We start from the raw sequence: 540,312 nt of genomic DNA, 5'->3' as shown, positions 1-540,312 counted from the left end.
GATCTCCAGGAAAAGCATAGGCACATTAAAATTTAAGAAGTATTGTGTTAGAGCTTGTGAAAATGCAGGCTCTGATTCTATTGGTCTGGGGTGGCCAGAGATTCTGCATCTCCCAGGTGATGCCTATGTTGCTGGTTATTGGACCTAACAAGGCTCTAGATTGTTCTATAAAGTCAGGGATTCTCACATAAAGGGAAGCAACCCTTTAATAGCCAACACTTCAGTTGAGAGTCGTGCACAAGGCCTTTCAGGAATGGGTCGCAGAAAAGACTGAGGAATTCTGGGGACAAGAGAAACACAGGGCAGCAAAGAGAAAGAGGTCTTAAGAAAAAAAGAGGGGGTAGGAGGTGCTAAAAGAAAACGAAATTGCCTTTGTAGAATGTGGCCCGAGCAGGTCTGGGCATCAATTTATCCTTTCACTTACCAAGTGCTGGCTACATGTTAGGCACTGTGATATGTTCTTTACGTTCATCGGCTCAGTTAATCCACAAAACAACCCCATGAGTTTCGTACAGAGGAATAAACTGAGGAACACAAGTCACTTACCCAAGTCACTCAGCTAATAAGGGGTGGAGCCGGGATTTAGAACTCAGGCAGCCTGACTCACTAGCACTAATTCCACCTCAAATTTGGCCTCTGCCCTCAGGAAGCTTATAGTCCCATGAGGAATATGGGCGAGGACTGATAATGGCCCACACTTGAATGATGCCCGTCACGTGCCATATTCCAAGCACCTTACATACAGCTGCTGTTTTAGCTCTTGTAGTGGTTCTACAAGACGGGGGCAGGACGCTGCTGCATGGGCCTGGCTGTGTGTGGAAGTGCATAGGACAGGTCTCTCTGTTCCTGTTGGTTTATGTATGGAGGTACTCATATCGCCCAGTGTTCCATGTCTTAAGCAGGAAAGCTTCAGTCCAGAAACAGCCTCTGCAAAGGGGCCTCCAGAACCGGGTCCAAGCCCCACTTTGCATCCTCAGCTTCCCACCCCCTCACCACTTCCCAACACCACCTCCAGGATGGCCTCCCTGCTGAAGAGCAGGGGCACTGCTCTCTTCTGCCCACCTTGGCTCCTATAGCCAGACCCAAGTTCATGCAACAGAAGGCCCTGTCTGCCTCAGGCAGGCCTGGAAGACCAGGCTGTTGCCCCTCCAGACAGGCCAGGCGCTGGATGAGGGCCCTGCTGAGCTGGCTAGTCACTACTGCTGCTGCTGCTGCGGGCCCTGACCCACCAGAGGCAGCAGCTCTGACCTGCACCTCCTCCCCTGCCATTTCTAGCACATGCCCTCCCCACCTCCCTCCCCCACATACCAGAAATCACTACCTTGGCACGGGGGATTCAGAAGGTTGCCTAACAGATGAAAACTGACCTAACATCTTTGCAAACCTATTTGACAATACATTTCAAGAGCCAAAATATGTTTATATCCCTTGATCCGGTAATCCTCCTCCTGATGGATTATTTATATAAATTCCCAAAAGCAGAGGGGGCAGGGAAGTTCATACACAAAGATCTTCTGTGCAGGATTAATGATTTATTCAGTAAATATTTACTGAGTTCCTTCTATATGCCAGGCATAGTTCTAGATGGTGTAATCAAGATAAACAAGGTCCCTGCTCTCCTAGGGATTATGGGCAGAAAGACGATAAATATCTACATAAATGATAAAAATAATCTATTTACTAAATTATCTGCAGGGAATTAAAATAAAGGTCTGCAACTGAGAATAACTGGGTGACTGCTCTTGATGGGGTGGTCAGGGAAGGTCTCTCAGATGTCACTAAATAACATGACATTTAAGCCGAGATGCTCAGGCAAGAAGGGGCAGCCATACCAAGGCCCAGAGGAGAGCATTCCAGAGGGGAGGCCAGTGGTTCAGGAAACTGCAAGCAGGCTGATGCGGCTAGATCAAAGAAAGCAAGTGATGGAAAATGAGGTCGGGGGAGTGGGAGGGGCCAGATTAATAGGGTTTTGTAAGCATGGATGAAATGTCTAGATTTGATTCAGTAGGGAGTACTAAGCAAGGCAGGTGAGACCACATTATAGATAAGAAAGGGGCAGGGAGACCAGTTGGGAGCTATTGCAGCTGTCTTGGCAAGAAGTAATTGTAGCTTGAACTAGAATGGTAGAAATGGAGACGAAGAGACATGAATGGATTCAGGATATTTTTGGAGGTAGGGCTGAAAGGCCTTGCTGAAGGAATTGGGATGGGGGTGATGAAGACAAAGGACTCAAGGTTTACTCATGGATTCTTGGCTCGAGCTGCAGGTGCCATTTATACGGCTGGGGAAAGCAGGAGAAGTTGCAAGTTTAGGAAAATAAGAAAAGAAGATGTTATGGTTTGAACTGTGTTCCCCCTAAAAGGTATGTTGAAATCCTACCCCCCAGCGTCTCAGAATGTGCCCTTCTTTGGAAATAGGGTGGTTGCAGGTGTAATTAGTCAAGGTAGGATGAAGTCATACTGGAGTAGGGTGGGTCCTTACTCTAATGTGACTGGTGTCCTTATAAGAAGAGGGACATTTAGACGCAGAGACAGAGGCACACAGAGTGAAGAACACAGCCACATGAGGGAAGCCAGCCACGTGAAGAATTTGATTCACACAGGAACTAGCAGTAAAGGCACATGGATATTGAGTCCCTCGACCTGTGCATGTGAGGCTCCTTCAAATCCCCGCAAGGTAGGGACCTGAAGCCTGAAGCACAGCTGAACATTCGGGGGATGGTTAAGTGGCTTTAGCTGAGGGGAGCACAGGTACTTAATTACTTCGGAAGAAGTGATCGAAGCAAATAGCACAAATTAGAAAAATATGATGGAAGACAACAACCCATTTTACAATAGCAAATATAATCAATACACTGAGTAAATAAGACTTGAAGTGTATGATCATAAATCAACTTTACTTTGTCTCCCACCCCCCTCTAAAAATTTTTTCAGAGGAAAAGGAGAGAAGCCCTTTTTCTGACCTTTGATGAAAACTCAAGCTTCCTATGACTTTTCTGATCATCTGATCATTCTCAGGACATAAAAACTCCTGTGACCACTTCAGTCACCAAACAAATTTTATTTTATAAATCGGCCCCATACAAAAGCAAAATCCAGGGACTTCCCTGGCAGTCCAATGGTTAAGGCTCTTCGCTCCAACTACAGGGGGCACGGGGTTCCATCCCTGATTGGGGTAAAATCCCACATGCCGCACAGCACGGCCCAAGAAAAAAAGCAAAATCCAAACTTGATTTAAAGTTCAATCTTTTTTCCCAACCAGGGCTTGCTGCAGGTGGAACCCCTATAGCTGGAAATGGGGGCATGGACAGCTGCTTTTCCTTCCCCAGACTGCCCTCCCCAGTTTGCTAACTGTGGCCTCTGACCTCTCCAGGGCTAAGCGGTTGGTAGTGAGGAGACAATAAAGGGGAGCAGGAGAACTCTTACTCAACAGCACTGTCGTAAGATGGCTTTAAAGCTTACTTCTGTGTGGGCACATCTATGGAATTTTCAGACACTGCTCCCAAGCTCTGAGGACCTCTCACCCTTACACAAGCATCACATTACCTTGTATCCCATTGGTAACCCCTTCTGCAGCCCTAGGAATCCAGCGGTACCTTCAGTTTGTCCCCCTGTTGGACAGACCGAAGAGGCCTTCACATCAGTTCTTCCAGTGTGTGGCCCACTTCTCGTCCACGGGAACAGCATCCTTTGCACAAACCAGCTTTGGGAGTTCAGGCTGATCTGAGCAGTGCTATCTCTTCCTTGTCTTATTTGTCTAAGATGACACCCATCTCTCAATCTTTCGGTTTCTCTGGTGGCTGTCAGATGAAAGTCTACTATGTCTCCCCATCTCGAACCACCGTAGGCACGAATTATGCTCTCTAAGTAGACTCCATGAAGTTCTTTTCTCTTGGTTTGAGAAGGGGGAAGCACAGCAGCTCTCTCCAACACATTCAATCTTTATTCAACCCTAATCTCCTAATGACAGAGCAGAGGGTCTCGGGATCTTTCTATAGCACGCTACTGCCAGGTGGTATAAAGGGTGCGCACGCACACACACACACACACACACACACACACACATGCATGTGTGCCCATATAGGGGGATCAATGATGAATCCAATGCTGTTTCTCAAGGGTCTCAATCTGTTAGGGAGACTAACACCTGCATCCATCAGCACAAGGCAGGATGGTTCCTTTTGGGCACAGTGGAGAATGCTCCACGGAGAAGGCAAGTTCTGAGCTGGGTCTTGAAGAATGACTAAGATTTGGACAAGCTGAAATGAAGTCTTTTCAGAGAGAGGTAATAATGAGAGCAAATGCCCAGCATGGGAACAGAGGGAGCTGTGTACAGAGACCCCTGGGTGGCTTATTTCAATGAGACGTGTAGAAGATAAGGCTAAGCCAGACCAAAGATGAACAACACCAGGGGTTTGGATTTTTTCCTGCAGGAAGTGAGAAGTTTTGAAGGTTTGGAAAGGGTAGAAGGATGGAGGGCTGGGGAGGGCAGTGACTAATTCTTGGTGAAATGTGTTCTTCATTTCCTTGAGTCATTAACCAGGGCCCCATTAAGAAGAAAAACAAAACAAAGACCTTCCAGGACCTGCTTTCTTTTCCAGGAAAACCCTTGCCCTTTGGAACCTCTCACAACTTCAGCTTATAAAGACATCCAATCCTGTTTTTACTGTTAGCTAAGGGGCCTTGGCACAGCTGCCAGGACCCTCCTCCAAGCTATGGGACCCTCAGCTTCAAGCCTGATGGGGCTGTTCGTCCCATCTCCCCATGGTCCCCTGGACGGGGCTGCCCTCTGGAAGAGGCTGAGGAGAGGGGCTTCCCTTTCTAAGCAGGAGGGCTATGGAAACCTTGCCTTTATGAGCCCAGCCACAAAGGCTCCGCCCTGGGCCCACTGGAGCCAAATGGGAAAAATCCAGGAGGTAGCAAAGCCAAGAAAACAGCAGGTTTGGATTCAATCCCAGCTCTCCCCTTCTTTTCTGATCTTGAGACCTCACTCAGCTTCTATGTCTTAATCTGTAAAATGGAAATAAAGTCATCTACCTCACAAGGTTGCTGTGAAGATTAAATGAGAGTTTGTGATCATAGCTAGCACATAGCGGATGCTCAATAAATATTCTCCCTCCTTCTTCCCCCAGCATCTCTCTATGTCTCAGTTTCTTTGCCTAGTAAATGTGGTGGGGATTCAAGGATAAAGTTGAATCTGACGAAGTTTCCAAACCTCTGCCATCTGTCCCACAAGAGGTCCCGGGGAGAACAGAGGGCCTTTCTCTGCCATGTCTGAGCTCTGGGAGCTATTTCTTCTTTTATTATTTTCAACAATCAAAAAAAAAAAAATCACACACAAAAAATCACAAAACCACTTAGTAGTAGTGCACATTGGCACACACTTGGAATGAGCCCACACCCCCCAACCTCTCCCCAGTACCACCGCCTGACTCAGTTTCCCCATCTGTAAAGCAGTTGTGTCCCTTCCCCCTCTGCAACTGCCCACTAGGTCGGGAGGACGGTGCCCAGCAGAGGGCGCTCTGAGTGTGACCTCCTGGCCACCGCCCTGGGGAAAGGCACCCGGCCAAGGAAAATTCTAGTGAAAAAAACGAAGAAAGGATTCCAGGTTTATGAGTCCCAGACTTTGAAAAACAAAACTGCTGAGTTGTCTCCTGAGTTAGGGAAAAAGAACACCACAGCCGCCTCAAGATTTCCAGGAAACAATTTGTGAAGGCTTTGGGCAAGGCTGGCAAGGGGAGCTGGGGAGGCCTGGCTTGGGATGCTGTGGGAGGTGGGAGATGGGGGTGGGCGTGTGCCTGTGGGAGCTTGAGAGTTGGGATGTTCCTGGGCGGTTCTTGGCGTGGAGTTACGTGACTGTGTGGGTTTACATCTGTATGTGTGTTTGTGTGTCTGTGGGCAATCCCACAGGTATTTATTGAGCACCTTCTATATTCTTTTAGGTGATGGGGATGCAACAGCAAATGAAACACAGCCCCTGAACTCAGGGAACTGAGTTTACCGAGAGATGCAGAGTAGCAGACATTTCAGTTCAGAGTGCAGGCATGCCGGAGGTGAGTGGAGGGCAAATGCTGGCTTTGTGGCCAGGCAGCCTGGGATGTGAGTCCAGCCACCCACCAGCTACATGACCCTGGAGATCCCTGATACTCAGTCTCCTTAGCTGGAAAGTGAAAATATTAAAAGGACATCCTAGGAGATAGCAAGCGTGTGTAAATATTTGATGACTGGTCTCTATCAGGTGCACACAAGGTCTAACCCTGGATAAGCATATATGGTGTATGTAGTCCCAGTGAGCTACGTGCAGGGCATTAGCTCACCTGCTTAGGTCATGTATGTGACATGCCAGGCTCTACCAGAGGTTGTAAATCGTGGCCCTCAGACACAGTTTGTGGGGGTGCTCATTTGGTTAGGGTTTGTTTTTTGGAGCGTTCTAAAAATCAAGACACTGCACATAAAAATCCAGATTTCCAGGTTCTCTTGAAACCTTGGAAGATGTGGCCATCCTGCAAGTATTTGCATGTGTGTGCCTGTATGCCACGGTCTCTGCTTCCCAGAGATGTGTCCTTTCCAGGAGCACCCTCCCTCCTGGCCAGCTTCCAGGCCTATCCTTGGAGGGACTCCAAGGTGGCTTGGGAGAGCTCATGTGCAAACACATTCTCTGTGAACAGAGAAGCAGGACCAGGCAGGGACTGATGCCAGAGCCCTGGCCTCCCCAGGCAGCTCTGGTTTCAGCAATCAGAGGGGATGGAGACCACTGTGGGCCCTCCCCAAGGCTCTCTGGCTGTGTAGCTGGATGCTGGTTACAGAAGATAGCAACCAAGGATGGCAGCCAGACAGACTAACTTTTCTTGTGTATTTGATTTTGCATTTTAAAAATACCTGCATCCTAGCTCCAAAATGATTAAGGCAATGATCTCCCAGAAAAAGAAAATTTTTCTAGATGTCTATACTATGGTTCTTCTAAAAATGAGCAAATAGCCTCATGGTAGAAGCTAAAAATATAACTGTTAAACACATTTTGGGAACCCACAGATGTGAAAGGTAGGATGGATGTTTTCCTAATATTCCTGGATCCTCTTAAGATGGCAAATAAGTCTCTCTTAATAGATACTTACTAGTGTCCGAGATGTACGCTGGGTACGAGGGGACTACAAAGATGAATACACCCTGCTCCCTGGCTCTCAGGAAACTCAGTCTTGTGGAGAGATGTCCAAGAAGAAATGAATGCAGGAACAAGAAAGGACAGGGGTATTATTGAGACATTTGGGGTCAAAAGACACCAGAACATAGAAGCAGCTGCCTCTGGACCTCTGATTTACAGTGCAAGCTCTTTCCCCAATCTGAGTCCCCGTTTCCCCTTTTTAGACAAGAAGCTCAGAAGAGATGAACAAACATCAATCCCATGTTCACAACCCCAGCCCCCAGCTTGGGTATTCTTTGAGGGAACACAGGCTGCAGCCCTTTGGTTCTTAGCCTCTTACTCCCTGCCCCACATACTTGCTCCCAAGTCTTGGCTTGTGCTGGGAATTCATCTGGCTTGAGCGCTGAAAAAAATCCATCAGAGGAGGTTTTTCTCATTGCTTTTTCTTGAAAAACAAAAGTCTGGAGTCCAAAAAGACCAGGCATCTAGTGGAAGCTTCCAGCATCCATTATAGGGGTTCCTGGTCCAGGTGAGGAGAGCAGCCCCTCAACAGGTAGGAGAGTTGTACCCCTTCCCCAGCACCAGGGTTTGAATGGTTAAAGAATTTGCCCTGAAGGATTGTTCTGAGGTCATTCCCCCACTTTGCAGATGGGAAAAAGGAGGCCCAAGGATGGGATGGACTTTCCCCACAGTCCTGAAGTCAATGTCAGAGGCAGATCTCTTGATTCCTGAGTAAGGGCTCTGTTCACTCACTGATTTTTCTCTCTCAGGCTGAGTCCTCAGGACAGAGGGAGAGGAGGACCCCCAGGATACATTGCTCCTCAGGCAGATATCAACTGCTTTGGGGCTAGAACATCAAGATATTCTTGATCTGATCCAGCAAAGAGCCCGGGAAACCCAACCTCACAAATGTAAGTGTGAAGGAAGAGCAATAATTCTGTAACCCAGTAAAAGGCATTGGAGGTCCAGGCACCCACCTTCAGAAGAGTCTTTAGGGCTTCCCTGGTGGCACAGTGGCTGAGAGTCCGCCTGCCGATGCAGGGGACACGGGTTCGTGCCCTGGTCCGGGAAGATCCCACTTGCCGCGGAGCGGCTGGGCCTGTGAGCCATGGCCGCTGAGCCTGCGCGTCCAGAGCCTGTGCTCCGCAACGGGAGAGGCCACAACAGTGAGAGGCCCGCGTACCGCAAAAAAAATTAAATAAATAAATAAGAAGAGTCTTTATTGCCAGAGTCCATGAAAGAAGGAATTTGACACGTAGCAAAAGCAAACTTTTAGAACAAGGCACACAAGTGGCCAGAGATGGCAAAGAGAAGCAGCAGGTTGACCAGCATTGACCCAAAGTTGTCTGCCTTCCTCATTATTGGCCTCTTAAGAGCTTGTCTTTATCAAAGGGTCCATCTGCCAAGCTCTTTACCTGGACCACTTTACCATCCCCGTAAGTGTCATTGGTACCTCCATCACAAAGTGGAATCCCCATGGCACTTTCAAAGTGGCCAGCCCCACAAATAATTGGAAAACCCCTAGGGACAGGTCTGGAGCCTACAATTCAAAAAACTTCTGAGGTGCTTTGTTTCTTTCCTTAAAATCTGGAAATCTACTGAGATAGGGAAAATCACCAGACATAGAAACTCCCTTCAAAAAAGAACCCCAGATTTCTTTTCAAATTTTTGTTAGAATGCTACTTCTAACTTCACAACACCCTGAAAAGGGCCAGGCCAAAGGTACTTAATAAACATTTTGTGATGATGGTGAAATCATCATTAATGATTATTACCTTAAGTAAAAATGATTATGGATAGTGTCTTGAGTATTAGTCATTCACTGAACAAATGTTTATTGACAGCATCCTCTGTGCTAAGTCAGGGGAAAGAACAATGAAGAAATCAGACACAGCTTTACTTTAACACCTTTAATTAACTTAATTTCTCATATTCATATAATTCACATAGTCTAGTGGGGCAGAAAACTAGTTGTAAACAGGCACATTTTAGAAATTGCCAGTTATAATAAGTATAGTAAGAACCAGATGGAGATTAACAGAAGGAAACTTGGGACATTTTAAATCATCACACCGAAGCGGAGAAGGTGTTCTATAGGCTACAGTTTTTACAAGATCATTTGGTATACTTCTTTGTTTTATTGCTGGTATCAGCTGTGTGTGTTACCATGGGGAGGTATTGAATTTGGGTTGAGGAACCCAGGACAATTCGGTCTTCTAATCTACTAGGTGACTGATAACATGTAATCATATGTTTAATTAAATTTCCTGGTTCAGGAACCAGAAGTTGACAGAGGAGGTTTAGATGATGCTAGCAGGAAAGCTGTTCACTAATTGTTTTCACTAAACACAAGCTGTGAGTATGACAGGGACAAAGCCTGCAGCTGACAATGAAAAGAAGGACTATAGAGGCAAAACGAGGAATGTTTGGTATTTATGAGTAGAGGAGGTAGTAGCCCATTATGGGCTCCACGTTTTAAGGGTTGCTGACAAACAGAAGCAGCCCAAATGGCTGGCATTAGCTGACTGGATATGCTCAGCTGGTGCGTTCATATCTAGGAGGCAGCTGTCATGAGAACAGGAGCTCGGTCTGCCTCATTTACTGCTATAATCTGGGGCCTGGCTTTTGGAAAGGAGAAAAACAGTTTTCTCATCTCTTCTTGATGATCTTAATAAATGGAGGAAGGCATGTGATGTGCTCCGATTAGAGCAGTGTCACTGTGACTGATATTAAAGTGTAGCCACTATTACTGTCACTGTTATTTTTACCATGACCACTGACCTCAATCCTCTAGATGCTTAGGCTCCAATCTGGTCCTGCCCCCTCACCACCTGGAAGGCTAATGACCCAGGCCAATGTAATCTTTCCCTCCTCCAATGCCCATCTGGACTATAACACATGGAAAGTCACAGTTATTGAAGAAAAGGTTGAACGGCTGGGACACTAGAGGCAAGCCAGCCCAGGAGAGAATCCCAGTTTCCACCTCTGGGACCTGGGAGCATCTCATTAGAGCCATGATTTTTTTAACCGTGTCCCTAGAGCCTAGAGGCCCGGACAGGGAGGAGAGAAGCCCAGCGCACAGGCTCCCAGCTGCCTGCTCCGCTTAACAGAAAATCCTTGCTTCTAGCGGGTTTGTACGTTTGGGCTCTATGTGAAAAAGCATTTGAAGACACAGTCCCACAGCTAATACAAATTTTGAAAAAACCCAATGCATTCTATGATCTTTAAGGTCATTTTCCACTAAAAAACAAACAAACAAAAACAAAAAAACTATGGACTATTATTTCTTGAATTATTGCTTAAGCATTCATCTATTTATCTACCGCCCCCAAATACTTTAGTGGCAGGGAGAAAAAAAAGAGCACAAGTATCCTGACTCCTAGTCCAGTGCTCATTCCAAAATAGAAATATGTCCTCCAAAATATCACTATGGATTTCAGATGGGGGCAGAGAAGGAAGACACAATTCCGTTCATTCCAGTACTGAACTGTCAGCACCTTGTCAGTTTTCACCATTTTTCTCTTCTGCATCTCAGAAGGGATGAAAAATCTCTCCTCTAGGAAACAGGGCAGGCCAGGAGGTGCTCAGACACTTACGGGCCTTGTCACACGTGCTCTACCATCTTCAATGCAGAATGGCTCACCAAACTTTAATTTTCCATAGTCCTCCTAGCCACTCAGTCCTTAGTTCCTTGCAGGAGTCACAAGCTCAAAAGGCTACAAGGCTAGCAGGCAACTTCAATGTCAAGAGCCTGACAGCTGAAGGATTGGGGCAAAACTGGAGAATGGAAAGCTTTTGGTGCTTTGTAGAACAAGCAGAGCAGATTATGGATGTGAGTGGGACTGCTGAGGCTCAAACATTCCCTACTTCCCTGTGTGTGCTTTCTTGTTCCCCAATCATGGCCCCAGGTTCATACCACCAGATCTTAGGCCTTAGCCAGATGGACTATTTTTCTTCTTAAACTTATTTTTGGGGAAAAAAATTTTTTTTTTTACTGGGTAGAGATGAGTGGTCTCCAAAGGGTTTCGATTCCCTTCTGAGTCAGGTTAAGCCTCACTGGGCTCTGCTTTCGATTTCTGCAGGCTTGCCACTTGCTGAGGTGCTCAGAGGTCCCCTGGTGATGCCCCCTCTATTTCAAGACCCCCCAAAAATAAGTCGAGTGACTACAGATAAGTTTTTGGTACTTTCCAAAATTAAACTATTTCCCTTGGTAAATTTCCACCAAATGAGCTCATTAATCTGAAAACAGGATGTGGCACATGAAGACAGTAAAGTCAGGTTGCCTGCTCACTTACACTGGCCCGGGGCAGGGAGGAAGGGGGCGGGTGGGAGAGAGGTGGGAGCAGAGAAGGGCTTTTAGAGGTCCCACTGCACTGAGAATCAATGAATTTTTAAATCAGAGACTCAAAGCTCTAAATCCTTTTCTCTTAGAATTGAACGTGACCACAGAAGCCACCTCTGGTCAGCGTCCCACAGATTGCCTGTCTTGGAGGCCCCTGAGCCCCTCTGCTTGTCTGCAGGCAGGCGCCTCCCCTCCAGGTAGGACCGAGGACCTCCTTTCTCCAGGAGGATTCTATCCTGCAGCATCAGCTCCTCAGGCAGAAGCTGGGAGTTCTGCCCCAGGTGAGTGAGAGGCTTAAATACATCCCAGGTTAAAAACAAACAAAACCAAAGGAGTAAAACACAGTTCCCAACTCCAGTTGGTGTCAAGACAAAAAATGGGACCCTAATACATAGAGAATGTAATGGGTGCCTCTGAGCCACAGAAAGGAAACAAAACCAACAAAGTAGGCAGGCTCACTCCTTCCTCAGCTAACAGTCCTGCAGATGTTAGGTCTTGATGGAGAAGGAGCCTTTATCAAATTCGCAAAAATAAAGGTTGTTTGTACCTTTTAGACAAAAATTCTACCCCAACACTAGGTACCATAACTATTTTGATTGATATACACAAAATTCATAGGGAATAAGTGGCTGTGTGTGTGTTTAGACAAAACCAGAAACGGTTCCTGAAAACACCCAGTTCTGTGGAAGCCCCGTGCCTTCAGAACCGCTCTGTACATCTCTTCGCTGATTGCTCCAACCCAATAAGCTTGGACGAGCCTGACACTGTGCTAGGACCTTGCAGGAATCTAAGAGGGCTAAGACTTGGGTTTTGCTGCTGCTCGCCCCACCCCACGCGGGATTGCAGGCAGGCAGGGGACAGGATGGGGGATCAAGTCCCAGGTCCGTGTTCGTTTAGTCTGCGAACACTTTGAGTCCCACACACGTGCCAGGAACTCGCGCGGGGAGAAGGCGAACGGAAGGTGAGTCTTCAGTGGAAAAACAGAGCCTGCGACGCCGTGGATGCCGCCCAGGGGCGAGTTTCCCCATCCGGGCAGCGTTCGCCCCGCCCCCGAGACCGCCTCGGAAAGGCGGCTCCGGCTGCAGGAACCGGCCCCGGGCCTGCCCTCCCCGGTTTCCGCCGCCTGGGCCGAGCCCTCGCGCCACCGGAAGCTCCCGCCGGGCCGCTGGGAAGCGGCGGCGGCGCCAAGGTTGGTTGCACTGCACCCCGCCCCCACCCACCCCGGGACTGCGGGGGCTCCCGGCCGCCGCCCCAGCGCTCCCCGCCCGGGACAGCCCGGCTCCAGCTCTCTGGGGCGGGGGCGGGGGCTCCCCAAGTGCAGGCCCCCTCCCCGCGCGCCTCCGGGACCTGGAATCCTGGCTGCAGAGCCCTGCCCCGGACTTGCTGCCCCCGCCCTTCCTGCGGGCGCCCGGGGCAGCCCTGCGGGGGCTCATCCTTGAATAGTCGCGGGCGCCGCTCTGCTCCCATCGGTGCGCACGCATCCGGAGATGTGGCGGTGGCGAGACGGCCGTCACCAGCCCGCGCGGGGCGCACGAACGGGGCTGGGGGACACGGACAGGTCATCCGGCATCACTGAGCCGGGCGGGGGGTGGTTGTGCTCCGGCTGCGGGACGCGGTGGGATCGCAAAGCTGGGAGCCCAACCTCATCCTGGGGCGGCCCACCGGAACTCCCAGGGAAAGTGGGGTCTGGTCCAGCTGCGCCCCGTAGGACAAGTGGAAGGCTGGGGAGACGCGGGTGTACAGTGCAGAGACTCCGCGTCTTCGGGGCCCGCGGGGGGGGGTGCGCAGAGATGGGACTGATGGCGGTTCAGAGTGGAAGAGAAGGGGGTCAAGGAGACATAAGGAGGAGCAGCCACAGAAGTGGGGCCGGGGGGAGCACGGAAGGGGTACAGGAAGCCACAGCAAGGAAGGGAACTGGAAAGGAGGGGCCAAGAGGCGTGTCAGGTGCTGGCCACAGGGCTGGTTGGATAGAAACTGGGACAAGCCCCGGACGTTTGGCACCCTCGACCTTGAGAACCTTGGGGAGATGGTTCCATGGAGATTGGAGTGAGGAAGCGGAGCGTCCGTGTAGACAGTATTTTCTAGGAGTTATGTTAAAGTGAGAAGGTGTAGATGTTGGAGAGGAATGTGGAATGAGGGTAGAGGGCGTTTTAAAGCACCATGTGTGGTTAGAACACAGGCTCAGGGCTCCCGAGTCCCCACTCACTATCGGGGAGTCCTCGGGCATGTCACTGAACCTCTTGGTGCCTCAGTTCCCTTTTCCGTAAAACGGGGATGAAGATGACAATACCTGCCTCATAGGGTTCACGTGAAGATTAGATGAGATGGTGCCTGTAAAAGCACTTAACACGGCACTAAAAGCACCTGTTACTTTTCACTTGTAATTATTAGAGCAGCTTGCGATATTTTGCTGCTGATAGGAAGGAGCTGGGAGGCATTGAAGACAGAGGGGAGAGAAAAGGGAGCAGAGAGAAAGGGACCGAAGAACTTGGATGGAGAGAGAAATCTTGGGTTCCTGTGCCAAACCAAGGGAAGGAGGGAGCAGGTGGGGACGCAGGGAAGTTTGCAGGTTTGGGGTATATGGTTAAGTGAGTGGCTTTCTGATAGTCTTTCTCCGCCCAGGTGAGGGTGGAGGTCCTGATTTCCACTGCAGCAGTAGGGTAGGGTGCCATGCCCTCTTTGCCAGTGACCCCAGGCAGACTCAGCATCGCTCCCGGGAAGGTGGACAGTTGAATTTACTAGGGTCAGAGGACAACGTCTGACCTGCCTTGCCCACTTGTGAGGTTCATCTAAAGTTGATGGATGTGAAAACACTATACAAGCATAACTTACCATTTTAATCTTTCTTCATGACCTTGAGGAGCTGGAAGGGCTGTGGCCATCATCAATATCAAAGTTTTTCGGGCACTTCACTTGGGCCGTGCACCATGCCATGCTTTCACCCATGATCTCATTTAGTTATTACAAGTCAGGTGAAGTAGGTATTAATATTAACCCCATTTTGCAGATGCAGAAACTGAGGTGCAGAGAAGTTACTGACCTTGTCCCAGGACCCACAGCTAGTAAGTGATGGACTCGGGGTCCCAACTCAGATCTGTCAGACCTCGAAGCCTGTGATTTGAAACTACTATGAAAGTTTGCAAAACCCCTAGTAGCAGCCCAGCAGAATAGAAAGATGTGGAGGGATCATCTTTTCCATTTGGTAGGTGAGGAAACAAAGGCTAGAAGCTCTGACCTCCATCCTGGGCTCTGTAGGCTCCACCAAGCTGCCTTGTTTTTGCCTCTCTTGAATGGGAGGAAGAACACAGAGCTTAGAGTCCCACAGACCTGGTGGTCATCGTGCTGTACCACCAGGTGCTGTGTGACTTTGGACCAGGCATCTTGCTCCTCTGTGCCTCCACGTGCCTGCGGAATTCCTAACAGGTTGCTCTAAGGAATAGGAAGGAAAATGTTGCCTGGGGCATGGTAGATGTGCCAGGAGCCATGCTTCCCACACAGCAATGGATCTGCGTCCCACTTGGCTGCGGAGACCAACTCCTCGTGACCTTGTATTTATCTAGACCTTTGTTCTTCTCAGGGCCAGGAAGTGGTGGCGCCTGATCCGAGTCTGTGGCCACCTATGACTTCCTGAGTGGGGCCGTGGAGGTAGGGCCCTGAGCAGTCCATGGTCCTGAGGCCTCGGACTTCAGAGGGGAGGCCAGGTGTCACACATACTGATGAAGAACGCCACGGGCAGGGCTGGGCCATCAGAAGCCTTCCTGCTGGCCTTGGCCATGGGGTCCCAGAATTTTAGACCCCAGAGAAGTCTTGGAGATAATCCTGTTGCAATTCCTTTTTTTTTTTTTTTTTTAAACAGATGGGGTAACCGAGACCCGCTGTGCAAAAGTGACTTTTACCTAAGATACTCTGGACAGGGCAGAGCTAATATGCACAGAACTTGCATTTTTGGACCTGACTCCAGAACCCTGGGGATTTCCACTGGGGCAGTGAACACCCACACCGAGTATCCTAGGCTGCTCGGAGGTTCCAGGGAACATAGACAAGTCACCGACAGGGGCTCTCTCTGCTCCTGTCCCCTGGGGAGGAAGTGGAGGAAGCCAGTGGCAGCCTGAGGTCCTCCGACTGGGGAAACTCTAACTGTGGTTCCTGAAAGTCCGTGACACGGTTCTTTTTTCTCTCTGACTTGCTTTCCCCTCCCTCTTGCTCAAAAGAATGACTGGACACTCCTAGAGCCTGCAGTCGCCATCCAGGGGATTTTTTTCACCACAAAGGGTAATTCCTGTCTCATCCCTGCTGTGACTCAGCTGTGACGTTGAACCGCACAAGCCAGCGAGAAGATAAAATCATCAGACTCCCGCACATCAGAGAGGGTGGCCCGGCCAGCACTCACCTCTTCTCCCAGCACAGACTCCACGGAGCTGGTCCCCTCCCCAGAGGAGCTTGAACAGGGGCCCCCCACCAGCCAGCCTGGGACCCTGAGATGGCCTCTGGCTCGGCCAGCAGCCGCCACCCCGCCCCCGATGAGAACGAGTTCCCCTTTGGGTGCCCCCCCACCGTCTGCCAGGACCCACCAGAGCCCAGGCCCCTCTGCTGCTCCGTCTGTCTCTCTGAGAACGTGAGGTGAGGGGTCGGAGGAGAAGAGGCGGGTGGGAAGGAGGTGCCAGGGAGGGACCCCTCACGGGAGGCGGGGGTGAGAGGAGCTGTGGTTTTGGGCAGGTGACTTCACCTCTCTGGCCTCAGCTTCCACACCTGTTCCTCAAGGGTCCCGGACACTGCCCCGTCTGACTGTTGGTGGGAGGAGAAGTAGCCACAGAAGGACGTCAGCTCCCTTAGCAGAAGGCCATCCGGGGTCTGGGGGAGAGCCTCTGGGTCCAGCTGGGCTACTTACTGTGTGGCCTGTGCAAATTGTTTGATGTCTCAGCCTCCTTGTCTGTAAAATGCCTGTAAAGTGATTTTCTACCTCCCAGGATTGTTACAAGGCCCAGTCAATAACATTCCAAAAAATCCTTGTAATAATGAATATTAACTCCCTGGTAAATGACAGACTGCTGTACAAATATATCTTTTTCCACAATATCACCCATCACCTCAGACTGTTTGCTGGGAATGCTTTTAAAGGGGACTAGATATTTTTTGTATTCATATATTATACATTTATGGATGTATATATAAAAAAAAAGTATATATTTGCATATAAATATATACAATGCACACATTTTGCATGTGTATAAAATATACATATATAATTTACATTGTATATTATATATTAAAATATGTGTATATTTATATGTAAAATATAAATAACTCAGGTGACATCAATATGATCGCCAGTATCCCACCTTAAGCAACTATTATGTACCAACTGTGTGCCAAGCACTCTTGTGTCTTCAGAAGCTCCTTGGAAAGGTGGGTACTATTATTACCCTATTTTACAAATGAGGACAGTGAGGCCTAATGGACAGATGAGGTCAGTTTGCCGCAGGTCAGTTTCCTGGCAGATGTGTTCTTAAACTGCCGTGCACCCCCAGCATGACCTTTGTTTGGGACTTTACAGTTTAAGAAGGTGGGAAACTTCTCAGGCAAGCTTGAGGAGTTCCAATGCTTTCACAAAGGAGGAGGCCGAGAGAAGGCGGAGAGAGGTGGTGGTGAGAAGGGCAGGTGGGGGGAGGAGCAAAGCTCGACTGGTTTCACCATCCTGGCTTCATCTCAGGCTTTTGCAATGGGTCTCTTGGCTTCCTTCGCTGTCCTTCCAAAACCCGGCAGAGGCGGGAGAGGGATCCAGGCCTGAGGCCTGAAGAGCTCTGCCCAGCTCTGCGCCTGCCTCCCTCGACCTTGGTGGATCCATACGTCCTCTGAGGCCTCATTCTCCTTCCTGTAAAATGGGCCTGACCCGTGGCTCTCACTGAGGACCGGATCGCTTGGGAACTTTGTTAAAGCACATAGGACCATGTGTCACCCCATTCAGAGTCCGGCACCCCCTCCTGGTTAAGAACCTCAGGCTAGGTGTTCTCGGAGGCCCCTTCTTATTCTGAGAGGCCATGGTCATCTGTAATTACTAAAAATAAGAGACCAAAATAAAATAGAGGAAGCTGAGAAGAACTAATATAGCTGCACATCCACAATCCTTTATCTGAACCCGTGGGGTCAGATGTAGTTTGGAATGGAGAAGTTTTTCAGATTTTAGAAAAGCAAGTCAGTGCATTACTGTGTAATTCTTCCAGCGGGAATTGGGGATGCACCTTATAATCAAGCAATGAATATTTCTGCAAACATAAATATTCACACTAAGTGGGATAAGTAGGGGCTTGAATAGCCTCTAGTCACTTCAGATCAGGTTTGGCTGCCAGAGAAGCTCACTGCAAACTACAGGAAAACATTGGTTTGGGAATGGTGGGCCTGGGATGGTGGAGCTGCAGGCTCATTGGTGTCAGCTGCCACACTGGGCAAGGGCTAGGCATTTGGAGCTCTGGGGACGGTGGTTGATGCCATGGAGTCGTGAATGCCTCACTCAGTGGCATTTGTTCATGTGTCCCCAGGAATGGTGAGGATCGGATCTGTCCCAAATGCAAAGGGGACGACACACCATCTGAGAGGCCAGGAAGCCTTCTGTCTCAGGAGCAGGTAAGTTGGCACTGCCAGGAAAGACTGTCTGTCAGTTGTCTCCGTTGGCAGGGGAAGAGGCCAAGTAGGTATCTGCCCACCTAGTCCCTGCCAGGTGGCTCCTTCCTTGTCTGAGTCTAGACTGAATTCATTTTGTCAGCAGTGAGGAGACTGACATTTGCGGTGGGGAAGCAACTTGCCCCAAGCCCCCTGGCCGACCCGTGACAGACTCAGGGTGAGGACAGCATCTAGACAGGGGTCAACACACCACAGCCTGCGGGCCCAACTCAGGCTGCCGCCTGTTTGTACGGCTTACGAGCAAAGAATGGTTTTTACACTTAAAAGGTTTCTAAAAATTGAAAGGAGAATGAGATTTTGTGACACATGAAAATTATAAGGAATTCAAACTTCCAGGTCCCTACATAAAGTTATATTGGTTCACAGCCACAACTCACTCATGTATATATGCCTTGCGTGTGGCTGCTTTTTTATTTTTAATATTTATTTACGTATTTATTTGTTTGTGCCGGGTCTTAGTTGCAGCAGGCAGGCTCCTGAGTTGTGGCATGCGAACTCTTAGTTGCGGCATGCATGTGGGATCTAGTTCCCTGACCAGGGATTGAACCTGGGCCCGCTGCATTGGGAGCGTGGAGTTTTACCCACTGTGCTACCAGGGAAGTCCCTGTAGCTGCTTATGTCCTGAAACAGCAGAGGTGAATAGTTGCAACAGAGGCCTCACAGCCCAAAATATTCACTCTCTGGCTCTTGACAGAAAAAGTTTGCCAACTCTTGACCTAGACAGTTCTTTCTGGCCCTGTTTGCCCTCAGACAGGGACAGGCCATCCTCATCTCACTTCTCCGGCTCTGCCAAACCGTGCTTCCAGGAATAAGATGCAACTTTGGTAGTGTGAGGGGCCAAAGAGATACCCTCAGGCATCAGTTTAGAACCCCAGCCCTTCTGAGCTGGAGAAGGACCCTCGCAGGTAATCTGTCCAGCCCAGAGGTTCCCACCTGTTGACCAGCACTGGTCCATTCCCACCAGTTCATGACAAAAATGATTGAAAAAAAAAAATAAGGAAATTGTTATGAGTTTTTCTTATAAAAGTAAATTCTTTCCATTTATAGAGTCAACCTTTACTCTGAGATGATGCCCTTCCTATTCATGTCTTTGTATAAAGGAAATGATTGTGATAGGTGATAGAATTCGGGGGTAAAGCCTTTATTTAGTAAAATTTTAAAATGGCAATCTTTATGTTCATCTCCTAATTTAAAAAGCAAACAAACTGGTATTGGTCTGTGAATCCAAAGCTTTAAGAATCCCTGCTGTAAATCTAACCCCCTCTTACACATGGGCCCCGACACCCACAGGGGCGTCTCATTGCAAAGCTCCCTCATGACCAGGGCCTCGCCAACTTGGCCACCAGCACTGTCCACACTGTGAGGCACCGGCTCCTTTCAACCAAAGCTCCACCCTTGCCCGAACCATGGCCCAGGGGTCAGGAGACTGGTGTCTGAGGATGGCTTTATAATTCAGTGCATGGCTGAGATGACTCCCCTGTCTCCACCTGTAAAGTGAAGATGCTAGGTTGACTGTGCAGGGTCTTTCCAGCATCTGCAATGTCCCATTGCCAGTCAGTGGCTGGCAGGACGGCTCTCCCTCCCGCTGTGGAACCAGAGGCAGGCAGTTCTCCACGCCTCCTTATCCCTTCTCCGCTCTGGCCCCTCGCCTGCGGAGAGTTGGAGGAATTTCCTGCCCCACCAGAGCTGGTTTTGAGGGCTTTCCTGTCTTCCTGTCAGCAACCCTCTCCCCCCGCAGGTCCTCAAGGGAATAATAGTAAGGATCCAGTGCATTTCCCCAGAACTTTATACTCTACAATGTGGTTAAGAGCTAATAGGATTAACACCCATGGAATAACTTTCCAAGCCTCCCTATTTAAGATCTTTGTACTCCACCCTCGAAAGAGAGGACATGGGCTAGATGCTTTCTAAGGCACTTGCCTGCCCGAAGGCATCAGGGCTGCTGTTCTGACGTGTTTTATTCTTGCCTCTTAACAAAATGAATACAGATTCATTGTACAAATCTTAGATAACATAAAGATGAGATATTTTAATCTCTCTCAACCCAGTAGTCTTAATTTTTTCATCTTTGTTAATGTGAAATCAGATGAAAGTAGAAGCGTTCTGATTAAAGGGGAGCCTGGAGCCCCGTCCTTTCGGTTACCCCACTTCCTTCTCCTGTCCCAGCCCCTCAGAGACACTGGGGATTCCTAGGGCCCTGCAGAGCACAGTTTGAAACTTGCTGCCTTAAACCAAATGAAGTGACTCTAATGATGGAATTACAGGCACTGAAACAGGCTACAGAGTGGGAGGAGGGTACACCCCCAGTGGAAAGCTGGGGGGTGGGGTGAGCCAGTGGTCTGACACCTGCACAAAGCCACAAGTGGAAAGACCAGGGACTCCTTCAGCTTCTGACCCGGTGGGAGCTTTGGGGGGACTTTTGACCAAAGGAAAACAGCTGATTATAAATCAACACTTCGCATACGTGGCGATTCTGCAGTTTGTGCATCTGGGGAAACCTGGGAAGTGAAGGTGGGGTGGACAGGCCGGGCCGGAGACCAGCTGAGCTGAGCCCCGAGGTGCCCATTCTTGCAACACTTTCCATGCCATCTGCTTATCAGTTTGTCCTCCTCCTCTGACTTCACTAGATTAATGTCTCTCTAAGAAGTGCTGGAAGCCCGAGACCGATTAGCTCATGTAAGAAGCAGATGTTAAAGGATAACTGTTGACCTGGTTAGAGACTTGGTTCTTGCCTGGAATGACCTTCCTACAGAAGTGACAATGAAGTAGGGGACGATCCGGTGGCTGGGAAATAGCAGTCAATTCTGTCTGCCTGAGACCCTGTGAATGGGATTGTTTCTCTCACTCGCTTTCCTCTGAGGTCACTCAGGAAGGTCAAAAGCAAGCTGCTGCCAGGGGCTTACAAGAGTGCCTTAAACTATTTTAGAATCAGAAAACAATAGGAGGTCAAGCTGTCTAGTCCAATTTCCGTTCTGTACTGGATTCCTGCCAAGTGGCTTTGTGTCCTTCCAGTGACGGGGAGCTCATTACTGCATGAAACCACCACTTCCACCATGGGGAACTAATTGTTGTACCATTTTCCTCTTTGTTTGTACTGAGCTGAAGTCTGTCTCCCTTGGGGCCACAAAAAGTAAGTCAGTCAGCCTTCTGTCCCCTGAGGCCGTCCTGAGTCTGTGGAAGGACGCTGACCACGTCCATCTTGAGTCTGTCCTCAGCCTCTGTGCATATCTGTGTCCTTTGAAATGCAATGCGTGGAGATGAACCCCCTTACACTTCTGAGCTTGACAATTGCATCTGTAACCTTATCGATCCCATGACATCCTGTGTCATGGGCAGTGGTGATACCCCTATTTCACCAGTGGGTAATATATCGAGGTTCAGTGAAGAGGTGTGCCTGCACTAGTCATACAGCAAAGGGGGGGCAGAGCCAGGCTCCCACTCCTGCCCCTTAGGCTGCTGACATCTTCTCTCTGCTGCCTCCAGATGGTGGATCACCCCCAAATGTTTTACACAGGTTTAAATACACAGTCCACCTTAAGTGCTGGAATCCACCAAATGCTGTGGAAACAGGAATGGGCAAGACTACTTTCAACTAGGGGAATCAGGCAGGACTTCCTGGAGGAGGTGGCAGTTGAGCCAAGCAGAGATTGCCAGAAAGGAAACTGGCTCAGGTACAGAGGCGGGCAGGAACTGGCGAGCAGACCGAGTCCACCCTGTCACTGTCGAGTGCCTCTCCCTCAGCACTAGCTGAGACCCAAGCAAAAACAGCCCCTCCTGGCATCCAAGACCTTGGCCAGCCTCAGTGCCCAGCACAGCAGCGTGGGAAGTGCCTGGCACATTGCAGACCCTCCGCTCTGTGCAGTAGCTTCACGGAGGCAGCTCTCATGCTCCCGGCACCCTCTTGACACTCACATTCTCGGAGACCCCTAGGTCCCCAAGTGGGGACCCTTTGATCGAGCTCTCTGCTGACCCCGTCACAAAGGGCCTGGGTAAGCAGGGAAGCTGGGAACACCACACACCCCCAGACTTCTCGGCCGTGGACAGGAGGACAAGTGTTCCCTCAGGGCTGGGATTTTGCTTTCTCTGTTTCCTCCTCAGAGGAAATTCCACTGCGAATTTTATTTTTAGCAGTTTGCAGGCAATGAGACCGCTCACACAGGGGCCTCCTGTGGCACCAGACAGGCACAGGCTTGGCTCAGGACAGATGCCCCGTTCCTCCTCTGCGACCCCAGCCCCTTCCCTCTCCAGTCCCCTCGGTCCCTGGACTTCAGATGAGGCTACCCTTTAGTCAAGGTGAGGACTCCTGGTGGGGAGGAAGGACCCTGGACGTAGATTCCAGGCCCCTGGCCTCCGCCACAGCCTTGCCCCAAACTTGCATCCTGCAAGTCACCGGCCATCTCAGCTTCAGCTTCCTCACCTACACGAGAGGCAGAACCTCCAGTGGGAAAATAGGGTTTTACAGAATTAGTTATTAAGAGTTTGAGATGTGAGGATTAAATGAGACGCGTGAATGTGACAGCCATTAGCAAAAGGAAAAAGATGTCCCAAGGGCAGTGCTTAATCCACAGGAATAATTTTGCTAATAATAGTACTTCTACTAATCATGGGTAACCTTTACTGAGCACCGCGTCAGGCAGAATGATGCTCCCCAAAGATGTCCACGTGTTAATCCCCGGAACCTGTGAATATGTTACCTCACATGGCTCTATTAGTCTGCTCGGGCTGCCGTAACTAAGTACCACAGACTGGGTGGTGTGAACAACAGAAATCTGTTTTCTCACAGTTCTGGAGGCAAGAAGGTCTAGACAGAGTTGGTTTCTTCTGAGGCCTCTCTCCTTGGCTTGTGGATACCCTCTTCCCCCAGCATCTTCCCATCATCTTCCCTCTGGATGTCTGTGTCCTAATTTTCTCTTCTTATAAGGACACCAGTCATACTGGAGTAGGGCTCACCCTAATGACCTCCTTTTAACTTAATTACCTCTTTTAAAGACTCTGTCTCCAAATACAGTCATGTTCATGGGAGCTAGGACTTCCCTATATGAATTCAGGGTGGGGAGACACTACTCAGCCCATAACAATGGCAAAAGGGACTTTGCAGATGTGATTAAATTAAGGATCTTGTGATGGGGAGATGACCCTGGCTTATTTGGTGAGCCTGTTGTTATCACAAGGGCCCCCAAAAGAGGGAGACAAGAGAATCAGAATCAGAGCGAGATTGGAAGATGCTCTGCTGCTAGCTTTTAATATGGAGGGAGGGACCCTGAGCCAAGGAGTGCGGGTGGCTTTCAGAAGCTGGAAAAACAAGAAAACATGCTCACCTTGGACCTCCAGAAGGGGCACAATCCTGCTCACTTTTAGGACTTCTGGTCTCCAGGTCTGTAAGATAATATTGGGCTGGCCAAAAAGTTCGTTCGGGTTTTCCCATGACATGAAAAACCAGAACGAACTTTTTGGCCAACCCAAAAACTGTGGGTTGGCTTTTTGTTGTTGTTTGTTTATTTATTTGGTTGCGCCAGGTCTTAGATGCGGCTCACGGGTTCCTTAGTTGTGGCTCGCTGGCTCCTTAGTTGCAGCACGTGGGTGGGCTCCTTTGTTGCGGCATGCATGTGGGATCTAGTTCCCTGGCCAGGGATCGAACCCAGGCTCCCCGCATTGGGAGCGCGGAGTCTTAACCCCTGTGCCACCAGGGAAGTCTCAGTGGGGGTTGTTTTAAGCCAATAAGTTTGTGGTATTTTGTTACAGCACAATAGGTCACTCATGTCAGAATTTACATATATTATGGCATTTAATCCTCACCATAACTCTATAAGGGGGAGTTCTGTTATTATACTCATTTTGCAGACTAGGAAACTGAGACATGGAGAGGTTAATAACTCTCCCAGGGCCACATAGATAGTGTGTGAAGTGACAGAGATGCGCTTTGCACCCTGACAGGCTGGCTCCAGAGCCCACCCCCTTAACCCTGGAAAGCACCCCAAGGAAGGAGAGACTGAGTGACTGATGGTGGGACTCTGGGCAGCCTGGCTGGCCACCAGCGGCCTCTCAAGTTACCCCCTGCCCCTCCTCTGCCAGACATGAGAGGCTGGTCCCAGCCCACTCCCATTGTACATGGTAATAAGGATGCCCGCTCCACCCATGTAGCACTTGCCAGCCTGCATGGGCTTTCATTGCACAGACACACCACAGGGCTCAGATGCCAAAGGAACATGTGCCTCTCCACCTGTGGGTGATTCTGGACTCCCACCGTTAGTTCTATCACTTTCACCTTTTTACCTCCCTCTGACTCTCCAAGCATATACCCTTAGAACGGCAGAGGATTCGAATCATGGGCTCATAGGGAGTTTCAGGGCCTGAGAGATGACCCCTCGTGCATTTGCCAGCTTCCTCCCTGGCCTCAGGCCCTCCATCCTTCCCTCATGTCAGGAACTACCTTCTGGGAGAGGCTGCATCACAGGGCACTTTCCAAGGCCATTGCAGTCTCCCTGACAAGGCTACACACCCCTCCCCAGTAAAACATCTGTTTTCTATTCTTTGTTGGGAGCAACTTGTGCTTGAAGCCCGGGGCAATGGGGCAAAGTGGGGGGTGGCCTTTTGCTGGGCTGTGCTCTGTGTCCCAAACCAACTGTACTCATTAAGCCCATAGCTCTCACTTATTTTACTATTAGAGAATAACTAGTGTGGCTTTGTATTTGCTCAGCCCAAAAGACCTCTGTCCTCCCCTCCTTTCATCCAAATCTCCCTTCACATCACCCCATGAGGTTATTCTTAAAAACAACAACAAAGCTCTTGGAAAATCAAGATATTATTTACATGTAATAAAATTCACTCATTTTAAGTGCACAGACTGATGAATGCCGGGAAATGTATACAATCGTGTGACCTGCAGTCAGGAGGGTGAATGTTTCTGCACCAGAAAAAGCTTCCTTGTGCCCTTGTTTAGTCAGTCTCCCCCAGCTGCAGCCCAGGAAGCCACTGGTCTATTTTCTGTCACTATAGTTTTGCCTTTTCTAGAATCTTGTAAGAATAGAATCCCAGTATGTAGTCTTTGGTGTTGGACTCTCTTCATTTAGCGTGTTTTGAGGTCCCTGCATGTTATCGCACATATTAGTAATTTAGTCCATCTGACTGCTGGGTAGTGTCTTGGAGTACGGATATACCGCACTTTGTTCATCCATCCACCAGTTGATGGATACTTGGATTGCTGGCAGCGTGGGCCTCTTATGAGTAAAGCTGCCGTGAACATTTACATACACCCGGACATATTTTCACTTTCTCTTGGGTAAATTCCTAGGAGTGGAATGTGTGGGTTGTCTGATAACTTGATAAGCACGGTCTTATGTATGTATGATTTAACTTTATGAGATACTTCCATAGATTTTCCCAAAGCGATTGTACCATTTTGCATTCCCACCAGCAACCTATGAGTGTTTCAGTTCCTCCACGTTCTCACCAAAGCTCGATATTCTCGTTCTTTGTAAATTTTAGCCATTTAGTGAGTGGACAGTGGCATTTCGTTACAATTTGCATTTCTCTGATGACTGGTGATGTTGAACATCTTTACATAGGCTTGTCATTTGTGTATCTTATTTTGTGAAGTATCTGTTCAGTATTTTACCCATTTTGTATTAGGTTGTTTGTCTTATTGAATTGTAAGAGTTCTTTATGTATTCTGGATATAAGCCCTTTCCAGGTCTATGTTTAGGAAAAAGTGTTCTCCCAGTCTCTCCTGGGCTTACTCTTTTTTTTTTTTTTTTTTTTTTTGTGGTACGCGGGCCTCTCACCGCTGTGGCCTCTCCCGTCGCAGAGCACAGGCTCCGGACGCGCAGGCTCAGCACCCATGGCTCACGGGCCCAGCCGCTCCGCAGCACGCGGGATCTCCCGGACCGGGGCACGAACCTGCGTCCCCTGCATTGGCAGGCGGACTCCCAACCACTGCGCCACCAGGGAAGCCCTGGACTTACTCTTGATAAGAGATAGAGACATGGGGTAGGAAGATCCCTGGAGCTGTGCTGCTTCCTAGCTGTTCCTCCTTGAGTAAATCCCTGGCCCTCTGTGAGCTTCAGTTTCTTCATCAATCAGATGGGAACAAAAAACCTACCCTGCTATCCCCAAGTGTTGTTAGGGGCCCTAGGAAGAATTATGACTATGAAAGCATTTTGTGAACTCCTCAGACTTACACACAGGTTGACAGTATTGTCAAGTTGCTTGTTAGAGGCCCTCACAGAGCCCCCAGGCCCGGGGGGGGCAACCAAAAAGCAAATGACGATTACAGGGCTGAGTGGAATATGGCCCAGCAGGAGAGGTGGCAGCGCTTCCCAGGACCACAGCAGGGGCCCTTCTCTTGTTCTGAAGGAGGGTTACAGGATGGCTGAAGCAGAAGGAACAGCATGTGCAAAGTTTTGTGGCCCAGCCCAGCTTATGCCTGGTGGATGCTGGTGGTTTGCAGAGAGCCCCAGTGCCACTGGGAGCCCCATAACATCCAGTGACATGGTTCTTATTTCCAGGATCACTCCGAGGTGGCTGAGGCTGGAGTTGGGTGTCCCTTTGCAGGTGTTGGCTGCGCCTTCAAGGTAAGCATCTGTGTGTAAGAGAGGAGATCTGTATACTACAGTCTCAGACCTTCCCATCAGCCCCTCCGGGATGTTCCCACAACATCAAGCTACGCCTCTGGATGTACCTTACATGACTTTCCCAAGCAACAAATTCACTAGTAAACCATCTTTGTACTCAGGGGAGTTCTTAATGTCTCACCTGGGCATTGTAGCATCACAAAAATGACCACCGCCCGCACCCCCAAAAACCCCTCTGCCTCTCTCCATGGTCCTGAATCATCACTGTGCTGAAGGACATGGCAGAATTGTTGCTCTGGAGGCTGGGATGGACACAGCTCATCATGGGTATGTCTCATGCCAGGGTCCTTCTCCGAATCCCTCTTGCTGTACACTTCCCTTGGCCGGGTGAATGGATATGACTTCCCTTGGCAACCTTTGGTGGCAGGACTCTCCACTGCTCCCTGGTCCTCCCTCCCCCTCTGTTTTCACTGATCAGCCCCACTCTCTTGGCAGGGGGGCCCAAAGTTCATGCAGGAGCATGAGGTCACCTCCCAGGCTACCCACCTGAACCTGCTGTTAGGGTTCATGAAACAGTGGAAGACCCAGCTGGGCTCTGGCCTGGGGTCTGGACCCATGGCCCTGGAGCGGAATCTGTCAGACCTGCAGCTGCAGGGGGCTGTGGAGGCAGCTGGGGACCTAGAGGTGGACTGCTACCGGGCCCCCTGCTCCGAGAGCCAGGAGGAGCTGGCCCTGCAGCACTTCATGAAGGAGAAGCTCCTGACTGAGCTGGAGGGGAAGCTGTGCGTGTTTGAGAACATTGTCGCCGTCCTCAACAAGGAGGTGGAGGCCTCCCACCTGGCCCTGGCCGCCTCCATCCACCAGAGCCGGCTGGGCCGTGAGCACATCCTGAGCTTGGAACGGAGGGTGAGCATGGGAGGCACGTTTACCCTCAAGGCAGCTCAGGGCCCCCCCCGACCGCCCCGCCACCCCATCTTGTCTCCAGAGCAGAGGACCAGCCTTCCTGCTAAGCATTCTCCCTGTGCAGACCAGTCACTCCTCCTTCAAAAATATCTCTCCTGCATCCCACAGCCTTCTAGGAAGAGGACTGAGTCAGAAGTTATAGTCAAGGTCAAACTCCCCCGTCCAGTGCTTCCTTTCCTTTGCTTAAACTTCTGCAATAGACTATTCCCACCCCAAGCATCTCATTCCACAGCTGGACATTTTGCACCGCTAGAAAGTTCTCCCTCATACTTAACTAAAATCAGCCTCCTGTGTCTTCCCTGCCCCTCGGGGCCCCCAAAACATCTGACTTCTAGCCCCCATGGAAGCCCTTCAGAGATGAGCAATCAGTAATAATATCCTGAGTGTTTCCTTTTTTAGGCTAAACACCCCCAGTGCCTTCACCACTTCATCAGAGCACATCGTTTCATGCTGTCCTCATAGGTGCTGGCTCAGCCTCTAAAGGATTCCACACACTCAGAGTGGTGGTGTCAAACCACCAGATAATCCACTTACCTGACAGTTCTTGGTTGCACCAGACTGTCCCCTCCTTTGTTCCAGAGCTTGTACTTCTCTTAATATAACCAGTCACAATGTTAATGTTGCTTTTTGGGGGGGCAGCAACATTACTTCACCATCTCATGTTGAGTTAGGCCTGGATTTTCGTTCCAGGTCCACCATTAACTTGCTGTATAGATCTGGGCAAATCACAGGACTGCAGCTTTCCCATCCGTAAAATTAGGGCTTCAGTTTTCTTTAAGGACACTCACTTCCATTCCTGACTTCCCTACCTGAGTACACCCAAGAAAAAATTTGTATTCTTTCAAATGTCAGTGGAGGAACCTACCAGAAGAGCCAGGCACTGGGTTTGGGTGGTGAAGTAAAGGATTTATTTATGTAACTCTTGCCCCAGTTGGAAGGTGATGGCCTCCCCGAGGGCAGTGACTGTGTCTTCAGTTCATTAACGAATTTCCTGGCTCTACTCTTACGTGCCAGGCACTGTGCAAGGCACGGACACAGATAAAATGAGCATGGGCCCAGCCGTTGATAGGGGAGACCATCTATCCTGTTGGAAAGGCAGAAAAATGTATCTCAGATGGTTGTAAAGCCTCTATAAGATCGAAGATGAAAGAGAGAAACCAGCTGAGCTAGGGCAGTGGTTAAGTGTTTTGCAGAGGAAGAACCCTGTGAGCCAGGTTCCTGACGGACGAACAGGAGTTGGCCAGTGGACAAGGAAGGGAAAGGAATCCCAGGCAGGAGGGACGGCATGTACAAAGGCAGATGCACGTGGCTGAGGGAGGCAAGGAAAGCAAATTCGGGGGCAGCTCTGTCTCTATATCCCACTGTCCCCATCCCACCGCCAAGCTGGATTCTGGTGCCCCTGGCTGAATGGGCTTCCCCGCCCCAGGTGATGGAGCTGCAGCAGACCTTGGCCCAGAAAGACCAGGCCCTGGTCAAGCTGGAGCAGAGCTTCCGCCTCATGGAAGAGGCCTCCTACGACGGCACGTTCCTATGGAAGGTCACCAGTGTCACCAGGCGGTGCCATGAGTCAGCCTGCGGCAGGACCGTCAGCCTCTTCTCCCCAGGTAAGGCCTCCCTGGGGGCACAGACAGCAGCTGGGGGAGGCGGGCGGGGGGGGGGGCGGGTTCCGCTCTGACAGGTGGGCTGCGTCCAGTTAGGCCAGTGTCCATTCGGGCCCCCGGCCCTACCAGGCCCGCGGAGGTAGTAGGCCCCTCCCCGCTCAGCCGTGTGGATCAGGGGCTGTTTGCACCAGGCATACCTCCCTGGACGTCCGTCATGGTCTGCAAGTAGGAATAAAATGATCTACGTTGTGTGGATATCGGTTGTGAAAGAGAGTGCGCTGTGAACCAAAGTTTGTGTAGATGCGAGGGACGCCCAGGGTGACTTTCACAGGTAAATACCATGGGGCCCCGCCCTCAGAGACCCCGTGGTCTGAAATAAGACAAGTGGAGAACTCTCTGTGTACCACTGTGGGGAGCACGTGATTGAGTATCGTGTACAGTGGGGCAGTTCTTAGTCGTTTCTGGGGCCCCTGGGCCTGGCACGATGTCTTGCATGAAGTAGGCAGTTACTCGGTTGTTGTTTCTCCTAATTAACTGATAGCTGTCAGTGTAACAATGTGTGTATTTGTGCTCAGACCTGTGTGCTTTTCCCCTGGCCTCACTCGCGCGCCTCTAAGTAAACGGGTGGGTCGTTAAGGAGGATCTCTGCCCATGGCAGTTTTAACCACCACTCATATCTGCTCCAGCCTCGTGCCTTTCCTGGCCATCTGCTCCTCCGACACACCCAAGGTCAACAGTGCTGGGATTCAGAGGGGCATGGGAGCTTGCCCCACACCATAGAGCAGGCTGGGTCCCAAAGCCAGCCCCCTTTCCTCAGGAACAGGGACAACCCCTTCAGGGGGTGGCCTCGCCTCCTACACATAAGCTTTTTTGTCCTGGCTTCTTTCCAGAGAGGGAAAAAGCAAGCAGTGTCTCTGGCTTCCTGTTCTACCAAAACACAAGGGGCACAGATGAGTCAGACTGTCAGCCTGTCCCTCCTCCACTCCTTCCCGCATACCCTCCACACCCTGTCCCCGCTCAGCCCCTCCCAGAAGGGCCCTCATGGTGACGGCTACTGGAACCCACACTCAGATGGCTCTTTCAGCTGCCCAGGGAGAGAGCCCACAGGCCCCTGTGCCTGATCACCAGGGGATGATTCACCCCGGGGGCCTTTGCCAGCGGTGGCCGGCAGCACTGTGATTCACCGCACTCTCTCCCAGCCTCCAGGAGACCCCCACCGCTTGGCCTAGGGCAGCGGAAAGAAGTCCGTGTTGGGAGGTAGGAGGCCTGGCCCCTAATTCTGTCTCTGCCCCCAGTACACTGTGACACTGTGGCCAGCCACTTCCCCTTGCTGGGCTTGGGTTCCCGACTACAAAATGCAGGTTGGTTAAATCAGAAGTGTGATCCCAGGGCCAGCAGCATCTCTATCCCCTGTTAGAAATGCCAGTTCTCAGTCCTCACCCCAGCACTACTGAGTCAGAAGCTCCAGGGGCAATCTGATTCTGATGGCCTTTGACAGCCACCAGGCCAGATGATCTCCAAGATTTGATGCTCTATAACGGAGAAGAATGCTGAGCTCCATCCCCAGATTTCATTTTTATGGTTTTTTTTTTTTTGGCTGCATTGGGTCTTCGTTGCGGTGTGCGGGCCTCTCATTGCGGTGGCTTCTCTTGTTGCGGAACATGGGCTCTAGGCACACAGGCTTCAGTAGTTGTGGTGCGCGGGCTCAGTTGTTGTGGCTTGCGGGCTTTAGAGCACAGGCTCAGTAGTTGTGGCGCACGGGCTTAGTTGCTCTGCGGCATGTGGAGTCTTCCCGGACCAGGGCTCAAACCCGTGTCCCCTGCATTGGCAGGCAGATTCTTAACCACCGTGCCACCAGGGGAGTCCCGATTTTGTAGTTTTGAGCCATGACCTGGGCATGCCTGACTGTCAGTCCCAGTTTCCTCACCTGCAAGGCCTAGCACTCTCCAGCTGCCTCGGCGCTGACTCTGGCTTCCTCACTTCAGCTTTCTACACTGCCAAGTACGGATACAAGCTGTGCCTGCGGCTCTACCTGAATGGGGACGGGACGGGGAAGAGGACCCACCTGTCCCTCTTCATCGTGATCATGAGAGGGGAGTATGATGCTCTGTTGCCGTGGCCTTTCCGGAACAAGGTATGGGCCTGGGGGACAGTGGGGGTGGGATGGAGGAAACCTGGGTCCTGATCCTGATTTAGCCATGAACTTGCCTGTGTGACCTCGGCAGATCCTTTGCCCTCCGTGCTGTCAGTTTTCCCTCATAAAACAAGAGCCTGAGTTCACATCTAGTAGCCAAGGCTCTTCGCTGCATTCTGGGTCTAGGAGCTAAAATGTTTGGACCAGCGACCCTGGAAGACATGTAGAGATGAAGTTCACGTGGTGGGTGAATAAGGAAAACTTCTTGGAGGAGGTCCTGTGGGGCTGGCCTGAACTGACAGCATTCTCAGGAAAAGGGGAGGAGGCGGCAGATCCTCTGCACACCTTGTAGAATGGCCCAAGTCCCAAGCGCTGACAACACCCGATGTTGGCGGGGATGTGGTGCCACGGGAGCTCTGCCTTGCTGCTGGTGGGACTGTAAAATGGCGCAGCCACCGTGGAAGATAGTTTGGCGGTTTCTTACACAATTAAACATACTCTTATCATGTGACCCAGAAATCACACTCCTGGATGTTTACCCAAATGCGTTGAAAACTTACATCCACACAAAACCCCTGCAGACAGATACTTACAGCAACTTTATTCATAATCGCCAAAACTTGGAAGCAGCCAAGATGTCCTTCAGTAGGTGAACGGATAAATGAGCTCTGGTAAATCTAGACAGTGGAATATTATTCAGTGCTGTAAAGAAATAAGCTACCAAGCCATGAAAAGATACGGAGGAAGCTTAAAGGCATATTACTGAGTGAAAGAAGCCCATCTGAAAAAGCTAGATACTGTATGATTCCAATTATATGACATTCTGGAAAAGGCAAAATTGTGGAGATAGTAAAAAGATCAGTGGTTGCCAGGATTTCATGGAGGGGAGGAGAGATGAATGGGTGGAACGCAGAGGATTTTTAGGGCAGTGTAAATACTCTGAATGATATTATAATGATAAGATTCACGTCCTTATACATTTGTCCAAACCCATAGAATGTACAACGCTAAGAATGAACCTTAAACTAGGGACTTTGGGTGAATATGATGCGTCAACATAGGTTCATCACCTGTAGCAAATGTACCGCTTTGGTGGGGATGTTGACAGTGTAGGAGGTCGTGTGGGGATATGTACTCGGAAATCTCTGTGTTTTCCATTCAATTTTGCTGTGCACCTAAAATTGCTCTGAAAAATAAAGTTTGTTAAAAATGCTTAAAAGGGCCGCCGGAGGTGGGAGTGTGGCAGGGATTCCCCGCAGGTGGACGGCGGCAGCAAGGGAGTGGGGGAGGGAAGGGGAGGGTGTGGACTCCACACCTCAGCTGGGTGGAGGAAGATAAGGGTGAGCAGGTGGGGTGGAAGCGGTAGTGCCGCAGTGGTCTGGCTATGAGTCAGTAGGTCAGTGGTTCCCATATGTGCTGGGGGGATTTTCAAAATACTAATGACTGGGTCTCACTCCCGTAGATGGTGAGGCGTGAGCATCGGGAGTTTTCAAACCTTCCCAGGGAATTCTAAAGTGCAGCCAAGTTTGAGAACTGACTGCTGCAGTGGGCGATGGGCATTTCAGTGACGTGTGCCAGGGAGGAAGCTGTGTGTCACTTTGAGATCGTTGGCTTCTCGGAGGCACACAGGGCCCCTGTACAGACCAGAAGCTGGGTTCGTGTTTCAGGGTGTTGATTGCCGTCTGCTCAGTGGAAGGCCTGTCTGCTCTCGCCTGGGAGGGTCCAGCTGTGTTTGAAGGATCAGACAGACACCTCAGTGCAGGAAGGGACATCTTGGGTTATGGAGTCCAGCCTCCTTGTCCGGGCTTAGTCCCCCCTTTAGCCCCCAACCGCCAACCACAACTGGCAGTGGCATCTGAATTCCCCCTTCCTGTTAGAACACCTGAGCTCTAATCATGGGACACCCCTGAAGCCTGCTCATGGCACCAGGTGCTTCCGTTTCTGGGCTCTTCCTGTACGCCATGTGTGGTCCTTACGTGTTTCTTTGACTCCTGATCAGTGTGAGCTCAGGGTTAGAGGGGCTGCACGGGTGACAGGCACAGACCCCGTCCCTGATCTCCCACTGGCCCCTGCCCCGCAGGTCACTTTCATGCTGCTCGACCAGAACAACCGTGAGCACGCCATCGACGCCTTCCGGCCCGACCTGAACTCAGCATCCTTCCAGCGGCCCCAGAGCGAAACCAATGTGGCCAGCGGCTGCCCACTCTTCTTCCCCCTCAACAAGCTGCAGTCTCCCAAGCATGCCTACGTGAAGGACGACACCATGTTCCTCAAGTGCATCGTGGAGACAGACGCTTAGGGCAGGAGGGGCCGAGCAAGCCGCACCCGGGTCCTGAGGGAGCACCCGCTCGGGTGGGGGTTCAGCAAGATGACTGAGGTCCTGCCTTTGGCGCCCAAGATCCCAAGGCACAATGATGGGCCGGGGCTGGCATGACGTGAGCCGAGCGGACAGATTGACCGTGGCTAGCTATCAGTTTAGCGTGGCGGGACCTTGGACTGGGCCCACAAAGGCACAGGGTCCCAAAGGAGGTGGTGCAGGACTGATCCCCCTGCACTGACCGTGCAGCACTGGAGCCCCAAGAGCCACCCGGCCCTGAATGTTGAGATGGACTCCGGCCGAGATGGGGAGGGTGTGGGGACCAGGCTGGGGCGTGGATGGGGAGCTGGAGGTGTGGAACCTCAGCAAAGAAGCTCCAGGGATGGGAAGACCTCTGCAGGCCGCCACAGAGAGTGAGCTTGCTCTCGTCCTGCTTGGAATCAGAACCAGGACCAGGGGGTGGAAGTGACAGGGTGCCAGTGCGAATTCAATCTGTCCCAGCCTGGACCGAGTTCCCCAGCACTGGAGGTGAACAAGCAAAACCAGGGGGCTACGCTGCGGGGAGGGCATCAGATGCGGGGAGGGGTGGTTTTGAAGACCTTCATGGTTCCTTCCAGCCCAGAGTCTCTGACTCTAGGCCTCCTGGGCCAGACGAGGCCTAGTGCCGCAGGGGGTCTGGAAACATTCAGGAGCCCGATGCCCTCCAGTTTCCTGACTCACCTTCAGTACCGCCAGGTGGGCTGAGCTGACCCGCACGGCACCTGCCACACTGGGCCGGGCAGCCTGCTTGCCCTCCATGCGGAGCCACGCAGAGGCCCTGCGTCCTGCGCGTCCCCCAGCTGAGCGCCCCTCCACCTTCTCCAGGTGAAACCAGGTCCCTAGCTCCCAGAGGCAGCTGGAAGGAGCGTGGAGAAGGAGAGGGGCACAGACTCTCCACGCTGCCTGCCTGGGGGCCCCACTCTTGGCCATTTCCAGAATCCCGTGTCGCCCGTTGAACGAAGGCAACCACATCTCTAGTTGATGGATCAGGACTGCTGAGCCGCCCACAGATGTTGACCTTTTATATGTATAAAACCAAAGAAAGAATTTTTTTTTAAATCTCTTTTGCACTTTTCATAAAGGGTATGGTTGTGGGAGCTGGTGGTGACTTGTGAGCTCTGGGTGGCGCCGCCAGTTTTGCAGGTGGCATCCAAGGCTGGTGTGCTGGCCTCTCTGCCTCAGTCTTCTGTCTGTAATGGGGGAACCGCCCCGGTCTGCCTCCCTCGCTGAGTTCTGTGACCTCAAAGGAGATGCTACACAGGAGAGGCTAGAGAGAGAAAGGCCCGGACACCACTGCCCACCTGGCCTGGCTGCGGCCCATGCTTGTCTTCTCACCTTGGAGGTCCCTACACAACCAGTTCCTGTAGGGACCCTCGCCCATCTTTCCAGAGCCCTGAGGCTGCATGTTGCCGCTCAGAGATGCAGGGCAGGTCCCCCGCTCTGCCTCTCCCCACCAGGCTTCCCTGCAGCTTACTCTTCCTCTGTTTGCCGAGGCTGTGATGGGCTTCATGCCTCACACCCTCAGGGTTCTCATCTGTGAAATGGGTCAGCAGCCCTGCCTGGCCTCTCTAGCCCAGCGTTTGTGAGGATGATGCTCACATAAGAGGTAACGGAGCAGCACGGCCCAGTGGGATCAGTATATCAGAAAACCCAGACCCACCCCTAGTCCAGACCTGGTATCCCATCATGCCTCAGCCTCTTCATTTACAAACACGGGGAAGCATCCTGCCTGGCCCTGCCCAGCTCACAAAGTTTTCACGAGGCCCAAATATGATACCCGAGCCCTAGTGCTTTGTAGTGTAATGGCATCTTGCCACATGTGATAGGCTACAAACATGTCAGGGCTTCTTTTTCTCGTCCCCGCTGCTGACTTGCTTCCTTGATGTGTGTAGAAACAAAGGTCTGGCCCAGCAAGTGATGGGGACATCTGTCTCAAAGCTGGTATCCTGGCCAAAAAAAAAAAATCATCCCTACTCACTAAGGTAACAAGCGATTTGTGGGACAAGCACTACTAGGGACAAATATCACTCTGTCCCTTTCATCGCTTATATCTGATGGGAAAAGACACATACTCTCTTCAGACACTGTGAGCTGCAGCCATTCTTTCGGTAAAGCTTTATTGAGACCTACTGTGCTGGCCCCTAGGGTGTGGGGAACGGTAAGATGTGCACCCTACCCTCAAGAAACTCTTAGTGCAGTGGGTGAAACAGGTATAAGTAGTTCATTGAAACTGATACATAAGAGAGGCTCAGAGACAGCACAGGAACTCAGATCCGTTGGTTGAAGCACGGAGGGCTTCCTGGAAGAGGTGGCCTGTAAACTCACCCTTAAAATATTTTTGAGATGCAGAGAATAGGGGTGTGAGGGACAGTAAAGACCCAGAGTTGGGATGCAGTCTTGCCCTCAGGTAAGGTCTGGGAGGCGGAACCGCGGAGGGGAAGGCAGGAAGGCAGGATGGGCTGGAGCACAGAAGGCATCTAAGGTGGTCCCAACTGCCCGAAAGTAGCAGCACTGGGTAGGAGGTTCCCAAATCAACCTGCGTGTGACCTTTCAGGCTGTTAACAGCAGGATGAGATGATGATTTGAAACTGTTACTAATTTACCTTCCACCAAAGCCCTATGTTAAGTGCACCAAACACCTGATGTCTTACCTCTTACACACGATTCAAGAGGAGGGGAGGCAAGATGCAGGCAAAACTGCTGTTTCATTGGATCCTCACAAAACCCTTGTGAGGCAAGCATGGTGTAATCCCCTTTTAGAGACTGGGAAACTGAGGCCAGAGAGGCCAGGTGCCCTGCCTAATGTCAGGTGGGAGAAAGGGAGGCAGTGGAATTAGAAGCCAGGTCTTTGCTTCTAGTTACTTTCCTTCTTTTAGGTTGACGAGGAATCTTCAGTTCCTTTTGTGTCTTCAGCCAAGATGAAGTCACATCTTCATGGGAAGCCCTGAGAGGCAACGGGTCCCTCTGCTCCCAGCCAGAGGGCCTGCCCGTGGGAACCACAACGTCACCCCGATGGTGCCCAGGAGGGGCGCATGAGCACAGTCAGCAAAGGGAACGTTTGCTGTCACCTGGCGGCTCACAGGCCTCCTTGGGGGTGTCCACAGGTGATCCTCGGACCACCCTGAGCCATATGGATGACTATTTATGCCTTTAATTGTTCATTTCTGATTGTAAGAGACACATACTCATGGTAGAAAAACTGGAAAACTACAAATGTAGTATACAAAAGGAAGTAAAAATCAGTCATGAGCCCAGTGTCCAGAGAGTACTACTAGAAACATTTTAATAAATTTTCTCTGTCTTTTTGAAACAGTAGATACAAACACAGACACACACACACACACACACACACGGACTTTTAAAAATGCATTTAAATCACACTAATTACAGCCTTATGCTCTCCTTTGTTCACTTAACACCTCCTTATCCCATTCTTCCGTTAGCCCCTGTTCATAGGCGAAGCCACGGAAACTAAGACGAGGGAGATAATGTGTTCAAGCCCAATCTGAATCAGTGGTGGAATCAGGATTCACACTTTCGATGTGATTCACACTCAGATGGAGAAACTGAGGCACCAAGAGGATCAGCCTGTCTGAGGTCACGAGACTGCAGGGCTCCTGGACCCTTCTCTGCCTTTCATCTGGTGTCTGGGCAGGGCTCCCGGGGATCTCAGGAGAGGATTTGCTCTGTGGGTCTGAAAGAGACCGTGGGTCCAGAAGCCAGTGGGCGGGACACTGTGCCCACCTGCGCCTGGGAGAGTGAAGCTTCCTGTGCTTTCAAGCAGCTGAACCCCAGTGGAGCAGACAGGACCCACTTCCCCTTACTGATCCCTGCTCCCCTACTGAGCTCCAGAGCAGAGACTTGCTAAGCCTCAGTTTCCACTTCTGCATGAAGGTGAAAATCCTAGCCTCACAGTGTTGCTATGAGGATGCCAAGGTTGTGGAAACCACTAGTTTTGGACACTGTGGGGTCCCAGTCTAATAATAACAGAAACAAGGATCCCAAACAGTCGTGGAGTGCCGAGCCTACCGGTAGACACTGAGCTGAGGGCTCACAGGCATCATTGCATGAAACTTGCATAAAAACCCCAAGAGGAGGTGTGATGATTATCACCCGTATTTTATAGAGGAGGAAACCCAGGCTCTGAGGGGTAAAAATCACCCACCCGAGGTCACACAAGTGCCGGGAGCCAGGACTTGGACCTAGATCAGTCTATGCCAGATTCAAACCCTTAGCCCATGACGTGATCAGCATAATGTGGAAATGGTACAGAAAAAGGTGAGATCGGTTTTGGGTCTGCGCAGACTGCAGGTTCATTTTTAAACAAGCATAACAATGATGAGAACGACAGCTTACTGAGCACCTACTTTACTTGCATTACCTGCAAGTACCACCCTTAATATTGATAACTGACCTAGGAGGAAGGCACTGTTGTCCTCACTTTATCGATGAAGAAACAAGCTCAGAGAGGCCAGGCAACTTCCCCAAGGTTACACAGCTAGCAGGCAGGTCTCTGCCTCCACAGTGAGAGGTTTTACCCATGGTGGTGTCCTCTCCAGTGCTTTGGGGAGCAGGAGAGGGTCAGATGGATGTGATGTCCCTTCTGGACCAGCCACCAGCCCTTCTTCTCCAGGGGAGATGGGCCTGCCTGGAGCACTCCACCTGGCGGGACCTCTTGGGTAGGATTGACACAGGCCACGGGGAAGGGGAAGGACGAAATCAGGGGAGCTGCTGGGGGGCCACTGAGCCTTTGCCAGGAGCTGGATCTCATTTGCTGCCTTGGCATCTGGGACTTGCGTTCGTTTAAGCAAAGCACATTCATGTGGCACAGAGTTTGGGGACCATTCCAGAGAGGCTGGGATATTACAGTCATCTGACTGATGACATTTCTTCCTTTTCAGGTCCTTTCCTCAACTCCCACCTGTCTCAAGGCATTTCCTCCGTAGAAAATCCGGGGTGTATGGTGCGAATGTCATCATAGCTGTCCCAGCCAATCCTGGTAAGGCAGGGAGGTGAAGGTCACCCAGCAGGTCAGTGGCTCGGCTATGGTGGCCTGTGATTCCTCTCTGGTGGGAGGAGGTCAGCTGAGCCATCGTCCCTCCCCGCCTGTTGCTCTCACCCTCCTGCCGCCCTCAGGGCAGTTGGATCCATTCTTCCAGCAGTAGGACCCCTGTTCTCTTTGTACAGATGAAAAGCAGGAGCTCAGAGAAGAGCAACTCCCTCGGGGCAGCCAGGTGCCTAGAGGCAGAGCCTCCTAGGACCTGGGTCTGCTGCCACACACCCCTGCCCTTGGGCTGTACCCACTAACTTGTCGATTTCAATATTGAAGGTTCTCTCTATGGAAACAACTGATTTCTATCCCCGCTCCCTCTCACAAGCACAGCTCCATCTGGGAAGAACTCCCAGGGCCGGCAATGGAGTGGAATCCACCTGGGACACGGGTGTTGGGGACTGGGGGGGGTGGGAGAAAAGCTCCTCTCTGCTGCTACTGTGCCCGCTGGGGAGCTGCCTGCCCCTCGGATGTCTCCTGGGGGCGGGGTGGGGGTATGAGTGCACTCCCAACCCCCTAGACCGTTGAGTGTCCAGTGTTCAGCCTGCCAGGGACTCTGTATTCTTGCTGTGGGACCTTGGGCCAGTCACCTGCCATCTCTGAGCTCACATTCCCAGGACTTCCCTGGTGGTTCAGTGGTTAAGACTCCGCACTCCCAATGCAGGGGGCATGGGTTCGATCCCTGGTCAGGGAAGATCCCACATGCTGCATGGTGCGGCAAAACAACAACAAAAAAACACACAAAGGCAAATCTGAGCTCACGTTCCCATCTGCATAGTGGACAGGTGGGTGGGGACAGATACAGTGCTGACCATGTGGGATTCTGGGCGCAAAGAGTCAGACCGAAGGAGGCCCTCTTCCCCACGGCACGTGAGCAGCATGCCCTGGTCAGGGCATGCAGATCACTTCAGACTGTCTCCCCGCAGCCTCTCACTTGCATTTGGTCAAGAGCAGGTGTTGGAGTCCAATAGCCCAGTTCAAGTCCCAGCTCTGTCACTTAGTAGCTGTGTGTCCTTGGGCAAGTTCTTTAACTTCTCTGTGCCTCCATTTCCCCAAGTGTAAAAAGGTGATGATAAATTCCTACCTTGTAGGGGTGTGTGGGAATGAAGCAAGCCAGCACATGGCAGGAACTTAGACGGAGCCCCTAGTGTGAGCGGCATGTAGTATTCCTGCTACAATTATTATCAAGGTCTTAACCCTCAAGCTCCAGCCCACTGAGGAGCCATGAGTCAAGGCCATACAGCTCTCTTCCCACTAGCCCTGGCTCTGTCTCCTGATCACTGATCCACCAGAGGCCAGCTCCTTACCCTTGTGGGGCCTCAGTGACGTCACGTAGAAAATGACACTTGGACTTCACTCTGGGTCGCGAGACACAGCACAGAGCTGACACTTAGGAGACAATCACGAACAGATCTTCCACAGGCTGGGTGCTGTGCACCTCTGAGGGTGTTTCTGCAAAGCCCAGCATCATCAGGACTTGAGGGGGAGGGAATGTGCACCCCTTCCTCCCTCTGGCATGGAACCTGCCTAAACCGTGTGTTGGGTTGTTAAGATCCAGAGAGTTCCTTTTTTCATTGCAGTCAGGTGTTTTCAGAGCCTCACCACTCACTGATGCCGGCACCAGTTCCTTCCGGCCCAGAGGCCTCTTTGCGGCTCCTCAGGACAGCCCTGCCCTCTGCCCAAGGTCCGGGGTGGAGCTGGAAGTCTGGCAGGGGGGTAGAGCCTGACACAGATGGAGGCCACCCTGCGTTCCTGCTCTACTCCTGCCTCCCGCCCTGGCTTCCGCCAGCCCGCCGGCCCTGCCCACCGGTGCAGGTGAGAGTTTGAATCAGGAATAGTTTGTCTTTGGGCTTCTGTGAAGACAGTGAAGGGATCCCCAGAATCTTAGGTCTCAGGGGGCTGTGAGCATCTCTGGTCTAACCCCTGTCACCCACTGTGCAGATGGGCACAGGGAGGCCAAGGAACGTGCCCAGGTTTGCACAGCCAGCCAGCAGGGGACCCAGGCTCCTCCACCCAGGCCTGGAAGAGCGCTTACCTGGCCCCTGCCCTGACCAGAACACAGTCCCCACAGGAGGAGCAGAGCTTAGGGAGGGCCAAGCCCGGAGGAGGTCACTTTTCAGGAAAGGGCTAAGGGCCCCTTGTCAACCAGGGGAAGGCCTGCCTCCTGAGGCTCCGAGACTTAGTTCTAGAAGTGGGAAAGGGGAAAGATGGAAAGACAGGATTGACACCCTCCGAGGTGCCCAGAGCACTGCAGGCCAGGGAGGTAGAGGGGGCAGCCAGCCTTCACCCTGGAGGGAGACCATAAACACCTGTGCCCAGGTGTCATCCTGACCTTCTTTTACACAACCCTCTAGCTCTTCACAGAGCACATTCACACCTAGGAGGTCCTTTGATCTTCACAACAGCCCTGATAATATGCCATCACTATTTGCATTTTATAAGTGAGGAAACTCAGACGGATGGGCAGTGTGATGTGGCAGGGAACAGTTTTCCCACTGGATCCCCTCCCTGGCTCAGCTACCAACTCACTGGGGACCTCTGGCAAGCCTCTTCTCCACTCTGGGCCTCAGTTTTCCCATCTGTAAAATGGGGCAGCTGAGAACTCAATGGCCTCTGAGAACCCTCCTGGTATTCAATTCTCTTACCACAGGGCAGCAGCCCCTCCAACCTGCCAATTGAACTGCCCCCCATTTTACAGTTAAATAAGCATGGATGTGCCTCCTAGCTTGTTGCATTTTCCCAAGCTTGGGTTACTGTCAACCTCACTTTACATGCAAGGTAAATATGGACAACCAGGGACGTGAATTGACTTGCCTGAGATCCCACAGGGGCTTAGTGACTGAGCAGGAGGGTGAAGGTAGAAGCTCTAACTAGATTTTTCCCCTTACTTCCCTAGAGCAATACTGTCCAGTTCAGCAGCCACTGACACGCGGGGCTGTAAAGTGTGTGTGGCCAGCTGAATAACGCTCTCCAAAGATGCCTACACCCTAATCCTCGGATCTGTGAGTATGCTACTCTACATGGCAAGAGGGACTTTGCAGATGCGATTAAGGATCTTCAGATGGGGAGGTTATCCTGGATTATTTGGGCAGGCCCAATATCATCATAAGGGTCCTATAAGAGGGAGTCGAGGGTAAGAGTCAGAGAAGGCAAAGTGACAAGTAAAGCAGAGGGAGAGAAGATGTGACAACAGAAGCAGTTTGGGATATGCACTTTGAAGATGGAGGAAGGGATGGATGGATGGATGGGTGGGTGGGTGGGTGGATGGATGGATGGCTGGATGGCTGGATGGATGGATGGAAGGAGGGCTGGAGAAGACAAGGAACGAATTCTCCCCTGGAGTCTCCAGGACGAACACAACCCTGCCAACATCTTGATTTTAGCACCCTGAGACTCACTTCCAACTTTCTAACCTCGAGAACTGTAAGATAATAAATCCATGCTGTTTCAAAGCACTAAGTGTTAATGTGTTACAGCAGCGGTCGAAAACTAATATGGCACTTGATGTGACCACTCCAAATTGAGAAGAACCATGAGTCCTAAAATACGTAACATATTTTAAAAAAATAAGTTTATTTTTTAATTTATTTTTGGCTGCATTGGGTCTTCGTTGCTGTGTGTGGGCTTTCTCTAGTTGCAGAGCACGGGGGGTCTACTCTTTTGTTGTGGTGCACAGGCTTCTCATTGCGGTGGCTTCTCTTGTTGCGTAGCATGGGCTCTAGGCGCACGGGCTTCAGTAGCTGTGGCACATGGGCTCAGTAGTTGTGGCTCGCGGGCTCTAGAGTGCAGGCTCAGTAGTTGTGGCGCACGGGCTTAGTTGCTCCACGGCATGTGGGATCTTCCCGGACCAGGGCTCGAACTCATGTCCCCTGCATTGGCAGGCGGATTCTTAACCACTGCGCCATCAGGGAAGTCCTACATACCATATTTTGAAGACTTAGTATGAAAAAGAGAATTTCATTGATTTCCTTAATATTTTTATATTGATGACATGTTGAAATGATCAACATTTCATTATTTTAGATTAAATAAAATTTATTAAAAGTAATTTCCCCTGATCTTTTTTTAATGTTTATATTAGGAAATTGACAATTACATGTGTAGCTCACATTATATGTCTACTGAACATCCCTAGAGGACTTTTCTCATCGCCCTGATGAAGGAGTAGTGTCCACCCCTCTGTCGTAGCTGGGGATGGGGCCTTGCACTGAGTAATGGAATCACACACCCCCAACACACACACACACACACACACACACACACACACACACACACTGCAGGTGAGGGGCCTTGGTGGTGGGCGAGTGTCCTGGCCCCCCCTCGCCACTCCCATCTGCCTGGGCTGAGCCCTGCCTCCGGGCCAACCCATGTCCCTGCTAGATGTGACTTCTATTTTTAGCAGCTGTACTCGCTGGCTCCGCATAGCTAGCTCCGAGGCTTGCTGGGTGGGGGCCAGCCCCAGGCCTGCCCTCTCCCTGCCAACAGCGGTCTCAGGAGGAGCTGACACCCTGGTGATGGGGCCTCTCAGGGCGCATAAGTCAGCCTTGCAACATCCCTGGCAAGGAAATACTATCATAATCTGTACGTTTTCTGTGACGAGGCCGAGGCTCAGAGGTCTCTCCAAGCGAGGAGGGGGCAGAGCTGAGTCTGAGTCTTCTTCCCCAAGGCCTGACCTGCTCAGGGACTCGAGGAAGTCACCAATTCTTGGGTGGCATTTCTCTGGAGCGTTTTGTACCTTGGAAAGTATTCTAAGCCAGAGAAAAGGAGAGAATCCATTTGGAAGGAGGGAGGGAGGTGGATGAAACTTCCAGGTGTGCAGCTGACATCTCCTGTTGCAGTGGGTCCCAGTAATGAAAGCACCCACACGTATGGAAAGGCAACACAACACGAAAACCAGGATTGCCCTGTGGTTAGAACTCAGGGGCCGGCCTCTAGAACACCCGGGTTTTGATGCTGCCTGTCTGCTGGAGCCCTCAGCCTCGGTCTCCTCCACTGCACAATCGGCGTAGGAGGGGTTGGAGGACAAAATGAGGTCATGAACATAAGTGCCCAGCCCCGAGCCAGGCACTGGGGAGCCCACCTCAGTAAATAATCGTTATTGTTAGTATTCACCAAGGGCTTACTGTGTCCTCTCAGCAAAACATCCCAACAATGCATGAGGTTACTGTTGTCATCATCCCCATTTAACAGATGAAGAAACTGAGGCTGAGGGAGGTGAGGTCACTTTTCAAGGTCACACATCTGGTGAGAGGCAGAGCTAGGAATTTTTTGGTAACAGCTTTAGGGAGGTATAATTAGGATATAACGCACATACCATACAATTCACCCATTTAAAGTGCACAATTCAATGGCATTTATATATATATTTCTCATTCTTTGGTAGAACCCTAACTGATACAGTTGCAGTCTAGAAGACTTGTTTTTAGTTTTAAATACTATTCTATTTTCCAAATATAAATTTGTTAGGGAATTCCCTGGTGGTCCAGTGGTTAGGACTCTGTGCTTCCACTGCAGGGGGCCCGGGTCCACTCCCTCATGCCGCCATTGCAGCCAATAAATAAATAAATAAAAATAAAATAAAATAAATATAAATTTGTTTTTAAATGAACAAAATACATAATCATTTAAAATAATATAAAGGTAGGGTGCATTTTATGATAAGTAAATTATATTTCAATAAGCCATTAAAATAATAATATTAAACTGATAACTGCTCATTATTGTTATTTTTTTTTGCGGTACGCGGGCCTCTCACTGTTGTGGCCTCTCCCGTTGCGGAGCACAGGCTCCGGACACACAGGCTCAGCGGCCATGACCCACGGGCCTAGCTGCTCTGTGGCATGTGGGATCTTCCCGGACCGGGGCAAGAACCCGTGTCCCCTGCATCGGCAGGCAGACTCTCAACCACCGCGCCACCAGGGAAGCCCTGGAGTTTTATTTCTTATTGTTTAAAATGTCCCCATTCAAATAAGGTCTGTAGTTTCTTTTTTATTTTTTACTTATTTTATTTATTTTGGCTGCCTCGGGTCTTAGTTGTGGCATGTGGGATCTTAGCTCCCCCACCAGGGGAACCCGTGTCCCCTGCATTGGAAGGCGAATTCTTAACCACTGGACCACCAGGGAAGTCCCAGTTCTGTAGTTTCTTTTTTTTTTTTTTTAACATCTTTATTGGAGTATATAATTGCTTTGCATCGTTGTGTTAGTCGCTGCTGTGTAACAAAGTGAATCAGCTGTACGTATACATATATCCCCATATCCCCTCCCTCTTGCGTCTCCCTCCCACCCTCCCTATCCCACCCCTCTAGGTGGTCACAAAGCACTGAGCTGATCTCCCTGTGCTATGCGGCTGCTTCCCACTAGCTATCTATTTTATACTTGGTAGTGTATATATGTCAGTGCCACTCTCTCACTTCGTCTCAGCTTACCCTTCCCCCTCCCTGTGTCCTCAAGTCCGTTCTCTACGTCTGCATCTTTATTCCTGTCCTGCCCCTAGGTTCTTCAGAACCTTTTTTTTTTTTTATTCTCTATATATGTGTTAGCATACGGTATTTGTTTTTCTCTTTCTGACTTCATTCTGTATGACAGACTCTAGGTCCATCCACCTCACTACAAATAACTCAATTTCATTTCTTTTTATGGCTGAGTAATATTCCATTACATATATGTGCCAGGTCTGTAGTTTCTTAATAGTGTCATACCAGCTTCAATTCCTTGGTTTTGAAAATGCACTATGGTTATGTAAGAGGCCATGATTAGGGAAAACTATGTGATGGGGTACACAAGAATTCTGTACTATTTTTGTAACTTTATGTGAGTCAAATTATTTCCAAATACAATGTTAAAAAAGTTTTTTTTTAAGTTTAAAAGTATTTATTTAGATTTTCTTCTAAGTTTTATGGACTCATATTTTAACTCTTTCTCCATCAGAAATCTATTTGATATAAAGTGAGAGATGAGACTGACTTAATTCTTTTCCAGATGGCTGGCCAATTGTCTTAGCCTTGAGGTTGAATCAATCTTCCTTTACCTGGTGATTTGGTCACCACCTTTATTACACACTGAAGCCTGTAAATGATAAGGACTGTTTCCAGGCTATTTTTCTTCTTCTGATCCATTACCATTTCTTATGTCCTTACCATGCTGTTTTTGATTACTAAAGTTTCAGAGTATGTTTTAATATGTGACATGACAGGTGTTGGTTTCCTTCACACATCAAATTAACCCTTTTTTTGTAATTACTTGTATTTTTCAACATTTTTTGACTTTTTATTCTTGCAGATGGAACAAACATGATAAAAAATATTTCAGAGATTTTTATGGGAGTCTCATTAAACTTGCAAATTACCTTGATAAAAGTTGACATCTTTACAACATCCAGTTTTCCTATCCAAGACCACAGTAGGAATGAAGCTTCATTTATTTATCTTTTTCTGTTTCTCAGTAAAGATGTGTGGCTGTCTTCTTATCAGTCTTTCACATTTCTTGTTAAGGTTAGTTATTGATATGTTATGACCGAAAATTTTTAAACTTATGCTTTCTAATTGGTTATGTTAGTATGTAGGGTGGTACAGATATATAGGATGGTGACTGCCTTTTATATCCAGTCACCTTGCTGAATTCTCTTATTTATTCTGGTAGCTTTTTCAGTTAATTTTACTGGTTTTCAAGATGGACAAACAAATCCTGTTTAAATCAGCATAATTTTGACTCCTTTACAAATAGCAGCAACACGCTGGAGCCACAAGGATCATTTGATGGATAAACATGAGCAAGTTACTTATCATCTATGAACTTCAATTCCCTTATAAGGAAAAAAATGGAAACAATGCTAATACATAAAATAACTATCTATCTTGCTGAGGTGCTATGAGTATTCAGTAAAATAAGATATTTAATATAATCTCCAATTTCAGAATCCTTAAGAAGTGGTAGTCTTTTTCCTAAGTCACCTCCTTGCTTCACATTACGGCAATGGCTAAAACTTTCAGATCAATGTTGAATAATAGTATTGGGTTCTATTCTTTTTTTTTTGCGGTATGCAGGCCTCTCACTGTCATGGCCTCTCCCGTTGTGGAGCACAGGCTCCGGACGCGCAGGCTCAGCGGACATGGCTCACAGGCCCAGCCGCTCCGCGGCATGTGGGATCCTCCCAGACTGGGGCACGAACCCGTGTCCCCTGCATCGGCAGGCGGACTCTCAACCACTGCGCCACCAGGGAAGCCCTGGGTTCTATTCTTTATTGAGTTCCTAATTTTGATTGGAGGACTTCCACGGTTTTACCCAAAGAGCCTATTAATCAAGCCATCATGCCTCTAGAGCCATTTCTTAAACACAACATGAAAATCACAGACTCCTCTTTAAGGCAATTGTTCTCCCTTAAATCTGAAAGCTCAGAACTTCTGACAAGTTTGTTATTTATACATCAATAAAACTGGGGGGAAAATTTTTAAGGTTGCTGGAGGTTTCTGTGCCTTGTTTGCTTAACGGGTCAGTTCCTTACTTTACGAGTCTGAGGAACTCTGGGATCTGAGTGAGGACAAACCCCAGGAAGTCAGGGTAGATTAAAGCTTCAGCAGGACTTCCCTCCCTCTGGAGCTTGGACAGAAAGGGCACTGGACCTGGAATCCTTTAACCTGCTTTCAGATCCTTACCCTTGCTGGCTGTGAGACCTTGGGCAAGTCACATCCCCATCTCTGAGCCCAGCTGCCCTCATGGGCAAAGCTGGGTGACACAGTTCCCAACTGGTGGGGTTATGAGGGGCAGCTGGATGACACATGTGAGGTCCAGACACCCAGAAGATTCCCAGGAACGTTAACTGAAGCTGAGTGCTCTGGGGGATTGTGTGCTGGGCTTATTTAAGAGGAAGAATCCCTAAAGCCTTCTACCAATAAGTTGTTTATTAGGTGTTCACTCATCAAATCCTCCCAACATCTATGTTCCTGGCGCCGGGCTAGTCTTGGCAATCAGTGTTCAACATCCCAGCACAGGGCAGAGGGGAGACAGACAGTAAATGAGCCCAAATAAATGTGCCTTCCTGCAGGGAGGGGCTGGCAAGGGCCTAATGGGAGAACAGCTGATTGCCAGAGTCCGTCCCCCTCCCTTGGTCCCCTGGGTCGGGCCAGGCCGCCAGCACCTGCAGCCATATGGAATGCATTGAGCAGCTCCAGCATTCCAAACACACGGTTCTGCTCTCCCAGGCGCCTTTTCCTGAACCATGCCACGCCTTCTGCAGGCAGCCAGGGCCTCAGTGCCTGATACGAGGGCCTCCCCGAGGCTGCCTTCCACCTGTGCAATGTCAAGGTCAGCGGGGGGGTGGCGGGTGTCCCCGATGCTCTGTAGCTGCTCCTCCACGGCCCTGGCAGGGACTGGTAGGTGGCCTGGAGAGAAGAGACCAAGTGGCCCCAGGGGCTGCTGGAATCACAGCATCTGGTTGCTTTGTTGTAGAAAAGTAGTAGAAACATTTAAAATAAAAATTCTACTGTATAGCACAGGGAACTATATTCAATATGCTGTGATAAACCATAATGGAAAAGAATATGAAAAATTATATATATATATATGTATTAACTGAGCACTTTGCTGCACAGCAGTAATTAACACAACATTGTAAATCAGCTATACTTCAATTTCTTAAAAAAGAAATAATGAAATAAAATAATAAAATAAAATTAAAAATCCTCAACTGGGCATGCAGGTCCCCCACAAATCTTTCTAATCAGGTTTCCCGTAACTTTGTCTTACTTCCCCTCCTTGACAGCGTCAGGAGTCTTGGGGTACATGATTGATTCTGGGCCTATCACAGAGCAGTGTCTGGTCATACTTGACCCTCAGTGGTTGGTTTGATGAATGACTGGGTGAGGGATGGCTGAGCACCAACCATGTGCGGGCATAAGTCCCACACTAATCTCACTTCCCTGACAGAAGGCCCCTGCCTTAAGCATGGTCCCTGTTTACAGAGGAGGTGACTGAGGCTCAGAACTGGAATCCAGGCTTCGCCCTTCCCTCCACTCCAGAGGTCTGCAAACTGCCACTCAGCTGAACCAGGCTGAGGGCTTGTTGAAACAGAGTGCTAGGGGAGTTTCCTGGCAGCCAAGTGATTAGGAGTCTGAGCTTCCACTGCCAGGGACCCAGGTTTGATCTCTGGTCAGGGAACTAAGATCCCACAAGCTGCGTGGCATGGCCAAAAAAATTAATTAATTAAAAAAAAATAACAGTGCTGGGTCCACCCCCAGATTTTTATTTTATTTTATTTTTATTTTTTGCGGTACGCGGGCCTCTCACTGCTGTGGCCTCTCCCGTTGCGGAGGCTCCGGACGTGCAGGCTCAGCGGCCATGGCTCACAGGCCCAGCCGCTCCGCGGCATGTGGGATCCTCCCGGACCGGGGCATGAACCCGCGTCCCCTGCGTCGGCAGGTGGACTCTCAACCACTGCGCCACCAGGGAAGCCCCACCCCCAGATTTTTAAATTCAGTGGTTCTGGGGTGGAGCCAGAGAATTTGCATTTGTCACATGTTCCCAGTTAATGCTGATGCTCTTGGTCCAGGACCACACTTTGGGAAGCTCTGCCTACACTATGGTGCCCCCTCTGAATAAATTTTCAGCACTTAGGGAGACGTGGCATTCACCGTGGGCCACTTCCATGGCAAGGATGTATGATGAGCCGCCTTCCCTATACCGATAGCAGAGGGTTCCATTCCTGACTGTTCCACCTGCAGGGGAATGCCCCGCTCCCCCATACTACGTTCAGTCGTCTGAGTGCTCCTCCTGGACACCACAGGGCATGGACTTCCTAAAGTGGGGTGCGTCCATTGAGCAAAGAGGGCAAGTGATTGTCGATGATGAATTTGCTTCCTTAAGTGACCATCAGGAGAGGGGACAGTCAGAGCTAAAGAAGGAGCTGGAAGGCTTGGAGAAAACTGACAGCGGCTTCCAAGAAAGGGATATACAGGATGGCTGGAGAGTTGAGTAATGTGGAAGGCAGGACAGGAGCTGAGCGTGCTGGGAAGAGAGTGATGGGGCAGCTGCAGACTTGGAGAGGAAGCTACCTGCATCACCGCTGAAACCAGGGGTGCCCGGGGCCTGGTAAGCAGAGAGCTGGGACAGAGAGCTGAGGAAATCAGGGGGTTCTCGGAATGCATTTCCATTTTATTCTGCCAGTGTTTACATGTGGCTTCTTTTTCAGCGTCTAGCCAACCTGAGCAGAGCAAGAGTACCCTTACCCATGCGGCACACCTTATAAATTAGGCTATTAAATGATGACATCGCCACACAAGGGGGTTTTCATAATTAATAATCACAGCTGCCATTTATTGTGTCTATTATGCACCAGGACCTTTACATACAAAACCTCGTTCAGTCCTCCCAACAACCTCCAGAAAGTGGGTTCTGAGATTATCCCCATTTTTCAGATGAGGAAACTGAGGCTAAGGGAGCTTAAATAACTTGGCCAAGGTCCTAGTCTCTAGGAAATGACAGGGCTACTGTCTCACCATCTCTAAACCGTCACTTTCCTCTCTATCACCCTGCCCTTCATTTCCTGAACACCTGCTCCCTGCACGGCCCTGGGAGGGACCACAGATGAATCATTCAAGAAGTCACTGATTCAACAAGCTTTCTTTTTTTTCTTGTTGAGCACTTACTCTTTTGTATGGGCTTCTTTATTTATAGCATGCCTTATTCCAGAAAGCACTTAACATAACTTCTTGATGTACAAGAGAATAAAAATTTTAGAGGCGTGGTCACGTGACGGTTGCCAAATGGAAAACGGAAGCTGGAAAGGTCAGAGGAACCCGGGAATAAGACAGGCAGACAAAAGGCAGAGCTCGTGGTCCTCTGGGTTACAGGAGACAAGCCCCAAATTGTCCTCTGAGCTTTCTAGCGGCCAAAATCTAATCCCACGAGGTTCAGGGTCCATAAGATACCAACGAATCAGCGGCTGCAGGAAAACGTGACTCTCCTGGGCCCTAAGACCAGAGAGGCCTTTTCCTAGGGAGTTGGCGTGAGGAGAACATGGTGGAACGAAGGGAGCAATGTCCCCAAAAGGAGTACAGGCTGCACGTGCAGCACAGGCCCCGGGGGCTGTTTCCTGTGCTCCCCTCCATGCTGGCCCAAGTCCCAAAGCGGAAGGCAGCTCAGGGGAGAGAACACAGTGCAGGACAGGCCTGCCGGTCTCCATTCTCTGGTTTAATCCCCACGCAGCGTTTATAGGAAACATTTAGAACAAACTGGCAGGCTGCTAGCTACACGCAGTCCTCAGGTAAGCTCTGTTTGGATTCATTGCCAACTTTAAACTGTTAGGAAATTTCACCTAAAAAGCCAGATTTTGACGGTCTGTTTTAAAAAAAAAAAGCGGGGGGCTTCCCTGGTGGCGCAGTGGTGGAGAGTCCACCTGCCGAGGCAGGGGACATGGGTTTGTGCCCCAGTCCGGGAGGATCCCACATGCCGCGGAGCGGCTGGGCCCGTGAGCCACGGCCGCTGAGCCTGCGCGTCCGGAGCCTGTGCTCCGCAACGGGAGAGGCCACAGCAGTGAGAGGCCCGCGTACCGCAAAAAAAAAAAAAAAATGGATTTGACTACCTGGGACCCACATTCCCTAAGGATGAGAATTGGCTTGAGCTGAGTAGTTTTCCGATGATCCCTCCATGGTTCCCTGAGGCCCTTTTTGTTTTCAACTTCCCTACCCGGCTTTGCAAGTTGTCAGGGGCTTGCATCCCTGGTTTGGGATATTTTGAGTTGTGTCACATTGGTGTGCGTCAGCAGCAGTCAGTAACTGTTTACAGTGCGGGGTCCCGGGCTGGGCTCCTTGGGTCTGGGGTGGGGCTCAGTCTTTCTAACAGGCATTGAGGTGCAGGCGTCTCTCCTGACGGGCTGGATGGCTGGCTGGGGCCCAGGAGTGATTGTATAGCTGCTCAGCACCACCGATCCAGGGAAATGGATGAATAGTGATCCTTTGAACACAGCTTTTGGCAATTACAGTGGGGCTCTGAGTTCAAGATCACGCTCCCTGACAGATGCCCAGAGTGTAGCTCCGCTGAGTCTCTGGGGGAGTCCTGAGTCAGGTGCTGTCAATCACAGTGGTGCTTGCCCTTGGCTGCACGTTAGAACCACCTGGAGAACTTTTCAACCCATCCTCAGGCCCAGGCCACCTCCCAGACCAATTAAATCTGAATCTCTGTGGAGAACACAGGCGTCAGCATTTTAAAGCTCCCCAGGTTATGCCAGAGGACTGCCAGGTGTGAGGCGCAGGGCTTAAAAAGGACCATGTTCTCTGGGCGAGGTCTGGTATCAGCTGGAGAGGTACTGAGATGAGGAAGGCTTCCGGGAGAGCGGAGAGGATGGAGGTAAGTGGACTGTCAGGGTAAGTGTGATGAGTACTCTGGGAACCCAAATGGAGACCCCTAAGCCAGCCTGAGGGACTCAAACTCTCCACCACCCCATCCTCTGGAGGAGAGGCCTGGGCTGAATTTTGGGAATAAATACCATCCAGCCACATAAAGAAGGAGAAGGAGAATCCCAGCCAAAGCAAGGGTACAGTCCAAGACTCTGAGGCCCAAACAGAGAGGGGGAAGAGATAGAGCGGAAGGTTGTCTGGTGCAGCTGAGTCAAGGGTAGGGGGAAGGAATATGAGAAGAGGCCACAGAGGCAGGAAGGGGCCAAATCACAAAAGGCCTTGCATGCCAAGCTAGGGAGATGGAATTTTGCCCTGAGGCTCAGAGGAACTTCTGGAGGGTTTTAAGTCCAAGAGTCATATGGATGAACAAATCCATAATGGGCTTGGGTTATCAAGGAGGGCTTCCTGGAGGAGGTCGGACTTGAGCTGAGGGAGGGGGGAGGATTTGGAAAGCTGGCCGGGAGAGAGAGGTGTGGGTATTCTGATCAGCTTGCTACTGTTAAAGCTCTTCAAAACCCTTCCCCACGCCCTTTGAAACCATTTGAATCACAAGCTGCCCCTGTTTAGAGTTGTGTTTGTCGGTTATTTGAAAGTTGTGGTTTCTCTTTAGCAGATTCTGGGCCCCATCCTTTGACTAGGAACCAGGAAGGAATAAAGAACGCATCCTCTTGCCCAGAGAGCTAATTATTGAAATACTGTGGGCCTCACCAGGGTTTATGGCGTCACTGATCTCTGTCATCCAACAGCTCCTAAATTCTAACTGGTCAAAGTTTTCAGTACATTTTTATGGGCTGCCCCAAAGCCAGCTGGAAGCTTTTTTTCCATAAACTTTCCCTGAGACAAGTAGCCAGGTTTCACATATTAAAATGAAAACGTCAAAAGGGTTGTTTTAAAAAAAAAAAAGAAAGAAAAGAAAAAGATGCAGCTCAGCTCACAAAACTCACATCAGAGTCCAACAGCACCTGCCTGGGTTTTTCTGCAAAGGCTGATGGTCAAGTTAGAAAGGATGATGATAATCCCATGATCACTTTATCCTTTCACTCAACAAACACTTCCTGGGCATTTACTGGGTACCAGGCTTGAGCTGGGCACCAAGCTGAGAAGATGCCTTAGGCATGATTGCCCCATCCCCACTGCCCCCAAGGGCTCAAAATACTTTAGAGTTTACAAAGTGTTTTCACGTGTAATTTTGGGAGCTGTAGGTAATGTTATTATCCCCATTTTTCAGAGGAGGAAATTGAGGCTCGTAGAGGTTAGGTAACTTGCCCAGAGTCACAATAGTAATAACGGGTAGAATTCAACCTTGGGTCATCCATGTTCAGAACCCACGTTCTGTCCACTCCACCCTGCTCCTTTTTAAGCAACACCATCTAACCGTTATTGGCTTAAGTTGAACAATAGCTCCAAGAGGTTTAGCTGCAACTTATAATCTGTCTAGTATCTGCCCTCATCTTAGAACCTGATTTCTCTTTTGAGGTAATTCCCCCATTGTGAGGAAGGGAAACTAGCACCCACCTCCCATGGCACCATCACCATGTAAGCCTAGTGAAACCCAGTGCTTCCCCAGCAGCTCCTGCCCAGACAGTGGATAGGCACATGTGAAATACAACCTCCGCCAATCAGATACTCCCTCCTGGGACTGACTCTTGAGTGAGTGGTGAGAGGACCCTTGGAGGTCAAAATCAGTCTCAGCAGAGGGCCCCAGATCAGACTGCCTGCAGCATTCCCTTGGCTGGGGTTCCTGTGGCTCCCATGGCTGCGCCCTTGGTCCAGACCTCTCAGCCCTTCAAGCTGCTACCAAGCTTGCTCTTCTATGGGATTCCATTCTCATCTGGGTCCTTCTGGCCTTTTAAGGGTTATGAGTGTAGAGATGGAGGCTGAGGTAAAACCCATGGGTGTGGACTGCTGAAGGAGCAATGGGCTGGAGTACACGGACAGAGGGGCAGGAGGGAGGGGAATAAGGGGACCCGAATATGTGCCAGGAGATGGTCTGGGAAGGGTCTGATCAGTGATCTGTTCTCAAGGCTCTGAAAGAGGGATCCTCAGTCAGGATCCTCCAGAAAAACAGAACCGATGGAGATAGATAGGTACCTAGGTACATAGATACATACATTGATAGATACAAAGATACATAGATACAAAGATAGGTAGATTGATTGATAGATACAGAGAGGATAGATACAGACATAGACACATAGATGGACACATAGATAGATACATAGATGGTAGATAGCTATAAAATAAATATGTATATACAGTTTTTAAAAGAAATACCTTTATTTTAAGAAACTGGCTCACGGGATGGGGGGGACTGCCAAGTCCAGGGCAGGCTCACAGGCTCAAACGCAGGCCCGAGTTGACACTGTGCTCTTGACACAGCTTTTCTTCTCTGGGAAACATCAGTGTTCGCTCTTCAGGCCTCCAAGTGATTGGATGAGGCCCTCCCACACGCTACCAGGGTCATCTTCACTGCCTGTAGATGTTAGTCACAACTACAAAATCCCTTCACAGCCCCACCTAGATCCACATTTGATTAAATAACTGGGTGCTAAAATTAACCCTCATGGAAGGGTCATCCCAGGTTGGTACCTCCTGGGATTGTCAGAGGGGGGTGACTACGGACAGGATGGACCAGAGATTGGAGTGAGAAACACTCAACTTGGCACTGGGTCATCTCCTGACTGCAGACGAGGACATGGTCCTTGGTCTCACCAAGGGTTCATTGCCAAAGCCAGGTTGGCTGTGAAGGGCTTGCGAACAGATTACTCATGGTTTGAGCCTGTGCTCTCTCTGCTCCCGCTGCGACCTGCACATACAAGACCCCTCGCTGCGGAGTCCCGTCCCTGCCTCTCCCTTTCCCGGTGGCCACCCCCAGCCCCTGACCTCTTTATGTCCAACTGCCGCAGCATCTCTCTTTCGGCTGAATGTTCATACAAACTGTGCCTACTGCTCCCACCAACCTAAGTCCCAGGGCCTCTTTCCTGGAAGCCTACCACTCCGGATTCCCTCTCCCTTTCTCTAACCACCCCCACCTCAGCCACCACGCACACCCTGGGCCTGTCGAAGCCTCCCAGGTGGGACCCAGAGCCCAGTGGTCTGAACCGCATCTGAAGTGAACAGCTCTTGGCTCACGGGCTCCTACCCAGGGTGTCTCACAAATTGGGCTCCCTCCACGCAGCTCTGGCCCAGATGTTTCCTGTCCATGGCAGGAGATGTGCGGGATCTTGAACTGTAATCTTGGAAGGGGCAGCTGTAAGACACAGATCCAAGTGGTCCCAGCTAAACCTCTCAAAGCCATTGCCCCAGTTTAGGCCCAAAGGTTAGGGAGCAGAGCAGACCACAGAGAGAGAGCAGCCTTGGGAGTTTCTTCTGAGAGCAGCAAAAGCGCGAAGATTCTCTTCAAATCGCTAGAGACTCACGGCCTCTCCAAGCTGATTGTCACCTAGACATTCCCCCACCCAGGCAAGGACTCCCTCAGAAATTCAGGAGGATGTCATATATCACAGAACACTGAACAAGAGGGGTTTTAAAATAAATTTTGGCTGTAGGAAAACCCAAGAGGATTGCTGGAGATCTGACAAAAGCAACAGGGTGTAAATCTCTCAGCAGGCAGGCAGAAACCTTGATCAAACTGTGGCTCATTTGCTGATTTACCACTTGAAACAAACAGGGAGAAACAGACAGGTACCAGTTTGCCTAACTGAACATGAGCAGTTGGGTAACATGATGTGGAAGGTCCTCTCCAGTGGTGACTACCTGACCCTGAGACTTGTGTCTAATACCTTGCAGCTGTATGACCTTGGGTACCTCACTCAACCTCCTTAACCTCAGTTTCATCTTCTGCAAAATGGGGCATTCGTAATCCTAACCTTGTTCGTCCTGTAGCGTTGCTGTGGGGATGCAATGGGAGATGTGAAAATACCCTGTGTAAACTCCAAAGAGCCATTCATATATGAAGTATTAGTGCAAGATGACATACCATTGTATGATGTATCTACGGTGTCTTAATTGCATAAGAAGCTACAAGACCAAATAGCATTCACAGGGGCAGAAGGGCATGGTGGTCAAAGGCTCTGGACCCAGCCTGCCTGGGTTTGTGGCTCAGCTCTCCCACCTTTACCAGTTTCCTCATGAGTAAACTGGGTTAAGAATAGCACCTGTGAAACCCAGGGCAGTGCCTGGCACGTGGTGTGCCCTCTAGCAACACTTATGATTATCATGATTATCTTCCTATCGTGAAGCAAGGAGGAAGGGTGGAGCAGTGGGATGGCCACTGGTTTGTTTTGTTTTAACATCTTTATTGGAGTATAATTGCTTTACAATGGTGTGTTAGTTTCTGCTGGATAACAAAGTGAATCAGCTATACATACACATACATCCCCATATCTCCTCTCTCTTGTGTCTCCCTGCCACCCTCTATATCCCACTCCTCTAGGTGGACACAAAGCACTGAGCTGATCTCCCTGTGCTTTGCTGGCCAGAACTAACTGGGTTCAACCCTCCATTCTACTAGCTGAATCATACAAATGATCATGTGATATCCACTGTCTTCTTTTTTGCTCTCCTCTGATTATTTCTTGAGCAGTTAATAGTTTGTCTCCTTCATGAAATGCCCAGCAAGGGGTTGGCTCCTGGGGACCAGTTCTTGTCTGTTTCCTATCTGCTCAGCTTGGGGCTGGGCGCTCAGCCACCAAGTTGACAGACTCACGGGTTGCTTGATTCTAGAAAAGATGCCTTGTAAATACTGGAATTCACTAATAAAATTCTCCTCTGTATTTTAATATGGAGATAATTTGAAAGATATCTTTACTCTTCCCCAGAAGTATCTGTTGTACAATGGCATAGATTAACAAAAGACACATTGCCCTTGCTTTGAGCTAGAATTCTATTTACTTATTCAATTTACTTATCTATTTATCTAATTCTATCTTTTATAATCACATTATTTGTATCATACCAATCAAAATCTCTGATTGAATATAATATATGGACCTAATTCATAAAAAAGAAAACAAAATAACTCTCACATAATAAATGCGATGTTTGGTGGATCAAATCTCTTTTAGGGCGGTGCCGCGGCATGTGGAATCTTAGTTCCACGACCAGGGATAGAACTCGTGCCCCCTGCAGTGGAAGCCTGGAGTCTTAACCACTGGACAGCCAGGGAAGTCCCTCAAATCTTTATATAAGATTCTTTGTGCAGCAAGATTGGGAACTACTCATTTGTTTAAACGTTATGCTTTGACCAGTGAGTAAATCTGAAGCCCAGACCGGAGAAGTGATTTATTCAAGGTTACCCAGTGAGGGAGAAACAAAGCTCAGATTAAGTTCATAAAATCAAATACTTTTGCAGTCAGAGGCACTTTAGAGATCATGGGTATTTACTCAGAAACAACCACTCCTTGTCTTGAGCCATTTCTTTTTTTTCCTGTTTTTAATATACGTGAAAAAATTTTTAATAGTAATTACAGTAATAAAAATTGAAACACAATGAGAAATACAAAGTTTGTATTGGCAAAAAAATAAACTTTCTGACAATCCTGAGTGTTGGTTGATCCCATCTCTTAACAGACTATCACAGTGACCTGTTGATGTGTCTGTCCGCCAACCCTACTGCCGGATATGGGCTTCTTGATGCCAACGACTGGGATTTATTTATCTTTATGGCACATCTCCCTCTGCCTTGACCCTTATTCCTAGGGGTACCTGCCCACAGCACATTGCCCTAACCGCCTGCTGAATGTTGCAAGTGTGAATAAAGCCGTACTTTATTTTTAACAGATGGGGAGAGCAAATCAGAGAAGAGAAGGGACCCACCCCTGGTTCCATAGCAAGCTTGCGGGGAGGGTCAACAGGATCTCCTACATCCCAATGGAGGCGCTCCTGGGCTCCCAAAGAGGACAGACACTTGATGTCTCTCCTTTCCCCACAAAAGCCACAGGTAAAGGTGTTTATGGCTTAGCAGCCAACAAAGGCCACAAGCACTTCAATAGGCCACAGTCTGACCCTGTCAACTATTTCTTTTTTTTTTTTTTAATTTTTAAATGGTGTTAAAAGTCATCCTTTCTACTATAATTTGAAAGCTCTCAGCACCTCCATGCTGAGGCCATAATAAACTGACCCCCAAATTCAGGCAACAAAACACAGGCCTGCCTACCGGCCATCTGCTTTCATGGATGAAATCTTAATTATTTCCAAATACTTATTGTCAGTGATTTCCAAAACCTTTATTGTAATCATAATTATTCAAATTTGTGAAAAGTGTTTTCTTCTTTGTAGAGCACTTTCATATATACTAACTGGTCTAGGACTCAAACAAATATGTCCTCTAGAATTAAGGTACTGTTGCACGTTTGAAATAGGTGAATTTTTTAATGTGAATTACCTATACCTCAATAAAGCTGACTTAAAAAGTAAGACAGTGCAAACCACAAGTGACTTTTATTTTCTTCCTTGTGCTTTTCTATATTTTCCATGGTGTCCTTAATTGAAAGTAAAAATAGAAGAGGGCCGCAGATGGAAGAAGAGGGATTCTTGCAAGGTGGGAGACCTTCTCTCGACATTCCTTGGCCTTTGCTGGTCTCCCCTGAGACACAGCTGAGAGTAAGAGTGCTTCCCCCTACTTTGTGTGGCCTTGGGGAAGTCACTCCACCTCTCCAAGCTTTTGTTCTTTCCCCTGTGAACAGATCTGATGCCTGCCATGCCTGGTTCACCATGCTGTGACAAGTCTCAGGGAACAGACATGTTAGGACACTGTGAGGTCTGATGGCCCTGCATATGTGACAGGTTAGTGCTGTGACTAAACCTCCTCTGCTGTAATCTCCCAGCCCCCGCCCCCATCTTTAAAATTACCAAATATTTCAAACGTACAGAGAATAGAGAAAAAGTTTTGGACTTGAGAAGGAGAAGGATCATTGCGAAGAATTACAGACAAGACACCCAGCTTTGCCAAATCTTGACACCTTGCCATATATGCTTCAGATTTTTTTTTCTGAAAAATAGGACATTACAGATAAAATTAAATCCCCTGTGTTCCTCTTTCTGACCTCATTCCCATCCCTCCCTTCCCAGAGGTAACTACTATTCTAAATTTAGTGTCTTTGATTTCTTAGGCATGTTTTAACACTTTCACTATCTGACTGTATCCCTAAAACTACATATATACCATAGTTTTGAATTAAAAAAAAAAAACTTTTGATATCACACTATTCTACCACTTGATGTTCCCTTTTTCTTTTTTTTTTCTGGACTGTATCTATGTTGAGGCTACAGCCTCGTTTTATTTTCCCTCCCAGTATATTATTCCATTGCACAGATAGATCACAATTTATCTATCTGCACTGCTGTTGATGGACAATTAATCAATTCCTCATTTTTCATAATTATGTGCTGAGTGAGTGAAGTCACTGAATTGTAGGCATGAGCATCTTCAACTTTATTAGATGTTGCTAAACCTCTTCTTCAGAGAAGTTGTACCAATTTACACCTCCATCAAGACTGTACAAGGGTTCCAAGGGTGCCACCTCTTCACCCCCTCCACCCTTCTCCCAACACTGATAGAATGCTTACTCCTTGCCAGTCCGGAGGATGTGAAATGGCGTCTCACAGCTCTTTTCATTTGCATCTCTCCCATGACCCGTGAGGTTGAACATCTCTTTACATTTTTGGCCACCTAGGTTTCCTCTTTTGTGAATTGCCTGTTGATGGTCTTAACCCATTTTTTAAAAAAATGATTGTTTGTCTTTCTCTGGTTTGTCCATGCTTTCAACCTACTTCTGCCAGATCGCAAAGCAAACTCAGATCATGGCCCTTCTCAGTTCTAAACTCCCCGAGGCTCTCTAGGATACACATAACTTACAACCTTGCTCAGTGGTCCTGATTTGCCGTGGGCTGAAAACCAAGCTCAGCCCAGGACACTCAGCTCCACCTTCTCCTCCAGCCTTACTGTCGGCACCCTGAACTCCGGTCCAGCGGACACAACTCACTCCGTCCCAGGCCTACTGCACACACCATGCCCTAGGCCTGGAATGCCTCCCTCCTATCTCCACATTTCCTCTGAATGCCACCTTTTCTATGACAGTTCTCAATTCAAAGCTGGATTTGCCTCTAAACGGTCAGGTGAAACTATACCTTTCTAGTGGCATTTATCATTTCTCCTTTTGTAGTATTTTAACCACTCCTCATCTTGCCCATCACTTTTTCATTGACAAAAACACCCGCCCTTGCATTATGCTATTTTGTCCTCATCTCTGCAATGGCCCTGTGAATTGGGGTAGTACCACTACCCTCTTTGAACAGGTAGGGAACGTGGCCTACAGGGGGAATAGTTCACCCAACATCTTACTCTGGCTCAGAGGCAGAGGTGGACTTGAAGCCAGGACTCCTCCAATTCCATGTCCAGCTCGCTGCACCACGCCCCTCATATTTATATATGCATGTTGTTGCTGCTTGAGCCAACACCTGACTCCCCCATGAGACTGTGGGCCCCATAGCTCCCAGTTCTAGTCCTACCCAGGGGGGCACTCAATGAATATATAATTTCTTGACAAAGTACGATAATCACTTACTGCATACCCACTGGCTGCCGGGGGCTTTGCATACATTCACCTAACCTTCCTCTTCCTATGAGGAGACTGGGGTTTAAGAGTTGAAGTGCTATGCTCAGGGTCCCACGGCCGGTAATCAGTGCAGTTGGCCTATGAGACCCAGAGGTAAGTGCTTCCAACTGTAATCTCTGCCCTGTGCATCCTAAAGGTAGACCCAGCCAGCCAGAGAGATCACACCCCAAGGCCCAGAGGCAGGGGGCCAAGGGTGGGTAACTTGACCGTCAACAGGAGGGACTGGGGGCTGGGGGAGTATGGTCCACCCGCTACACCCATGATGTCCACACTCCACAGCCTCACGGGTGTCTGTGCAGTGTGATGGTAGCAGGTGAGAAGAGGGCTGAGGGATAAGGAGAGGGGTTGGCAAGTATTCTCCAGCCCCCAACCCCCAAAGAGTAAGTCTGGATGGGGACATTGCTGCCCATTCTCCCCAGGGCAAGGACTGGATATGACTGGAGCCACGCCCCTTTCCTCAATCTGCTGTTCCTATGACTCTGTATGCTGTCTTTCACTGTGTGCCACTTATTTAAATGTTGTGTTTGTGTGTGTGGTATGTATTTGCAACTGTATCTTTGTGTTGTGTTTCGGTGCATTACGTTTGTGTGCAATTTGCTGTCGGTGTACTCTTTCTCTTGTGCGCCTGTGTTACTGTGTTGTGGCTCTATGCCTGTTTGTCTACTTTATGTGTATGTTTTGTTGTGTGTCCATGCTGTGTACACGGTGTGTCTCTCCTATGTATCTATGTCCATACTCTGTAATCGCCTCTTTATTGTGTGTCGTGTCGTGTGTATCATGTGTTGTGAATTTGTGTTTGTGCCGTGCGCATTGTGGATCTGTTTCTGTGTGTGCTCTCTACACCGCAAGTGCAGGATGTTTGTTCTGTTGTGCGAATCCCGCTTGGGTTGTTCTAGGTCTGTGTCTACGCAGGGAGTCCGTGTGTATCCGCACCTCCCCGCTGTGTGTCTGTGCCAGCTGACGTCTGTGCTCTGCGCGCAGAGTTGTGTTTCCTCAACAAGTGTGTGCCGGCTCGGAGGGCCGCGCGCGCCTCCTCGTGTGCCCGCGTTGTGCCTGCGCCTCCGCCGGGCGGTCGTGCCGGGGCGCAGGCTCCGCGTCCGTCTGCGCTCGCGCCGCTTGTCTGCGTCCGGCGCGCGGTGGCAGCGGAGGATGCGCGCCCGCGGGGGCGGGGGCGGGGGCGGAGGCGGAGGCCGGGGCGCGGCGCGGGGGCGGCCCGGGGGCGGGAGTGGGCGAGCCGGCGGGCGGGCGGTGCTGCGGGGCCCCGCGGCCGCGGGCTCCAATGGCGAGGCCGGCGCGGCCCCCGCTAATTACATAAGCGAGACGTCAATAATTCGCGGGAAAACGCGAAAAAGATGGCGCCCCGCGCCCGGGGGGCCCCTTCCTGAGCGCCCCGGCCCCTCCCTCCTCCTCCGCCCCCCCTCCTCCCCGCGGCGCCCCCGCCCCGCCCCGCCCCCGCCGAGACCCCGACCCCGGCCCCACGGGCGGACACTCGGCCGGGCAGCCGCGGGCCGAGCGCAGCCACCTCCGCCGCCGATGCGCCTGGTGGCCAGACTCCAAGTGGGACCGGCGGACACGCAGCCTCGCGGTAAGTTCAGCGCTGCGGGCTGACGGCCCGGGCCGGGGGACTCCCCGCCACACTCGCCTTTCCCTGCAATCATCCCTCTTTTGGAAATTTCCTGAACTTTGGCGGGTCAGACGCCTCCGGGGGCGTTGGAGTCCTGGGAAGCCGCACGCCTTGGGGGTGGAGAGGGGTGAACGGTGTCCGCGGGGTGGCGGGAGCCCCGCCCGGGTCCCCGAGCCTTTGGGGGGCGTGTGTGACAGGTCGCTAGTCCTGTGCCTAAAATCTTTATTTTTCCTGTTGTGTGTGTCGGGGGGTGGGTGGCTTGGAGACCGACGGGGGCGTTTGGGATTTTGCTCACGTCCTAAGTCAGGCTGCGGCAGGATTGGGATGGGGGAGGCTTGGCGTCGGAGCGACTAAAGAGAGGAGCGCTTGAACCCGAAGGGGGTACTTCTGCAAGCTTTTTCCCCTCCCAAACACCCTTTTTAAAAAGCCAACGGCCGCCCTGGGAGAGGCCCCTGCGCATGAATCATCCTCGCTTCCTGCCCCCGCCCGGCCCCGCGATCCGGGTGCCGCGGATTTGAACTGGACGCCGACGGGAACCCGCAAACAGGCATTTCTTTGCAGATGGGTTTGAATCAGCCAATCACAGCCCGCGGGGCCCCGCTCCGGGAGGATGGAGGCGCGGTTGGGGGGGCCGCCACCCGAGGGCCCCCGCCCCGCCAGGGGGGGTGCGGCGACCGGGCCTGCTCCCAACGGCGCGGCGGGGGAGGAAGTGTCAGTTTGTGAACCTGCCGCGGGCCCGGGCCCCAGGCCCGGCGGGCAGGGACCTTGCAGCGCCCGGGAGCCAGGTGGCAGGGAGAAGGCAGAGATTTGGACTGCACACCCTGCCCGGTGCCTGCGCGCTCTGCCCTGGAGAAAAGAGAGGAATGGGGGGGGAGGGGCGGGGGCGGGAGAGGGGGAGGCAAGAGGGGACGTGGCCGCGCCACCATCTGGAGAGTGAAGACCCCAGCAAGGCCCTGCCTGCCCCAGGGCCCTTGACATGCACACACATGTATTCCATTTCATATGCTCACTGACATAAGGCTGTAGACATCAAACACAGTCTCACAGGGGCACACACACACTTACAGGGAAAAACACAGGACTCTCTCCCTGTCTACAGGTAATCATAACACCAGGTGCCCAGCGCCTTGGCAGAGAAGGAGGGCACCAGAGTAGCGGGTGCAGGGAACAGAGGGATGCTGTGTTTTTGGCTTAGTGGAGAGTCTGTGGAGGGGCCTGGAGCCAGGTGAGCCCAGATTGAGGAGGAGGGGGCCGTGGGGGGCGCTTTGAATGCCATTGAAGGTACTGGGGAGCCACAGAAGGTTTCTGGGAGAATAAGAAGATGGGAATTGAGGGCCCTGGGGAAGAGTCTGGTGGGGAGGCAGGAAACGGAGTGGCCTGTTCAGCACTGGGCGCTGGTGGTTCCATTCCGAATCCCAGGTGCCAGCATAGGTGAGTGAGCACGAGGCTCAGGAAACAGCTCTTGAATGAATGAATGGCCCAGGCAAGGTGAGGCCTGAACTCAGACCAGGACAGGGGGATGGAAAAGAGGAGTAGGGTTGCCAGAAGTCGCTGTGCTTGGCTGCTGTGGCAGCTCATCGGTTGGAGAAGTCTAAGATGCTTGGGGGTCTGGGGACCATAGTAGTACCATTAGCAGGAAGCAGCGAAAGCAATGGGAGCAGCACATTTGTAGGACGGTGAAAGACAGATGTGGAGAGGTTGGCATGGCAATGACTTCACTGCTTGGAGCCGGTTTGCATCTGAGTAAAAGCATAAGTGAGTTTAAATGTCCCAGAATTGGTGTCCATTAAATCATCCCATAATTGAGAACAGAAAAGGAGATTGCAGAAGACACAGATGGCCAAGTCTATACCAGTTCACAAGCCACCCAGGAGTTTCCCTCTCCAGGTGAGTTTTCTCTGGCCAGCTCTCAGGGTAGGGGTCAGGGGTCTGAGAACTTCCCGCTGCTCCCCTGGAGAAGGTCCTCCACTCAGAGAACACAGAGTATGTTTGCTTTAGGGATAAAACCTCTGGCTGTGAAGCCAGGGAGTGAGGTTCAGGCCCCACTGAGCAGGGAGATTTTGCTCCGTGGTTGGTTGAGAGAGCCTTTCTATTTAGAAGGCTGCATGGTATGGGTGGGGAGAGAGCAGGACTTAGAATCAGCTCGCCCGATTATGGACCATGACTCTGCCTCTGACCCCATAGCCACTTCCCCTTGCCAAACCTCAGTTTCCTGACTGGTAAAATGGGAATAATAATGCCTCCCTCACAGCGTTGTCAGCAGGATCCAGTGAGATGATAAAAGCATCTGGCACATAGCACGGGTTACATAAATGGTTGTTTCTTTCCTTCCTTCCCCTTCTCCTGAAGTAAGGAGTAAAAACCCCCTTTCTCTTTCTCTTCCAGTGTCAGTGGAAGCTGATGGAGAATCGAGGTCTGGACCCAGGGACTCGGGACTCCTATGGTGCCACCAGCCACCTCCCCAACAAGGGGGCCCTGGCAAAAGCCAAGAACAACTTCAAAGACCTGATGTCCAAGCTGACAGAGGGCCAGTATGTGCTGTGCCGGTGGACAGATGGACTGTATTATCTCGGGAAGATCAAGAGGGTAAACCTTTCCTTCCTGGCCCCAGTTCCCAGGCTCAGCATCTCTCTGCTCATCCTCTGGTCTTGGCCTCAGACCAGTGATGGAGGCTGGGAGACTGCTGGGAAATTCCCGCCTTGTTCTTATGCTCCAAACTGAAAGTGGAAGGAGGCGGAGCCTGCAAAAGCAGGTGCCATCCTTAGGGCCAACATCTTTAGAAAAGTGCTCTATGAGCCTACAAAACAAAATAAAATCAGGTTGGAGAGGATCACAAACGATCACCTGGCCTGTTCTGTCCTTGGCGTTCCCGCCAAGTTGCCGTCCCCCAGTCCCTGACTGCACAACTCCAGTGAGTGGGTGTGCAGTACCTCCGGAACTGCCATCCTCCTTCCCCTTCTAGCCTGGCTCTCCTTTCTGCAGCACAAGGAGAGGTCTAAAGCCTCTGACCTGTGGGAACAGAAATGGGAGAGGAAGACCGTGTTCAAGTGGCTTTTCCCCAGCTACTGTCTCACACTGCCCCTCCCTCTCCCTGCCCCAGGTCAGCAGTTCTAAGCAGAGCTGCCTTGTAACTTTTGAAGATAACTCCAAATACTGGGTCTTGTGGAAGGACATACAGCATGGTGAGTATTCCTGTGATTTCAGGCACCACCACCCCCACCCCCCCACAGCCCAATCCCCGATCCTCTCTCCGCCTCTCCCTCCATTTTTTCCTTCTCTCCTTCTGTCTCTAACTTCTGGCACCTGGCCTTGTCCTTGGAGCCCCAGGCGCACCTGAGATGCTGATCGGATTACCAGCTGTACATTTATGTGGAAACACACTTGTGACATCTGTCATCCCCTTGAGTACTCCTACCTCATGAGGGAGGCAGGCAGATGGAGAAAGTGGCCCAGGAAGGTGCTGGGAGAGCAGGGTTGGGTCCCAGGTCTGTGTTTGCTTCCTTGCTGCCCAAAGCTCTGGGTCACTCTGGGGCTAGGGAACAGGGAAGGGCCCAGGCAATCAGAATTGTCACCTTTCGATATAAGCACAGTGTCCCCTATCAGCATGGTAAGAAAACGAGGGAGGCAGCTTTCTTCATGGGGGAAAGACCAAACAAGCAGATATGAACCAGGCAAGGTGATGATGGACTTACCGGGATGGAGCTAGACCAGTTTTCAGAGTTGAAAGGTAGCTGGGTTGGGTACCATCCCTGCCCTCAGAGAGCTGATACTGTCTTACAGAGATGACAGATTGGGGGCATTCTTGCCACCTTTCTTCCTTGCCATGTACATGACAGACATCACTAATCAATCACAACACTTGTATATTTTCAACATGGAGCTCCAAGCAGCCACTACCAGTCAGAGTTACCGTGAGAGAAGAGACTTTTTTTTTTTGCCATTTATGCTCTAACAGGAGAACCGACATGGCGGTATGTGGGGAAGAGGCAGGTTTTAGGGTCCAGTATTCCTCGGACCAAGATATTCTAGCTCTGCCACTTACTGCTGCGTATCTTTGGGTGAGTGACATAACCTCTGTGAGCCTGTTTCTTCATCTGAGGAAAAGGAGACTGAACGTACTGGCCTCACAGTGTGGTCAAATGCTTAGCCCAGTGCTGCTGAGTTACAGGGAGGCTGTTTCTGAAGAATTTGTTACCGTAAGAGATGATTTCAAGAGCCTGCCAAGCAGAGGCCACAGAACCCAGCCAGTTAGTCGAGCTTCCAAACTGCCTTTTTCTCCAAGACGTTGTGGCTAATACAGGCTGATGCTTCTCCAAGCCCCTCTCACCCTAAAGGTATTATTTAAAAATCCAAAGCAACGAGGGTCTCCTCTCCTGGGCTACCTTCTTTTTCAAAGCAGAAGGAGCCGGCTGGTGAGGAAAGACAGTCCAAACCATGGATCGAAGTAGCACACCATGAATAGAAGGCCCACTGTGTGCCAGGCACCAAGGAGGTGCTGCAGTGCTCACCGTGTGGCTCCCCAGCCAGATCACTGCTCATCACAGGTAGGACAGCAGCCCTCTGGGGTCGCCCAAGATTAGAGCGTAAGGCTGAGCACACTATAGTTACTGATCTGTCACTTCATTAAGCCAGTGAAGACTTACTGTGACCCACAGTGGGTCCCGCCTTCCTGGGAGCATATTCAGGGATAAGAGGCAAGACATCATTTACTCAACAAACATGTCTTGAACACGTGTTATGTGCCACACCCCATAAGAGGTCCTGGGGACACAGAGATGAACAGATACCTTTTCTGCCCTTACAGAACTTTCCGTCTGCTAGGGAAAATGAGACAGAAACACACATCAAAATGTATCTTACTTTATTCACTCAAACCCTTCAGTCATAAATACATATTTCTTCTTCAGCAATGCCAAATTGCAAAGGAAAAGAAAAGAGAGATGGAGAGGGAAACTGTAGATTAAAAGCAATTGATCAAACTTAAAATTGTTATGACTTTTTGGAGACAATTGAATATGTGAACACTAACTGAATTTGTTGATATTAAGAATTTAATTTTTAGGTGCAATAAAGGTGCTGTAGTTATTTTTTTTTTAGAGTCCTGAATTTTCAGCGATATGTACTGAAATATTTAATACAGGAGGGGGGAAGTGAGTGGGAATATAGTCAAAACAAGATTGGCTGTGAGTTCATGATTGTTGATAAGAACGTGGCGTTTCATTATAACATTCTGTTATTCCATAATAAAATTTTTTAAAAAATTATTTAACATAAAAAACTTTAACAAATCAAGTTAAATTAAGCAGGAGAGGCAGCATGACACGGTGAAAAGGACAAATAATGTGATGTCAGATAGCTGCGGGTTTGAATCCCCCCCCTCCTACTTACCAGCTGAGCATGGGACTTAACCTCTCCGAGCCTCAATTTCCCCATCTTTAGAATGGGCTAATGGTAATAGGCAGCTCAGACTGGTTGGGGAGATTCAGTGAGTTGGCCTATGGGGCCCGGCACTCAGTAGAGGCTCAGGACCTGGAATGTAATTTTAAAACTGCTGTTTCCTGTGAGCCCGACCTGACCCTAGAGGGCCCCTTTCTTTCAGCTGGTGTTCCAGGAGAGGAACCCAAGTGTAACATCTGCCTGGGGAAGACATCAGGACCACTGAATGAGATCCTCATCTGTGGGAAGTGTGGCCTGGGTGAGTGTGATGAGCAGGGCATGGAGAAGGCCCAGACCTGTGGGTCCCCATTCCCCGCTGGCTCGGGACCTGCGTCGCCTCAGACCATTGGGGCCTTAGCTGGCTTCCTGTTTCTTTTGGAGCTCCAGAGTGACAAGGGGCCAGTCTCTGGGAATGAGGGCCCAGGGAGGTGATCCTTGGGGAAAGCTGGGGCTTCTGGAAAGTGAGAGAAGTTATGCACTTTGGAGCCCCCGTGGGTGGAGAGGATGGGTAGGAGAGATGGGGCACAGAGGCTGAAGCCAGACCTTTGGTGCTTCCCACCCTGGGCCAATGCTGGCTCTTAGTGGCCTGCTTGGACACCAGCCTGGCTGCCTGGTGAGCATGACCAGCCAGTCCCCTGGCAGCTGGCAGGCACACAGCTCCTAGGACTTGCCGCAGCCCTCCCCAGCCTGCCGCCTCTGGGCTGACTGGCCTCGGGCGACTGCTTCCTCGTGGGCACTCACCCCCTCTCCTTTGCCATAGGTTACCACCAGCAGTGCCACATCCCCATAGCGGGCAGTGCCGACCGGCCCCTGCTCACACCTTGGTTCTGCCGACGCTGCATCTTTGCGCTGGCTGTGCGGGTGAGCCCTCCATCCTTCCCACCCTGCTTCTCCCCATCCTCCAGTCTGGAAGCCCAGAGGCCCCCTGGGCTTGGGCCTCACTCCTGGTCACAGAGCCTGGCTTTGGAGGCAGACAGCGACTGCCACTTAACCAGCTGTATGTCCTTGTGCAGTTCCTTAGCCTCCCTGAGCCTGTTTCCTTGGCTGTTAAACGCATACAGGTTTGGGGACTTCCCTGGTGGTCCAGTGGTTAAGACTCCACGCTTCCAATGCAGGGGGTGCGGGTTCGATCCCTGGTGGGGGAATTAAGATGCCACATGCTGTGCGGCCAAAAAAAAAGTACTCTTTAAATGGATACAGGTTTGGTGTCAAGAGTAGGAGGCCCCCAACAAATAGTGAGAAATCACTATTAAGAGAGAAAATCCATATAAGCGCCCACTCTCAATATGTGTTGGTTATTATTGTTACTTTTACTGTTGTGCTTATTACTATTATTGAAAATGCAGCTCCTTGGGGATAGAGAGAGGATGGATCTGGGATTGATGAGAAGAGGCTTTGTGCGTTTCTGACTACATTGGAATATCTTGTTCCACCTGGTCGGCATTAGCCTTGATAGGGAGCCACGTGTGGCCCAACCGGGACCCCCGCGGGTAACTCGGGCCCTCATCTTCCCGCAGAAAGGCGGCGCGCTGAAGAAGGGCGCCATCGCCAGGACCCTGCAGGCTGTGAAGATGGTGCTGTCCTACCAGCCCGAGGAACTGGAGTGGGACTCGCCCCACCGCACCAACCAGCAGCAATGCTACTGCTACTGCGGCGGGCCGGGAGAGTAAGGCCGCGGGGGCGGGGCGGGGCCTCCCCGAGGGGCGGGGCGCGGGGCGGGGCCCCAGGGAAGCGGGGTAGGCGCGGCTGGCTGGGGGAGCCAGACCCCCATGGAAGAGCCCGTATCCTCCCTCAGGCCTCGGGGATGACACCTGAGCGCGCGCGGGGCTCGAGAGCACAGGGCTAGCGCTCTCCGCAGCGGGGTGCAGGGGAGTGGCGGTTGTTTTCTTGGGGCACCGTGGAAAAGAAGGCAGTATTGAAGAGTGGTTACCAGACTGGCCCCCAGTGTCCAACCAGCCCCTTAGAGCTATGCTACCCCTGAGCCTCAGTTCTCATCATAGTTTTCCCGTGACGTGGTGGTTGTGAGCGGTGGGTGAATTAGGTCATTCACGTAAAGGCTCACACAGTTCCTGGCTCTTGGTAAGCACTTGAACAATTGTGAGCTGTTACTGTTGGTGCATGGACGTTGAGATAAAGCTTTCCGTTGCCAGAGTCAATGAGACAGGCTGCTGATGAGATATGAAGGTCTTTTTCCCTGGAGGTGTGCAAGCAGGGGTTGGGGGGAATACCTTGGGGACGCTGTGGAGGGGGTTCTTACCCTGACTATATGTAGGATGGGAGTCTTTGATTCTTCCTTGTGGCCTGGGCCTCCATGCAGCCATGGCTGATTGAGCCTGTTCCCTTGGGCTGACTGCACCAACACTGTGGGAGGAACCACAGAAGTGAGAGATGGAACCTCTGCCCTCAGGAAACAGCCTACAGTTCACCCTGAAGTCCTGAGTCTCATCCCCAAGTTCTGCTGACAAGCACTAGGGGTCTGGAGGCTGTGCTTACGACCTAGCCGGGTGATTTGGGCAAATCACTTGAAGTACTTCATCTCTCAAGTGGGATTAATAACCTCGGCCCCATCATCCTTCCGTGGGTGTTGAGGCCTTTGGGATAACAGATGGAGAAATGCTTATAGAGACCTTTGCAGCATTGAGGTGGTGGTTCTCAGTGCTTACTGGGCAGAGTTGCTCGGGTGATTGTCAAAAGTGTGTCTCCCAGGGGCTATCCCAAAGATTGAGTAGGCCTGGAACGGGTCAAGGAATCTTCTGCATTTTAACCTGGACCCCAGGTGATTCTGATGCAGGTGGTCCAAGGACCACACCTGACAAGGTGTGAACAAAGCATTGACTGTTAATTAAGAAAGCACCTTTTTGGTTTTCATTCTTATTCAATGAGTAGTTGTTGAATGGTTGTGATAGGGTAAATACATTACCAGGTGAGGGGCTTATAGGAGCCTTTATTCTCCCATGAAGTCTCCAGGGCAAACCTTTCCCCATCAGTAGTGTTTGGGAAGCAGTGTGTGAGGCACAGACCGGAGATGGGGGCTCCAGTGTGGCACAAAGAGCGTGGGCTTTGAAGTCAGGAAGGCTAGGATTTGAGCCACCATCCACCACTTGCCTCCTGAGTGACCTTGAACAATCTGTTTAACCTCTGACTCACCTGTAAAGTGTGGTCAGCGGCCCGTGTTTGACCAGATGGTGAGATCGAATGATATAGCCTAAGCCCTGCTGCCAGGGCTTCCCCTGGTACAGCCCAGTGCTCAGTAACTGTGAGTTCTCTTCCCTTTCCCCCGCTGGAGGGCGAGTTTGTGTTGGGAAAGGTTGCTGAGGCTGATCCCTGGCTGGGAGTGTGGGCCTGGCTGGGAGTGTGGGCCTGGCTGACCCTGGCTCCTCTGGCTCTCCAGATGGTACCTGCGGATGCTGCAGTGTTACCGGTGCAGGCAGTGGTTCCACGAGGCCTGCACCCAGTGTCTCAATGAGCCCATGATGTTCGGAGACCGGTAGGTGCTAATCTGGTCTGGCTCAGCCTTGGGGGCGAGGTGGGGGGATGGGGGCAGCAGCTGCAGCAACTCCTTCAGGTTGCCTGCCAGGCCCTAGACCCCCAGTGGGGGGCTGGGACAGTGTGTCCCTGTCTACAGAGGCAGCTCAGGGTAAGGAGGCCTTCCCAGTAGCGGGACACTCTGGGCCACATCCCCAGTCGCAGCCCCACCTTCCCTAAGCCCCAGACGCTTCAAGTGTCTGGGGAAGGGGGAGAGACACAGGCCCTGCCCCAGCCCTGACCGGGGTTGTTGGAGGAGGCAATGGGGGAAATGGATGACTTGATCTGGTCTCTAACCAAGGGGGCTAAGCTAGTGGAAGGCTTATGTGTGTCAAACAGGATACTGTGTGTGTCTTGGTTGGTGTCTCACGTGGTTTGTGATTGCGTGTGTGTGTTTGTGTGTGTGTGTGTGTGTGTGTGTGTCAGGCAGAGGGGAAGAGGGTGGTCCCTGCAGCCCAGCCTAGTTCAGCTCACTCTGAACTCAGCCACCCTCGAGGGCAGTGATATTTGGGAAAGGGTTTGAGGTACAGGTTAGAAGGGGTAGGGGAGTAGTTCTTGGTCCCTGTTCTGCCCCATCTTTATCCCCTCCCCAGAGGGAGTGAAGACAATGCTGACTCTGGGAAAGCGGGGCGGGGGTGGGGTGGGGTGGGTGGTGAGGGCACTGGACCAGGGTCGGGTGTCAGAGCCCCTCCTACCACAGGCCCCCTTTTCACCCACCCACAGGTTCTACCTGTTTTTCTGCTCCGTGTGCAACCAGGGCCCAGAGTACATCGAGAGGTTGCCCCTGCGATGGTGAGAGGGTGGGGCTTGGCCCAGGCCCACTCCTGTCCCCTCCCAGTTTCTCCCTTCCCTCCTCCCTCCGGGAACAATTCCATTTCCAGCCACCAGGTCCCAGCCTTGCCCCTGCCCTTCAGCCTGGACCCAGGATGCTCCAGCCCTGGCTGCACAGGCTGCCAGCTCACTCTGGGCCTGCCTCCTTGCACCCTTGCCCAGGGTCGATGTGGTTCACCTGGCCCTCTACAACCTGGGGGTGCAGAGCAAGAAGAAGTACTTTGACTTTGAGGAGATTCTGGCCTTTGTCAACCACCACTGGGAGCTCCTGCAGCTTGGCAAGGTATGCAAGACCGTGGGACGTCAGAATGGCGAGAATCCGTTCCACAGTGGGGTTCCCTAAGTCCAGAGAGGTGAGATGTTTGCCCAGGGCCACACGGCGCCGCACTAGGATCTGGGTCTCTGAGCACAGTTCTTCAGGAACGCTGGCTGTCCGTGAGGGCTGCTGAGTGGGGACAAAGAACCAGAGCCTTTGAGCCGTTGCATCTCTGAGTCCAGGCGTCTGAGCCTGTTCCCTGCAAGGAGCTTCCTAACCCAGGCTTTGGTAGTGGGTGGGTTAGGGCTCACCAGCTCAGCTGTAGGGAGCTGGGGGTCGAGTCTGGCTGGAGGAGATCTCCCTACAGAGCTGTGTGACCCACTCCAGATTACCTGGCTAGGATGGAAAGTGAAGTGGGCCTGCCCTCTGCCGGTCGTACTCTGAATAGCAGAAGAGATCACCAGGGGTCTGGGAACTTGGATTCACGGAGTGAAGTCACAAACCAGAGACTTTCAGGATGTCAGAGGTGGAGAGCTGAGCCAGGGCTTCCCCAACCACTTCCACGGCAGGGCCATGCACCCTTTAATGACACCCTCTGAATCCTCTCCACCACATCCAGAGTGAGTCATCTCTGCTGACTGCCCCAAATCCTTTAGTGAAATAGGGCTTTTTTTTTTAAAGTAACTTTTATGCTCGGCAGAAGTTCTTCATATAGTAACATCTTCATTTACAGTGTTTGATAATTTACAAAAGGCATACATATTATAAAGCCCTAAAAGATAGGTAGAGCTGGGATTTTTAAATAATTTTTTCCTGATTTATTAAAAAAAAAATCATACATGCTCCTGGTAGAAAATTTTCAAAGTACCAAAAAGTATAAGAAAGTACACTTAAAAGAAAACCATCCATACTCCTGCATCTCACCACTCAGAAACATCCACTGCTAACACACATAGGTGCACAGAGTTCAATCCTCTCATTTACGTCTATTTTTCTTTTTATAGGGCTTAGATATACGGTATTTACAATTTTTTATTGAAGTATAGTTGATTTACAATATTATGTTAGTTTGAGGCATACAGCAGTGATTCAGTCATATGTGTGTGTGTGTGTGTGTATACATACACACACACATATTTTATCCAGATTATTTTCCATTATAGGTTATTACAAGGTATTGAATATAGTGCCCTGTGCTATACAGTAAATCCTTGTTGTTTATCTATTTTATGTATAGTAGTGTGTATCTGTTAATCCCATACTCCTCTAATTTATCCCTTCCCCCTCCTTTTCCTCTTTGGTAACCATAAGTTTGTGGGAATGTAAATTGGTGCAGCCACTATAGAAAACAGAATGTAAGTTCCTTAGAAAACTAAAAATAGAGCTACCATATGATCCAGTAAGCCCACTCCTGGGCATATATTCAGGAAAGATGAAAACTCTAATTCGAAAAGACACCTGCACCCCCAATGGTCATAGCACTATTTACAATAGCCAAGACATGGAAACAACCCAATTTCCCATCAATAGATGGTTGGTTTAAGAAGATGTGGTGTATATATACAATGGAGTATTACTCAGCCATAAAAAGAATGAAATATTACCATTTGCAGCAACATGAATGGACCTAGAGAATATTATACTAAGTGAAATAGGTCAGACAAATATTATGTCACTTGTATGTAGAATCTAAAAAATAATACAAATGAATCTGTATACAAAACAGACAGTATATACAATTTTAAGTCTTTTTTTTCAGTTTACATTATATCATAAATACTTTTCCATGTTATGAGTTTTTAATCAACATTTTTCATGGCTGCATGGTTTCCACCATAGTTTACTTGCTTGTTTCTTTCCTGTTGGGCATGTAGTTTCTTTCCCACCATTAGGAAAATGATGCGGTGAACTTTTTTGTACATAAAGCATTATTTGTGTGTCATGTCTGTATGACGGGTTCCACGGAGCAGCATTACTGGGCCAAGGGCATGGACATTTTTAAAGCTCTTGATACATTTAGGACAGGAGTTACGCTCCTCATTTACAGATGGGGACGTGAGCTCAGAGGTGAAAAGACTCGTCTGAGATCATGGAACAAGTCAGTGGTCCTCGCCTGGAGGACTCGGGGCATCAGGAGATTGAGGGGAGGGTGGGGACAGGGGCTGAGGTCTTCTCAGATGCCATGCGCCAGGTCTGACTGTCCTCTGCCCTGCTCCCCCGTAGCTCACCAGCACCCCCGTGACGGACCGAGGACCGCATCTCCTCAATGCTCTGAACAGTTACAAAAGCCGGTGCGTGCAGGGAAGGGAGGGAGTGCTGTGGGCCCCCCGACAGGTTGGATTTCAGTTAAAGCGTCTTCCTACCTCATAACCTTTGCACAAGCTATGCTCCCACCTGGGTCTCCCTCCATTTCTCTTTGACTATATGAATATTACCCGTCCTTCAAGATCAGGGAGCACCCACTTCATTTGGGATGCCTCCCCTGACCACTCCAGCAGCCAGACACATTTTGATACTGGACTCAGCTCCATAGGGGGCTGAAACCCCTGCTCTCTGAGGGCCCCCTGCTGTCTGAGGTCTCCCCTGCACTAGCCATCTATGGTTCTGGGCCAGGCACTGAAGCATGGATTCATCACCTGTCCCCAGCCCATGTCTGCCCATCCACACTGCTGAGTCCTTCTCAGAACACACGGCTGGCATGCCCCTCGCTACTACCACGGAGAATGCCCAAGCTCCTTAGCATGGCATTCAAGGCCTCTTATGATCAGACCCTGCCCATACCTTCTGCCACGGACTCTTTGCTTTATTTATTCTGGGCGTCAGCCATTCTGAACCCTTTGCTTTCCTACTCAGTGCTTTTGCTCACACTCTTTCTTCACCTAGGATGCTCTTTGATGCCTTTCATTCATTTGTTCCATCAATGACTATTTATTGAACTGCTCTGTGTCAGCCCTGTGTAGGTACTGAGGACACTGTGAATAAGACACGGTCCCTGCTTCTGTGAAACCTCCCCAGACATCTCTAGACAGAACTATCCACTCTCTCTTTCATCTTGTCACGGTTTGGGGCCCAGACACAGCCCTCTACTTGAGCACGTGGGGCCTCCTGACCTCTCTGTGGACGGTCTCCTGAGGGTAGGACTGTGGCTAAGTCACCTCTGCAGCCTCATGGCAGCTCAGCCAGTGATGAAAGGGTGAGGGAAGTGCCTGGCGGTGCTTTCAGTCTCCTTGGGGAGAGCAGAGAACAGAGTGGTGTGGAATGCAGTGTTTTGACCACAGGCTTCCACGGGGAGCTGGAGGAGGGCTTCCTGTAGGCAGAGGGCTTCCTGTAGGCAGAGGCCTTGGGGCTGGTTGAGGCAGAGAAGAAAAGGGAGGAGCAGCAAGAGCCACACACAAGACAAGGAAGCACGGGGACGAGCCGCCGGCTGCGTTCTCGGCCGCCACCTGGAGCCCCTGATCCCACAGGCTTCGAGGAATCAGTGTCTCCACGGGCCACTCTGGGTCCGGGGAGGCAGAGAGGGAGGTATTAACACTTGACTCTCCTCCCCAGGAGGATGGACGGACAGGCTCCAGAGCTTTCTCCTCTCCCTGCCCACCCCCAGGTTCCTCTGTGGCAAGGAGATCAAGAAGAAGAAGTGCATCTTCCGCCTGCGCATCCGCGTCCCGCCCAACCCCCCCGGGAAGCTGCTGCCCGACAAGGGCCTGGTGCCCACTGAGAACGGCGCCTCTGAGCTGCGTAAGAGAGGAAAGAGCAAGCCTGGGTCAGTGCCTGGGGCCCTTGGGCCGGGGCCGCAGCCGACCTCGGGTCCTCTGCTCCCGGCTCCAGCTGCAGCCCCCTCCGATGGGCTGTGTGGTGGCATCCAAGTGATCAAGGCAGGCCTCCAGCCAGTTAGTCCCAGCTGGAGGCACCCTGAACCGGCCAGTCAGTGGCTGAGCCGGGACCTGATACCACGTTCCCGCTCCTTCAGCCACAGCCCCTTGTGGCCTTGCTTGGAGGGAAAGCCAGATCACGGGACCCAGTCTTGCTGGCTTAGGGCTGAGGCAGAGGTCAAGGGGCAGTCAGTGTGTAAGGGGTCCCTAGCGCTCCCGGCTGAGCCCAGCCCCCTCTTCCTGGCATGGGGGGTGAGGGGCAGAGCACCTGGATGCCCGAGGCAGGAGAAGTACCTCCTCTCCTGCCTGCCCACTATACCCCGCCACCCTCGCACACCTGCTGCCCCAGAGGACACACCCCCCCCCCCCCCCCCCGCCTCCCCAGGTCTCCTTGTAAAGGAGAGCCTGTGCCCCCTCCCATGCTGTGACCCCACCCCTGCCCACCCACTCCTCCCTCGGGGCCACCCTCTGGGCCTTCAGGCTCTGACTGGGCCACCCTTTCCCTTTTCTGTCTCCACAGTTTGTTGCCTCATGATTTCCAGCAGCAGAAAAGGCGAGTTTATAGAAGAAAAAGATCAAAGTTTTTGCTGGAAGATGCTATCCCCAGTGTTAGTTTCTCGTTTTCTCACTCTCCACTTTCACACTCAGGGTCAGCACATACTAGGGATTCCTGTGCAGAAAACTAAGTCCCCCAGGCCCAGGGGACTCTCCCACGTCCCCGAAAGGATCCTTTTACAGCTGGTTAAACAAGGAAGGGCCAGGCACTGCGAGACTCCTCCTTCATCTCCCCAAGTTCTCCCAAGAACCCAGAGCGGGGCTGGGCAAAGGCAGGTAATATCCTTGCCTCCACTGTCCAGGTGGGGAAACTGAGGGCCCAGGAGGGCAGTGACCCTCCTGAGGTCACACCTCAGGCAGTGGCAGAGCCCAGCCCAGAACCAGGGCTCCAGAGCATTCTTGCCTTCTTCAGTAGCCCTGCATCCTCACTGAAGCCCTCGCTGTGGGCAGTAACATTAGCCATGTCTCCAATGGACCATTTATAAGGCACCTTCACAACTGTCATTCCATTCTGCCACGCTCCCTGACACCTCTTAAGAGTGAAGCTCAGAAGGGGTTATTACCCACCTTTTGCAGTTGAGGTAACTCAAGCCCAGAGATGGAACAGTCAGACAACCGGCCAGAGACAGAGCCAGGACTAGAACTGACATGACCTGGCTCCCTGGTCAGGACTGGAAAAAAGAGGAAGGGACAAGTCTGACCCTCAGAAGGCCAGCTGGCCCCGTGCAGCCTGTGCGGCCCTCAGCGGGGAGGAGGGTGCTGTGAAAGGTGGAAGTGATGCTTGCCGGCTGACCGCCCCTCCTTCCTGTGTCCACAGAGTGACTTTACCTCGGCCTGGAGCACCAACCACCACCTAGCCAGCATATTTGACTTCACGCTGGATGAGATACAGAGTTTAAAAAGGTAACAGTGAGGGACCCGGCAGAGAGGTCTGCTCTGGAGACTGGGATGGAACCAAGCAGGGAGACCACCATTCCTCTAGCTATGGAAGATGTGAAGCAGAGAGCCTTTGGAGGGAAGGGAAGCTCCCTTGGGGTCACTGAGTTAAAGGGTCCGCATTGCAGAAGGCTGCCTGAAAGGTCTGTCTGCATTAGGGCAGCCTAACACCCATGCTGTAAGCCTGCAGGGCTCCCAGGGACAGCTCCGCAGGGCAGCGCTCAAGGCCTGCCTAGCCCGGCCCTCCCTACCTCTCCCACTTCTCCTTGCCTCACGCCTGACACCAAAATTGCTGTGATCACCCCACATTCACGTTCCTCCAGGGAGCCTTCCCTAACCCTCCCCAGGCTGTGGCGGATGCTCCTTGTGTATTCCCACAGAGCCTCATGCTTGGTACACCCAAGGGGAGGGGCTGCATCCATCGTTTTATTTCCAGAACTATTAAAGGTCGTTTCGTGCTTTCCTGTGGGCATGGAGGAGAGAGCAAGGGCTTCAGTCAGTCAGGCCTGGGCTCCAGCCCCTACTTACCAATTGCCATCTGTGTAACGTTAGCAAAATTCTTTAACCTCTCTGAACCTCCTCACCTGTTCCTGCGTGGTTGTTATGAGACTCAAAATCCTGTACACAAAAGCACTCCCGGCCTGTTAAGGTGTTGCACGAGTGTCTGGGATCATGGTGATTATCATCTCTAATGACTGTCACAGTGCTTATGTCAATGCCAGGGGAGGGTGGTCAGGGAAGGCTTTTGTGACTCCTTGGACTCTGAAGGCTGGATGGGTAGGAAATGTTCAGGAGAGAGGAGGTGCCACTGCAGCTGTGGTGGCGGGAAGCTCAGTGGGAAGGTGGCTTCGGCTGGGACAAAGGATGCATGTGAGAGGGACCAGGAGACGACGGGGAGGTCCCAAGGGGCGCTGAGGATCAGCGGCTGGCTCACCCTCTCCTCCCTCTTAGCGCCAGCTCAGGCCAGACCTTCTTCTCTGACGTGGACTCCACTGATGCTGCCAGCACCTCTGGCTCCGCCTCCACCAGCCTTTCCTACGACTCCAGGTTAGCTTCCCAGCACGATGGATTCAAGTTCCATCACTCCCCCCAGAACCCCCAACCCCCTTTGGGATGTGTGGCTCACTCTCTGTACCTGAGTCTCAGGACCTGGCCGCCCTTAAGTGTGTGAGGGTCTGGGACCCTCCGGTTCTGAGTTAGGGGCATTCAGGCTGCTCCTCTTAGCCTGCTACAGGTTATGTGACACCTCTTGCTGGGCAGTTTCAGATCCAGGGTTCTTCCATTCTGGGGTTCTTGGCCTCTGCTTGCCATGATTTTGCAATGTCTGTGCCTCTGACTGCAGGGTCCCCTGACCCTGGTTCTTGGCTGTCTGAACCTGGTGTCTGTCTTGTGGGTCTTTAAGAGCCTGGGAGAGGGGAAATGGCATCCTGCAAAGTATAAGGACTAGGAGAGGGCACAGAAGTCCCTGGAGGCCTAGCTAAGGGTACAGCCTGCTTGGCAACAGCTGGTCCTCAGCAGCAAAGGGAGGGTGGTGCTGCAAAGCACACAGACAACTTTTTAACTGAGGCTCTTTTAACTGTATTTAGGATACTTGAGGCCCTTGCAAAAAGTAGAATTTGAAGTATCGATGTAATGCCCATTGAAGCGTGTCTTGTCTCCAAACATCTCTGTCTTTCTCTGCTGTTGCCTCTGTATTTTCTTTTCTCTCTTCGGTTCTCACTAGCTCTTTGGGTCTTGGTTTGTTCCTAAGTTATCTGTGACTGTGTACCTCTTCTTTTGTGTGTGTGTTTCTTTCCCCCGCTCTGCCTCTTTCTGCCCCTGTGGAGGGGAGAGGGGAGGAGAGGGGACACATGTCTGCCTCCCCATCCCTACCCCTGCGTGACGCCTCCGGCTACAGTGAGTCCAGGTGACCGACTAGGCAGAGTAAGCAGGGCCTCTGCACTGCACGGCTGCAGGAAGCACCAGCATGGTGCTCCTGGACTCAGGCCACACTGAGCTCCTCAGCATAAGAAACACGGTTTTAGAGCTGGACACGCCTAGGTTTGAATCCGGGCTCTGCCACTCCCCGGCTGGTGGTTTCTCCTCTGGAGCCTCCTCAGGGCTGTTGTAGGGATCCAGGGGGATCATCGGTGCCCAGGGCCTGGTGCCCGGAGTGCTCAGGGACAGGGACTTGGTGGGATAATCCCGTTTCATTCCCGTCGTCGTCCTCCTCCCCTTCCGATACAGACGGACAGTGGGCAGCCGCAAGAGGAAGCTGGCAGCCAAAGCGTACATGCCACTGCGGGCAAAGCGACGGGCGGCCGAGCTGGGTGGACGCTGCCCCTCCGACAGCAGCGCAGAGGGGGCCTCAGGCCCTGAGCGGCCCGACGAGGGCATCGACAGCCACACGTTCGAGAGCATCAGTGAAGATGACTCGTCCTTGTCCCACCTCAAGTCATCCATCACCAACTATTTTGGCGCAGCCGGGCGGTTAGCCTGTGGGGAGAAGTACCAAGTGCTGGCTCGGAGGGTCACGCCTGAGGGCAAGGTTCAGTACCTGGTGGAGTGGGAAGGGACTACCCCTTACTGACCAGCCCCTAAAGGATGCCAGCAGTCCTGGAAACCAAAGGAGAGACAGCGGAAGCCACAGGCTCCCCAGTTCTCTCCAGGCTGGGGTGGGGGAGGGAAGCAAGACGGAGCTGCAAGTGCCTGGCCAGAGCCCTGCCTGCCCGCCTGCCTGCCAGGGCTGTGCCTCCGCTGTGCCTGTTCTGCTCTCCGGCCCCCTCAGGCTCACCACCTCTTTGCCTGTGTCTCTGAGGTCCCGCTGGCTACTTCTCAGTGTCTCCACACACTCCCTCAAAACTGTTTACCTGTTCCTCTGAATTAGTGTCCTGCTGGCTCTGTGGGCTGTTCCTGAGGCCCGAGTCTTTGTCCCCAGTGCGTCCCTTTACCTTTCCTTCCCCTTTTGGGTGTGTGTGTTTACACACCCAACCCTCCACTGGACATCCTTACACCTGACCCATCCCAGGGACCACATCATGAGAACAAAAACCTTTGAGAAAGACTGGGTGAAGGTGGGTAAGAGGATGCCTTGAGGAGCCTTTCCCTCTCACTTTCCTGCCTCTCCTTCTGCCCTTGGGAAGAGGTGGTGAGGGTGGGAGAGAGAATGCCTCTGGAAAGCCTGTGTGGCAGAGGCCCTGGGACCCTCAGGATCTGAGGCGTGAGGAGACTCGGCCTCTGCTTCCGAAGGCACCAGCACCAGAGCCCAGTTATTAAGGCCGAGTGCAGGCTGCAGGCGTCAGCTTGAGACCCGTGTTCCCTTCCCTGGCCATATCCCTCTCTGTTACCATGGAGCTGGGCCTGGCCTCGCAAACCTGAGGCTGGAGGAAAGGAAGCTGTGTCCTGCTACACCTCAGACTGTCTCCTCTGCCTCCCACCCCCAGACTCACCCCCCCACACAGAAGCTTCCATCTGCATGTGTGCTTTCATCTCCAGGCACACACACGGGCCCCGGCCTCCAGGTGTACACACACACAGACACACACACACACAGCCACACATTCCTTAGGGTGCCAGCGTGGCTCCTGCCCTTGGCTTTTCCTTGGGCCTCTTCTGGGGGCCACGTGCTGCAACTCAATGTGAACATCCAGCACCTGCCCGTGAACCAGCTGCGACCCTAGAGGGAGGCACGGGGGAATCATACCCTCTTCCTTATCCCCTGCCCCGTTCTGAAATTGACAATCACTTTTGGGGCAGGTTGGGATTTTTTTAAAGGGCCTGAGTCATTAAGTCCCCTCAAAGGGAAGCCTTTGTCAGTGGGAATATACATAGAGTTCTTAGAACCAACATTAAAACTCAGACCCACCTGGAGGGAGACCAAAAATGGGAGGGGGAGGAGACCCCTCATTTTTGCTGCTTCCAGAGGTATTAGAAACTGACTCACTTGATTGGAAAGAAGTGCCTTGACTGGGGTGAGGGGTGTTACCTGAGGGGGTCCATCCTTGCCAACTGCTGTTGTGGCCTCCAGCTCGGCTGGGTTTTGGAGGCTGCCGGCTGCAAGGTGAAGGGGGGTGAACAATGAGCTGAGAGCAGCAGGCCTGGAGCTGGTTTTTCCATTAGGCTGACCCCTCCCCATCTGTGGGCATTCAGGGGGGTCCCTGAGAGAGTTCAGATGCCCCTTGCCTCAAACCTCAGCCCCAACAGTGCCTTTCAACTGGGACCTCACCTCCTGTACACAGCCCACCCACTTCCTTCTGCTTCCCAGCATGGTCCAGGCAGGAACAAGCTGGTTGGGCCCAGTTCTCTCCCTTCTCAGCTCCACAGCTGCTGCCACTGAAGCCCGCAACTGGGGCCAGGTGGAAGGGGAGCTGAGAAGGCAGCCCCCAACCGCCTGAAGTATGGGGCCAGGCCTAACCGGGTGCCTCCTGCCTGGCTCCAGAGAACACAGCAGCCTCCCAGGCCTGCCTTCCAGGCTTCTGAGAAAGTGCAGGATGAACACAGCCTGTCAGTGTACCTGCACCTCCTCTACTCAAGCTCCAGAGGCTCTGGCCTTGAAGAGGAGGACAGGGCGGGGGAGACAGTGTCTTCCTCACCTGGAGGTCAGTGTAAGGCCTGGCAAGGTCACACTGACTCCACACCCCAGCATTTCATTCACACCTGAAAATAGCTGCATTACTGCCAACTGACCTTATCATAACCCTGTGCACCTTCGAAAAGATTTATGGTTTTGAATTGCTGCTTTTAATAACATTTGTTATATTAAAATTATAATTAATGTGTCTGATTTACAACTTAAAGGCTCACTTTGAAAAACTGCCTGTCATTCCCCTAGTGAAATATCAGCTGTTGGGTACCAGGAGGAATTAGCTCTGGTTTCCCGGAAGGTGAAGAGGAATGGTGAGACGCCATCCTCTCTCTGGCCACCGTGCCACTCCTACCACCACCACATTCTCTCAGCAATATTCTCACCTTTGCCACCGGAAGGATGTGGAACCTTTTTTCTGTGAGTACCTGACCCATGGGGGCAAAAAACATTTGCTGAGGGCCACAGAGAAGTGAAAGCTGGGGACTGAGTTTAGAATGCGACCCTATGAAGATGCTTAAGTACAGGCACTGTAAAACTTCGTTCAGAGTTTGCAAGCACACAGTTGTAGAAATCTGAAGTGCATGCCTGGCCTGGCTCTGCTGGTTGGAACCTGCACCACTTTGTCCGGTTCCTCTGCTCCAGTTCCTCACCCTTCACATGCCTGGGAGAATCCCTGCTGTATTCAGCACCGCAGATACTGAGGGAGCGCTCTCACATGTAAATGGGACGGATTACCACCTTAAGTAAACTTCTCTACATCGGGGGCAGTTTGGAGAGAGAAAAAGAGGCAGCATGAAGGGATAGGAAAAAGCTACAGGGAACTGAAGGCTATGAGTTCAACTGAACTCTGTTTTCAGAGGTTAGTGTAGCATGTTAAACCCCAAGTGTTAATGTCTGCCCTTAAAAATCTTCTTTAACTACGGCTCCCGCTTTTTCCTACCACTCTTTCTGCTGCAACTTTATAACTGCCCTTGGAACAAAACCACAGTTGGAGCTAGGGCGGGGTAGAGGATGGGATTATTCTCTGGGCTGAAGTCAGTGTAATGGAATAAAAAGTGAATGGCACCAAGCATCCAGAGATCTGGGCTCTAGTCCAAGTTCTACAGTGAATAGCCCTATATACCCTCCTGAGGTGAGTGGTCTCCCCAAGCTGGAGAGTCCCTGCTGTTCCTGTGTGGTCTACGTTAGTGTTTACAAATTTACAACACATATCTATCTACGTTTAGAATTTAGGAGCAAGAAATTAGAATTCTCAAAAATTTCCCAAATCATAGCTTATTCTTAAAATACTGCGAACATTCTTCATACTTTCCCCGTTATTACAGATATCTAAAAAAAAAAAAATTAACAAATAGGAATAGTAAGCTTAGTAGAATTTAGAGAAAACTACAGCCTCTAGGGAATACTTAAACACTGGAAAACACCAGGGAACATCATTGGATAGTATTCAAATAACGTAACATTCAAATATCCTAACAAGGTTAAGAGTATATAGAATCATGTGTCAAAATTGCCAAATTAAGAATTTATTTTGCTTCCAAAGCTTATTTCTTGGAACACTGCTCATAGGATTTGTATAAAGTACACTACATGTATAAACTTATCTTATTTGCAAGAATAACTCACAGTTTGCGGCAGACAGGGCTAGACACACGCTCTTATGACGTGCCAACAATCACAGGCAAGACTGACTCGGTGGAAACCATCTCTCTTCTACATGCTCCTGTCCTGGTTCTCTTAGTCTTCAACTCTATGTTAGCATTTCTTGCTCTAGTTTTTTATTTGATGAAGCTGGATTCCCTCAAACCAGCAACGTCTCTATGCTTTTAAGCTTTAGTGTTCACAGATAAAACTTTAATACTTTTTCACATTTCCTCAACTGACTCTCCTCTCCCAGGGATTCTGGGATCAAAAAACGTAAGTTTCCTGAGAAATGCTGGGAAGGAATTCCCGCGTGGAAACCCTGATGAAGGTCCTAGCCCCAGCTCCCACAGCATCATCTGGGAGGACAATGTGGTATAGTGGCCAAACCATGTAAGCTGGAGTCACACAGACCCTAACCATTAAACTCCTCTAAATCCGTTCCCTCATCTGTAGAACTGAAGATATTATCACCAACATCCAGATCTGTGGGGAGAAGTAATGCAATATATCAACACCAACTACCACACATGTTTTCGGAGCGAATAACTCTTCCTTTAGAGTTGGCTACAGCAGGTTCTCTGGATCTTTGGCCTACAAAGGGATACATCCAACCTCTTTGAAAGAGGCAGTAAGAGCATCAGATTTAGAATCAGAGACTTGGGTTAGGAGCCTAGTTCTGCCATTTACTTTAAGTGTCTCCTGCTCTCTGACCTCAGGTTTCAACTGCAAAATGAGGATAACATTGACTTGTAAGGATAAAATAATGTTAAGAACCTAGGGCAGTACCTGGCAGAGACAGCTGGTGTCTTGTCCCTGTCTTCTCCTATTTCCTGTAGTCAGCTGTGACACTGTCACAAAGGAAACAGTTTTCAATGCACAGTCAGCACAGAAAATGAACTAATGAAGGCCAGAGATAGAAAGAAAAACCTCCTTTGGAATTAGTCCCACCTAAAAAAAGTTGAAGAAAAAAAGTTGGATTTTTGCCAACTCCATAAATTAGGAAGTAATTGTGGACCATAGAGAAAGCTTTAGCTATTCAAATCCTTGAAACATCAATTCAGGAAATTATCTGCCAAACCCAGTGCAAGAGACCAAATGGATTCAAACATATCCCTCACCTCGAGCAGCTCAAAGTCTAGAAACAGGAGACTGACTGTGACACACAAGGGTAACAGGACATCAAGGCAGGAGAGATTCCTTCCAATCAGGGATGCCAGGCCTTGCCAAGAAGACTTCTTAAGCACTCATGCAGAAGGGTGATCAGGCAGAGGGGATGGCCTGAACACAGGAGTAACAGCACAGCATACTGGAGCACCCACATGCCAGAGTAGGTGAGGATGGAAAATTGAGTTGAGACAAGGCTCCGAAGGGCCTTGAAATCCAGACCAAGAAATTGACTTTATCGTGAAAGCAATACGGACAGTCCATTTGGGGTCCCCAGTACATTTTCGGTAGGGTTTAATTTACACAAGATTTTCACATGCACCAGAAACATCTGTCATTAAAAAAAAAGGACATCACCATTAACATTTTCTTTCTCCTCCTGAGGCAGCCCACCAAACTCCCCACTATCACAAACAGGATCCTCTGGACCTTTGGAAGGGGCTCAGCCTGAAGTCGCTACGAGGTCTTCATGGAAGGGTCCTTGCAGATCCTCCCTCATTTTATATCTGGAGGAACTAAGGTCCAAGAAGCACAGAAGGTGTCAGAACCAGAGCCTGGCAACACCCTTCCCACACACCCTTCCCTCTTGAGAAGGAAGACCTAGGATACCACAGATGTCTGTGGACTCCCACCCAAACTGCCCATGGTGTCCCCAGAGCGGAGTCACCTTGTGACAGAGCCATGGAAGCAGCCTAGATCAGGTCTCTCTTCTCACCCCACAGGGATCTTCCCCGTGGAGAAGACACCTGTGGAACAGGTTTAGGAAAGCACCAGACAGAGTGAGCAGCCTTGGCTATCCCGTCTGTAACTCAACATTGCCACCCACTTTCTGGACCTCACTACAGTTCAGTTTCCTTTCCTATAAAATGGAGACTGGCTTAGGCCACTGGTTTACAAACTTTTAACAACAGAAACTTAGCTTAATACATAAAAATAATAAAAGCACAGTTGCACTGGTTGAAGTATGAGTAGCCCCCAGGATACCTTCTGTGAACCCCTGGAGTTCTGTGGAGCAAGTCTGAAAAACACTTGTCTAGCAGTCCCCCTGGGTTCTTCCTCCTTCAGGATGCTCAGTTTCAATGCTCAAGTGGAGAGGTTAGTATGGTGGGCTCAGAACCCATGTCTCCACTGAGCAGGGCACCAGAACCTTCTGATGTCTGCCCCTTCAGGCTAGGAAAGAGTCAAGACCTACTCCCAATCCGTGAGGCTATGTCTAAGCCCTAATACTCCCTAGTCCTACGTGCACTCAGGAAGCCCACTCCCAGTCCCACTTCCTCAGGACTCAGGAATAACAAACACCATCTTTAGCTAGAAGAAATAAAATTCTGCTTGTCCCTGAAATTCCACCATTAGCAATTCATGCTTTTGGATAAAGCACTTCCAGTTCCCCTAGAAGGTGGCATTCACCCCACACACTTGTCAACAGGTCCATTCCTCATGAGAGGCAGGAGAGTAATAACATACTAGGCACTCAATATAGGCTCAGTGAACGTAGATGACAAACCTCACCCTCACCGCTGCCTCCCCTTGGTCCCCATACACAATCACCCTCGCCCTCCCACCCCCAGCCACCTTTACGCATGATGCACTCAGAGACAAGATCCACGGGGTTCTTGCTTGGCCTGACTGGCCCAGCGTCCTCTTCCAGCCTCAGAAGCCTTGGACCTTCACCCTCCACAAGTTACTTAACTCCTCTGTGCAGACAAAAGCATGGAATCCAGAGATGCGAGGGGGCAGAGAGAAGCCTCCCTTCCCCCAGAGAACAGCTGATGAAGGTTAGAGTCAGCCAGCAGGAGGCACAAGAAGCCCCCACTCATTCCTCCTCCATGGCCTCCTCCAGCCACTTTAAATAGTGCACATCTCCTTGGTCCATGGGAAGACTGAAGACCTCTGGGATTTCAAAAGGATGCACCAACCTTTGGAAAGAAAGCAGAGCTCTGTGAGTGACCAGGATTAGTCAGCCTACGCAATAAAACCCAACTGGGCAGCCTCACTTGAGGCCCTCTGCAATATGCCTGCAGCCCACTGCTCCAGCCCCACAGCCCACCACTCCTACGCCTGTTACCCATCTGTCACCAAGTGATGAGTTAGGCCAGATGGCTTTAGAGTCTCACAGACATGGGTTAAAATTCTAAGCCTGCCACTTACTAGCTACGTAAGCACGGACAAATCACTTAATCTCCCTAAAGGCCCTGCAAAAGAGGGGATAAAAATAGTACCTATGTGACTGGATTGCTGAGGATTACGAGACAAGGTATATAAGGCACATACCTGGTACGCTGGCGCTGTATGCATTCAGTAAATGTTAGCTACTGTTTTTATTACTATCCTTCACTCATCACTGTGCCTTCCGCAAACAACTCCCCCTTCCCCTGTACCTCTGAATTCTCTTCTCCACCTAGAAAGTTCTCCCTGTTCCTGCTGATAAATCAAAGCCTCTCTGTTCCTCAAGGCTCAACTCAACCACTGACCTTTCCCCAGGGATCTTCCTTGACCATCCAAACCCACAGCAATCTCTCCCTTTTCCCCATTTCTTTCACCTAGTCCTCACCTAGTCCTGGCACAAAATGCCAGTTCTCTTCACTTTCCAAACGGAAAAAACATAAGGCCCTGGGCCCTGGTCCCATCATTACACACAGGAGTAATGACCCTCTGCTGCTTTTTTGCTGAATTAGGCGCTGTAAAGTTCTCACGAGATAGAACGTTTACTAAATCACAACATGTGTATGTATAGGTGCTTAAACATTAGCAGTAAGCTGGGTAATTTTATCTAATGCCTGAGAAAAATGAATTTTCTTATTTCATGGATACCTAGACCAGTGTATGTGTTTTTATAAGCAGACACACAGAATTCAGTGTATGTATGTCTGAATAGCATTCAGCATAAGACTTTTTTTTTTTTTTTTTTTTTTTGCGGTACGCAGGCCTCTCACTGTTGTGGCCTCTCCCGTTGCGGAGCACAGGCTCCAGACGCGCAGGCTCAGCAGCCACGGCTCACGGGCCCAGCCGTTCCGCGGCACATGGGATCCTCCCGGGGCACGAACCCATATCCCCTGCATCGGCAGGCGGACTCTCAACCACTGTGCCACCAGGGAAGCCCCCAGTATAAGGCATTTTAATAACACTTTAGGAGTAAGAGCTGTCACTGATACAGCAATTCATGCGTATACTTGACATAAATTCTTTCCAATATGCATAACAACCCAAGGTACTAGTATAGTCCCCATTTTATAGATGGGGCAACTGAGGCACAGAAAGTAATTTGCATGCACTTATGCTACAACCAGCAAGTGGAGGAGGCAGGATTTGACGCTGGAGGTCAAGCTCTGGGGTTCACTGTCTTAACCCTGAAGCTGTCTTTCACCAGTCAGGCTGTAATTTCTCAACAGCACTGGTTCTACCAAAGATGCCCTATTTCCACACCTGCGCTAAGGCAGTAACATGAGGGCCTTCTCTACCAATAGATCTGAGACCCAGTATAGCCATATAACCATAGAATCCTGCCTGGTTCCCTAAGATGTGAAAGGAAAGGGTTTTATCATCCAGACAGGTGACTTGCATCCTGGCTGCAAGGAGAGTCAACCTGGGTGCTTTGAAGAATACCATATTTGATCCCCATTCCAGATGAATTAGGTCAGAATCTGAGGTGGAGCCCAAATTGGTAATTTGAGAAAGTCTCCATGTGATTATAATATGTAGCCAACATCAAAAATCACTGGTTTAGGGGCTTCCCTGATGGCACAGTGGTTGAGAGTCCGCCTGCTGATGAAGTGGACATGGGTTCGTGCCCTGGTCCGGGAAGATCCCACATGCCGTGCAGCGGCTGGGCCCGTGAGCCATGGCCGCTGAGCCTGCGTGTCCGGAGCCTGTGCTCCGCAATGGGAGAGGCCACAACAGTGAGAGGCCCGCGTACCGCAAAAAAAAAAAAAATCACTGGTTTAGACCAGAGAATCTCAAGCTTTTACTGTGCATAGGAATCACCTGGGGATCTTGTTAAACTGTAGTTTGATTCAGTAGGTTTGGGGTGAGTGTGAGATTCTGCATTTATGGCAAGCTTCCAGGTGATGCCAATTATTACAAAACTACACTCTGAATGATAAATAAGGATTTATACCAGTGGTTCTCAAGTGGAGTCCACTGACCCCTGGGGAACTCCAAGCCTCTTTCAGGAGGTCCATGAGGCCAAAATTATTTTCATAATAATACTGTTATTATCTTTTCATTTATGTTGACATTTGCACTGATGGTACAAAAGCAATGATGGGTAAAACTGGTGGCACCTTAGCATGCATCAAGACAACGGCACCAAACTGTACTAGCTATCACCGTATTCTTCACCACCACGATACTTGCATTTTAAAAAAGCCAAATTCACTTAAGAACATTCTTGATAATGTGGTAAAAATTACTATTTTTATTAAAGTTTGACCCTTGAGTGTGCCTTTTTAATATTCTGTGTGACAGAATGGGAAGCATACATAAAGCACTTCTGCTATATACCTAAGTTCAATGTTGTCTTAAACTTGTCTGACTGAGACACAAGCTAAACTAGACTTTTCCCAAAGAATACCATTTTTACTTTCAAGCCTGAGTAACCATCATTTGTCAGTTTTACAAATTAAGGTTACTCAGGTTTGAGTATTAGGTAGACATTTTCTCAAATATGAACAAAGTGGGCCCATCAATCAAACGAAGACAATTTATATCATTTAATGACAATTTAAAAATTCATGTTTTGGGGGTTGGGGAGGGAAGGACTGGGAGTCTGGGATTAGCAGATGCAAACTATTATATACAGGATGGGTAAACAAGGTCCTACTGAATAGCACAGGAAACTATATTCCCTATCCTTTGATAAACCATAATGGAAAAGAATATGAAAAAGAATATATATATATATATATATATATATATAAAAATGAGTCACTTTGCTATACAGCAGAAATTAAACACAATATTGTAAATTTAAAAAGTCATGTTTTTAAGCAAAAATGAGAAGTTTGGAAAACCTGAATTTATCATCATGAGCTTAAAAGTGTCCCAATATTTAAAGGTGCTTTTGACAAGATCCAGCTCTCTTATTAAGCCAGATTTTGCAAAAATGTAAAATGATGCCATTCTCACTTTTTTGTGTTTTGGAAAATATGGTTACTTTCCATAAAAATACATTACTAGCATACCTTGTTTTATTGCACTACGCTTTATTACAGATACTGTGTTTTTTTAGAAATTGAAGGTTTGTGGCGACCCTGCATCAAGCAAGTCTATTGATGCTACCTTTGCTCACTTTGTGTCTCTGTCTCACGTTTTGCTAATTCTTGCAAAATTTCAAACTTTTTCATGATTATTATATTTGTTATGGTGATGTCATCAGTGATTTTTGATGTTACTATAATTGTTTTTTGTTTTGTATTTTTAAATTAAGGTATGTACATTGTTTTTTTTAGACATAACGCTATAACACACTTAATACGCTGCAGTATAGGTTAAACATAACTTTTATATACACTGGGAAACCAAAAAAAAAAATCATATGTTTTACTTTATTGCGGTGGTCTGGAACCAAAGCTGTCTGAGGTATGCCTGTATTTATGTTAATATGTAATTGTTCTATTACTGTTAATTTAAATGAACTAAAAATACATATTTTTAAAATTTCTCAGCTTTAATTTCTAATACAGGAAACTTTGATATAACCCACATAAACAAAGGTCTTTTGGGTCCTTAATAATTTTTAAAAGTGTAAAGGGATCCTGAGACCAAAATTTTGAGAACCGCTGGTTTAAAACTCACTCACTTTACAGATGGAGAGCCTGAGGGACAGGGCCATACCCAGGGTCACATGGGAGGCTGGTGACTAAGCTCTAGGTATCCTACTTCTCAAGCTCATTTCACTTAGTTCCCAGCATGTCCCGGATGGGAAGAGATTGCACTATTACCTGATGTAGCTGGATAGCATACGGACCTTGGAAGTCTTTGTCTTTATTAACTGTAAAAGAAAAAAAAAAAATCACTGCTTCAGGAGCTCAGCCCCAGCTCTGCAGCTGCTCATTCATCTGGCTGTTTAGGAGACAGCATTCCTCCGGGTCCCCAGGCCCTGTTAGTAGCTTACGAATGAACCTAGGGCATCTTATGTGGGGCAAGAACCTCAGTTAATTGATCTTTGCTAATTTTTAATTGGAACTGTGCTCTCACTCTTTCCCTATCGAGGCCGCATCCCCCTATCCTCACTCACCAGCAGGATTTCAGTGGCTTCTTCTATTTCTCCATTCCAATAGTATCTGGAGAAGAGAATAACAACAAAAAAAATTATCATGCTTACAAGATGAGTTCAGTGAAATAAGCCTGGCCCAATTAGGTGACTTACTAAGGTGGAAACTTTAAAATCTTTCCAAGCCCATATAAAAAAGCCTAGAGTTGGCCAAGGCCCTACAGGTCATCTAGTCTAAACATTCTAATGCACGCTTCTAGCACCTGCCTTAACTTTCCTGGCGGTGAGGGGCTCACCATCTCCTGAAAGGTTTTCACATGAGATGGTTTTTCTTATGGTGTGCCAACATTTGCCACCCAATTGTTTTCCCCAACTTCCACATGAAGAACCACCTCAGGACAGCCCTACAGAAACTCCTATATGTTCTCTCCTCTAAACTGGGCATCTCCAGCTTTTTCAATGCTCATCCCATACTCTTGGCTTCCAGGTACCTCCCCATCCTTCGGACTAGTGCTATCTGTATCACTGACTCTCAAAGCTGAGTGCCCACCAATGGGTAAATGAAGAAGCACAGGAAGATTCAGGGAAGAAGTAAGCCTTATAAAATATGGAAACAGGTCCAAAAGTTAAAAACAAAGTCAGTGACAATGTTTAGAAAAGAGTACGAGAACAGCATCATGGGAAGGGAAAGAAATTCGGCCTGAGAATGCCTATGCTAACCCAGGGCAAATCTAAGATGACTTAGGCCACTGGCCTCATCTCACAGAGCTGTGGTAAAAGGATGAATTACAAGGAAGGATGAACACATGAGGGGAAACAGTAGGCTAAAATTCTGTTCTAGCTCCAAAGCAGTAGCTCCCAGACTGGCTTTATGTGAATCACTTACATAACCTCTTAAAAATTCAGATTCAAGGCCCATCCTCAGGGAGACTGATTGAGTAGATCCAGGAGGGAGCTCAGGAATCTAAAGCATAGCCAAATTTGGGAACTATAGCTATAGGTGATGTGAGCCACTGAGGGAATGACACTGCTGGGCAGGGGAAAGCTTTCATTATATAGCACTTTTCTGTTCTGACCTTTAGAGTAGAGTTATTTCTCTCCCTCCCTCCCTCCCTCCCTCTCTCTTGCTCATCAGGGGAGGAAGGAGATGAGAAACAGGCTGATAAGAGAGATTAAGGCACAAGACAAATCCTGCACAGCCAGTACTGGGATACTGACATATTTTGATGAGGGAAATGGTGCAGACCAGGCTTAAGTAAAGGAGCTGATGAAATGAAAGGCAGACAATACAGAGAAACAGCCTGTCGCATATGCTAAACTCTCAAAGTTTTCCAGAGAATCCAAAAGTAATGGAAATTATAATCTTTGATATCCCTAGTTGGCTTACTCAGGGATGGAATGCCCAGTTTGACTTCTTTGCTAAAAGCAAGCTAATTGATTTAAACAAAGAATGTGCAGACAAGATTCACTGTTCCTAAACTATAGATTTTTTTCTCCCTTCTCTAAACACAGCCTGTTTTTGCTTTTGTTGAATGACATAAACCCACTGGTTGATTTCCTCTGAATAGAAATTGACAGTGAACTATTGATTAATTAAATGCCTTTGAGTTGTTCTTTGACAATTCCCCATTAGTTTAGTGCTCTTTCCACCAGGCAGGACCTGACCTAGCACTCCCACACCCTTCCACTGGCTACAGCAAAACTCACAGTGAGTATGCCTTAGGCAGGATGTTCACAGAGGCAGTCAGCTTCTTATCCAGTATAGCCCTAAAGCAAAGAGAGAGTGACAGTTACTGGGGCAAGTGTCCAGCAGTTCCTGGGAACTACTCAGGAAACCTAATTCTAAATAGATAACCATTTAGAGTGCCCCTCCCAACTCAAACCAACAAGTTTCATAACTACTGTGCACAGAACCTCTGAAGACAGAGTTGTTTATAAGTCCTTCCCTGGGTGGGGAGAGAAGTAGGGAAGCAGCTATGGGAAGGCAGTTTTAAAGGACAGGCCTAGTCTGCTTGGGGAATGGGAATTTATTAGCAATGGACGGAGAACAAAAAGACCTGGATTCCAATCCAGCCCTGCAGTAGGATGGCTGTGTGACCTTATGCAAGCTCTTTCTTTCATTCCAGAAATAAGTATTTGAGCACCTATCCAAGACAGGCACAACCCCCTCACTCAACCTGACTCCTGCTGTACAATCAGAGGATTGGTTCAGTCGGTGGTTTCCAACTCTTTTCACCACCAAAAACTCCTTTTATTATGTCACCTTCTTCTCCTTTTCTCTCTTGGATATGTACAAGGCTGACAGGGTGTCTGACTCCTGCTGTACAGAGGACTGGTTCAGTCGGTGGTTTCCAACTCTTTTCACCACCAAAAAACCTTTTATTATGTCACTTTCTTCTCCTTTTCTCTCTCGGATATGTACTAGGCTGACAGGGTTTCTGGTCTGTAGATATCATGTGACCACATGGAACTGATATAACTCCAAGGGAAAGCAAAAAAAGGCATCCTATCCTATGTCTGTCTTTGGCAAATACAGGCTCTTTTCACGTTTTATTTTTGTGAAGGTTCCTACCACAACCCTAAGAGCACAATTATCATCACCTTTGCAGACCTCTAAAAACTTTCTTTGACAGACCACAGGTTGGAATTCCTGCTCTGATAGTCTGATTCCTGTGCAGAGCCCTGGTGAACACAATAAAAAGTGCCTGAACTAGTACAAGTGTCATAGAAACAAAAGCACCACCAAGTCATCGATGCAAAGAAGTGTCCCCAAGTATCAAACCTCAAGCCCTCGGAATCAGGCAGGCCCTGACAACCCCCTCTCAGGTCTCAGTCAGCCAAGGGGGCCTGGTCTCAGTTCTCTGAAGTGTGTGGCCCCTGCCAGATAACCCTAATCTGAGCCCTGCTTACTGATCTCTCCTTCTCTTGACTGCTGCCAAGAGAACTGACCTACTTTCTCTTCCCCTGAGTTCCAGGCTGAACAGTGCTCTATTTAAGGCTCCACTTTAATGTGGTATTACCACCACCCTCATTCCCTTGGAAAGTTCCAGGTGCTAAATAAATCTGACTGTAAGGAGAGGCACACGGCACAAATTTGTTTAAGCAACGTCTGCAAGTCTCACTCAATCAAATGATCTGCTGAGAAATTACACTTCACTGGTTCTGAAGGTGGCACGCAAACAGAGGGAGTGAGTTAAACCTCTAGAAAAAAATAATCCATTGCCTCACGGGCCTCCAATCTCTTTGGCAGTGTCAACTCCTGAGTAATCACAGCAACCTGTCCTTGGGTAAAAGACTGTAAAGTTATGGAGGGCTGTGTTATTCAAAAAGCTCCTGGGGCCAAACAAACAAATAAAAAACAAACACACACACTAAAGCCCAGCAGTGAGTCACAGACGGAAAGCTCAAGCCCTCATGCTCATGTGAGTAAAGCAGAAGACAGAGCTTCTGGGGTCTCTAGAAACTGCAAAGTTCACAGACTAGAGGCTCACAGACCAGATACATGGTTTGGCTCTCACGGCATTTAAAAAAAAAATCTTGATTTTGCTACCAATATTTACTATCAGGGTATTTCACATTAAAAAAAATACACATTACCTAGCTTCTCACCAAAAAATGAATCTTATAACATTTTGGACCTGTAGTCCTACAAGGTCAGATTTAGCTAGAGCTGAGCAGGGGCTACTCCCTCTAGGCATGACATACGCTTCTCGGGTCAGTTTCCACTGTTCTCCCTCTCAACACCTGGGACGAGTAAGGGTTGCTAACTACAGACATTCTTCAGCGCGACACCCCAGCCCACTTCACTCATTTAAGTTGCCTGCTTGCTTGTGATATCTTTGTCTGTGACCCTGGCCTAATCCAATTCCCTCTCCCTACGTATGAAATCAAAGCCCAGAGAAGGAAGACTTGTCTAAGGTCATATGTGGTGTTGGCAGCAAAAAGGAAACTAGAATCCAGGTCTCCTGGTTCAACATTCAGGTTTTCACCCTAGCCCCAATAAGAGATTTTTCCAGTTTAGAATGTATCTGTCAATGAAGAGCTCTAAGAACACGGCCAGGAACCAGAATGGAACTGAACCAGAACTGAGAGGCAGCAGACTGAACGCTAAAGAGCACTAAAGAAGAAAGAGCACTAAACTGGAGCTGAAAGACCTGGTCCCAGCACTAGTTCCGCAGGCAGAGCTGGGGTTCCTGCCGGCTAACATTTGTGGGGCCCTCCCCACCATGTACCCACTTACTCTCCTTCTACAAACCCTGGAAGCGAACCTATTTGCCTCTCTTCTACCCAAATCATTAACGAAAAATACTGAACATAACAGCTGAGGGGAGAGCTCCACTGCCACATCACTCAGGACTCCAATCTAGACTTCCAGCTCAGCTGGTGGGCTGCACACACACTGCAACCTCCCTTTTACACCCCACACCAGAAACAACAAAACATTTCTTCACCGTGCCAGAGCACGGTAAGAACGCTTTATGTACTAGCAACTAGGAGGAGGCCCTAAAGAAAAAAGGCAGCCCTGAGACATGCATGGGAGCATGTAGGGGGACTTCCTAACTTCAGAGCCTTTGAATCTTTTAAACATTGGCAGTGATCTGGTTTTCTTGGCCTCCAGCAACCTGGAGAATTTTGAAGAATATAAAATTATAATTTTTTCACTAACATAGCCATAGTTTGAATCATATAAGTTGACCATCCTAAAAATTCTTCTTGAGGTGATAAATTATTCTTAGAAACTGATTTTAACTGTTGAATCCTAGATTGTAAAAGTATTTCAAGAACCTTCTTAGTAAGTTTTGCCTACATCTGCTATGTAAATATGTATGCCTATTACTTTATTTCCTTTATTCCTTATTACATTTATACTGTTCCTTTGTAAATAAATGTGCCTTTTTGAACTTGGGGCAGGAGGTGGGGGAGAGAAAATGAAAGCAACAGTTTGAAATCTAGATGTAATGGGAACCAGAGCAGGCAAGAACTTGGAGGCAACCATCAAGGTAAATAGTTGGAATGCCACAGCAGGAGCAGGTAGACCCCCTAAATCTCCCATGGCCCAGGCAACAGTAATGGGATGTTTGATACAGGCAGAGCAGTGAGCATGGGAATTTTGGACAAAAGGCAAAACACTGTCCTAGTGGCCGGTGACAGCCAAGGACAAAAGGGAGAGTACATGCCCAGAAGACCAGTTACTTGGGTACCCCAGCCAGTAGAATGTCCACATGCCCCACACGCACATTGCAGAGTACCACCTAAGGTCAATTCCTCCATTTGTTTCTACACTTCCCCATAAGCATAGCTAAGAAGATGAGAGAGGCTACAATTAAGAATTACAAAGTATTTGAGGAAAGTCAACACCATGAGAGACTAAAATTCAACAACAAAAAAGAATTTACATGAGAAGGATAATTGAAACCAAGATTTAAAAATAAGTACAATTATGTATACTTGAAAATTGCTAAGAGAGTAGATCTTAGAGTTCTTATCACACAAAAAAGTAACTGAGATGATGGATGTTTAACTAACCTTATTGTTGTAATCATTTTGTAATATATACACATATAAAATCATCATGTTGTATACCTTAAACTTACACAATGTTATATGTCAATTATATCTCAATAAAGCTGGAAGAAAATTAAGCATAAAATAAGTGTAATTACTATCCACAGAAAGATAAAGCAAGATCATTGCATTTATAAAACAAGATCAGACAATTACAAAACAAGAGCAGTTGGTTATTAAAAACAATCTGAAATCTTGAAAAGGAAAACTATAAAATTCAGTCTAAAGAAAACTATAAAGTTCAGTCACAGAAAACAAATTCAACATCTATAAGGAGTTCCAGGAAAGCGTGATGCAGATAGAGAGAGTAGAGAGGCTATATTTAACAAAGTAATACTTGAACATTAAGACAAAGAGAAATTCCTAAAAACTAGGAGAAAAACCAGAGAGAAAAAGCATTACCTATGAAGCAATGAGACCCCATTCCTGACCTCTCATCAGCAACCTTGGATGCAAAGACAGTAGAGACCCCTCTTCAAGTTGATACTGATCCATTTACCTGAATTGGCCTTTCAACTACTGTATTTAGAATCCAGGCCTTAGAATCCTTCTCCTCCTGATACCCAACACCTCACAGATGTCAGCTGAAGTTGTTCCCTGACAGGACCCAGAATGGCTAGTCCAGGGGTCCAGAGAGTTCAGCACAGATCCTGGGTATACCGGAAGCACAGGAGGGATTTCAATTCCTAGCTGCTAAATACAATACTAGGTCATATTTCTGGAGTAATCACATGTTCTTTTAGACAAGAGCTGTTCTCCAAACGTAATGTAAATAAGGAAAAAATAGACATTCTGGTTAGGGGCAGGAAAGATGGAATCAAATGCAAAGTTAACCTGGGACCATCAGTTTGGAGGCTATATGCCCCCAAAGACCGAATTCAACACATAAAACACTATAACTTAAGCTATCATCAAACCTCAAGAATGCTGAGTTGTAGAGCAAGAAGAAAGGGAGCCAGGAGCCAAATCCATTACCCCTCAGCCCCACTAACCCGCTTCAAAGCTGCAGCTATAAAGGAGTGAAGGGCAGGGGAGCTTCCCTAGCAGTCCAGTGGTTAGGACTCGGCGCTTTTACTGCCGTGGCCCTGGGTTCTATCCCTGTTCAGGGAACTAAGATACCGCAAGCCTCAAGGCGCGGCCAAAAAAAGAAAAATAAATTTAAAAAAAAGAGAAGTGAAGGGTGGAAATTCAGATACAACAAACATTTTTTGAGCATCTACTACATTTGAGTTACTGGAATAAGGACTGTACATATATCATATAATCCTCTCAACAACCCTGTGAGGTAGGTGGCATTATCCTATTCTATAATTCAGAAAACTAATGCTTAGAGAAGGGAAGCAACTTGCCCGAGGTCACACAGCAAGCGGCAGAGCCAAGATTCAAATTGTTCTGATTACAAGTCCAGTGCTCTTTCCACCACAGCACAGCTGCTTTTAGAAATCTGCCATATACTTGGAATTGGTCTCCTCCTCCTCTTGTCATGGTGGGCACCTCTGGGACTGAGCAAAGACTATCTCCAAAAAGAGAGCTGGGTCAGGAATTAGGACTCTTAAATTCTCAACTTGCAGAGTTCCACTGTTCTCTTATCTTAACACCTTGAGCAAGCCAGCTATCTCTCTGGGTCTCATATCACTTTTACGCCCCCATGCACCACTCAGCATTTTCAGGCCCAGCCGCAGGATCCATCCAAGTGTCATTCAGCCACGCTTCTCATATCACCCCAAGCAGACAGCTGTGTAGTTCATCACTGGACAGATGGGGTTGTCAAAAGCAAGAGAAGTACCCCAAAGTGGCCCCTCTGGAGCATCCTGGTAGCTCCCGAGCCTCCTGGGGCAGCACCTAAGCCCCTTCACCATACCTGGCAATATCTCTGGCAATCTGCTCGTTGGGACAGTTGACAAAAACGATGGAGTAAGTGCCGGAGACATAGCTGCCAGTGACAACTGAAAGGAGCTGCTGGCTAAGGGTCCTGAGCATGGGGTATGTCAGGAAAGAAGCAGTCAGGATCTACACGGTGGGAAAAGAGAAGCACAGATCAGCAGTGACATGGCCAACTCACTATTTGCCAGCTCAAGCAGACTGGAACCAAAGCTGAGCACCATAGTTTCATCCCTATTTCCCATCCACAAAATAATTCCTGGGATCTGTATTGAGTTTTAGTGCTTAAAGTTTTCATGTCTAGATTATTTGCCTCTGCATTTTACAAATGGTAAAAAAAAAGAAAAAAAAATAGAGGCTCAAAAATCAAGAAACTTGCTCAAAATCACACAGCTTTGGGAATTCCCAGGTGGTTCAGTGGTTAGGACTCAGCGCTTTCACTGCCGGGTTCAATCCCTGGTAGGGGAACTAAGATCCCACAAGCCATGCAGTGTGGCCAAAAAAAAAAAAAATCACACAGCTTTTAACTGAAGCCAAGATTAGGAGTCGAGTCTGGATAACTTGAAATCCATTCCTACTGTACAAAACTGCTACTGGAGGTAACGCCAAATGGCATACACTGAACTGCTATCATCCTATGGAGATTATTATGAATGACAAGTTCTTACACCTGTCGATGTTTTAGGGAGTTAATTTCACCTTCGTTCAATTGTGTATGTGCCAGGTGCTACAGGGAGTCTAGTGGAAAAGGAAGGCTGATTCTAAAGCAATGTGACCTGTACTACTGTGACAGACAACTGGAGGGTCCAGGAGGAAGGCTCTACCTGTTGGAGACAGGAAAAGGCTTTGAAAAGAAGGTACTATCTAAGTTGGAACTGAAATAATAAGCAGAATTACAAAAGAGGGAGATATGATAATATGTACAAACTCAAGAGGTATGTAGGGACAGATAAACTATCTAGTCTGCATGGGTCTTAGTCTGTGGGTAAGAGATTGGGAGGAGAATGAGACTGGCTAGAACTATAAGGGGTCAGGCTAAGGAATATAGGGTTCATACTCAAGTGATAAGGTGCTTTTGCAGGTTTTAAAGTAGAAGAGTAATAATATGATCAAGCTGAAGGAGGATGGGGAGTGACCAGAAGGCAGTCTATTCAAAAGGCCATTACAATGTTCCAGGAAAAAGATATTAAGATCTTGAGCTAAGAAAATGGCAGTGACACCGTGAGAGGAAAAGACAGGCAAGATATACTTTTTCTTGCTTTTTTAATGACAAACTTTTAAAATAAGAGGAAATGAAAAGAACTGGACGACATCTTCTATTCCAGGGTTCTTTGCTGGGGGAATACAAAGGAGTCATTAATAGGGATAGAGGCAACTTGCAAGGAGTCCCACTGTGACTCAGGCAAGACTGAACAAGAGCGTGCTTCTCCTGCCTCCCAGCCCGGGGCTCACATCTCGCTCAAATAAACCTCTGTCCTCCCACTCCTACGTTATTGCCCGGCCCTGCCTGGCTCCTACTTCTTGGCAGGGCCTGAGTAGTGTTTTTATGTCTTTAGCTTCAGTTTGACTAGACGCCTGTCTGGGGTGGGTTTCTCATTCCCTCCCACTACCTCCACCAACACCTCCAATCCAACACAGTAGTCCTCTGAACTAAACCAGTGACCACACAAGAAAAAAAGAACCAGGCTTTTCAATGAAGCTTTTGGTGACAACTCAATTAGATTATATAGGGAAAAAATAAAGGCACTAAAGAGCAGGATTTAAATCCTAGCGCCAGTACTGATGCCTGTGGTCTTCAACAAGTTACTTCCTTTGCCTTCTATAAATGTTATCTAGAAACTGGAGATTATGACATCTGTGCTGCCTGCTTCAGAGCTGCCATGGGTTCAAACAAGATAGGAAAAACAATATATAATCACTAATCCAATAAAGGAAGGGACTGTGGTTTGCTCATCACTGTGTCCCCAGGACAGTTCACGGCACACAGCAGGTTCTCAAGAAATAACTTCTAGACTGGTGAATTAGTACACCAGCAAGACGTTGATATTGAGACAAAATAGCTTTGTGAAGTAAGTAGGGCTTTTGGGTCACCCACAGAGCTTTTGGCAGAGAATCGGACAAACTAAAAAACTGTAAGGGGTCAACGACATGACTCTAAGGTGGCTTCCTGTACAGACTCTAAACAAAAGGAGTAATGGTCTGTCCCTCAACCAAAAAAACCATTCCTAAGGAAGATCTAGGGCATTTCGGCCAGCAGTTATCAGTGTAACACTGAGCTAATAGGATTAACTATAAACTCACCTAAAATGCATTGAAACTCTTGTATGAACTCATAGTCAAAAAATACTAAGAGGGGGCTTCCCTGGTGGCGCAATGGTTGAGAGTCCACCTGCCGATGCAGGGGACACGGGTTCGTGCCCTGGTCCGGGAAGATCCCACATGCCGCGGAGCGCCTGGGCCCGTGAGCCATGGCCGCTGAGCCTGCGCGTCCGGAGCCTGTGCTCCGCAACGGGAGAGGCCACAACAGTGAGAGGCCCACATACCGCAAAAAACAACAAAACAAAACAAAACAAAACAAAATACTAAGAGGTACTTTGGGCCCTCAGGTATTATCTAAGATAACCCTTCATTTAACAGATAATGTTACCGAGGCAGAACATACAGAAATTCTGTGACAGAAGCAAGACTTAAATCCAAGACTCCTGCCTCCTTTTCTGGGCTCTCTGAACTGCAAGGAGCACGACTAGGAATTGATACAGTGGGCTTATTTCAGCTTCACTTAATCCAGCGCCTCGCAACTTGGGGCAATTTTTCCCCCAGGGGACATCTGGCAACATCTAGGGACAATTTCGATTGTCATGACTGGGGAGGAGATGCCACTGGCATCTAGTGGGTAGAGGTCAGGACTGCTGCTAAACATCCTTCTATTGTACCATCAATCACACTGAAATACAGACAGTTTACATATGTCTCCCTCATTGGACGTGAGCTCTTTGGCCTCATACATTTCTGTATCCCCAGCATCTTATAACCCCCTGACAAGGAGTATGGGCTTGAGAAATGTTTGTGGACCATATCAACAAAGAATCAGAAGCATGTAAAGGTTGGTTTAGAACCAAAAGTGGACTACAGTATATTAGAAAGTGATATTATATGAATGCAAAATACACACATCACCATATTCCCTAATAGAAACATTATAACGGGAAAAGATTTACTGTAAGTTTATAGCATTTTCATATTTATGTCTTTACTATATACCTTTTCTAATTTTACATTCGTTTAAAATATTTTATGTACCCTTTCAATTATTTCATTCTTTTTTCGTCCTGCAGTATTTGCCTAGCCTTTAAGAGATCATGGTTGACTTTACTATCTGTGTTAAGGCAGAAGGGGCCTCAGAAACCACCCAGTGGTTCTAAATTTGTAATCCATCTAGTTTTAAGGAATCTGTGAATACTCTGAAATTGACATTGTGTTTATACACTTTCCTTGGGTGCAAATCCAGACTTGCACTCACACACATAGACACACACACACAAAATCAAGAAATGTCCCCAAAATGTTGAGCCACCGATTTGTGCCAGTTAATTAAGGGCCAGAGAGGGGAAGAAATCACCAAAAAGTGAGCAGCAGAGCTGGGCTAGACCCCTAGGCTTGTGACCCTCCCACACAGCTCTCCCTTCCACCACCCCCGCACCCCACCCCACTCAGCCCCCACCCACTGCGACCACCAGCACCACTGTAGGGACTCTGTAGCCACTGCCAACCTTAACATTTTAACATACTTCAGAGATGAGAAAACAAAGCCCCCAGAAAAATGAGATGGTAACTGCACTGGAAAGGGGGAAAGAACCTATCATGTGACCCTTACATGAGAACTCACCAGCAGACACCCCTCACCACCCCAAGGACCCTGGCAGTGAAACACAGCCCAGTCACTCCTCCTCACAAGGCAGGGCATAAAGAGGTGCTGGTAATCTTCACATTCACACCACAATCTCCAAGACACAGGGTGATGCCTCCAAGGATTTTACCGTCCACCCACTACCTGCCCACCCCCAGCTCAAAACCCCAGGAAGAGTAAAAGAGAAATGCATGTTCTTCCCTCAATCCCCAGGTTGGAGGTTTAGAGGTGAGAGGGTTCATAGCATTGTAGTGTGGAACACTCACCAAAAGGCATAAAAGGACAGAGGGCCGCGGGTAGCCTGGCCAAGGGCACCGTAAGCCCAGTCTGTCCATGGCGTCGCTGGTAATTTAGCAGCACAGCCTATTGGAACTGTGGCCTGAGGCCGAGTTGCTGGCTGACGGGCGGGCACGAAGGGCCTGAACTGCCCTCTCCCCTTACCACCTGCTGCCTGCCCCACTGCCCAGCCAGGTCCCAGCCAGGCTGGCCGGAAGGAGATAGTGGAGGGGGCGGGGAAAGAGGGAGTAATTTTTCACTGGGCAACTCTCCTTCTGGAAACATACAACCCAAGCACCATATGCAAACCTCCAACCCCTGCAAAAGTAAAAATACTAATTTTCCCTTCCCATTCTAACATACACATACAAAAAAACCCATAAAATCCCCAGAGATGTACAGATTAAAAGACCTAAGTTTCTTAGATATATAAAATCGTCAGCCCAAACACAAATACACATACACAAAACTCTTCCACTTTGCAGGGGTCCCCAACGTCTGGGATCTAATGCCTGATGATCTGAGGTGGAGCTGATGTAATAATAATAGAAATAAAGTGCACGATAAATGGAATGCGCTTTAATCATCCCGAAACCATTACCCCCCCACCCCCGCCCCAGTCCCTGGAAAAACTGTCTTCCACGAAAACGGTCCCTGGTGCCAAAAAAGTTGGGGACCGCTGTAGAGGACCATCCCACCAAATAAACCCAAATAAATGAAGCACACACGTGGCTGCCTTCCCTTCCCTGTCCCCCACACATCACTCTCTCCTCCTAGGACCTCCCTTCTAATCCTCTCTGGCTTAGAGCACACACTCTGGCTCCTCATTGCTCTCCCTGTGAACTCATTTGTCTTTCCAGGCCAGCTGCTCTGTGCAGTCTTTCCCAAGGTTAATCCCCACAGTCCTCTCTTTCCCCTAAGGCACTTTGTCCACACTTCCGTCGCAGCATTTAACATCAACTATTAAACAAATCTTTAAAAGCAGCACGCTAAGGACTGACTGTTGCCCTTTGGAGATGCAGAGTCCACTGTTGTCAGGGTTTCCAATTTTTTAATCCAGCTTTTTAATGTGAAATATCTTAATTTTTAAATGACAACACTTCAGGGGAAGAAATTGAATACACAAGGCCATAAGTAAATTTTAAGCCAAGGAAACTATTCTATAGTTTGACTGTGGTAGTGGTTACACAAACAGTAAAAAAATTCAACAAACTATACACTTAAATTGGTGAATTGTGTTGTATGTAAATAGTACCTTAAACGAAGGAGGGGGGGAATGCTGAAAACCAATTCAAAATTGTTTTAAACTGGGCAGACGAAACAAAACACACCTGTTAGCTAAATTGGCCTGCAGGCTGCCAGTTCACAGCCTCTGTGTTTATTTTAATTACCTGTTTACCTGTCTGTCTCATTCCTTGGGACTATAAATTCTTAAAGGCCTGATACACTTCCTGGCAAAGTGTCTAACAAAGTCAGCTGTAGCCCTAGTCCTATCATTTACATCAATAGCTATGTGGACTCAGGCAAATAACTTAACCTCTCTGAGTTTTTTTGGGTTTTTTTGGTAAAGGAAGGGCTAATACCTCCTTCATAGGTTTAAAGTGAGGATTAACAGAGAAGATTAATATAAGAGTGCTTTATAAAATGTAAGACCATGTTAGTGTTTCACGAGCAAGTAGTCTCATGTCAACTACCAAACAAGGTTAACTCAGAAAAATCTCCATTTGTGATTGAAAAACTTAGCGTGTGTGAAAAAAACAGGGTTAGAGAAAATAAGGCTGAGTGATCCTAAAAAAAACCGCTTTATATTCAAAGTCCACTAAAACAAGGCTATGATCTTTTAAATCTATTACATTAATAAGAAAGGCCACTGTTAATGACCATTTTACCTTAGATCCTGAGATGATGTCCCAGAGTTTAGCACAGGATCCCACAGAGATTATGCTCAATAAATGTTTGTTGATTTGGTGATTATAAGGATGGTCATGATGAAGGCGATGCTGGGGCAGCAGGGGAAGGATGGCAAGAGATGAACTGTTATTTGGAAGAAACCGCTTCTGGATTCTCTTCTTACTTCAACTCAGGCACTTCTACTCTCTTCAGATTCAATTCCAAGGTTAGATTCCAAAAGTCCAATTCTGCATTTATGGCCTTGGCAGATTCTTCAGCTCTAGTAAGAGCCTCAGTGCCACTGCCTGAGATTATAAGCTCTTCTTCTGGAGGCTTCTTACCCTCTTTCTCTCCTCCTCCTTACTGGTTTCAGATATGGACTCAGAATCCTCTTCAGAGTCAGATTCTGTACCCATCTCTTTCACCCACACTACTTCCTCTTTATTGTTTGTGTCTTCCTTCTCTTTCTTCATCTCCTTTGCTTTATTTTGAAGGTTCTTTTGGGCCTCTTTACAGATATACAACAATTTACTGAAATTTTTAAAGGCCAAACTTCAATCCAGTAAAGATCAATTGCAGCTTCAATGAGGTCTGACACCTGGTGTAAGACAGAATTGTTTCCTTAAGTTCAACTTTATCTCTGGTTCCAGAGATTTGCCTTCTTCCTCATCTACAGATATAGACTCTCTCTGTTATTGCCAAAGCTTGAAACTTAAGTAGCTTATTAATTTCACTTTCATCAATATCGATGAATTTAAAGCCCATCCATTTTCAGACTCTGATTTTTTTCAACTTCTTCATTAGCTCTAGGGAAACATGCATAATCATTCACAACATCATCCCAAAGGTTCCACCAAGCTTTATTAAGAGAGGCTGGTTTTTATATCATCCATCACCTCTTTTATTACTACCAAAGCATCATTAAAGTTGTACTGTTGCCATGTTTCTTTCAAAGTGAGGCAAGGGTTTTTTTCAAAAAGTCGGCAAAGTAGTCAAACATATGCTTGGTGTATTACCTCCTGAATGCTTCAATTATACCCTGATCCAAGGGCTTAAGATAGCTACTGCCCTCCAGATGGAGAAACAATATCATCATTGGAATGAGCAAAGAATGGAGTCTGGGTGACTGAGACCTCTGTCCAAAAACAGTAACACTCTGAAGGCAAGATTTTTTTCTGTTAAATAACTCCAGGTTCAATGAATAAAACAATTACGAAGCCAATCCAAAATGAGGGCAGCTGTTAATGATACTGTTAGTGATCGCCGGAAACTAGGAAGGCGTTTTATATTTTTTTCCATAAAACAGGTGCTGCTTCATAAAGCAGCCACGGTTTTGTCACCTGCGGCACTGGCACAAAAATTGAAAGAAATCCAGTCCTTAGCTTCCTCTAAGCTTTCCGGAATTTTGTCTTTTTCCCCAAAAGTACGCGAAGGCAAGCACTTCCAAAACAGGCTCATCTGCTTGGCGGTGAAGACCTGCTGAGGTACAAAGCCACTAACTCTGATCAGTTACTAGAGTTGCTTGGAATACGTGGGTGCCGACTGGGTATTTAACGGTTCTTCCTCCCCTATCAACCTCGAATTCAGCAACCTATGGCGATTTCTAAACTTCTCCAACCATCCCTTGCTCGCATGAAACTTCTCTGGGTTGCCCTTGCCAGTGGTTTCCACCAGTTGCATGTAAACCCGTTTGGCCTGGCTGCAGATGGCCTTCAGCGTCAGAGGCTGCCCCCTCCTCCTTTGGTCTAATCCTAGACCCCAAAGATTAATTCGTCTCCATCTTCTTGATGTTTACGTCCTGAGGAATGCACAGCACCTAGGAGCAGACGGGCGAAACACTCTCCATGCTGGTCCTGACCGCCTCCTCGTTTTGCTTAAGGGTGCGCAAACCCTTCTTCCAGCTTCTCGAGAATTTTCATCTCGTCTTCCAGACACATGACCCTCCGCCTCCTCTTAATACGTGTCTGGCCCGGGAGCAGGATGCCCACCGCCTCCGCCCCGCCCCGGGCGGCCTAAGCCCCTGCCCAAGCCGCAGCGGCGTCCACCATAGCCGCTGCTGAGCCTGGTTTTAGAGCCAGGGTGCCGCCCCCAAGGCCGTTCAACCTTTGGCTGGTCCTCATTCTCACCACACCGCTTGCCAGGCATTTACCCAGCCTTCGCTCTCAGTGAGACAGAAGCAAACCAACCGGAGAGTCGGACGGCAGGACCAACTGAGCAGCGTCCAACATAACACCGCGATGCGTCCCCCTAATCACCAGCGACTCTAGTCAGCCCCGCTCTCGCGAGGCTTGGCAGCCCCCGAGCGCGCGCTGCCCGGCAGCTCCGCAACTCTATTGGTGCAGCCCGGGCCGTTTTGGCCCAGCCAAAACTCGGGGAAGGGAGTCTGCGCCGGGCAGATCTCGCGAGGCTTGGAAAAGCGCGCCGGGAGCCGGGAGCTGGGAGGGTTGACTGGCGAGCCCGGGCGGGAGGGGGCATCATGGCGGCTCAGGCGCTGTCGCTTCTGAGGGAGGTGTCTCGGCTGGAAGCGCCGCTGGAGGAGCTGCGCGCTCTGCAGTCGGTGCTGCAGTCGGTGCCTCTCAGCGAACTCCGCGAGCAAGCGGCGGAATTGCGCCTTGGCCCGCTTTTCTCCCTGCTCAACGAGAACCATCGGTGAGATGACCCGGCAGCTTGAGCGGGGGAGAGCGACACCCCCAAGTATGGAGACGGGGATGGGGGTGGTGGTGACGGGGGAGGCTTTTCCCAGTCACAGTGAAGGTTGAATATCAATGAAATTTCAGAGAGGGAAGGATCCCGGGCTGAGAGGCGAGAGACGGGATTCAAGCCCAGGCTCTGAGGTGGCCGTCGCCTAGCCTCACTGCCTTCATCCTTGGAATAGGAGGAGGAAAGCAACGTTGCCCACCTACGGGGAGGACTCCACAGCCACATATCCAAGTCCTTGACTTTTTCCCACCTCTTAAGAAGGGGTCCTATCCTGGCAATTTCGAAGGATCCATCGATATTTTAAATTCACATACCTTTGATCCAGTAATTCCCTGTTACAGAAATTTAACATGCAGGTATACTCACACACAAAATGTACTGCATATACAGGAATATTCATAACAGAAGGAGGCAGCAAACAAACAAACAAAACAAAACAAAAAAACTAGGAACCACCTGAATATCTATTAAAAGGGGATTCTTAAATTATGACACATGACTGTAGTACTATGCAGCTATTAGGAAAATTGAGGTAGATCTATATATGTGGACATAGAAAGATCTTTAATATATGTTGCTGAATGAAAGAAGAAAATTGTAGGAGTTTATAATCCCGTTATGCGTAATTTTTAAAAAGGATTACCACCCTCCCACACCCACTTGAACACAGGCCAGTGTAGCTTTTGGAATAGCTGAAAGATACATCAGTAACTATTAATATGGTAGTGGGACTTAGAATGGTAGGATGGCAACTTTTACTTTTCATTTTATGTATATCTGTGGTATTTGATTTAAAAACACTTTGTATTTGATCATCTGATAACTTAAAAGACTTTAAATGTTTGTGATCCAGAAATTTAAAAGTGGCCTTTCTTCTTGAAAAGATAATGAATCACTGAATCAACACTGGATGATTTCAGAGGGCTTTCTTGGCTCTGACCTTCTAAGAATCCTCCCTTTTTCATATGTGTTCTCCCTTCATTAATTCTGTTAATTAACATTATTCAGGTCTGCCTATGAAATCTCTATTTGTCCATTTTAATTCAGGCCTTCATTTTCTCCCTCTCGCTAGGTCTGTTGCATTAGTCTGACTTCTCATTACCTCCGAGTTTCCTTTTCTAGTGTGTCCTTCCCACGTTGCAACCACAGGGAACTTCTCAGGATATTTGGCTCACATCTTTGCCATGGTTTCGCATTGCCTCCAGTGTAAAATCATGACTTGTTAGTCTGGCACTTGGACCTTTACAATATATTTCCATCCTACTTTTCCAGCCTCATCTTTTTCCACTCTACACATATTTCATCTGCTCCAGCTACCAAGTGGCACTACTTTCCCTTGAGCATGACTTGGCACTTTCCTAACTTTGTTCATGCCAGTCCTTCTAACTGAAATGCCTTCCCCTCCAAATCTGTCCATCTTTTAAGGCCCAGGTGAAGTGCCACCCCCTCCAAAAAGTCTTTCTTGGTCACTCCAGTTGCAAGTGACTGGCCTTAGATCTCCTAAAGGACATTATCATTACTTCTCTTAATAATACTTGACACTATTGCCTTATGTTGTAATTCCATATGTGTTTCTGTCTAGTTGGTAAATTCTTTGAAGAATTCATCTCTGCATCCCTCTTGGGATGAAGCACATAATACAATATATGCCAAATAAAAGATTAAACTCATAAATTTTAGAGAGCCCACCTAGTCCAACCACTTCATATTATAGATGAAGAGACTTTCAGTGATCTATAAGTTAACACCAGAGGTGCACTAGGAACTGAAATGAAGGGGAGTTTGAAGAATAAGGTCTGTGGGGTCATGGTTTGCTGAATGAAGGAGCAGCTCTCTAGGAAACAATTTTAATGGAAATTTAAAGACAAGGTAATTCAGAACTTAGTACACTGTAGATACCAATTGCAATTTGTGGGAATAATTCTCTGGATAGTGGATTGGCAGTCTCTAGATATATTGATGTTTTCCTGCACTGTATATTGGTTCGAGATCTTTTCTGATAAATGTAAACCTAGAATCTTTTTTTTTTTAGTAAATTTATTTATTTATTTCTGGCTGCATTGGGTCTTCGTTACTGTGCACAGGCTTTCTCTCTAATTGCGGTGAGCGGGGACTACTCTTAGTTGCGGTGTGCGGGCTTCTAATTGCAGTGGCTTCTCTTGTTGCAGAGCACGGGCTCTAGGTGCGCGGGCTTCAGTAGTTGCGGCGTGTGGGCTCAGTAGTTGTGGCTCGTGTGCTTCAGTAGTTGTGGCTCGTGGGCTCTAGAACGCAGGCTCAGTAGTTGTGGTGCACGGGCTTAGTTACTCCGCGGCACATCGGATCTTCCCAGACCAGAGCTCGAACCCGTGTCCCCTGCATTGGCAGGCAGATTCTTAACTACTGCACCACCAGGGAAGCCCGGTACTAGGTAAATTTGAATAAACTAGTAGAAGTTGGTGTTTCAAAGGGAAGTCTGTGTGGAGAAGAGCCTCATTAAGCTAGGTGTCAGATATTAGGTTGTTGCTTCCTACCTGGTAGGACATGAATTGATGAGATCTGTGGTGTCTCTTTTAGGGAACAGACTACTTTGTGTGTATCCATCCTGGAGAGATTGCTGCAAGCTTTGGAGCCAGTTCACGTGGCCCGGAACCTCAGGGTTGACCTGCAGAGGGGACTGACTCACCCCAATGATTCTGTAAAAATCCTCACTCTGTCCCAGGTATGAAATTTTATTAGCACATAATAAGGGAATCAACATTTAGTGACCACCTGCCCTGGGCCAGGGTGTATGCTGGGAGCCAGAGACAGAGAGGTGAAGAAAACACGTGCTCTCTGTGTAGGGAGTATCTAGTCTATTCTAGTATGCGTAGCTAACTATAACTGGCAGCTACAAGCTAAAGTAAGAAGTTCCACTGAGTACCATCTGAGTCAGTTAGTCATCAAATACTGAGCTCCTTTTATCAGGCATTGTACCATATGCTGTTAGAGCTACCAAGATAAATAAAGCCTGTTTCTTTCCTCCAAGGAGCCCCTAGTCTAGAGAGAAAGATTGCCATGGTAAGTCTTATTATAGTGGCATGAGTGAAGTACTATTATAAAGGTCACTATACCAACAAATTAAGACAGTAACTCTTACCACCCTGGTAACCAGACATGCTAGTGTTTGGGTGAAGAGCTGCTGCCGAGGATTATCTTGAAGGGATAGAAGCTGAGCAGTTAGTTATCCACTAGATGTTCAACTACTGTTTTTTCTTTTTTTCTCTGAAGTATTTATTCAAGAAAAGGAGAAAGGATCGATTTATCCATTGACCATTTATGTGCAAAACTCTGTAGGAGGTGCTTTACCTATTTAGTTTCATTTAATCTTTATTACTGTCCTGCAGTTAAGTATTGTATTCCCATTTTACAGACAAGAAATTAGGCTCAAAAAAAGTTACTTAATTTGCTCAAGATCAAGAACTGAAAGTTCGTAGAACTAAGATTTTATTGTTTTCACTCACTGAGGTGTCTCAAGTCTTAACTCACCTGTTTTGTTTGGTTTTTTCTTTCTTTTCAAAGATGTGACTATACCATCTGTGTGTTTGGCTGTAATGAATTTGGGTCATTTGGAATTTTTTAATGACTCATAGCTGTAGTTAGTAACTCCTAAAATAACTGCACACTAAGGAAATTTGACCATCATGTGTTTCCATGTTGCCCTACCTTGGAAGAGTATTTCTGATTGTTTTTTTCCTTTCAGGTTGGAAGAATTGTTGAAAATTCTGATGCTGTTACTGAGATTCTAAATAATGCTGAATTATTAAAACAAATCGTTTATTGTATTGGTGGAGAGAATCTATCTGTAGCTAAAGCGGTGAGTCAGCTACAACCATTAGCCTAAACATGCAGAGACATTAATGTCCTAAAAGACAGAGAAAGGCCTTCTGGATTGAGAGGTGGAGGTTTAGAATGAATGATTTGCGTAATAGAATTTGCAGCCTCATATCGATGGTATGAAATAAATAAATGGCATCAAAATAAAACTAGTAAACCCCTTTTATTTTCTAGAATGCACATTTCTAAATTAACCATCATAGAGCTTACATTGGGTTGCTTGATAAGAAGCTTTTTCTATTTTCTGTTGGGAATACTATGTATTTTTTCCAATTATAAGTAATTATAGCTAAAATGTAGTGAATGCTCCTTGGGTAAGCTGCGTTCCATACACTAATTTTCACATAAATCTTATGAAGTAGAAAGTACAGTTTGGTATTTTTATGACTTAAGAGATACTTTCTTTCCTTATAAGGCCATTAAATCCCTGTCAAGAATATCACTGACCCAGGCTGGACTGGAGGCTTTATTTGAAAGTAATCTGCTGGATGATTTGAAAAGTGTAATGGAAACAAATGACATTGTTCGATACAGGGTGTATGAGGTAAGACTAAAAGCATCGTTTCTGGTGCCTATAATTCAGAATGCATCAAGGCTTACATCAGAAGGCGAGATGGCTCATTTAACATGTATTTATTGAGTTTATAGTCTATGTTAGGCCCTATATATACCAGGTGCTCGGGATGTAGGGATGAACTCCCAGCCTAGTGTGTGAGACAGTCATATAAAAAATATTTATACTGCAGTCTGAGTACTATAATAGGGGAGATCCCATTGAAATTAGACTGAAAAAATTAGTGTAGTAGTGGTAGTAAGAAGAAGCTTTGTACTGAGCAGTGTGCTAAATCCTCTCATATATATTCTCTTCAATTCTCACAGTAAACCTGATACTTCATTATCATTAATCTCGCTGTTGATGGAGTCATTGACCCAAGGCCATGCAATTAATAGATTGTATATTCAAAACAGAACCATTTACAGTCTGATTCCCTCTTCAGAACAATGTCTTACTTTGCATTGTTAATATTACACAATCTTGATTTTCCTTCTGCTTCTGTAGCTGTTTCTTCTTGGTCTCCTGGCTCCTTAGCCTCTATTGACCTTTAATTGTTGGAGTTTGTGAAGGCATGCTAGGCCCCTTATGCTCATGTTCAAACCAAACTTCTGATCTTCTCCATCCACCTCATGCCCCTAATAAAAACAGCAGCAACAAACTGGCCCCGTCTCCCAGCCCACGTGGCTGGCTGTTGGACCTCCAGCTTATTCTCTGTGAGGCCCTGTCCTCCCTGCCATGTATCCACTCAGTCATCACATTGTGTCAGTTTTACATAAACTCGTGCATTTCTCTGCTTTGCTATAGCCACCACCACCGTAGTCTAAGCTACCAGTATCTCTCACCTGGACTATTGTATTTGCATCCAAACTGTTCTGCTCCCATTTTTGTCACACCTAGTCTATCGCCACATGTAGTCAGAACGATCTTTTAAAAATCGAAATCTGATTCTGTCATTCCTCTGCTTAAAATACTCGGTGTCCTAGATCTCTCAGTAAGCCCTCAGAACATACTTGTTGAACGAGTAAGTGAATGGCCGACTGATAGAATGAATGAATGAATGATTTTTACAGTCTGTTCGTTATTGTTGATAGGGGCTTTTGTCCTGATTGATGGTTTCTTTTTTTTTTTTAATTAATTTATTTTTTAACATCTTTATTGGGGTATAATTGCTTTACAATGGTGTGTTAGTTTCTGCTTTATAACAAAGTGAATCAGTTATACAGATGGTTTCTTTTTTTAAAAGGGCAGATATACCCAGGTATATCTGGGTGAGTGTTTCTGTACCAGAGTAATTTCTTGTGTGTTCAATGAAGTTTTCTTGCTTGTGGAGACAAATAATGGATTTTTAAAAATTCAATTATATTAAGTATATAATTTATACTAGTATATAATAGTATGTAATATACTTCCTAGTCCTGCATTTAACTTAAAATGCCATCTAACAAGTTTGGGGCTATTTTGACCTTTCTGCTTTTTCTGTTTTCTTTCAGCTAATTGTGGAGATATCTTCTGTGTCACCAGAATCTTTAAACTACTGTACCACCAGTGGATTGGTAACGCAGCTCCTCCGAGAACTGACCGGTGAGGATGTGCTAGTCAGGTATGTTGATGGAGAGAGTTCTTAAAGCAAAATGTCCTTTCTTGGGGGGACAGGAGACAACCTCGGAACTTAGTGTGATCTCCCCTAGTGGAGCCTATGCTCAGGTTGCAATCTCATGACTGATTATGTCCTGAAGAAGGGGCTTTTTGAAAATTGCTCAACTTACATGGTGACAACATACTGGAACTTAGCATGACAATTCAGCTACTTTTGAATAACAGTGTTCCCTGTCCTTAGGCATGTGTGCTGTTTAAAAGTTGCCAATCACATGGTAACTGTCATTTTGTATTACTTAATGTGTTAACATGCACATTATATATATGTATGTATGTATATAAGTTTTTTCTTTTTTTTTGGCCATGCCGTGTGGTTTATGGGAACATAGTTCCCCAACCAGGGATTGAACCCAGGCCCTCGGCAGTGAAAGCGCCGACTCTTAACCACTAGACTGCCAGGGAATTCCCAACATGCACGTTTTTTGATGTTGTTAAATAATAGCACTACGGCATGATAGAAGAAACATGGACTTTTGAAAATGAGTGAGAATTGGGCTTACATCCATCTCTACTACTTAGTAGCTGTTTGACCTTAGACAAATTATTGTAACCTTTCTGCACCTGAGTTTCCTTATCTCCTAAATGGAACAATGACAATTCTGTAAAGAAGATAATATGAGGATTAAGTGAATTGACCATAGAGACCAATACAATGGCCGATATAGACTCTCAAAGAAATGTTAATTCCAGTCTCTTTACTTCCAGCCCCTATTCCTTAAGTCCCCTTGAGTATCTGCCAAGTGTTTCCTTGGATATTCCACAATTTACTAACACATCCCCACTGTTGAATACTTGGTTCAAGTATTTTGCTGTTATAAGAGCGCTATAGTTACCTTTGTGTACACAGGACTTTGTTTTTCTTATCTTAAATGATTTTCTGATTGTCCTGTGTTCTTTAAATGTGATTGAATTTGTTGAACTCACATGCATAAACCAGTCCTCAGTCATACTGTTTCAGAGCATTTGAGTTACATTGTTTCAAAGCCTTCCTAATAAGGAAATTATTTTGTTAAATTTCTTTAACTTAGTATCAGACTTTGTGACATAGGAAAAAACCTTGCAAATAGTCAGTTAAGATACCTTAGGATCAACTTATAAAAATACTTTTTTTAGTTAATTGAGGAAATTTGCTCATGGTTAGGCTTTAGATGATGCCAAAGAATTATTTTTTAAATATGTGGTAAAGGCATTATAATTTTGTGAGAAAATATTCATGTTTGACATTTCAAAATAAAACAAAGGTTGAAAAACTCTTTGAGGAGGTAGTTGTGTTATAATGAAAACAATAATGGGCCTCAAGTCAGAAGGTCATGATTTAAGTCTTAACTGCCTTGTTAAAACAATGTGATTCTGGACAAGTTACAATTTTCTCATCCTTGTGTCCTGATCTGAAAAGTAGAGCCAGGATCAGTCACCTTTCACACTTGGTGGGAAGAATTAAATAAAATAACCTATATGAAAACAGTTTATAAAGTATACTAGTCATATGCAAAATCTTGGCATTTCAGAGCCACCTGTATAGAAATGGTGACATCACTGGCATATACTCATCATGGACGACAGTACCTCGCTCAAGAAGGAGTAATTGACCAGATTTCTAATATAATTGTTGGGGCAGATTCAGACCCTTTCTCTAGCTTCTATTTGCCAGGTAAGAAATACTGACACTTGTGGAAATGACAGTGTATGTTTGGTTTCAGAGTTATCTCTGACAGGGGAGGCCAGGGATTGTTTTCTGTAGAGCTGATTCCCTTAAGATGATACCCATAGCCCCTTAATGAAGTGGAATCTATTGCTCTGGGAGCCATGCACTGTTGATTCTAATTTTCTGGAAATATTGCTGTTTAGAGCATTAGGCTGTTTCCCTTGAACCTTAGCCAAAAGAATCATAATAAAACTATTAGCAATGATACTTACAGTATATTTCACCGATTCATCAAATCTTGAGTTGGAATCTTTATCTAATACAGAATTATTCTAGCCATTCTGTTCTAGGACTTGGTTGATTAGTTTTTCTTCAGCACTTCCAGAAATTGGATATTAATTTTAGATAGCCTCGCTTATTTCGTCGATGAACATCTCTGTTTAAAAATTTCTTCCTGATAATGACCCCAAACTTGCCTTCCTATAACTTGTATCCGCTGGTCCTAGTTGTTTGTTCCTCCCTCTTGCATATGACAATGCTTCAGTATTCGGACCCAGCTCCATTGACACCCTGGGGTTTCTATTCCATCAGGACCACACATCACAGGTCCTTCAGTATCTCCTTATGGTCTGTCTGATTTCCAGGCAACACAGTACTGTAACCTTTCTCCTCTTTCTGGCCTGAAGTTTATTAACTGTCCCATGAAAACCTAGGGTCCACAATTTATGCTATCTTCTTTTTCTATTAAAATACATTCTTGTAAATATCTTTAGGATTTGTGAAGTTTTTTGGAAACCTGGCTATCATGGATAGTCCTCAGCAGATCTGTGAGCGTTATCCTGTCTTTGTGGAAAAAGTCTTTGAAATGACAGAAAGTCAAGACCCCACCATGATTGGTGTAGCAGTGGACACAATTGGAATTCTAGGATCCAATGTTGAAGGAAAACAAGTTTTACAGAAAACAGGTTGGTATGCCTTGTTTTGGCTTTCCTTAAGGATATCTCTTTTTTTAGCGGGGGAGGGGGGGACAAGAATTCATCATATAAGTTCATTTGCTTGTATGTTAACTGCGTAGTAGAAACTACTTTTACAGATGGCAGTCTTTTTACCATGACCTTGGACTAATCCCTAAAAAGTTTCATAATTATTACTGAATTTTTTTTTAAACTTGGCTGGACCAAGCACTCTTTCCCCTCTACATCTTTCTTAAATAGTATTCATAGTACAAAGGCCATAGTCTGGAGTCAGAAAGACCTGGATTCATGTTCCAGTTCTAACACTAACTTAGCTTTTTGAGCTTCACTTACTCACTTCACTACTCTAGGCCTCACTTTCCTCATATGTAACAAGTGTATAACAACTACTTCTCAGGGTTGTTGTGAATATTTACTGAAAAGACACATTTGTTTTATATTTGTATGTCAAGGAAGGAAAACAAAAATATGTTACAAGATTTTATGTTAAGAGTGATACTCTCATGGCACATTCATGAGTATCTTGCAAGTACTATGAATTCTACACACAAAAAAATGTACAGGGCTTCCCTGGTGGCGTAGTGGTTGAGAGTCCACCTGCCGATGCAGGGGACGCGGGTTCGAGCCCCGGTCCGGGAGGATCCCGCATGCCGCGGGGCAGCTGGGCCCGTGGGCCGTGGACGCTGGGCCTGCGCGTCTGGAGCCTGTGCTCCACGGCGGGAGAGGCCACAGCGGTGAGAGGCCCACATGCAGCAAAAAAGAAAAAAAAAAGAAAAAAGAAAAATGTACAGCACTGTTAAAACCCTTGTGAAATATATGTTGAAAATTATATATGCTGTTGTATATCACAGCTAGTATCCAGGTTATGTGTACTTTTCTAACTGCTTGTACCTATGACATATGATCCTTTTACAGTCTTGCAAAGAACATACTATTGTCATTCTCATTTTACAGATAAGGTAGGTGACACTCAGAGAAGTTAAGAAAATTTTCTAAGATCATTCAGACTGTGGGGCAGCTGCTACTCAAATCCAGGTCCTTTGATTCCAGAGTTCTACACTTTAACTTATATATGCTGTATTGCATATGAATGTGTTTTAGGCCTGTCACTTTGTTTCTGACTACATGTTTATTTTTATATTGGATTAGGTTGGTAACAGTCATAGTATATGAAAGCATACTTTTAAAAATCTAGTTGTTCACTTAACACCCATTAGGATGGCTATTATTTTTTTAAATAACAAGGGTTGACAGGATGTGAGAAATTGGAACCCTTGTGCATATCTGGTGGGAATGTAAAATGGTACAGCTGCTGTGGAAACATGGTGGTTCCTCAAAAAATTAAACATAGAATTACCATATGATCCAGCAATTCCGCTTCTAGGTGTATACCCAAAGGAATTGAAAGCAGGGGCTTAAATAGATGTTTGTACATCTGTGTTCATTAACAACATTATTCATAATAACCAAAAAGGGTAGAAACAACCCAAGTGTTCATTGATGAATGAATGGATTAAAAAAATGTGGTATATACATTCAAAGGCATATTATTCAGTCTTAAAAAGGAATGTAGGGCTTCCCTGGTGGCGCAGTGGTTGAGAGTCCGCCTGCCGATGCAGGGGACACGGGTTCGTGCCCTGGTCCGGGAAGATCCCACATGCCGCGGAGCGGCTGGGCCTGTGAGCCATGGCCGCTGCCCCTGCGCGTCCGGAGCCTGTGCTCCGCAACGGGAGAGGCCACAGCAGTGAGAGGCCCTCGTACTGCAAAAAAAAAAAAAAAAAAAAAAAAGGAATGTAATTCTGACACATGCTACATCATGGGGGAACCTTGAAGATATAGTGCAAAGTGAAATAAGCCAAACACAAAAAGACAAATATTGTATGATTCCATTTATACATGGTACCTAGAATAGTCAAATTCACAGAGACAGAAAATAGAATAGTGGTTACCAGGGGACGGTTGTGGGGGGAGGGGAAAGGAGAGTTGTTGATTAATGAGTACAGAGTTTCAGTTTGAGATGATGAAAAAGTTCTGGAGATGGATGGTGGTGATGGTTTCCCAACAGTGTGAATGTACTGAGCTGTATGGTTAAAATGATAAATTTTAGGTTATGTGTATTTTACCACAGTAAAAAATATCTTGTTATTCTTCAAAGGAACTCGCTTTGAACGCTTGCTGATGAGAATAGGATATCAAGCAAAGAATGCCTCAACAGAGCTCAAAACTAGGTGTTTGGATGCAATTTCATCTCTTTTTTATTTACCAGTAAGTAGATTGGGAAATTAATGAAGAACAGTGGTACATGTGGGGGAGAATATGTCTGTATAATACTAGTTAACTTACTATAAATGTTGACCAAATAAATGCCATCTCTCCCACTCTTAGTGAAAGAAGATAACCCTCATTATGTGACTAGTGACATTTTTAAAGTTAAAGTGGAATCGTAGAGTATTAGAACTGGATAGGACCCTAGAGATTGCTTAATCAACCCCATCAAAAAAGAAACAAGACAAAACTGGGAAGTCTGGGCTGAGTTGGGGAAGAATGCTCCAGACTTGGCAGAGCTCACACAGCTAGTTAATGACAGGGTATGATCAGAACCCAGGTTTCCTGACTTCCTAATGTCTTGAGGTTTTCCTTTTCTGTCTTGTAGGCTGAGCAGCAGACTGATGACCTCCTGAGGATGACAGAATCCTGGTTTTCTTCGTTATCTCGGGACCCGATGGAGCTCTTCCGTGGCATCAGTACTCAACCCTTCTTTGAACTACACTGTGCTGCCTTAAAAGTGTTCACGGTAGGCGTCCTCTTTTCCATGCCTGCTGGGGCTCTGCCGGTTCAACACATGTGTACTACAGTGAGCCAGTCTCTCCGCCATGCCCTGGGGATGCACAAGTGCATAGGAAGTTTCTGCCCTCTACTATTATTGTAGACTAATTAGGGAGACAAATATGTAAACAAATGGTTTCAGTAAAAGGTATTAGGTGCTGTGGCAAAATGTTCGAGGGTGCTGTGGGATCACAGAATTAATTCCGCATTCCTTATCTGCCATCAAGCAAGCCCTCACTACCTTAGCCCTGGTTTCCCTCAGCCTTATTTCCTGCCATTCGCTTCTGGCACTGGCAGCCCTAGTGATAGCAGACTGCTTGCTTCATATCTCTGGACCCTCGTGTACACTCTACATTCAACACTCTTCCCTGACTTTGCTTGTTAACCTCTTATTTATTCTTCAAGCACTAAGTTGGGTGTCTCTTCAGCAAGCTTTGCCCAAACCCACAAGGTTGAGTTAAGCAGTGCTGGCTTTCCTACTTTGCATTTATTCATTTATTCAGCAAATATTTGTCGAGTTTCTTTTCTTTGCTAGGTTCTGGGGATATAGTAGTGAACAAAAGATACAAAGACCTTCCTTTCATGTAGCTCATCGTCTATTAAAGGACCCAAGCAGTAAATATAATTATAAAGTTAATTGTATAATTATAGTTGTGGTAAGGATCATACCTCTGCATTCTGTTTATTACACTTTGTTGAAAATGTTTATTTATTGACCTATTCAACAGAGTTTATTGAAAATAAGAGCCATAGCTGATTTAACTCTGTAGCTTCAGCACTTGCTGTGGCTCCCTGGGCTCATAGAAATGTAGTCATCACTTTAGTAATCTTAATAATGGGATCTCGGGCAGCATGCTTGGCCTAGAGAGGGAGGGAACAAGGAGGGTGGGGGCGACAAGAGAGGGAAGGCTGGACTTCCCTGGTGGTGCAGTGGTTAAGAATCCGCCTGCCAGTGCAGGGGACACAGGTTCGAGCCCTGGTCCGAGAAGATCCCACATGCCACGGAGCAACTAAACCCATGCACCACAACTACTGAGCCTGTGCTCTAGAGCCCACGAGCCACAACTGCTGAGCCCGTGTGCTGCAACTACTGAAGCCCATGCGCCTAGAGCCCGTGCTCCGCAACAAGAGAAGCCACCACAGTGAGAAGCCTGCGCACCGCAACAAACAGTAGCCCCCGCTTGCTGCAAGTAGAGAAAGCCCGCGCGCAGCAACAAAGACCCAACGCAGCCAAAAATAAAGAAAATTTTTTTAAAAAGTGGGAAGGCTTCCCACAGGATGTGATACAGGATCTGCATCTTGAAGGGTACAGGATACCTGTCAACTTCAAGAATGTTGTTTTTAGACTGTTTCACCCTTGTCAGTAGTCACTGTGATGGTCATTTTGGCTCCTGCACTGGTATTCTCATGATTTGTTTTTTTCCCACTTTTCTACGTTATGCTCCACTTAGCCATAGTTGTAGAGATAATTTTTGATTTACTGGTTTGGGCAGCTGTTTTTATTTCAACCCACCCATCCTCAACTATTGTTAAGTAGGCTGATGTTTCTCAAACTGTAATGTCTTGTTAAAATGTAGATTCTCATTCATTGGTTCTGGAATAGAGCCCGAGATCCTGAATTTCTAACAAGTTCACAGGTGATGCTGAAGCTGATGGCCTGCAGAACACATTTTGAGAGGAAGACATAGGCTGTAAACTTGATTGTGCCTTGTTCTTCATTAAAATATAGTAGTGAGGTTTTTAAAAACATTTTTAATAAACGTTGCTTATTCATTATTTTTAAATTTGGAAAAGATTGAGACGTAGACTTTTTTTAAAGCACATAGAGTCATACCTGTTTGGTATGACTTTAAGGTGTTTCCTTTTAGTATTGGTATTAGTATTTATCTATTTATTGGTGTAATATTTCAAACATACAGTCATACCTTGCTACCTCTGCCCAATCCAATTCCCCTTCCTCCCTCTCTTAATGTAATCACTGTCATGAATTCAGGGTTTACAAGTGCACGCGTGATTTTGTACTTTTACTATCTATGCATATATGCTTAAATTACAGTATTTTAAATATTCTTAAACTTTGCAAATGGTATCGTGCTCTTCATATCATTCTGTAATTTCCTTTTTCTCCCTAATGTTATGTTTTTAAGATTTATCTATATTAAAAGAGGCAATTAGAAAGTCATTAGTATTTCATTGTATAGCCACAGTGTGTCAATCTCCAGTAAATGAAGATTTAGATAGCATCTATTACAAATGATGCTACAATGAACATTCTCGAAAATATCCTCTTATGCACATCTATGAGAGTTTCTTTAGGGTAGTCTTCTTCTCAAGTCTTTGTCTTGATTTTTCCACTGTTGTAATTATGCCATATGTATAATTTGGATCTACTTTTTTCATATAACAGATTTACCTATCCTTTATAAACTTTATTCTTAATGTTTATTTAATTTATTATTGCTATATACCGTAATTTACTAACTCATCTTCCCACTATTAAGGATTTATAGTGTACCTTTCACAGTGTGATGAGCATCTTTGTTTACAGATTTTTAAAATATTTTGATTATTTTCTTAAGTTAGAGTTTCAGGAGGGAATTTACTTGGGCAAAATGTAACATTTTTAAGGTTCATGTTGCCAAATTTCTTTCTAAGGTTTGTGCCATCCTATTAACAAACTTAACTTAAGGCTCAGAGGAATTGTGTTCTTTCCCCCTTCTATTTCAGGCCATTGCAAACCAACCCTGGGCTCAGAAACTTATGTTTAACAGTCCAGGTTTTGTAGAATATGTGATGGACCGGTCCGTAGAGCGTGACAGAGCTTCAAAGGATGCCAAATATGAACTGGTGAAAGCACTTGCCAATTCTAAGACAATTGCAGAAATCTTTGGGAACCCAAATTATTTGAGGCTCAGAACTTACCTGAGCGAAGGTCCATACTATGTGAAACCTATTTCCACAACAGCAGTGGAAGGAGCAGAGTGATTTCTTCTCGAGTCTAGACCATTTATTGACCAAAATTTCTCCTGAGGCATTTGACTCCATCTGTATTTTACAAAACAGACTTCCCTCCCACCAGAATTATCATGGAGTGTCTAATGTAATTTTATCACCAACATTTGTTCTGTTTCTACATTGAAATTCAATGTAAAGCCAGGAAAGCAGGTAAACTTGATCGTAATTGAACCAGATGTTTCTCAGATTCCTTTGGCTGCCTTAATCTTTGCAAGAAGATGGAAGTTTTGTTCTTCTCCCAGAAAATTTTCATGGACTTACTATCTTATTTTAAAATCCACTTTAACTAAAATGGAACCAAATTGTTTCTGACTTCTTTCTATCCCCCCACTCCCTTAGTTTTTTGGTCTTTTTTTCCCTTCTGATTCCACTTTCAAAGTCTTGGATATAAATATTCTTTGAAAAACAAGTAATATGCAATCTTAAAATTATGTTCCCTATACTAAGAATAAATACTTTTCATAAGGTCTCTTTTGCTTTTTTGTTACTATTATTCCTTTGAAAAATAGATAATAAATCTTTTAAAAATGTTTCTAGTGTTCCTCGATGCGTTTTTTTGCTGTTTATCAAGGCATCTTACTGTGTTGTGGTTTTGGGTGGGGAGGAGTGATAACATGCTAAACCAGAAAGGTCCCCAAACTGTTATTTTATTTATTGGTGGGTCATCGTTGTTGAGAGCTTTGCTTTTAATTTCTGAGATCCATCAGGTCCATATTGAGTTGATCAGAGAGAGGGAAACTGACTCCTAATAACTAGAGTCAGAATGGAGGGGTCACTATGCCTAAACCAGGATACCATCTTACTGATTAACAAAGGATGCACTTGCTTTTCATTGACAAAAAATGTTCCCACCTGTTTTCCAGTGCTCTGCTCTCTAAACAGCAAAGTGATCACCAATCCAGAGGTTTCTACATGAATATGTTATCAGAGTGTGATGGTTCAGAATGGAGAGATAGGTTTCTTTCAAGCCATGGTGGTGATGTTGATAAACCAGCCCTGCTCTGTTACAAAATGATTCTCAAGTGACTGGAATTTTCTTGTCCCCAGATTAGTCATCTCTGTTCCGCCATCTCTGGTATCCGTGAGTCCCCTTTTTCCATCTTTCTATATGGGCCATTTTCCTACTGCTAATACCACTAAATTTCTGTTGTTTTAAGCCACCTAGTTTGTTGTACTCTGTTAGGCATCTTTAGGAAACTAATAGAGTGTATACATAACATGAAATGTGTATTTGTTGCATCCCGTTTGTAAAATACTGCCTAATTAGGACTTGATGAAAATTGTTTCACAAAAAATTAGAGATCCAAGTCTTTACACTAGTGAGATTTAAGTTAATATATACTAGGTAGCTAAAACTTTTAAGTGTAATTCCACCACTCAGATTACTAAAATGTTTCATCTTACAGACAAGATGAACATTTTGTTACATTCCTTATTTAGTGTTTTCCTTTAATTCTGAGAATTCTCAAAAATCAGTCACAGCTGCTGTCACTGAGTCATGACAGTTCCATAGAATGTGATTTTTAGAAATCCATTAATTGTAAAGAGAAACAAGACTCTTGGTTATAATTAAATTTAATGTTCTCTCTTTTCTAGACAAAAGGTATTATTTTGAAAAGAATCATGCTACACCAGCTTAAATTTCTTAAAATGAGATCTCAATTCAATGTAGTACATCAGAGCACTAAGAACACTGCAACCTGCTGAGTACAATCAAACATTCAGAGAAACAACATAAAACACAAGGAAGGAGGGACACTTTCTGTAACAAGGTAGGAGGGAATTTTTAAAGAACACACTTTTAAGAAAAACAGAAATCCTAATCACCATAATACATGACATTATTTTTTATGTTACCCATGTGAAAAAGTTTAAAGCTGTCAAGGTATGTCAGAAGTTTGCAGGAAATGAGCCCATAGTAGGTTTCAAACAGCGTACATTCTTTCCCACTGTTAATTTCCTTCCATGCCAGGGGCATTTCAGCATCTGTAGTTTCTGAGGATGTGAAAATGAACTTAAAGCAACATCTGTTGTATCTGATGTGGCTTTTCCCAGAAAACCTTGAACTGTGTATGGGTATTAGGCCAATGGATTTAGCACAAATTCCTACAAACACATCAGCAGGCACCATAATGGGGACTTCTTTGAAAACTACGTACATCATCCGAGCCACATCTTGCGACATAACAAAGGCCTCACCACTGCAGTAATCTGGGTAGTACTCTTCTGGGTACTCACTGAAAGGGACAAATTCTTGGCTATTAGGGTCTCTGTTGGGTGTATCCTGATGGATAACTCTTCCTACATAGATATCTTCAAGGTGTTCTTTCAGATTGAGGAGGTAGTCTACCAAGCTTGGTAGATTGACAAACATCTCTTCATCAACCTTGAGAATGAACTGGGCGTTAGGGCAGAAAGTCACAGCCCACTGCGTCATGGTGATAATCTTCAGAGTTTGGTTCTCAGCACTGTCCAAGAAGATTCCTTCAATTATATCATTATTCTTTTGGGACTCTTTGTCTATCTCTTGCTGGGCAGTCACCAAAACAGGCATTCCCAAAGCAAACAGTGTGAGAATGGGATGCCCTCGGACACTGGTCATGTTACCCCAGGTTTTCCTGATGAGGTCCCGCCTTGTTCCATTTCCTGGGCTACTGAAGATAAGAGAGAGCAAAAATATGTTCTTCCCTTTACAAACCTCCGACTGGCTCAGGATATAGTATTTGGAAAGATTACTTCTTAGGGGCTCCATGTTCAATTTTCTTGCCTTATCCTTAATTTCAAGAACTTTCATATCTATATAAGGCAAAGCATGCAGAAAATATTCTTCCACAAAATCAGCCCCAAAAAGCAAGGCATGAAATAGAATAACATTAAACAGAATGAAACACCACTGGTGAGTCCGAAGTCTGCAGAATGTCACCTAAATAAAAGAACACACATTCAGGCTCCATCTCCATTTCTGTTTTTGTCCCCACTGAACACTATATGTACCTCTCACAACACTTAGCACTACACTGTTTTAAGTGTGTATTATTTAATTCTGTTATCTGTCTCTCCCACTATATCATGGCCCCCTGGACAGCAGGCATCATGAATAAAATGTTGGTTGTTTTCTTGCTTGGAGGAAAGCCTACTTACTATATACAAGGCACTGTGTTAGACACTGGGGAAGCAAAGAGAAATCAGACATAGACACATGGATATAAAGTAACAAGTGCCATTGTGCTAAAAGCCTACAGGAAAATATATGATATTCTTTCTGGAATTGAAGCGCTTGGATCAGTTTCTTCTCTAACTACAAAGGTCAAAGGCTGTTTTTCAATGGAGTGGTAGCTTTTGTTGGCCACTGAACAATGGCTACTATCAAACATTTACATTCTTCTAGTATGACTTTTCAATTTAACAATAAATTCTGACATTGTTTTGACAATGTCCCCTAATCCATCTGACGCATCTATCAATATGGGCAGATTTCTGCTATGTGTATAGCACCTCTTCAGAGATCTAGGACATACCTGTGCCAAGTTTACTCCACCTCATCAAAGGAGGTGGAAACTTTCCATCTGGAAGAGCATATACAATGTAGTATTGCAATATAACAGAGCCAGGGGACATTGGAGGAATTAAATCTCTATTCATTGGAGCTTCGATCAACAAAGACTCCCCTAATGACACTTACCTCTTCCTGAGCGCTTGCTGGGGGCAAGGCACTGTGCTAAGCACTTTACATGCCTGAACTCATTCAGCCCTGGTAATATCCCTTTCAGATATGTTATCTTCAAACTTAAGCTCAGCATACAGGCAGTATAGGAATTTGCCCAAGATCTCTCAGTGAATAAGAGGGTGAGGTAAGGCCATGATTTGAACTCAAATCTTTCAGATTTCAAAGCTCACTCTCAACCACTAGAGAATCCTGAGTTCCATCTTTTACTTTCCCGTGTCTATTGAATAGGAAAAACCAACAAAGCAAAACAAGCTCACAATTATAATCTGAACTCCTTTCCATTTTCTCAGTTCTGATGATTTACACACAGAAGAAACTTCAGCCTACTAAAAGCTTATTTTAATAGATATAAAATGCTTCAAAGATTATAAGAAACTTGCCTGCATGTTGTCTGTGAACGATTTCAGGGCTTTGGAAATTATTGAGTCCAGATGCCAAAGTATGCCCAAATGTATCTCAGGATCACTCAGTCTAACAGCAATTGAGGTACAGTACCTTGTGCCTGAGACTTTAAGGATAAGGTTTCTTGTCAATCAACCTGAGCTTTTGTCCCAGAATACCTGCTGGCTCCATAGGACAGCAAGTGCTGATCATGTTACAGCTAGAGTGAATCCAGAACAAAGACCAGAAAGCAAACCTCTTCAAATGCTTCCAACCTTATTTACCTCTTGAAAATGATCCTGGTGAAGTGCCTGGTGAAATGTGTGTGGGAATTGAAAGAACAGTTAGTTCGCCCATATCATCTCTCCATAGCATCATCACAGAAGGAGTGCATCTCAAGAAACTAAACAGTTGGAGTAGTTTCTGCTCCCTGGTACCTGCACGTGCAACAAATGTGTTAAATATCAAGGGATACTTGTCATCCCTAGTGGGTGCATTTTTTTTCTACCCAAAGAAACTTATGGTGTGGTTTGGTTTATGTCTCATCAAGAAGGATTTTGAATTCCTAGTATAGGCCATGGAAGAACATTCCTAAATAAATTATATGTCATCCATCTACCTTTCCCAGGCAACTTTATCTCAAAATGGAAAACGTGTACTCCATTTTAGCCTGAATCAGAGAAACTAAGCATTTGATGTTTGCAATTTTCCTATTGCGTGAATGTGTAGGAATTACTCCAAATACCATTTGAGCAGCAAGTTTATGAAAGAAAGAAAGCAGGAAGGAAGGAAGGAAGGAAAGAAAAAACATCCAGCATATTTATATGTTCCTGTCACATAAGCAGTTGTAATGAACATTCGGTTCCTACACCAGGCCATATTTCATGTTTTTCTTTTTGCGTGTTGATCTTCCTACCTGCCATTCATAGCAGTTTTTGTAGTTATTTGGCTAGGAATAATTCATTACATTTTAAAGTTGGCTATGTTTTCTCAACAATCATTGTGCAATCTTGGAGGTTTTTACAAAGTGGGAATATATATCCTAAAAAAAATTCAAATGAAAGGGAATTTTTACATATACTAAATTGAATGGTTACACAGGTGTTGGATTTAATTAAATACAAATTCAATTTTGCAATTTTCTTTTCATTTTTTAATGAGCCATAAATTTTGCTCCTGGATAGCCTCTGGGCTTAAACTTAGACAATTAGGTTTCTTTGTCCATAAGAGGTTGAAACAATGTTGTCTCTGGGGCAGCTCCATCTGGAATTTTCAGTTTCATTCATCAAACTCCTACCATCCTGGGGTTGAGACCATTTGCTGCAAATAGATAGGGGTGCCTGGTTTTCTTGATTACCTTAGCACTGCCTTTTCTTTCATAAAGGTTATCCAATCTGTGTACCCATGTCTTCCTAAATTTTCAAATCTGCTCTCTTGAGACCTTTCTGGACGCCATACTTAGTTTCCACCACACAGAATCAACTTTTTATTTCCCATGTTTCAAGTACCCTAGATGTGCTCTACCACTAACTGGACGTACGGGTGCCTTATTGTCTATATAAATGTTATGTCTATACGTTGTTTGACTTTGGACACCTCTCTTAAATTCTCCCTCTCTCCTCCGTAAAGTAAGCATAATAAAAAGTGCCGCACAGTCGGTGCAAGATCAGATTGGATGACGGACATAAACCTGCGGGACAAATCCGTGTGTGCAGCCTGGAAGTAAACTTTCGTGCATGTGCCACAGGTCTAAGCGGACCTACGCATGCTCCGCCTCCCTCTACGCTCCTCAGCTCTCCCACTTCCCCTTTAAGGCGGGGCCGGAAGTGCAGCCGCGTCCGCCGGGCGCCGCGGGTGGAGGGACGCGCGGAGATGACGTAGGCAGCACCGGAAGCCGCTCCCCTGTGAGGCTGCGGACCCGAGCGGCGGCCGCAGGTCCAGGTCTGTATATGAGGCGGGCCCGGGTCGGGGAGGGGGTTGCCTGGCGCCCGCGCCTCTGCTGACCCGCCGCGCCTCGGGCTGTTTGTCTTTCTCTTCCTGCAGGCGCCATGGCTGCGGAGCGGACCCGGCCGCTGCGAGGCTCTGGCGGCCCGAGCGCGCCTAGTCGGTGTGAGCCCGGCGCGAGGTCCCGGGCCCCGGGGCGCTCGCTCAGGTCAGTGCCGCGCGGAACACGGCTCCGGGAGCAGGGGACCCGGGAGCGACGAACGGGTTGAAGGGATCTGGAGTTGATTTTAGAGATGGGAGAATTGAGTCTCGCAGTGACTGCCTCCTAGTGCCTCAGTTTCCTTAGCTGCGAAATGAGTTAACAGTCATGTCCCAGGGCTGCCATGAGTTTGAAAGATGATGAAGTGTGGAGAGGTGGTTTATGAAGTATAAAGCGCTGTACTAATGTGAGGGACTGCGCCATAATTGTGGGTATGCCATGGAAACAGGTGTGTATGTGTAGTGCTGTTTGCAATAAAGATAACAAGGTTAATGCTGAATAATGATGGTAATCGGCATTTCTTGTAGGCTTACAGTGTGCGGGTACTGTGCTAAACGTTTTAAGTGCATTATCTTGTTTATTCCTCTTAAAAACCCTTGTAGGGTTACCTGTTCGTGGTTACCTTTTATAAGTGAGGAAACTGGGCTTGAGATCGGTGAAGCGATTTGCCCAGGGTCACCCAGCAACAAGTGGTGTTGCAGAGCCCTTATTTTAGAAACACTATTTGTATTCTTTCAAAGCTTTTAAAAATTCATCTTAAAACTGAAGGCGGATTTACATAGAACGGATATTCACACGGTTTTAAATTCATAAAGGGACCCTCATCCCTATTCCTCAGCCCTCCAGCATTCTCTGGAAGCAACCAGTGTTACTAGCTTCTTGAATATTCAGAATATAAGTATGTAAGTTCATTTAGATAAGTTCAGAGCCTCTGTACTCTTAAACTGCTGGCTATACTTAATAAGAAAAGAGAGGGAAGATGAAGCCAAGGGCAACAAGTGTCTTGCTTTCTCTCTTGATTAGGCCAGGTCCTGAGGGAGGAGAGGAAAATGCATTCATCATGTTTAATCGAGAATGTTGTATCTTTAGTAAGACCTGGGAGTATAGGTTTGGTTTGGTTTTGGTTTTGGAGGGTGGGGGCTGGGAAAGATGTTGCACCTGCTCCTTCCTGTGGGACCCTGGGACAGTCACTCCACCTTTGGGGCCATAAATTTCTTCATTTATTAGTTAAGGGCAATTCTGATACCTTCCATGAGGTTGTGAAAATCAAGTGAGGTAATATCTATGAGTAGTACTTTAGTCTGTCAAACCAGTACAAAGATGAGAGTTGCCTAAGGGAACATAGGGAGTTAATGGCAGAACCAGAGACCAAACCCAGGTCTCCCATCTCCCAGTTTAGGAATCTTTTCATCATCCACCTCTTTCAGAGGTTTGTGCTTGTTACTATTGAGGGCAGAAGGGCAAGTTTAATGTTTAGTCTTAAGTGAGGGGAAAAAAAGGATGAGACACCATGGAGTGTGGAGAGGGTGGAGAGAAAATGCACCTGGTGGGAAATCATAGCCTCAAGTCAGTAACTGCCCTTAATTATAAAATTAAATTCCCAGTAAGTTTGAGCACTTGAGTTTTTTGGTCTGTATATTTTAAGCCATCTTAAGATAAACTGTGGTAATGTCATAGGGTTGAAAGGGATGTTAGTGGAGCTTTCCTGCCAGGTATTCATAGTAATAAAACTTACAAGGGCTCTGTGCTAGGCATGTCCCTACTCTGGTCCTGATTCTCACAGCCCTCAAGGTGAGCTAGCTTCCATTTTACAGATGACAAAACGGAAGCTTAGAAGTTAGTTGAACATGTCCATGATCACAGAGGAAGTGGCTGAATCAGTAAAAGGTTTGACTGCTCCAAAGCATTTTCATTTACCTCATTCTGCCTCTGTATCCAGCTGTCCTTGACCATTCCCAGTAATGGGAAGCTCACCACTCCGGAGGCAGCTGTTCCATTATTGGAAAGCTCTGGTGTTTTAAAAGCTCCTCCTTCAGTTGAATTGAAATCCCACTTCCTGAAGTTTTCCCCGTGGGACCTTTGCTGCCAGTACATGATATTCCTAGAGGCTCTCTAAGAGTTCAGTTTAGACCTGTGACCTTAAGAAAGTTCTCTCCAGAGTCAGTTCAATTTTTTAGAGAAATAAAAGCTGATTTTTTTTTAATAGTGCATTCTGCAAAGTTAATGGGGCCTGCTTTATTTTAAAAAGATGCCTTTTTCATGACAGTGAAAGATGAAGAACTGGAAAAGAGTGTCCCGTAAAGGGTTCAGTAGCTTAAAGGGCAATTTCTAATGTAAGAGTGGGAAGAAAAATTCTTATTAGGAGTTAGGAGAGTGTTTAAATATCAGAAATGGCTGGGTTTTTAAAGGTGCTCGTTGGAAAACTTGTCCCATAATCTCTGTAGTGTCACGGGTACATTGATTTGGCATGCTGTATGATGTCTCTTAGTTATTTGGTAATGATATTGTTTTCACGGGTATTATAAATTTGCGTTGTGTCCATTTAAATGACAGTTCGTCTTACATAAATGTCAGCGTTTCTGTGATGGACCTGTGGCATACTGTGTGTGTGTGGCGGTGCAGGTGAGATAGAGGAAGCCCCCCTGCTTCTTCACTGTAAAAAATGATGCCTGGGCAGATGTTTTGGTGGTTTTTAATTGGCCAGTATTAACTAATTAGCTGTTGTGACATTTTGTGAATGTCCACAGAAACTTTTTTTTTTTGGTCTTGCTGTGAATGATTTTTTTAAAGTAAAACTTTTCCAGAAATTTTATAGATAAAAGGTTGTTAGGATACAGAAAAAGGAGGAGGCTTGTTATTTTGTTTTTTTTGTTTGTTTGTTTTGTTTTGTTTTTTGGCTGCGCCGAGTGGCTCGTGGGATCTTAGTTCCCTGACCAGGGATCGAACCCAGGCCTTAGGCAGTGAAAGCTCAGAGTCCTAACCACTGGACCGCCAGGGAAGTCCCAGGAGGCTTGTTATCTTGTGTTAAGTTGATAAAACTTTTGGTGAAATCATCGTTTTTTGGCAGCCAAGTAAATCCTTAAATTAATAAATCCTACCTAGCCCAAACCCTGAGGGTTAAAGTCCATTCACTGTTCAAAAATATTAGACAACAGATGATGTGATTGGAAGAGGTTTATTTGCTTTGACTGCTTTTTGTCTAATAACATTCCCACCAAATTTGATATTGGGAAATTAATGAAAATGATTTTTACATACCTTAACATTAACAAAGTTGGACGATAAGATCTGGATATTTGTGTAAACCTTGATCTAGGTGACATATATGGAAAGGAGTTTATTTTCCTCTTCTAACTTAATTTGGACATAAAGGTTTTTTTTTAATAAATTTATTTATTTTATTTATTTATTTTTGGCTGAATTAGGTCTTTGTTGCTTCGTGCAGGCTTTCTCTGGTTGCGGCGAGCGGGGGGCTTCTCTTCGTTGTGGTGCGAGGGCTTCTCATTGCGGTGGCTTTTCTTGTTGCAGAGCATGGGCTCTAGGCACACGGGCTTCAGTAGTTGTGGCTCACAGGCTCTGGAGCGCAGGCTCAGTAGTTGTGGCGTACAGGCTTAGTTGCTCCTGGCATGTGGGATCTTCCCGGACCAGGGCTTGAACCCTTGTCCCCTGCATTGGCAGGCGGATTCTTAACCACTGCGCCACCAGGGAAGCCCTTAATTTGGACATAAAGTTTTTAAATTAGTGTGATAATCTGATGGGAAACTGAGGGATCAGATTAGAAGGAAAGTTTTTATTCTTTTTTTTAATCATTGAAATGTTTCAACATATGAAAATAGAATAAAAAACCTCCATGTACCCATCACCCAGCACTAATATCTACCAACATGGCCTATCTTGGGAAAGATGGTTTTTACGTGATTTGCTTTATTTTTTGTTCTCTTCCTGTTAGTTTAGTCCCCGTTGTTAAGAATGTGTTGACACCTTGACATAGTATGTTTTGCTGGATACTTGTAAATTTTTTTTGTTGTATTTAGCCCTAAAGGGGAAGGTGGTATATAATCAGGCTTGGTGCTCCCAGATTCTATCACCAGGTTGCAGTTCTGGTGGTAGCTGGCTTCAGAGAGAGACACTTGGTGTGTTTAGAAGAGTACTGATCTTGAGAGCACTGGCTTTCAGTCTGCTGTGTTGGCTATAGGCAAATCACTTACCTTCTCTGACCTGCAGCTTCCTCATCGGCAAAGTGAAGATGATGGTCCCTTTCTTTGGGTGTTTTTTAAGCATCAGAGTTACTAATTTGTCTTATTTGTGCAGGCTTCCAGGACCCTCATGGCTCTCTGGGGGTACATGAGGTTAAGAGTTGTCACCAGCTCATATGAGGCTTATAAAAACAGACTATGTAAGGCCAGATAAGGCCTTTGGTAATTCACGTTATAACAGGCAGTGCCATAAAGGAAGTGGAAGAACCAGAATACATGAACCGTAAAACTTACAGCATCTGCTTATTTTTCTTCCCCAAACCTTTTTGCCTGAATATCTATTGCAAAAGCCAGTAGTCAGTTCTGTGATTCTAGTAACAGGTCACGTTGTACCTAGCATGATGGCCAATGTCTCAAATTACTGCTCCGGAGACTTGTTTTCTGGTTGTCACATCCTTGTGCTTATTTTTGTGATTTTAGTGCCCAAATGGAGTGTATTAAGGAAGTGGTATTATGATGGTTTTGATGGGGGTTCCATTGTATAGAATACACTGTTTCATAAGGAATGAATACTCTGTCAATCTTTTACTGTGGAGATGCATGTAGCATGTGCTAGACTCCAAAAGGAGCAAATCACTCACACACCAGCATAAATTTCATTGAGTTATGTTTTGAGGTCATGATTTGTTAAAGTATGATTTCACAAATGTATTTTCTTTTGTGTGCATGGAAAATTTTCAGATAAATACAGTGTATTAACTGTAAAGTTGTGATGTAACTAAGCATAATGTTGTAATGCCAAGTTTTTTACACTAATTTTTAATACTTCATTTGTTAGCAGTCTTGCTTGAACGGTCATTTTGAGCAGAACTAATACAATATTTTGATGTGCCACAGGTAAATTTTTCCATAACCTTATGGAGAGAAAGGACTTTGAGACATGGCTTGATAACATTTCTGTTACATTTCTTTCTCTGACGGACTTGCAGAAAAATGAAACTCTGGATCACCTGATTAGTCTGAGTGGGGCAGTCCAGCTCAGGCATCTCTCCAATAACCTGGAGACTCTCCTCAAGCGGGACTTCCTCAAACTCCTTCCCCTGGAGCTCAGTTTTTATTTGTTAAAATGGCTCGATCCTCAGACTTTACTCACATGCTGCCTCGTCTCTAAACAGTGGAATAAGGTGATAAGTGCCTGTACAGAGGTGTGGCAGACTGCCTGTAAAAATTTGGGCTGGCAGATAGATGATTCCGTTCAGGATGCTTTGCACTGGAAGAAGGTTTATTTGAAGGCTATTTTGAGAATGAAGCAACTGGAGGACCATGAAGCCTTTGAGACCTCATCATTAATTGGACACAGTGCCAGAGTGTATGCACTTTACTACAAAGATGGACTCCTCTGTACAGGTAAGAGAGCCTGGAACTCTTTTTTTTGCATTTCATAGAGTGTAGTCTTACAAATAGAACAAAATACTCCTCAGGCTTGAGAATGGCAATTGTTAATTATATAAGATATCTATAATGGCATTATCCCTCCATCCCTGACTGGTTTTTCTCCTCTTTATCCTTTTTCACTCTGAGAAGACAATTATTTTTATAAAATTTTATGAGAAGAAAGCTCCAGACATTTTTTTAAACGTGATGTGTGTCAGAAAGCTCTACTTGTTTCTGTGCTTTTCTTCCATGTACAGTCCTCCATGTTGGGTTTTTTTTTTTTCTATCAGCTATGATTTTAGGGGAAAAAACAGTAGAAAAGTTGCTGTCTAGTCCTAGCAAATAGGTCATTTTGGAAGAATTATGTAACCTCTCTGTGTTTGTTCCCTTGTCTGTAAAATATGGAAAAGGAGATATTTCTGTCTTGCTCTAAGATCCTGTGGTGAGAAGAATTAGAAGAGTTTGGGCATGGGAATGAAGACAGTTGGGTATTTTAAAACTAAGCAAGTAGTTAGGTAACTTTTTATAACAAATGTAATCATTAAAATTAGAATTATGTGTATCTTCCAATTATAATGTGCCCACATGTGTTTCTACATGTGATTATAATTAGTGCCTATGTTTTAGGCAATACATTTGGATAGGTGTTGTAAATAATTCTCAAGCAAAGTTTAGAATGGCTCTAGGCAGTTCTTAACCAATGATAGCAATGCCTATTCATTTCCATCATATATAATATATATAGTATAGGGATACTCCATGTTCTGGATGTTTAGAAATCATCCAGGATGATTTCTAATAAACACTTGAGTATTACCTAAATTACATAGTTGTCATTTTTAATAGTATATACTGTTCCTTTGTGTAAATATATCATAATTATTTAGCTATTTCCATATTATGCATATTCAGGTTGTTCCTATTTTTATGAATATTTTTGTTTGCATTATTTTTTCCCCTTGAATTATTTATTTGGGTCAGAAGCCTCAGAGTAGAATCACAAGATCCAGACGTATGAATAATTTTCTAGCTCCTCTTAAATGTCCTTTCCAGATATATTGGATTGATGCTATGCCCACAGCAAAGTCTAAAGTAACCTGCTTCTCCCTCAGAGTCCTACCAGACTCAGTTTTAATATTTTTAATAATTAAGAGAGGTATGATTTCTCAATATTGTTTTAAAATGGCATTTATTCATTGAGGATGTACATTTTCTCACGTGGTGACATTCTCTGAAATGCTAGACACTTTGTCAGTTTTATAAAATAAACATTAAATTTAAGGCATTTCATGGTTTTGTTTGTTTGCCATCCTGAAATTACTCCGTGCTTACATTATTTTCCCTGTCCTATAAAAAGCCAGATTACTGGAACAACATCATTTGTTCTTTTACACTTTGATGTACTTTTCCAGCTGTGGTGATGGCTTTTCAATATCCTTTTCGCGTCATGATCACCGGCAGGTAATTTTTTTTTAAAGATTAAGATGCCGTATTGCCTTTGAGCTTGGCATTTATTCACACTTGGGTCAATACTGGCAGTTGACTCATTTTCAGAACCAATTCCAGCTTTTTTTTTTTTTTTTAAATTTCTTGTTAAACTTCGCATTTAAAATGCCGTAAAACCTGTTACTTGGCACAGAAGTAAATGGAATACATTCACTGAATTCCTTAACTACCTGGACAGTTAATATCTGCAGATAACTGTGGACCCAACCCTGCATTTTAAGATTATTCTCCAGGTGGGTCTATATGCTGTGTTATTTTTAGTATGATTAAATTCACCAGGTTGGCATATGGAAAATTATGCTTTGTTTATTGAAAATGATCCAAAGCATTAGTTTAAAGCAGCATTCCTGGGACTGTTACTAGTGAGAAATATTTGTTAATAGAATTAAACATGTGTTTGTATCACTTTGTTACTTAAGAACTTGTATTTTCACTGTGGTTGAATTGGGAAATTCTGAATTTGGCAATAAATTTACAGTGACTCTCAGATTAGCCCTTAAGCAAGCAATAAAACAGTATTACCAAAAAGATCGATAATACTAAAAATTAACATGGTATGGATTGAATGAGGTGGTTATTCTGCTTATTTCTGAAATGGTAAGAAAGGAAACTATTGTGCTTTGTGCTGTTCAGTAGGTATTTATTTATAAAATGCCTACTGTGTGACAGACTGTGTGAGGGCATGCATAGCTGAATTAGAGCAGTTCTTTCTGCAGAGAACGTACACACTGAGATCAGGAAGATAACCTGATTAAGTAAAAGCCTCCGTGTGAACTGTGGCTAATAAGAAAACACTGAAGTGGATAGCTGCTGCTCCACTGTAGTAAATTATTGCCATGTGGGATTCAGGCTCAGAGTTGTCAGATCTGACTTTTCAAGAGAAGCCCCAAGTCTAAATTTTTGTGAAATACCCTTGTTTTTTAAAAAGTATTAATTTTTAAGTATTATTCAGAATTTTAAAATATTGTGGTTGGGTCATATTCAACCTATAAGTGGCTGTGTTGTAACCTCTGGCTTAACATTCGAATGGGAAAAACGAGAGCTATAAAAGAGGTATGATCAAATGATATATTTAACTAGGCTTACTGTGATGAACATTTCACAGTATATACAGATACCAAATCATTACATTACACACCTGGAATTAATGTTATATGTCAATTATATCTTAATTAAAAGAGAGACCAACCAAAAAAGTGATACTGTTGAATTATATGAGGGAATAAAATTATATAATTGTTCAGAAGAAGGAATGATTTCTTCCATTTGGGAAAGTAGAGCAGTGTTTATGTTGGGTCTTGAAGAATGTATAGATTTTTGGAGAGTTGAGATACACAGGGCTTTCCAATAGGAATTTTAGCATTCGAAAGGGCCAAGCATGAAGCATGGAGGATGAAAATAAAGAAAACCCATATTGGCTGAAATCTTAGAATATAATTAGGGAGAGACTCCTAGAGTATAATCTGAAGAAATAGGCTTGGGCTGTGTTTTCACAAGCCTGGAATGCCGGGAACATGTATTTGGACAGTTTTCTATAAACTATGAAAGATTTTTGAGCAGAAAAAGGGCCGAGTTCAGAGCTTTCCATTTCAGATAAACTATTGTTTCTTGTTTCTGTCAGACCCAGGTCCTCTTTTGATGACATATTTTACAGTATTCTCCTATCATGAAGTAAAAATCATGGAAGTAACTTATCTATAAGTACACATTTTAAAAATCAATATAATACCCAAACTTTGATCCAGAGGAGAAATAAGAGGACTGTGATTTAAAGTAATACATATTGAACACGTGCTCGAGCGTGGCTTAGAAGGTGGTAAAGTAATCAGATGTTTACACCTATGTGTACTGTTACTGTGAACATGACAGCTGTGAATGCAGAATGTTGTGTTTGTGTCACAGATATCATCTGTGACACCATCTTTTCAAATGGTGAAAGACGCTTAGCAGAGTTCCCAGGAAAGTACGTCGTTCCTCAATTTATCTGGTAGTTACACTCATAGAAAATTAGGTATACAGTTAAACTGCTAATACTCTTTGTAAAACAGATTTTAGGTTCAGTCAGATAACTAAGATTTTCACTTACAAATATCTGGCAGAACCTTACGGAATGTCATACAGAATACAGATTATTTTTGTGCTCTGCAAACATTGCAGGATGTCCAGCATTCCTGGACTCTGCCCAGTAGATGCCAGCAATGTCCTCTCATTGTGACAGTGAAGCCACCCTAGAAATTTCTGAAGTGTTCCCCCAGGAGATGATACTAATTCTGTTGATACCCTTTGACACAGACACATCTTGCGCTTGCAATTTAAATGACTAGTCTTGCAGTTTAGATGAGCTTAAATAGGTCTAGATATAGGATAGTAAGGGTAGAGATTTTTAAAAGTAGCAGTTGCAGAGAAGAGCAGCTATTGAAATAGAATTGACAGGATTTGGCAATGAATCGGGTATGTGGTAAGGAATAGGGAGATTTCAAAAATGGCTGAAGGCTTCTAGCTGCGTGTATAACTGGGAAGATAGTAGTAGTAGTAAAAGAATAGAAAATGAAGGGATAAATTCAAGAGGTTAGATGGAATTCAATTTGGGATGAACTGAATTCAGTTGGATGTCTAAGTGGAGATTCCCACAGTATCTGGAAATGCTGGGTGAGAGCTTTGGAGAGTGCTCAGGGCTAGAGAGAATGATTTAGGAGTTAGTCACATCACAGCTATGGCTGTAAGTGAAATTTTAAAAGGAGATGGAGAGAGAAGATAGAGCATAGGGGGATCCTTTGAGTGTGTACTCAGAGAAAGGGGAGAGGTAAAGAAACAAGGGTAATGAAGAGAGTTTCAAGAAGGAGAATGAAAGTTGCCTGACTTGAAGAGGCACTGGTAAATGTTTATTCAGTTGGTTAACAGAGTCAAATAACTCAGAGGGGTGGTTTGAGAGCTGAGATCTGATTCTACCAGTTAAATATTTAAACTTAACTTGATAAGATAGCTTACTCTGTTTGGGTTACGGCTCATTTTTCTGCTTACCTTTGTTACATTACCCATCTCTGTAATTTTTATATCAAAGATTGTTTTCTGAGTTGAGAGGGCTTTTTCCCCCTTTTATATAATGAAAAATAGTCTACATTTAGTCCCCTTTCACTTTCCTCTACACTGTATCATTTACAACCTCTTTACCCAACCTGATTGTTTTCTGATGTTTATTAGGGTGTAAAACTGAATGGCCTCATGTTTTCCTATATAAACTAGTTTAAATAATTAATGTAGATAACCTCCTTCCCTTTTTTTTTATCAGATTGTGGTAAAGTATATGATTTATCATTTTAACCATTTTAAGTGCATTGTTGTGCAGGCATCACCACCATCTATCTCCAGAACTTTTAGCATCTTCCCAAACTGAAACTGTACTCATTAATCAATGACACCCTATTCCCTCCTCTGCAGCCCCTGGCAACCACCATTCTACTTTCTGTCTCTGAATTTGACTACTCTAGGTACCTAGAGTACCTAGAGTAGAATCTTATAGTGTTTGTTCTTTTGTGACTGACTGAATTTCACTTAGCATAATGTCTCCATGGTTCCTCCATGTTGTCATGTATGTCAGAATTTCCTTCCTTCTTAAGGCTGAATAATAATCCTTTGTATGTATAGGCCACGTTTTCTTTATCCTCCCTCCTAGTTTATAACTGGTCTTCCTGCTTCCAGATTTGCTCCCCTTCAAACCATTTTCTTTGATGCAGCCATAGTGATCTTTCAGAAATGCAGATAAGTTCATAGTTAAACATCCTCCCGACCGAGTTCTCCAGCCTAACCTTGCCACTATTTCCCAGTCACACCGAACTGTTATCAGTGTCCATGTTTTAGCCAATACATTTTGACAAGCATTGTAAATAATTCCTAGGTAGCTTTTAGAATGGATTCAAGTAGTTCTTTATGAATCAACCCCAATGCCTATTCACGTATATTTATGTAATATATAGGGATATTTAATAGGTGCTTTAATAGTTATATTCCAGCGATTGGTAAACCACGAACTGCAGGGGCTGGATCCAGCAGAGTGGAGTAATTACCACAGAGACTCTAGGGCTCAAAAAGCCTGGTATATTTACTGTCTAGTCTTTTACAGAAATTTTGGCTGAGCTCTGGCATATACTGCTTTTTTCGGTTGGGGAGAGGGTGCGGATTACTTTATTCATCCTTTAGATTTCAGCTAGCTAATACCTGAAAGTTTGGGGTTTTTTTTAAGCCATGAAATTCCTTCTTCCAACAGTCCTACAGCACAGCCCGGCTTAACAGCAGAGTAGAGGATATAGCTGTGGAGCCAGTCGCTCCATCTCCTGAGGCATGTTCGTGGAACACCTCGATGTTGAGGTGCACGACTGTAAACTCAGTGGAGCTTCACCTGGGGCGCTTTCTCCTTTTATCCCCCCCTTGTATTTGCTATGGGCTTTTGTACTGCTCACCACTTACTGTACTGAATTATTATTGTTTGTTTAGCCTTTTTGTCTTCATAGGAAGACTAAGCACCATAAGAGCAAGAGCCCTGCTTGACACACAAGTTCTCTAAAAATGGGTTGAATGAATGAATGAATGAGACCCTGGCTGAACACTGGCAATAATTCAGAACCAAGCTCAGATAGGATCTGAAATGATTTCTTTTCCTGCTTTGCTTCCTAGAAATATAGTCACAAAATGCTGACTGGACCAAAAAGCTGAGAGGACCTTAAAGATTATCTAGACCTGTGCTGTCCAGTGTGGTAGCCACTCAACATGTATGGCTTTTGAGCGCTTGAGATACGGCTAGTTCAAACTGAGATGTGAAATAGGAAGTACTCACTGGATTTTGAAGACTTAGAATGTAAACTATTTCATTAATTTCTATATTGATTACATGTTAGATGATAATATTTTTGGCATACTGAGTTAAAAATATTAAATTATTTTCCCTGTTTTGTACTTTTTAAAATAAATTTATTTATTTTTGGCTGCGTTGGGTCTTCATTGCTGCGCGTGGGCTTTCACTAGTTGTGGGGAGCGGGGACTACTCTTCATTGCGGTGTGTGGGCTTCTCGTTCGGTGGCTTCTCTTGTTGGGAGCACGGGCTCTAGGCGGGCAGGCTTCAGTAGCTGTGGCACGTGGGCTCAGTAGTCGTGGCTTGCGGGCTCATAGAGCGCAGGCTCAGTAGTTGTGGCGCACAGGCTTAGCGACTCTGTGGCATGTGGGATCTTCCCGGACCAGGGCTCGAACCCATGTCCCCTGCATTGGCACGCGGATTCTTAACCACTGCGCCACTAGGGAAGTCCCCTTTTTTTTTGTACTTTTTAAAGTAGATACTAGAAAAATTTAAATTGTGTATGTGTTTTGCCTTATATTTCTATTGGACGGTATTGTTCTAGATCCTTGGTTCTCAATGCATTGCTAATACATTAGAATCACCTGGCAAGCTTTTACAGTAATTAGATCCTACCTCAGATGTTCTAAGTTAGAATCTTTGAAGATAGGGCCCTGCACGTGTGTTTTGATAAAGCTCCGCAGTAGATACTGATGCCTCATATGCCCACTGAAAACCACCAGCCAAATCTCGCCTTTCATTTTATAGAGAGGAAACTGAATCCTTAAATAGTAAAATAACAACAAATATAGTCTTCATTTCAGTATGCTCTCATAGGGTTTGCCCCAGTTGAAATTCATACTCTGCCGCTTTCATAACTGATAGCTATTTTTCCATTGTCTGAAACAGTGGCTCTTGATCAGCCCTTAAAGGTGGCATTGTGGCTAACTTTATTTAGTCATTTAAACTTTTAGAAGACTGATCAGTTGGTGCTTTTCCAAGATACCATGTCCTTATTACAGGGACTACATTTTTGTAGCTTCAGAATGGTTTTTTCTTTGTCAGTTCTTTTTTTTTTTTGGCTGCTCTGTGCAGCATGCGGTATCTTAGTTCCCTGATGAGGGATCGAACCTGTTCCCCCTGCAGTGGAAGCGCAGAGTCCTAACCACTGGACTGCCAGGGAATTCCCTCTTTGTCAGTTCTTATTCTTACTTTTATACAGGTAAATTGTGAGACATGTGTTCATCGTTAGGATTTTAAATGTGATTAAGACAAAGTCCTGAATTGTCACCATAATCAGTATAATATTTTCACCAGAGGCAGAAGTAAAACCTACCCTCTTTTCTGCAGAATCTTAAGAGGCCTTACAAGCTCTTTGTTGAGTTGTTGTGAACATCTGAGAATAATTTATGTCTAGTTTTCTTTGAAGTTCCTTCACATATTTCAAGATGGCTCAAGAAATTAGCAGTTAGCCTTTGCAGAAGTTAACCAGTGATTGGAGGCCTGTCTATGATTTACCTTAGAGTAGAGCATGTTCCAGCAGACGACTTTACTATTCACCATTCTTTATTTGTTCAGAATTGTTGGGTAATGGACAGGCATGCAAGTGTACACATCCAGTCATAGGTGGTACCCACCATTTTGAGCTTAAATCAGAGAGCTCATGATAGCCAAAAATTTGGGAAAATTTACAAGTGGAAGCACCAAGGGGTGCTTTAGTCTAACACCACGCTATAACCTGCAAAGTTAAGGGAAAAGGACTAAACCAAAAGGCTTGGATTCAGTCCCAGGGCTGTTAACAGTATTCTGGTGACCCAGAGCAAGTTGTGTTACTGTCTCCACGCTTTGGTTTTCCCAGCTATTCAGTGAGAGTGCTAGAGGAGGTGACTGTTAAGGTTCTCCTTTAAGAATACCATGGTTTGGGGAATTGATTTTCCTTCTTTAGTGTTTGTTTTCTTACTAACCTCCCTGTTTCTCTCTTGAAGGGTCAGATGATTTGTCTGCAAAACTATGGGATGTGAGCACAGGGCAGTGTGTTTATGGCATCCAGACCCACACTTGTGCAGCGGTGAAGTTTGATGAGCAGAAGCTTGTGACAGGCTCCTTTGACAACACTGTGGCCTGCTGGGAATGGAGTTCCGGAGCCAGGACCCAGCACTTCCGGGGGCACACGGGGGCGGGTGGGTTGCCTTTCTTCAAGGGTTTCAACAGCTACTTTACCCTCATTCCTTAAAGCCAGGAGCCAAGAATGTGATCCCTTTTTTGTTTTTGTTTTTAAATTTAACCTGTCTTTCCCCCAATTTCTTTCTCAGTCACTACAGTTAATCCCTTTATTCAAGTTACTCTTTTTTGGAATTTTCCCCCTAATTTTGCTTTTCCTTGGCCCATTTTTTAACTCTTATGTCCTTTATACCCTTATGCTAGGAGAGGCAGTTCTTCTTTTCCCCTATTTCATTTATATCCTATTGAACAGTCAGCCCCCTCTGTTTTGATCAGATTCCATACCTCCAAATTGAGTAAGTACTACACTTGTAAATTCAGTCCACTTTATTTGTAGAATTAGGACTGGAAATCATTTGGAGTGACTATACAGATTACATCAAATTGGAGCTTGGTTGACAATAATTTTACAGCAGCCTTAGTTTGTAAAAAAACTGGTCATTTGAACATACCCTTCAGATCTGAGCTTCTCCCTCTGCTTCACTGTATTTTGGAGCTCTGTGCAGAAATCATGTTGATGTAGTTCCCAGCCTCTTGTGCAGCTGCTCCCTTCTTCCTTTCTGCCCTTTACCCACTGCATTAGCCCCTGAGAATCATAGTCTATGCTCTTGAGACACTTATGAGCAGCCTTCCTGGACTCGCTAAACAGGTTGAGTTTCTCTGCTGTAGGTTTCCCAATACGTGTATTAACACTTATCATATCAATACAAGTAAGTATGATAACCTTGTTTCCCCACCAACCTGTAAGCTCCAGAAGGACAGGGATCCTGTGTGTCTTATTCACACTTAGGTCCTGAATTCCTTGCACCGTACCTGGTACTCAGTAATTCTTTAATGTAAACCTAGCTGTTTTATGGCAAAAAACCAAGTCCCCCCCCATTTTGTTTGTCATCCTGTACATTTTTCTTCAGTCTTCTCTGCTACCACTTGTTTGTTGTAGAAATTAATATTTTGAAGGTATATGATTTAACATGGAACTTATATATCAAACTGAGTGTAATATTCCACAGTGTCCAGGGTTGTACATTGACTTCCAGGTGATTTTATACCTGGTCAGCTTTGAGAGCCCTGTTCTAAAAAATTTCCTCTTTGCTGTTCCCTGGACATTGCTGTGGCTTTACTTAACTCCATGCCTTTGCTGTTCCCTCTACCTGCAGTATTCTCTTTCTTTTCTTGATAAATTCTACTCATCCTTCAGGGCCCATCTCCAATATCGCCTCTTCCCTGAAGTCCTCCCTGATACCCCTGGGCAGAGTTAGTCATTCTCCTTGGTGTTTCCCTAGCAAGAGGTAAACATTTATTTATTTTTTTTTTTGGACTTCCTCTTCCACCCCTCACTTAGTCTGAGTTCCTTAAAGAAAAGAGCAGTGTCTTCATCTTTGGGTCCCCAGTGTTCCTTTAGAGCTTGGCAGGCATTTAAAAACAAATATTTGAGTACTTGCTATACTCAGGCACTGTTTTAGGTGCTGGAGATAGAGCTCTAAAGAAAATCAGACAGTTTGAGAGAATGGCTCAGTCTGACCTTTAAGATCTTTGTTCTCTTTTTCTCATTACACTGGCTTTTCTTGAGTATGGTTATTGTTTTGCAGCTTATACTCTTGACGTTTTGTCTTACTGCAGTAAATAGTACAAATATGAGTTGGTCCACTTACGTTCTGTTTTTCTGGCATAGGCTAGATAAGTTACGTGTAGTATCAGGCAGGCAGTCCTGAGAAGAAATGCCATTATCTCCTACACTGGTTTACCTCTCACTCTGAACCTAGTACAAGTGTAAGAGATCGTACTATTCCAGGAGCTTTTCATCCTTAGAATTATAAGCTATGATAATAATAAGAATTTTGAAATGGATATATTTTTTAGCATAAAATTGCTAGTTGAGAAAGCATCATTCCTACAGTAGTTCTGGTTTAGAAATTATACAGTTGGGCAGCTAGGGAGAATAAATGTAATTGAACTCTACTATGAAAGACCCACTGGCAAAGGCGTATTTTAACTTTGTGTGTGTTGTATATACTAGTGTTTAGCGTCGACTACAACGATGAACTGGACATCTTGGTGAGTGGCTCTGCAGACTTCACTGTGAAAGTGTGGGCTTTATCTGCTGGGACGTGCCTGAACACACTCACCGGGCACACAGAATGGGTCACCAAGGTAGGAAGACTTACAGAAGAAATGTTGACATCAGTCTTGCTGAGGGTGGGGGAGCTGGGGGTGGGATGGAGGATGGTAGATGCTGCCTCATAAGTGGTAGATGAGTCATAAGATGGGATAGATACAACCACAAAGCATGATGGTGTATAACAGTGGCCAGCATGTAAAAGACACTCAGTAAATAGTTTAATGAATGAGTGACTTATGGACATGGAAATATGCCCACAATATATTAGGTGGGTAGAGGGAGCAAATAAAACAGGTTACTTACAAAAAACTGTGTAGAGTATGACGACAGTTTCTAAATGTGTTTTTGCGCTAAAATGTTGAAGATGATTATTTCTTGTGGAATTGAGTACTTTTTTCCCTTTTAGGATAAGCATATTTTTAAATCAGAAAAGTAATTTTCATTTTAAAAAAGAAAATGCTTGCGAGAAGTGGAAGAAAAATGTACAGGCTCTTTAAAAGAACATTGTGCTGGTTTCTAGCCACTTTTATTCAACATATAATTGGAAGTCCTAGACAGAGCAGAAAAAGAAAAAAGGGATCCATGTTGGAAAGGAAGAGGTAAAGCTGTCAGAATTTGCAGATGCATAGTATTTTGATGACTCCACCAGAAAACTGTTAGAACTTGTAAACTACATGTAAAGTTGCAAGATGTAAAATCTATACACAAAAATCTGTTGCCTTTCTGTACACTAATAATGAACTATCAGAAAGAGAAATAAAGAAAACAGTCCCATTTACAATTGCATCAAAAAGAATAAAATACCTGGGAATAAGTTTAACCAGTACGTAACAGAAAGACCTGTATATTGAAAACTGCAAGGCATTAATGAAGGGAATTGAAGTAGACACAAATAAATGGAAAGGTATTTCGTGCTCATGGATTGGAACAATCGGTATTGTTAAAACGTCCATACTACCCAAAGCAATCTGCATTCAGTGCAGTCCCTATCAAAATTCCAATGGCATTTTTCAAGGAAATAAGACAGATAATCCTAAAATTTGTATGGAACCACAAAAAACCTCAAAAAGCCAAAGCAATCTTGAAAAAGCACAAAGCTGAAGGCATCATGCTTTTAAACTATATGACAAAGATACAGTAGTTAAAACTATGGTATTGGCAGAACAGACACATAGATCAATGGAACAGGATAGATAGCCCAGAAATAAACCCACGTATATATGGTCAATTCATTTATGACAAAGGAGCCAAGAATATACAATGGGGAAAGGGCAGTGTCTTCAATAAATGGTGTTGGGAAAACTGAACAGCCACCTACAAAAGAATGAAACTCAACCACTCTCTTACACCATACATAAAAATTAACTCAGAATCGAATAAAGATTTGAACTTCTTAACACCTGAAATCATAAAACTTAAGACTAGAAGAAGAGATCGTAAGCATCTTGACATAGGTTTTGGCGATGATTTTTTGAATCTGACACCAAAAGCAACAAAAGCAAAAATAAATAAGTGGGACTACACCATACTAAAAAGCTGCACAGCAAAAGAAACTTAACAAAATTATGAGGTAACCTACTGAATGGGAGAAAATATTTGAAAATTATATATCAGATCGGGGCTAATATCCAAAATAGCTAAATAACTCATACAACTCAATAGCAAAAAACCAAACAATCTGATTAAAAAATGGGCAGAAGATCTGAGCATTTTTCCAAAGAAGACATATAGTTGATAAATGAAAACAACAACTAACAAGTAAATGAAAAGATGTTCAACATAATTAATCATCAGGGAAATGCAGATCAAAACCACAATGAGGGACTTCCGTGGTAGTCCAGTGGTTAAGACTCTGCGCTCCCAATGCAGGGGGTCCAGGTTCAATCCCTGGTCAGGGAACTAGATCCTGCATGCCGCAACTATAGAAAAAGATCCCGCATGCTGCAACAAAGATCCCACACGTGGCAATGAAGATCCCACATGCCACAACTAAGACCCAGCACAGGCAACTAACTAAATAAATATTAGGGGAAAAAAACCCACAATGAGATATCACGTCATACTAGTTAGAATGACTATTATCAAAAAGACAAGAAATAACAGGTGTTCGTGAGATTGTGTAGAAAAGGGAACCTTTGTTCACTTTTAGGGGAATGTAAATTGGTGCAGCCACTACGGAAAACAGTTTGGAAGTTCCTCAAAGGATGAAAAATAGAACTTCCACATGATCCAGCAATTCCACTTCTGGGTATTTATCCAAAGAAATTGAAGACACTAACTCAGAAAGATACATGCACCCCCATGTTCACTGCAGCATTATTTACAATAGCCAAGATATGGAAACAACCAAAGTGTCCATAGACGGGTGAAGGGGTATATGTATTGAAATATTATTTAGCCGTAAAAAAAGAATGAAATCTTGCCATATGTGACAAATGGATGGACCTCAGGGGCATTATGCTAAGTGAAGTAAGACAAAAAAGAGGCAAATACCATACGATCTCTCTTATAGGTGGACTCTACAGGGGAAAAAAGAGCCAAGCTCATAGATACAGAGAACAGATTGGTGGTTGCCAGAGGCCAGGGGTGGGATGTGGGGAGTGGGAGAAATGGGTGGACAGTGTTTTTTGGTTTTTTAGTTTAAATAAATTGCGAAGAAAGGGAAGGAGGAAGGAGGAGAAAATAATGCTCGCAAGAAGTGAACCAAAAATGTACAGGATCTTTAGAAGAAGTTGTGATGTCTTCTAGTTTTCAAAAAAATGATCGCTGTGAGAATCAAAAGCCGTGTAAACAGTGGAAATGCCATGCAGAAACACTTTTCTTGAGTTTATCATGCTATTCTGTGAGGGGCTAAGGATGCAGGAGTGAGCAAAACAGACCCAGGCTTGATGCGAATGTTAGTCTAGTAGGAGGAATAGTTATTAGTAATTTCACAAGTTCACAAATTGTGTTAAGTGCTATGGAGGAAAAGTGCAGGGTCTAATTCATTTTGATTCAGGTAAAGCTTTTAGAGAAGGGGCCAAATGTGAAGAATAAATGGGAGGTAACTGTGTAAATGGAGTGTTTCAGAGGGTGCCGTATGTGCACAGGCCCTGGGGTGGGAAAGAGCCTAGAACATTTGATAAGCTGATGCCCTGGAAGGCCAGCGGAGCTGTGCTGTAGTTGGGGGAGGTGTGGGAGAGGGGCCATCATGTACGCTTTACTAGACCTCATTAAGGATTCTGGATTATTGTAAGTATAGTAGAAAGCAAGTGATGAGTTCTGAGCAAGAGTCTGATGTGATTTTCATGTTTTAAGAAGATAACTGCTGGGCTTCCCTCGTGGCGCAGTGGTTGAGAATCTGCCTGCCAATGCAGGGGACACGGGTTCGAGCCCTGGTCTGGGAAGATCCCACATGCCGCGGAGCAACTAGGCCCATGAGCCACAACTACTGAGCCTGCACGTCTGGAGCCTGTGCTCCGCAAGAGGCCGCGATAGTGAGAGCCCCGCGCACTGCAATGAAGAGTGGCCCCTGCTTGCCGCAACTAGAGAAAGTCCTCGCACAGAAACGAAGACCCAACACAGCCAAAAATAAATAAATAAATAAATAAATTTAAAAGCAAGTTAAAAAAAAAAAAAGATAACTGCTGAGTGAAAAATGGGTTACAGTGGGGCACAAGTGGATGCAGGGTGGCCAGTTAGGCTTTTGCAGTAGTCTAAGCAAAAGAGACCCACGGCTTGGACTTGGGTGGCAATAAAGAAAGAGAAGGGCATACACGAAGGATGTGTCTTTAAGGTAAAGCCAACTGAACTTACTCATGGGGAACAAAGAAGAAGAAAGAATCTGATGACTAGTGGCTTTTAGACTGGGTGGGTGATTGTGTGAGAAGACCAGTAATACCACCGAACTGTACACTTAAAAATGGTTAAGATTCTACATTTTATGTTATGTGTATTTTACTGCAATAAAAACATTGGGGAAAAAAATTCTGTACTGGGTGCATCCAATTTTAAATAGAAAAGTTACATAATACAAGTTGGTGTTACGTTAAAAACAGTGGGCTTGGGGCCAGGACACTGACTGAGATGTCTTGGTAAGTTACTCTTCCCTTCAGGGCCTGCGTTTCGTCATCTGCTAGGTGTCCCTGTGAGCACTAAATGAGATGATGGGACAGAACCCAGCAAGGTGCCTGGCACTCAGTAGCAGGTCTGTCAGTTTCATTTGAATCTGCAACCCAGGCTTCTGAATGAGTGAGCCTGGCCTCCCCTCTCACTTTATGCTTATTTATTCCTAAAATAACCAGAAGCTAGTGTTTACAGATTATCCCACATGCTAATGGAATGTTAGCTTCTATTACATTATTATTTTCTTTGTTTTATTTCATTTTCACTACAATTATTTGAGATAATAGGTGCCCCATCCCCTATTTTAAAGATGAGGAAACTGAGAAATGAAGAGGTTAGATGGTCCTGCCCAAGGTTGCAGAGTCAACATATGACAGATTCTGGTCCCAAGTCGAGTGCCTTTCCCTGTATGATGCACATGCTTATGAAAACAGGTCCTTTGTATCTACTATGTGAATGGACTTTTTTCTTTCCTATCCCTCACATTTTTTATGAAGTCACGTTTTATAATTTTTAAAGTCAGTCCTAGTGTTTGCTTCCAGACTAAAGCTAAGAGTAAATGCTGCCAACATTAGACACTTTTAGGTCTTGCTAATAATCTAAAGAATCTGGTAATAGTAAAACTCTTAGTAAAGGTTAACTTGTGTTATAGTTAACATAGAGTTATAGATTACTCATATACCATATCATTTTGAGCTCTTTTTCCTATTTTAATAGGGGTAGGAGCAGTACTAAAAGGATCTTTCTGTAACATGGATATTTATTATTTCTAGGTGGTCTTGCAAAAGTGCAAAGTCAAGTCTCTCTTGCACAGCCCTGGAGACTACATCCTCTTAAGTGCAGACAAATATGAGATCAAGGTGAGGTTTTTTTCCCTCCATTACTTTGCCCTATGAAAGAGTGTGGCACGGGGGAATATTTCAAGGGAGGAAGGAATGTCTTTAAGCCCTCTTAAACCCACTGGAAAGAGAATTGTTCATTTTCCTGTGTTCTAGGCAGTTTCTAACTCTGATTTGTAAATGAAGGGGGAAAAAAATCCACAGAAATTTATCTTCGATGCGTTCTTACCTTTTCTTAAGACATATATCTCCTGCTCTCCTCAGTCCTTAGATCTAAAGTATGAAAACATAAACATTTACTTGTGTCATAATAATAGCAATTTGCAAAAAAGTTCACAGAGCACTCTTACATGTATTTTTATTGCATCTTTTAAACTGTTCCATATGGTAGGCACTAACCATCTTCACTGCAGGAACTAAGGTTCAAAGAGGTTAAATATTTTACCCAAGATTACGCAACACATATGTGCCAAATCAGAATTTGAACCCATGCTTCAGCTGTAAAACCTGTGGTCTCTCCAGTTTACTTCACTTTGTATTTGACGTCAGCAAACACAGGCCACGTTGTTTAAGGACAAGCTTTTCCATGGTGATGTGATCTCTCATCTTTCCTAATTTTCTCTTATCTGTAGATTTGGCCAATTGGGAGAGAAATTAACTGTAAGTGCTTAAAGACGTTGTCTGTCTCTGAGGATAGAAGTATCTGCCTGCAGCCAAGACTTCATTTTGATGGCAAATACATTGTCTGTAGTTCGGCACTGGGTCTCTACCAGTGGGACTTTGCCAGTTATGATATTCTCAGGTAATATTCCCTTGGACCTTTACCTTTAACAGTCTGTTGCAGTTTAATAATAAAGGCAAGGGCTTCCCTGGTAGCGCAGTGGTTGTGAGTCTGCCTGCCGATGCAGGGGACTCGGGTTCGTGCCCCGGTCCGGGAAGATCCCATATGCCACGAAGCGGCTGGACCTGTGAGCCATGGCCGCTGAGCCTGCGCGTCCGGAGCCTGTGCTCCGCAGCGGGAGAGGCCACAACAGTGAGAGGCCCTCGTACCGCAAAAAAAAAAAAAAAATAATAATAATAAAGGCAAGACTAAATATTTCCATAAACCAGTTAGTAACTTGCTTTGGGGAAATGTTTAGTCCATCAGTTGTGTGCTGAAAATCTCACACTTAAAAATGTTTTAAAGGCAGTAATTAGAGTTATATGTTAGAATGTAAAGGGTCTAGATTCTAAGTCTTCTTACTTTGAGTTACTTCCACTTTAAGAATTTCTGAATTTCCCTTCCAGCTTCTCTGGAAAATGAAGAGTTTGGATGAAAAGATCTTTCACATCTCCTCTAGTTCTAATATTTTAAGTTCTACTTCCTGGTCAGTTGAAATTCTGTGTTGAGGGATTGAGTGGCTTTCCGCTGACTAGCAGAAAGAGAAACTTGGAGAAAGTTACAACCTGCAAAGTTTCTCTCCAAAGAAAGAAATAGAGGTCCGTAGACAAATTATTTTGTGATTCACTGTATATCATAGACCCCTCTTGGAGACTGGTGGTATCTGTTAGCATATTGGAGGCTGATGGAAGCCAGTGACATACGGTGATTAAGAGAACCTACTTTGGTGATAAATAAACCTTGGTTTAAGACCTAGTTCTCTTTCTTATGAGCTGTGTGATTTTATGTAAGTTTCTTAACCTTTCTGTGTCTGAATTGTCTCACCTGTAAAGTAAAGGTTAAATGAAATGCCTGTAATGAGGACCTAGCAGACGACCTGACAGGTTTTTATTACTAATAGGTGTGAGAAGTCCTACATAAAGAAACCTGTTTTAATTTGTTTAACCTACTGTACTTCACATGTATTGTGCATAGAGCCCTTGTTTTGAGGAGCACATGTTAACAGCTCACAGAATTAGTGTTCCATAGCATGCTTCAGGAAGTGCTGGCCTGGGGACACAAACTGAACATTTTCTTCATTGTTTTTATGCATGACTGTTTGAGGTCAACTTGTATGGGATCTGATCCCACTAGCCCGCAGGACTTTGGTGGGCCCAGTCTCTCTGGTTGTAAAGTTACAACCTCATTTATGTCTTCCTGGAGTTAGACCTACATTTCTAACCAGTTAGATTTCCAAGCTGTCAGAATAATTTCTAGAAATGATTGATAACTACATTTTGACAAAAAAAGACTGGAAGAGATACCAGAAAACATTAGTCCAACCTCTTCATTTTATAGATGGGGAAACTGAAGCTGAGAGAGGATAAGGGCCTTGCCCAATATCCCACAGCTCACCCTAGTCCAGCATCCATCCATCCATCCATCTGTGGTTGGATCATCAGGCAGGCATATGCTTAAGGAACCAGCAAGCCAGAGAGAAGGAACTTTTGAAAGAACTTGATTCTTTGCAAAGTAAGAAATTGAAGTACATTTGGCCATGGGTTCCGCACCCACAGATTCAACCAACTGAGGATCAAAAATATATAAAAAAAAAAAGTCCAGAAAGTTCCAAAAAGCAAAACTTGAATTTGCCATGCATCAGCAACTATTTACATAGCATTTGCATTGTATTAGATGTAAGTAATCTAGAGATGGTTTGAAGTATACGAGAGGATGTGTGTAGGTTATATGCAGATACTGCACCATTTTATACAAAGGACTTGAGCGTCCATGCATTTTGTTATCCAAGGGGGTCCTGGAACCAGTTCCCCACAGATATGACCTTAGTCACCATGGGAAAATCAGATCTTTGATAGTTTAATATTGTTTTTGTTTTGAATTAAAATTTGGGAGAGAGGGGTGAAGAGGCAAGGTGGAATAGAGGTATTATAATGTGATTAATGCTTAGAGTTTGAGAGTCTCTAAAGGTTTAATTTGATCCTATATCCTCGTGCTTCGTACTCAGAATGGCATATAGAGTCCAGAGTCCCAGATGAAAGTTCTGTTAATTTTTGATGTTTCGATATACTAGCTGTAACCAATAAATCTGCAAGATTGTTTGCTGCTAGCAAGTACTAAGTTCAGATTTTTTTATTTTTTGAAAAGGGGCTATTTTATCTCTTGCTTTTTCCCCTCAAACATGAACATAACAGCCTCTTTTTGAAATCTTGTACAAATCCTGTGGCCTCAGTTGCCAGGACCAGGTTGCATTCTGTAAGCTTTGATGCTAATTGAAAAGAAAGCACAAATAGTAGCATGTTGCTCCATAAAGCTAAGTTATGGTGCAATCCCTTGAGCTAGGTTATCTCAGTACAGCAGGTGGGGTTTTGTAGGTTTAAGGGCCCAGAGTGCACAGCAGGGATGTCTGTTTACAGTTCTAAAGTAATCAAAGTAGACAGGCTGTGAGCCTGTCAGGACCTGTGTTCTGTCCTGCAGAACATTTGTGCTGGGGTCTTTGGAGTCAGCTCAACTTCCTCAGGCTTAAGTCCTGTCCCCTAGCCACTCTGTTTTCCAAGTTTCTGGTCATTTTCTGCTTGTGTTGATGATGTGGGACTTACTAGACTTTCCTGCTGCTTCCCCCAGTTTCCTTTGGCTCTCTCTTGTAGGAATTTGTATTTTCCCATGCTTACTGCACCACTTCTCTAGTCATTAGCAGATACTTACTTATTTAACCTGTATGTTAGGCACTGTGATGTACACTGGGAACCAGCAGAGATACTTACCAAACTTGTGGAAATGACTACCCAGGGAAGGCTGACTAAATTAAACAGCTGACTACATTCAGGTGTTTTCATGGTTGAGATAAGAGCAACATGGTTCAGGGTACTTTGAGACCCTGCCTAGTTTGAGGAGTAAAGGAAAGCTTCTTTGAGGAGGAGATTGGGGCCGAGCTCTAAAGGATGAGTAGACGCATTTCACTAAGCGCCAGGGGCGAGAGTGCAGCGAGGAGCATTGTAGACGCGAGGGCAGAGTCTGCTGAAAGGCCCTGAGACCCTAGAGCCTGGTGCCTTTGAGTGACTGAAAGAAGGCCAGAGTGGCAGATGTGTGTGCGGTAGAGAGCCATTGAAGGGTTTAAAAGTTTAAAATATGATAGGATTAGATTTTAGTGTGAGGTTGACTGATTGGAAGGGGCCAAGGGCAGACGTGGGGGCACCCATTGAAAACTCTTGGTAGCAGTGCAGGCAAAGGTGATGTCCTGGGTCAGAGTTGGGGCAGTTCAGGTAGTAGTGAATAAATTAAAGGAAAGTTTAGGAGGTAAAATCCATAGATCTTGGTGATTGGATTTGTGGTTTGAGATTTGCATGGTTGCCATGTTTCCTAGCTTGAGCAGCTGGGTGAATGAGCAAGCAAGGAAATGAAGAAGAGAAGCAGGTTAAGAAGGTTGTTTTGGACTGTTTGAGTGTGAGGAGCAGGTCTTACTCTGCACTGCTAAATCCCCTCCCTTCCTGATACCAGACTAAAATCTGCTCCTTTGTAACGGTCTTGCCCTTTGACCTTCGTTCTCTCTGCTAGAGCGCCTAATGCCTGGCCTCTCACGCATCCTTCACTATTGAAAGGCGATGATCGTGTATAGCTTCCCTGTCCCTGCCACTTTGCTTTCTCCCCGCCTCAAGCTCATATTCTTCAGCTGTTCCTTGCTTGTCCTGGTCACCAGGCCCTGTCCCTTCTGATTGACCTCTTGGACATACACTAGTTGGTAGTGTCCTCGTTAAGATGTAGCATAAACTGGAGTCTCACCTAGGCTCAAGTATATTGTCACAGCAGAATTTGTATATCCCTTGTCTTATAGCTCTTTTCCTAGTGCCTCCAAAGAGGAGAGCAACTTTTCGCCTTACTAAATGTGCAGATAAGAGAGACGGAGGGTTTTGTTTCGTTTTGTTTTTTTTCATTTGTGTTCCTGTTTGGCAAGGTCCCTCCCACTTTCTGCCTTTGTCGTCGATGTTTTAGGAACTGCCAACCTGAGAAGGTTAAGGCTGTCCTCCCAACTCTCACAGTTTTCTCTAACTTATTATCAATCTATTAATAAATATTTCTGAATTATTTGGGGGAACTTTATATATTCAGCCTCTGCTGTTCTTAGAGAGGAACCTGTGTTTGCTACGTGCCGAATAGAGAAGCACTGAGTCTGAGTCACTTGGTTTTTAGTCTTTGTTCTGGGCTGGGGCAGGTTCCCCTAGGCCAGTACCATCGGCCCTCCATATCCGTGTGCTCTGCATCCATGGATGTGGAGGGCCAGCTGTACTACGCCGTTTTATGTAAGGGACTGGAGCATCCTCGGATTTGGGTATCTGGGGGCGCCCAGGAACCAGTCCCCTTGGATAACAAGGGATGACTGTATAGTAGTTTTTACCTAGTGGTAAGAGTTGAGTGTTACCCTCTCGTTCTGACTGGTAACTAACTAGTTGTGAATCCTTAGCCAAATTATTTACCCTGGCTGTACTTCAGTTTTCACATCTTAGAAGTGAGAGTATTAAACGAGATAATCTGTAAGATCCTTTCCAGCTTAGATGGGCATTTTGTGCTTTTATAAATATTCATCTCCTTATATGCCTATGTTATATTCCCTTATCATTATGAAGGGCTCTTCTCCCCGGCCTTTTTTCTAAAGGAGGGTGAGCTCTTTGTCCTCATATTTTCCTTTTTATAAAAATGTTTTGTTTAACTCTAAGTTTGCTGCTTGAATTTTGCATTGGTTTTAAATTTCTCCAGAAAAGATGACAGTAGCGTAAACAGAAGCACAGGTGCCTTCTGGTTCATGTTTATTAACTCTCATCCTTGTAGGGTCATCAAGACTCCTGAGATAGCAAACTTGGCCTTGCTTGGCTTTGGAGATATCTTTGCCCTGCTGTTTGACAACCGCTACCTGTATATCATGGACTTGCGGACAGAGAGCCTGATTAGCCGCTGGCCTCTCCCAGAGTATAGGAAATCCAAGAGAGGCTCCAGCTTCCTAGCAGGCGAAGCGTCCTGGCTGAATGGACTGGATGGGCACAATGACACGGGCTTGGTCTTTGCCACCAGCATGCCTGACCACAGTATTCACCTGGTGTTGTGGAAGGAGCACGGCTGATGCCGCGAGCTGCGCCGCTGACTGACTTCGGGCGCCGGGGCTGTGGGTTTTGAGTGCAACCTCTGTGGCAGCCGACTGCATGAACCAAAGTTCTCACCTAATGGTATCATCACGCAGTGCACAATCATTTATCTCTGTTTGCCAGGGGACCAGGGCTCGGGGTCGGGGAGGGCTCATTTTGTTGACATACACCGCAGCATGCTGATGGGGTGCACCGTTGACTTCATTCGTACTTAGTTATGTTGGTCAGTATAAGAGGCTGCATTTGGGGTTCATCTTTCTTGAATATTGGTTTTAAGTAAAGATATTTAAATGGCTCATTAATCTGCTAATTGGTTGCCTATAAAAACACATTCAGTCTATTATTAAAGCTTTTTACCATTGCCTTTTTCTCTTTTGAAGTTGAAGCAAAGGTGCTATGATGTTGTTACAGCAACTTTTCTCACATGGGGCTTAGCTTTTCTAACAACCCGTGTTATAAAGACCACCAGGTTCTGTGACATTCATACTCTCCACCAAATACCAGTTCTAAAGAAAAGTTGTCTTCCAGTGCAAATCCAGCTCTATAAATTGATGGTTTGTAACACATTCTAAACCCTAGTTCTTGACAGAGTGAAGGTGGGCCATGTCTATGTGAGGAAGTTATGTAGCTTTTGTTTTAGGTGGAGCAAGCTGGTCCTTGGTCCCCCACAGCCTAGGTCACTGCACAGAGGTGACATGGTACAGTAGAAAGAGCACTGAGCTGGCAGATTGAAGACTGGCTCTGTTACCTAGGAACCCTGCACCCCAGGCATATACTTCTCTGGTCCCCATTTTCCCTGTCTGTATAGCTAGTTGTTAGGCTGTCACTTGGTTTCTAAGACTCCTTCTGGTCCTGTGTCTGCTGAGGTGTGCAAAAGTTGATATTTCAGTTTTGTCTGATTGCTGATTCATTGCTTCTTTAGGTTTGGAGATAATATATAAATGAAATCACTGATAGAAGGTTGTCACATATAAGGAAATCCAAACGTACAAAAAAGAATGGATAAGAGGGAATGTAGAAAATGTTACATGTTCCACTTTAAAAATGTAGGTGATTGGTGGAAGAAATGCTGAGAGCAGCTGTGGTCCTCTAGAGAGGCAGTGTGCCATATTAGAAGGAAAGATCCCTGACCCTGACTTTCGTCCTCCTCTGCCTCTAACTTGATGTGTAGCCTCAGGCAGGTTACCTTTCTGTTGGAAATGAAGGAATTGCCCTAGATTAAGGTTCGCAAAGCCAGCAAAGCCACACGCCCAGGGGAGCCACGCAGATAAACCTAAGTGAGTGCAGCATGCTGCGTAGGGTGGGGCTGCACTGGGGAAGCTTATCTGGGAGGGCAGTTATGGGGCCCTAAGTGTTAGGCAGAAACAGGTCCAGTGTTTGGCAGGCCTTCTGATTTTTCAGAAGGAGGTAGAACTCCAGAATTTTATTTGTAATTCCCTAATTTTAAAAATGTTGACAGCGACTTGAAGATCATTCAAGATGTAGTGGGCTAAACAAAGCATGTCTGCGGGCTGCCAGTTTGTATTCTCCACCCTCTCATTCCTGTAAATTAGATAATGCTGTGATTCGGCAGTGGAACTGTTTTAATGTAACTGTCACAAACATTAGGGAGAAAGTCAAGGGAGCAAGTAGTAGGAAGAATTCAGCTCTTCCCCGTTGTGTTACAGGGGAGTGAGGGGGTCATTTCATTCACAGACCGACAGGAAACTAGTTTGAAAATGAACTTAATGGGAACCTGAGTGAGAGCCTTTGCCTGGGAATATGAGGTATTCATTCATCTTCTTAACTCTGATACAAAGCACATCCGTTTTTCAGGTAGGAAAAGGGTTGCTGGCAGAGCTGAGAATGATTCAGAGTAGTTGGGGACACAGCTCTCCCAGAATCCTATCAGCCTAGAGCCTGACAGTGGACCTCTGAATGCTGCAAAGTTAGGGTTTCAGAGAATTTTGATGGTTGGTTTCAAGGATGGGTTTAGTTAATATCCATGTTGAGGCTCTGAGGGAATTACGTAAAAGAACAATTACCTTTCTCCATCCCCCAAATCCATTTCACATTGAGTTCTGTGTGTGAGCTCTGCTCAGTCCTTCAAGAAGTAGAACCAGATTAGAAGCTGGAATCTATTTTGCAGGAACCTCAGGAGGCTTTGGGCCATGATAAGGGTAAACAATTTAACTCCTTTTCATCCAGCCAGAACAAAAAAACTGAGATTACTAATCTAATGACCACCCCTATTCCCACCTCACCATCAGATATATCCAGTAGCTTCAAAGACTAAGCGATTATAACTATAGTCCTTTGTGGGAAAAATTTTTTGAAAGTGACAAACCTGAAACCTGTATGGCATGTCCCATTTAAGTTTTCAGAGGTGAATACCAAAGTTACCATCAAGGTAGTACAGCTGATTTTGACAGCAGTGCTTAGGGTCCTAACTTTGATCCTCCTCACAGAGGTCTTTGTTTCACCTGAGCATTTTATTTAATTGCTTTATGGATGCTAGCTTTATTCATAGTATTGTCAGCTTTTATACAAATGGAAAACTTAACTTATCCTTTAAAAAGAAACAAAGCAAGGTGGGGAGTCAGTGAGCACAGTGGGTAGGGGATAACTCAGTCTCCCTTCATGGAGTCAGGGGCCCCTCTGCCCTACACACTGACTTCTGCTTCCTTAGCTCAGAGGCAAGGGATTTGCCTTTGCCTCTTCTTTTGTGAATATTCTCATTTCTGAAAAGTTCTTAATCATAAGCAGATAGACTCCATCTTTCTTTATGAGTGTTGGATTTCTTGAGTGGCCCTGCTGTGGTAGAAGGTGGGCTTCTTTCCTCTCCGGTTTGTGTAGGGAACCATAACAACTTCAGGCTCCGGGGGAGGACGGGGTCCAGGAGAGCTGAGTGAGTGCGGTTTTAGCAGACTTTGTTCCCATTCCAAAGGAAGCTCGTTTCCTCCAGCCAGCCCCATTATTTGAAGTAATAAGTGTTGTCAAACCTGACCTGTTAGACCTATCAGAGAAGTAGGAAGAAAGACTTCCTCCAGGACAGGGGCTAGACTTTGAAGACGTTCCACAGGAAGTACACGTGTTTGAATAGCTTTTAAATGGAAGATGGGGAATATTGCTATTTTAAGCTGTGTACTTCATTTTTCATAGTTTAAAATTAATCTGTGCTGGCCACTAAAAATGCTCAGTAAAATGTGAATGAGGGTTATGTAATCATTCTAGTGTTTGCTCTCAGGAGAATGATTACTGCTCTGCATTTGTAAATCTTAGGGAGAAAAGAAATACTTCTGGAAACAGTATTACGTTAGACATGAAGAATTTGTTTCTGTTAGGTGAGGCGTTTCAACCAAACAGAAGTAGCTAAGGAGAGTAGAGCCTGGCTTTACACGTTGCTTTGGCCAAACCCAGCCAGCTCCTTGGAGCTGTGACTGTTGCCCTGGCTTCTTGGGAGCCTAGAGGTGAATCTTCCCATCACCCCTCTTCTAGTTCTCCGTGCCTCCTCCTTGTCTGGGCCTCTACTGGGCCTTGGTGTCTGAACCACTTGCCATCCTCTGTAGGGAAGTGTGTAGTCAGATTGTTGCCCTAGGATGCAGCCTGGGCCAGGGCACACTGTGCCCTTTGCCTTTCGGGCCATAGAGTTGTCAGTATAGGGGAGAGGCACCTTAGGTCTGTCCCCTTGACACAGCCTTCCTACCTGGTTATGCTGGTGCTTGCCAAGATACTTAAGACAACCAAGACACTCGAGAATTCTGCAGTCCCCAGATAGGATAGCCTTCTTGACAGAAATGCCTACCAGCCATCTTTGGCAGTGTTCTGATCCGTAGCTCCCTGTACTTACTCTAGGAAAGTGAATTTCTTTCAGGATAAATCCTCACGTGGATTACTGGATAGTCTTTGTATCACTCCCTTCAGCCTGATCAGGCTGAATGATCATGCTCAGTGCAAAAAGGTGTTTTGCTGTCAAGTTGTTTCAATGCGTTTCCGGTCTCCCCCAGAATGGTATAGTTGCTTAAAGCTAGTACTACAGTCTTGACCAGTGTAAACATACTTAATTATTGCAGCTTAAAGAATCCAGCTACTTCTACTCTTCATGAATATGCTCAAATAAAAATGTGTTTTTCTATATTTAAACCTGGCAAATTATGAATTCAGATGATAAAAGCTCACAATTGTTTGGTGTCCATATACGCACATTGTGAACATATTTCACTCATTTAGACTTAGTACTCTTGATGAGAATGCTCAGGTTGAAAAAGGCTGGCCTCACCAATCCAACGTCTGTGGCAACATGGAACGTACGTTTCACTTATTTGATGTATGTTGTGATCTAGGGGGAATGAAGTGAAGTTTATATTTGAACTGTGTGTGGGGTGGGTGGGCGGGGGAGAAGGGATTGCTTAAGCAAATAGTGGAGTGATTGTGGAACGAGATGTCTCTATAAGACGAGAAGTTATTTTTCTGCATCATAGAAGCATTCTTCTACCTGTGAGTGATTGTGCTAACTGTAAATCATTTATATCTACACATTAAAGCAGGTTCCCTTGATTAGGCAACATTTGGTTAGCCAAGCCCAAGTTATTGTTTGTACTTGAAACAAATAAAGCTGCATTTCCTTAAAAATTACATTCTGTAGTTAAGACTATTTTCTTGCTTTTTTCCCCCAACTAATTCCAAGGAAACTTTTCAAAAGCGAGTGTTTTAGAATGCATCTTTAGAAATGAACTGCCCCTCGAGTGATCTAAAGTGACTCTGTTCTTCTGCTGTTTCTGCATGTTCTAGAATGTAAGTCTAACAATGTAACAATTTCTGAATGAGATCCAAGAGGGAAAACAATAAATTTAAAAGTAAAATGCAAGGAAGGATTTTGGTGACCCTCATGAATAGATGCAGATGGAGGGAAAGTACATTTATGCAGGGTGGAGACCTTGGGATCAGCTTCCTCTCTTTTGCCCTCCTCTGTTGAGCACATCCCCAAGTTGGTTCATTCTTTCTTCTTAATTTAAACTTGTAGGACTCCTTGTCATCAAACATGGTCCTGTACTTTTGATCCCCAGCAGCACCATGACAGGGCAGATTGTCCTTCCTGTTTTACAGGTGAGAAGTTGAGGCTTGCGCGGAGCAACTAAGCCCGCGAGCCACAACTACTGAAGCCTGGGCACCTAGAGCCCACGCTCCATGACAAGAGAAGCCACCACAGTGAGAAGCCCACGCACCACAACTAGAGAAAGCCTGCGCGTAGCAACGAACACCCAGTGCAGCCAAAAATATAAATAAATAGGTAGATAAATTTATTTTTAAAATAAAAGGAGTTGAGGCTTGAAAGAGTGGCTCATTGCTTAGAGGAGTAGTAAGTAGCGAGGATGAGGCTGGGGCCCTGATGTTTAGCCTCTGCAGACCTGGATTTTTCCTGCCTTTCCTTGTTTCCCTTCCCATTTTCTCTACTTCAGTCTCTTCAATCCAGACCTGGCCCACTGCCATCTGCCTGCAGCACTCATGTGTACCTCTTGAGCCACCATGGACTCTGCTTCCAGGGCCTCTACCCAGCCACTCTTTTGAGCACGTATCTCTGTTCAACAACCTTAATGACTCCCTGTTATCAGCAGAGGGTGTCTGGCTCTATCAGTGTAATTGAGTCCCGGCTCATCTCTTCAAAGGACTCTTGCTCTTTTGTTTCCTGCCTTTGCACCTTGGGTCTTCCCACGTCCTCGAGGGGAAGCCCTCTGTGCTCTTTCCAACCTGTCTTTGGGCCAGCCTGTAGGATCCCATTAACCTCCCACCATCTTTAACTGGTGACCACCCCCCCGCACTGGGCCTGACTCAGTATTTTGTTCCAGGGTAGGTAGGTGTGCAATTCATTTGGCAATTCATCATGTAGTACCTTTTGCAGTTGGCAAACCATTAACTTTTACCCTTAAGCCATACATTTTTCAAAATTTAGGTGAATGCTTTGTCTCTCCAGTAACATTTTAAGATTGAGTTCTTACAAGATGCTCAATAAATTCTTGATATTTTAATAAATTCCATGAATTATCTTAGGGGCTACATGTTATGGAGGAAAAATAACTTTTGAGAATATCAGAGCCTTGAAGCAAAATGAAAGACCAATTACACACAGCTCTCCCTCTCTCAGACTTCCCTACTCTGCCGTATTTTTTTTTAAAGTACAGTTGATTTACAATGTTGTGTTAATTTCTGCTGTACAGCAAAGGGATTCAGTTATATATAAATTCTTTTACATATTCTTTTCCATTATGGTTTATCACAGGATATTGACTATAGTTCCCTGTGCTATACAGTAGGACCTTGTTGTTTATCCATTCTATATATAATAGTTTGCATCTACTAATCCCAGACTCCCAATCCATCCCTCCCCCACCCCACTACCCCTTGGCAGCCACAAGTCTGTTCTCTTTGTGAGTCTGTTTCGTAGGTAAGTTCATTTGTGTTGTATTTTAGATTCCACATACAAGTGATATCATATGGTATTTGTCTTTTTGAATTTTATTTTTTTATACACAGGCTCTTATTATCTATTTTATACATATTGGTGTATATATGTCAATCGGTACTTGTCTTTCTGTGTCTTCGTTTAGCATGATGGTCTCTAGGTCCATCCATGTTGCTGCAAATGGCATCATTTCGTTCTTTTTTTATGGCTGAGCAGCACAGTAAGTCCCTTGCACACGAACAAGTTCCACTCTGAGAGCGCGTTCTTAAGTCCCGTTTGTTCCCAAGTCCAACAGAGTTCGCCTAGGTACCCAACTAACACAATCGGGTATACAGTACTGCACTGTAATAGGTTTGTAATACTTTTCACACAAACAATACATAAAAAACAAATAGTTTTCATCTTAACAGGCCAGTCCCTTGAAAAGTACAGCAGGACCGTACAACAGCTGGCATCCAGGGGCTGGCATCGAGTGAACAGGCAAGGAGAGTTACTGACTGGAGGAGAGAGAGGGGGTGGGAGATGGTAGAGCTGAAGGATCGTCAGCAACAGGAGACGGAGGGCAAGCTGCAGTTCTGCTCATGCCTGACGCGCATGGCACAGGTTCTGGTTCCTTGCTGGATTCAATGCTATCTACCCTCTTGCTTCCAGACATCCTGGGCTTGAAATAAAGATACTGTACTCTATTCAGGACTGTACAGTAAAGTACACAAAAGCACGACCACTTGCAGAGGATGCACGCACATTCACATCTTTGAAAGTTTGCAACTTGAAGGTTTGTATGTAGGGGACTTACTGTATTCCATTGTATGTGTCTACCACATCTTCTTTATCCATCCATTCTTGGACATTTAGGTGGTCTCCATGTCTTGGCTATTGTGAATAGTACTGCTATGAACATAGGGGTGCATTGTTCTGCCGTGTTCTATAAACATCTAAAGTGTTCTGAGTACACTTGAACAATGTTTGACGATCACTCTGTGATTAGACAAGGGTAGTCCTTGCCAGTGGGATGTTCCTGTCCTTTGCATTTTTTTTTTTTTTTTTGCGGTACGCGGGCCTCTCACTGCTGTGGCCTCTCCCGTTGCGGAGCACAGGCTCCGGACGCTCAGGCTCAGCGGCCATGGCTCACGGGCCCAGCCGCTCCGCGGCACGCGGGATCCTCCCGGACCGGGGCACGAACCCGCGTCCCCTGCATCGGCAGGCGGACTCTCAACCACTGCGCCACCAGGGAAGCCCCTGTCCTTTGCATTTTAACCACATGTTCTGTTCTCTTTGTGGCAAAGATCATCTAACAATAACACAAATTTCTGGAGAAAATTACCCAGACTCCTTTATCATAACAATTTTTAATATTCTCTTCTAATCCTTATGCATATATATATATATAGATGTATGTAATTACAAATCATTGTTTTGTATTGTCAGAATTGTGCTCTGTCTTTGCAATTACCATAATACTTTGTAATATTCCTTTATTACATATAATTTGCTAAACCATTCCTGTTTTGGTGAATAATTAGGTAGTTTCTAGTTTTGCTTTTTAGGTAATGCTACAGAGAACTTCTTTGCGCATGATTTCCTTAGAACAAGTTCCCAGTAGATGACTTATTGGTAAAAGCAAAGGAAATTTTTTTCTTAACATTTTTTTGTTATAGACATGGAAGAGACCATAAAACACACACAGTTTATTGAGTAGTTATAGAGTGAACGCCTGTCTAACCACTGTGCAAATCAAGAAAGAACATTTCTGGGTCCCCAGAAACCTCCTCTGTTTCCGGGAAGGAACGCTTTATGGCTTTTGCTTCATATTTATCGTGTGGCTTTCCAAATGGGTTAAAGGGATTTATGTTGTCACCTTACTGGATTGAGTGTACATGTTTCAACACAACATCATCAGTGTTGAGTGGTTATTTGAAACAGCCAATTTAGTAGGTACAAAGAAGGTATCTCAAGGTTGCTTTAATTGTCATTTCTTTAACATGTGAAGACATATTTTTATTTCTTCTGAACTCTTCTTCTTTTACCCATTTATTTTTATTACATTTTCAAAAACTTGGGAAACATTGAGATGAATTATAGTCACAGATAAAATTTCACTAATCTAGGCATCACTTGAAAGTAAGAATTCAACCCAAGGCATGCATTGAAGTTTTCTTTCATTCCAGGATTCGTGTTAAGTAAAGGATTCGAGTTAAGTAAACCTATCAACAATCGCTGTTTACATCCCAGTAATTAACATGATATGTCATAAACTGCATTGCCTGTCAGAGTAGGTCTAGAACTTCAGAAGAGAGCCAGTCAACAGTACTGGATATACACAGCTGTCTTAATTTAAACCTTTCCTAATGAAGATATACCACAGGTGATTAATAATATTTAAAGGAAAATGTGGGCAATCATGAATCAAAAGGTTTTTCTCCAAAACTAATGTGTTGAAATTTAAATTGAGGAACTAATTCAGAAGACAACCAAGTACAGATTCCAAGCACATAGTCGTCCTAGTGTTTTATTTTTACTCATTAATGCAGAGGGTGCTGTCAGATGTGCTTTTATATTTCGGGCCTCTGTGAGTTCAGTGAGGTTTTGCAGGAGAGCAAACATTCCTGAGGTTGTTAGTTCAGCAGACTGAGCTTGTTGATCATTCAAGCTTTAAGGCCATAAAGCTTGATCCCTTTTTTTTTTTTTTTTTTTCTGGCTGTACCGCGGGGCTTGCAGAATCTTAGTTCCCTGACCAGGGGTAGAACCCAGGCCACAGCAGTGAAAGTGCTGAATCCTAATCAGTGGACCGACAGGGGAATTCCTGCTTGAACTCTTTGAGAGGGAATCAGAAAAACAAAAAACGCTTAGGAAGGCTATATGTCAGCATAAGCGGACAACACTAAGCACTGTTTTCTTAATTTCTTTTTTTCTACCCCACAAGACTATGTCTTGCGAACAGGAACTGTGTCTTACTCTTCTCTGTGCCCATATTGCCTAGAACTGGCTTAATATAAACTCGGAAGGAGGGGCTGGATGGATGTGTGGGTGAATGGGCTTTGGGTTGGTCTGCATTGATTCCTATAATCCAATGTTCCCGATGTGTGTGATATCCTTCCAACACATTCATATCACCTGGGAACTTGGTAGAAATGAAAATTATTGGGCCAGACCCCAGACCTAATGAATCAGAAACTCTGAGGCTGGAGTTAGGCAGGTGGTTCCTGCGCCCACAAAGGTTGAGAACCATGGCTCTTACCTAGCCTGTTCTGCCATCTAGTGGAATCCTTGGGAATAGCATCTGGCAATGAGTTGAGCAGAAGTCGGTTGCTGTAGAATGCATTAATTATACTAAGAACTTTCTTGCACTTAAAATTACAGCCACTCTGAATGTGTTCTAAAACTGGAGTTGGCTTCTACTTTATTTTCAGTTATAGCGCGTTTCATGTCAAGACATCAGTAGGCAGACTACATAAACTCTTCCCTATTGTCTTATAAATAAATACCTTTAATTTTGTATTAAAATTTCTCTTATCATACGCTGGAATAATACACAGCTGTCAAATAATGCTATGAAGAATAATTTGTAGGGGAAGTGCAAAAACTTAAGGTGAAAAAAACAGGATTAAAAATGGCATACAGGGCTTCCCTGGTGGCGCAGCGGTTGAGAGTCCGCCTGCCGATGCAGGGAACACGGGTTCGTGCCCTGGTCCGGGAAGATCCCACATGCTGCGGAGCGGCTGGGCCCGTGAGCCATGGCCGCTGAGCCTGCGCGTCCGGAGCCTGTGCTCCGCAATGGGAGAGGCCACAACAGTGAGAGGCCCGGGTACCGCAAAAAAAAAAATGGCATACACACCCTAAGAAAACCATAATTCAAAAAGAGTCATGTACCATTGCAGCGCTATTTACAATAGCCAGGACATGGAAGAAACCTAAGTGTCCATCGACAGATGAATGGATAAAGAAGATGTGGCACACATATACGATGGAATATTACTCAGCCATAAAAGGAAACGAAATTGAGTTATTTGTAGTGAGGTGGATGGACCTAGAGTCTGTCATACAGAGTGAAGTAGGAAAGAGAAAAACAAATACCGTATGCTAACACATATATATGGAATCTAAAAAAAAAATGGTTCTGACGAACCTAGGGGCAGGACAGGAATAAAGACGCAGATGTAGAGAATGGACTTGAGGACACAAGGTGGGGGAAGGGTAAGCTGGGACAAGGGAGAGAGTGGCATGGACATATATACACTACCAAATGTAGAATAGGTAGCTAGTGGGAAGCAGCCGCATAGCACAGGGAGATCAGCTCGGTGCTTTGTGACCACCTAGAGGGGTGGGATAGGGAGGGTGGGAGGGAGATGCAAGAGGGTGGGGATATGGGGATATATGTATATGTATAGCTGATTCACTTTGTTATACAGCAGAAACTAACACAACGATGCAAAGCAATTATACTCCAATAAAGATGTTTAAAAAATTAAGTTATTATAAAATTTTTTAAATGGCATACACCATGATTCAAATTAAATGATTTAAATGCGCACAGGAACAAAATGAAATATACCAGAAGGGTAATAATGGTTCTCTCTTGGGGATGAGATTATAGGTGAATATTTTCTGTATGCTTTTTTCTGGGGGGGGGTATTTTCTAAGTGTTTTATGATGAGCATAAATTATTTTTAAGAATAATTTAAAAAAATTTTCGTATGAGTATGTAATATAGCTGCAGGCATCATTTAGCTAAAATTCCTTCTATCAGGAAATGTTAGGTCCCTACTTTGTACCAGGCATTGTGCTAGGGCCTGGGGATACAGAGATAATTGTGTATGGCCCCTGCTTCTAGGGGCTCCAGGTTCTCTGGGATAGTATACACAAAATCCCAAGAGGTGTAATGAAGGAAGCTCAAAGAAGGGAGAAGTTCTTCTTGGGGTGATAACCAAGATTTCCCAGAGGAAGTAACCCTCCATCAAGTTCCCAAGCTAAGATGAGGAGTCTAGATGCAAACATCCTGTAAATAACAGCCTTTGTTAGAGGGCTCCAGGATACATGTGGTTGGCTGGAATGTATTGATCACAGGGGTCTTTACAATCAATGTAAGTACATATAGGACACTACCAGAATTTGAAGACAAAATTATTATAAACACCTGACACTCAACACAAAAGGAGCAGGTGGTTGGTGGTAGCGGCATAGTTCTTCAATCTTTTCGAATCCCCACATAAAAATAACAACTAAATAGCAAGACCAAAAAAACAGACAATACTTACAACAAAATTGGTAACAAGGTAACTCCATGAGCCCCAAAATACAAGCTAGAGGGGCAAACCAAAAACTGCCACAGGAACAGCATTTGTGTAAGAGGCGAAGGAAAAAAAGAAAGAAGGAACGGGACTAAGTATATCATGGACCTGAGAACAGAACCCAAAATGGGCAACGGCGATCACTGGAGAGTTGGGCAACCAGCCTGAAAATGTCAGCTGAAGCTGGGAGAGGGTTTGTCCTCCCCAACAGTGGGTGAGTGCAAGTGCCTATGGTTAGAACACCTGAAAGGATTGGAGCAGTGTAGCCCTTATAAGCTCATGAGGCTGACCTGCTGTCTTCTAGGCTAAAATCAGAATTGAGCAGGACTGAGATGAGAGAAGAGAAACAGAGAGAGACACAGAGAGAGAGAGAGGCTGTATTACTCATGGGGCGCGGGGGGCAAGCGGGGGTGGTCTTTGTAGCTGATAGAGGAACATGTAAGACACTACCAGAGTTTGAGGACAAGGAAAGATGAGATGGACCAGACCCAAGAAAGGATAAGGACAGAGGCAGGAAATCCCAGAAATTAAGCTGCTTTATTTTTACACTCCACACAAAAACAACAAGAGTGGGCTCTGTGAAGGTTGAAAATCTTTCCTGAATATAGCCTTATTCCAAAAAGTCAGGAAAAATAATTTTGCATAAAGATAAACAATAGGAAAGTATCAAGGCCAATTTCCACCCAAACTTATTAAAAGGATAAGAGGGAGCAGAATGATATCCCCATAGACAATGAAAGCACACCTCGGAGATGTCAGAAACAGTTCAAAGCAGTCAGGTATTTAAAAACAAATGAAAATACATTGAACAAGTGGCCTAAGACACGAAAGAACTGCATAAATCAGAATTAGAAAAACTCAAAAATGAAGAATTCAGAAAAGAATTAGAAATTATTTTAGAAGCGAAGACTAAACTAGAAGCAACATAAGAACTAAACACAACAGATGATGCCTTGTGAGCTACCGCCTACTCATCCTGGGGGTCAGTGGCACAGTCCTTCACAAGGCGGCCTTCCTGACTTCTAGGCTGGCCGAGCTCAGTGGGCCCTACTGGGCCAGAGCCCCTGATCTGAGTCGTTTGATGTCTGCCTTCCCCATTAGACTGTAAGTTCCTTGAGGGCCATGGGTGTGCTTTTCTGTTTCATGTCTGTGTCCCAAATGCCGGCCACAGTGCCTGGATCAGAGGCACTTGGTACTGCTGACTTTGTCCAGTGGTAGGATCTGTGGGTGGCTGTCCCAGGACCTAGGTTACTAGACTGTTCTGTACCTCAGGGCTGGTGACGCCAAACTTCCTGACATGCATGACATGTTCCAGCACAACAAAGAACTGCTCCATCCGGAATGCCAGGAGCGCCTCCCTCAAGAAATGCCATGAAATCCTTATAAAAGAAAAAACATCCTTTCAAAATTACAATCAGCATTCAAGTAGGCATCTCTTACTTGCTTACAGACATCTAACATCTTCAGCACCACAACATTTTGATAGACATGATTTTGAGAAGAGCTTTGATATAGCAAAGTCAAAGACTTTTTTTAGAGAAGTATTTAACGATCTAGGTCTCAAATACAAGGTTTTTCTTTTCTGCTTCCAATAACATTATTCTAAAGACAAAAAGAAAGAAAAATTGAAATACTGTACTTTTAATTAAATGTCCTTGGAAGAGAATGTCCTTCAAATATTTATAGAGAACCTGTTGAGACCTAGGATCATCTCTTTCCCATAGATTCAAAAGCTAATGGATGTTTCCGTCAGGTGACTGCTCAAATTGCTGACTTTCTCTGCTCTTCTAGGGAGTTTTCCACTCAATAGTAATTGTATTTGAGAAGTCCCACTAGAGTCTGGTTTAGCTGTATTAGATGACTTGGAGCATCTGGACCTGACTTTGGGCCTCCTGTCAAAGGTTAACTCAGGGTTCTCTCTCCTTTTAAGAGGAAATCTAGGAACTTTTTTTGTCAAGTATAATTTACTTAGCACAAAGCCCACATTTTAAATTACAGGCTTACTACTTTGCCCTATTGTTTCGTCCCTCAGGAGGGGCTTTCTGCAGTGGTAAAGGAAAGCCAGCATCTGGATCTAGGGGCACATCAAAGGAGGGACCACATCTCTCCAGGACAGTGTGTGCTAAAATTTGAACAACTTTCTTTGGCTTAACCAACATTTTCTTGGATTTCCATGACTTAAACCAGTCCTGCTCCTTATAAGTAGACTGCAGCACATTCACTCCCAAGGAGATGCTTCCATGAAGACCTGTAAAACTGGGATTTATGTTGAACAGTACTGGGGAAGACAAAGTTTTTAAACAGGAAAATCCCCCCATCCGGATGTAAATGCCTGAGCTCCCCGACCATAGCCTTCCACTCCCGGCACCTGATCTGTAGCACCATCTCTTCAATGTCAATGAGCAGTACAGATGGGCTCCTGTGCATATTTCCATACATGTGCTTGCTGAGGGCTGTCCTCTGGCTGTAGTAAGCAAAGTCACTTTTCTTCAAGAAGAAGTGCCAGGAAGGAGACATGTCAGGCCTTGAATTACCTCTCCTGACCCTACTGTGATGTAATATTGCAAGATGCTTCCCAGAAATTCACTGCAGCTGGTTTTGTAAATTATCAGGTTTGAAGAGCCAGAAGTTTGCACATCTCTATGCTTTGTATAAATTGTAGAATATTCTTATAATTTTCCCCCCCAAAGAGGTGAAATGCACAGTGAACTCTGCAGGATCCATGGGAACTGGGTTTCTGATTTCAAACCTTGGTATGTGGCTGTTTGTCATCTTGGCCCAGTGAATTGATACGTCCCTGAGCCAACAGGGAGGAATTCTCAGGAATCTCACATAGCACACAAGCTGTATAGAAAATAAAGCCGTTTGCTATCACTGTGGAACACCATTTCTGCTCTTATGACGGCAGGCAGGCAGCGCAACAAACAATACGGCTCTTGCACTTCTCCATGGTGATCGATTCCAATGACATGGATGAGATTTGGTTGAGAAGGATTAACAAAACCAGAGGCTATTATAAATGTCCTTTGATCTCTGAGAGGTGTGCTTTTATCTCTGGCAAGCTCCCCTCTGCAGCCACAGATTTCTTTTTTTAAACTTACTAATTTTATTTTATTAATTAACTTATTTTTGGCTGCGTTGGGTCTTTGTTGCTGCGCATGGGCTTTCTCTAGTTGCAGCGAGCGGGGGCTACTCTTCATTGCGGTGCGTGGGCTTCTCATTGCGGTGGCTTCTCTTGTTGCGGAGCACAGACTTTAGGCACGCGGGCTTCAGTAGTTGTGGCTCGCGGGCTCCAGTAGTTGTGGCACACGGGCTTCTCATTGCGCTGGCTTCTCCTGTTGCGGAGCACGGACTTTAGGCACGTGGGCTTCAGTAGTTGTGGCTCGCGGGCTCCGGTAGTTGTGGCACACGGGCTTAGTGGCTCCGCGGCATGTGGGATCTTCCCGGACCAGGGCTCACACCCGTGTTCCTTGCATTGGCAGGCGGATTCTTAACCACTGCACCACCAGGGAAGACCCTGCAGCCACAATTTTATTTTTCCTTGATTCTCTTTTGGCTTTATCATATAGAACTCTATGATGTACAGAATCAAAATGAATTATATGACTGGAAGCAAAATCTGTAGTAAAAAAACTAGAGGCATCCTGATTTCCTGGACACATATGAGAGAAAAAAGAGGAGACTAGGTCACCATAAATGTAGTTAAAATTCATTCCTCCCTCCAACAAACACTGGGGTAGCTTCTTCAGAATGAAGCAAGGCCAGTATTTTCTGGCAGTTGGCACTGATTGGCTAATGTTGATCATGGGAGTGGAACCTGAGATTAGAACAGAGCAGTCCTTCTCCTGAGGGTGACTTCCCCCAGGTGTAAACTGTGCTGCCTCCAATATGGGTGATGCCAGGGCAGAACCTTCAGGACAAAAGTCTTGGAGATGCCAGTCCCAGGAACAGACTCCAGAGAACCGGGATTCAGAGGGATGAAGACACAGTGATGCGCTGGATGGGGAATTGGCAGGCTTCCTTCATTTTCCTTTCACACAAACAAAATGTGTGAGCTGGGAAAGTCATGTCTGCTCTCTCAGCCTCAGTTTCCCTGCCAGTAAAAAGAGGAGACTTGGGCTAGGTGGCTATTCAGAGCCTGTCCAGATATAACATTCTATGAGCTCTATACTTTGGAGCTTTCAAACAATTTTTCACTCACCTCTGTATTCTGTGCCCAAAAGATTGCCTGAAAGCTAGAAGCTACTCAATAACTATTTCTGGAAAAAAGAAATGAACTAAACAATGTTTTCAAGACCTTCTGGTATTCAAATACCACCCTGGAGTTTTTATCATTTCTGCACACTTAATGTTTTTCTTTGAAACAATTGCTTTTTCTTGTATGAATTTATTTTAAAGGAAAGCTATTTATCACTTGCCATCAAGTCGTATTTCTAAGAATCCCTCGGTCAAATGTCCCTTTATACACTGAAAGCTTCCTGACACCCAGGATATATTTAAAATCTTTTCCTGTGTCTCAGGAAAAAGGTGGGCATAAATTGTGATTGTTCTCAAACTAAAATACATATGGACCTTTCTCAGAAAGATCCCTTTTACATCATTGCCACAAATGAACCATGTAGCGTTTGCAAAGTTTCTGTGAGAAAATTTAACCCCCAAATCGTGCCTTCTTACTGTTTAAAGTTGCTACTAAATATCAGAGAACGACCTGCCCATTTAATCTGCTGCAAATGAAATAAAGGAATCATGATTGGAACTCTGTTCCTGTCTCTGATGTTATAAATGGGGCCAGGACCCCTCCCCCCAATTTTGAAGCAGATTGACAAAACTGGCTTTCCCCTCCAAATTGATGAAAGGTTTAGATCTGCTCTAGTATGGAGAAAAAAACCAAAAGCCCTCTCCCAAGGGAGGGTTGAAACCAGTGAGATAATATCTGACTTTTGTAAAACACTTTTTTGGGTAGAGAATAAAAAGCAACAGAAGTCTTGGGACTTCCCTGGCGATCCAGTGGTTTAGCCTGGGCAGGGGTTTGAACCCTGTTCAGGGAACTAAAATCCCACATGCCACGGTGGTGCAGCCAAAAAAAAAAAAAGCCATAGAAAACTCTTCAACTGGTCTCTAGCTATCTTGGGGTCTGGATATTTCCACCCCATTCCTTATTTTAAAAGAAAAGGTCTAGCCTAGAGAAAGTTAAATGAGCTCTGATTTTGGCAAATGCCAAAGTTAGAAGCTACTAAAAAGAAATATAGTAGGAATCAAATAGGGCTATTCATCTCTTAACTTACAAATTTTAAATTCCAATGAATTACAAGTGATTACAAATCAATTGACAAAAATGCATACCTGAAAATCAGTTCCTTAAGAGAAGGAATTGTTTATGATCAGTTAATATTAAAGGAATGTTCAGTTCAATATTAGTTGTGTTTTTTTAAAGATGAAGATAAAGTCTTCATCAGTAATCCAATTCAAAATTTTAGTTTTGACGTTAACCAGATTGGAGAATCTCAACTCATGTATATATATTCAGCAAGGGCAAAAGATATTTAACCACAGTTTCAGACTTAACGACCAAGAATTAACTACTCACCAAAAATGATGTAAAAATGACTTCTTTTTTTTTCAATAAAGTTTTGTTCGAAGAAGCTCTCTCATGGGGCTTCTGTTTAAAAAGACGGCAAGTTCATCTTGCCTTTATTTTCTCCCCTTCTATAGACCCAACATGATAGTAAAGGATAAAAAACAGTATATAAACACACCAGGGGCGCTTCCCTGGTGGCGCAGTGGTTGAGAGTCCGCCTGCCGATTCAGGGGACACGGGTTCGTGCCCCGGTCCGGGAAGATCCCACATGCCGCGGAGCGGCGGGGCCCGTGAGCCATGGCCGCTGAGCCTGCGCGTCCGGAGCCTGTGCTCCGCAACGGGAGAGGCCACAACAGTGAGAGGCCCGCGTACCGCAAAAAAACACACAAGGGCAAAGGGAGCTGAGGAGAGCGCATCGATAAATGGGAGACTCCTGAAAATATTTTTGAAGTTAAAAGCAGTTGTGTATGGAGGAGTGATGACTAATTTAGCAGATGAGGACGCCGAAAGGACAGTTCATTCAACAGTGCTAAGTCCTCACGTAGGAGATAAATTCCTAAGAAAGGAATAGCTGTATAAACACACATTATTTAAAAATATGGAGTTAAGTATGTGGGGCGAGGAGGCAGTCAGCTCTGTGGCTCTGTAGAGCAGGACTCAGGGATGGGAGAGAATAGGGCAGAAACTGCCGGGTTTATTCCAAGTGTATTATTTCATTCTGAGTGTAAAACTGTTTTTCTTTTCAAGCTCTATTTAATTTTATTTTGAATATTTAAAATTTTTTTAACATTATGGAAGGTAGATTTGGATTTAGCATAGGGAAAACTGCTTAGAGCTATCCTTCAGGGTAACAAGAAAAAAGAGCCCCTGTGTCCCCAGAGACTTTCAGCACTGGCGTGTCAAAAATGTGGTCAGCGGAATTAATATTGAGCATCCAGTCTATGCCACACACTTCTACAGATGTCATCTAATGTTTTGTCCCCACTAACCTTTGAGAGCTGAGGCTTAGAGAGCTAAATTTGCCCGAGACCAAGGGGCTGGTAGCAAACATAGGTCTGTTGATCCACAAACCAGAGGTTTTCCCATCCGTCTCGTGGCTTCCCCATCACAGAGATTTACTCATGCCTTCCTGGGCATTTGTGTGCCTCAAGGTTTCCCTCCAGCACCTGGATGAGATCACAAGGTGGTGTGGTCCAGGTAAGAGGTAAAGGTGCCCCTGGGGGAACCAGGACTTTCTGGAACAGGATGCATTTGGGTGGAGCACTGTTGCAGATCATGGGGACAGCCCTGGCCCAAGTTTCTCTTTTCCCTGGATGCTGGATCTCTGGCCAGGCTGCCTTCCTGGGTTTCCCATTAGCTTCTCTCCAGTGGGGCAGGGGGGAGGCGTGAATGCCTCATATGACTAAATACTGTCAGATTATACCAGAATGGCTGCCCCCGTCTACTCTCCCACCATCAATGAATGAGGGTTTCCATATGCCCACACTCTTCAACACTTGTCATTAACGTACAATGTTGTGTTAGTTTCAAGTGTACAGCAAAGTGATTCAGTTATACATAGGGTTGGGGCAGGAGAGAATGAAAAGTTATTGCTTAATAGATACAGAGTTTCTGTTGAGGGTGATGAAAAATTTTGGAACTGGATAATGGTAATGGTTGCACAACACTGTAAATGTGATTAATGCCACTGAACTAAGATGGTTAAAATGTCAAATTTTATTTTATATACACTTTACCACAATAAGAAAAATTACCGGGCTTCCCTGGTGGTGCAGTGGTTAAGAATCCGCCTGCCAATGCAGGGGACACAGGTTCGAGCCCTGGTCCGGGAAGATCCCACATGCCGCGGAGCAACTACGCCTGTGTGCCACAACTACTGAGCCTGAGCTCTACAGCCCACGTGCCACAACTACTAAAGCCACATGCCTAGAGCCCGTGCTCTGCAACAAGAGAAGCCACTGCAGTGAGAAGCCCGCACACTGCAACGAAGAGTAGCCCCCGCTCACTGCAACTAGAGAAAGCCGGCGTGCAACAACGAAGACCCAAAGCAGCCAAAAATAAATAAATAAATAAAATAAATTAAAAAAAAAAAAGAAAAAGTACCAAAAAAGTAAGTTAGCATCATATGTAATTGCAAATCTGGCTTTAGAGCTCAGTAGTATAGGCGTTTAATTCTTTCATTAATTTTCTTTTAAAGAAATGCTGCAAAACCAGTGCTCTTGATATCATAGGGGAAGATATTATGTGAAAAATCACAGACACTGACAATCTTGACTTGAAAGTGATTTAGAAGAAGTAGACTCAATGGGCAAAAGTTTTAGGAGTACCTCGACCGATGTGTTTTACAGGTACACATACCAGATCCAGACAGACTTCTGTCTCCACAAAGGCCTCTTCTTATGTTTTGTTTTACAAGTTCCACCCTTCCATTTCACTTAAATAATTTCTGCAGAATGGATTTTGAGGGAGATAAAGAGATTAAGGCAGTGGTCCTAAACTTTAGAATGAATATGAGGGTATATAGAGATCTTATTAAGAACAGAAGATTCTGACAAACACTTTCAAAATAAATCTGACAACTGATTTAAAAAAAAAAAAGAGCAGAAGATTCCTGGGCCCCATCTCAGTAAATTCAGTAAGTCTGGTTAGGTCCAAATTTATTGAGTCCTGGGCTTTTATTTAGGCTTTGGGATGAGTGGTGCTACTAAAAGCTCTGGGTAGGCTACAGAACCCTAGGCTTAAGGGCAGAGAGACATGCATTGGAAAACAGCTCTGCCACTAATTATCTGTGCAATCTTGAGCAATTCTCTTTTTCTCTCTGGTTCTCAGTTCTCTCATCTGTAAAATGGGGTTAATGATAGCTGTTTCATAGGGTTGCTGTGAGATTAGAAATAGTGCCTATGTAACCATGCATAACAGTTAGGCCCTAACTCGATAAGTGGGGATTAATACTATTGGTGTAATATGACAGAGAGATCTCTGTGAAAATGTATAGTGTATAATAGACATTCGGCAACCATTAGCAGACTTTAAATACTGTAAGACAAGAAGAGCAAGAACCATATCTGTTCATCATTGATTATCAGGATCTAGTGTGTCAAAAACGTCATATAGCAGGTGCTCACAAATAGTTTTTTAATGAATGAATGAAGTTCTCATCTCCTGTCTCTGCCAATGTCAATGTTTGTTTTCCCAGTGTATATTTTCCCATTAGCACTGGTTGTATTGGAAGTTTGGGGAGTGTGTGCGTGTGTGTTTTAAGTTATTTTGAGTCCTCCATACACGTTTTGTTTTGTATTCGCCTCAACACGGACTAAGTTGTCAGAGGTGAAATTGTTTTTAGAAATTTGAGGGAGTTATTGCCGAGGAGCCATCCTGCTCTAATGTGTTAGGATTCTGTACGTCTGATTCAGCGTTTTAAATAACCCCTTTATTATAAACGTAACATACATTCATTGCAAAAAATTTGAAAAGTACTAAAAAGAAGAAATAAGGAAGTAAACATCATTGCTTATACCACTCACCCACAAGAACCGCTGTTAACATTTTGGTGAATATTCTTCAAGCCCTTTTTATAACTCTGGATAATTTTAAGTGAAAAAAAATTGGAATTAGATGATAAAAGAAATTTTCACAGTTTGAGGGATGGGGAAGTGATTCTGGCTTATACACGAGTTAACTTGAATTTTCTGCTAACTAAAACAGCCTGTTTGTACATTGTACATCTGCTTTAATTAGGGCACGTTGACCAGAAGTAAAGAATGTCCATGTTAAAAATCAAGATTAAATGCCTTCCTTCCTGGGACGCCAATGCCGGTCCTCCTTCGACAATAAGACTCCCTTCCCGGGCGCCAAGGCCATCCTGACTTGCTGTGCATGCGCTGATCTGCTTTATTTGAAACCTTGAAAGAAATATATCCCTGGCGTGTTTTTTTTTGTTTGTTTGTTTTAACATTTATTTGGATTCTCTGTAAAATTAGCAAGCTGATCCTAAAAATAATATGGAACCTCAAAGCACCCAGAGTAGCCAAAACAGTCTTGGAAAAAAAAAAAAAAAAAAACGAAAGTTGAAGCACTCAAAGTTTCCTATTTTAAAATTTACTACAAAGCAACCATAATCAAGACAATGTGGTATTGACAGAGGGATAGATGTACAGATCAATGGAACACAATAAAGGGTCCAGAAATAAACCTGTAAAAAAAACAAAAAAATTTTTATTTATTGGCTGCCTCGGGTCTTAGTTGTGGCACGTGGGTTCTTCGTTGTGACATGCGGGCTTCTCTCTAGTTGTGGCGTGTGGGCTCCAGAGCGCACAGGCTTAGTTGCCCTGCGGCATGTGGGATCTTAGTTCCCCAACCAGGGATTGAACCCGTGTCCCCTGCATTGGCAGGCGGATTCTTAACCACTGGAGCACCAGGGAAGTCCCCCTGATGTGTTTGATGTTCCTTGTTCTGACAAGACATAAAGCTGTGCTGAAAACCATGGTTCTCCAGAGCAGTTCCTCAGAGTAATCTGAGAGGCTGTCTTCTGTCTATAGTGCTCACTTTGGCTCAAATAAAACTCTTTTCTATTCCTATTGTAGATTGTTTATTGATTATTTTCATCAACACAGATCACATATGCTCTTTTGCAATGTGTTTCTCTCAGTTAATATATTATCATAATTTTCATATCATTAATGTTCTACAAAAGAATGATTCTTTTTTTTTTAGGTATCTCAAAGTTTCTTTTTTTAATTTTTTTTTTGTGGAAGCGTAGTTGATTTACCATGTTGTGTTAATTTCTGCTGTACAGCAAAGTGACTCACTAATACACATATATATATTCTTTACCTTTATGGTTTATCCCAGGATATTGACTATAGTTCCCTGTGCTATACAGTATGACCTTGTTTATCCGTTCTATATGTAATAGTTTGCATCTACTAACCCCAAACTCCCAGTCCACCCTCCCTCACTCCCCCTCCCTCTTGGTACCCACAAGTCTGTTCTCTACGTCTGTAGGTCTGTTTCTATCTTGTAGATAGGTTCATTTGTGCCATATTTTAGATTCCACATTTAAATGTTATCGTATGGTATTTATCTTTGTCTTTCTGACTTACCAAAATCATGATTCTAATGGCTGTGTGGTAGTCTATCGTACGGATGTATGGGTCATAATTCATTTAAACAATTTCCTGCTGTTGATTATTTATATTGGTTCAGTTTTTTAGCACTATAAATAAGGCTTTGGTGGCTAGCCTTTTATACAAATCTGTATACACATCTCTGAATTTTCCCCCTTAGGTTTGTAAAGCCTTTGTGATGTATCATCAAATTGCCCTCCAGAAAAGTTGCACAAATTTACATCCTCATTAGTAATATTTGAGAGTGGCTATTTCTCCATCGTTTCCCCATCGTTGGCTACTGTGTTTTAAAAAAATCTTTGCCAATATCACAGATGAAAAATAGTATATCATTTATTTTAATCATGTCGTTTTATTCTAGCAGAACGTAAATTGCATAGACACTGTTTTTACAACTTTGTAAAACGATATGTACATATCAAGTGTGGAAGGAACCATAGAGAAATGTCAACAGTTGTGTGAAGTGATATAATTCTTTGTTACACATTTTTTTAATTAAAAAAAAAAATCTCTTCTGCCGATCCGTAGTTGTTCTCCCAAATCCCTCCTCTCCCTCTTCTTGGGCAGAGTAGAGAGTCCATTTCTGAGCCTTGCAGCTGGATGTGGCCATGATTAAGTTCAGACTAGTAGGATATAAAAGGAAGTAATGGATGCATTTTCTGAGTCATCTCTAACTTAAGCTCCTTATTTTAGATGCTGGCTCCTTCCTCTTTCCCAGGAGTAGCAACCCATCTTTGATTAAGCAAATAATGACCCCCTAGGGGATGGCAGAGCAACAGGGAACCTCCTACCTGTCCATAGCAAAGTCACCTCACCAGCCCAGACTGGCCGACCTGTTTTTAGGAGAAATTAATTTCATCGCGTTTGGGCCACTCTATTTTAGTATTTCTTTGTTATAGCAGCTTAGCTGTGACCCTAACAAACACAACCTTAAACCTCTGCCAAAGATTTGGGAGATTTTGGAGGTCATTTCACAGTTCATGGAGCTGAGTAGAGGCTAGTAGCAGAGCATGGAGCTGATTGGAAGTCACTATGCACTTTACAGAATACCATAAAATATTGGTCTTTTCTATTCCTTCATATAAACTTTGATTTCACAAAAATTATATATTTAGTATATTTTAAGTTTAGAATGCTTAGAAATAACACCTGTAATCTGTTGCTATTTATTATAACTTACAACCTAAGACATAATAGATAATCAATATAATCTAAGTGTATTGATAGAACCCATCACAAAAAAAAAATCACAAAAATCACAACTACGAGCATACAGCCAACATCCTCCATTGGGGCTAAATTTTTCCCATTAATATTTTAAAGATTGTGTGTTCATCGCTGGTTTTGCTACATTGTATATTCTTTTTTTTAATTTATTTTATTCAAATATAGTTGATTTACAATGTTGTGTTAATTTCTGCCCAGTGATTCCGTTATACATATATGTACATTCTTCTCCATTCTGGTTTATCACAGCATACTGAATATAGTTCCCTCTGCTATACAGTAGGACCTTGTTGTTTATCCATTCTATATATAATCGTTTGCATCTGCTAATCCCAAACTCCCAATCCATCCCTCCCCCACCTCTCCTCCCCTTTGGCAACCACAAGTCTGTTCTGTAGCTGCATTGTGTAACTTTAATGGCAATGATTGTACTATACATGATTATGACAATAGAAAGCATACATTAAAAAAAAAGACATTCACATGAATACATTCACAACTGCTACAGTTGAATGTATTTGCAATCACTACTCTGGACAGTACAGTGCCAAGCAGGACTCTAAGAAGGCAGCCTTTGTCCCAGATGCTGAATGCTGGCAAGAGACTCCAGCATAGCACATGGGAAGTTCAGAGGGTACCCATCACAGCAGGTCACCCATTACCTCCACGAATGACTGGTTCCACAGCCCCAAGATGACCTTGATCCGTGATGCTCATCACAGTTACACAGCCAGCTATGACCCACCCTCTGCCAACATAAGGAGTTGGCATCTTAAATTTAGGGAAGGCACTGTGACTGCTGCCCCTCCACTGCTGAATGATCCTCTCAAGGCACCCTCAGCAGTGCAAGGTGGCAGTGATCCCCAGTCTGCTCCTTAGAGAGGAAGCCCAGCTTCTGTGTGTCATGGTGATGTGGCCGAGACGGGACACTTGAGGACAGAGGGCATGGGTGTGCTTCCCAGCCCCATGTCTTGCTATTGTGAGAACCAGCGTGGGCAAGGGATGCCATTTTGCATTCTGTTGTATTTTCTTTTAAATTTAAGATCATCATTAGCAATTCACTTGTTGCTCCATTGCCTTCATAATTCTCATTTTTACTGACTGTACATTATTTCATCAAATAATAGAATTTATCGAAAGAGCTCCTCATTGTGGACTCTTTAAGTAGTTCCATTTGTGTTACTGCAAAAATTGCTTCGATTAATATCTTTGTCAACATAACTTTTTGCTTCAGTTGAATAATTTCCTTAGGAAATGGGGTAAGTTTTGACTACGTGTTATGGAAGACCAGAAGGATGTTGTGGCAACATTTTTTGCATTAGCATTTTGCACCGGCCCCAGATGGGAAAGACCAGAACTATTCTTAAGTAGGAAGTGCTTAAATAAATTATGTTACATCCAATCAATAGAACACTATGCATTAAAAAGAATGGGGGGCTTCCCTGGTGGCGCAGTGGTTGAGAGTCCGCCTGCCGATGCAGGGGACATGGGTTCGTGCCCCGGTCCGGGAAGATCCCACATGCCGCGGAGCGGCTGGGCCCGTGAGCCATGCCGCTGGGCCTGCGCGTCCGGAGCCTGTGCTCCGCAACGGGAGAGGCCACAACAGTGAGAGGCCTGCGTACTGCAAAAAAAAAAAGAATGGGGATTACTCAGAATAGCCCAAAAGTAAAAACAATCCAAATGTCCATCAAATAATGAATAGATAGACAAAATGTGGTATAATACCCATACCGTGGGATCTCATTCAACCATAGAAAGGAACGAAGTTCTGATACATGCTACAGCATGGATGAACCGTGAAAACATTACGCTAAGTGAAGGAAGTCAGACGCAGAAGGCCTCAGATGATTCCATTTATATGAAATCTCCAGAACAGGCAAATCCATAGAGACAGAAAACAAGCTAAGTAGTCACTGGAGGTCGGTAGGAGGGAAGAATGGAGAATGATTGCTAATGGGTATGGGGTTTCTTTGGGGGATGATGAAATTGTTCTGGAATTATATAGTAGTAATGGTTCCATATCCTTGTGAATATACTAAAACCCCCTGAATTGTACACTTTAAACTAGTGAACTTGGGACTTCCCTGGTGGCGCAGTGGCCGATCCTCCTGCCGACGCAAGGGACACAGGTTCGATCCCTGGTCTGGGAAGATCCCACATGCCGTGGAGCAACTAAGCCCATGCGCCACAACTACTGAGCCCGCGTGCCACAACTACTGAAGCCCACGTGCCTAGAACCCGTGCTCCGCAACAGGAGAAGCCACCACAATGAGAAGCCAGTGCACCACAACAAAGAGTAGCCCCTGCTCGCTGCAACTAGAGAAAGCCCATGCGCAGCAACGAAGACCCAACACAGCCATAAATAAGTAAGTAAGTAAATAAATAAATAAAATAAAAAATAAGTGAACTTTATGGGATGTGAATTCTATCTCAGCTAAAAAAAGAATGAGGAAGATGTCTATTGACATGATCTCTTATTCATTGAAAAAAGCAAAGTTGCAGAGCAATATCTAAAGTATACCATTTTGGTGGAAGTCTTTTTTTCTATCTGTAGCGCTTGATATTGCGAGGCTTCCCCAGGACTATGTCGGTCCTGCCCCGATTCTGCGATAAGTTCAGCTGCCAGAGCAGCCCCTTGCTCTTGGAAGCAGGGTACCTGCTGTGTGCTGGGAGCTGAGATGGTGTGTAAGGACCTCTACGTACTGTGTCATTATTCCCATCGTTTCAGATAACACAACTGAGAGGGTAGAGAGACGAGGGGCTTGCCAGGGTTATACAGCAAGGAGAGCGGCTCCACCTGGAACGAACCCAAGCCTGTATAACTCCGGGGAAGGTGAGCCGGAGGCTTGGATGCCTGGAGGAAGCTCTGAGCTTCATTTATTCTCTGTAGACCCGCCGGCCAGGGGCGTGGAGGCTGCTTCCCTCAAGGTAGCACAGATTGTAAGAATGCTGGTCTATGAATTTACACTAAGTCAATGAGGGCCCTTTATTTGAGAACAGTAGAAAGGGGATTTCAGAGCTTCATCTTGCCTGAGGCAAGGCCCTTATCTCTTGATGGGAATATTCCAGTAGTTCCTGACTGGTCCTCTTAGCTGCCTGAACATTCCATGCTCCTTCACGAAGCTGCTCTTGCTGTTGTTCTAACTAGAAAACTCTTCCTGCCCACCAGCCACTCAACAGACTCCTACTTACTTGTCAAAACCCAGCTTATAAGTCTCTTCTGTTGTTGTCTCCTTAAAAACACCATTTATAGTTGCCCCTCCTAGAGCCTTTACAATAATGCTAGTAATATTAATACTAGTAATTATCATTCAGTGAGACCCCACTATGTGCTAGGCAGTTTTAAGTATTGATGTACTTTGTCCTTTTCATTCTTATGGGAATTATGCAATAAAAATATAATTATTTACATTTCTTTCAGAGGAAGAAACAACCTAAGTGAGGTTAGGAAATTTGCCTGAAGTCACACTACCAGGATGTGAGGAAAGGGTCTTTCTGACTCCAAAGTTCATACTTTTCCACTTTCCCCACATCCCCTCTCCTGCAACAATCACCTTGAATTGCAAATGCTACTTGTCACTGTCTCCGTCATTGCCTGTGAGCCCTAGAAGGCATTTGGTGACTCTGATTTCAGAACTGCGACCCTACTGCCCAGTACAGGGTCTGCTTCCAAGTGCCCAGTCCTAAAAGTGTAGTAGGAGTGAATTGTTCCATTTGCAGAAACCCGGCCTGGAAAGTAAAAGCAGTAAGTTTGTCCAATCTCTACAGATGGGACAGGCCCGCTATCTCCTCTGGAAAGGGGATAAAGGAGCAGGTCTTGCCTCCTTGAGGACTTGCAGATGTTTCCTGAGGCCATGAGAGCATTTCTGCTTCTTGCCAGTTCATGTGGCTGCTGGGAAAGCTGGTTCCATGGTCCTGCTGGTGGGAATGTCAACAGCCACCTCTAACCAGCCCTCTGGAAATTGCCCTGAAGTATGAAGGCCAGGAGAGGCCCCCAGAGGATGGAGGCCCCATCACCACTTTGGTGGATTCTTGCTGAAGCCCAGAAGGAGCTTTGTTGTCGAGAGAGCAGGACCTGGCAATGCAGACCTCCAGCTCTGTAGTCTGTTCTAGCTTTGAAAACCATCTCCACCACTTACTAAATCTCTGGCCTTGGGGCAAGTTTCTCAACTCTTCCAAAGCTCGATTACTTCATTTTTACCGGAGAGGAATTGCCTTCTTTTCAAAGTTATAGATAAAAAGAAATAATGCACTGAAAACCCTTACCACCAGGCCTAGCAAGTGTCCGCATATAACAGCTGTGACACTAATGATGAAAATAACAATAATAATAGTTGTTATTATTAAACTATCCTGGGTAGATTTTTGTTGTTTGCAGCTAAGAATCCTAACTGATACAGTTAAGGTTATTCCTTGAGGGAGCAAGGCAGTTTTCTAGGAGGACAGGCCGCTTGGGCCAGATGGGCAGTTTCCCCAGGTCCAGCACAAGTGTGACGGAGAAAGCGACCTCCCATCCTTTGGGTGTGAGCATGCGCTATTTCTTCTCTGTAACCCAACTCGCAGAGTAACCTGGGAAGGGGAGGCCTGGTCAAGACTCCATCCCCACTCTTCTGAATCTTGGGTAGCAAACGATCATTTTTCTGTCCCAACCACCTAATGCAGAATTGAGCAATTAGCAGTTATTAAAGTGATGTTTTACTCTTTGAAGAAAGGGAATAATAATTTTATATTGAATAACATTTAAAAGGAAAGCATTGGGCTTCCCTGGTGGCGCAGTTGTTGAGAGTCCGCCTGCCCATGCAGGGGACACGGGTTCGTGCCACGGTCCGGGAAGATCCCACATGCCGCGGAGTGGCTGGGCCCGTGAGCCATGGCTGCTGAGCCTGTGCGTCCGGAGCCTGTGCTCCGCAAGTTGGAAAGCATTTTCACAGGGATTATTTTATTTACCTTATCTAAGCACACAAGTACCCATGAAAAAGAAGATGGGCTTTATTTCAGTTTTATTTAAATCTTTCTTGAGCTCTTCAGGTTTTCATCTATAGACCTCCAGTCAGCTCTCTGTATCCGAGGATGGGAAACTTGTAGATTCTGAGAGCTAACTGTTTATTAAAGGACAAGTCTTAGAGATGGTAAAAAGTAAATTGGAATTGGTACTGGCTGTTTTTCTTCATCCTTGAAGAAAACCCTAGTCGTGGGGCCCAGTTCACACCGGGCAATGCCTCCCTGAATTCAGCCATTAACAAGAGGAAACTAGAACAGTAGACAGGTAGCCTTTCAAGGGCCTTTCAAGGGCACAGTGAGGAGGTTTTAAAAAAAAAGAAACAAAAGGAAGATAGACTTGTACAGTTTGGGTTTCTAATATTTTCGTTGGACATTCCTTCACATATATTTTTCCATGTCTCGACTAGATTTATCTTTATCATTTTTAAGCTTCTCATAGTATTCCTTCAAGTGAATGGGCCAGAGTTTGTTCATCTGCCTGTCATTTGGTGCCTGGGTAGTTCTAACTTTCTGCTATTATATATATACTATCAACCTTTATTAAAACAAGATTTTAAAAATTATTTATTTATTTATTTATTTATTTATTTTTGGCTGTGTTTGGTCTTTGCTGCGTGCAGGCTTTCTCTAGTTGCGGCGAGCGGGGGCTACTCTTCGTTGCGGTACGCAGGCTTCTCACTGTGGTGGCTTCTTTTGTTGTGGAGCACAGGCTCTAGGCGCACGGGATTCAGTAGTTGTGGCTCATGGGCTCTCTTAGAGCACAGGCTCAGTAGTTGTGGCGCACAGGCTTACTTGCTCCGCAGCATGTGGGATCTTCCCAGACCAGGGCTCGAACCTGTGTCCCCTGCATTAGCAGGCGGATTCTTAACCACTGCGCCACCAGGGAAGTCCAAAGCAAGATTTTAAATCAATCTTTGTAAGTACGCCCTTGGAATAAATTCCTGGAAGCAGATTAAGGAGGCAAAGGATAAGAATAGGGCTTCTTGGCCTTTCCTGAAGGTTAGATCATCCTGAAGGAAGATAAAACCAATGCGTGGAGATTGCCCACATGTTCTTTCCAGTCTGAAATGGGAAAAAAATGCAGAAGCAGTGCCAATGAGGTGACAGGACAATTTGCTGAGCCAGGCAGAATTTTCTGGAAGGGGCTGGATTTTTCTTTTCTGTGAGAACATCCTCAACTGATATCCCGGTCCTTAGACCCTCAGTCTATCCAGGGCTACTCCACCTCCTCAACTACCTCTGCTGGAATTGTACCTTGGCAGTTAGCACAGAGCTGGGCGCTCTCTACAATTTCCCGTGAATTCCCGAGAGAGTCAAATGCCTGTTTTGGGTGGGAATCAATGTTTTACCAGAACAAGGCAACATGGTGGAGGGAGCACAGCACCCACCCTGGAGTCAGGAGCCCAAGCTCCAGGCAGGGCCTTGCCATCAACCTGTTGACTCAGCAAGGACTCCCTCCCACCCCAACCTTGGAGTGCTGATGACTGAAATTACACAATTTCAGATGCATTCCTCTGGATCAGGACTTTGACTCTTGATAAAACACAGGAGAGGGCACAGTGCCATTTATACCCCAGGGTGAACGACTGTATCATCTCTGGCTCTGAGAACAAGGCTGATGGGGGAAGGAGGTGAAGAGTCCCAGTGAAGCCCCTGAAAGCAAGAGAAAGGGCCCCAGGAAGCAGGTGAAGCTCAGAGTCCAGCCTTTCACAAAATCTCTTAAAACCTAGGCTTCCTTCTCTACTGCCTCTGACCTGTGGGACTCCCCCAGGAATGCAGTGCCCCCAGGGGAGTTGCAGACAAGGCCCCTCAGTGTTGTTGGGCTTCAACAGAACCCGGGGATGGATGTTTCCTGTTGGATTTTAGACTAGAACCGCAGGTCCCAGTGGAGTTTTCCAGTGACCCCATCCCAGCCACATTGCATGTGAGCACCTGGCCTTCACAGTTATCCTCACAATGATGCTGCGATTCCTGCTCTGTGGAGGCTCTGCTACTCTGGCAGTAGACTTGGCACCATGATTTAATCTTTAGCCAAGCCCAGTGCAATACGCTGTGGCTCAGATCACGACCGCCTCTCAGATTTTATCTCCTCCCCCGCTTCCCATCATTCACGATGTTCTATCCTGGCTTTTCTCTTCCTCAGATACACTAAGCTTGTTCCTGCCCCGGAGACTTTGCCTGCCGCGTTCCCTCTTCTTAGATCATCCCGTGCTCACCATCTTGTCCTCATTCAACCTTCAGTTCAGTGGGCACCTTTCCCAAGAGGTCATGCTGCCCCTTGGGTCCTTTTACTATCCCATTATCAGCCTATGTCTTCTTCTTAGCACTGTCATTTCCTCAAAGTATTTTTTTCATTTATTTAGCCACATACTGTCTGACTCCATAACCAGAACATCAGCTCCACAAGGGCAGGGTCAAAGGCTATTCTGTTCTCTGCTGAGAGCTGGCAAATACAGGCGAATCCGTCCAAAAACCCCAGGCAGAGCTGCCCCCGCCCTTCTTCATTCGGTTTTCTCATTCTTCTCCTGAGTGGGATAAACCACGGGAGAGAGCCCTGGCTGGACGGCATGCAGATCAGGGTTCCTGCCTAACTTGGTAGTTTCACTTACGGGGTGACTTGGGCCACCTCCTCTACCCAAGCCTGAAGAAGCAGCAGACTGGACCCACTGGGCAGAAGCTCATAGAGACAGACTTGAGGTGGATGTAAATTGTACTTTTTTGAACAGAGCTGCGGGAGGCCGAAAGAACATGCTGCTGCTTACCTCGGCTAGCTTTACACCTGGTCCATCCCTCCACGGCCCATTCACAACCCTCTGTGTCCATGGGGCCTGCCTGCCAACCTGCAAGCTCGCTGAGCTCACAGGTACTTGGAACTGGCCTCAACACGGATGCTGGGGACTTAGCATTGCTGAGGGAACTAGATCGGATGATCTTTGTGAGCCATTTCATCTCCAATTTCAGGGCCTTGGCGAGAGGAGTTTATTTCTAATCCTCCGCCTGTGGCCTGCAGGGCCTTCAGGGAGTGACAGACTGGATTAAGATGCTAATTTTGTGCCAGGGTTAAAGTTCGGTGACCCACAGCGCCAGTGCACTGGTGAGTAACCACATCTGTCCCACCTGCTCTTTGCTTTGCACTGAAAAGCTGATCGACTGAATCAGGAATGCAGCACCTCGAAAAAATATGAGTTCCAGACTTGGTTCTGTTGCCAAGTTACTGTGTGAGTTTGACTAAGTTCTTTCCCTCTCTGAGCCTTGGTGTGTATTTCTGGAAAAATGAGAATATTTGTATTAGACCTAGATGCTTTCTAAGGGCCTCTCTTGGAATCCTAACATTCCAGGAGGCCACCCAGCAAACCTCAGACCTGTGGCCAGGGCTTGTGCCAGGCTCCAATTCTTCAGCAGGACATCTTTCTTATCGGACAGCCTGGCAAGGAACCAAGACCCCCGACGTCCATCACCAGAAGCTCAAGTCTTCTCCGAGTGTCTGTGTTTAGTCACAGCGTTGGCTGGGCAGATGACATTGGCATGCAAGCTTCTCAGTGGGCAGAGCCCGGCATGTCTATCAGGAGAGAGATGAGCTGAATCTGGTCCAGAGTCACCCTGGAGGCTGTCCCACCAATGCCCCTGACAGGGCTACTCATCCAAGGGGCAGGAGAGGGAATTTAAAAAAAAACTATTTTTAATTGATGTATAATTGATTTACAATGTTGTACTAATTTCTGCTATACAGCAAAGTGATTCAGTTATACATATATATATATATATATATATATATATATATATACATTCTTTTTAATATTATTTTCTGTTATGGTTTATCCCAGGAGATTAGATATAGTTCCCTGGGCTATACAGTAGGACCTTGTTGTTTATCCATTCTAAATGTAATAGTTTGCATCTGCTAACCCCAGTCCATCCCTCTCCTTCTCCCCCGCTACCCTTGGCAACCACAAGTCTGTTCTCTATGCCTGTGAGTTTGTTTCTGTTTTTTAGATAGGTTCATTTATATCCTTTTTTAAGATTCCTCTTATAAGTGATATCATATGGTATTTGTCTTTCCCTTTCTGACTCACTTCACTTAGTATGATAATCTCTAGTTGCATCCATGTTGCTGCAAATGACATTATTTTGTTTTTTTTTTTATGGCTGAGCAGCATTCCATTGTATATATGCACCACATCTTCTTTATCCATTCATCTGTCCATGGACATTTAGGTTGTCTCCATGTCTTGGCTATTGTGAATAGTGCTGCTATGGACATAGGGGTGCATGTATGTTTTTGAATTATAGTTTTGTCCAGGTATATGCCCAGGAGTGGGATAGCTAGATCATATGGTAGCTCTATTTTTAGTTTTCTGAGGAACCTTCATACTGTTTTCCATAGTGGCTGCACCAACTTACATTTCTACCACCAGTGTAGGAGGTTCCCTTTTCTCCACACCAGGAGAGGGACTTTGTGCCTCTGTCACTGACAGTGTAGGGACTCCTTGGGTGGCCTTTATCCCAAGACCTCCCTGGGTGTGGCAGCCTCCCTGTGTTCCTGCACCTGGAGTGGAAAGGGGATGTGAAAAGACTTTTCATCATGCCCTGTGTTGATTTCATGATGTTTTATAGTTTCATTCTGCTTTCCTGAAATTCATCTGAATTAATCTTAGGCACAACCACTTTGGAAGAACAGGAAAGCCTAGTACTGGGTTCCTGGGACCATTCTCTGTCCTGAGCCAGCTCTTTCTTTCACCCTGTAGGGTTCTTACAGGGAGAGTGAGAGGCTCAGAAAACCCAGTCGCTGAGTAAACATTTCCCAAGTATCTTCTCTGAGCTAACTCCAGGCTGGGAATTGGGGATTAAAAATGAACCATTACCTTTTTAATGCTTTGTGTAATACACATACCTATGCAAACACAGGGGTTAGATTCTCAGAGGAAAAGACTTTTTAAAAATTTATGTATTTATTTTTGGCTGTGTTCGGTCTTCGTTTCTGTGCAAGGGCTTTCTCTAGTTGCGGCGAGCGGGTGCCACTCTTCATCTCGGTGCACGGGGCCTCTCACTGTCACAGCCTCTCTTGTTGCGGAGCACAGCCTCCAGACACGCAGGCTCAGTAGTTGTGGCTCACGGGCCTAGTTGCTCCGCGGCATGTGGGATCCTCCCAGACCAGGGCTCGAACCCGTGTCCCCTGCATTGGCAGGCAGATTCTCAACCGCTGCGCCATCAGGGAAGCCCAAAACTTTTCATGGTACATAAATCTTTCAGATCACCACTAAAGGAACTGATACACTGGTTTTATGAGAATATAAAATAAATGAATACTACAAAATAAATGAATACTAAAATTTTACAAATGAATCAGACATAGTCCATGCTCTCAGGGAGTCTGGATAAATACTTTCACCCCACTGAGCCCCAGTCCTGCAAAATGGGGTTAATGTTCCCTGTCCAGTGTTGTTAGACTTCGCAACAATTTGAATTTCAGATAAACAATGAATAATATTTTAGTATAGGTATGCCCCGTACAATATTTGTGGTATGGTAAAAAAATTATTCATGGTTTATCTGAAATTCAAATTTGACTGGCGTCTTGTATTTTATCTTGCAACCCTACCCCTGTCCAAACTAGTTCAGGAATTTTATGAGGTACAAAAGGAATAATATGTGAATTAATAATGTATGAATGTGCTTTACAGTTTACAAAATTCTACGTCAGCAAGACAGCATTGGATTGCATCGCTTTGATGGAAAAGGTTCTCTTGCAGGCCTGTGAATCTGTTCTCACTATGGAGATCCCAAGACATGAAGAGAAAGATGCCATGCTGCATCCAGATGAATACTTTTTACTCCAGGGCAGTGGACCCAAACCAATCACACAGATGGAGCCTGGAGCAGCACAGGCAAAAAAGCCCCGAGGGTTTGGTTGGCAGAAGACTCCAAACAAGACCCCCTAGGATGTAAAAGCATCTTCTGGCTGCGTTCTCAGAAATATACTGTCTAAAATGCTGTCTGTGCTTCTCAGACCCACCCCTGGAAGATTAAAAAGGATAGGAATGGGCTGGATTTGGGCTGGGCAGGGTGTTGGAAACCAGCATCCTGGCGGGGACAGGAGGGATGAGAGGGGTTTAACTCAGAGATCTGTGGACTCAGGAAACATGTCATAGGCTTCTCATCTAGTGTGGGTCCTGCTTTCTGGAAGGTGCCACTCCCATCTGAGCTGTCATTTTTGCTTTGGTAAAGGGCTCCAAGCAGACATTCCTTTTTTGTCTAGTCAAGAAGCAGGGCACCAATTGCAACAGCAATTGTTCAAAATGTGAAGACTGGACAGGCCCTTGGAATCCCCACTCCTCCTTCCTTCTGTTTTCCAGATGGGGAAACTGAAGACCAGGCTGAAAAGTGACTCACTTGAAACCATGTAATAAGTCAGGGGCAGAACTGGGGCTGGAACCCACACCTACTGCTTCCCAACTCAGGGTAGGATTCACTTCAGCCCATCCTCTCCTAAGATCCCCTCTCTTTGGGCAGCCCCCCAAGCAGCCACAGTCCCCCAAGGCCAATAATCCAGAGACACTGCTGAGAAACCTTTGTCTCTCACACTGTTTAATCACAGTGGTGATCATCCGCTGGGGGACAGTACTTACTAGTTTGCAAAATACTTTCAGGTCATTTATCTCCCCTTCCATCCACTTCTACCTTCCTACGCCCTATACTTTCTGCACTTGTCAACCCCTTAACATGCAGTGCTCTCCCAGGGAGAGGCAGTTTTTGTGGTGGTGGAACCCTGACCTCTGGAGCCAAACTGCATGAGACTGAAGCCTGGTTTGAGATGGTGTAGCCTTGGGCAAGTGATAGAACAGGGGTTAAGTGTGCCTCAGTCTCCTCATTCATGATGTGGACATGATTATAATAGTATCTACCACACAGAGTTCTTATGTGACGATTAAATAAGTTAACTTACACCCATTTTTTATAAGGGTTTTTTTTTGTTTGTTTGTTTTTGGCTGTGTCACTTGGCTTGTGGGATCTTAGTTCCTTGACCAGGGATTGAACCCGGGCCCTTGGCAGTGAGAGTGCACAGTCCTAACAACTGGACCACCAGGGAATTCCCTTAACTTGCACTTACAACAGTTCCTAGCACATTGTTAGGGCTTTACAAATATCACCTACCATTACTATTATTGTTGTTTTTGTTGTTGCTATTTCAGAGCTCTGTTCCATGACCCCAGAGCCCTTCTCCTCCTCATTTCTCTTCTTCCTTCAAGACTCATCTCAAATTCCTCTCCCCTAGGAAGACCTCTCTTTTTTTTTTTTTTTTTGGGTACGCGGGCCTCTCACTGTCATGGCCTCTCCCGTTGCAGAGCACAGGCTCCAGACGCGCAGGCCCAGCGGCCATGGCTCACGGGCCCAGCCGCTCCGCGGCAAACGGGATCTTCCTGGACCGGTGCACAAACCCGTGTCCCCTGCATCGGCAGGCGGACTCTCAACCACTGCGCCACCAGGGAAGCCCGGAAGACCTCTTTGATCCTTTTCCCTTAGCAGAGTTAGATGTTCTCCAACATCTACTAAACTTATTTAAATGCATGCATTTGCCTATTTTCCGGTCTACCTCCCTGTGTAAGCTATGTTCTTCATCCCTGTCTTTGTCCACAACACCAAGCATAGGGTCACGCAGATCTGCGTGCTTCATTGATGATTGTGCAATGAGTGATCCTATTGATTTCCCCATCTAGAAATCATTCTTGTTTTCTTTCTTTCTCCCACGCCACACCCAACCCAATAGCAAGTCTTGACACCCCACATCTAAAATTGATCCTGAATCTTCTCTAGGCCCATGCAGGCCACCACCTTCTCGCACCTGGACCACTCAGCCTTCTCACTGTGCTCCCACCCTTGCCGTCCTCTGATCCACCTCCATCTCCTCCTGAAAATTCTCCCTGGACTTCAAACTGCTCTTAGAAGAAAATCCAACCTACTTACATGGCTACAAAGCTCTACATTTCCAGCTCCCATCTTATTTCATACCACTTAATACACTCTCCCTCAATATGCTTTGTGTGTTCTGGCCTCCTTTCAGACCCTTTCCCACCTCATGGCCTTGCACTTGCTGTTCCTTGTGGTTTTTGCAGAACCAGCTTCTTTTGATTTCGGATTGAATGCTACATCCTCAGAGATGCTTTCCTTGACCACCCTAAGGGAATGTTTCCCAGTTTCTCTGTGTCACAGCACCCTTTTATCTCCCTTGTAGTATTTATCATAAGCTGTAAATACCTTGCTTATTTACCTGTTTATATGTTAATTGGTTATCTCACTTGATATATTGTAAGCACCATGAATGCAAGGTACTCTCCCTTTTCTTGTGTTGTTCACTAGGGTATCTCTCGATCAGTGTTTAATACATTTCTGCTGAATGAATGAATGAATAAATGAATGAATGGATTAAATCCTCCTAGCAGCACAATGAATAGACCAGGCATTATATGCTCACTTTACAGATGTCAAAACTGAAGCTTAGAGAGATGGATTCTTGCCCTAGTCACATAGACTGGAAGTAGCGTAGCCAGGCCCTAGATTATGAACTCTTCCCGCTAGACTATTTCACCTTGAGGGGAGATAGACTCTGGGTTGGGAACCCAGCTTGGCTGATTCATAGACTAATTCTACAACATGGGACCCGATGGCAGAGATTCCAAAGTTCCTATCTCTAAAGAGGTGCCTGTATGTGGCTAAGGATTACAATCAGTTCCGAATTCCAGGCTGCATTGAGGCATCACACACACCTAATAAATACCCAATGATCACAAGAAAAGTGCAGTGACTGCTTGAGGAAGAAAATCAAACCCACAGGCCTGAGAGCTGGCCCGATCTCCCAGGGTCCTCTTCAGAGCTGTTCTAATTTAGGCCTGATGGAATGGGAAAGATGTTGTTTCTAGTTCCTTTAGTTTCATGTGGCCTAATTTGGCAGATTTTTGAGGTCTCAAATACTGCCTGAGATCGGACCTTGATTATTGTTATCATTTAAAATACTGCCTTGGCCATTGGTAAAGAGCTGACAGCAGGGTACCATTTCTTTGATTCCGGGAGGAAAGTTCCTGTTGAGGGAGCCTGGTGACATAAAAAGCCCTGGACCAGAAGCCAGAAGGGCAGTGATGTGGGTGGGAAGGGCCTGGATTTCCCAGCCAGCAGACACTCTGTCCCTCGCTGGCCCTCAGCTGCCACCTTTGTGAGGAAAGATTTGGGTCTGTTGGTGGCCTGAGAGGCAGAGGGTTTGGATCTGACCCCGGCTCTGTCACTAATGTGCAGCATGGAATCTGGTCAAGGCCCTTTCCTCTCTGGATCTTGGTTTATCACTGGTCCAAGGACAGGTTTGGAGGGGCTAATTCCCGAGTCCTCTTCCAGCTCTGATATTTGCTCTTTCTTTGGCTTTTTTCAGGAAACATTTGCTCCCCACTAGGACTGGGTTTCCTTATCTTCCAGCCCTCAGAAGTCAGCATGAAATCAACATGGCTACCTTAAAATAATTCAACAAAGAGCATCTTAGTCCCAAAAGCCTGGGTTTCTCAGGGACACCCGGGGAGCCAGGTGTGTACTCCTGCCACTCTCCTAGCCCTAGATACTAGGTATACATTCCACTGACAGGTACTCACTCCAGTGAAGGAGGCTCTTCAAGAGGGCCGAGGTCATGGGGAGTATGAATACTGGGCATTGACCCCCAAGTTCATTGTATTCTCCTGGCCTTGACCCACTATGTGAAAAGACAAGGTTTAGGAAAATCAGATATGTTCCAATGTCTCCTGAGTGTTTACTCTGGGGCAGGTTTTAGCTCAACATTTTGTATACATTGCTTTGTTTGACCTCGACCTGCGAGATAGATATTATGATCCTCATTCTTCAGAGGAGGACGTTGAAACACGGAGCTAAAGTGACTTGTCCAAAGTTATACAGCTAGAAAGACCAGGATTGAGCCAGGCACTCTTTTTTTTTTAGATTTTATTTATTTATTTATTTATTTATTTATGGCTGCATTGGGCCTTCCGTTGCTGTGTGTGGGATTTCTCTATTTGCAGCGAGTAGGGGCTCCTCTTTGTTGTGGTGCGAGGGCTTCTCATTGCGGTGGCTTCTCTTGTTGTGGAGCACAGGCCCTAGGCGTGCAGGTTTCAGTAGTTGTGGCATATGAACTTCAGTAGTTGTGGCATGTGGGCTTCAGTAGTTGTGGCTCGTGGGCTCTAGAGCACAGCCTCAGTAGTTGTGCTGCATGGGCTTAGTTGCTCCTCGAGCCAGGCACTCTTTACTGCTGCACTGTCTCTCCTAATAACAATAGCAATAAAAATTAAAGTTGAGGAAGTTCAGTAAGCAGTTGTGGAAATCACTCTGGACCTGAGGACTAAAAAAATGGCTATGAATCCTAGTTCTTCCATTTATTAGTTTGGTGACCTTGGGCAAGTCATTTGAATTCTTTAAGCAATAGTTTACTGACCTATAAAGTGGGGATAATCACTCCTACCTCACAGTATAAGATTAAAAGGGATAATGTGCATGAAGTGTTTTGCATGGATGTCTGGCATATAATAAGTGCTCAGTAAATGTTAGTCACTATTATTATTACACTACTACTACTACTACCAATACCACCACCACCTTCTCTCCAGAGTGGTTGCAAAGCTCAAACAAGACAATGATTGGGAAAGCTTTGTGTGTTCTGCACCTGTCAGTAATCCCCTGTATTATAATTATAGCAACCTAAGGGAAAGAGTTATCTGTGAAGCTCTGACCCCATTCCTCCTCTAGATGGTTCCAATTCCTTGCTCTGCAGCCAGTGCTGATGACGAGTGAGGGTTTGATTTGGTGCCCACTGTGAATGACGTCCTTCAGTGGATCTCCAAGAACTGCAGCAAATGCTTTTCTGAGCTTATTTTAGCATCAGAAGGACTTTGAAGCAGGATTTCAACATTTAGCTTCCTTGGGGAAGGCACTTTGCAGTTAATGTGAGTTTACAACTTAAAACTTTCTCTTCCTCATCATCTTGAGAAGAGATACCATGGAGGCAGATCCAGGATGTGGTTGGCAGACATATCCCCAGATCCAAATGAGTTCTATTGTGGGTTATTTCTGATTATTTAAGTAATATGTGCTTACTGAAAAAAAAAAAAAAAAAAAAAGAAAAATGTGAAAAAGTATGAAGGAGAAAAAAATGTAAATACCCATAATACAATCATTCAGAGACAGAGATTGTTAATGTTTTGGTATATTCCCTTTTATTCTTTTATTTTATGTATATATAAAATGTTATATTCATATTAATATATAGTTAATACTATATATAATTAATAATATATTCATATAATTAATAATATATTCATGTATCATTTATACTATGTAAAACAATATATGAATATAGTAATATATGAATATATATTTGCATATTATTTTACATAATTGAGATCATAGTACAAATAACCATGTAACCTATTTTTTAATAAAACTATTTTTTTATTGCAGTTTTTGGTTCACAGCAAAATTGAGAAGGTATAGAGATTTCCCATATATCCCCTGCCCCACACATGCATAACCTCCCTCACTATTAAGAGAGAGCGGTACACTTGTTAAACTTGATGAACCTACACTGACACATCATATTCACTCAGTCCATTATGGTTTACTCTTGCTGTTGTAAATTCTATGGGTTTGGAGAAATATATAACGACATGTATACATCATTATAATATCATTCAGAATAGTTTTGTTTGTCATAAAAATCCTCTGTGCCCCACTTATTCATCCCTCCTCGCCCCACCGCACCCTGGCAACCACTGAACTTTTAACTGTCTTCATAGTTTTGCCTTTTCCAGGATGTCATGTAGTTGGAGTCATACAGTATATAGACTTTTCTTTTCTTTCTTTTTTTTTTTTTTTGCAGTACGCGGGCCTCTCACTGTTGTGGCCTCTCCCGTTGCAGAGCACAGGCTCCGGACGCGCAGGCTCAGCAGCCATGGCTCACGGGCCCAGCCGCTCCGCGGCTTGTGGGATCTTCCCGGACCGGGGCATGAACCCATGTCCCCTGCATCGGCAGGCGGACTCTCAACCACTGCGCCAGCAGGGAAGCCCCTATATAGACTTTTCAAATCAGCTTCTTTCACTCTGTAATACTCATTTAAGTTTCCTCTATGTCCTTTCATGGCTTGATAGCTCATTTCTTTTTAGTGCCGAATAATATTCCATTGTCTGGATGCACCACAGTTTATCCATTCACCTACTGAAGGGCATCTTGGCTGCTTCCAAGTTTGGGCAGTTATGAATAAAGCTGCCGTAAACATCCTCGTACAGGTTTCGGTATGAACACAAGTGTTCAACTCCATTGGGTAAATACCAAAGAAAACAATTGCTGGATCGTATGTTTAGAGCATGTTCAGTTTTGTGAGAATCCGGCGAAGCGTCTTCCAAAGTGGCTGCACCATTTTGCATCCCGCCAGCAGTGAGCGAGAGTACCTCCCGCTCCACATCCTCTCCTGTATTTAGTGTCGTCAGGGTTTTGGATTTTGGCTATTCTCAGAGGTGTATGACCTATTTTTTCCACAATTTTATATTGCAAGCATTTCCTTCATGAATATCAGGGGGTTTTTTGTTTTTGTTTTTTTTAAATAAATTTATTTATTTATTTTTGGCTGTGTTGGGTCTTCGTTTCTGTGCGAGGGCTTTCTCTAGTGGCGAGCGGGGGCCCCTCTTCATCGCGGTACGCGGGCCTCTCACTGTCGCGGCCTCTCTTGTTGCGGAGCACAGGCTCCAGACGCGCAGGCTCAGTAGTTGTGGTTTTCACGGCCCCAGCCGCTCCGCGGCATGTGGGATCTTCCCAGACCAGGGCTACGAACCCGTGTCCCCTGCGTTGGCAGGCAGAGTCTCAACCACTGCGCCACCAGGGAAGCCCCCATGAATATCAGTTTTTATGGATGTATAGTGTTCCAACATAGGGAGGGCATAACAGCACAAAGTATTTAACCTCTCCTTACCGTTATCTGTTTATTTTTTTATGTTTTGGCCGAGCCACTTGGCTTGTGGGATCTTAGTTCCCAGATCAGGAAATGAACCCGGGCCCTCGACAGGGAGAGCGTGGAGTGCTAATCACTGGACCGCCAGGGAATTCCCTGTTATCTGTTTAGATTTTTCTAATTTTCATTATTATCCATAACACTCTGATGAACATTTTCATACATAAAGCTTTATTTACATCTAATTGTTTATTTCTCTTGAATGGATTCTTTAAAGTGGAAATAACGAGTCAAAGAGTACAAACACTTTTAAGGCTTCCTGGAAAGGTGGTATCATTTTACATTTTACATATCATTTACATTTTACATATCATTTACATTTTACATTCTCATCAGTTATGTGAGGCATTCCCTTGCCAGCAACAAGTATTACCAGTTTTAAAAAATTCTTGCCAAATCAATAGGTTAAAAAAATGGTAACTTATTGTCTCAGCTTGCAAATCTTTGATGACTTAAGTTGAATACACAGTGCTTTGTGTGGCTTAGCCGTTTGTATTTCTCTTTCTGTGACTCTGCTGAGCAGGCTTTGCTAATAGTGGCCCCAATAACTAAAGTTGTCTGCATCTGGCCACATCTTATAGGAGCCCAGGCTCTGGCAGGGTTAGAAATAGTCCATGACACAGACATAGAGAATGGACTTGAGGACGTGGGGAGGGGGAAGGGTAAGCTGGGACGAAGTGAGAGAGTGGCATGGACATATATACACTCCCAAATGTAAAATAGATAGCTAGTGGGAAGCAGCCACGTAGCACAGGGAGATCAGCTCGGTGCTTTGTGACCACCTAGAGGGGTGGGATAGGGAGGGTGGGAGGGAGACGCAAGAGGGAGGGGATATGGGGATATATGTATACGTACAGCTGATTCACTTTGTTATACAGCAGCGACTAACACACCATTGTAAAGCAATTATACTCCAATAAAGATGTTAAAAAAAAAAAAAAGAAATAGTCCATGTCGGCACTGCTGTTTCAATGAAACCAGAAAGGGGAAAGTTTCTGTGTTTTATTGAAATCTGGAGATGAAGTTATTTTGCTGATTATATTATTATGCCTTCTTTCCTTACTCTCAAAGCTTCTCTTTTCTTAAATGCTGCTCTAGCAGGAGGGTTAAATTTGGTGTATACCTGTTCTTTCTTTGTGTTCACTGAGCTCCTACTATGTGCAAGGCATAGTAGCTATGTAAATGGCCTGGATTTTGGAGCTGGGCAGATGTTGGGCAAGTCCCTTAACCTCTCAGAGGCTCCTTTTCTCCTCCTTTCAAGTACAGATGATAGTCCTACCTTTGGGGAATAAATGGGTCATGAATGCAAAACTCCTGGAACGGTGTCTGCCACATCATAAGGCCTTGTTTAGCTCAACATACAATTCACTTCTCTGTATTTGCCACTGTGCTAGGTGCCGAAGATACAAAGAGGAATCAGCCCTCTCTGCCCCCTGCTGCTCTGTGCCTCCTCACCACCCCTCATTAAGTCCAGAGGCCCCGGATGCCATGGATGGGTTGACAGCTCTCTTTAGAGCCCTGGGCCTTAGCTGCAATTCTGGAGCCACAGGAAAAGTACCAAATGACATTCTGTTACACAGAGAGTCATAGCTCTAATTTTTATTTTCTCTTTTCTTAAAATTATTTCATAAGCATTTTCCCTTTACAGCAGAGTTGTTAAGGGTGCCAGCTAGAGCCAGCCAGCCTCAGTTTGATTTCTGGCTCTATCATTTACTAAGTGACCTTGGGCAAGTTGCTTAACCTCCCTGTGGCCTAGTTTCCTTAGCTGTAAAATAGGGATAATAATAGTACCTACTTCCTGGGGTTGTTCTTAGGATTAAACAAAAGAATTAATGTATAGCTCTTAGTATAATGTCTAGCATGTAGTAAGAGCTCAATGGTCGATTATTAATATTCACTATAATGTCTTCATAGCCACCCTTACAATGACTTTATATGATTAAATTGAAGAGATTTAATAACAACTTTCTCTGATTTGGATATTTGGAGCATTTCCAATTTTTAAACACAAAAATAAAATATTATTCCTAAGAAACAAACAAAAGCATTATCTTGCACTTTAGAGATAAAGGCAGAACAGGAAATTTAAGGATTAAATGTTGAGTGGATCAACGTTAATACACTTAAATCACCTTTCCAAAAAATTCAACATTTTCTATACTTATTACAGGGTAATTAACTCATTTTAGAACCCATGGCGGGGGTGATCCCTGTCTGAGGCAGGGAGCTGGCCTGGATTACTTTGGCAAGGGCTTCTAGTCTTTTCTCTGTGATTCTTCAGGCAAAGAAGCTGCATCAGCTTTTCTCTCCTAGTGCCATTGAATCTCTGATATAGCACAGCTTAGGGCCAACCCAGCATTTTTCAGCTATCACTTGGGGTATCTGGTAGGGTGACTGTCAGGCCATGTCACCTGATGGGGAAGTTGTTTCTGGTTGTGGTCCTTAGGCCAACAAGACTCAAAGTTAGTACTGGTATAAATGAAATGAGCCTCCACAGATCGGACAACTTCTGTGTGCCAGGCTCTGTAAAAACATTCTCTTCAGGCCTCAGCTCAACTAAGTGAGACAGAATTCATTGGTCCCATTTTATAGATGAGGAAACTGAGGCTCAGAGCGGTGAAAGGTTTCTTTCAAGGTCGCACAGCTGGCAGAATCATGACCCAGATCTGTCTGACGCTAAAGATACAAGCTCTTCCCAGGACACCACAGGATCTCTTTTCAAGTTAATTCAATTTAACCAGCATGGGTCAATGCTCACACATATTACCCCTTGCTAAGCACTGAGAACAGAGAGAACAGCCTAATGGGAGAGACAGACACAGAAATCACAAGTTCTAGTATTCCCGCTGATGCAAGCCTGTGAGAAGTAATAAAATCACGTGGGCAGTTCTATTTATCCTGTTGTATGTATTTCTGAAAGCCATCCTTAATCCTTTTAGGAAGAGGCAGGGGAGAGATAGATTGATAGGTCAGGGCTATAATCAATGAACAAACAAACGGCAGTGGGAAAATGGGGAGGGGGAGATTAATTCCCACTCAGAGATCCAGAAGAGTCTCTTAGAGGATATGGTATTTGGGTTGGGGTTTGAAGGGCTAGAAAGATTCAGCAAAAGAATATGGGTAAGAGGCATGACCTATCCCCTCCCTTCCCCAAGAAGTAAAAACAGAATCTTGATTTGTGCTTCCTAAATATTGGTCTGAAACCAGAATTCTGAATTCTGAATGGTTCTGAAACCAGAACCCATACACAGCCCTCCCAGTTTGCCCCCTCCCCTTACATATATACATGGACCTACCAAGACACACTCATAGGTACTCACAAATGCAAAGACACACAGAAAATACACATAAAACACACATCAGCACACATGCAGATACTTAAAACATACAATACGCAAAAAAGATACTAGCTCCCATACTCATAAGCTCATACAAATACACATAATACTCATACACACAGACTCACAAACATGTTTATGTTTTCATTACACAAGCACAAAACTATCCTCTCCCCACCGACTCCTCATGCAGGTAAAGAAGTGCATTTTAAATTCACATATACACGGGTTCGCATGCAAATCTCATCGCCCCGTTCTTGTTGGAGGCCAGTGACTAATGGGAAGCCATACACAAAGCGAGCATCACGCAGGGGAGGCCAGGAATGGGTTGGCGGTGGGGCTGGGATTAAGCCCTGTCAGATGACAAACGCGCCCTGCCCGCCTGCCACTAGAAGCTGCTGAGCCGAGGCTGCAGCGCCTGAGCGAGCTCTGAATCCTGGGCGATGGTGCGAGGCTGCGCACCGGAATTCCAGCTTTACACAGGGTTGAGTGTCACCCAGGGTTAAGCTCTGCTATCAGACCCACCCCAAGAGGCAGGCGGCTTTGGGTACACGCAGGGCTGCGGCATGGGTCTTGTCTTAACACTACACTGAGAGTAGTAAGCATAAATGAGGGTTTACTGTGGGCCAGGCACTGCGTTAAGCCCTTTCAATTCATTACTTAATTCTCACATCAGCTCTGTAAGAGGGGGATGGGGCCGTTGGGGATGTTAGCTTTCTATCTACCCCTTTTTAGAGGTGAGAACACTGCGCTCAGGCCGCAAAACCACTCAGCAGGAAACTTGGAGCTGAGGTTCAACCCCATCCGATCCCACTCTCCCCGGCGTTTTAGGGTGAAGTGTGCATGTGAGCCTGTCTTCCCCACGCAGGAAGCTTGCACCTCCGGCTCCTGACGGGTCTCTTAGAACCTCCGTCCTGCCAGGCACAGCGCCTGGCCCACTGCAGGTGTCTGATGAGGGCGTGGGTCTTGGTTCGGTGAGGTCCTCAACAAGGACCTCAGTTTCCCCATCTCTGAAATGGGAATGCAGCGCAGACCTCGCAGGGCCGAGGCCAGGTGCTCTCGGGCAGCAGAGGGAATGCTGGGCTCCACATCCTCGCTGCAGCCGCCCTCACCCATCGCTGGGGTTCCAGCTCCGTCTCCACCCGAGCCCGGGAGCGCCGCCGGCGCCCCATTGTTCAAGAAGGCGGGGAAGCTCTCGATCCCCGCTCCGGGTCGCGCTCGCCGCCCAGTGGAGCAGGCGACTTGGCCCGGCTTCTGCCGCGTGGGGCGCGTCCTTTGTCTGCTCCGTGGCGCCCGGTGCCCGAGGCCCGCGCCCCACTCCTTGGGCAGACAAAGCCGTGGCTGCCGCTAGCCGGACCGGCTGGTGCTGCGCTCGCACCACCCTCTTCCCGCCTTAGCACCGCCCCCTCTCCTTGACGTTCTCTGATTGGCCCGCGGGGCCACAAAGAGGCCGGGAAGCGGGTGGGTCACGTGAGTTAGCGTGGCCTCCCATTGGTCGGGTCAGGCTGCCAATCGGTGAGGGCGGGCTGTCCTCGCACGGCCCGGTCTCTCCCTCCGCGCTGGGGCCCGCCCGCGGGGCCGGCCGCCTGTCAGAGGGAGGTGGCGATGGTGCGCCCGGTGGTGGTGGCGGCTGCGGCGGCTTCCCTGGTCCGAGTGCAGGGAGGAGAAGATGACTGACCGACCGACTGACTGAATGAATGAATGGCGAAGCCGAGCGCGCCATGAGGAGCCTGCCGAGCCTGGGCGGCCTCGCCCTGTTGTGCGCCGCCGCCGCCGCCGCCGCCGCCTCAGCAACCTCAGCGGGGAATGTCACCGGTGGCGGCGGGGCCACGGGGCAGGTGGACGCGTCGCCGGGCCCGGGGCTGGGGGGCGAGCCCAGTCACTCTTTCTCTAAGGCCATGGCTCCCACGGCCCAGGCCCCGAGGACCGGACCCCCGAACGCTACCGTCCACCGACCCCTGGCTGCGTCCTCTTCAGCCCAGCCCCTGGCTACCACCCCTTCTCGGGCCAGGGCCGAACCCCCTCCGACCACCTTTCGGGCGCCGCTCGGCCCCTCGCCGATCACACCTCCTGCGGTGGAACGTGCTGGGACCACCGCTCGGGCGACGACCAGACCCGCGCCCACCACCCTCTCGACGACCACTGGCCCAGCGGCGACCACCCCAGTAGCGACCACGGTGCCGGCGCCCACCACTCCCCCGATCCCGACTTCCATTCTCCCCGGCGGCGGCAGCAGCAGCAGCGTCCCGCCCACCCCACCTGCCACCGAGGCCCCCTCCCCGCCTCCCCCAGGTGAGTCTCAGCGCTTCCTCGCCCGCCGGACCCTCCCAGCGGCTGTCAGTGCCTTTCCCCAGCCCTGGCCTCTAGCGTTGGGCTCTTGGCTGGAATGGATCATTTCTTGCCCCAAAGGTTCCCCAGATTTCGACTCTCAAGGGGAGGTGCAAGCTCCAGCTAGCCTGCCCCCCAGCCCCCAATCTGGAATGTCTTTTGTCCCCCCCTTGGGCTGTGCGTCCTCGGGAGGGGGGCGGCTGCTGCGTGGAAAGGCATCGCACCTCCTTCCAAACAGGGCTCTCTGGCCTTTGTCAGACAGGCTGAATGGGCGCAAACTTTTGCGTTCGGTTCGCTCACCTTGCCTCTCCGCCTGGGTGATCTGGGGAAGTTTGAAAGCCAGCCCAGTACCTCCTGAAACCAACTGGTCAAAAACTGAGTCTAAGGGATTCCTCCTACAGCTCCACTTTCCTTGTTCATTTCTCCTTGTTTATATAAATATCAGATGTGCATGTGACAGGTGGAAAAGATATTGAGAGGATTTTGTTTACAAACAGTAGTACAGACCACTTGAGGCCAAAAAAAAGACATTGTAATCCATGTTTTCTCTGCAAATAAATAGATTCAGTAGGTCATTTGGGGCAGGTGTGTATCTAGGTTGAGCACATTTATAAATTAGGTTAAATTCCTTCCTTGCACCATTTTTTTTTTCCCTTCTTCAATTACAAGGTCAATATGTTTGGACAAATACACATTTTAAGCAGGAATGCTGGGGTTTTTCCCCCTTAAGGGGAATGTTCAGTTTTGCTGATGCTAATAAAAGCCAATTTCTGTCTGAGTCCCTGTAGAAAATATAGCTCTTCTTCCTGCTGATTGAAGTCTTCAAGCAAAGTTAGAGACAACTTCTGTTCTTTCCCCCTTGAGATCTAAAGTGGGCCTTGAACTAAACAAATAAAACCTACCTTGTCAAGATGTTAGTCAAGAGTTTCTGAATTCCTTTGCTTTGAGTTGGGGTTTGATTTGTCCAAACCATTTTGGCTAGCTGTATTTATATTAATGGATCTCTGACCTAATTCTTAGGCTCAGTGATTTACTGTGGAGTCAGGTATGGACTTTGGACTATAATTGAATTTGTAGAGAGTTTTCCCACATGATTATGAGCCTTAATACAGTCACATCTTGGATTGGAGCTTGGCATTGACATAAGAAGGAATGCAGATTATTCACCCATAAAAAGCCAAGTTTGTATTTCTTCCAGCTTCAAGGGCTGTGCTAACTAGCTGGATTTTGACTGTAGCCTTTTTTGGCCTCTTCCTATAGAGAGATGGATATATTACTGAGAGACGGGAAGCATAGAGGTTGAGAGTATGGACTCTGGAGTCCATTCTTAGGTTTGAATCGTAGTTCTGCCCTTTATTAGCTGTGTAAACTTGGGCAGGTCGCTTAACCTCTCTTCATCTGAGAAATGAAGATAATAATAGTACTTAGCTCATAGGATTGTTGTGAAAATTAAATAATTTAGTACATTTATAAAGCTTAGAACAACCGTTCCCCGTGCAGAGCAACACACTGTGGGTGGGTGTGTTAGCTATCCTTATGACTAGGTCTTCTTCTTTTTTTTTTTTTTTTTTTTTTGTGGGATAGAAAGCATTTGAGAAACCTAGTAGAGACTTGTGGTGATTTTTATTTGTTTTAGTAAAATATAGTAGAAGAGGATGAATTAGATTTTCCGAAGTTTGAAGCACACCGTAGTGTTTATGTAGGAAGATTGCTTATTTTGAATGGTTAGTATATAATGTCTGTGTAATTGATGTTATTTTACCTTAATAATTTTTGTACTGTTATTTTTAAATCACAAAGGTAACTTTTTCCTTTTTAAGTTACTTTTTCATTGTGATAAAATATACATAACATAAAATTTACCATTTTAACCATTTTTAAGTGTACAATTTAGTGGTATTAAGTACATTCAAGTTGTACAGCCATCACTACCATCCATCTTCAGGACTTTTTTATCTTCCCCAACTTAAACTCTGTATTCATTAAACAATAACTTCCCACCCCCATCGCCCTAATTCCTGGCAACAACCATTCTACTTCCTGTCTCAGTGAATTTGCCTACTCCAGGTTCCTCATACAGGGGGACTCATACAGCATTTGTCCGCAAACGTAACCTTTACTTGCGAAAAACAAAGAACCAGAAGTCTACAAAGGAAAGAGTGAAAGTCACTCCTTTACTGCCTCCCAGTTCCAGTCAGTTCCTAAAGGTCACTACTGTTAGCAGTTTGATCTTTTCTCAGACATTTTTCTAGGCATATATGAACATAAACACAGGGTTTTTAAAAATAGGTTTTAAAAACTCAAAATGAAATAATTATATATGTTACATATATTAATTATATATGGTTATAGCAAGTCGTAGAGTTTTGCGACTTGCTGTATCCAGTTAACTATGTATCATGGACTGTTTTTTTCATGTTAGTACCTAAGGTCTACCTTATTCTTTTCAGCAGTTGCATTTTTCATTGTAAGTATATACCATAACTTATTTAACCAATCCCTTGTTTATGGACACTTAGATTGCTTCTGGGCTTCACTTTAAAAAGCACAGGGAAGAATGTGTTCTTGTTCAGTCCATCACGTATATATTATATTCTCTAATACTTTGGCTGGAGTTTTGTAGACTCCAGATCAATTTCAGGAGAAGTAAAGCTGGATTGAGTAATATTTGCCATCTGAGCTGTTCAAGGCTTTTAGTAACTTCCATAGACTACCATATATCTATGTCTATGATGGTCTTTGAGCAACAGAAGTTTTAGAAGGATGTCCAATTTTTGTAGCTCTCCTGCGTTTTAAATTTTTCATAGCTTGTAGTTTTCTGTGAATTCACTGTGGATTGCCCATGTCTAGTTCTCAGAAGCTGAACTGCCTCTGTGGGCCTACTGATGGGCAATTTTAGCTTTACAGTAATGTAATCGAGTATGGCCTTTCTATCTGAGCATGGGTTTTAGTCTACTTCAAACAGTAAACGCATCTCTTTGACAGAAGGAAAACTTCTAACTGAATTTGAGAGACCTAGTTAGGTTGGTAAAGTTGGATTCTCTGGCATTTGGGAAGACGGGTACAGGGTGTTTTATTTTAATGTTCCTGTAAGGACTGAACACCATAGATAATATATTACGTGTTTAGATGGGTCTTCTAGCTGCTATTTGAATTAATAAGAATTTCTTTCAAGGAGGTCTAGCTCAGAGCTCTTGCCTGCCCCTCAATTAGGGCTGTCTTTTGTTTGTAGAGACACTGATCTGCAAACTGAAACTAATTGCCCAGCAAGCAAGCATTTTCCTCCCACAGACCTGGCAAAACATTTGACTGATTGGTTGGCTGGGTAGGACATTTTAAGAAGGGTGAAGGCAGAAGCTGTGATACTAGAGAATAATAGTTATCAACAGTAAGAGACCGAAGAGATGACAAATGTTTGATTTTTAAAATTATGGACCTTCAGGGCTAGATAAGACTTTAGAAGCCACTGTGTCCTAACGTGGCTCTACATTGCAAGAAACACTTCTGTGGACTTAGCTGAAATATTTCTCACTGTGGTTAACACCAGCTGATTCTGGCTCTGCCCTTTGGGGCCATACAGAACAAGTCAGCTCTCTCTGGGCCATGACAGTTCTTCAGGGATCTGCAGACAGTGATCATGTTCCCTCTGAGTCTGGACTAAATAACTTCAGCTCCCTCAACTGTTATGTGAAATGGTTTCACATTCCCTTACTATCCTGGTTACCCCTCTTCTGGACTTTTTCAGTTTTTCTGTGTCTCTCCTGGAGTGTTGAACACAGAGCTGAACGTATTGCTCCAGATGTGCTCTAACCAGCTCATAGCAGAGAGGGCGGTTACCTTGTTCTTTCTGGTTGCTGTACCACTGTTGATGTAGTTAGTTCCTAATCACAGTAGCTTTTTTAGCAGCCACATTATGTAGTTGACTCATTGAGTCCATTAAGATAGTTAAGTCTTCTTTTAAAAAAAAAAAACATGGAGTAGATGAGTCTTTCTTCATTCTGCACTTGGAAACTCTTGTTATTTTCTTAAGTGTAAACTGAGACATTTGCCAAGCATGTAAGATTTATTGTGTTAGATTCAACCCATCATTTTGGATCCCGAGTCTGTCAATGTACCCCACCCAGTTTATTCACATTCACCTACAGGGTGTTCCTATAGACAGAGTCTAAGGACAAGTTAGGGCAGTTTGTTCTTACCTCATAGGGGAGAGTACATTTATGGATGATAAAACAGTTTGGAAGGGAAGGAATAATGATTTAGATTAGTTCTCAAGGGTCTCTTCCAGCTGTAAAGTTCTGTGATGATTTGGTACACATGATTCAGGGCACATGAATGCCCCCGAAATGAGCCTCAATCATTTATTTGTGATCTAAGTTAAGAGAATAGGCTTTTTTTCAAGCAAGTCCTAGAATTTAGAGTTTGAAAGCTCTGACTACTATGGCATGTAAATAAAATATTGTGAATGGATTTTATTTGAAAGGAGCATTCTCGGAATTCAGGGCCCTCCTACCTGTACTGGGAAACATTTTCTTCATCCTAAAATTCTGTACAGCTAGGTTCAGGGTGTCATTTGCTTATGGTTATTTAAGAAGATACCATTCATTTTAAGGAAATAGAAATTGTTCAGGCTTCAAAGATAAGGTATGTTCATAATCTTTTATCAGAAACCTGTGGGGCTGGGTGTATTTCAGAATTTAGAATTTTTCAGATTTTAGGAAGTTAATAAATACACCCCAGTGTAGTCTAGGGCAGCATCCTGTAATCAAACACATGAAGATACTTGCAGTAAAATGCATGTATATTCACACTGAGTGGGTTTTTAAAAAAGCTATAAATAGCCTTGCATTTGTTCAGGTCAGGTTTTGCTGCCAAATGAATAACAGAAAAATTTTTGGTTTTTTGGATCTTCTGGTATTTACATCAGGTCTGAGGGACTGTGCACCACTGTAATAGTAATTGCAAACACATTTAGTACTTACTATGCTACAGGTACTGTTCTAAGTGCCTTACATATGTTACCTTACTTAATCCTCACAACAGTTAGGTATAATTGAGTTAGGTACTATTACTATCTTCATTTTATAGATAAGGAAACTGAGACTCAGGGAAGCCCAGCTATGGTGGAGCCTAGATTCAAGCCCAGCCTTTGTGGTTCCAGAATCCATATTATTGGCATTTAAAGAAATAGTTACATAGAGGATAAGAGAAGGAAACCATTTTGCTAAAAATATTTGCCCTTGGATACTAGTCTGAACATTTTTCACCTGTTCTTTGGCATTTACTCTCTTCATTCTCTTGTGTGCTATTTAGTCACCTCCTCAAAATTTCTGTTTTACAATGTTGTACAATTATAGCTCTAACTCTTCCTTTGATTAGGTTCTAATATGGTCTGTGATAGGGAGGATTGTCTGTAGTCTTTTTAGGGCTAGGCCCAGGGACTACTCAAATTCACTCTATCTTATTCCTGGCCTGAGTGCCTAGCTTTCTGCAGGAATTCCTTAGTCTGATTAGTTTCTGGAACAGCACAGTTAAACTCTAAAGCATTAGTTTCAAATCTACTGAATTATGTCCCCAGGAAGCCTTCTGGCTGGTTGAAAATTTACACATTGAAATAATCTAACTAGGTCTTTTTATCTTGATTTTTTATAAAGATCCATAAAATTAAAGTGAGCATTACTTTTCATCTCAGCATTGCTAAGCATGTATATATTAACTCCCAGACATCTTGGCACCCTTATAAAAAGAATAGAAGAAAAGTATCATGGTGCTGTTTTTACTGATGGGTAGATTATGGGTAGAGAGATTACTGCTCTAGGGCACTTAATAGATCAGAAGAGAATAGAAATATAAGATCTGTTTGGCTGAAAGACAGTGTTAGATGATATTTTTAGTTAAAAATAGCTTTAATTCATGCTTTTTGCCTTGATCTTTATTTTTGTTTGTTTTCTTTACATATAATATAAACATCTTTAATACTAATGTTGAGATTATGTTATAGGTATCTCTTCTTGGTCACTTAGTCTTTTTTTCAAGTATGCGTTTTGGTTTATCTGTTTTTCACTAGAAACAACTACCCTAACTGCACTGGTAACTTTGAAGGGAGATATTTTAAAAATTGTCATGAAAAAGATAAAGATTATGTCTGGATACATGTGTGTTTGAATCACAGTAAAGGTTTACTCAGCTCTTTTTAACTGTATCTATTTAAGTACATGTGATAAATGTGTGTCAGAATAATCCCTCTAGTAATGCCACTGTTCCACAGATAAGTATTACTGTCTGAAAAATCTTTCCCTATTACTTTTTCTTCATTAAAATAAAATCTTCTGTTCTCCTTGCTCATTTTTTTTCACTTTAAGCTCCTCTGTATGTTCTTCTTACTCCTGTCTCTTATTCTTGGACCCATCCATTCTTTCATGTTCTTTAAGGAACCAAATTATCCTCTCTACTTAACAATTTCCCATTTGTCCTCCTTCAATGCCTCCTCAAAGCCTAATTCTTCCAAGAGGTCTTTCCAGGGGAACAAAAGGTCCTTGAAGACGTTCTGGTAACAGGGTGCACAGGGTTGAACACTTTGCACTCAGAACAAAACCTGTCTTTCTTTGTGACTTTGACTTTGTCCCTATGAATTTGTTTTTAAAGTCTGTTTAATTTAGATTATTAAGCCCACTTGATAAGAAAATGTCATAGTTTATACAATATTCAGGATATGGTATTAATTCTTTCTTTTAGAAAAAAATGAAAGAAAAGATTTTCTTTTTGTTCTGGATCTTCTTTATTGACCAGCTTTTGTTTTTGTTTTTTGTTTTTTTTCCTTCTCCTGAGGAACAATACAGAAAAAAAAAACCTGCCATAACAGAAATTATCTGCCTCCAAAAAAAAAAAAATCCAGTACTTTGAATAAGTAGCAAATTTCTTTTTCTATTTATGAATAATATGAGCTGTTTTTGTTGGGTAGGTGTATTTGGGCTAAATAGCAATATAAAAGGTTTAATTTGGTTGAGAAGCAAATATTAGATCTTTTGAATGACAGAATTTCCCCTGTAGAAATCTAATTAAAGTCAATAGTGAACAGAGTGCTTCTAATAATTAACAAGTGTGCAGTGCTTTACAGTTTACAAGGTGCTCTTAGAATCTCCGAGACTTTGGCATCTATATTTTGTAGATTTCTGGGTATTATATGAGTCAGTAAAACCTCAGGTTCTGACCTCTGTTGGTACTTATGTTGGTGAATATAGACCAAAACTTTATAGGTTTTTGGTGGGTTTCACATTTGGTATTTTGTATTTCAAACTGTTGTCTTGGGGAACTAAGATCCCACAAGCCGCATGGTGTGGCCAAAAAAAAAAAAAAGAAATCAAACTGTTGTCTTTTCTTTTCCTTTTTATTTTATTTATTTATTTTTTTGTCTGCATTGGGTCTTCATTGCTGCGCATGGGCTTTCTCTAGTTGCCGCCAGCGGGGGCTACTCTTTGCTGTGCGCAGACTTCTCATTGCGGTGGCTTCTCATGTTGCGGAGCATGGGCTCTAGGCCCATGGGCTTCTGTAGTTGTGGCACGTGGGCTCAGTAGTTGTGGCTCACGGGTTCTAGAGGTCAGGCTTAGTAGTTGTGGCGCACGGGCTTAGTTGCTCCGTGGCATGTGGGATCTTCCCCAGCCAGGGATTGAATCTGTGTCCCCTGTGTTGGCAGGCGGATACTTAACCACTGTGCCACCAGGGAAGTCCCAAACTGTTGTCCTTTAAGTTTATTTTGTTGAATGTAAATCTTTGACTGGTTTAGCTGCCCATATTTACGGGATGGAAAAATAGCATTTTGGGAAGAGGATTGCTTACTTTATATTTTATTTCCTAAGTACTATATGGGGCTGAATGTTATGGAAAGAGCCCAGTAATAATTGAACGTAAATGGTGATGGAGGTAGCAACGCAAACTACAGAACTTGATTGGGAGAACTCATGTAAATTTCATTTCTTCAGATGGAAATATTATTTACTTCTCTTCTAGTGTAGGAATCTGTTTGGGATTATTTTAACATACTTGTTCTGTTGCCTCAAATCAGTGTGAGTATCAAAGGAACTTGGTACTTTCTCACCTCTCATTACCAATCTAATATTTAACGCTCTGGGAGGAAAGGTAATTAATGTTAACTGAGCACCTATTATATGCCTAATTACCTACCAGGATTTTTTTTTTTTTACTTACATCATGTTATTTAATTCTTAGACAAAGCAGTAGTTAAGTATTATTATCCTTACTTTATGGGTGGCAAATACTGAGGTTCAGAAAGAGAAAGCAGCTTGCTCAAGCTGTCAGGCTTACGAAGTCCATGAGGGCAGGGACTTCTGTTTGTTCTGTTCACAATTGTATCCCCAGCATCCAGCCCAAAATAGATTCTGAATAAAAATTTAAGGATTGAATGAGTGAAGAAGAAGGAGTGGTTTGTAGCTACACTAGATGTGTAGTGTATTCTTGAGGAAAATAATGTAATCTCATGGCCTTTTCCTTAGTTTAGAAATGAACTTTTCTCCTTTTCTCCATTACTCATAGGAATAGTATGAGAACCTACTTAGGTAAGTGGAGTTCTTTGAGATCTAGCAAATTACATTAATTATTCATTTTTTGTTACATAACTTTGTCCCTTCTATTTTTCTTAAAGGAAGAACAGCAATATACAGATGCACATCTGATGCCTTTTGTAGAAAAAGTAGCTAAAGTTGGAAAAGCAGAGCCCTTGTATGTAAGACATGGGACCCTAAGGTCTTTCACAGCTCTCTTACTGGTTCTGAAATCTTGGGCAAGTAATTTCATCTGTATAATGAAAGAGGCTAGATTTGTTGTTTCTAAACTGTATTATTTGGGAAGCCAGGGTTCCTTAGATGTGTTTGGGAGCCAGTATAGGGACTCAGGAGGCCAAGTGGGTCTACTTCTGGGCCCTCCACCCCCACCCTCACCTCACACCCCCGCATCACCGCCCACACTTTAATCAGCTCCACTCTCATCTGGTTTATATATTGGGTTTGTTTTTTTCAGTAGAGATATTTGAAATAGGAATTTTTCTACTCTAAAATTCTATGATAAAGAAATTATGGTAATCTCTGAACTATTATGCATCTATTAAAATGCTTACATTATGTTAAGTAGCAGTATACATAGAAGGAGAGAAATACACCAAAATATTAAGTGGCTAAAGCTAAGTGATGGGATTATGGGTCTTTTTAATTTCCTTCTCTGTGTTTCTTTGGATTTTCCAAGTTTTTTTTTCAATGAATGTATCCAATTTTAATTTTACAGTCATAAATATAAATGAATAACATAAAAAATGAATAAAAAGTTATGTTAAGCTTGATAAGCCTCCACTTACATGAGATCAACTCAGGTGATATTACCCCGGGCCACTTTCTAATTTCTGCGATTGACTCACCAGTTTTGATCTGCATCAGAGATATTTGCTTAGTCTCAGTGAGTTGTGGTTCTGAAGAAAGGAGATTGCTGAAGACAATACCCAAGAAAGGAAACTGTTCCTGACACCTGACAAATCAGGGTAGTGAAGACACATCTAAGATTTGGTACTTTTAGGGAAGGTTTAACTAAGATCTTAGCAGAGGCTGAAAACAGAGCTGATTCTTTATCCATTTCATTCTGTCTAGGGAATTTAAAGCATGAACTTAAAAGTTAATTAAAGTAGGTTTTTGAAATAGATCTTGTTTAAATTGTGCAGAATTTGAATTCATGACATTGTTCACAGGCTTTACCAATAGATGGTCTTTGGTTATCTCTTCCTTTAAAGATACAGAGCTCCCAAAAGTTTGGTTTCAGTCTATCCATATGTTTTTCAATTAGATCGGATGGGATTGCTTTTATACTGGTAATACAACAGCTGTTCTATATGATATCCTTGCCAGGGAGACAGCTAAGCTCTTAGGGAAGGGGAAGTATATTCAGTTGGAAAAAGGAATGTATTCTGCCTAGTCACAGGGAAAATGATAAGGGGTAGGAATGTTTTCAACCTGGCTGGAGAACGTTAAATAACCTTTATTTAGTAGATTTTACACTCTTTAAATAACTGATTTTGGAAACTTGTTTCAGTCTTGCATGCTTCCTAGAAACTGGCATATTACCAGGGATCTTATTAGATTTTTATTGTTTATTTTTTAAAATCTATAGTTTTTTAAAATATTTATTTTATTTATTATTATTATTTTTGGCTGCATTGGGTCTTCATTGCTGCACATGGGCCCCCTCTAGTTGCAGTGAGCAGGGGCTACTCTTCGTTGTGCTGCGCAGGCTTCTCATTGCAGTGGCTTCTCTTGTTGCAGAGCACGGGCTCTAGGCGCACGGGCTTCAGTAGTTGTGGCACGAGGGCTCAGTAGTTGTGGCTCGGGGCTCTAGAGAGCAGGCTCAGTAGTTGTGACGCACAGGGCCAGTTGCTCCATGGCATGTGGGATCTTCCCGGACCAGGGCTCGAACCCGTGTCCCCTGCATTGGCAGACGGGTTCCCAACCACTGTGCCACCAGGGAAGCCCAAAAATCTATAGTTTTTATTTGATGTATGTGAGCAAAAAGAAGAGGTTATGAGTAACACTGTTAATTGTAAGGAGAACATCATATTCTCTAGTTCCTTTTAATTTTTTATTTATTTTTTTTGCGGTACGCGGGCCTCTCACTGTTGTGGCCTCTCCCGTTGCGGAGCACAGGCTCCGGACGCGCAGGCTCAGCAGCCATGGCTCACGGGCCCAGCCGCTCCGCGGCATCTGGGATCTTCCCAGACCGGGGCACGAACCCGTGTCCCCTGCATCGTTAGGCGGACTCTCAAACACTGTGCCACCAGGGAAGCCCTAGGTCCTTTTAATTTTAGAAATGGTCTTTAAAAATGAAATTCATTTAAACATATTCTAGGGAAAGTTGTCTCCTCTGAAGGAAATTGCATGAACCGAGTAGCTTTTTTAGGTTCTCTTCAGCCCTATCTGCTGTTTATAGGGATGAAATGGCAGTTTGGGAAGGGTTAATGGTAATAATGAGGGAAAAGATGGAATGCTTCGTATTCCAACGTGTTTATCCTGTTTTATATCTGTATTGAGGCTTGATCAGAGGAAGGCATTGGGCTTTTTTTGCTGTAGATTTCTCTTTTGACTTTATATTCCTTATAACTCTACAGCGTGTTTTGGTTACCTGTTCTATATGAACTGCTTTAACAAGGTAGCCCCACCATCCCTTGATGTTGTGTGGGTGAGTGAATGGTTATAAAGTGTACCAAAACCACAAAGCAAGCTAGCTGTTGGGTATTTATTATTATACTGAATTGTTGGTGTATTGCCTACAAACCTATCCTGTTCAACTGGTTTTAGTTTTTAAGTTAGTTTGTTGCTTCAACTTGTCCACAAAGGCAGGGCTGAATGGTCCAGCTAATCAGTGGAATAGCAGTCAGAAGAAATAAATTCGTCTTTCTTTTCATTCACTTTGTAAGTTCCGGAGCACATTTTTTTTTAATGGCTCTGTGACTTAGTTTCTCTAACTATAAAATGAGACCTGTTACATGCACAGACACAGGGCAAGTCACATAATCTCCCTGGGCTACTATACTGTTGTCAGTAACATGAGTATAATAGTACCAACCTAACAGGGTTCTTGAGTGTTGACCTAGAATTCAAACCCAGCTCTGGCTGACTTAAAAGTCTGTGTTTTGCTTTTTTTTTCTTTTGACTAAACTGTGCTGCGTTGCCAAAGCAGATGGGAGTAGCAGAAAATGAAATGAAGCATTCAGTGGTTACAGAGCACATTTTGGGTTCCATTTTTGTTGCCTTCCCTAGCCTCCCAGAGCCTCCACCAGCAAGCCCATACATTGTCCTTCTCAGCGCTTGTTCTGAATTACACAGTTTTGACTCAGGTTTGATTTCAGTAGCTGCTGTGAAAATCAAAATTAAATCAAAGAGTGTTTCTCAGAGGTAGATATGGGTGTGGAGTGGAGGTAGGGAGAGGAGATAATGGTAGAAATTAGCTGAGGGTAAGCAGGTAGACTACATGTAAATGTAAAGCAGAACCGAACAGTAACTATGAGATTGTCTACTCAGCGCCAGAAGGATCGGGGCTAACAGAGACAATGTGATGCTTATTAGCATTTGGCAAGAAATACCACACACTGCAAAATGATAGTATTGATTGTTCTTGACTTGACAATAAAACCTTTCATCTTTAACTTAATATGGACTCTAGATGAAGATGCTTGTGCACAACAACACGTTGTAAAAAGTGGCAGGTGATATTTGATTATATAAGTCATAGAAGAATCTCAGACTTGCAGATGTGATTCATACTTCTGCCAGTCACCCGAGGAGGCATTCCCCCTCCCCATTTTATAAACTTCCCTTCTCACTGAAGGGCTAATTGTCTCTCAGATCAGACAAGGAGAAGCTATTATTTCAAGTATAGAACCAACCTCTTCTGATCCAGTTGCAAACATATTGACAGATGATATACACAATGTTGGAGGATTTGATTTAGAATCAAATAACTTCAGTTTGTATGGCATCAGGACTCAACAGTAACAATGTATAATATATTATTACATCCTGCAAGTGCACAAGTACTGTGGTCAAGTGGAACTATATAACTATAGCTGTGGAGAATACACATATAGCGCAAAACCTGGTCACATCAGTCTCCTAGTTAATAATTTAATACAATATTTATACTTTAAGATAATTCTCCTGTGTGTTCACCATGAGTGACCCCAGTGCGTAATGCTCAAGTTTCCCAATGTGATTTAAAACTTCTCTGTAACCTGCCTCTGTCCTCATTTCCTACCACCCCTCTCCTTGTGCTTTAAACTCCAACAGAATCAGATTGCTTGTATCTACCCCAAAATATCATGGTTATTACATCATCAATATTACTAATAAAACAATTATCTGTGGAGGTTTTACTCTGTGTGAGGTACTAAGAGCTTTAAATGAATTATCATCACCTTGTTTAATTCTCAAAAGAACCTATAATAAATATGTATTATTATCTCCATTTTACTAAGCAGGAGTTGAGGTTTGAGAGTTTAAATACATTGAATTAGGTCTCACAGCTAGTAAAATGTAGAACCTTGATTCAAATTTAGATCTCTGTAGCCTGAGAGGCTCCTCTCTTAATCACTAAGCTAACTGGCCTCTCGTATACTTTGCTTCTGCTCCTCCCTCAGCCTGGAATGCCCTTCTCTTCAGTTTTAATACAGGCCTTAAAGCAGAAATGAATGCTTGTTGATTTAATCAGAAATGGACTTTACTAAAAGATTGTTAAAGAGTTCACAGAATCTCCAGGGGAACCAAGTTCAGGACATGGAGCTAGAGATAAGGCCCAGTCATACACAGAGAGGTGCACTGAATATGCCACTGCCATCACCATTGAGCACTAGATGCTCTACTGCCACTTGTCATACTGCAGCCATCACCCCCTCTGCCACCAGAGAAGGGCCTCATGCTCATTCCTTAGGATCATTAGTTTCTAATTACAAGCCAGGTGAGGGTGCTTGTGCTTACTGGGGCCTCAGTCACTTGCTCATGCCCTGGATGTAGGGGAGGCAGGGAAAACAATAATCTGGCATTGTGAACCTTTGTGGTGGGATAGCAAGCCTTAAAAGATGGAGAATTTCCCAGAATACGAAGGAATTAGCAGGATGCCAAAAAGAATGACAGATGTCTAGTCTACCATATCCCTTTCTTTTACCTGAGAAACTTATTTGTCCTTGAGAAACATCATCCATGCAGCCTCCCATACTGTTTTACCTTATACATTCTAATATTACTGTACATATTTTTTGATTACTTGCTTTTTAAGGATTCTTGTTTTAAGTATTACTTGTTAATGTAACTGACTCCTCTATAACCTGTTCTCAAGTAGCTCATAGGCTATGTCTTATTGCGGTTTGTACTGTCTAACATCTACCTACCTAGGATAGTGTTCAGCATTCAGCACATAGTAAGTACTCAATAAAAAGCTGAACTGAATTGAGGCATAAATCCTCCCTGCCCACCACCACTAGAATGTAAGTTCCACAAGGGCAGGGATGTTTGTATTTGTCTCTCTTTCTGTTTTCTTTTTTTTAAACCACTGTCTCCCCAGCACCTAGATTAATTACTAACATGTACTGGAACCTCAGGAAGTGTTTATAGAATAAATGAATACTCCTAAATAGTACATTCTTTATTTCTGGGAATGATGCTGTCAGAAAAACCTTTGAATGTGAATGGCAGATTCAAAGCACTGTATTATAATTTACAACTAGACCACATACAGTATGAAGCCAGAAACTGCCTTGTTCATCTCTAGTTACCTCTTCCTCCTATCCAGTAGCATAACCAGAAAAGGGAAGTTAGGAATTCTTTCCCAGACCTACCACCATAGTCACTAGCCACAAAAATGGCCTAAAGTACAATACCTGCTTGACATGAAATCTTTTTTGTCTCCTTTTGTATAACCAACTATGTCTTGATAGATGCAGTCTATACCGGGAAGAAAAGGCTTTTAGGCAAACTGTCTTGTATGCTGTTTTAAAAAGTTTAATAACCCAGGGTGGTAGCATTTCATTTTGAGGAAATGAAGACCCATAATTGTGGAATGATTTACACATGGGTAGTGGAGTGGCAGAAATGTACTATATGTAGACCAGAGTTCTGTAGCTTTTAGAGGTTAGCTTTTTGGAGGGACACAAGCATAATTACGTCAAGCTGAAAAAGAACTTTTGTTCAAGCGAACTGAAGAATTATTGTTATGTGGAAACTATCAGCTCTGGAGCCAGGTTTGAATAATTTTTCTACAACTTACTTATTGTGTGACCTTGGGATGTGTCTCAATTTCCTCATCTGTAAAATGGGCATAATAATAGCATCTACCTCACAGGGTTATTACAAGGATTAAATGATAACATATGTGAAGTACTTAGAATGCCTGGCATAAGTAGGCCTTCTAAATATTAGCTGTTCTTTTCATTTTTATATTTTGAATACCTATTTACTTATTGGAATGCTACTGACAATCTTTGTAATTCTTCACTACCGCTAATCCTTTCCATTCTGAATTAGTAGTATCACCCCATTTTACAAAGAACCTGAGTTTGAGATGAGGTTAAGTTGTTTGCTCAGTAGTCACAGAGCTTGGAAATACTAGTTAGCTGGAATTCAAACCAAGATCTCTCCTTTTTGGAAGTGCTTTCTATCATGGCAAAATAGTATGCTAAAAGTAGATTGTGCCCTATTATATCCTTCTAACCCCTGTTAGTTTTTTTTGTTTTTTTGTTTGTTTGATTGTTTTTTTGGCCACACCACCTGGCATGCGGGATCTTAGTTCCCCAACCAGGGGTTAAACCTGTGCCCCCTGCAGTGGAAGCATGGAGTCCTAACCACTGGACCACCAGGGAAGTCCCCATAACTCCTGTTAGTTTTAATGCCTCTTTTTTCCCCTGCCACCTTCACTCTCTTTCCTGACTTGTAGTCATTGTTTTTCTGTCCATACGGTAGGTCTGTGTACTGCCCTCTTTGGTGTTCTTCTTGATTCTTTTTGTAGTAGAAAGTATGTATTTTATTTGAAAGACCAAAGCATATCCTCACATACTACTATGACTGTTCATTTTAATTTCACTTTCATTTTTTTGTTAGCTTAATTGATCTGTACAGTGGATTGTTGCCAGGAAAGAAGACGTAGTGTTATGAGTCAGATGAGTAATTTTATACATTAGCCAGGGTGGCGTTTAAGGACAAATAGAATACGCCCAACTGAGGGCCATTTCAGCTGGTGCAACAGGTGAAACACAAGATTGTCAGAAATAGAGACAGTAACAAATAATGATATTGAGTTGCTACAAAAGCTTTGCAGCCTAGTAAAGTACTTTTCTGTGCATTAATCATTGTTTAACTTGTGCATTAATTAATTAATTTTTTTAAAAAGCATACCCTTTTCCCTATTACTTAAATAAAAGTGAATGTAAAGTCTTAAGCTGAACCATCTAGTGAAACACAGGTGAAGGCCAGTTTTAGCATGGTGAGACCCGCCCACCCCCCAAAAAAAAACAAGTGAAAAAGGATCTGAAATCTTGTCTGATTAACAGTGAAAGGAAAGAAGGAAGGAAGGGAGGGAGGGGAAAGGAGGAAGAAAAGAGAGAGAGAAATTAGAAATGGACTCCAGACATTTGTTGCAAAAAAAAAAGTTTACTTAAACTTAGTTTGAGAGAATTCTTTTTCTTAGCATATGATCTTTCTTGTTAACAACAGTCGTTTTAACAATTTATCAGAAAGTAAGCATTTCTCTTTGCTATATTTCTTTTGGTTGATAATCTCATATAATAGATCACTCGTTTAGAAAATCAGTGATTAAGTAGTCTTCAGGGAATAAAGCCACAAGTGTCACAAGCTGTTACTTTGTACTTCCTTATTGCTTAACCAATCTGCAATGGTATCTTCCTCTTTCTTTTCTTTGCTTCCTTTCTTCCCTCCCTCCCTCCCTCTCTCTCTCTCCCCCTTTCTTTTTTTCCTCCCTCCCTCCCTCCCTCTCTCTCTCTCTCTCTTTTCTTCCTCCTTTCCCCTCCCTTCCTTCCTTCCTTCTTTCCTTTCACTGTTAATCAGACAAGATTTCAGATCCTTTTTCACTTGTTTTTTTTTGGGGGGTGGGCGGGTCTCGCCATGCTAAAACTGGCCTTCACCTGTGTTTCACTAGATGGCTCAGCTTAAGACTTTGCATCCACTTTTACTTCAGTAATAGGGAAAAGGGTATGCTTTTTAAAAAAATTAATTAATTTTTGGCTGAGTTGGGTCTTTGTTGCTGGGCACGGGCTTTCTCTAGTTGCCGTGAGCGGGGGCTACTCCTCGTTGCGGTGGCTTCTCTTGTTGAGGAGCACGGGCTTGGGGCACGCGGGCTTCAGTAGTTGTGGCTCGCAGGCTCTAGAGCACAGGCTCAGTAGTTGTGGCGCACGGGCTTAGTTGCTCCGCAGCATGTGGGATCTTCCCGGACCAGGGCTCGAACCAGTGTCCCCTGCATTGGCAGGCGGATTCTTAACCACTGCGCCACCAGGGAAGCCCAAAGGGTATGCTTTTGCCAATAAGTTTACATTGGGCTTTCTGTGTTAACAAAATAAGGTTCTTTTATTCATCGATCTGATCGTAGTTAATCACTTGCTATGCACCTACTGCTGGACTGGATAGATGCAAGAGAGACAAATGAGATGTGTTTTCTGTCCTTGAGAGCATAGTGGAGGATACAGAAAGTCAGAGTACAGATGGATAAGCTCCACCATAGTGGTATGCATGTACTACAGGAGCAAAGAGAGGACTCCTCACCCAGACTTTTGCCGGGGCGGGGGGTGAAAGATGATGTCCTTTCTGGAGGAAGTTTTCTCTGAGCTGAGTCTTAAGAAAAAATAGGAATTAGCCAAGCGGAGGAGGGGGAGGACACTCCAGGAAAAGGGACCTGCACATGAAAAGTATGGAGGTAAGAAAGCACATGCACGGCCTGTTCAGGGAACTGAAGTCCTGGGTGGCTCCAGTAGGAAAGGCGAGCATATGTGAGTGTGGAATGGGGAATGGTGAGAGTTGAGGCTGGAACAGCTGGCACTTGTCAAATCATGAAGTGCTTTATGTGTCATGCTCAGAAACTTATTCTAAAAGCAGCAAAGAGCTCTAAGCCCTGAAGTGATATGGTAAGTTTGAGTTTTAGATCAGTATGGGAACTGCAGGGCACTTTTAAAAGTGTTCCCCAGCAAAGATGATTAGAGGCCCCGCTAAATCTTTCCCATCATTAATTTTGGATTAAAGGGTTTAAATGCTAAGATAATGTAATAATACGAGGGGACATGGACTTGTTTTCTGTTCTCTCTTATTAAGCAAACATTTGAAACCTATTTTGCTTGTTGGTATAACACACAGACCTAGAGGACTGAAATTAGAGACTTGACAAATAAAGTCAGCAATTGGTGCTGGACCTCTTAATGGATCTGGTGTTAGACGGAACAAACCCAAGTACTTCCTGTGTGACAGGCACTGTGGAGCTGAGGATAAAATGGTGAATGACTTAGGTGTTTACAATCTGTTGGAGGGATAGACTTGTATACAAATGCTTTAGGATACTTATGTATTAGATTCCTTTACTTACATTTTCACTTTCTATCCTTATCTCAAACATTCAAAGTATGGATGTGGAAATCCAGGATAAGAGGGATTTTTTTCTAGCTTTATTAAGACATGATTAATGTATAACATTGTCTAAGTTTAAGGCCAGAATGTGATGATTCATTGCACATTTATATTGCAAAATGTTTACCCAGGATAAGGTGAGTTAACATATCCTTCACCTCACATAATTACCTTTTTGTTGTTATTATGGTGAGAATTTTAAAGCTCTACTAAGAGAGGTATTTATGTAATAATGAATGGTAGATAGCTACAATTCAATATTCCATCCACCCAGCTCCAGAGTGTTTCTTCCCCCCCATCATATATTTAGCTTCCTCTAAAGACAAGATAATGCATATATATTATTTCCAAGCCCGAAGTAGTTTTCTTCCCATATTTTCTTAACTCTTTCAAACACTACCCAAACCAGTTGAACCTCAAAAGATCCAGTCATTGGTGATTAAAAGTGCAGGCTCTAAGGTCATATTGTCTGGATTCAAATCCCAGTTCCATTCCTTACCTCTCTAAGTCTGTCAGCCAGCTTCAGAGAGTTGTGAGCACTGTTATGAGATAATGTTAAAACAGTGGGAGCATAAGGAAAGAATTACCTAAATGTTAGCTGTTAAAATTGTCTTTGGAATAGCAACTCATCTTTTTCCGAACATTCAGGAAATTTTGTTAAAATGCATTTAAATCAACCTACCTTATTCAAATTAATCGATGAAGAGCTTTTGCCTAGCATGCATGTTTGAGATCTGACCTCTGGTTCAGGGGATCAGTGAATGACCTTGGTATCACAAACACCTATGAAAATATGCCTGTGAAACTAGCATAAAGACACTCTAAGCTTTTCTTTATTATGGAAAATTTTGAAAATAAACAAAAGTTGAGAGAACAGTGTACTGACTTCTCTCATACCTATCACCCATCTGGACAACCATTCAGGCCAATCCTGCCTCATCCGTACCCCATCCATTTACCCCTCTCCTATTTTATTTTGAAATAAATCCTAGACATCATATCATTTTGTCTGTGAGTATTTCAGAATGTGTTTCTAAAATATGTCTTCTCCTATTTTTCTTAAATAGCCAGAATACTGTTATCATATCTAAATGAAAAAATGAACAATTTCTTAATATCATCAAAATGCTTTCTTTATGATGAGGGGGGAAATCTTTCCTTTTTTTTTGGCCATGCCACATGGCTTGTGGGATCTTAGTTCCCCAACCAGGGCTAGAACCAGTGCCCCCTGCAGTGGAAGCACCGAGTTCTAACCACTGGACCGTCAGGGAATTCCCTTTCTATTTTTTTTTTCTTTATTAACATTTAAAAATTAATTTTATTTATTTACTTTGGCTCCACTGGGTCTTAATTTCGGCATGCAGGATCTTCATTCCGGCATGCCGGACCTAGTTCCCTGACCAGGGATCGAACCCGGTGCCCCCTGCATTGGGAACACAGAATCTTACTCACTGTGCCACCAGGGAAGTCCCTCCCTTTTCCATTTTTCAAAGCTAAATCTAGAGACTTGATCGATCAGTTTGGGGGAGTAGTAATGAAAATTGATAGTCTTTTTGTTATCATTTCTGACATTGCTAAATACCTCATATAACCCAACTAAGGATGAAAACTAGCAATATGAGGACTCTTTGAATTGTTTGGGTAGAACTGGGTGCAGATTATTATCTAGTTTTTACGTGTGAGTAAACTGACTCAAAGAAATGGTTTGTCAATGGTCATATAACCTGCAAACAACTTGTGCTGAAATTTGTCATTTGAACCATGCTCATTCCATAAATATTTGAGTTCAAGAAACTTACTATTTATATTTCTTTTTAAATGTCTATGGCCCACATTATTTTTATAACAAGGACATTCTTCCCTTTGATCACCTAATTTCTTTTATCTTTTGTTGTCTTAGAATTTTAAAGTACTTTCTCTCGCCTCTGTCCTATCCTAATTTTTAGCTGGTGGAGTGACTTTAGGGCTAATACAGGGGAAATTTTGGTCTCCAGCAGTGGATCAGTTGCAACTCTGAAAACAACTCAAGCAAATGGTCTATTGATAGTAGAACATTTCATTATAAAACGTTCTTTTCAAATTCCAGGATATTGGTTGCTTGGTCACTGAAGAGTCTGTGCTACCATTCGCTAGCACCCTGGGTGTCTGAGCAGACCTGGTTAGGAATGTACTGCTCATTTTGAATGAGAAAAAAGGTTAGTGAAGCTGCCTCAAACATTGCAACATTCAAGTCAAATATTTTACATCTGCTGTATAGGTGATATAAAACATTAGTCTTTTAAGAGTATACCCTAACATAAAAATAACGTCCATTTTGAGTGGTGCCAATTTTGATTACAAAATACCCCAGTATACCAACCGTTTTTATTTCTGTTCTTTAATTTTTAAGCCCTTGGACCTCTTAATTTCCCCAAAGTTTTATATACTGTCGAGTCAACAATTAACAGAAATGATAGTGCTGCTGAAATATGTCTTTGATATTGGTTCAGTTATATATCTGGAATGTTTATTCCCCTGGGCTTTCCAGCTGAGGGAGCCCAGCATGAACTCCTACTTTGGAAAATATCTGAGTGGGCAGATTTGTTTGCCACATTGCCCTCATTGTCTGTCTTTGTTTATTCAGCTGAAAAGCTGTGCTTGTCTCTTATACAGTCAGGCGTGAATCTCAAGGTCTCAGAAGCTGTTAAAATAGGTGGAAAAATTGTTTTGGGAAGGGAAAGGATGAAAATTGTTATCAGATATTGACATGATGTGCAATGAACGCGCTCTCTTAGGGAAGAGCATAATGACTTTAAGGTTGTTATCAAGCACAACTCTGATAACATTTTCATAGCCCTGTTTTATTAGGGTCTTTGATTTAATGCAATTTTCCTGTCTTCTGGGTAAGAGGCATTGATAATTCATTGGCACATATGATTTGTTTTTGCAACAATAGAAAAGTAGGTTTTTAGGACGTGAGCATACCATCTGGGCCAGGTAACGATAAATTTTCTCTGATTATAATAGTGTGCATATGCTCTTGGCATTTACTTTTCTGGCTATCTTTGTCTCTCAACTGGATTATTTTATTTTAGCAGGCTGCTGAAAGGTCTCTTTGCCTTCATTCTTTCCCAATCCATTCTTTACATGCAGTCAGTTATATTTCTAAAATGAAGGTATAATCATGTTATGCTCTTTTGTATAAATCTCTTCCATGGCTACCCAGTTGCCCTTAAGAAAGCCCTTAACCTGTCACCACTCCTGCCTCCTATTCTATGTCAGAGCTATAATGAACTTTTCTCAGTTCTCTGTGCCCTGTTTTGCTTCCAGGTCATTACACAAACGTTGGTGTTTGGGATATTCTTCCTCTCTACTCTTAGCATGGCTAAACCTCCTCATTCTTTATGTCCCAGTCTAGATTTCTTCCTCTGGAAAGTCTTAATTAGGTGTTTCTCCCTGTGCAAACACGTACCATGTTTTCCCATAACATTGTGGCATATTTCCATTTTAGTACTTATCACACTATATTGCTACTTTGTTTTTCTCTTTATTAGACCTTAAGCTGTATAAGGGCAGGAACCTTTTCTTTTTTTCCACATTGTTATATCTTCAGCATCTAGAAATTATACTACTCATTTCTGGTACAAAACTAATATGTTGAATGATTGAATTAATAATCAAGTGCATTGCCAAGAATCTTTAACAACATCCGAGAAAAATTACGATTCTCTGTTTTCACATTCTTGATATTTTTCTTCTCATCTTCTAGTCATATTCATTCATTAACTTATTTATTCGTTTAATTATTCAACAGAACATTGCTTTGAACCTCTTCAGCCTCCATACCTTGCCGAGAAGCATGTGGAAAGTACATGTGTGTGCTTCTGTTGTCCATCCTATTGAAACTTGGACTCTTTAATACACACACATATAGTCCTTCCTCTCCCCGCCACAACCGCCATGTTTTGCTTCCTTGTATTGCTTTCCCTCGTTACTATTTAACTCTTCTAACATACTAGATATTTAACCTGTTTAAATTACTTATTGTATGTCTCCCCCTGCTTTGAGGTGAGGGCCATGAGGGCATGAATTTTGGTTTATTTTATTTACTGCTGCATCCACAAGACCTAATACAATGTTTGGCACATGGTGAACCAATATATATATATTTGCTGAATGAATGAATACATTCATACCCTTAAATGTGCGTCTCTTTCTTCTTTACTCTTTCGGTGCCCCTGATTCAGTCCTGCTTCCAGTGCTGTGCTGTTTATTTTTTCTGTCTTTCATTTTTTGGACTGTTACATTTAGTCCTATTTTGAGGCCATAATCTTGGCTACCCCAGGCAAATCCTGTTTATCCATTTTATAGCCTCAGGTGACCATTACTCAACTTAAGTCTGACTTCTGCATCTCCTAACCTGGTATCTGAAGCCCAAAGAGCCATGTATGTGTGTTTTGGGGAGGGGTGAGTATACATTCAGAGATAGATCAGATGTGAAACCTGTTCTTCTAGAACCTAAATATGACAAGTAGATAAATAACTATAGTACAAGGTTGAGTAGGATAATGTTAATAATGAGGAATATTAATCATTGGGGAGAAATGTATGTCTTATATATCATATTATATTCAATACAATATTTCATATTGTGTGAAATATATCAAGCTTCCAGAAAAGCGTAGAAAGTAATGTGGTAAGCATCCCCTGTACACCTACCTCTCAGCTTTGTAATATCTGAATTGTCTCCCACATTTGCTTCGGGTTTTTTTGTTTTGTTTTGAATGAAAATACTAGATATGACTAAAGCCTCCAGTGTTCCTCTTTTATCCAATTTTCTTCTTTCCCTACTTAGATGTAACCGCTATTCTGAATTTGGTTCTGTGTGTGCTCGTGCGTGTGTGCACACATGCATACACACACACGCACAATATAGGGTTGTTTTAATGTTTTAGACTTTGCATAATGGCATCTTCCCATGCTTTTTTTCACTCAACATTTTTTTTTTGAGATTTATCTTTGCTGGTTCATGTAACTCTAGATTGTCTAAGTTGCTGTGTAGTTTACCACTATATGAATATACCACAGTGTATCCATTTTATTATTGATAGCTATTTCAAATAATGCTTTTCTTTACTATTTTAAATAAAGCTGCAATGAACTTGCCCATGTCTCTTTCTTCACAAATAGGAGGCTTTCTCTGGGGCAGTGCATCGCAATTAATGTGCATAGGAATCACCTGGGTACCTTGTTAAAATGTAGATTCTGTCTCAGTTGGTCTGAGGTGGACCTGAGAATCTGCATTTCTTACAAGTTCCCAGGTGATGCAGATCCATGGACCACACTTTGAATTGCAAGGCAGTAGTAGGTTGTGGCACATCATTATCTTTCTAGATACTGCCACGCTGTTCTTTGACGATGTCGACAGGTTTATATTTCCAACAGGAGTGTTTGAGGGATTTGGTTGTCCCAGGAGTAGCCTCTTCTAGATAACTATTTAAATGTAATCTGCAGCCATTCTCTTCTTAAAATTAGAAAGATTTTTGGGTGGGAAAGCATGAAATAATAAAATTATTTCAGAGGATAGTTAGCTTAACTACAGTATTTCTTAGGAATTGATCTAAATTATATAGATATATAGATTTTAATTAAATAATTTTCTAAAACTTCACTTGTTTCTTTCCAAATACTCCATTTTCCATTGTCAACCCAGACAGGGCTCAGGCTATAAGATGAACTATCCCAGATGCTGAAAGGGAAGGAGAACTGTGCAGTCAGGCACTGTGCTACATTGTTACATTTAATCCCCACGTTTGTACAAGCTCTCAGCTAAGTATTACAGCCAGTGTTTGTAGTCTAACCTGTCTGGCTTCAAGGTTTACATGGGAAATTAGTTTACTGCTCTTAGTTTCAGTTACCTGTAAAAAGGGAGTAGATCAGATAATTAGATCCTTAACTCCCAGCACTGAAGATTTCCTAGCTTCTTTGATAAATTAAGAAATGCATACACACATATTGTATGATGATAGCTTCTACCCACCTGTTTTTTCTGTTATAATTAAAAAGCACACATAAAATGTACCACTGTAACCATCTTTAAGTGTACAGTTTCAGGAGTGTTAATTTACATTGTTGTGAAACAGATCTTCAGAACTTTTTCATTTTGCAAATTTGAAACTCTATACTCATTAAACAGAACTCTCCCTTTTCTCCTCATCCCTGGTAACTGCCATTCTACTCTGTTTCTCTGAATTTGACTCCTTTAGATACCTCTTATAAATGGAATTTTGTAGTATTTGTCTTTTTATGACTGATTTCATTTAACATAATGACTTTGTTTCATCCATGTTGTAGTATGTGACACGATTTCCCTGCTTTTTAAGGCTGCATAATAGATATATATATATTTTTTGTGGTACGCGGGCCTCTCACTGTTGTGGCCTCTCCCGTTGCGGAGCACAGGCTCCGGGCGCGCAGGCTCAGCGGCCATGGCTCACAGGGCCAGCCGTTCCGCGGCATGTGGGATCTTCCCGGACCGGGGCACGAACCTGTGTCCCCTGCATCGGCAGGTGGACTCTCAACCACTGCGCCACCAGGGAAGCCCCCTAGGCTGCAAAATATTTTATGGTATATATATCCCACATTTTGTTTATTCATTCACCTGTTGATGGACATTTGGGTTGCTTCCACATCTTGGCTATTATGAATAATGCTGATATGAACAGGGGTGTGCAGATATCTCTTCAAGACCCTTCTTTCACTTCTTTTGGATATATACCCAGAAGTGGAATTGCTGGATCATATGGTAATTCTATTTTAAAATTTTGGGGGAGCCCCTATACTGTTTTCCATAGTGGTTGCACCATTTTACAATTCTACCAACAGTGTGGTGACAACTTTTAATGGCACAGAAAGTAGTGAAAGGGATATATGAAATCAGAAGTGAAGTAGGAAGAATAGGTAAATTCTACTGGTGTGAAGGTAAATTTCACTTTGCCAGCATCTGTTTCCCTTAGATATTTTAGCTAACATTGCTTGCTTCTCCAAGACTATTATTAATACTTTAGGAGTGGAGGAGGAAGCCAAATTTTCTTTTTTTTTTGGCTTTTTATTGACCACTGAAAATTTCTGAGATTGTTAACTTCCAGTAGTGCTTTAGCAATGATTAAGGAAAGTTTGAAAGTTGTGTTTTGTATTGTTTGCAAACTTGAACAAGATCTTTGACATCTTGGTGCTCCCAAATTCTTGTTAAAAAAAAAAAAAGAAGAAGCCTCCCAATCCATGTTTTAGAACTGTGACTTCTGACCATTTCAGTGTTCTTTTGAGGATCCTGTGAGTGTATGCGTGTGTTTTCGGAAGGAGGGACAATTGGATTCCACTAATGGTATGTACAGGAAGAGCAGGAGTGAGCAGTGGAGTTGGAAGAGGAGTTTCTTCTCTCTTGTGCCCTTATTTTTGAATCTGAAGTGTTACCCAAATGCTTAGTCATGATGATAAGGCAAAGAACTTCACAGCTTGCAGGTGTAGAACAATGCTGATACTGTATAAGTGTTTGATAATAGTGAAGTGTGGCAGGGGAGTGGGAAGAATTTGTCAACATGTTTTGAGGAGTAAGAGGATTAGATAGGGAACACAAAGTAAGATAGCCCACATCCAGTTCCAAAAGAAAAAAGTACTTCTTTCAAGGGTCCTTTGGAATAACTCAAGGCTCAGCTATTTCACTTGGCTCTTAACTTCAAATCTTTTAAACTTTTAGCACTGCAGACAGCTGCAGACAGGTATATTTTCCACCTTGCAGTATTTATTTATTCTGAAAGCAAGCAGACTTAATTTCACTTTATGACATACAGACAGGTATCTGTATGTTTGCAGAAGCAATTTTTACTAGTGAGACTGCCTCAATTCAGATTTTCATGTTAGGCTGCTACAATATTTATCAGTAAATCTATCACCTCCAGTCTCTCCTCTCTAATCCTTCCTTCACACTGCTGCTAAGGATAATCTAATTCCAGCTGGGCTCCTTATGGCCATCTGACCTTGAGGAAATTATTTTTCTGTGCCTTCATTTCCTTATCTTATCCCCTGTATCACCTTATACCTACCTACCTTATTGATTCCTTGAAAGTTTTAAATGTCAGTGTTTGTAGAGTACATGAAACAGTGCCTGGTATGTAAAAAGTAAATAAGTAACAAATAATGAATAGTAGTAGAGAGTGTTACTATTGTCATTATTATTGTTGCTATTTTGTCTTTGTTGTTGTTTTTACTTCTGAAGCCCAACGCTGGCCACATCATTGCTCTGCTCAAGAATTTTTCATATTCCCTTTTGCTTATAGCAAACTTTTTGGGTACATCAGAATCACTTTGAAACTTGTAAAAAATGCATATTCCTGAGTCCCCTCTCCCCCAAATAGAAATAGAGGTTTCTATTCAGTAGGTCTAGGATGGGACCCAGGAGTCAGAATTTCAATGTGCTCCCCAGGGGATTTTGAAGCAGATGGTACTGTGACCTCATTTGGAGAATCATTCCATGTAGGATGAAGTGCAAACTCCTTAGTCTGGAGTTCAGGGCCCCAGTAAACCCTTTAGATACGTATTTTCTCCTATGTTCCTTCCTATTAGTCTGTTGAAACCATAGTAAGATTTTCTCTCTACTCACGCTTCCCTGTATATACCAGGTATTTTCCCAGGATGGTATGGCGTAATTTTGTGATCAAATATATATTTCTAGTAATCCATAAACCATCTATTTAATAACATGTTTAAAGATTGGCTGGGGATGAATGTTAAACTATAATATGGGACCAACCTTCCCTTTTTTGAAAATTAGGAAACAGTTCCTAGGTTACATCACTGGGTGCCTTAAGATAGTATTTTTAAATTGACCTTTCCTCTTGCTCTGTTTGCACTCCTTTTCTCTGAACTCATTTTTCAGGTATTATCATGAGCAAATAGTTCTAGCCTTTAAGTTGCTCAGCTTTGCTCTGTAAATAGAGAGCAAATCTAAGTCCCAACGTCAGAAGCAATCAGCAGTACTTGAAGTTCTTTTATTTTTCTTACCTTTTCTGTTCTGTTGCTAAAAATTAAGGTATTAATGAAATTATTTAGGGTAATTTGAGTGCATTCTGAGATTGCTGATCCCTTTTAGTTCTCAATTCTTGCAATTTTTAGTAACATCTAAGAATGCTGCTTTGTTAAAAAGATTACTTATAATAAAATTGTAGGATGGGGAGGAGAAGGCCCTATCATAGGTGTTTTCTTTGCCTTGTCTCTAATTTTTAAAACATTCTTATAAGTTAGGTATCATTATCCCAATTTTATGAAAAGAGGTCATGAAATTTAAGATCATAGAGCTTATAAACAGTGGTTTCTGTATTTGAACCCAGGTCCCTTCACCTCATAGACTGATCTTTTTCTACTATGGCCTGGAACCAGATTTCACATGTTAATTCACATTCTGTATTTGCTCCCCTCCCCGCTCCTTACCTCCCCTTAAACTCAAGGATACTGTAAAAATGCTGTAAATAAAAAAGCTCACAGAAATTCAAAGTTTGATAGAATAGTTATTCTTCCAAGCCATATGGGCAGTATTTGGTTAATTCTGTCAGTGCATTCTGAATTTGATGGTGGCCTGAAAGAATAAAATGCACTTTCAAAAAGTAAGCAATTGACTCTTATTAAATAGCAAAATTAGGTTGTTTTGTTTTAAAGGCTTGAAAAATGCAAAGAAATGGGAAAATGTTGGCACATAAAGAAAAAATTTTTGTTTAGGTTCAGGTAGCAATTTGGCAGTTTAGCATAGTCCATATCCGTAACCCTTGACTCCTAAATCATTACACTTCTTTTAGAGAGATACTGGAAATATTAATTAGCAGTATTCTTTCAGCTATGAGAATGCATTTAAATAAACAGATCCCAAATACTAAACCATGAGCATGCATGTTTAACCTTGAGCAATATATTAAGACTCTCCAGCCCAAAGCATATACAAGGTGTTGTGAGTCGCCAGTTGAGAATTATTTTTGTAGCTGGAGCAACTGTTTCCCCCTACCATACTGTCTGGCAGTCATTTGACTTGATGTTACTTTCTCACAAGGAAAACAGATTGAAAAAAAAAATTTGCTTTTAACAATACTAGGTGGAATTTCTTTCTTCTACTACTACTACTACTATTATTACTGCTACTACTCCTTCTCCTTCCTCTTCTTTTTCTTCTTCTTTCTTTCTACCCTTCCTCCTTTTTTCCTTTCCCTCCTTCCCTTCTTTCTTCTCTTTCTTATTTCCTTCCTTCCTTCCTCCCTCCTTCCCTCCCTCCTTCCTTCCTTCCTTCCTTCCTTCCTTCCTTCCTTCCCTCCCTCCCTCCCTCCCTCCCTCCCTCCCTCCCTCCCTCCCTCCCTCCCTCCTTCCTTCCTTCCTTCCTTCCTTCCTTCCTTCCTTCCTTCCTTCCTTCCTTCCTTCCCCCCTTCCCCTCTCCCCTTCTCTTCTCCCCTTCTTTACCAAGGAAGAAAGCTCTGTGGTGAAGTGGAATGAGGAAGGGCATTGGAGTAAGATGAACCTGGGTCTGAATGCTGTCTCAACCACTTACTGTAACTCTGTGGCCTTGGGCAAGTACTTACCTTCTTTAAGTTCTAGTTTTCCTATTTATAAACAACCTCTGCAAGGTTGTTGTGAAGGTAAATGTTCATACAAGTAAAATGTGTGACAAAGGCTGAGACATTGTAGGTAATAGTAAGTGGTAACTACTTTTATTATAATTAATAATAAAGCTAACCTAGGGATTAAGATAAGAAGTTATATGAAATGGCCTGCTCTATTTTACCAACAAACTATTGTGGTTGAGGAAACTCAGAATTGTATCTGTTTTTAGCCAAGCAAAATATAACTTTCAATGGAAGACCTCATTCCACGTAGCTTAAAAATAGAGGCCTTACTCAAAAGAATCAAGGGAAAAACCATTAGAAATAATAAGAGACTTCATCAAAATAACTATGTATTTTCCCCAAGAAATCCAAGTTAATAAGTTTTACTAACTAAAACTAATTAGAAGAGATAATGGAAAAAAAGATCACAGTTCTAACCACTACTGCTACCACTACCACTAATGATAAAAAGTTTAGGAATAATCTCACCAAGATATGTGTGAAACTCATATAGATATATTTTTAATTATGAAATTTCACTGAGAGATTTAAAAGAAGACTGAATAACTGGAGAGGCATGCCAGTGCTCATAGATGGGAAAACTGAATATCGTAAAGCTATCAGTTCTTAACACGTTAACTTTTAGAATAAGTAGAATTACTGGAAAACTTACAGTAGGATCTTTTTTGGAGGAAATGTGGCAAATAGAGTTCAGATGAAAACATAAGTACTATGAACCACTGAAAGAAAATGTAAAGAAGAATAGCAGTGAAACATATTATAAAGCTGTAGTTATTAAAACCTTTTTTTTTTTTTTTACTGGCACAAGAATAGATCAATTTCAAAATCAGAAACAGATTCTGATGTGAAAAATATATCAATATATGTTATAAAAAGGACCATAGTTTATTTAACAATTCACTGGTTGAAGGACATTTAGGTTGCTTCCAACTTTTAGTGATGATGAAGCAAACTGCCATAAACATTCACTTACACTGATGTGTGAACATAAGTTTCATTTCTCTTGGGTAGATCCCTATGAGTGGAATTGCTGGGTCATATGGGAGGTGTAAATTTAACCTTATAAGAAACTTGTTTTCCAAGTATTCCTCTCAGCAACGTATAAGAGTTCTAGTTACTCAGCATCTTTGTCAGCTCTTGGTATTGCCAGTTTTTTGAAATTTAGCCTATCTATTAGGTATTTAGTAGTATGTCATTATGGTTTTAATTTGCATTTTCCTAATGAAAGATGTTGAACATTTTTTCAAGTGCTTATTTGCCATACACACATCTTTGAAGGGTCTATTCCGACCTTTTCCCCATTTTTAAATTACATTGTTTCCTTATTGAGTTTTGAGAGTTCTTTGTATATTCTTGATACAAGTCCTTTGACAGAAATGTGATTTGCAAATATTCTTCCGGCCAGTGGCTGTGTTTTCATCCTCTCAGTAGTATTCCAAAGAACAAAAGTTTTAACTTTATTTTAATAAAGTCCAATTTATAAATTTTTCTCTTACGGGTTTTGCTTTTGGTGTGTATCTAAAAGTTCTTTGCCTGACCCAAGGTCAATCAGATTTTCTCTTATGTTTTCTTCTTGAGGTGTTATAGTTTTACATTTTACTTTTAGGGCTATGATCTATTTTGACTTAATTTTTTACAGGGTGTGAGGTTAACTCAAGGTTCAGTTTTCTGCATATGGATGTCCAGCTGTTCCAACCCCATTTATTGAAAAAAGCTATTTTTTTAAAAAATTTTATTTTATTTTTATTTTTGGGTGCGTTGGGTCTTCGTTGCTGTGTGTGGGCTTTCTCTGGTTGTGGTGAGTGGGGGCTACTCTTCGTTGTGGTGTGCGGGCTTCTCATTGCGGTGGCTTCTCTTGTTGTGGAGCACGGGCACTAGGTGCGTGGGCTTCAGTAGTTGTGACACGTGGGCTCAGTAGTTGTGGCTTGTGGGCTCTAGAGCACAGGCTCAGTAGTTGTGGCACACGGGCTTAGTTGCTCCACGGCATGTGGGATCTTCCCGGAACAGGGCTCGAACCCTTGTCCCCTGCATTGGCAGGCAGATTCTTAACCACTGCGCCACCAGGGAAGCCTGAAAAAAGCTATTTTTCTCCATTGAATTGCCTCTGTGCTTTGTCAAAAATTAGTTGATGATATTTGTGAAAGTCTATTCTTGGGCTCTCTATTCTATTCCGTTGATCTTTGTGTTTATTCTTTCACCGATAACACATTGTCTTGATTACTGCAGCTTTAGATTGTCTTGAAATCAGTTATTGAGACTCCTTCAACTTTATTTGTCTTCGGCTATTCAAGTTTCAACCAAAAAATCCTGCTGATATTTTGATCAGGGTTCATCAGCTCTGTAGATCTAATTGTTATGGTATGTCTCTCCATTTATGTAGGTCTTTCTGGTTTCTTTCATCAGTGTTTTGCAGTTTTTAGCATAAAAACCATACACATACTATTTTACTTTATATCTAAGTATTTCATATAGAGAGATGGCAAGAATTATCCATATTTTATAGACTGAGACACTGAAACGCAGAACAGTTAGACTTACTGAAGGTCACGGAGATAGTTAATTAGCAGCATATTTTGGTTTTCAGGTGTCCTGGGTCTCTCTAGTGTTTTGTTTTTTTAATTTAATTTTATTTACTTTTTTATACAGTAGGTTCTTATTAGTCATCCATTTTATACACATCATTGTATACATGTCAATCCCAATCGCCCAGTTCATCACCCCCCACCACCCCTGCCGCTTTCCCCCCTTGGTGTCCATATGTTTGTTCTCTACATCTGTGTCTCAATTTCTGCCCTGCAAACCGGTTCATCTGTACCATTTTTCTAGGTTCCACATATATGCGTTAATATACGATATTTGTTTTTCTCTTTCTGACTTACTTCACTCTGTATGACAGTCTCTAAATCCATCCACGTCTCTACAAATGACCCAATTTCGTTCCTTTTTATGGCTGAGTAATATTCCATTGTATATATGTACCACATCTTCTTTATGCATTCATCTGTCGATGGGCATTTAGGTTGCTTCCATGACCTTGCTATTGTAAATAGTGCTGCAATGAACATTGGGGTGCATGTGTCTTTTTGAATTAGGGTTATATACCCAGTAGTGGGATTGCTGGGTCTGTCTAGTGTTTTTACTACTCGTTTTCATAGGCAGAAGCTTCTTCTTTTTTTTTTTTTTAAACATCTTTATTAGAGTATAATTGCCTTACAATGGTGTGTCAGTTTCTGCTTTATAACAAAGTGAAAGCAGAAGCTTCTTATAGTGAAAAACGTGTACTTTGGTGTTATTTAGTTTGAGTTGCAGTTTGTTCTCCTGTGCTGGTTAGTTGTATGATTTGTTTCATCTCTCTAAGACTCAATTTCCTCCTTCAAAGAACCTTCCTCACACGATTGTGGTGAAGACTAAAGGAGGCCATATGTGTAAAGTTTCTAATGTGAAGTTTGATATACATACAGCACATGCTCAATAACTGGTAATATCATCTCTGTTACTATTTGTAGTAAAAGGTAGTTGTTACAGCCTTTCCCAGAACTTGCTGTCTTGTCTCATTAATTAGATGAATTGTCTTTGAATTGTGGAAAACTGGCAGTGAGCCAGGGACAAGCACTAACAACATGGTCCTTAAAGCATGAGACAAATTTTTCAACAAAACCTATGTCATGCTACACTTTTTTTTTTCATATGTCTACCGTAAAGTAGAAGAAATGTTTTGCAGTAGTGAATTGTGATTGGGAATTTTAATGGATATATTTTTATTTTAAAAGGTAAAGCTTTCTTTAAAAGTGGTGGCTTTAAAACTTTCCATATTTCTACAAAGCCTGGTTTAACTCAAAAACTCATCAACTTTAGTATTGTTTCCCAGCTTTGCAAAGATTTGTGACCTTACACTGGCATAACGTAAATGTGAAATATAATTTGAGTATCAGTGTTATGCTAGAGTAGGACCTTTTATAAAAATAAGAACTCTATGTTGATAATTCCTTTTCCCTAGAATGAGGCCTTTCTGAGATTCCTGTACTCTAAACCTACAAAGATGAAGTATGGGCCTAATAAAAACTACGTTTTGAAATAAATACCCCATACACTTAGGAAATCAGGTCTATAGTCAAGACAGTATAATTTGTTGTTTTTGTAATTTTCTGTTCTTTTGATGTGCAGGCAGAGGTTTGAATTAAGTATTCCTATTTCCAACAATTATTTTTCCTTTTCTTTTCAACTTGAAAATCAGGAGAGATGTTATTTTTGTAGATGCTATCCTAGGTTTGTGAAAAAGGATGAAGTTTTATGTTGAATAGATTCAAAGTTGTTTTCCTGGTCTTTGTTTAAATAGAGTAGTATTTTTAATGATCAATCTCAAAGGGAAATAAGCAATTGTATATGAAAAGGGGTTGGAAATCCTATACATCTTTATGTTTCATTTTTTCCCTCTTCTCCCTCATTCTACATAGGAGCAATTACAATCCAAGACTTTAGTTGAAGCCAAAGGAAAAAGGAAAATTCTACTTCTTTTAGTTAAATAGCATTTTAAATCCTAAAATGTTCCACAGCTCCTTATGCAGTAATCAGCGGAAGCGTTAATCAGTTCTCGCTGTCTTAATGGTAACATTAGCTTTGAAAAAGACTGAGTTATTAGTTGGGTCCCATATTGACTTTAGTGCCACAGTCCAGCTAAAATCGTTGCTTGTGGTACACCATGGCTTCCCTCTAGCAAAATTTAAGAACCTAGTCTAGTAAAACCTCATTGCTTTTTTTAAACTTTTTTTTAATTTTAAAATTTATATCCAATAAAATTTACTGATTTGGTTCGCAGTTTTATCAGTTTTGACAAATGCACAATCAAGATACAAAACAATTTCATTACTCCCTCAAAATTCCCTTGAGCTTGTAGTTAGCCCTTCCCCCTACCTGCCTCCCCACCCCAATTCCTGGAAAACCCCTGATCTTTTCTCTGCTCTTATAGTTTTGCCTTTTCCAGAATATCATGTAAATGGAATCATATAATATGTACCTTTTTGAGTCTGGCTTTCTTCATTTAGCATAACGCATTTGAGGTCCATCACACCCTTGTCAAAGCATCCATGTCAATGCTTCCTTCCTTTTCATTGCTGAGTAGTATTCCATTGTAAGAAAGTACCACAGCCTATCCAGTTCACTAGTTGAAGGACATTTGGGTTGTTTCCAGATTTGGGTTATTATGAATATAGCTCTATAAACATTTTAATACAAGTTTTTGTGTGAACATAGGTTTTCATTTTCCTTGATAAATACCTAGGAGTGGAATTGCTGAGTCATATGATGAAGGTATATTTAATTTATAAGAAACTATTTTCCAAAGTGTCTGTACTATTTTGCATTCACAGCAATAGTTTTTGAAAGTTTCAGTTCCTCTGCATCCTTCCCAGCAATCGATATTGTCATTTTTTTGTTTTGTTTATTTAACTTGAGCCATTCTAATAGGTGGGTATTCATTGCCTCTTACTGTGCAATTTGCTCTTTGACTTCCATTCAGTAGATGCTGTTATAATGGTTGCATTGTGTGTGTAGAGAATACTTTTAAACATTAGAATACAGTTAATAGAGAGAGAGAAAAGAAGGAAAAGGAGGAAGTAGAGGAATAAGAGGTTATTCTTTGGGAAGTTGGGAAGATGCGTTTTTTTCTTTGGCTTTAGGGTACAAAGCAGGAAGTGGTGACAATTGTACCAGTATGATGAGTGCCGCCATAACTCTTGTCATATGACCTCTGTTCATAATGCTCCCCAAATATTTTATATCCTGGAATCAGCTTATTCCCATCTAATGATAAGCCTGAGAAACTCAATTTCTCCATAATTATAAATGACCTCTAGATAGTGCCTTACAAAATAATTATGTTTTCCTGAAGGAGATACTAAAGTGTATTTATTTTTTACTTAAGTGTATATTTTCAGATAATTTTAAACTTACTAAACTTGAATTTTTAAAATTTTCATTATAAGATTAAATACTGAGTCTTAATATATTTTAAATCCTTTCTTCTAGTTTTTGCTGCTTTGAGATTGAACAGAAGATGCCATATTATAGTACAATTTACTATGTCTTCTGAATATGGGGAAAAATGAAAAGTTTTAGAATAGCCAAAAGCAGGTTTTCTTTCCTTCTTTTTTTTTGGTATTCTTAATAGATATATTTTTTGTATTCTTTCAATATCTGAAGATATTGAAAAGCAAGAGTGAAATGATTGTTGAAGGAATGGAGTCAGAGATTGAGTTTTGCAAAGGTATTTCCACAATTTTGCAAGAGGCTATAGATAGAATTTCAGGCTATACTCCTGAATCAGATTCCTGTGAGTGCTCTGTGTTAGTTGTATTTACAAGTATTTTTTTCAGTATCTATGCTTAAGTGCAATACTTGTTTCATAATCATTTTAGTTCAGCAACAGTGCTGATATCAATGAACATTTCTTTATGAGATTTGCATCATGAATTGACTGAGGACACAATTTTTTTCACTTTCTTATTCAGTCTTTTTCAAATCTTTCACTTCTTTTATAGTTCTTCTTTATCTGCAAAAGGCTAACACACTATTGTATCAAACTGCCTTAGTCTTCAGACATCATAGTTAATTACAGCACTCAGAAAGGACTTCAGAAACAGGCACAGAGAAACAAAGGACACATTAATTAGGCCATATTACTACAATTAATATTTTTCTAAAAACTCCCATCGAAGTAGCTGCAGTTACCAAAACATAATTAAAATTCTGTAGATGATATAATGGACTTCTTACTGAGCTAAGGACACGAGTTGGTTAAAAGTTGAATGCAGGGAGAAGCCTACCAGGTGTATGAAAAGCCCGGAAAATATCTTTAATATGTTCAAGGAGATAATCTCTTACCAGGACAGGTGTTTTTGCATAAAGAGGGGACTTACGGGACTTCTTAACAAAATTACTTTTTTTTTTCTTTAGGGCTAAAATTTTCATCTTTTGGCTTTGGTAAGGGATGTTTGAAAAGTGCAGTGTTTAATTAATTAATTAATTTTTAATAAATTTATTTATTTTATTTATTTATTTTTGGCGGCGTTGGGTCTTTGTTGCTGCGTGCGGGCTTTCTCTAGTTGCAGCGAGCAGGGGCTACTCTGTTGCATTGCGTGGGCTTCTCACTGCGGTGGCTTCTCTTATTGTGGAGCACAGGCTCTAGGCGCACAGGCTCCAGTAGTTGTGGCTCACGGGCTCTAGAGCATGGGCTCCGTAGTTGTGGTGCACGGTCTTAGTTGCTCCATGGCATGTGGGATCTTCCCAGACCAGGGCTCGAACCCGTGTCCCCTGCATTGAGGTGGATTCTTAACCACTGCACCACCAGGGAAGCCCTATATTTCTTTGTTTTTGTTTTTTTGCGGTACGCAGGCCTCTCACTGCTGTGGCCTCTCCCATCGCAGAGCACAGGCTCTGGACGCGCAGGCTCAGCGGCCATGGCTCACAGGCCCAGCCACTCCACGGCATGTGGGATCTTCCCGGACCGGGGCACGAACCCGTGTCCCCTGCGTCGGCAGGCGGACTCTCAACCACTGCGCCACTAGGGAAGCCCCCTATATTTCTATTTTTAAACAATTTGGCTCCAGATTTTAGTTTCTTATTCTTCTTCGGGGTTCAAGTCACCGTATTTCATTGTTCTTCAGAAGCCAAACAAAAAGAAATGTCTCCCTGCTAATATATATGTTACTCTTCTCTATTTTTCTGTAGAGTTTTCCTAAGAATTATAGTGCACTGAAAGGAAACACGCTACTCAAATGATGGCGAGTTTATTCCATATTTACTCATAGGCAACCAAATGAGCCTTTTGGCATTTCATTCAGACTTGTCTGTGATTAGCGTTTTGTGTCCTCTTCATCTTGTTTCACTTCCATTAACATACACACAAGTGCCTTACCATCAGTCATGTCACAGACTCCTTTGTGCCGCTCTGGTGTCTAAGATTCTACCTCATTAAAAAGTCAGCACTTCATATCTTGTCTTTGGCTATAGGTCCTTCCCGCTGCTTTTATCGATTGACATGTCTTTTCTTCTTTTTTCATATTGCCAGTCTCCTAGAAAATTGCATTGTTTCTGTATTAACTCCTATCTGGTTCCGTATGAATGTCAAGAACTGTGAAGGCTCTGAGAATTTACTTACAAGCTAATGAGTTATCCTGACACAATTTAATGCATGTTCATAGTCCTTTATATTTATTACTGTTGCTCATACTATTCATTTAATTTGGATCATTTCATTTGAGGTTAAACACTGGGATAGGGCCTCAGATTCTGAGCTCCAAACCAAAAAGATGCATATGTTCCCTGGCACTTGACTTGGTATGCTTTACTTCAGCTTCCTTCCCTTTGGTTAATCTGGGGAGGAATGTTAATGTGATAGTGTATTTTTGTCTTGCTATATCAGGTGATAGCACTTCATCCTGGCACTAGGGTGATCGTCTCTTCTCTTGCTGAAATATTTGCCATTCACCCCACTACCGTTAGGATGATTAGCACCAAGGGCATATGATCAATAAATGCTCTTTTTTTTCTCTCTGAAACCATGTCCTACACCCTTTTGCTTTCATCGTTGTATTTGTAGGCACCCATGTTGGTAATGTATGGAGCCCAGCATATGAAGGATACGCTGTTCTTCTCTACCTGACCCACAGCTTAAATTCCTGAATGTCAGGACGCTAATTCTATTTCACAGATATTGTCCAAAACTGACATGGTAATAAACCTAATCCCAGGCTTTCAGATCTCATCACAAAGCTGTGGCCTGTGAATCTGGCCATCTAAATTGTGTTTCTATTATTTTATTTGGAATCCCTTTCTTCCAGCTATTGTAGTAATTATTTCGGCACTCCAAACGGCTTCCAGTTTATGTGTTGGGCCTGAGTGTTATAGGTACTGTATTATGCCTGTTTACAGATGAGAGAAGGAAGGGACAAGGAGGTTAACTAACTCACCTAAGGTCATAAAGTTAGTAAGTGATGGAGCTGGATTTAAACCTGTAGCTGTCTGCTTCTATCGTCTGTGCTCATATCTGCTTCACTTTACTGCCTTAATCTTTAAATTACTGTTGTATGAGGGTTATGGGTGGTAGTTGTTGTTATGGGTTCAAACAAGTGGCAATAGAATTAGAGTTTATGGAGGAGTAAATTTCAGCTGATTCTTGAAATAAGGGACAGATTTAAATATGTGGAGAGGAGAGAACATTACAAGGAGCACAGAATGGGACTGAAAAGAGTATGTTCAGGGGATAATGAAAAGGCTGAATCAGTTCTATAGAAATAATAAATAACCAACAAACTTGGTTACTACTGAAGTTTTATCCATAAGACTTGATTGAAAAAAATACTTAGTTTTTTGGGCTTCCCTGGTGGTGCAGTGGTTGAGAGTCCACCTGCTGATGCAGGGGACAGGGGTTCGTGCCCTGGTCCGGGAAGATCCCACATGCCGCGGAGCGGCTGGGCCCGTGAGCCATGGTCGCTGAGCCTGCGCGTTCGGAGCCTGTGCTCCGCAACGGGAGAGGCCACAACAGTGGGAGGCCCGCATATTGCAAAAAAAAAAAAAAACACAAAAAAAACTTAGTTTTTATCTCAAAGTTCTTAACAGTTTTACTAAAAATGTTATTCATTGGGAACACTGATTCACATTTTAGATGGAAGCACATTAGTAAAGAAATAATAGAATAAAATTCTCGGTCTTTATTATAGAGTTTTTTAGTCCATTCATTTTTCTTGAGCTAATTCTGCCCACACCAGCACAATTTGCTTGGTTTAACTTGTGATGAAATTGGTCCAGCAGGAGGAATTGAATGTATGTTGGAATTCTGCCAGATTTTGGAAGAAAATGTTATTTTTAGCATTCTGGTCATTTTTGGTAGAGTGAAGGCCTTGCCATGAAGTTGTCATTGGCAGGTTTACAGACCACTAAACACGGCTTCCTTATTTACAAAAACCACACACACACACACAAACCAAGAAACTAGACATAATGTGAAAACATGTAACTCTGTCACAGAAATGTCATGCTTATGTAGCTTAGTAAAACTAAGAATCCTGATAGAGACGGGAAGCTTATTCCTTTCCTAAGTTTGGGGCTGAAGAAATCTGAACTCTCCTCTGGGTTTTGTAACTAATTCACCACTCAAGCTTAAAATATACATAAAATAAACAAATCACTTACATATTCATTCATTTGGTATATTTACAAATTAGAAGAGGTGTGAAGAGCAGAGAGATAAGCTGACACCAAAGGTTAGGAACTGAAGAAGTGTGGGCCAAGAGTTGGTCAAGTGAGAATATCTTTGTGGAATCCTTTGTTTGGACTTGTGTGCATAAGCTATTTGTGATGACATAAAGAATTTTGAAGGTTAATTTCGTTGTCTAGAATAGAGAAGCAAACTTCTTTATAGCTTTCTTTTTAAGACTCTGGATTTGCAGTTTATCCAGTATCTTTTTAAAAATCATCAAAAGTTATGTTAAAGATTTTTTTCAAGCTAAACTTTTATCTATATGTATAATGTCATTTTATATATTGATAGTTCCTTACTTATTCAGAAGTATAATTTGTCATAGATTTCTCTGAGCTTTTTTTTTTTTTTTTTGTGGTACGCGGGCCTCTCACTGTTGTGGCCTCTCGCGTTGCGGAGCACAGGCTCCGGACGCGCAGGCTCAGGGGCCATGGCTCACGGGCCCAGCCGCTCCGCGGCATGTGGGATCTTCCCGGATCAGGGCATGAACCCGTGTTCCCTGCATTGGCAGGCGCACTCTCAACCACTGCGCCACCAGGGAAGCCCTCTCTGAGCTTCTTAAACCGAGGTCCATAGCTACTTTGGAATGGGGGTTATTCCTAAAATATGTACAAGGTTTTATCTGCAATTGACTTTAACTACATGTTTCTGTATATGGTTAGAAAGTCCTATGTTGATACTTTGTCAAACTATGTGGAAAATACTTTCTTCTTAATAGAATGAGTATAAATAATAGCAAAAAACAAATCCTAATTGACCTTTAAATGTATCTGCATTAAAAAGCTGAAGCCACTAACACATATATATGGAATCTAAATTAAAAAAAAAATGGTTCTGATGAACCTAGGGGCAGGACAGGAATAAAGACGCAGATGTAGAGAATGGCCTTGACACGGGGGTGGGGGGGCGGGAAGCTGGGACGAAGTGAGAGAGTGGCGTGGACGTATATACACTACCAAGTGTAAGATAGCTAGTGGGAAGCAGCCGCGTAGCACAGGGAGATCAGCTTGGTGCTTTGTGACCACCTAGAGGGGTGGAATAGGGAGGGTGGGAGGAAGATGCAAGAGGGAGGGGATACAGGGATATATGTATACGTATAGCTGATTCACTTTGTCATATAGCAGCAACTAACACAACACTGTAAAGCAATTATACTACAATAAAGATGTAAAAAACAAAAAAAATCTAAAGCTGGGACTTCCCTGGTGGTCCAGTGGTAAAGAATCCACCTTACAATGCAGGAGACACGGGTTCGAGCCCTGGTCTAGGGAGATCCCACATGCCGTGGAGTACCTAAGCCCACATGCCACAACTACTGAGCTCGCATGCCACAATGAGAGAGCCCGCGTGCCACAAACTACAAAGCCCACGTGCTCTGGAGCCCACGAGCCACAACTAGAGAAGAGAAAAACCCACAGGCCACAACTAGAGAGAAGCCCGGGTGCTGACATGAGGAGCCTGGGCGCTGCAACAGAAGATCCCGCATGCTGCAACTAAGGCCTGATGCAGCCAAAAATAAATAAATAATAAAATAAATCTTTAAAAAAACCCACGGAAATGATTTTTTTTTTTCGGTACGCGGGCCTCTCACTGTTGCGGCCTCTCCCGTTGCAGAGCACAGGCTCCGGATGCGCAGGCCCAGTGGCCATGGCTCACGGGCCCAGCCGCTCCGCGGCATGTGGGATCTTCCCGGACTGGGGCAGGAACCCGTGTCCCCTGCATCGGCAGGTGGACTCTCAACCACTGCGCCACCAGGGAAGCCCCTTGGAAATGATTTTTCTTTTTAAAAAGTTAAAGCCAACTACTTCTAAATATTTTCATTCAAAAAACTGTTTGAAATATCTAAAGAAAATGTTTATTTTCTAAATCTTTTAATTTGGGAAAGAGATTCAAATTGTGATTGGTTTTAACCCACTGATCAGGATGCCCCTGTAAATGTTCTCACCTGGGATTTATTGTTTGTCATTTCCTCACCTTAAAGTTGCAATTCTCCGTTAATTTCTTCCTGGGAAGAACATAGTAGTTCATGATTCCAGCTGTAGCACAATCTTGTCTGACCTGTATAAGTTACCACAGTCAGCCGTCTGCACTTTTGCTGCTATACAGCGGGATTATTTATTATTTAACGTGTAGTCATTTCCAGCATGTGCTCTCAGTGCCATGTAGATAAGCATAGGCCCTGCCTTTGGAGATTTCTAATCCAGAAAAACTAGTAATATACAGACCCACCCATACATTGGAGTATAGGGTAAGAGGGCTAGAAGATAAAGAGTGCTGAAAAAGAAATTGAGAATGTTAGTTTTATAATTAGTTTATATACTTTACTGTATATAATTCCCAATTTAAATAAACTAAATAGGATAGAAAGTGAATTTGAACTAGACTTAATTTTATCCATCCTTACAAAGTTGTCATGAATATTTATTAAGAAAAATAAAATAGAGCTCATTTTATTAGGAAAGCATTAAACTTTAATTGATATCTCTTTCCCTCTTTTCTTTGCAGGATATGTATGTAACTGCTCTGTGGTCGGAAGCCTGGATGTGAATCGCTGCAACCAGACCACAGGGCAGTGCGAGTGTCAGCCAGGTTATCAGGGTCTTCGCTGTGAAACCTGCAAGGAGGGTTTGTACCTGAATCGTACTTCCAGGCTCTGTCTGCCATGTGACTGTAGTCCACGTGGAGCCCTCAGCATACTCTGCAACAGGTAAGCAGCAGAAGTTGAAGGTAAAATTAATTTTATTTTATCACACACACAAAAAGGCCTCTGCTCTCAAGGACCAGACTGGTTTAAATAAAGGGGCCATAGATTTACAAAATATTTCACATATTTTTTATCATTTTGTGAATTATATTTGATGTCAAGATTTAAAAGCTTCTAATTTACTGATTTAGTTCTTCAAAAGCACCTCAGTAACCAATTTTGCCTTGTAATAGTTTCTCTAAATTTCATGGAAAAAAAGTATTGAGAAAGCAGTCTGCTTCCTGGAAGCAATAACTTCCAGGCATTTCCAGTGAAAATGTCCTTGTTATGTTTATTAACATACTATTAGAGTTTCAGGAAACTTATTCTTTGGTTTATTTTTTCTCTTTTCAAAATTCTAAAGCTGTTTCTTTGCGCACGTAAGGCTTAAACTTGGTAATATCCTAATGTCTTTAATTAGTGTGAAAAAGACTGGTTTCACTCTATGTACCAGTATGTACATTTTGGGGGACCAAAACTAGATTAAGCAGAGATTGTCTGGAAATTACCTTTAAAATAGTAAATTATTTGTAGGTGACTTAATCTAGTAGAACAGTGCCCTGTAATCTAAGGATCTGCCTTCCACTCCACTGAAAGTAATTATCATTTGACCTTGTGTGAGGTACTTAGCTTTCTGTGGACCTCAAGTGAAAAAGCTGAAGAGGCAGTGTTATGTGATGAAAAGAACAGAGCTTTAGGATCAATCTAACCTGGGTATGGATCCAAGATCAGCTGCCACTTAGGAGCTTTGTGATTTCAGCAACTTATTTCACTTCTCTGCGCCTCAGTTTCTTCTCAAGGTTGTTGTGAAGGTTAAATGAGTAGAATCTATGTAAAATACCCAGCACACCTCACTCAATTAATTCTGGTTTCTTTCAATTTCAGAGGAATATTGTTGGCTTGATGAGGGAGTATTTTTAAATAATCTTTAGCTCCTTGGCAGAAAAGTTTCTTTATACTTAGCAGTAGATACTTTGGATGCTTTATAAATCATATAGTACAGGGACTTCCCTGATGGTCCAGTGGTGAAGTCTCCGTGCTTCCACTGCAGGGGGCCTGGGTTTGATCCCTGGTTGGGGAACTAGGATCCCACATGCAGCGCGGCGCAGCCCCCCCAAAAAATTGTATTGTACAATACTGTATCATATTGTACTTCTATTAAAAATATAGATGTGAACTTAAGAAGTTTATAATTTCGAATACAACAATAATCGATGTTTATGATGCTTGGTATTTTTAAATAGTTAACTGTCTAAATCCTCATAGCAACTCCTTTTATGTAGGTTATTAAATCACAAAGATAGTAAGTGGCAGAAAAGGAATTCCAAATTTGGTCTTCCAGTACTAAGTCCAGTATTCTTATCATCATGCCGTATAGCTTCTATAATGAGAAAACTGATAATCACTTTGTTACTTGAGTTTGAGAATATAACGGTTGCTTACCATTGCTCCCTTTACTCCCCTAAAACATGCCGACACAAGTTATATTCAGAAGGCCCACATTTCTTACCATTTTAAAAGATGAGATTTGTATAAGTTTGTTCATTCTGGTACCTAAAGGCATGTCCACTACTTTTTTTAAAATAATATTTATTTATTTGGCTGTGCTGAGTCTTAGTTGCGGCACTTGGGATATTTGTTGTGGCATGCGGGCTCTTCGTTGTGGTGTGTGGGCTCCTCCCTAGTTGCAGGGTGTGGGCTCCAGAGCACATGGGCTCTGTAGTTGCGGCATGCAGGCTCTCTAGTTGTGGCACGTGGGCTCAGTAGTTGTTCCATGGCATGTGGGATCTTAGTTCCCCGACCAGGGATCGAACCCGCGTCCCCTTCATTTGAAGGTGGATTCTTAACCACTGGACCACCAGGGAAGTCCCCTGTCCACTACTTCTTTTAAAATAAGATTCTGCAAACACATTTGCTTTGAGTACTTTTGGAAAGATAAAAAAGTGTTTACTTCTAGGTCAAACTACCTTATTAGAGGAGAAAGAAATGAGAAGAGTGAGAGAGAGTTTGAAAAGCTGGAGAAGAGGGAAAAAAGTAATACTAATGTTTATGTAGTATACTGCTGTTTTCATAGGTCTTTTACAAATTACTTTTTATTTATCTTTTCCCTGACAGTGAATGTCATCAAGTGACATAGGCTAAAACACCATTCTGAAAATAGGTAGTAACTATAAAGTAGTGGAAAAGTGCACTGGACATTCGAAAGTCTAGGGCAGGGGTCTGTAAACCAAATCCATGAACCAAATCCAGTCCACTGCCTGTTTTTGTAAATAAAGTTTCATTGGAGCACAGAAGCCTCATTTCTTGATTGTTTTGGCCCCAAGGATAGGCATATTAAAATTTTGAGATAAATCCATAATTCTTTTCTATGAGTTACTACAGAGTAATATTTAATTAAATTTAAAAAATAATATTATTTCAAAATGTCAGGCAATTTGTCAGAGCAAGCAATGCATCACAAAAGTCATTTAAAAACTTGTACTTAAAGAAAGTCATTAGAAGGAAGGCATGGGAGCTCAGAATCCAGCTCTAAGCACTGCATTTCTTTTTTTCTTTTTCTTTTCGACTTTTAATTTTATTTTATTAAAAAATGTTTTTAACATCTTTATTGGAGTATAATTGCTTTACAATGGTGTGTTAGTTTCTGCTTTATAACAAAGTGAATCAGCTATACATATACATATATCCCCATATCTCCTCCCTCTTGTGTCTCCCTCCCACCCGTCCTATCCCGTCCCTCTAGGTGGTCACAAAGCACCAAGCTGATCTCCCTGTGCTATGCGGCTGCTTCCCACTGCTATCTATTTTACATTTGGTAGTGTATATATGACCATGCCACTCTCTCACTTCATCCCAGCTTACCCTTCCGCTTCCCTGCGTCCTCAAGTCCATTCTCTGCATCAGTGTTATTCCTGTCCTGCCCCTAGGTTCTTCAGAACCTTTTTTTTTTTTTAGATTCCATATATATGTGTTAGCATACAGTATTTGTTTTTCTCTTTCTGACTTACTGTCACTCTGTATGACAGACTCTAAGTCCATCCATCTCACTACAAATAGCTCAATTTTGTTTCTTTTTATGGCTAATATTCCATTGTATATATGTGCCACATCTTCTTTAGCCATTCATCTGTCGATGGACACTTAGGTTGCTTCCATCTCCGGGCTATTGTAAATAGAGCTGCAGTGAACACTGTGATACATGACTCTTTTTGAATTACGGTTTTCTCAGGGTGTATGCCCAGTATTGCGATTGCTGGGTCGTATGCTAGTTCTATTTCTAGATTTTTAAGGAACCTCCACGCTGTTCTCCACAGTGGCTGTATCAATTTACATTCCTACCAACATGCAAAAAGGTCCCCTTTTCTCCACACCCTCTCCAGCATTTATTGTTTGTAGATTTTTTGATGATGGCCATTCTGACTGGTGTGAGGTGATACCTCATTGTAGCTTTGATTTGCATTTCTCTAATGGTTAGTGATGTTGAGCATTCTTTCATGTGTTTGTTGGCAATCTGTATATCTTCTTTGGAGAAATGTCTCTTTAGGTCTTCTGCCCATTTTTGGATTGGGTTGTTTGTTTTTTTGATATTGAGCTGCATGAGTTGCTTGTAAATTTTGGAGGTTAATCCTTTATCAGTTACTTCATTTGCAAATATTTTCTCCCATTCTGAGGGTTGTCTTTTTGTCTTGTTTATGGTTTCCTTTGCTGTGCAAAAGCTTTGAAGTTTCATTAGGTCCCATTTGTTTATTTTTATTTCCATTTCTCTAGGAGGTGGGTCAAAAAGGATCTTGCTGTGATTTATGTCATAGAGTGTTCTGCCTATGTTTTCCTCTAAGAGTTTTATAGTGTCTAGCCTTATATTTAGGTCTTTAATCCATTTTGAGTTTATTTTTGTGTATGGTGTTAGGGAGTGTTCTAATTTCATTCTTTTACATGTAGCTGTCCAGTTTTCCCAGCACCACTTACTGAAGAGGCTGTCTTTTCTCCACTGTGTATTCTTGCCTCCTTTATCAAAAATAAGGTGGCCATATGTGCATGGATTTATCTCTGGGCTTTCTATCCTGTTCCACTGATATATGTTTCTGTGTTTGTGCCAGTTCCATACTGTCTTGATTACTGTAGCTTTGAAGTATAGTCTGAGGTCTGGGAACCTGATTCCTCCAGCTCCGTTTTTCATTCTCAAGATTGCTTTGGCTATTCGGGGTCTTTTGTGTTTCCATACAAATTGTAAGCACTGCATTTCTTACTACAAGAAAGGAAGTTAAATTGACATGAGACTTGAGGAACAGAAATGGGAAGTTGCAGGACTATGTACTTTGGCAAGAACATATGGGTGAACTCTGAGGAAACACCTCTATGTTCTGCTCTGCTATAAATTATATGTGGGTAAGTTAAGGGAAAAAGGAAATTGTAGGCAAGTAGTGTGATATGTAGCAGAAAGGAGGTGGAATCTGAAATTAGTACTTTGATTCCATTCTTGATTTAGCCACTTACTAACTGTACAATCTTGATCCTCAGTGTTTTCTACTGTAAAATAGGATTCATAAATGTAGCATGAAGAATTTTTGTGAGAATTAAATTGTGTGTGTGTATACCCACTTACATTGTAACTGGCACTTAGATTCGGCTCAGTAACACCCCAGTAGTTGAGTCTGTTTTTATTTTATTTTATTTTATTTATTATAAATTTATTTATTTATTTTTATTTTTGGCTGCATTGGGTTTTTGTTGCTGCACATGGGCTTTCTCTCTAGTTGCAGCAAGCGGAGCTACTCTTCGTTGCAGTGCAAGGGCTTCTCATTGCGGTGGCTTCTCTTTGTTGTGGAGCACAGGCTCTAGGCGCATGGGCTTTGGTAGTTGTGGCATGCGGGCTCACTAGTTGTGCCTCGCGGTCTCTAGAGCTCAGGCTCCGTAGTTGTGGCACATAGGCTTAGTTACTCCGCGGCATGTGGGATCTTCCTAGACCAGAGCTTGAACCCGTGTCCCCTGCATTGGCAGGTGGCTTCTTAACCACTGCACCAACAGGGAAGTCCCCTGTTTTTTTTTTTTAAATGAGGAATAGAATTGGTGACTCACAAAAGAGGAGAATTAAGTCACCCAGTCTTGGGTATGAGTAGGGGTTGGGATGTCTGTTTCTGTTGGTAGGCTAAAGAAGAAATTGTTCACTGTAGAAGAAAAAAAAAGTTTAGCTTATTTTCTTCCATTTTAAAGAAACCCATATATGCTTTTTAAAATTGGACATTTCATACTTTAGAATAATAACAGCTAAAATGAATTGAATGCATGCTAGGCACTATCCTAAGGCCTTTGCAGGTAGTGATTAATTTAATCCTCACAGCAACCATATCAGGAAGGCACTATTATTATTATTCTCATTTGTACAGGAAAAGAGTTGCAAGTTAGGTAATTTGCCTAACTTATGATATAGTAGCCAGTAAATAAGAGTTGGAATTGAAACATATACAGTCTGGATCTATAGTATATATTTCTATCCATTATGTTGGTATAGCCCCTCTCGAAATCTCAGATATTGAGCAAAGTGAGTGAGTATTGTAAGAAACTTTGATGCTGTGGTGCCAACTACTTGATATTTTATAGGAATTTCTTCTGATTATATAGTTGGTGCTATATAAATAACTCTTCTTGGGAAAGAGTAATCCTAGTTTTAGCTTAGTAGACATTGAGAACATTAGAGGAAGTTTATAAATATATGCTAAATTTCTAAGTAGAGTAGTTTAGAGTAGGAAAAAAGCAGGAATAATTAGGAAAGGATTCCCAGAGGAGGTAGGAACTGAGTTGTGCCTTACAGGTTATGATTTGGGAAGAGAGATGAGAAGAGAAAAAACATGTGAATCCAAGAGAATTTCCTAAGTTTATGCCATGAGATGAGAAATATGATCTCCTAACACATATGCAAATTCTCTTCTGTCATGACCTTCTTGTTCTTTTTTTTTTTTTAAATGAAAGTAGAATTGTGGACTCAATTCTGTCCAGATTCTCTGATACATCTACTGTCATACATCTACTATGAATGAATAGCTGGCTTTTTAAAAATTTATTTGCCTGTTCTTTTTGTTTTGCCTGTTCTTTATGCCCATATATTTCAGTGGGAGTTTGCCCCAGTGAGGGTAGAATTTGGCTGCAGGAGCCAGATGTGGGTTGAGCAATGTCTTTGTGTGCAAACACAAGTTCCTTTATGTACTGACAGATGGCCACCCCTCACATCAACAGTGGTGTTCCAACCTGTTTAATTGGGAAGGATTTGGTCTACAATATCTGTCTTTTCACTTTTGCTTTTGGAATGCATTTCTAATATTTTCCTGGTTCACATTTGGACATATGTTGAATAAATGAATGGAGAAATCAGCATTTTATCTCAATAAAGCAGTATGCCTAGTGAGAGCCTGACTCTCTTAATATAACCTTAGAATGTCATCAGGGTTGACTTATATGTAGGCAGTAATATACTGATTTGAGATTTTTTAATGTATCCATAGTAGGTTAGTATACAAGGTGCATCATTTAAAACTGTCTCTGTGAGATAACAAAGTTCTGTCGTTGCGTAATATCCTTTCCCATAAAACCTGTGGTTGCTGCTGTATAATGTATGTTGAAATATTTACTACTTTGCATTTTTAATTATGGGAATATGCCCCAGGGCAGAGTGCAAAATTTTACTCATGAAATAAACTTAGGCTGAAATAAATGTCAAATAGAAAGATGACAAAATCGCCAAGACTTACATTCATATGGGGCTCTGAAAATCATCTGTTGTGTAATAATAAGGAGTAACAGTTGCTTGTGTAAACTCTTACTTATTACTTTGCCTGTAATTCTGGGACATCAAGAAAAAGTTATTTGATCACTAGAAACAATTAAAACTTGAGGAAACCTTTGTCATTTTATTCACTTATTTCATTTAACAGACATTGCATTTGCCAACTGTATGTCAAAAGATATTACTTCTGTGCTCAAGGAACTTGAAATGGAAAGATAGAAACACAAACATAATATGAGTATTTATAAAGTACACAGGAGATTCAGGAGGTCTTGAGAGAGGAAGTTGCATTTAAGTTGAAATCTGAAGGATGAGTAGAAGTTTGCATGAAAGAACAAGCCATGTTTTAGTAGACTACAAGTGGCTCACTATTTCTTGAAGGCAGGGAACACTTGACAGTGGTAGAGAGGAAAGGTTGAAAAGATGAGATTTTTGTCTATTTGCTTACTGTTGTATCTCTAATACCTAGAATAGTGCCTGGTACAAAGTAGACTCAGTAAATACTTGAATGAACAGAATGAGTGAATGGTTAAGAGTAAACAGGGCCAGACCATGAAGGGCCTGATATGCCATGTAAATTAGTTTGTCCATTGAAGAATACTGAGTAAGGAGTAACATCGGATTTGCTCGTTAGAACAATTACTCCATCAGAAGTCTGGTGGATAGAGAGAGTGAGCTCAGGCAGAGAGACCATGGAGAAGGCTATCGTGTAACTCTCCAAGCAAGAGAAATTAAAGGGCTGATCTAAGGCATTGACACTGGCATTGGCAATGGTGCTGGAGAGGAGGGAACCAGCGTAAGAGAGAAAATCTATAGAACTAGATGGTTGATTGTATTTATAGAGTAAGAGAGAGATAGATATGACTCCCATGTTTTTTGCTCTGGCTCTGGCACAGGCACATGAGTGAAGAGATGTTCTATTAACTAGATAAAGAATACAGGTGGATAAGCAAGTTGAAAGGAGATGATTATGATCTTAGGCTTCAACATGTTCATTTTCTATGGGACATTCAGATAGTGGTGTCTGGTAGACAGTTGCATATGCATTGTGTGCCAAACTCAAGAAATCTTATAAACTAGCTAGCATATTCTTAGGAAAGGAAGCTAGCATATTCTAAGGAAAACAAAGCAAAGCCTTATAGCTTTAATTTTACTTAAAAATAACTTTATTCTATACCCCCGTTATTATTCTTGCAATTATACCAATCTCTAGTTTAAATTACCTTTTTTTTGGTACACTTCAGTATTTTTTTCCTTGAAGGTAGAATTTTAAAAGGTAGCTGTCTTGGTCAGAAGCAGGTAACTGATCTCAGCCCTTATCCTATCGTGGTTCATTTGTTTCAGTAAATGTTTCTACAGTTCCAAATGGTTTATATCTTAGAAAATAAATCATGTAATGTTCATGGTAAAACAGATTAGAATAAAATTTGAATGTTAATAAATAGCCAGACAGGGGCTTATTTAGAAAAGGCACTGAGTGCATTGAGGTTTAAGTGTAAATAATGCATGTCTATTACAGTTTGGAAAGCTTTGTATGTTTTTCCGTGCACTCTGTGTTAAATCCTCCTTTCAATACAGAACATGATCTGCCCTCCTGGTCTTCTAATTATTAACTAGATATCATATGTAGTCGAATGAAAAAAACAAACAAAACACTTTTTCCTCCCAGCTATTGGTGACCTTTGTGAACATTAACGTAACATGTCACAGTGAATTGATGTAGTTGCTGTTGATCAAATGCGTAATTTTTCCTAAACCATATTGCAGAATCCTCTGCTTCTTTCATTTTATTAAGCCAGTTTTAGGTCAGTTTGGAATTTTTTAAAGAAATCTTTTAAAGTTAAAGTATTATTATTGATAATATTAAAAGATTATTTATTTTGCTTCTTCTGAGAAGCTCCCCCAAATCTGTAGTTATATATACGCTAATACTACAGATAATCAAGTTCATATAAATGTAGTATTTGGTACCAAGGTATTTATTCGTTTAACAAATTATGTGCAGGATACTTTAACAGACCTTGTGGGAAATAAATAGGACAATGTGAAGACCAAAGGAGCTTCTTGTCTAGTAAGGTCATTAAGAAATACATACATACATATATATATATATATATATATATATATATATATATATATATTTACAAGGTAAAAACTGAGCCACATCATAAAATAGAAAGATAAAATGTTAAGGGGATTAAACTGGGAGATATCACTTATAGCTGGAAAAATCAGAGATGATTTCATTGAGGAGATAGCTTTTGACCTCAGTTTGAAGGAAGGAAAGGATTTAGACATACAGAAGTGCAAAAGGTAGAAAAGAACATTACAGAATAGAAACAGCAAGATTAACATCTCAGAGATGTGCTTACACAGGATGTAAGGTGGAAGAGCAGTGGGGCAGAGGAGATAAATCTGGCAAGTCCTGCTGGGGTCAGGCCCCAGAGGGCCTTAAGGGCCAGACACAGGACTTGGATTTTATTCACAGAGCAATTTTAAGCAGGTAAAAGATCAGCACTGTGTTCTAGCAGTAGTAGATTGGGTGGATATAGGTAGGGGGAGATCAGAGGCAGAATGAAAACTGTGAGATTGGAGAGACTGCGGAGAGAAAGGAGAATGGTGATCTGCCCCATGATAGTGTTTCTGTGCATAATTCTCTAGAAAGTTTATGATTTTTGCATTAATACATGCACACAAATCTAAAGGTAGTTTGTGTTTCTAAGTTGAATTTAGGGAAGTGCTCAGTCCCAGGATTCCTTCTTAGGCCCATACCCTCACTGTATGCTTACCGTTCTTCCTTTGTTGCAGGCTGCAGGAATTGAATCTGCTTTCCTATGCTTCAGTAGTTGCTACCACCCACTGTATCCCATGGGATTTTTATTCCCTCATAAGCCTTGCTGCTAAGTGTCAAGCCATGTCCCCATACTCATGTTCTTTCTGTGTTGCTAAAAATAAATCCAGGGGCCCTTTACCTTTTAAGCATTTTAAAAACTATTCATCTTTATAGAGAGGCCTGTGGGGGTAGCAAACAATAGATATGGGGAAGTTGAAAGCTTATACACCTGGTGAACTTTCTGCGAACGGGCTTCAAGTATAGGCATACCTCTTTTATTTTACAATTAATTACTCTGACACTCATATGCCTCAGTAGCATAAATCCAGTGCCCTCTTTTTGCATCAATCCATTCCCCAACAATTAATTACTAATTTTCCAGTAGCTCTAGGAGTCAATCCCCCTCTAATGCTGAGTATCAGGGGAACATGATTCTGATCAGTTCACTGATCTTGTTGTTTCTTACCCTTATATTGAATTTTGGGGTTGAGGCCTGACCCTGAACAACCTGACAGATGATGCTTTTACTGGTCCAGAATCGTTGACAGCAACGCTTCTTTGAGGTAGGATGAACCCACTCCCTTGGTTCCAAGTTCCTTCAGTTATACTCTAAATTGGGACTCGGAAGTTACAGAGATTGTAACAACTGGCTCCTTTAGTTTATACGTGCAGCTACATCCCAGTGTATAAGCCAGTTCCAAGAGTACTGGTTGAGGACATTTTGTAGAATCTTTTACCTAACAAACTATAAGCCTCCCTTCTTCCCCAATACAAAAGGTCTGTTAAACCCTTCTCTCAGGACAGTGGGGCCTCTTCACTCTAAACCTACTAAGGGAACCCTAACTTAAATGATTCTTTTTTTATTTTATTTTAATTTTTAACATCTTATTGGAGTATAATTGCTTTACAATGGTGTGTTAGTTTCTGCTTTGTAACAAAGTGAATCAGCTATACATATATCCCCATATCTCCTCCCTCTTGCATCTCCCTCCCACCCTCCCTATCCCACCCCTCTAGGTGGTCACAAAGCACCAAGCTGATCTCCCTGTGCTATGTGGCTGCTTCCCACTAGCTATCTATTTTACATTTGGTAGTATATGTAAGTCCATGCCACTCTCTCACTTTGTCCCTGCTTACCCTTCCCCCTCCCCGTGTCCTCAAGTCCATTCTCTACGTCTGTGTCTTTATTCCTGTCCTGCCCCTAGGTTCTTCAGAACCTTTTTTAAAAATTTATTTAGATTCCATATATATGTGTTAGCGTTTGGTATTTGTTTTTCTCTTTCTGACTTACTTCACTCTGTATGACAGACTCTAGGTCCATCCACCTCACTACAAATAATTCAATTTCGTTTCTTTTTATGGCTGAGTAATATCGCATTGTATATATGTGTCACATCTTCTTTATCCATTCGTCTGTCAATGGACACTCAGGTTGCTTCCATGTCCTGACTATTGTAAATAGAGCTGCAATGAACATTGTGGTACATGACGCTTTTTGAATTACAGTTTTCTCAGGGTATATGCCCAGTAGTGGGATTGCTGGGTCGTATGGTAGTTCTAGTTTTAGTGTTTTAAGGAACCTCCATACTGTTCTCCATAGTGGCTGTATCAATTTACATTCCCACCAGCAGTGCAAGAGGGTTCCCTTTTCTCCACACCCTCTCCAGCATTTATTGTTTGTAGATTTTTTGATGATGGCCATTCTGACTGGTGTGAGGTGATACTTCATTGTAGTTTTGATTTGCATTTCTCTAATGATTAGTGATGTTGAGCATTCTTTCATGTGTTTGTTGGCAATCTATATATCTTCTTTGGAGAAACGTCTGTTTAGTTCTTCTGCCCATTTTTGGATTGGGTTTTTTGTTTTGTTGATTTTGAGTTGCATGAGCTACTTGTAAATTTTGGGGGTTAATCCTTTGTCAGTTGCTTCATTTGCAAATATTTTCTCCCATTCTGAGGGTTGTCTTTTCGTCTTGTTTATGGTTTCCTTTGCTGTGCAAAAGCTTTGAAGTTTCATTAGGTCCCATTTGTTTATTTTTGTTTTTATTTCCATTTCTCTAGGAGGTGGGTCAAAAAGGATCTTGCTGTGATTTATGTCATAGAGTGTTCTGCCTATGTTTTCCTCTAAGAGTTTTATAGTGTCTGGCCTTAAATTTAGGTCTTTAATTCATTTTGAGTTTATTTTTGTGTATGGTGTTAGGGAGTATTCTAATTTCATTCTTAAATGATTCTTTACCCAGTCAGGAGGATCCGCTTGAAGGTTATTTTCTACCTCTGCCCAAATGGCAAAGCAATTGCAAACTTCTCTTGCTAAAGAAGAAAAAACCCACATATTTAATCTCTAGTTAAACATCTCTCTGATAGGACATTTTACTACACTTAAAAAGTTTAAAAATCTTACAAACACGTAGTATTTTGGGGCTGTAGTTTGGAAATAGCACACAACACAACTTGGCAAATACTACTAACATTATTACTACCACCATCAACCCCAGAATGAACAGCATTAACATTTATTGATTATTTACTATGTGCCAAGCTAAGTGCTTTATATATACTATCTTGTAAGGATAAAATAACAACTGGTTGAAGTGGTATTATTCTCATTTTACAGGTGAAGAAACTGAGACTTGAGTAATTTGCCCCCCAACAGACAACTAGTAAGTGGCAGAAACAGACTCAAACCAACACCTGTCTGACTATACTGCCTTCAGTAGTTCCCAGAGTTTCTTAGTTGAGCAGCTGAACCTCTGCTTATTTTCCAAATAAGCGTGGTAACCATCCTAGGTTTAGCTACCATATAGACAGATTCCTAGCATGAAGAATTATCCTTTGAGTGGTAAAGATAACATCATCAGTAATAAGTCATGTATCCTGTACTCTCTGATGTGATGAAATGAGAAGGGCATGTTACCTCTGTGATATCCTTACCCCAAATTCATAACTTCAGTCTAATCATGACAAAACATCAGACAAACTCAAATTGAGGAACATTTTACAAAATACCTGACCAGTACTTTTCAAAAGCTTCAAGGTAATAAAAGACAAAGACCAAGAAACTGTCAGATTGGAAGAGGCTAAGGAGATGAGTAAATGTAAGGTAATATCCTGGATTGGATCCTGGAACAGAAAAAGAACCTTAGTGTAAAAATTAGGAAAATCTGACAAAGTCTATAGTTTAGTTAGCCGCATTCTAGCGATGTTAATTTTCAGTTTTGATGAATATACCATGGTTACATGAGAAGTTAACATTAGGGGAAGTTGCGTGAATGGTGTACAAGAACCCTCTGTACTATCTTTACAACTTTTCTTTAAATCTAATATTATTTCAAAATAAAAAGTTAATAGAATTGTTATTTGGAACAGTCAGTCAAGGGAATATGGATAGCATTACTGTCTTATTATGAGGGCAGAATTGGTCCTGGTGACAATTTTTAGCCTTAGATCCATAAGAGGAATCAGGATAAGGAAATAAACTTACGTTGTTGTCATGGAGATCTGCCATTTTAGATGTATGACGTTGTGGTTAGAATATATGATCAAATTCGTAGCCTACTTTAATATTTTAAATATCTTCTTTCTCTAAAGTTTTAAAAGAAGAGCTTCTAAAATGTTAGTAGACTTAGGCTAAAATAGAAGGATGCTTGTTCCCACAGAGAAGGCTTTGTCTTCCCTGGTGTCCCTTGAAAGAAAATTAAATCAGCATGACTTTCTCCATCTCAGATGGTTGTTTCATAGCAAGAAATATGTTTCCTGTAGGGTAGAGAGAAATATGGGGCTATTTATCTTTTTTCTCCTTGGATTTGATTTCCACTCACAATATCTAAATTTCTCAATCCCAGTTAGAGATTTGGGCTTGAAATTTCTCAAGATTTCCTTTAAAAAGGAGCATAAGTGCTTCAGCCATGATAATTTTGACATTCAACGTATATAGGACTAGTTTAAAATTATTAATTTCATTATTATTAAATCATTATTATGCTTTTTTATTTATTAAGATAATTCTCTGTTATGATATATTCCATTAGTTTCAATAATTTGGGATTTTCAAGCTTGCCCCTGTGTTTATAAATTCAGTAGGTTTCCAGAGAATGTTAATAACTAATATCTGTAAAGTCATTTACAAGTAATAGTGTCCTTTTCTCCTGTACATTTTCTCATTTGATTCTAACAACAACCCTGAGAGGTAGGTAAAAATTGTTATCCACCAAATTACAGATGAGAAGTAATATTTGAAAGGTTACATGATAAGCCCAAAGTTGGATATCTGTTACATACCAGAGTGAGAAGAGTCATCTCAAGGTCTTCTGACACCATATCCCATGTTCCTTCTGTTGCATTAAACTCCCATGTCTTGCACTTCTGGGTAAGTATACCCCCCTGTGCTCGAGGTCAGGAGTTCTTAACCTAAGAGGGGAAGCACATGAAATGTAATGGTGAATCTGTGCATTTTTCTGTGGAGAAGGTCTGCAACATTCAATCGATTCTCAAAGAGATCCGAGATACCATCAAGTGTAAGAAGTTTTCTGAATACTATACAGGAAGGGCAAAGATGTTCTTCTCACCTTGCCAAAAGCAGTAATGAAAATATGGCTTATATTATCAGTACTGGAATCCCTTCGTCTCTTCTGCCAATTCCCAACACATACACTACAACCATCTCTTTAATTTTTATTTTTCCTGGTCTTGAGTTGATTTTTTTATAAGTTCTACAGTTAAATAGAATGTCCAGTAAAACAGATACTGTAGGTATTTGAAAGAAAGGTTTTTGCAGGGAAATAGTTTTAGCTTTCTTGACTAAACTGTTTACCTAAGGAAGCTGCATAATTTAGCAGGAGGATCAGAAGAAAACTAACATCTAACGAACACTGTTGAACCTCTGTGCTTGATGCTTTACACATATAACCTCTCTGACTTCTCAGAACAACTTAGCTATCTTGCTCTTAGAGGCTAAGTTACTTAGCAATATGGCATAACTAATAAGCGGCAGAGCTTAGATTTGAGACTAGGTCTGTCTGACTCCAAAGTTCTCCCCACTGTACCCTAAAATAGAATGGGCAAGATTAGATATGGCAGCGGCTCAGTGTAAGTGAGGTTCTGGGTGTGGTTAGCATGATTCATCCACCTGGGAACTGGCTCATGGAGACATAAATCTAGAAGTCAGATCTGGGCACAATGAAAATAAATATTGCATAGAAGACAATTTGAAATAATGAGAGTATGTGTAGAGAATCATTTGAAAGGTAGGATTTAGCATATTAATGAATATCAAAGCTGAGTCCACCTGACTTGCTGGAGCCTAAATGGCAGGCATTTGACATGCAGGAGATCTGAAAATAAGTGTCATGGACCTAGCCATTGAGGTGGGAAGTGGGGAGGCAGGGCAACTGGGACCAGGAGCCAGGGTCCCATTGAGAAGCTAGGGTCAATAGTTGTAATTCAGTCATTGAGAATATAGGGGACTGAGGTCAAAGGAACCAGTAAGCAAATGGAACTTGATGACAGATATCACTGAGGCTGATTGCTGTAAGTACCCTCTCCTTAGGTCAGAACTGATACCAAATAAAGGGTTCAGCACTAAGCCTAGAGGTGGAAATTAAGTCAGGGCTAAGAGTATTAAAAGTAGGGAGTGAAATAAGAACAATGACATTTTTCCAGTTAATCTAGTGCAGTGGTTCTCCGAGTATGGTCTTCAGACCAGTATCAGCATGACCTAGGAATTAATTAGAAACGAAAATTCTTGGGGCCAGCCCTAGACCTATCTGAATCACAAATTCTGGGATAGGGCCAGGCAGTCAGTGTTATAACAAGCTTTCCAGATGCATGCCTAAGTTTGAGCACCACTGATCTAGTGGACAGTGTTGCCCCCTAAAACCTAGTGTCAATTTATATGCAGGAGAAAACCAGAAGGCATTCTAGCCTCTGTTCTTTGTTTATATAAGGATTATAAACATTAAAGAGGCCCTTTTAGCAGGGTCATCATAGAATATTGAAGTTAAGTAAAATAGCATTTTCTTTGAGGGCTAGTAATTTTATTTTTATCAGCTCTTCTTTGTCCTGCTTTAAAGAACAAACCCAAGGGATCACTGTCTTCCAAGGTTGATTGACCCATCATGGACCAGTCATTAAATGTCTCATTTTGCTCACCTAGAATAAATATCCTATTTCTAAGATTCTAAGAGGTTTATTTAAATGTGATATAAAGCATCAGGATTAGGTGCTTGGAAAATATTAAACGGACTAAATTGAAGACAGTGAATAGTGCACTGAATAGTGCACTCAGAAGGCATCAGAGTTAATGAAGAAAGGTACACAGATTTTGGAGCCAGATTACATAATCATTAAACAAAAAAGTTTGAGTGTCTATCATGTGCCAGGCACTGTGCTAGGCCGTGGGAATACAGCAGTGGAGAAAAACAGATAAAACACCCTGATTTCATAGAGCTGACATTCTTTTGTTTTTTAAGAGCTGACAGTCTTAATGGGGAGAGAGAGAATAAACAAGGAAATAAAAAATATGTTAAATAGTAAGAGATATTATAATTTTAGATAGTGTAGCTAGCCAAGGCCTTTTTGAGAATATGACATTTGAATAAATAACAAAAAGAAGTTAGGGAGCATGCCATGTGGATCCCCTAGGGAAAGGGTATTGCTAATAGAGGGAACAGCAAGTACAGGGTTCCTGATACAGGAATATGCCTAGCATATTTGAGCAAAAGCAGGGTGATTGTGGCTGAAGTGATGTGAGTTGGGAGAAGGGGTTAGGGGAGTACTAGGTAAAGCAAAATATATACACAGATACTCAAAATACTGTTCTTTCAATATATCTATATTTTCAAAAAATTTTATGTGAAAAATGGGGGGGAGGGAAATAAAGCTATAGTAATTAAGACAGTGTGGTATTGGTTCAGGAATACACAAACAGATATATAGAACAAACAAGAAAGCTCAGAAACAACCCATGATTGTGAAGACATTTGACATATGGCATAGGAAGTATTAAAGCTTAGGGATAAAAGGATGGACTTTTCTATGAATTGTACTAGAGCTTTGATTATCTGTAAGGAAGAAAATGAGATTGGACCTCTAACTTTCTTCATATGCAGAAATAAAGATCAGGTGGATTAAAGACCTACATGTGAAAGGCAAAACATAAAGCGTCTTAATGACCTTGAGGTGGGGAAGGATTTCCTAAGCAATAATGTTAATGTTATGACAGTACTTACATAGTCTTTACTATGTGTCAGGCACTGTACTATATGCTTGACACATTAACTAAGTTAATCGTCACAGCAAACCTATTAGAGAGGTACTATTATTTTCTCCATTTTGTAAGTGAGGAAACTGAGGCACAAAGAGTTTAAATGATTTACCTAAGGTCATATGGCTAGTAGGTGATAAAACCAGGATTTGAATCCAGGTGGTTAAGCTCCAGAGTTCATATCTTAACACTTCATTAAACTACGAAACTTATGAAAAGAGTTGAAAGACAAGGCACAAACTGAGAGAAGATAATTGTAGCACATTATACTGATAAAGGTTTGCTTTTCCAGGAATACATAAAGAATGTGTACAAATCAACGTCAGAAATACTTGGGCAGACTCTTCATAGAACAGGAAGCTTAAATGGCTAATAAACATGAAAACATGTTCCAGAAAACATGTTCCATCTCATTAATAATCAGAAGAATGCAATTTAAAACCAGAACATGATACCACTTCAAGCTGCCAAATTGCCCAAAATTTAAAAAGTTGATGACATCAAGCATTGGTGAGGATACAGAGCAATGAGACCACTATTCCACTAGTAATGGGAGTGTAAATTGTTGCTAACACTTTGGAAAACAGTTAGGCATTGCCTAGTAAAGTTGATCGTGCACAAACTATTACCTTGCTCTTCCATTCCTTGGTAAATACCCTAGAGAAAAGCATGCTCATGTGTACCAGAAGGGACATACAAGAAGGTTCACAGAAGCCTTTGGTATCCATAATAACAAATGAAAACAGCCCAAATGTCTAGAAGAATGAATAAATACCTAGGGTTATATTCATATGATGAAATATACAGCAGAGAAAAATGAATGACTACAGCTATACAAATTTACAGTGATGAATTTCAAAAACGTAATATTCTACTGAGCAAGAAAATAGTGAATCGAACTATACATAATTATTTTTATTAATGAAGTTTAAGAGCAGGCAAAACTATATATTATTTAGTAATACATAGTAAGTGGCCCTCTTAAAAAGCTAAAGAATGATTAAAACTTAGTTGCTTCTGGGGCAAGAGGAAGGGTGCAGTTGAGGAGGGCCACTTAAGGGGCTTTACATGTCTCACTAGTGGGTATCAAAGTTTTGAGTTTATTGTTCTTTAAATAACTCAAAGATGATTGTATTGTCTTTAAATTTGTCTACTTCTGTTTTTTTTTAAAAATAAATTTATTTATTTTATTTATTTATTTTCAGCTGCTTTGGGTCTTCGTTGCTGTGCGTGGGCTTTCTCTAGTTGCAACGAGCGGGGGCTACTCTTCGTTGCGGTGCGTGGGCTTCTCACTGCGGTGGCTTCTCTTGTTGAGGAGCACAGGCTCTAGGCATGTGGGCTTCAGTAGTTGTGGCTCGCGGGCTGTAGAGTGCAGGCTCAGTACTTGTGGCGCACGGGCTTAGTTGCTCTGCAGCATGTAGGGTCTTCCTGGACCGGGGCTTGAACCCATGTCCCCTGCATTGGCAGGCAGATTCTTAACCACTGCACCACCAGGGAAGCCCTAAATTTGTCTACTTTTGAAAGAATATTTCATAATTTAAAAATGAAGACTGAAAAACTTTTGCAAAATTATATCAATAAAGTTGGTAGGGGGAAAAAGAAAGCTTTGCAAGGAAACTGGCTGTTATAGGGGCATTTGCAAATAGTGCTTGCTAGATACAGGTAGGAAACGAGCTCCTAAGTCTTGTAATTGTATTGAGACAGATCGGAAGCAATGTCTTATTTCTTTGGCAATTGTTTTAAAGTCTCATTCAACTGAGGAGATATTTAAATGACTGACGACTGAGCCAGGAGAAGATCAACATAAAAGCTTCTTCTAGGAGTATTGCAAGTCTATAGAGATGAGCACATTAAATCCTTCTGAATTGCTTTCATTATGTACATAGAGGTAATCCGTAATATACAAGAGACAGAAAAAAACATCGTATTAGCAAACAGAAGACCTAGGCTCTGATTCTGATTATTCTCTGGCTGTGTGACCTCAAAAATGGAGTCATTCACATTGCTGATTTTCTAACAATTGGGGATGTTGACAATATTAGTATTTTACCATATACGGAGCTACTAATATTCAGAAGACACTTAAATATGTAAATTTAGCCAATGATTACAATCTTTTGAAACAGGGCTTATTATTCTTATTTTTCAGATGTGGAAACTTAACTTGCCCAATAATCAAACAGCAAGAAAGTGACAAAACTGAAACTAATGAATGTCATATTGTAAGGACAAAATTAAGTAATGCATAGATAAATATTGCTCTATGCACTTTATTTATAACCCCATAGTAGGAATTCAATAAATGTTAATATTGCCCCCTGACCACTCCACCCCGTACAGGGATCAGAACACAAAGGCTTAGTTAGGACTTACTTGGTCCTCAGTACTGTTGATATCAACATTTTGAGTTAAATAGGTTTTTGTTCGCTCATCTGGAAACTAAGCCACCACTTACGCTGTCATTTCTGTGAGAAAATGAGTTCTAAATTCTAAGCGCTACAAGTTAATTTTTAGAACTCAGCATGAAAACAAATTAAGTATTAATAATTGTTGTTTTACTAAGCAAACCTTTTACAGTGGTTACAAAAGAATACAAATGTTAACATGTGAGAAGCATCATCTTTTCAAGAAGATGATACTGGGACTTCATGCTTTTTCTGTTTCAAAATGACTTCTGAAATGCAGAAATCACTATCAAATAATGGAGTAATTGTGTGGGTTTGCAAATTCTTATGGCTATATTTCTTCCATTAAAAAAAAAGTGAAGGAAATAAAAAATAACTTTCCTAGTTTAAGTTTGCCCTCCCAAGTTGTGGCTCTGGAAATATGATACTTTTATTTTTTTTACCATTAAGTTTTACTTCTGGCTTTTCAAATAAACTTTTAAATTTGATTTTGGTAAGACCAGCTATCAGAAAATATTTTTACACTTAGGCAGTGCCCTTTTTGAGTATTAAGAATTTCTGTTCAAATATGAATTTCCTCTAAACATATTTTAGACTCGAAAAAACAAGGAATGTTTAGTATAATAGCCCAATGTTTTCAACAATAAAGCTATCTTCTTTTTTCCTCCAGAAAAGGAGCTTTGCTCATTGCATAATGGTCTTTTCCATGATGGTAGAAAGACAGAGGAACACTAAATGCAAATAGTCGTTTGCCAAAATGTCTGATTATTGAGTTTCTTTCACAAAAAGGAGAAACTATTTTTTCATTACCTTTACAAACCATGAGCCAAACATGATATTAAGGATCGTTAATAACTTTTCATGTTGTTTATTTTCCCATGTAAAAGCTTTTTCTGGTTAGAAAAAGCTAGCTACCTTTTAATATTACTTTTAATATATTGGGAGAGCTTGCAATCAGCAATTTTCTAATTTCAGACTCTGTTTTAACTAGTAGTTTAAGTCTCTTCCTAAATTAAATTGCTTTTAGTTATTAAAAGAGGCAGCAGAAGAAAATTGATACATTTAATTATCTCTCTTTTTCTGTTTCTCGTTCTTTCCATGTCAGAGTGACAACATGTAAGCTGTCTCAGGAAGAAGGAAGGAGGAAAAGCAAGGCTTCTGAATAAATTAATTTCCCCTAATTAGAACTATACCTTTGTAGTTACTCTGTGACTGTTTGAATTAAAATTGATAACATTATATATAAAGGTATGCCATGCACATAATTTATACCTTGTAAATCTTAGGAAGAAAATAGACAATGTTTTTGATAATGTAAAACATGTCAAGACATTTGGCAATTTAGAAAAAAGTTAAATCAATTAGCTAGTTGGTACAAGAGCATATCAGTTCTTGCTGGCTTTGGTCCCACCTAATGTAGGATTTTGCTGATTCTTTCCCTTCTCAATTTTTAAATTTTCTTTCCAAAAACTGTTTCTACCATGTGTTCATAATGTGCTCTCTTTTCCTAGCCACATTTTTCCTCCAAACTAGTAATTACCCCATAAATTCTTGCCATTTTTCTAGGTTTGTTAACAGAATTTTAAAAGTAAATAATCTTGTCTGTTTTTGCCTAGTAGAGATTCTAACACATTCTCTTTACAATTCACAGAAAAAATTAAAGATCTAGGACCATTGTCATCATCTTCATAATTCTTTCATTTTTGAGTACTGATTATGTGCCAGACACTGTGCTAAGTGCCCTGCATATGTGATCTTTAATCCCCACAAGAACTTTACAAAGTTTGGTATAATTATCTTCATTTTACAAATGAGAATACTGAGTCCAAGATAGAATAAGAACTTAGTCCCAGCTAGTTACTAGCAGAGCTGGAATTTGAACCAAGCTCTCTCTGTCTTCTCAGGCTATGAATTTTCCATAGACCCTGATACCTCCCTTCCTGTGTTCCACCCTTCCTACCCTAGTAAAATAATGGAAATTCTGAAGATTCTCCACCCACTCATCTTAAAACAGAACCTTTAAAATGATATTTTGGTCAGTACTTGTATGACATAAATATGTACAATATCTTGAGATGACACACCATTGAATTTCCTTTTGAAAAACTAATAACTTCATGTCAGAAAATACATTGTTTACATTTTAAGAGGGAATTTTTCAAGTGTTTAAAACTTGTAATAGTTGTTCACACCTGTGAGTGTGATAAATTCTATAACTAAGCACTGACACCATAAGAAAATCTGATAATTCGTTCTGGGGTAATTTAAGAATGTATAATATATGTTTAGTATACTTAGTGTAGCTTAGTTCCACAATGTTTGTGCTTCCTTTATAAATAATTCCATATTCTTCTTTCTGATATAATTATCCATATTTCATTAGTTCTTTACTAGCAACTAACTCATGTCTATAAAAAGTGATGCCAGATGAGGAAATTCTATCTTAAATTCTTTGTTAGTTGATCTCAGTAGTATCGATTTCTGACTTTTCAAAATCCAGCTCTGTGCCCTTATTCTCCAGATATGAAGATGTGAGTCTTTGGTTCTTTCATTTTAAACCTATGGATAAGCATAAGTGGTCTGTTAACAGGCCTTTTTTTTCTTTTCTTTTTTTAAAAAATTTCATTGCATTTATATCATTGACCTTTGCTTCAAAAAGCATTCAGCGGTCTTTAACAGAAGGAGACCATGAAAAGCGGTGTTGTAAAGGCTTTATTCTATAAAAGAAGTCACACAGGGAAAGCTTTATATTTGCTGAGTGATTTAATTCTTATACATGCAGAAATTGGCCATGGGCCATGAGTAACATGATGGAAAAGCACTACTAGTTGCAAGCTCACAACCAAACTTCCCCACTCCATTCTATATATATTTTTTAAATAGAGAAAAAACACCTCCTTTCTTGTTGTTTTAAAATCTACCCAGGAAAAGTGATGCATGGTATCTAGACTAGTCAACCACCTCATCAAGATTCATAAAGCCACTTTTTTTTTTTTAAATGAAGAACTAAGGAGCATATTTTCCAGGGAGAAAGATGCCTGCTTATATCAGTCTTCTGAGTGTCTAGAGCAGAACTATGAAGAGAAAGGTCACTTACAGGAATAGCAACTACTTTGGGAACACTGGCTATATTATGGTTATGAGATATTATTAGGTGATTAGGTATTCCAAGGTAATACCTTTTTCTTATAGATGGTGGATTGGGCAGACACTGCCATTAAAAGTAACTGTTTATTCTTTTGTATACCAAATAACCTAATGTCTGTAGAGAAATGGGGAGCAAGCATATTTTGATTAACATTTTTAAAGCCTTGGAAATTGGCTAAGGCCAGTCTCCAAAAGGTACATTATATCCTTTATAATTTTCTGACAGTATAGTGAGACTTAAGTTGACTGATTCCTTCTTGTTGAGTCATAAGATAATCCTGAACTTCATATTTGACGAATACAGATTTACTTTGCTAGATCTTTAAATACCTTGGGGTATTCTGGTGTAAGACTGCATATATGTATGCAGGTGGGCTTTTGGGGTTTTTTTTTTCAGTTGTTTTCTTTTTTGCAAAGTTACTTGAGAGACTTGGAAATGTATATTTCTGTTGGATTTTTAAAGAGAATAATCATCTTCTATAGTATGATCAATACAAGCTTTAATTAAGTTTTAACTAAACATCAAAATATCTGGGCTTGTGTCTCTGAGAACCTTTGTTAGGCTGCAGTCTCTTCAAGCAGAAAGAACTCTCAGCTTTTGTTAAGGAAGACCTGAAATTTACTGGCAGTGAGAAAAGAGAGTGGGATTTATTCTGGGCAAGGCAGAAACAGCTCACTGGGGTCAGAACCTAAATAAATGGTGAATTTTGGTGCTTGGAATCTACAGAATGAAGCTTGATACGTAAGTGGGTATCAGGTTATTTGGCAGTCAGATTTTCTGTTCAAATATAGAGTTAAACTGAGGAAAGGGTTGGTAGCAGAGTGGGAAAGTCTGGCTTTGTATAAATAAACCTGCCTTTACTAGGTGTGGACAGTAACTTTAACCCTCTGAATTCCCTCAGTAGTAAAATGAGGGTTATGACCGCCACCTCGTAGAGTTATTTTGAGGATTAGAGAGAATATATATTTATTGACATAGACTCTCAATAAATGATGACATTGTTCCATTTTACACTTTCTGTAAAATTATTTGTAAGTCAAGAAATTACGTAACCAAGTATTTTAGGCAGCTTTAAGATAGAAATACAGAGTTTAATAGGTGACTTCTTAGGATATAAGGCTTTAAGATATATTAAGTATTTATTATTTACAAAAGCCTGGCTTTCTTTCCTTTCTGGAATGGTTTTGAGTTATGCCTTAAAAATATACGAGGTACAACTGTTTTTCTACTCCTTTTTGGCATACCCTGGGATATTGCAAAGAACCATAGTAAGTGGGAGAGAGAAGTAAACTTCAACTCTAGCTGCTCAAAATAGTTTTTTAGGATAGAAGGCAAAAGCCTCATTATTTAGCCCAGGGCATGCTGATAAACAGAGAGGCACATCTCAAATTAAAAAAATAATTCTTAGGTTTGTATGCTACAAATAGAATACACACAGCTGAAAATTGCTTTACTTCCATTCTGCAAAGTTCAACCCAAAGTTCCAATAACTCAAATTTAGAACTTCTATTTTTATTACAGAAATAGGAATATGGGAAGCAGTAGGGGATTACTTTAACTGACATGTGTAAGAGCTGTGTAAGTATTAATAATTTTAGCTTAGTCTTCTGAACTAAAATGAACAACCCCATAGGGGCTCATAATTAGGAGCTCAGTCTCTAAAATAATTATATTGAAATGCAGGTCTACCTTATATTGTCTCCCATCCAATATGACTGGTGCCAAAATTTTACTGAGATGAAGTCTAAAAACCTGATGTCCAGAATGAGCATATAAAGAAAGGTTGAAAAAGGGAAAGTACTTTAGCTGTTTTGAGAACTCTAGTAATTAGTATAGTCTTTCATCTTTCTTTTTCCCTTCCAGTGCTTAACTCTAAAACTCAGTTTGTGTATTGAGCATTTATTTATCAAGCATATATTAAGTGCCTGCAGCAAACCAGGAACTATACTAGAATCTGAGCATACCAAGATGGCTAAGATATGGTCCCTGAACTCAGCAAACTTACCGAGTAAGATGTATGACATGAAAATAGTTAGAGTACACTATTCCTAGGCTCATGCTAAGTCTTGAAGATAACCTTTTAAGAAACTGCATGATATGGCCTTTGCCTCAGGTCTTTACCAATCTAACTAGAGAAACAAGAGTACATATATGAAAGAGTATAGAAAAGTCCATAATTAGGAATAAAATGTATGGTATAGAGTATGTGATGTCAGGAGGCCAAAAGATCTCTGTCGACCAGTCAGGGAAGAGTTTCATGGGAAAAGATGAGCATGAAAGCAGGAAAAAGTTTGAGAGGTGAAGAAGAGGAAAGATATTCTAAGAGGGGTGACTATAGAGCAAATAAGAAGAGAAAATTTGAAAGAAAATTTGACTGAAATTGGTGATATTGGATTTGAGGGAGTGATTGGAAGAGCATGGGGTAGAGAGAGGAGAGGTGAAAATTACAACAAAGATGTAAGTTTCACAGATTAGAGAGAGATGATGTCACTGATGTAATTGACATCTAAGAAAACAGGTTAATAGTGATGGGATACTAAATAAAATATTTTTCTTACTTTAGATTTTTAGTCTTCTTTTTGGGTCGACAATCTAGAATTTTTATATGGTTTTAATTCAGAAACCAATAGAGGTCCCCATTATAGTCATATTTACTTAGTTGTGAATTCCAGTTAATTATCAGAAATATTTTAATACAGCATTGACCTAAAGTAGAAAATCATGTCGAGTTTCCAGCACATTCATTAAGGTCCTGGCCTTCATCTTCTTCAGCCAAAAGCTAGATTGCATGAGGGCTGGGTGGTATTTCTTCTCCAGATTGGGCAGTGTGGATTCTGAGGGAACTGTGGAATGATTCAGGAATGAGATGTAGCAGTAGTGCCAGTTCTTTGCCCCAGTGCTTTTAGTAAATAAAGATTTTGAAGGACCAGGGACTTGTACTCGCCATGGTTCCTTTATCATCTATTTTAAACTACCCAAGTGCAGGGGATTAAATTGTCAAAAATGATTAGTGTTAGTACTATGTTAATTGAATTAATATAGTCATGAAGCTGCTCAACTTCCAATTCAAAATAAAAATCACTCAGTACATCTAGTGAATAGAATCTAGTTGAAACTATTTCTACATCAAGATCATCTATGATGGGATGTTAGGCAACAAAACTTTCAAACTTATTTACTTTTGTTCATTGTCTTTGCTTTTATTTGCAGTTCTGGGAAATGTCAGTGCAAAGTGGGTGTCACCGGCTCTTCATGTGATAGATGCCAAGATGGATATTATGACTTTAATAAGAATGGCTGCTTGCCCTGCCAATGCAATAATCGGTCTGCCAGTTGTGATGCCCTCACAGGTACACACTTTCCTTACCTTTTTATATAATGAGTCCACTGTTCTTTTCACTTTGAAGTCCTTCATCTATGAGTTGATTCTCCCAAATAGTTTGTAAGGGTCTTTCTCTTCTAAGTAGCATGTAATAGGTCATAGCAAGCCAAACTCCTGCTACAACAACTTTAAAAAGATATATAAATTTCAAAAATCATATTGGTTGGAGATCCATGGAAGAAAGGAAAACTATATGAACTAAAATTCCAGACAGGGTATTCCTAAGTAAGCTGATGATCACCCAGCCTTTTTCCTTTCAAGGGACATTGCTGATTCTGGGCACAGACTAAGGAGCAGGCTTGGTCCAAGTAAAAGAATTCTTCTTGAGGAAAGAGATACAAGAAGAGCTTCTGGCAGTCATTTGGGGCTCGCGTGATGAATTGGAAACTAGAGGAGCCCTAAACACAAGGCCAATTTTCCCACAGGACATAAGCTGACTGTGCAGGAGATGGAAGGCTGTCCCAAAAGGTAGAAAGAAATTTCTCAGTCTTGTGGTGCTTAGGAGACAAAATCTCTTTAGAAAGAGAGGACCTGCTACAACATACAACCATCTCTCTCTCAAGACATTGCCAGATTCAGAGGTGTGTGGAGTGGGACTTAGGCTCACATTACTTAAGGGAAGTACTAATCTGTTGCAGTCTTTCAGAGCTGAGGAGACACATGCCTGCTAGGTTTTCAGTCAAAAGCCTTAGAGGGTCATGACCAAGAAGTAGTGATGAACCATAGGTGAACTGATTCATACTAATATTGCAGTCCATCCTCCACCTATCTCAATTTCTGATTGAACTGAGGTGACCCTCTCATTATATCTGTCTAACAGAGGAAAGGGGAATCATCTGTGGTTCTTTGTACATTGTGCCTGGCAATCAAAACACTAGACAATGCTCAGGTAGGAAAAATGTGACCAATAATAAAGAGAAAAACAATGGAAGCAGACCCACAGATGACCCAAGTGTTAGAGGTAGCATAAAATGACTTTAAAATAACTAAAATTAATATTTTAAGAAAATAGAGGAAAAAAAAGACAAAATAGATGAAAAGAGGCAAAATTTCAAGAGATTTGGAATCTATAAAAAATAATCAAAAGAATAATCTAGAACTGAAAAGTATGTCTGAAATTAATACCTCATTGCATGGACTTAACAGAAGTATACAGTATATACTGTGAAGGCAAGGTTATTATACCATTGTATACAGTGAAGACAAGGTTAGTAGATTTAAATACAGCTCAATTTGAAATATCCAAACTGCAGCATGGAGGAAAAGAATGCAATGGAAAGAACAGCAGGAAAGACATGTGGGAAATAGCCAAAAGGTCTCACATAAATGTACTTGAAGGCTCAGAATGAAAGGGGAGAGATATTGGGACAGAAGCAAATATCTAAAGAGATAATGTCCAAGAGTTTTCCAAATTAATGAAAGACATCAACCCACAGATTCAAACAGCTCAGCAAACCGTAGGCAGTATAAAAACAAAGAAAATCACATCTAGGCTTACTTAGTTAAACATTTAAAACTAAAGACAATTAGCTTTTCTGCTCTTCAGTTTTCCTAAATGTAAGGATTAGAGATACTTCCTTGGAAATCTTTTTTTCCCCAACAAAAAAAATCAGAACATACTAGTCTGACAAGTACAAGTGTTTTTATGAGACCAAGGTAGCAGAATATTTGAAAAGAAAGTACCCGGGAAAAATGTGTTGAAATCTTATTCTTCATTCTAATCCTGTAGTCTGTGGTGAAACAAATTGATTTAGAAGAAATTGTGTTGTTTTTTTTTCAGTTATGTGATCTGGTCCCTGCCTACTTGCCAGTTCTATTTTGTGCTATTCTTTTTCTTTACTGTTTGTGATCCAGTCATACTGGCTTCTACTCCTAAAAGGTGTTATGTTCCGCTGTCCCAAGATTCTCATACATGATCTTTCCTCTGCCTAGAATGGTCTTTCTAATATACCTGTACCCCCACCCCTGGCCCCTTTGCCTTATTAAACCATATCCTTCCTTCAGGCCTTCAGTTAAAAGTGACTTCATTAGAAAGCAGTTCATGCTCCAGGCTAAATGATAATTCCCAATTATACACTCTCATATACACTTGTATTTTTTTCATAGCACATATCACAGTTTGTAATTATATATTTATTTGTGATTATGAGTCATATATGGTTTATTCACTACATTGTAAGTTTCATACCAGCTTTGTTCACCATTTTATACAATATTTAGTAAAGATATTTGCACATAATAAGTATTTGCTAAAGTTTTGTTGCATAAATGAACAAATGAATGGAGAAACTTACAGAGCAAAGATGAGTTTCAATCCTGGATAACAACAGAAATGCTTCACCATGCTGAGTTGATTTAAATTGCTCCCTAGGTCATTTATGGTACCAGGAAGCAGTCTACATTGCTGGTTCTCATTTCTAATTTTCCTTGCAGCAGCGAGGTAGCTTTCTTTAGTGTCACATAAATCCCAACCTGTTTTTGCTCAGGAGATAATTTAAGGCAAAAGAAATCCTTTTCATGGTTATGATTTCTAAAGCAGCTAGTAATAAGAAATAAATGGTTTCTCTGGAAATATAATAAAGGTGGAATCTAATGTGAAAGAGTGCAAATAATATAAAACTGCCAGCTTAATAGAAAATCAGTCTTTCCTTTTGTCTCAAACTTTGAAAAGATTTTTTTTCAACAGTGTTGTGATACGGTTGCCCTCTGGTGGCCACTTACTGTGTTTTTGCAGTTCTTATTTCCCCCACCTGCCTAGTCTTTATCTATACCTTGTGTTTTAGATTGAAGTAGATTTTTAAAGTAACCTTTTCATGATACAGTATATTGAGAAAAATATTTTGGAAAGAAATATGTCTTAAAAATATTTCCCTGGTCCAGTAATTCTGTTTCCAGGAATCAATTCTTAGGAAATAATTTGAAATTCATAAAAAGCTTTATGTTCAAAGACGCTCACCACAGTGGCAGTTATAATTCTAAAAAATAAGACAATTGACTTACCTTGTACAAATTACTTAGCCTTGTTTTTTCACTTAGAAATTTGGGATTATAACAGTAACTGCCTAATGGGATGTTGTGAAGATTCAGTGCTATATGTTTATACAGTGCCTGGCTAATTACAAGCAGTCAGTAAATGGCAACTATTGTTATGTTGCCATGAAAATGTTTTAAAGAATGAAATATAACGACATGAGAGAGTGAAAGAAGCAGGGTATACAATGACATGTGCCATATGTTTAGACTATGTAAAAAGCAAAACCCAAACTACTCTATATAAGGAGAGATGCAAGGAAAAGTATTCAAAATCTTAATAACAGATTTCTTTGGGTGATTTTTATCTTATTTCTATTCTCCTGTATTTTTCTAGATTTTCTTTATTGAACACATACTTCCCTTAAAATGGAGGTGGGAGGGACTGTCATTTTTAAGCTAAAACTTTATGTTCACATAGTGTACTTCTTTTTAAGAATTTAAGGTGACTGACTTCGTGTATTCATAGTGTCTCATGGTGAGTACCCTGACTTGTCAGTAGCTTGACTGAGTTGACCACTCCTTCATCCTTCATTCCTCAGTGACTTTCTTCACTTTAAGATATCACACACGGGACTTCCCTGGTGGCGCAGTGGTTGAGAGTCCGCCTGCCGATGCAGGGGACACGGGTTCGTGCCCCGTTCCGGGAAGATCCCACATGCCGCGGAGCGGCTGGGCCCCTGAGCCATGGCCACTGAGCCTGCGCGTCCGGAGCCTGTGCTCCGCAATGGGAGAGGCCACAACAGTGAGAGGCCTGCGTACTGCTAAAAAAAAAAAAAAAAAAAAAAAAAAAGAATTAGCTTTAAGATATCACACTTTCCTGTTTTGTTTTGTTTTTTTTCCTCCTCAGTCAGCTCTGCTAGATCTTCTTCTTTTCACCTATAAGCACTGGAGTGCCTCAGAGGTTTGTTTGTCTTGACACATTTGTCTTCTGCATTTATACTCTCCCTAAATGATCTCATTCAGTCCCTTGGATTTAATTTAAATGCCATCTACAAATGAGCTAATTACCAGAGTTACATTTCTCCCTTGATCTCTACACTCAAAGATCTAACAGTGCACTTGACATCTTCATTTGAATGCTCTAAGTCAGGGATCCCCAACCCTCAGGCAGTGGACTGGTACCAGTCCGCCACCTGTTAGGAACCAGGCCTCACAGCAGGAGGTGAGCAGCAGACGAGCAAGTGAAGCTTCGTCTGCCGCTCCCCATCGCTCACAGTACTGCCTGAACCATCCCCGCACTCCCCCACCCCTGTCCATGGCAAAGTTGTCTTCCATGAAACCAGTCCCTGGTGCCAGAAGGTTGGGGACCGCTGCTCTAAGTGGCAAGGTAGCCTTAACACATCCAAAACAACTCTTTGTTTTACTATATAAGCTAAGCCCACTTTACTCCTAGTGTTCTTCATTTTGGTGACTGGCACCATAGGAGTCACATTTGCTTCTTTTCCTTACTGCAGATGCAGTCTGTCAGCAAGTTCTGTCAGCCTGACATTCAACATGACCTTCATTGCTATCATCCTTGTCTAAGCAACTGTCATCTCTCTGAATTACTTTGACACGCTCTCATCTGACCATTCTGCCTTCTCTCTTGTCCTCTCATCCTCTGACCCCCACCCCACCACAGTCCAGTCTCACATAACAACCAGCGTGATCTTTTAAAAATGTAAAACCAGATCATGTCATTCGCATGCTCAGACGCTCCAAAGTCTTCCTATCCCTCTTGGAATAAAATTCAAACTTCCTCCCATGACTACATTTTTTGGGCCTCTGCCTTTCTCTCTGACCTTATCTTCTGTTACCCTCTCCCTTGTTTGCTTAGGCTGGCCTTTCTGTTTAACAGGTTGAAGTTTGTCTTCTGTTGCATAGAGAAGATTAGGCATTTCTTTTTATAACAAAGTACCTTGCTGCATTTCTGACAGGTTTATATGTGAACTAGAGGTGACGAAATAAATAAGGAAAAGGCTTTTTACAGGTGGCAATTTATGGTTTCAAAGCTTTTTCACTGAATTTGGTTGGAAAAGAACCCTACATTCTTTCTTTGACCAGTTATTTTCTTGGTTACCCCCACCAGATTTTTTTGATGCTTAGCCAAGGAGCATGAGATCATCTTCAGGAAACACTTATTCTTTTTTTTGGGTTAGCTCCTTTGGCCATCTTTCAGCAAAGAAAATGTGAATTTTAAGGCAGTATTGTTATATTTGGGAGGTTCCAGGCAGAGCATAATGAACAAAGTTACGCTTCAGCTAATTTTTATATGTCATTTGTCATAAAAGAAAGATTCTCAAATTTCAGATTTTAAAGGGAATTTAGATCTCATCTAGTTAAGCTTTCCTAGTTTGTAGAGGAGGAATTTGAAGCATTATATCCTATGGAATATCTACATATACCCTCTGAAATGTTTACATTACATTAAATCATTGGGCAAGGAATTATTATCCCATTTTACATATTAAAAAAGTGAAACTCAGAGAAGCTATTTGCTGAAGGTCACATAGCTGTAAGAGGTTCAGCTGAGAATGGAACTCATATCTGACATGAAATACATACCATTTTTCTTATGTTATGTTGCCTCCCAAAGAGGAGTTGTAAGCTGTTAGAAAAGCAAATTCATATTATTCGTTCCTGCTCTATATGGACTTTAAAAGTTATGATCTTTATTTTTATTGTAAAAATCAATCTTCAGTTTTGTACATGAAATGTTTTTAAATTGCTTGAGCTTTTGAAATACTTTACAATATGCATTTGGTACATTTTACAATGTATTAATTTTGTAATCAGAAAAAAATTAAGATAGTAAAAATAAAAGTGATAAGTGCATACTAGAGACAATTTAAAAATTAGAGGGGAAAAAATCACTTAAAGGACTGTTGCCCCTCACAACTATTGGTAGCATTCTGGTGTATTTATGTCTTATCTGTCTTTAATTTATTAATTTTCTTTTTCTATAGCTGTGTTCCATGTGCATGCTGTTTTTAAAAACTGATGAGTTTTATTGTTATACTTGTTTCCTCCTTTACTTTTCAGATAACATGTTTACCATGTAGGCTTATTTTTTCTTATTGATTTCTCATTGCGGCTTGTGACATAAAACAAATTGAAATAAGAAATTCTTCTGGAAAAAATATTAAATATTCTAATATAAATGGTTTAGGAGAGTGAAGCTGTATTGTGATAAGCACAACGACAAACATTTGAAGGTCTTACCTAGAATAGTAGAGAGCCCCAAAATAATAAGCATGTAGGTCCAGTAACATTGTAAGAGCAAAGTATTAAAAGCATATATATATACTGTTTTTTAATAAGACCTTTTCTTGACACATTGCAAATGGCATGTTATTGGAATGCATCCTTATTCTGTTTCAGAACTATTAATTTTTGAGATATTTTTGTATTAAAGTTTAGGACGTTATCAGAAATTTTTCTTGAAAATTATTCCCGTTGGACATTTTTAATAGGGGGAGAGCAGGTAGACAGATTTTATACATAAAGCAGGTTTTGACTTTTCCAACCTGCAGAACACTTTGACATTTATTTTATTTTTAGAGCCAAAATCTACAGTTTCCTAGTATGTATTTTTCAGCTATTTTTATTGTCACAGTGATACACAGCTAAAGAGGGATCAGGATATAAGAAGATCTGCGAAGAAACCAGTACCTTAAGTGTTTATCAACGTATGAGGATATACTACTTTGTTACATATATGAAATACATTGCTAAAGAGGGATCAGGATATAAGAAGATCTGTGAAGAAACCAGTACCTTAAGTGTTTATCAACGTATGAGGATATACTACTTTGTTACATATATGAAATACATTGCTAAAGAGGGATCAGGTTATAAGAAGATCTGTGAAGAAACCAGTACCTTAAGTGTTTATCAACGTATGAGGATATACTACTTTGTTACATATATGAAATACATTGCTAAAGAGGGATCAGGATATAAGAAGATCTGTGAAGAAACCAGTACCTTAAGTGTTTATCAACGTATGAGGATATACTACTTTGTTACATATATGAAATACATCATTAACACTATCAGGCCTTAACAAATTATATGATTAAAAGTGATATTTACATGCAAATTTGATTTAATTCAGAGTTAAGTGTTCATATAATAAAAAAATGTCTTTCTGAATAAGTTCATGAAGTTTCAAGGAACTTTGCTGTAATCACATAAGAATTGAGATGTATGTTAATAATTTTCATTCTTTTGGTTTTTCAAATCTTGTTCCAGTTGTCAGACCATTTTATTCCACAGCCTCATTCTTGCTCCCCTTTTTTGTAAATATTTCACTAGTAAGGAAAAGAAATCAAATAAAATTACTTATGATACTTTTGCACTGAACTATATTTAGCTTATCATGTAAAAATTTCATTGTCTTCCTAGATTTCTTTGTAGAGTTTACTCATTTATTTCTGTAATAGGAGTTTTGAGTGTCCTTTTGAATCTTTGTGGAATGTAAATTACTCTACACATTTTTGTTTCCTGTTTGCAGATGTTATGCTGCTTCAGTACCTGTAGAATGTCCTTACTAGTAGGGAACCAAAGGAGTATTATTAAGAAACACATAACTTTGCTTGCCTCCTTCCTTTTCATTTTCTTTATTAATTGTTTTCATTTTTATTTTGAATTTTTAAATATAAAACCATATGGAGAGGGACTTCCCTGGCGGTCCAGTGGTTAAGACTTTGCCTTCCAATGCAGGGGGTGGTGTGTTGTTTTGATCCCTGGTTGGGGAGCTAAGATCTCATATGGCTTGGGGCCAAAAAACCAAAAACATAAAAAACAGAAGCAATATTTTAACAAATTCAATAAAGACTTTAAAAATGGTCCACATCAAAAAAAAAATCTTAAAAAAATATGGAGAATAATATAACAAAGAATTAATAAATATTAACACTTTGGTATTTTGCTTAATATTTATACATTTTGTAGTTATATATTTGAAATAGAAATTTTGCAATAGAGCTGGAATTCTTCCTCTTTGTTTTCTTCCCTGCTCTCGTTTTTCTCCCTCCCTCTACAGAGACAAACAGCATATAACTTGCCTATACCCTCTTAGTCTGGATTTAATTTTTACTGCATATGTATGTATCCATCTGCCCAGAGTATTATGTATCCATTTGCTTAGTATTAGTTAGTGTGGTTTTTAAAATTTTTATTTCAATCAATCAATTTTTACAAAATAAGTAAGCACTCTCCTTCTTTATGTATCATTCTACAATTTGCTTTTTTCAACCAACGTTGTTTTTAGGATTTATGTGTGTTCATACATATGGTGTAGTTCACTAATTTAACTACAGTATCCCAACTATTAAAATAATACAATTTATCTATTCTTCTTTTAATAGGTCTTTAGGTTGTTTTTATTTTTTCTTTGCAAATTGTTGGCCTGCTTTTGGTATGTAGTCAGTCAATCAACAAGGGTTTATTGCGACTCTAGTCATGTACCTAGCCTTTCCCTACAGAGTTTACAATCTAGTAGGGGACACAGAACTGATATGCCTGTTTAGTATAGAAATAAGATGGGGTAGAAACTGAACTCTGTGCAATCTCTGTTGGATAACTTTTTCTGGTTAACTCTTAAGGTTTTTTGGTTGCAGGTATGATTTATTTAAAGTTACTGTGCTTTCAGAGTAAATCTTTAACTTCTTGAAATGATTTGCTTCTTTTAGGTGCTTGTTTAAATTGCCAGGATAATAGCAGAGGGGATCATTGTGAAGAATGCAAAGAAGGATTTTATCAGAGTCCTGATGCCACTAAAGAATGTCTTCGCTGCCCTTGTTCAGCAGTGACATCTACAGGCAGTTGTATCATAAGTAAGGCCTTTCCCTAAATCTTCATTTTTAGAGGAAAAATCAGTGACTCAATTATCAATAGGTAGAAAGTGTGTTGATAAAGTTCTAGATGCTGTAGGTGAAAGGGAGTTATAAAAATTGTATAGGTTTTCCTTTCTAGGAATTTGCAGTCAAATCCAAATACATATGTAAAATGAGACATGAGGGAGGGATGAGGAAGTTTTTGTTAAAACTATTTTGTTCCATCTGACATGACTAAAGAGGAAGGAATAAAAATATTTTGAGTGCCTATCCATCTCAATTACTCAGATTCTTTATGTAAGCACACTTCTTTCCTTCTCTACCTAAATAGATTTTCTGGGTGGCCCTATCATTCTCACAACAAACTGGACAATTAATAAATAAGGTGTAAATTATTAGTTTGAATTCCATGTGTTTCTTAAGTTTGAGAGGAGGTAGTAGGCAGGGTGTGTAAACTGTTTTGGTGGGGGGACTAGTAGTAGTTTTGCATTTTCAATTGTCGCTTGAAATTTTACTAAATTATTTTGATGTTCTCTGTCAGAACTCGGTGAATTGGAACCTGAATGTGTCCGGTGTAAAGATGGTTACATGGGCCAGAACTGCAATGAATGTGACAATGGCTATTACAATTCTGACAGCATCTGTGTGGAGTGCCAGTGTCATGGCCACGTGGACCCAGTTAAAACTCCAAAGATTTGTAAGCCTGAGAGTGGTGAGTGCATCAACTGCCTCCATAACACCACTGGGTTTTGGTGTGAGAACTGCCTAGAAGGTTATGTTCAAGACCTCGAGGGAAATTGCATCAAGAAAGGTAAAACTTCACCTAAGGTTGTAAATGTAATACTTAAACCTAGCAGTGAAAATTTCAGGACAGCTACTTTTAGCTTTGTAAAAGCTTCCAATCCTACCAGAGAAGTTTTCTGGAAATAGATTTTGATAGATATTTGCCTAAAGAGATTTCCTTCTATTCCTGTTGCTCTCCTGAGACTCCAGAGTCAACTCTAGAAATCTGAGGACCAAGACAAAGTCATTGCAGTGTTCTCACATTTTCTCTTCATCTGTTTTTTAAAAAAATATTTTAAAAGTCCTGTCATTTCTTTTATCCTTTGCTTCCTGTATTCTCATCACTTCCAGTGGTCATCAAAGGTCTTTTTAAGTAGAAACCTATATCTGGTTAGAAGTTCCAGCTGAGAAACAAGGGTTTATTCTAACTTCTGTCCTAACTTTGGGCTCAAGTTTTCCCAGGTGTGATGGAGGAAACAGTAAAAATATTCCTCAATTTTTAAAAGAGAAAGTTATTTATATGGCAAAATGTTTCTTTCAGGGAAGTTCAGTAAGGGTTTAGATGAAAATTAATGATTAGAAATTTAGGATGAATTAGGGATATTCAGGCTTTATTAGGTCATAGAGATTAGGCCATGGTCTTCCATAAACCATTCTTTGATATTCTGACAGATGCTGAATACTGGGTTGATAGGCAGTTGGTCTGTGGCAAGGGTTATCCTTCTGCCACTTTCTTGATATCCTTATTTTGCTGTTATCAAGGCTAAAAAGCTCAGATTGAACCCTATCATTAGCCTGGAGGTCCTGTCACTCAATTCTTTTTCCCACTAGAGGCATACCTTGTCCATACTTAGCTGACAGGACTGGGATGATTTTTCTTATTAGTTATTAGGAAATGTAAAACATGCCTCTTTTTAGGATAGATTGATGTGTCTGACTTTAGTGAATTGTAATGATAATAGTAATCATTTTGTTGAGTGCCTACTATGTGCCAAGCACTGTAAACATTAAATGTGATAATGTCATATAGTACCTTATCTAATTTAATCCTTCCCAAGAACTCTGCAAAGTAGATATCATTATTCCCATTTTATTGATGAGGAACCTCAGTTTTAAAAAGATTAACTGACTTATTTATTGCCACATGGTTCTACTTGATTCCAAAGCTTTTGGTATTTCTACTGAGCTATGCTGCATTAAAAGTACAAAGTATAGTACCTTAGTTATAAAATAGCTATAACATACATAAAGGAAGAATCACTACGCTTGCAATGGCTGTTTTCTGTCTTGGCTGATATCAACTTTGGATATTTAAAATGTGTTTTTCAGAAGTAACTAGAAATACAATTTTTCCTATTTTGTTTTTGCCTCCATTGAAGAGAATTTTTCCTTTATGAAATGCCATCAGACATGTTGAACTTAGTTCAAATGATTATTATCTAAATCACTTTTAACCAAGTGATTTAGAAGTCTCTAGTGACATATTTACTACCTTTTTAGGAATTTGTATGAATCTATTCAAGAGTACAGAAGGTTGGAAAACTCCAACATTAGAATTTTCCCAAAGATTTTAGCATAGATATTATACACTTTGGATAACAGCCATGGATGTAATAATCTAGCTTTCTAGACCCTGATTCTTTTCATGATATTTCTTAAAAAGTTATTTTTAACTTGCGTTACCGTAAAGCAGAGTATCATGTCAGCATCCCATATCAATTTCCACTCCCATGTGTATTTCTTTTATGGTTTCTTAAAACAAGATATTTTGTCTTTTACATTTCATTCTCTGTTTTTATTTTCAGAAGTTATTGTTCCAACACCTGAAGGTTCTACCATTTTGGTTTCCAATGCCTCTTTGACCACATCAGTGCCCACCCCTGTTATAAATAGTACATTTACCCCTACAGCCCTGCAGACTATCTTTTCAGTAAGCTCTGCTGAAAATAGCACATCAGCTTTAGCTGATGTATCATGGACCCAGTTTAACATCATCATTTTGACAGTCATCATCATCGTGGTGGTGCTGCTGATGGGTTTTGTGGGGGCCGTATATATGTACCGGGAGTACCAAAACCGGAAACTCAACGCCCCCTTTTGGACCATTGAGCTGAAAGAAGACAATATCAGTTTCAGCAGCTACCATGACAGCATTCCCAATGCAGATGTGTCAGGACTGTTGGAAGATGATGGCAATGAAGTGGCTCCCAATGGGCAACTGACCCTGACGACACCAATACATAACTATAAAGCCTAAGGAGCTAGAGCTGTTCGCCTGGATTGTGAGACCGCAGTGCTTACTAAAACAGCATCAGTGCCTGGGCCGAACAAAGCCTGGGTAGAGTCACTGAGATGAGAAAGCAAAGGCGTATAGTGCATCTGAAATTTTCAGGTACAAATTTATAATGTACTTAGCCTATTACTCTTAGATTTCCCATGAAGATCTGAAGCAGTCACTGACAATAAGGACTTGAAGTAAAGTCTATTTTTGTACCAAACCACATGGGAGTATAGAAAGGCGGAACCGCAGAGTTCAGCCCAAATCCACTTTGACCTCCAAACAGACTTCTGGGGAAGTGTTTATCAGACCAGCGGAAACAGGATGATGGATGTGGAGGGGGAAAGGACTGCCAGAAGACTTCATCTCCATTCCTGAAACACATTTTTTTAAAGGAGGGGTCAGGGGTGATATTCATTGAGGAAAAGCTGATGTTTGGGCTGTATCACAATAAACAACCTTGATTATTTCCAGAATAGGGGCAGAAAAGTCCCAAGAAGATCTTTAGAAGGGTTTGATTTTTCCTTCCAGAATTCTTGCTCAATGATAAGATTAAAGCACAGGATAAGCTTCTAATGGTAGAGAGAGGGAGGCAACATCTGGGAGCAGGAAGCTGATGGTCCCTCCTTGGGGTCTCAGTGTAAATGATAAATTGCCTAAAAATAAGGAATATTCCTGCCTCTAGAGAAATAAGGTGTATATAGTTAATGTAGAATATCTGGTCAGCATTGTATTTGTATCTATTTGTAAAAAAAATCATGTCATATTTTATCATCTAGAATTTATTTGTACAGCAGTTAATGGAGTTGTAAAAAGAAAATATGGGGTTAAAATACTGTAAAATAGATGGCAATATTGCTAGAGCTGGGACTCTGGTGAGCACCAGTCATTTTTAGTCCCTCTTTGGACACTGTTGAAATTCATAAGAGGTTGGATGTTTCTAATTTTTCTTTCCCTTTTCAATCTAAAAGTAGAGTTCTATGGTCTTGGCTTCCTATAGATTCAAGCAATAGACTTTGCAGACAGTGTTTGTTAAGCTGGGACACAGGCTGCACTCTCCAAACTACTCACCTGATTAGACATTAGCCTCTATATATTTTACATAGATTAATGTAGAATATATTCTCATTAAAGAATTTTTTAAAATGTAAAACATAGTCTTCCAAAGGAATTAGAAATATTTTAGTTCCAAAAGAAAAGCCATCATTATTACTTGGGATCCCCTGTGAAATATCATGCCTGTGAAATATTTATATTCTCCCCCCACCCCAAAATACTTCCTACATTTGAACGTAGCCTGTCACTCACATGCCATGAGGTGTGTACCATCTCTCTGCAGTGCTACAGTTCTTGTATCTTCTTGTCTGGTTAGAAGGTAGCTCTGTAATTGAGTGGCTATAGTTGGTCCTTGCTTTTAGATGCAGTTTTTTCTTAGAGGCTATCTCTACCTTTGCTCTCATCTAATTATGATATTGACAGATTGTAGATTAAGCAAGCCAGGAAAGCAGCCAGAAGTCAAATATAGATATTTATTAGGAAGGAGAGCAAACTGTCAAGTGGTTAGAAAAAAAAACAAAGATTAGACCTCGGAAATCCAAGTTGGTAACTCTGCCTAACTTCCCCCGAGAAGAACCTGGAATGTGGTCACATCCCTCTGTAGTTGTTCTCAGGGTTTGGAGATGATGCTCTGGAGGATGCACAGGCAGGTAATCTACTTCTATTAACCTTAGGTGCTCCGAATATTTGGCCATGGTTCGTGAAAGTAAAGATTATATTACATTAAAATTAGTTACTATTTCTATAGCCCTTTGCAGTTTGCAAAGCATCTTTCTATATATGTGTCCTTTGTTCCTCACCATAGGCCCCTGAGGAATAATTGTTGTTCCCATTTTATAGGTGAGGTTAAATGTCTTGTTCAAAGCTATATAATATGTCATTATTAGGCTTGGGATCAGGACTCCTAACTCTGAAGCACATGTTCTTTCAACCATATGCTTGTGCAGAAATTGCCCAGCCATGAACACAAGAAGGCTGGGAGGAAGAGCCCATCTGTGAACGTTTCTAATTTTTCTAAGTACGAGGTACAATCCAGGGCCATACAGCCATGAAGGACTTTGTGGAAAGAACACAGGAGGATTACTCTCTGAAGCCAGTATTGGTGACAAGAAAATTAAAATACCAGTTTGTGCTTCATTAAAGTGAACTAATCCTTCCAAGCAGGGAAAGGAAACCTGATTTCCCCAGCAGCTGCCACATACGCGTGTATAGACTGTGCAGTGCATAGTTCCAAGGAATTGTGTAAAGTGACATACCTGCCTTTCCCCCAGATTACTACCTCCTCAAGCCAGGGATTGAGGATGGTGAGAAATAAGCGTTTGTTAAACAGAAGTTAACCGAATAGAGAAAGAAAGAGTTTGTTGGGGTCTAAGAGCCAAAGCCAAATAGTCTGGATTCTGGCCATGTAGAGATTCCATGAAACACACTTTAAAAGATATTGCAAAAACTGAATCACAAAGAACGTTTACCTTTGAATATTTATGAACAGTTCCTAGGTCATGTTCTCAATTTGTCCTGATGGAAAAAATTAAGGTCTTAAAATCTGTTTTAAATAATATTCTTTAGTGTCCCATGCTTCTGCTGGTGGAAATAATTTTGCTCTAAAATGAAATCAATCATGAAGTGATCTACCACCAAAATCAGACTAGGAAACCAGTATGGAATGCATTGCACAATAGTCATTTCTCTAAAGGCATGATCCCCATGAACTATGGCATTTAGCACCAGGATCCCATACGTCCTTTAGAAAGACTAATATTGGAAGAATTCTTGTCTAAGGATTAGGAATGCGTTTATTTTCAAATGAGATAAGACTAGTATGAATCTTATTGATGAGTGACAGATATTGCTATTAAGTGATACTTTTATCTTCATTAATTCGTTTTAGTAAGCCCTTCCGCATTTCTGACAGATGCCCTCGGTAGTGTTGCTAAGTATGTCTGTCCTCCCTTACTTTCCCCTCCCTCCCTCCCTCCCTCCATCCTCTACCTCCCAGAGGTCTCTTCTAATGGAATTTCTCCAGTTATAGAGAAAAATGATAATAAAAACTAAACCTCATTTATACTAAGGTCCTATGGATCTAGTGTGTTACTCTTAGGGATACCTGGATTTTAAGAGAGGAGAACAGAGCGGACGTGGAATGGGAGGAGAGAGATGTGGGGGCAGAGGATTTGTGGAAGCATCAAATTATATGTCTACTCTCTAGCCCCAGTATTCCCAGAAAATTGACCATTAAAGCAATACTCACTGACCCACTAGTTCATTTTGGTCAGCTGAGTGCCTTGAGGACACTTAGTCCTTCTTGTGCTATTCTGGAGCCAGAGAGCTGAAGCAACAGTACTGCTTCCTGACAGCCTCAGTTTGGACTGGGTCATTAAATCATTCACCTTGGACCTGTATTTTCTGTAGCGCATATGGTGAACATAGCACCACTTATCATGAACATTCCCAGGTTCTTGTATTTTGAGGTATGTGGGAAGGAGTTGAATTTATATATCTCAAGGAAAGCTCTCTGACAGAAATGTCAGAGAAGTAAAAAGCAACCCAATGTAATCTGTTAGAGCAAAGAAAGCATTTCTGGCCTCATCCACGAAGAACCTTTGGTCTATTATGATCATCTTGATAGGAATTTGGAAGCTAAAATGAGTCTGGTGTGTGCAGGGGAGTAACGGAAGGTTAATGCAAGCTTTCCCTTCAGCCCCGAGCCAGTGATTATGCCAAGGGGAGAAGCAGGAAGAACACACTGATTCATCGGAAGAAGTCAAATGACATCACATGGACTAGAACAGTTCTGGATCATCACAGTGTCAGTGGTTGAATGATGCTTTTTCAAAGGCCATTGGGAACCTTTCTTACTTATCATGCATACGCAGTAACTGAACCAGCAGCCCTAGAACGTGAGCCCAGGCTTTAGGTCTGCACTAGTCCAAGAGCTAACTGATTTACAGTGACGTTTTCATGCTAGGCACAAGCACTCTGTACTACGTTAAATTTCAGCCCAAGCAACTGGGGAGTGTTTCTGAAACATTAAACTTGTATTTATGTCGCTAAAATTCTAACACAAATTTTAAAAACATGTCTCATGCATATGCTGTACTAGGCTTCATGATTCATTTCTAAATTTGTGTATGATTTGAATATATGAAAGAATTTATACAAGAGTATTATTTAAAATTATTAAAAAATAAATGTATATAATTTGTACCTATTGTAGATTTGTTGTTTTACTTTTTTATGTGGTCAGAGTTTTTGGAAGTCTTTTAATATATGTCACAGATCACTTATTTTCAAACCACTTCATGAAAGTCTTTGAACCCTTTATTTACTGACCATGCTTTCTGTTTTAGGAAGTTCCTTTAAAGAATGTTTTCCACTTAGGAAAAGAAATGCCACACAAAGAAGATTTCCCCCTCTCAGAACAAAACAAAACACCCTGAGAAAAAAGCATATATTAACATATATTCTTGTTGGTGCTTTTACTTGTCTCCAATGAGATCCATTGGGTTTTCCATGAAAATATTACAGAAAAAACTTGCTCCTTTTGGATTTCTTTTTCACGCATGTAAAAAATGTCCTTTCTTTAGAATATGAAGGGAACCATGTTCTATGTGTTTGTTAGATAACCTGTAATGAGAGTGCTTTTTTTACTCTTTTGAGGTACCCTTGGAGATCCTCTATTTTGACAAAGCTCAAAGGATGCCATCTAGAGATCCAAGGGGTACCCTGAAAAAGAAGAAAAAATAAGTCAGGCCTTTGTTTGTCCTGAGAGCTTTATAAACTTCAGTTGGTTTATTCAGCTTCAGCTGGTTGATATTTGAACTTTAAAATCCTGTTTTTGGGGCTTCCTTGGTGGCGCAGTGGTTGAGAGTCCGCCTGCCGATGCAGGGGACACGGGTTCGAACCCTGGCCCGGGAGGATCCAGCATGCCGCGGAGCAACTAAGCCCGCGAGCCACAACTACTGAGCCCGTGTGCTACAACTAACTGAGCCTGTGCTCTAGAGCCCGTGCTCCGCAACAAGAGAAGCCACCTCAGGGAGAAGCCCGTGCACCGCAAGAGTAGCCCCCGCTCTCCGCAGCTAGAGAAAGCCTGCGCACAGCAACGAAGACCCAATGCAGCCAAAAATAAATAAATTAAATAAATAAATTAAAAAAAAGAATAATACACGTGTTGTGTGCTGAACACTGAACTTCAGACAGTTGCAGAGAAAGTAGGCAAAATGTTTTCTTTGTATGTAATAAGAGTAGGTTTGGGTAATGAAGTGTTTGGGAGGAGATCTTCTTTTGTGGTTTCCTTTGTGTTGTCAGACCAGTTGCTAAAGTCCTGTAATGTCAATAGGTTTTTCTTAATCTCTGCTCCAAATAAGGAAGAGTCTTAGCCCCTCCTTATGCTCACTACCATTCTAACCCAACTGTATAAACTCATGTATAATTTCCTATATATGTCGGGTTATATGATGTCCTTCTCCCTTTGCTGGTACTGTTTCTTCTATCTATAACATCCTTGAGAATGTTTATTCATTCTTTGCAAACCCTTGATAAAAGAAGGTTGGTAAGTCCTTAATTTATATCTCCATTTGCCTAATGAAGACCTCTCTTACTGCACATATTTTATTACAAATACTTGTTATATTATGTCTTCCTCAGTAGACTGCATTCCTTGAAGCCAGGAGCATTTCCTCTTCTGTCTCTTGTATCTGGCACAGTGCTGGCATGTTATGGGTACTCAGTAAATGGTGGTTTAAAACAAAAAGTATTTGACAGATACAACAGTTGGTCTGTGAACTTATTTGGTGAGGTATTATAAGAAATTTTATATTCAGTGGGTAAGACAGTGTTTCTATTTAATAGATATGTCAGCATACAGGGTTCAGAGGGTCTGAGAAACTCTTGAGATTGTATGCTTACTTGTGAATATAAACAATTTGTGTGTGGTTTTTTTTCCTGGAGAAAAGGTCCATACCCTTAATCACAGTATCTAAAGGATCTATGATCCCGAAAGGATTAACAGCTATTAGGATGGGGATTACTTTATGTATCTCAGCAATAATCCCCTCCCCCACTGAATGTAAATTGGTACAGCCTTGATGCAAGGAATCCACTTCTGGGAATCTCTCATAAGGAAATGACCTGAAAAGCAGAGACTTCTGTGCCCCACCCCCCAATTTTTTTTTCCCCCAGAGTCGTGTATAAAATTCAAAAAAATGGAGACAAACTCTAGATGTTCAACAACAGAGACATGGCTTAGTGCATACACCTGCTGAATTAACATATTGTCATTAATAATAAGGAAGAAGGGGGTCTTCTCTCGTGGTGCAGTGGTTAAGAATCCGCATGCCAATGCAGGGGACGTGGGTTTGATCCCTGGTCTGGGAAGATCCCACATGCTGGGGAGCAGTTAAGCCCGTGCGCCACAACTACTAAGCCTGAGCTCTAGAGCCTGCGAGCCACAACTACTGAAGCCCGCGTGCCTAGAGCCCATGCTCCGCAACAAGAGAAGCCACCGCAATGAGAAGCCCGTGCACCGCAATGAAGAGTAGCTCCCGCCTGCCGTAACTAGAGAAAGCCTGCATGCAGCAACAAAGACCCAACACAGCCAAAAATAAACAAATAAATAATTTTATTTAAAAAAAAAAGACTAAGGAAGAATGATTAAAAACAATAAAATTAAGTGAAAAATACAGAATATTTTGAAAATGTGCATGCAATTCTACTTCTGGTATACAGTTTAGAGAAGCTCTTATGTATGTGTACCAGGACCCGCGTTTCAAACTCTTCATTGCAGTATCATTTGTTATAGCAAAATAACCGGAAATATCCCTACTGTTTGTCAGTAGAAGAATGGATAAATTGTGGTCTATCCATATTCTTTGAAGAGAATTTTATACAGTAGTTGAAAATGAATGAATGAAGTACAGCTATATACATCATGGATGAGTCTCAAAACATAATGTCAAGCAAAAAAAGCTAGTCATAGAATATATACAATATAATTTCTTTTATATAATGGCCAAAAATGGGAAATGGAATATGTTGTTTAAAAATACATTATGTGTTGGGCTTCCCTGGTGGCGCAGTGGTTGAGAGTCTGCCTGCCGATGCAGGGGACACGGGTTCGTGCCCTGGTCTGGGAGGATCCCACATGCCGCGGAGCGGCTGGGCCCGTGAGCCATGGCCGCTGGGCCTGCGCCTACGGAGCCTGTGCTCCGCGGCAGGAGGGGCCACAGCAGTGAGAGGCCCACGTACCGCAAAAAAAAAAAAAAAAAAAAAAAAGAAAGCAAATCCACTACATTTTATTTCATAATACTAAAAGAATAAATTCATCAGGAGGGTATAAAAATCATAAATATTTATGCACTTAAGAACAGAGCTTCAGCACACATGAAGCAAAACTGATAGTACTGAAAAGAGAAATAGGAAAAAGCACAATTACAGTTGGAGATTGCAACCCTTCTCTCAATAACATATAGAACAAGTAGACAGAAGAGTAGTAAGGATACAGAGTACTTGTCACCAACTTGACCTAATTTACATGGAACACTCACTCAACAATAGCAGGATATACATTCCTTTCAACTGTACATGGAACATTTACCAAGAAAGACCATACACTGGGCCATAAAATAAGTCTTAAATTAAAAAATATTAAATCATACAAAATATGTTCTCTGCATGGAATTAAAAATTAGTAACAGACATATATCTGGAAAATTCTGAAATACTTAAAAACTAACATGCCTGTAAATAACACACGGGTCAAAGAAGAAATGAATAAAATAGAAAGTATTTTGAACTGAATGAAAATGAAAACACAACATTTCAAATTTGTGGGATGCAGCTGAAGCAGTGCTTAGTGGGAAGTTCAAAGCACTGTTTATATTAGAAAAGAAAGATCTCGAATCAGTGACCTAAGATTCTATCTTAAACTAGAAAAGGAAGAGAAAAATAAACCCCAAGTAAGCAGAAGATAAGAAAGAATAAAAATAAGGGCAAAAATAAATATAAAAGAAAACAAAAGAGAAGATCAATGAACTAGAAGTTGAGAAATTCAATAAAATTGATAAATTTCCAGCCAGAATGATCATGAAAATTTTTTTAAAAGACACAAAAAACCCAGTAATAAAGGGATGTCACTATAGATCCTACAGACATTAAAAGGATAATAAGAGGAGTTTATGCCAATAAATTTGATGACAGGTGAAATGTACAGATTCGTTGAAAGACACAGATTACCAAAGCTCACTCACAGATAACCTAAGGAGGCCTATAACTATTAAAGACATTGAATTTATATTTAACAACCTTCCACAAAGGAAACTCCAGGCCTAGATAGCTTCGCTGGTGAATTCCATGAAACATAATATCAATTCCGCACAAACTTGGCCCGGAAAATTAAAAAGGAGATAATACTTCCCAATTCATTCTGTTAGACTAGCGTTACCCTGATGCCAAAACCAGACAAACATCACAAGAAAAGAAAAACTACAGACAGAACACAGACACAAATATTTCTAAGAAAACTTAAGCAAATTAAATACAGCAATATATAAAATATATTTAGTATATAATTTAATAATTATATATTATATATATATAAAAAGATAGTATTTCACGACCAACTGGAATTTATTCCATAAATGCACAGTTGGTGTGATACTTGAAAATCAATGAAATTCACACAAACTGAAAAAAATCTTATGAGGATCATCTCAATAGATGCAGAAAAAGTATTTGACAAAATCCAACATTCATTCATGATAATAACATGATAAAGAAGAAGAAGATGATGATGATACTCTCTACTATCAAATTATCTGTTCAGTTTGAGAGCTGGGACTGTATACATCTTTTTTTTTTTTTGCGGTACGCTGGCCTCTCACTACTGTGGCCTCTCCCATTGCGGAGCACAGGCTCTGGATGCACAGGCTCAGCGGCCATGGCTCATGGGCCCAGCCGCTCCGCGGCATGTGGGATCCTCCCGGACCGGGGCACGAACCCGTGTCCCCTGCATCGGCAGGCGGACTCTCAACCACTGCGCCACCAGGGAAGCCCCTGTACACATCTTTTAATGTATATATATACATTAAATGTATGTATATATATACATACATTTATATATATAATGTATATATATATAATATATACATACATTTATATATATAATGTATATATATATACATTAATGTATATGTAACCAAGCATGGCCCTGGTACCAAAAGGTGCTCAATAAATGTTAGTGAATGAATGAGTGATGGAATCTGCTGTACTGCAGGGTTTACACTGGTAAATACGGTAATGTACTGCAGGGTTTACACTGGTAAATACGGTAAAGGCATGTATGAACTGCAGTTCGTAAGCTTTAAAGTAATGCAAGCCTAAACCAAAAACCAAATAGACTGTTATCTGGGGCAGAACCAAGTCATTTGTAAATAGGGACGTTTCTGAGTGGCACTGGGAACAAACAGCACAACATTTCCTTCAGTGGAATGGTGCCGATGAAGCTCACTCCTATAGGGCAGAGACAGATCTCCCCCACAGACTGGATTGCATATCCTCAAACATTGTGGCCTGTGCTGACTGGGTAGGAAGCAAACTTAGTCTGATATGTGGATGCTTTTGTTGTCCTCCCCTTCCTGCCTTTATTTTCAATAGCTTGCAGAACAGGCTAAATCTCAGCTTTTTAATTCCCCCAAAACATTTTTAAAATGAGCCATTGTTATCTTTAATAACCATGGCCAGGGGATTATCCAGTTTCATTTGAAGAAGCTATTTTTGCCAAGAGATGAGATTCTTCCAGACAAGGATAAAGACATTAATGGTTGTCTCTTAAGATTCTGTTTTAGTTGAGATAATAATTTGGGGGCAATTAAGCAAATTGTATAGACTCCAATGGGCCATTAATCTCCAAAGCAATTGTCTGAAATGGATAGGCCTTTATATGCCGGAGCAAGGATCAGAGTTTGGCAACAGTTACATTTTGAATCTCCTTCAGTTAAAATGAAAAGGTAGCAGTGTTAACAGGTTATTGGTCCTGAGTAAAGAATGAACTTCATTTACTTATAATCTGTACCTCACCTTTTGTATTAAAAGACAGAGATCATTAAACCACTAAATAAAGGATAAAAGTACCAGTTTAGTATACCAAAGAGGAGATAGAAGTATACCAGCAAAGCTAGGCTAAGGCTACATTAGCAATTGGCACCTAATTTAGCTGAGTTTCCCAGCAAACAACAATATAGATTACTTAGCTTTTACTAATGAAAGGATGCATCCTGGAACATCAATAGAAAAGCTCTTTAACTGAGTTCTAAAACACAATAGGTTGTAGTATAAACAGTGTCAGCTTTGGAAGCAGAGAGGATTCCGGTGCAGGCTCCACACTGTAGTATCCTGGGCAAGATAACTGATGGCTCTTAATCCTACTGTCCTCACCTGTAGAAGGAATAATGATGCTGACCTCTTAAGGTCGCACTGAGGTTAAATGAAATCGTATGTGAAGCACCCCAGCACATGCCACATCTATAATGAATGGTAGGTCCTTTCCTCTCTCCCTTTTATTTAGGAGGTCTTCAATAAATGCAGTGTTATTCTTTCTCTATTGAGCGGTACTGGGTGGCTTGTTTTCTGAGCAGAAAACCAACCCACAGCCCAGTATTGGAGGAAGGTCACTCCTAGGTTTTAGGTATGCTTGGAATGAAATGAGATACTTTTCTGAGTTTAATTGCTGCTGTTTCTGTGGTTCGGTAGGTGATCTAGGGCCAGGATGGCATCCACAGGAGGCTGAAGTAGGCAGCATGGCATCTTGAAGGCATCCCTGTGGTCCCACAGGGATTCAGAGTTGCCATGTTGGCCTATGGGAAATGGATGGCAGGTGGGTATTGCGAAGTGAGAAGAGTACAAGCCTTGGTGTCTGCACATGTAGGCTGTAACCTTCGCTCTAAGTTTACAGAGTGAACTGGGACAGGCCATGGAACCCATCTGGGTCTCAGTATTTCCATTGGTACATCCAAGAGATTTAGTTAAATGGTCTCTGTGAGTGCCTTTTTCACTCTTGTATTCTATTAGGTGGGGAAAAAAGAGTGTTTGGGATAAGATCATTAATTCTAATTAAGGTTTATAATTCACTCTTTCACCAACATTTATTAAACACCTATTATCTGCCAGGCACTATGATAGGCTTTAGGATATAGAATTAAAAGTGCCTGTTTTGGGCTTCCCTGGTGGCTCAGTGGTTGAGAGTCCGCCTGCTGATGCAGGGGACGCAGGTTCGTGCCCCGGTCCGGGAAGATCCCACATGCCGCGGAGCGGCTGGGCCCGTGAGCCATGGCCGCTGACCCTACGCGTCCAGAGCCTGTGCTCCACAACGGGAGAGGCCACAGCAGTGAGAGGCCCGCAGTACCGCAAAAAAACAAAAAAAGTACCTGTTTTCAAAAGAAGCCAGGCACAGAAAGTGTACATACTGTATGACGCCAGGTACCTGAAACTCTAGAAAAGGCAAATCTTTAATGATAGAAAGTAGATCATGGTTTCCTGAAGGGGAAGGGAGATTGGTTGGGACTGGATCACATGGGAACTTTTTGGGGTGATGGAAATGTTTTATATCAATGCTAATACAGTTGCCACTAGCCTCGTGTGGCTATTTTAATTTAAGATAAAAATTTTACAAATACTTAATGATATCACTTATATGTAGAATCTAAAAAATAATACAAATAAATCCATATACAAAACGGAAACAGACTCTCAGTCCTAGAAAACAGACTTATGGTTACCAAAGGAGAGAGGGATGGGGGAGGGACAAATTAGGAGTATGGGATTAACAGATTCAAAGTAAAATACATAAAATAGAGAAGCAAAAAGGATTTACTGTATAGCACAGGGAATTATACCCAAAATCTTGTAATAACCTATAACGGAATATAATCTGCAAAAAAACAAAGCAAAAAACGAATTACTATGTTGTACACCTGAAACTAACCCAATATTGTAAATCAACTATACTTCAAAAAAAGATAAAAACTGGGACTTCCGTGGCGGTCCAGTGGTTAAGACTGTGTGCTTCCACCGGAGGGGGCGTGGATTCCATCCCTGGTCGGGGAACTAAGATCCCACATGCTACGAGGTGAGGCCCTCCCCCCCCCAAAAGTTAAAAGACTTAAGTTCCTCATTCCCATAACCACAATTCCAGGGTTCAATAGCCACATGTGGCCAGTGGCTACCCTATTGGACAGTGCTAATTCAGAACACCTCCATCAACCCAGAAAGTCCTTTTGGAGAGCACTGTTCTATACCTTGGCTGTGGTGGTGGTTACATGGGTGTACACATTTGTCAAAACACATCAGAATGTATACTTAAATTGGGTGCATTTTACTGCATATAAATTATATCTCAATAAAATAGATTTAAAATAAAGTCCTGTTCTCAGGGACCTCAGTCTAATAGAGGAGACAGGCAAGTTAATGGACAGTTACAGAGCTGTGTAAGTGTCATAAATAAGACCAGGGTGTTCTGCAAGTTCAGAGGTGGGGCAGCTATACAGATTGTGGCCCAGGACATTCTCTTAAACTATGGTTGGGGAAACTCTGGGAATTAGGCAGAGAAGAGGAAGGAAAGGTATTCTAGACCCTTAAGAACCACTAGCACAGGGACATCCCTGGTGGTCCAGTGGCTGGGATTCCATGCTCCCAATGCAGGGGGCCCAGGTTCAATCCCTGGTCACAGAACTAGATACCACATGCCGCAACTAAAGATCCCACACATGGCAACAAAGATCCCGCGTGCCGTAACTAAGACCTGGTGCAGCCAAATAAATAAATATTAAAAAAAAAAAAAAAGAACCACTAGCACAAAGAGTTCCTTTGGGAGAGTTAGGAAGAGATGCCCCTGCTTTGGTATGGACTCAGCTTGGGAAGCAGAGCCCACAGCTTGGCAAGCAGAGCATGGACTGGATTTCAAGCCTCCGCCCGTCCTTGGCTGGGTGTCCTCAACAGGGCACAACCTATGCAGTGTACCTGGTGGCTTGCCACACAGAGGGGAAGGCATACGCAAAGGCAAAGGGCCTTTTACATTGATTCCTTTGAGGAAATAGGTGCTGTAGCCACCTCTTTGCGGTCCACCTTCACTAGGTCCTGGTCTGTTCTTTTATTAGGAATTCACCACATTTAATCACTATTAAGACATCAAGATTCTTTTAACCTGCAAAATGTCCAGACCGTTGATTAGTTCAATTATCCTTCTTTGCCTACAGCTGTTGCTGTTTTCCATATTCAAGTGTGCAGCTGGGAAGGGTGCTTGAAAGCTTTCCCTGGTACCTTAGGACAGTTTTCCCAGAAGTCTTTGACTCTCTTACAGCCAAGCCTCTGGGTTTAGCTGCATGGGGATCTGGCCATGGTACTCAGCAAGATCAATTCAGGCAGGGAGATCTTGATTTGGGACACCTTCTGGAAGTTTCAAAAAAAAAAAAAAAATTCAGGAGCACCACCTTTTGGGAATTAGAAAACTGAGGTCCAAGTTTCTTTCTCTGTCACTAGCTTATTGTGTGACTTTGGGAAAATCAGTTCATGTCTCTTGAGAATCAGTTTCCTTATTCATAAAGGGTAACAAACGTCTGAATTATGAGACAGCATCAAAGAAAGTGACATGGGCTTTGTAAATGGCGTTGCATCAAATAGCAATTTTATTTTATTTCTGCTGGCATTAAAAAGTGAGCAGCTGGGGCCCATATGGCATATACAGGTTTCTACCCTGCTTCTGCAGGGCATAGATCTTGCTTATAAAACACCTTCCCCCAACCTCTCAGTCGGAATGACTCATCTCTTTTCGTTGTGTCCCTAGAATCTTACACTTATTTTTCTTATACTAACAAAGTATTTCAAATGTTTTACTTTTATTTATAATTACTTATCTGCATTTTAACCAGCTGGTGACTGCAGGGATACTAGTAATTCAGTGAAAGGCAAATGGCATAGTGAGTAAGAGCCTGGGATTCAGAATAAAATTTGGGTTCAGCTCCCAGCTCCAACATTTAGCAGCTGGATGGTCAGGCAAATCCCTCTCCTCTCTAAGCCTCAGTTTTGTCAACTATAAAATTGGAGCATAATCAGTCCCTGTTTCAAATGGTTACTGTGAGGATTGAATGTAAGGTTTTAACATAGCGCCTGGCACATAGAAAGCACTCAGTACGTGGTAACTGGTATCAGTTATTCATGGAATGTCAGAGCTGAAGGGAGCCTCCATGTTTTTGTTTAATGTACTGAGTTTACAGGTAAGAAAAGAAGCTGAGAAAGTAGAATTGGCAGGTCTGAGATCATATGGTGTTGATGTGTATTACTCTCTCTAGCCTAATGATCTATATGCTCTTCCCTTGATATGCAGTATTTCTCAGTTTTCTTCCCATCTTGAGAAGTTACGACTTGAGTTAATTTGGCAAACTGGCATTGAGCTATGTGCACAGCCTGGGGTTAGATGCTGGTCCTAGAAGGCATCACTGGCTTAGTGACCAAGCACACTATGGGGAAGACAGTGGGTAACAACTGGGAACTGGTCAGGGACTGCAGGTGGTGAGCGTTGGCTGGGAAGAGTTCCTGTGAGCAAGGGGGCAGGTGACAAGCCAGAAATACTGCTGACCTTGGGACCAGACAGACCTGGGTCTGAATCTTGGCACACCTATGTATTCAAAGGATGACTTGGCCAAATCTAGGACAATTTGGGCAACAAGAGAAATAATGATAGTAATGTATTTTAACTCACAAAATAAAGCAAATATCCACGAGTTCATACTGGGTTAAATAAACAACTGAATAAATGGGGGAGAAGAGAAAGCTCTTCCTTACAGTAGAGTTCCAATTAATAAAGATAGAAGGAATGATGAAAACAGGACATCGTCAGCTGGCAAACAGCCCTGTGATAATTGTTTTGGGTAAGAATTATCAATGGGGGCTTCCCTCGTGGTGCAGTGGTTAAGGATCTGCCTGCCAATGCAAGGGACAGGGGTTTAAGCCCTGGTCCAGGAAGATCCCACGTGCTGGGGAACAACTAAGCCTGTGGGCTACGACTACTGAGCCTGCGCTCTAGAGCCTGCAAGCCACAACTACTGAGCCTGCGTGCCACAACTACTGAAGCCCGTGCGCCTAGAGCCCGTGCTCAGCAACAAGAGAAGCCAACGCAAAGAGAAGCTCGCACACCGCAAGGAAGAGTAGCCCCCGCTCACTGCAACTAGAGAAAGCCTGCGCACAGCAGTGAAGACCCAATGCAGCCAAAAAAAAAAAAAAAAAATTATCAATGGATGCTAAAATAAGTGGGTGAAAATTTGATGAAAAACAGGATATTTACATAGTTTCAAATATCAACACAAGATTTTTATTAATTATAAAAATAGTAATTTTACCACGGAGAACCTTGGCAGATACTACCTTATGCAAGAAAACAGAGTTACCAGCACCAATTAATGAGACATATTAATACCATCTGCGTCCTGGAACCTGAGAAAGGCACAGCATCACTTTTGTGGCACTTTTGCCAAAAGTGCACAACCTCAGTTTTATCACGAGGAAACACCACATGAACCCCAAAATAGGAACATTCTATCAAATAACTGGCAAGACCTTTTCTGAAGTGTCAACATCATGAAAGGCATGGACAGAGGAATTGCCACAGATTGGAGGGAGGTGAGGAGACATAACAGCTAAATGCAATGTCAAATCCTGGATTGCCTCCTGAGCCAGAAAAATGGCATTAATGGGAAAATTGATTAAATTTAAAAATGTCTGTAGTGAATCGTATCCTTTCAATGTAATTTCTTATTTTTGACAATTGTGCTATTGTTATGTATTGGGTTGGCCAAAAAGTTCATTCGGGTTTTTCTGTAAGGTGGCATGGAAAAATCCGAACGAACTTTTTGGCCAACCCCAAAATGTTAGTAATTTAGGAAGCTGGGTGAAGGCTATACAAGGAAATCTTTGCACACTTTTGCAACTTTTTTCTAAGCCTGAAATTATTTCTAAACAAAAAGCTAAGGAAGAAAGAGAGAAAGAGAGAGAGAGAAAGGAAGGAAGGAAGTGTGGCCTTGGGCAAATCTCTTCCCCTCCCTGAGTCTTGTTTCCTGAGCTGAAGCGCAGGGCAGTCATCCCAATCTACTTCACAGTGTTCTAAGGATAAAATGAAATAGTGCAAAGTAGCAGTGTGTATGTATTGATTCTATAATAAGCTATTCTTGCCGTTAGTAATGGCAGCTTCTGTGTCTTGAGGGTTCTACCCTAATGAGAAACATCTGGCTGCAAGCGACTTCCTCCCAGCCATTCAATATGACCTTGCCCAAGGAAATAATAATGCCAGCTTTGTGGCTGGGTGGCTGTCGTCAAGGGGATGGCGCCAGATAGCCCAAACAGCTGGTGGTAGTGACGTCACCTCCAGGCTTGGCAGAAAGAAAGGCCATGGTGAGACAGAGACAGGGCAAAGGGCTTCGTCCCTGACCATGAAAACAGGAAAACAACTTCCCAAATAGCCCATCTTTTGTGCAATTGATTCTATTTTCAGTTTCCTGGTTCACTAAAATGTTTAGCACACAACCCAGAAATATGGCCATACACCGAATGGGCAATGGATTAATCATAAGGAGAATTCCTCCCCGGCTCTTCCTTCTTTATAGATTCCAAAGTATCTAATGTAACCGAGTGAGCTCAGCATTGTCTGTCCCATTTTACACAGGAAAAACCAAGGAGGAGCAAGGGGAAGAGACGCCAGGTCCCAGGATAAGCTGGAGGACCTTCCAAAGTCAGAATCCAGGCGCCCAGACTTCCAGTCCTGAAATTATATTGCCCACACTCAGATTCATCTCATGGCCACCTTGAAGCACATGCCCAAGGAGTAGAGTCTGGTGAACACATCCCTGAAATACCGTTGTCTGAATGTAGACCTCACCCCTTAATCCTAAATTCTAAAGTGGAGAAAAACAAACAAATAGAGAAGACAGGCTTCCTGAAACAATTAGGGTTTTGGGGTTCAGAGGGACCTAGGCTCAAATTCCAGCTCTGCCACTTAGCAGCAGGGAGACCATAAATTATTTTTACCTCTTTCAGCCTCAGTCTTCTCATCTGTAAGAGAAATGGGGATAACAGTAACACCTATGCTGAGGGTGGTTGTGAGGGTTAGATGCGGTGGTGCCTGTGATACACCCGGTACAAGTGTCACGTAAGGAATGTCAAACTGTGCACATCCTCTTCCTTGTGTCCTTTCTCAAGAGCTTTCATCTGCTGGATGGAAAGTTAGTTCCTTCATCTGGGAAGTGATGATTTGTAACTCAGACTCCCTCATCAGAATAGAGCTGGTTGTGCGTTAGTAGCTTTGAAATCAACACAAAGAAATCTGCTCCAGAGCTGTGAGGTCCGGAGACATCCATCCAGTCCCACCCTCTTATTTTACAGCTGTGGAAACTGAGGCCCAGAGAAAAGGAGCAGTCTGGCAAAGATCAGAGAGAGTCAGTGGCAGAACCAGGGCAGGAATCCTGACACGCCAGCTTCCCTGCTTTTGGACACACTCATCTCATTGGCTGAACTTAGCACTGGCAAGGACTGTTGGTTCCAGGGATTCAGGGACTGCCCCTTCCCCGTGTGCCAGCTGGTTCCTGCCCACTGTCTTTCAGGCTGTTATTTTATCGCTGATTCTGGGGGTGGTTGAAGATCTGGGAATGGAAGAGGGACAGGCGCAGGACCATGAGCCTTGTAGCCTTCACTAAACGGGTGTGTGTGTGTGTGTGTGTGTGTGTGTGTGTGTATGAGAGAGAGAGAGAGAGAGATGGGATTACCATTGACTGAGCTACTAAAGGTATCTTAGGTCATCTCCACATTGTCATAAAAACCTTGCAGGATAATATGCAAGCTATTATATATAGAATGGATAAACAACAAGGTCCTACTGTATAGCACTGGGAACTATATTCAATATTCTGTAATAAACTTATGGAAAAGAATATGAAAAAAATATATGTATATACATGTAACTGAATCACTTTGCTGTACAGCAGAAACTAACACAACATTGTAAATCAATAATTCTTCAATAAAATGGATTAAAAAAAAACCTTGCAGGATAGGTATTAGCCCCATTTTCCAGATTGATTGAATCATTCACTCAACATATATATTTAAACACCTGCTGGGAGGCAGGCACAGTGCTAAGTATTGGGGATGCAGCCGTGAACAATTCAGAACACAGTCTTTGCCCTCACCGAGCTTTCAGTCTACTGCAAAAGGGATAAAGTTAAAAAAATTATATACGGAAGTATAGAACTGCAAAATGTGGTAAGCGCCACAGAGGAAAAATACAGATTGCTAAGAATACAAGAAAGGGCTTGATGTAGATTAGAGGATTAAAGAAGGTCTCTTTTGGAAAGAACGAGGAAACTGAGGCTGACGGAGGACAGGTACATCTACCCATTCACTCATCTTTTCAAGTTATTTTCGGGCAGGACGGAGAACAGTCCTGACAGTCTGCAGAGAAAGGGTAGCAACACTGAGTGAAGAGAGGAAGGTCGATTTCACTGGCCAAGCTCTGCCAGATTATCTAAGTGTTTGGTGATTGCTATTTGCTTTCAGAAAGGCAGCCAGGGTTATGCAGAGTGCTCGGATATAGTTGGCAGGAACCACGGGTCTGGCTCCAGTTGACCGACTTATGGTACATGACCTTCGGTGAGGCTTTCCTCTCTTTTGGCCTCAGTTTACTGATCTCAGGTGCATTTGAGCCCTAACGGTAATAAAGGCTCACCAGGTGAGAGATTGGAGAGGGAGAGTCCCTGACCACTAGGCTCATAGGGATGAGCTTCTTCGTTTCAAACAAATGTGCAAATTACTGCTTAAGTCAGGGTTCTGTAGGTAGAATTTTTCTAAAGCGAGGCAGCACCGGATTATCTGAGTTTCAACTCAAGGCGGAAGATTTTGGGATGCCCAGACCCTAAGGTTCGCAGTCATTATTCTAGAAAAGTACATACCTGGTTAGGTACTCTGCGGGTGCCAAGAGGCGCTGGATTTCCATCTCCCGCTTAAATTAACGGCCCAAGGCCGATTCAGCCCTCAACAAAGATGGCACCTGCCCTGGCCTCGGCCCGAGTGCCCTCACTAAAAATGGCATCCTGCCTCTCTTTCCTTAAGTCTTGCTGGCGCAAGTGCAGAACCCCCGCCCCCCCTGCCATTAGTTAAGATGGCGCCCGCCCGCGCTGCCCGGCCCGGCCTCGGCTTCACAGCGCGCGACTCGGTGACCCCGCCTCGTTTCCGTAGGAAGAAGCGCCGGGAAAGATGGCAGCGGCTGCGGTTTGAATTCCAGCGGCGCCGCCAGAGTCCGAACAAGACCTGGATTGGAGGGGGCGGGGACCTCGGGAGCCAGGCGGGTCGCGACCGGGGGCGGGAGGGGGGGAGGGAAACCAGTGGCGACGCCGCCAGATACCAACGCCGCCACCTCCTCTGTGTCCATGATGGACTCGGTGTTGGAAGAGGACGTCACCCTCCCCGGGATACGCAGCGGCTGCAGGTGCGGCCTGGCCTTCGGGGGTTCGCGGTAACCAGGCCGGGGTTCCCGCTGATGGGGGTTTGCTGCATCCGAGACTTGGGGTTTGCTCTTTGGGTGTTTGAGGGTTCTGGACGTGGGCAGTATGTGGGATGGGTTTCTTGCGGGGGGGGAATCTCTTTGGGCACCCGCCCACTGATACTGAGTGTAGGTGGTTGGGCGGTCCCGACCTGCCCCACGCCCGCCTCTCGCATTTCGGGACATACTTTGAAGAGGCGGTGAGGGACAGGTAAAGGGTTCTCTGAAAGGGTGGGAGATGGGGATCTCTTGGAGTGTGCAATTAGTGGGGGCTAGTTGAGGGGCGGGGACCTTGAGGGTACTTGATGGTTCATGCTGGTTTGGGGATTTGCTTTCATTATGGGGAGTGCACTTGGTCTGTCCAGGCTTTGCTTATGGGGTCACATAGTGGCCACCAAAACGCGGGCTATGGAGTGCAGCGGTTAGGAACCTTGGCTGGAGTTGAACAGAACTGGATTCAAATCCAGCCCTTTAAACTAACTAGCTGTACGACCTTGATAAAATGGTTTAATCTACTTTCCCATCTGTAAAAGGAGGCTGGCAGTAATATCCACCCAACAGAGTTGGGGTGAGGATCAAAAGAGAAGATGCCCACCCAGCAATTTGCTTGGCAAGAGTAGTGCCTGCCATATAATCAGTGCTTAAAAAATGATTCGGAGGACTTTCCTGGCGGCCCAGTGGTTAAGACTCGACGACACCAATGCAAGGGGTGCGGGTTTGATCCTTGGTGGGAGAGCTAGTATTCCACATGCCACGGGGCGAGGCCAAAAGATAAAAAAAGAAAAAAGAGATTCGGTGTTGTCATTATCATCATCAACAGTAATACAAATTGGGGAATAATGTCTGAGCGTGGCATCCCCATGCACCTGTCCCAAGAGGCAGTTGGAGTCCACATTGCTGGTGCGGCAGGGGGCTCTCCTGGTAGGAAGGCCTGACAAAGCCCTGCACTGCTGCAGGGTTGGGGCCCTTTGGTTGTCCTGGGCTCCTGGTTGGGGAGAGGGTAGAAGGTCTCAGAGGTGATCCCTAACTGAGAATCTGCAGTGTTTATCCAGCTCTTCTAGGGACAGGCTGCTTCTTTTAGTCAACAGATCCTAACTGAAACGGTGACATGTTATTTGTTGTGCAAATCTGGACGGTTTTAAGAGTAAAATGGGCACAGTTAATTTATGCCTGAGCAGCAGGCATAAACAGGTCCTGTCTTGGGCAGACCTTGGACAAATGGTTACTCTGTTTATTGAGGACCTACTAGTTATCAGGCACAGAGCAAGGCCCTTTGCAGCTCCTGCATCATGTCCCTTTCTCTTCATCTTTCTGCCACTGCCCCAGTATATTGCAGTATGACCTCTCATCTGGATTGTCGTGGTTTCCTTCACACCTCTGATAGCCTTTTTTTTTTTTTTTTTTTTTTGCGGTACGCGGGCCTCTCACTGCTGGGGTCTCTCCCGTTGCGGAGCACAGGCTCCGGACGCGCAGGCTCAGCGGCCATGGCTCACGGGCCTAGCAGCTCCGCGGCATGTGGGATCTTCTTGGACCGGGGCACGAACCCGTGTCCCCTGCATCGGCAGGCGGACTCTCAGCCACTGCGCCACCAGGGAAGCCCTCTGATAGCCTTTTTTACTACAGCTTCAAAGCTCTTTTTAAAATATAAATCTGATTGTCACAGTCTGCTGCTTTACGTGTTTAATGCTTTTCATTGCCGTTAAGGTAAAGTCCATTGTTATTCTCTCAGACAGCTTTTCACATCTCAGCGCCAGTTGGCCAAGCACTTGGGTTTTGGGACCTAGACCTAACTGGGTTTCAATCCCAATTCTTACACTTAACAGTCCTGTGACCTTGGGCAAGTCACCCTCTGTGAGCCTCAGTTTTCATTATCTGTAACATGGGTGAGTCTAAAAGGGTTTAGCCTAATGTCTGACCCAGAGTAGCAGCTCAACAGAGCATCAGATATTCTCCTTTCCCTCCTCTCCCTGCCTTTGCTGGTGATCCTGGTGCTGCATACATTCCTGGTAACTAATCTCTTACTCACCTGCTTCATACCCTCCCTGGCTCCTCTCTGCCCTCAAGATGAAGTTCTTTAATATGGCTTCTGAGCTCTTTATACTCTGGCACATCTACCTCACTAACCTCCTGTCCTCCCTCTTCCTTCCCTGTCTCCTCCCCAAGCCCGTCACTCTTGCTGGCTGCCAAACTGTTATGAATGATCTGCCTTGTTCTTTCTTACAGCTGGGCCTGTGTACTCACTGTCCCTGCGGCCTGGATTGCCCCCCCCCCCCCTTGCCTTATTATTTTTCAGGTCTCAGTTTAGATGGTACTGCCAGGAAGTCTTCACTGATATCCCCCTATCCCCACCTGGGCCCTCTGTTCTCCTCTAGTCCCCCCATCACTGACCTGTTCACAGCCCTCATTGACTTCACTGAATTTTTTTGTTTTTTTTGGCCCCACTACGCCGCATGCAGGATCTTAGTTCCCCGACCAGGGATTGAACCCACACCTCCGGCACTGGAAGCTCAGAGTCTTAACCACTGGGCTGCCAGGGAAGTCCCATGACTTCACTGAATTTTATTAACTAGTGTGGTCCAGTCAGCATATAATTTGAGCCACGTATGTAATTTAAAACTTTCTAATAACCGCATTAAAAAAGTAAAAAGAGACTGGTGAAATTAATGTTAATAATGTTTTATTTAACCCAGTATTTCCATATATTATCATTCTAACTTGTGAAAAAAATTATTAATGAGATATTTTATCTTCTTTTTGATCTTACTAAGTCTTTGAAGTCCAGTATGTGTTTTACACTTACAGCCCTTCTCAACTTGAATGAGCCACGTTTCAGGTGCTCAGTAGGTCCAGGTGGCTGGTGGCTCCTGTACTGGCCACTGCAGGTATGACTGTTAACTTGTCTGTCTCCCAGATTAGACTCTGACCTACGTGAGAGCAGGGGCTGCATGTTGATCATCTTTGTAACCCGACTTCCCAATGTGGTATCTGGCTCATAGTAGGGGCTCAGTAACCATTTGGTAAATCACTGAATAAACAATGATCTGGTGGGGTGACAGTTTTATCCCCCTTTTACAGGTGAGGACACTGGGGTTCAGAGAGGTGAAATGAACGGCCTGGGGTCCCACAAAAAGTACATGATCAAGCCAGGATTTAAATCCAGGCCTACAGACTCCAAATCCTGGCTATCAGTACCATGTCTTGCCTTCCAGCCAGTTCTCTGAACCAATTCTGAGAGGATTCTGGGAGGATTTTTGGAGCTGCTGGTGCTTGAACTGGCCCTCAAAGAGTGGCAGAAACGTCCTGAGAGAGTCAGCTTGTCTGTCAGGTGGTCACAGTGGATGAGAAAAATCCCTGCAGTACAATCTCTTTTGATGCTAACATGAGTACTCTTCTGCTTGCTAACATCCAAGCCCCAGTTTTAGAGACTAGACCAGAGTCCAGTTTGTCCTTGGACTTCTGTTGAATTAGGTCAGTGTGTGTTATTCTCTCCAAACCTGATCACCTGTGGGTGCCCCAAGAGCTCCGGCCCCTGGAGCCTCACCTGAGCTAAGGGCCTTCATTAGGGCCTGCCTGATGGTGTCGAAGGAACCTGCGCTTTGTACGCAGGATGTCTGCGTCTGCATCCTGCCTCAGCCAGTCACTAGCTGTGCTGCTTGAGTAATTCGCTTCACCCTCCTAAACCTCAGCTTCTCTTCAGTGATAACATCTGTTTTGTTGGGTGACTCTGTGGATGAAGCAAGATTGTATGTATTAAGTACCTAGCACCGACTGGGGAGTACATTAAATGTTGGCTGTTTTTGTTTCACCGTTACCATGTTGTACTGTTTCCTGGACAAAGTCCTCTGTGCCCACACCCCTGGGTTCACCCGTTTGTTTTCATGCCCAGGATTCTGCCTCTCCCTGTGAGCTTCCTAAGGCCTGGCCCAGGCTTGTACATCTATGGGTTCCTCAAGTACATGGCCATTAAGTGCTTGCTGCCCAGTTAGGGGCAGACCACAAAGACATGTTTCTTATAGCTTGGTACACAGTTTGTACTTTCTCAGGCAAAGAGTGCCTTTATGGATTTTGTAGAAGGAGGTTGAGAAAGAGGATGGTGGAATGAAATTTCTGGTGAAGGCTTGAAAGCTTAATCCAAGGCCGACCTTGGACCAGGGGTACCCCTAGGCTGTGAGGTTTGAGGAGGTGCTCTCCGTCGCCAGTGTTAGCTCAGGGAGCGCAGGCAGCACGTCTGGCTTCTTCCCCACTGTATCTGCCCTAGGACTGTGTCTGGCACATGGTAGAGGCTCAACAAATATTTGTTGAATGAATCAATTTTGTTCAGTCTCCGTTTGAAAAGATAAATACCATGAATATAGGCTCCATATTTAGTAGTAAAATGCTGCTTTGTAATCACTGTGTGGAAAAGTGCACAACAGAGTGTCAACTGATACAGTCTTCGTGGAACACAGTTTGGCGTTAAAAATGTGCCTTGTGTGTTTTTTTTTTAACAGCTTTTTTAACAGATATAAATCTAATTTATATGCCGTAAAGCTCACCCATTTGCAATATACTATTCAATGTTTTTTTTTTTTAGTATATTTACAGAGTTGTGCAGTCATCACCATAATCTTAATTTTAGAACATTTTCATCATCCAAAAAAGAAACCCTGTGCCCATTAACATTCGCTCCCTGTCTTAGCTTGGGCTGCTGTAACAAAAAAACTATAGACTGGGTGACTTATAGACAACAGAAGTTTATTTCTCACAGTTCTAGAGACTGGAAGTCCAGGATCAGGGTGCCAGCATGGTCAGGTTCTAGTGGGGACCCTCTTCTGGGTTGCAGACTACCTATTGATACTTCTCATTGTATCCTCACATGGTGGAGAGCAGAGAGAGGAAGCAAGAGCTCTGGGAACCCTTAAGGGCACTAATCCCATTCCCAAGGGTTCCACCCTCATTACCTCATCTAGACTTAACTACCTCCCAAAGGCCCACCTCCTAATACCATCACTTGGGGGGGGTGGGTAGGGTTTCATCATATGAATTCTGGGGGGCCACAAACACTTAGTCTATAACATTCCACATTTCTCCTCCTTCCCCTCCCCCCAGCCCTAGGCAAGCACTATCTACTTTTTGTCTATAGATTTGCCTATTCCAGACATTTCATATAAATGGGATTTTACTGTATGTGGTCTTTAGTGAGGTTCATCCATGTTGTAGCATGTATTAGTATTTCATTCCTTTCTGTGCCTGAATAGTATTCCATTATATACATGTATTGATGCCATATTTTGTTTATTCATTCATTGGTTGATGACATTTGGGTTGTTTCTGCTTTTTTGGCTGTTATGAATAATGTTGCTGTAAACACTTATTTGGGTACAAGTTTTTGTGTGGACATAAATTTTTGTTTCTCTGGCAGTAGGGTTGCTGGGTCATATGGTAACTCTGTATGTTTAACATTCTGAGGAACTGCCCAACTCTCTTCCAAGGTGGCTGCACCATCTTACACGCTCACCAGCAGTATATGAGGGTTCTTATTTCTCCATTGCCATGTCAACACTTGTTATTGTTTGTCTTTGCTTATAGCTATCCTTGGGGATGTGACAGGGTATCTCATTGTGGTATTGATTTGCATTTCCCTAATGACTAATGATGTTGAACATTTTTTCATGTGCTTATTAGCCTTTTGTATGTTTTCAAATCCTTTGCCCATTAAAAAAATGTGAATGTGTTTAGATCCAGGAATTCCACTTCTTGCTATCTCTCTGACTAGAGAAATCCTCACACATGTGCACAATGAGACCTGTATAAGGAGATCCAGCATTGTTTGTAAAAGGAACAGTTTAGAAACATTGAATTACCATCAGGAGACCTGGTAAATACACATCTTTTCTCAAGTGTCTTTCAGACTGTGACCCATTGGCAACTCATGAAACTGAATGTAGTAGGTTGCAACCAGAATTAAAAAAAAAAAAAAAATGAGTAGAACAGAATAGAAAGAATTTCAAGAATGAAGGGTAATATATTTCCTTCTGTGGGTTGGGGTCAGTAAAATTTGCAGACGCTGCTGTACGTTGCTTTGTAGGAGTTAGAAACACCGAGGTAGATCTGTACTGTCATGAAGACGTCTTTAGGACACGTTAGTGAAGAAAAGATGCTGCATACGCGATTACATACATAGGGAAAGGTTTGGAATGTCTTGCTGACAAGAGTGGTTACCTCTTAGGAGGAGACCAAGATGGGAGTGAGTAGTCAAGGAGAACTTGAAACTTGTCTATTTTGTATTTATATATATTTTTCTCTCATTAAGAATACACGACACAGAATGAAAAACAAGTTGTTGAAAGACAGACAAGACTGTACTTGGTATAGTTGTTTTCTGAATGTGATGTCCAGTCCGTTCACGGCTCTCATAACCCTTTGTCCGTGAAACGTTCCATCCTTGCTGGACCTTGCGAGGATGGACAGTTGTTGGCTGCCATGTACAGGCTCAGGAGATCGCCCCTTTTGGGTGGCGGTGGAGCGAGCTAGGAGGATGAAGTGGTTGGTGAAGCGCAGGTGAGCGTTCGTTCATTTACCCGACACGTAGTGGACAGGAAGCAGCCACATGGCCGTGCGCTGGGCAGACTCTGGAAGGCCCTGCCTCGATTCATGGGGACCTCGCCACAGCCCCTTGAGGAAGGTGCTGGCGGGGGCCAGGGTGGTGTAGAGGCTAAGAGCACGGGCTTTGAAGTCAGGCCAGCTTGGTCTTTCAGCTTATTAACTTTCCTGGGCCTCCCTTTTCCTCATTAAAAAAAAATGGCAACATCTAAAAACTACCACCTACCACTGAAGGGCTGTGGTGAGTAGTAGGCGGGAGGCTGCTTGTCGCTGAGCGTGGGGTCTGTTCAGCGCGGTGCCCCTGCAGGGTAGTGGTTACGCTTATGCTGTGTTTTGCATGTGAGGAAACTGGCCCTGACTATGTGCCCCATTGAGTAGGAGCTTTGGGCAGCCCGGATGCTGGTTAGCAAGTGTCAAGGACACAGAGACACCTGGATTTTGGTCTCAGCTTTACTACCAACCGCTTGTGATTTTTTTTTTTTTTTTCTCCCGGTGCGTGGGCCTCTCACCGTTGTGGCCTCTCCCGTTGCGGAGCACAGGCTCCGGACGCGCAGGCTCAGCGGCCATGGCTCACGGGCCCAGCCGCTCCGTGGCATGTGGGATCTTCCCAGACCGGGGCACGAAGCCGTGTCCCCTGCATCGGCAGGCGGACTCTCAACCACTGCGCCACCAGGGAAGCCCCCGCTTGTGATTTTGAGCAAATATGTTCCTTCCCTTTCTGGGCCTTAGTCTCCCTCATCCAGACCATGACAAAATCATGTCTAAACCCTTTTCCTTTGCTTGCCTAGTTTTGACTACAGGTGGGGCCCCATGAAGCCCCAACTTTAGTTCTCAGGCCTAGAGTGAATGATCAGAATGGGATACAAAAAGGTGAATTCTTAAAGGTGGAGGTGTGGCTGGAACTGACTGAGACTGCGCATGACAGAGGTTCACGGCATTTAAAAAGTGGGCAGGTAAAGTCCAGATGGAAATTTGGCAGGAACCAGGCCGGAATTGCTGCATTAAATAGTGGTTTCTTCTGAGTTGCGGTGTCAAATGTCATTTTTCAGACTTCGCTGGTTGCCTGTTGGAAATTTGCCTAAGACCAAATTCTTTGGCTTTGCCTGCCACGTGGTCTACAACGGTGATTGATCTTGGCTTGAGTAACTGATGGGCCATTTCCTCCAATAAATAGTAGTAAATTAATGGCCGTGGTGGAGAGAACCCCAAACTTGGGAATGTAGAGACCAGACTGTAGGCTAAGCTTGACCAGTAACCTGGTTTGTGATCTTGGGCCACTGGGCCACCATCTGCAAAGGGTGGTGATCGAACTTGATTTTCATTTTTACAATTCAGTTTAGAAAATGGAGTTTGTCCTTCTCGTGGTACTTATTGGAGGAAATTGAGAATTGTAAAATTAAAAAGGAGGAAAATATCTCTCATTTCCCTGCAAATTATGATTTTTAATATTTCAGTTGTCTTGTTATATATATTTAAAGCCCACCTAGTTTCCAAGGATTTGAGGTGTCTTTCGTGTACGTGTATTTTGTTTTTCAATAATTGAAGGCGTATTCTACTTAGGTTTTTTTTTTTTTTTTCCAGTTATCCTCATAGCAGACACTTTTAATGTAATCATTTTCTTGATGTTGGAATTTTACGACATCCAGTTTTTGGCTTGGTTCTGATCTTGAAGGTTCATTCCAACTCCAGAGTTTGGTTATCAGGCAAAATTGTCCTAGGAACAGAACGGATCTGCATTTAGAGGCATGGAAAGAGCAAATTGCCAAGAAGTCAAGCTGCACGTCCATCAACTCTTAGTTTACAGCTTGGGACAGGGAAGCATTATTGGGGGTTAGACGTAAAGGGCTCGGATTCTGGCCTTGGTTCTCTACTTAACTGCCACGACTGAGTAGAGGCTGCTGAAATTATCTGGGCTTTAGCACCTTCCTTTGAGAAATGCATAGACCCTCAGGGAATTGGGCAATTCTCATGACGGTAAATCTTTTGTAAGTTATAGAGCATTGTATGTTTCAAGGTGACCGGGTGTTTTGCTCCCATTTATGGAATACTCACAATAGGCCAGGTACTTGCCGGACACTTGTTGTCTCATTTAATTGCCAGTTGCTCTATCAAGTAGCTGCTGTTCTCCTTTTACAGACGAAGGAAGCGAGCCTGGGAGAGGTATGTGGCAGAGCTTAGAACAGAATCCAGGGAGGTGTGTTTTGTGTTGAACCACGCCTCCTATTACGGTTTAGTTCTCTGTCAGTGCCTCCAGATCCTCACTGAACCTGTTTTTATAATTCAACCAGTAAAACTTCTTGAATCAGTGAGTTTTGCATTTTTGTTTGATATTCTTAAAGCATCCGAATTGGTGCCTGATTCTTGGAAGCTTAATTTTTGGCTGTGATAGGCATACTAATAATGATAATAATAGTAATGACAAAAACAACGCTAGATGCCATTTAGCGAGCACTTACTGTGTGCTGAGCGTTTATATATTGATACATTAACTCATTTAATCTTTACAGGTAGAGGGTGGTATCCCCATGTAACGAATTAACAAAGTAAGACTCAGGAACATCAGTAGCTTATATTTGGCATGGTGCCTCTGCACCTAGCCCATCTGTGGCCCACAGAACCCTTGACGTGTGAATGAATGACGGACCTTACTCAGTTGTTAAGTGTTAGAGCCAGACCTCTGCCCTAAAGCCTGAGTTCTTAACCTCTGCACTGCATGCCTCACAGGTAGCTGGCTGGCTGTGACCTGATGATGGACAGTCCGTCTGATAGTCTCTGCTGTTCAAACACTGACTCTTCTTTTATCACACGTGTTCTCTCCTAGTGGCCTTGTTCCCAATTTACCAGATGACCTGGATGGCATCAGCCCCATTGCTGGTTTGGGAAATGGTGGTAAGTACACAAAGTAAGAACAAGGGAAGTAGACGCGAGGCCACGAGGGCCTTCAGGCCTTGAGCCTGGGCCTGAGCTTTGATGGTTCCAGGGCCCACAGTTAGCCTGGCATGGCTTGGTGCTCCCAGGAGGTACACAGTATTTTGTATACATATTGACCTGCTACTTAGTCCTTTCATAAACACTGGACTAGAGGAATTGATGTCCTTTGGGCCATATTTCATGAGTTTCATTTCTTGCTACCACGCTTATAGGGGTTCAGCCGGTGTTTGCTGAACTGAATGACCAGTGGAGGCTGGATGTTGAATCGGTGACTCGGTCAGGTTCGGAGGATCTGTTGGTCCCTGCTGCCGAGTGGCTGGAGGCCCCTGAGGGCTGCTGTCCAAACTTCAGTGTGCAGAGGCCTTCCTGGCAGGCTGCTGGATTCCAGTTGCCCGCTGAGGCCCAGCATTCCTACACGGGCCTGCCCTTTGGAGACAAATAGTTGGTTAGACCACAGGAGACAGCGCTGAGGAAATAGGCAGTCTGCTGTGTTGAAGCTGGACCATGAGGAGACTTTCTGTTTTGCAGTTTGGGTTTTGCTAAGCGTTCTTCATAATATTTGTTTCCGAAAAAAGTGGATGCTATCCTAAGTATCTGTGGGAAGTGCTAATAATTTGCCACGTTGAAATATCTTAGAGATAATTTTGACTTGTTCTCCCCCACCCCCCAAAATGATGAGATTTTGTGCGAAAGGAAGAAGGTTTTAGAGCAGACGATGTAAGTTTCACAAGCAAAATAATTTTATGACAAGCAGTAAGGAAGTACATAGCGGGCAGTTCTCCTTTGTTTGCCCCATGCATTCTTTGGATTCATCTTCTGACATTTACATTGTTACATTGGGGCTAGTTCAAGTAGTTCGTAAATATTTGAAATACAATGGCTTAGAGCTTTCTGTAGACTCAAATCACAAGACAGAATATATCGTGGAAGCTAGTCATTTTTATTTTTCTTCCCTAATGGGGATGCTGGGCAGTCTGCATACCGTGACGTTTTCCTGTGTCTGTTTTACCTTTTTATAGTGCTCCCACATGTGTCGGAAGAAACGGTGTCTCCCACCAGAGCCCGGAACATGAAGGACTTTGAAAACGTAAGTGGACATACCAAATTACCATCCCTCACAAATCACGTCTGCAGCCACTGTCCAGCCAGACCCAGGAGGGAGCTGTATTTCTTAAGAAGCATCCAGACTGGATAAGGCCAGGGTTGGGAGGAATGCCAGAGCTCGTGGGTGCTCTCTGGGTGACCTTCACATTCCTACACAGGCGGCCCTTTGTACACAGGCCAGTTACGGGTTCCAACAGGATCAGTGGTTTCCAGCCTTGGGGAGTTTGGTGTATTTCTGGTGTCCCAAATAAGAGGATGTCACCATGTAGCACAGCTGAGAGGCACTAACATGTATTAAGGGCTTTCCTGTGATGTAAGCCGTGTTATTTATGGTCCCCATTGAATCCTCGCTGTGACGGAGGTATTTTGTATTATCCGCATTTTACAGGTAAAGAATCTTAAGACTAGGGGAGGCTCGCTTACGGTCACATCATACTTGAGTGACAGAGCTGGGGTTTGAATCCAGGTTTTTAATGACTCCAAAACCATTATTCTTTTTGCTGCGCTGTGTGGCCTCCTTGCATTTTGCAGGCTCCATCTTTGTTGCTGTCGAATGAAACATGAGCGGCCTGTTCCCACTGCTGTGTGGTGATTGTCTAAGAATGGATTGCTCAGTGATGATTTGGCTTCAGTGCTCACTGTCTTCCAGCATTGTGTGTTTCATTTGTTAGTGGACGGGGTTTTTTGTCAAGTAACAAGAAAAGAAGGTTATTTTCCCAATTCCAGTTCTCCTTAACAAGTTACCTGCTCAACGCTCTCATTTGTCATGGGAAGATCTAGACTCTTCTTCATTTGTAACCAAATGAAATCCATACTATGCAGGACACGGGAGATATTTATCAGAGAGAAGATGGAGGACACAGAGGGAAGGACATACCACCATCATGTTTCTCTCTCTCCAGTTGTCTTTCCTGAAAAGAGTGGTACTGTCTCTGGATTTAATTTAGAATACTCATCACTGCTATCAGTTATCTGCAAACCACCAGTGACCAATTGAAGAAATGACTTGTCAGGTCTCTAATGGAAACAAGTAATTTCTGAGCTTTCAGTTGTTACAATTTCAACTCTACAACCCGATCTATGCTGTGGGGCCTGGGGCCTGAAGCAGATGAGATTTGATTATTCCACATCGCGTATAATTAAAATGTGCTCTACTATTAAATGGTTGTTCCTGTTTTATCATAAGAGTAATAATAGCTACTGTTTATTGAGCTCTTGCTCTGAGCTGGGAACTTGAAGCGTTAAGCTCTTCATATATATTACTTTAATATTGAAGCAGCTCTGCAAGATACAGAGTTATTTAAGTTTTGAAGGGCACAGTTTTGATTTTTATTTCTAGATGGAAAAATTTAACAGAATCTCAGAATTTTGGCTTCACGTTTTGTTGTCTGCCTTTTGAACTGGGAGAAATCTCTGAATTGAAGCCAACCCTCTTTATTATATGTAGGAGAAACAGAGGCTGAGGGATACAACATGGCAAAGCTGTTTTCAGAGGCAGTCTGTGCTGCCTGAGGACCACGGCCTCTGGAGCCAGACTGCCTGCTCATCCGCTTCTGCTGGGTGACCTTGGGCCAGTCACTTAACCTCTCTGTACTTTCTTTGTCTTTAAAATGGACATGTTACAAGTTCCTACTTCATAGGGCTGTTGTGTGGATTCACGAGTCAATATATGTGAAACACATATGCCTAGCACAGAGTTCATTTTGTGTGTTACCTATTTCTCCTTCTTACTGTTCTATTTATTGCTGTTATTTTTGTCTACTCTGCCATGTGATTCATGTTTCCCTTGCTCAGATGTGTTCTTGATGACCCAAATACTGATTTTCTTAAAGGTGAGGGAGAGCCTTCTCTGCCAGTATGTTTTAGGGTTTATGTTTTTTCTTCATGACTGTGGTCCTTTGGCTGCTGTTAGGTTTTTTATGGCATTGATATTTTTTATTGTAGCATTTTCAAGAGCAAATTCTGCAGTTGAAATTGAAATGACCACACTGTTCTCAGTGTCTCGCTTTCAGGTCTTTATAAAACACTGAAAATTTTCCTCTGGCCTGAGCTACTAAATGCATGATCTCTGTGTTGGGATGCTTATAGGAAATGCTCTTGGCATCTGATGCTAATTTTAAAGTCCGCGTGCATATTAAAGAGGGGACTAGAATACTTTTGATTTAAAGGGGAAACTCGTGGTTTCTTTTATTCTAGTCTTAGATGACAGATATCTGAACATCAGAGTCTACTAGCAAGGGTCTAGCAAAATACGGGCCTCCTGGTTTTGCTTAGAGTTCATCCATTCATCAGTGAATATTTTCAAATATATGTCCTGTGCCAGGCTGTGCCAGGGGCTAGGGAATTGGCAGTAAATTAAGACCCTGTAAGTCTCCCTGTCAAGAGGCTCACAGTCTAGTTAGGGAGATGGATAGGAAAATAGTGCAGTGCTAGGGGTTAAGTACGGGGTGCTCTGGGGCACAGAGCAGGGGCCCCGAACCTGGCCTAGGGGACTTAGGGCAGCCTCCCTGGAGGAGGGTCATCAGGAAAAGTGGGGATTAGGGTTAGCCAAGGTGAGAGGACTGGGAGAGCACCCCAGGCACAAGGGCTCACATGTGACGACGTAGAGAGAGGCATGACGGCGTGTGAGGAGGTTGGGAGTCTAAGTTCCCTTTGGCTGGAAGGAGGCGGTAGGATGGAGGGCCTGAGAGAAGTGAGGCCACTGAAGCAGGCAGGGGTCAGATTCTGCAGGCTCCTGTATGCTACACTGCTTCTTTTTAGTTTTTTCCTGAAGATGAAGGGGAGCCAGTGGTGGATTTTAATCTGGGGAGGGAAGTGACCGGAATCCTGCTTCAAAAGATCGGCCAGGCTGGTGACTACATGGACGGAGGAGGGAGCGAGGCTGGTGGCTCTGTGATGGGTTGAAAGACTACAGTGAGTGGTGGTGGGGGGGGAGGGATGATGCCTGAGCTAAGGGGAGGGGTCCGGAGGTGTTGGGAAGAAAGTCTGCCGGCATTGTCGGCTCACCCAGGCCCTACATCTGACACACGGGGACTCAAGCCCAGAGAGGCAGAGGGACTTCTTTGGGTTCTGACCGCAGGCCTCTGGCACAGGAGGTCTTTCTGTTACACTCTGAGTCCTCTTCTGACATGTAAAAGCCACACGCCTTCTTGTGGGCCTTTAAACTGGTGATCCGTTGTCTAGGGCCCACGTCAGCTGAGGTGTAGTCACCTGCACGGCAGCCTCATAGCAGGAGGTTGGCAGATTAGTTATCAGATTAGTTATCAGTTTGGTCTTCAGTGGGAGCCTTTCTAGCTCCCCACTATAGTGGGGAGCTCCCCGGACCAGACGAGGCTTGGCTGAGATGTGTTTTGTAAAGGACTGTGCTTACCTGGTGTGATCTGTTTCAGAGACTGCAGTTTCTCTCTGTCTCTCTCTCCCTTTGTTTCTTTCAAAATGTTTTGAGCAAGTGGGGAGACCCAGAATCTGGTTCATCGTGTCCAGTCTGGGTAGCTATCTTTTTTTTTTTTTTTTTTTTTTTGCAGTACGCGGGCCTCTCACTGCTGTGGCCTCTCCCGTTGCGGAGCACAGGCTCCGGACGCGCAGGCTCGGCGGCCATGGCTCACGGGCCCAGCCGCTCCGCGGCATGTGGGATCTTCCCGGACCGGGGCACGAACCCGTGTCCCCTGCATCGGCAGGCGGACTCTCAACCACTGCGCCACCAGGGGAGCCCCGGGTAGCTATCTTTATCCGTATGTAGAAGCGTTTAATTCTGTGACAGAGAGTGACACGTGTAGCTTTCCACCTCTGTTGATACAAGTGGCTAGTATTATTTAATGACTGTCTTAAGTTCATAAAGACTTGTTTTCCAAGGGATGGATTGAACCATAATTTACGTAATCTCTTCCTGTGCGACGTTCAGATTGTTTCTAATTCTTCAGTGTTATAAACAAAGCTGTGGTGAATATCCTGGTGCATGTGTCTTTGTACAGTTATGTGGTTATTTCCTTAGGATAGACTCTGCTGCTCTTGTTTCAAATCCACCTGCCCTGAGGTGCTGGTGTTCTTGTTTCAAGGCCCTTACTCCTTTTTGTGGAAAAGTCTTGGTCTGAGCCGAGGCAGTGGGTCAAGTTTAATGTTTTATCTGTGGTATGGCCAGGAGGTTTGCATCTTCAGATTTGCTCTGTAACCTCCATGTGGTGGGTTACTTCCTCACAGAGAATAGCCCCCTTCACTCTCCAGCCCCACCCGGTCCGCACGGCCCTTGAAGCTTCAGAAGCACGGTGGTACGGGGACATGACGCGCACTTGGAGATGACCAGAATTGGGTTTTAGGTCTTGGCCCTGTCACTAACTGACCTGGGGGCTGAAACGGTCTTTCATTCAGAATTGTCATGGGGGTTATATGAGTTCTGGTGTGGAAAGCACCTAGCGTGATGCCTGGCACACAGTGGGTGCCCAGTGCCTGCTGGTGTGCCCTCTGATCTGAGGGTTCTATCACAGCTCCCTCGGTTCTGCCCCATCAGTTGTCAGTTTCGGCTGATCCTTCTGTGATGTTTCTTTGGCTTTGGAATGAAATCCCTAACTTCTTGCCACGGTCCCTGACACCCTGCGCTGTGTCATCGGCGGTACGCTTTGTGCTGCAGCACGCAGGCTGCCTTCCCGCGTCTCCTCCCTCTGCTGGGACCGCCCTTTCTCCTCCTCCCTAGGGGCAGGCCCCTTGACCTTCACGTCTCAGCCTTAATGTGACCTTGTTCGAGAGGCCGCCCCTCACTCCCTTCCCCAGCTCGCTCGGGACCCAGCCAGCCCTCGGGACCCAGTCTTTCCCACCATGAGTCCCATGACTGTTTGTAATGGTGTATTTTATTGGTGTGGGTGCTTGACATGTGTCTCCTCTGCTTCGTCCCTAGTGCTCAGCACCCAACTGAACAAGATGGTAGTCACTTAATAAATTCTTGTTGATGAGATGAATGTGTGACCTGGTATAAGATACTAAAGCTGTAAACTTTGGTTGCCTTATCTGTGAAATGGGAAAAGTAATACTTAACTCCTAGGGCCGTGGTGAGGATGAAGTAACATGTGCCAGGACAGTGCCTGGTACCCCGGGTCTTGGGCAGATGCGGGCGGCTGCCACGTTCCTGGGAATCAAGTGGCTGGAGCAGTGTAGCAGCAGGGAGGGAGCACGCAGACGCCCCAGCCTTAGGAGAGCAGGCAGTGATGTGGGCGAGGGGAGGCTGAAAAGGAGAACAGGGACGCCTCTAGAACCAGGCAGGAGAGCAAGAATCGCGTGGGGTGCAGGCCGGTGGACGTGGTTGAGGCCAAGTCTGGAGCTGACGGAGTGGGTGTCGCCGCCACCCTGGGGTGCTGGCTCTGCAGGAGATGGGGCCTGTCAGTGCCTGGGGCCTTGGGAATCAAGTTGGGCTTCTGGCTGTGGGATGTCTGTGCTCCGTGCAGAGGTTCACTTGTGTGGTAGGATGGCCTCCTGTGTGTTGGATCGAATGCTGTGAGTTCTCGGACCTCTGCACGTCCAAAGACCTGGCCAGATGGCGGGCTGGGCGGTGTAAATTTTTACAATCTTTTTTTTTTTTTTTATGAAGCAAAACTCAACTTTTATTTGTAACTTTTTACAAGTAACAAGTTAAAAGATTTGTGGAAATGATCCAAAGTGATGAATTTTGTCTATAAATGTGGTCCAAAAAAATGATGTTGCAATTTTATTGCTATTTCCTAAAATGACATAATGCTCAAAATCCACTATTTTAAAATTATTTTTGTGTGAACGCTTTTTTCTCTTTTGTAATTTTAAGCAAGCTACTATAGGTTTTAAAATTTTCAAACAGTGACATACAACTTAAGCATTACACAATAACAGGAAATCTTTACAATCTTTTTGAAGGCCATTTGAAAAGAGATTTTGATGGTCATACAAATAATATTACTCTTGAGCCCGATAATCCATTTTGGGAAAATTTGTCCTGAGGAGACAACCCAGTGGGAGGAAGAAAGCTCTGGGCATGACGGTGTTTGTTGCCACATTGTATGTAATTGGGAAAAATTGGGAACAAGGGAATTATAGTTTACGTTTGTTATCTCTTTGGCTTATTGCAACAAGCTTGTGATGAAGGTATTTCACAGGTGAGGAAGTGGAGGTTGGAGAGATTAATGACTTGCCCATGAGTTTAGCGTGATTGAGAAACAAAAAGAAGGCAAAATTGGGACTTCCTTGGTGGTCCAGTGGTTAAGACTGCGCTCCCAATGCAGGGGTCCCAGGTTTGATCCCTGATCAGGAAGCTAGATCCCACATGCCCCAACTAAGACCCGGTGCAGCTAAATAAATAAATAAATAAATAAAATAAAACATTTAAAAAGAGAAGGCAAAATTCAGACCTGGTCTTTCTGGTTGTAAAGTCTGTAGGCTTCTCCTAGAGCACACTGGATCCATAAGTGGGCAAGAGAGAAAAGGTTAAGTAATGGACTATGAATCAATTCAGTGGAATTTAGTGCAGTCATTTTAAGTGATAATTATGTGAATTGTGCAGCAACATGAAAATATTTAAGATATGTTAGGGGAAAGCAATGGATTATACAAATTCACTTATGTTATAATTTTACAAAAAGATGTGTATTCATGAGCCAAGGCTGAAAAGAACATAAATAGAGTTGCTTTCGTAAGATAGTTGTATTCCAAGTGTTATTTGGGTTTTAAAATTCTGTCATTGCTACAGTATTGTTTGTTAATAAGTAGATGTTTGCCTAGTCACAGTTTTCTGGATGATTTGAGGACACCGGGAGAGTACTGGAATCAGAAACTAATTCCAAAGTGTCTTCCTCATTGTACTAACCTCACTTAGTTGCTGCTGGCAGAACTGCCTTACATGCGGTATTGTTTACCGGAGGTGAACTCTGGGCAGCAAGATTTCATGGCTTTTGTGTTGTCTAGGTGAATGGTCTAACAGTTTTTGGACTTTCAAAGAGGATAAAAAATTGACAGTGGCCCGAAGATCTGCGTATTGAGGGCTTAGTGAGAACTGGATTCCTTTTGAAAGCTATCCTGTGTTTTCTGCTTGCTCCGTGCCAGGCTCTGCCAGGTACTTTAGCTCATTTAGTTGTCACAACACCCCTGTGAGGTAATTGATTTTTATCCTCATTTTATAGATGAGCCAACAGTGACTCAAAGGTGTTAGTTTTCCCAAGGTTACGCGGCTTACAAGTGACAGCATTGGGAGTTCATCCGTTTCCTATTCTGCTGACCCCAGGGCCCTTGCTCTTATTCCTTGTGCCTTGAATTGAAAGGTGATCTGGTGGGTGAGCTTCAGCTTTGGAGGTCCAGGCTCTTGCAAGCCATTGAAACTGATTGCCAGAGTTAGGCACCTTGCTGAGAGTTCAGTTGGTTGGAGTTGTCCTGATTCTTTTTTATGTTGTTGGCTTTTGTTTTTCTTCCCTTTTTGATGTGCTGTGGGCTAGGAAGGCCTTTGATAGGGGGTGGGGTTGGAAGTGGGAATGGGAGGAAGCCATAATGACCAACTAGTAGCTCCTTCAGGGTCTGTCCCGCTGCTGAGCTGCGGCTGCTCCAGCTTCTGAAAGCTCCACCCCATGATCAAGTTGGGATGGTTCCCATTTCAGATGTTGCAGCTCCACAGTCACACTTGAGTTGCAGGAGCCGGAATGTGACGGGTACAGTCTGGCGTTAGCTTACTTTTTTTTTTTTTAAAGTACTATTTTTATTTTTTTAATTTATTATTTTATTTATTTATTTATTTTTGGCTGTGTTGGGTCTTCGTTACTGCACACGGGCTTTCTCTAGTTGCAGGGAGCGGGGGCTACTCTTCGTTGTGGTGCACGGGCTTCTCCTTGTGGTGGCTTCTCTTGTTGTGGAGCATGGGCTCTAGGCACGCAGGCTTCAGTAGTTGTGGCATGCGGGCTCAGTAGTTGTGGCTCACGGGCTCTAGAGCGCAGGCTCAGTAGTTGCGGCGCACGGGCTGAGTTGCTCCGCGGCATGTGGGATCTTCCCGGACCAGGGTTCAAACCCTTGCCTCCTTCATTGGCAGGCGGATTCTTAACCACTGCGCCACCAGGGAAGTCCCTAGCTTACTTTTGAGCATTGAGTTTCTGTCATATTTGGTGGGTTTTATATTTTGAGGTATTTATAACTGCTGTATGGTAAGCTGTTTCCAGTGTTTCCAACTCAATTTTTTTTTTTCATTTCTTGAACTTGTTTCAAGTACAGATGAAAAGTACAAATGAAAAGAATATTAATATTTTAAGTTCTTATGCTGTGCCAGGCACAATACTAAACATCCCAATTAATTTCCTTTAATCCTTATAATAGCTCTCTGAAACAGGCATTATTATAATCCCATTTTTATAGATAAAGGAACTGAGGCACACAGAAAAATGAACTTGACTAAGGTCATATGGCTAGTAAGGTAGTCTGGACTGTATTCATTCATTAATTTATTCATTCGTTCAACAAATGTTGAATGTCAACAAATTCAACAAATGTCTGCTGTTTTCCAGACACTGTGCTAAAACCTCAGGGGAAATAGCCATGAGCAGATAGATAATAAGGTCCCTGCCCTCTAGAAGTGGATTATATTCATATGACAAGCATGATAGTAAATAACGCACGTGTAAATAAATAGTATGAATACAGATTGTGACAACCTCTAGCAAGAAGACAAGAGGTCTGTGTTAGAGAGTAACTTGGTGGAGGTGGTGGAGACAGGTCTGCTTTAGAGCAGGTGGCTAGGAAGGGCGTCTCTGAGGTGCTGACATTTGAGCTGAGATGGAAAGGCTGAGACTGAGCCACCCTGGGAAGTGCTGCAGGAAGAGCTGTGCAGGCAGACAAGGTGGCTTATGTGAGGACCGGAAGGGAGGCCAGGGAGGCTGGAGCGTTGCAGTGAGGGTGAGGGCTCTACCCGAGGCCGATAGCGGAGCCAGATCACACAACCCTGGGGCCACGGCAGGAAGCTTTATTCCAAGAGTGATAGAAAAAAAGCAATGGAGTGATGTTAACCAGATTTGTCTGACTCTGAAGCCTATGGGTCTCTCCTTGCCTCACTTTGCCTTCAGGAAATTCTTAAATGTGTCCATTCATCCGGCCATTGGGTATTTAGCGACCATCTCTTATGTTTTAGACTAGAATACACACAAAGATATGGTTCCCCATCTCTTAGAGATGGATTGGGTAGAAAGGCAAATAACCCAACTGGTACAATGCAGTGTGATAGTTGCCATAATAAAGAAATTAGAGGGTGTGTGGCAACATTTAGAAGGACCCCAGTACAGCCTGATGGGGTAGTCAGAGGAAACTTCATGAGGGCAGTGGTATTAAGCAGAGAAATGAGGCTGACGTTGTTGCAGAAAAGATGTTGCCTGTATTTCATTGTATTCATTTGGGCTTGTCTGGCATTTGCAGTGACCTTCTGAAGGCTTATTTACCTTCCTCTCATTAAAAAAAAAAAAAAACACAACTTCTTTACCTATAAATAGGACAAATATTCTTTCAAGTGTTGCTAAGAATTCTAGCAGTGCGCACAATGTGGGCATTCTAAGCCCACTCCATAAATAATTTATTGGTAGCCGAGTAATAGAATAAGGTTTCTCTTTATAGGAAGCATCTGGCGGGGTAGACTTTTTTGTTTGAATGAATGTTTTATGTGCTGTTTCCTTAAAACATTTAAAAGGAGGCTTTAATGAACCTACCAATTGTTTCTTGCGCTGTTCTTCTTAGCCACAAAATTGAAATCTTAAGTGTTAACAAGGGGCCAGGGGCAGAGAGTTTGAAATATACTTAATGTAGAATATGTTAATCACTTTCTTTTATCAGTCATAAAAGTATTAAAAAGTTTATTAGAAAGAGTATTATATACTATTACCAATTATTTTTAAAAATGCTGAAGAAAAATGCCAATGAACGTATGTTTATGGTGATGTATTGGCATTCAAGTATGGCTATTAGTATTTTGCTATATTTTATTTTACTTATTTAAAAATCAACTTTATTGAGATATAATTTACATGAAATAAAACTCACCCGTTTAATTTTTTAAATTTTTTATCTATTTTATTATTTTTTTTGTGGTACGCGGGCCTCTCACTGTTGTGGCCTCTCCCGTTGCGGAGCACAGGCTCTGGACGCGCAGGCTCAGCGGCCATGGCTCACGGGCCCAGCCGCGGTACGTGGGATATTCGCGGACCGGGGCATGAACCCGCGTCCCCTGCATCGGCAGTCGGACTCTCAACCACTGCACCACCAGGGAAGCCCTAAATGTTGGCTGAGTTTTGACATATGTATAGTCCCTTGTAACTTTCGTCATAATCGAAAAAATATATATATATTTATTTTTAATTGTTTTGGTATATGTGTATACGGTTTTAGGCTCATGTGACTGTCAACCACAATCAGAATGTTCTGTAATGCCAAAAAATGCCCATGTGTTGCCTCTTTGTGGTCAGACTGTTCACCCCAGACCTCTGGCAGCTAATCCTCTGTTCTTAGTCCCTATAATTTTGCTTTTTCCAGATATGATATAAATGGAAGCATACAGTATGTAATCTTTGAGGCTAGCTTCTTTTCCTCACCATAATATCTTTGGAATTCATTCATGTTGTCGTTTATCACTGTAGTTGAATATTTTTCCATCATATGGATGTACACTTTATTCATTCACCCTTTGAAGAGCATTCAGGTTCTTTCCATGTTTTGGTGGTTATTAATAAAGCTGCAGTAAACATTCCTGTGTAAGTTTTTTTTGTGTGGACATAGGTTTTTGTTTCTCTAGGGAAAATACCTAGGACTGGAATTGCTGAGTCATATGGTAAGTGTAGTTTTTTTTTTTTGGTAAGAAACTGCCAAACTGTCATCCAGAGTGATTGTGCCATTTTGCATTCCCATCAGCAGAGTATGAGAATTCCATTTGTTCCACATCTTTATCAGCATTTGGTACTGTCAATTAAAAAAATCTTTTTAGTCATTCTAATAGCTGTGTAGTGGTATCTCACTGTAGTTTTAATTTGCTTTTTCCTAATGGCTGAAGATGTTAAAGATCTTTTCTTGTGCTTATTTGTCATCTGTATATCTTCTCCTGTGAAGTTTCTTTTCAAATCTTTTGCCTGTTTTTTGTTTTTCTTTTAATTCAGTTGTTTTCTAACAATTACATCTTGGGAGTTATTTATGTATTCTAGATGCAGTTCCTGTCTTGGATTTGTGATTTGCAAATGTTTTCTCTCAGTGTGTAGCTTGTCTTTTCATTCTCTTAACACTGTGCTTTCCAAAGCAAACGTTTTATTTAGATTTTGATGAAGCTCAGTTTATTGATTTAAAAAAAAGTTTTTTATGGATCATGTTATAGCTAAGAACTCTGCCTCGCTGTAGGTCCCGAAGATTTTTCCCTGTGTGTTCTTCTAAAAGGTACTGTAAGGTCGGATCTTAACAAACGGCACCACGAAACAGAGGAAAGCTTCAAGTGAGCTTTATTAGGGAGCGCTCCCGGGCGAGGTTCACTGGTCCGAGAGAAAGGGGGCCAGAGAAGTCGCACCCGGGCGAGGGTTGGGCAAGATTTTATAGGGGAAGAAGGGAAAGGGGTGTGGTGAATCTGGGAGGGCACAGGGTATTCCTTATTTGGTGGTCTTTTCGCGTATCCTGGGGGACCGTTAGTCCCGCCCCTCGAAAGGCGGGAAGGCTGGGCTGGGTTCAGAGCCCCCAGGTCAGTTCCTGGAACTGGGTGGTCCGGAATGTCTCCAGGGCGGTTTCTGGAACTGGGTGGTCCGGAGAATTTCGGTCTGATGCAACCTGTGAATCTGATTGTGTTCCCCTGCCCCGGGCCAGTTGGCCTTACAGGCACAATTTTACGTTTTACATTTAGATCTGTGATCTAATTTGACTTAATGCTTGTTTAAAGTATGATAGATCAGGGTTCTTTTTTTTGTAGATAGATGTTTGATTGTTCCGATGTCATGTGTTGAAAATGAAAACACTATCCTTTATTGAATTGTCGTTGCACCTTTGTCAAAAATCAATTGGCCATAGTTGTATGGGTCTATTTCTGTATTCTGTTTCACTGGATTCTTTCTCAAAATTGTTTTCACTCACCTAACTCTTTTACCGTTCCAAATAAATTTCATAATCAGCATGTCTTTATCTATAAGAACTCTTGGGCTTTTGATTGGGATTGTGTTAAATCTATAGATCAATTTGGAGAGAATTGACAACTTTATTATATTGAGGTTTCCAATCCATGAATTTGGTAAGTAAGTCTCCTCACTTATTTAGGGTCTTGATTTCATCAGCATTTTGTGCTCTTAAGCATATATAATGTCTTGTTAGGTTTATACTTAAAAATTTCATTTTTTGGAGATATTGTAAATGGTATTTAAAAATTTTTCAGTTTCTGATTGTTCATTGCTAGTATACTGAAATATGATTGATATCTGCAAGTTGACTTTGCTAAAGTCACTTAATGAATTCTGGGAGCTGTTTTTGTAGATTCCTTGGGATTTTTTAATATGTATGGTCATTATATGCAAATAAAGATTGTTTTATTTCTTCCTTTCCAATCTGGATGCCTTTTGTTTTCTTCCCTTGCCTTACTGCGCTGTCTGGGACTTCAGATACGGTGTTGAATAGGAACTGTGAGAACCGATATCCTTTCCTTATTCTTGATGTTAGGGGAATAACATTCAATTCTTCATCTTTTAAGTAAATATGTTTTTTGTAGATGTGTGTTTTTTTGTAGACATCCTTTAGCAGATAAAGGAAGTTTCCTTTAATTCCTAGTTTGCTGAATTTTTATCCTGAGAGGCTGTTGAGTGTCAAATGCTTTTTCCTGCCTCTGTTGATGTGATCGTATGTATTTTTTCTTCTTTAGTCTTTTAGTTTGGTGGATTACATGGATTGACTTTGGAATACTGAAGTAACCTTACATTCCTGGGATAAATCCCACTCATGATGTGTTAATATGTTTTCCCAACTCGTAAAAATTTAGTTGAGGATTTTGTGTCTATCATTCCTGAAGGATTTAGTCTGTAGTTTTCTTGTAATATTTTGGTCTGATTTTATGAGGGTAACGCTGCCCTGACAAAATGAAGTGGGAAAGTTCCCTCATCTTCTATTTTCTGGAAGAGATTGTGTAAAATTGGTAGAAATTTAGGTATTTGGTGGAAATTGCTACTGAAATCATCTTGATTTGGAATTTTCTTTTTTGGAAAGTTTTTTATTACAGATTTAAGTTTTTAAGTAGCTATAGGACTATTCAGTTTCTCTTATTTCTTCTTTGGTGAATTTTGATAATTTGTACCTTTGAAGGAATTGTGTTATTTCATCTGAGTTCTCCAATTTACACGCATAGATTTGTATGCGTTATTTTCATATTATCCTTTTAATTACTGTGGGATCTGTAATGATAACTCCTCTTTCATTCTTGATATTGGTAATTTATGTCTTCTCTTTTTTTTTTTTTTCTTTGCCAGTCTTGCTAGAGGTATGAGTTTCATTGATCATTTGAAAAGAGCTATCTTTTTTTTTTTAAACATCTTTATTGGAGTATAATTGCTTTGCAGTGGTGTGTTAGTTTCTGCTTTATAACAAAATGAATCAGCTCTACATATACATATATCCCCATATCTCCTTTTTAAATTGATTTTTCTCTATTGTTTTTCTCTTTTCCATTTCATTGATTTCTGCTCTTATGTTTATTATATCCTTCATTCTTTTTGCTTTGGGTTTATTTTGCTCTCTTCATGGTTTCTTAAAATAGAAGCTTAGATTATTGATTTGAGATATTTCTTCCTTTTTAAAAAAATTTTTATTGGAGTATAGTTGATTTACAATGTTGGGTTAGTTTCCGCTGTACAGCAAAGTTATACATATACATATATCCACTCTTTTAGATTCTTTTCCCATATAGGAATACAGAGTATTGAGTAGGGTTCCCTGTGCTATACAGTATGTCCTTATTAGTTATCTACTTTATATATAATAGGTATATATTTCTTCTTTTCCAAAGCATTTAATAATATAAATTTCCCTCTAAATATTACTCTAACTGCATCCTACAAATTTTGATTTATTTTCATTTTCATTTATTCAAAATATCTTTTGATTTTTCTCTTTTACCCATGGATTGTTTAGAAATGTGCTATTTAATTTCTAAGTACTTGGGAATTTTCCAGTTTTCTTTCTGTTATTGATTTCTAGTTTATGTCCATTATGGTCAGGGAATATAGTTTGATTTTAGTTCTTTTAAATTTGTTAAGGTTTGTTTTATGAGCCAGGATATCTTGGGAACTGTTCCATGTTCAGTTGAGTTGTTGGGTAGAGTATTTTTATAAATTTATTTATTTTTGGCTGTGTTGGGTCTTTGTTGCTGCGCGCGGGCTTTCTCTAGTTGTGGTGAGTGGGGGCTACTCTTCGTTGCGGTGCGCGGGCTTCTCATTGTGGTGGCTTCTCGTTGTGGAGCACGGGCTGTAGGCACGTGGGCTTCAGTAGTTGTGGCACATGGGCTCAGTAGCTGTGGCTCATGCGCTCTGGAGCACAGGCTCAGTAGTTGTGGCGCACGGGCTTAGTTGCTCCGCAGCATGTGGGATCTTCCTGGACCAGGGCTTGAACCTGTGTCCCCTGCGTTGGCAGGTGGATTCTTAACCACTGAGCCACCAGGGGAATCCCTAGAGTATTTTATAAGTGTAAATCAGATCTAGTTGGTTGATGGTGTTGCTCAGCATTTTTATATTTTGTTTTATTTTTTTGGTCTGTTTTTTCTTTGAGAGATGAGTATTGATGTCTCAAACAATAATTGTGGATTTGTTCATTTCTCCTTTCAATTCTATCAGTTTTTGCTTCATGAATTTGAGGCTGTAATGTTAGGTACATACACAATTAGGATTGTTATTTTTCATTATTATGTAATGTCCCTTTTATGCCTGAATACTTTTCTCAGATATGAATAACCATTCCAGCTTTCTTTTAATTAGTGTTTGCATGGTACATCTTTTTCTAACTTTTATTTTTAATCTACCTCTATCATTATATTTGAAGTGGGTTTCTTGAATACAGCTTTGGGTTTTTTATCCATTCTCATAACCTCTGTATTTTAATTGTTGTGTATATCATTTACATTTAACATATATCAATGCATTTTAATTTAGGCCCACCATTTTCTTACTTGTTTTCTGTTGTTTCTTCTGTTTTTTTTTTGCGGTACGCGGGCCTCTCACTGTTGTGGCCTCTCCCGTTGCGGAGCACAGGCTCCGGACGCGCAGGCTCAGCGGCCATGGCTCACGGGGCCAGCCGCTCCGTGGCATGTGGGATTTTCCCGGACTGGGGCATGAACCCGTGTCCCCTGCATCGGCAGGCGGACTCGCAACCACCGCGCCACCAGGGAAGCCCTGCTTCTTCTGTTTTTGATTCTTCTGTTCCCCTTTTAAATCTTCTTTTGGATTATTAGAATTATTTTACTGTTTCATCTAAATTTATCTATTGAGTTTTTGAACATATCCCTTTGTATAGTTTATTTTAAAACATTAAAGAATTTTTAGTGGTTGCTTTAGAGATTATAGGAACTTTTCATTTCACCATAAGTGAAATGTAAAAATGTTGCCACACCTATCCCCAGTATATTTTATATCCAAAAACATTGAAAATACCACCAGACTATGTTTTAACTTTTGCTTTACTGTCATAAATGTTTTAAAGAACTTGAGGTGTTTTCTTTTCTACTGTTCTTCTAGATAGTTATCTAGATATTTATCATTTTTTAAAAATTGAAGTATAGTTGATTTACTACCATTTGCTTTTCTCTTCCTTCCTTCTCTCTTCCTTCTTCCTTCATTTCTGAAGTTTCCACCTTTCTCTGTAGTATCATTTCCCTTTGGTCTGAAGAACTTCCTTTAGCATTTCTTTTAGAGCAGATCTTTTGGCAGTGGATTCACTTGGTTCTCCTTCATTTGAGAATGTCTTCATTTTACCTTCACTGCTTAAGAATTCTAGCATGACAGTTTCTTTCAGCATTTTAATAATATTGTTCCACTGCCCTCTGGCCTCTATGGTTTTGACTGAGAAATCTGCTGTTATTTGAATCTTTGTTCCTCATAAATGTGTCATTTTTCTCTGGCTGCTTTCAAGAGTTTTTGTTTGTTTGTTTTTGTTTTATGTTTTTTGTCTTTATTTTTCAGTGGTTGCTAGGTGTGAATTTCTTTGAACTTATCCTGTTTGGTGTTTGATAAGCCTCTTTAGTCTGTATGTTTTATGCCTTTTTCAAAAGTTGGAAAGTTCTAAGTTGTATTTCTTCAATTTTTTTTTTATACTACACTCTCCTAATTTTCTCCCATTTTTCTGGGACTCTGATGAAAGACCTTTTGGTATTGGCTCAGAGGTCCCTGAGGCTCTCTTAATTTTTTCTTTTCTAAGTTTTTTCCCCCCTGTTTTCATATTGGATAATTTTTGTTGATCTGTCTTCAAGTTCACTGAGTATTCTGTCATCACCATTTGTTGAGCCCATCCAGTCCATTTTTATTTGGTTTTTGTATTTTCCGTTTCTAAAATTTTTATTTGGTTCTTTTCTACGTTTTCTGTTTCTCTGCTGAGACTTTATTTTGCCATTCATTTCAAGACAGTTCACCCTATGTCTTGGTATTTTGCCAACATCTTAATCACTGGACTTTAAACCATGTTTATGAGTCTTTTTGTAGTTAGAAGTCTTACATTTTGATATAATCAAATCATATAATTTATTCTTCATTCTTTGTGCATTTTGTTGACCCTGTCTTAGGCATCCTCTATACTGTATTTTATTTCATTTAGTACTGACAAAAGCGTATTATCTCTATATTATAAGTGAAGAAACTGAGGCTCTGAAAGGTAACAAATCTAGGGTTACTCTATGAGAAGAGTTAGGATTGAACTTAGTGTTGTCTCCAAAGCCCCTGATCTTTCTGCTTTGCCTTTGAGAACTGAGCTGGAGTAGTGACTTGGAGAATGGAAGGGGAACAACAGATGCATGAGTTATGGCCTGGGCAGACACACTGGGTTTAATAAAACATCAGCAGCAGTCTCTTCACAGTTCAAATAGTCTTTAAAAAGGATGCCTTCATCTAATATTATTTTTAAGTTATTTTTTGTTAGGAAATTTATACTAAAAAAATTCAAAAGGTAAAAAGGTTATATAGCATATACTTCCAGATACATACCATTTATATCAAGCAAGTAAGCATATCTTCCCCTTACTTTTTAAAATGGTAGCCTGCCACATATAATATTCTATACCATAGTGTTTTTGTTTAACAGTGTGTCTTGATAACTTCCTTTGAGTACACAGAGTGATCTCTTATTCTTTTTAGTGGCTCCATAAGATTCTGTTGAGTGGCCATATCATAATTTACTTATAACCATGGACTGTTGACTTTCAAAAATGTGAAAAATGAACTGTAACGTACATGTAGGAGCACGTTTAAATCACGTGAGAACGGTTCAATAAATTATCAAAAAAGTGAACATAGGGCTTCCCTGGTGGCGCAGTGGTTGAGAGTCTGCCTGCCGATGCAGGGGACGCAGGTTCGTGCCCCGGTCCGGGAAGATCCCACATGCCGCGGAGCGGCTGGGCCCGTGAGCCATGGCCGCTGAGCCTGCGCGTCCGGAGCCTGTACCCCGCAACGGGAGAGGCCACAACAGTGACAGGCCCGCGTAACGCAAAAAAAAAAAAAGTGAACATGTAAGTAGCTTTAGTGTGTATGCTAATTTCTGTTCTTGGAGTTAGGTTAACCTGCTTCAGAAAGCTTGCTGGATGTTACAAACAAATAAATCAGGTGTTCTCTATAGGCAATGAGGTTTACTTGACACATCATAGTCACTAGAGCCAGACAGAGCAGGATATGAATCTCAGCTTTTCCACTGGTTATGTGATTTTTGATCATGTGTATAGCGGGGGTAATCTGCTCTCAGAGTTGTTTTAGGGGTGCAGATACTGTAGTTAAATTACCTAAGCTCAGTGTCTCTTACATAGTAGGGTCTTGGTAAATACTAGTTTTCTTAATCTGTTTTTTTTTAATTTCCAACTTTTAATTTTAACAAATCTTAAACTTATGGAAAAGTTGCAAAATAGTACAACAAACAACCATATCTTCTTCATCTAGATTTATCAATTAATATTTTGCTACATCTGCTATATCTCTTTTTTTTCCCTCCCTCCCCACTTGTTAGAGAGCTAGTTGCAGGCATGTGACAGCACCCTTAAGTACTTCAGCACGTATCTCTTACTTAGGATATTCTCCTACAAAATCATAGTACTCTTACCTTATATAAAATTGTTATTCACATTCCCCCAGTTATCTCCAGAGAGCTTAAAACAATTTCAAGGTTCACTGTATGATTTCACTGTACTTAGTAGTGAGGCCTCTGTTACTTCCACTTATTTAGAAGAGTCCCCCAGCCATTTTTGCCTTAAGATTGTCATTAAAATTTTTGAGAGTCCAGCCCCGTTGTTTGTAGAATGTCTTTCAATTTGGATTTGTCTGATTGACAACTCTTGATTAGACGCAAGTTAAAGGTTGTAGGCATTTTGGGAGTTCCCTGGCGGTCCAGTGGTTAGGACTCGGTGCTTTCACTGCCGGGCCTGGGTTTGACCCCTGATCGGGGAACTAAGATCCTGCAAATGGTGAGGTGCAAAAAGAAAAAACAAAAAGATTGTAGGTGTTTTAACATTTTAAACGCAATTGCTTGCTTTCAGTGATTTAGTTCAGGAGGCACGAGATGTCATTTTGTTCCACCAGGAGGTGGTATTAAATATATTCTCTCGATTAGGGTGGTGTCTAGTAGGTTTCTAAATTGTGAAGATACTCTCCTTTTGTAAATAACAAGCCATCTGTGGGGTGATGTCTCGAGACAGTGGGAATATCGTGTCTTCCAGTGTTCTTTCACCTGATGCTTTACGCATTGATGATTCCTGCCTGAGTCAGTCATTACCATAGCAGTTGTATAAGGGTGAGTTTCTCTTCCTGTTATTCTTCTACATTTATTAACTGGATTTCTTTTGTAAAGAAGAGCTTCCCCTTTTCCTTTCCTTTTCTTTCTTTTCCTGTTTACTCACTGTCAGTGTGGAGTCATGAATTCTCTCTCCACTCAGTCATCATTCATTTCAGTGCTCAGATGGTCCTGAGTTTGGCTCTTACTTCTGGGTTAGTACAGTTATAGCAAAGGTAAGCTTTTACTCCATTTGTAGCCTTGGAAGCTATGGGGATTCATGCAGGTATTGTCCCTTAGATCTTACTTTTGATGACCATCTGTTCTTATTTTCTAGCAAATCACTGAATTGAAGAAAGAAAACTTTAACCTAAAGCTCCGCATCTATTTCCTCGAGGAAAGGATGCAACAGGAATTGGATGGCCCCACTGAACACGTCTACAAAACTGTGAGTGCCCTGCTTCTTGCCGCCATTCCCAGTGTCTTTTCTAACAGTCATTCCAAGCAGAAGTTTGATTAATATTTGTTCTCAGAGTTGGCATGAGTAGAGAGCACTGCTTTCACTTCATTTGAATTGATTACAGCGAGAATGAAGAGATAATAGGATGACCTTAATATTAAGCAAAAGGCGATACAAGATTAATTTTAAGGGAGTCCTTCTCTCTTCTTAAAGTGGGAATTCTGATTTACCATATCTCAGTTGCCTTTTTCTCATTATTTATAATTTAGACAAAGACAGTGAAATGGTAGAATGTCTTTGGAATTGAATCCTATTGTTACTGACTAACTTGTGTAACTATAGGCAAGTCACTTCAGCTCTCTGGGCTTACTTCCAGAGTTAAGTGATAATCCCTCTGTCTTGGGGTTATTTGTGTGGATTAAAATGAGTTGACAGATGAAAAGCCTCAGCACCCAGTCAGCGCTTGACAATGATCATCATTGTCTTCTTGGGGCTTCCGTGGGCGGCCCGAAGGTAGCCTTGTCATTTTTCCTGTGATCTGACTCTTCTGTATTCCTGGTGTGCTTGCTTATCACTGTCAGAAGAAAGAGTCTATTCCTATCTCAAGTCTTGACCTGGAGGTCTCTGCCTGAAAACAAACCTTGGTTCTGAAAGTTGAAAAAAGAACTTGGCTTTCTTGAAGAGACGTGAGTACAAACAATATTTTAGTGCCCGTTTCTTGACTTTCTCTAGGAGATTAGCCCTTGGCCTGAGAATTCTTCCATTTTTTTCTATTCGAAAGTTTGCACCAGTGGAATCTTTTGAAGGAGGAAGAAGAACTCTCCTTGAGTTTTAGCGGATGGACTTAAATGGGCTTGTCTTGAAGAGGGATTGTACTGTACTTCTGAGCCTTTTCAACCATTGAAAAGCTTCCTTGTCCCTCAAGACCCAAGAGAAGGACAGTGAGGGTCTCCCCTTCTCTGGAGGGAAGTGGTGGTGCAATCGGAATTTTAAAGAAAACCCAGTAACCGAAAATATTTTGTATGCAAGTATGATTATCATGTATCTCAGAACGAATATGGGTGTTAGGACATCAAAGTAAGTTAATTGCCTACTCCTGGTCGGGCACCTGTCCTGGGCATGTGTGCGTTCATCAGCTTGTTTTAATTAAGACAGTCCTGTACGATGGAGGTGGTCCTCACCTTGCCGGAGAGGCAGCTGAAGCTCAGGGAAGATCAGCAACTTGCTCCATGTCGTATAGCTGCTCTGTGAGATGGGTTTTGGCCCCGGGTCTGCCTACCTCATTCTACTACACAGTTTCAGCTCTTCTTTTCCACTGTTTGGCTAGATGACTTGATTTAATTGCACTTTTATTTAAATTTTAATTTTTTGGATAGGCGTACATGGTTCAAAATCAAAAAGCATAAAAGGTATACACTGGAAAGACTTTCTTCCGCCCTTGTCTCCTAGATTCCCTGGATCTAACCAATATCATTAATTCCTCAGGCAGAGAAGTTTTATGTGTACACAAGCAAGCATTGTGTGTGTACGTATATGTGTACAAACCCCCTTTTTACATAAATGCGAGCATGTTCTGCTTTGTACCTCGTATTTTTCCTTAACAATATCTTGACTATCTTTCCTTAATAGTGGTTTAAGAGCTTCTTCATTCTTTTTTATAGTGATATTCCATTTTATGCTTATAAGGTGTCTTGATTTTTGGTTTAGACATTACGGTCGCCATGTATATAAGTTTATAGCTTGAAGTATTGAGGTTGCAGAAAAAAGTCTAGTGGACATGTTAGCAGTCCATTCTTTTAAATTTGCTGGGCTGGGGTGCCAGTTGGTTCATCAGAAAGCAAAGCACTTAGAACATATGATATCAGCTGTTACATAGAAGCTCTCTGCCCTTCAGAGAGCTGGAACAGGAATCTTCTCTTTGAAGGGTGTTTCTGCAGTTTTCACAAAACCACAGTTGAAGACATTGTGCACTGTCACTCAGTGTCCTTTATGCCAAGATCAGTTTCTTCTAGAAAAAGTTCTGCTGCAGAGATGACTTCTTTAGTTCCTGTTGTTTGACAGTGAAAAAAATAACACAGTCTGAGCCTTGTCTCGTAGTCTCTTCTCATTTGTTAGTTCATTCAATCCTCAAATCCACCATGTCAGGTGGGCTTATGTTTTTCGTGTGACACTGAGGGATCCGAAAGGAGACACCTTGCTCTCTGACCTCCTGGGCTTGTGTTTCTAAGGACAGTTACAGGCTTGCACTTGCACTTTCATATTGGATGTGAGCAGGAAGGCAGGGCCTGCGTCTGCCTCGTCTACTGTGGTGGCCTTGGTGCTTAGCCTGTGCTTGGCCTGTCACAGGGGTTGGTGTATGTCTGTGAAGTGAAGGAATGAGTAAATAAACGAGCATCCACTGACTTGCCACGGTTTCCTCCTGGGAAGGAGTGGAGGCAGAATTTGAAGCCAGGTCCGTCTAGCCCCAAGGCTGTGGCCTTTCCATTCTGGCTGACTTCTCAGTCAGGGGTGCTCTTCCCCCCAGGGCTCCTTGGCTAAAACGGAGGTAGACCTGTCCTCGGAGATTGTAAATTTTACCGGAAATGTTATTTTTATTTAAAATAATACACATGTAGTATGGAATAAAATGTAAAGTTGGCATAAATTATTAAAATAAAGCAGGAGCAAGGTTAGAGAAGTCTTGGACTTACAGCAGTCCCCTGCAGGCTGCGCACTCAGACCTTCCTCTTTACTGCATGAATTCACCTAATATTCCGCCGGGGGTACATCTGTGGACTGGTTTGCGAAGCTGATCTCTCCCCGCTGCCTCATGTTGTGACCCGTGTGCCAAAGAGTCTGTCTTTGGATTCTCACGTGAGTTACAAGCCCAGGACCATGTGTGTCTCCCTTTGTTCCAGTCACTTAAGAGGAAGACGGCTGGGGAACACTGTGGTGTCCCCTATAGACAGCTGGCCCTATGTGGTCATGGCTCTTTGGGAAGGGAGCACCCTGAAATCTTACATTGAAATGAGACAGGCAGTGATGTGGCTTCCTGCTTATCCATCCACAGGTTTTATTTTTTTGACGCTGTAACACATTCCCACTGCTACACCACCACATGCGTGATTGCAAACAACCAGAAGTAATTACCTTGGAATGGTAAAAGCAAGCTGCAGAATTGATTGTAAATTTGCCTGGTGGAGGGCAGACAATTTTTAAATCAGCCTCACTTGTATGACATTTATGCCTGAATGTTTGAATGCTCTGGCTCTTAGAAGCTTGGAAAATTTACACAATAGTTCCAAGCCTTGAGAAATCCAGGGCCTTCTTTGGAGCCCACCAGTGTTCAGTAATTCCCTTTTCCCTGTTCCCTGAGGCTAATGAGGGTTTGAATCTAATATCTGTCTATTATGAGCATCACGGAGCCAGTCCGTGCTGAAAGCAGGTTTCCCACTGTAGGCATTCGGATGTCCTGTGCTTCACACTGTTTCTTTTCTTTCCTAATCTTGTCTGGAAGAACATCGAGCTCAAGGTGGAAGTAGAGAGTCTGAAGCTGGAGCTCCAGGAGAGAGAGCGGCTGCTCATCAAAGCCTCGTGAGTACCTGTCCCCCTGCCGCGAGCTCACAGGTCGCCCAGGGTTCTGGTGGTGGAGGCTGGGTGCGTCGGTACAAGAGAACCTTGTGTTTCTAAGCCAGTTCTTCTCCAGCGGGGCTCTGAGGACCGCGAGGAAATTTACATTTTTATTTAATTATTTTTCAACAAACTTTTAAAATGTAACATACTTACAGGAAGATGAACTGATCGTAAGTGTACATACAGCATGATGATTTTCACAAAGCAGGCACAGCTGTGGGCCACCTTCCAGATCAGAAACCAGAACATCACCAGCCCCCCCGGACGCTTCCTTTGTGCTCCCAGAACTTACCCTTCTCCCTCAAAGATAACCACTGCTCACCGCTAGCATCCGCATTGCTTAGTTCTGCCTGGTTTTGAACTGTATAGAAAAGGAATCGTACACTGTGCATCCGCCCTTTTGTGTCTGGCCTCTTTGCTTAGCCATGTGTCTGTGAAATCCATCCCCGTTGTCAGTTACATCAGCAGCTCATCTTCATTGCTGTGAAAGGCTGGGGGGCCTCGGGGTCCTGAAGGACTCCTGCGGTGGGTGAGGCAGGGGGGCAGAGGGCGGGGCTTCAACCAGAGGAACTCGTTCTTGTATGTGTTTTATGTACTAGGGTCTCTTGTAATATTTAGTTTATAAGAGGGGTTCTACTGCTTTAAAAAATTTGAAAACTATTACCTTAGTCAATCAGTCAGTTAATTAAGTTAAATATTTATTGAACAACAAGCACAGTTCAGAGGATACAGTCTGTGACTCAGTTGGTCATTCATTCATTCATACACATTTCTCACGTGAGTGTGCCACACGCTGAGGATTTGAGAAGAGATGTCCCTTCCCTCAGGAGCTCATTGGAGACGGGTGAGCCTGTGAACGGGGTATGCTGGAGGTGCAGTGACAGAGGGCGTTTGTGGGCACGGGGTGAGGCACCAAAGTGTGCTGCGTTTCGCTTGGTGAGAGAGGAGTAAGACTTCCCGGAGTTGACCCACCAAGGACCTGGCTGGAAGCTTACGTGGAAATGCTTCATCTGTCCTAGCAGCAGAGCTCCTGCTGGATACGGCTGTCCAGGGGCCTAGGGCCTTTGGCCTAGGGCATAGCTGCGCTGCTCTGGGCCAGGCCACACAATTCCTTTTATTGTCACACAGCCAGCAGCCGGCATGGACTGCTGTGGGCTCTGAGTAGACTAGAGGTTCCCTGGCCCAGGCTTCTCTGAGTTACGCTGACTGTGCACACGTGGTATTTTCTGAGTGAGTGAGTGAGTGATGAATGAATGAATGAATGAACAAACTAGATTGACACTTTTTTTTTTTTTTTTTTTTTTTTTGGCCATGCTGCTGGGCTTGCGTGATCTTTGTTCCCCATCAAACCCGGGCTCAAGGCAGTGAAAGCGCCGAGTTCTAACCACTGGACTGCCAGGGAATTCCCTGGACACGTTGTTTTTGTTGGTTGCCTTTGTTGTTGTTGTTTGGAAGCACATCGTTCTCTGGGCAGGAAGTCAAATTGACTTTACCAAGCCTAGAAGTCAGTAGCAGAATTCTGTCTGTTTCCTGCTCTGTTCACCCTGCCTGCTGCAGATCTCAGCCAGGACTTGTTTCTAGCCAGGCGTGTGCACATGGAAACCCAGACTCAAAAAGGCCACGCGCACGCCTCAGTACCAACGCACCGAGCTGAGCGTTTGGGGGCTGGTGCCCGTGTTTGTATGCACAGATTTTCCAGCTGCCCAGACTGGTGTTCAAGGCCCTTTTTGGTCTGACCAGCTTTATTAATTTATTCAGAAAATATTTATCAAGCAGTTGTCGTGTGTGGCACTGGCCTAGGTTCCTGGAAATAGAGCCATGATCCAAACAGACACATGGGGCTTACATTCTGGAAGGAGTGATCGGGATAGAATACTTGGAGTAATAGATATATAAATACAAGTTGGGAAAAGAGCTGTGAGCGAAAGGGAGGAAGCTAGGAGAGTTAGAGCAGCAGGAATAGGTCCGTAGCTGTAGGTGTGTGGCCGGGAAGGTGGCATTTGAGATGAGATTGGATCTGGCGGTAAGTAGGCCTTGACCAGGGGGAAAGGGTGGAGAAGGTGTTGAAGGAGGAGGGAATGTGCAGGTCTCAGGAGATACGACAGGTCTAGGGGGCTCAGTCTTGTCTTGCAGGGTCTTGAGGCCTCACTAGAGATTTTGGTCTTTATCCTGAGATCAGATGGAAAACAGTCATGGGTTTTAAGCAGCTGACACAATCAGGGCTTTGTTTTTTCAAAGGTCACTCTGGTTGCTGAGTGGGGAATGTTTTGTGGAGGGAGCCAGGGTGGAAGCAGGGAGTCGAGTTAGGAGGCTGGGCCAGTACTTTAGGCAAGAGATTCGTGATGAGCTGCATGGGGGGACTGGGGAGATGGTTGGGAAGCAAAGTCCACAGGGCTTGGTAATGGTGGGAAGGGTGATGTCAAGGATGCCTTCTAGGGCAGGGTTTCTGTTTAAGAAAGTCCCAGTGACTTCACTGCTCCAGCTTTCTCTCCACCAACACTTTATCCCAGTAGTGCACAGGTACTGAAAATGTCCTGCCCCTGCTGCTCTAGCTTTGCCTTGGCAGGTCTCTTCTGCTTCCCGTCCCCTCCTGGCCCAGATGCCTTTCTTGTCGCCTCCCCTCCATAAAGGCTCATGCTGAGTCCCGTGGCTGCCCGTGGTCCACATCTCAACCTCTGTACAGACTGCTCTGGCATATAATGGCAATCCCATGTGTATGTAACACTTTACAGTTTATAAAACACTTTCACATCCATTTATTGATACATTCCATCATTATCCTGGGAGCTAGGCAACTTTCTAGGAAAACCTTTTGTAGCGGGGAGAACTTAGGCCTGGAGATGGGAAGGACCGTGACAAAATCACTTAGAAAGATCAGAGCTGGGATTAGAACCCAAGTCCCTGACTTTTAGCCTAGCACTAGGTTTCATGTTCTTTATTTTCCTGTATGTGATTCTCACTTCTCTAACATGACTGTACATCTTGTGAGGCCAAGAGCCTGTTCCTCTACTTGAGTGGAGATGGGGCCAGTGGAAGGGGCAGGGGCTCTGGGTTGGCTGTGCCAGTAGGTGGGTCTTTGGCTTCTGAGTCTTGGCTTCTCAGCTGTTCCTACTTCATGGGGCCTTTGTGAGAATTACCTGCCACGGGCTAGGTGCCCTGTCCACCACCCGTCTGCTAAAGGTGCCTTTCTTTACCCCGAAATGCCCAGCACCTGTCACAGGAAAAGCCCCTGCTTTTTCTAAAAAACTATAATTAGAATGGAAAGAGTCAAGAGGAAATGTTGAGGGTTAGAAAGGGTAGTGAGGGTGGTGTTTATAGACAGTTCTGTCTTGTATTGGGTGGAAAGCTGGATTAGACCAGTTTCTGTAAACCTTTCCTCTCCTTAGGCCTCGCTGTCTATCTCATCTGTTGCCCCAGGTTCTGTAAAGAGAGAAAGGGCAGAAGGAGAGAACGAATGTTTACTGAGATCCTGCTTTGCCCCAAACCCTGCGCCTGGCACTTGACATGCTTTATTGCAGTTGATTTTACAACAGCTGTTTGAGGCAGCCAGTGTTCCCATTTGAGTGGAAAGAAAACTGAGGCTCAGAGGAGTAGGAAGTCTTGCCCAGGTTGGTGACAGAGCTGGGACTGGCCTGGTCTGAGCTCGCTATGCCTTGCTCTGGAGTAAGTATATAGTTTGCCGGCTTTCTATTCTTGTATTTCTCACTTACAGTAAGGGGGCATTAAAAACGAAAGCAGACATATTGTCGGGAGTAAATTTTATCTCTGTGGCTTTAAAACACAAACAAAAACAATAATTCCATCAGTAGGGGAAAATTGCGCCATACTGCTGAGTATAAATTTTATTGCTACAGAGATACAAAGATGATAAATGAAAAGTTGGAACATTTGTTATTGGGAATATATTTTATTGGTATAACTAAAGTGCAGCCAAACTGAATAATACCAGTACTTGTTAAAAATTGTAGTCAGCCCCTCGACGATGTATATGATTCAGACTGCAAAACAGAAATGTTTGATCTGGGCTGATAGGCGGGGGGAGGGGGAGGCAGTCGAGCGGGCCATTTTCTAGAGAAGTCTCTATGAAGCCCAAGGGCTAAAACATTTCTGGTGGTTAGTGGAAATTTGGGACTGGAAAAATCCTGTGTCCAAGGCTCAGGAGGGAAAAGCTTCTAGTACAGAAATCTTCCAGCCATGTATAATGCCTCTTGAGGAGTGGTGGAAGTGATTGTGAATCATTGTGAATTCCAGACAGTACTGATCAGGAAATGAGCTGAGGGAGTGGCGGCTCAGGACGTTTCATAGCAGTGATCAGGAGGTGACCGTGGTGGTCTTAGTTCTGGCCAGAGAGGATCCATTCTCAGCTCAGATGCCAGCAGAGGCGGTGGAACGAGGCCTCTTACAGCGGCGCAGCAGGGGCCAGTGCTGCGGTGGCCTCGGGGACAACAGGCCAGCAGGCAGCACTCAGATCAGAGAGGAAGGGCACTGCGCTACGACCACCACATGTGTTAGCACATTAGTTCTAAGAGGTAATCATCTCATTTTTCAAATGAGGAAACTGAGGTGTAAGACGTAATTTACCCAGAGTCACGCTGAGGACATAATAGAGTCAAAATTTGGAAGCAGATCTGTTCAGCCTCAGAGCCCCTGTTCTTTCTTTCCAATTGTTCACATTGAATTCCATTAAAATGATATCATGACACTGGGGCCTTCTGAAGGCTTATTGGTGAAAGGAAACAAGATATGAATAAAGTCTTTATTTGCAGGCGACTCATGTTCGAGGCAGCAAGGATGGCCCTCTTGACTTTGCATTGTTCTCAGTCAGAAATTCACATGGCCTGTGCATGTGAGTGTCTGATCACGTGGCCCCTGGTTGGAAAAATGTTATATACCCTTAAAGTAGGGCATGGGAGGCTGGTGGTGAATAGACTTATCCTTTTGCAGCTTTTCTGAAAAGCTAGCTTTAGGTGGAGCCGTCTCCTTCATCATTCTGCCTTCTGGAAACCCGCAGTCATTTTAGAAATCTGATGAGACCTGCCTCTGAGTCTGTGTCTCACAAATTCACATCCGGCGCTGTTTTTCGAGAACCAAAATGAAAGGCGTCTGTGGTCGTAGCGCTGTGTCTGGTGGTGGGCCAGCCCGACCATGCTGGTCAAGCAGAGAGAATGTTCCACGATGCCCGGCGATGTGAAGTCTGCCTTTTATGTTAGAGGTGGTGGAGGGCGGGTAACCTCCTCTCCTCAGGCCCTCAGTTGCCGCTCGTGCTTGCCGAGTGGTCGTGCTGTGTTTGAGATGCTCCCCCCTCCAGTGGCAGAAGACCTTTACCTGCAGGTTTATTTTCGTTGTCTCCAGCTCCTTGCGCACTGGTTTGTCACACCAGCGCTCTGCCTTTCCTGCCGCTGGTGGAGGTGTACTTTATCGGAAGTTTCGTGGTGGGGAATTTGGCAATAGCTGTCGAGTGTCTTAAAAACGAGCTTATCCTTTAACCTAGTAATTCCCTTTCTAGGAGTTGACCCTAAGAAGATCACTGGATAGTATGCGAACTATATGTATATATCATATATATGTGTTTTATTTATTTATTTTTTAAAAAAATTTAATTAATTTATTTTTGGCTGCATTGGGTCTTCGTTGTGGTGCGCGGGCTTCTCACTGCGGTAGCTCCATCTTGTTGCGGAGCACGGCCTCTAGGCGCACGGGCTTCAGTAGTTGTGGCACGCGGGCTCAGCAGTTGTGGCTCGTGGGCTCTAGAGCGCAGGTTCAGTAGTTGTGGCGCATGGGCTTAGCTGCTCTGCGGCACGTGGGATCTTCCCGGACCAGGGCTCGAACCCGTGTCCCTTGCGTTGGCAGGCGGATTCTTAACCACTGCGCCACCAGGGAAGCCCCTATATATGTGTTTTAATTGAGATGTAATTGGCATATAACATTGTGTAAGTTCAAGGTATACTGCACGGTTGACTTGATACATTTATATATTGCATTATCTGTGCTTTTGAATTACAAATCTTAATTTAAAAAAAAGAAAGCTCAGCACAGGTCTGTGGGAGAAGTGACCAACAAATATTCTTTGTCTCTTTGGAGCGGTTGGAATCACCATCTGACTGTCACTCTTGTGCATTTTATGCCTTTGCCTCTTTTCGCAGCAAAGCAGTTGAGAGCCTCACCGCAGGGGGTGGCTCTGAAATTCAGCGGGTGAAGGAAGATGCTCAGAAGAAGGTGCGGCAGGTCGAAGAGCTCCTAACCAAGAGAATACTCCTTTTAGAAGAGGCAAGTCCGGACTTCCCTGGCCGTCCAGTGGTTAAGACTCTGTGCTTCCACTGCAGGGGGTGTGGGTTTGATCCCTGGTCGGGGAACCAGATCCCGCATGCTGCGTGGTGCGGCCAAAAAAAGAAAGAGAGGCAAGTCTGAAAGCCCTGAGGAGAATGTGTTTCCTACAGCGGGTTCGTAACCGAGTGGGCAGAATTTTGTTCCTCTTGTCATAAACTGTCAGGGTTTCAGCAGGGAGAAGAGCCCCCCGTTGCTGAGCACCTCTTGCGCTCCAACCCCGGTCTAGGCACTTCGCGTATGGAATTTATACCCTTACACCCTGCGCGCTGGCCTTTATTGTCTCCATCCTCTAGATGAGGACACGGAAGTACAGAGAGAAATACTAACTAGTCCACGTTTAGTCCCGGATTTAAGTTACAACAGCTGATTTTACAGCCTGTGTCCTGACTGCAACACCACCCTTCTTTTTATCTAGTTTAGTTCCTTTACTTTACAGAAGAGGGAGCTGAGGCCTGAGGCCCGGAGAGGGGAGGCGACCCGCCTAACACAGCTAAGCCTGGAGCCAGGTTTCCTGACTCATAGGCCATGCGTGGCCACGCAGCCCCTGTCCCCAGAGCCCAGCCTCCACCCCTCCATCCCACCTGTGCCCGCTGCCTGCTTCCTCTCGGGGAGCCGCTGTGTGTAGCTCTTCTTTCCCCCCATTCTCAGCCTGTGGTGGGAATCAGGACGCTCCTTGGCCAAACAACTTTATCTCCTAGATGTTGAAAAGCTTTCCTCCATATTAAGCTCGTCATCATCGAGTGATACCAGTTCCTTTTAATTCTTGATCTTTGAAGTCTGTTGTTTCTCTACCCAAAACCCTGATTCTTCCTGGCAGATAAGAGGAGAAATGACACCACAAAGCACTTCTAGATACAAAGAGCAGATTCATTTGTACTGTATTTTACATCTTATAGTGGTCTTTTCCATTTGTCACGTTCACATCGGCCCCCTGGGGGTGTGTAGATCCTAGGTCCAAACTACAGATGAGACCGGCTCAGAGAGCTGGGAAACTTAGTCTTGGTCATAAGCAGTAGAGCTGAAACCAAAAGGAGGGTCTTCTGAGCCCGAATTCTGAACTTTAGTTAAAATGTAATTCTGAGACTTTTAAGAGACTTAATCTGTTGGTTCACTCATCTTATTTTTCCCAGTAAGTGCTTCCCCAGGTTTTAGGGTAGCAGCGTGACTGACAGTACCGGGCTGAATCCCTGCTCTATCACTAGCTTGTCACCTTGGAGAAGACATTTGCCTTCTCTGAGCCTCTGCAGCTTCATCTGTGAAATGGGGCCAGTGGTGTCTGCCCTGCAAGAGTAATTGTAGTACCCGCAGTGGACTAACGATTTATGGAGGGCTTACCATGTCTGAGGCACCCTTCTCAGCCTTTCCATACACTGACTTAGTTTATCCCTTCAGTAAGCGTAGGAGGTAAATGCTTTTACTATCCCTTTTTAAGAACAAAGCCAAAAACATGACGACACAGGCACAGAGTGGCCAAGTCACTCGGCGCGAGGTCACCCAGGTAGTAAATGCCAGGTGGTCTGGCTGTAGAGCCTGCATTCTGGGCTGGTCGAGTCTCTCTGTCAGTATGTAACTTTCTAGGATTGAGTGAGGATCAAAGATAGTATAAGTAAAGCTCCTTGCTCAAAGCACCGTGGAGGGAAGGGCAGGGAAGAGGAAGCCAGCGTATTTTGAGCTTCCTGTGACGCAGCAGGCATTTGACAGTCTCCCAGCAACTCTTTGAGACGGTGGTTATCCCTGTTTTATAGGTCGGGAAACGGGCTCAGAGAGGTTAAGGGACTACTCAAGGTCACCCAGCAAATAAGCGGTGGGAGAGCTGGGTTTTGAATCCAGTTCGATTTGCCTTTCATCTTTGTGATGCAGTCAGAGGCAGCGGCATGAGGGCTTGGAGACTCACATCTACTATTCGGTCACTTTCCTGAGCACCAGGCCCTTTTCCCCAACACAGACGCTGCCTGCGTGACTTAGGCAATTTCCTTTTTGGCTTCTCTGAGCTCTCAGGAAGAACATAAGAGTTTTTTACCACCTAAATCACCTTGGAGATACAGAAAATGCACTTTAGAGTTGTGTAGTCATTATCTTAAAAATAGTGAGGGGGCAGTGGGGTGTGGGAAGAATTTGTATGGAGATTATGGTGACTCCTAGGAATTTATGTATGTTTAGGTATCGAGAGGCACATTTCTCCTCGTTCTCATTGAAACTGTAAATATTGATCGGGATTTTCAAAACCGAAAATACGGTTCTTGTAGAGTCTTTTCCATTGGAAATGCCTATTACTCTTCAGGATACAAGAGGGGAAAAGTGGCTGGTGAATGTATTTATTACTGATTCTCCCCATGTGTAGTACAATTCAGAGAGGGGAAATGTGCTGGAGAAAAAGTCATAAATATTTATATTTTAATCCAATTTCCTTTCAAAGTGTTCCCAATTGTATTGAAAAATTGCATCAAATGCGTTTAATTTAACTCTAGGATGTGAAAGTCGCCCAAGCAGAGCTGGAAAAGGCCTTTGCTGGAGCAGAAACAGAGAAGGCTCTTCGGTTAAGCTTGGAAAACAAGCTTTCAGAGATGAAGAAGATGCACGAGGGGGATCTGGAGATGGCTCTGGTCCTGGAAGAGAAGGACAGGTCTGGCTCTTTACCCCTGTGATGCTCTGACATCCATTTATCTGGCAGCATGATCCAAAAAAAAACGGAAAGAGTTGTTGCCTTCCTACCCTTTTCCCCTTCTTTTTCTACTTGTTCCCCATAGTGAGAAAACTAGGGATAAAATCAGGGTGAAAGGGAAAGGAATAGGGTAGTGATATGAGGACAGAGATAGAATTAGTAGACAGAAGTTCATGCTGAAAAGTTCTACTCAGATACTAAATTTATCATTCAGGTTTTGGCTATAAGCTTCCTGGTAGCCAAAGGAAAAAGGGAAAAACAATTTTGGTGGACATAAGAGTCACATTGCTCACAAGACAAAACAAGCTAGTAACTCAGGAGAAGCCCAGTTTTACTTGTCATTGTCAGAGAGACATTTCTCTTGTAGATTTTCCCAAAGGGAATAGTAAGTGACTCCATCCCCACAGTAAAATACTAGTGAATTTTTTGTGACCTGTTTTCCATCATATATTTTAATGCAGGCTGAGGGCCCAGATTAGTACAGTGCGAGGGACCAAAACAATGTAGACCAAGTACAGAGCTCTTCAATGGTCCAGAAATAAAACGTGTGCCATTTGGTCCAGAGAAGTGGGTGGGCCATACGGCTTTTTGGCAATCTTAAATGCCCTTTATGTCTTGCAACCAAACTTTGAATCAAAACTGGTCAGGAGAGGGTGGAGGTTTTATTCTTTACCGTTTTTGCATTTTGATACTCTTGCCTTGCTTTGGTGGTTACTAAGTGGAAGGTTGAGTTAACTAAACAAAAGTGAGACTTCCGGCTAACCTCTGGCCCGTCCATTGAAGAGCCAAGCTAGTTTGGAAGTCGACAGAAATTGTTCTAAAGCGCGATCAAGGAACTGGAAGAGTACAGCCTGGTCTGGAACGGGGGCGGGGCGATAGGAGGAGCTGGGGAGAGGGAAGCTGGGGCAGGTCCTGTGGGCCTTTTGGTAGAGTTTGGGTTTTGTCCTCAGGGCATGTGAGGAGCCACTGAAGAGCTAAGGATGGGGGTGGGGGGAATGACAGGATCAGATTTAAATTTAGAGAGATCCCTCTGGCTGCCCCCTGGAGGGTGGATTGGCAGGGGGGGATGATGCTGAAGTTCAGATAAGAGGTGATGGTGACGAGGACTGAGGTGACAGAACTCGGGTTGGGGGAAGAGCAGGCAGAGATACTGGGAAGGTTGGATTGGCATGATGGCTTGAAGGGCTTGATGGCTGCTGGATCTGTGGATGAGGGAAAAGGCCGCAGAGGTCCCCCCGACCCAGGTCCAGAGCATGAGCAACCGTGGGATGGGAGGGCAGTTTGCCGAGTTTGTGGGAAAAGGGGAGAAAGAGGAGATGTTTTGGGGTGGAGGAAGTGGGAAGATGAGCTTTCAGTTGGGACACACTGGGTTGAGGGATTGCAGGCATCCAAGAGGAGAGTCCAGAAGATGCTGGGCCTATGGAGTAAGGCCTGAATTAAAGGAGATGCAGGTCCATTCCTTCCCCAGCTGCTGAGCCTAGCCTCGGGCTGGGTGCCAGGAATGCAGAGGTGAATACTGCCTTCCTTATGCGGAGCTCCCACGTGGGGGAGGGGCACGCGTTAAAAACAGAAAGTCACAATTGGTGCTGGAGGTAAGTTCCGGGTCTGGGCTGTGACGAAAGCCAGGGAGTGATCAGCTCTGCCTGGGTGTGGGGCAGGGAGAGCTTAGGAGAGGAGAGCTCTGGGCTTGGGGTGAGGCACCCTCAAAGGTGGGACACGTGGCACAGTTTAGAGCAGCCTCGGTCCCTGTTTAGCATACGCTGTAGAAGCTTGGTTGCCCATCGTTTTGGCAGACGGAGCCCTTTTGGGGAAGGGTTAATGCTTCCTGAGTACTGACTGTGGTCCGGGCAGTGGGGTCTCCACGGACGTGGGTGATCAGGTCGGGGCCTCCCTGAGGCTGCCTGCTCCTGGGGTCTCCTACCGGTCCGACTGGGGAGGCACCGAAACGGGATGTGTCAGTCCTGCAAGTGCACCCGTCTCTCAGGGATAGAGTTGCCTCAGCCACGCTCCCGGCAGCCAGCTCTGGGTTTCTGCCCGCTCGCTTGGGTGTGGCCCTCTGTGGTGGAACTCTTCTGGGCCTAGGATCAGTGTGTTCCCTCCCTGAAGGCAGGCCTGCCCAGGAAGCTAAATTGAGGTCAGAGGTGTGAGTGAATTGGATGGAGCAGGGGCCCTTGGTCACACCCTGGTGAGCTGGATCCAGGTCTGCCACGCGACTGACCACCGCCGCTGAGCAGGGCCCTCACCAGGACGGACACTGCCCGTGTCCTGGCCTCCCGCCGCCCTTTTCAAAGGTACATGCTTTAGCTCCTTGATTTCCTTCAACTGGACCTTACAGCTAGTCCGTATCTCTAAGACAGTCAGCCTTGAGGAGCCCTGCAGGTCAGTATGGCCGACAGACATGTTTTATTTGACCCAAACAGTACTTTGAAAAGATCGAATTCGTTGCCGATGTTAAAAAAAAACAAACACCTAATTTCACGTGAAAGTCTAGATTTCCAGCTTCTCTTGAAAACCTGGAAGGCGTGGCAGGACTGGGCCAGGGTCTTGCTGGACTGAGGCTGTTCTCTTAGGCGGGCTGGTGCACTAGGCTGGCTACAGTCCCCACAGGCCTTCCCTGCTCATTTCCATGCCTATCTAGAACTTGCTTTAAGGTAACTAAAGCAAATCAATTTTATCGAAGTATAAGTTGCACGCAGCACGACACATCCATTTTAAGTGTATAGTTTGGTGACTTTTTACCTCTCCAGTTGACTGTGTGATGATTTCAAAGTTGAACCGCTAGAGGGCAGTCTTACTCCTCCAAGTTTTGCGGGGCACCGCGCTGGTGCTGCCCGGTTCCCTCTGTACCCAATTATTTTAGTCCTTTTGGGGCGCCATAACAAAATACCACAGATTGGGTAGCTTACAAACAATAGAAGCTTATTTCTTACAGTTCTGGAGGCCGAAAGTCCGAGATCAGGGCGCCAGCATGGTTGGGCGAGGGCCCTCTTCCAGGTCGCAGACTTCTTATTGTGTCCCCACCTGGCGGAAGGGGTGGGGGATCTTTCTGGAGTTCCATCTGTGCTGCCATTCATGCGAGTTCCACCCTCAAGATCTTATCTCCTCCCGAATGCCCCACCTCCTAATCCTGTCACCTTTGGGGGTTAGGATTTCAGTATAGGAATTTTGGGTGGACACAAATTTTCAGATACTCAAATACGCATTGCTAGGCGCTTTAACTGCTTTTAGCTCACTCCTCACCTTTGCCTTGGGAGCTCGGGAAGCTCTTTCAGACTTCCAAGCCTTTGCTCTTTCTACCGTACTGAGTTGCTTTCTAGGCTTAGCTGGAGAGACTCTTCTGAGAGTCCTTTGACAAAATGCTAATTGCTCAGTGTTTTTTAAAAAAATAATTATAGCCATTTAGCCACTGTTATTTGTTGAGGTCTGCCATGTGCCTGGAGTTGTGCAACATTTTGAATAGCTTATCTCCATTCCACATAAGCAAGTTACGGCCACTTTGTAGCCGAGGCAGTGCAGGCTCAGAGAGGTTAAATAACTTGGCCGTGGTCAGGGGTAATTCGGTGGCCCGGAGAAGGGTGTGCTCAGCTCTTCCTGAGGAGGGCCTCTGGGGTCTTGAGGGGATGTAACGCCTCACTGGCGGTGGCGGGATGAATGGGTGTTTATCAGGTGGAGGCGGGAGCAGAGGTGTGAAGGGCATTCTGGGTAGAGCGAGTGGTGTGCGCAGGGCAGCCCAGCTCCTGGACAGGCTTGGGAGGGAGGCTCTGAGAGCCAATGAAGAGGGTGTCCGTTTCCTGTGAGAGGCGCGACGGACGCCGTCAGCAGCACCTCTGATCTACTAGGCCCTAAAAGACAGGGCCGCGATCGCCTTGCTGAGGAGTTTGGCCTTTATTTTGGAAGCCAGCCTGTTTTAGACTTTGCCCTGGGAAGCCTTGGCGAGACGCTTTCTGGTTTTCACGCTCACTGGAACCATTCTGCTTTACTGGTCATGTTTGTTGAGTCTCACTGACAGATTCCTTAGGGAGAGATTTCGTGCCCCTCCCCACTCCCCGCCCCCCAAATTCATAATCCACTGCTGTCGATGGTGGGGGCCAATGAAAGTCTTTGAGCGGGAGTGTGACTTGATCAGACCGTAGTCTGGCAGCTCAGAGGATGGATTGACCAGGGCCGGGCTGGAGGCGAATTCTGGCCCCAAATCTCCCACCTGCAAAATGTGGTTCCGTTTATGTTCGGTCGTTGGACGCGTCTACTTTGACGATGTTTGGCCCTGTTACCTACCTCCTCCTGCTACACTGAGCTAAGAGAACAGCTTAGAATTAATATTTAAATTTTGTTCTCTTTCAGACTGATTGAGGAGTTGAAGCTGTCTTTGAAGAGCAAAGAAGCTTTAATTCAGTGCCTGAAAGAGGAGAAATCTCGGATGGCATCTCCAGATGAAAACGTGTCATCTGGAGAGCTCCGAGGACTTTCTGCTGCTCTGAGGGGAGATGAGGAGAGAGGGACCGAGGTGAGGTGATGGGACATGGAGGGGGACTTTAATTAGCAGACCTGATCCCCCTGTGGGAAATGGATGCACATTCAGTCCCCAGGTCTCGCACACAGTGGCCTTCAAAATATTAGCTCCCTGTTGTCTGCTGAGGAGTTACCAGAAAGCTCCTTTGTCAGGGGCCCTGGCATTTCTTTTATCCTTCCAGTCTCGTGTTCATGTAGAGTCGGTTGAAAAAAAACAGTGCAGGGACTTCCCTGGTGGTCCAGTGGTAAAGAATCCGCCTTCCAATGCAGGGGATGCGGGTTTGATCCCTGGTCAGGGAAATAAACCCGCAACTACTGAGCTTGCACGCCTCAACTAGAGAGCCCATGTGCCACAAACTAGAGAGCCCACACACCCTGGAGCCTATGTGCCACAACTTGAGAAGAGAAAAACCCGCACGCCACAACTAGAGAGAAGCCCGTGTGCCACAACGAAAAGTCTGCATGCCACAACTAAGACCCTATGCAGCCACGCAGCCAAAGAAAAAAAAAACAAACAAAACCTTTAAAAGAAACAAAGAAACAAAATAGTCCACACCTTCACGCCTCTGTTTTCCTATGGGTTAATTTGTCGATGCCCGGGGACTTTATTTGCACCCACTGGGTTTGGTTTGTCTCTGTGGTTAGAGGCAGACTTGAGGCCACCTTCGGTTGGAAACTTCAGAGGCAGCGGGGAAGGGAAATAACTTGTGTCGGGCCTGGCAGCCCGAAGGGTGTCAGCATGCACCTCAATTAATCCTGGCACCTTGCAAGGCAGAGATCACGGTCCCCTCGTCGGGTAGAGAAACACGCTCAGAGGCGTCGTGATATTTTCCCAGGCTCCAAGAGGTGGGTCGCTGGTAGAGACCCCAAAGCCCTCCTGGACCCCTGCCCGCCCCCGCCAGGCCACCTCCATGCCCAGCTGTTTTGAAGTGGGTGGGCAGGCCTGGAGGTGCAGGCAGGCCTGGTAGCGGCCTTCCAGTCCTGGTTGGACCCAGGGTAGCTGCCGCGTGTGGTCCCTAAACGCCAGGGGACGTCTCAGCGCTCGTGGACTGTCTCAGTCGCTTTGTGGAGCAGGGTCTCCTTTGTCCCGACCACAGCAGCGAACCCTCCGGCCTCCCCGGCTAGTTGTTGGCTGTGATTAGCCCACGTCTGCTCCTCCTTCCGGCCCTTCTCGCCCCGCGGGCACCGTGCTTCAGTGGCTTTTGCGCCGTCCCGTAGCTCTTTGGTTCACGCTCCATGGGGCTGGTGGTCAGCCAGTGCGGGTTGCTCGTCTTTACATTTTCTTAACTCGGGTGCATTTCTGGGGAGACAGAAAGAGTGGATGATTGTTTTCATGAGTTCCTCAGCAGTGGGGTGGGGAATAGAAAGTAAATGCAGTGCTCATTCTAACCGTTCTGGGGAAGCTGCTGGATTGTGGATCCCTTCCGGGCACCAATGAATGCCTTTTCTTAGGCTGCACAAATGGAGGAGGAGAAGGAGAGAAATCGCTTTGAAGAGAGGATCCAGGTATGTTGACACAATTTTTACAAACGTATTGAGGATTTATCCCTGCCTCTTGCTTTCTTCTGAGTGCAATAGATAATCCTGTGTGACAGTAGCTGTCACTCGTTGAGTCAAGCTCTAGGTGTGTCAGAGAGGAGGGTTTCTTAGCCTTCGCGATAACTCTGGAGTAGGCGTTCCCATTTTGCAGATGTAGCACATGGGGCTCAGAGAGGTGAGGCTCCGTCCCCAGGGTCACAGAGTTGGAAGAGGCGTAGCAAGGATTCAGACCTGCCAGGCCAATCGCAGAGCCACTGCTGCAGGGTCCCCTAGTCACCGCGGCCGCCATTTGTGTAGCGCCTGCCAGCGTAGAAAGTGTTTTCACGTCCATTATCTCATTTGATTCTCACAACAGCCCGGGAGGGAGGCAGCTGTGAATATCTTTAGAAATGAACTCAGACTATAAATGTATATATTCGGTCTCCATCAAACCAGATTCTCTGCTGGCTTTTGTAGCATTAAGGAGTGAAATTAATGATCTGTCATTTCCCCCAAATAACCTGCTACGGTTTCAAAGGCTCTGCTGTGACTGTATTCAGATTCCAGAAGGCATTGGAGTCCTTTCCACGGGAGTAGCTGTCATCGTCTTAACTGATCTGATCCCCTTCCTACACCCAGCCCTGTTGCCGCGAGTGGTAAAGCAGTAACTTGGAGCTGATGCCACGATTCTCAGTTCTACTTGGAAACATTAATCACAGGTTGACAGGAATGATAGAATAACTGCGTTTGCGTGTGCTCTTAAAGTTATATTTACAGTGCATTTTGGTTAAAATGCATCAACTTAGTGCATCTTTTTCTAATCTAATTTAGGCACTTCAGAAGGACCTGAGAGAGAAGGAAAGAGAAATTGCTATGGAAAAGAAAAATAGTTTAAAGAGGGATAAAGCCATTCAGGGTCTAACCATGGCACTAAAGTCGAAGGAAAAAGAGGTATGTCTGATACACCTGAATTGAGACTTTTCTTTATTAGCTTCTGTGACAGCCCTGTCTTACCCTGAATTTTTTTTAGCTTTAGGTAAAAAGTTTATAAGAGAGCTGAGATGAGTATAGAAAGTGGGGAAAGGGTCCTGTAGTCAATTAGAAGTTCTTTTGTAGAGTAATTCAGTGCTGTCCAGCATGACTATAATGCGAGTTATGTATGTAATTTAAAATTTTCTTGTAGCCACATTAAAAGAAGTAAAAAGAAACAAGCTGAAATTAACTTTAAAATACATACATGCCAGATGTTAACATGTAATCAATAAAAGAAAAATAGCAATGAGGTATTTAACATTTTTAAACTCTGACTTTTGTCACCATATTGGACAGCATGGGTCTAATCTTTTGAAAGACAACAGAAAATTGAGATAAAGGAGTTTTGGGAGGCAAGGCCATGACTGCGACATCTCACCTGGGTGGTCTGCAGGCTCCTCAGATCCGGCACTTTCTCAACAGATCCATCACTTCCATCGCCGCCCCCATCTCACCATCCTACTCCATTTTCTCTGCTCTTGCCTGCGTTGGTGGCACCACCGTATCCCTAGTCGTGCCATCCAGAAGTCGTCCTTGCCTTCCGCTTGTTGCCTTTGGGATCCAAGGTGGTGGCTCATGGTTCTTTGCGGTTCTCCTGTCACGAGTATAGCCATCAGTTATGTCTCAGTAACTCCTCGGCACAGATACAGAGAAGAAAACACAGCTCTGCTTGCCAGTCTAGTGGGGAAAAAAGACAGCATGAAGGTGTTGTGATTGAGGGAAGTGCAGGGGGCTGTGGAAGCAGAGGGAAGGGGGCCTAGTCCAGGTTAGGGTGTGGATGCGGGGAGCGAGGAGCGGGGAGCGCTTCTTCCTGGAGGAGGTGTCTGAGCTGAATCTTAAAGGAGGACCAGGAATTAGCTGGGAAGGGAGGCGGAGACTGGGAGGCCATTTCGCACAGAGGGGAGAATGCTGGTCAGACAGAGCCTTACGTTAGGAAAGAGCCCCTTGTGTGTTTGTGGAAACAGAACGGTTTGAGGTTCTCAGAGCATCAAGCGCAGAGCTGAAGTGAGGCGAGAGAAGAAGCTGGAGGGGTTGCAAGGGGCAGCGGAGGTGGTGGAACTCAGAGGGTAGCAAGGCCACTGAAGGCTCCGAGCGGAGGGGTGTGGTCACGTTTGCATCCGAGAGCAGCCTGTGGCTGTATTGGGAAAGGGGACGGCAGAAGGGCGAGAACGGAGGCAGGGAGGCCAGTAGCTGAGGTGAGAGCCCCCTAATTCAGAAAGGCTGAATTAGAGCAGTGGTCACAGTAAGTAGGAGTGGAGGGGTGGGGCGTATTCAAGAAATACAACTAGAAATAATTAAAAATTAGAAGTGAATTTGGGGAACTTTGATGATTAGACGTAGGACTTGAGAGAAGGAGCAGTCAAGGGTGACTTCTGGCTGCGTGACTGGGGATATGGTGGTGCCACCAACTCCCTTAAAAGCATAGAAAATGGAGGATCATGGTGAGATGGGGGCGGCAATGGAGGTGATGAGCCTGTTTAGAAGGTACCGACTTTGAGAAGCCCATGGACCGTTCAGGTGAGAAGTCCAGGAGGCAGATGGATCCGCGAGTCTAAAGCTTGGAGAAGGCCCAGGCCTGGAGGCATAGGTCTGAGAGTCAGTCGTATACAGATACGAGTGAAAATTCTGAGAGTTGATCTACTTATCCAAGGATAGCGTGGGGTGGGAAAGGAGGCTGAGCCTCGGGCCGCAGGGGACAGCAAATTTCAGGAACAGGGAGAGGAATGCACAAAGGGGGCAGGAGGAATGGCTGCAGGAGTGGGACGCCGACCAGGAAACTGGGGTTGAGGAAGCCGAGGAGGTAGGAATTTGAGTAACCACCAGTGTCAGCCGCAGCGGAGATTTGGTTCATAATCATGGTCAGTGTGATTTGTCTCGGGTGTTGGGAGTTCAGGGCCCAGTGGTCGTCGGAGACCCTCTGCTGTGCGGGGCACCGGTGGTAGGTCAGTTCTGGCTGCTGGCAGAGTTCAGGGTGTGGCCAGGGGAGTTCCTCGCTGACTCTGGGCCAGAGGAGAAGGTCACTGGAGGGTGAGGAGTTCTGGGAAGAGCCAGGCTCGCTGGTTGGGTGGGTCATCTCTGTGGACAATAATAGTAACTCTTAGCGTGAGCCAGGCATTACTTGAGCGCCTGTACCTATTAACGTTGTTCAAGCCTCACAGTGCTGTGGTTGGGTGAGTGGTCGTATCTTCGTCCTATAGTTGAGGGAATTAAGTCTCAAAGAGATAAAGTGCCTGGCCTGAAGTCATCCAGCTAGTAGACAGGCAAACTAGAAATCCCACTTTTCTGACTACAGAGCCCTCGGTTACAAGCACTTCCCAGTCCAGCAGGAAAAGCTTCTGGGCTGAGCACAGAGAGGAGAGCCCAGTGCATACTTGGCTGCTCTTCCTTGTTTTTACCCAGATTGAAGAACTTAACTCTGAAATTGAAGAGCTCAATGCTGCCTTTGCTAAAGCCCGAGAGGCCCCCCAGAAAGCACAGACCCAGAAATTCCAGGTAAGTGTTGGCTTTGTTTGAAGTGCCTCTCTCCATGATCCTTCCTCCTGGTGATGTCAGGGCTTTGCAGCTGAAAGGAACCAAGGGAGCTCTGAGTGGTCTTTTTAAAAATTAATTAATTAATTTACTTTTGGCTGCGTTGGGTCTTCGTTGCTGTGCGCGGGCTCTCTCTAGTTGCAGCGAGCGGGGGCTACTCTTCGTTGCGGTGCGCGGGCTTCTCATTGCGGTGGCTTCTCTTGTTGCGGAGCACCGGCTCGAGGCGCGTGAGCTTCAGTAGTTGTGGCACGCAGGCTCAGTAGTTGTGGCGCACGGGTTTAGTTGCTCCGGGGCATGTGGGATCTTTCTGGACCAGGGCTCGAACCCGTGTCCCCTGAATCGGCAGGCAGATTCTTAACCACTGCGCCACCAGGGAAGTCCTCTGAGTGGTCTTTAGTAGAAGAGTTCACTCAGTCTAATTAAAGGAACGTCTTCTGCAGCTTTGGGTGCTTCTCCAGCCCCTTCCTCAATATGACAGTGAAGATGGTGACCACTACGCCCACAGTTAGGAGTGCTGAGCTTAGGCTGTGCCAGGAGTAGACCGTGCGAGACGTGTGGATTATCTCATTTAATCTTCACCACCCTGTGGGGAAGGTAATTTTCACCCCCCTTGTATTTGAGGGGTTTGTGAAGTTCAGTGAGGGTATACAGCTTATTCACGGTCACACAGCTTTGCAAATGACAGGACCAGGGTTTAAATGTGGTAATTGCTGCTAATAAAAGCTGCCATTTATTGAACATGTACTATGTGTCAAGCCCTGTGCCAGGTGTTCTCCGTGGATTAGCTCAATAAATCTGTACAGCCGTGCCAGGAAGTAGGCACTGTTAATATCCTTGTTTACTGCTGAGGAAATCCAGGTTCAGAGATTCAAGTAGCTTGCTCAGGGTCACAGAAGCGATAAGTGAAAGAGCTAGGATTTGACCCCTGAATCAGTCTCGCTCCCAAGCCTGTGCTTTTCCCTTCACCCCCTACGTCTCCTCACCTGGCTTGCCTGCTCCCTGCCAGTTTTCTGTTCCAGGCTTTGGTTATTTGACCCGCCTTTTGTTTTCCCTCCAGCGTTGCACAGCAAGGGCTCCTGCGGGTCATCCCCTCAATCTTCCCTCTTTCTTGCTAATTTTAGTTCAGTGGGTTTTTTTTTTTGTTTTTTTTTTGTTTTTTGCGGTACGTGGGCCTCTCACTGTTGTGGCCTCTCCCGTTGCGGAGCACAGGCCCCAGACGCGCAGGCTCAGCGTCCGTGGCTCACAGGCGCAGCCGCTCCGCGGCATGTGGGATCTTCCTGGACCGGGGCACGAACCTGCGTCCCCTGCATCGGCAGACGGACTCTCTACCACTGCGCCACCAGGGAAGCCCAAGTTCAGTGTTTTGAATTAACATTTTCTTCCCATGTTTCTAGTTTCCCTCTACAGTGTATACCTGTTACTAATAACTAATGAATCAGTAATGCTCCATCATGGGATTAAGCCCATACTGCCTTAAAGCTCCACCCTCCCACTTCTTCCTCCCATGTTGTTTTTGGTTATAAAGTAGAAGTTAGGAGTTAAATCTAATTTAAGACTGTTTGGTTCTTCAGATTCATATCCCATGCCTTATCTTTTCAGAGCTTTGGTTCACAGTAAGAGTAATTGAAGTAATTTGGTTTAAGTCCAGGTGCACTAGAAGCAGAGACAAATCTCTGTCTTTGGACTCGCAGACTTGCCTTCCCCACCATTTTGACAGTGGTTGATGAAATGGAGCTGAGATTACACTTTACACTGAGTTTTTTTCCCTTGCTTAGAAAATAACAAGCCTTAAAAGCTGAATTCTTAGCAAAACCAATTCCTTGAGAAGAAAAAGTGTATGTTAGTAATTGGTAAGCAGAGACCAGACATTCTTACGTCTTGTGATATTTTACTTGTTGGGCCTTGAAGGAAGGAAAAGAGTCTTACACGTTTACGTGTTACCCAGGCTTATTACATCCATTGATTAATTTCATAACCCTCAGTCCTAGTCTAAAAGTGATCTTTGAGGTCTTGTAGTTTACAGTGTTGGCCGGGTTTCTCATCTTGCAAGGTATGGAGATCAGACACTGTTGAAATTCCTCGGGTTCTGCATGGCACGTTGGCTGTTCAGAGAGCACTCATTTAATCCTTACCCACGGAGGCAGAGTGCTCACCCGTTTGACAGGTTGCCAGTACTTGAACTCAAAGTCTGACTCCGAAGTCTCTGCTCCTTCCATTTTTCTGATTATGTGTGTGAGTCAATACACACCAGACCCTTATATCGGCTAATTCATTGCGAGGTATGTATAATTTGAATATTGCACAGACATTTGAAAATGCATTGTCTTTCACATTTTGGGCCCTTTTTGGGATGTCAAATGATTTGAACTAATTGCAGCATGAGTATAAGAGCTAAAGCTCACAGGGGTGGCATCAAGCGTGACAGTGACAAGTGGTATTCAGACTCTTGGAGCAGTTGCCACAGTGCAGAGAGGTAGATTCTAATCACAGGTGTGACTCTGTGAAGGTTGCTGTGTGGCCTGGCTGTGCTACCTCTGAAGCCATTTAAACAATGTATTTTCAAATTGGAAGTAGCGGTTATGTCTCCTCCCCTCCCTGCTCGGCTTTATAAAAGTAAAATTGCACATTGCAGGAAACTCATAAAATATTTAAAATGGTGGAAAGAGGTTGATAAAAGTCACCAGTAAACTCACGTCTAAAGATGTTCACTGTTAGCACCTTGACTCTTTTCAAAGCGTATTTGTACATATATATATATATATCACCTTTGAAAAATTAAATAGCATTATAATATGTATTTTGTTATGTAATCTCTTCTGTTTTCATTTAGCATTCTTTCCCTGGCAGTATATATAGATCTAACCGATCTTTAAAAAAATATATTTTGAGATAATTGTAGATTCACATGCAGTAGACTTCTGTATACTCTTTACCTAGTTCTCCCAAAGTTAGCATCTTATGTGACATAGGACAGTGTCACAACCAGGATATTGGTGCAGTCTGTTGGCCTTACTCAGATTTCAGCAGTTTGACATGCAGTCATTTGCATGTGTGTGTTGTGTGCTTTTTATACAGTCTTTTTAAACAGCTGCATATAGTCCATTATATGTATGTATCATATTATTTTTACTCTGAAGAACCTGGGGTGGGACACGAATTTGAATCCTAACTCTGCTTCACTAACTTGTATCATCTTGGGCAAGATATTTGCACTCTCCCAGTCTGCTTGCTCATTGTAAAATCTGGGTAGTCACATTTATGTCACATAATCCTTACAAGGATTGAATAAGAGCATGTATCTGGGCACAGGTGGTAACTCAGTAAATGTTAACTCACCCTTAAGTTGGGTGATGTAGTTCTGGCATAACAATATAGTAGTTTTTACTTTGGTCTATTTTCAGATTCTCAGTTAATGGTGTTATACACGTAGCTTTTAGTTTGAGGAAACTCCCCATATTATCTCTTGATTGGGAATGAAAGATAATGGAGTAAATGATGGAAAAGGGAACCTAGATTTATTTATCCCGCACCTGCTGAAATGGGACTTTCTGTGTCAGATTTTACCTTCACAACAACCCTGTGAAATAGAGATCATTCTCACACATGAGGAAACAGAACTTCAGAGAAGTTAACTTCTCCCAAGTCACACAGCTAGAACTGGTCTTTGAACTCTGGGCCTTCTGACTCTTTCTTTATTGAACTCATCATGTTTCTGTACTGTGGGGAAGAACAATTTGTTTCATATTATTTGGGCTTTAGCTTCTTTTTTAGGGGGGTGGGTAGGGGGTGCTTTAGTTTCTGACCATGTCTAACTGGGTCAGGTATTTGCCACCTGATTTATAAACACCTGACTGGTGTTATAGAATCTGAAAGTCAGGGTGTCTTGCAGGAAAAGGTAAAAAAAATTCTCCAAAGAAGTTTTCCAGAGGGCCATCTCAGGGAAAATTAACATGGAAAGTATTTTTATGAAGTGAATCGAATGTATGAATTTGAATTCTTCGAGCTCAGATTTTTAAAGAGGCTTTGTTACCGTTATTTACATGATAATCCCACAGAAATTTGATCGCTTGATAATATCTATTATTTTAGTATCAACCATTGCTATCCTTTGTTTAACAAGCTCCTAACTGGTGTTCTCCCCTTGAATTCAGTCTGCTTGTTTTAATTTTTTGTAGTTTATTGGTGTTAACTGGAATCTGCCCAGGAATGGGCAAGACAGAATAGTGCTCTGGGAAGAACACAGGCTCTGGAGTCGTTTGAATCCTGGATTTAATCACTTACGGTCTGATGACAGGCTAGTCATTTAACAGTTTTGAGCCTCAGTTACTTAAATAGGGATAATAATGTGTACTTTGTAGGGCCCTGTGAGAGACTGAGATATAATATGTGTAAAAGTGCCTGGTTTAACCCCGCATACATAATCAGTGCTTAATAAAAGGTAACTATGAAAATTGTTCAAGGTGAGCGTTTTCCCAAATCATTGTTTATCTTCTTTTCTCTTTTTGAGTTTCTTTAAATAAGCACTGCCCCAGATACATTTTTTGGGTGGGCCTGTGACCTAGGTTTCCCATTTCTTTTTATTTATTTTAATTTTAAAGGAAACTAAAACAGAAGCTTCTATAAAACCTACTTTGGAATTTGGATGGCTTTCTCCCTCAGCCTCTGTTGCTGTGTCCTAGACAATAGTTGGGGAAGCATGGGACCAGATGGCTGGGTTGTAGGGGCCCGGGAGCAGCGGAACCCCTCTGCCTCCAGAGTGACCATGGTTGTAGCCCACCTCTGCTGAACAGCTAGGACTTCACTGTCGACAGAGGCAGAGATGGATTTCTTGGGAAGGCCCGGAAGCTGGGACCAGTCCCTTTACTCCACAGTCTGAGCTGCGACCTTGACAGCTCGAGTGTCCCTTGCTTTAAAGTTTTTAATCTTGTCCTCAATCTAATTCAAAAGACAGATTTTTTAAAAAGTTAATTTTCTTCTGAGTATAAGTATTATATACGTTTCAAAAATTTTTTCAGAAGACTGGCAAGAAGGGAAAAAAGGGAAATCAGGAAGTTCCCCAACTTTCCCCCTATTAACGCCTTGTTGTTTTTCCTTCTAGGCTTTGTCCTATGCATAGATTTTATTTTTTAGATCATTTACAATTTGATTTTTATTTTAATTTATTTATTTTTGGCTGCGTTGGGTCTTCGTTGCTGTGCGCGGGCTTTCTCTAGTTGCGGCGAGCGGGGGCTGCTCTTCGTTGCGGTGCATGGGCTTCTCAATGTGGTGGCTTCTCTTGTTGTGGAGTACGGGCTCTAGGCGCTCGGGCTTCAGTAGTTGTGGCTCGCGGGCTCTAGAGCGTAGGCTCAGTAGTTGTGGAGCACGGGCTTAGTTGCTCTGCGGCATGTGGTATCTTCCCGGACCAGGGATTGAACCTGTGTCCCCTGCATTGGCAGGTGGATTCTTAACCACTGAGCCACCAGGGATTTTTTTTTTTTTTAATGTAACATAGTGACTTAGAAATATTCACATATTATCAACTTTTTGTAAATATAGTTTTAAGGTTTTATTGTGTGGCTTTGTCATACTTTATTCGCTTTCATATTCTTGCACATTTAGGTTGTTTCTTATTTTTCACTGTTTTAAGTAGTTCTTTGATGAATGACTTTTTTTTTTTTAAAGAATTTATTATTTATTTATTTATTGGCTGTTTTGGGGTCTTCATTGCTGCACGTGGGCTTTTCTCTAGTTGCGGCGAGCGGGGGCTACTCCCTGCCGCGGTGCGCAGGCTTCTCACTGCAGTGGTCTCTCCCGCTGCGGAGCATGGGCTCCGGGCACAGGGGCTTCAGCAATTGTGGCTCGCAGGCTCAGTAGTTGTGGCACACGGGCCTAGCCATACCGCGGCATGTGGGATCCTCCCGGACCAGGGCTCGAACCCATGTCCCCTGCACTGGCAGGTGGACTCCCAACCACTGCGCCACCAGGGAAGCCCCAATGACTTTGTACATAAGGCTTTTCCCCCTTATATTTTGGATTCTTCTCCGAGATTGAATCCTAGGAATAGAATTATTGGGATGATTGTGAACATCTTTATATAATACACACATACTTGATGTACATAATCTGTCCATGGGGAGTTCTATCAATGTACATTCCTGCCAGCATATTTCTTGGCTTCTAGATGCTTGGTCAGTTCTTGAAACGTGAATGTTAATTGTGCCATTTCCCAATAAGTTTGCCAGCACTGGGTATTCTCATTAAAACAATTTCACTTGTTAAGTGAAAGCTTGTTTTAATTCGCTCTTTTTGATTAGTGGTGAGTTACGACATTTTTTCATATGCACGATAATCACATATGTATTTTCTCTAATAAACTGTATTAATGAAATAAACATGTTCTTGACACGCGTAGACCTCCGACTCTGCTGAACTTGTAGCCTCTTGAGGTGGCTATCGATTACTAGGTTGACCCTCCTTTTTCTCTAGATGACTGTGGGTTTATCTCTAACAGAGATGAACATTGCCAGTGCTTGAATCCATCTCTGCTTTTCAAATAAAATTCTTTATTTTCTATCTTTTAAAAATAACTTAAATTGGTTTTTTAAACTATTACAGAAGTAACGTGCTCACTAACCTTACAACATTTGAAAATACAGAGAAGTAAAGGAAAAAAATCATCTGTATTCCCACCCTACTAAATACAGTTACTACTAACATTTTGTGCTTTTCTTTCTCATCTTTAAAAAAAAAAGTTTTTACACAATAATTGTAGCCTTTTCCCCCTTAACATCAACGTTGTAACATAAACACTACCCTGTGTTATTTCAAAACTTTCATATTATTTGTGCTGTGGGTCCTGAATGTTATGTTAATCTCCACCTCCCCCCACCCCCCCACCCATCCCCCCCCCCCACCAAAAAAAGAAAAACAAAACTGGTGAACAAGGAGCACCGATTTCTTGGTTTGTTTACTGAGCTGTGAAAATCAGCCCAGCTCCCCTTCCCCTCCTCTTCTTCTAGGGGTCTGAAGATTACGAGGCTGCTCTGTTAGAAAAGGCAGCCCTTTTGGCTGAGCTGCGCTCAGAAAACCTCACCAAGAGCACAGAGAACCACAGACTGCGTAGGAACATTAAGAGAGTCAGCCGGGAGCTGAGCGACCTGCAGCAGGAGAGGGAGAGACTGGAGAAGGAGCTGGGGGCAGCCCACCGAGAGAGGAACAAGGGAGACCGCATCACCCACGTGAGTGCCGCTCGGCCCTCGAGGTAGTGGGCAGGGCGCTTGCGCTGGCCGGGGCTCTTTGGCTGTTTTAGGGAGACAGATATTCATCGCCGAAAGCTTAGAAAAACCGGAAGAATATAAAATATTTCACTCACCATCTCATCACGTAGAAACGACCAGTCTTAGCTATTTGATGTTCTAGTCCTTTTATTCTCTCTCTCTCTCTCTCTTTCTGTCACACACATGCACACACACACACGCGCGTGCACATTATTGGTGCACATTATTGGTGTCAAGCTGAAAATGCATTTTTGTATTGTTTCTTTTTTTTGTTTTTAATTCAATGTTCTCCCTTTGGTGTGGGGCCGTCATGAGTGTTCTTCAAAAACGTGTTTTTTTGTGTGTGAACATAATGGTTCATCACTTGAATGTGCTACAGTTTATTTAACTAGTCCTTACTGTAGGATGTTTAGTTCATTTTATATATATATATATATATATTTGCCTTATAACAAATGCTGCAGCAAACATCCTTGTACATAAATATTTATCCACTGATTATTTCCTGATAGAGGTATAATTACTGGGTCAAAGAGTATGAATATTTTAAAGACTATTTTATAGATACACCCAAATTGTTCTCCAGAAAGATTATACCACGTTGCCCTAGGTGAGAGTGATCTTTTTTTAAGACTACTCTATTTAGCATTGGATGTTAGTGTTTAAGAAATTCTCTCTGAATTTGGTAGACCAAAAAGTTGATCTTTTACAGTTTCTGTTAGGTTTAAATGTAAGTATTCCGCATCCTGAGAGTCACGTCCAGATCCACAGCCTCGGTGCAGTCGGGTAGCACAGGGACTGAGTCTGAGTGATTGTTGACACTCAGGTTAAACGAATTCCCTGCACGGGCGCCTGGGGCAGGCAGAGTCATTGGAGTAGAGAGCTCGAAGGAGAGCCCGCAGGTACCAGAGGTTAGTTCTCTGGTGGCTGCTGTTGGCAGGGACGGGACGTCAGGACCATAGTTTGAAATCTAAGGCTGGCACTGACAAGAGGATTGAAATATAAATGTTTGTCTATTTTAACAGAAATTTTAATGAACATCAAGAGAGCAATAATGGAAACTTAGGAAAATAAGAAAATGTCGCCTATAAGTCCACCACCCTCATCAAGTAACTCTGTTTTTCAGTATCACCCTTTAGTCCTGGTGCATTTGGGGCCCCAGTCCAATCAGAGGCTAAATGCTGTTGTGTGTTCTTTGATCACTTTCTCTCTCATGGCCATCTCCCCGTGTTGTGTAGGCTCCAGAGCAGTCATGCTGAATACGCTTCATTGAATAGATTTCACATGATTTACTTAATAATAGTTTCCTGCTCTCTTGGACATTTTGGCTGTTTAAGTAATGCCACAATGAACATCTTCGGGCATAAAGGCATTTTTTTTTTTTTCTTGAAATCCCAAGGATAGATTCTGAGGATTATACTAGTTAACCATGCTGCCAGATTATTCGTCCAAAGGGCTCGCCCAGTTTATGATGCCACCAGCAGTATTGGTGTATACCAGTTTATTGCATGTTATTAAAAGACCTGTCTGATATTTATTCAGTGTTACTGAAAACCAAATGTATCTAGTTGAGATGCTGATGGAAATACATGGCATGAGCCCTGAATGTTTTATTTTTTCCTTAAGGGAGGTGAAAATGTTATACATGACAAAATGCAAAGCAGTGTAAAACCCAGAGCTAATTCATGCAGCTTACGTAGTCAGTGCGAAAGATCCTCGTGGGACAGAGTAGTCAGGGAAGCCTTCTAGAGGAGATGACACTTAAGTTGAGTGAGCAGTGTGAGGTCTGAGTCGTGTGCCTCTGTGGATGAGGTAAAGAAAAGACTGGCCAGAGGGTCCTTCTATAGAGGTCAGTTTTCATAACCAATTCTTAGATCCTTCACTGTTGGATAACATTTTTTTTTTCAGTTTAGTTTGTCCCCTCCATCCCCCTGTATCATATAAAAATGTTTATTCAATAGAAATTGGATTCGGGAGATACACACACACACACACACACACATCTAGGTGTATAGAGTATGTAATTGTTTCTTTACATTATAACTTACACTTGAAATGGCTATATAACATTACATCAAGTGGATACGCTGTAATTTATTTACCAATCCCTCTATTATCAGACAATTTTGGTTCCATAATTCACTTATTCATGAAAACTCTAGTGCTTCTAAAAGAATTTTGGACTGCTGTTGATAAGATTTATTCCTAAGTAACATGCATACGTCTTCATAAGGAAGTAAGGAGTGCTTGGCAAGGAATGGAAGGGGCATGTGACAGTGAGAGGGAGAGACTAGAGTGAAGTATACTACGGGTGGGAGTTTTTTTTTTTTTTGCTGGGGATAGAAACCCAGCTTTAAGTAACTTAGGCAGAAAGGGGAATGCATTGCCTTGGGTAACTAAATGGCTGAAAGGACAGGGGTGACAGGAACTCTGCCGGCACCGAGTCCGTGTCTCTCTGAGAGCTGGCTTCTCTTTCTTTTTTTCCTTTTTTTTTTTTTTTTTTTGCGGTACGCGGACCTCTCACTGTTGTGGCCTCTCCCGTTGCGGAGCACAGGCTCCGGACGCGCAGGCTCAGCGGCCATGGCTCACGGGCCCAGCCGCTCCGCGGCATGTGGGATCTTCCCGTACCGGGGCACAAACCCGTGTCCCCTGCATCGGCAGGCGGACTCTCAACCATTTCGCCACCAGGGAAGCCCTGGCTTCTCTTTCTTGCGTCCTCTTACTCCAGCTCCAAGTGGTTGGACCCAGCATTGCCAGCCCTGCTGGGATCACAGCTCCCCAGTTTAGTAAATGAGATGAAGGAGGACTCTCACACCCCACTACCCCTGTTGTCCCCTGGTCTGGAGGGCCAGACAGGTGAGGTATCGAGAGGCCCAACTTGGGTCACATGCTCATTCTTTGTCAGAAGTGAGTGTGTGTGTGGTTGTGCGTGCATGTGCGTGTGCGCGCGCGCGTGTGTGTGTGTGTGTGTGTGTGAGCTCGTGTATCATCACTGGCCGCTTCCCCTAGAACCCCGTGTTTGGAGGGAGTGAGCAGTTATCCAGAGAAGGCGCGGCTTTGTTTCAGGGCTCTGGGCACCAAAAAGCAGCTGTGCCTCTGGATGCTCACATCAGGTGAGCCTGCCTGTGACTCAGGGCTTCCTAGTGTCTCATCACGGCTGCTTTTCTACATTGAGTCATGAACGTTTCTGACAAGAGGATCTGGCCGTGGTTTCTTTCTTTTTGAGCATGTATCGCATCACAACGGTATCTCTGCTTAACTTCTGGTTTTATCCTAAGAATTTGACTGTGCCCATCTCGTGAGCATGCTTTGCACCCGATCTTGGGGGCACTGGCCTGTTCAGCGTCTGGGGAAACCTGCTGGGGGTGACTTTGCCTTATGGTGCTAGGACGCATGCAGAGGTAGAGTGTAACCCACCAGCCTTGCATGGCTTATCAGCTGGTTCTGTTAACTAGGCTCTTTAATTAACTAGAGCCTCCCACTCACCAGCTGCTATTGCTGTTGCTTTTGGATTGAAACAAACAAAACCCCAGGCCTTTTGGTGGCCCCTGTGTCTGGCTTGGCAATGGAAAGGACTCCCATTCATGCATTCAGCCACATTGAACGCTTTGTGCAGGCCCTCAGCTCTGCCTGGGGACAGTTCCGGGACGGAGATAGGCACAGAGTAACCACGGGAGCACAGAGCAGGATTGGAGAAGGCTCCCCGGGAGAGTAACTTTCGAACTGGTTCTGAAGTTTGAGTTGAAGGTTACCAGCTAGGCGAGGGAGACGAGAGTTTCGTATAGGAGGTGAAGGTACACAGATGTGAGAGAGTGCGGTGTTTGGGGGAAGAAGAGTTTGGGGCTGTAGTGAAGGGTGGCTTCAACCTAGAGAGAGGCTGTATTGTAGAGGGCCTTGGATACAGAGTTTGGGCGTGTGGACTTGACCTACAGGCAATGGGGCCCCTGTCGAGGGGGAGTTGGGCAGAGGACTGTTAGGATCAGATCTGCAGTTTAGAGAGACTTGTCTGATGGAGGTCTGGAGAATGGGTTGCCTGCGGAGAGCCCGGAGACAAGAAGATGAGAAAAGGTACGTGACGTGTGTCAGCCTCCGGGAGGTCGGGGATGGAGGGGAAAAAGAACCTGCTCCTCTGTAATGGAGCCGCTCAGGTGTGGCTTCTGGGCTGTCTGGGTGCATACTAAAGCTCCCCTCCAGGACTCGTGAATACTCAGCATTTACTCAAACTTCACTGCATCCCACAGGTAGAGCTGAAAAACACCGGTAAGAAAATGTGTTCCAAACACTGGTCTTTTTCTCAGTCCACATTCAGCTCAATCGTCAACACCCTCTGTTAATGAAAACTGCTGTTACAGAGTGATAGAAATGAAGCAGATATGATTTCTTAGGTGTATTCTTCTCCAGTGTACTTTACAGTTAATACAAGGACTGCCTGTCTTTCCCTTGGTGCTCACAGCCCTGTGATTGGGCATACAAAAGGTTTTTCCCATTTTATAGATTAATCAGAGCCTCAGAATTTTTGTTTTTCTTTAATAAATTTATTTATTTATTTTTCGCTGAGTTGGGTCTTTGTGGCTGTGCACAAGCTTTCTCTAGTTGCGGTGAGCCAGGGCTACTCTGCGTTGAGGTGCACAGGCTTCTCATTGCGGCGGCTTCTATTGTGGAGCACGGGCTCTAGGCGCACAGGTTTCAGTAGTTGCAGCACGTGGACTCAGTAGTTGTGGCTCGCGGGCTCTCGAGCGCAGGCTTAGTAGTTGTGGCGCATGGGCTTAGTTGCTCCGCGACATGTGGGATCTTCCCTGACCAGGGCTTGAACCCAGGTCCCCGGCACTGGCAGGTGGATTCTTGAAATTTTTTTTTTTTTTTTTTTGTGGTACGCGGGCCTCTCACTGTTGTGGCCTCTCCCGTTGCGGAGCACAGGCTCCGGACGCGCAGGCTCAGTGGCCATGGCTCACGGGCCCAGCCGCTCCACGGCATGTGGGATCCCCCCGGACCGGGGCACGAACCCGTGTTCCCTGCATCGTTAGGCGGACTCTCAACCACTGCGCCACCAGGGAAGCCCCGGAGCCTCAGAATTTAAATGGCTTGATCATGGTCACATAGAAAGTGATAAATATGTGACATGGATCCAAGTCTGTGGACTCTTAATTTCAGGACTTCACCTAAGATACCATGCTGAGGCTATGCCAAACAATATTTATGTTAAGAATACTGTGCTTTTAGCAAAACGGAAGTTTGATACAATTTCAGCTTTTCAGCGGACTACAATAATCCGTTTTCAAGACCACCCAACTTGAAGTATTTTGGTTATTTGAAGCTTTCAGACTTGTAATTTCTTTCTTTCTGTGTTTCAAAAGCATTTTCAGAGGTTTATGTAAAGTCATAAAATTAAATGAGATTAAAGGCATTAGAGTCACGGAACAATAAGGGTGACCAGTGAAATGGAGGCAGGTGAGTGAGGAGAAGTGCCACTTGTGAGAGCCGCCACAGTGCTGAAGAGGGGGACTTAAAATCCAGCTGGGGCTCCTGGCAGCGAAAGTAAAAAGGGAAATTCAGTTACAAGGTCTCTGATGTCTATAAGAACACGTTAAGGTAAAGGGACAGCTTTTGCTGGCACTGAGGCCTGAGGGAAGTATTTCCTCTGGTGGGTTTTTGTAAAGAGTTCTCTGAGCAGTATACAGACTCTTCGACAGTACCCCATTCAGTAGAAGCAGTTTTGCACAGGGCCAGGTCAATGTCACCCAAGTCTGTTAAAGCTTGTATTAAGGTTTTCAGTCCCTAGGACTCTCTCTAGCTGTTTCCCATTATTTTCGTTTCTTGGACAAGAATTTCAAAATAAGTGGGAAATACTGCAGCCCTGTTGAGAGATGATCCCCAACTCAAAGCCTTTGCAGTGGTCCCCTGTCAAGCAGTATGGGCTTTTGTAGCATTGCCTGAATTCTTTCTGATGGCAAGCCAGCCTCTCTTGGATGTGATCAAACCATCCTTTGCTCATGCCAAAAACATGTATTGCCGTCTCATTGTGCCTGCTCTTAAGCATTTTGGAGGGAGACAATGCCTGTCTGAAAATGCAGCTTGGATCCGAGGCATCTGGATTCACTGTGTCTGATGGTGCGTGAACACTGAGACGTTTGGCTGTGAGAGTCAGCTCATTGTTTGTTTGTTTGTTTTAATTGCCTGTGATTGCAGTGACCTAGTAGTGCCAGGCAACTCAGCACGTGTGGTAATTTGCAGTTTTTGCTCATTTGTTTATTCAAGGGACATTTATTGAGCACTTGCAGTGGTGCAGGCACTGTCGGTAGGCTCGGGTGAACCCAAGCTTTGGCCTCTACCTCGGAGTCTTTTACGAAAAGAAAGGTCAAAAAGTGAGGGTCTCATGGATAGATTCCCTTTATTGTGTTATACCTCCTTGCCACCAGAGGGACCCACATCCCTTCAAAGAAATTCAGGAGGCCTTTGCAAAACACAAACAAAACCCCCCAGTATTCCCAAGTCGGTGTCCTAACTGTGATGTTTAAAATGTCCTAGCTTCTGTGGTCTAACAGGAATGCTGCTTGGATTCTCACATCCTTGCCCTCACATCCCTTGTTTGGCTCCAGAGACTCAAGGCACGTGTGTGTGTGTCTGTGTGTGTCTGTGTGTGCCTGTGTGTGTGTGTGTGTGTGTCTGTGTGTGTGTGTGTTCAGGCGTTCTGTTTGCTGCTCGGGGTGGGTGCAGGGAGGAGAGGAACAAGTCATAGTCTTTTTCTTCTCCTTTATAAGCACTGTTTATTAGACATTGGTTTAGCCTGTTCCCCAGACCGTCTCATAACGCTCTCATCTGTTGCGAGACCTGTCACCCACTACTCTGACAACTGTGCGCTTCAGTACCTGGGCCCTTCGCTCTGTGGGGATGCATTTGCTGGCTACAGCCCAAAGATCTAATTAAAGGTGTACCCGTCACCCAGCTGGCTAATCCTGTGTGCTTTGACAGGAGCGGGTTTAATTTCAGGGTGGCTCAGCCTGAACCCCTCCGGTTCTCACGTGTGTTTATTGACGGATAGCTCCAGATGAGGTTGCGAGAGCATTCAGGACATCTTTTGGTGAACCGTCATCAAAACCTGGCATTTGGAGACAGGGTCTGTAGGCTGTAGGCTAGTTGGTTTAGGGCTAAGACCACAGACCTGAGGTAGTGTGATTTTTACCAAGGGTCAGAGCTCCCCCCGCCCTTTTTCTTAAGGTCAGGTGTAAAGATTTTGAGTCGGTATCCTTGTAGAATGTGCAGTTTAAATGACCTGTGTGGGAGAAGTTTTGTCTTTGCAAATTCCAATTTCTCATAAGAGAGGCACAATGCAGAGACTTGGGAGTCAGACCAGATTTGAATCCTGGTTCCATCGCTTGCTAGCTGTGGGGCTGGGAACCAGCTGCTTAGCCTCTGCAGACTGTGGTGTCCATTTCTTGTCAGAAAAACAGATACCGGTTGTGAGGATTCTATGAGATAAGGTAGAGCACTTAGCGTTATACCTGGTGCATCATAAATGATCAGTAAATATTAGCTGTTTTGTTGATGGTGATGACGTCACTGCCTTGGGTGCTAGAAACTTAGCGATTTAGTGGGTATATTTGGGACAGGGGAAAACAGTGCCGGACTTGGGTTGGAATCTCAGCGTCAGCAGGTGCTTAACTCTGAGCTTCCAAGCCAGTTTCTTAATTTTTCTAAACTAATGTTTGCTCCCCTAAAACGGGGTTAATGATATCTAATTTAGGATTAAATAAATGGATAATAAAATTTAATGCAGGAGTAAATGGCTACTGTGGTTCCTGGCTCACAGAGGGCGATGCTTATTACATTAGATTCCTTCTTTCCCTTCCTCTTTTCCTGCTTTTAATGGTGTGGCAGGTGCTGTCTCAAGACTTGGGGTGACACAGCCCAGCCCACTAGACTCTCTGACAGGCGCTGCTGACTCATAACTGTTCTGCCTTTTCACCGGTCCAGGCAACAAAGCTGTAAATTTCTTCGTTGATCAGCACTCACCTCTCTGAAGAAAGTGCTCGTCTGTTCCTTTTCAACTGATTAACCCCTCTAGGAAGGGCATCAGAACGCTTTTTGAGTGACAGGCCCTGGGTGTGAGCGGCTCCTGCGGGGGCCTGCTGGGGAAGCTGGTTTAGAAGGCTGTTCCCGTCACTTCTCACAGGGAATTGCTATCGTCTCTCTGGGGTGCAAACAGAGAGGCTTTCCCTTATCCCTGGTTCTTCCTTCATAATTTCTGGGCTAGGCTCTGCCCTGGGCACTGAGAGTACAGGACTGAACCAAGTCAGACACAGTCTCTGAAGGAATCTAGTAGAGAAATATAAAAGAAATGCAGACAAGAGCTGACTAAAGTATAGCATGATGAGGGCTGATAGAGGGATGGCCCAAGTGCTTTGGGAGCACAGAGAATGCAGCTGTGCTGAGAGAGGTGCCGGGGAGGGGGAGGGAGGCTTCACAGAAGACGTGGGTTTGAGCTGAGACCTGAAGGCTTAGTAGCAGTTTGCCTGGGGGTGAGGGGGACAGGAGGTGGAAATGCATTCCTGGTAGAGGGAAGGCCTGTGCAAAGGCTGGGGCATGAATGAGCCTGGCACAGGGGGAGCGGGGAGGGGGCTGGAGGAGAGGGCAGGTGGGGTTTTAGAGACGTGTGGTGCCTCGCCTGGCGCCTGACAGCTGGGCCTCGGCCCCCGCACAGCTTGAGCTTCAGCACCTTTGTCCGTTCGTTCTTCCCCGGCTTCCTGGTGGAGCCTACATGGAGCTCCCTGCTCAGAGCTGCACTGCTCGCAGCCAGTACCGCGCATGTTTGTTGGTCTCTTTGGCAAGGACTGTCTCACTTCAGTGGTTTCTGTTTATTTATTTTTTGAGCATATGTATTCTTTGTTCAGATGAACTCTTCTGGAGAGAAAACATAGAAAAGTGGAGCTGCTCAGGGTGGGGTGGGGTGAGGTAGCAGGCCTGGGAGCCCCTCTCTCCCCACCTCGTCCCGCTCCTGCCTCAGCCCCCAGCAGCCACGAGGCTCCATAGAGCGTGGCTGGAACGCCAGTATCTCCTACTAATTCTGGAGATTCTTACATCACTGAGTTCCTGTACCTCATTAAGATTTTGGAGAAGTTTCCTTTGTATATTTAAAGGTAACCACTGAGCACTTTGACAAGCTTTCTCACAGTGAAACCTGATAAGATGGAAATTTGATGGATGAGAACCTTCTCATTCTCCATCTGGCTAGAGATAAAATAAACCAGCTGCCTGGAGAAGGAAGTGTGAGGGCCTGGCTTTTCATTTCTAACGTGATTCTAAGATTACAGGGATATTTTACTTTTCATACAGCCCACTTAAAAAGAAAAAAAAAAACTGCCCTGAGAGAGCTCTGATATGCAAAGGCAACGCTCAGCTCAGTGTTGGCCCGGAGTGTGCCTGGGAATCTTCAAGGAAATATGGCCCATTTGGGTGGAAATTGAGGCAGCTCAGTTCATGGCATCGTGCAGACTTGCTGGGGCCACTCTCACTTTAAAGCAGGATGGTGGTCTGGTGTAGGATAGGGGTCTTCAAACTTTTTCCCCTTGTCTCTTTGTTCAGAAGCAAATAAACAAATGTACGTAAGGGAGCTCTGCAGATTCCTGCATTAAAACCAAATATAAATTTCCATGCTTTTCCCCAGCCAACCGACTCAGTTTCTGGAGGAAGGCCCGGGAACACGTAGTTAGATGATGCTGAGAGCCGGCCAGGTTTGGGCATTGCTAATCCGAGGGCTTCGCAAGTTCGGTTTGAAAAACCACTAGTTTAGTAAAAAGAACACAGATAGGCCTGGTTTTAAATCCTGATTCCACCACTTTTTACTTTGGTTAAGTTGCTTGAGCTCTCTGAACTGCAGTGTCCTGATTGGTGCAATGGGTGTTATCAGAACCTCCACTTCGTAGGGCTGCTGGGAGAGGTGGATGACGTGCGATGGAGGTAGAGTGCCCAGCGCTCTCTGAGGTGCTGTAGACGTTTATAGAATAAAGTGGTGGGTAACATTTTGGGAGGATGATTGCTGAGGGCCGGAGTAATCAGGGAGGGCTTTGTTCGAAGGGGTGGCCCTTGGATTGGCCCTTGTAAGATAAGCGTGCTGTCTCCAGGCAGAATTGGGGAGATCTTACTATTTTGTTTCCAGATGGAGGGGACGGGCTGGAGGCAGGTGGGGGCCTGGAGTGCTGGTGGAGCAGTTGGGTGAGATAAGGCTAGATAGAAGGTAAGCTGGAGCTGCTGGAGGGAGCCCACCGGAGGGAGCCCAGAGTGACTGCTTGTTAGGAGGCTTCGTCCTGCAGTTAACTCAGAGTCCCTGAAGGGTTCTGGGCAGAGAGGTAATGATCAAAGGAATGCATGTGGTTTGGCGGGTGAACGCAGTCAGGAGAGCACTTAGACAGCGGTTGCCGTTGACCAGATGGGAGCCACGTGCTGAAGAAGGCAGTGCGGTGGGCTGGAGGGAGAGAGGGGGTGCTTCTCTCTCTGCCCCCAGTGCTTCAGCTTCGCCCGTCCTGCCTTCTAATGCCTCCTCCAGGGAGGAGGAGGGGCTGATCTGGTTAATCAGAGTCCAGGATATTCACTGGGCCGTCCTTGCTCCTGGGTTACTGTACCTTAAGAACACAGCTTCTGGATTCTTCCGCTTTCCTTCTGCAGACCTAGCCAGGCTTGGCCCTTGCTGGGCTGGCTGACATCCTCATTTCCTCAGTCGTCTTCTTTTTCCACTTCTGCCTCTACTTGAGCAAGAGGACTCGGATGGCTCCCTTAAGCTGCATATCCCCTCCCTGTTCCCCCCACCCCTTCCCGGCCCCCCCGAAAACAAATAAACAGCCCTCAATTTTATTAGAAAGCTCTACTGTGGTTATGAGATTGTCCAGACTTGTACTTTGCTTCTCAGTCTGCGATTGTTTCCTATGTTCAGTGCCTCTGAGAACTCTGGGGGTGTGGGGAGGGCAGTAGGAGTGGATGGCAGGGCAGGACTTGGGCACTCGTGGCCATGTAGGAGCAGCAGAACCTCACTCTTCATCTCTCACGGGCTCTGTGTGGAGGATGCGCTGGACCTTCAGGCCTGGGTCTCCTGTTGGATGAGGAGGTGTGTGTGAGAGGCAGGGGGAAGAGCCGAACCTTGGATGGCGATGCTGTGCCCAGACGAGGAAGCGTGGGAAGAGAGGTCGTTCTGGAGCGGGGGTTGGGGGCTGTAGGGAGAGGCGGAGGTGACACAGTATTGTCTCCTGGGCACCTGCTTCTATGCCGGGCACCCATCTCTCAATTAACCCTCCAAGGATGCTAGGAATCTATAATAGTATCTCCATTTACTGGAAAGGAAACAAAGATTTAAGTTATCTATCTCTGGCCGCACAGCTAGTTAGCAGTAGAGCCAGGATTCAAGGCTAGGTCTCCCTGTCTTCACAGCCCAGAAATATTGAAGGAGGTTTGGGGAAACCACCCAAGTTTATCAATTTTCATTTCTGATTGTTTTGCTCAGGCGAGACATGCCGTTTCCATACCTCCCCTAAACATTTATTATAACTCTGCTGGTGCCGAGCCCACGAGCCCATCAGCTGTCTCTGTGTTGCCATGGCAGCCACTCCTCCTCAAGGCCACCTTGGCACACATTTCCCCCCTCCCTGCAGTGGTCCTTTGACTTCAAGCCTTCTCCGACTGCTCTTCATGTGTGGTCCAAGATCCTTGGTCCTGCTTCGTTCATTAGCTGGTTTATTCCATCCATCCCGAGTCCTTGAGAAACTATAAAATTAGCTCCGGGGAGTGGACTGCTGACCAGTGGAAGCCCGTGTCGCAGGGTGGTTTTATACTTTATTTGGTTTTACCAGTAGTGCAGCTGAGTGGGAAGAGTACAGAATGTGAGGTCAAACTGACTTGGGTTTGAATTTCAGCACCAGAACTTTCTTGTTATAAAGCTTTGTGAAAATCTTTCAGTCTCTACAAGCCCTAGGTTCTTCTCTGTAAACACAGGACTAATAATACTTACTGTGTAGGCAGTTTTAAGGGTTAGAGATGTTTTATGTGAAAATGCCTTGGCCTTGGTAAATAGTAGTTCTGTTACTAAGCTTATAAGAAGAGAAACAGTTTGTACCCTTTGGTGTCCTGACTTTCCTTGAACTCCTGATTTACGCTGAGAGCGCTCTACCCCCCAAAATGTACACATGAACAAATTTCCATGGACTCCCAGGGACTGACCTGTTCAGTGGCCCTCAGGTTAAGAACCCCCCAATCTGGAGGAATGACAAAACTATACGTCCTTGGTGGGATCCTGGAACAGGTATGTTGTTTTCACGTTGTCAGCTCTATTAGGTTGAGGGATATATGGGGGAGAAAAGCAACAACATAGTGGCTTTTATCACGTAAAACATGTAAGAAGTTGTTAACCTAGGTTGCTGAATTAAAAAAAAAAAAAAAAAAAGAACTGGAGAATGGAATAAATGATTGCCGAACACACGCACGTAGACAAAAACTTGACCAGACATCAAAGTACGGGTCTGATAGGTGTTTTATAAAGGAGGGAACTGAATCTGGGAAATGATGTTAAGTGGACCTGTAATTACTGTGCACATGAGCAGTGTATACTTTTTACTTAGCATAATACACACATATTTTAAAATTAAAAAGTAGGATCTCTCTAGGATGGCAGGTGAATTTATTGTGAATTTAAAGATGTACCTAAGTGGCTTAACAAAAGATTTCATTGTCCCTTTCTCAGCAGTTTTCAGGGGGAGGTTTGTTTAAAAGCAAGTGTCAGATGACCACTGAGTGGATTGGGATCATTGCATTAGTGGCTGATAACGAAGAAATCCAAACCCTTGTCATTGTGTGGAAGCGAACCGAGAGGCTTGGAATCAGACAGGTGCTGTCCCTTAGTGACTGTGGTTTTGGGAGAATTACTTTACCTATCTGGACCTGTTTCCTCATTCATAAAATGGGAGCAGTCCCATCTACCTTCTTCATTTATTCAGTCGTCCAACAGATATTTACTGAGTGCTGTTTTGGTTATCTGTTGCTACATAACAAATTACCCCTGAACTTGGTGTCTCAAAACATTACCATTTTATTATATCTCATGATTTTGTGGCTTAAGGGTTTGGGCAGGGCTCAGCTGGGTGATTTTCTGCTCTCCATGGCCCAGGTCACTCATGGCATTCAGCTGGTGGATGGGCTGGTCTGGAGGATCCATAACTCTTCACTCACATGTCTGCTACCTTTTGGGGGATGGCTGGAAAGCTGACACAGCTGGGATTGTCAACTGGAGACCTGTGTGTGGCCTCTCCAGCATGGCAGCATTAGGGTAGTCGTGCTTTTTGGATGGTGACTCATAGTTCCAAGAGACACGAGTTGGAGGCTGCCAGTTTCTTAAAGCCTGGACCCAGAAACTGGCTTAGTGTCACTTCTGCCATATTCTATTGGTCATGGTAGTCACCGCACTGCCCAGACTTAATACGAGGGGACACAGACGCCACACCTTTCAATGGGAAGGTCAAAGAATTTATGGCTATCTTAAATCTGCCGTGAGTGCCTACTATGTGCCAGGTACCATTCTAGGTGCTGGAGATAAAACAGTAAACAAAATACACAAAAATCCCTGCTTTCATGGTAGGGGAGACTACAACCAAAACATACACATAATTAAACACCGTATTAGCAGATGCTATGAGGAAGAATAATGAAGGGAAGGGATATGGGGAGTGAGGTTGCGGTGGGGCTTGTGGTGGTTATTTTAGGTGGGACGGGCTTGGGAAGACTGGACTGAGAAGGTGACATTTGAGCTCAGACTTGATGGAAGTGAGGGAGCAGCCTTGGGGAATTTTCCAGGCAGGGTGAGGAGCGAGTAGAAGAGCCTTGAGCTGGGAGTGTACGTGGTATGTAAGAGAGACGGCAAGAAAGCCGGGTGTGCCAGAGTGGAACAAGTGAGGGGAGAGCAGCAGAAGAGGTCAGCGAGGTAGTGGGGGTACAGGTGGAGTAAAGCCTTGCAGGCCACGTGGGTTGCGAAGGTTACGTGGGTTAATGTGATTTGACACACCGCAGCTTTTCTTACCAGTGGAACCCAGGCGTGGGCGGTCCCGGGGCGGCCCCAGGCTACTGCCCACCAGCCGTGGCTGCTCCTCTGCGCTTGGGCCCCGTCCTCATTCGGACTAGGACAGCTCGCTAAGCGGTCAGGAAGGCAAGACCATCGCGAAACGTTCATCATCGGCCTGTTCTCTGGTAGCGTTGGTAAGACAGATGGACTCTGTCCTGGTGGCCTTTCTGATGTCGGGGGACCGTGAGAGTGTGCGAGTGCGTGTGCGCTTGTGTACGCTCACCGTGGGCGATTCTTGAGAGATCGGCTTTTCTTTAGAACCGTCCTCGAAACTGCTTTCATGAATGGCTAAAGACAGTTTGCACAAGGGGAAATCCAGATAATCAGATATATCAAAGCCGAGGGTGGGGGCCATCAGAGACATGCGCATTCAAACCCTTTGAAGGACCATCTGATACCAATTAAATTAGCAAAGATTTAAGAAAATAGTGCTGGCGAGATTGTGGTGAAACAGGAAACTTAGGCTTTGTTGGTGGCATTTCAGCCACTGTCTTTTGGGAAGAAAGTGAATTCTTTTGTAGAGAGAATCCTCGAACCATGCTTATTATTATTACTCTTTGGTCTAGTAATTCCACTCTTGGAGATTTAGCCTAAGAAAACAAACCAGAAGTTAGAAAAAACCTGTTTTATGCACAGAGCTGTTCTTTGCTCTATTCCCCGTAAGAGCAGACAGATGGTGGGGAAATAGGAGAGGTAGGATACGCTCATTAAAATGGATAGATAGGAAGATTGTGTGGTATCTTTCACTCAGCGTCACCCGGTGACCTCATCTAGCCTTTCTCCTGGACTCAGAGGAGGAGAGCCAAGTTGTAAGCTCAGGCGCAGCAGCTCCGTGGACCTCCGTCTTCTGTACTTTTTTTTTTTTAATAATTATTTTCTGGACGTTATACTCTTAAACTTTTCTTTTTAACTTTTAAGATTTTTTCTTTATGTGTCATCATTGTTTAGTTGGTGTGTGCTCTTTGTAGCTCATGGTGTAATGGAATAAAGTAACATTTTGGGGAAAAAATCCAAACCAAAGTTAAAATTGTATAAAAATTATGGCTGCAGATGGACAAGGGCTGACAGGAACGTCTGCAGTGGGAAAATGTCTTAATTTGTTGGCCCAACTGTATTGTGGGAGAATGTTTTTATTCTTTAGCTTTAGAATTCTGTTACCGTTGCCTTATAATAAGATCTTCTTTCCTCCCTCTAGAATTGAATTTCTGTTTACATTTATAACTCGTGATAGGTTCTTGGTCCGGTTGTTTTGGATTAAAGGCTTAGGACAATCTTACCATCATCTGTTTGCCCAGGAAAAAGAGTAACATTTAATTTTTGAAGTGGTTTCTCTCTTTTTAAAAAATGTTACTTTAAAAATGTTTACTTTATCCCCCATTATGAATGTGGTCTATACTTAGTATAAAATGTTTTAAAAATTGGGAAAAAATAATTGAAAAGATCATCCATGGGCTTCCCTGGTGGCGCAGTGGTTGAGAGTCCGCCTGCTGATGCAGGGGACACAGGTTCGTGCCCTGGTCCGGGAGGATCCCACATGCTGCGGAGCAACTAGTCCCGTGAGCCATGGCCGCTGAGCCTGCGTGTCCGGAGCCTTGCTCTGCAACGGGAGAGGCCACAACAGTGAGAGGCCCGCGTACCACACACAAAAAAAGATCATCCATAATCATGTGTTTTGGTAATTTCTTTCAGGTTTTTAATCATTACTTTAAAAAAAGTACTTACTAAAGAAAAACGCAAATGCACAGAAAAGGAGAGAGGATAGTACATTGACCCTCTGGTAATTGTCACCCAGCTCAGCACTCATAAACTCATAGCCAACCTTGTTTCATCTGTACCCTCCTCCCAACTGCCTCTCTTTCAACACTCAAGTATTTTAAGCAATTCCCAGGCATATTATTTTGTTGGTTTTTCAGTATGTTAAAAAAATTTTTTTTCCACTTCAGAAAGATTAATAATTTCTTAATATTACCAACTAGCCAGTTAATGTTTAGATTTCCCTGTCTTATTTAAAAATTGTTGTAAAACAGTTTGTTCAAATCATGATCTGGACATTGTACTGATTGATAAGTCTCTTTTTTAAAAAGTTTTACTTTTGAAATAATTTTAGACATAAAGATTCGAAATAATAACAGAGTTCCCATGTATCCTTCGTCCCGCTTCCCTAATGTTCACGTTTCACGTAACTGTGGAACACTCAACAGAATCAGGAGATTAACACTGATACAGTATTGTCATCTGCAGACTGTATTTGAATTTTGCCAGTTCTCCCATTAATGCCCCTTTTCTGGTCCAGGATCCACGTTGCCTTTAATTGTCATGTCTCCTTAGTTTTGTCTAATCTGGGACAGTTGCTCAAGTCATTGTCTTTTGTGACCTTGACTCCTTTGAAGAGTACTGATCAGTTATCTTGTTACTGTCCCTCAATTTGGGCTTGTCTGATGTTTCTCTCATGATTAGATTGAGGTTATACATTTTTGGCAAGAATAGCATAGACGAGATATGTCATATCTGGAGGTGCATAATGTCAATCCGTCTTATTTCTGGTGCAGTTAGTGTTGGTCACTTGGTTAAGGTGGGGGTCTCCTGGGTTTCTCCGCAGTAAAGTTACTATTCTCCATTTGTGATAAGTATTTTGGGGGGAAATACTTTGACACTATGTAAATGTCTTGTTTCTCCTCATACTTTTAAGAATCTTATTGATGACCCTTACCTACAACAGTCATTACTGTGGTGTTTGCTTAGTGGTGATTTTCCATCATTCCTTCTACACTTACTAGTTGTAATTCTACTGTAAGGAAGGGCTGCCCCTTCTCCTGCAGTTATTTATTGTATAGTTGTTTATATCAGTATGGATTCATGGATATTTGTTCTATTCTGTAGGTTGTTAAGCCGTTACTATCGTGTTTTATTTTCTTGTTCAGATTGGCCCAGATATGGCCATTGGGAACTCCTTCAAATTGATTCCTGTGTCTTTAACATTTCTTGAGCACTTCCATACTTGTTAGGGTCACAGGATGTCCTGGACTCTTCTTGTATTTTCCCTAACCCAATCCTGGAATCAACCATTTCTCTAAGGGTCTCTGGTTTCTTTTATTGGAGAATGATATTTAGGAACCAAGATCTGAATGACAGGTATCCTCATTACTACTGGGGTGTCAGTACTTCCAGGCCTTGGCAGTAGACAGAGCTTGAAAATACGTTTGCATACATGCACATACACACCTGTATTTATTTCTAAGTCCATCTCTGTGTGTGAGCAAGTGTGCGTGTGTTTGTGTGTGTGTATTAAGAAAAGGACGCTAGAATGAACTCAGAATGAATCAGTAGAATCAGTATGAATTTGTGAGTTCACACTAGCCTTCCCTAACTTTCTTAATTATTATTTAATCTACAGGTTCTCTCTCCTTTTTTTTCTCTGAAATTTATTTGTTGAATAAGTTGGGTCCTTTGTCCTTTATTGTTTTCCACATTCTGGATTTTGCTGATTGTAGTTTTGTAATGTCACTGAACTTGTTTCTCTGCTGACTTTTATTTCTAATAAATTGGGAGTTAGATAAGGTGCACGATCAAATTCAGGTTTAATTTTTTGGCAAGATTATATCATAGGTGGTCATTTGTACTTCCAGCAGGAGGTACATTGTATCTGATAGTCCCTGTTTTTGTGATGTTACTAGCCATGGATGATTGTTTGCAAAATGGTGATAATTTAATTTCATCATTCCTTCTTCTTTTATAGCTGTATACTTGTATGAAGAAAAATTTGTTTTTCATTATCTATTTAGTTACTCTGGGGTGTAGTTCATACAAGAAAGACAATGGAAGAATTCCCTAAAATCTTCTAAAGGTGACTGTATTCGTTTCCTATTGCTGCTGTAACAAATCACCACACCCTTGGCTGCTTACCAACACAAACCTACCCTGTAGTTCTGGAAGTCAGAAATCTGAAATGGGTCTTACCATGGCAGGACTGTGTTCCTTCTAAAGGCTCCAGGAGAAGATCCATTTCCTTGCTTTTTCCAGCTTCTAGAGGCTGTCTGCACATCTAGACCCGTGACTCCCATCCATCTTCAAAGCCCGCAATGGCTGGTGGAGTCTTTTTCGTGCTTCCCTCTTCCACTTCTAAGGATCTTTGATTATGTTGGGCCCACCTGGATAATCTCTGTTTTAAGGTCAGCTGATTAGCCACCTCCATCCCATCTTCAACTTTTATTACCCTGTAATTCAGCGTAGTCGGAGATTCTGGGGATTAGGATGTGGGGGCCGTAATTCTGCCTATCACAGTGACCAAAAGGTTTTTTATTTTTTAATTATTATGAACTCATAGCTTTTTAACATTTTTGATGTATTTTAATTCATTGTCATTATCCTTGATATTCTAATTGTCCTATCTTTCGACAGTGAAAAAGCTTTATTCGAGTTGATTCCTGAGTTCTCTGGACGTGAATGTGTAGTCTTTGACAGCTTCCTTCCTTTCTGACATGATAAGATGTCTGAGCTCATACTATATATTCCTGCCCCAGGCCTGGAATCATCCCTTTCTATAAGGCAAACTCTGGTGTGATTTAGAATCACCTGGAGGGCTTATTAAAACACAGATTGTTGGACCCTCCCTCCCTCCCTTCAGAATTTCTGATTTAGTAGGTGTGGGTTAGGGCCCAGTGATTTGCATTTGGGGTTCCCAGGTGGTGCTGCTAACTCCATTCTAGGGACTACACTTTGAGAACCACTGTTTTAAAGAACCCTGTTGGGTTTTTTTGGTGAGCTATGATATTTAGAGACTACAGCCTGCATGCTAGGGAGGATACTGATTCTAGGCTTTTTCAGTGAAAGGAAAGAAATAAAATGTAAGTTCATATTCGTATTTCCAATTCAAATTTAGAATTACATGTTTTAACTTCTTTTATATTTGTATTTGTTTTCTCTGAGGCTTGGTTCTTATGATAGTCATAATTACTTATTTAATAAATATGTATATATCTATGCACACAGTTTCAGAGTAACAATACGAATATTATTTCCTGCAACATGATTACTGAAAACAGTTTACGATTTTTACAGCAGTCCCTTTGACATTGGAGAAATATCCCACTAGGGGTGTACAAATTAGTCTGCTTTTACGTTACTGAGATCGTTCCTCTCTGGTTGGTTAACCAGTCACCTTGATACACAGTTAAATTCTTTTTCTGTTTCTTTTGCTTTTAGTTTTAGGAGATTATTATTTTATTTTTAAAATAATTATCTAAACATTTAAACAACTTCACTGGCACATCTGTAAAATGAGTCTACTCTCTGCTGTACCTTGTTCTCTCCTTTTCCGTATAGGCAGCCATTATTTATGGTTAAATAAATGGCAGTATGCTAGACATACTTTTCTTTTCTCTTGGGGTCCACACCACTTTCCACCCCACGTGCCCACCTGCGCAATATGTTTAGAAGATTACTTGAGGGCGGGATATTTGTAGAGTCCTCATTCCTTTTCCTTTATAGCTTCAGAGTGCCCCGCTGTGAGAATGCACCAGAGTTTGTTCCTCCGTGGGTGGACATCCGGGTTGTTTCCAGCCTTTTGCTGTTATGAATAGTGCTTCACTATTATAAATAGTACAGATTTTGAGGTAGTTAAAAATCACACTGTATACTGTTTGTTTTACGTTTTTTTCCTTAACAATATAACATCAGCATTTTCCATGTTATTATAAATGTCATTTTTTAAGACAGTTTTTTTTCTGATTATGAAAGTAATACAGACTTAGAGATTTTAGAAACTCAGAAAAATGAAAATCAATGCAAAGTCACCCATAATCCCTCTGCTTGGGGATACTGTCATTATTTTGGTGTGTTTCCCCATAGCCTTGACAATATTTTGTGTAAACGCTTAGAAAACAATCGCATCATATTACATAGTATCCTGCTTTGTTTTTACTCATAATTGTGATTTTTTTTATACCATATGCTTTTTATAACTAATTCTCTGTTGCTAGATTTAGACATTTAGTTTCTTTCTGGTTTTTCAGGATTGTTAATAATTTTGTGATAAATGTCTGTGCATTGAAGCTTTCCCCAAATTTATTATTCTTAAAAGTTGGTTTTTATAAGACTTTAAATGAGAAGGAAGCTCACGTTTGTTAAATATATCTATTTAGCTTGCTCTCTTACAGCAGTAAGGTAAACAGGTGAAAGATTACCTTGAAACTTTTGTCAAGTAAATTCCATTTTTTCTTTTTTCTTCTGGTAGGACCTTAGAAATGAAGTTGAGAAATTACGCAGTGAAGTGAATGAAAGAGAGAAAGCAGTGGAGAATCGTTACAAGAGTCTTTTGAATGAAAGTAATAAAAAATTGCACAGTCAAGAGCAAGTGATCAGAAGTCTAACAGAAAGTGCCAATCAGAAGGACTTGTTGCTTCAGGTACCACAACAGTTTTTCTTTTGTATTTAAATCTTTTGACTTCGGCATAGGTTTTTTTGGTTTTGCTTTGCCTTTTAAACTTTTTTTACAGGAATGCTTATAAAAAGGTAAGGCTGGGCAAAAAAGGACTGTGGTCTTCACTGTTGTTTATCGGAGCGCTGTAGAGCTTTCTTTATGCCATTTGGACCTCAGCCACCAGGGAGGTAAGTTTGTAGAAATGAAAGCTTCGAGAAGAGAAGGGAGTTGTCCTGGGTCACGTGACTAGTAAACGGCAGGGCCTGATTCAGGCCCTGGCCTGCTTTGCTGTAGCGCCAGCCTTCTGCTGCGGTACTGGCTTTCCTTTGTGCCATGCTGTCTCACTCCTCTGTATTTTTCTTCTATCTGTTCCTTTTTTGTCTTGGACTACCCTTATCATTTGATGGTATATTGGATTTTTGATTCAGCTCAGAATTACGGGTAACCATGGTGGAGTGAACATGCGTGTTTAACACTGCTTCCTCCTGAAGCCTCATTAACGTGACGGTGAAGGGGTGAAAAGGTATAAACGCACAGGACCAGGAGAATGGGAATGGTGGAAGGGCAGGTTGCTGTTTGAATGATAAGTGGTAACTCCATAGGATTCAGCTTTCTCCCGTCTGCCTCATGCCTTGGGGATGAAAAGCCAACAAGAAGAAGCTGATTAATCCTACAGAACCCAGGAAGGCTCAGTGGGCAGTGGGGGTACCTGGTACCTTTGTCAGCAACAGAGGTTGCTGGAATGCTGGGCAGTTAGGTGGCCTTATTGTCACCAGCACTATATGGGAGGTTTACTCTGTGGGGACCTTAAACCAGAGAAGCTCTGGCCTGGGGCTCACCAGGTGCAGCTGAAAACAGGAGTGGATCCCTCAGTGAGAAGGAGTGGAAGTGTGCGTACCAGCACGGAGAGTCCTCTGTGGACCCAGAAGACTGAAAGATGCTGACTGACAGTAGGGGGTCCTTCAACAAAACAGCCGAGTCCCCGCCTGATCACCTCACAGTGAGGCTGCCATTGAGGTACTTTTCCACACTCACGGAGCTTCTGGACACTTCTACCCTTAAAGATACGTGGGTGGCCCGAGTTCCCCAAACAGGAGAAAAGCGTCTAAGAGGAAAGACAAAGACAGAACAAAGCTACGTAGAGGAAACAGAAACAGTGGAGGCGGAGAAGAAAACTAGACAGCTTTTCAAAAAACTCAATACTGTAACATCTTCAGATAAGAAATGAGTTCGGGATCTGATAAAAAAGATATTTGGGAAAAAGAGGGATGACCTTATTGGAAATTGGAAGTATGATTACAGATATAAAGAGCCTAATAAAAGAGTTAGAAAAGTTGCACGAGAGTCAAGTACATCTCCCAGAAAATATAGTTAAACACAGAAACAAACAAAAAGGTGAGCAAATGAGAGAAGAAAGATAAGAAAATCAGAGGCTCGAGTCAAGGGCTCCAATATATGACGAACAAAAGTTCCAGAAAGATAGAAGAGGCAAAGCAGAGGGAAGGAAAAGTTCAAAGTAATAGGAGAAAACTTTTCAGAATGCAAGGGCAGATATCTCTACCTTGAAAGGGCCTGCCCTGCTTCTGGCACGGTGAATGAAGAAAGACCTCTATCGCAATTTCATAATCCTGTGTCATTGTGAAATTTCAGAACACAGGGGCAAAGAGAGGATCTGAAAGGCTTCCAGAGAGAGGAAAATAATAGGTCCCATACAAAGGACCCAGACCCGAAATGACATCAGAATTCTCAGCAGCAACATTGGAAGCCAGGGGAGGGAGGGAGACGCAAGAGGGAGGAGATATGGGAACATATGCATATGTATAGCTGATTCACTTTGTTAGAAAGCAGAAACTAACACACCATTGTAAAGCAATTATACCCCAATAAAGATGTTAAAACAAAACAAAACAGAAAAAAAAAACATTGGAAGCCAGGAGACAGGAGAGCAGTGCTTTCCGAGTTTTGACGAAAAGTGGTTTCCAGTCCAGCATTCTGTAGTCAGCCAAGCTGGCAGCAAGAGTGAGGGCAGAATAAAGGCAATTTCAGACATTTCATGCCTAAAATCATCTGCCTCCATGTGCTCCTTGCAGGAAACTGCTGGAGGACGAGTCCGTACGAGCGAGGAAGTAACACAGAATGGGATCCAGAAAGTAGGGAATTCACCTGGCACGTGGGGAAGGGAGATCCCAGCCACTTACGTGGAAGGCCAGATTTGAGCCGTTGAGGGAGGGCTTAGTTGGGATTCTTTCAAGAAACTGAAATAGAGCCCATCATTTACCTGATGTGTCTTGACTCCATGTAGAAGAATTTATAAGTTTGGAGATAAATTAACGCCAAGTACATAATTTAGTTTTACGAACTAAGTAAACACAACAAAGCAGTTGTTGCTAATTCCAAGAAAAGCAAGGAATTAAACATGAACGGAAATGTCACCATGGAACACCATTTGGCTGGGCTGTGGACAGTATGTGCGTGGCCATAATCACGTAAATGCAGAATGTTGATTTAACCAAAATCGTGATGTAACTATTAGGAAAAGCGTTGGGGGGTGGATGATGCGAGAGCTACATCCTTAAACTTCTATGACAGGAGCCAGTTAATAAAATCTAACCTTAGGAAATCAAGCAATGTGAGCATAGGAGCGCAGTGTAGAAACATGGAAGTAAATAACAGAAATCAGTAGAGTCAAAAGCTGTTTTATCCTGCGAGTGGGACTCAGAGGTGAGAAGTGGCGAGCTAGGGGTGGCTGTTCCCTTCTAAGCCTTGTGGGCCCGTTTGTTAATGTGTATGTATAGTTGGACTTTTAAGAAATAAAAATGAAAATTGTAACTCAAGCACAACTGCATGATGGTAATTCTAGAATTTCTGTTTTGGTTATTTGATTCCCAGTGCTTCCTGTTACAGTTCAGTGGGTTTTTACAAAAAATTGCTTCTACTTTCTTGCTTGTGTTCAGCTATTTTAGAAATGTTTGACATGATGAATTAATTCTGATGGGTGATTAGGAATGAGATGAGGTTCTCACCCTTAATTTCCCACAGAGAGTGGACGGACACCTAGTTCAGGAGTTACCAGGTTTTAAATTGTTAGGAATAGATTTCTGTGCTTGAATTTGGCCAGAAGACCAGAGAAGTGGTTTCCAGGCCTGTAGTATCGTTGGATGTGACCTCGTCTGAAGGGGTTGGTGAAGTGGGCTGTATTGTGTCTCATCGTGAAGGAGGAGCTTTCACCTGTGACCAGACCCCCAAAGTAGTTGCAGTCTTGCCTTTTTCTTCCTGGAAGTCAAATCTCCTCGTAGATATGGACGGTTCAAGTTTTGTCAAATTTGTAATGTTTCAGGAGCGCCTAGACTTTGTTGGGTTTTGATACACAGTCCCTCTAATCACTGCACTAACCCTGTAGCATGGGAAACAGACTCAGAAATCACGCCCTGGCCAAGGAGGACCCAGGATTGGAGCCTGGGTCGTGGGGCCAGAGCCTGGGCTTTGTCTTCTGTACCCGCTGGGAGGTGTCCCAGTGGTGGCCAGAGGGGAGGTTTGTAATGACTGCCACAGTCCTTGCCTGTGCCTTGCTGGCGTGCTGCGCTCCTGGTTGTAATAATGCACAAAGGGATTGCATTACCATGTGTAATTGCCTAATATTTGGGGACGGTGGAAATTGTTTAAATTGTGAAAAACAGTAAATCTTCCCTTAAAGAGTTTGGGACCATCGCTTGGTATTTTTTTCTTGATGACAACTTCCTTATGATTTGTTTTCTTCCTTAGAAATTCAGTGAAAAAGACTTGGAAGCAATACAGCAGAACCGTTATTTAATGACTGCGGGGGATCTCGATTTCAGGAGTGAAGACTTAATAACAGAAAAGTGCTCTTCTCAGTCACCAGGCAGCAAAAGCATCTTCTCCGAGGTAAGCTCGACTGAAATTGGACATTCACATGCAAATTCATATCCTTTCCTGACACATATTTGATGACTCCTCTGACCTAAAGATCCTCCAAGGCCCTTGTGCTGGTAAATGAGCTTACAGCAGGTAGGAGGAGGGGTTCTCAGTCTTTCCTCCTTACAGATTAGTATCCTTCAGCTGAGTGTTAGTATTTGCACTGCTCAGGAAACCGAGAAACTAGAGCTTGTTCAAAGATGAGCCTCATGTTTGCCCTCCTGGGGGCAACTCTCTCAAGATCTATGTAATCTCGAGGTAAGAACATTTCCCAGTTGAACATTTCCATGCACACCTACAATGGCACAGCAGGCCCTTCGTGATCTGGCCCCAAGCTAGCTTTCCATTCTCCTTTTCTTTCATTCCCCATCATCTCTAACAACACCTCACTTCCTGCAGATTCCCGAAAACTCCGTGTTTGTACCTCTCTGTGCCTTTGCACATGCTGTTCCATCTGCCTGGAATGCCTTCTTCTTCCTTGTTGACCTGGTGGCTCCTGCACACCCCTAGGGCTGCCGCTCTGGTGTCACCTTCTCTGGGCTCCTTGCCTGGCCTGCTGAACGCGACGTCTCCTTGTCCACCCCCTTGTGCGGCACTTTGCACATCCATCCACCGTAGCGCTTAGCCCTTGGGTTGACGTTACGGAGCCGCCTTGGTGCTTCCCCTCCCTGGAGCCCTGCGCACCCCAGGAGGCACCTCAGGGGAAGGGAACTGGTGTTCCTGTCTGAATCCCAGTGCCTGGCTCAGTGGACATTTGTTGATTGAATGACTGATGATATTGGTTTGTGGAGATGCGTCCAGATTGTTCTGACGTGCAGCTTGCCTGTAATACAGCTAGGCAGCCAGAGATGGGAAAGAAAGGCGTTCACTGTCGGCCAAGGTTTGTTGGTTTTTTTTAAGCCTGGCTTTAATTAAGTACATACGTTCAGAAAACAGGGAATTGTTATGCAAATTTTTCTCTGATGAATGACTCTGATCATGACTTGTGGTTTTTGTGAAGGATGATTCTCAAAATAATTAACAACCAGTGTAGCACGGGCACAGCCATCAGAACAGACTCAGGCGCTAGGGCTGGAGTGGGGTCCCGGAGGCCTCCTCTTGTGCCAGGCACCAACCCTGTAGTTCCTGGGTCTTGGAGAGGGGCTGGGGTGGTTGGGGTGTATGGATCAGGGGTTAGTTTACAACTGGTGTAGACGTGTTTCAGTATTTTAGCACCAGTACCGACCGTTGCACTGTGTATCCGCTCCGTATCAGCTCTGGTCCTGGAGCGCACCGCTGCCTGAGCGGTGGGAGTTCCTTCTTAACTCTGACCATTTGTGGATTTGCGTTTTGCCATCCCTCTTGAATAAGAATGTCAGCGAGGACTTGGCCATTGGGCTGGGCCGGAAGTCTGGAGGCCTGGATTCCTCTCTTGGTTCTGTCACTTCACTTGAGTGACCTTGGGCAAGTCCAGTAACTAAATCTCAGAGGGCTAATGTTTTGTGATTTAGTCGCTTTATTTTGTGAATAGTTCCTTTATTTTGACCAAATTTAGTTGGATATTAAGATGCACGTTAACCCATAATCAGACACAGTCTTGTTTAACTGTTTTTTAAAAATTGAAGTATAGTTAATTTACAATGTTGTGTTAGCTTTAGGTATACAGCGAAGTGATTCAGTTATACACGTGTGTGTGTGTGTGTGTGTGTGCGTGTGTGTGTGTGTACATATATTCTTTTTCAGATTCTTTTCCATTATAGGTTATTACAAGATACTGAATAGAGTTCCCTGTGCTATATTGTAGGTCCTTGTTGTTTATTTTATATATAGTAGGGCGTATCTGTTCATCCCAGATTCTCAATTTATCTCCTCCCCCCTTCCCCTTTGGTAACCATAAGTTTGTTTTCTATGTCTGTGAGTCTCTTTATGTTTTGTAAATAAGTTCATTTGTATCGTATTGTTTTAGAGTCCACCTATAAGTGGTATCATATGTGTGTCTTTCTCTTTCTGACTGACTTCACTTAGTATGATCATCTCTAGGTCCATCCATGTTGCTGCAAGTGGCATTATTTCATTCTTTTTTTATGGCTGAGTAACATTCCATTACATCTTCTTTATCCATTTAGCTGTCGATGGACATTTAGGTTGCTTCCATGTCTTGGCTATCGTGAATAGTGCTGCTGTGAACATTGGGGTGCATGTGCCTTTTTGAATTAGAGTTTTCTCCAGATATATGCCCAGGAGTGGGATTGCAGGATCATATGGTAGCCCTCTGTTTAGCTTTTTAAGGAACCTCCATACTGTTTTCCATAGTGGCTGCACCCATTTACATTCCTACCAACAGTGCAGGAGGGTTCCTTTTCTCCACACCCCCTCCAGCATTTATTATGTGTAGACTTTCTGGTGGTGGCCATTCTGCCCACTGTGAGGTGGTACCTCATTGTGGTTTGGATTTGCATTTTCTCTAATGATTAGCGATGTTGAACATCTTTTCACGAGGCACAGTCTGTTTTGAAACAAGATAGCAGCCCATCAGGTGTTTTAGATGGACAAATAATCACTAATTTGAATACATTTAGTTAAACTTTACTATTTTGAATCATGTTTTAGATATGTAAAGAGTGTCTAAATGTTGAACAAAATGTTTCTAAATTTACTAACAGTATTTTAATATTTCATGTCACTAGTTTGATCATCTGTACCGCATTGTTTTTTAGTTTTTTGTGCTGGCCGCTTGCCTGTACTTCTTAGAAACACAAGTATAAAGTCATCCCATGGGCATTTCAGTCATATTTTAGATCCTGGTGATGCTTAAATGACTGTGCAAAATACCTACATATTTTAGCAAAGGTTTTAATTCTGTTCTGCAAGAGTAATTGCAAATCGAGGATAAAAGGTTATAAATGATCATTTAGGAATTGAAAATTTCTAGGTGTCAGTTTAAGAAATCCCAGCTGTTGCAGCCTACGGTATTTTCCCCCCGAGAAAGGTATACTTTTCAGGTTGTAGTTCTTTCTTTGTAGGAAACACGGATTTATTCTGCTCTGCCCTTGGCCATTTTGTGTTGATTTTGGGTTTATCCTCTGCCCATTTCTATGAAGAACTTGAGGCTGTGATGATGTCTCCGTTGGCTCTGGGCAGTCTGTTTTCCTTCTAATCATGTGTGATCCTGAGAATTAATGCTAGATGACCAGGGAATTGAAGAACAGAGAGTAAAACACACTGACCATATTTAACTTGCTGCAGCCAGAGATTTATAGTTTGGCTATTGACATGGTTGGGACGTTGCAGCTGAATTTCCTGAGTATTAAAATAAAGGTCTTTGTTGCAGAGCTGTGATATAGCTACTGAAATAGACACCATCTGTCTACCAGGCCACTAAATTGCCCTGATTACCAGGAAGTGAGCCATTAAGGTCTCTCTTTACATATCTGCTGCCTCTTCAGATTGTGGTCTGCCCATTACATACGTTTCCTTCAAGTCATTGAGGAAACTATGGTGGAGTAGAAAATGCCTCGGCTTTGGTGTCAGAATGTCCGTTCTGCCGCTTATTAGCTCTGTGATCTTGGGCAAGTCACCTCCTCTCACTGAAGCTCACCTTCCTAATCTGTAAATGGGGAGTTACATGCCTGCCTCCTGAGAGGATTAAAAATAATGTGAGTGTATTTGTTAAGGTTCTTTTGATTGCAAGCTGTAGGATCCAACGCTGAGGAGTTTGAGCGAAACAACAATGAAAGGGAGTGTTTACTGGGAACATACCGGAGAGCCTCACAGATGCCAGAGGTCGTAGACTCTGGGGCTCTGTCTTGTTTGGAGAGGCAAGGTGGAGGGCGGGGGTGGAGAGTGGGGATGGCGGGCAGAGGGTAGGGGACAGGGGGGTTGGTTGCTCCTGCTGAGCAGGGGCCCCCTCTGGGCCACTTGGCCCTCTGCCTCTGTGCCGAGGAGACCCACTGGTTTGCCAGCTCTGCCGAGGGAGCCAAATGACGTCATTCTAATGGGGCATGATTCAGCGCAGGGGAGCAGGTGATTGATGCAGTGGGACCCAAATGGCTCTGAAGAGTTCATTTATTTAACATGGGTGAGCAATTTGCTTCTAGGAAGACGTTGACTCACTCTGACTTCCATTATGCAAAATAGCCACAGGAATCTCTGCTCTGAAGAGTCACATTGGTCCCTGTGTTCCCCTCTTACCTTTTTAATCATCACTTCAGCGAGCACCTGTGGCAAGCACTGTGCCTGGCTCGGGGTGCTGCTGCCCGCAAGGGGTCCCCAGGCCTGTGAACACGTGGTTGGTACACGAGCTCCGGGTGAAGGTGAACCAGGGTGCCGTGGGGCTGGAGGAGGGTCTCTGTAAGGGGCCATGGAGGGTGTCAGTGGAGAGCGCTCGACTGATGGAGCGTGGTCTGTGAGGAGGAGGAGGGAGTTTCCTGGTTCCACGGAGATGGAAGGGCAGGAAAGCAAGCACAGGTGTGGCCGGCTGGCAGGTGGAGGGTGGGGGCTGAGGTGAGCAGTGACCTGGAAAACCTGGTGAAGGTTTGGAATGGCTGCCTGAAAGGAGGGGAGGGGAACCAAGCCGGGCACTCAGGCCCTGCACCGCAGTGGGCGGTCCTCTCGGGCTTCCAGCCAGGCCCACGGTGATCCAGTTAAGATACAGGGTCGCGGGCTTCCCTGGTGGCGCAGTGGTTGAGAGTCCGCCTGCCGATGCAGGGGACACGGGTTCGTGCCCCGGTCTGGGAAGATCCCACATGCCGCAGAGCGGCTGGGCCCGTGAGCCATGGCCGCTGAGCCTGCGTGTCCAGAGCCTGTGCTCCGCAACGGGAGAGGCCACAACAGTGAGAGGCCCGCATACCGCAAAAAAAAAAAAAAAAAAAAAAAAAATATATATATATATATATATATATATATACACACAGGGTCAGGATTCTTTCACTGGATATGTACATCCCACAGCTGAGTCTCCCACATCCACCTGAGGTCCACATTTATTCATGTTTTTTCCTAGTCCTTCTTGGTTGGTTACTTATCTAAGCACAAATTCTGACTGCCACTTATTAGCTGAATGGACTAAAACACATGACCTGTCCCCTCAGAGAATCAGTTTATTCATCTGAAAAGTGGGAAGATTAATATACCTCCTTGGTCGTTATTGTGATTAGAGATGACCTATGTAAAGGACCTGGCCTAGCATCGGAGCGTAGGAATGGTAGTTATGGTTGACACTCCTTAAGTGTTTACTCTGTGCCAGGCATCCATGTGAGAATTTTGTATAGATTAGCTCAGTTAATCTGTTTCACAACCCTATGAGATATATAGAATTATTACCTCTACTTACAGGTGAGGATATTGAAGCACAGAGAGATTGAGTAACTTGTTCAAGGTCACACAGCTAATAAGGTCACACGCTCTTAACAGTCCCTGCCCTTGGTGGTAGATGCTCAAGAAGCAGTAGGTTTTCTTATTTTCGTCGTCACTGTTGCCTGGCCTTTATGTGGCTGACAGCGACTGTGTCACCTTTGTCTAACTCCCAGTGCTTTGCATCCATCGTGGGTCATTCACGGGTGGACCAAAGAGCACAGGCCCTGGAGCCTGGCTGCCTGGGTCCACACCCTGCCTCACCACCCTGACTCCGTGCCTCGGTTCCCTCATCACCAAAATGGGGAGAGTGGTAATGCTTGAGCTCACTGGCTTGTGAGGATTAAATGAGAAAATGCTGGAGAGCACTTTGTACCACGGCTGACATCCTGAGGACATGGTAGCCTCTTTGTCTTGATCCCCGGGTGAATTCCTCCCAGGCGCTCCCCTGGGGCCCTCTGTCTACGTGCGGTGTGTACGGGTGGGAGCTGACACTGGTGACTGTGTACAGAAGGCAGGTGGGAGCTCCTTGTGTCAGTGTCATGTGGCACGATTTACAAAAGGGTCTGACATTTCTAGCAGTGTGGGTGGCCAGCTTCTCATGACCAAACTGGTGGGTTAGCATTTAAAACCCTCAGTTGGCAGGTGGTGCCTTTGCCTTGTTTCGTTCAGGGCTAGAAGCACAGCAGCGTTCTCCTGGGTCAGGGGCTGCTAACCTTTTTGCCATCTGCATCCCTTGGGTAGTGTGCTGGAGCCAAGGACCTCTTCCCTGGAAAAGTATTTAAATGCACAAAATATGTGCACAGGATTATAAAGGAAACCAATTATTTTGAAATTTGGTTATCAAAATATAAAAAAAAAATCAGCTGTAGAAATGGTGCTTCTTTATTAATGTGGTAAATAACAAGATCTAGTGGTGAACAGAGTGGCTGCTGTAGTTTTGAGGTAGTGATGAGAATAAATATTTTGAGATACTTGCAACATATACAAAGTAACTATTTCTTTTGATGACAAAATCTCAGGAAAACACCGAGTACTACTATGGTTTGTAGCAGTAACAGTGTTCCTTCAACCCCTAAATGAAGGAAACGCTAAATTTCAGTTAGAGGTTAGCGGAAATAAAGATGTACCTTTTTCCCCTCGTTCATGTTTGAGTTTTCATTAGGGTTGGAAGCCCTATCCTAGGTCATTATCTGAACTTTAGGTGACAGGCTGAGTCCACGAGACACAAGGGCTGCTTGCAGCCCCTCTCTCTCCACTGACCCAGCGTCTCCCTAGCATTAAGGAGCTTCTAGTCTGCGCCAGGCGCTGTGCCAGGTGTCCTGCACACTTTACTTCTTTATTTTAACATTTTCTTCTTATTTTGAAATAATATCAGATGTATAGGCAAGTTACAAGAGTAAAGGGTTTTGCTTGTCCTGAGCCATCTGAGAGTAAGTTGCCTGTGTGAAGCCCTGTCAGTTCTGAATACTTGAGTGCGTACTTCGTGTCAGCAGGGACCTTTTCCTGTATGACACAGCACAGCCGTCACAGCCAGGGACTGAGCAGAGACCCTCAGACTACCATCGAACCCTCAGGCTCATTCGTGTCTCACCAGCTGTCCCGTAAAGCCCTTTGTAGTGGAAGGAGCCAATTCAGGATCTTGTGTTGCATTTAGTAGACTTTAGTCTATTGACTTTCACGGCCCTGAGACTTTTGAAACGTCCAGGCCAGTTCTGTTGTGGAGTGTCCTTTAGTTGGGTCTGTCTGATGTTTCTTGGTGCCTGGCTTCAGGTGAGGCATCCTTGGCAGGAGGGTCACAGGACCAGAGCTGTGTCCTCAGTGTGTCCATCCGACAGTACACAGCTTAGGTTTGTTACCTAAGCATTACCGGCCATGCTGACTTGGGTTAACTTTGTGAAGGTGGTGCCTGCATGGTGTCTCGACTATGCAGTTACTCTTTTTTCCTTTGTAATTAGTAAGTATTTGAGGGGAGGTATTTTGAGTCCATGTAAATACGCTGATCTTCTTCAAACTTTCACCCGTTAGTTTTAGCCTCCTTTTATGTTTCTTGGCTGAATAATTTCTTACCATGATGGTTAGCAAATGGTGATTCTTCTAATTCCATTATTCCTTCTACATTTATTAGTTGTTCTGTAAAGAAAAGCCCGTTCTTCTTCCCATGTACTCATTTACTCATGTCCGTGTGGACGTGAATTCCTGTTTCACTCAGTGGGTTCTAATCTGTTACTATCATTGTTTTGATGCTCAATTGTCCCAGGCTTGGCCTTTTCAAACTGGCTCCTGTATCCTTTTGACAGTGCTCCATTCTTTAAACACTTCCTTATTTTCTGGTGTGACAAAATGCTGTAGACGTGGATTGCTTTTGAATTTCATTGCATCAGTACTGGAATTGGCCATTTCCCCTGGGATCCTTGATTCCTTCCAGCACACAATTGAACTTGTATCTGCTCTGTAACTCCATAAGGTGGTGGCTGTTGTCCAGCATTTTACAGGTGGCTCTAGTAAGTAACTTCCTGAGGTCCCAGAACCAGGAAGTCACAGAGCCGAAATTTGAACTCTAAAAAAATTTTCACATTTGTGAAATTCACAAAATTACATCCTCACTTCATAGATGAGGAGCCTGAACCTCACAGAGGTTTGTTAAACTGGTTAGCCGAGGTCACATAGCTAGTAAGTGGCAGAGATCCCCCTCAGATCTCTTTATCATCAGTCTGTTCATGGTGCCTTGAAAGCGTGGCTCACCTGGCCTCTACTATTTTAATGTAAGTCCCTTGTCCCTAAAACTTGTCAGGTTTTGGTTGATGAATTTCTTTTCTTTGTAGCAAGAACAAGCGTGGAAGGGCATTCTTTGTAGTTTTGTGAAAACAATGACCAGCAGCTCTGAGCTGGGTTGGGGCGGGGAGGGCAGAGGAAGTTTCACGAAGGGCAGTTGGGTATTGTCCGGAGCACTGCGCTCAGCTTTCTTCCTCCGTGAGTGATGTGCGGTCATTCCCCACTCCCCCTGCAGGTGGTGCCCTCTGACTGCAGCCTGATCCGGAGCCTGGCACAGGGGTTCACCTTTGTTTGGATTTATAAACCAGAACTATCCACATGTGTTTGCATAATGTAAGGATGTGCGCTTTCAAAATTCTTCTCTTAATGTCAGATGCCCATTGTCGTTTTCAGGAAAAACAACAATTAGGCTATGAAGAGCTGATTCAGGTCTTAAAGAAAGAGCAGGACATCTATACACATCTGGTGAAATCTCTGCAGGACTCAGACAGGTAAGGGTTTCTGTTTGGACATCACACGCATGCATAACACACATATTCTGAATAAATGCTGGTAGTTGCTGAGGCAGCGAAGCCTTCCCACTTTGCTTACGAAGCGTAAAGTGCTCGGATGGTGATTGCCTTATTTAAATCAGATATACCTATTTCCTAGCAGGAATTGTCTGATTTTTCGGCAGCAAATGTAGGATAAAAATATCATTAATACTAATTACTCAGGTTTTTATAATACTTTACTATAGATTTAGAAAGCGCCTCCACATGTATTATCTCTTATAATCCTCACTGCTGTTCTGTGAGGTAAGTAATATCATTATCCCTGTTTTCCATAAGTGACTCGGAGGGACTGGTGTCTTCACAGAATTGCCGAGGTGATTTGGTGCAATGAGATGTGGGGAGGAGAGCTGATTATAGGCCAGTGGTCTTGCCACTGCCCTGCCTGTGTCCACGGGCAAGTGACACATCTGGGCCTCTCTTGGCCCAGCACTGGGTTGGCCTCAGTGATTTCTCCCATGGAGGAGTCACCTCTCTGCACACTGGGATGGTTACAGGTGGAAGGATATGATGTCTGGGGTTCATTTCCACCCTGCACAGCAGCGCAGGGAGCAGGCGGGGACACCGATGGAACGAGATTGGCCACGGCTCCCTGGTTGTTGGGACAGGGGTGTGGGCAGGTGTGTGTGTGTGGGGCTCATTATACTGACTTGTCTTCATGTGCTAATGTCTAAAATTTTCCATGATAAAAAGTGAAGAAAACCCAGCCCTCACTGCTGCCTCTCTTCTGCCCTTCACTCCAGCCCCAATGGGGTCCTCACTGTTCCGGGGCCAGGTGTCTCCTGTCTCTGCTTTCAGCAGCTATCTGCACCCTGCTCTGCGTCCCCCTCATCCTTGAGGATTTGCCTCAGGGGTTCCCCTTGTCAGGAGGCCTGCTCTGTTCCTCTGCCCTCACAGCTGCCCTCACCTCCCTTTGTTACTTGGCTGCTGTGGCCTGCGTCTCGGCCTAGAAGGTGAGCACCCCCAGGGCAGGGGTTCTGTCGTGCTGTCTGCATTTCCCAGTGCCTGTCACGGGGGCTGGTATGGAGTAGGCACTTGGGAAGTGTTTGCGGATGAACCCCCTCCCAATTCTTCTAAGTTATGAGTTTTCAGGATTTTTAATCTGAAGCGAGTTTAAGGAAAATGAAAACATGCTGATGAAATTCTCTGAAAGTGAGCTTTTTCGAGAAGCCTCAGCTGCTCATCATTTTCACTTGGGGGAGGGGTTGAGTAGCGCCGGGAACCTCAGAGGGGGAATGGGCACAGCGGGTTTAATTGTGCGGCTACTCCGACGGGAGCCAGTTCTGACTCTGGGCACCGAGAGGCCCTGGGGTGGATGTGGCCGCTGTCAGGCTTCCTCAGCGTCACTGATGGCGGCTCTGAGTTTCATAGGCTCTTCCTTAGTGAATAACAAGGTGCATGGGACCGAGGTGGGTCAGGGCTGTGACTAATAGAGATGCTTAAAAGGTTTCCTGTTCACCTTCAGAGTCAAAATACGTTCAGCAGCTCTGAGCTCTTGGGTAGGTCACTTTTCACCCTGAGCCTCAGGGTATGTATTTGTGCAATTGAGATTGGCCTGCCTATAGACCTACCTGTTTACCTACCTCCCTACCTACCTTCCAGGGTTGTTTGAAACGAGATGATAATGTGTAAAGTCCTAATTCTGCCTGGCAGATAGTAAGCACTCAACAAATGGTAACGTTTATTAAGAGTAACAGCAACATGGAAAGCCTCCATATGCCTCAGTATGCCACTGTGCATAAACTCAGCTTGCAGGGGGTTTTGAGCCTTCAGACCTTGCCCTAGCGAGCGGGCAGAATTGTGGGCTAAGGCCGGTGGAGCCCCCTGGGGTAACTCCAGCATTGCTCACTCTCTGGAAACTGGCAGTGAAAGCTGGATGACTGTGGAGACGTATGACGTACTTGTAACTAAAGTTGGAAAGGGGGAGCGGGAGGGAGGAACTGACCAAGGGCAGCTGTGTGCCTGGTCCTTTCCCTTTACGATTTATTCCTCACAGTGACACTTCAACCCCATATCACAGAAGTGGAAATCTGCTTTTGGAGATGTTAAGGGTATTTCCCAAGCTCCTACACTTAGGGATTCTCAGAGCTCAAATCTCCGTGGCTCCTGAGCCCAGGCCCTTACTGAGACAGCTCTCATCTGGAGGACAAGGACAGTTTATACTTTGCCTATAACTCAGGCTTTCTCAACCTCAGCACTGTTGGGATTCGGGGCTAGATAACTTTTTGTCCTTTTTTTGAGGGGCCGTCTTGTGCATTGTAGGATGTTTAGCGACATCTCTGGCTTTTGCCACTACATGGCAGTAGCACCCTCCCTGCCCCAGTTGTGACAACCAACAGTGTCTCCAGAATTGCCACATGTGCCCTGGGGGGTTTAAGTCATCTCCAGATGAAAATCACGCCTGTAACTCAGGAGTAGCAGAAAGCTTGGCATATAAATGTCTGCTGTATGGGAGTCATTAGAATACGTGGAAGGAAGGAGGTGATGTTTGTCGAGCACCTTGTGTGTGTCAGGCACTGTGCTAAGCTCTTTCCGTTATAACATCTCATTTAATCCTCAAAACACTCTTGAAGGAAAGGCACTGCCCCCACTTTACGGATGAGGCTAGCAGGACTCGGGCAGTTTAGCTGACCGCCAAAGTCATGGAGCTCGTGAGTGGTGGCACTATGGGGGCGTGCGTCCTCCGGCTCCTCCCCCACTCCACTCCAGAAGGAGGAAGGCTCAGGGCTGTCCTTTCTTTCTGAGTGAAGCTCCTTTTGTTCCACCGACTCCTCACACCTTGCAGAGATCGTGGAGTTGGGGAAACAGAAATGACAGACGCAGGAGCAGCAGCTGTGTACTTTTCACCCTGTCAGAAGATGGAAGAGGGAGTGAAGCAGTTGCTTTCCCTAGCCCCCATTGCAGGAGCTTCGCTAAAACAATCTCCTTTCTTCCCCCACTGGTTAAACGTGTCTGCGGCCTGACCGCATCCAAGCAAGTGCTGTGCTGTGACACCTCTGTAAGGTTTCCATCAGCCTTACAAATTGATCATTATGATTGTCTTGAAATGGAGCTAGGTACAGGCTGCTGGGAGGGCCCCTTCCCTTGCAAGGAGGCTGCTTCACAGTGAACCATCTTCAAAGCAGCAAGCATAGAAGATTAGACATAATGGTTTATTTTCCTTCCAATAGATGTTGATTTATGTGTGCAGTTCGATGGATGGAGCTGGAAGGAATCGCTGGAGGATAAGTGGGGCTTGAGTCTGTGGCGCACATATTTTAGAGCGATGGCTCCTAACCATTTTGGGGCTGTGGACCCCTCTCGAACAGTCTGATGAAAGCTCATGGACCCTCTCCCTAAAACAAATCCACATTTTCATACACTTCTTCCAGCAGTTTCAAAGGGTTGATGGACCCTTTCAGGGAAAAATAGGTCAGACGCTGGACAGAGTGACGTATTTCTTGGTATTTAAAAAAGGAGGCTTTCTGATATGTTAAGATGTTTTCGTAGTCTCAAAAAATGTTCACATACTTTGACCCAGTAATTGCACTGCTGGGAATCCATCTTAAGAAGCTAACCCTGAGTGTGAAACAAGGCTTTAGGCGCAGAGATTTTCATTGAAACAATATTTATGTTACTTAGGTGTCTGCTGGAGCCTCTGTTCCTCTGAGAGAACCGGTTCAGACCCCTGCCACGTGCACATCAGTAGGAGTCCGGAGCCCTGCGTGAGGAACTGCAGTGCCTAGTTCAGTAGGCACTAGCCATGTGACTACATACATATAAATTAAAAAATTAAGCATTCAGTTCCTCAGCATGTAGCCACATTTCAGATGTTCAGTAGGCACGTTCGGCTAGTGGGTACCGTATTCAGCGGCGCCGATACAGAACATTTGCATCATTGGAGGAAGGTCTGTGGGACAGTCCTCCCCCCGTCAGTGCAGGTTCTGGGAGGTGTGCTTTTTCATGCCCTCCTCTGAGTTCTGGGTTGCTGGTTTCTTGCAGGCTCTCTGTGCAGGTCAGTACCATATTACACTGACCCAGACGTGATACTTGACATCACCACCCCTCCAATAAAAATCCATTCTACTCTGCATTTGTGAGTGGCCAACCCATTACTGTAGACTTCTTTTGACCCCTAAATTGGTCCTTCTCTTCCTCCTATTATTGACACTCAGTCTTCTCCTTTTCTTTTTTCTTGTCCCTGCTGCCCCTCACCTTTACCTCCAGTGCCACCTCTTTTAGGGGTGACATGGCCGACGTTCTCCTTGTCGCCTTCTCTTCTGTGGAGAGCCTTCCTTCCATACCCAAGCCCATGCAAGGCGTTATTCCAGAGAAACATTCTGGGGAATTAAATTACTTCCACCTAGCTACATCTGTAGCAAAAACTTGGAAATGACCCAAATGTCCACTAATAGGGGATGAGTTAAATGGTGGGACATTCACCCGATTTAATGTTATATAGTCATTAAAAATGACGTTTGCAAATTATTTCTGAAAATGTAGGGAAATATTTAAATGAGAAATGCACAACTTAGTATTATATGTCCAGAATGATTTCAACCTTATAGAAATACTCAGGGAAAAAGATTGGGAGGAAATAGTCTGCCATGTGTTTTTTGATAGTCGGGTTATGGTAACTTTTGCTTTTTTTTTTTTTTTTTTTTGCGGTACGCGGGCCTCTCACTGCTGTGGCCTCTCCCGTCGCGGAGCACAGGCTCCGGACGCGCAGGCTCAGCGGCCATGGCTCACGGGCCCAGCCGCTCCGCGGCATGTGGGATCTTCCCGGACCGGGGCACGAACCCGTGTCCCCTGCATCGGCAGGCGGACTCTCAACCACTGCGCCACCAGGGAAGCCCTGCTTTTTTTTTTTTTTTTTTTTTTTTAATACGTTTCTATTATAAATGTTCTATAAACATGTATTTACTTTTATAACCAGAAAAAACCCACAAATGACATAAAAATCAAAGGAAGGCTTACTGGGCATTGCATCTTAAAGCACAAGTAGGTCTGTTTTAAAATTCTGGTGTCTTGTTTTACCAAGTGCCAACAACCTGCAAGCTGAGTTGAACAGCATCTTTGCCCTGCGGAAGCGGCTGGAGCGGGATGTGCTCTCCTATCAGAACCTGCAGAAGGCCCTGGAGGAGCAGATCAGTGAAATCCGGCGGCGGGAAGGTACATGCTCTCTTGTATGTATTTCCCTTTGGTTTTCCCACTTGGAGGGCCTTGGCTGAACTTTAAGAGAGTCCTAAGACTGCAGTAGGAGACGAGGCACCCCGGGGATTTCGTCTGGGAAGCCTTTTTTGCAGTGATGGTGTTACTGTTGCTCTCCTAGTCTGTACCAGGCTGACTTGGGCTTGCGGAGTCGAAGGGCCCAGCAGGTAGTGTTAATTCCGCAGAGGGCCTGCTGCAGGACTGCTTCCTCGCTGCCTCTGCTGTGTTCTGCATTGTTTGACTCTTCTAACTCCAGATAACCTTGGGGCCTTGCCATTCCCTTTCTGTGGTCAGTGGCCCTCATCACCCTAAACATCTGGGCTCTGCCTACCACGGCACCCACTGCAGAGAGCCCCACTGCACAGACACGTGCGGGTGAAACCTCTTTCCTGCTGAAGCATCGCTTTTCACACTGTCATGACCGCAAGTGGATTCAGCTAGGGAGGGTCCTGTGGTACGTGCACTGCTGTGCTCATGACAGCTGTATCTGGCTCCCTCCTTTGCTAGAACCTGAGCCCCGTGGTGCCTGGGTTGGCGTTTTCCTTTCCTTATCTCTAGCCTTCCTTTCCTTTCTCTTCCTTATTACTGATTGTAATTCCTGCTTACAATCAGTAATAGCAGTGGTAGGTTTGACATTTCCTGAGCGCCTGCTGTGTACCAGGCACAGCGGCAGGCACTTAACTTCTCACCTCTGATCCTGACCGTTGTCCCACTGGATCGAGTAGGCATTGACGTCACGTTACAGGTAAAGAAACCGAGGTGGCAGTGGGGGTTGATTTACCCAGATTGGAGGCAGGACATCTTCCTTCGAAGTCTAGCTCTTTCCTCTATACGAGGCGTATCAGCTCTTACCCACATGTGTTGAGTGAGATCATGCTTGTGGATATGCTCCACTCAGTGAATAGCGTGACCCTTCTCTGCACCTTTGCTCCCTGTGAGAGTGTGACCTTTGGTGCAGAGAAGGCCGACCCTTCCGTGGGTGACCCAAGAGTCTCTCATCATAGATCTCATAGGCGGTTTCTGTACTCGGTGTGCTCGCTCCCATGGCGGGCTCTGGGGCCGGTAAAAAACACATCAGGCACTTTTGAGTTCTACCCTTGAGGCTCACATCTAATTTTCCTGTATTTTCACTTAAACAGAATCACTCCCTCATTTAAATTGAAAATCACTGTTTGCTTGTGCCACTCAGAATGGTCTCCAGGTACAGCACTGGATATGCAAGTTATAATTCAGAGTTGGCCACAGTGAAAGCCTACAGCCCACGATGAAACCATACATTGAGATACCAGCCTGTAGAGAGAGAAGAAAATTACTTTTGCTCCAAAGGTGGTGCATTAAACTCCCTGTGTGTGCTTATCTCCCTTTCCCCCGCTACCCAATTCAAAGTGCCTTAGATGGATTGCACGGGGAATTGTCTGGGAAGGATCTACTTCTGATGTTCTTTTTCTCCTCCTCCCCACTTTTTTTTTTCTTTTGGTGCAGAAGAACCATTTTCGTTTTACAGTGATCAAACATCTTATCTGAGTATTTGCCTTGAAGAGCACAATCGGTTTCAAGTGGAACATTTTTCTCAAGAAGAGCTTAAGGAAAAGGTATTGACCTATTAACTTTCAGTGCTTTGTTGGTTATTTGTTGTCTCTTGGGTTCCTGATCAGAGGTGTAAGATTCTGAAAGCCCTTCTCCCCGCCTCTCTTCCCTCTCTCCGTGCCTGTCTTTTTCCCCTTGATGTACATTCCCTGGAGTCCCTACCCTGTGTCTGATGCACGCCTTCTGAGGCTTGAGGACCCCACCCAGGCTCCGTCTCCCCTGGGAAATGCTCTCTATCCCCCCTAGAATTAGCCACCTTTCCCTCGGGTCATTCTCCTCTCTTCTTGTACCTGACTGCACTGATGTCCTTCTCATACTGATCTGTAATTATCTGGGTATTCTTCTGTATCCCCACTAGGCTGTGAACATCTTAAAGTGAGTGAGTGTATCTTATTTATTTCTGATTTCCCAGTGCCTGGCACACATGGTGGGAGGTAATTGATGCTCTTTGAAAGAATAAAGGTTCAGGTTTGATCAGTAAATCTTTTCTAAAACTGGAAAGGTTTTCAATCTATTGATCATTGGTGTGGTTAGAGTGGCTTTGTATTTCAAGGTTCTAAGAGCCATTGATAAGAATAGGAAGTGTGAGCTCAGAGGACACTGTGATTTATTATAAAATTACCATCTATGTATGACAGCTTGAGTTTCTGTCTGGGAATAACTCACATGCCGGTGGAGTAGACAGTCATGTGAAGGAGCAGTGGCAATGTGGAGTGCAAGGGTGGCTGTAATAGGCAGAGGTGCGAGGTTTAGGGGTAGCCAAGAAGGAGAGGTTAGCTGTCGGGGGTTGGGAGGTACTCACTGGATCACAGGAAACTTCTCAATAGAAGTGAGACCTGAAGTGGTTTTGGAGGTTGAATAGGAGTTTATCTAGTTGGAAGGCTTTTTCAGCAGAGAGAGAGAGAGGAAAAACAGCAGATGTAAGATGCAGAAGGGATAAGAAGGAGAATATAAAAATGTTGGTGTTTTGGGAGGAGTGGAACAAGAAGCGTTGAGGTATCTGTTAGTGTTTCGAAGATGAAAATAGACATGGTAATAGCCACTGCGCGTACCTACTATGGTTGTGTTAAGGGCAGGAGCTAGTTCCCTTTGTTGGCACTTAGTGAATGTTTGTAGAATCAGAATGTTTTCTTCTTCCCTCTATGATATAACCTCCTTGAGGTTGGGTCCGATTTGTGTTCATGTTTTGGTGCAGTGGACACCTGCTGTGTGTGGTCAGGGTGGGATTTCCCACTTTCTTTGAGGGGCTAATGATTACCCCCTTAAGAAGGGTTTGGAAAATCACTAGCCGTTGTGATTTGAAGCTTGCAGGGAATGAAGGTGGTGTCTCCTCAGATGCTTGCGTACCTGGCCTCGCAAGGCCTGTGCCTTAAGGAGGAGCCCTGGACCGGGAGTCCAGGCCCAGCTCTGCCTCTGTGCGGGCAGCTGCCCCTGCCCACACGACCGGGCACTTTGGCTGTTGTTGTATGTCACTTAATTCTCCAGGCGCCCCAACTCTGGGACCTTGGGCAGTGAACTTCTTTGTGTCTCGGGCTTGTTGTTGTAAAACGGGGACAGTCATACTGCTGTCCACCTCCTCGGGATTTTTGTAAGGAACGATTGACTAAAGCTTGTGGGAGTATTTTAGCAGCCGCGAATTGCTTTATACCTGAGGACTGTTGTTATTATGGACAGTGCTAGAGAGGCATAGAAAGAGGAAGGTGGATGCTGTAAAATAAGCCTCTGACAAGCCTCAGAAGTTTCAGTCTTGGGGGATTTTCCTCCAGAGGGTCTCAAGTACAAGACAGAGGTCATATTTGCTGTCATGGACAGAGTACTTAGACCGTGCCGAGGGCTGTAGTGTGCTGTGACCGTGATCACGTTCAGTTCTTACGGGAACCCATTCCACAGATGTAGAAATGGAGACTTAGACCAGGCAGCTTGCCCAGGATCTCTTTGCCTTGAAGTCTGGCGCTGGGGTTAGAATACAGAAATGCTGGTGTTTTTCTCACTGTACCCAGGGTAGCCTGAAGCCTGGAGTCAGGCCACCTGACTCTCCGTGACTGTGATGCAGGACGTCTTCTCCGTAGCCGTGGCCCCGGGAGGCAGCAGTGTACCCGTGGGTAGTGAGTCCTCTCCTGCTCTTATCTCCCAGGTCGGTGACCTTATCCAGCTGGTGAAAGAGCTGTACGCGGACAACCAGCACCTGAAGAAAACTATTTTTGATCTCTCCTGCATGGGCTTCCCGGGAGAGGACAGGCCTGAGTCGGTAGATCAGATGGAGGTAAGAAAGAATATTCTCGTCCTCGCATGCTAATTACACAAAGAGTAACACCCCCCCCTCACACACACACACACGTCTCCAGGCTGCATCTCTTCTGGGGAGGTCTCTGTTGAAACTCCCTTTGCCGTGGACGGGGTTTGAGGGCCCTCTTAGGTCAGCAGGTCTGTCGGAGCGTTCCGCAGGCTTGGGTCGTATCTGTGTGGACACACTCGATGTTCTGTGATGCTTTGGACTCCAAGTCTGGCCCTGGGATCTGGGCTGTAGATGGCACATCTGGATGATTGGTCTGGTCTCAGGGGCCTGGAGAGTTGCCACATCACCCACGTAACTTGGGTAGTGTAGATGCAGCCTTAATGAACCCATTACCATGGAGAAACAAACGAGAAAACATACTTTTCATTTACTTTTTGTATTAATCCTCTAATTGCATCTTGTCACTCCTACGTTATCTGGCTTCTGGATTTGACCAGATGTGTGCAGTTTATTCCTGCACGTACCCAGGAACCCCTGCACTCTGCACACCGACGACCCGACAGGGAGTACAGGGTCGGCGTCCCGTGAGCCCACAGATTCAGCTTCCTGACTATGGGAGTTTTCCACTGGTGGCATTTGGAAGTCTGGAAGGGCCACGGAAGGTTAAATCTGGTGTCTGCACTAAAGAGCGTGTGGTTCCTGGGCTTTTGTACTCACTGAGGGTGTGGGCCCATTCCGTTAGCCCACCCCAGGGAAAGCGGGGGGAGCCCCTTCCCCCTGTGACTGGCTCTCTGCTCACCTTTGTGGTGTGTTGGCTCCGATTTTCTCTGTTCTCGACCCGACCGCACAGTAGAGGGCCCTGATGTTGTGACAGCGAGGAGAAGCTTGCCGCTTCCTCCCTCTAGTCCCTACCTGGCCTGACGCTCCCCCAGGAAGCGCCTTGCTCCATGCCTGTGTTATGCTACTTAGTTTCAGAAGACTGGAACTGTTCTCACCATGAAATGCACTAGGACCTTTTGTACTTGGATCCCCCAGAACCTTCCTGGTTGGGGTTGTCTTGAACTCAGCCTGGCGTGCCAGGTAAACGGAGGTCTCATTGCCACACCATTTCTGGGGAAAGATTTGTCAGCCTTCAGCTGTCTCCTCCCACGTTCAAGGTGGGAAACGCTCAAAGGTGTTTATGCGGAGCTCTGGCCATCTGCTCCCTTGGAGAGAGGGAATGTTATTGAGCTTAGTCTCCAGGGCTCCAGATAATTTGGAAAAGCAAGAATATCTGCAGCCCATTTAGGGAGAAACAAGTCTCTTGGTTTGTTTTTTCCAATGTGGCATTTTTGTGTGTGTGTGGCATTTTTAATAAGCAGCCCATTCGTCACCTGCTTCATTTGAGTGTCAGATGGCGAGTGTTTGTTCATTTGCCCTTTGAAAGAAATCTGTTAAATGTCCTATTGTGTCCTTTGGAGAACAGAGGGATTTTCCCCTTGCCACTCTGAGATCTTAATAGCAGCCGATTCAGATTGGAGTCATTTGTCAGGCTGCACATCAACTTGATGTTCCCTATGAATAGTCGTGTCCTTTGCAGCACAGGCCCCGTCTTCCCCGGCAGGCGATGGGAAGATCCGCACGGGCAGGATGGTGCTCCCACGATAATCTTGAGCTGAGGGAGGAGAGGTTGTTAGGGGTGAGGGTGGGATGGCAGCAAGGAGAGGCTGCTGTTCCCTGGGAGTGTGTGTGGCTCTCCTTGGATGAGCAACGAGGCAGAGACAAACGGGAAATGCCTCCGTGGTCCACAGCCTTTTCTGGGCAGCAGGGCTTGTGGAGTAGGGGCTGGCACTGCTCCAGTGCTCTGGGAGCCTACAAATCAGAAAAGGAAAAAAACAGACAGCAAATATATTTTGTATTTTTAAAATTCAGTAGTTTTTCCTCCAGTATTTATAGTTAACCCACAGCATTGCCTAAAACTTGGAAAATAAAGAAATGACCCCTAATCCTGTCACATTAAAACACAGTTAATTAACATCCTGGAATCTTTCCTTCTCTCTTTGTGTATTTGAACGTGTGCGTGCCCACCCACAGTACATACACAGTCCTGTTTCCTGTTTCTTTCCAGTGGCTGCTGTATTATAACCTCTTAGGCCATCTTAGAGATGCTATAGCTGCGTCACCGGTGTCGGACATGTAGATATTTCCGGTGATGCCCCTGATGAATGTCTTTGGACACAAATCATTTTCAGGGTTTAGGCTTTTTTTCCTTAGACTGTGTTCCCAGATGAGTAATGACTAGGTCAAAGGTCCAGACACAGATAGATATGTATATAAAATAGGCACGTGATTTATTTTCGTATTACACACCCCTGCCTCCGCAACTTTTAATTCGACAAAGGCTATAAAGAGTAGGAAGCCCTTGATTCATTTTGGCAGCTGTGTCTTCAAAATGGTGGCCCTGGGCTGGATTCCCTCCTGCTGGGCACACAGCGCTTATTCCCTGCATGCGGGCAGGTCACTGAAAAAGCAGCCAAACCAACAAAAGGCCAAGAACAGGCATCCTTTTATTTTAAAGTACATCAAGAAAAAATCTGTAATGAGGTTGCCCCAATTTCCTTGTATTTATTTACTGGTTATAGTTTATGTATTACAGAACGGTGTGGTTGAGAATTGCCGTTCAGGAGTGATTTGAGCGGACTGCAGTGGCAGCGGGGGGGCGGTGAGCATCGTAAGCCATGAGCTGTGTGATGTGCAGTTGTCACCCCTGGGGGGTGGGATTCGTGGGCGAGCGCTCAGAAACGGTTAGTCGCTGTCATTATTTACTTATGTTGTCATTTTTAGGGGATGGTTAGAAAACTGCTTTTTTTTTTTTTTTTTTGGCATGGAGAGGAAACATGGATTAAGGGGCATAATTTAATTGAACTCAGATATATGTAGGGCTGTCCTTTTGAATAAGAAATAGACCTTGGGCTTCCCTGGTGGCACGGTGGTTGAGAGTCCGCCTGCCGATGCAGGGGACATGGGTTCGTGCCCCGGTCCGGGAAGATCCCACATGCCACGGAGCGGCTGGGCCCGTGAGCCATGGCCGCGGAGCCTGTGCTCCACAACGGGAGAGGCCACAGCAGTGAGGCCCGCGTACCGCAAAAAAAAAAAAAAAAAGAAATAGACCTCATGTGACTCAGAGGACAGAAGTGGTACTCAGAAGTAGAAGGTGCTTGTTAACATCTGTTATTATCAACAGAATGAAATTTGGTTTGTCAGAAGCAGATTGAATTTCATTGAAAGGAGGAAGTTTCTAACATTTTGACTTCATAAGTTATTATGAGTTGTACCCGATTTATAAAGCCCTTGGCACCGTGCCTGGCATGTAGTAGGCACTCAATATGTAAAACACAGCTATTTTAATTTTACTTTTTTAGTAAATTAGTGGCAGAGTTGGAACTAAACCCTTTTCTGACTCTGTTCAGTGTTGTTTTAGCAACACCATAGGGCAGTGCTTCTAAAGTTTACCGTGCGTGTGAATTTCCTGGGGACCTTGTTAACGTGAAGATTCTGGCTCAGTGAGCCTGGCACGGGGCCCGGGAGTCTGCATTTCTCACAAGCTTCCGTTGCTCCAAAGACTACACTTGGAGTAGCAAGACCGGGGTAATCCCGAAAACCTGTTGGTTCCAGCTGTCATTTTGAAAAAAGTCTTGATTCATTTGTTTGTCCTTTTAGCAGTGTTGTCTTGAGCACCAGGCACTGGTGTTAAAGCGGAACACAGACACGGTCCCTGCCCCATGGAGTCCGTGATGCAGAGAAGCGGAGGTTGGCGAGGGCCTGGAGGAGTGCACGCGGGCGTGGAGACGGGCCCGGCGTCCTCTTGTGAGGTCAAGGGAATTTCCTCCTGGAGGAAGCAGGGGGCCTGCAAAGGTCAAGAAAGAATAGCTCAAGAGGCAGGGGGAGAACCAGGCCAGTGCAGTTGTTAGGGAGCGATGCTTAGGGAGGGCGTGCTTATAGTGTCACGTACTCTGAGAAAACAAGAGAAAAACGGCTGGGAAATCGTTCGTGACCTGGGCAGTTTCAGCAGAGTGAGGGGGACCGAGGCCACGTGGTGGTGGATGGAGGAGCGGTGAGGGTGGGGAAATGCAGGAGGCGCCGGTGGGCGCTTGGAGGTGTGGGGCACTTCTCCAGGTGGTGGTGGGCCCGAAACAGAGCCCACCTGCAGTGACGCATCCGTCTCTCTGGGATCTTGCCTTTGAAAACTGATACGTCACATGTGGCACGCGGGACATTTCTCTGTGTCCACAGACAGCATTGAATTTCTTGATCATTGCTGGAAACTGACTTTTAATTTTAACCACATCTGCAGAGGTAAAGAGAAATGAAAGAGAATTTTTATTTCAGTATGTTGAGTCACGGTGTGGTTGTGGTTCTGGAAATGAAGGATAACTCGGATGCTTTTGCTGCTTCAACTGGAATGACATGGGTTAACAGTACTCTGCTCGGCTAAACTTCAGGGAGACCCTTCTCTGATCCACAGGGTTGGGGAGGAGCGCCTCGCTGCCTCTTCCCTAATCCCAGGAGGGTTGGTTCCATCTCCTGCATTAGAAGGTCTTGGGGAGCTTTCATGAGCAGTTTCTGGAGGGCGTTGGCAGCAAAGGCCACGTTGCGGAAGGTGAGGATGGAGAGTTCTTTCAAGAAGCTTGGAGAGAGGCAGGCAGCCCTCAGTGACCAGAGCTGCTGATGAACCAGGAAGGAAAAACGTAGTTATTTTGCTCTTTTTCAAATGAGAGCGGCTTTTCCCCAGCATTTTATTATGAAGAAATTCTAGCAAAGTGAAAAGAACTTCATGGTGGACACCCATATACTCACCCCTTAGATTCTACTATTAACCGTTCCCACCAGCCATCGTATCTTTTTGATAAATTTTAGTATAAATCACAAACATCAATACGCTTCCCCCTAAATACTTCAACATGTATATCTTTTCCTTCAATATGTTTATAGTTATTTTTTCTTTTAAGTTTAAATTTACACACGATGAAATACAGAATTCGTAAGTCTTTGTTTGCTAAGTTTTACAAATGTATGTACCTGTGTAACCCAAACTTCTATCACGATCCCTCGTGTCCCTTCTAGTCAATTCCCACTCGCCCCCGCTCCAGCCGCTCTTCTCATTTTCTTCCACCATTAGTTTTGCCTGTACTAGACTTTCATAGAAACGGAATCATAAAGCATCTTCTCTTCTGTGTGAAGCTGCCTTCACTCAGCGTGTTTTTGAGATTCATCCATGCTGTTACGTGAATGAATAATTTGTTCCTTTTTATTGCTAAGTAGTATTCCATTGTATAGATATATTCTAATTTCTTTGTTCGTTCTGCTATTGATGTACATTTGGATTGTTTCAGGTTTTGGTTATTATGATAAAAGTGGATGTGAACATTCATATACAAAACTTTTTTTTTTTTTTTTTTGCGGTACGCGGGCCTCTCACTGTTGTGGCCTCTCCCGTTGCGGAGCACAGGCTCCAGACGCGCAGGCTCAGTGGCCATGGCTCACGGGCCCAGGCGCTCTGCGGCATGTGGGATCTTCCCCGACCGGGGCACGAACCCACGTCCCCAGCATTGGCAGGCGGACTCTCAACCACTGCGCCACCAGGGGAGCCCTATATACAAATCTTTATGTGGACATATGTTTTCATTTCTCTTGACGAATACCTGGAGGGGAATCCCTGGGTCATAGGGTTATTAGCTTTATAAGAAATTGCCAGGACTTCTTCTAAAGTAGTTTAACATTTCATATTCCCACCGACAAATTTGATTGTCCTAGTTGGTAACTTGAGCATGTTTTAATAATGAGGGAAGAAACCAACAGAGGGAGAGAAGCTCCTCATCCGTATTCAGGGACTTTTATGCCTTAGGAAATGCACTTGCGCACGTTTAGCGTGTTGAATGCTCGGCAGTGTAGTGAGATGTGTAGAGTCATCAGCCCTCTGACCCCGATTAGGACGGTTGGGTTGAATGTATTCTGATCCTGGGAAGTTTCCTGTAAAAGACTTCGTGAAGTCAGTTTGCTTTGTTTTGTTTTTCTTCTTCCTTTCTTTTAGAAGGAAGATCAGAAAAGTTTAACTTGGGCTGGGAAAATTATGGGGTGATTGACTAAATGTGGGAATTCATGAAATCACGGTATGCAGATAGAACCTTAGATACGTCGTATGTACAACATGCCCAGCAGGCGGCTGGGACTCAGCTCATGTTTTAACGCTGGGGTGCAGTGGTCACTACTTCATCGGTGAGATGCGGTTTGGTACAGTTTTTGAAACAGCGTTGGCTACCTTCCCTCTCACTTTTTATTTGGTTAATCCGGGTGTCTCATGCCTAGAATTTTCCCTCTTCCAGAGAGCTGAGATCTGGCCCTGTTGAGAACACTGAATTGTCTGTTCTGTAGAACGCAAACTGCAGAAGCTTTGGGGTTTACACTTCTTTAGAGCATTAGGGACTTACGCAGTCTTTAGAAATAACTCTCTTTCATTTTCAAAAGCATAAAGTTATTGTCAGGGAAGCTTGATACTCTACTCATTAGCGATGAGGACTTTTTTGTCAGCAAAATGGCAGTGTGGCTGAGACTGCCCATCTCAGATGTGTGACAGTACAAAAAGAGGTTTATCCCCTGGGCTAAATAGAAGGGATGCATAAATTGGGCACACCATAAATTTCATTTACTGCTTTCTCGCTATTTGATAGTTTCAATTCCATCAATAACTGTTTTCCAAAATCTTGTTACTTTTATATAATCTGAAAGTGAATTCAGCAATGGCAGGGATGGGAGCAGCACAGCGGACAGCACAGTCAATTTCCAGCAGCTCAGGAAGGCCATGCGAGGGCAGGGGCAATGGCTTTACTTATTTCTTGGGGAATTTGTCCTTAAATTATGCATGATCCCAGGCAGCTGTGTGTGATTTGCCAGAACTAGCAGCTCTGACTTCGGCTAATTTTTATTTCATGGCTTTGGCATTTGTCTCTGCCTTTTTTTGGTTTGTTTTTTGTTCTGCATCTTTTAAAAAAGACATCACCGACTTATTCATACATATTCATGCTGCACTCATTTTTGGGTTGCATTTTCACACCATTCCATGCTCCATGTAGCTTCTGGCTAGCAAGGAGGACGAGGACTCAAGCAGAATTGGAGAGGATGACAAGAATAATCTGCTGAGTGGCGAGTGTCTGGAGCAGAGGAACAAGGTAGGAACATCTGCCCCTCTCTGTGCCCAAGCCCGCCTCCAGTCTGGAACGAGTCCAACGGGTTTTCTGTTCCTTCCATCTGTGTGGAGTGCCTGCCGTGTGCCAGCGGGGAGCAAAGAGAGGAGGCCTCTTCCTTTCTGGAAGTTACAGACGGGGTGGTAGGGCCAGTCATGAACCAGGAAAACAAACATATAGTTGCAAATAAAAACGAGGCTGTTGCAGGAGAGTCGCAGGCATTGGACACTGGGCCTCGGCAGCTCTTTAGAGCTCTGACCCAACGCATTCATTTTACGCATTGGAAACTGAGGCCTAGGAGGGGAGGTGGCTTATCTGGGGCTCAGAGTAAGACAGTGACAGAGTTGGGACCAGAGCCCTTGTCTCTGGACTGCTGTGAACTCCCAGATCATCTGTGTGTAGAGTAAGGAGCCACTGATAGAACCAGACTTTCCTCCTCTGGGTCCGTCTGCAATCTCCTGATCTGAAACCCAGCTTAGTGTCATCTGGGCGGTGTTGAGAATTTTACTCCAGGCACACTGAGGCTGAACATTTGGAGCAAATATTCTCCAGGGTTGAAAGAACCGTAAAGACTGGGATGTGGCGGGAGACAGGAGGCTGCAGATTGGGCGTTTGTGGCCTTCAGGGTGTTCAGGTTCGTGGAGTCTTGAGTGAGAGATCATTCTCATGAGCGTTTTGGACAGCAAAGCAGTTAAAAGTGGGGGCTCCGGAATCAGGTCTGATTTTGAGTCTTGGTCACGATCTCTGTGACCTTGCGTGAACCCTTGCTTAACCCCCAAGTCCGAGTTTCCCCATCAATGAAGGTAATAACACCGCTTCCTGGTTAGAATTGCTGTGATATTTAAAGAGAAGGTATGTACTAAGTGCTCAGTGAGTGGTAGCAATTGCTCTTTTTATTATTATATTCTAGACTTTTCCTTCGGTGGAGGTTGCTTATTTAGGTGGATTTAATGACTAGATTGGTGGCAAACAAGACCCTATAAATGACAGCTCATCTGTGTGGGTCTTGTCTTCCGTTTAAAAATCTTAATCATTTTACATATGTGGGGAGAGGGGTGTGATGGCCAGTGTGTATATCACCAGCAGGTAATGAAGTCAAGAGGAGTTATTTATAGACTGATAGAAGAAATTTACAGCTTTGGAAAGCGAGAGAAAGAATGCTAATTGCAGCACCTCAAGACATGCCCAGCACAGGCTTTAACTAGATGTTTCCTTGGTACCACTCCTCTGGGACCCTCAGCGACCCAAGAAGGTGGATCTGTGAAGAACACGTCTTCATGGGAATTAGGAACTCTCCACCGTCCTGATGAGACAAATCAAAGTCACAGTAATGAGGATGTGTCTGTAAAGAGGTTGCTTTCTGACATATAATGAGGAGGATACATTGCAAGAAGCATATAATAAATGTCCAAAGCATTGTTAATGGCAGTTAACAATGTTCCATTGTTAATGGCAGTTAACAATGTTAACAATGTTAACAATTCTTCTTAGAAAGAATTTACAGGAAGTAGGCCGTGGGCTGAGGGAACACAGCTGTAGCGGGTAAGACACTGCGCCAGGAACTTAAGTGGGCCAGCCATCTCATTTTGTTCTCGTAGCCGCCATGGGAGGTGGCGTTACTGTGCCCAGTTACGGATGAGGAAACTGAGGGTGAGAGGAAGTGATGTAAACACCTCCGTGCCCTCAGATGAGCGTGTGTGGACCGCGTGCGCCCTCCCTCTCCCCTTTCATTTTCTCTCGGGTCTACTTGCCCTCACTCATCACTGTTTGTCTCCATCCTCTCTCTCTCTTCCACGTAACCCCCTTCCGCTCCTTTGTAGTCCATTATCTGACCACATACTTTGATTTGCAGATTATGGAGGTCAATTCCAAAGGGGGCTGCAAAAATGGATATTTAAGGCACACAGATTCCAGTATTTTAGACTCTGACGGAGCCCACAAATCCGGCTGCCCCGGAGACCAGAGTTTGGAAGAAGGCGAGCTCCTGAGCCTGCTCGCCCCTCTCTTCAGCGAGAAGGCCATACGGTTACTGGAATCCAGGTAGACATGGGGCCCAGGCACTGCAGTTGTCTCTGGTTTGAGGGGAGAACAAACTCATTTTGCTAAATGGATTTAGATGGCGGTGCTGTGTAATTTACCTGGGAGAGCTCCCGAAATGGCTTGGAAGGAATCTTGCCAGTTGTGCAATTAAGTAATTAGGCTGCCTGCTCCTTGGCTGCGAGGGGACTGCGTTCAGCAAAGCCGCGTGCAAGGCCAGCGTAAAGAGGAGAGAGAAAGCTTCCTTCAGAATTGTTCCTGGGAGCCCGGAAAGGGCTGCCTAGCTGTCAGCGCGAGGAATCAGCCCTCCCGAAATCCCTTCCGCTTTCTACGACAACTTAAAAAACTGCCCCTGTACTTGTGACTCTGCTGTTTCATGTTGAGCTTGAACTACAATTCCCTTCTCATTATATCTGCCGGGAGTCTTTCCTATGTGAGGAAACACTACAGGGTGTTTTCCTTAAAACGAAAAGGGAGAAATATTCAGTACATTTGTATTTTTAAAATTAGTCCTTTAGGAGCAGATTTCCCTTCTTTCCTATTCTTTCCAGGCCACTGTAGCAGCTGCTCTGGGCTTTGGAGCCAGAGCGAGCTGTGCTTGCTTTTCTCTCTCAGTGCCTCCGTTTCTCTGACCACTTCTTGGGGTTGCTGTGAGGAATGGAAAAAATGCTGTTCAAGGAGAATGGCTGGCATGTGGCGTGTGTTCAGTGAAACCTTTCATTCTCCTCCAGCACAGACAGAGAAAGGGAGCTGGTACCACCACCCAGGACGGCTGGCACGAGCCTAGTGGTTCTCATGTCCTTGGTGGGCTCAGCCCCATAGACATTTTTTCAGCTGAAAAAGGACAGTAGTGTTCTGTGAGCTCCGGGAGGCTACCCTCCCCAGCCCCTGACATCTGCTTAACATTTTTCTAGCCTGAGTCCTCATGCTAGGGGGACATGCCCAGTGGCTGTTCTGGTATATTATCACAGGGAGTTGGGTGACCATAATGACACTTGAGAAATGGAGGATCTCCTCGGCATCAGGGGCTCCTGTGTTAAGAGTTAAAAGATGCACCTCGCTCTCTCTGAGGACCGCCTAGGAAGGCACGTGGGTGATGTGACCTGGGAAAGTACAGTGGACTGGTGGGAGTGCAGGGAATTGGGGCCCACATGCTCCCTCCTGGCAAGGAGGAGCTTTTCAGCCCCAAATCATTGTTGTCATGCCAGCCCGTGGCCTCAGAGCTTCCAGTCTTTCAGTAGAAGCCCCAAATTTGTATGCTCAATCTCCTGATTTTTGAAAATTTAGACTTCATTACAGTTTTAAAGAAAGCGCTTTACGCGCTGACACTCCGCAGGCAAGCTTGGAACATCAGCCATTCAGTTACCTGTTCCCTTGTAGGCGTCTGTTCCATCAGCTTCCGGGCCATTGTGGGCCAGTTCTAGTGTTAGAAAAGGCTTTCTTAAATGCCGGCCGGCATCTGCTGCTCTGATCCTGCTTTCTGTGCAGCTGCCTTTCTTGGTGCACCGCTGAGCCCCAGGACGGCAGATTCACGGCTCCGAGGGCCCTCCTGAAGGCCCAGCTGTGGTCTTTTAAAAAGACCGCTTGGGTAACTAGGATTCTCATTGGCCAGGGGAACACTAATTTTCTGCCCAGATAGTCTCTCCAGGAGTTCGGTGTTTTGATCCCCCCAAAAAGCAGGGTATTAGAGCCAGACAGACCTGTGCTCTGGTCCAGCTGTACCGTTTAGACCTTGTGACTTATCTCCCCATCTCGGTTTCCTCACCTGTAAAGTGGGGGGTGATGATACTTATCGACCCTGTAGGGATCTTGTGAGAATGAAATGAAGTAATGTGTGTACATACGGATCCAGGTTGGTATTAACTGGGGCTTTGGTGATATTACTGCTTAAAATGTGCCTGGCCAGTTACTCCTACCCTTTCCCTGTTACCCTCAGGTAAGATTCATACCATATGCAAGATACGTCGGCCAGCCCGTGATTCAGGCCTCTGTGTTCATGGCTGAGCCCATGTCTGATACCCTGGTGTGGAGTGCGATAGGCTTAGGCCCAGGACTTAGGCCTCTGAGCTCTGCCACCCCCTAGCCATCCACCCTGGGGCCTAACAGGCTAGCAGAGTAGCTGGGCCCCAGGAGTAAATCTGATTCAACTTACCCATCCACTGGGATGGATAAGGAAGCAACTTAGCCTGATTAGCTGTCTTGCACTTGACCAAGCCGAGCACTCGTTCACCGGGGCTGGAGTGAAGGGTCAGCTCGTGGAGGACGGGCTGGCTGGCCCTGCTCTCCCATGGTCTTCACCATGTGTGTGGTTCCCAACCCTCTTTTCACGTGCTTCTGGTTCGTTTGCCCCATTCCCTAGAGGACATGGTTTAGGATTTATTACCTAAGCGTTTCAGTCTTTGTAGCTAAACTTAGGTGTGACATTTGAAAAAGTCTAAAAGGGGAGCCCTTGGGGATTTTTTTTTTCAAGGCTAGTATTCTTGAGCCATACCTAGTAGAAGTAGAGAAGCTAACTCTCCTAAAAAACCTGGGTCTGCTCTTCTGGGCATGGTGAAGGGACAGGTAAGGGACCACCAGAGCGTGGAGCTGGCGAGGGGTCTGAAGAAGTTAGCAGAGAAAGACCCAAGGAGACTCGGGTGTGCGGGCTGCGGGGGAGAGGACGCGGCGAGTGCTTGCAGGCAGATCCTGTTACAGAGGGACTGGGTCTGTGGGCTTCAGACAGAAACCCGGGGTCCTCCTCGATCCTCCCCTTTCCTTCACCTCCCAAACCCAAGTCCTGACCCTTCACCTCCCAAATGCACTCCTCCCATCCCTGTCTCCTCCTCTCCATTCCTCGCTTCTGTCACACTTCTCCGGCATCCCCACAGTTGCCTCCTAACTAGTCCCCTGCAGCCATCCTGCCCCCTTCCAGTCTGTTTTCCATGCTGTATCCAGAGCGGTTACTTAAAATGCAGTGAAGTCACTCCTCTACTTAAGACCCCTCGGAGACGCTCCACTTTTCTTGGGACCAGAGAATCCTTAGCCCAGCCTGCCAGGCCCCGTGTGATCTGGCGACCCCCTCCTTCGGCTCTGTTCACACTGTGCCCGGCCTGCTTTCTGTGCTCTGGCCCTGGAGCACAGTCCTTCCAGTCCCTGGAATGAGACCCCTTTCATCTCGTTTCAGAGCCTGGGCACATGCTGGTCCCTCCGGATGGGCACTCACGGTTGCTTCCTCCACGCTCCCCTCCCCTGAGCAGGGCAAGGTCGTCAGCTGGGGAGGGGAGAAGACCTGAGCAGGGCAAGGTCGTCAGCTGGGGAGGGGAGAAGACCTGAGCAGGGCAATGTCGTCAGCTGGGGAGGGGAGAAGAGAAGCTGCCGGGGGGTGCTGAGCGCCCATTTTGAAATGAGTGACGATCAGTACAAAGTGTGACCCGTCCCGAGAACGCCTGTAGCACGAGTAGCTGCCCAAGCCCAGGTCTGAAGGCAGGGTTGGATGGGACAGGTGAGGGGTTACCTAGGCCTCTTCATCTCAGTCCAAGTGCTTCCATACCCTTTGCTTCACTTATGAAGGTCAACGCCAGTTTGCAAGTTGTGAATCCAGTGGCCAGTGTCTGCTTTCCTGCAGCGGTGGCCACGCTCCCCGGCCTCTGTTCACAGCTCCCCTCTCTATGTTCCTTCTCCCTCACTGGCCTCTCCTCCTCAGTCTCCTGTGCTGGCTCCTCTTCCTCTGGTGGATGCTGGATGCTGGATGCTGGATGCTGGATGCTGGAGTGTCCCGGAGCTCTTTTCTAGCTCCCTTTCCCCCTCTGTACCTCCTTTCTCCACAGCTGCAGAGCACGCTGTGTGACTTCCAAATTCATACCCACGGCCCAGACTCCCCCCTCCAGATCACACGGTCAGCTGCCTACTTGCTGTCTCCTCCTGTGTGTCTGACAGGCGCTTTCAACTCTAATCGGTTTATTTTCTTTTATTTTTTTAATTTTTAATTAAAAAAAAATGTATTGATTTCTTTATTTTTCGCTGCGTTGGGTCTTCGTTGCTGTGCGTGGGCTTCCTCTAGTTGGGCTACTCTTCGTCATGGTGAGCGGGCTTCTCATTGCGGTGGCTTCTCTTGTTGTGGAGCACGGGCTCTAGGCACGCGGGCTCAGTAGTTGTGGTTCGTGGGCTCTAGAGCGCAGGCTCAGTAGTTGTGGCGCACGGGCTTAGTTTACTCTGCGGCATGTGGGATCTTTCTGGACCAAGGATCAAACCCGTGTCCCCTGCGTTGGCAGGCGGATTCTTAACCACTGCGCCACCAGGGAAGTCCCTCTAATTGCTTTAAAACCCAACCCCCTGTTCTAATGTGCTTCTCTGCTGTTCTTCCACGAGTCACTTAATAGCACTGCTGTGGCCGAAAGTGTAGCTTCCACAATCCTCTTAACTATCAGTAAGTCCCGTTGTTCCACCTGGAAAATGGATCCCTAATCCACCCACTCACGTCTCTACGGCTTCCCTGTCAGTCCAGCTTAGTCCAAGCTGTCACATCTCGTGCCTGGACTCCAGAAGCACAGCCTTCTAAATTGTCTCCCTGCTTCCGTTTTTGCCTCTCTGTAGCCATTCTCCACAGAGGAGCCAGAGCCAGCTTTCAAAAACTTAGATGAGATTATGTTTCTTCTGTGCTTAAGGTTTTCCAATGGCTTTCCGTTACCTTTAGAGTAAGATCAGAGCTCCTTGGCCTGGCCTCTGCCTGCTTCTGTGTCTTTATCAGCTACCTCTCTTGTTCACACTCACCTTTCTGTTCCTCAGTCATCCAAGCTTGTTCTCACCTCAGAGCCTTTGCAGTAGCAGTTCCCGCTACCTGGCACACTCTTTTCCCAGGATGTGGTGGTGTCTCAGCTCTGTGGAGAGGCCTTTCCTGACCACTTTGTCTAACAAGAATCCCTGCTTCTACACTTTGTCTCAGGACTGCCGCCCTCCTCCCCTCCTTCTCGTCCCTCCTTCCTTGTACTTCTCCTTGCCTTGCACTGTCTTATTTAGTTACCCGTGTCTGTATGGATGTCTGTCTCTTCAATGAAACGTCAGCAACATTGTACTTTTTCACCATGCATTTCCACCGCCTTACATGACAAATGGGAGAAGCTCAATGAATATTTGAATGAATGTGTGGACAATTAGAAGCTCAGCATCATAGCAGAAGGTTTAAGTTTAGAAAACTAGAAAGAATGCAGTGCTTCTTTGGAGTCAGAAAGGTCTGCGTCTGCAGTCTTCGCTCTGCCACTTTGCTGGAAGATCTTGAATCTTCACGAGCCTGTATTCTTCATCTGTGAAACGGGGTCAGTAACAGCCCCCATCTCAGTCTTACTGTGAGGACTAAAGCTATTTAGTGTATTTAAGGGACCTGGCACACCGTTAAGTGCTTAGTAAATGTCAGTTCCTTTCCCCTTATGCCTTCTATGTGGCAAAGATGCTCAGGTTATATAAACAACGTTTGGGCCTCTGACAGGGCCCTCGGACTGAACCATTAAAAAGGTCCTGATTATGGCGATAGCTTAATGAATCTGCTGTTCAGATTTCTAGCAGAGTAACACTTGAAATGTTAGCAGCTCTGCCACTTTAGTATATAATGGCCTTTTTTTTTTTTTTTTTTTGTGGTACGCGGGCCTGTCACTGCTGTGGCCTCTCCCGTTGCGGAGCACAGGCTCCTGACGCGCAGGTTCAGTGGCCATGGCTCACGGGCCCAGCCGCTCCGCGGCACGTGGGATCTTCCCGGACCGGGGCACGAACCTGTGTCCCCTGCATCGGCAGGCGGACTCTCAACCACTGCGCCACCGGGGAAGCCCTATAATGGCCTCTTTCACCACCTTTTACTACCCATTTGTAAGTCTTTTTTCCTGGATTTTATTGTGTGTTGTTTGGTAGTGAGTAATGGTCCTCCTTTGGCTAGCTCAGTAGCAACTGTTATTATTTTCAATCTGTATTAAGGGAAGGAGAGGAAAGGAAAATTTAGTTTAACATGCTTGAAATACCAGAAATATTGTTTTGAACTCTGGGTTTACTAAATTTTAAGATGGTTTGTGTAGTCTAGATGATCCCATGTTAGAAGTGAAAAGTGTACCACACGTTTTAATTTTGTTTTTCATACTTTTAGTTTTTCCCCTGTTTCAGTGTGCTGTAGCTGTTTAAGTTGACTTAAATTGATTCTGCCCCAGAGCTGGACGTTCGGAATCCAGGTAAGAGTTAAGGCTTCATCCCTGCCCTTAGAGGGCCCAGTGGGAAGACAACATGAGGGTACCTGTCACTTCCAGTGGTAACAAAGATACAGAGGAAGGGGAGGCCAAGGTATGCTAAGGCAGTCCGTCGTTCCGGTCTCTGACAAGGTTTTTTGAAGTAATGCAGGCAAGAGAAACTGCAGAGAGGAGAAGGATCTAGCACTGATGAGGGCCTCTTCTCTCTCCCGTCTCTCTCCTGACTCCACCCCATTCATCCTGACCACATCTTCTTTTTCCCAGAAGATAGCAACAGCTTTCCAGCTGGCCCTCCCTCAGTGCTTGACCCCCCTCCAGTCTTCTTTTTTATAATTTTCTGTCTCAGTTTTATAACTTCCTCTCATTTTTATGAGTCTCTTTTTCTCCTTTATTTTTTAGATGATTGACACATACTTAGTTTAAGTCTTCTTCAGATTGCTTTATTGTTTTTATTTCCTCGAGTGTGAGCTCTCTCATCTGTCCGATTGCTGTCTTTCATAACAGTGGATTTTGTTTGCAGCAGTGGTTTGTGTCAGCAGCCCCGCTCCGCCCGCCACCCTTGCGCCTCCCTGTGTGGTGCTTTTGAAGTTGCCTTGACTTGTCTCTCTAGGTCTTACTTTAGGGGCATGAAATTTGCACGGGTCTTCTTCCAACCATGGGAGTTAAATTTCCGCTTTCTGCGGATGCCCTCTTTATCGTGGCAGTGGGTCTCCTCCTCTGTTTCTGACCTTTGGATACATCTTATTTGATTCTGAGTCCTGTAGTGCACCTTGACCATTTTTTTGTCTTGTCTGTTTTGCTGTCATTTACGTATGTTTAGAGCAGATGGTAGGGGCTCTTGAGTGTACTTTCACCACTGTCCTGACGGGAAATCTCTCCATTCGTCCTCCACACGTGGCACATGTGTGGCCATGCACTCGTCACACGGAGCCTCCCAGTGGCTCTCCTTTCCTTAACATGGCTGAGGTCTCCCTGCCTCACCTTCCAGCCTCACCTCCCTGCTCTCCACAGTGTGTCTTGACTCCGTTCATATTGTTTTCCATGCTTAGAAGTTTCCATTTCCCTTCCCCCAGCTAACCTCTCATCAACTCTACAGGCCCTTTTTTGGCGTTCTTCCTGCCACCCCCAGTCTGGACACCCTGGAATGCTTGCCCATAAGCTTCCCAGACTTCCACAGTGCCTGTGTTTCTCTTTTTAGCCTGTGGAGTAGTGATTTGTTTACACATCTGCCTCTAACACCAGGCCCCGCAGGCACTTCTGCAGCCCCAGCGCCCATTATAGTGTCTGGCCCAAGAAACACACTCACAAGGGATTCTTCTGGAACCGCTCCAGAGTCTTCTACGTGTTGGCTTAGTTTGAGTTCCTGGGAAAGCAGAACCTGAGGTAACCACTTGGGTACAAGTGGTTTATTTGGGATGTGACTCAAATAAAGAAGGAAGAAGGGATGAGGGAGACTAAGGTAGGGATGGAGGCAAAGCCAGGAAGGCTGTGTTATGATCTGGTTGCTACTGTGGGCAGCTGGGCCTCTGCCCTGCCAGCCACCCTCTGAGGGATGGTGTAGACCCTGCGTCAGTGCTGGCCCTCTGAAGGACGGGAGACGGGGACATTCACCCAACAGCTCTCTTCCTCCACTGGTTAGGGTTTCCCCTGGAGCTATAAATGGGTCCGCACTTGCCCGCTGCCCTGCTGGCCGGCTCAGAGAGCTCTGGGAAAGGGCCCAAGGCAGCAGAGAGATGCCGTGGGCGCTGGCGGAGGGACTGTCTACAAGAGCTGTCAACGCAGTTGCAGCTGAAATCCCAGGGAGGCCCAGGCCATGTGGCAAAGGGGCGTGAGAAGCACCTGCTACCCGTACATGCTCTCGTTTAATCCTCAAGCGTCCTGTGGAGGAAAACTCACCTTGCTTTCCAAGAATCACAGAGTTAGAATCTGAAGCCATTTTGTCTGATTTCAAAGCCACTGCTCTTTTTATCCAGAGCAGTTCCCAGCATCCCTTCATTCGATACCTTTGCTGAGCACCGACTGTGCACCCTGATGGACCAGGTGGCTCATGGATCTGCCAGGTTGGCTAGATTCATCCAAAGCCATACTTGCCCCTGGATGTAGGGATGGGCCCAGGGGGGTGGGCGGACCTTGCAATCGTCATGCATACCTTATGACTCTGTTTGCTCTTCCGAAGCCCAGCCTGCGTCCAGGTAGCTGTGTGCCCCCCTCACTTGCTGTGCACCTGTGTCAAATCAGTTCTCTCCTTCTCCTCCATGAAGGAGACATGTGGTACCTACCTGGTGTGGTTGTTCTGAGGTGACCTGGATAGCATAGTTGGCGTGGGTCCTGGCACGTGGCAAGTGCTCACTGTGTTTAAATTCAGCAGAATCTGGGCCAGAATCGATGGGGAAAACTTAGGAAAGTGGGTCGGTGACAAGGCCATAGCAGAAAGCTGAGTCCACCCACTTCCTTCCCTTTTGGAAAAACAGGCCGGACCTTCTGAAAGTGCTCCGAGAACTGCTTCTGGAACAGATATGCTTGAGAGAGCAGGAAGCTTCGGGAGAACACCTTGATGGTAAAACGGAGAAGACACTTGGGCAGATGGCCGTTCAGCTAAGAGGTGAACTCGGGCATTTCATCCAAGCCAACTTGTCTTCCAAGCCACGTGATGAACTCGAGTGGCCTCCGGGAGTCCAGCTAGCAAAGGCGGCAGAGGCGTCCCGCGTCGAGCAGAAAGATGCCTCCGTGCAGACCATGGCTGTGGAGGGCGACACGGTCAGATTCAGACACGAGGGCACGACAGAGCCTTGGGAAGAGAAGCCAACAGACGCCGTATTCAGCGCCGAGCATCAGCCGGAGAACTTGTGCAGGGTGCCAGGGCAGCAGGCCGCTGCCCTCTCCTTCCCCGGGGGGACCGAAAAAGTAAGTTTCCCCACATATTACTTACTTAGTTACTTACTAAATATAGACCAAAAACTTAAAAATCACCTCCGATCCCACTGCTTTTTAAAAATTTGTATAAAGTCTGGTGTCTCTCTCTGCCTGTACTTAATCTTGGCCTCTACCTGGAGGTGTGTGTCCATCCTGAACTTCCCCAAAGTGTTACCAACATTTCCTCCCTCCCTGTCTCCTCCCCCATCCCAGCCCTCTCTTATTTATCTATAACTGTGTTTTCATTCTAAAAGCAGAGTCATGTGTGTACATCTGTCTGTAGCTTACTGTTCCATGTTATGTATCAGGAACATCTTTCCTTGTAATGGCTGCTAAAATTCCACTGTGGGGAATGTACCAAAGTTTACATAATTTTCCCCTGTTGATGGACCTTTACTTTTGCCAGTTGCAGTAAAACTGGAATGACCTGACTTTAGGGGTAGGGACGAGAACCTAGGTTTTATTTTGTATGGACTTTGTGTCTTAGAGGTACCGTTCTGTGGGCTTTGTCTACATTCTCTTATCCTTACAACACGCGGCAAAGGTGAGGAAGCCAGGTCCCGAGTGCCCATGGTCAGCCAGCTGTGAGGGGCCTGACTGCACAGCCGTGCCCTTTCCCTGGGTCAGGCTCCTGTCTAGCCTGTGCTGGCCCGAGTGGTAGGGTCTGGTTTTGGTGGGTGAATGCCTGCATTTTGCTTCAGTCAAGATCCTTTCTCTAGATGCTTCTCCTCAGATACCATCAAATATGCCAGATTGTGAAAAACCAGACTCTCCTGGCAATGTTTGATCGGACCTTTTACTAAAACCCTCCTGGGGAGGAGGTTGGGATTGAGGGACCCCATAGCAGGGAGATGGGAGCGGCTTGGGAGAGAAGGAGAGAGGTCGTGTTTGTGGTAGGGCTCCAGCGACTGGTCTCCTTGTTTCTGATGGGTGTTTTGTCTCTGAGAAATCAGCTGTGCACACTGCTTCATAGCATCAGAATGGAGAATTAAGTTTATTTTCTGACCAGTAAATTACCGCTTTTGTGCATACCAAAGAGAGTTAGATATATCATTAGCAAAATTGCTTTTGATTGTTTTAAATTATGCACCAAAACTGTAATTTCTAGAAAAGGGTTTTCTAAAGATATCAGTAGAGACCAAAAAAAAAAAAAAAAAAAAGACACTGCCATTATATTAACAGTACTGGATATGCAGATTTGTGCAATTTGGCTAGAATAGAGATGCTCTCATCTGCCCCAGCTAGTCTAGTTTGTACCTGTGTATTAGGAAAACTAGATGTTTTGTGTGTGCATGTGTTTTTTTCCCCCTGCTATCTGTGAGGGAGATAGCATCCTATATTCAGGAAAATTGGATAATCAAATGAACTTAATTTCCCCAAATATATTGAAAAAAATTTTCCATTTGGAATTATCTTCCTGCTGGTATCTTCAAAAGGAAGGCTACTGTGTTTATTTTTTTTAGCATCTGCTATATATGCCAGGATTGTGCTAGATATTCTATTCATGTATCATCACAGTTAATCTTCTCACCAAGCATATTAGTTAGGTAGGTATTACCTACATTTTGCATGTGAAGAAATATAAGCTCTGAAAGGCTCAGAAAATTGTCCAGAGTGACTCAGCCGTTGAGAGGAGTAGCAGGGGCGTAAAGTGGAGTCTGGTTTTAGAGGCAGACAGGGATATTGTAACCCCACCTTTCTCAGGAAGGGAGGAGCTCTCTTACCACCCGTTTGGCCTCCGGTCTATGCAACGTAGAAGAAAATTTAATGGTCTTCTCTGTGGTCTTTGGTTAGTCAGGGAATCGGTAATCCTTGAGCTTAGGCTAGAACTGTGGCATCCTGTTAAAAAGAACATCTTTGCAGCCCAGGGGCGAAACAGGGAGACGGGACATACTTCTGGTTGAGTTACAGAGGCGAGATCCTGGGCTGTACAGATATACCCATGATTGCATTGGGCCTCGCCGCTCACCTGCTCTGAGTCCTTGGGTCAGTCACCTGACTTTCAGTGGCTCCAAGGGGATCATTGTGACCTGGCACCCGGGGCTGGCGTGCTGGCTCGGTGAGGCAGTGTGTGGCGAGTGCCTCGGGCCGTGTCCGTGGTAGGAGCTCAGGGTATGTGCATTCCTGTCCCCCTTCCGTCCCCAAGTGAGAAGTTCCAGGATGCCATCTTTAATAAGGTGGTAGGTGGGATTCTGTTCGGCATCCATAAGGTAGCATTTTGTGTGGTGTTATTTTGGAAGCGGCGTTAGGGTGACTGACGGCAGCCTTCCAGCCTGAAATTGGCTTTGGCATTTGTGCACTTGCAGCTATCTTCTCTGCTGCCATATGACACACAGATTTGGATCCAAGAATAGAGATTGGTGGAGTCTGAGGACCAAGCAAGTGACTTATTTTCCAGCCCTTTTTGATGAGGCGTCCACCTCCTCCCGAGTGGTCCCTGACACCACTGCAGACTGTTCTTGTCCTTGAACCTGTTCTCTCCTCTTGCATGGAATTTCAGGGCAGAAAGGCTCTCACTTTTCTTAACTGGGCAGTAGAGGTTGAAGAGCTAGCCTGAGGCTCAGCTCTCCAGCCTTCTTATTGTATGATACTGGGCTGGTTGTTTGACATCTCAGTTCTTCATCTGGAGAAAATAGGTATAATAACTTCTGTAATCCTCTGAGCTCTGGGAATGCATAGTTCACCCGAGGATTACGGGAGTACATGCTTGAAAGCATTTGACATCCTAGAACGTGCAACAAGGGCTCCTTCTTCTTCTTTACTTCTTGAGAGGCTTTGCTGATTTCCTCCTTTCCAGGGTCCCAACCATTATCGACTACAATCAATTTTAGAACATAACCTTATCCCAGGCAGAAGCCCCGAGCCCATTAGCAGTCACTTACTATTTCCCCCAGCTGCACACCCCTAGCTGAAGGCAGCCACTAAGCTTTTTTCTGTCTTTATAGATTTGCCTGCCCTGGATATTTCATATAAATGGAATCACGTAGTCTGTGAACTTTGGTGACTGGCTTTTTCCACTTAGCATAACGTTTTCCAGGTTCGTTCGTGCTGTAGCAGGTATCTGTCGTTCATTTCTTTTTATGGCCCAGTGATAGCCCGCTGTTTGGATACCACATTTTATTTATCCATTCATTAGTTGATGGACATTTGGGCAGTTGCTACCTTTCGGATATTATGAATAATGTTGCTGTGAACATTCATGTACAAGTTTTTGTGTGTACCTGTGTTTTTATTTCTCCGGGGTATAGATCTAGGAGTGGAATTGCTAGGTCATGTAGTAATTCTGTTTAACGGTTTGAGGAACTGCCAGACTCTTTTCTAAAGTGGCTGCAGCTAGTTTCCAGAAGTTTTCACCAGCATGTGAGCGCTCCAATTCCGCCGCATCCTCACCAGCAGTTGTGATTATCTTTTCGATTATAGCCATCCTAATGGGTAGGGAGCGGTGGTATTTCATTATGATTTGATTTGCATTTCCCTGATGATGAATGATTTGAACATCTTTTCATGTGCTTATTGACCATATGTATATCTCCTTTTGAGAAATGTCTTTCAGATCCTTTGCCCATCTTTTAACTGAGTTATTTGTGTTTGTTTATTTATTTATTTATGGCTGCGTTGGGTCTTTGTTGCTGCAGGCAAGCTTTCTCTAGTTGCAGCGAGGGGGTGCTACTCTTCATTGCAATGCGCGGGCTTCTCATTGCGGTGGCTTCTCTTGTTGCAGAGCACAGGCTCTAGGCACGCGGACTTCAGTAGTTGTGGCACATGGGCTCAGTAGTTGTGGCTTGCAGGCTCTAGAGCTCAGGCTCAGTAGTGGTGGCGCACGGGCTCAGTTGCTCCACGGCATGTGGGATCTTCCCGGACTAGGGATCGAACCTGTGTCCCCTGCACTGGCAGGCGGATTCTTAACCACTGCACCACCAGGGAAGTCCTAGGCCTCTTAAGTTATTATTTGTATGTTCATTCCACAAATAGATGTTGAGCACCTACTATATTACTAGTTCTTGTGCTCAAAGCTGTGGATAGAGTATGAATAAGAGATGCAGAATCCATGAATTCTAAAGCTTATAGGCTGGTGCAGAAGATAGACAAAGAACAAGTAATTGCATAGGCATTTAATTATTATGGTCCTAATCTTTTTCTGAGGAGAATTCTGAGGGGGCAGTGAGTATATAACAGGGAAATCAAGGCCCGTTCTCCTGAGGAAGGAACATTTGATCTGAGTCCTAATGAATGTGTTGGGATTAGTGGGAGAGGTGGGGGTGGGCAAGAAAAAGTATTCTAGGCAGAGGAGATAGCATATGCCAAGGTCCTGAGGAGGAAGGAACAAAGCATTCTGAGGAACTGATAGGAGGTCTCTGTGGCTGCAGGTTGGGGGCTGGGGAGGGGCAGTAACTCAGGCTGTAATAGTGCACAACATGTGGGCTGTGGTAAAGACTGTGACCTTGGCCATACGAGAACTGGGGAACAATTAAAATAGTTTTAAGCAGGAGCGGGGGTGTGTTGCCTGTTTTGGTGCAGTATGGCAAGTGGGTTAGAAAGGGCAAGAATGAGTGTGGGGAGACACCTCAGGAGGCTGTTTCTGTGGCCTGGATGATAGCTCACAGCATCTTGGAGTTGGGGGGTGGCCGCGGAGGATGAGAAGCGACAGAAGAATTCATAGACACTTTGGGAGTTGGAGTTAGTGGAACCTGGTGAGTGATGCAATTGGGCGAGGTGCACAAAGGGAATTTTATTTTATTTTATTTTATTTCTTATCATCCCCCCACCCCCATCACCCCCCTGCTTTCCCCCCTTGGTGTCCATACGTTTGTTCTCTACGTCTGTGTCTCAATTTCTGCCCTGCAAACCGGTTCGTCTGTACCATTTTTCTAGGTTCCACATATATGTGCTGACATACGATACTTGTTTTTCTCTTGCTGACTTACTTCACTCTGTATGGCAGTCTCTAGATCCATCCATGTCTCTACAAATAACCCAATTTTGTTCCTTTTTATGGCTGAGTAATATTCCATTGTGTATATGTACCACATCTTCTTTATCCATTCGTCTGTCGTTGGGTATTTAGGTTGCTTCCATGACCTCGCCGTTGTAAATGGTGCTGCAATGAACATTGGGGTGCATGTGTCTTTTTGAATTATGGTTTTCTCTGGGTATATGCCCAGTAGTGGGATTGCTGGATCATATGGTAATGCTATTTTTAGTTTCTTAAGGAACCTCCATACTGTTCTCCATAGTGGCTGTATCAGTTTACATTCCCACCAACAGTGCAAGAGGGTTCCCTTTTCTCCACACCCTCTCCAGCATTTGTTGTTTGTAGATTTTCTGATGATGCCCATTCTAACTGGTGTGAGGTGATACTTCATTGTAGTTTTGATTTCCATTTCTCTAATAATTAGTGATGTTGAGCAGCTTTTCATGTGCTTCTTGGCCATCTGTATGTCTTTTTTGGAGAAATGGCTATTTAGGTGTTCTGCCCATTTTGGGATTGGGTTGTTTGTTTTTTTAATATTGAGCTGCATGAGCTGTTTATATATTTTGGAGATTAATCCTTTGTCCGTTGATTTCGTTTGCAAATATTTTCTCCCATTCTGAGGGCTGTCTTTTCGTCTTGTTTATGGTTTCCTTTGCTGTGCAAAAGCTTTTAAGTTTCATTAGGTCCATTTGTTTATTTTTGTTTTTATTTCCATTACTCTAGGAGGTGGATCAAAAAAGATCTTGCTGTGATTTATGTCAAAGAGTGTTCTTCCTATGTTTTCCTCTAAGAGTTTTATAGTATCCGGTCTTACATTTAGGTCTCTAATCCATTTCGAGTTTATTTTTGTGTATGGTGTTAGGGAGTGTTCTAATTTCATTCTTTTACATGTAGCTGTCCAGTTTTCCCAGCACCCACTTATTGAAGAGACTGCCTTTTCTCCGTTGCATATCCTTGCCTCCTTTGTCATAGATTAGTTGACCATAGGTGCGTGGCCTTATCTCTGGGCTTTCTATCTTGTTCCTTTGACCTATGTTTCTGTTTTTATGCCAGTACCATATTGTCTTGAGTACTGTAGCTTTGTAGTATAGTCTGAAGTCAGGGAGTCTGATTCCTCCAGCTCTGTTTTTTTCCCTCAAGACTGTTTTGACTATTCGGGGTCTTTTGTGTCTCCAAACAAATTTTAAGATTTTTTTGTTCTAGTTCCATAAAAAATGCCATTGGTAATTTGATAGGGATTGCATTGAATCTGTAGATTGCTTTGGGTAGTATAGTCATTTTCAAAATATTGATTCTTCCATTCCAAGAACATGGTATATCTCTCCATCAGTTGGTATCGTCTTTAATTTCTTTCATCAGTGTCTCATAGTTTTCTGCATACAGGTCTTTTGTCTCCCTAGGTAGGTTTATTCCTAGGTATTTTATTCTTTTTGTTGCAGTGGTAAATGGGAGTGTTTCCTTAATTTCTCTTTCAGATTTTTCATCATTAGTGTATAGGAATGCATGAGATTTCTGTGCATTAATTTTGTATCCTGCAACTTTACCAAATTCATTGATTGGTTCTAGTAGTTTTCTGGTGGCATCTTTAGGATTCTCTATGTATAGTATCATGTCATCTGCAAACAGTGACAGTTTTACTTCTTCTTCTCCAACTTGTATTCCTTTTATTTCTTTTTCTTCTCTGATTGCCGTGGCTAGGATGTCCAAAACTATGTTGAATAATAGTGGTGAGAGTGGACATCCTTGTCTTGTTCCTGATCTTAGAGGAAATGCTTTCAGTTTTTCACCATTGAGAATGATGCTTGCTGTGGGTTTGTCGTATATGGCCTTTATTCGGTTGAGGTAGGTTCCCTCTATGCCCACTTTCTGGAGAGTTTCTACCATAAATGGGTGTTGAATTTTGTCAAAAGCTTTTTCTTCATCTATTGAGATGATCATATGGTTTTTCTCCTTCAATTTGTTAATATGGTTTATCACATTGATTGATTTATGTATATTGAAGAATCCTTGCATCCCTGGGATAAATCCCACTTGATCATGGTGTATGATCCTTTTAATGTGTTGTTGGATTCTGTTTGCTAGTATTTTGTTGAGGATTTTTGCATCTGTATTCATCAGTGATATTGGTCTGTAATTTTCTTTTTTTGTAGTATCTTTGTCTGGTTTTGGTATCAGGGTGATGGTGGCCTCATAGAATGAGTTTGGGAGTGTTCCTCCCTCTGCAGTTTTTTGGAAGAGTTTGAGAAGGATGGGTGTTAGCTCTTCTCTAAATGTTTGATAGAATTCACCTGTGAAGCCATCTGATCCTGGACTTTTGTTTGTTGGAAGATTTTTAATTACAGTTTCAATTTCATTACTTGTGATTGGTCTGTTCATATTTTCTATTTCTTCCTGGTTCAGTCTTGGAAGGTTATACCTTTCTAAGAATTTGTCCATTTCTTCCAGGTTGTCCATTTTATTGGCATAGAGTTGCTTGTAGTGGTCTCTTAGGATGCTTTGTATTTCTGCAGTGTCTGTTGTAACTTCTCCTTTTTCATTTCTAGTTTTATTGATTTGAGCCCTCTCCCTCTTTTTCTTGATGAGTCTGGCTAATGGTTTATCAATTTTGTTTATCTTCTCAAAGAACCATCTTTTAGTTTTCTTGATCCTTGCTATTGTTTTCTTTGTTTCTATTTCATTTATTTCTGCTCTGATCTTTATGATTTCTTTTCCTTCTGCTAACTTTGGGTTTCGTTTGTTCTTCTCTCTCTAGTTCCTTTAGGTGTAAGGTTAGATTGTTTATTTGAGAGTTTTCTTGTTTCTTGAGGTATGCTTGTATAGCTATAAACTTCCCTCTTAGAACTGCTTTTGCTGCATCCCATAGGTTTTAGATCATCGTGTTTTCATTGTCATTTGCCTCTAGGTACTTTTTGATTTCTTCTTTGATTTATTCGTGATCTCTTGGTTATTTAGTAACGTATTATTTAGCCTCCATGTGTTTGACGTTTTTTTCCCTGTAATTCATTTCTAATCTCATAGTGTTGTGATCAGAAAAGATGCTCAATATGACTTCAGTTTTCTTAAATTTGCTGTGGCTTGATTTGTGACCCAAGATGTGATCTATCCTGGAGAATGTTCCATGCGCACTTGAGAAGAAAGTGTAATCTGCTGTTTTTGGGTGGAATGTCCTATAAATATCAATTAAATCTATCTGGTCTATTGTGTCATTTAAAGCTTCTGTTTCCTTATTTATTTTCATTTTGGATGATCTGTCCATTGGTGTAAATGAGGTGTTAAAGTCCCCCACTATTACTGTGTTACTGTTGATTTCCTCTTTTATAGCTGTTAGCAGTTGCCTTATGTATTGAGGTGCTCCTATGTTGGTTGCATATATATTTATAATTGTTATATCTTCTTCTTGGATTGATCCTTTGATCATTATGTAGTGTCCTTCCTTGTCTCTTGTAACATTCTTTATTTTAAAGTCTATTTTATGTGATATGAGTATTGCTACTCCAGCTTTCTTTTGATTTCTATTGGCATGGAGTATCTTTTTCCATCCCCTCACTTTCAGTCTGTATGTATCCCTAGGTCTGAAGTGGGTCTCTTGTAGACAGCATATAGATGGGTCTTGTTTTTGTATCCATTCAGCAAGCCTGTGTCTTTTGGTTGGAACATTTAATCCATTCACGTTTAAGGTAATTATCAATATGTATGTTCCTGTGACCCTTTTCTTAATTGTTTGGGGTTTGTTTTTGTAGGTCCTTTTCTTCTCTTGTGTTTCCCACTTTGAGAAGTTCCTTTAGCATTTGTTGTGGAGCTGGTTTGGCGGTGCTGAATTCTCTTAGCTTTTGCTTGTCTGTAAAGCTTTTGATTTCTCCATCAAATCTGAATGAGATCCTTGCCAGGTAGAGTAATCTTGGTTGTAGGTTCTTCCCTTTCATCACTTTAAGTATATCATGCCACTCCCTTCTGGCTTGTAGAGTTTCTGCTGAGAAATCAGCTCTTAACCTTATGGGAGTTCCCTTGTATGTTATTTGTCGTTTTTCCCTTGCTGCTTTCAATAATTTTTCTTTGTCTTTAATTTTTGCCAGTTTCATTACTATGTGTCTCAGCATGTTTCTCCTTGGGTTTATCCTGTATGGGACTTGCTGCGCTTCCGGGACTTGAGTGGCTATTTCCTTTTCCATGTTAGGGAAGTTTTTGATTATAATCTCTTCAAGTATTTTCCTGGGTCCTTTCTCTCTTCTCCTTTGGGGACCCGTGTAATGTGAATGTTGTTGCGTTTAATGTTGTCCCAGAGGTCTCTTAAGCTGTCTTCATTTCTTATCATTCTTTTTTCTTTATTCTGTTCCGCAGCAGTGAATTCCACCATTCTGTCTTCCAGGTCACTTATTCATTCTTCTGCCTCAGTTATTCTGCTATTGATTTCTCCTAGTGTGGTTTTCATTTCAATTATTGTATTGTTCATCTCTGTTTGTTTGTTCTTTCATTCTTCTAGGTCTTTGTTAAACATTTCTTGCCTCTTCTCCATCTTTGCCTCCATTCTTTTTCCAAGGTCCTGGATCATCTTCACTATCATTGTTCTGAATTCTTTTTCTGGAAGGTTGCCTATCTCCACTTCATTTAGTTGTTTTCCTGGGGTTTTATCTTGTTCCTTCATCTGGTACATAGCGCTCTGCCTTTTCATCTTGTAGTTCTTCTTGCTTCTGCTGTCTGCCCTCTGGTGGATGAGGCTGTCTAAGAGGCTTGTGCAAGTTCCCTCAGGGAATTTTTAAAATGGCTCCCAGTTTTTGTCTGTGCAGCAAGTGGAGGGTGGTCTGATTCACCGAGACAGAGGTCGTCTGAGTGCTGGAGCTGTGGGATGCAGGCCTGGGGTGATAGAATGAAGGAGCCCAGCTTTCAGTTGACTTGGGAGGGCTGGTGGGCCGTCAGAAATGTGTAGGTTGGGCAGGTTCGGAGCTCTGGGCCTGAGAAATAGCCATGGGACCAGGCACCTAGTGGCCCCCGAACAACTTAGTAAGGGGTGGTTCTGGTGGCCTGGCAGGGTGAGAGGCAGATTGACTTAGGCTTAGGAGAGGGTGGGAAGTGAGGAAATAGATAAGGAGCTAGAAAACGTTTCCCAGAAGGTTGTGTGGGGAAAAGGACTGCCGTGTAGGGAGCATCTGGAACGTTCAGAGAGACACGGCCAGGCTTAAGAGAGTGTCAAGGAGGAACAGCTTGGCACTTGTCAGTCAGAGGAGGGACCTGCCAAGACACAGATCTGCAGGCTGGGGGATAAACGGAGGTGCCATTATCTGGACAGGCACTTTGAGTCCTGTTTTATAAGGTTGGCACGAGCGTGTTGACTGTGCGACCAGAGGAAGTGTATTCATTGTCTCCCTGGGTGTACTTTCAGGACGTGAAGAAGTCCCGCTTGCCCATCCTGATAAAAGCATCGCAGTCACTAGGGAGTGTGTGCCAGCTCCCTGCCCCCCAGGAGGTGGTGGCCCAGCAGCAGGGGGAGCTGAAGGAGTTTAAAATTCACAACAAGCAACGTCACCAGAAGTTAATTCTGGCTGAAGCAGTGATGGAGGGGAGGCCAGCACCAGAAAAAGCGCTCCTGAAAGGTAAGCACCAAGGAAACCGTATCCTCTGCGAGAAGATGAACGGCGTGACAGGACGGCCAGAAACGTCAGCCGCGTTGTTTGGAATTGCAATACGTTTGAGTATAAATTTCATGAATTGCAGTGACTAATCTTGACTCTTGACAAATATACAATCGAGGGAACACGGTAAGGAAAGCTCATTTGTTGCTTTCATTTTATTCCAGAGGGGGCAGAGGGGGACTGGTCGTGCTCCCAGGCCTTGTGAGGTCACTGACCCCTTCGCTTGCAGTTGTCTGGGGGCTCCATCTGTGGAGGCCTCAGTCCTCTTTGCAGGGTTCTCTGGATGGCCAGGCCGCAGTTGTTCGGGTTCTTCGGGGCTCATTCTAAACCCTACTGACCTTATGGCTTCTAGAAGTGACCTGCCTCCCTACTCACTTGGAATCTGCTGTCTTTGCTCTCCCGGGAGCTCCCCAAGTAGAGAGCCTTGGGGTTACAGAGTATCAGGGTGAGACTCCTAGACTTGGAGGGAGCACGTCAGTGGGATCCTCTAGCCCGAGACAGTGGTGCTTAAGAGATGTTGCCCCTTTGAGAGTCTGGGGGAGGCTGAGGGCCTTCTCATGCGTGGAGCACCGTCCATCATCTTTAGAGCGCTCTTGACGCCTGATTTTTTTTTTTTTTTTTGCGGTACACGGGCCTGTCACTGTTGTGGCCTCTTCCATTGCGGAGCACAGGCTCCGGACGCGCAGGCTCAGCGGCCATTGCTCACGGGCCCAGCCGCTCCGCGGCATGTGGGATCTTCCCGGACAGGAGCACGAACCCGTGTCCCCTGCATCGGCAGGCGGACTCTCAACCACTGCGCCACCAGGGAAGCCCTTGACTCCTGATTTTGAACTTCTGCTCTAAGCGAATGACAACAGCATGCAATAACAAGAACGGCAACAGTGGTCTTTTATGTATTTATTCGGAAAGGATGTATCAGGTCCTCCTGTGTGCCAGGCACTGGGGCGATAGTGAACAAAAGAGACCGAGTCTGTGTCCAGCTTGTATATCACAGGGGGAGGAAGACAGTAAGCCGTGAGCAGATGTATCATGTGTGAAATGATCGGTGCTGTGGAGGGAGATAAAGCCGGTGAAGGACACGGGTAACGTGGAGCGGGGTTCGGGTTTGCTAAGGTACGTGGAGTCGTAGAGAGCGCCTCCCCGATGAGGCGATATTCGGGCAGAACCAGGAGGAGAAGGGGTCAGGGTGGTGGTAGACCCGCTAGGCCCTCATAGGCAGTCTAGGGCCTTGTCTTTTACTCCGGGTAAGGTTGGAAACGGCCAGAGGGTTTTGAGCAGCGGAGTCACGTGATCTGACTTATGCTTTAAAGCAGGGATTGGCAAACTGTGTCCTGTGGACCAGGCTCGCTGTGGGTTTTTGTAAAGTTTTATGGGCGCGCGGCCCCCTGCATTCATTTGCGCATTGTCTGTGATGCCTTTGCGCTGTGATGCAGGGTTGAGTAGCTGTGATGGAGACCCCGGGGCTTGCAGTCTCAAATACTCGTTATTTGGCTTTTGAAGAAAAGTAGGCAGGCCTCTGCTTTAAAGGATCACTTTTTCAAAAAAAATAATTTTATTTATTTATTCATTTATTTATTTAATTTTGGCTGCGCTTTGGGTCTTCGTTGCTGCGTGTGGGCTTGCTCTAGTTGCAGCGAGCAGGGGCAACTCTTCGTTGCAGTGCACGGGCTTCTCATTGCGGTGGCTTCTCTTGCTGCGGAGCACAGGCTCGAGGCGTGTGGGCTTCAGTAGCTGTGGCACGCGGGCTCAGTAGTTGTGGCGCATGGGCTTTGTTGCTCCACAGCATGTGGGATCTTACCGGACCAGGGCTCGAACCTGTGTCCCCTGCATTGGCAGGCTGATTCTTAACCACTGAGCCACCAGGGAAGTCCTAAAGGATCACTTTTAATGTGAACCATGGGAAGGATGTCATACCCTGAGGTGGAAGGATTGAGGAGAGCCAGGCTCGGAGGGCCTCAGGGGTCTGGTTTGGAACTCTTGAGATGCCTGTTGGAGGAGAGGTCTGGGCCCAGGTCAGCATGTTGCGGTATTTGAAGCTCTGAGGCTTGGAGACAAAGGAGGTAGGTCTGGGAACCGAGCCTGGGCCTGAGAAGGAGCAGCCAGTGGGGTGGGCGGCCCAGGGAGCATGGCCTCCCGAAGCCGAGTGGGGAGCAGATTAGCTGTGTCGGATATGCTAGTGAGACAAGTAAGTCAAGGACTGGGGCTTGGCCTTGGGATTTAGCGTTGGGGGAGTCCTTTGGGGACCTTGAAGGGCGCTGTTTGCATGGAGCGGGCAGGGCTACTGGCGTGGGTTCCGGAGAGAATGGAGGAGAGAAATTGGATACAAGAATAGGCAACTCGGCGGGGGGGGGGGGGGGTTGCCATAGAGGGGTGGAGAGGAGCAGGGCAGTCGAGGGCCACGGTGGCCATGAATCTCGAGGGATTCCATGAATCGGGACGGTGGGTGTCTGCAGGAAGGCGGGTGTTGTCAGTGGTGTAGTCTCACAGCATGAGCTGTGAAGCCGGAGTTTTTAGGGAAGAGAGAGAATGGTCTGGAAGTGTCCTTGAAGAGCAAAGGTGCTCACACATTTCTAGGCCCATAGTACAAGGGAGAGAAGCATCCACTCCTGGGGAGGTTGCAGGAGAAGCAGTGTTTGCTGAGGAAGGGTTGGAGACAGGGGTGGACGATTGCGTCCGAGCGGGGGGTTTTCAGAGCGGTTCAGGCCTGGGAGGTGACTGGGGGCCTCGGCCTGCCCGTGGTGGTAAAATAAAATGAGTGCCCGTTACTTACTGAGCCCCACTGTCCACTTTACATACGTGATCTTGTTGAATCCTTCTAACAGCCTCTGAGGCAGGGACACTGATTATTCCCATTTGATCGTTGAGGCAGCAGTTTCAGAGATAAAGGGACTTGGCTACGGTCACACTGTTACCGACATCCCAACCCGGATCGGAACCAGCCTGCCTGATTTCAGAGCCTTTACTTTTCCTCTGCTGTTTCCGGGAGCCTAGTATATGATACCGTGCGTATGGCTTTTACGATGAGCCGCGTAGCCAGAGGTATTTTCTGTTTAATCTTAGGTTCTCTTTTGGGTTTACCACAGTTGAGGTTTTAAGATAAGTTGGGCTCTGGTAGGATTGCTCTTCCCTCCCTCCTTCCTTTCCCAGCGTCCTTCATCCATCCATCTACCCATCCAGGCACCCATTCACTCATGCAGTGAATGTTCCCCGAGCGCCTGCTGTGTTCCTGGCCTCACGCACAGGGTGTAGGGGAGAGAGAGGAAGAAGATGCAGTCTCCGCCTTCTGAGGGCTCCCTGTCTCCTGGGGCGGGGACCGCGGCCAAGGTGGCTGAGCCGCACCAGGGGCCCTGGCACCTTGCCCAGGGCTTTTGCCATTTGTGCTTAACAATGTTTTGATTTCTTGCTGAGACCCTGGGGTGCCTCAGCCAGGGGCTACTTCTGCAGCTGCCTGGAAGGCCCCGGAGGCCCCTCTTCTTGGGAGAAGCGGGCATGAGTCTATAGAATTCATTTTCTCACTCATGGTTTTAGAAGAGCCTGGACTTAAACCGTTTCAGACAAGCTGCAGTACATTTATGCTTTTTATGTCCTGTTATGGCAGCTCGATAGATTAATTTTATCTTATGAATTGCATTTTGCCTCCCCAGTGTTTTTATTTTCCCTGTGGTATCTTTGTGTTCTTCTTAGTTGCTTGGCTAAGTTTCAGGCCTGTGGTTTTATCTGGTTTTCTTTCTCTTCGTGGATGCCTGTAGCCCAGCCCCTCGTGGGAGCAGCCTACCGGGACCAGGACAGCCTGGGAGAGCAAGAAGGACTCAAAGCCACGCTGTGTGTCTGGAGAGACAAGGAAAGGGACAGGGATCAGCAGGCCAGCTGCGAGACTGGTCAGAATTCCCCCCCTGGCCTCTTGAACAGCTACTTTGTGTCGGGCACCATTTGGGGTGTTTTATACAAAAATTATTACTAAGCCCTGCCACAGCCATCCTAGGGCGTGGTCACTGTTCCCATGTAACACTTGAAGAGGCTGAGGGTTTTGAGAGTCAAGGTATAGTAGGGTGTCGGAGCTTATAGTCCGTTTGTCTGACACTTTTCTACCAGGCAGCGGGCTGGGCTCCGGTGGTTCAGCCTCAGAGGACTCAGGGCCTGCCCTCGGGGGCCTCGCGCTCAGCCAGCCGTCCTCAGCATCCCTGCAGTGCTGGCTGTTGTTAGGTGTGCACGGTTGGCCTCCCGCTGCCCGGGGGTGGGGTGGACGAGGGGCAAGCCTGAGCTGACACCCGGTTTGGGGGTTTGTCAGGTGGGTCAGCGGGAAAGGTACAGAGACATGGGCGAGGCCCCAGGCAAGCTGTATCCTTAGAATTGTGGAGTATCGCAGGCATACAAATAAGCACAAAGAATAATAACAATATTCGTGATCCCATTCAGCCACGAACAGATACTTAACATTTTTTCTTTTACCTTAGATTCTTTTTTCCCCTCTTAATTAAAAAAAAAAAAAAAAATCACCATTAAGGTGGCCCTGATTCACTCTGTAAGAAATCATTGTCTTCAGGATCCTAAATTTGTCATGGGGTGGCCGTGGGGAAAGACAGTCTCTGGGGAAATACTGAGCGGTGGGCCCTGTTCCCAATGGCGTATGCTCCCCAAGGCCTGCAGTCAGTACCCTGAATGCGTGGTCACAGGCTTCCGCGTGTTCTGGGCTTTGAGAAGGAAGCCGCTCCCCCAGATAATCAAGTGCCCTTTAGCTGAATTGTAGGAAGGTCCAGAGCGGCACTGTTTCCTGTAATGTAAATAAATGGTTCTGGGGACATCTTTTGATTTCTCGTTCGTGGTTAGTTGGTTACTAAAGGCTTCTTGACTGATTGGCAGCTTCCCCTTTCCTCTCAAATCCCCATCATTAGTGACCTTTTTTCCTTTTTCTTACTGTGCTTTTGCCTCCGCCTGAATTTCCTCCCTTTAACTGTTGCCCAGCTGATGCCTCATCCTTCTGGTCTCTGCTCGAACGTCACTTTCCAGGGAACGCCTTCCTGAACATTCCCATCAGCCCGCCACGTCTTGGTCTCCTAGCGACTTTGCTCAGTGACTGCCCTCCACGAGGCTGGTACTGCCTGTGATGGCTTCACTGCTGGCTCTTCCTCAGTAGCTCCTGGACAGAAACTTGAGAAATGGATGAAGGGGGCGCCACAGTCATTACTGGCCTTCACATCGAGGGTTGAGGACTGTCTCTTCCTTGTTATGCCCCCCTGAGATGGGCACCCCAGTTGCAGGAGGCGGTGTTCAGACGGTCGGACCACCAGGCTTGGACAGGGGGCTCTGCTGCTTAGTTGCCCTGAACCTTGGGCAAGTTCTTATCTCTAAACCTCAATTTCCTCTTTTGTAAAATGGGGTTACGAGTGACGCCTCACAGGGTTGCTGTGACGATCAAGTGGACAGCATAGGTGAGGAGCTGGGTGCCTGGGCCAGGTCCCAGCACATAGTTATGTGTCCTGACGCCTTGATACACCTGCAGGTTCACACTGTACACTACGGCTTGTAATCCTCCATCTCTCACACCCTCTGTGCAGTGATTTTTTTTAATGAAAAAATCCTCCTTTGGACCTTTATCGAGGGCTGTGGAGCAGAGAATGCAAAGCCGCATCGCCATGCTGATGCTAAGCTGTGAGACTTGCCGTATACTGGCCTGGGAGCCTAGGAGTCAGATCCTCGCCTCTGCGAAGTCACAAATTGCTGTAGGTTATGGACACTTCTCAAGTCAAAATTACGAGTGTCAAGTGTCTGAGTGTGTTTAAGGAGCAGAGTTTAAAGTGGAGGTCTAAGTGTGGACGTGAGGATGAACCTCCCATTCACGATGAGGGGGTTTGTGTGTGTGTGTGCGCGTGCGCGTGTGTGTGTCTAAACAGTCTGTGTCACAAAAGGACGCGTGTACAGGGCTTACATTTGTCTTTGCCTCATGATTACTTAACGAAAGTCATCAAAACTGATCTTTATTCCCATGCGTGAACATCACTTCTTGCCATGAAATTCCATTATCGTGAGGTTGTTATAGCAAAGATATTTCCTTATCTTGGAGTGTGATTCACTGTTGAGATTTCTCCCTCTGTGTCTCTTACACTCGTTCAGCCAGCAGGACTTACTGGGTACCTTCTCTGCTCCAGGTCCCATGCCAGACACTGGAGAAACAGGTGAATGACATGGACCTCAAGAGATGAGTTTTTCTAACAAATTTTGTGCACTAAAAATGCTCTATCAGGAGTGCTTCCTTGAGGTCACGTAGCAGCAGCTTTCTAAAATAGAAAAGTTTATTTTATGGTATTTGCATCGTGAGCAGAGAGACAAGAATGGGCTTAAAGCCACGAGGAGCAGCCACAGAACCCAGAAATTGGAATGTACAGTCTGACAAGGATTTGTATGGGCCTTTCCTTCTGAGAGGTCTCCTAGGTCATCTCATCCAACCCACATTGCTGCCCTGGCAGTGTTTCCCCAAGTCCACAAGCCTTTGTTTGCGAGCCTCCTGTGATAGGCGTCCTCTTCCATCTTTGAACACTTTCAGGGAAGCAAAGGATATTCGTATTAGTTGGTCTCCTTCGCTGCTGTGTGCCAGACACTGTTAGCCTTTTTGCAGGTATTGTCCCATTTGATCCTGAAAACAAAACAGAAGCCTTAGGCTTCGCAGTAATTGATGTTCTCTCCGTTTTGCAAATGAAGCTCCTGAGGCTCAGAGAGGCTAAGTCACTTGCCTAAGGTCACGCAGCTAGTAAGCGGCAGAGCCAGAGTTTGAAACCAGATCCATTGGATTTCAGAGGTGGGTTTTTCTACTATATTCTGCTGCTTCTTAAGTATTCAAGCCACTCCTTGTATTGAGCTGAGCTTTCCCTGGGCAGCAGGCGTTGTGGTATGTGGTTAAGGATAGAAGCTCTAGACTCAGGCCCGACCTTGAAACCTCACAACAAGCACATAAGACATCTCTTTGGGGAAACTGAGGCTCTGGGCAGTGAGTTACTTGCCTAACGCTGTGCAGCCAGCAAGTAGCAAAGCTGGGTATGCGCCCTCTTCTCTTTGGCTGCAAAGCTGCGTATTCTTCCTGCAGTGCCATTCTGCCTCCCACAGGAGTTTGGCCACATACCTGGGGATTTAAACTAGCTGTAAGGAGACATTTCCTGGTAGGATTGTGAGTCAGTGGAACAGCTTGCTACAGGGGCCATCATGGCATCCTCGGAAACTTGTCGATGTGGAAATGAGAGGACGACTCTGATCTGCTGTGGATTTTAGAATCACTGGTTTTTGATGTTCCTTCACTCATTCTCCAGTATTTTTTCAGCCCTTCATTTATACCAGGTCTGGGCTGGGTACTGAACAAGGCACTGAGAATGTGAAGATGTAAGGCCAGTCCCTGCTGGGAAGGAGCTTGCAGTCCAGTGAGGGAGAGAGGAACCCAAGTAACTAAGTGCTGTGTAAATAAATGAATAAGCCAATTGCCAGTCATATGCTAGCACCGAGCACCTGGTACGTCTGTCTCGGGTGTTATGTATAAGGCGCTGTGGAAGCACAGAGGGGAGTGACTGTTTTGCATATCTTGAAGATGGGCTTGCAGAGGGGAGAAAATCAGATCTAGGTGTTGAGGGATGAAGAGTTCACTGAGGAGTTGTTAAGGAGGGAGCCAGGTGTATTCCAGGCAGGGGGAACAGCACATACAAAAGCATGGAGGCGTGAGCAGCCTGGTGTGTGCAGGGAATTATGGTTAATTTAGTAGGGACTCTCCATCGGTGGTGCCAGGGGATGTTCCTGAAAAGGTTGCCTGGAAGTAGATCAAGCAGGGTCTCAGATGCTGTGAGAAGAAGTTTCGATTTAGGTGGGAGTTGGTGGTTATCGTGGTTGAATTCACTTTTTAGAACAGTCGCTCTGAGGAAGAGGAAGGATTGAGAGGGAAGAGGGAAGGCCAAGAGCCAGAGGGGCTTGGTGGGAGGCTCCCGCAGTGGTTTCTGCTTGGCGGTGGCTGTGAGGAAGGACCGAGGGGATGGATTTCAGCAGTGGAGATGGAGACACCAACATAAATGTGTTTTGATTTTCAGACTCCGAAATTTACCTGCCTGATGACCTTGCCATCTTTCCACCATGCAAAGAGAATCCTTCTGAAGACTTTCCAGATTCCACTTCCGTAGCTACATACTTGAGTCCTAAGAGTCAGTTTTCCGCTAAAGTCAGTGTGGTTGAGACCGATCAGCTGGAGAACAGCGATACCTCAAATGATAAAGAAACCTTAAAACAGAAAATCTGTGACTTGGAAACCGAGCTCGAGGTCTACCGGAACTTCATAATGCAGCTTCAAAAGCACTCCCAGTTCAGTGAGGCCGTCATCACAGTTTTGTGTGGGAGAGAAGGGGCCCAGGGCGGCTTGAACAAGTCCAGGGGCAGTACCGACGAAGAAGAAATGACCTTTTCAAGTTTGCACCAAGTACGTTATGTGAAACACATGAAAATCCTCCACCCGCTGGCCCCAGAGATGATTGACAGCAGGGCGCTGGAGAGCCTCAGACTGCAGCTGGTGGACCAGGAATGTGAGCTGCAGAAGGAGCAGAATTTGAACATGGAACTTTCCGGTGAAATCCATAACCTGCAGAATAAGTTCAGAGATCTCTCACCCTCAAGGTACGTCCCACCTGTCTTCTCCCACGTTTAAGCCTGCAGTTCCCCAACTTGCCACTAGATCGGCACCCCCGAGCTAAAAGGGAATGCTGCCCTGTGATGGGGGTCCGGTGTGTGCTGGGGAAGTCTTGAAGGCACCGTTAAGGCAGCTACGCCTGCGGGGAAGTGACATGTGAGGCCACAAGGAACAATGACTGTGCACATACTAGTCTGTGTCTTCTGAAACTGGCCAAGCAGGTTTTGCCCTCCTCAGGTTGGGGACTCGGGGTTAAAGGTTTTATACCAGTCACTTGGTGAGTTATAGTAAGTTTGCCGAATGGCAGTGTTTACCCCTGACCCTGTTAATGGCTTTTACTGTGCGGACGGGGGGTGGGTGGGTGGGTGGGGTGAGGTGGAGGGGTTCGGCGTGGAGAGGGCGGTGCTGAAACTGATGTCCTAGGCAGGGTGGGAGGAAAGTAAATACTGGCCACATCTTTACCCTTCAAGGTCATCTTAGAGAAATAAGCCTTTGTTGAAAGAGAAGAATCCTCAGGCCACGAAGATACGTTTTACAGGCATAGATATATACAGTTTTGCTTCACGAGATTCGACAAACATGGGATCATTTGTAAAGCTGACCTTCACTGGACACTAATTTGAGACAAACACATTGTTTTGAATTGTCAGGAGCCAGAGTGCATGTTTCAAGACCTCCCAGACCGTGTGGTTGAAGGCAGCTGGTATTTAGTGAGAGGCAGTTGGGTCAGACCCCTGGTTAGGCATTTTTCTTACTTAACCCTCACAGTCACCTGAGAACGAGGTGTTCTTTTTTTTTTTTTTTTTTTTTTTTTTTTTGCGGTACGCGGGCCTCTCCCATTGCGGAGCGCAGGCTCAGCAGCCATGGCTCGCGGGCCCAGCCACTCCGCGGCATGTGGGATCTTCCCGGACCAGGGCACGAACCCGTGTCCCCTGCATCGGCAGGCGGACTCTCAACCACTGTGCCACCAGGGAAGCCCAGAATGAGGTGTTCTTAAACTGTGTGTTTGTAGGTGAGGAAACGGGGCCCCAGAGAGGCTGCCGTGACTGAGAAGGTGGCCTGGGAGGGTTCGCAGAGCCAGCTGGTCAGGTCCACGGTACCCTGTGCTGATGCTCGGGCTCTTTCTCGTCCATTAAACCGGCCCCACCTGCAGTGCTGCTGTCACGTGATCTCTCTGTGCTTACGTGGGGTTGAAGGTGGTCGCCAATCATCGTTTCAGGGAACGGGGAACACGGCGAACGGAAGGGTCAGGGTCTCTGGCAAGCCACTCTGTGGCCAGCTTCCTGCACCCACAGTTGGTAAGGAAGACAGCCACGCTTTCCTGAGCTTGCGTTTTTCTCACTGCCGACTAATGCTTGTGGGCTCACATAGGGAAGGACGGATGTGGCATCAGGAGGCGGTGTTGTATGGACAGAGTTGGGTTTGTTTTTGTTTTTTTTTTAACACATTTATTGGAGTATAATTGCTTTACAGTGTTGTGTTAGTCGCTGCTGTGTAACAAAGTGAATCAGCTAAATGTATACATACATCCCCATATCCCCTCCCTCTTGCGTCTCCCTCCTACCCTCCCTGTCCCACCCCTCTAGGTGGTCACAAAGCACCGAGCTGATCTCCCTGTGCTATGTGGCTGCTTCCCACTAGCTATCTGTTTTACATTTGGTAGTGTATATATGTCCATGCCACTCTCTCACTTCGTCCCAGCTTACCCTTGCCCCTCTCCCCGTGTCCTCAGGTCCATTCTCTACGTCTGCGTCTTTATTCCTGTCCTGCCCCTAGGTTCGTCAGAACCATTTTTTTTTTTTTTTTTTAGATTCCATATATATGTGTTAGCATATGGTATTTGATTTTCTTTTTCTGACTTACTTCACTCTGTATGACAGACTCTAGGTCCATCCCCGTCACTGCAAATGACAGAGTTGGGCTTTGAAGGCAGAGCTGTGTTTGAGTGAGAAGTCTTCACTGTTTAACCAACCTGCCATGCCCAAGAGTCAGTTTCCTCTCCTGTAAACGGGGTGTTCATACAGTTGTTGCGAGATTGAGAGGAACAGATAACTTATAAAAAAAACACTTAATTCAGTGGCTGACAGGCCGTAGACCCTCCATAAATGGTAGTTAGGGTTATGATTATCCTCTGACCTTTCACGTGAGAGGATAGAGTCCTGTTTTCGTTTTCCTGCCTTACAGTTTCTTTTCTGTCCTTCGTGAGAATTTGTGCTGGGTCCCCTGACCCTTGGAGCACTCGTTTCTACAATTCAGACTAGTATTTTTGAAGAGTGAGTGGAAACTAATTGTTCTCCTGAGTCCTTGCCAATCTGTACTTTAATTGGGGGCTTCGTAAGGTTAAAAATATTGCAGAACAACCTTTGTTCCAGCATTTGTTGGCTGTTTTGAAATCGAAGGAGGAGTGACCTTGTACAGTTGCAATTTTTCTAAAAGTATAGATACTTGCATAGCTGCAGGCTTTTCAAAATTGTGCTCTGTCATTTCTCCAATTAGTGTTAAAGTCGTGGAAATTCAATTCTAAAACGGTCCAAGCATTTTCTTTTCCCTCCTTTTATCAGATATGATTCGTTAGTTCAGGCCCAAGCCAGGGAGCTCTCCCTTCAACGACAGCAGATTAAGGACAGCCACGGCATCTGTGTCGTTTATCGTCGGCACATGAATGCCACGATCAAGGCCTTTGAGGAGCTGCTGCAGGCCAGCGACATGGATTGCCGTGTGGCCGAGGGTTTCCAGGAGCAGCTGAATCAGTGCGCGGAGCTGCTGAAGCAGTTGGAAAATCTGTTTCTCAAGGGTAAGTGGGGCGAGGGACTGCGGATCTTAAGACCCATCAGGAATTGATCCAGGACTTCTTGGAGGGGCCCAGGAGGAACGGACTCCTTGGCCTCTCCTTCCGCCCCTCTGCCCTGATGAGATGATGGCAGAGCCCCACTGGCCGCTGCTTCCTCCTGGTGACCACTTCCGCGTGGTTGGCAGTCTGCAGTGTTCCAAACCTGGGGTCCAGTGGAGGGGCCTCGGGGGCCAGGCTGGTGAGGCGTGGCCACGTGGTTGCCAGTTCCTCCAAATTTTCAAGAGAAGATGGAAACCGGGGTTTGGCAGGTAAAGACTTGTGGATTTTAAATGTTGGCAGCAACAAACAAAACAAACAAACAAGAAAACCCAAACTTTCATTGGTTAACAACATAGTCAAGGGTCAGAGGTGGTCAGAGAAAGGATGAAAGAAAACCTTTGCTACATGCTAGGTACTTGAATAGATGTTATCGCATTCCAATTAAAAAGTAATAATTTGCATTTTCTTTGAGATCTCAACAAAGATCTCCCTTATACCGTCATCCAGCTTCATCCGTTTTGCCATGTTTGCTCTCTCATTCTCTTTTTCTCTCTAGATAGACACACACACACACACACACACACACACACACACACACACACACACACACACACACACACACACACACACACACACACTACTGATAAGAGTGGTTGCGGTTGCTCCTTCTTCCTTGGGGAATCTCGTCCTCCCTTGGCTCCTAAGAGGACACTGTTCGGAGTCAGTACTCCCGCCCACCCCACTGGCTGCCCCTTTGAAGCCCTGCCTTCGGCGCCAGTTCCAGATCTGAGTGGGTTTCCCCCTCCCTGCCGCCACGGCTCCAGCTGGCTGCCGTCACCTCGCCTGGGTGGTTGCGGTCCTCTCCTCTGGCCTCTGTGCTTCCACCCTTGTCCCACAGCGGTCCGTTTTCACTGTAGCCAGAGTGGCCTTTACAAAGTGTAAGTCAGGTCATGACCGCTCTCTGCTCAGCATCAAAGGCTTTCCTTTGTGAGTCATGAGGGTCAAGTTAAATCATGGACGTGAGGCCTTGGCAGAGTGCGTGGCTCGGTGCATGGCCCTGGAGTCCTGAGTGCTTACTCGTATCTCTACTTGTGAGCCTGGGGGCTTCATCCTCAGAACAACTTGATTTATGTGAGGAACTTGGCCTTAACAGAGGGAGGTCAGTTGCTCAAAGTCACAACTGACATGGCAGAACCTGGATTTGACCTCAGTCTTCATGCCTTCATACATCCACACAGATGGGTCACGAGGGTCCACGTGTGTTCAGTGTGATGCCAAGATAGAACATGGGGGTAGTTTGGCCTTCTGGGCTCAGGGAATGTTTTTCCTCCATTTTTAAGAAGGGCCCAGCCGCTTAGGTGCGTCGCAGGCTGATTTTCTAGTACCAGCTCCCGGGACCTCTGACACAGGAGCACTTGACTTTTTCCAGCTTTACGAAATCTACTTTTATTCTGGCTAAGGTTTTCCAAATGAGCTAGTTTCCATTTTATTATTGGAGGGATAAGTGGGTCCTCAAGAGAGAGCTGTGTCTTCCCAGCCCGAGGCATTTTCCATCTGTCTCTTTTCTTCCTACAGGCCCTCAACCTGGGAGTGGGAGGCTGAGAGAGACTGCCTCTGGCACCAGGTGCCCTCCCTCCCTCATCCACCCGCCTCCCCTTGATTTATTTTTTTAGTTATTTACCATGACAGACCCAAGGAGATCTCACTTCTTGTTTCCTATGGGTCTGGAAGCAGAAGCATTTCGGGCTTAGCAGACAACACAAACACAGAACTTAATTCTCTTCTACAAAAGGCATAGAAGTCTCAGGAGCCTCACTACAGCAGCTCTTTTTCTTAGAGAATAAAATGTAACAGAGGCGGGTCTTTCTGGGATGCCATCTGAAGAGTCTGGCTCCTGAATTATGAAATGAGCTTACCATAAAGTAATTTTATATTTGAGGTAGTTGCGTAGCATGAGTTCTTAAAAAATTTAAATGTAGCCCTTTTTTTTTTATTAATACAAAACGGTACATGTTTATTGTGGGATAGCAGATGAGCGAATACTCCCATAATTTTATCATTTATACAGCAAAACATGAACACCCTGGAGTGTATACTTTCCAGACCTTTTTTATACATATGTGTATTTTTGGTGGAAGTAGGACGCTTTGCAACCTCTCCCTTTGTTCAATTATAGATAATAAATGTTAATCTACGTTGTAGGTTTTAGTGGTTGCAGAGCATTCTTTTGTATGAATGTACCATAATTAATCATTCCCCATTAGATGGATATTTAGTTCGTTTCCAGTTTGGGGCTATGATAAAGGACAGTGGATTGGAATCTTTGTGCGTATCCTTGCTATTTCTTTAATGATTTTTTTTTTTTTTTTGCGGTACGTGGGCCTCTCACCGCTGTGACCCCTCCCACTGCAGAGCACAGGCTCCGGACGCGCAGGATCAGCGGCCACGGCTCACGGGCCCAGCCGCTCCGCGGCATGTGGGATCTTCCCGGACCGGGGCACGAACCCGTGTCCCCTGCATCGGCAGGCGGACTCTCAACCACTGCGCCACCAGGGAAGCCCTCTTTAATGATATTTAATTGGTAGAACCCAAGAAGTAGGATGGTAGTGTGCTTTCTTAATGCTGGTAAGGATTAGAGCTGGGATTCTTGCCTCTCTCCATAGGCTAGGGAGTTCACTAGGGGTCTGGAGCCCTGCTCCAGATTTTGTGAGTGTTGGTGTTTTTCTGGGGTGATAGTCCATAAATTTTAGATTCTCAAAGTGGGTTGAGACCCCAAATAGATCAAGGACTGGTATTGCAGTCCCAGGTTTTCCACCATATCCTTGTCCGTGGTACCTCCTGAGAGCAGTAGCACGAATCAGAATCAGGAAGGCCGTGTTTTTGTCTTCAGGTATATATATATATTTTTTGCGGTATGCGGGCCTCTCACTGCTGTGGCCTCTCCCGTTGCGGAGCACAGGCTCCGGACGCGCAGGCTCAGTGGCCATGGCTCACGGGCCCAGCTCCTCCGCGGCACATGGGATCCTCCCGGACCAGGGCACGAACCCGTGTCCCCTGCATCGTCAGGCGGACTCTCAACCACTGCGCCACCAGGGAAGCCCTGTCTTCAGGTATTTTTGAGTGAGTGCCGAGGAAGAAGATGGTGAGATAGTCCCTGTCCTCAGCGAGCTCACCATGTGTGTCAGGGTTTAGCCGCATGAGTAGAAGACAGTTGCTGGAATCCCTTCCCTTGGTGCTCCTTTGCCACAGGGATGAACCCGAAACATCCATTTCTTTTTTTAAAATTAATTTTTATTGGAGTATAGTTGCTTTACAATGCTGTATTAGTTTCAGGTGTACAGCAGAGTGAATCGGTTATACGTATACATATATCCACTCTCTTCTGGACCGAAGCATCCATTTCTTTCAAGGGCTTCCACGGTCTGCCTTTTCCAGCCCTCTAACCTCGGAATGATAATGATGAATATGAAGGAGAACCAATGGGGAGGGCTGGTCTTACTGTATGCCAGGCATTGTTCTCAGCCTACTATTTAATATCCTCATTTAATAATGAGGAACAGAGAGGTTAATTTACTTGCTCAAGGTCACACAGGAAGTGGCCGAGTCTGGATTTGAACCCAGGCAGCTTGTTTTCACAGCCTAACCTGACCCCCATGAGGTCATGCCCCTCACGCTCCTGTCAAATTGGGTGTCCTTGTCAACAATTTCCATGGACCTGGCTTTGCATTTCCCCACTTCTGGGACTTTGTTCAAATCAGTCCTTTTCTAAAAGGCTTTTACTCCCTCTCCACTTCCAGAAATTCTGCCCATCCTCCAGGAAGCTTCATTTGTTCACTTCAAGTGAAAGCAAACCTATTCATTTTCTTTGTTGCCGGGTTGGTTGTAGCTCTCATATGGCATCACTTCTGGCCTTGTGATGGGGGCCATGTGATGGGGTGGAGAGAACAGAATCTTTGGAACCAGACAGGCCTGAGTTCAAATCCCAGCTTTGTGGTTAAGGGTCAGATTTCCTCTGTGAGGTAATAGCACCTGTCTGGCAGAGTTATTGGTGAGGATTGAGATTATTAAAGCATCTGGTGTCCTCCTGGCCAGTAGTGGGAGCTCAGGAGGTGACAGCAATGATTTCTTGTAGGCATATTTTATTTCTTCGGAGCGTAAGCTCCTGGAAGGTGGGGGCCTGGTCTTGTCCTGGCCTCCCAGCCTGGGAAGGGACCAGATAGGTAGTGCCCAGTCAGGATTTGATGCTGCTGCTGGAAGTTTTATGTGGTATGGACCTGGCTCTGGGGTGCCCTTGGATGAAATGTGCTCTGCCTCTGTCTGGCCCACATAGTTGAGCTTGGAGGGGGGGCACTGTGGACTCTGAAGGGAGGCTTCCAGGAGGAAAGGATATTGGAGCTCAGTCTTCCACACTGGGAGGATTCACAGCTGGTGGGAAAGGGTGTCTTGGGAGTGGTGATGGGGCGTGCAAGCTCTGGTTAGCTATGTGCGCCAGGCTGTCCGATGGAATGGAGGACTTTCTCTCCTGAGTGTCTGTGGAATCTGCCCTCCACGCAGCACCTTAGCTGCTTCTTACCTTTATAAAGCAGTTCTTTCCTGCCTGAAAGATCTAGATCAGTTGTCACCTCCTGTAAGTTCTCTGATGGTCCAGGCTGGATCGTGCTTGTCTCCTCTGTGGGTCCTCCCCCAGCATCCGATGCTACCTCTGTCACAGCGCTGTCGTGTAGTTGTCTTTTGGGTCCACCGTCCCCACTCAGCTGTGAACTCACTGGGGCAGGCCCCTCATTCATCTCTGTATCCTCAGTGTCGGGCACAGGCACCCGGGAGGAGGACTGTAAATATTTAATATGAATTACCAGTGAGATGGAAAGGAAGAAACATTTGGGTCATGTAGGAGATGCCAGGCTCCGATATTTGAACTTAATTTTGTACGATTGATGGGTTTTGACCTAGGGAGTACCATTTCACAAGAGGCTTCTTACGTGGTGGCCGAGTACAGAGGGGTCAGTGAGGGGAGGGGACTGAAGGTAGGTCCATCAGTTACAAGCCTGTCCTGCATCGTGATCCTCGTGCTTGTTCAGCTATGTGTTGGATAACTAGATGTCTCTTTATTTGGAAAGATGAAACCCCCCCACTGCCACATACTCCACAGCTTTTTAAGTGTAGCAATAAGATTTGCCTGAGAGATGGGAGAGTGTTTCCATGACGTGCTTCCTAAGCGTCTGGAATAGCTTGACAGATGGTACCCTCTCACCTGTGTGAAGGCAGATTCCACCAAGAAATTCAATGCATCAGTTGTACCGACGATCTCCCTATGAGTCCCACAGTAACAATTTGTCACTTGGTTTTAAAGAACTCTGTGGTGGAAGCGAAACGAATGGAGTACAGTTGTTGAGTCATTACAAGCTCCCCAAAGCATCTCTGGTTTGAAGAAGGGGAGCCAAGGGTTGCTGGTGGCATCCGGGTCATGGACTCCATCTGTGGTCGTGGACTTTGTCAGGAATCGAGGAGAGTTTTTTTGCTGGTTTTAAGATGAGTTTACGGTTAGGTGAGCCAGAATGCTTGAAGCCTGTGCTGGGCCAGTTGTAGTCCCTGAGGCACGTGCCTCTAAAGAACGACGGTAAATGCGAAGTAGATGTTGCGTTATTGCTTGCCTGCCTAGCACGTGTAGAGCCCTGAGCTCTTTGGAAGGCTAGGCTGGGGCAGACGGCCCATCCTTAGGGTCTAAGGGCCAAAATCATATCATTAACTGAACATTAGTAAGCAGCCCTGTGCAGGTGTGAGAGGAAAACGCCAAGTGAGTTCTTCTTCTAAGGTACACTCATCCATGCCCGTTCACGTGGGACTTGGAATGTCAGGGTCTTGGAATCTGACCAGCCAGGGGTATCAGATGTAGATTCCCCCCCTTGAGGTGGGATGCAGAGGACAGAGACGGGGACCCCTTGAGAGCATCCCCTGGGGTGGAGGCCTGTCAACCTCTCCCTACTTCTTGGGGAGTCCAGATATCATACCAGTTTCAGTCGCGATGGAACCAGAGGATGGAGATGTAGATTTGTGGTGGGGCAGCTGTGAGAATGTCTCCATTGCCCTTGCTTCACCGAAGCAGTAGAGTAGGTGAGAGTGGGAAGTGGGGAGAGTGGGAGAGTGGGAATATTAGACCTCCTGGATTTCACGTCTTTACCTTCAAACGGAGATCCGGACACTGTGCCCTTAGGGTTGTTGTGAGGCCTGAAGGAGACGGTGACTACCGAGGAACCGCCCTCAGCACCCATTCCCGGAGCCCGTGCGCCCTGCGTGGTGCTGGTGCCCAGGGCCCGGCCCGGTGGGCGGAGAGGGAGCCCTGGCAGCCACCCAGCTGGCCTGGGGAGCTTGTGGGTGGGAACCACAAGATACAGAGCAGATGTGCGTGTCTCCCGTGATCTTTTCCTCCGCACGGTGGTGTTTGAGAACTTTTCCTTTTATGAGTAGTTTTGAAAATGGTACGTGTGGGTGCAGTTTAATTATAGCCTCATCTTTCCACCGCTGCTCCGTAGGAGGCTTGTTTTTCCTTTAGCCACGCGTTCGTTTCTTCAACGAGCTCCTCCCCGTCTGCAGTTTCCAGCGTTCTGAAGTATCTTTAAACTAAAGTTGTTCATCTCTGAAATCTGGGCTCACGTGTTCCTTTCAAACAGCGCATGATGGCACGCAGGGGGCGCAGAGCATTGTCCCCGACTGCGTTCCGAGCCACTTATTTTGTTTTCTTTTGTCATTTCTTCTAGTTATTCCCCCTGCTGCAGGCACCAGCTTTTTTAGCTGCACTCACAGCCTCCTTGTCCTAGGAATCCCACTTCTGAGAGCCTTTCTGGAGGAGAGTTTCAGTGTAGATAGAGCTGTATGCACAAAGAAGTTTATTTTATTTATTTTTAAAAGTGAAAAATTGGAGAGGGCCTAGACATCAGCTAGGGAACTGGCAGAAACTGGACCATGTCCACCTCCAAGGGAATATTCACGTACTCATTAAACATGCCGTTACTAAGGCAAATTTGGTAAGTGAAATGCTCATAATAAAGGCCAAAGTGAAAAATTAAGTTGTGATACAGTATCACCCATGTCAAAATGCGTGGAAGAAAGAATGGAAGGAAAGCCAGTAACACGTCTGTGGTGGGTACCTGGAGGGTAGCGATCTTCTTTCTCTTAATTCTGTTACCCGTTTCCTATAACAAGCCTGTATTCTGTTAGTATCAGAGTTTTAGAGAAGGAAGAAGAGCCTCTGCACCCAGCAGCGCCTTTGTGATTGCTTTTTAGATTCAGTGCCGTCACCTTCCTCCTGGAACTAGCGCCAGAGCAGTGATAAAGGAGGAGTCTAGAGTCTGAGTGGTATTCTTGGTAATCCTACTTTAAATATCCGGGACTGTTATGAAGAGTGTTTAAACAAATGGATGAGGAAGAAATTGTTAGGGAGCACTTTTTTTTTGTTTTTTTTAATGTTTTCCTTCTTGATGTTATCTCTGCTTCCAGGAAATTCAGTTGAAGTGGAAATGAGCACCCAGAAGGAACTGAGAGAGAGGTGAGTGTGTGGCATTTTGGTAAGAAGACGTTATGGGTTAGGTTTGTCTGCCAGCGTTTTGAGTGTTCTGCTCCCTCCTGTTCCATTAGTTTCCTTCATCTTGTAAATAAAGCAAAAATACCTGTGAAACTGACAATGGTCATACAAAACCAGAAGTTCACGCCGTATGTCCCACAGCCTTCCTTCATTTGCATTAGGTTGCTCCTGGCGTTTCTGTCGGGTGATTTGACCCAGATGACACATTCCTTCTGTTGGCTCCTGGATACTTGCAGGGTGAATTCCAGACTCCTGAGCCTGACCCATCTTTCCTTTTCATCGTGTACCCCATGCTTCAGTCTTAATCTTCGTTTTGATTGTTCTCCAGACCACGCCTGTACACAAGCGGTACACTGCCTTCTTCTGCTTATAATTTAAAAATCCTTCTTCGGAGTCAGTTCACATGGAAACGGACCTTGCTCTCCCCGACACCCCCATCTCTCCACTGCATCCCAGCATCAGTGATCCTTCCTATAGCAGTTGGCACATAATTACACTATAGCACTTACCACATGGTATTATAATATTTTCTGCATTTATCTTTCCGTGCCCAGGATTCCTTGAAAGAGGTAAGGAGACAGCATTAACTAGGTATGGTATGTGCCAGCTGCTGCCCTAGGCATTCACATCCGTTATTTCCGACCCTACAAGGTGAGCATTATTGTTCCCAGTTTAGGATGAGGACCCTGAGGGTCAGAGTTGCATACTTGCCATTAAGAGGCAGAACTGGGATTTGAACTTGAATCTGTTATGCTCCAACACCTGGGCTCTTATTGTTATTGCACATTGCCTTTTGAGGGCAAAGACTTCTTTAGTATCTGCACACCTGCTCTAGCCCCAGCTATCTGGCATGTGGTTGGAATTTTTAAAAAATGTTCATGGAATAAATGGATTGCAAGCGCTCTTAGCTTGCCTCTGTGGCCAACTGGAAACGTCAGGGTCTCGCCCTCCTCTGTTGACTTGTTCAGGGTTCTGACTGTCGTCAGTGCCATTGCTGTTTCCCTCATCTTTGGAGCTGCGACCCTTTGGACTCCTGGGGGCAAAATAAAGAAATAAAGACCAGCCTGGGGTGCAGAGTTTCAGATTTTACTGGCATCATGAAGGCCTCCAGCATCGTTAGAGTGGGCCGGCAGGGAGGTATCACAGCTCTTCACTGGAGGGCATTTTACTCAGGGCTTCTGTAAGTTTAGAAGAAACTTTCCTCTCCCACTGCGGTATTCGCAAGACCCCTCCCAGTTCAACCCTCCACTTCTGTCCTGATGATAACGGTGGGTCATGTCCCACCGGCAGGCTGCGGAGAGGGCAGTAAGGGCCTCCCCGAGTGGAGATGGTCTTCGCTGAGATATGAAGCACGAGGCTCCGGGGCGTGGCTTGTTGGAAGAGTGTCCCCCCTCGAGGTGACGGAGACACGGGTCCTTTGAGCTGCGTGGCTGGTGCATGGAACGTGAGGCTAGAGAGGCAGGCAGGGCTGCCTTGGGCTGGTCCTCAGATACTGCCTTAAGAGCCCAAATCCTGTTCTACAGGAAGAGGGGAGTCTTTGAAGGAGAGTAAGCTGGGACTAGACATGATCAGATTGGCTATTTTGAAAGCTGACCGTGGTTGCTTGGAGAATGGCAGGGAGCCTCTTTTGGCCTTCCTCAGCCACGTGTCACCCTTCCCTTTCTGGCAGGTTTGTTTCTGTTCCTTCTGTTCTGCTGTTTTCAGCTGTAGGCTTAATGCTCACGCTAATTAAATGGGTGTCCTCAGCCCCTTCTGCACTTCGCAGGGCAGCAGCAAGCCATCGCATCCATCACGCTGTCTGAGCACAATTGCATCTGCTGTTTACCTGTTAATGAATGCGTTGCAGCTTTAGAGTCCTTTGCTCTTGTCTGAGCTCATGAATAATGAGACAAGAAGTAATAGGAAAAAATGGGAGAAAAAAGAGCTTAAATTAAGGAGCTTATCTGTAATGGGGATTCACGTGGGCTCTTCACAGAGTTCAGGGTGGTTTTCCTCCCGGCTTAGGTGGCCCTTGGGTAATACAGGTCACTAACCGGATGATTGCCTCAATGGTGATACCGGAATCTGCTTGTGGACCGTGAGGGTTTTGAGGTTTTTAAACCCGTAAGTCCACCTCGTAGGTTTGGGTTGGCCCCCCCACGTTCTCCTGGGGCCTTGGAGCCAGACAGACATGGATTCAGATGTGTGCGCTGCCACGTACAAGCTGTGAGACTGTGGGCAAGGTTCTGATGCGCCTCCGTCCCCGCAGCTCTAAATGAGGATGGTCCTCCCTGCCTCAGAGGGATTCTGTGAGGACCAAGGAGGACAGCCTGCGTAAAATGCCTGGTACAGAGTGGCCAGTTGATAAGCAGCCGCCACTGACTCATGCCCTCTCTCAGGGCCCCTCCGCTACCAGCCAGACGGTGGCTCCCCTCCTTCACTGGCTCCAAATCAAGCCCACTGAGCCCTTTTTGCGTTTGTTTTTAGAGTATCCTTGCTAAAAAATGCTCTAGGGAAACAAAAAGCCTCCAGAACACCATTGCAAATGTGGGTAAATTACAAAGAGCCAGTCATCTTAAGTGTTCTTAAGTCGTGGTCCTGGTTTGGGATCTTAGTGTGGAAAACGATTTCTCTTTCAATCCCAATGGTCAAGGACTGAGGAAGACGACTTAAGCTACCAACACATTCTCCCTGAGTCTCCTGCTCCCTCAGCCTCACGTGCGCTGTCCGACTGTCCCATGCTGTCCGACTGTGAAATCCCCGAGAAGTCCTCCTCCTCACGAGACCAGAAGCAAGACAGCGAGACTGAGAAGACTTCGGTCCTGGCAAACAACGTTTCTCAAGGTAAGCCAAGCTTCACTGAGCGTCGTAAACCTAGCCAGAGTTTCTTGCTTTGAACGATAATTTGCTGTCTTGCCTTCGTACTAAAGCAGAGTATAGTGAAATTTGAATAGTTACGAGGTGAGAGGAGATCCTGCGAGGGCCCAGGCCCATTGTTCAGAGTTATCGTTTATCACCGGGGAAAGCTACGGTTGTTGAAAGTGTTGGAGATTGGGAAAAAGTCCTTTTTACTTTTTAATGATGACGTGTTACATGCCTTGCCATTCCTTATCTGGCAGACTGGAAAGCACTGGGGTTATGGATCAGGTCTAGGTCTGGTCCATTTCTTGCTGTCTCTTTCGAGCTCTTCCTAAGGTGGTGTCACTTTGAGGACCGTTGCTTTGAACTGTACAGGGGCCCGAGAGTACCTAACCCCCTGTTTGGAGATTTTGAATTCAGTAAATCTGCTGTGTTTCTCTTTAGTGTGACCCTCGGCCCTTTCCGTCAGCCCCTTGTCCTGCCTCTGGGCACGGAGCCTTGGGCTCAGTTGGCAGAATCAGCCTCCCGTGACCCCACCTGCCTCTGAGCTCCCCTTTACCCTTCTGTGTTTGCAGTCTTGATTGCCTCCTGTTGGGCATTAGGTAGGGCTTACTGTTCATAAGTTCAAGGACTAGTATAGACCAGAACAGACAGACCTTTTCCAGTAAAAGGCTGGATACTATGTACCTTAGGCTTTGCAGAGCATATGGTCTCCGTTGCAGTTACTCAGTCGTGCTGTCGCAGCATAATGCAGCTGTAGAAAATAGTAAATGCGTGAGTGTGGGTATGTTTCAGTAAAACTTTATTTACCAAAACAGGTGGTGGGTGGATTTGACACAGGGGCCATAGTTTTCTGAGCCCTGGTATAGCCTCTGGACCTCAGCTGACATCCTCTGGTCTCTCCTTTTTCCAGTGGGTTGTTTGCAAGGTGCCCAGAATGGGAACAAATCAGACACCTCCCAGCTAAAAACTCTTTGTTGACACCGGATCACATTAGAACCAGGGTTTCAAAATTTTTAAATCTATTTTTAGCGGCAGAAATCCCCCCTCCCTTTTTTTTTTCAGATGAAACTGAATATATATAAAAGATAACACATTTTTTCCAAAGGAGTGGAGCCTTTATCCCCAGTGGCGCCTCCGAGGCTCCTTTAGGATACGCAGGGGCCAGGGGAGGAATCATACCTCGAGCATGAAGTGTACACGTTTGATGTAACGCAGGTATCAGCTGGAGTCCTCCAGTAACCAGTTACCTAGATGTGCTTTCTTTGGGTTCGTGGCCGTATCCCTCTGTAGTTTCTGTGTACTTGGTTTCTCTCGGTTATTTCTGGCTCTACTCTCTGCCTTCTCCTGCTTTGGGTTAGACCATGAATTGTTTCCCTGTCCCCTGTGCTGCCTCCTGCTGCCTGAGACCACTCCCACAGGGCCTTTGAGGTGTCAGGGACTAGAGGGGTGGGGTTTACAATGCAGCAAGCCTGATCGTTGACGGGATATTTGTGATCCCTGTTCTTTAAGACCCTCCTGCTACGGTGGTACCAGGCACTTCCTCTTTCTCCCCCAGGCTGCCCTCCTTTTTTTCACTCTAGGCCCCATCCGCCACCCCAGCCTTGGTTTATTTCCAGTGTAGAACCATCTTTTACTTCTTATTCCTCTGAGGACCTATGACCTTGGGCTTCTCAAGTGGATTATCAGGCACTTTCCTGAATGGGGACAGTGCTCTCTGGAGCTGTCCTAATTAACCCACTGTTAGCTTTTTTGGGTTTGTTTCTCTTCAGACTTTTGGTCTCTGCATCTGTTTTTCCTTTTGTCACGCTTATAATCTGAGCAGAAAGATAATTTAGTACTTGTCCTTTTTTCACTTAGCATTATATCATAAGTTTTCCGACGTGTTACATAACATCATTTTCAGTGGCTTTGGAATAGTCCGTTGAATGGGTGAACTGCAGTTTTCCTTATGTTCCCCTGTTGCTGAACATTTAAGTCATTTTCTAAAATTTCACAATTGTGAACAGTGCTGCAGGGAGTATCTTTGAACATAAAGCTTTCCCCTTATTCTGGGGCATTTTCTTAACCTAGATTCTATAAATTGGAACTACTAGGCAAAAGATATTTATACTGTCGTTTTTGGTGGCTGCTTCTTGCAGGATTTATGGGTTTAAAGAGACGGCGTTTGTCAGAGGGTATTATTGTAAGAGGGGCAGATATTTTTCTCCTGTGTTAAGATGAGTATAGTATTTCTTTCTGCCCAGTTAGGGCTGCATAATTAACAAGCGGTGTCCAGTTCGACCGGGAATGTTTCCTTAAGGCCAAGGGATGATTCCAGCTTCCAGCCAGTCTCAGTAGAAGATGTGTTGTACCGATCGCTGCTGAGGGCTTTTGCCCCAGAAGCCGGCAGTATGTGACGTGGATAAACCAGGAAGGAAGGCTGCAGTCAGAACAGATAAGTTCCTGACTCACTGAGACCTGACTGGCCGCTGGAAGGTTTGTGGGGCAGCAAGGCAGGAACGGGAGGTGTGTTGCCGTGCTGCTTCAGTTTATTGCAGGTGGGGTCCACAGACAGTCCGCCAAATGACTTGCTGCACTCCTGGCATTCATAGGAGGTAGCTGAAGATCTGGGAATTAAGTCATCTCATAAACATTCAAATTCATGGCAGAATTACTATTTAATTAGGAAAAGATCTGTAACATTGTGATACTTTTAAATGAAAGTCATTTTGGAGGAATTAAAACTGGGTCATAACATTAGTATAATGTTTTAAAACAAACGTTACCAAGACAAAACCGAGTATCCCCTAATTGATGAATGAAAGACATTAGTTTTGCCTTTGGACACTTAATGTGATTATGCTATAAACACTGATACTAGAAACCTACCTCTGGACTGGAACTGCACTTCCTCCTTTCTTTGTTAAAGTGAGCTGTGGCAGAGGCTGAGAAATTAAAAGCATGCTCATTTTAGAAAATTTAAATTTCTATATATTGTTAAATATTATGTTAAGATATAGTATTAAAGTTTTGAGAAGCCTAAGATCTACCACCTAAAGGCAACCTCTGTTAATATTTAGGTGTATTTCCTTCTTTTGCATATATGTGTCTTTCCTGTCTGCAGATTTTTAAACAGAGTTGTGATTATGCCGAATAACCCATTTTGTATCTGTATTTTTTCATGATATTATATGGTCTTCATAATATAATTTTAATAGCTGTATAACACTGCATCATAAGGGATGTAAAGCAGTTAATTTAATCATTTGCGTTATTTTCAGTTCTGACTGTTATAAATAGTGCCAAGATGAACCTTTCCAAACATTCTGACAAATGATTGTCAGCATCTCCGGTGATCTCTTTAAGTAGATTCCTAGAAGTAGAATTATTTGGTAAAAATAAATTGGAAAGAACCTTTCTAAGGCTAATGACAAAAATAGTCCCCAGAGTCATACACGTTTATACTCGTGCTAACAGGATGTATTCCTGGAGAGCACCCTTCTTACCATTCTCACCAGTGTTGGGATTATTGTTTTGCTTTGTTTTTAAGTCTTGAATTAGTGAGTGATAAATGGTTAACATATTCCTCTCAAAGGATTAGACTCAAAAATATCTGAGTTCGTTATGAAGGTGGCTTAATCAACTCAGGCAATTCAGGCGAACTTGAAAGTGATCTTTTAGTTTCCCCGAAAGGAAGATTTTAAATTAATATTTGATATTTAGAAGAATAAAAGGCTGTATTAGAGTTAGCATTAAAATTGTATGGTGTGTAATTTTTCCATGTGATATAAAGTATCTTCTTTGTAGAGGGCTGCAGAGAATCATCACAGACTGGCTGTGGGCTGTGGGCAGTAGCTCTGCCTCCCCAGGCCTAAGGAAGACTCTCTTCACATATCCAGTACTATTTAGAATTTCAAGATCACTGCGTAGTCTATAAATTATTCAGTTTGTTGGGGGCTTCAGACTTTAAATTAAAAATGTCCTCCTTCCTGTAGACTTACTAATGGAACATATACAAGAAATTCGAAGTTTGAGAAAACGTTTAGAAGAATCTATTAAAACAAATGAGAAGCTACGGAGACAGCTGGGGCAACAAGGCTCTGAAATTGACCAAGGTAAGGCGGACCTTCCCAAAGGGAGGTGAGGACTTCCTTTGTGGCGCATTTGCCTGGATAAGTGCGCTGTGTATTGGGAATCAGTTCAAATCCTGACTTTGCTGTTTACTTCACCTTGCTGACTCTCAGTTACAGTAATTTATCTGTTAAATGAGGATAATAATTCCCATTTTATTCTGGTGGCGATGAGAATTAAGTGCGCTAACTTAAGCGGAGTGTCCCATAGTCCCTGGTGCAGAACAAGTACTTGATAAACGTTCGTTTCCCGGTCATTGGAGTAGTCTGCCAGCCTCTGGCATTGTGAATTGTGGTTGCCTCCTCATTTGACTCTAGAAGCTGAAGCAAAATAGATAGGTATGTTAAAATAAAACAAAGCAGTAGGGCTTCCCTGGTGGCGCAGTGGTTGAGAGTCCGCCTGCCGATGCAGGGAACATGGGTTCGTGCCCTGGTCCGGGAGGATCCCACATGCCGCAGAGCGGCTGGGCCCGTGAGCCATGGCTGCTGAGCCTGTGCTCCGCAACGGGAGAGGCCACAACAGTGAGAGGCCCGTGTACCGCAAAAAAAAAAAAAAAAAAGTATTTTGTCTTCTTGTTAATAATGCATTTTGGCAGTCTGGTAACTCCCACGTGCCAATCACGAGGTCCCCAGTGTTCTTACATAACCACAGTTAGCTCAGAATGGACTATTCTTCCATGAGAAGCTTAAAAATACATATTTTTTCCCATAGACAAGACATTCATGTGGTTCAAAAATTAATATCACCATTCTATACCCATTAGTCCTGTTCTCTCTTCTCTCCTCCCACTTTTGTTAGTTTTCTTCTCTATCCTTACAGTCTTAATGCAGATGTATATTCTTATTCTCTCCTTCACCTGCCCGAAAGGTAGAATGCTTTATATCACTGCTCTGTTCCTTCTTTCATTGAGTAATCTATTTTGGTCATCTTTCCTTGCTGCTCCAAAGAGAGTGTCCTCCCTCTGGTCAGAATATATCTTGAGAGCAGCTCTGTGCACCAGGAAAAGCCTGAGTTTGTTTGGGAGCCGGACTGGCCTGGGTAGGGACCCAGCTCTTCTGTTGATGAGCTCCATGACTTTGGGCAAGTCACCTCTCCCTTCCAGGCTTCATTATCTTACAAAACGGGGTCATAGTGAGATTAAATGAGACAGTGTTATACATAGGGCCTTGCTCAGTGCCTCACCCGAGCGATGGTGGTTTTCTGCATCATCATCCATTTTATTTTGTGTAACATTATTCGTTTAACATTGCAAAGCTCTAAGCTCTGCACCGGGTGGGGACACTAACGTCGTTGCCATTTCTAGGGATGAGATAACTCAGTTCTAGAAAGATGCAGCCCGTGGCGGCACCTGCTTCTTTGCACCCCTAGCCACTGCATTCTAGCCCATCAGAGCCTTCAGCTTAGAAGGACATCTTTTCAAAGTACCGTATATGCTGTAGCTTGCAAGGTAAACAGAAAGGTTCCATCTCTCTCTCTCTCTCTCCCCCCTCCCCCCCCCAGCGGCATCCTCCCCCTCCTCCCCCTCACACTCCCAGGGAAATTGATTAATCTGAGTTATTAGTCACATCAAACACAGGAAAGAAATACACGCCTGGGCCCATCACAGTCACTCTTGGTAATGCCTGAATTAGATTCATTCTGTTTTACATTTTCCCTGACAAATCCAATTATAGAATTATTTGGGGGCTCAAATGGCCACCAGCTACAGTGGAGCAGACAATTGCTCTGGAGAGCAATTCACTCTGATGGGAAGGTTTACAAAAAGGCATTCATAAAGTATTTATGCTGGTGGGAAGACGTGCTGTTCTCACCATGTTGTCACAAGCCCTGAAAAGACAAAGAAGTAACAGTGGTTCTGCCTCCCTCCTGCTGTGAAATGTTCATCTTGGGAGCAGGTTTGAGAAAGGCATGGCTCCTTGTAATGTTGAGGTGGAACATTGTTAAAAACTGTCATCTTATGTGTTACATCTTCCGGCTTGTCACCGGTTATACAAGCTTATGGTGATGATGTTCAGAGGAAAGATGGGCCTCATAGCATCCGAAGTGGGCCCTGCTAGCTCAGGCTTTGTCAGGAACTGTTCCTTGGCCTGATTATTCCTTTGAAAAGTGAGCACCTTAGCTGTGGTTGCAGGAGACTTCTGTAGAATTGTTCCTGTTCATCCAGGTTGCTCTTCGGTCTTCTTTTGGCTCCAGCCTATCATCAGTGGTGTATTGACAAATGGTAATAGCAGTAACAATAACATCCATCCGCCATTTTTATTGAGTTAATAGAGGCTTTAGGGACGTTATGTGACGTGCCTGAGATCATGCAGCTACTAAGAAGCCGGAGCCACGGTTCAAACCCAGGTGTCTCTGGAAAGACACCAGAGTTCAGGGGAGAGTGGAGGGGGATAGTGGGGAGAGATACACGTGAATAAAAAAAAAACATATGACATTGTAATCAGTGAATCGTTAGCCTGAGAAAAAGGTAGTGCTCGTAGAGTGGAAAGAGAATGAACTCTGGCTTCCGGGAGACACAATACCATACCTTCCTTAGAGGGAGTTTGGATATTACAGGTCCTCCGTTGTGTATCAGGATGTTTTCAGCTGCAGATAACAGAATATTAGTAAAAACTGGTGTAAACAATGGGGATTTAGTCTTCGTACATAACAAGAAATCCAGAGGCAAGCGTTTCTAAGGCAGGTCTGAAGTCTGATTGATTGGTAGCCGGGCACGGGGTTAGTACCTGTGGCGGCTGCAGCATCCCTTCCTCTCAGGACAGGGTCCAGAGCAGGTTAAGAAGAGGGTGGCACGTGCTCCTGCCTGTCCTTCTTTTTTCATCCGGGTGGAAAAGCTTTCCCAGAAGCTCCCAGCAGGCTTCCTGTCAAGTTTCGTCGACCAGAAGTGGCACATGACCGTGTTCTAGCCGGACTGGAAGAGCAGGTGTCTGGCATTTGGGCTCTGCGGTGTGGTAGACTCCATCAGTAAGGAAGGCCGGGAAGCATCCGCCTGCCAGGTGTAGAAAGTGCCTTGCACACAGCAAGTGCCCTCCAGGGGTCGCTGTGAACATGCACATCATACATGGTGCAGCCTTAGAAAGTTCAGAGCACGGGCAGTGCTGACGTGGCGTGTCAAGGGAGCTGCCTGGCCGGAGGGAGGGCTGGGATTTCAGGGGATAGACAGGACCCGGGGCAGGTATTTACAGATAAGGAGACTGATCAGAGTTTGTAAGTTTCCTCAGACCCAGTCTGTCTAGCTTTAGAGCCTGGTCTTTTTAGTCTACACTTCGGGGCAGTGAGTATGAGCTACGAGTTGAAAGGTGAGTGTGATTTTGACAGGTGAAGAAGGTGATAGACATTCTAGGCAAAGGGAATACGTCATCCTGTAAAGCCAGTGAGGTGTGTGACCATGTGTGTGGTGTGTGTTTGGAGCACGCATGGCTCAGTTTGGCTGCGTTTGAGGGCACCAGGGTCTAGTGTGAGAGGGAGTGGGCTGTAGGCCTTGAGATTCGAGCTAAATAATAGAGATCTAAAGTTTGGACCTTGTGTTTGGTTGTGTGATTGTCTTTTGCCAATCACACAACCAAACACAAATACGTGATGGTGGGGCCATCACGTATTTTTGAGCAGAAAAAAACCTGAATGGACCGTGTTTAGGATGATAAGCTCATTGGCAGAGGCAACGGGGCAAGGTATAAGGCTGAACTACAGGGGCAGAAAAGAGGGGGCCAGCATCTGAGGCATTTTGGAGGAAGAGTCAGCAGTCATGATTGCCTGACTGGGCAGTGGAATAGAGGCCTTTAGTCTGGCTCCCAGGTTTCCGGCTCCGGTTAGGGATAGAGGCGAGACCGTCTACACCGGCAGGAAACAGGAGGGAGGGCGGGATTGGAAGGGTTGGGGGGAAAGGTGAAGAGTGGACCGGAGCCTCAGTGGAGAGGTCCCCTGAGGGTTTGGACCTCAGGAGGGAAATCGTGGAGGTTAAGACTGTCACCCGCCCCGCCAGCCCGGTTCTCCTTTGTTCACCCCGAGGCCGGGTAGGATGTGGGGAGTCTCCTCCGTCTCTTTCAGGCTTCCTCTCATCTCCCTTTGGGCTCCGGTAGTACCTTAGATAGTTCACAGGAGTAATTTTCGTTGTGTGTTGTGTTTCCTCATTATTTAAAACTGTTTTCCAAAAAGTTCCATCCATACGGGCCTGGAGACTATCTATAAATTACTATTTATGTGTGTTTTTATAGGTTCTTCAAACATTTTTGCTTATGGTTCAGAGCTACATAATTCTCTGACATCAGAAATATGTTTCCTGAGGAAGCAGAACGAGGCCCTCAATACAATGCTCGCTAAAGGATCCAGAGGTAAAAACTAGAGGAGCCGTCCGCAGCCTGGAGCTCCACAGCCCTCTGTGGCGTGGAAAGAATGCAGGCGCTGGAGTGAGACCAAGTCCTGTGGCCCTGTGACTTTGGGCAGGTCACTTAACCTCCCTGAACCCCAGTATGTTTTAGCTGTAAAATAGGAACGCCTCAGAGGGCTGTTGTGACAACTAAGCACTGTCAAGCCCGCAGCCTGGTGCCTCTGACAGGGGCTTAGTAAGTGTTACTTTCTTTACTTGTCACCCTCCCCTCTGTGCAGCCACCTCTCAGCTTGGCTTAGTTCACAATGGGAGAGAAGGGCTGGAAATACATTGCTCCCCAAATTTCAGAGATTTCCTGCTGTCAGGCAAGTTTCTCCAGTATTTTAAAGACGCTTCTTTTAATTCCGTCTGTTTGGAGCTTAACCCACAAAGAGCTTTCACTTAAAATGTTTCTGGGATGACGTTATTGTTAGTCCTGTTTTACAGGTGAGAAACTGAGGCCTGGGGAATTGACTGGCCTGCGGCCACAGAGCCAGAAGTTGGTGCAGCTGGGACTTGGGCCCGTTTATCCCACTTTCACTAGAGGATACTGATGCCGATTCTGGCTTAAGAGATGAAACGGGGGCTTCTGCAGATATCCATTCATTCATTCATTCAGCAGACACTTCCTGGTTCCTCTTCTGTATCACAGCCTGTGTAGATTCTGATACAGAATTGAGCGAGACCCAGTTCCTTCCCTCAGGGGTTCATGGTCTGATGGGAGAGAGAGCCAGGCAACCCATGGCAGACCAGGGTGAGGATTAGCCGTGATAAAGGCTCAGGGGGCGCAGGACTCCGGAGAAAGCATCCTGACCCAGGGGAGGCTGGTCTTTAAGAGCTGAGTCTGGAGCATTAGTAGGGGTTAGCTGAGGGACCTAAGATTAGAAGAGCCAGGGCATTTTAAATAGAAGAGAGAGGACAGAGGCCCGAGGGTTAGAGGCTGGCGGGGGCGGGGGGGGGGGGAGTCTGGACCAGTCAGGAGTTATAGGAGGCTTAGCATGGCTGCAGTCTGAGGGAAGAGGAGAAAGCTTGCTCGGAGATGATCATGCCGGGGTTAAGAGTAGAATCAGAAAACCTGGGTCTGAATCCTGGTTCTGCCACTTACTGGCTATGTGACTTCGGTGAAGTCTTACGCTCTTTGATCCTTAGTTTCCTGTGTGGAAAATGGGGAGTACAAAAGTACCTACGTGGAGGTGTGCTCTGAAGAGCAAGTAGGGTGACACATGGGGAGGTGCTAAGGTAATGACTGCAGTGAGCACGGCGGCGACGTCAGCTGTTACCGCCACCAGCACGGCTAACAGCCTGCCGGAGTGCTGGCAGCCTTCAGCGTGCTGTGAGGCCCTGTGTGAAGCCCTTACATGTAGTGACTCAGTTACTACTCCCGGCCACACATATGAGGAAACTGAGGCACAGAGGAGTGAAGAGCCTGGCTCAAGGTTGTGGAGTCAGCGACCCCACAAGAGTATGGGGTACTCTTGAGTAAACGGAAGAGCCTCACTCCAACGTGCCCCTCTGCCTCCAGGCTGTGCCCTTGACCATTGGTCCCCGTGCCCCCGTGTTCCTCATCCCTCAGCAGGCGTGCTGGCCTCATGGCCTGAGAGTGACGGCTGGGTTGCTGTCCGCACAGCCCTGCTGGCCTCCTTGGGAGGCTTCCGGACTTTCCCAACACCCATCGCCAGAGTTCGGGGCCCTGTTTCTTGCCTCTGTCTTTAATTTCTACCCACTGTTTGCTCTGTGAAGGCAAAGTAGCTAGGTTTGCACGGCCCATTATTTAGTAGAAGACTAAACGGGCCCATTTCATCCCAGTGATGTTTAATCTGCACCCTAGATGTTGACAGATTTATCTGCCCAAAATGCAGGAGATAATTGGAATGTCACAATCATAAATGCCAGATGAAATCTCGTTCTCTTTTGTATTCTCTGAGCGCTCCAGCCGAAGCGCCGTATTTGCATAATAAGGGTGGAAAAAACAAATGGTGTCTCCTCTCATTGTTGCTTTTTTGTGCACGCAGATAAACAGAAGGAGAATGAGAAATTGCGTGAGTCCCTCTCCAGGAAGACCGCCGGCCTGGAGCACCTTCAGCGGGAGTTCGCCTGTGTGAGGGTGGAGAACGACAGACTGCAGAGGGAGGTGGACGAGAAGGAGAGTCAGAACCAGCGGCTGCTCCGGGAGGTCTGCCACAGCCGCAGTGAGCTGAGCAGGTAGGGGTCAGGGTGCCCCAGACTTGCCGGCCCTGCCCGGTGCCCGGGGACGGACACGAAGCACACAACACGTGGCACGTCAGGTGGGAATAAAATACGAGGAGCGAAGTCATCTAAGGAAGGGGGACAGGGCCTGGGGGCGGATTGCTTGTTTTATCCAGGGTGGTTCAGGGCCGGCCTCTCTGAAAGGATGCCATCTGAGTGGCCACCTGGAGGCCGTGAGGGCGTGAGCTCTGCAGATCCTGGGGGAAGATCCTTTTCCTTGGAAAGGGTCAGGGCCCCGAGGCAGGGTGTCCTTGGCCTGTGCAGGGCAGAGCCAGGGCTCAGTGCAGCTAGAGGAGAGGCCGAGGTAGAGGAGGACACGGAGGTGACTGGAGGCCGAGCCCCGCAGGACCCCGAGGCCTGGTGAGGACCTCGGTTTTCACGTCGAGTGACTCAGGAAGCCACGGGAGTTTCTGCACAGAGGCGTGCGGGAGTCTGCCTTAGGCTGTGAGCGCGTCACGCTGACTGCCCTCTGCGGTCCCCCGGAGACTCCCATCTCGTCCCACGTGTTTCGGCGGTTCCGTCAGCGCTCCGGACGCCCCACACCTTTAGTTCGTGACCTCGCCCTCACTTCCCCCGGGTGGTGCAGTGATTTGCAAGGTCACTGTCTTCACCATCACACAGTGCTGGCTTCTCTCCTGCGCTCTGCACCCCTGGGTGAGACATAACCTTATGAGCTTCACTTCCTCATATCCGTGAATTGGGGATTAGAGAGCACATACCTTTTAGGGTGTCTGTGAAGATGACGTGAGATCACGTCTGTAAAGGGCTGGGCCTGGAGGAGCCCTCGGGAAGCAGAGCTGTGAGGGGTACTCCTCCCCGTGCTGTCACTCTTGTCCACACTCTCTGGCTGATGGTGGAATTGCCTGCCCTGTGGGTCAAGTAAGCCCCTGCGTGAGAATAACCTCTGCTTCCGTGGCGCCGGGGCCTTTCCAGGGTGCAGGAGGAGGTGAAGGTGGGGCAGCAGCTGCTCACGCAGAACGACAAGCTACTGCAGTCCCTCCGCGTGGAGCTGAAGGTGTACGAGAAGCTGGATGAAGAGCACAGGAGGCTGCAAGGTACTGGGTGCTCTGGCCTGTGAGCTCCCCCGGACGGCGGGCTGCCCTCTTTCCTGAAACGCTGTTCTGAAACCCCAAGCTTGCCTCCAGGGTAGAGTAGATCGATGCTGAGGCAGGCTTTCTGGGCCACCCTTCTTCTCAAGTGGCAGCGGGAAACATGGAAGGACTTAGGCTCGGGAGTCCGGTGAACGGCGGTCTGGGTTCTCACGGCCTCGCGTCCCAGTGTATGCCTTCCACAGGTCACCTCATCCCTTTGGGCCTGCTCCTTCCTCTGTAAAACATGTCTACTAATCTCTGTTGTGTACAGTTGTGAAAATTAAATGAAATCATTTATTAAGAGCGTCCTAGCACAGTACCTGGCACGTAGTAGACACTCAAGAAATCACTTTTATGATAATTTTCCTGCCAGTGTATATTTGTTTTTGTATTGCCCATTCATTCAGCAGACAGTTATGGAGCACCTACTACGTGCTGATAGAGATGGTTGCTGGCCCTGGGCCTCACTGTATCCTAGAGAGATACCAGATCACAGCGACTTGACTGTAAACTCTAATGTTTTAGAATCCGTTTTGAGGTGTGGTGGGGTTTTTTTCTTTTTTTTTTTTTTTCGCAACTAATTTTCCAGATGGTTTCTCCCTATTGAAAGTTTATCTAGAAAAGGGTCACCTCTCAGCTCTCATTTTCTCCTCAGGTTGCTTTTCTTATTCTTGTTGTTGTGTCTTTTAAATATACCGTGGCTCTTAAAATCAGCCCTTTCATTATATAATTCCAGCCCAAATAGATTTTATTACTACTAGACATAATTTCGGGGTTTGGTGTGCAATTTGTCAGGCCTTTATGGCCAGAAGCGAAAATTAATTTCCAGCTCTTATTTAGCCTGTGGAATAGCAGCAATTAAGTCTGCGAGTACTTTTGTTTTTCAGGTCGAGTTGTTATGTTCCATGGCACCTAGGTCTTAGGCGGAGGAGGGTGGTGATGGCAGCGGGTCGAAAGCGCCGTCACTTGTCTTCGGTGGCTGACCCTCTGGCGGTTGACAGTGTCGAGGCTTCCCTTTGCTTGTGTTTGCAGAGACCAGGGCAGAGGCATCGCGAGAAGGCTGGAGGGGGCAGGACCCTTTCGGCCACCTGCATGGCCTCCTGACAGAGATCCAGGCTCTGCGGGCGCAGCTGGAAAGGAGCATCGAAACCAACAGCACGCTGCAGAGCAGGCTGGAGGAGCAGCTGGCACAGGGCGGGGAGAAGGCCCAGGAGGCAGATCCCACTTTGGCTCTCCAGACCCTGCCTGTCCCCAAGCGGCCCCAGCAGCTGGACAAGCCCGGTACTGCCCTGCCTCGCCTCACTGTTTGAAATGCAGCCCTGCGCGTCTGTGCGGCACGTGTGAGCTTCTGAATCCCGCCCTTGCCCCATGGAGGTGTCTTCTCACTGACAGCAGACGCGCCGTGTACCCTGGGAGCTTGGGACCTGACTGCTGAGTAGCTGTCACCTTTGGCAAAACGGTGTCATCTGTGGGGCCTGCTGATTCTCAGGGCAGTGGGGTTTGGGCTTCCAGCGCCCTTATCGCCTCCAGCCCTGCTGTCTGCCACCCCCTTAGTCCTGTCCACATGACCTACTGCTGAAAATCCTTTTCAGTCCCTCTTAACTGCCTTTAAAAGAGCATCTTCACCTCTTCCTCCGGTTGTTAGCGTCTCAGGATCTCAAAAGCTTCCCGGCAGGTTTGAAAACTGGTTCAGTTTGGCGTTTACCTCTGGTTTTATCGTCTAGCCCTGCAGAGGCTGTGTAGGGAGCAGAAGGAGGACAGACTGGGCCTCGTCTGCCCGACTCCTGCATAGGGCCGGGCGTAAACCGGCAGGTGGCCAGGCTCAAATCAGTCAGCCAGGCCATCATCTTTGCTCTTTGGATGAAGGAACTAAAACCCAGAGAGGGCACTGGACTTGCCCAAAGTGACACAGCAAGTAGGTGGCAGAGCTGGAGCTAGAAATCATTTCCAGCTCCGGGTCCAGTGCTGTGTCTGAAGTACCACCTGGCCTTCAGGAGCCCTGGTGTCTGGGGGTCATCATCCCAATGCCCAGGTGGATGGGTGTGCGCATCCAGGGGACAAGGAATGCCAGCAGACTTTATAAACAAGTAGTGTAGAAAAGTTTGGACTTACCTTTACTTAGATTGGGAATTACATCTGTCGCCTTTAATTAAAAAAATTACAATCTCTCAAAGAGCACCTGGTCACCCAGCTCTGGAACTTACAGTGGCTCGCTCAGGGGTTTCTCCTTGGTAAGGATTTTAAAATTTGAACCAAAAAGATGATGAGACGATATGGGGAAAAAAAAAAAATCCTTCATGGGTACAAAATAATAATTTTTTGCTTTGTATGTGTCTCTTCATTTGGTAATCAAATGTAGACGTGAATTTATCATGTTCAAATTGGTTTTGGGGCCATTCTGTGTCCTTTCTTTGTTTTTGCCCAACATTACATCATAAACGTTTCCCCTTGTTTCACACGGGCTTCCTAATTATTGTTTTCACATGATTGTCAGTCACCAAACCATTACCCTGATGATTATTAAAGTGGCCTCTGATTTGGAGCTTTAATAGACATCAGCGTTAACACGCTTTTTCTGTTAAACAGTATTCTTAGGATAAAATCCTGCAAGGGGAACCTCACAGGGCTGGGAAGGGGCCCTACTGCCGCCTTCTGCACAGGGGATACATCGGCAGTGGGCCTTGCCGTATTTAAATAGGGGTCTGCTCTGCTCCTGGCCCTTCTTAGGGCTTTGAGGAGATGGGACCGAGGTTGTCGGTGTGAGCTAGGGAGATTGAAGCAGGGAGAAGAGTTCAGTGACTGGGGCGCCCAGGAAGGAGCTTTGGGGTAGCTGAAGTGAGGCCGTTGAACAGCCTTTTTCTGTTTTTGAAATTTGTCCAGGGTCAGCCCTGGGGTGGGGCGGGGGGCGGTCTCCAAAGAGGCATCTAGGAGAATGTGCTCAAAATTCACAGCGCCGTCTCCGTGGAGAAGTTTTCCAGTTTCCTCAAGTGAAGATTAGAATTATACAGTAGGCAGCAGCATTTCTTCCTTTGCACAGGACTTTTCAGGACGATATTTAAATGCAGCTGTCTGAAAGTTCTGGCCTAAAGACTGCTGTTTTTGCAGGAAGTGATCAATCTCGGGCCAGCTCCACAGAGCTGACCCCCGGGCGCCTTGGCCCCAAAGTTGAAGTGCACTCTTTGGAGGGGCCTGGGTGGGGAGCAAGCTGGGCAGGACACCTTGAGGCCTGGACACAGTCCCCTCTCTGCCACGGACACTCTGGGTGATGCTGGGCAGATCACTTCCTGTCTCTGCCCATTGGTCTCCTTTTCCAGGAAGCCTCAATTACAGTGCCATCCTGCCCCCGAGCTACTGAGCGTTCAGATGTGAAAGTGCTTTCCTGAATTATAGAACGTGGCCCGTCATCTCGTGCCGCATATGCCTGGTTTTGCCTCCTTACATTGTCTCGAACACATCACCTCCCAAATCCTACTTCGGGTCACTCTTCTGTCTTATGTGGGTTACTGCAGCCGCCTCCAGCCTCACTCCTCCAGCCCAAAACAGGTCTCAGCCTGACATCGTCCCGCCTGACGTCCCCCACTTCATGCTCCCTGAATGTGTCATGAGGGCTCCCTCTGTGCCTTGGCATCTGCTCCTTCCTCTGCCTACATTTCTGTCCCTCCTCGGGTTACCCCCTCACTTGAGCTCCCACAGCCCCCGTGCCTCCCTCCCTTAGCCCTGACCCCTGAGGGGAAACAGCTTGTTTACTTGTCTGGACAAGAGGGTCCTTCCGGGGAGGCAGCCGGGCCTGCTCACTCTGTATCCCCCGTGTCCCGCGCAGGGCCTGGCGGGAGAGATGCCCAGTGAGGATCTGAATGAATGCTTGTGTGTCTGGAACTTCACTGTGTTTTCATTCAGTTCTCCCTCAAATGCTGGTGAGAGGGAAACTAAAACGTTTGATGGTTTATTTCCCTTATTTTGCATTTTGTAGATGGTGACAAGTGTCCCGTGGCAGCTGACAATTCATATGATCTGTTTGATTCCACCCCAGCAGTGCCACCGAGATCAGGTACAAAGCTAGAGTCTGGGTAGCTGTGGCACAGTTGGGTTTGGCAGTGGGACTTTTTAACTTGGAGGAAAGGGGGGGTCCCTGGTCCCAACTCAGCAGGGTATTTGGCAGGATTTGGGGGTTTATGCTCTCAGCATTTCTAGCTGGCAGTCTCGTTCTCCAAGCCCAGGTGTTACCAACCTTAGCGACATCATTGGTTTCGCTCCCTGTTGCCCTGGGTTAAAGTGTGACTGCCTTATCGTGGCTTTCAAGGCCCTGCAGCATCCAGCCCGAGTGGGCCCGTCCAGCCACACCCCTCTGGCCTCCTGGTGCCACACGGATGGGTCAAACCATCCTGCAGTTGGGCCTGCACTTCCCTGTCACTGGGACTGTGCAGCGTGGCCCCCGCCTTTGCCAGACCGACTTTGCCCACTTCTGTGCCAGTGAAAATCCTGCTGCTTCCCGAAGACTCATCCTGAATGCAAACTGCCCAGGGAAATGTCTTTCCTGATGGCCCCGGTCCGAATTATCCATCCGTGCTTCTGTTGATCCAAAGGTGGAAAGCGGCAGGCTTTTACCTCTGTGTAGCATAATTCTTGCTACCCATTCAGCCCAGCGCAATTGTCGCTTCTTCTAAGAAGCCGTCCCTGATCTCCCTTCCCGCACAGAGGCTTGATTATTCTGTCCACTGAGCTCCGGCTCTTTGTCGTCACGCTGTTACACCTCCCACATGGCATCTGTGTTCCGATTAGACCGCGGGCCCCTGAAGCGCAGGCCCAGGCTTGACTCGTCTGTGTGCATCAGGGCTCTTCTGCAGAGCCGGTGTTGGTTGGATTGAAATGAGCTTCTCCCACAGGATGAATAAGCCTATGGCGGGTAATACACAGACTGAGGTCCTGGCTCCAGGCCTCTTTCCCCTCGGGGCTGTGTCAGGTGGCATTTGGGCCTGAGGGCTCTTAGCCCTCCTGGCTGGCTAGATGTCGTTGAACGCGGCTCATCGAATGCAGGGTGCCACCCCAGGTAGGTCCGATATCTTCCTTCTCGTTCTGTAGCTTCAGAGACTCCTCCACTCTCTGGAAATGACATGGACACCCTCTCCTGCGACAGTGGCAGCTCGATCACCAGCGCCTCAAACGTGTGCCGCCTGGTCCCTGGCCACCGCCTGTGGGCCAGCAAGAGTGGCTGCCACGTCCTGGGCCTGATTGAGGACTACGGTGCCTTGTGCGAGCAGATTGGCCGGGGCCAGAAGCTCCTCGCCGAGATGGACGTTCAGATCCAAGAGGCTCCCAGCCCCACGAGTCAAGAGCTGGCAACAAAGGTAACCTGAGCGACAGAGCTGGAGGGAGAGGGATGCACAGCGGGGCAGGAGGTGGAAGGTGTTGGCCGAGGGCACTGGGGGCGAGGGGCTCACGAGTCCTCAGTAAGGCCCTGGGAAGAGGGGCCAGGGAGCATCGCGCATGAAACTCATGAGGTCGGGTCCGGGCTGCGAGGCTGCTGCTTGTTCTGCGGGAGGGACACCTGCTGAGGCCTGGGCCTGCGTCACCGCGGTCGCTTCGCTGGGCCCCGCTGCACTGCCCCCCCCGCGGCCTGTCCAGTGTCTCGTCCATCCCCCTCTATCCTCCAGTCCTGCAGTGTGTCCATCCCTTCTCCCACCCAGTCACCTGTCTGTCGCCCTCCCGGCCTCCGTGCTCAGGCTCTGGGGCTGCTGTGGTGAACGGGGTGCCTGAGGTCCTGGTCCTCACGCAGCGTGTGGTCTGGTCCACCACGCTGCCATCTGTGATGCGCTTGCTGCCGCGAGCCGTCCTGCAGCCGCCTCAAGATGGTTGGCGGCCGCTGTTCTTGCACAGGACCTTTTAGGATCGTATTTGCTTTCATCCCAGAGCAGCCTTTACAGTGGGTGATGTCATTCCCGCTGTGCAGGTGCTGAGGGAAGGTAGCTCAGAGCGGTCGGATTTGAACCCAGGTCTCTGTCCGTCAAGGCGCTCTCTTTCTCCGTCATCCTGCTCCCTGAAGAGCGTTGCAGGTCACCCCCCTCACCTGTGCGGGCACCTCCGCCTCCCGCCGGCGCCATGCAGACTCCAGGGGAAACATTCGTGTCGCGTCGCTTGCCGTTGGCGTCGTTCACCTTCCGGAGAGGCTCCGTGGCTGCGGGGACCCTCTTCTTGGCACAGTAAATGGAGTGAACTCAGGCGGCCATTAATCATGCTTACTGACCGGGCTAACGTCACCACCGAAGTTCTCTCATAATCTATAAGTCACCGTCTTTAAGAACAATGAATTGGTGTCGCCCGGCAGTAGGCTCTTGCCTGGCGTGCGGAGCACAGGCCCTGCGGTCTGGGGATTTATGCTGCCCGTTAAAGCCGGCTCGTCCATAATCTTTTTCAAGACCGCACGTAACAGCCTTCTCATCCCCCCACGCAGCGTCCACACTCGGCGCCCCTGAGCAGCTTCGTCACCGGTGTCGGCGCAGCCAGGCTGACCCTGGATGAGGCCTCGAGGTTACTGACGCTCCTCTGGAGGGTCTCACTGCCCACCAGTGGCCAGTGCACGCTCCACTGTGAACAGGTGGGTGGTGGCACGTGGGTGCAGTGGCTCGAGGGTGCCGCTGGGGCCTGTGTCTCAGGCTTCTCCATGTCCAGCCCGGGACCTGGCCTCCAGCTGGTGTGCCCTCAGTTTGGGGAAGGTGGCGGGGGGCAGGGAGGGCGCCATGTTGTTCGAGTGACATGTCTGACACCGCGCTGGCTGCTCCAGGCCGGTTCTGACCTGATCCCCTGGGGCCCTGCAAGTTTGGCCTGCCGCCTGGACCCGACCGTGTCCCTACCGCCAGCACATCTTTGTTGAGGGAAACCCTGTCCATGTTCTACACATCAGGAAACTGAGGTTCGGGGAGTGAGGCACGTACTCAAGGGTGCAGAGCTGGCTTTGAAGGTGCAGGCGTTGAATCCCAAGGACAGGCTTTGATTTATAGGCTTTAAGTCCCAGGTTTTCCTCGTGGACTAGGTCATTCCATTCTGCTCAGAATGTCTTTCATTTCTGATGCCTTTCCCTGGACTGTCTGATCCCTTTCGATAGCTTTCAGCATCCTATTTTAGTGGGGTTTGTAAATCTATTTTAACTACTTAGAAACTACTTTTTTTTTTTAACCAAACAAAATCATTTATTACAAAACCATTGAAATTTCCCTTAAAAGCTAGACGTTGCAGTAACTTGAACATGACTGAATTAAGAACGGTTGCTCCCATCTCCATCTGCATCCCCATCTGTCATGGTGCAGAGCAGAGCCTGTCCCCCGGGTCTGTGTGTGTGTGTGGGAAACATGTCGTATTATGACAAGGTGAGCACCTGCTCTGATAATCAGGGAAACCTCCCTGGAAGAAGGAGCCTACTTGTTAAGGAAGAGTTAGAGCTCTTTGCTTGGTGGCCTGATAGATATTTCCCCCTTTATCTAACCTATAAATTTTTACCAAAGGCCATCAGGAAGGCAGAAGGGAAATGTGCATTCCACGTCATCACTCATCTAGTTCACCCCTCTGACAGCTCTCAGATTTCCCAACCATGGCGAAGAAGTAGCAGTGAAGCAGCTCTCTCACCTCGGAAGGTTCTGCTGAGCCTGTGCTTAGGTTTCTGTCTTGGGATCCTGGGGAGGAAGTTTGGTGCCGTAAACTCGGGGAAGTACACGAGCAGTCATTGTGCAGGGAAATCTGTACACGGAGTGGAAGACGGCGTATTGGAGAGGAAGGGCGGCCCACTGGGTTCCAGCCCCACACTGACCTTGCCTTTCCTCCTAACCCACCAAGCTGTCTTCCATCTTGAGCCCAGAAGACACAGGTGCTCTCTCCTGGCCGACTGGCTCCTTCTCACCTCTCAGGTCTCAGCTTAAATGTTACTTCAAGGTCAGAGAGGGTTCCCGGTCACTTTATCATAGCATCCTCTTCTGCTTCATCCTAGCCCTTATCACAAGTTATAATTACACACTTGTCTGTTTAATGTGATAATATAATTATCACAAGTTATAATTACACACTTGTCTGTTTAATGTTTAATTATCACAAGTTATAATTACACACTTGTCTGTTTAATGTCTGTGCCCCTCTGTTTTCCATGAGGGGCCATGTCTATTTTGTTCATATTTTTGAATGAATGAATGAGTAATTTCCTTTCATCCTCCCAAACTGGTACTTGCCCATATGATTTTTTTTTTCCCATATGATTTTTAAAGCATGTGTCTGCACTAAACATTTCACCCTTGATGTGGTGTTTTTGACCTCAGTACATAGTAATGTCTGTTAAATAGATGGAATGCAGTTCTTATTTCTATTATGTGAGTGTGTATAAATACAAATTAGAGTCACATTGATCTCCCCCGCTAGCAAATTAGTCTAGGGACTGGTCAGTGCTTGTGATGATTTGCCCCTTATTTCCGAGGGTTTCTCGGGTAATTGATTATGCTCCCTTTAGCATCACAGAATTTTAGAGCCAGAAGACGGACCTTGGAGTTGCTCTGATATGGCTGCTGGTGTACACGGACCCCTGTGTGGTGTTAAATTGCCTCTAGCCACTTTTCTGTCCCTGTCTATGTTTCATACAGTGCCTTTTTCTTGGTGTGAAATCTGTGCAAAGCAGATTTCCAAGTCTCCACCAGCAGCTCCAGTGGTTTTTTACTACCTGGTGTTTTCTCTGAGTGTCATTAAATTGCCTTTTGCATCTCCTACAGTCAGTCCCTGGGACTACTCTGGAAAGTGTATATCATATATATCAGTTTATCTAAGAAAGTTGTGGGGAGAGATACAAATATGTACACATATTCATTTATAAAAACGTTTTTAAGTGGAAGGATGAACAGTCACAACAGTCTACGTGTAGGGGTGGGAAGGAAGAGGATGGAAGGACGGGGATAGAGGGTAGACTTCTCTGAATTGACCTTGTTTCATAAATTTGACTTTGAAACTGTATAAATGCTTTACATAATTATAAATAAAAATAAATCCAAGTGGGGAAAAAAGCAATTTTAAAAAATTCGTAACAAGGTGAAACAAACCAACTTCCCTGTGTATAGTATCGGAGACATAACCACACAGAGAGGGAGCATTTCAGGACTTCCCTGGCGGTCCAGTGGTTAGGGCTCCGTACTTCCGCTGCAGGGGGCACAGGTTCGATCCCTGGTCGGGGAACTAAGATCCTGCAAGCCGCACGGCATGGCCAAAAAAAGAAGAAGAAAAAGAAAAAAAGAGGAAACATTTCAGTGACTAAAACACAATAATTTGACTATGTATTCCTAGTGGGCAAAAAGAACTGCCAACATTTTTTTACCTGTTTTCAGTGATTATATTGTTAGTAATGATATTTGTATGTATGTTTTGGAATTATTAAATTTTATCATAGGATAAAACAAATAACTTATTATGTTGAAATTTTTACCGTCAGGGAAGAGATACAAATAAACATCAAAGAAGTAAAAATCCTGTAATCCCTAATTTGAATTGGAAATACCAGTATGAACTCATGATGTATTTTCTATTTTAAAAATTAACTAGTTCTTTTTACTTAAAAGGCTGTAAAAATGTCCAATCCAGTGCCAGTGAGCACCTCTGGTGCCAAATTATGGTTTCTAAATACCTTTTCTTACTAAAAGGAACGAGGACTCCTTGGAGAAATGGCTTGATTCTAGGTCTGGGGCAGGAAATGTACAGTATGAGCTTAGAACATCTTTTCATCCTAAGAAAAAAAAGAGAGAAAAGAGAGAATGAAACTTGCAGATTTACAGTGGTTCTCAGATTATGGTCCCTGGACTGTTAGAACCAGCATCATCTGGACACTTGGAAAGGCAGATTTTCAGGCCTCACCCCAGACCTACTGAATCAGAAAGTCTGGGAGTGGCCCCAGCGGTCTGTTTTTTACAAGTCGTCTTGGTGGCTCTGAGACCCACTGGATTAAAAGGAACTGGAGACATTAACAGTCAAATGCAGAACGTGGCGTTTATTTGGACGCTGAATCAAACCAGTTGTTTAAAAAAAAAATTATGATGCAATCCGGGCAATGTATCTACTGACATCTAGTCGGTGATACTAAGCAGTCATTCTCGTTATTTTAGATGTGATAATGACATTGTGGGGTTTTTTTGTTTTCTTTTTTTTTTTTGCGGTATGCGGGCCTCTCCCGTTGCGGAGCACAGGCTCCGGACGCGCAGGCTCAGCGGCCATGGCTCACGGGCCCAGCCGCTCTGCGGCATGTGGGATCTTCCCGGACCGGGGCACGAACCTGTGTCCCCTGCATCGGCAGGCGGACTCTCAAGCACTGCGCCACCAGGGAAGCCCGGTTTTTTGTTTTTTTTTTTTTTTAAAGAATCTTTTTCTTCTAGAGCTATGTACTAAAATATTTTATGGATGAAATATGATTGGCTTCTAGGATTGATTTTAAAAATAATTTTAGGGTGAGGATGGGCAGGGATATAGATGAAACAAGTTTGGCCATGATTTGATAGCTGCTGAAACTGGTGGTTCATCATCTTATTCTTTCTACTTTTGTAAATGTTTGAGACTTTTCATTTGACAAAACAAAACAACCAACCAAAAAAAAAACAAAAAACAAAAAAATACACAGTTCCAGAAGTCGGGCAGCACACTCATGAGTAAGTTAAGTCCCAGCTCTGAGCTCAGCTCTGTGGCCCTGAGGAAAAGTTGCTCTGTTGAGCTCCTGCTGGGTGTCAGGCACTCTGCTATACACTCAGCAACTCCTTTTATCCCTTACGGGAGCCTTCAGAGGGTTAAGTAGTATTATTCCCATTTTCTGGAAGTAAGAACTGAAACTCCCTTGCTCCATCATCTTAGCGGCTAGAAGCATCGGAGCTGGAGTCTGGAGCCCTGCTGTTTTTACCATGGTGTCTTCACCCTGTAACAATGAAGATTTTAAGTTCAGAGGAACAGTAGACACATAAATAATTAAAATTCCTCGTCCGCAGTGCCAGATAGAATTCAGGGCGTTCAGGGTGTTTTGAGAGCACAGGTGAACCCACCACTTGACAGATGGTCTCACAGCACCTACTCCGTGGCAGACGCTGGGGGTCAGAGGGAAGAATTGAGTTCTGCCCTCAGGGAGCTTGTAGTCTAGGAGGGGAAGCAAACAAGTAAGTGACCAGTTATAATCCACCATGAAACGGGCAACGTTAGAGGAAGCACTGGGCACGATGGGCGCCCAAAGGAGCAGTAACCAACCTAGACTCCTGGTAGAGAAGGGTCTGAAGGAGACCTGGAGGGGGTCATGCCTGAGCTGACTTTAGAAAGAGCAATAGAGGTGAGCCAGGCGAGGTGAGCAATAATCATTCTCCCTGTCTTCAGGCATCCTCTCATCTGAGTCTCACTGTACTGCAGTGTGACAAGAGGGTCAGGCATCATCCCTGTTTTACAGATGCGGACCTAAGGCTCTGAATGTAGAGTGACTTTGTCCCAGAATGTGTGGCCTACAAAGCCACCACCAGAACACAAGTCTCTGGGCTCTCAGCTTGAGGAAGAATCAAAGAAAACCTTATGTTTAAATTAGGATCTGTTTTGGAAGCACAGTTGAAGTCCTTGTAGCCGACACAATTGGTTAATCTTAAAAGTAGGTTAAAGTAGGGAATCAAAAAATGATACATACCTTAAACATTTCAGTTTAACTTAAAACAGTTAAATGTACATTCATTGGCCACTCTTTTGATGTAGGGCCAGGGCCTTTTCTTTGAATATGGGTCTGCTGATTGAAGTTCCACATCTTCTTTCTTTCATAAACTATATCCATAATGTATGTCTGTCACTTCCAATTTCCGTTTCTTTAAGATGAAGAAAAAACTTAGGCACTTGCAAAGCAATTTGAATATAGAATCCTTCTAGACTGTGTTCCTCCCACATCTTTTATTCACCCACACCTAATTTGCCAGAAATGTGGTTTTTTTAGTGACTCGTCTTTATCAAGTGTTTCCTGAAACATATGTTAGTTTTCATTCAACCGGTTTTCTCTTTTCATACACATGTTTCATAGGTTTACTTAATACTTAATTAAATCATATAACTGATTACAAGTACAACAGCCATAAACAAGTTTGGGGACAAACTAAAGTGGCTCTTCGTAAGCTGACAGCCCAACATCTCCCCTCTTGGGAGCAGAGGTATTTCAGTGTAGCACAGGGTGGCCTGTGCCGGGGTATCTCACAGTCCAGGTATTTTATGAGAAAGGGAGTGTCCTTAACCCCGTGAACTAGTTCAGTGGAGACTGGTTAAGACAGCCGCGATGGTGTTTACATTTTCACTTCAGGGGTCTGGGGACTCTAGTTTTGCCACCCATCCACTCTCCTCACCTCTGGAAAATCAAAACAGGTTCTCCTAATAGATCATACTCCCCTAATAATACCTTTATATTCTCTTTGTGTAAAGTGGACAGCTAGTGGGAACCCTGCTGTATAGCACCAGAAGCTCAGCTCAGGGCTCTGTGATGACATAGGTGGGAGGGAGGGAGGGAGGCCCAAGAGGGAGGGGATATAGGTATACATACAGCTGATTCACTTCATTGTACAGCAGACACTAATACAACGTTGTAAAACAGTTACACTCCAATTAAAAAAAAAAAGATTTAAGCATTAAAAAATTTAAAAAATACCAGCATTATAGTATTTGGGAAAAAACCCTCAATGCTGATAAGTTAAGGAAATGATTATTCTAGATCCCATCTCTCAGAACTAAAACTCTATAAACATTTTCGTGATGTGTCTCTCATCAAATAGTTTAGACATCTTGATATACGCACCTATGGATAGAAATATATGTGTTCAATTTTACGGAACAGGAGTGCGTGGCGCACAATAGCTGTTGGGCACGTCTGTCCCTAATTACGATCATCTTTCAATGTCAATAAATGAAGTTCTACAGCATCTTTTTAATAGCTGCAGAATCATTCCATAGTACGTAAGTACCGTAGTTGAGTTATCTAAATCCCCATTGAAACAAATCAGGTGGTTTTTTTTTGTCCCGCTGTGAGCAGTGCTGAGGTGAGCATCCTGGTGCACAGGCGTCTTCTCGTGCCTGCGTTACCATTCCTTGGGGGTAGATGCCCACGTGTAGAATTGCTGGGTCAGAGGGTTGAGCACGTTTTACATTCTGCTGCATCTCGCCGGGCGTGGCTCCACCTGGGCTGTGCCAGTGCACAGCTCCACCAGCAGTCGTGAGAGGGCTTTGCCCACACCCTCCCCGCCATCTGACCAGCAGAGCTAGCCTAGAAAACTAGGCTTCTAGTTTTTATTCAGATACCTTTGTTTGTAAGGTTGAGCACTTTTTACATGGTTTTGTAATTCTTCCTCTGTGATCTGACGTTTATATTCTGTGTTCATGTTTCTAATTCCCTTTCTCTTTAGACTGGAGAGTTGAAGGCAGAGATCAGCAAACTACACAAAAAATTGTTGGAACAAGAAAAGAAGTTGCAAAACACCATGAAGCTGTTGCAGCTGAGCAAGAGCCAGGAGAAAGTCATCTTTGACCAGCGTGAGTAGCTGGGGGGCGGCCACCACGGCTGACCACTGCCTGCCTCTGAGGACTAAAACCCCAGCCCTGGGTTGTCCTCACACTTCCTGCTTATGGGCTTCCTTTCATACTTCACCCATCCTGACCCGCCCAGACAGATGAATTCCCTTAACGGACCTCTGTGGAGGGGCCGCTCCGTGCCAGGGACTGTCACCTCCCTGGGGAGGCAGGTGTGTGGTGTGCATTGATGGGAACATACACGTGTAGGGGCGCAGGGAGCACTGAGGTGGGATGGGGAGGGGGTCGCTCTGTCCTGGGAGGTGCCTTCTTGGACGAAGAGACACCTGACCTGAGTCTTCAAGGAGGAGTCGGTGTTGGTCAGGTGGACAGGGCACAGTGTGGGCAAGGGCAGAGGGACAAGGAGTGAGACTGCCTGTGAGGAAAGCCGACAGCAGCTCATGTTGCTGGAGTTGGAGCTGCCCGTGGCAGGTGGAGGTGGGAGGGGCCTGGGGCACTGGGGCCGCCGCGTGAGAGGCCTCGGGTGGGAGCCGCTCCAAGCGGACTGTCCATCTGCGTCGAGAAGGGCTTGCTGGCGGCCGGTCCAGGCAGGTGAGGAGGGCCTGCGGCCGGGCGGTGGGATCCAGAGGAGGGCACCGATTTGAGAAAGACACTCCTAGACAGACACGGAAACGCAAGGCCGGAGACATCCAATAACGCTTGTAAGGTGGCCCCAGCCCTGGCCCAGGGGCTTCAGAGGCGCAAACCCCCTGCGCGCTTTCAGCCCCCGGCACCCGTGCCCTCGTGCGCGCGGCGGAGCCTCCTAGCAGCACAGGCCCCGCCAGGCCTTGGGTGGCCAGGCCCTCGACATCCCTGAATCACGAGGGGCCTTGTGGACCAGACCCGAGAAGGAGCCGCGGGGCTCACGGCGTCCGTCGTGTGTTAGGTCCCCTTGGCTGAGCACGGAGGGGCCGGGAGGCGGGGCGGGGCTGAAAGGTGGTGAGGAGGCGGCCCTGGCAGACCGGTGGGTGTCCGTGGGGTTCCACCTGGGGGTTCAAGCCACTGGCAAAGAAGAGGAGCGCTGGAGGCGGCGGAGTGCGGGGAGAGCCATCAAGGCCGTGCCTGAGGTAGCTGTGGGCCAGGTGGGTCCGGCCCCGGGAGCGGCTCTTGAGGAGGTGGGAAGAGTGCTTCTGTACAGCCCCCAGGTCCAGGGAACACTGGCGCGCTCGGCGTTGGTGTTGCCCTGTAGCCGTTGTCCCAGGCAGTCACAGGGAGCATGAAGTTACCCCTGTTTGCAGGTGAGCGTATTTTGGAAGTAGGTTCAGATGGGTGAGTTACCACGGCAGGTCCAGAGGACAGAACCCAGCCCTGAGTCCCGGGTTGCTGAGGCTGCCATCGTCAGTGAGCGCGGCTCAGATCTCCGCTCTCCTGCGTGACCTGGAATAAATGACTTGAACTCTCTGAGCTTTAGATTCCTTATCTCTAACCGGAGACGGTAATTCCAGAGGACTCGGACTGGCCGGATGGGCCTGGATTTCTCATCACAGCTTCATAAAAAAGTGCCCCTGTTTTCTCCTCTGTAAAAGAAGGATGGTAGTGATACCTCAACTTTCTGGTACTCTTCCTGGGACAGAAGGGGTGCTCGATAAGTGATAGTTCTCTGACTCCTTTATTCCATGAGGTCAGACTTAATTCTGTGCACTCAGGTGGTGGCAAACCCTTAATAGTCAGAAAGACCTCAAACGTGTCGTAGCGTCTCCCGTGCTCAAGACGGTGCCCCCTCTCCGCATCTCCCTCCGAGGCCCGGCAGAGTTGGCGTGGGCTGAGGGGAGGGCTTGCCCAAGCTTGCACAGCTGGTGACTGAGCCAGGCCTGTGACTTGCCCCAAAGACCCCAAACCCCGCCAGCCTCCCAGGGTCTGCTCTGGCTCTAAGGGACTGAGTGGAAGTTGGGTAGTGTCCCCTCCTCTCCCTTCCCCGCCTGGTGACGAGGAAGAGCAAGGGCCTGGGGCTGCTCCCTGCCTAGGCCAAGGCGAACACTCCAGCTCCTCCCAGAGTCCGCAGGGAGAGGAGGGAAAGGGTGACCGTGAGACCCTCTCCACGTGACCTGGAACCGCCCACTTCACTTCCCGCCTGTAGATGGGAATCCCTGGGGGGTGTGCACTGAGGTCACAGCTGGCAAACCACCTGTCACCGCTGGACACCACTGAGGCTGGTGTCTTCCTTGCCAGTGCCCTGCTGAGGTGGGAAGAGCAGGTGCTGAGTCAGACAGACCTGGGCTCTAGTCACGCCTCTGCCTGGGGCCAGCCTTGATTTGGGACAAGCTCTTCCCCGCTCTGTCCCTCGGGCTTCTCATCTCAGTGGGAGTTTCTTTCTCTGAACGTGGGCAGTGCTGTTCAGACGTGGGGCCCCTTCACACTTGCGCCAGGTGAGACTTAGCTCGTTCCGTACTTTTAGTACTGTTTTAACATTATTTTTAACCTCCACAGCCATGGTACCGAATCTTTTCCGGGTCACAGGCTCCTTGGCGAACCTCAGGAGAGGGGATCTTTCTCCCCAGAAGGATGCACGCATCCTTGTACACACATGGTTTCTGAGGATTTAGGACGCTCCAACACATAGCCTTGGGCCCAGCTTAAGAATGTCTGCCCTGCGGCGTGGGGCTGGGGAAGGGCACAGAGAGGCAGTGGGCACCTCTGAAATTCACTTTGCCCAGTTAAAAACAAAGCCCACACCATCTGTCCCCTCCCGCGGTGTCACAGATTGCAAACAGACTTCGTTACCTCCAGATGGAAATTTTCGTGAGGCAAGAAATATTTTCTCAAGGCCACCACATGGCACCTATTCCGAATAAGCCACTGGGCAGCTGGGCCGTGTGTACCGACAGGGAGACTGTCTCAGCCTGGGGCCCCACTGGCTAAAGGCCCAGTTCCAGAAGCCTGTGTGTCCTCCCTGGGGGTAGCCGGAGTCCCTGGCCATCACCAAAGCCTGTTTAAGGTGGATCCCTTATCGGGCCGATCTCCCCTCAGTGGCGGCATTCCTGCTGCTGCTGACGTTTGTTGGACAAGACACGGACTGAGGGAAGAAGCCACCTTACTTTACAGTTGCTGCCCTGAAAGCGGGCACTCCCCCCCCCCACCCCCCCGTGGGTTCTGATGCTCTGGGGATCTGCCTCACGCAGCTCGGAGGGCATCAGTCAGATCACAGGGACATGTGAGAACATCCCGCCCCGCCCGCTGCTGTCCAGGTAGAGTGTGCCTGGCCCAGGGGGCCACTGGAGGGCAGCTCAGGAGAGAGACACCCACAGTCTGGTCCTCCTCCCCGTCATCAGGCCCCCGCTCCGAGGACTGCTGTGCCCTCGACCCTCGACTTGGCCTTCACGTGTGGGTTTGCTTGGAGCGGGTGCACCCCCTTCCCAGCGCTGCTTCTCCGGGGGGCTGAGGGGCCCTAGTCAGGTGCAGGCCTCTCCCCTGCCCGGCACCACGAGCCCAGCCCGCAGAGGCGGGCCCTGGGGGTCCCGCTGGCCCTGCAGAGCCTCAGTTTCCGTCTATAGCGTGGTGTCGCTCGCTCTGCCTTCTAGTATCGCTGAGGTTGTGGCTTAGCCTGGACTTGAGGAGGGGTCTCTGGTCCACCCTCTCTGATGGGTTATTTGATGCTGGGATGTGTGATGGGGCAGGTGGGGCCTTACACGTCTGGGTCTGGATGCTACAGGGCTGACCACACGCCTGAGCCATGTGGGGCTTGGGGGCTCCTCCCTGCGTTTGGCTTTTACACTGTCTTCCTGGGCATCTATGTCTAATCATCCCGTTCTTTGCTCTTTCCTTAGTGGTCGTTACGCACAAAATCCTTCGGAAGGCCAGAGGAAACCTGGAGGTGATGCCCCTTTGAGAAAGCCATTTGGGGGATGGGAATGGGTGTGGGGCCGGCAATGACTTCTTTTGAAAAACGAAGCTGAAGGTGAAACCCAGTCACGTGTTCTCTGTCAGTTGTATTTTTCTGCCAGCAGCGCATGAAAAGTTTCGTTTCATCATGCCGTGTTTTTGATGGTTGTTCTAATTATTGGGACGCTGTTTCTTACCAGTGAGAAGTACGGCAAACGACGCCTGGCACATAGTAGGCGTTTGATAAATATTTCATTATCATCTGGTTCTATAAATATTTACTGATCAAACAGTATGTCTTTGAAAGTAGTTTCAGAATAGCATTCTCACCATTAATTCTGTCAGTAATCTTACTCCAGAGACCCTCCGTGGGACCTAAAATTCTCATTTTTTCCCCTCCCTTCTCCTAGCTTAGGCCCGGGAGTGCCCATCCTGGAACGTCCAGTCCCAGCAGGCCAGGCTCCTGAGGAGAACTTTCAGCCAATAAAGCTCGTGGTTCCCCACTTAGCTCGTCCTGTCTCTTTGTTACAAGCGTGGTTCCCGCTTATTGAGGGGAGAAGGGCTGTCTGGCCAAAGGAGACCTATCTTTCACCTTAAGATTGGCGTGGAGTTGTTGTCAGATAGGGTGGGAGCTTCCAGGCGCCGGGCCTCTCACGTCCGGGGCCGGCGCGGAGCTGAGGCATTACTCCCAGGCACGCGGGTGGGCTCGCGTTCCCCCCGCCGCCTCCCCCGGATTTGCTTGGTGCTCAGCCAGCCCCGCAGCTGGAAGATGCTCATTTAACGACTCATTCAGCCTGGTGATGCCGTTATTTTGTGCAGAGCCTAAAGCCAGGGACAGCCTGGGGGTCTTGGGACTGGCGTAGCCCTCAGAGGTCACCTGAGCTTTGTGCTGAGCCACCCAGTGTCCAGAGAGGAACGATGCCACGTGGTGTGGCCAGGGTGCCTGGGCCGCCCTCGGCACTGCACAGTGACGGCACAGTGATGTCCGGAGCAGCGCCCTGCGGGGGTGCCGTGCCCAGCGTGGGAAAGACCCAGCGAGGCCTGGGGCGGGGACTTGGCATCGCAGTGTCCTGACGGTGGTGGTGGTCTTTCCTCCCCACTGTCCTGCCTGGTGCATTTGCCACACCTGAGCTGCATTTGTCCTGCCCGAGCTTCACAGTGTCCCTGAGAAGTGAACAGGGTAGCGCTTGGCCCCGGGTTCAGATGAGCCTGCAGACTGGCCCAGGGCACCCCAAGAGGCACTGACCGAGGGGGGCTCCCCGGCTATGCCCTGACGCGACGCTGCACGCCCAGCTCTGCTCTCTCTGCCTCACGGCCCCGTGCCCACCACCTTGGAGCCACTGAGCAGCCGGGCAGCTGGGCCTCGTTTGTCAGCCCGCAGCTGGGAGCATTTTGAACCCCGACTGGGTCTCTGTCCCTCTTCCTGCCCTCGTCCTGGGCCTTTCTGCAGCCACCCTGGTTTGCTCTCCCTGTGCATCACTCGTGCTGACATTCTGCCCTCTGTCCACCGCCTCCTGTCCGTCAGCCTGCTCACTCCCTTGTCCCCCCTCTGCCTGGACCGCTTGGAGATCCTCGTCTCTGCTCCCTTTACCTCTGTCTCCGGCCACAGGCTCCTTTCTGTGGTTCCTTTTCCTTTCCCAGCTGGTCCCTCCTTGGTCCTGCAGCAGACCAGGTGTAGAGAGGAAGCGGGTCTGAGCACCGTGCCGCCCCGCCCTCACCCCTAACAAGTCCCCGGGGCCCCAGTCTGCTCCTGGCCACGCCCCCTTGCCTCCGCGCTCCAGGCAGACTGCGCTGACTCCAGCTCCGGGGAGCTTCCAGCCTCGGCCCGGGATGCTCCCTCTCTGGAATGCTCTCCCACCATTTGCTTGCCGAGGCAGCTTCAAGTGGTCCTTCAGGAATGCGCCCCCACCGTGGGGTTGCGGAGTGATGTGGCTCCATCGCTCAGACCCGCACGGCCTGTGGGATCCGCCCCCACCCCACCCCCGTGACCTCCCTGGAGGTGGGGACTCTGGGGAGGTCAGGACCACTCCCGTGTTCACAGGACGGCCGAGTGACCCGTCCAAGGTCCTTAGCTTGAGTGGTTGGTAGGGCCGGGCCTTGACCTCTCCTGTCCTTCCAAACCCCGACGCGCTCTGCGCTGCTGCCCCTGCAGCTCCCGAGACATGACGGTGACCTGAGGCGATGTGATTGCATCAGCTGGAGGCAGGGGGCGTTGGGGAGCAGAGGCCGGGCTGGGAGTCGGCTGGGCCTCTCGTCCCAGGGCCGCACCTCTTCTCCTCTCTACCCATCAAGTGATGGGCGGGTACGTGGTCAGTAAGGACCTTCTCCGCTTGGGTTCCTGTCATGGTGCTGCGGAGGGAGCGGGAGGCCGGGATCTAGACCCGAGTGGGTCTAGACGCTTCTGTTACAGGTCTCTACACCTGTGAAATGGGGATTACCTTTCAGCCCAGACCTGCTCACACGGGGTGAACCTGTGTAATTTGGAAATAGCTGAACAGTAAGAGCCTTTCCAAAAATCAGTGACTCTTCTTCAGTGGCTAGTCTCAAGCGAGTTTTGGAAGCACTGTTTTAAGTTCCCATGGTTGATGTGCACAAACGCAGGAGTGTAAGTGGGGGGTAGGGGTGGAGTTGGGGGTTAGGTGGTGTAGTGCAGTGGTTAGAGCTCAGGCTGGCCTTGGAAGCCTGACCCCGATTCAGATGCACCCACAGTTAGTGCCTGCTTCATTGCTAGTTCTGAGTATATTGCCTGGCACGTGGTTGGCCTGTGGGAGCTGGAAAGGCTGTGAGGGGAGACCATGGTTCATCCCGGCCCACTGGGTGGCAAACCCAGGATGCCTGAGAGCAGGGGCTTCAGGGAATCCAGCTGTCCATTTGCTTTCCTCACCCACAGCTTTTCAGGAACACAGTAATCCAAAGCAAAGTGTATTTTTATCCCCCAGTTTGGAATCGAGTAAAAATATTCCCAGCCTTGGGCTAGTGAAGGCCCGCCCTCCTCTGGGAGGTAGAGGAGCGCGCAGCCCGACGTGCCTGGGCTGGATTAGGGCCAGGAACAAACTCCACAAATAAAGACAATTTGGACCCTCCGGGAAAGTTCCATTGTCCCTGGTGAGTTAATTTTACCAGCAGCTGAATTCTGGAGGCTCTGAAGCCCTAATCAGAACTGGTGTCAGTTTCCCCCTTGGTGAAATTAACCACCACGTGTGCCTGAGGAGCCACCTGAGAGAAGCAGCTGCAGGGGCTAAATACCCAGCGAGAAGGAGGGGGAGAGAGGCACCAGCCCTCTGCCCGTGGGCCTGCTCGCCCGCCACAGGCTGGCGCCCACCTGATTAGCGGTAGCCACACTGGGCATCGTCTCGTTTATCTGTACCACCTGCCCATTTTACAAGTGAGAAAACTGAGGGGTGGAGCGTCACCTGAGCACGTGCTGGAGCCAGAATTTGAACCCGAGTCTGTTGAAACCTGTTCTCGAAATGATCCTGTCCTCTGAATTATACAGGGTCTCCCTGAAACGCTGTCTCTTCCCAAACCTGCAGCCCTTCCCTGCGTTTCAACCCAAGTATTCTCTCTCTGCCCTTTCCACCAAGACGTCTTTGGGTGACCAGAGCTGGAGCCCAGAGACACACAATTGAATTCTTCGCCACAGCAGCCCTGAGAACTGCCTGTAAATGGGGCTGTGGACGGGAGGAAGAGTGATCTTGTTAATAAGTTCTCCGCAGTGTGGAGCAGAGAAACCTGCCTGGGGGCTCCCAACCCTGCCAAATTGCCTCTTCACTCTTGGCCATATTTTAAGTCTAACTCCAAAATGCAATTATCGAAATTACTCATCCCGTCTCCAGAGAAGCCCAGGACGCTGCCTTGGGGCCAGTCGTGTTTACCTCTTGCCGCAGATGGGGCCTTCCCAGCTCACTCTGCTGGGCGCCAGGTGGGCTGGGCGTGGGCGGGTCCAGAGGCCCAGGGTCTTGCTGTGGCCCTTGGGGCTCCTAATAGAACCTGCTTCCATTTCCTCATCTGCAAGATGATGATGGGGAAGGATAAAGATTTGTAACGTCTGGGAGGCCCGGACATGGGCCAGATCACTGGGGTTTGCTTGTTCGTTCATCTCTGTGAAGGTCCTGCCTCTGGCCAGCAGCATGTGCTGGAGGCGTCTTCGACACCTTCTCCCTCACCCGCTGTGTCTCATCCATGACCATGGCCTCACTATCCACTCTACCTCTCAAGGCCATTCCTCACTCATCTCCAGATGGTCCACCTTGGACCATCATCTCTCACCTGGACCACTTGCTGCAATGGCTTCCCAGCTGGCCTCCCCACATCCACCCCTACCCTCTGCAAATGTCCCCACCCACAGCTAGAGCTCAAAATGTAAAGCTGATCCTATTATCTTCTTGGTTTTAAAATGTTGAATGCTTTCCATTGCACTTAGCATCGCCTGCAGGCCCTGGCTGTGCTGAGCCCTGCCCATTCCTCCTTCCCCACAAGCCGCCTGCCCTCTCAGCTCTCCATGCTCCAGTTTCATAGGGCGTTCCTCTCTCCAGCCACAGGGCCTTTGCACATGCTGCCCCCTGCCTAGCACGCCCCCGTCCACTTCCCTGGCTTCTCTTGTTTCTCTTGCTAGTTGCCTCAGAGCCTAGTCAGAGGATTCTTTCCGATCAGGAGCCCCTATCATTCACTCTCACATATGATGATTCCCCCTCTCTGGCACGTGGCCACAGTTGTGGCTTTGGATTGTGTGAGTGTGATTTTGGGGGACTTATGCCCCCCTCCCCCCCATCACTAGCTGGGAGGGCATAAAGGCACAGACCCCGTGTGATTTGCTCACCACTCTGGCCCCAGTGCCAGCCACAGGCCAGCAAATATATTCACTCACCAGACATTCCCAAAACTTCTCCCACAAACAAATATATTCACTCACCAGACATTCCCAAAACTTCTTCCAGAAGGACTCAGATTGATGGGGAGAACAGGCAAGTAATGAGGCCAATAGGGAAGGCTTGTTCAGGGGCTCCTATGAGCTGGGCAGGCATTGTAACGTTATCATAGGTCATCATGTGAAACCCTATGGGGGAGATGCTGCTTTTCTCAGATAAAGGACTGACTGGGTCACAGAGTGACCTGCCCAAGATCACACGGCCAGTCGGCCATGGAGCTGGATTCAGACGGAGGCCAGCAGGCTGCAGAGCCCAGGTCCCCACCGCTGTGCTACGTGCAAGCACAGTTCAGTATGGTAAGTGCAAGGTGGCTCAGGTGGGCTGGGGTGTGATCCTCACTGGCAAGGTGTCCAGAAGGTTCCTGCTTCCAGTTCCAAAGCCCGCCCTGTCCCAGGCTTGGCCTCAGCCTCTCCATCCTGAACAGGAGACGCGGAGCTGGAGCCGCCTCTAGCGAGCTCACCCCTCTAGCCTCCGTCCAGGTTTCCCAGGGCCCTTTCAGCTCATTCATTTTGACCCCATCCTTGGAGAAGCGGTTACCCCCACCTGACCCCAGAGGGCAGCACTGGGCCTGGTGAGCCCATCTCCTACTGGATCACGATGTGAATAAAACCACACTGTTTTCACCGGCCACCTTCCCACACGCTCCTCTCTCAAACGCTGGAATCACGTCGTTTTTAACAGGCATTCACATGAGAGCATAATTACACGTTTTCAGCTTTTAAAAGATCCTCTGTTTGTATTAATGCTATTTTCTTCTTCCAAACAGAACAACGTGTGGCCCCAGCTCATTTGTGGCGCTGGATGCCGGTGACGGCAGACGGCAGGGAAGAAAGAGAAATGGCCATCCTGTCTCCAAAATGACGGCAGGGTCGGGGGTCACGACACAGGAAACCAGATCCTGAGGCTCTTTGGCTGCAGAAGCCAATGGTTGGAAGCCTGAGTGTGTGTGTGTGTTTTCTTTTCTTCTCTTTTTCTTCCCCTCTTGAAGCCTCAGTTTTCTTCTCTGCAAAATGGGCAAACTATGATTTTGGCTTCCATTTCACCACGGTTCTCTTGGCAAAGGTCACTTTATTTTGATGACACTGGTGTTTCTGGTAATTCAGGGTCCCCTCACATTCTCCCCCTAGAGTATTCAGAGAACCTAGCTGATGCTGTGGCCTCTGCCTGCAGGCAAGACCATTTCTCGGGGGGTCGGGGCTGGACTCTCAGCATAGGAAGGGTTTCAGAGACATTTGTGGGGTTTTTTTGCAGTACGTGGGCCTCTCTCACTGTTGTGGCCTCTCCCGCTGCGGAGCACAGGTTCCGGACGCGGAGGCTCAGCGGCCATGGCTCACGGGCCCAGCTGCTCCACGGCATGTGGGATCTTCCCAGACCGGGGCACGAACCCGTGTCCCCTGCACCGGCAGGCGGACTCTCAACCACTGCACCACCAGGGAAGCCCAGAGACATTTGTTTTTAATCAAATTCACCATCTTCCGTCACTCACCTTCGCCCAGAGCTGGTGGGTGAGAGGCCAGCACCCCATTATGTTATGTCATGTAAATGATAACAACAGGAACACCTGGAAAAAGGCCTTGCAGGTGGGCAGGGAAGATGCCCTGCGTGCTGTGGGCGAGTGGCGAAGGCCGGCTGGGAACTTGTGGGGACAGACGGCTTGGAGAGGTTGACGAGGCCTCAGGTGCCAGCAGCCCCAGGCAGGCAGGCATCCTGGGAGCAGCAGGGCTCCCGGGAGGGTGTCAGGGCAAAGGCCAGAATGGCAGGGAGGGAAAGCGCGGGGGGTGGGGGCAGTCAGGGGACGAGGTGAAGTTGCTGGGAGGATCCAGGCCAGGGCCAGGCACAGGGCGGCGAGGTGGATTTGAGACTCTTAGGAGGACTTGGGGAGCTGTGTGTGTGCACGGGTGTTAGGGGCTGTGCGTACACGTGTGCGTGCTGTCGGTGAGGGTGAGGGAGAGAAGTCTGGGTCTGGCTCCGCAGTGGGGAGGGTGTTCACGCCGCCTGTGTCCTTCAAAATAGGCAGAGGGTTATGGGGGTGAGGTGTATGGGAGGGGTGCTCCAGGCAGAGGGAACAGCCTGTGCAAAGGCACAGAGGCCACCAGGAGACCCGTGATGGTGACTCGAGGCCAGGGAGTCAAGCGAGAAGTTGTACACAGGATGCCCAGAGTTGGGGCCTTTTATTTTGTGGCCTTGGGGAACCAGTGGTGATGGTTGCAGTGAGAGGAGAGAGAAAGCCCAGGGAAAGGGAGACAGGCAGGAAGAAAAAAGCTGGAAATAAGGCTGGTGGGAGACTCAGACCATCTCCAGGCAAGGGAGCCACGGCTCTGGGGACACGGGATCCCGCTCTCTTCTTGCTGCTGCTGCAGGAAGCCTGGTGCAGGGGCAGTGGGGAGGAGACCCGCCTGGAGGTGGCCTCCCGGGGACCAGCTGGGACTCTTGTTTCATCTGCTGACTCTGCATCTCGCCCTAGAGTGACCCGGTGACCCGAGGGTGGCAGGACCACGCAGTTGTGTGGGAAGGACCTGGGATTCAGCCCCACAACTACCAGCTGACCTCGGGGAGGGGTCTGAACGCTCCCGGCCTCAGTTTCTCATCTTTAAGGTGGGGGTAATATGCATCCCTTTCTCCCCAAATCGCTTCCTCCGTTGGGGGCTCCCTGTCTTTGAGATCAGCTCCCTTGACCCCCCCTAGATACTTCAGTCTCCCCAGAAGGATGTCCTCTCACTGCCTCTCACCAGCCCACCCAGCCTCCATCCTCTCCTCTCCATCTGCCTCCTCCTTCCTGGCCTGGGTCCTCACGGGTCTCCCTGTCTCCTGCCCCTGCCTGTCCCGCCCGGTCTCTGTGCACAGCCCAGGTGAGCTTGTCAATCACAAGCCCCATCATTTCACTCCCTGCTTGCACACACCCTCCCAAGACCGCGTGCCCCTTCCTTCTCGGCATGCAAGCTCTCCCCGGTCGGACTCTGGCCTTCATCTCCAGTATCTTTGGATGTTAACCCCACTCCCACCCATGAGGGCCAGACTTGCCACACTCCTCATAGGCCCTGAAGGCACCTCCTCTTCTCTGCAGCTCTGGACTTTGCACATGTATCTCCCACATCCTCAGCCTGACTCACTCCACTCATCCTTAAAGATTCATCTCAGCCGTCACCTCTGGGTCTCCATCTTTAAGCCTCAGTTTATCCCCCTATAAAATGGGCATGATCTTATTTGCCCCTTGGAACCGGAGACAGATTTAGGGTTTTTTTTTTTTTTGTGTGGTACGCGGGCCTCTCACTGTTGTGGCCTCTCCCGTTGCAGAGCACAGGCTCTGGACGCGCAGGCTCAGCGGCCATGGCTCACGGGCCCAGCCGCTCTGCGGCATGTGGGATCTTCCCGGACCGGGGCACGAACCCGTGTCCCCTGCATCGGCAGGCGGACTCTCCACCACTGCGCCCCCAGGGAAGCCCAGATTTAGGGTTTTAATTGACTACAATCAGCTAAGTTAACTGAGACCAAAGAAGAAGGGACCTCAGATGCTAGTGGTACCTTGGCTGCATTAGTAGAGGTATAGAGTCCAGACAAGGTTGGTGAATAGTCTTGCTTTGTCCATGATTGCCATACTGCACTGAGAGCCTTGAGATCATTTCCCATGCCTTGCTTTTGGAGGGATATTGACCAAGTAGGTTATCTCATTGATATTTTCACCCTGGTTCACTGAATGTGTTTTCCATTCATCAAACATGTATATGCCATGCTCTACACATATATTGTCACACTTAATCCTACAAACTGTCATGTCCTTTTACAGACGAGGAGGAGCTCACCGTCTGTTTGGTATTGTAATAATGAAATAATAATGTAATAATGAAATAATGAAATAACGCCCATGGCAGGCAGAACAGTGTCCCCCAGAGATGTCCAGTCTCTAATCCCCAGAACTTGTGAATACTTACATTACATGGCAAAAGGGAATTTACAGATGTGTTTAATGTTAAAAACTTTGAGCTGGGGAGGGTATCCTGGATTATCCAGGTGGGACACGCTAATTACACGAGTCCTTAAAAGAGGAGAACCGTTCCCAGCCACGGTCAGAGAGGCGTGACAACAGAGAAGGGGTCAGAGAGCGGCTGGCTTTGAAGGTGGAGGGAAGCGGCCACGAGTCAAGGAGTGCAGGCGACGTGGAGGAGCTGGAAAAGGCAAGGAAGCAGATGCGCTCCTAGAAACTCCAGAAAGGGACACAGTCCTTGATTTTAGCCCAGTTGCACCCAGGTCAGACTCCTGATCTATAGAACCAGAGGAGAATAAATTTGTCTTAAGCCACTAAGTTTGTTGTGCTTTGCTACAGCAGCAATAGGAATCTACTATAACGCTTTAAATAGAATAGATATGATCATATGGATTTAGAGATCGCGTGCCGTATGCACGCAGTAGTGTAAGTTCCTCATGACAGGGCCCTTCCAATAGGTAGCCTGGGGGAGTGGGCTCCCCGTGGTCCCTAGGGATGTGGTTGCAGACGTGCCATTGGGGATGTCAGAGAGGGGATTCCTGCCTACATGGGCAGGTGCTTGGACAAAGGGCCTCCTCTGAAGAGCCTCCGGAGAGCAGAGTCACAGCCAAGCGGCCCTGGGCTGAGATGATGGCTCTCCCGGCCAGCTAGGAGGCCTCTTTGCCACCCTGTTACCACCCACAGCGTCCTCCCCTTAGGTGATTTATTATATATGCTTCCAGGACTCCATTACTTCAGAACGCTTCTATGTAATGCATTGAAGGAATTATTGAAATGTGTGATTACAGTGTGCATTGTAATATAAAACAAGTCTATTATATTCATTTGATGGAACTGTGCTCCATAATATCTATTCTAATATAAAAGATTCTGCCATTAGAGTGTTATATTGGGTGGTGATAATTGTCCATCTTCACCCGGTTCCCACGCTTTCTTCATGATGGTTCTGCCGGCGTGAAATCAGGATACCCGAGCTTCCAAGTTGGGAGGGCAATTTGGGGTCCTTTGGTCCAACCCTCCTTTAGACAGATGGGGAGGGTGGATCCTTGACGGATGAGGCGATCCATGCAAGGTCCAGACCTGGCAATGCCAGCATCTCCCGTCCCAGCCATCGTCCTGCCCATGGTCCCCAAATACCTTCTGGGGGAATCGGAACCCCTTCTGAAAGAATCTCATATACAAGCAGACCGAGGGGTCAGCTCTGCGGGAAGCCGGGACGGGCTACCCTGGGTCCTGACCACTTCGGAAGCCTGCTACACCTCCAAGCCCCTCTCTGAGGCCTCTCCACAAAATATTGGGGCTCCAGAGGACCCCCTTTTGCAAACCAGTGGCCCCACGCCTTCTTTGTCCAGATGGGGAAGTGCTTGCCAGAGATCATATCCCAAACTGGGCAAAGCTGGGATCAGCGCTCACGTCCTCTCACTGGTGCTCAGACCCCTTCTCAACACTCAATCATGGGCACTTGCTAATTATCCAGATGGGGGGCCCAGCCCTAGGGGCTGAGCTGTGGTGGGTCTGTGGGGAGATGCAAGAATTCCTAAAGGGCACGAGTTAAGACGGCTTCCTCCCGGTCAGCCCTGACGGAGGCCTGTTCTCTGCGCGGTTGTCACCCTTCCATAGATACTCAGAGCTCCTTCTGTTCAGTAGCCGCTCTTCTGGGCCCTGGGGACACACAGTGGACAAAACAAAGACCTCTGCTTAGATTCTAGCTGTGAGAGAGCAGGACAGATGAGCAAAGCACCCTGTCTGTCCCAGGGTGAACATGCTACATCCCAGAGGGAGGGGCGCAGGCGGCTGGATTTCACCCGCAGATGCAGACGCAGGGAGAGGTCCTGTAAGCAGGGCTGGAGGAAGATGGGGGAGGAGGGAGGGAGCGGTTATTGGGGTAAGGCTCTCCCAGGCCCAGGTGACAGCTGCTGGAGCAATGCCCGGAGATGCCCGAGGAGCAGTGAGGGGGCCCTTGGATGGGGGGTGGCGAATGGCATGAGATGAGCTCAGAGGACAGCAGGGCCCGGGAGGGGTTGGCTGTGACTCTGTGAGGTGGGCACACGGTGCAGGGTCTGCGGGGGCGGAGGGCGTGCTCCGACTTAGGTTTTTACAGCATCACTCTGGCCACTGGGCCTGGAGGCTTGACCCGCCTCTGGTCCAACGCTCTGGTTTTCCCACACAGCCAGGGTGTGGCCGCCCAGGGAGAATATTGGAGAAAGGAGGAGACCACTTGGTGTCCTGCCTGCTGCGTGTTGGATAACAGAATTTGCCCTTTCTCCTTCAGAGTGCTGCCGTCATGACAACAGGGGGTTCCCATCATCATCCTTGTTGCCTGAGCCTCCATTTTTGAGATGTTTTAAGTATGTTCTCTCCCCATTAAGTCTCCCAGCAACAGTCCTGTGAATTAAGCTTCATCTTTTATTTTGTACTCGAGGAAGCTGTTCAGGGAGGAGAGGAGGACAGCCCGAGGTCACAGAGCAGGCCAGTGTGACCAGGACGGCCCAGAGGCAAGCTTACTTCTTGCCCTTGCTTCTCACTAAAGGGGGATCCCTGGGAGGGTCACCCTCAGGCCACTTGGATTCTAGCAGTGAGAGGACATCCATCCCAGGCAGGTACATGTTATAGTGTGATCCGGGCAGTCACACACAGTCACCTTTGTCCCGTGGGGACTCTTGTCTTCCCACTGGAGCTGCCAAGGGATCTCTTCCACTCCCAGGAGTCCGAGGGCATGGAAATGTGCCATTCAAAGGGGCAGGGGGTGGTAGCAGGTATTTGCTGAGCTCACAGTGAAGGTGCAAAAGTTGTCCCAATCCCTGCATCTCCTGGACCTGTGCAGTAGCATGTTGGGAAAAGAGAAAGGGAAAATGCTGCCTCCCAGTTCCCTGGACATCTGCCTTGTCTCTGGGCTCTCAAGCCACCTGACTTAGGCTTGTGGTCCCTCCACCTCTGCTTGCGGCATTGAGGTGCACAGTGGTCAGATCCCAGCCTGTCTCTGCCCAGGGAGGCTCCCTTCACAAAAGCCCTCCTGGCCATGTGATTAACCCGTGCCAGTAAACTCCTCAGATTCACTGGAAGAAACAGATGCTGAAGCTTTCTTTGCAAAGCTCTACGCGTATAATCTCAGTTCTTACAACATCTATATGTAGTTGGTTTTAATCCCCCCATTTTGCAGAGGAGGAAATAAATCTGTGAGGTTCATTCACTTGCCCAGGGTCACATACCCAGTAAATCAAGGAGCAGGTCACGCTGCCATGTCAGGAATGTTGGCTGAACTGTGGACCAGAGGTGTGGCATGTTGGGCTGGCTGATTTAGAACCCTTAACAGGCCATCGGAGCCTGTTATTCGAATCCAGCGACTTCTTCTTTACACTAAGCGTCATCAAAGGCCACTGTTAACAGGAGCCTGCATCTTCCTTTGTGCATCCGAAAAAGTTCCATCTCAAAGCCATCACCGTGCAGTGACCATGGAGCAGTCAATTGGAATTAAATCAGGAGCCAGGAACGGGGAGAAGGAGAAGGTCATCTTTTGAAATGACAAAGAGGTGCTGTTCTCTCAGTTGGATAGGCGTGGCTTTGGTAGCACCAACTGGGCTGCAAATTTTAATTCTAATCTCTGCAGCTGCTAATGTGCTTGTCACTTGGAGAATAGACACTAATTGACAAGCAACTAAATAAATAATGTGTAACATGAAAGCAAACACAAGCTGTAAGGGAGAAGAAAAAATAGCAAAAAGAATGCAATTAAAAGTGCAAAGGTGGGGTGGGGGAGTTGAAGGGGGTTTTCTGCACTCCATCAGGGTGACATCAAAAGGCTTTCATGATATTTGTTTTATGGTGAAGGTACAGTTTGGAGTCATCTGAGCTCTTTTCCCCATGCCGCCTTGCCGGAGATCAGAGGCGGTGCAGTGAGGGGAGGGGAACAGATTCTTCAGAAGGACTTGGAGAAACACAGGCAGCCCCAGAGGGGTGATGTGCCAGCCCCTGTCTTACAGGAGGACAGGCTGAGGCCCAGAGATGGAATGGGCACAACCAAGGTCACACAGCGCGTCCCTGGGGGGTGTGGCCTCTGGTGTGGGTGGGGCTGTGTCCCCCCAGAAAGATACTTTGACGTCCTAACCCCCAGTATCTCAGAATGTGACCTTAGTGGAAACAGAGTCGTTGCATCTTATGTAACTAAGATGAGGTCATACTGGAGGGGGGTAGGCCCTTAACTCAAGGAAACTGGCGTCCTTATGAGCAGAGGTGAGAGAGACACGGGGGGAAACACCAAGCGAAGACACAGTGACACACGGAGAAAGCCATGTGACAACAGAGGCAGAGGCTGGAGTGAGGCAGCTGCGAGTAAGTAAGGCCGAGGATTGCCGGCCACACCAGAAACTGGGAACGGACGGCAGGGAAGGATTCTACCCAGAGTCTCGTAGGGAGCCTGGCCCGGATGATGCCTTGATTTTGGACATCTGACCTCCAGAATTGTGAGAGGAGAAATTTCTGCTGTTCTAAGCCACCCAGTTGGTGGTATCTTGTTACAGTGGCCCTCTGGGCCTGTGCTCATGCTACACACTCGGCCAGAGTGACACGTGTAGACACGTGTCCCCAGTCTCGGCTCAATCACAGCCTCTGAGATTCCCCTGGCTTATTCCACCCAGTTATCCCCTGATCACCATATAGCCATGTCAGGTCATCTGTGTTCCCCAACTGTAATTTTTTATATAGTTCTTGCTACCTAGACTATAAGAGCCTTCTCAAATCACAATTCAGTTTGTTCGAGCACATCCTGAGCTTTTTAACGAGATAGGCCTGAATCTTCCAGCCTCCCAGGTGGTCACCCTCTGCCCTCACCCCCATCGTCTTTCCTATCACTCCCTCCAGCCCAGCCACCCTGCTCCTCGGCTTTTTCCCCAAACATGCCTGGCGTGCTCCCGCCTCAAAGTTTGGGTGCTCCGTCTGCCTGGAATGCCCTTCCCCAGCCTCTGTGTGGATTATTCCCTCACCTCCTTAGAGACTTTGCTCAGATGTCCCCTATCAGTGGGGCCTACGCTGACCCCTATACGATCACAACCTGCACCCTGCACTCCAGCTCCCACTTAGCCGGCCTGAAGAAATAACCTAAATGCACAGAAATAGCGATCTGGCTAAATAAATTATGATAATCCATACGTCATGTGGATTTATAGTCATTGACATGAAAAGCTATCCATGACATGTGTGTTGTGCTTATTGTTTGTTGTCTATATTCCCTTCATAGCCTGTAAACTCCTTGAGAGCAGGGACCTTGTCTGTTTTGCTCATTTGAATGGCACCTAGTATGCACTCAGAAAACACTTGTTGGGTGAATGACGCTCCCCTGGGGAGACTGATACACGGAGCTTAAAGGGCTCACAATATCATCGGGGACAACGTTAGCTAACAACTCCAACTCAGGTGCCACACACACCAATAGATTGAATGGCGCGGCCGAGGGGGTGGCTGAGTCCCTCTTTCTGGGGTGCCCAGAGGCCTTCGGCGGAGGTGTGGTCTGAGATGAGTAGGTAGGTGGTGGTAGGAGGGTCTGGCTGAGGGAACCGGTGTGCAGAGGTGTGGCAAGGTCTGGTCCCCACGCTGCTGTGGACACGTGGTGAGGTGAGGCTGTGTGTGACAGACACTGTTGTGGGAGATGAGCTGGAGGAAGTGTGGGCTGGAGCCTGGAGGGCCTGGTATACCAGCCTCCTACTCGTGGCTCCCTCCGCCGGAAGGGGGAAGGGACAAGCAGGCAGGGACATTTCTGGGTTTCAGAACATCCACTTTTAGCCCCTTAGCCCGTGGTGTTTGGCATCACTGACTAGAGGCAGTTCCTGGACACATCAGGCTGGGCTCCTGTTTTCTTCCAGCTCTACAGACTAATCTATGCCCGTCAGACCCCCTAGGGCAGCAAGTGACAGAAACCCCATTCAGAACAATTTGGGCCACAAAGGAGGTTTATTGTCTGTGTGCCCAGCTGGGAGGCCACAGGTGGAGCCGGCCTGGGGAAGAGCTGGAACCAGGGACTCACACAACTTAGCTTCACCTTATCTCTGTGTCTGACCCCCTCCCTGCTGGGTGAGCTGCAGGTGGGGGACTCGGCCACAGCCGCTTTCTGGCTCACGCCTTCTCAGCTTCATAACCAGAGAGGAAAACGCTCTCACCCAGCAGCTGTGGTGAGAAAAATCCCAGGGAAGCCCCTGATTGGCTTGAATTGAGTCATGGGGTCACCTCGTGAGCAGTCCCCGTGGCTGAGAGGAGGGTCCCAGATGAAGTGAGCTCCTCTCATTTGGGTTCCTGGCTAGCATGTGGGGTGGGGAGGTCGGATGGGGGAGCAGACCCCCAAACAAGCGGATGAGTTTACCAGGAGAAGGGAGAAGGGGTAAGGGGCAGACTAAAACTGGAATCCGGCAGGACCTGTCCTGTCAGCATCTGGGTCTCAATCACAGGTCTTCAAGTGGAAATTTATAACCATCGCCATTTCAGTTTCAGGATGAAGTGGAAGAGCTGTCAGATTTGGAGTCGGAGCCTGGATTGAAATCCTTTTTTCCAACATGTCCGAGTAATGCCTCCTTTTTGGGTGTCAGTTTCCTCACCTGTAAAATGGGATGGCGGGCCCTGCTTCAGAGGGTTTTTGTAGGGTCAGTGAGACATGCACGGGGAAGCACATCATAAACTCTTGAGGGCTGTGCATTTACAAGGCCAGCGCCTCAGTATCACCCCTTCCATTGATCCTGGGACGAGGGAGGGATGAGCTCATGGAACCACAGACAGCGGGGCGGGTAGGGGCCCTCAGGAGTGGATTAGTGGAATGTGTTCATCTCTCAGCAGGGAAACTGAGGCCCAGGAAGGGAGCAACTCACCTGAGGCCCCTGGTTCTCGGGCTTTCGGGTCTGACACAGCCCCAGGAAGGGAGCAGCTCATCTGAGGCCCCTGGTTCTCGAGCTTTCGGGTCTGACACAGCCCCAGGAAGGGAGCAGCTCATCTGAGGCCCCTGGTTCTCGGGCTTTCGGGTCTGACACAGCCCCAGGAAGGGAGCAGCTCATCTGAGGCCCCTGGTTCTCGGGCTTTCGGGTCTGACACAGCCCCAGGAAGGGAGAGCCGATGCGACAAACTGGTGCTGAGGCGAGTGCCTGGCCTAAAACGAAATTGCTTATGAGAGAAATAATGCTAAAGGTAAAATAAATTAGACCGCACTGACTTCATAATTTTAAAAATTAATTAAGAATAAAAAGAAGATGCATCTCGAAGGAAGGGAGAAGTCTAACTTTGACAGACAGTAATTAATTCCTCTGTTCAGGGACTCACGAACGGCCTGAAGTACAAATTGCTCCTTCACAGGACCTGAAACTCCCTGGGGGCCGTCTCAAGGCAATGCTGGGGGCTGAGGGTCCATCACAGGGAGGCCACTTCTAGGGACCAGTGTCTGGGACCCCAAGACTGACTCCTGACTGTACTGCTCCAACCATTGGAGTGGTGGCCCCGGGGGGAGTGACGGCGGGGCTCCCTCCCCCATCATGCCTCGGGCAGGCATGTGGGCCCTTGGCGCTGAGTACCTTCTGTGTGCTGGTGCCGGGCCTGAGGTCGAGTGCTGAGTGCCCACTTGGAATTGGACAGAGCCTTTGCCCTCGCTGAACTCACAGTCAGATGGTACCATCCTTATAACACGGGCTACATGGGGGCTAGGATTGGGGAGGGAGGGGGGCTGGGAGGACACGGAGGCAGGAGGAGGCGCCTTCTGAATGAGTCCGCGATGATTAGGAGGAGAAACAGCATGGCCTCTGGGAGCTGCTAGAAAGTGACCTTCCGGAGGTCATGCCACTAACACAGGATGCTCGTGGTAGAGCTGCAGCGAGACCCCAGGCCTGCCCTTCCCTAGCACAGACCCTGGCGTGATGAGAGGTAGTGAATAAGTCCAGCTGGACGGGGGCGCCCGATGAGAAGTCGTGAACGTGGAGCAATGCCGTCCCTTCTCCGACGTGAGCTCCACTTCCTGGCTTGGAGGACGGGCACTGGCTCCAGGATCTCTCTGGTGGGTCCTCTCTGGCCTCTAATCTCCTCTCGTGCCCCCTCCCCTTGCAGACGGGACAGATGGGGGACCTTAATTATGCAGATGCAAGGTCAGTAGGCACCTGATTCTCGGGGGTTAGGGTGGAAGGCAGCCGTTTATTTTGGGGGTTAGAAAACTGCACATTCACCTTCTGGGGCTGGGGGACTGAGAGGGAGGGGCTTATGCACATAAGGAGTGCGGACCCTTCTAGGAGGACATGGCTGAGAACTTCTGTTTCCGGAGATACAAACATGGGAGCTCGGTCAGGGAGCTCTGGCGTGGCCCTGGGTGAGGATCGGAAGCAAGGGGGGGCCTGTGAAGTAACGCTGCCCTTTGGGGAAGGGGGACTGTCCCTGTGCGTAGGTGGTGGTGGCATCCCTCAGGACCCGCTGCCTAGCATCACAGATGTGGTACCGGAAACCAAGGGAGCTGCGAGGCTAAACCCATCCATTATGACAACACATACACATGAACAGATAAAAAAATGTCAGGCCGAGAGATCAGTAGTGAACAACTAGAAGATCTAAAATATTCAACATTAGGAGCTCGATTAAACACATTTTGGTACCTGGAGTATTACGCTGGTAAAAAAAAAATTTAAAGAATTTTTAATGAAGTGAGGATACGCTCACAATATAGTGTTGAATGGAAAAAGCAGGGTGCAGTATATGACGTGATTTCAGAGGTGTTAGTAGAATAGCACGGAAGAAAAGCCGCCAAAATGTGAACAGGGTTTGTATCTGGATTGTGGGATTGTGGGGGACTTCTATTTCCTTCCTTATCTTTCAACGTTTTCTGCAATAAGCAATATTACTTATATTACAATAAAAAATTACCGTAAACAATATTATTTTTAGAATAAGAAAAAAAAAAGAGTAAAAGTTTACAAAAGGAACCTAACCCTACATAACTTGTAAATGATACTATCTCAGTATAAAGCCATTACAGTGGATTTTCTTACTGTCTCTCCAGAGGCACAGGTCACCTGAATTTATATCCTGCTACCTTAAAAAGTCCCCTTTGCCACTTCATGAGGATGGCATTTATTTTTATTCTCTTCTTTTTTAAAAATTTATTTATTTAATTAATTTATTTTTGGCTGCGTTGGGTCTTCGTTGCTGCTCACGGGCTTTCTCTAGTTGCGGCGAGCAGGGGCTACTCTTTGTTCTGGTGCATAGACTTCTCATTGTGGTGGCTTCTCTTGTTGCGGAGCATGGGCTCTAGGCATGCGGGCTTCAGTAGTTGCGGCATGTGGGCTCAGTAGTTGTGGCTCACGGGCTCTAGCGCGCAGGCTCAGTAGTTGTGGTGCACGGGCTTAGTTGCTCTGCGTCATGTGGGATCTTCCCGGACCAGGGCTCGAACCCGTGTCCCCTGCATTGGCAGGCGGATTCCTAACCACTGTGCTACCAGGGAAGTCTGAGGATGGCATTTATAAAACCAAAAAAAAAAAAAATTGTTTTATAAGACAGTAGAGCTAAAAGAAGAACTAGCTAGAAGGGTGCCAAACCTCGTAGAAAGAGTAAGGAGCGGCAGGAGGAGAAAATGATGGCAATTTCAGCTGCGTGACAATGATTGCTGGGATAGGTTTTTCTCCCCAGTAGTTAGAAGGGGCTGCAGTGAATCCTTCAGGCTCTCTCACCCTCACCACCTGGGACTATAGCTTGCATTTGTGGGGTGGTTGGGGTAGAATTAGGGGTTCAGTCTGTGGTCAGAGAACAGAACCAGTTTAACTGACCAACCCAGGGACCAAACCAATCATCATAAAAAAGAAAACCCGGTGTGGTTTATAAAGTATATTTTCATCTGTTATTTCAACCATCTTCACAACCCCATGGGATAGTCCCCACTCTCTTTGGGTACCAGGGAAGCTGAGGTCAGTGTGGTTAAGAATCGCATCTAAGTTGCACTGCTCCTGGATGGCAGAATGGAGCACAGATGGGTAACGCCTTAGGGTCAACACATGGGTTGTTGTTCTACCTCTTTTTCAATGCCAGTGAATCCCAATTCCTCCTAGAAGATTCCTTGGATCAGTACCACCCATCAGCACAGCACATGAGCCAGATGGCTGCCCAGGGCATTTTATTTATTTATTTTAAGCAAAAGGGGAATTCACTGAGTAGGATAACAGAAACCGGAACATGATATAAACTTCAGCACATCTAGGGACTCACTAATATCATTTGCCCTGATTTGCTTCAGCCTGTACTCAGACTCATGCCCAGCAGTAAGAAGATGGACACAGACAAGCCCAGGTTCACATTCCCCAAACTTGACAACCCTAAGAGTTGGTATCTTCCCCAAGAGTGCTGACCAAAAAGTCCCAGGGGAGGCTCTGATTGGCCAGGCTGAGTCATGTGACCACCCCATAGCCAAAAGGATAGGTCAGCCCCACCTTAACCACACAAGTGGATAATCGCCAAAGAAAGAAGGTATCTGAAACCAGACAAAAACAGATATGTACCAATAACTGAAGCCTTTAAGTATTATAATTCTATTTCTTGACTTATGTCCTTTTGTCAGTATCTATTTCCTCTCTGCTAAGAAAAATGAGAAATTGAGCACAGTTTACTATCTTTCGCCTCTTCTTTCCTTTACTGAATTTACTGTATTATTCTGAATTCTTCTACAGATTGCCTATGTAACTTTTAATACCATACTAAGTCTCTATTTCTTGATTTATTCATTTTGAACTATAAGTATTGATCTCTGCTATGAAAAATAAAGAAATCTTTTATTTGTTTTGTCGGTGGTCTTATACTTTCTTCTTCTCCAGCACACCCCCCAATTCTTGTTAAATAATTCTTCTTACCTGGTCAAACTTCATAACATTTCCATTCTCTCTGTTACCATAATGGTCGTTCATGATTTCTCTATAGGTTGGTTCTAAAATTTTAAACCCAATAAAATGCCATTTATACACTTTAGGCTACGGAAATATTCACCGCAGAGCTAAGTGATGTGATTAGATCTATAGGGAAGAGAATGTAATCCTATGTCTTGAAAGCTCTGCTGCTTTGTTAGGAATGTTCTAAACACCAGGGCCAGTGGATTCTCCTGTAATTTTGTTTGCACTTTCCTTGATCCTAACTTATCCTTAACTGCCACTGTTACCCATGTTTACTCTTTTTCTCTTTCCTAAGTTTGTTTAACATAAAATTTACTATTTTAATTATTTTAAAGTGTACAGCTAAGTACATTCTCCGTGTTATGCATCCATCACCACTATCTAGCGCCAGAAGAACCCTTTCATTGCTTCAGAAGGAAACCCTGTACCCATTAAACAATTATTCCTCATGCCTCTCTCCCACCAGCCCCTGGCAACTACTAATATTCTTTCTCTCTCTGTGGATTTGTCTATTGCGTGTGTTTAATGTAAATGGACTCGTGTGATATGTGGCTCTTTGCATCCGGCTTCTTTCACGTGACATAATGTTTTCAAGGTTCATCTATGTTGTAGCGTGTAACACTACTTCCTTCCTTGTTTGTGACTGAATGATATTCCAGTGTATGGATAGACCACATTTTGTTTATTTACTCAAAAATTGATGGACGCCTTGGTTGTTTCCACCTTTTGGCTATTGTGAATAGTGCTGCTATGACCATTTGTGTACAGTATCTGTTTGAGTCCCTGCTTTTAGTTCTTTTGGGTATATACCTATGAGTGGAATTACTGGGTCCTATGATAATTCTATGTTTAACTTATTGATGAACTGCCAAACTGTTTTCCACAGTGGCCGCACCAGTTTACATTCCCACCAGCAATGTACGAAGGTTCTAATTTCTCCACATCCTCTATCCATCCTCTTGCCACCACTTGTTATTTTCCGGTTTTTGCTGCTAGCTGCCCTTCTCGATGTAAGCAGTAGCTCTGGTATTGATCTGCACCTCCCTAACAGCTAATGATGCTGAGCACCTTTCCATGTGCTTATTGGTCATTGCGTATCTTCTTGGCGGTAGTATCAAGTCCTTTGCGCATTTTTAGATTGGGTTGTTTGTCTCTCTGTTGTTGAAATATTTTAAAAAATATTGTTATTTGTCTGTAGAAGCATCTTAATATACATGTTTTTAATTTGGGGGCAGAGTGGTAAAATCCTGAGTTCCTGGGAATCATAAAATATCTTTCTTTTGCCCTCCCCCTATTTAATAGTCTGTATAGAATCCTTGGATAAAAACACTTTTCCTTGGAACCTGAAAGCTGTGGCAGGCTGAATAATGCCCCCCCTCCCCACAATACCCAGAACATCCCGGAAGCCATGAATATTACCTTTTATGACAAATGGGACTTTGCAGATGTGATCAAGGATATTGAGATGGGGAGATTGTCCTGGATTATCCAGGGGGGCCCTAAATGTAACCACAAGTGTCCTTATAAGAGGGAGGCAGGGGGAGATTTGTTTACAGAGGGAGATCTGTTTACAGAGGAAGAAAGCAAGATGCTACCTGCTGGCTTTGAAGATGAAGCAAGATGCTACCTGCTGGCTTTGAAGATGGAGGAAGGGGCCCTGAGCCAAGGAATGTGAGAAGAGAAGCTCGAGAAGCTGGAAAAGGAAAGCAAGGAAATATGTTCTTCCCTAGGGTCTCTGGAGGGAGCACAGTGGGACACCTCGCTTTCCACCCTGTGAGACTGATTTCAGACTGCTGACCTCCAGACTGTAAGAGAGCACACTTGTGTAGTTTTAAGCCTCCGAGTTTGGGGTGGTTTGTCACAGTGGCCATAGGAGGCTCACACAGAGGCACAGCTCTACAGCATCCAGGCCTGCAGTATCCAGTGGGCAGCTAGCATCACTGGGTTCTGTGTTTTTGCTCTCTGAAGCTTTTGAAATGTTCTCTGTATCTGAGGAGTGCTGAAACCTCACCAGGAGGCGTCCCGTGTCTGTCTTTTTCATTTATGCTGCGTGGCCTTGTGCTCTCTGTTCTTTGAGGCCACAGCTAGCCCCTGACATCCAAATGCAGCCCTTTGACATATAATCTAATGATGTTCTTGTGCCCAGGGCTGGCATGGCTATTTGCATTTGTGACACGGCCCCAGGAGCGTCTCTCCTGAGGCAATCGCTGCTGTCTCTGACCATGGTTTCCTCTGTCAATCCGTCAGGGCATTGCTTTTTTACTTCAGACATTTTCAGATAAATGCAAAAGCCGTGAATAGTACAATGGGCTCTCGTATATCTATATCTGGATTCAACAGTTAGCGATATTTGTCTCTATTTGCTTCACTCGCCCTTTTCTCTCTTCTCTCTCTCTTTGTTAAATCAGTGCTATTTTCCTTTTAAATCGGTGCTTTTCAATATTTAATGTGCTAAGAAATCACCTAGGAATCTTGTTAAATTCCAGATTCGGATTTAGTAGGTCTGTGATGGGGCCTGAGAATTTGCATTTCTAACAAGTTCCCAGGTAAAGCAGATGGTCCTCCAGGGTTGCACCTGAGTGGCAAGTCTCAGACATCATGAATTTCAGCCCTATATACCTTACTTAGTAGATGCCGCTAAGATGCACAGAATTGGTGCATCTCTGAAATAATCAAACATGCACACGTGTATTTGCTTGGTTCACATGTTGTTCTGTCCTTTTTTTCTACTAAATTATATCTGCTCCTTTAAGGAGCAGATAGGAGATATAGCACCCGCTCTTTCCTGTGAATCTTGTAAGGAGTTTCCTCCCCTGTCATTTCTCCCACAGGACCTTCCCTTTGACCTGGGAAGATTAAGGAAATACCCTCTCTCTTTATCTGCACTCCCATGTACATGGCAGCATTGCTCACAATAGCCAACATGTGGAAATAACCCAAACGTCCACCAGCAGATGAATGGAAAAAGAAAATGTGGTGTATACATAAAGTGGAATATTATCCAGCCTTAAAAAAAAGAAGGAAATCCTGCCACTTGCGACATGGATGAACCTCGAGGACATTATGCTAAGTGAAATAAGCCGGTCACAGAGGAACAAATATTGCATAACTAAACTTCTAAGAGGTATTTAAAATAGTCAAGCTATACAGTGGCGGTTACCAAGGGTTGGGGGAGGGCGAAATGGGGAATCTGTTATTCCATTGATACACAGTTTCAGTCACGCAAGATGAGTAAATTCTAGAAATCTCCTGTATGACAGGAGTTAACAATACCTGTGATCAATAACCAATAACAGTGCCTGTAGTTAACAATACCGAATCGTGCACTTAAACATTTAAGAGGTTAGATATCATGTTAAGTGTTCTTACCACAAAAAACCAAAAACAGGCAAAGAAAGAAAGGGACACAAGGAGTCTTTTGGAGGTGATGGATCTCTTTATTATCTTCCTTGTGGTGGTATCACAGGTTCATGCATACTGCCAAACTCATAAAATTGTATACATCAAACATATGCAGTTTTTTAACCTCAGTTCAGCTGTTAAAAAAAAAAACCACTTCTCTTGTGGACAACAAAACCTTTCTCTTTCCTCATGATTGCCTTGCCCAAGCCACTGTTGTTCTGTTCTGAAATGGCAAACACCAAGTCCCATGGTGGAGGGGGCGTGGTTTAGAATGTGTGGTGGAGGGGGCGTGGTTTAGAATGTGTGGTGGAGGGGGCGTGGTTTAGAATGTGTGGTGGAGGGGGCGTGGTTTAGAATGTGTGGTGGAGGGGGCGTGGTTTAGAATGTGTGGTGGAGGGGGCGTGGTTTAGAATGTGTGGTGGAGGGGGAGTGGTTTGGGCGGTGAGGATATGAGCAGGGCTGTTAGGAGTCATCCTTTTAGCCATTATTGCTTTGGTCACTCCTGTGTTCGACTCTGGAAACGGCTGCTCTCAGTTTCCCTTCCGCACTGCAGGATCCGGGCTCCCCACTCCGTGGTTGGTCTCCGTTTCAACAGGCAAAGGAAGGGCTCAGAAAGAAAGTTGGCTCCATCCCAAAAGAGATGAAATAATCTCTTGGGAACTTCTCGTCTAAATCCAGACTTAATCCAGACTTCAGAAAGGACATCAAGGGTCACCCTTTCCCTCCCCTGAATGATTAGTGCTTTCAGATCCAGTGACCCATCCGCGGGCGCTCTGCCAGGCTGGTGGCAGCAGCAGAACACAGTCCTGTCCCCTGCCCTGGGCTAAGGAGAAACACATTTCACGTTTCTCTGGACCACTGGGTAGCAGGGAGCTCTCCAGCATTCTTTGCAGTGTTTGGGACATAAAGATGCTTAGGAAATATTTGATGAATAAATGAGTGTGCTTTTATATTCTTCTTCAAGAAATGGTTTGGGACCTCTGGAAAACAATTGCTGGAGAAATGAAGACTATTGTTCAAAATTCAGAGGATGACGAGGTCTCTGAAAAGTGTTTTCTCTTGATCCAGAGGACAATTTTAGAATCTTGTGAGGAACCTCATGTAAATGCAAGGAAAGGGTGTTTTTTATGAAATTAGAGCAAAATCATAGGGAGAGGAAGCTGAGATGAACAGATACCTCGATAAAATATAAAGAGAGATGGATGAGATAAGGAAGATTTACAAGGGACCCACAAGGCGATAGAATCGTTACAATGTCCTGGGAAGCATCACAACAGCCGAATCGACTGGATGGAAAATCAAGTCGGGGGTGTGGAGGACAATCTTAAAAGTCTCCCTTAGAAGTCAGAAGAAAAGGATAAAAACAGAAAAGATGGGGCAATATCGATATGACGGCACTTCTTGAGGAAAGAGCAATTTAAAGACAGACGGTGCAGGTCAGAAAAGTCCCCTCCTTCCTGACCAAGCCAGTGGGCAGACCCTGGATAATATGTTGAATGACAAGGAGAAAGATCAAAGCCATTAACATGCAAGGATTCTGACAGGAGAAAGTGACACACCTAAGAGGTGACCCAGCAATGAACAAGTCGGGCTGGCTTCAGACTTCCTCTGAGAAAACAAACTAGCATCTACAGAGTCATGGCCCAGTGATTTTCTGTTCTTCCGAAGAATCTTACATATAGAAAGGCAAACTGTTTCTGCAACTGTCAGATAGGGCTAGTAACAGTTCTTCCTATAGGATGGTTAGAGCGCTTAGTGAAATATGCATGGATTTAGACACTTAGAACGGTGCCCAGCCTGGGGTTTCATTCATTCTGATTGGCCTGGTGCTCTCCATAAATGAAGATGCTGGCTTCACTGGGGCCATGTGGAGATGGAGGCATCTTGGACATCCCCAGATGTCCAGAGGGTTACTGGATCCCTGGGTTTGGAGCTCAAGAGAAAGGTCTGGGGAGGGGATGGTAACTAAAGCTGGAGAGGCAGATTAAATCACCAAGAAAGTGTGTCTGGTGCAAGAAGAGGTTGCAGGAGGACGACCATTGTGATGAGCAAAGGGGAACCTGGAGAAGGCCTGAGCCCAGCCTGCGGTTTAACGTGGGTTCTGTTCTTGGCTGTGGAGCCCGCCAGACAATCGAGGTCAAGAAGTTACTTGACCCACAACAAATATCTCCTGTGGAAGTACCTCTGCCATATGGAAAGGCCCAGGAAATGCCCTAAATCCTTGCCCACTGCAGGTGGACCTCACCAAGGCCCCTCCCCTACCCGGAGGGGAGGTAACCTGCTGGTATCCGGGGAGGCCCTGACTTTTATTTGGGATCAATCACCAGTAACTCTCCTTTTGTCGATAAGGATGTCGCCCTGCTCCTTCCAGATTAGGGCAGACTAATTGGGACTAGAACGTTCAGTGTTTGAAGATTGTATGATTAGGGAAATGTACAAATTCAATTTTGCCCGGCCAGATTCAATTCTGCTCTAATCAGAGAGATAGAAAACTCCAGTGTGATAATGACAGGGAAAATGTCTTTGCTTAACACTTCCTGGGAGCTGAGGTCTCTGGACCGGCCTTGCCAGGGCTGTGGGAAGGGCAAGGGTTTGGTGGCGCTTGCTTACCTGATCTTGATATATTGTCAATATCCTCTTTTCCTGGACAGCCTTTGAATGATGCCTCTGGCAGAGCTTGGAACATGATGGCGAATAGTGTCATAGGAAGAACTCATCCCTCTGCTCGGCTCTGAGCTGGCCCAGCTTTGCATCCTGCCAGCGCCTATGGGTCCAAGGATGAATCCGAGCACCTGGTGGCAACCCTCTGGGCTGAGGGGAGTCTGGAGCTGGAAACATTGCACAAGGAGTGATGACCAAGGCTGGCAGAGTTCCTTGACCCCCCAGCCTGTGCTCCATGTACCTCCCTCTCTTTGTCTTGCTGTTTTCTCCATTAGTAATGCCCTTTCTCCCCTGCTCCACCTGGTGACCTCTTATGCATCCTGCAAAGCCCACTCAAAATGTCCCCTCTGAAGGCCAAGTCATCAATTCCCCCAGGCAAATCAGGTCACTCTGCTCTGTCCCATCATAGCTCAACATCAGTACCTCTTGTCACACATCTGCTTTTCTCAAGGAAGCACTAGTTAGATTGAACTCAGGCCATTTCTGTCCCATCTAGCTGGGGCCAAGCTCAGTCTTAGAAGGAAACTGAGGCAGACACCATTCTACAATGTTGGCCATGCTGGGGACCAGGGAGACCCTCAGACCAGGGTCATATGATCATGGTCCCCTCCAGCTGCAGGCCTGACCAGCCAGGACCCTGGGTATCTGCTAGAGTGGGTTAATGGACATAAAGGCCTTGGCTTTTGGTGAGGGATAGGCTCCTATCTTTGTGTTCAGGCTACTGAGAAAGGATAGGGAATCTGGGCCCAGGGTGGCCATGGCATGTGGCTGGGTTGGGTGGCAGTACCGATGGGGTAAAAACTATGAGCCCTGGAGCCAGACCATGGGTATGAGCCCTAGTGCTACCACTTCGGGGACTTCCTTAAGCTCTCCAGGTCACGGTTTCCTCATCTGTAAGATGGGGATGTCCACAGCATTTCCTTGTAGAAACGCTAGAAAATTAAATGCAATCACAACGTGAAGCTCTTAGGACGGCTCACAGGTCAACACTCAGTAACGATGGCCTCAGCAGCAGGGGATGCTGGGACTTCTCTGTGGAGAGGGATCAGTGTCAGAAGTGGCAGGAACAGTCTTCAGGAGGGATCGTTTGAGATCCTGGGCTCCAGCAATGTTGCTTTGGGCCCAGAGACGCAGTGTGTTCTGGAATTGGGGAAGGGGCCGAGGCACATGGCTACTTTCTGGGAGCGTGGGAAGTGACTTAGCATTCTGACATAGGGTCAACCCTCAAGGAGCGCTTACTCTCTGAAAAACGCCTTGTAAGCCCGTTTGTAACAATCTTCACAAGAACCTCGGGATATCTCAATAGTGCTGGAGACCCATTTTGCAGATCGGGAAACTCAGGAGATCTGATCACCAGTGGGGATGGGGGTTGACACCAGGATGCCAATGCAGGTCTGACCAACTCCAAGTGTCTCAGGTGTTAACACTCCCAATCTTTGATCGCCTTTCATATTCCCGGGGGTCCTGACCATTGGTGCAACTCTGCTCATTTACGGTTGAGATGATCCAGTGCCATTCAGTCCGTGAGCTGCAGGACCAGGATTTGGTCCTAGGCCCCCGATCTTCATCTTTGAGGCCACCAGGCAGCTTAAGGGGAAGGGCCGTGGTGCTGATGGGGATCCCCTCCTCCCATCTTGCTTGGGGACCCAGGAACCTGACTCACGGGTGACAGGAGCACCTTTCCTATGGCGAGTCATGTACCCAGATAAGCATTAGCCTCATTTAATGCCGGCCCCAGGATCATCACTGTGGCACCATTGCTTTATGTCTTCTGAAATTTAATGACCTATGAATGATACCAGATCATTTGCAAATTTGACATAATCAGCACCGGCCAATTCCATTCAGTTATTTGTTAGTAAACACCAAGACCCCCAGCTGGAGTTTTACGCTTCCAAAATTTGAAATAAAAAGCTGAGGGGCTGAATAGAATGCAATATCTGAATATTTATAACGAACTTCATTTCGGCAGGCTTGGTGACACCCAAGGTTTACTTGCAGTTCATTTGCATTGTGAATTTTTTAAAAAATAGTAATTGTCTGCAAAAGGTCAAATATTTGATTTATCTATATAATTCAATTTCTCAAAGGCCTTTGGGATTCAAATTAACGCCCTTGTAATATCTTCATTGAAAAAGAAGATTAATTATGCTTACATGGAACTTAATTTGGCTTATCAGACCTTTAATATGGCTGTGATCGTGAATGCATTTAAATTTAGGATTACGCGGGTGATCCGGTCCCTTATTCGGGAGACTTTTAATATTTGTCATTATTTTTATGCATGTCATTTTTCCCGCCTGTTCAGGAAAATTAAAATGTCAGTTCTGAAAGAAATAAACATTATGTATTGACATTGGTAATTATGTTTTGGTATTTAAGGATGCATAAAAAACTGCACACAGAGCCTCAAATATAAATTTGCAGTTAATACCCTCAGAAGGAAACTGGAGCGCTTTGACTTGACTCACTAAATTGGAAACAGGCTTTCTCTGGGGTTGCTGGGATTTAGGCACGTAGTTTGTATTGGCATTCAAGGATGTTCAAAGGTTTGAGGGGCCACAGGAACTCTGGCTTTAGGGTCAGGAGGCCTGGAGTTTCTCTTTGTCACTAAAGTATTGTGTGACGATGATCAAATCAAAAGCCCCTTCTGAGCCCCAGGTTCCTATCTGTGAATGGTAATCATTTGCTCAGTTGTTCTTGCTCACCGGACTGTCAGTTCCTCGGTGGCAGGGCAATATCTCATTTAGTCTTGAACCTCCAGATCTGTCAGCACAGTGTCTGTTGCATGTAGGCGATGTGAAGGGCTTTGACCCTGAATGAAGGCAGTGGAGTTGGAGATAGTAGCGATTGTGAACTAGAGTTTGGCTCTGTATCAGTAAGCTATTGCTGCATAACAAATCATACCAAAACGTAGTGGCTTAAAATGAGAGCTATTTATTATTTTTCAAGACTCTGCAGGTCACTTGTGCTATTCTGCTGATCTGGGCTGGATCGGCTAATCTTGGCTGGGCTTGTTCACATATCTTGGGTCAACTGGCAGGTGGGCTGGGGGCTGGCTGGTCTAGGATGACTTTGGATGTGATGCTTCATGTATTCTGTAATGCAGAAAACGTTACGGAAAAACCTGAACGAGCTTTTCGGCCAACCCAATATTTGCTCATTCTCTGGCCAGCTAGTCTGGGCTTGTTCTCATGGCAGAACAGGGGTTTGCGGGAGGAAGCAGAAGCATTCAGGTTTCAGCTTGCATCTGGTTTGCTACTGTCTCATTGGCTAAAGTAAGTGATATGGCCGTGCCCAGAGTCAGTGTGGGAGGGACTTACAAAGGGGGAGGGATCCAGGGAGGCAGCAAAGCTTGGGGCCAGCAAAGCAGTCAACCTACCACAGGCTCCATCTTCCTCCATCTTCACCCTGCCACTGCTAGTTATGTGAGCAGAGGCATGGGCCTTGAAACTGTCACAATCTCTTCATCTGTCCAATCTGGCAGAGATGTGATGAGGTTTAAGTGAAACAAATGTATTTTAAGTCTTTGGCACCAGGTACATCGTGGCTGTCCAGGATAGCTTAGCTGACAGATAACTATCCAAAGATGGGCACTGTAGGTTTGTTTATAAGCGTTGGAAATCAGGAACTACCTAAACGCCCATCAGAGGGGGCCTAGTAAAATAAATCAGGGTGTGCCCATGTAATGGAACCCTTTTTGTCCCTTAATTCAATAGATCAATATACCAGTGTGGAAGGCTGTCCACGATAGATGGTTGAGTGGAGAAGAAAGCAAGTTTCAGGACAACTTGCAATGGATGATGCCATTTCTGTCTGTGTGTGAAATGTCAGCCATATGTTTATCCTGGTTTATAGAGAAATGTCTGGAAAACTATGCTCTAAACTATAAATAGTGGGATTTAATACTTCTAGATGTCTTAAGTTTTCATAATGAATGTGCATTATTGAGAATGCCTGCACTTTCTGAATGGAAAAAGAAAAAAATTAGAGAAAAATTGTAGGTAAAGAACATTAAAAAATGCTGGCTTTTAGGTTCTAAGTTATCTGAATGATTGATAATAATATCTAGTAATAATAAAAATGATAAACTAATATAAAAATGATAACAGCTACCGTCTATCGAGGACTCATTATATGCTGAGTACTTCACATCCTGAAAGGTAGGTGGCTTCCCATTTTCCAGGGGAGGAAACTGAGTCTCAGAGCAGAAAAGTAACTGGCCCAGATGAGAGCCACTTCCCCAGGGCTGACTGTCGGACCCCTGCCCCTCATGGAGAGGCCATGCCACATTGGCTTGTAAAGCAGAGGTTCTCCATGCCTGGCCACCCATCAGAAGTGCTGAGTGGCTTTTCCAGATACAGATTCCTAGGCCCCACCCTATATTCAATGAGCCGTTCCTCTTTTGAAAGGGGACTCAGGAATCTGTATTTTAACATGTGCCCACAGGGATTTTGGGGCAGTCAGTGTGGCATTAAGGAACTGCTGCGCTAATTCCCTTTATCTTGTCTGGTGGCTCAGTTGATCTTCACAACACAACACCCAAGGAAATGAGCAAAAGGTAGATTGGCCATCACTGTCCATTTTACAGATGAGGAAACTGAGGCTCAGAGAGAGGAAGTCACTAGCTCAGAGTCCTGGAGCTGGGAAACGGGATGTAAGCCCCGGCCTGACTCTAAGCATATGTTCCACACAATGGATGGGCTGGTATGTGGGGAAGGCCTTTTTGAGGGTGACAGGGAAGGAGGGACATTTCTGGATATTGGAGGCCACCTGGTAGCCTGTGGTGACCAACCGCCCTCCTCCCTGGGCCCTGGCTGTTGGAGTACAGATGGCAGAGTCTCTGTGGCCCATTTCTCTGCCAGGCATTTGGAGGCTGAAGCTGGTGTGGAGCTGTGGTGGGATTATTGGCTTTACCTGCAGTCCACTGGGGAGACCTCCCCTCAGATGATCCCAAAGATCCAGCCCAATAAAATGGGGGTGAGAAATGGGCCCTAACTGGGCCACTTCTTCCTCTCTCCCTTCCCGGCTACTGGAACTCTGACGGCTCTTTCTCTCTTCCTCTTTTCAGTTTCTTGCTTCTTGGCTTTTATTAGCAAATTTCAGGGGAATAGGTTTGCTGGGGAAATGATAAAAGTGATTGTAATCAGAGAACTTCGAGCCATCTATCATTGAAGATATGGGTGCCCAAGGAGTCTCCACCTGCCTTCCCGGCCTTCATAGCTGGAAGGTGACAGGTGCTTGGGGACGTGGGATTGGGGACACAGGCTGGACTGGCAGGAGGCCCTGCAGGCCTGGGAAGGTCTCCTGTGTCCCCCCAAACCTCAGAGGGAGTCATCCGCCACCACTTCCTCTGTCTCAGGTCTGGGGGCCAAGACATGTCTCCTGGTTTCTTCCCCAGGACGAGGAGCCCCATGATGGCAGCTCCTTTGTCCCCTGTCTTCCAACAGAGCTCTTGTCTCCCCTCAGCTCCTAAGGATCTGTTCACAGTTATTTTGTTTTATTTTATTTTAGTTTAGTTTTTGTAACAGCTTTTTTGAGATATATACCATACAAGTTACCCATTTAAAGGGTATAATTCAATGGTACAACTGAATGGCATTCACCAAGTTGTGCAACCATCACCTTGTCAATTTTCAAATATTTTCATCTTCTTTAAAGAAAGTCCGTTATCCTTTAACTGTCACCCTCCAACCCACCATCCCTCCCAGCCCTAGGTAACCACTAACCTACGTTCTGTCTTTATAGATTTTCCGGTTGTGGGCATTTCATATAAATGGAATCATACAGTACGTGGTCTTTGGTGACAGGCTTTGTTACTTAGCATAATGTTTGCAAGTTGTGGCATGTGTCAGTACTTCATTCCTTTCTATGGCTGAATAATATTCCATTGTTTTGATAAATGGTTAAATATGCCATCATTTATTTTATCTTATAAGTATTTTTTTCTTCTTGTTCCTCCAAAGATTTACCAATCACAAAATGCAAAGAATACTGTCAGATTAAAAAAAAAAGAAAGAGAGTATATCTGAGAATTTTTCATCAGAAGAATATTGCAGAAATGGGAAAAATAATTGCACCAGGAATTCCACGGCAGCTTGCACAGAAATAGGGATCTGGCTAAATAAATTACGATAATCCATATGTCATGTGGATTTATAGTCATTGACATGAAAAGCTATCCATGACATGTAGTTGAGTCGATTATACAATCCCATTTTTATAAAATTATATTTTCATTTCATGACCATCTGGAAGAATGTTCACCGAAATATTCACATGAACATCTCTGAAGGGTGGAATTTCAAGTGGTATGTATGTATTTTTGTTTGGGGGGGAAAAAGAGTAAGGAAATTGGAACTAGGAGTAAATAAATGTAGTGACATAAGATATACCCAAGGGAATGTTTGTTCCCCCAAATGTATACTGGGGAGTCCTCTGCATTTGTGGAAAGGCCCTCTACATTGTCCCCTCTCAGTGAGCCCCAGAAAACTGATAGGGCTGGATGATTAAATTTATACATGGCTCTGAGCTCCCCGGCAGCCAAAGCAAAGAGGGCAAGGAGAACCTACAACTTATTTATAGAGGAAGATCCTATTCCTGAGAGAGGCTGAGAGAGCCGTTCCTCCTGGGTCTTAGGGAGAGGCTCCTTCCTGCTGTGATGAACAGCATCCTCCATGCATCTTCTCGGTACACACGAGAGTGAGACTCCTAAACGTGGGCCATGGGGGCAGTGATGTGAGCTTATGAGGGGAGAAACAAGGCAGGGCAGGGGACTTGCTCTCCACTGTCAGCGCCTGGTGTTTGGGTGTGTGCCTGTGGGGGCTCGGCAGGCTGCCCTGCAGGGGAGGCGATGGGGGGGCCCTCAGGGGTGCCTTCCGCTTCTTATACTTTCATTTCATGGCCATCTGGAAGAACGTTCACCGAAATGTTCACATGGACATTATCTCTGAAGGGTAGAATCTCTGCTCATCCTCATGGTCTCATCATGTACACTGTGCAGCCGAGGGGGCCGAGAGGAGACGTCAGCTGTCTGAGCTCGTGCAGCTGAATGAGCAGAGCAGGAAAGCCTTCCTAGAGCTTGCTGTCCCAGAGCCAGGGCTCTTGGGACCCTACACCCAGCCTCACAAGGTGGAGCCCTGGTCCCAAGCAGCCCTGTCCCTGAGGCCCTGGCATGCTCTCTGTTCTTTGAGGCCAGCCAACCTTCTCCACTCACTGCATCCTTACTGCTGCGTGACCTTGGACAAGTTACGTAAATTCTCTGGGCCTCAGCTTTCTCATCTGGAAAATGGGGATAACAGCAGTTCCTCCACCATCGCTTCTGGTGAGAAGGAAATGAGTTAATAAACAGGTGGTATCCTGCTGAGGGCCATGCCTGGGCCACAGGAAACACTCCCTGTCTTCCTGAGTCTGGTTTAGTCCCCTCCCACTTATCCTCTTCTTTGCATTGATCAGATTTTTCTAAAATGCACCTCTGAGGGCGCCATTTCCCTTTTCCTTCACGGAAGTCCACTCTTATCAGCAGGATGTCTGTGCCCCGGGGTCCAGCTGGCATTCCCAATGTCCTCTCTCCCCAGTCCTCCCCTCACCTTCTCTGCTCCATCCTCCATCAGTTTCCACAACTAAGCTCCTCCCTTTCTCACCTGTGCCCTCTGCTTGGCTCTCTCTCCTTCCTCCCTTCACTCAGACAATGCCTCCTTACGTTTTGGGTTATGGCTGAGATACCTCCTCCTCCAGGAAGGCTTCCCTGATCCTCCGGCCCTCCACTGCACCCTCCCCACCCTCCCCCTTCCTGGCACGGGCGTTGTCTGCTTCCTTCAGCATCTCCCTTCACCTGGAGTTCGGAGGGCAGTTACCCTCAGCTTGTTCATGACTCACAGAGTGTTTGTCTTATGGGCCAGTTGAATATTTGATGGATGGCTGGAGAAAAAGTAGGACTTGGCAGGAGGAGGCCAAGCCAGGCTGATGGACTCACATGAATGAACAAAGGCCTGGCATGTTCGGGCTCAGAATAAGAGCTGACTGCTGTGCACATGTGCGGACAAATCTGTGTCATGGGCTTGACCATCAACCCCGTTTGATGGTTGAGTAAACTGAGGTACAGAGTAGTTATCTCATCTCCCCAAGGTCACCAGCTAGTGAGAGGTGAGCTGGGACTCACACCCCTCGTGTCTGACTCTAGATCATGGACACCAACCACTGTGCACTGTCTGCTCCCAGGCTTCTCGTGGAGAGACGGATGGGCCGTCCTAGAAATCAAGATGAGAGGAGGACTTTGGGGTCAGATTAGCATTTTAGTAAGTTTACTTGGGTGCCTGTGGTGTAGATAACGGACCCACAGCTGAACTCCCAACCGTACACCTCCTGCTGCGTGCCTGGATTCCAACACGGACGCCCTCAGGTGGGCAAATGTAACCCACACATTTGAATGTCAAGCAGAGTGTACCATAAAGAGATGTACAAAATCACCCCAAAATATTGAAAGGCAAACAGACAATATACCCCAACACAGACATGCACAGAGTCATGAACACGGGCAGAAAAACGTGTGCACACACACACACACACGCACACACACTTCCCAGAAATTTGCAAATGGAAGGAAAACCCTCAGGAGTGAAGTCTAAAGGGGCTAGGAGGTGGATGAAACAGGGAATCTGTGTCTGGGATGTCCCATTACTGTCCCCCAAGTCGCCTGTCAGATCAGGGGCTGCTCCCTGGTGGCATGGCTACCGACCCTGAGTCAGAGGACTGTTTCTCAGATGATAATCTGACCACTTGACTTCCTGTTTGGAACTTGGCAGAGGCTCCTACTGTGCTCACACTTGGAGTCTTTGTATGATTTGGCCCCTCCTGCCATCCTGCCTCTCCCCTCAAGTCTCGACCCGGCCACACTGAACACTTAAGATTCCTCCAGTAGCACTTCCCTGCCCACACTCATGATCCTTCTGGCCAATTCACACTGGTCTTCCAGGTCTCAGTTCAGATGCCACCTCTTCCAGGAAGCCTTACCTGACTTCCAAGCCTGGGTCAAGGACCCTACTCTGTACCTACCTCTATCCTAGTCCTCATCAAGCTGAACTGTCATCCTCATGGCTCTGTCTCCTTTACTAGCCAGAGGGCATCTGGGTGTCTCTGGCAACTGACACAGAGTTGGGCCTCAGGGTTCCAGGCTCGACCCTGCCACTCACTGGCTCTGATGGTCACTTTCCATCATTCAGAGCTAGCATGTGAGACAAAACCTCTGTGTGATGCAGGACAAAGCATGGCACAAACCTCCGTAACCTAAAGTAAACCTGGTACTTTCTTAACACTTTCCAAAGCTCTCCCGTTACCTCATTACATCTCAGTGCCTATCCTAGGAGCTACACAAGACTGGGGTCATTGCCTCCATTTTACACCTGAGACAACTGAGGCTCAGAGAGGGGAAGTGGCTTCCATGCGTGCAGACCCAGGTCTCTGGCCACCTTCTGCTGCAGGAGCTGGCGTGACCAGGGAAGCCTTGGTGACGAGGAAGCATTTTCGCTGGCCTCCCAAGTCTGGGTGAGGCGTGGACACAGGGAGGCTAGGGGGAGGCCTTTGGGAGGAGGGACAGCCCGGGCAGAGGCACGGTGTGGGAAACTGCAGGATGTGGGGATACGCCTACACTCCTGGCCTTGCTGAGCCTGGGTGAGGAAGCTGGAGAGGTAGGTCAGGGCTAGATCCTGGGAAGCCTTGCCAGCCTGACCGAGGACTGAACATCATCCCGTGGGTTACAAGGAGCTGGTGAAGACTTTTGAGCAGGAAAGAGACTTCACTCCAGAGCAGGATGAATCCAGGGTTTGGGAGGCTACTGAGAAGTCTGTAGCCGCATCCCAGCTAGGCCGGTGGTGACAACAGCTGGAATGGAGGGCACGCCCCCTCCCTTTGTCTTCTGTCCGACCTTGGCGGGGGTTCCCCGGGATACAATCCCGTTTGCCCTGTTGTCTCTGCCTCAGAGGTGGCAGCTGGTGAATGGCCCTCCTTGAGAACATCCTGGGCTGCTGCCGGAGGGCCTGGTTGGGACGGTGGGGGTGGGGATGGGAGGGAGGGGGGAGAGGGGATGCTCGAGGTGGGAGGAGTCGCTGACGCCTCTGACTTCCACAGGGGGTCAGTGTAGCATTAAATTTCCTCTGGACAGCTCTGCCCGGCACACATACCCTGATGGAGGCCCTTGGGTTCAGGAATCTGGGTCAGCTAGTTATATTTGGAACCCCTGGTGGGCAGGCACAAGGGAAGGTGGGCTGGGGGATGCAGAGCCACTTGAGAATCAGTTTTGTTTGCTTGTTTTCTTTTTTGTGTTGATTTGAAGAGTTTCAGAAGGAACTTCCTGAGAAAGCCGCATTTCTGTAACATGGAGAGGACCATGCCCTTCCCTACCCGATGTCCCTGGTGGGTTGGTGGAGACCCCTTCTGTCTCTGCTTTCACCTGGTAAGGTGGGGTCCACTTCAAGGGCAGTTCTATGCAAATGACAGATTCCAGAGCCCTAGGGAATCTCAGAGATGACCTAGATCTCCAATGATCCTGCACATTCGACAACTTCCTGCTTGGTTGTTCAGAAAGTTGAGAAACTGAGACCAGAGAGGTGGCCAGGTTTGCCCAGAGTCTTGCAGGGAGTTAGTGGCAGGGCCAGGATAGAATCTCGGTCTCCTAACCTCCACTTGGCTCGGATTTCCGTGGAACCAGCCCGGGATGTGATGTCACCAGCAAAGAAGGCTCGTGTTTACATCACCAGCTGTCAGTTATGTAGAGCTTCCCAGCCACTCTCTCAGCTGGTGCTCAGTGAACTTGCAAGTGGGGGGGCACTGCCCCCTCCATCGCACAGATGAAGAGTCTGAGAAAGAAAGAAAGGTTGAGAGGCTCCCTCCCCGATCTCGAGCTTGGATTCTTCCGTGTGCCAGTGTTCCACAAACTCTTGGGGAACTTCTTTGAAATATCGGTCCCTGAGCCCCACCTCCAAGGATTCTGATTCACTAGGTTTGGGGTAGGGCCTGGGGATCCATTCTCTAGACAGACTCCTCAAAGAATTCTGAAGCAGGTCACTGGCAGATCATACCTGGGGTTCATCCAGACAAGCTCTAGTGCTTATCAGACTTTAATGTGTATACAAATCAACCAGGCGCTGTGTTCAAATGCCTGTTCAGATTCAGTAGATCCGAGGCGGGGGTCCAAGAATCTGTATTATGTCTAACAAGCTCCCTGGTGATGCCGACCACACTCTGAGAACCAAGGTGGCTGAGACCACACTCTCATCCCCTGGGCACATGCTAGGGCAGATAAGTTGCAAAGCTAATAAGCATCCACTCTGCTGTCCCCTGATGTTTTATGGTATCACATCACTTTCTGAATTTCTTCTGACTCTCAAATCTAATCACTCACCCCCTCCTCTCTATTCCCTACATCAGAGATGAGGGAGTCCCGAAAGTAGAAGAAAGAAAAGGCAGAACTCTCACCAGACTCCATGGCTTAGAGGAATCCACAGAGCTACTTGTGTTGGCAAAATCTCCCCTTGATGTCCCGAGAGCTTGAGAGGGACAGGAACCTTTGAATGTTTGGGGAAACTTAGGTGGCCCTAAGTCCCCAAGGATACCTTTCCTCTGTCTCTTTTCCACACCTTCCCAATATTATTTCTACCCCACTTCCTGAATCTTGTCATGTTAATAGTTCCCTAAGTATTTTTAATTGGATTTTCCAAGCAAAAGAAAGTTTCCAAAGTTAATTAAAAGTTGCCTCGCTGTAATTGTATAAAAGCAGCTTTTGCTTCTGAAAATTAAATTCTTATAATTAAGCTCCTCTATCTGTTTAAAGAGTTCGGTGGAATGTTTTTGTTCATTTATTATGAAGAAATCTTGGGAGGGATGCTGCTCCCACAGCCAGGCATTGGTCCATCTGACACTGTGTCATGGACGCAAGTTTTTCTTCCCTCTGATGATTTCGTGCCTCTGGGAAAGAAAGATCAAATCCTGTGTGAGTTAGGTTGTTGTGATAAATGCAGGATTGAGCTGGTCCCCAAATCCTGGCGCACTTTGCAAGACAGGCCACATCCTGAATTGCTTATATGTGTGGCTCCTCTCTGTTGGTCCTTCATTTGCATCAGGATTGGCCCTGTGACTCTCTCTGTCCAATAAGTGGAGGAGAGGCGATGTGTGTGACTTCAAGGAAGAAGCTTCAGGAGCCACACGTGGTTTGCCATGATCATCTCCTGTGTCTCTGCCATTATGACTGACAATGTCCCAAACAGACAGAGGCTGCCCTGCCTCTGCCCAACAGGGAGCAGGGACACAGCTGACTGTGATGCCTCCTAAGTTTTGTCTGTTACTGACCCCTTCACCAGGGCAATGCCTATCTAATTCTGATGACTTGGCTTAGCTGTCCCTTTTTATAAACTTAAAACTAACAAGGCAGGATTAGTTGTCCTTCCTATGAGCTCCCACAGCTTCCTGGGCTTTCTGATCTACAGACACCTATGCAGCCGTGTCTAACTGAATAAATGCCAGGGTCCTCTTAAAACTGAATCCATTGAAAGTAGACACTGCGTCTTATATCTGTCTACCTATAATCCAATATAATGGCACACCCATACTTATTGAGTGAATAGCTAAGGTTTGGGGGGTCAGACAGATCTGGATCCACATCCCAGTTCCATGGCTTACTCTTCAAGGGATGATGGACAGCTCATTGAACCTCTAGGCTTTCTTTTTTTCATCTTTAGGATGAGTCTGATAATAAAGCCTACTGTTGACTCCTGGTCCACACCCCACCTCTGGATGGGCCCTACCTTCCAAGAAGATGGTAACGACAAGGAAATAACGTAAGCTGTGGGCTTCCCCACTTCCTCCTTACGTGGAGCCCCAGGACGGTGACCATCTGCTTTTCTCCATACTTGACTGAGGAAATCTGCGCTTTGCTCTGGGCCGCGATGCTGGTGAGTCAACCTGGTTACACAGCATGGATATACAGCTACGTGATTTACTACTCGACACAGAATCTGGCTCGATCGAGGAGGAGAAACAACAGGTCGACAAGACTTGGACGGTAAAACTCTCCTTAGGCTGGAGGCTCACACTGGCCATACGTCAAGAGTCTTTCCTCATGTATCTTTTATGGTCTGGGGCACAGCCCCTTCCAAACTTCTCTTCAGATCTTTCCTTAGGGTTGTGCTAAGTATAACATGTGTGGTTCCCCCTGTGGGAAGCAGAATAAAGGCTTCCCCCAAAGGTACCTGTCATAATCCCAGAACCTGAATATGTTGTGTTACATGGCACAGAGGAATTAAGATCGCACATGGAATTAACATCGTTACTCACGTGACCTTAAAAGAGGAAGATTATCCAGATGGCCCGAATAGAATCACAGGGTCCTAAAAAGTGGAAGAGGGAGGCGCAAGAGAAGTCAGAGTTAGAAAGAGAGAGAGATAAAGATGCTGTTCTATTGGCTTTGATGATGGAGGGAGGGGCCATGAGCTAAGGATGCAGGTTGGCCTCTAGGAGCTGGAAAAGGCAAGGAAACCAAACAGATTCTCTCCTTCAGCCTCTGGAAGGAACGCTTCCCGCCAAACACGTTGGTTTTAGCCTAGTGAAACCCATGTCAGACAGCTGACCTCCAAAACAGCAAGATAATAAATACATCTGTGTGGTTTTAAGCCACTAAATTCACGGTAATTTGTTAAAGAGGCGAAAGGAAACAAATACCCCCCCCCACACACACATTTACTGTTTCTTCATTTCTAAATGTCCTTCTCCTTATTGTAATATCTTTAGTATAAAGTGGTTTTCTATTTCCAGGGCATTAGGGAGTGAAATATTAGAGGGGGGCTTTGATGGAGACTTTTGTCTTTCCCAAGTGGGCCTCCCTCTTGAGATTAAAAAAAAAAAAGTAACCATTCCGCAGTCCTGCCTGTTTTTTCTCTTGTTTTCTCAACAAGATCTGAGTGGTCTGCAGAGTTTCTCCTGAATTTACCAACCACTGTTTTGGTGTTTTTCTAGCTACCCTGATACTTTCCCATCCTCCTAGACCAGAGATTCCCTCTGATCAATAATTTACATTTAATATTATCCCACTTTCCCCAAGTGACTTTTACATTTTTTATCTCCCTGTTGAAAGGAAGCCATTTGTGATTTTCCTCATTTCCTTCCTTCTTTCCTTCCTCCCTCCCTCCCTTCCTTCCTATTGCTTTGCTACTATTATGGATGAATAACGATACTCTGAAATATTATAATTCTCTGTTTTAAGCAACGGAAAATACCAACTACCCCAATATCCAACACCGGCTCACTCTTTGCCAGACCCGGAAGCAGCATCCTCTGGCCGCTGTGAACAGCCCTGACCTACCTTATCTCACTGTTCCGGGCGTTGCTATCCCTCAGTGTATTTTAAACCATTGGGTCATGTCCTCTAAATTTAAACTTTCTCACCACTCTGTTACCCAAAGTCTGACAAACTTTTTTTGTTTCTGTTTGATTTCATTGCACTCTGGAGGACCGAGAGTAAAGTTCTGACTGAAACAATCCAAAAAAGTCTGTATTCTGGTGGGGAGGAGAGACCACCTGCACTGGCTCCTTTAATTTTAATTTCAACTCTTCTTATACTAAACACCCCCTATACTGCATAGTTTCACAAATATTACATTCCAGTGGTGGGGAGCAGAGGATGGGGGCAATTGGCTCTCAGGTTGAAGTTCAGATGTGGGACACACGCTTTCAGTATCACAGATAGACTCTCTGAATACATAATAAAGATGAAAGTCAAAGGCTGAAGATAGACAAATACAGATGTTGAAGGTTTTGTTTAAAATCCTCTCCTAGTTTTCTCTACTGGTACTCCAAACCTTAATTTTTTTTTTTTTGGAGAGTTGGAAAAGAAAGTCTTTAATGCTTTAACGAGACAGAAATTGACACTCTCTAATAACTAATGTTATTTGTATATCATGAACGTATTGCAAACGTACGGGCAGTTGAACAATGAAATCAATCAAGAACCCCCAAACATTTTCCAGTCAGTTCAGCTCCACAGATATCTATAAGGGTTTCTTTGGTTTTCTTCCTCTCTATTCCCAACTTAAAAAAAATTGTGGTAAAATATGTGCAACAATAAAAGTTGCCCTTTAAATCATTTTTTGGTGTACAATTCAATGGCATTAATTACATTCACAGTGTTATGCCGCCAACACCCTGAACAAAACTCTGTACCATTAAAAGCAATAACTCCCCATTCCCCCTCCCCTTGCCTACCTCTAATTTACTTTCTGTCTCTATGAAGTTGCCTATTCTAGAGATTTCACGTAAGTAGAACCATACAATATTTGTACTTTTTATGGCTGAATAATATTCCCTTATGTGTATACCACGTTTTGCTTATGCATTCATCTGTTGATGGACGCTGGTGTTGTTTCCACCTTTTGGTTATTACGATAATGCTGCAATCAACATTGTGTATAAGTGTCTGAGTCTCTATTTTCAATTCTTCTGGTTACATACCTAGGAGTGGAACTACTGGGTGACATGGTAATTCTACGATTAACTTTTTGAGGAACCACCAAACTGTTTTCCACAGTGGCTGCATCATTTACATTCCTACCAGCCATGTACAAGGTGGAAGAAGCCACAGCTGTCCATCTATTTCTTTTCCCACTATCTTTCCTTTTACTAGAGCCATTGTTAAACTCTATTCACCCTCACCTTCCCATTTCTTAGAGGCCCTCAGGTATGTACTTTTAAAATCAGTGTTCTATGTTCTCATTGTTACCCAAATTATTCATCAGGATTGGCCCAAAACATGAAAACATACGAACTCTCACCTGAAAAGAGCAACATCCCTGATGTCATGAAGCTCCCACACTATTGACTGAGCTGGGCTCCCCACGAACCAGCCATAACTTATCCAAAAACAACTGGATTACGGCACATTTCAGTCCAATTCCATTCCAGATATCCCCAAAGACCAAATAATTCCTAGATATTTTTGGCCTATTCCCAGGTTTTAAAAATTCCAACATAAAAGTACAAAGGTTCAACAAGTAATAGTTATAGACGATTTTAGTGCAAACACTCCAAACTTTAGCATGAATTAACACATGGCAGGTCTATCCCCACGATTTTATATTCTAAGGTACTTGCAAAACCACCACAGAGATAAAACACAGAGTCACCTTTGAAGAGAATTCAGACTCACACGAAACAAATAAAAAAAAAAATCGACCTCAAAGAGATTTCTCTTTCTTCCACTTAGAAGGATTCCTTCAATCTTGTGTGGGATGCAGTGCATCAGTGTGTAGAAAACACATGGTACAGGCAGGCACACAATATATGTTAGTTAATAAAGAATATCTGCATGTGTCATTTAAGACTGAGCCCAAACACAGATGGGGAAACTATGGAGCAGAAAGGATGTGTTTAGCTAAAACTCAAAGCTGGTAAGTGGCTGGGACTGGATGTGACTTAGGTCCCCGAGCCTCCAGTCCTGGGCTCTCTCTATTTTACTGGTTCCCTACCTCCACCATCAAGCGCTTATCCAGCGCTTGCCGTATGCAAGACACTTCGGTGAGTACGGATGTCTAGATGTAATCCCAGACCAGCCAGGGGTATAGATCATGTAGTCAAGCAAGGATTGACCATGTGCTGAGTTAGAAACACAGGACTTAGTGTCAGAGAGTTAAATTTGGGGGAGGTCATGGTGGGGGTGATAAGTGGAACTTGTCAGATAGAACTAGGTTCTAATTCTGGCTCTTTCACCCTGGCTGTATGATTCTAGCTATTTAACTTCCCTGATTCTCAATTTCCTCACAAGATGGTTGAGGTGTCTTCTGTCAGGAGCAGGTATTTTGTGACTGTCGGTTCTCCTTCTACCTCAAGTGATGGATGTTTCCCAGGATCCCAGGGGGAAGTAACACCATAGTCATGCCCATGGCTTAAGGGATGGTGTTTACGTTTCCAAGATGGCGGGCGATGCTGTTTGTCCTGTGAATGCCTCTGGTATGGTCCTGACAGTGAGTAAGGACAGAGTCTTGTATGATGCATAGTTTTCAAAACCTGTGCTTGTTTGAGTCATTTCCAGAACATTTTTTCTTTGGTCTTCTGGAGACAGAGACCTGAGATAATTGGATCTCAAGGTCAAATGAATTGTTTCTAACCATGCCATCACCTTCCTATCAAATGCCTTCTTTCTTTTCTTCATCCCTCCGTCTCTTCCTTTCACTGACGTTAATTGAGCATCTCTTTTGTTTCAGACCCTAGGCTGGTTAATGGGGTTCCATGATAGAATGAGAACTTGTCCTTGCTCTCCCAGTCCTGAGTGGGACACAGCTAAAGAGGCAGACACTTACGATGCACCCTGGGAAGTATTGCGGTTGAGGAAATCCACAACGATGGAGACAGCTGAGGCTTGAGGGAACTGGGAGGGAGGTGTCACAGAGGGTCCCGGGAAGAGGTGGGGTCCAGGCTGCAGCCGCCAGGAGGCATAACACAACCTCTCAGTGGTCCTCAATTTAGCTGCCCCGTTTTTCTGACTCCCCATTCTCAGGCCAAGTCTGGGAAGCAGCTGTCAGCCAGCGGCACTTACAGACCCCCCAGCAAGCACCGGCAGAGGAACAAAGGAATAAACTTCACACCTGGCCTGTCTCAGACGTCTTGCAGCTGGTTCTTTGGACGGATCTTCTGCTTGGAGCATTGGTTTCACTTACATTCTCCTGAAGCGGGGGCCATTTTCATTTTTCTCTCTTTGGCAAAGTTGACTTAATCTTATGTCATACTTAGGAAAACTCAGGGTCCCATCAGCCCCCAGAGCCCCATCTTCTTCTGGGTAAAGAGACGAAGAGACCTCAAAGCTTGGCTGGGAGGGAGAGGGGGGAGTGGCAATCTTATGAGTTGCCTATGTTTATAGTCTTTTTTTTAGCTTTAAAATAATAACTTAGGTGAAATTCACACAGCAGATAATTATTTGAACTGTATGAGTCAGTGACATTTAGTGCAGTTACAGTGCTGTGCAGCCACCAGCTCTCTCTAGTTTCAAAACATTTCATCACCTCAAAAGAAAACCCTGTACCCACTAAGTATTCACTCCCCATTTCCCCCTTCCCCTGGCCCCTGGCAACCACTAATCTGTCGTCTGTCTCCATGGATTTGTCTATTCTAGACAGGCCATATAAAAGGAATCATATAATGCGTGGCTTACGGCTAAATTGTGTCCCTCAAAACTTGTATGTTGAAGTCCTAACACCCAGTACGTTAGAATGTGACTGTATTTGGAGATAGGGTTTTTAAAGAGGAAATTAAATTAAATTGAGGTTATTAGGGTAGGCCCTACTCCAATATGATTGGTGCCCTTATAAGAAGAGGAGACTAGGACACAGGCACATACAGATAGAAGACTATGTGAAGACACAGGAGAGCATGACCATCTGCAGGCCAAGGAGAGAGGCCTTGGAAGGAACAAACCCTGTCACACCTTGATCCCAAACTTCTATCCTCCAGAACTGGGAGAAACTAAATTTCTGTTGTTTAAGCCACCCAGGTTGTGCTATTTTGTTACAGTGAACTAATACAGTGACCTTTTTTAAAAAAATAGACTTGATGTTTTAGTGCAGTCTTAGGATCACAGCAAAATTAAGCAGAAGGTCCAGAGATTTCCATGTATCCCTGATCCCCCCATATGTGCATATGCAGAGCTTCCCTTGCTATCACCATCTTGCAGTGGGCTTTTGTGGCTGGCTTCTTCCACTTAGCACAATGTTTTCAAGATTCATCCACGTTGTAGCAGGTATCATTACTTCATTCCTTTTTATGACTGCATACTATTCCATTGTATGGATATACCACAACTTATTTATCCATTCATCTGTTAATGGACATTTGTGTTATTTCCATCTTTTGGCTATTGTGAATGATGCTGCTGTGAGCATTCATGTACATGCTTCTGTGTGCCCGTATGTTTCCATTTCTCTTGGATATATATCTATGAGTGGAATTGCTAGGTCATATGGTAACTCTATGTTTAACTTTTTGAGGTGTTTATAGGCTTTTTCTGTGATGACAATTATTTGTGGTGTACCTATTGCCTGCCCAGACCTGGTATAGTGTCGTAGTGAAGAGTATGACTCTGGTAATGAGCTGCCGGCTTCATATCCTGCCCTCATGCTTTACCGGTTGGGAGACCTTGGGCAATTTATTTAACTCCATTGCTCATTTTCCTGAGGTGGGTGTTGTAGGATATTGTGCAGATTAAATGAAAATGGGTGCAAAGAACTTTATACGAGTCCTTATGCTCACTACTTCAAAATCCCTGCAGGAATCCTCATGCACATAGTAATGGCTCACCTTATTGGCTATTCTTTATTCTTGCAGTTCACTTTGAGGAGTTGGACACGTGAGTAGCATTTTAAAGGAGAGAATGGAGTGAGTAAAGGTATAGTGTAGGAACGCATAGGGAAGGGGTACTTGGCTGGAGTGAGGTGTGTGATGGAATGTAGCAAGAGTTAATTTTCCAAAGTAGGTGGGACCAGACTTCATAGGCCTTGAGGACACCCTACTCTCAGCAGGGCCTTGAATGCCAACCCCAGTCTCAATCTTGAAGTTCCAGAGCACAGGGGCAGAGGTTACTGAGACTGGAATGAGAGTAGGTAAGTGTGCATGCTCCTGCCTGATTGCACAGGAAGCCATTAGCGATTACAGCTTTGCTCGTGGTATTTCGTGGGATGGGAGCTTGACAGTTATACTCCAATTTTTAAAATTTGTGGGACAGAAGAGATCTATTTAATGCAGAGTTCCTTAAAACCGATGCAGAAGAATGTGCCTTTAAAATCATGATAATCTATGGAAAGGCCACTACACAAGCCCTTTGCCAAGTCTTGCAAAAAAAATAAAATGGGAGAATGCAAGCAAAAAAAAAAAAAAAGACATCATGTTGTAAACCAGGGCTGGCATGAAAAAAAGGGATATAGTTGGCATAAGAGAAAATGTTTTTCTGAATCCTAAAGAAGATAATTGAGGAATAAAGTTACTTCATGGCAGATATTCTTTAAAAGTCAGTTTTTCATAAAGCTAAATTTATTCAACTTACGTGACTACCCTTTGTCATGAAATTAAGACTCTCCAAGTGTACACAATATATATATTTAACAATATATAATATATATTATACATCAAAATATATATTTAATGTATTAGAAATACAAAATCATTGGCATATATATTATTTACTATTTTAATAATTAAATGTTGTTGAATAAAAATAATACATGCATGTGCTTTAAAAACGAAACGATCTGATTGAAAAAGAAAATAATTGAAAAAGAAAAGCAATAGGGCTCCCAGAATTGCACTCACCAGAGGCAATCACTTTTCATCCTCACTGAGATGGTTTTTAATATTGACCAACCTGGTTCATGTTGGGGGCAAGTGTCTCCTAGAATTTGTATTTATTGTATTTAAACGGTATGTCAAACTTTTACTGTTTTTTTCTACCAATGCCCTGTTTTAGGTCCAGCCAGCGCTTCCCAGGCAGGTGATGTGGAGGCTGGCAGGGGATTTCTGGGAGGAGGAAACGGCGTCAGGCCTAACATCTTCCTTGTAGCACGAAGTGACACTGTACATAACTTCTTCTAAATTAAGAAAAGATACCTCCAGACCCACAGAGTCATTGTCTGAATTAAGCCCTGGTCCTGGCTACAACATTCCCAAGTGTCTACCGTCTCTCTGTCACTGGAGTCAGGTGGAATGAGCACAGGGTTTCAGTAAGAAGGCCTGAGACACATGTAATACTTTACAGTAAGACCCTTCGTGATTTTGCAGCTGAAACCCCAGCCAATACAAACATCTCCCCAATTCCTGTATTCCAACATGGTAAACTGAGACCCAGAGAAGGCCAGGGACTGAGCCAAGTTCCCTGAGGTGGCGACCGATTTCCGTTTGCACAATGTTGACACCTGGGCTCTCAGCTTCCCTCTTCCTGGTGTCCAGGACTTACACAGGCTGGCAGGGATGGGGTGGGCAGGCGGGGAGGGGCTGGCAGCATCCGGTTAAACGTCATGTGTGGCTCCTGAATGCTTTTAGCCACTTCACATGGGCACATGGACCTGAGACTGTGGCCATAGGGTTTGAGGTGGGATGCTGGGTAGAACTCTCTGGATTTTGGGATGTGCGATGTGAGAATGGATACCCAGAGAAGACTTGACATGTGGATGGTTAAGCATTAGATTCTAAGGGTCAGCAGGGGCCTCAAGAGTTACCTCGTTCGAGCCCTTCTTCAAGATTTGGCTCTTCTCCATAGCACCATCTCCGCAGGGATGTTCAGACTTCACTCCCAGTGACAGGGAGCATACCACTGTCACCCCCAGGTCATATCTGCTGCCTGGCCTAGTACGGCGTCCCGGGATTTGTACTTTCTCTCTTCTCCAGGTTGAGGCCTCCAGTTCTTGTCCCTCACGAAACATAGATTCTGACTTTTGCTAGTGAATATTCCACGGGTCCCTGTCCCTCTGAAAGGCCAACATCTGGGGTGAAAATCCAGATGTGGCCCTGAAGGCACATGGGGTTCCCACCTGCCAGGTTTCAGGGGGATGGAACCAGTGGCTCTGGCAGCCCGGCCCAGCCTCGCGAGCCCCCGACTACAGGCTACTGGGCTGCAGGCGTGCCATTTCATTAGCGCCAGCAATCAGATGCCAGCCTGAGTGTGGCCTGATGCCAGGAGATGGAGGATAATAAGCCCTTTCTATCTCTCCCACTCCCTCTGGCTCTCACATCTGGACCTGAGAGCACGAACTTCGCTCTTCCCTTTCCCCTCGCAGATAGAGTTTCCAGCTCTTGTGAAATCACCGCTGTCAGGACTGGAAGGTGCTCGGGAGCTCGTATGCCTCCAGCATTCTTCCTGTGCCCTCGGCTTCAGATGTCACCTCCAAGCTGGCCTCCCAGACTGTCACCTCCGGCCTAGGTGCCTTCCTTAGGTTCTCCTGATCACAGATCATGGACACCCCCATTGGGGTGACTGTAGGCACCTCCTACTCAATATGTCCCAAACCCGATCAACTATCTCCACCCACAAGCCCATCCTCCTGAGTGAACCCTCACTTCAGTGCACACACCTGTGTCACCGAACCACCCGCAGCCCCGGTCACCACAACAGCCCTCTGATCGCTCTTCCCTCCCCGACCCTCCCTGGTCTCTTCCCTCCTCATGGGCACCAGCTTCCTGATGCTGAAGTCAGCTCTGCCCACATCACTCTTGCTCACATTCCTTCACTGGCTCCCCATTGACTTGTTATTAAGCTCTCCCTTCCTCTCCTGCCCGTCTTTTCAGCCTCATCCCAAACCGCCTTTTCTCTTGCATTTAACTCCCCAGTCAGATGAAACCATATGAAATACCCGTTCTCTTCCGTACCCTCTAGCTGTTCTCTCCAAAGAATGTCGGTCCCTGCTCTCTGACCTGAGCACCCTTCTTAGGTGTTGCTAACCTTCTGAAGCCTCCCTCAACATGACAGATACTTACCATACCTCTTAGCCTACTTCCGTACCCTATACACATCATTCATTCATTAATTCAACTGAAATTTGTTTTTTTCAACAAACATTTGTTGACCATCCGCTAGACATTTTTTTTTTAACATCTTTATTGGGGTATAATTGCTTTACAATGGTGTGTTAGTTTATGCTTTATAACAAAGTGAACAGTTATACATATACATATGTTCCCATATCTCTTCCCTCTTGCGTCTCCCTCCCTCCCACCCTCCCTATCCCACCCCTCCAGGCGGTCACAAAGCACCGAGCGGATATCCCTGTGCTATGCGGCTGCTTCCCACTAGCTATCTACCTTACGTTTGGTAGTGTATATATGTCCATGCCTCTCTCTCGCTTTGTCACAGCTCACCCTTCCCCCTCCCCATATCCTCAAGTCCGTTCTCCAGTAGGTCTGTGTCTTTATTCCTGTCTTACCCCTAGGTTCTTCATGACATTTTCCCCCCTTAAATTCCATATATATATATGTTAGCATACGGTATTTGTCTTTCTCTTTCTGACTTACTTCACTCTGTATGACAGACTCTAGGTCTATCCACCTCATTACAAAAAGCTCAATTTCATTTCTTTTTATGGCTGAGTAATATTCCATTGTATATATGTGCCACATCTTCTTTATCCATTCAACCGATGATGGGCACTTAGGTTGTTTCCGTCTCCGGGCTATTGTAAATAGAGCTGCAATGAACATTTTGGTACCTGACTCTTTTTGAATTATGGTTTTCTCAGGGTATATGCCCAGTAGTGGGATTGCTGGGTCATATGGTAGTTCTATTTGTAGTTTTTTAAGGAATCTCCATACTGTTCTCCATAGTGGCTGAACCAATTCACATTCCCACTAGCAGTGCAGGAGTGTTCCTGTTTCTCCACACCCTCTCCAGCATTTATTGTTTTTAGATTTTTTGATGATGGACATTCTGACTGGTGTGAGATGATATCTCATTGTAGTTTTGATTTGCATTTCTCTAATGATTAATGATGTTGAGCATTCTTTCATGTGTTTGTTGGCAGTCTGTATATCTTCTTTGGAGAAATGTCTATTTAGGTCTTCTGCCCATTTTTGGATTGGGTTGTTTGTTTTTTTGTTATTGAGCTGCATGAGCTGCTTGTAAATTTTGGAAATTAATCCTTTGTCAGTTGCTTCATTTGTAAATATTTTCTCCCATTCTGAGGGTTTTCTTTTCATCTTGTTTATGGTTTCCTTTGCTGTGCAAAAGCTTTGAAGTTTCATTAGGTCCCATTTGTTTATTTTTGTTTTTATTTCCATTTCTCTAGGAGGTGGGTCAAAAAGGTTCTTGCTGTGATTTATGTCATAGAGTGTTCTGCCTATGTTTTCCTCTAAGAGTTTGATAGTTTCTGGCCTTACATTTAGGTCTTTAATCCATTTTGAGCTTATTTTTGTGTATGGTGTTAGGGAGTGATCTAATCTCATACTTTTACATGTACCTGTCCAGTTTTCCCAGCACCATTTATTGAAGAGGCTGTCCGTTCTCCACTGTACATTCCTGCCTCCTTTATCAAAGATAAGGTGACCATATGTGCGTGGGTTTATCTCTGGGCTTTCTATCCTGTCCCATTGATCTATCTTTCTGTTTTTGTGCCAGTACCATACTGTCTTGATTACTGTAGCTTTGTAGTATAGTCTGAAGCCAGGGAGCCTGATTCCTCCAGCTCCGTTTTTCGTTCTCAAGATTGCTTTGGCTATTCGGGGTCTTTTGTGTTTCCATACAAATTGTGAAATTTTTTGTTCTAGTTCTGTGAAAAATGCCATTGGTAGTTTGATAGGGATTGCATTGAATCTGTAGATTGCTTTAGGTAGTAGAGTCATTTTCACAATGTTGATTCTTCCAATCCAAGAACATGGTATATCTCTCCATCTATTTGTATCATCTTTAATTTCTCTCATCAGTGTCTTATAATTTTCTGCATACAGGTCTTTTGTCTCCTTAGGTAGGTTTATTCCTAGATATTTTATTCTTTTTGTTGCAATGGTAAATGGGAGTGTTTTCTTGATTTCACTTTCAGATTTTTCATCATTAGTGTATAGGAATGCCAGAGATTTCTGTGCATTAATTTTGTATCCTGCAACTTTACCAAATTCATTGGTTAGCTCTAGTAGTTTTCTGGTAGCATCTTTAGGATTCTCTATGTATAGTATCATGTCATTTGCAAACAGTGACAGCTTTACTTCTTCTTTTCCGATTTGGATTCCTTTTATTTCCTTTTCTTCTCTGATTGTTGTGGCTAAAACTTCCAAAACTATATTGAATAAGAGTAGTGAGAGTGGGCAACCTTGTCTTTTTCCTGATCTTAGTGGAAATGCTTTCAGTTTTTCACCATTGAGGATGATGTTGGCTGTGGGTTTGTCATATATGGCCTTTATTATGTTGAGGAAAGTTCCCTCTATGCCTATTTTCTGGAGGGTTTTTATCATAAATGGGTGTTGAATTTTGTCAGAAGCTTTCTCTGCATCTATTGAGATGATCATATGGTTTTTCTCCTTCAATGTGTTAATATGGTTTATCACATTGATTGATTTGCGTATATGAAGAAGCCTTGCATTCCTGGAATAAACCCCACTTGATCATGATGTATGATCCTTTTAATATGCTGTTGGATTCTGTTTGCTAGTATTTTGTTGAGGATGTTTGCATCTATATTCATCAGTGATATTGGCCTGTAGTTTTCTTTCTTTGTGATATCTTTGTCTGGTTTTGGTATCAAGGTGATGGTGGCCTCGTAGAATGAATTTGGGAGTGTTCCTCCCTCTGCTATATTTTGGAAGAGTTTGAGAAGTATAGGTGTTAGCTCTTCTCTAAATGTTTGATAGAATTCACCTGTGAAGCCATCTGGTCCTGGGCTTTTGTTTGTTGGAAGATTTTTGATCATATTTCAATTTCACTGCTTGTGATTGGTCTGTTCATATTTTCTATTTCTTCTTGATTCACTCTTGGCAGGTTGTGCATTTCTAAGAATTTGTCCATTTCTTCCAGGTTGTCCATTTTATTGGCATAGAGTTGCTTGTAGTAATCTCTCATGATCTTTTGTATTTCTGCAGTGCCAGTTGTTACTTCTCCTTTTTCATTTCTAATTCTATTGATTTGAGTCTTCTCCCTTTTTTTCTTGATGAGTCTGGCTAATGGTTTATCTATTTTGTTTATCTTCTCAAAGAACCAGCTTTTAGTTTTATTGATATTTGCTATCGTTTCCTTCATTTCTTTTTCATTTATTTCTGATCTGATTTTTATGATTTCTTTCCTTCTGCTAACTTTGTGGGCTTTTTGTTCTTCTTTTTCTAATTGTTTTAGGTGCAAGGTTAGGTTGTTTATTTGAGATGTTTCCTGTTTCTTCAGGTAGGATTGTATTGCTATAAACTTCCCTCTTAGAACTGATTTTGCTGCATCCCATAGGTTTTGGGTCGTCGTGTCTCCATTGTCATTTGTTTCTAGGTATTTTTTTATTTCCTTTTTGATTTCTTCAGTGATCACTTTGTTATTAAGTAGTGTATTGTTTAGCCTCCATGTGTTTGTATTTTTTACAGATCTTTTCCTGTAATTGATATCTAGTCTCATGGCGTTGTGGTCAGGAAAGATACTTGATACAATTTCAATTTTCTTAAATTTACCAAGGCTTGATTTGTGACCCAAGATATGATCTATCCTGGAGAATGTTCCATGAGCACTTGAGAAAAATGTGTATTCTGTTGTTTTTGGATGGAGTGTCCTATACATATCAATTAAGTCCATCTTGTTTAATGTATCATTTAAAGCTTGTGTTTCCTTATTTTCACTTTGGATGATCTGTCCATTGGTGAAAGTGGGGTGTTAAAGTCCCCTACTATGAATGTGTTACTGTTGATTTCCCCTTTTAAGGCTGTTAATATTTGCCTTATGTATTGAGTTGCTCCTACGTTGGGTGCATAAATATTTACAATTGTTATATCTTCTTCTTGGATCGATCCCTTGATCATTAAGTAGTGTCCTTTGTCTCTTCTAATAGTCTTTATTTTAAAGTCTATTTTGTCTGATATGAGAATTGCTACTCCAGCTTTCTTTTGGTTTCCATTTGCATGGAATATCTTTTTCCATCCCCTTACTGTCAGTCTGTATGTGTCTCTAGGTCTGAAGTGGGTCTCTTGTAGACAGCATATATATGGGTCTTGTTTTTGTATCCATTCAGCCAATCTGTGTCTTTTGGTGGGAGCATTTAGTCCATTTACATTTAAGGTAATTATCAATATGTATGTTCCTATTCCCATTTTCTAAATTGTTTTGGGCTTGTTATTGTAGGTCTTTTCCTTCTCTTGTGTTTCTTGCCTAGAGAAGTTCCTTTAGCATTTGTTGTAAAGCTGGTTTGGTGGTGCTGACCTCTCAGCATTTGCTTGTCTGTAAAGGTTTTGATTTCTCCATCAAATCTGAATGAGATCCTTGCTGGGTAGAGTAATCTTGGTTGCAGGTTTTTCTCCTTCATCACTTTCAGTATGTCCTGCCACTCCCTTCTGGCTTGCAGAGTTTCTGCTGAGAGATCAGCTGTTAACCTTTTGGGGATTCCCTTGTGTGTTATTTTTTGTTTTTCCCTTGCTGCTTTTAATATGCTTTCTTTGTATTTAATTTTTGACAGTTTGATTAATATGTGTCTTGGCGTATTTCTCCTTGGATTTATCCTGTATGGGACTCTCTGTGCTTCCTGGACTTGATTAACTATTTCCTTTCCCATATTAGGGAAGTTTTCAACTATAATCTCTTCAAATATTTTCTCAGTCCCTTTCTTTTTCTCTTCTTCTTCTGGAACCCCTATAATTCGAATGTTGGTGTATTTAATGTTGTCCCAGAGGTCTCTGAGACTGTCCTCAGTTCTTTTCATTCATTTTTCTTTATTCTGCTCTGCAGTAGTTATTTCCACTATTTTATCTTCCAGGTCACTTATCCATTCTTATGCCTCAGTTATTCTGCTATTGATCCCATCTAGAGTATTTTTCATTTCATTTATTGTGTTGTTCATCATTGTTTGTTTCATCTTTAGTTCTTCTAGGTCCTTGTTAAATGTTTCTTGCATTTTGTCTATTCTATTTCCAAGATTTTGGATCATGTTTACTATCAGTATTCTGAATTCTTTTTCAGGTAGACTGCCTATTTCCTCTTCATTTGTTAGGTCTGGTGCATTTTTATCTTGCTCCTTCATCTGCTGTGTTTTTCTGTCTTCTCATTTTGCTTATCTTACTGTGTTTGGGGTCTCCTGTTTGCAGGCCGCAGGTTCGTAGTTCCCGTTGTTTTTGATGTCTGTCCCCAGTGGCTATGGCTAAGGTTGGTTCACTGGGTTGTGTAGGCTTCCTTGTGGAGGGAACTAGTGCCTGTGTTCTGGTGGGTGAGGCTGGATCTTGTATTTCCAGTGGGCAAGTCCACGTCTGGTGGTGTGTTTTGGGGTGTCTGTGGACTTATTATGATTTTAGGCAGCCTCTCTGCTAATGGGTGGGGTTGTGTTCCTGTTTTGCTAGTTGTTTGGCATAGGGTGTCCAGCACTGTAGCTTGCTGGTCGTTGAGCGAAGCTGGGTGCTGGTGTTGAGATGGAGATCTCTGGGAGATTTTCGCTGTTTGATATTATGTGGAGCTGGGAGGTCTCTTGTTGATCAGTGTCCTGAAGTTGGCTCTCCCACCTCAGAGGCACAGCACTGACTCCTGGCTGCAGCATCAAGAGCCTTTCATCCACACGGCTCAGAATAAAAGGAAGAAAAAGTAGAGAGAAAGAATTAGTAGAAGTAGAAAGAAAGAAAGAAAGAAAGAAAGAAAGAAAGAAAGAAAGGAGGGAAGGAAGGAAGGAAGGAAGAAAGAAAGAAGAAAAGAAGGAAAGAAGGAAAGAAAAAAAGAAAGGAGGGAGGGAGGGATGGTGGGAGGAAGGAAGGAAGGAAGGAAAAAAGAAAGAACATAAAGTAAAATAAAATAAAGTAAAATACAATAAAGTTATTAAATTAAAAAATAATTATTAAGAAAAAAAATTTTTAAAAAAAGGATGGATAGAACCCTAGGACAAATGGTGGAAGCAAAGCTATACAGACAAAATCTCACACAGAAGCATACACATACACACTCACAAAAAGAGGAAAAGAGGAAAAAATAATAAATCTTGCTCTCAAAGTCCACCTCCTCAATTTGGGATGATTCGTTGTCTATTCAGGTATTCCACAGATGCAGGGTACATCAAGTTGACTGTGGAGATTTAATCCGCTGCTCCTGAGGCTGCTGGGAGAGATTTCCCTTTCTCTTCTTTGTTCGCACAGCTCCCGGGTTTCAGCTTTGGATTTGGACCCGCCTCTGAGTGTAGGTCGCAGGAGGGCGTCTGTTCTTCGCTCAGACAGGACGGGGTTAAAGGAGCCGCTGATTCGGGGGCTGTGGCTCACTCAGGCAGGGGGGGAGGGAGGCGCACGGCGTGCGGGGCGGGCCTACGGCGTCAGAGGCGGCGTGACGTTGCACGAGCCTGAGGCGCTCCGTGCGTTCTTCCGGGGAAGTTGTCCCTGGATCCCGGGACTCTGGCAGTGGCGGGCTGCACAGGCTCCTCGGAAGAGGGGTGTAGAGAGTGACCTGTGCTCGCACACAGGCTTCTTGGTGGCGGCAGCAGCAGCCTTAGCGTCTCATGCCCGTCCCTGGGGTCCGCGGTTTTAGCCGCGGCTTGCGCCCGTCTCTGGAGCTCCTTTAAGCAGCGCTCGTAATCCCCTCTCCTCGCGCACCAGGAAACAAAGAGGGAAGAAAAAGTCTCTTGCCTCTTCGGCAGCTCCAGACTTTTCCCCGGACTCCCTCCCGGCCAGCCGTGGCGCACTAACCCCCTGCAGGCTGTTTTCACGCAGCCAACCCCAGTCCTCTCCCTGGGATCCGACCGAAGCCCGAGTCTCAGCTCCCAGCCCCGCCCGCGCCGGCGGGTGAGCAGACAAGCCTCTCGGCCTGGTGAGTACCGGTCGGCCCTGATCCTCTGTGCGGGAATCTCTCCGCTTTGACCTCCGCACCCCTGTGGCTGTGCTCTCCTCCGTGGCTCCGAAGCTTTCCCCCTCCGCCACCCGCAGTCTCCGCCCGCGAAGGGGCTTCCGCGTGTGTGGAAACTTTTCCTCCTTCACAGCTCCTTCCCACTGGTGCGGGTCCCGTCCCTATCCTTTTGTCTCTGTTGTTTCTTTTTTCTTTTGCCTTACCCAGGTACGTGGGGAGTTTCTTGCCTTTTGGGAGGTCTGAGGTCTTCTGCCAGCGTTCAGTAGGTGTTCTGCAGGAGCTGTTCCATGTGTAGATGTATTTCTGGTGTATCTGTGGGGAGGAAGGTGATCTCCGCGTCTTACTCTTCCGCCATCTTCCCCTCCGGCCTCCTGCTAGACATTTGATCTTTACCTTCATACAGCTTGCGATCTTGTGGGAGAGTTTGACATTTAACAGACACGCACACACACACACACACACACACACACTTATAAATTGTGATATGTGCAACAAAGCAAAAGAATAACAAAGACTAGAACATACTGGTAAATGGTTAGCTTAGGGAGTCATGGGAACCCTCACGGAGTAATAAGTGATGTTTGTGCTGAGAACTGAGTAGGCGTCCTCTCCTACTTCCCCAGGGGAAAAACAGAGAAAGAGCATTGCAGACAAAGCAAACAGGTTGTGCAAAGGCCCTGAGGCAGGAAGGAGTGTGGTGTGTTCAGTAGAGTGAGGAATGTGAGAGTGGCTAGATCTCAGGGTGCAAGAGGGTAGGTAGGGTGAGACCAGCCTGGAAAGAAAGGAAGGGTCAGACCACGCAGGGAGACAGGAGGGTGTCTGGGACCAGCATGGTGCCTTGGGTGGAGATGTGGGTGCAGGAGGGTTGTGGGAACTCTGCCGTTTGCCCAGATACCTTCAGCAAAGCCTGCCTCTCACACAGTTGTGGGGCAGGGACGCTGGTAAGGGGTCGGGGGGAGAGGAAGTCAGGATGTGTCACTGCAGGTGAGGTGGAAAAGGGACAGTGCTTACAAGGTGTAAGCAGAGTCACTGCAGCAGAAACACATGCTGGGAGCCAGAGCCGAAGTGGGAGAAATTTAAATTCCACGTTCAGGAAGCTCGAAGGGAGGCTGGAAGTGACTTCGGGTTTTTGACCTGCAAGGTGAGATGGGGGTTCAGACTTAGTGTCATTTGACTCTCAAAGCTGCAAGGTGATCCTGGCAGCCTCCTGTGTGACCTTGACATCAAGGCAAATTCTCAGTAAATGTTTGTGGACGTGAATGGAACTTGAGCGGCTCCTTAGACC

General features: G+C 45.0%; 8 protein-coding genes across 28 annotated transcripts; 6 read left to right on the top strand and 2 right to left on the bottom strand.

Moving 5' to 3' along the window:
• The first annotated feature begins 12,546 nt into the window (after positions 1-12,546).
• Positions 12,547-34,843, top strand: TRAF1 (TNF receptor associated factor 1). 6 transcript variants are annotated; one of them, XM_022578879.2, is made up of 9 exons: positions 12,547-12,671; positions 14,490-14,544; positions 15,694-16,102; positions 18,019-18,103; positions 26,665-26,730; positions 27,226-27,636; positions 29,120-29,297; positions 31,280-31,428; positions 33,509-34,843. In XM_022578879.2, exons 3-9 carry the CDS (start codon positions 15,963-15,965, stop codon positions 33,725-33,727), a joined length of 1,248 nt encoding a protein of 415 aa, XP_022434587.1. In that variant the 5' UTR covers positions 12,547-12,671; positions 14,490-14,544; positions 15,694-15,962; the 3' UTR covers positions 33,728-34,843. The 6 variants fall into 6 exon arrangements, with proteins under 6 accessions (XP_022434587.1, XP_022434590.1, XP_022434588.1 ...); XM_022578880.3 differs by lacking the exon at positions 12,547-12,671 and adding an exon at positions 12,730-12,951; XM_022578878.3 differs by lacking the exon at positions 12,547-12,671 and adding an exon at positions 12,730-13,040.
• Positions 34,844-62,276: 27,433 nt separating this feature from the next.
• PHF19 (PHD finger protein 19) lies at positions 62,277-88,182 on the top strand. 6 transcript variants are annotated; one of them, XM_022578868.3, is made up of 16 exons: positions 63,353-63,689; positions 64,277-64,351; positions 64,850-65,050; positions 65,565-65,646; positions 68,064-68,159; positions 68,661-68,761; positions 69,418-69,566; positions 71,292-71,387; positions 72,149-72,217; positions 72,419-72,539; positions 74,736-74,803; positions 76,114-76,272; positions 76,902-76,989; positions 77,754-77,839; positions 78,824-78,919; positions 80,099-88,177. In XM_022578868.3, exons 2-16 carry the CDS (start codon positions 64,301-64,303, stop codon positions 80,439-80,441), a joined length of 1,806 nt encoding a protein of 601 aa, XP_022434576.1. In that variant the 5' UTR covers positions 63,353-63,689; positions 64,277-64,300; the 3' UTR covers positions 80,442-88,177. The 6 variants fall into 6 exon arrangements, with proteins under 6 accessions (XP_022434578.1, XP_022434576.1, XP_089769804.1 ...); XM_022578870.3 differs by lacking the exons at positions 63,353-63,689; positions 64,277-64,351 and adding an exon at positions 62,277-62,425; XM_089913678.1 differs by lacking the exon at positions 63,353-63,689 and having other exon boundaries at positions 63,730-64,351.
• LOC111177270 (protein CutA homolog) lies at positions 85,451-103,158 on the bottom strand. The gene is made up of 6 exons (XM_022578885.2): positions 103,075-103,158; positions 98,882-99,030; positions 93,163-93,222; positions 91,480-91,525; positions 91,184-91,233; positions 85,451-87,160 (listed from the first exon to the last, which is right to left on the bottom strand). Exons 1-6 carry the CDS (start codon positions 103,141-103,143, stop codon positions 87,058-87,060), a joined length of 477 nt encoding a protein of 158 aa, XP_022434593.1. The 5' UTR covers positions 103,144-103,158; the 3' UTR covers positions 85,451-87,057.
• A 4,257-nt stretch (positions 103,159-107,415) lies between these two features.
• Positions 107,416-122,730, top strand: PSMD5 (proteasome 26S subunit, non-ATPase 5). The gene is made up of 10 exons (XM_022578888.3): positions 107,416-107,623; positions 110,228-110,372; positions 111,393-111,506; positions 111,942-112,070; positions 113,573-113,682; positions 115,247-115,389; positions 116,157-116,348; positions 118,513-118,622; positions 119,011-119,151; positions 121,911-122,730. Exons 1-10 carry the CDS (start codon positions 107,451-107,453, stop codon positions 122,166-122,168), a joined length of 1,515 nt encoding a protein of 504 aa, XP_022434596.1. The 5' UTR covers positions 107,416-107,450; the 3' UTR covers positions 122,169-122,730.
• B3GALT9 (beta-1,3-galactosyltransferase 9) lies at positions 122,283-126,311 on the bottom strand. Its single transcript, XM_022577968.3, has 2 exons — positions 126,306-126,311; positions 122,283-125,121 (listed from the first exon to the last, which is right to left on the bottom strand). The coding sequence occupies exons 1-2, from the start codon at positions 126,309-126,311 to the stop codon at positions 124,018-124,020; spliced, it is 1,110 nt and encodes a 369-aa protein (XP_022433676.2). The 3' UTR covers positions 122,283-124,017.
• A 1,833-nt stretch (positions 126,312-128,144) lies between these two features.
• On the top strand, positions 128,145-160,159 carry FBXW2 (F-box and WD repeat domain containing 2). 2 transcript variants are annotated; one of them, XM_022578891.2, is made up of 8 exons: positions 128,145-128,247; positions 128,350-128,458; positions 133,384-133,893; positions 142,237-142,431; positions 144,489-144,622; positions 149,468-149,554; positions 150,166-150,335; positions 155,235-160,159. In XM_022578891.2, exons 3-8 carry the CDS (start codon positions 133,404-133,406, stop codon positions 155,521-155,523), a joined length of 1,365 nt encoding a protein of 454 aa, XP_022434599.1. In that variant the 5' UTR covers positions 128,145-128,247; positions 128,350-128,458; positions 133,384-133,403; the 3' UTR covers positions 155,524-160,159. The 2 variants fall into 2 exon arrangements, with proteins under 2 accessions (XP_022434599.1, XP_022434598.1); XM_022578890.2 differs by lacking the exons at positions 128,145-128,247; positions 128,350-128,458 and adding an exon at positions 128,465-128,738.
• Positions 160,160-202,227: 42,068 nt separating this feature from the next.
• Positions 202,228-289,807, top strand: MEGF9 (multiple EGF like domains 9). Its single transcript, XM_089913677.1, has 6 exons — positions 202,228-202,859; positions 244,457-244,658; positions 270,330-270,469; positions 279,210-279,353; positions 279,895-280,164; positions 281,942-289,807. Exons 1-6 carry the CDS (start codon positions 202,265-202,267, stop codon positions 282,391-282,393), a joined length of 1,803 nt encoding a protein of 600 aa, XP_089769803.1. The 5' UTR covers positions 202,228-202,264; the 3' UTR covers positions 282,394-289,807.
• Positions 289,808-301,845: 12,038 nt separating this feature from the next.
• CDK5RAP2 (CDK5 regulatory subunit associated protein 2) lies at positions 301,846-484,203 on the top strand. 10 transcript variants are annotated; one of them, XM_089913676.1, is made up of 39 exons: positions 301,847-301,987; positions 311,445-311,512; positions 312,574-312,641; positions 331,926-332,036; positions 335,545-335,621; positions 341,804-341,927; positions 344,456-344,610; positions 348,991-349,153; positions 350,611-350,664; positions 351,508-351,627; positions 354,109-354,201; positions 361,236-361,454; positions 381,818-381,988; positions 385,766-385,906; positions 394,436-394,533; positions 399,614-399,744; positions 401,266-401,375; positions 403,505-403,633; positions 410,716-410,811; positions 412,679-412,866; positions 421,538-421,970; positions 432,329-432,539; positions 433,542-433,550; positions 436,328-436,456; positions 440,639-441,215; positions 443,790-444,022; positions 451,553-451,601; positions 454,270-454,460; positions 458,453-458,572; positions 462,803-462,919; positions 464,967-465,156; positions 466,135-466,256; positions 467,325-467,573; positions 470,263-470,340; positions 471,372-471,637; positions 472,741-472,884; positions 479,699-479,825; positions 483,626-483,672; positions 484,091-484,203. In XM_089913676.1, exons 1-39 carry the CDS (start codon positions 301,929-301,931, stop codon positions 484,145-484,147), a joined length of 5,724 nt encoding a protein of 1,907 aa, XP_089769802.1. In that variant the 5' UTR covers positions 301,847-301,928; the 3' UTR covers positions 484,148-484,203. The 10 variants fall into 10 exon arrangements, with proteins under 10 accessions (XP_089769796.1, XP_089769802.1, XP_089769799.1 ...); XM_089913668.1 differs by lacking the exons at positions 433,542-433,550; positions 436,328-436,456 and having other exon boundaries at positions 301,848-301,987; positions 484,096-484,197; XM_022578895.2 differs by lacking the exons at positions 433,542-433,550; positions 436,328-436,456 and having other exon boundaries at positions 301,849-301,987.
• Positions 484,204-540,312: the final 56,109 nt, after the last annotated feature.

This window comes from Delphinapterus leucas, chromosome 6, assembly GCF_059928025.1.
Source record: "Delphinapterus leucas isolate spDelLeu-1000000601 "Yukka" chromosome 6, BTC_Dleu_Yukka2, whole genome shotgun sequence".
NCBI lineage: Eukaryota > Metazoa > Chordata > Mammalia > Artiodactyla > Monodontidae > Delphinapterus > Delphinapterus leucas.
Note: the sequence above shows the minus strand (reverse complement) of the source record. Positions and strands in the feature narration are given on the sequence as shown.

Coding starts and splice junctions, on each gene's coding strand:
- TRAF1 (XM_022578882.2), top strand. CDS start 15,963: ATGGCCTCTGGCTCGGCCAGCAGCCGCCACCCCGCCCCCGATGAGAAC. Junction 18,104..26,664: donor GCCTTCTGTCTCAGGAGCAG/GTAAGTTGGCAC, acceptor TCTTATTTCCAG/GATCACTCCGAGGTGGCTGA. Junction 27,637..29,119: donor TCCTGAGCTTGGAACGGAGG/GTGAGCATGGGA, acceptor TCCCCGCCCCAG/GTGATGGAGCTGCAGCAGAC.
- PHF19 (XM_022578868.3), top strand. CDS start 64,301: ATGGCCAAGTCTATACCAGTTCACAAGCCACCCAGGAGTTTCCCTCTC. Junction 64,352..64,849: donor CCAGGAGTTTCCCTCTCCAG/GTGAGTTTTCTC, acceptor TTTCTCTTCCAG/TGTCAGTGGAAGCTGATGGA. Junction 77,840..78,823: donor GAGATACAGAGTTTAAAAAG/GTAACAGTGAGG, acceptor CCTCCCTCTTAG/CGCCAGCTCAGGCCAGACCT.
- LOC111177270 (XM_022578885.2), bottom strand. CDS start 103,143: ATGGACAGACTGGGCTTACGGTGCCCTTGGCCAGGCTACCCGCGGCCC. Junction 91,526..93,162: donor CTGCCTAAGGCATACTCACT/GTGAGTTTTGCT, acceptor TCTCTTCTCCAG/ATACTATTGGAATGGAGAAA. Junction 87,161..91,183: donor ATGCTATCCAGCTACATCAG/GTAATAGTGCAA, acceptor TTCTTTCCAAAG/GTTGGTGCATCCTTTTGAAA.
- PSMD5 (XM_022578888.3), top strand. CDS start 107,451: ATGGCGGCTCAGGCGCTGTCGCTTCTGAGGGAGGTGTCTCGGCTGGAA. Junction 111,507..111,941: donor ATCTATCTGTAGCTAAAGCG/GTGAGTCAGCTA, acceptor TTTCCTTATAAG/GCCATTAAATCCCTGTCAAG. Junction 116,349..118,512: donor ACAAGTTTTACAGAAAACAG/GTTGGTATGCCT, acceptor TATTCTTCAAAG/GAACTCGCTTTGAACGCTTG.
- FBXW2 (XM_022578890.2), top strand. Junction 133,894..142,236: donor AGATGGACTCCTCTGTACAG/GTAAGAGAGCCT, acceptor TCTCTCTTGAAG/GGTCAGATGATTTGTCTGCA. Junction 149,555..150,165: donor CAGACAAATATGAGATCAAG/GTGAGGTTTTTT, acceptor TCTTATCTGTAG/ATTTGGCCAATTGGGAGAGA.
- MEGF9 (XM_089913677.1), top strand. CDS start 202,265: ATGAATGGCGAAGCCGAGCGCGCCATGAGGAGCCTGCCGAGCCTGGGC. Junction 270,470..279,209: donor CAGTTGTGATGCCCTCACAG/GTACACACTTTC, acceptor TGCTTCTTTTAG/GTGCTTGTTTAAATTGCCAG. Junction 280,165..281,941: donor GGGAAATTGCATCAAGAAAG/GTAAAACTTCAC, acceptor TTTTATTTTCAG/AAGTTATTGTTCCAACACCT.
- CDK5RAP2 (XM_089913676.1), top strand. CDS start 301,929: ATGATGGACTCGGTGTTGGAAGAGGACGTCACCCTCCCCGGGATACGC. Junction 312,642..331,925: donor ACATGAAGGACTTTGAAAAC/GTAAGTGGACAT, acceptor CTTATTTTCTAG/CAAATCACTGAATTGAAGAA. Junction 350,665..351,507: donor GCTTTGAAGAGAGGATCCAG/GTATGTTGACAC, acceptor AATCTAATTTAG/GCACTTCAGAAGGACCTGAG.